We start from the raw sequence: 496205 nt of genomic DNA, 5'->3' as shown, positions 1-496205 counted from the left end.
ATCTATCTACCATCTATCTCTATCATCTATCTATCTATCTATCTATCCTTTTCTTTTTTTCATCTTCTCATTGGGAAACCAGAGGATCACATTATATACCAGATTGCCAAACCAGATGTTTGGACACGTACACAAGTTTTAGGAAAATGTATTGACTGTCTTGTCAATATCGAACTCACTTAAATCACAATTCTAATAAATCTTGTGAATCTGCTCAATGTTTTCTCCATCTACCAAACTGTCTCTAGCTGTGACTTCTGCTTCCAGCCACGATGGAACAATAGGACCAGATTTGCCCTTCCTCCTTAAACAAATTTTTAAAATTTAAGTTTATTTATTTATTTACTTTCTTATTTATCTTAATATAATTTACTGTCAAATTGGCTTACCTACCATACCCAGTGCTCATCCCAACAAGGGCCCTCCTCAATGCCCATTAATTGTATTTATTTTGAGACAGCAAGAGAGAGCAGGGGAGGGGCAGAGAGAGAGAGGGAGAGAATCCCAAGCAGCCTCCGTGCTGTCAGCACAGAGCCTAACGTAGGGCTCGAACCGAAGAACCGTTAGAGACCCCTCCTCCTTAGACAATTTGAAAATTGGACCAAATATATTTAAAAATGTGTTTTTCAGACATCAGATAACAGGCAGCACAAAGCGAGTTTTACTCTTGCGTGAGCTTACTGCTTGAAAGCAGTTTCCAACACAAGAAAGGGAGCTCCAAATACAGTCTATTGGCGTTGGTGTGTGTTAAGCAGATAGAACCTGCACTGCATAGAAGCTAAGGTGGCTACAGGGGCGCTTGTGTGGCTCAGTCGGTTGAGCATTTGACTCTTGATTTCGGCTCAGGTCTTGGTCCCAGGGTTGTGGGTCGAGCCCCATGTCAGGTTCTGTGCTGAGCAATGGAGCAGAATGGGGTTCAGAATTGCTGAGCAATGGGGTTCTCTTTCCCACTCTCTCTCTCTTTCCCTCTGCCCCCCCCCCTCCACTCTCTCGTGCTAGCCCTCTCTCTCTAAAATAAAATAAAATAAAATAAAATACACGTAGAAGCTAAGGTGGCCAGAATTTCAGGGCCATGTATTGGAGCAGGGGACTGCACAGAGAGAGGGAGCTTGGGAGATCTGCAGAGGAGTCCCTTCAAATCTTTTGCTGAGTACTGATCTGGGCATGCATGAGAGAACATTACCTGAGGTCAGAGAAAACCATTTCCAGGAACTTACGCAGGGCTGAGAAGAGTCTATCTTCCTACCAATCAGAGTGGTTGCTGAGGCATCTGGCAGAATTCTCAGGACATTTCTTTAGTATCACTACTTAGTTAGCCCCAGGCACAGTTCTGGACCTGATATACAAGCTTAAAAGCAAGCATCAAAAAGATCCAGTTAATTTAATAGTATGCCAGAACAAATCCAACACTAAACAAATATAACCAGATCTAGTAACCAACAAAGGAAAATTCACAATATCAGCATCCAATAAAAAAAAAAAAAAACAGGTTAAGAAATTTAAAAAACACTCTCATTTATAATTGCATCAAAAAGGAATAAAATACCCAGGAATAAATTTAACCGAGGAAGAGAAAAGACCTATACACTGGAAACTATAACACTGATGAAAGAAATCGAAGATAACACAAATAAATGGCAAGATAGTCCATGTTGGTTAAATGGAAGAATTGACATTGCTAAAATACCCAAAGTACCCAAGCAATCTACAGATTAATGCAATCCCTATCAAAATTCCAATGGCACTTTTCGCAGAAATAGAAAAGACGATCCTAAAATATGCATGGAACCGCAAAAGACCCCAAAACGCAACGCGGTCCTGATGAAGAACAACAGAGATGACACCACACTTCCATGACTTCAGTCTACACTACAAACTCACAGTAAAACAGTTATGGTACTGGAGGGAGAAGGGGACCACGAGAGGAGTCCAGCGTAGTTTGGTATTAGGAAAAGTCCTTGATTAAATCAGAGACGATTGTTCGTTATCTATTTTTGCCTATGTATAGCATATATTCCACCAATGAAGAAACTCAACTGGGAAGCCAATTACTGCCTATCAAGTGGATTTTAGGGTCTATTAAGCCAGCCTCAGTTTTTACATCCATTAGCACTGTTGAGTATGCTTTCAACAGACATTATCAATAACCGGTAAAATACAAATTCTCTTTGTACTTTGTAACTTAAGTGGAAAAACACACCTAAGAAATGACTTTATTTGTACACAAAACGGTCCTCACTGGCCTTCCACGAGCTTACCAATTTCATCTGTGGCCATTGCTGCCCAGGACACGTTTAGTGCTCTGAACAGAGTGGCCACGTCACCGTGGGTGACCACCTTAGACTTATTCCTTTCTCTGGGGCCTGGATGCTGCAGTAATCTGACTTTACCACACAGCCGACTGACTTTGCAGGGCATGATCTCTCCAAACTTCATTTTGTCTCATTTGTACACTGAGACAAGCACATTTGTACTTAATTCTCCAAATGGTAGGCAGGCAGTGTTACTTTAGGGTCAAGCTGAGGTAACAAAGTTAATCAGGCAACTCTGAACAGTGATGGAGCTTGCTCTCCACAGCACCTTTACGCATTTCGGTGATTCACTGAAAGTGTCATAGTTACCACTACAATTCGTTTTCTGTAAGTTTTTTTTTTTTTTAACGTTTTATTCATTTTTGAGAGAGCACAAGCAGGGGAGGGGCAGAGAGAGGGGGACAGAGGATACGAAGCGGGCTTTGCGCAGACAGCGGAGAGCCCGATGTGGGGCTTGAACTCACGAACTGTGAGATCGTGACCTGAGCCGAAGTCGGATGCTCAACCGACTGAGCCACCCAGGCGCCCTGTTACTACAATTCTTAATATTTACAGAGCTTGGAAGAGAACGACTCGACCAAAGCCCTAGGTCCCAAACTCGCGTTCTTTCTGATGCTTTTCACCGACAGTCTCCCCACCCAACCCCCGACATCTTTCCCACTGTACTTTCTCTTCTCAAAAGAGAAATAGTTATGGTTCTTAACCTTCCGTTTAGTGCTTGATCCAATAATGGCTTCCATTGCTTTATTTCCCATACGTGTATCCTGCCTCCTCAACTAAATTAAATTCCATGAGTATTTGAGGATAGGGATTGTGGTTTGTTTCAGTTCTGTTTGGCCACAGGCCCTAACAGCCTCTCTGAGATCCTAAGTGCTCAGTAAATGTGGATTCAGTGCCATTGCTCCCTCAAAACACATTCAGGTTATGAGAAAATTCACAGCTGTCCCTAAGTGAGATGAGGAGAATTAATTGTTCAGTAAAGAGCAGGAGCCCCTCACCTTCCCTGGATTTAAGAAAGAAAAAAACCTTCATGATGCGTTATTGAAATCGGAGTTACCTTTAACTATTTCAGCCCTGGAATTATGGACGTCAAGAATCCTGCTTACGTTCATGTAACTGCTCTACGTTCATTTGGGAAGGGCTAGGAGACATCTGGTCGTGACGTGACCCCCAAAGTTCAACTTACCTGCTAGAAGTAGGTCATATTGTAAGTCTTCAGAAAAATCATATCTCCATATAGAGAGAATGCTAATTATAGCTAACATTTAATGAACGCTTACAGGCGAGGCGTGTGCTCAGCGCTTTATGCATGACGGCATCTTAAGCAGACTGACTTTAAGACATCACTTACAAATTGCCAATTGAAAGTGTACAGTTTCAGGAGTTTTGCAAAATGTATACCTGTACCATCATTACAACTAAGAGTCTACTGAACCTCCATTTTTACTGCTGAGTAACATACCCTACTTCATGGAGATACTAGTTCGTTTCTCTATTCATCTGTTGGTAGACATCCATTTTGGTGCTATAATAAAGGCGCTTTGAACATTGTGTGGACATGTTTTCATTTCTCTCCGGTAAATACACGAGAGTGCAATTGCCGGGTCCCCTGGGAAATAGGTATAATTTTATAAGCAATTGTCAAATTGTTTTCCAGGGTGGCTGTTCTATTGGATATTGCTACTAATAATGTAGGACAGTTCCAGCCACTCCCCGTCCTTGCCAACGCTGGATATTGTTGGTCCTTTTCTTCCCCTCTTGTCTTCTACTATGGTAGAGTTTATGCAAAGCCACTAAAATTCACCTGAACGATTCTGCCAGTTTTTAAACAAATGTTTACTTATTTTTGAGGGAGAGAGAGCAAGAGTGTACGAGCAGGGGGAGGGCAGAGAGAAGGGGAACAGAGAATCCCCAGCAAGCTCCCCGCTAGCAGCGCAGAGCCTGACATGGGGCTTGAACCCACCAACTGTGAGATCATGGCCCGAACCAAAATCAAGAGTCAGACGCTTAACTGACTGAGCCACCCAGGTGCCCCAATTCTGTGAGTTTTGACGTTTACGGTTGTGTAGCCAAGACAAAGATCAGGGTATAGAAGTTTCATCACCCAAAAACATACCAACATGTTCTTATTTCACGGATCCCTCTTCTCCCTCCTGCCCCTGGCAACTAGTGGTCTTTCTGTTCTTATAATTTTGCTTTTTCCAGAATGCCATAGAAATGAGATCGCACAGTATGGACTTCCTTCATTTAGCATCACGAGCTGAGAATCATTCACGTTATGTGTATCAGCAACGCACTTTCCATTTCACTGCATGGGAAATTCACCATTTTATGGCATGTGTTTTGGTCAATGTATGGATAGGTTTCCACCTTTTAGCAATTACAGATAAAGCCCCTGCAAGATTTGTGCGCAGGTTTTTGTGGGAACATGCTCTCGCTTCACTCGGGACGGCTAAGTTGTAGGACAAGGGTGTGTTGAACTTTAAAAAGAAACTGTTCACCTTTTCTAAAACGACGGGGTCACTTGGCATTCCCACTAGTGACGTGAGAGTTCCAGTTGCCCCGCATCTTCACGTACGTGGTACTCCGTTATTTTTTAATTTTAGCCTTTTTAATAGGTGTGTAGTAGGATCTCATTGTGGTTTTAATTTGCAGTTCCCTAATGGGCAGTGTTGTTGAGAATCTCTCCATGAGCTTATCTGCCATCTGTTTATCTTCTTTGGCGAAATGTTTATTCACATCTTTTGCCCATAAAAAAATTGCTGTTTTGTTGTTTTTTTTTTTTAATTACTGAGTTTTAAGGGTTCTTTGTTTCCAGAGACAAGTTCTCGCGGGACTTGCAAATATCTTCTCCCAGTCAGTGTTTGTCTTCTGTTCTCGTAACAGTCTGTCAAAGGGCAGAAGTTCTTAATCGTGATAGAGTCTAACTTAGTCAATCTTTTCTTCTCTGCATCGTGCATTTGGTATTATATCTAAGAAATTTTTGCTTAACACGAGGCCACAGAGGTTTTTCCTACATTTTATTCTACAGGTTTCATATTTAGATTTAGGTCTATGATCCATTTTGAGTTCATATCTGTATGGAGTTCAAGGTCTGAATTAAGGCTCTGCTCGCTTGGTTTTGCATAAGGATATCGAATTGCTCCGGCATCATTTGCTGAAGAGACGATCCTTTCTCTGCTAAAATGCTTTCGCCCTTCTTTGGAAAATCAATCGCCCTTCTGTGTGTCAGTACCTTTCTGGACTCATCATGTTCTACTGATTTATAAGACTATTCTTTCTCCAATATCACAATGTCTTGATCATTGTGGGTTTAGATGTCTTTTTTTTTTTTTTAATTATTCTTTTATTTCTGGGAGAAAGAGTGTGAGCGGGGGAGGGGCAGAGAGAGGGAGACAGAGGGTCCGAAGCAAGGCCTGTGCTGTCAGTGCAGGGGCCGATGCGAGGCTCGAACTCACTAACTGTGGGACCACGGCCTGAGCAGAAGTGCGATGCTTCACTGACCGAGCCACCCAGGCGCCCCTAGGTCTAGCTAAGGCTTAAAATCACATAATGCATCTTCTATGCACTCCTTCATTCTAGTGCTTTTCCCTCTCCATACATTTTAGAAAAAGTGTATTGATGTCTACAAACATCCTCCTGAAAAAACACATAACCTCCTGAGTGTGACTGACTCAGGAAGCCACTGAGGGCTTAAGAGCATGTACGATGACCATTCTAGTTTGTTCTTTAAAAGGACTACTGAATCCTTACTCCACGGGGGAGACAGACAATAAACAAGTACACAAACAAAAAAGAAAACCCCAGATGTATACCAAGGTCAAGTAGTGATCACTGTTCTGGAGAGGAAGGATCGGTGCCGTGTGGAAGGCAGGCCACAGAATGGTGCGAGTGGGAGCCAGGGGCCAGTTAGGAAGCCAGAGCTTGGCGAGGGAGAGAAGATTGAAAGTTCTCTTTTGGATATGCTGGAGTTGAGATCCCGTTTGACGTCCCAACGTGAAGTCGTTTGTTCACTCGTTCATTCACCCAGTAAGTATTTACGAGCACTGTCCTATGAAGGCACGTTTCCAGTCGCCGTAGATGAAAAGACCGCCTAGAGGTGTTAGCTAACACTGTGGCAATCACGCTGAATACCTAAGTGTACCCAATCAACACCTCTCACCCCGTAAGCAGGACCGGTGACAGGTCAACGGCATCTCAGGGAAAAACGACTGCCTGCCTGGAGTTTATCTTCTGGTGGGGTGGGGAGAAAGACCAAGCAAGCCGGAGTTAGTGGCGGTCAGTGCCATGGGGGCAAACGAGGCCCGGCTGAAGGGGACAGAGGAGGAGGCTGGGGTGGGGAGGCGGGGGGCAGGCTGCTATTTCACAGTGGAAACGAAGAGCCTCTCTGAGATGAGATTGGAGCAGACCTGACGAAGTGAGGGAGCGAGCCAAGCTGGGGAGAGCGGGAGACAGATGCAGCCGGAACAGGGTGTGAGAGCCGTGAGACAAGACACGCTTGGCAAGCTGGAGGAACGGCGCAGGACGGAAGGGTGACAGAAGACAGGTGTACGAAATGGGCGGCCACGGCGTGCAGGGACTTGTGTGGCTCTCACTGGGCCAGGAGCACCGCGGGGACGAGAGCAGAGGAGTGGCACGAGCTGTGTGAAAAGGGTCCCTCGGGCTGCCGGAGGCTGGGGAGACAGGGCGGAAACAGGCGGGACGCTTGTGGAAGAGTCTAGGGAAGAGGTGGGTGGCTGTCGTTTGGCGCAGAGTGGGGCCGCAAAGGCGGGGAGGGCGGTTCGCCCGGGGTTTGCATGCGGAACGGGAATAGCGCGTGAGCAAGGATGACGCCACAGTGTCGGTGCGGCCTGGACGGCCGGGAGGGAGGGGTTCGTGGCCACGGAGACGGTTACGTCTGTAAAAGGAGCAGGGTGGAAGGCGGAGGCCGGAGTCCGCTTCGGGTATCTTTGGTCTGGAGACAATCTGCAGTAATGAGTCAGATGCGGCAGGTAGGTCTGGACGGGAAATCCGGGAACCGTCGGCCTACCCGAGTCCTGAGCCTGGATGGTGCGTTCACCCAGGGCCAAGGGAAAAGAGGAGAGGCTGAGACGGTACAGGCTCCTCCCGGGGGGTTTCTGGTGTACAGGGGAGAGACAGACAACGGTCAAATATACGTGCAACACAGAGAAATAAAGCCAGGAACGGGCTGGAGGGCGACGGGGTGTATGTCTGTGCACGTTTCTCGTCACAGATGCAATCAAATATACGCAGCTGGACCCGTATATGAAATAGGCTGGATATGTCAATTTGATGGTTAACATATGTCATATGTCGTATGTTAATATGTTTCTGTGTCATATGCCACATATATAGATGTTATATGACATATGTTAAGATGTCATAAACGTATGTCAATATGTTTAACTCCTCAAGTTTGGACAGGATCCCTCAGAGAACAGGGGTTGCTAAATTTAAAAATCTGAGAACTGAGCCCTAGGCGTTTCCAACATTTCCAGTGGAACTTGCCATAATGGGTTTTACTTTTTTGAAAAAAATTTTATTTTTTATTTGAAAGACAGAGAGAGAAGGGGGGAGAGAGAGAAAGAGACAGAGACAGAGACAGAGAGAGAGAGAGAGAGAGAGAGAGAAAGAATCCTAAGCAGTCTCCACGCTCAGCGTGGAACCGGTGTGGGAGGCCGGATCCCACGACCCTGGGATCATGACCTGAACCGAAAATCAAGAGACGCCTAACAGACTCAGGAGCCCTGGTGCCCCAGGGTTCTATTTTTTCAAATTCATGCAGGAGGCGGGTTGTCGACAGGGCGGCCCTCTCTCCAAGTCTCTGAACTGCCGTTTGCTCAAATCTTTAGACCAGCTTGGAGGTGTTCTCCTGTGTTCCTCAGACAACCGCATCCGAACCAACTGAGGAGCTGGTTAAAAATGAAGATTCCGTGTCCTCCCTGCGCCCCTGAACCAACCTCTGGGACTAGGCCCAGAGAAAACAAACTGCAGATCATTTTCACGCCCACTGAGGTTGGAAGCCACTGCATCAAAGGCAGGGAGGAAAAACAGAAGGCAATTCGAGTGAAGGGAAATAGGAAGGCGGGTTAGGGTACCGACAGAAGTCAGACTGACTCAGTCTGTGGTCAGAGGGCAGCTCCTGAAGGCCCTGGGGAGGGAGCTCCATGATCAGATCCCCGCGCTGTGCGGACGAGCCGGGGCGGCAAGACGTCATGTGGCAACACAGGTCTAGCTCCTAAATTACCCTCACTGCTCTGATCCGGCCTAGCAGGATGGGGAATTCCTTAGTTCTTTGAATGTTTTTATCTGAATGAGTTGAATTTTTAGGAAAAAAATTATGTCAGCTTTTTAAATCTTCTGGTTTTGTGCGAAAGGAGGGAGGAAAAAGAACTATTTGGGATAAAACAAATTGTTCTCAGCCTAAGACAGAATTACGCCTTATTCTAGAAATGGAAAGCTCATCATAATTCTTTCGATTAGAAAGGTGTCTATTCCACATCTATCATAGTACGAAGTGCAGCAGAGGAAAGAACCCGTATATACATCCTAAGTCATTATTCCACTACAGGGGTAGAATATATAGACATTATTAATGAAAACAATCACAGAGATTTATTTAGAGGCCACTTGTTAAGGCACATTTTAAAATAAAACACCTGTGTGTATATAAAAATACAGCTGACTCCATATTTTGATTTATGAAAAATAAATTTATTACATAACACCTTGTTTTTAACAATGTTCAATTTTTTTTTTAATTCAGAATACTTGTGTCATTCATGTAAAATAGTTTGATACAGTACATTGTATGTTATAGGTTTTTTTTTTTCCTCAAAAATCCTAAGGCTCTCCTACTCCTTCTCCTTTGCTGAAGTAAGGGCACCCTAAACAACGTGCGAACGAGTTTTAAAAAGGAAAATTAACTGAACAAAAGTTTAATAGCACTACACCAACCAGCTTTAAAATCGGGACAGAATATCTGAATCGGATGCCGCACCTTTCAGAGGAAGTTATCATTCATGCTTTTTTCATCTTAAAGCATGCTCACTAATCAGCAACACCAACAGGAAAAATAAAACACTGTCTATGACAATCATTTCAGTTTGTTTGCTGAACCAAACAGGTTTATATCAATGACAACATATTTAATTACTATCAAATAGCAGCTTTAATACCAGTCAAGTCATAGATTGAAAATAAAAACGAACTTATAAGTTGGAAATTAATCTTTGGGAGTTTTGAAACCTTTCTGGAAAAACTATGTGGCTTCTGTACTTTCAAAAAAAACCCAAGCAATAGTCTTGGTCAAAAAACACTGATCAATGTAGAAAAATGAATCAACCCACTGATAAGACACTAAAATGAAAGGTGTACCAAAATAATCTCACTTTGCGTCTTGGTGATTTTGTTGAGTTGACATACGCCGTATGTTTCAAGTACCAGTTAAACTCGTGTGTGTGTGTACTATTGGTCAGAGAACGCTGTTACACTGAAAGAACTCACCACATACAACGACAAATGCTCGCCCTAGCACATTTCACAGCTTCAACTGCTACAGACTGTCACTGAAAACAATGCATTGGTCAGTCTGAACCATGTCAAGTAAACTATGGAAGTAGCAAATCCACAACACAAACTGTGCTAGCACTTTCTTTCAAGTCTAACTCCGAAACAGGTACAACCTGGAAGCCACTACCCCGGTCTGTGAAAAGTGGTGGAACTTGGCTACTGGACAGTCTGAGGATGTGAGCGCACAGTACACTCCCGTGGCCCATGCCGGGTTCCCGCAGGGAGCGGCACCGTCAGTCCCGCAGCGCTAGCGACGGTGCACGGACAACATTCCAGCGCAGCTCAGTACCGGTGTGTCTGGTGTGAGTACTGTGGAGGCTGCTGGGAGGTAGCTGAGTATCCCATGCTGCTCTGTGGCTGTGATGTGCTTGGTCCAGGGTTGGGATAGGCAGCATGTGGATTGGAACGCTGGAAAATGGAGAACGAGGGAGACATGTGAGTCAGACGTCTCTAAGAGCCGGCTCCATCCCGAGCCAGCAAGGCTTATGCGTGTTTAAAATGTCACTGATTTCAAGGCAGTAAGAATTTCAAAGTCTTGTGCCATATACTAGCTCTAGACGGAACATGATGAAAACCCCCAATCTTTTAATATCAGCTTTTCTTCGTGGAGGTCAGAGTATCGCCAGCAAACAATATCAGGCTGAGTCTCATTACAATGCTGTGCAGTTCGTTGTTTCTCTAGAGCAGTAACCTCCCTCTTTAAGCCGTTTTGTACCTACTTGATAAGTAATCATTAATTTGCTCGAGTTTTTTATAAATGAACTTAGTGATGGACACACTAAGAAATTCAAAGCTAATTTACATGCTAGTTTCTTCGGTAGAAACCTCTCAACATGCTTGTGACTGAAAAATAGAAAAACAATGAACAGGGCAAGAAAAGGTACCACGGAGTAATTCTCTTTGGCATTTAATATTTTTATGCCCTTTAATGAATCTTATCTTCTGCTACAAGGTATATACACAAGTTCGTAATTATAGAAACCTAACAAGAATGCTATTCTCAATTCTAAAAAGAGCACAAAGGGAAAGAACAGTGATAGAGTTTAGAGACCTCTGACTTTGACCTGTTATATTATTATTCCCATTCCTGCACCTCTCTCTCTCGTATTATTAGCTCCCAAGACAAATGTGATAACTGATTAACTGTAATTTACTACTTTCGTCTTTCAGAGCGTACTTAATAAATCATACAATCCGAAATTCTGCCAACCCTAGCAAAATAGAATTTTAAAAGAGGGGACACGTGAAATCGAAGTCACTACAAAAACCAACCACAATGAGAACACCAAGAAACAAAGAAGTGCAGCAGCATTTTCTTGGTTTCAGTAGCAAAGGTCCAAGCACTGCTCCGCTTCATTCTAAGGATGCCTTAGTGTGCAAACACACTCTCGGGCCAAGAAGGACGCACTCTTTCCATCCAGATAGGGAGAGAGAGATGTCTGAACAAACACCAACCCTCAGAGATGTCTGCCCTTGACGTCCCTGTTTTGTTCCTGGAAGAGAGCTGCTACCCCGGCAGAGTCTCAAGAATTTCCATGGTTCGGTGGACTGGCCCCCTCCTCAACCAAAGCGAAGAGCGAAGATCTTATTCCTGAACCGTAGTGGCAGCTCTGGGAAGCTCACCAGTTCAGTAAGATCTCCTTTTCTCTTTTGGTAGGTAAGTAACTCTAACTGGTCAAGCTTTCAGTGTCCTCTCCACCCTGAAACCCGGCTGAGTTGGCAATATGATCAGAATGAGCAAGGAGGTGGAATACGATTTTCAAAGCAGGTCTTTCTGCAAAGGAACTGACAATGTCACTCGACAGGATCCACAAGCAGGCAGCCTTGGCAGTCAGATCTGAGTCTGTGTCCTGGGTCTGCCCCCGGCTCGGCAGGGGAACACGTGAAAGCTATGGAACCTCTCTGAGCATCAGTTTTCTGAGATAATGATGAAATAATGTAGGTTTCATGCTTAGTATAAAAGCTAGCAGAGTAAGCACCCAACAAGCTCTTACCATTACAGTCACCACCAGCATCACCACCACCACTTAAGAGGCGCTTACTAAGGGGGCGCCTGTGAGGCTCAGTGGTGAAGCGTCTGACTCTTCATTTCGGCTCAGGTTCCTGAGTTCAAGCCCCGAGTCGGGCTCTGTGCCGAATGCTCGGAGCCTGCCTGGGACTCTCTCTCTTTCCCTCTCTCTCTCTGCCTCTCCCCAGCTCACGTTCTCTCTCTCAAAATAAATAAATAAACTTGGGTGCTATGAATGCTACTACGACTTTTGACGGCAGGAATGATGATGACGACGGTAAGAGTGGTGACATCCGTTACGGACTCAAGGCAGGCCCGCCACCGTGCCTCAGCATACGTTCTTTCGTTAAATCGTTGTTACGACTTGACACTTGCCACTGTCCATTCTGCAAATGAGAAAACTGGGAACATCTGAATGACTTACTCAAGGTCACCCAAAGTCAGTGGCTGGGCTGGGATTTGAAAGCCTGTGTGCCTAATCGTTACCGGTATACGGCTGTCTCAAAACAACAGACAGGGCTGACTGAGCTGCTGCTGCAAGTTAAGGCGCTAGGATTTATCACGTCTACTCTTACGACAGCTACCAGTTAGACTTGGCTACTCTCATTTTACAGATGAAAAACTAAAGCCGGGAAATGTCCCATTGTCTGTCCAAGGTCACAGAGTTGATAAATGGCGTAGTTTAAGTTCGATCATTCTAGGCCTGTCTGGTTCAAAAGCCAGCTCCCTCTACTGAATCAGTCAGTATTTCTCCATGCCAGTGACACTCGTGTCAGTGTCATTTCCCCAGGTACGTAAAAGTCAGCATTTTTCTTAATTATATTGCATTTCCCAAAGGTCACAAACCCATATACAAGTATGGATATGGCAAGCCAAAACAAAACACACTAGAAATACCTGATAGTCTGAGGTCATGATTAGTCCACCTGAGGTAGTGGTCGGAGGGACAACTCTCACTTTTTTCAACGGGGGTCCCTGTGTGTGACTGCTGTCTTGATTCCCTGGGTGACCAGTTCCATTAGTATGGTTATTGCCCTGCTGCTGCTGCTGGTTCTTCTCAATTGGTTAAACAGAAAAATAAAGTTCAACTCAGAAGGAGAACCAAATACAAGCAAAATTATCTTCACGGTCACACTGGCCACAACGAGAGGCAGGAAATGTACTTTAATACTTACTTTGTCTCCTTTGTCATCAGGTTCTTCTTCTGTCAAAAATTCTCGTTTGGGGTAAGGGATCTGACAACCGGCAAAAACGCTGATCACAAAAAAAAAAGGAGAAATGATTTCCAGTATGCTAATAATCAATATTTCAGATCCTTCATTTTAATCTTTTAAGGTGGACTTTGCCTCCGTATTTGTAAAACCAGCACCCTTCCTGCAGCTGTGAAGAGATGACTCTTCTAACCCGTGACATTACAGCAGGCCGTGGGAGGGCTTTTCAGAACTGTATAAAAATAATCGATCATCGAATATGACTCAACTTCCTTCTGGCCCAGGCTTACTCTTGATTACTATACCCGAAATGTAGAGGCCAGCTGCAACGTCACTGCTCTTAGGGAACGAGATCCGCAGTTGGGAACACAGAGTGCGAGTGCAAGCGGTGAGCGGCCTCAGGGAGTCTGAGGGAGTGGCAGCACCCACACGCGACCCGCCACCAAGTAACGGGGGTGCGCCTGAAACTAGAGCCGGCAACGTCTCGCAAAGCGAGACACGGCCACAGACGCCTAAATGACACCTCGGTCATCAGAGCTCATTTCTGGCTTATTGTGGGGATTTCCTCAGGTCCTCCCGTCACAGGAGTGGCAACTTGGAGTTGGTAGCTAAAATAAAGCACGCTCCGAAAAACTCCATGGTGCTGGTGAATTAACACATGGGTCACTTACTCTGATGTAGGAAGCGGATCTTCTAAGAAGTAGGGATCCTGCATAGCCTGTTCTGAGGTAATTCGCTTAATTGGGTCCATGGTAAGCAACTTCTGAAGCTGAAACCGTAAGTCATAAAAACGTTACTGCGTTACTTCCCGTAGTCATCTCCTCGGACACGTGTGCGAAGTGTATGTTTTTTGATGAAAATGCCCCCATTTGAAGGTATTTATTCCCCCAAATTAACAACAGGAAAACTTATTTTCTATTTAATGTAGTAATTCACATTTAGTCATTCTAATAATCATGACCTTACTTGGTTCTCCTTTCAGAAGTAACTAAACGTATGCCTTCCTCCAAACCAATGATCCACATTATCTAAACTGCTTTGCCCGATTTAGGACAGAACTAAATTCTTGTCTTTTCTATTCTTTTTCTATTAAGGGGAAACATTATTATAACACAAATAATAAACTAGCCATGTGTGGCTATTTAGATTTAAATCCAAATTAACTAAAACCAAATTAAACTAACAAAACAAAACAAAACAATTTCTCAGTCATATCAGGTACATTTCTAGAGCTCAAGAGACACATGTGGGTAGAAGTTACCCTATGGGATAGCACAGATCATCAGAGAAAGCTCTCCTGGCCAGTGCTATCCTAGTCTAAATAAATATGATGCTTGATACAGAACTTGTAAAGTACAGAGGGGTTATGAATGGGAGCCTCCAAGGTTACTGCTTGGGTCAAGTCCTGACTTGACATTTATGAGCCGAGTGACTCTGGACAAGGTGCTTACTCTCTTTGTAATCCCATCTGTCAAAGGGAGATTAACAATCGTGCCTACTACCAAAGGTTTGTTTTCAGGATTAAATGAGTTAATGTATGGAAAGCAAACATAATGGTACCTGGCACAAAGACAGTAAGTGTTAGCTGCTATTATTATTGTTATTGTTACCTTGCTACCTAGAGAAATGTCACACTCACGTGAAAATTCAGTATTTTTTGGTTAAAACACAGTTGCCCGAAGACTTTACGAACTAACATATTTTATTTTATTTTTTATTTATTTTAGAATGTTTGACTTTAACATGTGATTTAAGAGCTTATCTAAATAGTGGTCTCTCAGCTTCTCCTCTTTGATCTAATGCGGTGGTTTTCAGACGTCAGAGTACATCGGAATCACCGCTCGCGCACTTCCGAAAGCAGACCTCTGGCCCCGCTCCCAGAGCTATGACTGGGATGTCTGGGCAGGGGTCCGAAGAGCTGCCTTTCCACCAAGTTGCCAAATGACTCTGGTGCGGTGGACCAGAACCACTCTTGAAAACCAACAGACGTGCTGAGACTTGATGGGAGAGGGCACAGAGGACAGAAGGACATAAAATATTCAGAAATACAGAAGAAATGCCAGGATGGCGAGATTTAAATTTAATTTTGATGAGATTTCAGTGGAAGTGCAGCTTCATTTTTAGAGTTGAAAGGAAAAGCACGGATTTGCCATTTAAAATAGTCAACAGTTTTAACGGAGTTACGTCCGAGTTTTCAGATGGGCCCACACAAGGTAGGTCACCCCAGCAAAAATGAGCAAATAAGCTGCAAGGGAAGTCTCTCTCTGGGATGTCAGTGGTGATGGTTGTGAGAGCCACTCCAGACCATATCAAAGAGCCGCAAACTGGGGGGAAGGAAGGGCAAACTGTGACTGTCAGTCTACCACTATTACCATTACTTTGCTAGAATAAATAATCCGTATGTTGAAGGATCTAACTTACCTTCCTATTTGGGTCCTATTTCAAGTACGTTATAAGAAACCATTATTTGGATAATAATATATTGTGTGCTAATAAGATAGGTTAAGTACTGCTTTTTAAGTTGCTAATAAGATATGAAATATAGGATATAGGACATGATATAAAAATAAGTAGAAGGTGTAGGAGCAGAAGCAGTAGACAGAGAAGAAAAAGCAGAAATAGAAGACATGTTTGCAAGTGGCCTGGTACTGTAATAAAGGAAAATATAATCTTTTCAAGGCAAAAAAAAAAAAAAAAAAATCCCACTTAATGAACTCAGTTAAAAATACCGGGAATAAAGGATTAAAAGAATTTTAAGCCAAATATAATACAGCCTGCTCCCCCAAATTTCCAAGTATGTTATATAACTTTCTTAAAAACATAAAGCTGAAAATCACTTTTAATTGTAATGATGTAAAAGTGGAAATTAAATTGTAAACAAATTTAAATTGGCAATAGTTGAATATAATCTCATAAATTATGATAGCGCATGGATTCTTTCAGTTTCTAGGTCAAATTATTTTTCCATTATACAGTAATAAATCACGCAACTCTCATATTCTTCCAGAAAATGCAACTAGTGCACACCATCACTGAAGGACTTCTAATACCCCAGTCTGTAAGAGTATCTTGGGAGTTAAAAATTTTATAAACAATCTTTCAAAGATTTGAAATACAAAATAACCTGTAAAAATTATTTCTGAGCAGTGGGATGGTTTTTCTTTTAGATTCTTCGAAATATTTGGAACTTTTAAATAACTGATGAAAACCAATAAATGTAACTTTAAAAACGTTCTCGACAGCCTTGGTACAAAGACAACCTTTAGAAAATCTAATATAACTGAACATTAGTCTGTTAAACCATGTTATGGGTTTGCAAAAACAAATATTTTCATGCCTTTACTAATATGCACCAACCAGATGTCTGCATTTACCATTAAAGTACTCTAAAAATAAATAAATAAATAAATAAATAAATAAATAAATAAAAATAAAGTACTCTAAGAGTGCTAAGTAACCATATAAAGTGACCCCAAAAAAACCTCTGGTTGGGCTAATCAAGGGGAAAAAAAAAATTATTGTTCTCTAAAGCTTACCAAGTGGAATGCTTTACTATCTGGTTTAACTTTATGTTTTTCCATGTACTTGATAAGGCTGCAGTTGGTATACCTGAAAGAGAAATACTATGAAATACTTATTAGATTTTGAGGTTAATTTTACATCGGCTGAGGCTTTTCCAAACATTTTAATAACAACCGGTACAGAATATGTATAAAAAATGGCGTTATCGGCATAGCATTAGATCAATTTCATGTTTCATTCATGCACACTAGTCACTTACGAATGGATACCACTGATTAAACACAAAATAATTTCATAAATAATATATACTGAATAGCATTTTTTATATGACTCTTATCTCAATAACTACAGGTCAAACGTTTAATTCAATCTTTTAATATAAAGAAATTTTTTTTTACATTTGTCACAGGCCTATAAACTGTCCTCTCTCCCAATTCTCTGATCTTGCATTGCAGATAAATGAAATATTCCTTCTTCTCTGCTAAAGCCTACGTAAAATGACTACACAACCCAGGTGGGGAGGCAAGTCAGTGCTAGCAAGGCTGGGTATTTCAGTCTCTTACTGCTTCAGCTAATGATACTTTCACTGATGCAGCTTCCAGAAAGTAATAGGTACCGAAAGGGTTTTTTCCTACCCAAATCAGCTACTAAAATTAGCTGTTTATCTTCTTTATATCATGTAAACATCTTGAGCAATAAAGAATGCCATAATGTAAAATATTTATTAAGTAAATAAGTAAAACTGTTTGTTAGGATAACCTTGTGTTCCGTATTCTGTCGAGTATTCGATCTTATACCTAAGTATTGTGGGAAAGCAGAAATCAAAAAAGGGTCTACTTTCTTTCCAACTTACGTATTTCTTCTGAAATCTTTCATTAATGTTGAATGTTCGGGCATCTTTTTTATATCTTCCCAATCTTTATCTGTGGAATACATTGATAACATTTTATGTTGTCTAGGTTCCTGTTCTCAAGAATTTTAACAAGAGTTACCTCAATTTTTATTACACGCCATACACTTTGACCTTCCATGAAAGCACAGATCTCAAATAATTGACTAGCTATAGAAACATCTAATCTTGACCTGTAAATACAATTCTCATCCCTTGCATAGCATTAGATCTCTATCTTTTTGAGTTTATCTTTTTAGTGCCTACTTTCCATAGAATTTACTATCAGTTACCTCAATTTCTTTTTTACCTCAATTTCTATAAGTAGAGGGGAATAAGCTATTAATAAATATTTCTATTATCAAATCATTCTATTTCTGTTTGTAAAACTACTTTTTCCCCTTTTCCACTCAATACCTTGGTTAAATCAGCAACCAATCTCTTCAATGGCAAATGTAGTATCTTTTCCCTCCATAGCTATAAGATGCACTTTAAAAAAAAAATATGACCCTCCTTACTTTCACTTTATTAAATACACTGCTTTACGTCAGCAATCAATGTAAGCGACAACAATTGTCTGAAATAGAACAGGGTAGGATATAACTAGTATGCAAAAAAGTCAGCTGATGGCTTGGCTAGTTTCAATAACAGTAACAAAAACAACCCCAGCTACTAGGTACATTAGGTGGAAAAGGTTTCAGTTAGTTCTGCTGGCCTTGGACTTTTACTGAGAGACTACCACGTGCCGTAGGACAACAGGTAGTACAACAGGTAGCTTAATAGCTACCGTTATTTTTTAAATGGCCTTCAGAGGTTTCCTTCCACTTACACAAACAGCTACTCCCTATCCTCCATAAATACCACATATTGTAAAGTCAACTAAATACACACTTTAAACTCCTACATGGAATTTTCTCCTTATTTCCTTGCTCTGATTTCTCTATTTTGTCAATTTCTCAAGCTAGAAATCTTGATAATCTTTTACTTTTCCCTCAATTACACACTTCCTATAAACAATTCCATTTTCGTCCTTTACTTCCCATCCTTTTTTTTTTTTTAATCACTTACACCTGGAGTACCGTGATACAGGCAAAGAGCTGGCTTGCAAGGCTTCGGTTCCCTCTCTTTAACTGATTTTACCGACCATCACATGCTACTCTTTCTAAAATGGAACATAAACCACATCACTAGTTTTCAAGAACTTATCATGGATTCTCTTGCACATTAAATCTAAACCCTGCTGCCTACTTTTCAAATTTCTTATAAGCTGAGCCTACCGTAACTATTGAACTACACGTTAAGAATCATCTCCTACAGAAGCCACCCCCACTTTCACCTCCTTGTAAGCCATATTCCTTTGCCTCGGGCCTTAGAGATGGTGGACACATCCAAAAGTGGGAAGAAAAGACCATTCTCCTCCACCTACTCCATCCATAGCTATTATTTAAACATTCTACTTAGAGTACCACAATATAAACTCCCAGAAGGCAAGAATCATGCCTGTTATATCAACAAGATTTTATGCATAACTCCGTGCCTCCACATGGCAGGTACTCAAATATTTAGTGAATAAATACAATTCCCATCACAAAAAAGCAGTGTTCACTGAACTGTTGACCAATTCTGCAGAAAGGTAGTATTTGTGTTAACACTCCAACAAGGGAATGAGAAATTATAACTCCCAGGTATTTCTGCATTAGTCTTGAGTTACCCTGACCTGAGAAAACTTCCTAATGAGAAACCATTTTTAAGAAGTACCTCACTAGCCAATATTATGTATGTGTTTTAAGCAAATATCCATTATTCTAGACTTCTGGGCAGTTTTTGGTGACTGATGAACTACCATTCTGTGGTATAACAAGGGATGGAGACACAGCTGGTGAGGTCTAACGCCTGTGATGAGACACCTTAACAACTTTCTCCCTGCCGCTAATCAGTGCACGCAAGGTTGCTGTTCTAATAGAACACTTAAAAGAATGTTCTTACCAGCCAGGGTGATAGAGCAAAAATATTCTATGTTTCAGATTATTCAACATAATGTGATTCTGTACAGTGCCCTAAATGTAAATAATGTTCAAAATTTACACTCAAATCCCAAGTAATGGCATTATTATACGTACTGCCGGACCAAAATACATACTACTGAATTTTATTTATAGTTTCCCCTGGTAAGAACTAAAGGCACCTTTTAATACAGATATCGCAAACATGTTATCATTTCAAATATTAGACAACAAAACAAAACAAAATAAAATGAAACAAAAATATACTCCTTGAATTCAGAAAACCCACAAATATCTTTACGCTAATATGTGAACTCTAAATTTTGCTATTTCTAAGGATCTTTGATTAATGCAAGTCACAAATATAAAGAACTGAGTAAGAGTGGCTTCATCAGCTTAAGATACACACCTTTCCAATGAAGATATCTAAGTTTAAACAACAGTGATTTAAAAACAAAAACAAAAACATAATGTGTACCTGCAGGAAATCCCATTACATTGAATATTCTGTCCAGCTGGTCATGGTGATAAGGATTACTAGTTTTGATGTCCTCTTGTCGACAGTGAAATATTGGTTCTGACGTTAGTAGTTCTGCAAATATACACCCTATAGCCCAAATATCTTTAAAACAAAAAGAAAAAAAAAAAAAAGAAAAGAAAAAAAAAGGAAAGGAAAAAAGAAAAAGAAAGGAGGAAAATAAAGTGGTTCTTTCCAAAAGAAAATGCATTTTTATCGTGGTGGGGAGTGGTTGTTTCTTGTTTTCCTAATAAGTCATATTAATTCCTAAAGCAATTAGAATTTAAAATATCATGGAATACTGTTTGTAAATATATTCCCACCCAATCCGCCCCAATTTTTCATTCCCTATTATACCTCCATTCCACCCAGTGGCTTCATTCCAAATTCAAATCAAATTTATTACCTACATTTTTGGCAATTTTTAAATGCTTCAAACATTACCTTATCTATGAAATACATACAAAGCTACATATGGAGCACAGGAACCACAAACAAACAAAATTAAACAAAAAATAAAACAAAAACAAGAAAACCCAAATAGCCTTTGAAATTGGGCATACTTGCCAAAAAAAAGTCAGCACAATTTTTTGAGGTAAAAATATTTTTTCTTCACCTAGTTTATGTACTTGCTAATTTGTAAAGTCTAATGATTATTCTCTCATGCAAGCAAGGTCATATTCCAATAAGAAAAAGACAGTGCCTGACCTCAAATATTCTAATGAAATCACATTTCTACTTGAACAGCTTTTTTTGTTCAAAGTATTTCTTTATGTTACAGTAGCATCAGATTTTCCAATTTAATAAAGACAAGAAAACAGGGAGCAAAATTCTACTTCAAGAGGCACAAAGGGTACAAACTCACTGGAATTACTTATAAAAGCCAGGCAAATGTATGCCTCCTTAACCCAACAAATTCCTTTCATTCACTTTAAGATATAGGCTAACTTTCATTCAGACTGAACTTTTACTCAACAGAACTGTTATTAGTAGAGGAAAGAGCTACATGCCAGTTTAGAATTTAAAACTGAAACTATTTAGTTTCCACTCTTGAGAAAGCCCTAAGCCAACAAGGTTGACTTCTCCATACTAGTAAGTACAACAGTGTGTATATAGCAGACACTCAATCAGTGGTTTTTGACTGATCTTATAACCATGGTAAATAGATATAAGGATAGAGGGAAAAATAAAAATCACTGTTTTATTAAAGGCAATTAATCAGGTATGTTAATAACTGTCACATAAATAGAAAATGAGAAAAAAATGTTAATTTACAAATTAACTGAGAATTCCTAAACCCTAAAACTGGAATATAGATCTTGAATGTAAAATTATCACATGTACATTTCAGAGTAACAAGTTAATCGCCTATTTATTAGAGATTACACAACACACTGATGACAAGCGATTTTTAAAAATGACGCTGTGTTTGCATATCAGTTTTCTCCCATATCAGAGAACCAAGTCAGCCAATACCACCATATGGAAAAGTACCAAGAAACACAAGCCAAACTATATTATTTTTAGTGTCAGAAAGTACACGGAAAAAACGATTTTGTGATTATTCTCTTTCCATGTGTGCCAAATAAATAGCTTGACCTATGACAATCTTAATCAGAGGGAAGGGAGACAAACTAAGTAGCATCACAAAAAGGGGCTGATGGGTCAGTCTGCATGGGTAAAACTCTACTCACAGCACCCAAAAGACCGGACAACTCATTCTGGTTAGCTATGAAAAATTCTAAAGAAGAAAACAAACTAGGTAAAGGAAGATGAAGGCAAGTAAGTCGTGTAGCTATCCTTAAAGCTACATTGCTTCCAAAATAAAAAGTCAGAAAGTAGGATGAAATAGTTTATTAAGCCCTGCCTAACCTTACCCTAATACCTCTTTGTATCTTTTCTATTATCTCTTACCTTTTAGCAATCTCATCATCCTTCCTTTCTTCAAAATCCTGATCCAGACATTAATCAGAAAGTTAAGTTAGCTATAAGCAGGCTATTATTTCAGATAAATTTCTAAATCTGTGAAAATAAGTCTCTCCTTCCTATCTTGCCTGATTTTTTTTTTTTTTTTTTTTGGGTTGTGCCAAGTTCATGAAAAAGTCCCTCCCTGTTCACCTCCCTGCCTACATTCTTCTAGAAGACTTTCCAAGGTAAAAAATCTATGTATCTCATCTCCTTCTCAAAATGTGTAATACTTGTGTATAGCTACTGAACTAACCAGCCAAAGTAGATAGGAATTAGCATGCCATGTAGACCCAAGGGAAGGGGGGCTTGTTAAATAATGTATTAATCAATAGATGTATTAATAGCAAGTGTCTACCTTAATTAAAGAGTAAATTCTCATTTCTCTTTATCTTATAATGCATTTCCCACTTAACAGAATGCCACATAATCAGTGGGCATTCAGTTATTTGAGAACAAACATCTGAGTGTACCATACTTCAGTAAAATTTTAAGACTGCTTTAGTGATGATTAAAAACTGAAACTCCTCTTTCAGCCTGGTCTACAAAGTCAACCAAACAAAACCCCAAAATACTTAAAACTGAATTAAACTTTGTCGCTGGGAGTACAATGTTTACTGACCCATTATTTACTCGCTCTGGTTTAATGATTCAGCTTGCAGGTCTATAGAAGTGGATAAAATCTGTTGGCGACAGCAGGTGGGGACAGCATTTCCCTCTATGCTCTTTTGCTGCTTCTTAATATCCTTCAGTGTAACATAATCCACTAACTACACTAGCAGATTTCACCCTTGTAAAGGATGCCCCTGAAACGAACTACTGAGCAAGTAATCTGTGCATCAACTACAAAGGTTCTTCTATCAGCTGCTCAAACCACAGTGATCTGACAGGGAAGTAAAAACACCAGGCAAGTTCTTTGATAAGTAGCTTTCACTGTGGGTGGTGTGTGAAATTTGTTGAATACTTTAATGGACCCTGAGGCGACTTACACAGGTAGTAGGAGGAATGCCAATGTGGTGGAGAGACCGGAATCGAGGAAGAAGTTTCCTTTTTTATTCCCTTATTCTATTTTTAAAAATTTATGTTAAAAATGGTTTATGTATGATTTCTCGCTTTCAAAAAAGTAATTTGAAAGATATCTATATTGTAACACTTTTGACTCAATGTCTGCATAAAAGAAAAGGGCTTTCCAAGGTTGATCTTGGCCAAGTCAGGTATTCATGGTGGGGGGACCACCACCACAAAGGGTCTGGCACTGACCTCGGTTGCAATCATCTACACTCCAGTCAGTCCCCTCTGCAACTTCCCTACCTCAGAAGCAATTGTGTTATCCAACGTCACAGAACTTTTGTGTTATCCAACGTCCGTTTTGGATTTAAACGGGAATCTAGGAGATGATCTAGGCTAAATTCTCACTTTCAAAAAATGAGGCCAAAGAACTAAATCTTTGCTAAGGGCGAGCATGAGCGCGTATACACCGCCCTCCCGCCCCAGTGAGTGACGGAGCTAAGGCTACGAGTCAGATTAAGTTGCATACGTTTTGGTTTCTCGTTTCTCTAACAGTTATCCAATGAATTTTGATGATGAGAGGGAGTAAAAGGGGAAAAATATGAAGAAAGGCCTTCTCCTTTCCAAATTATAAAGCCATTTGGACAAATGGCTGGTAGTTTAGCTTTGTGACAAGCAGCCGTGCATCAAAACTGCCAGACTAGAGATTGTCCTCGTGAATAGTAACAGGTTATACAAAGTGCAATGTTCACAATAAAATGTTTCTGGAGAAAAAGATAATAAACAGTTTAAGTCAGAGACACAAGCTTCTGTGATGGTGTATTTTTTACTTCATTTCAATCAATTCAAAGTCTCAAGTTTCAAGTTGATAACAGCTAAGATTAGGCAATAACTTCTTTGTATCGTCTGTTAATATGTCTTATCAAAAATAACCCTGCTCTTACATATTCATTTCTAGATGGAAAAAATAGCTATGCATCATATTAGTTTATATGCTAAGCACTTAGAACACACGTATAAAAAAGATAACCAAACATGTGCCTAGGTAATAATATGTACCCCCCAAACAGGACTAGCTTCAATAACTTTTACTTTTCCTTCTTTCTAACTGACTTTTCAAAAAGTATTCTATTTTGGAGTCATTTCAGATTTGTATAACAGCCACAAAGATAGCACAGAGAAGTCCCATATCTCCCTGACTTAACTTTATCTACCTTTATTTTTCTATAAAATGAAATTGATGTCAAAGCAGGTACAAAGATTAATGAACATAAAGATTTTCTGAGGGCACTTGGGTGGCTCAGTCAGTTAAGTGTCCTTTTGAGTCTTGATTTTTGCCTCAGGTGATGATCTCAGGGTTCGTGAGTCTGAGCCCTGCGCTGGGCTCCGCGCGGAGAGCGTCTAGCCTGCTTGGGATTGTCTTTCTGCCCCTCCATAGCTCATGGGCTCTGTCTCGCTCTCTCTCAAAATAAATAAATAACCTTTTAAATTAAAAAAAAAAAAAAGATTTTCTGAAGAAAGACATGTTGGGCTCAGATTAAGACAGGGAAATAATCACAAGTATTTCTTCTTTTCCCTCATTTATATACACTGAAATGGCAGCAACGTCCTTTCTGAACAGGAGGAAATCACTGGGGACAGGATTCGCTCATTTATTCAACAGAGAGTACCGAGTTCTCACTGTGTACCCTGTAGGCACTGGCCTACCGGGGTGACCAGCTGGGCAACGTCTATCTACTTTAGTGGATTTTAGATACTGTTCAATGTTACCACGGCAGTAAGCTAGAAGTGGGATGGGGAAGGCAGGGTGACTGTATGATCACAGCTCTCCCTGAAGAGGTAGCGTTTTGACTAAGATCTGAATGAAAAAAAAAAAGAGACTGGCTATATGAAGACCTGACTTGGCAGAGATATATAAGAACATTTCTGGAAGCTGGAAGGCAGATGGAACAGCTCAGAGAAGACCGTAGGCCACAGTATTATTGCCGAGTGGGAAGCAGGCCTGCCCTATACAACTTCGTGAAGAGTCTGTCCTTGCAGCACCAGTTCCAAAGTCTGTATTCTATAAACAGTTCATTCTCCTTCCCCTAGTCCCCTCTGCTGCCCTGGGGCTATACAAAACTTGGGCCCAAAGTGGAAAGACTCTTCCCTTAAAGAATCTGAATGGTCTCAGGGCAAAGACTCGTGCATGCTGACACTTGGGGATCCCCCTGTTAAAGTTCTCTGCTAGATTACCCTAACGTCTGCCAATCAACGAGCCCTATGATCTGTGTACACAAAGTTCGCAAGCACCTTTCTGTTAACGTGACTCTTAAATATGAAGAGACAGGCAAGGATCAAGAGCACGACGTGTGGAAGGGAGACACCAAGGCAAATTAATAAAAAGGGAGCCTATAAAGAAAACACAGGTAAGTATTCCAGGAATACAGCACTGTCCTCACAGATATTCAAGAAGCTTCTTTCCATAATACAAAAAATTAACAGAGAATAAGAAGGGGTTCTAGGAAAAAAAAGACAAAAGCAGAAAAACAGAAGAAAAGTGGCATAAAGGATTACCCCCAGGAGTCCAATATCTGCCCATACTCAGTTTAGGAAAGAGAAACACAGAAGGCAGACAGAAGGAGGGGTGCCTGGGTGGCTCAGTTGGTTGAGCATCTGATTTCAGCCCAGGTCATGATCTCACGGCTTGTGAGTTCGAGCTCCGCGTCAGGCTCTGTGCTGACAGCTCGGAGCCTGGAGCCTGCTTCCGATTCTGCGTCTCCCTCTCTATCTCTGCCCCTCCCCTGCTCATGCTCTGTCGCTCCTGTCTCAAAAATAAATAAACATTAAAAAAAAGTTAAAAAAAAAAAAAAAAGAAAGTAGACAGGATGAAATCAAAAGACTAGTGTAAGAGTTTTCTACCGACTTTCCACTATGAACTTCAGGATGAACGTGCTCACCAAGGAGCCAGCACATTACTGTGAAATACAACGATAAGAATTCTTATCTGTTTTCAGAAAGAAAAACCACCGAAGTAATCCACCAATGAATAAGACTGGCATGAGACTTCATTGGCGACACTAATGACACAAGACAATGGGGGAGCATCATCAAATTTTGAAGGAAAATTATTTTGTACTTAGAATTTTAAAGCTGGCCAAACTGCATGATACAGTAGGACACAGGCATTTTTCAGAAATACAAGAACTAGAAAATTTACCTCCCTTCCAAAGCAAGTTACTTGAGAACATGCTATAGCAAAATAATAAAGCCCAGAATGAAACACATCCAACACAGAGGAATTAAAAAAAAAAGAAAAGCCAGGATTAAAATCAATCCAGAATACAGCAAAGCATAGATGACTTCAGGATGGAGTTAACCAAGGGACAGAAAAAAAGCAGGCTCAATGTCATTCTGGAGAACGCAGAACAGGTTAAATAAGCAATAAAAACACGCAATAAAGGAGAAAAGAAAAGCAAAGCACATAAGAAAAGTACTCGATGATAAAATTCAGCCAAATAAAATGAGGCGGAATAAAGACTCAGTAATGGAAAAGAGGTGGTCAAAGGACTGTGGTAGTTGAGCACTGAATTCATTATAATACACAACCTGAGAATAAACGGTGGGAATTACAGCTGGCAAACAAAATTAATGTCATAAACATCAACAAGCTAGTAATAATAACGATGACAATGACATTTCTAAGATAGCTTATAAACTGAGAGCTCGGTGTGGAGGAAGTACAAGAGTACTAATTTCCTAGTCGTTCACTGTAGGGAGGTAACCAGCACAGTCAAAAATTGAAAAGTGAATTAAGATGTTTTCAACTCCCACTTTTTCCATAATTTTTTCCCCTTAACTCTAAGGGGATCTTTTAGAAGTTAATATTTCTTTTGCTGAAAGAAACATTTGTCTGAAGCTTAAGGGTTTAGAAATTTTACTGTGCTTACTTCTCTTTTCAAGTAAAATTAAATTTAAAATACATGTTTACTTAGAATGCATAGTATGATCCCATATGTTTTAAAAGTTTTAAAATACCTATTTATCTGTCGGAGAGAGATGCTTGAAATAATACCCTCCTAATGCTAATAATGGTATTTCTAGGTAAAAGAATTTTAGGACCGTTTTTGTTCTTACTTTTATAATTTTCTGTATTTGATTTAATATATAGAAATATGTATATTTTACAACAACAAAGCCACTTTTCAAATGTCATGGAATTTTAATTAGTTCTACTCACCAATAGCTTTGGTATAATGTCTCGCTCCAAGAAGTAATTCTGGGGCTCGGTACCAGAATGTTACGACTACTGGATCCAGATCTGCTAAAGGCTTCAAAGGTGAATTAAATAATCGGGCAAAGCCCATATCAGCTGTAAAAAAAGATAATAATAATGTTGAGTCAATAGATTTTTACAAATTTAATTGACTACTCTAATTTTACCATTGTTATTTCATAAGATAGGAAAAAAGTGCTAAATTTGCAGGGCAGGGGGAGTGGGCGGGGGGGGGGGGAGGGGGACACCAAAAACGTTTCATCCCTTTCAACAGCCTAAATATAAACCAAGTCTGAGATCTTCAATCTTGGCAAACTCTTGTCATTTGCTCTTCACCTGGGTTACAGAGAGGCTCTGCTATCAGAGGTCACGGGTGACCCTACTCCCCTGGGCAGATTTCTTTCCACCTGTCGCACCAATGCTGGGGACAGGGTTGTTAAGCTGCACGTCCATTCTTTGTACTGGTAATAAGCATTGAGACACCAGATCAGTTACAGTAAGGCCTTCCATTATTTGCATCAATAAGCCTTGTTCACTGGGATCATCAGAAGTTGACGATACAGTATGTTAACACCACTATTTCCCCCCATTTATTTTGGCTGAATTTTATTAGCTTAACTTTAAAGACTCATAGTAACTTTTTTAAGCTGGAAAAGACTTTTTAAAGGCCATCTAGTTCAATCGCCTCCCTTTTTTAAGAGGAAAAAAGAAGAAATTTTCAAAAGAAGAAATTAAATGATTTGACAAATGTCATAAACTCCTAGCTCAGAACGGGAGCTGTGGCATTTGACACAGTTTAGTAAGTACTGTAGTTATTCAGGCATGGCTGTTTGTCCTACTACACTGTAATCTTAAAGGCAAAAACTGTCTTTTTTCATCTATGTCTTTTAGAATCTACTGTCAGTACACGTAGCTTTTGTCAAATACATGTTGAATGAACAATCAATATTTATACCACCTATCAAAAATGTCAAGACTTATCCACCGTTTGTTTGGTTTTGCTCTCCTAATATACATTTTTAATGAAGTAGGCCCTTGTCTAACCTACTCAATTATGGAGGTTAAAAAAAAACAACACAGAAATTTGGCAAAGAATTAAAAACATGACTCACATTACTAAATACTGGTTTATAGAAGAACTAATATTTCTTTTTAAATGTAAATGCGTTAAGTCACTGGTATCCCCCCAAACTTGCTAACATCATACACATTATATAGAAGTATAATTCCAAACTAGATTTTAATTTGTTATATAAGATCTCCCCAAATCTTATAGTAAAACCATGCCTATAACTACTAGTTGGCTGAATCTTTTCTATTTTGCATGCTTTGAACTTACATTTGAACTTGATGCAACCAAATTGGGCTTTTTAAAACACAAGTAAGGACTTAATAGCATTTGGTGACTCTATGGTAAGTACTGACAGGGCCTAGCTCTTAAAGGGAGTCAATGACTAGGAGCACTTTGAGGTGCATCAAATGTTTGTGATACTAAAAAATTTGCAAGGTTTGTACGATAAAAGAACATTCTAAGAGTCTAATTAAAAGCGTAAAGTGAGATCTGGGGACTTTATAGGGGAGGACAGGGAAGAGGGATTAGCAACACCTAGGTTTTTCTTTGTTGGCAAAGTGGTACAAATCAGATGATAATTCGGATCTATATTAAACCTTCAATCAGAAATCACTATTTACTTTTTTGTATACTCCCACAATCCTGCTGCCTTTAAATATAATTTAATTACAACATTTCTTCTACCCACACACAAGACAAACTAAATAAATGCAACAAACACAACTTGGAAAAGACAATGAAAAAAATAACCAGTTAGAATAAATAAATTTTAGTTCTATCTTTATAGGTACCAAACCAGAAATGGGTAAAGTTTTGCTTTCATATATAAGAAAACAGAGCTATTAGAAAACACGCCAAGGTATAGAATGCTTGTTACTTTTTTTCCCCCATCAGGCAAAGGCCTTCTATACTAAGACAGGCTAGTTTGAACTTAAGGTTCTGTACCTATCCAGCCTTAACGGTTTTCCTAGTTTGTAATTTCTGATCTAGACAAGGTCAACAGAGGCATATGTTCTGATCTAATCTGGCTCAGGTGAACAGAACTGATGGTATAATTACTAGCACGCTGTATGCCCTTGTGACTAAAGGTGAGGCTGGCTTCTAACAGGGATAGAAGCCACTCACCTCTATAGGCTATTTTTAATGAACGCAAAGGTTTCTAAGAAACTTCCATGGTTTATTTTATAATTAGAACACTTCAATCTCTAAGGATTGTCTGACACCTTTTAAGAGTGTGAAACATTTTTCACTTTTAATGTAAACTCTTTAGAAATGGCTTTGATCAGATTGAACTACATGAATATATGCATATTATTACAGCAAAAATCAGAAGTGATACAGCTGCCTGCAAAAGTTTTAAAAGAGTGCTACGCTGTGACTTATCAAAGATAAAACATACCAATTTTTACTCTTCCTCGCTCAGGACCTTCACCCATAACTAAAATATTAGCAGGTTTCTGTGGAAACAAAATAGTGTTTTTTTTCAGTAGACAGTAGTGGTTTCTTTTAAATAGACAATATGCCAATATAACATAAATCCACCTTTAAAAAACCTCATTTACTCAAAAATTAAAATCGAACACAGGAAGTCACCAAGGAAACTTTGTGTATATATGCAAAGCAATATGCAAACTTCATGAAGGCCCAAATATGGCAGTGCTCTTCTGCATGTAGAGCGAAGGCTTTTCTTGGCCCTTTTATCAGTCTGTTTTCACTACTGTGGAGCATCTGACAGGAAGTTTAAATATTGTGCTTCCTGCCAACTTATATATAAAATGCCCTGCAACTTTAAGGGAAAATGTTATCTTCAAAGATGACTTCAATCTAAGTAAAAGGAAGGAGGGAAGGAGCCACCTGATATCTCTGTTCTTTTCTTTTGAAATGGCAAAGTATGTACCTATGTTTAAACAAATAAATTCTAGAGAAATCAATTTACTAAAGTCTTTCCTACATGAATTAGCAAAGTTAAGAGGAATTTTCTATGACCTCAATGGCTTTGAGGTTTTTATGTTTAAATAAAAAGAGAAGCTAAAATTTAAAGGGAGATTTTACAGAAGTAAAATTTCAAAGTGTTATAGTCTCTAAATTAACTGTCATCTACAATCTGTTAGAGTGAGTGATATCTACTATATTGACATGTGAGGTTCGCCCCCTCCTCAGCAAGAAGTAAGAGGAGGGGAAGAAGGAAGGGAAGGGGGTTGTGGGGGGAGAGCAACCCCCAAAACTTTCTTACCCTGCTAGCCTGTCTACTTGGTCTTTAATTCTACCAGTCTGCTAAACAGAAGTGAAACTAGATCAGAACGCCCTTCAAATAGATCAAAGGAACCTTAAAATTAAAGATTTTTATGAAACCTGTTTACAGTAGTAACCAATTCACAGGCTTGCCTAACCATATTTGGTAACAGCCTCCATGCTATTACTGACAAAATGGAACATAGAATATATTATTCTATCAACTACTACAGATCAAAATTTTTTCCCCAGCAAAAAGAAAAGAACTGCTGAAATGGTAGCATATACATTTCAGAAATTACAACTCCCCACATTTTTCAAGGTGCGGAAACTAGGCACCAGAGAGATTAAAGGACTTGCCCTGTAAGTATAATCTACAAGATTGGGGCAACAGTAGAATCTACCCCATGTCTTAAGACTAATGCTCCCTTCCTAATATATCATTTTGAAAGTAACTTTGTGAATCAAGTTTTTCAATTAATGCATACTATAATAACAATAACAATGATGATGATAATGTTTCCTTCAAGAAAAAGGTTTTGGAACCTCTATCATTCACACACACACACACACACACACACACACACACACACACCCACACACCTGACCCCCTGGGATAACCTGCAAGGTACCAAAAGGAAGTACAGAACTAACAATACTCCCCAGGAGCTACCTGTAAGTACTGCCTAGCACAAATAAAATTGCTTTTGTGCACCATGTTCATCAATCACCACTGGGTTACCCTCTGCAGAGACTTTCAGAGCTCAGCCTACTTCAAAATGAAGTCAGATCTCTGAGACTAGTGTAAAGTGTTGAAGGCCCAGGAGGGCTTTCCAAGAGGAATCAGGCAGCATTTCTACTTGGCAGAGGGGAGAGGCTTGCTCTCAACTACCAATGTGGGCTTAGGAGGGAACTTCCATGCCTGTGCTAGAACTCTCTTATGGTCCACTGGGGCAGAACTCCCTAAACATCTCTTGAACCCATTCCCTACTCTTTAGCCCCATTAGGATTCTTTCCCCATCAAATCCATCTTCTGTAATGTGGCCAGGGTCACCTTTCTAAGAGAGGAAGCTGATCATGTGACTCCCTTGCCTAAAATCTTCCACAGCAACACGGAAAATTCTTACAAGATTGGGTGAAAACAGCACAACACAAAATGATATATAGACTGTGATTACAAAGAGGTTTTTAAAAAAGTACAATGAGTAAGAACTAGAAGAACCGAAAGAGTTGGTGACAGTGGTGTAGGTGAACCTTTCAAAAGTCTTTGAATCCTTTTGCCATGCCTTATTACTAAAATACTATTTCTACTTTAGCCTCTCACCACCTGTGAATAAGACCCAAAGTCCTTATGAGGGGATGCAAGGCACCTGCAAGCTCATTCCCACCAATCTTTCCCGTCCCACCTGCCACCACCCACACTGTTTTCAGTGTCCTGTGACTAGACCTTTCAAAACTAAGTCATTGCTATCCCATTACTTCTGTCCCCAAAGACCTTTCCTTTGTTATTTGGCAAAATCTGATTCTCTCCCCACACCCCCCCTTAATGACATAAATAGTACACGAATACATTCTGATTGTAAACAATTCAGACCATAAAGTCACGTCTAAACTAAACGTTAAAGACCCTTCCTTCACCCATGGCTCCTGCTCCTCAGCCATACCCTAAGTCCCACCCCCTTCTCCAGAGATGCAGGTTGCTTAACTGGTTTGCTGTGATGAACTTTTACCACACTTCAGTGCTCAATCCTAAAATGCAATCTCCGTATCTGGCAAGAGCAGAGCACATGGACATCTCTCTCCTCCTTTTGTTTTAGATGTAGTGGAAAATCTTTTTTTTTTTTTTCTTACTCATTCAGCAGCTGGGCCCATACCTGAGAAGCCCTAGGGTGAGTGGCATCAGTCAGCATGCTACAAGGTAAAGGGGGACAAACACCCTCTCTTGCTCCTCATTCTGTTCTCGACTCATCAGACTGGTCGAGTTCCAAACCTGGGTTTCAGCATGGGGTGGGGAATACACAGCTTCTCTGTCAAGGTCTGGTCTAATACTGGGGCTTGGGGCCACAGCTCTAGTTAATAGTTACAAATTGCTTTTCTAGGCAACTCACTGCCTATTTATGATCTGAAGCAGGTCTTGGGGATAAAAGCCATTACCAACATTACCTCTGTAAGTGAATTTAAAATTCAGGTTGGGCCATGCTATATAGTCACAAGCAAAAGAGAATGGTGTTGTGTTGTTTCAGTAAAACTATACACAACGGGTCCCTCCTCATGTTATTTTCCACGGTAGCCTTCTATATGCCCCAGGGTATGATGTTTTGATTCAGTAGGTAAATCTAACACTAAATTTCTTTTATCAATATAATCTAATGGAAGTCTCAAGAGAAAACAGGCAGAAAGGCCCTAAAGATCAAAAGTACTTTTGTTATTATTTCTGTTTTGTTGCTTAATCAGTATTAAGGAAGGCTTCAAAGACTTGATAATTTTTGTTTGTAGTACGCTCACATAATATTCCCCAAAAAAGCTAATTTCTTTTTTCTTTCTTCTTTGTCTACTAGGAGAATCTGGTAGGGATTTTTAGCTCTAGAGCCAAAACTTCCAAGTAGTTAGTGACAATACACGAATCAAATTAGTAATAACCAGAACTGTGATAAACAGTCCATTATCTTTTATATGCTATTCAACATAATCACTTTGAAAGCATGTATAGAATTTTACATTTTAATGAGGCACGTACTCTATTAAACTATATTTTTGCTATGGAGATCAGAGGTCCAACGTGTTAGAAGTATTATTACATCATAGCAACATCTTCAAACATAGCTATGCTATGCACAGACATTACAGAGCACCTTTTATTGCCTATTGAACGACTAAATAAATCAATGAGATACCTGAAGTATACTTCTTGTTTGAAACTATTATATCCTTCTATTGCTGTTTTGTTTCTCCCAGAAAAAAACAAAACAAAACAAAACAAAAACCTGTTTGTAGTTAAAAGAACATGTCCTTGTTTTATAGGACAGGCTTATGGCTTTTCTTGTTTTCTGTTGGTATGCTTCCCCCAAAACTCAATTATTTCCTAAAGCAAGATGTTTGTATTGCAGAGAAAACCATTCATGTAGAGGCATTCTCTTCTCCAGAATTTGTCATGCTGTGAAATAGTTCACTGATGACTTTGGCACACAGCAGAGATGGCAAATTGGTTTCATTTCGGGGGTCAATCCTGATTAAAAAAAAAAAAAAGGTTAAAGACTGCAGGGAGCTCTATCTTGAGAAAGACAAGAATTGGGCTGATCCGGAAAGTGCCAATATCAGATACATCTGACAGAGGTGCAGAAGTGGAGAATGATAGCCTATCTGTCCCGATAACTGCCAAGACCTTATTTTAGGGGTGAAAATGGGGTCTTCATATGCGCACTAATGTGTCAAGGCAAAATGGAGACTTGCAGTCAACAGGAAAGTTTGATTCTTGATGGATCTATTAAAAAAAAAAAAACACAAAAAAACAAAATACAGCTACCCATAAGAAACCACTGCCAGTGCTGTTCTCTAAGATTCATTCAGAATTTAACTTCCACAAAACATTGTACACTTTCTGGGGGCACACATTCTAGATAATAACTTTCAGCTTGCTTGTTAATCAATATGTACAATACATACTAAAAACCTTAACTCTGATATACATATATGAGATTCAAACATGAGCAGCAAAGTCTTAAATAGACATATATTCGGTAATTAAAAAAACTGTTTTATAAGAAACCTTGTAAGGAGTGGAGTTAGAGAGAAATTTGGAAATCCAGTGAATAAAGTCTGGAAGACCATTTATCATAGTTTCACTTTTTCTTCCAAGCTATGAATTTTAATTTTTTACCTCTAATATTAAAATTTACCCCAGTATTGCTTCTGAACATCTTTAAGCTAAAGAAGAAATTATCAACTACTCCAGTAAAGTTAATTCTTGCTTTTTGTATAAATTCGAAAAAAAAAATGTACAGAATTTAACAAATTCTGTTTCCTGATGAGAAAACAGATGTTACTTTATAACCAGTAACTTCATCCTCTACAGTCAACAGTTCAAGTACTCTACATTTATCCCTGTATTTGAGGAACTAAGAGGCAGTGAGGCCTAGAGATCAACAGAGCAGCAAGCCAGGGGCAGACAGTTTAGACTAATGGGTAGGGTAAATTCAGGCAAGGAAAGGCTTTGCACAGGTGATGACAGCTGACGTGTGAAAGCTCAGGAGCTGGTCTGGAAGATAAGCAACGGGAGACGGTGCCTCCAGAATTTACTAATGTCCTCTAGGAAACCAGTGCAAGGCTGGGTCTGCACCCTCTCGGGGGATGGAGACAGCATGCACTAGGGCATCGAAACACATGGGTGCACTGACGAATCTTTTACTTACCTAACAAGTCCTCTTTTAGGGAGAATAGGAATTAGGTTCTTTGTCAGAGTCGATGCTAATCAAGATACTTTGAAACAAGCATTAACTACATGGCAGTAATCATGCTAATAATAGATGACAATTCTTCTCAATAAGCCTCTCCTACATCCCTCCAGTCCAGACTACTACTCTACTTTTTGTTTTCATCTAGGTGATACAAAAGTAAATAAAATGGTCTTTCACCACGTTGTGAATACGATCATCATAAGTATTTCTAATAATAAACATGATTCACATTATTAGTTTAAAATTGCTATCTTTTAAAACGATAAATTTTGAATTTTTAACTTACAAAATACTTAACCTGTCCCTTTTAGGCAATTGAGGCATAAAATACTAGTTTAAGTGCAACAAGATCAATCTGGAATATAATGTCCTATTTTTAATGACACAACAGTCATTTTCTTACTGTCACAGACTACCAGAAACAATATTCATTTCATTAACAATGAAACATGGGGGCACAGAACAGAAACATGGCAACAGAAATAAACTTTAATTTTAAAGCAAAGCTAGAGCTCATTTGTTCCTAATAAAGAATGTGTGGGTGCATATATTAATACATATATGTGTATATTTTCTTATAGATGGAAATGTATTTTCCAAGTTGGATTTATTGAATTGTATTTTTGTAAAGTTTTAAGGTATGTTGTAACCATAGTTTAAGCAAAGAATCTAATAAAGTGCCCAATAAGAAAAAAAGTACCTATTACTCGAAGACTAGAAAACTGAGTAACATTAAGGAGATCAAATACATCTTAAGGGAGAGGTATTAAGGGGTAGAGACAGGATATCAAAAATCTTTTAGTTTTCAAAATAGTTCCAGTTTCATTATTAAGAATTTAACTAAATTTTGGGAATGCAAGCTGGTGCAGCCACTCTGGAAAACAGTATGGAGGTTCCTCAAAAAACTAAAAATAGAACTACCCTATGGCCCAGCAATTGCACTACTAGGCATTTATCCACGGGATACAGGTGTGCTGTTTCGAAGGGACACAGGCACCCCCATGTTTATAGCAGCACTATCAACAATAGCCAAAGTATGGAAAGAGCCCAAGTGTCCATCGATGGATGAATGGATAAAGAAGATGTGGTATGTATATATATATATATATATATATATATATATATATATATAATGGAGTATTACTCGGCAATCAAAAAGAATGACATCTTGCCATTTGCAACTACATGGATGGAACTGGAGGGTATTATGCTAAGTGAAATTAGTCAGAGAAAGACGAAAATCATATGACTTCACTCATATGAGAACTTTAAGAGACAAAACAGATGAACATAAGGGAAGGGAAACAAAAATAATATAAAAACAGGGAGGGGGACAAAACATAAGAGACTCATAAATATGGAGAACAAACTGAGGGTTACTGGAGGGAGGGGTTGTGGGAGGGGGGATGGGCTAAATGGGTAAGGGGCATTAAGGAATCTACTCCTGAAATCATTGTTGCACTATATGTTAATTTGGATGCAAATTTTAAAAGATAAAAAATAAAATTAAAAAAAAGAATTTAACTAAATTTACCAAAAAAAAGTATACATAGTTTATATTTAAATCTGAAAATCACTGTAATTCCAAATACTATTCTAAACAATATTAATTTATATATTTGATAGTATAACAGTAATCAGTGAGTAATACTGTTTTGTGTTGTCTTCCCAAGTATTATTTTCTGGACAAATCTGGATGTTTGTACATTACACTTACTAACTACATTGTATTTTTCTATTAATAGATAGCTGGTTGTATTTGCCCCAAACCCCCACTTCTGGAATCAACCCTGATGATGCTCCCATTGACAATGTTTGTATAAATTATACTTGCCTCCCCTCAAACCCCAAACACCCTGAAACATACACCAGGTAATTGGGATGAAATCTCAAATGTAGAATTATCAGACCAAGTAATATCAAGAGCTTTATTGTTCTAAAACCAGAAGTTTTTCTTTAATGTTTACTTATTTTGAGACAGACAGACAGAGAGGGGGAGACAGCATCCCAAGCAGGCTCTGCTGTCAGCCCAGAGCCCGACACTAAGCTCGATCTCATGAACCATGAGCTGAAACCAAGAGTTGGATGCTTAACCAACTGAGCTACCCAGGTGCCCCACAAAAGTTTGTTTTGTTTTTTAAGTTTCAAAGGTGGATACATGCTCAATGGATATAACTTGGGGAAATAAAGAAAGTACAATGTGCTTGATAACAGACGACTGAAAACAAAGCAACTGTATATAATCTCTAAACTAACAGAGGGCCACTATAAACATTATCAGTATGCCTTTTTATTTTTTCCTCCATATAAAAATTAAAAATGGCATTATACTAAATACATTGTTTGTACCCTCCTTCCTCACTAGTATATCATGAAGATTTTTTAGTCTGAAAATTACTTTCCTGATATAATATTCATGAATCATATGGATTCCCTGTAACTTATACCAATTATCTCTTATTAAAATGTTGAGGTTGTTCCTAGTTTCTTAATAAAAGAAAAATAATGCCATAACAAACATTTCTGTATGTACCTATGATAAATTCCTAGAAAGTCAAATTATTTGCATAAATGTTATAAACATTCTTAAGGTTTTTTTGGATACACATTAACAGATTTTGCCCTTGAAAGGTTCAAGTATCAATTTTATAAATTCAACATTGTTTTATACAAAACAATACTATTAAGTATGATAAAAGCAATCCTCAAAACCAAAAGCAATGTGTATCCAAGTGAGATTTTATAATTTTTATTAGCTTGATACATAACTTAAATATTTTAATTTGAGGATCTTTCATTGATACGCATGTTATGATTTACTCTCTCTAGATTTACCTGAGGAGGCTTAGGTTACTAAACTTAAATATTCACATCAATTCTCTATATTCTAGTTAGTAAAGGTAGATTCAATTATTTTTGCCATTTTTCTAATATATTACTTTCTTCTTGCTACAAACTTTACATTTTATATTTTATAAGAGCATTTATACTATTGTTTTCTATTAAGAGTATTTTTACTCTTGTTTTTACATTTCAGCATATCTATCATATCTTTAGTGATAGTCAGGAATTTACTTGGTTAGGAATTTATCTCCAGCTAAAACTAGAATAAATATCTCATTTTTTTTAAATATTTTTTTTTAATATTTATTTTTGAGAGAGAGTGAGCAAGAGAGTTGGGGAGGGGCAGACAGAGAGAGACAGAATCCGAAGCAGGCTCCAGGCTCCAAGCTGTCACACAGAGGTCAATGCGGGGCTGGAACTCACAAACTATGAGATCATGACCTGAGCTGAAGTCGGCCGCTTAACCGACTGACTGAGCCACCCAGGAGCCCCTACCATCCAGATTTAACCATTAATATTTTGGTATATTTTCTTTTGTTGACATATTTTTCACTCAGTATTTTACTTCCACTATGTTGAGATCTGCTTTCTCTCTTAACGTTATAACAACATTACTTACACTTACCATAATTTTATTACTTTTTTACACTTCAATCCAAGTTAGTTAAAACAGTGTAGTAATGATTTCAGGAGCAGAATTCAGTGATCCATCACTTACATACAACACTGAGTGCTCATCCCAAGTACCCTCCCTAATGCCCATCACCCATTTAGCCCCTCCCCTTAGCAGAGCCCTCGGTTCGTTCTCTGTATTTAAGAGCCTCTTATGGGTTGCCTCCCTTTCTGTTTTTATCTTATTTTTGTTTCCCTTCCCCCATAAACATAATTTAAAAAGATTTTTCTTTAATGTTTATTTACTTTTGAGGGAGAGAGGGAGACAGACAGCAGGAGCAGGAGCAGGAGCGAGGGAGGGGCAGAGAGAGAGAGAGAGAGGGACACAGAGAACCCAAAGCAGGCTCCAGGCTCCGAGCTGTTAGCACAAGGGTCTCAAACTCACGAGCCATGAGATCATGACCTGAGCCGAAGTCAGACGATTGACTGAGACCCCCAGGCTCCCCCACCCATGAACATAATTTTAAATGGCTACACAACAGGTCAATTTTTCTGCATGTTACAATTTGCACATTTTCCAGTTGTTACACAGGTACGTTTTTTCAATTTGTCATTATCAATAATGCTGTGATGGCCTTTTCACCATTTTTTAGTAATATCCGTAAGAGAGTTTGTTAAAAGTAGGATTGCTAGATCAAAAGGAATGATTGATTGATTGATTGATTTGAGAGAGAGAGCGTGTGCACCTGCACGAGTTGGGGAGAGGGGCAGGGGAAGAGAAAGAATCTTAAATAGGGCTCCACACTCAGCATGGAGCCCGACGCAGGGCTCAGTCCCACGAGGGTGAATGCAGCCCTTTATTTTTCTTCTTAATTTTTTCTGTTGTTATTCTTTACTTCTTCCTACCTTTTAGCTACTTTTTTATTTTTAGATTCTCCTCTTCCTCCTTACCATGAAGGCCCAGACTACCTGATTTTGCCAGCCGGTGTTAATCAAAAGGAAACAAAAATAAAACTAAAAGAGAAGATCAATCAGAAGAAGAGAGAGGTCAGGGTCATACATTCTGGTTTTTTGACTCTGCCTTATAAGGCATACAGCTATGTAACAAGTGTACCGCACTAAGACAGAACACTAGTCGCTGCTGGAAATGCTCAACGGTGACAGCATGGTTACTGCCGCATGCATTCCCAAGAATCACTACACCGGGTAAGGAATGGGAATGGTCACTTCTAAGATGCCTTCCAACTTTATAGTCTATTAGTTTATGACATTAGGGAACACAAAAAAATGCTCTTCATTTCAAATGGTATATGGTGTTTACATACACAGATTTTTAAACTAATGATTAAAAAAATTAGCAGTCTATCTCCCATCATTTACATTTTCGTTAAATAGGCATCTTGAATTGTACTGACCTAAATTACAAGCCTATCTGTAGTCTGAAAAGGCCATGAATTCAGAGAATTGAAACTAATCTTAGAAACTCACACACCTATTGTGGCAAAGGGAGTTAGGGATCCTTAGATTATATACCTACTTAAAAGTATTATATCTATGGCATGATATATATCTGAAGGCAAATTATACATAAATAATAAAAATGGACATAGGTTATTACAACAAAGGGACACTCTGAAAAACAAGTAAAATCCTAACTGTACTAGGGGCAGGAAACTTTAATAAAGAAATATTTCTTCAACAGTTAATTCAATAACTATTACTAATTTAATATCTAATTGTACCTGAGGAAACTTTTAGTTTTACTCAATCTAAAAAAAAAAAATCCTATGTGTTGATTAGAACATTTATAAAAATTTACTCAAAGTCCTGAACTTTTATGTTGAACTGACTTTGAAATATGGCTAGCTGCATGTGCTTATTTCTGTAGGAAGACTTACTTTTACCCTCTTATATAACCATTTCTCATTTGCTTGTATCCAGTAAAGACCTACAGTTATCAAACTGAAAAAGACGGAAAGATATATATGGCCAAGGGAGCCTGTGATCTAAACAGGTTTAGATAACAATTTTAGCTCAGATAAGACAAAACCTTATCTAATATACTCTATCTTTAAAGATTAAATTACTTTGACAAATCTTCATTAGTGTAGAAGACAATATAATACTCTAATATTCTAAAAGGCCTGACTCTACTATTAGAAAGCTAGACTGGAATATTAATTTTTATATGTTTTTCAGAATATAATACAAAAAATTCTGAAACTTATTTTTAGAAAAAGCATTTCTTGGTATTTTGACTATAGACAGTATGTCTCTTTTCCTAATGTAAAAGTCTAAAGGCCAAAAGAGAAAAAGGATATATTAACACTATATCCAGTAGTAATAACTTATATCAGGGACCCGGTAAATTCTTGTCTTTAATATGATTCAAAAGTCCTTTAAACAAAACCTTCCCAAATCTGCCCTGTTTTTGGAAACACACTGCTCTGGATGATAGTAAATTTTGTTTATAAAAAATGGAAGCAGTTGGGGCACCTGTTGGCTCAGTCCATTAAGCATCTGACTCTTGATTTTGGCTCAGGTCATGATCTTGCCATAAGATTGAGCCCTGTGTCAGGCTCTGTGCTGACACCATGGAGCCTACTTGGGATTCTCTCTCCTTCTCCCTCCCTCTGCCCCGCCCCCGCTTAAGCACACTCTCTTTCTCTCCTTCGAAGTAAACAAAACATTTTTTTTTTTAAAAAATATGCAAGCAGTTGTGTAAATGATATAATGATGTTATCCCGTCAATTATGTCAAAAGAAGAGAAAAATAGAGAAAAGATATATCAGACTCAAAACTCTGATAATCCTTTACTTCTATTGAATTTTCAGGATCACTCAAAAATATCATCTTAAACTCTTAAAAAAAAAAACACACAAAAACCTTGACGAGATTATTTAGAATAACCCTTCTTGATTGGTGAGAAATTTGACTAAAAAAATTCTAGCAGTGTGTTGATAAAGTATCTGAAAAGACTCATTCAGAATGTAAAAGTAATCGCTTCTCGGCCTTTGGCTAAGATCAAGTGTAGTATCTGTTCTTATCAGAATGTAAAAGTAGCCTAACAAGCAACATGTAAACCAAATAGCAGCATTTTTATTGCCAACTTGTAACGTGTCTTTATAAAATGTATGACATTTGCAGCTGCCATTTAGTAAAATCAAGCGGGCTACTTTTTCATTATTTACATATGATAGAATGCAGTCCACTGTGTATGCTCAACATTAATATCAAAATTAAGCAAATGTGGCATTTGTCAAGAAATCAAACATTGTTTACAAACAATCAAATCTTTTCAAGGAAAATTTCCAATTGGTCATTTAAGTAAACACGCTTTAGAATAAGCACGACATTCACAATAATTGAAATCAATGGAAATCTCATTTAAGTTTGCCTCAATCAGCTGTTATCAATAAAACCCACGCTTTATCCTCAAACCTAAATTTTATGGATACAATCTTAATGCTATACAATCAAACAAATAAGAAAATTAGAGTAAATCACTGGAGCTCCCAATAAATGAAAGAAATCTCAAGTAACAAGCATGATTAAACCTGACATTTCCCAGAGCATTTTTCTTCCCAAAATCTGTTTTAAAGAAACATGCTTACATGGTCCCCACACTCATTTTATGGAAGCTAAAGCACAGAGAAGGGGCAAAAAACAGAGCAGAGGCTGCAAATGTAGGCTCCTTTCTTCCAACTGTTCAATTATTTTGTTGCTCTCCTGTTCCAGCATATGAGTAATCTCAGGATCCTTTCTGCTTGTCATTTCCCCCCCCCCCCCCCCGAAGAATTTATTGGCCCTTCTTTTTGGGCAGAAAGAAAGTGCACGTTTTGACTTTTTTTCTTTAATAGCATCATCCTTTACCAACATAAAAATACCCTAAACTACACTGAATGTTACGTGTGAACTTCAATAACAGACTAAACAGACATTTTCCTCAGTTTCTAGTCCAAATGAAACACTTTTTTTTCTGATTATAACAATATATGTTAACTGCAAGCAATTCAGACAATTTAAAAGATATTAAAGGAAGAAAGGGAAACCTGCCTGAAATTCTCGTGCCCATATATAAACCCTAGTTTGAATTTTTTTTTCCCTAATGGGCGGCTGCTATTCAAAATAATTTTATCATCACTGTCAAGGAGTGTGCACAAAACATCAAAGGACCTATAATTTGGGAGTATTTTCTAAAGATTTGACTAAGTTTTTTTCTCTTTTCCTAACCGTATCAAATACCCACAGCAAGAAAACAATTTAATATTAAATGAACATACTCACATATAAACATATAAAAGTAAAACAAAAATTTCATGAAACAATAACTGCCCTTAATACGTATGATATACTGATACTTTTTCTATTCTATTCCATTAAAAAAATAAAAATAAAAAGGCTAGTTGTGTTGTGTGCTTTCCTGACTCATTTATGGCTTACAACCTGCAATTTAAAAATCACCAACCTAGAAGAAAAATCCCTGAATTTAGTGATCCAGCTTTGTTACGGTTCTCCAAGTAGCCAGAATCACGTCATTTAGCTTCTTTGCTTCTCAGTTTTTCCACTTATTAGTGACAGAATTCAGCAGACAATAAAAAATGCACTTCAAAACAAACCATATCACCATGAGCAAATATATAGTGTTCAGTAAGCAAAATTAATAAACCAGGCAATCTTTCACTCAAAGAGAATCAGATCCAGAATACCCCAATAATCCATCATGCTACCATCAATACGTAAGATGCCAAGATAAAGCAGGACCTATGAAATCGAGTTTGAGTCAGTGGCTCACTCAAAAGATTTTGATCTTACTTAATGGTTGCTAGGAAACCAACTCATCCTTCACCAAGGACAGCTGAAGCCCCACCAAGTGATTCCAAGCCACCCAGTATAATTAAAATTAACTGCAGGGCAACAGCACTATCAGATTTTTTTTTCTTTTACTTCAGATGAAAGCTTTGAAATGGCTTGAACCTCTTTTACATATGTATATACTGTGGCCCACTGGGCTATCTCACATCGTGTACTTCTCTCACAGTAGCACATCCCCTTCGGGATACTCCTAAAAGAAATCTCTGTAGAGACTTATTTTCTAAGAAATTCACTGTGGCCTAAAAAACTATTTTGAAATGCTTTCGGGCAAGAGTGATTACAGCAGCTTGTTGCAATACTCCAACAAAGCACTCCAAATTTCATATACAGCCTTGTAATTCAGCTTGAATGAAAAAAGAAAAAAAAAAAACTATGATGAAAAGTTACAGTATCTCTCACTGAATATTCTACTCCACTTAGGGCAACAAGGTGAAAATACCCCTATGTGCCTGGTAGTTCCAAGTTAATTACCATTATGCTAAAACCATTAGGGTAATAATTAAAATGAGATTTTGAATATCAGCTTTTTAAAAAGTGGAACACATTAATGACCATGAGAACTTGATTTATACTCAACAAAAATTAATGGTCAACTGGCCAGTTTTATTAACTAGCACTCTACTTTCCTAAGTTTCCTAGGAAATACGTTGAAAGCCCAAGTCCTTAACATTTAGAGTTGAATTAAGTGTAAACCATTTCTATGGTCTGGCTGATATGGGTGGATGACTATTTTCAACAAAAGCATAAAATTCAGCCAACACTAAGTGTACTACAAAATTAAAAGTGAATAACTATCAGCTAGAACTTAAAGTATTTACATTGTGACCAGTAATGAACTGGTCACTTAAATGTAGTATAAAAGTGAAATGAGAGTTGTAAGTTCAGAACTGCTGTGTGCTCACAAGGTAGGTACTGCTGCCTTATCTACAATTATTGAATAATTCACACACTTGGGACTTGAAGATGTTTTTGAAAAAAAGTAAGGGATGTAAATGAACTATGATGGAGATGTCCTAACCTTAAGAAAAACACTGGAAAAAATAAATGACATAAAGAGAACACGAATAAATAGGTAAATCGTCAGGAAATAGGTTTCACTGGGTGAAACAAAAATACTGGGTAGAAAAAGAGTGTGATAAAAGAAATCAACAGATGGATATCATTAGCTGAATGGTCTTTGGACTGACTGATAAGAGCTGAATTCTTCTAGGTAGAAAGAGGAAGGCTGCTGAAAAGAATTAAAAATTATGAGCAAAGGGTTTTTTTTTTTGCCCTCTTTCACTTCAGTAAACCATAGCAGTGATAAGACAGTAGGCTGTAAAAAGGAGCGTGCGCACATCTGTAGACAGGGAGAAACATTAGGTGGTAGCAGAAATAACCTATGGAGAACCATCTTGGAAGCCACCTTGTTTCTGCTACAAATGAGCTAGTTCATTCATTCAACAAACATAAGCAATACTGTATATACCGACTGTATTTTGCTAGGCACTGGGAGGGATACAAACACAGAGGAACCCAGTCTTTGCCCTCAGGAACTTATAATCAAATAGAGAACACACTACCAAAACTAGTTCAAGTGCCCCTTGGGTAATTCAAAATAACTGCTATGGGACTTTAGATGTAAACATTCTCACTCCTAGCTAGGGTGATCAGGGAGGGCTTTATTGGTGAGGTAGCAGGAGCAGCGCTTTAAAGGAGGAATAGAATTTTAAACGAGACAGATGACTAGAGATGACGGGAAGAGGGGGTTCAAGTACACAGGGAAATCTCTGAGTTGGCTGGAAACAGGTATATGAAGTGAGATGGAAGGAAAGAAGATTAAAGCCAGCTTTCACTTCAATTCACAAATACTAGCGTGCATACACTTAACAGAGATTTTCAAATTTTAACCCAATCACAGAATGTCTCCTAGTTAAAAAAGAAACCTGACTTAGACATTTATTTCACAACTGCGCAAGAAAACCAATCTTAAATTTAGAAAGTTATATAAAAACTAATCTTTTCTACGAAAGAGGACAGACAAGAGAGGGAGTTGGCTGGGTGGCTGGGTGACCTGAAATGGTCACAGCAGAGGCACTAGTAGGGGCAACTTCTCATGGCCTTGCCAATGTGCTTTAATTCAGTCAAGAAGGACAACCTCTTAAGAGGAAAGACTTCAGACACCGCTGCCAAATCACACTTTTGCTTCTACACAGAAAGTATCAGATAGGATTCGGTGTTTAATGTCTTTTTATTCATGCTCCGAAAAACCACCAAACTCAATCCAACAGGCTAACAGACTTCAAACTTTTCCTTATTCTGACTCACTTAAGTTTATCTTTATTCAAAGCTTTCGTTAAGATTTCACACTTAGTTCCTCCTTACAGCATCGGGCAAAAAAATCTTAATATTCTTTAACCCAGTACTCCTTTTTTATATAAGCAGATAATTGGGGAGTAAAAATTGGAATTAACTGGTCCCATATTCCTTCAACTCTGTGCCTCTGTTTACTCATTTGTACAGGATGGTTATTTTATGTGTCAAATTGGCTGGGCCATGGTGCCCAGACATTTGGTCAAACCTTTCTCTGGATGTTTTTGTGAAGGTGTTTTTGGATGGGATTAAGATTTAAATTGGTAGGCTTTGAGACAAGCAGCTCACCCTCCATGTCACGGGTGGGCCCTACCCATTCAGTCAGAGGCCAACGCCATAATAGAGCAGAGACTAACCTATCCTGAGTAAGAGAGCATTCCGCCAGCAGACTGCCTTTGGACTTTTCTGCAACTCTTCCCCTTAGTCTCCAGCCTTCTGGCCTACCCTAGAGATTCTGGACTCACCAAGCCTCTACAATTTCCCCGAGGGAACTCCTTAAAATAAATCTCTCTGCCTCTCCACACATACACATTCTGTTTCTCTGGAGGATCCTAATACAAACGTTAGGGCCAGAACCAGGACTATAGCCTGTTGGTCAGACTATTTTCATTTCCCAAGGAGAGGAGAATAAAAGAAGGGAAAGAGTGTAGTCAAAGGGAAGAACAAAGCTAACACATATAGCTTTGTTTTTATTTATCTCTAATTAAGGCAAATAGATTCGGTGTAAAGCAAACCAACTTATACATACATATTTTAATGTTCTAAAACCAAAAAAGTTTGACTTGGACTCACAAATTATTGCACAAAAATAAATATTTCATGTGTTTCTTTTCAGGCCCATTCTTCTTCTTTTTCTTTTAAAGTTTATTTATTTATTTTGAGAGAGAGTGTGTGTGTGTGAACAGTGGAGGCTCAGAGACAGGGGATCCCAAGCAGGCTCCGCGTTGTCAGCGCAGAGCCTGATGTGGGGCTCGAACTCACAAACCGTGAGATCATGACCTGAGCCAAAACCCAGTCAGACGCTTAACCGACTGAGCCACCCAGGCCCATTCTTCATAAAACATTCACACACATATGCAATTATTACCGACTTCAGTCCAACCAGAGTTTCAGAATTATTAAATCTCTATTTCTCACCAAGGACGACAGACCCCAGTAACTGATCTGCTACTATGTGATGATTAATAGTGATGAAATTAATCTTTATTTATTAAATAGGATTATTAACTGTTAAAGTTCAACTGCACATATCAAACAAAGAACTTCATTATTCTACCATCTCAGATCATTATTTCTACTAATGATGAAGACAATTTTATTAAGCAAACTTTCAATAACATTCTAGGGCATTATTAAAATGATATTTTTAGGGAGTCTGTGCCAATTATCCATCTTAGTCTGATGTTTCTCGTGGCATGTCAGCAATTTGAAACATTAGAAATCTTACATAGGTCTGTTTAGGTCAGTATTGCCACATTTCATCTAAACCTGACTGCAAAGAGGCAAGGAATATAATCAGCCATTAATTATATTTGTTCTAATAGGATACGTATTTCATCTGCAAATAACAATATTTGAGAGAGTTAAAGTCAAGTTATCAGCTTCTGAAGAACATCCTTCAGAGTAAGTACTTTTTTGCTACAAATATGAATATCTAATGTAATTATAGTTGAGCATTACATACCATCAAAACTCCAAAATTTACTTTTTAGTCGGTAGGAAGGTGGACACATTTTAACAAAAACTATGATAACGAATCTTTCTTACAGAAACTGAGGACTGATTCAAGAAGTAAGCACCTGAACCGGTAAGATCCAGACTGGGGGCAGATGTTACCACTTTAATGACCCAATGGTTCCGTGGGACCTTGTGTGTCTACAATGCACAAGAGACTTAGGTGTGAACAGTCATACACAAATGATTCAAGAGCTTTCACTCTAAGTGGGGGAGTCAAAGGAGGTAGCAGTACTCAGACAATACATTACAGGTCGGAAAATATTTTGGGTAAATAAACAACTAAACAGACAGCAGTGGCAGATGAGAGGGGTAAGAGGAGTGGGAATGGTTTTCTCAGAGAACAAGAATATTTTATCACTGACACTGTTCCCAATTGCCAGCATATGGTGACAATCAAAAGTAACCTCTTTTCATGTTTTTTTCTCGTTTTTTAAACGAATGTTCATTTTTGAGAGAGAGAGAGAGATCGAGAGCGTGAGCAGGGGAGGGGCGGAGAGAAAGGGGGACAGAGGATGCAGAGTGGGCTCTGCGTGGACAGCAGAGAGCCTGATGAAGGGCCTGAAGTCAAGAACCACGAGATCATGACCTGACTCGAAGCCCAACGCTCAGCCGCCTGAGCCACCCAGGTGTCCCCCTGTTTATTCTCTTACAAAAGTCTGTTTATTATTTTTAAGTCACCTTCAGACGGTGCATCCCTTTGATGCTGGCATCTAGGGTGCACTGCTCCCACTGGCCCCCACCTCTTGGCACACCACTAAAAGACGGGGAGACCTCCAAAATGAAGCGTCCCACACTATCTCTAGGTCAAAGAGAACTTGTCTATGCCACACCAATAGAAAGAGCTTTCCCAAAAGAGAAATTAAAAAAACATTAAACTGTAACTATTTTTCACTACTGTAGCTGGTATTACTGTAAGTGGTTCAAATATATAATATATTTAACATAACAACTGAAATGCTGATTTGTTTTCAATTTGTATTCATCTAATAAACAGACATGTTTTCACGATGAAAAATAACTTACAACAAAAAGAAAATGTAGTGTCATCTCAGCATAATTAGGGAAAAATGCCCCTTTGCCGTATTTTATTCTTTCGGAGATCATAAAAAAGGTCGGTAGCTTAAAAGTATCAATAGTTGACTCCCCTAAAAGTTGAAATTTACTTTCAGCTTCATAAGGAACCAATGATTTGTCTCACTTCTGTAATTCCACTGTAAATAAAATACCCTAATAATATTAAAAATAAAATTTGCATACGGAAAAAAGTTCCTTCAACCGAATTTCTGATGTTATCGGTCCTAGTCTAAATGCTTTCTAGGTATGTGATCTGGAGATAAAATAAGTACCCTTAAGCATATTGTGAGATTTGTTGAAAACAGATGAAAGCACAAGAAATTATGACACTGCAACATCTGATCTGAAGGCATTAAATACAGAGCAGCTCAGAAAGACCATGTGCAAGGGGCAGATCAGCTCCATCTCAAAGTCTACAGGGCTAAAAGCTAAGTCACTATCGACTATGTCACCAAGTGACTAAGTGACTAGTGACCAAGTCACTATCAGTGACTATGTGACACATGTGATCAGAGACCAAGTCATCACTTCCAGCACTGTGTTTGTAACTGGAATGAAGGCATTGTCACAAACTTTACTATAGTTACCACCTTTACAAAGAAAAGAACAACAAAGCACAATGTAATTATGCAATATGGGGAATTTGAGATTTAAATCATTTACATCCAGGAAGATGAATGAACAACGCACAATTTAACGAAAAATTTCATGCTAGATGGATTTTATAAAAAGGCATAAATTATTCTGCCATGTGGAATTCTTAAGAATTTAATGTGCATTAACATGGCAAGGCTTCTCGATAATGTACTCAATAATGATTAATAAATGTTACTGGTCAAAAGACTGCTACTAATATAGTGGGGCTTAAAAATAAGCAGATTGATCTCTATCTCTCAAAAAAATAAACATAAAAAAAAAAAAAAACCCAGCAGATTGAATTAAGATCTCCTCTTCTAATATGTACCTTAGTTGCAGTAGGCTCCGAAGTTTCATTTCCAAGTTATTCACAAATATATCAATTACTAGAGTTTGCTTAGCATCTAATAATCAATTAGACTTCATTTATAAAGTTAAAAGTAAACAAAAGCTTAGGAAAACAAATGTGCCCTCTTTCACCTCTTCAGGGAACCCCAGCCAGTATACGTCAGAGAAGCAGGATGCATCATATAAACAGCACGAGGCTAGACTGTAAGGAGACTACAGCACTCTCACCCTTCTACAAGGTTTGCAAGTCTATGCAGCACTGATATGTAGAGACAACTAGAAAATCAACCAACTATAAATGCATCCTTCTGCTTAAACCTAACTACGTATCAACTTACCAAATCCCTGTGCAACACCCAGTTAGCATGCAGGTAGTGAATCCCATCTAGGATCTGATACAATAGTGACTTCACCATTCCCCGAGGTAACTGAACTGGCTTCTTGTTTGCTTTAGAAGCTCTGTGAAACTTGATTATATGCTGAAAGAAAGAAAAATATCACCAGAAGCTTAAAAAAGAAAAGAGGGAAAGATCACTTGATGTAAAATATTTTCCTAACAGAAAAAGAAACACTCAGGGATTCCCAAAGATATCGAAAATATAATTTCATATTCTGCTGGATAACATAAACTTAAAATTTCCTACTAACTGGAGCTAAAATCTCATTTCCTGAGCAAATGATCGTGTCTCAGAAAACAAATGATTACAACAGAGAAGTTGAGAGCAATGTGATTTTATTTTAAAAGTATAATTAAAAAATACTTTCAGAATATACTTGACCCCTGTTTACCTGGTAGAAATTTTCAAGAACAGAATCTGTTTTATCTGTACTAATTAAATGAAAAGAAAATAAACAGAACAAATTTCAAGAGATACTTATGGGTTGGCTGACATAGCATAAATGTGTTACCTATTTATAATACATGGGTTATAAAGGAAGCACACAGGGAAATTATTTCAATAAAATACACAGAAGCATAAAGAAATCACATGTAAATGACCAGTTCACAGTGGAAATATTTAGAAATAGCTAAGATTCAGATGAGAAAAAAATAGCCTTGTACTATTCATTAAAAACTTTCTAGGAACAGTATTAGTGGACATCCCGTAAAACACAATACGATTTTATAAACAAGAAAATTGCTTTATAAACAAATGTACCTCAGTAGAAACAAGATCCCATGTTTCAAACTCTCTTGACAGGTTTCTTCGTTTTAATTAAAGCACTCTTAAACTGCAAGAACACCTACAAATCAGCTGAAATCAACTCTGCTGTGTGTAACACTAGGCATATGCCTGGTACCTCATGTGCAGAAGAACAGACTCTTGAGCAGTATTTATGGGTGAATATCAACCATATTCTTGACATCAGTAAACACAACTAAAACAGGACAGACATATTTTATATTACAGGTCAACATTTTCACCTCCTATTTTCTTATGACATAGAAAGTAGAACAAGGATAAGGAATAACTAGTAATTCATGAGTGAAGAAGTTTTACTTTCCAAAGAAAAAAAAATATATAGCAAAGACTACCTGGTGGGAAAATAAAAGTGTCAGCCTGCAGCCTGCATGTAGTATGATTAATCTATACTTTATTAGCAGCATAACACTATTTTAATTTTCTTCTGTTATCTGCCCAAAGTATTTTAAAACAGTCAAGCAAAATGGAGCTAAAACTCAATAATCTAGAATGTTCTGTCACATATCCTAAGAAATGGTGTGACAATAAAGTCTGTTCACCTTAAGAGCTAGTGGTTTTCAGAGCTTAATCAAAATAGATTAAAATACATCATTATTTATAAAAATTAAAACTTGACAGAGTGAGAAGAAAAGAATATGTAGGGGAGGTACAATAAATGATGCCATATGCACTCCTCCAGTTAACATTTTTAAGTAATCTCTATCCCCAACGTGAGGCTCGAGCTTACAACTCCAAGATCAAGAGTTGCACACTCTACTGGCTAAGCCAGTTAAGCACCCCTTCAGTTAACATTTTCATTAGGGTTCAACAAATTACTTTTTTACCAATATGTTATAACTACAAAAAACTACACTGGGGAAATCGCTTACCTTTGTTTTTATTCCAGGGCTATATAAAAAATATGCGGTGTGCTTAGCATGAAATTTCACCAACACCTAAGTGATTTTTTTAAATGACTCTTTTTACTGCAACTGTTTTTGTTATCCTCTGCTGCCTTACCCCAGCTAATTCAACACTCCAATTAAAATAAGAAAATGAAATGGATAAAGGAGGTTTTAGTAAACGGAATTATTTTATTTTTATTAAAATGAACATTAAAAGTACTTATTTGACTTAAATGAGTATTAATAAGAGGACAATAAGGCCAATGATGCCCATGTATACACATCTGGGAACACTGCATGCAGCATAATCTGCGAAAGTATAATTATTATATTGACACGTAAAATTAAATATCACATACTAGCTAGAAATTATACTGAATACAATACGATCTCCTATGTTCAACTATTACAAATCATGATTTATTACAAATTATGTTTATAAACCAGCCTACACAATTTCTCATAAATTTGGATCATATAATTTGATTTCATGTTAGGCTTGAGAATGAGCGTCCAATTCAATATCGGCCACACTAATTTAATAAATTTTTATTAACAGAATCCCAATTTGATTTGATCAGATTTATTTTAAAAGAACAGAAGTGAACAACAACAAAAATATTTACAACCAGCACTGACTGTGGACAATAGTTTCATAGAATAGAAAATGTGATGTCTACTTTCAGTTCAAAACAATTCTTTACAGATAACTTACAAAAATAATTTGAATCAAATTGCATTTACTCATGGAAAACAGAAATCCACACAGTGAAAAATACTCCTTATAAATCTGAAAGTATATGAATCCCATAGAAGTTTCCACTTCTGAAACCTGTTAGGGTTAAAATTATGTAAATGAGGTTAATTCTGGAAATTAGCAAGAGTTGAAAACTATTTTACTATTTTCAGGAGGTGAACTTCCTTCCAAACTATTTACTGTTTACTTGTGTTAGTTTCACTTCAAAATCTTGTTTTTACATCTACAAAGTGCAGCTGAATGAAAACTGTAAATTATTTTGAAGATACCTGAAACTGAGCCAGAATATTATAATCCCTTGCATACCAGTACAGATGGTCCTGACTTACAGTGGTTCAACTTATGATTTTTTGACGTGGTGATGGAGCAAAAGCGACGAGCATTCAGCAGAAACCACACTTCGAATTCTGAAATGTGATCTTTTCCCGGGCTAGCAGCACGCAGGCCAGTGCTCGCTCAGGATGCCAGGCGGCGGCAGCTGCTGTACCTCAGTGAGGGGCAACGGCCAACGCGCTACAACCATTCCACACTCACACAACCATTCTGGTTTTCAAGTTCAGGATGGTGTTCAACAGATGATGTGAGGTACCGAGCACTTCATTACAAAACAGGCTCTGTGTTAGGAGATTTTGCAACAACTGGAGGGGGATGTTGAGTGTTCTCAGCACAGTTAAGGTAGACTAGGCTACACTATGATGTTCAGCAATCAGGCTAGGTGTATGAAATGTACTTCTGACTTGATATGCTTCCAATCTGCGATGCATTTATCAGGATCTAACTCCATCGTAGGTCAAGGAAGATCTGTATGTATGTTTGTTTTCTTTTATTTATCTCAAGAGATGCATAGCCAGTACAGAAATATACATATAGGCCAGTATACAAATCACAGTGAAATATTTAAAGATCCTATTAAATTACTTATTAAATATCAGAAAAAATAGAGTTCACAGAAGTGAAGCACTTGTTAATGAATTAACTCAATGTAATACTGGGTTTTCGCTTACTTGTTTTATTTTCTCAACTGTAGTCTGTGTTAACTTGTTCTTTACACGAGACTGATCAGCATATAAGTTTTGTGAGTATATTTCAAAATTATTTTGGCTATCTTGCTACAGATTTTCATTTTATATATCATCAACTCTTACCCCCAAGATTGCACTTCAGAGTTTCAAAAAACATAACCGTTATGATTAATAGAGTAAATCTGATAGTTGCCCAAGACTTTCGTAAATACCGGTTTTAAAAACAATCTACTGAGTAAATGCAAAATACTGAGTTAGCTCTTTGTACTTCAGCTCTTTAGCCAAGATAAATTTAAATTCTGAGCCAAAGCATAAGAGACTCTTAAAAACTGAGAACAAACTGAGGGTTGATGGGGGGTGGGAGGGAGGGGAGGGTAGGTGACAGGCATTGAAGAGGGCATCTTTTGGGATGAGCACTGGGTGTTGTATGGAAACTAATTTGACAATAAATTTCATATAATAAAAAAAATAAATAAAAGTAAAAAAAAATTAAAAAAATAAATTCTCAGTTTACAGTAATTTTTATCAATGTAACATCATTTTTGTCATTATATTAGCTAACCTAATAAAACTCATCTAAGAGACTGTAATCACTTGACTTTGAGAATCTTCAAGGATTTGACTGGAAGCTGTCTTCCACAAAGAATTCTTCCTAAACGAGACCATGCCCAATTCAAGTAAGTACAATACTGAATTTCTGTTTATGGAAATAAGCAATACATAAGAATATGGTATTAAGTGTGAATATCCAGGAAATGATTAATAGTATGTTAGATTTGTATACTACACTTAGCTTATAAAGCTTTCCAAATACAAAACTGCTCTTCCAAAAAATCCTGTAGAAAAGCAGGAAAAGTATCACATTTTACAGATTGGGGGGGGGGGGCACCTACAACTTCAGCGCCCCCCCCCCCCCACTCAGAGACATTAAGAGATTTGCCTGGTGTTGTATGACAAATAACAGAATGACTAGCTCTAACGTATTTGTCTCCCTACACACGGATACCACTTTCTCATCTTATATTCCTTTACAGAGTAAAAGGAAACATGCTGCTTTTAAATCCTAGAACAAAATGGCTATTACAGTTACCTTAAAAATTTTATCAAAAATCTGCAGCTAAGATACCACACCGAATAGTTGTTTATACTGTTGAGATTCTACTGTTTTCTGTAGCACGTTACAAAGATCAAATTGATAAGATCAAAAAGTAATAATACAAAGCAAAATACCCTAGTCTTGGTAATTCATCAACCATATTCTGTGAGGTCACTTTTACTTAAAAAAATGTAAATCTCACAGTAAGATAAACTCCTAAAATTGTTTTTAGTCACCTTTAATCCCTGACTAAAACCAATGACTTGATGCCTACCACAATTCACCTTACCCAGAGGTCATGTTCAGCGTAGTCAAACAGAAGCCACACTTTCCTATCAGCATGAGACAGAAACACCTTTTGAAGAGAGATGACATTTGGATGCTTAAGCTCTCGAAGTAACTGCAAAATAAGGAAGATCCATTAAAAATTTTTGCTATGAAAATCATGTTAAATAAACCACACCATTTGTAATTCACAGGCAATAAAAACCCAATGGTAATCAATCCTAAAAATCTCATAACTACCCACACTATTTTAAAAGTGTCCATACAGATGAGGAAAAACTGTTTGGAAAAGATATAATTGAGTAAATCTGTTTTGCTGTTATTGTTTAGTTGGTTTTCTTATTTCATTTTTATTTTTTGTGATAAAATACATAACATTAAAATTACCATTTTAACAATTTTAAGTGTACAATTCAATAGCATTAAGTCTCCTCAAAATGTTTGCAACCATCACCACTACCCATTTTAGAACTATTTATGATCCTAAACAGAAACTCTGTACCCATTTAACAATAACTCCTCATTTCCCTTCTCTTCTCTCAGCCACTGCTAACCTCTACTCTACATCGTCTCTATGGATTTGCCTACTCTAGGTACCTCTTTTAAAGTATTAGAATCCTACAGTATCTGTCCTTTGGTGTCTGGCTTATTTCACTTAGCATAATGTCTTGAAGGTTAAGCCACACTGTAGCACTAGCAGCGTCATAATTTCCTTCCTTGCTTAGGGCTGAATACATTCCACGGTATGTATGTACCACCTTTTGTTTATCCATTCATCTGCTGATGTACTTGAGTTGTTTCCATGTTTGGGCTGCTGTAAATAATGCTGCTGTGAACACTGGTATACAGCTACCTGAGTCTCTGCTTTCGATTCTTTGGAAATATACCCAGGAGTGGAATTGGTGGATCGTATGTCTGAGACTTCTGTGGTTCACTTTTGGAGGCAACACCAAACCGGTTTTCACAGCAGCTGTACCATTTTATATTCCCATCAGCAACGCATGAGGGTTCCAATTTCTCCACATCTTCATCAACACCTACTTTCCTTTTTCTCCCCCCTCTCTAATAACAGCCACATTGTAACAGATATGAAGTAGTATCTCACTGTGGTTTTGATTTGCCTTTTCCCTAACAATGGGTTAGGCATCTTCTTTAAGGTGCTCATTGGTCATTTGTATACCTCCTTTGAAGAAATGTCTATCCAAAGTCTTTTGCCCAATTTTGAATTGTTTTTTTCTTCTTGTTGTTGTGATCCTTTAGCGTAGATATTAATCCCTTATCAGATAAATGATTTACAAATGTTTTCTCCCATTTTGCTAGTTGTCTATGTTTTGACATCATAAAACAATTGAACTTAAATGTGTAGTTTGCAATTCTTTAAAAAAAAACTAATCACGACATTAGAAAATACAACATTTATCAATATCAAATAGCAGATGAGAATTAAGATCTGTAATTCTGTGAGATATGATACCTATTTTCTCAGGCATTTCAAATATATAGTAAAATTGATTAAAATATTTTAGCCTTTAATAAAATAATAAAGAACTTATGCAGACAGAAACATCTAAGTAGAACACATTTTTATGGGTTTAACCTTTCTCATTTCCTAGAAGGACATTCTTTTATCTAAAATCTTTTATCTCCTTATTTTATTCCCATTTCATAACCAATGTGGTCCTAATAATCCATTAGGATTAAAAGGTTAAAAAGTATTCCTACCTCGTCAAGCAAAAAAAGAAACAACAGCTCCAACAATGACAAGAAAAAATTTCTCATGAAGCCTAATACTACGTATTTATCAGTTACAACTGACTTACACAGTGGCTTCCAAATGTGTTCCAAATACATGACAGCCATGTGAGAAAGTCAAGGTCTTGGAACTTACGACTTCAGTACGTTTTATAAGAACGCTGCTACCAAAACAAGAATTAATATAAATACAATGTTAACAATATATTAGGGACTCTAAAATGAATTCAGCAAAGGAAAGACTATGAATGGACTGTATGTTAAATCACTTACATTAACGATTATTCTCCGGAAAGGGATAATTATTTTATTCAGAAGCAAGATTAAATTCAAGTTATCTATTTCTGCTTTTAGAATATAATTTCAAAGCTATGAGACTTTAGAGAGTACACACAAATCCTCAGAAACCTAAAGGGGCAGTATTTAAGATTAACCATTTCCTAAGTAGTAAACAAGGCAAAGAATCTGATAGGGGAAGTCTAGACCTCGGAGTCACCCAGGATAATCCAGCTGGCTGGAGAGCCAGCCCTAGTGCTAAGTTCACCTTAGTTCTGGGTCAAGCGTTTTCTCTATTACCTCACGATTGGAACACACTTCTCAGGCACTATTTCAAATCATTTCTGGAAAGTGGCAGGGTAGAAATTACGACAAACTCCATTAGAAACCTGCATATAAAGCTATTCTTAGATAACCCCTCAATTTTACTTCCAAGATGAGGCTTAGCTCCTGTACTGGGGAAGTGGGGGAAACAACCAGCAACATACTTTATTAAGTTCTCTAGAGGGCCAAACATGGTGCTAAATAAGCAGAGGACATGCCTTATCTCGCTTAATCAGAAATTACTGCATGAAATATTTATATTACTTGTATTTTATAAATGAGAAAATTGTGGTTTGAGGGTATTAAATAATTTGCTCATGGTCATAGTCCTAGGTAGTGGTTACAATCAGGCTTTAAATGCTTTTAAAACTAATTAATTGACGTTTAAAACACAAAGCCAACACTCTAATACCAATACCTTCCAAGACCTAACACTCTGGGGGGGCTATTTCTCATTATACTTCATAAGCACAGATGTCTAAATATATACTAGGGTGTGAAATGCACAGTGACAGGCACAGTGCCTTGCTCACCATTTCACTGCTAGGTTCTAGCACACTGCCTGGGCACCTGGTAGGCACTCATTAGGTATTTGATGATTAATGAATTTGTGAATTAAAAAATATATACAAATGTACAGGCATCATACAAAACACCCTTTGGCTTCTGACCTGTGGACTAAGATCACTGCTTTCATCATAAAACCAGTCTACTTCTTTTAAGAATCTACTTCTTGGGGCGCCTGGGTGGCTCAGTCGGTTTAGCATCCAACTCTTGATTACGGCTCGGGTCATGATCTCGCAGTTTGTGGGTTAGAGCCCCTCAATCGGCTCTGCACGAGTTCAGAGCCTGCTTGGGATTCTCTCTCTCTTCTCCTCGCTCTCTCTGCCTCTCCCCTAGCTTTCAGAATAAATAAATAAACTTAAAAAAAATCCACTTCTATTTTTAAAACATCTACCTGATGAGTCAGACAACAAATCTTCGAGAGTAATAATTTAAAAATATATTAACAGTCAGTGCTATCATTATCATAGTAAGTAAGTAACAGTAAGTGTTATGGACTGAACTGTGTTCTCCCTCACATTCATATGTTGAAGCCTTAACTGCCAGTACCTCAGAATGTGACTGTATCAGAACATAAGACCTTTACAGAGGCAATTAAGTTAAAATAAGGTCATTAGGGTGGCCCTAATCCAATCTGAATGGTGACCTTATAAGAAGAGATTAGGTAGGACACACAGAGAGACACCAGGGCAGCTGGTACAGACAGGACCTTCCAAGAGGTCACAAGAGAATAGTCGTCTGCAAAACCAGGAGAAGCCACAGAGGAAACCCAACTCTGCAGACTCTCCCATTTTGGACTTACAAGTTCCACCACGGAGAGAGTCAGTTTCTGTTGCTTAAGCCACCCAGTCCATAGTATTTTGCTATGGCAGCCTTGGTAAACTAACTCAGTAAATAACTACTATTAGTGAGTAAGTAAAACACTCTATGCGGGGTGTTTTTTTAAGGGAGATTTATCAGGGGATGGGTCACTGTGGGATTAGAGATGGAACCGAGTCTCAGTGGGGAATTACATCTAAGTAAATATTTCTATTGAAGTACTTCCAAAAAACCAGGGAGCTGTGCTACATTTAGCAGGGCTAACATTAACCAAATACCTCCTACATGCCAGCCACTGTGGGAGATACACTAGGTCCCGGACATAAAATGTGCTAAGACTTGCTGAGGTTCTCCAGTAGGAGACAAATGCAAGTAAGCAGGCAATCCTAGGCTGCGGCTGCAGTAGTGGTAACCCATTACTGAGAGCAGCTAACATTTACCTGGAGTTTATTGTGTCCAAAGAAGTATGCTAAGCTCCTCACGATAAACCCTATGAGACACTGTTACCATTTTACAGATGAGGAAACAAAAACACAGTTATCTTGCCTTGGGCCCTACAAGCTAGTAAGTGGTCAAGCCAAGTAAAGCACAGGTTTATTTGGCTAGGGCTTTAAGTGCCACAGACAATGCTTTGACATTGGTACTCTGGCACTGGGAACATCCCAGTTTTCAAAGCTGATGAAAAGAACTTCAGCATTTCATCACCCCGTACAGAGCCCACAGCATGTAGTTACATATTTCTTAACATTTTCTAAGGCTGGTTTTTTTTTTTTTTTTGCCTTTTTGAAGATTTTGAGTTAAAAAAAAATTAAAGAAAAGGTTTGAATAAGCTTAAGCAGTGGTTTCCATCACAAAAATCACCTAAACTCTTCTAATTCTACTGGGAACAAACTGCTGTAATTTCCTGAATACTAAGATCACTGCTAAAAATATAAACGTCTTAATATGTCATTCATTACAAACTTAATTCATTCTAATTGTGCCATCTAATATCACCCTTAATTTGAACTCTTAAAGTACAAATAAATAAAAAATTAATAATATTTGAAGCTGTATCTTGTTAATAAATACCATGTGTAGCTGTGAGAAGATAAGAAAATCTCCAATATTCTCAAAATGACATTGATTTATAATATTAAAACTTTACAATATGGCAAAAATAATAAATTCTGAATTTATGCCATAGGTCTGACGATAGCTATGGGCTGCTTCCATAATTTGGCTATTGTAAATGATACTGGAATAAACACACGGGTGCATGTATACCTTTGAACAAGTGTTTCTGCATTTTAGGGGTAAATACCCAGTTAGTGTGATTACTGGATCCTAGGGTAGTAATATTTTTTTTTAATTAAAAGAAACAAACTTTTTTTAATGTTTATTTTTGAGAGGGAGGGAGGGAGGGAGGGAGGGGCAGAGAGAGAGGGAGACATAGAATCTGAAGCAGCGGTCAGCTGCTGAGCTGTCAGCACAGAGCCTGACGCGGGGCTTGAGCCCACAAACTGTTAGATCATGATCTGAGCTGAAGTCAGACGCTTAACCACCTGAGCCACCCAGGCAACTCTAGGGTAGTTCTATTTCTAACTTTCTCAGGAACCTCCATACGGTTTTCCACAGTTGCTACACCAGTTTGCATTCCCACCAATGGTGCAAGAAGATTCCTTTTTTTCCACAGCCTCGCCAACACATATTGTTTCTTCTGTTTTTGATTTTAGCCATTCCGGCAGGTATAAGGTGATAGCTCATTGTAGTATTGGTTTGCATTTCCCTGATAATGAGTGATGTTGAGCGTCTTTTTTGTCTATTGGCCATCTGGATGTCTTCTTTGGAGAAATGCCTATTCACGTCATCTGCCTATTTTTTAACTGGGTTATTTGTTATGAGTGTTCAGTTTTATCAGTTCTTTATATATTTTAGACACTAACCCTTTATTAGATATGTGATTTGCAAATATCTTTTCCCATTAAGTGGGTTGCTTTCTAGTTTTGTTGACTGTTTCCTTCGCTGTGCAGAACCTTTTTATTTTGATGTAGTCTCAACAGTTTATTTTTGCTTTTGTATCCCTTACCTCAGGAGGCATATCTAGAAAAGTGTTGCTATAGATGATGTGAGAGAATTGACTGCCTGTGCTCTCTTCAAGGATTTCTATGGTTTCATGTCTTACATTTAGGCCTTTATTCCATTTTGAGTTTATTTTTGTGTACTGTTTAAGAAAGTAGTCCAGTTTCATTCTTTTGCATATAGCTGTCCAGTTTCCCCAATACCGTGTGTTGAAGAGATTGTCTTTTTTCCCATTATAAATTCATTTCTCCTTTGTCAAAGATTAACTGACACACTTGTGGGTTCATTTCTGGGTTTTCTATTCTGCTCCACACATGTTTAAAAAATTAAACAATATATTTCTAAATAATCTATCAATAAAAGAAAAGAATCACAAAGAAAATGGAAAATATTCTGTACTAAATGATAATGAAAATACAATGTAACAAAACTTATGGAATGCAAGTAGAATACAGCTTAAAGGGAAATTTACAGTTTTAATTGCTTATTGAAAAGAACCATTTAAAAATCAATGACCGGGCACCTGGGTGGCTCAGTCGGTTGGGCGGCCGACTTTGGCTCAGGTCATGATCTCGCGGTCTGTGAGTTCAAGCCCCGCGTCGGGCTCTGTGCTGACAGCTCAGAGCCTGGAGCCTGTTTCAGATTCTGTGTCTCCCTCTCTCTGACCCTCCCCCGTTCATGCTCTGTCTCTGTCTCAAAAATAAATTAAAAAAATAAATAAATAAAAAATAAATAAATAAAAATCAATGACCTAAGGTTCCACCTTAAGAAGATAAAAAAGAAATGTAAGCCAAAAGTAGAAGGAAAAAAAATAATAGAGAGTAGAGATCGATAACATAGAGAGAAAATACAAATTACCAACCTCCACTGAAACAGGACATCACTACAGAAGCTACAGATATGAAAAGATACGGGAATAATATGAACAACTTGGTGCTGATAAATCAACAACTTGCGTGAAATAGACAAACTACATAAAAAATACAAAATATCAAATACTAGATGCTATTAAGGATATAATATTAGTTTGTGAATTCTATCAAATATTTATAGAAGAAAAACTACCAATCTTACAGAAACTCAGAATACAGGGGATGAAGAAATGCTGCATAACGTGTTTCACGAGGACAGCATAATCTTGATACCAAAGACAAAGACATTACAGAAAAGATAATTATAGAACAACATCCTTCAAACTCAGACAGTTAAAACTCCTTAACAACACACTAGTAAATCAAATCTAGCAATAAACAACCAAGCAGGGATTATTTCAAGAATGCAAAATTGGACAAACATTAAAAATCAATGCGGTCTACCAATGAAACAGAATAAAAGAGAACTATAGGGTCATTTCAGTACACGTAGAAAAAAAGCATCTGATAAAATTCAATACCACTTATGAAAAAACTAGAAAGAGCTTCCTAAGTCTGACTGACAGCATCTATAAAAACCTATAGCTGGCATTTTATCTAATAGTGAAACACTGAAAACACTTTCCCCAAGACTGGGAACAAGTCAAAGATGTCCGTCCTCATTACTCTTCAACATTATATGGAAGCCAAGTCAGTGCAATAAGAAAAAAAATACAAAGATGAAAAGAGGTAAAACTACAAAACACTATTGAGAAACTACAAAACACTACAAAACACTATTGAGAAAAATTAAAGAAAATATTAAAAAACAGAAAGTTTATCTTTTGAGTTTCATGGACTGAATGCAATATTATTAAGGTATTAGTTTTCCCCGAATTGATCCAAACCATAATCCCAGCATGCATATTTTAGAAATAAAAATGAGCTGATTCAAACATTCATATGATACTGAAAAGGACCTAAAATAGCCCAAACAATCCTGAAACAGAGGACTAAAGCTGGTGGCCTTATACAATCTTACTTCAAATCTTGCTGTAAAGCTAGAGTGACCTCATAATGGCATAAGGGCGGACAAAGAGATCAGTAAGAATGGAACAGAGCCCAGAACAGTTCACACTTACATAGTCATTTAAGTTTTTGCCAGGGGAGGGGAGAAGCTCAAACCTTACATCACATGTATACAAACAAAAATGAATTAAACAGAACCCAAACTAAAGCGTACAACCAAAACTATACAGCTTTTAGAAGGAAACACAGGAAAATATCTTCACAATCCGTGGGTAAAGATTTCTTCAGTCAGGCACAGAAAACAACGGTCGCGAAAAGGAAACAATAGTAAATTTCATCAAAAATAAAAATTTGTGCTCACTTTAGGTTGAAAAACCATAATCATATACGTTAAAAATAAGTGTTCATATTTCTTTCCGAGCTTAACTTCATTTACAGTTATCAACATACACATGAAGAATGTCTGTTCCTAAAATGAGCTGTTTTCAAAACATTTTGCTGAAGTTTAATACACACAGAGAAGAGCACACAAACCCGTTAAGTGCACAGCTCGGTGAGTTCTCACATACTAAACCCACGTAACCAAACCCAGAACAAGAACAAGAAACAGCACATTACTAGAATCCTGAAAGTTCCCTTGTCTCCACTTTCCATCACTCCCTGACCCCTCCAAAGAAAATCTCTATCATGACATCTAACATCACCGACCACAGTTCAATGGATTTTAATTCTTTAAAACTAACTAGAATATACAGAACTGTAGATGCTGGAAGAACTGATAGTTAATGTACAGATATCCTTCCTCTAGATTCAAGAGCATTAAAAATCTATCAATTACATGAAAGAGAATTTCCAGCATGGCATACCCTCCACCTCACCTCTACTCTTCCCTCGTGGAGGTAATTCTTACATGTCTTCCTGGAACCTTCCTTGATTTTCTCAGTTAGATGTAGATCCTTTTCCCATTCTCCATACAGTTCTACCACTGTGCTTGGTATACCATTATTATAAGATATATGAGTGTCTTTCCTCATCAGCATGTAAATACTCAAGGCCAGGGACCCTGACTGTTCTGTTTCTTTACTTTTACCTACTCTAGTTCCTGTCAACATGACATACAACAAATGAATGAAAACCCAGTGGTATAAATCTACTAAATGAGTAAAATTATCTAAGTTAATATATCTAGCTCACAATAGCCTATTATCTGTGGATAGATACAAGGGCTAAAAGCAACAAGATTATAATATATATTCTATAATATTCTGATTACAGCCAGAAAAGATAAATTTGGACCCACAGTGCCACAATAGTAAAAACTGAAGTAAATCTCATGAAAGTAAAACTCAGTTTAAATCTGTGAATAATTATTTAATAGTGCATTAAGATGAATATTTTCCTCTGGGATTAAAATGAGATTCTAATGCCATATGGAAAGCTAAGTTTCCAAAAGAAAACAGCGCATATTTTTAACATATTCAAATGAACAGATACAATAAAAATCAAGTAACACAATCTCATTTTAAGTTCATGTAATGACATCAATCTCATTAAAATAGAAATACTAGTTTTAATGAACATATAGGTTCCTACAAACTTACTTTTATTGCACCCAATGAAATAATAACTGGACCCTTAATATTTAGTGACATTTATCAGAAAAATATATATTTATATAAACAACTAAGACTGACGTACTCCCAAATAAATGAATTTATGCAGACATTTTTGCTAGAACTACATGCCACCTTTAGTTCTCTTAGGAAAGAAATAGATTTTTCTACAAATGGTCAATATGAAAAATATTTACCAACTTTCAATTAATGTGTATATGTGACAAATACAATTCAGAGACCACATAGTTGACATTCATGAGTCAAATGATAATAATGATTATAAAAAGAGCTTCACTTACTGCTATTTCTCTACATGCCGACATAGAGATCCCAGTTCCTTCTATTTGTTTTAAAGCATAGTCCTTATCATCTTTCCTGCAAAAACAAACTGATTTTAATATACAGATAAAACTAAATTTATGTGCATTTTTAGTAATATAAAATATAAATAAATATAAGCCACATATTTGATACACAGACCACTTTTCACATGTGTTAAACAGTATCATATAGGAAGAAGTTTTTAGATAATCTAGTTCAATCCCATTATTTGCTGAGGAAAGTTACATTCAAAGTAATAAAAAGACTTGTCCAAGCCTCCATGGTTTGGGGAAGACAAAGATTCAGAAATGGAGCTCCAGACTTTCAGCAATGATACGTATAGATTTCCTTTTATACACACGTGTGCGTGTGTACTGTACCCTCAACACACACACACACACACACACACACACACACACACACACATAACCTTGCTTCCTAAAACCCATTCAGATATTGGTGGGTCAAAAAAAAATTAAGAAATGAATGCATCAGTAAAGTACAAGACGGTTATAATTTCAAACATGTTATAGTCCTCCTATCTCCCAAATACCTTTGAAGAGATTCAGTCAACATGTGTTTACTAAGCACTTACTATGTATTCAGAACTGTGCTCGGTATGGGGGTTAGAGCAGAGTTCCTTCTTCTATGGAGCTTTCCGTGTCTGCTGGCCTAGACAGATAAGTAACTAACATACCGCAGTACAATCTAAGCGCTATGATAGGGCAAGCGCAAACCGCAGAGGTTACTCAACAGTTACTCTGGGGGAGGACCTAAGCAAGGACTTCTCAGAAGAAACACCATTCAACTGGGGCCTAAGTGGCAATTTTCACACTGTTTTGACTCAGGACCCCTTTACTCTCTTGGATATCACTGAGGACCTGCGAGGTTTTGTTCGTCATATCTATCAGTATTTACCCTCTTCGATTTTAAAAATGGGAACTTGTAAAAACAGAATACACAGCACCTATCCGTTAGCCAGCAGAGCGATGATGTCACGTTATGACACCTTTGGGAAAAAAACCCACTGTACACTCACGAGACAGTGAGAAAGGAAATACCACTGACCCTTGAACAATATGGGTTTGAGGTGCACGGGTCCACTTATATGCAGATTTTTTTCAACAAATACAATACAGTACTGTAAATATATTTTCTCTTCTCGTTTCAGTAACATTTTCTTTTTTCAAGCTTTCTTTATTGTTAAGAACACAGGAAATAACATACGTAACATAAAAAACATGTGCTTAATTTGCTGTTTATGTGATCTTATGGCTTAAGCAGTCAAGTTCTTAGGGAACTAAAAGTTATATGTGCATTGTAGACCGTGGTGACCGCGTAGGCTGTCGGCGCCCCCAACCCCCACGTACTCAAGGGTCAACTGTGACATCACAGCACTAGTAGGAAAATCGTGTTGACCTTCGGATTCTCTGAAAGGATTCTGGGGGTAACGAGCGGTTCCCAGACCGGAGTTTGAGAACTGCTGATGTGGGGGTATGTGTATTTGTGTACGTGTACGCGGCTTGAGTTAAGACGGCAACACAGCGTGAAGATGCACGAGGCGAGACAAAAGCATTTCAGGAGAACAGACATCGTAAACAACGGGGGATGAGGCTCAGGACATCAATCAGGAACCAGAACATAAGTCTTTCTACTCCAAGAATAACAGGAAGCCCTCCATTAAAGATCTCTTTCATAAGAGATATCAATCCTATTTTATTGGGAAAACGTATCTTTGGCTGCCTTCTGAATGCTTTGGGAGAGCAAATAAGAACAGGAGGCAGAGAAGCCACTGAAAAGTAAACAGCGTTAAAGTACTTCAGCTGAGAGACGGCGGCGGTGGCTGCACAACGGTGGTTTCTATACAGAGGACACGGACCGGAGTGCCTCGGCAAGGCAGGACCAGTAGCACTTGGTGACAGGGCACTGGTCAGAAGGAAGGAGGAGGAGCCAAAGATAATGACTTGCGCCGAGGCAGCAGGTTACCAGCAACATCACCGACTGAAATAAGAAACGGGAGGAAAAGGACCGACGGCAGAAGAAGCCAGCTCCGTTTTGTGTAGGTCGAGTCTGCGGTACATCCGAGATACCAGAGTGAGGATGGCAAGCTGAGTCAACAAGTCTAAAGCTCGAGAGAAAGCTGAAGACACGCGTTTACTATAATTAGGACACACACGGTAATCAAAGCCATGGGAGTCAAGTGACGCCAGAGAGGTCAAAAAAAAAAAAAAAAGTTTCAAAAAGGGTAGAATAGGAAATAGTAGCGAAAGCTGCGGAGGAGACTAGCGAGGTGAAGAAGCGTCCGCTGAACTTAGCAACGATGAAGTCACCAGAGAGCAGACCGGGCGACAACAGTTGAGGTGGTGATGTAATGGCAGAGTCCGCAGTGCAGCAGCTGGCGACGAATGGGGCACAAGCAAACTAAGATGATAAACGGAGACATCTGAGAGGGAGAAAGCACACCGGTAGCTGGACTGATGCGCAAGCTTACAGAGTTACTATTATTTTAAGAGGGAAGAGAACTGAATAGGTTAAGTACGGCCAGGAAGAATCCAGAGCGAAGGAGCTGCTGACGGAAGAGGGAGAGGCAGGTAAAAGTTAAGAGAGCAAAGACGAAAATGCTGAGGAGAAATTAAACAAGGCTAGAAGGAGAAACACTTTCAGGGAGAGTTCTCACCTGATGGCTTCAAATCTTCCTGATGTTGGAAATTAGGTCATATACTATAAGTAAGAGGAGGGCACCTAGGCGGCTCAGTCAGTGAAGCGTCCCGACTCCGGACTTCGGCTTAGATCATGATCTCACGGTTCCTGAGTTCAAGCCCCGCATCTGGCTCCATGCTCCCAGCACGGAGACTACCTAGGATTCTCTCTCCCTCTCTCTCTCCCCCTCCCCCACTCCCTCTCCAAATAAATAAACCTAAAAAATAAAAGCACGGGCAAAGGTGGTAGAGTTCAAGATTTGAAAGGATGAAAGGAGGTTTGGTTGAATAAAATCTATTCATTTAAGTACATTTACTACTTTATTATCTCAAATTATTAAAACATACGTAGCTTTATCTTCGTGATTGCAATATATTTACACCAAATCCTTAGCTGTGGGGGAAAAAAAAATCCCAATTCCAACATTATTTTTCTGAAAAAAAGATCTGTCTTATGACAATCGGCTTTATAACATACTTTCTAGTAAAGCCCCACGGGCACTCATTATTTTAAAAATACATTAAGTGTACCTACACTCAATGTTCACTATGTCTGAATGATGTGTGAAAGAATTAAAAACATGAAGTTGAAGAGGGGGATGCAAAAATAAAATGACGTCAGGACTAGAATACGTCTGCTAGACACTTTCACATACACGGTACTGGTTTAACCAGATGGTTAACCCAGGAGTGAGTACAAGGGATTGTTATAGGTACTATTTGAGGATAGCATCCTAGATCTGGGCACTCTAAGGAGAAAGAGAGTGGTGGGAAAGAAAATAAATTAAACCCAAGACTTACCCATTCACCTCCTTAACAACAGCCCTGAATTTCTCTCGTATGTAAATGGCCAAGCTGCCATATGCAAATGTCTTCTCAATGAACTGAAAAATTCTAATCTGCAAACAGTTCTCTCCCCCATCCCAAGTAATTATATGTGTTATATTTTATAAAGGTAAGTGATGAGCAAGAAAGGTGAAATGGGAGAATAGAAAAACTTTAGATGTTTGATAATCAAAAAGGCAACCTCCTCTTGAAAATCATTGAATTACCGTCATAATATAACAGCACTTTGTGGTTTACAGAGCACATTTATTTATATATCCATCCACACAGTCACTTTTCAGTAAAAAGGCACATTGGAGAGGAAAAGGATTTGTTCCCCAGTTTCAGTCATGATCCGGTTAAAGTAGTCAGCCTGCATAAATAAATAATTGCAATATAGTGTTTTAAGTGCTATAAATAGTAGGGACCAACTACAACTTGAAGGGTTGAAGCAAGATGAAAGAAAGCTTCAGAAAGAGGCTACCTAAGCAGAGATTTTCAAGATTTCAGAAGTTGGTGAGGAAAGGAGGGAGGGGCTGTGGAGAGAAATCAGTAGCAAGAGCAGACGTTCCAGAAAGTGGGAACGATACGTACAAAAATACAGAAGATGGGGAAGGTGTGACATGCTCAGAGAATAGCAGAGAGTAGCAGCAGCAGTTTAACATCATGAAACATGCTCACAGTCCTGAGGATGGATGAGATTTTAGAAACAGGCAGAGGGAAGATGGGAGGGGGTCAGCTGTGTCATCTGTGTCCAAAGAGGGGTACACAGAGTATATGCGCTTCACTTCAGGGAGAGTAAAAAAACGTAAGTATGACAAGAAAATACTACATTAAAAATAATAAAGAAAGCTGAGGGAAAGTGTGTTACATGAGGAAGCCGAAAGGAAGAGAATGGAACCATGACGAAAGAGTAAAGCCAGTAATAGAAAATGGCCGTAAAGGAGCGGGTAAAAAAAATGAGCAGTGTTTTGGTACAAAAGAGTAATGAACACACGTATGAAATTTCACTTCCTTCCTAAAACCCTACTAAAAAACGGCAAAGAAATTTTTTAAAAATATTAACTCACATGGATGAGAAATGGAGAGGAGGCAGCATAAAACTTTGGAAACTAGAAAGTAAGTGGACAAACACTAACTGATTAACAAGACCCAAGAGAAAACTAGATCAGACACTGACAGTGAAGAAAACTGAGGACCAATTAGATGCATCCAGCAAAATCCTCCAAGATCAGAGAACTGACAGTACGAGATAACTCTGGAAGTAGAACTGGTTGAGTGGAAGATAAAGCTGAAGAGATATTTCTAGAAAATAGAATAAAATAAGAAATGTGAAAGAAAACCAGAAAAATTAGACAACCAGTCCATGAAACCCAATATACAAGTAATTAGCAGTTAAGAAAGAAAGAACAGAGAAAAGAAGTGATTCAAGGCAACTTCCCAAACTGAATGACAGGGTTTCTAAAACTGAAAGGGTCCAATGAGTTCCCACCACAAACAGCTGAAAACAGACCCACATCAAGACACAATACCTACATCTTTCAGAAAAGTGGAGATGAGCGGATTTTACAAGCTTCCGGTGGAGACAGGTAATGGGCCATTTAGAAAGGATCAATATTGGCCACGAGAAAGAAGAAAATCCTGCCATTTGTGACAACACGGATGAACCTGAGGACATTAAGCTAAGTGAGATAAATCCCATAAAGAAAATACCGTACGATATCACTTATATGTGGAATCCCTGAACTCGTAAAAACAGAAAGTAGAATGGTGACTACCTGGGGCGAGGGGCACAGGGAGATGTTTAATGAACAGGATAGTGATTATAGATAACAATACTATATTATAAACTTCAAAGTTGCTAAGAGACTGTATCTTAATTGTTCCCACTAGGGGGGAAAAAAGTGTTAGCTACACTACAGTGGTAGTCATATTACAATATACAAATTTATCAGTCAACAAGTTGTACAACTTAAACTTACACAATGCTATATGTGAATTATATCTCAATAAAAATAAATTTAAAAAAAAGAATCAGGAATCAGGATACCTGTGGACTTCTCAACAGCGGTTTTAGAAGCCAGAAGCTCTGGCCTAACTGCACTACGTAAAATCATGAGGTATTGATTACAGCGTCAAGAGAAGTTGTTTGGGGTGTAAGAGCCTGCTCTGGAGAACTACATTGTCAGCTGCAATGACAGAAAAACATTACAGAGTCGTCAGCCAGATCAAGGAGCTTGAGCCAGAATGTAAATCAGTACAGTACTTCCTTCATGGAAAAAGTCATGCTTTACGGGAGAAGCAAAAAAGAAAGAAAGAAACAGCTGAGCCGATCACTGTTAGTTACGTAGTAAAAATTGTGAATTACATGAAGCGTAATGTGTTAACCTGAAGATGTAATTATCTTTATTATGCAATAATCTGTAAGCAGATCATAAGCAACCGTCACTGTTGTGCTGCAGTATGACGGCTACCGAGGGAAAAGGTCTGGGAGGATATGCTAGACCACAGCACGAATCTCAGCGATTGTGCACGACAATGAGCTGCCCCGGCCGAATGCTACAGAGATGTGAATTCAGCCCCCTAACTTGCTTAAGTATTTGGTATTTTTAATAATCTTAGTGTTTCCAGTTTGGGACAGAATGCTCTTAAAGATACATCCTTGGGCCTTAGACATATTTTAAATCATTTTTAATAAAATCTATTTAAAAAGATTAAAGGTCCTAATAATTATTGTTCTTACTGCAATTAGTATTTTCAAATATGGCTTAGGAACTACTTTTTACCTTTGGATACCACGACTAAAGTTCACATATTATTATCATCTGATTTTGCCTTTTGTGAATTTAGGTCCCAAAATCAAAATAATAAAGCGGATGTCTTTTACACTTAATGTACCTTTGGATTTCTTATTTTAAAAACTCTGTTCTCTCCAAATTGATTTATTTGACAACTTAAAGGAGTTCAGCCATTATACATTAAATGCAAATAAAATGTATTAATGCGCATATACATATGTGTGTATGTGTGTGTGTATATATATGTGTACATATACATATATACACATATATATACATATGTACATATGTTTGGCGATTTATGTACATTGAGCTGAGAAGAGGCAGACTCATGTTCTTAGAGAAAAACTGGTACAATGACTGTTTCAATATTTTTGTTTCTAGGTTTCAGTATCCTAGTCAATTAAGAACGAACATAACACACTTGATGGTAGAAATCAAGAAGCCTTGCAGGTTGGTTCAAGTCCTCACTGTTCACAATATGTTCTAACTCCTTGGGTAACCACTGACTAAAGCCTTACATCCTTGTGTATTATATACACATCAATAGAGGAGCTGCTTTCTCCCATTCTAAAAATTCTGGTTAACCTAATTTTCCAGAGCTGTTCAACCTTATCTTCCCTGGCTAGATACTTAATCAGCTCTATACGCTGTCAGATTAGGTGACTGGCTATTTTTGAAGCATCATTAGGGAAAGACTGCACTTGAACCCCCATGGAAATGACCTTGCCATACTCTGTTGACAACTACAACAGCAGAACTCCTTGGATGCACAGCTCTCAATTACCGTGACATGACAACACATCCTCAAATTACTGGAAGACCATCCCAGCCAGAGACCTCAAATTGAGGATTCCTAAGAATCCTCCAGAAGATGATCCTAGAGAATGAGACAGCTTCCACCCAGGACCCATGGAACAAGATCTAAATGGCAAGAACCAAAGACTGTCAGGCTTAAATCTGCATGCTCTCATTCCACAGCTCTTTTCTATCCTCTATGCTGGTTTAAATTTCTGAATTATTAATAGACATCTGCTATGTCTAATAACAATACCCTTAATATTGCTCTTTATAATCCTAATCACTCCTTGTATGAATCCAATACCTGGCTACAATTTGCTCATGATTTCACTAAAATAATGCAAACAAGCTAATTACTGAGATTTTAGCCACTTTCTTTTGGGTGCAACTCCGCTCACTCTAGTTCCTGGGCAATCACACTCAACTACTAAGCAACTCCTGAAATAGTCAACTCAAAATAGTAAACAGAACAGGGAGCCCCTGTGATGTCAAACCTAGCAAAGTTTCTGTCTACACCAAAACCACACTTGGGACTTGGCTCTTTGCTTAGAAACAGATTACAAAACCTGTTAATCTCAGCATGTGCCATACTGCAGTGCTCAAATGACTCCAGAGTCCTACATGTGCACGGCCATTTTTGCTTTGGATGATTCAACAACTAACCTCACAACAACAAAAAGTATACATAAAGAACTCACTTCAGTCCAACAACTGAGGTTCTCTGAACAGCCTCCTGATCAATGGAATTCCGGCAAGAGCGAAGATCTGGATTTTACAGAACAGTGTCCTGAATGGCTGAATTTGGCCAAAATGAGGGGCTGAGAACAGCGAAAATAAACTCCGCTGATAATCAGATTGTGATATACCTAACAGATTAGAGGCAATGCCAGTACAAAGGCACACAGGAAATAAAGTTTGCCTAAGGCAACAGCACAGCTGCAGGATGACTAAAATGGCCCTTTTATGAGTGATTACTGTTCTCTTACCAGTGAGTCCCAGCTTTGCTTCACTCCTACTCTTGAAGAGAATGCTGAGATACCCAATTACCAAACAGACCCCATTTCATGAGAGTATCCAATCCAGAGCTGATCTACTCCCCCAGTCTTTCCTTAAGACCATGCAGCCCAAGCCCAAACCCTCCGAAGCCCTTGCCCACTCCCTCTTGCTGAGATACCTCACAGTTCCCAGACGTCCACTGTCATTTGCTACGGCAGACTAATAAACTTTGACCACCGGTGCATTCTTGATGGCCTTATGACCAATAATCTCACATGAAGTTATAGTGCATTAAATAAAGCAAACTGAAACAACACTTCCTTTCATTTAAATTGGGTACACTCTGAGAGCACATTCTAATTAGCCACACTATATTTTGCTTAAAATCCCTTGTCATATTAACACATTCGACTCTTTCGATCGTCTGACAAATGAAATCTAGAAATTAACTTTTTTGTCAGCAACCCAAGTTTATTTTAAAAATTACTCAAATTACTAATTCTAGATTTGAGGGGATTTCTTGGCACTTTGGGGGAGGTTCCTGTGCTTGGCACAGGTATAGTCTCCAAGATACAGCAGTGAAAAAGAATGCCCTTTCAGGAATTACTTTCGAGTTTCTTGGCAGCTCCAGATGCCAAGCTCCAAGAAATTATAAACCTTCTTGTAAACCTACAAGTGAGTATCTCCCATCTACATGATCTCAAGCAATTCACGCTAAACTTGTTAGTTCTCACACTTTAAACTCATCTTCACCTTGTTTGGAGAAACAGCTATGCAGAATTTAACAAACTGCTGAGCTTGGAAGTCAGAAAGTAACTCTTGGTCCCTTCCTGTCTGTTCAGTTATAAGATTACAGTAACATGATCAAATATCATTACATGTGGGGGTTTTCCATCAAAGTAAACTACTTACCAATCTTTTTAAATCAACTTCTCAAAGTGCCATTTTTCTGAACATTAACTCTATAAAGTTATTTATAGTCACTGCATCTTGACTTCAAGAACCATATCTTTTTTTTTTTTTTTTTTTTTTTTGGGACAGAGAGAGACAGAGCATGAACGGGGGAGGGGCAGAGAGAGAGGGAGACGCAGAATCAGAAACAGGCTCCAGGCTCTGAGCCATCAGCCCAGAGCCTGACGCGGGGCTCGAACTCACGGACCGCGAGATCGTGACCTGGCTGAAGTCGGACGCTTAACCGACTGCGCCACCCAGGCGCCCCCAAGAACCATATCTTAATATTCGTTGTCTATAATCATTTTTCTTCTCCTTAACATTCATGGTCCAAGAACTAAGAAACGCTAAAACCAGAAATCAATGCATAGTATTTTTCTCCCAAATGGTTGGTCTTTCTTGCTATTTCACATATCCACTAATTTATTTCCACTTGGCCCCAAATACTGTTTTCTTAAAAGTACTATTACATCAGGCATACGAATATACTCAAATGTTTCTTAAATATTCATATTATACTCCAAGTATTATTTTAATTATTCAAGATTGATGTTATTACGACACCCTAAAAATGTCTTCTTCTCCCTTAATGTACATTCTACCTTGTCAACAACACTCTGTAATTGAAAAGATTGTTATGAATGCTCATTGTTGAACAAATGAACCGGATGGGATCTGAAGTCATTACATTACAGCTCTGTCTCTCACATGCAGAGGGTTTATTCTGTCATTAGCAACACAGCGTAAAACCTGAATTTATAAATAAAAATCTGGCTATAAAAGTTTTTCTACATAAAGAAATCAATGGACTTCTACCCTCTCACTCTTCCCTTCTATTTTTGTTTCCAGTATCTTTAAAGATTAACATTTAACATTATTGAAAGGTTCTCATTTAAACTGGTGACAGACGTAAAGGAATGGTAACCTCATGTACTATTAATAACAGTATAAACTGGTACATTTTCGAAAGCAATCTGGAGTAGTGGTATTAAGTATGTATACTTCCTACACCAGCAGTTCCTTTCCTGATTGATTATATACCATAGGAAAGGTTTCATATAGTGTCAAAGGAGGACACTGTTGTGGAAGCAAATAGGGGCATACTATGTATACATAAGTAACACATGGTGTGTACATATACAGTATTGAGAATATCTGGTCAAAAGCAATGAACTGGGTCTACATATAGCTAAGCAGAAACATAACATTTTTAAGAGGAATGAGACTAAACCATACCCAAGCAATATTTTCATGGGTACAAGTATATAATAAAGATATTTAGATTAAAATAGGGGCTGAAAGGATCTATACTCAAGAAATCAGAATGAGAGGGCACCTAGGTGGCTCAGTCAGTTGAGTGTCTGACTCTTGATTCCAGCTCAGGTGATGATCCCAGAGTTGTGGGATCGAGCCTGGTGCGGCGCTGGGCGTGGAGACTGCTTAAGATTCTCTCTCCTCCCTCTGCCCCTCCCCTGCTCGAGCTCTCTCTCTAAATAAATAAATGAATGAAATGAAATGAAGTGAAAGAAAAGAAAAGAAAAGAAAAGAAAAGAAAAGAAAAGAAAAGAAAAGAACAGGAGTTGATTATAGTAGGAGAAGAGATGGGAATGAAAAATAAAATATAGGACCTTGCACAGAGTGACAATGATAGTATGCCATGTACTTAACAGTATTTTCAATTCAATTCTATGTACAGAAAAACAAGAAACAACCAGTTAAATGGAACTATCCCTACTCAAGTACAAAAATAGGGTTTCCTAGAATTCTGGGGAAAAAATTACAGTGGGAAAAGAATTAAATTTGGTATATGCCAAAGATAAATAAAACTAAGAAAATTTCAACAGAATTACATAGATATATTTGACAGTGTTAAACACAATAAAATTAACAAGGTCTGACTAGACTAAACTTACAGAAAGATCACACATTAGCACACAACAGAAATATCAACATTGGAGGCAAGAAGGGTAATTAGGAAGCTACCGTCAATAATCTAAAAGTTGAGTAACAAGTTCCAAAACTAAAATTTGCTATTTTCGATACATAAATAAACAGGAGTGGAATTAAGGAGTGATAAACTCACCTTGCCTAAGAACAGTTCCAAACACAGTGCTTCAAACAAGTTAAAAACTGGCCAGAAGAAACTTCTCTCTTCTTCCCTGTTTCCTTCCACTCACTCACTCACTGCCCCAGCACCAATTACACATAAGGTAGAACCGGATAGGGTCTCACTGTAACTAGGTGAAGATGTAACATCTAACCAGGAAGCAGAGGGCCACACAGAATAATGAAACATGCAGCATATTTCAGAGTGGATGGGGGTAAAGGAGGGGCATCAGCTCCCAGTGAGTCTCTCCTTGAAAGGCAGGGCCGTGCCAGATTGGAGAAGCTGAAGTCTTGTGGTAATATTAACATTAACTAACCTTTTACATTTGACACTTTCATACCATTCCGTAAAAAATTACTCTATTAGTGGATTTACAAGGGCTGTGTTCTCCTAGTTCTTAAAGCAAACTCACTATTATCTGAAGGGAGGAAGCAAAGTTATTTCCCAGGAATGGGAACTATATACCTTTGCCTCCAACTTTCCAAAATATCAGAAAGCCCATTTCTCCACAGGTGAATATTCAATAAATGTTAACTTCTTGGCAGGCAGACAAGGAATAAGATTCCTAGAAGAATATTATAATATGTACCAAGCACTTTCCACAGCCAAGTACTATATTAAGCACTTAAGATAAATACATGTTAAAGTTCATGCCACACATGCTCTGAAATTGTGTACATAAAATATGTCATTTACACGTATATAGTTATATATAGCCAGCATGGCTCCATGTTTCTCTACAGAAATATTTATGTACACATACATAAGCACATTTTAAAATACATATGCAAATACGTGCACATAAATACATATATACACATATGTACATTTATATATCTGCATATATACAGTAGAGATATACACAAACAGATGAATATAGCTAACTATATGTGTGTATATGCGTGCATATATACACACCTATATGTATACACACACACACACACACACACACACACACAGAGGAAGAAGATAATTTTAGTAATAATTAAGTTACTGACTGCCCACAGTACTATTTTAACTCAGTTATAAAAAAACAAGTATCAGTTATGTAGGTGACATAACTGATGACACAGACTGTCCTTTATGTGCAAGCATTGTTTAATAATGGCATCACAACAACACATTATTGTTATCCCATTTTACATAAAAGGAAACAGGGGATCCATAGTCACAATGCTGGAGAGCAGCAAACCGGGACCTCAAACCCAGCAGTTTGATTGCAGAAAGCATCTCCAACCATATGCTACATTGGCTCTGTTCAGGAAGTGTGACTACCAACTGTATTACAAATTGCTTCCGGTAAAATACTCTTAGGCAAGTTCACTACAGCAATAAATGGGTCATGTGTAAATGAATACACCTCCTCTACCAAGATGAGCTAATAAATAGACTATTCTTTGCTTATCATTAACACACACAGATTCAAACTCCCTCCTAACAACTTATCCGGCAATGCATGGAGTACAAGCTATCAGAAGCTTTTCATTTAAAGCTGCTATTATCAGGGCACCTGGGTGGCTCTTTCGGTTAAGCATCTGACTCTTAAGTTTCAGCTCAGGTCATGATCTCCCAAGTTTGTGAGTTCCGGCCCCATATCAGCTCTGTGCTGACAGTGCAGAGTCTGCTTGGGATTCTCTCTCTCCCTCTCTTTCTGCCCCTCCCCTGCTCACTCTCTCTGTCTCTCTCTCAAAAATAAACTTTAGGGGCGCCTGGGTGGCGCAGTCGGTTAAGCCTCCGACTTCAGCCAGGTCACGATCTCGCGGTCCGTGAGTTCGAGCCCCGCGTCAGGCTCTGGGCCGATGGCTCGGAGCCTGGAGCCTGTTTCCGATTCTGTGTCTCCCTCTCTCTCTGCCCCTCCCCCGTTCATGCTCTGTCTCTCTCTGTCCCAAAAATTAAAAAAAAAAAAAAAACAAAAAAAACACGTTGGAAAAAAAATAAATAAATAAACTTTAAAAAAGTTAAAGCTGCTACTATTATATTCTATGAACAAAAAGAGGACCAAGAGACCTTAAAACAAAAGACTACCCGAAGTTTCAAGTTTTATTTGTAGCATTCACAGATCTATGATCTTTTAGTTATATAAAACTAAAAAATAGCAAAGAGGTAAAAAAATTTAAATCGTGTATAAAAGCTATGATTTAACAAAGTATATACTTTGAGTGATTTGAAGCCAAGAGACAACGCACAAAAGACTATACAAAAAGGGGGGGGGGGGGACATCTTATGATTATCAGAACTAGACTAATCCCAAAACATAAAGGTAGTGGGGAAAACCAATTTTCAAACAGTTCACAAAAGAGGTACAAATTTAGATTCTAACAAACTCTTAACACCTCCTACATGTTGGAAAAGCCTTGCTACTACTAATAAATCAATGTTGTATACCTTTAAAGAGTTAAATACTTCTTTTTTTTTTTATTTTTTTTTTTTAATGTTTGTTTATTTTTGAGACAGAGAGAGACAGAGCATGAACGGGGGAGAGTCAGAGAGAGGGGGAGACACAGAATCCGAAGCAGGCTCCAGGCTCTGAGCTGTCAGCACAGAGCCCGACGTGGGGCTCGAACTCACGGACTATGAGATCATGACCTGGGCTGAAGTTGGACACTTAACCGACTGAGCCACCCAGGCGCCCCAAGAGTTAAATACTTCTAAATGACACCTGTCATACAAAACAATAGATCACATTATTTTGTGAAATAATCTGTATCATGTAACATGTATCAGGCTGATACAACTTTTGTAACTAAAGGCCTGTAAAACTGTTGTTGAATAGACACCTGGAGAAAAGATCGATTGTGAGAAGACAGTTATAGGATTATAATGAAAAGTGAATATATTTTTATGACTGCACAGCAGGTCCGGCACATACTCCTGCAATGACAAATTCTCTCACACTACACATCACTGCACTTGCAAGACTAGCTTGGTGACTCTGGGTAACTTCTGTCTTCATTCCCACTATTATAAAGTACTTCAAGATGAAAACGTATACATATACTTTATAAATCTGACATCAAAGAATAAGAATACCCGCATGAAGGCCAACTAATTATAAATCTATTTTGAGTTTGAAGCACTGATCTAGATATGAAACGACCTATAAAGAACTACAAACACATAAGCTACTTCATCCTAGTAACCCAATTTTCCAAAACATATTAGCCACAGCTTCAGAGTTAACTTGGATTTAATGTTTGATTTCCTTCTTTAAGATGAATTAACAGCAAAAGTATTTAAACTGAGGATTTTACAAAAATTTGGAAATGTTCTTTGGTTTGTATTTCCACATTATATTTCTCAGAACGGATCGATAATGAAAGTTACATGTAAGAAGTCTAAGATACTTCCAAAATAAAATGTGAGATAAGGAAAAAAGTCAAATAAATTAAAGAATATCTGGTGAGTAAGAAGTTAAAAGTGATGGACACCTAAGACCAATTAGAAACTTTACACCTGCAGGGGGTGCCTGGGTGGCTCGGTAGGTTGGGCATCCGACTTAGGCTCAGGTCATGATCTCATGGTTTGTGAGTTCAAGCCCCATGTTGGGCTCTGTGCTGACAGCTCAGAGCCTGGAGCTTGCTAGGGATTCTGTGTCTCCCTCTCTTCCCCTCCTCCAATCCACTGTCTCTCTTTCAAAAAAATAAATGAACATTAAACAATTTGAAAGAAAGAAAGAAAGAAAGAAAGAAAGAAAGAAAGAAAGAAAAGAAAAGAAAAGAAAAGAAAAGAAAAGAAAACTTACACCCGCAAAATCTCTCAGAGATCTTTCCCCTCTTCTGCAAACTCTGGACCATGAAAGAAAGCAGGTGAAATGAAAGGACATAAAGTCCAGAGGGATCTGCTTCCGTGCTTAGAAATTCTTAAACACTGGCCTACCCCCAGTCTCACCCTCAGCAGTGGTCCTCAGACCTTCACAACTTGTCAAACTCTGTGGTTTACCATTTACTCACAATCAGGAAATTATTTTATTTTTCCTCTTCATTTCACGTTATCTAGTCAGTTATCAAATCCCTGCTCTCCAACCTTATTGCCATCCCTTGTTCATAGCATTCGCCTTCTGAATTACAAAAGCACAGATCTAACTGGCTCTTCACCCCTTAGTCACATATTAGATGACATATTAGTATTATTAGTCAGGTATCAGTCACATATTAGTATAGGCAAGAGTTTATTTCTGGGCTCTCAATTCTGTCCCATTGGTCTATTTTCATACCAGTACCATACTGTTTTACTATAAGTTTGTATGACAGACTGAAATCAGGAAGGGTGATGCCTCCATTTTTGTTCTTTTTCAGGATTGCTTTGGCAATTCGGGGTCTTTTGTGGTTCCATACGAATTTCAGGATTGTTTTTTCTATTTATGTGAAAAACACCATCAGAATTTTGACAGGGATTGCACTGAAACCATAGACTCCTTGGGTAGTATGACATTTTAACAATATTGATTCTTCCATTTAACCAACATGATATGCTTCCCATTTATTTGTCTTCAATTTCTTTCATTGTTCAAATATTCACCTCTTTGGTTAAATTACCCCTAAGTATTTTAAAGTTTATGATGCTATTTTAAATAAGATTGTTTAATTTCTTTTTAGATGCTTTGTTGTTAGTGCATAGAAATGCAAATTTCTGTAAGTTGATTTGTATCCCGCAATTTTATTGAATCCAATTCTAACAGTTTTTTGGTGAAGTCTTTGGAATATTCCATATATAAGATCATATCATCTGCAAACAAACAAATTTACTTCTTCCTTTTATCTTTTTTTGCCTAACTGTTCTACTAGGACAATGTTGAACAGGAGTGGTAAGAGTAGGCACCCTAATCTTAGAAGAGAAGTGTTTAGCTTTTCATTGCAGAGTATGATGTGAGCCATGGTCTTATTTTACATGGCCTTATTATTTTGAGGCACATTCCCTCTATATCCACTTTGTCCAGAGGTTTCAATCATGAAAGGAGGTTGTATTTTGGTAAGTGCTTTTTCTTTATCTATTCAGATGATCATATGATTTTTATTTTTCATTCCATTAATGTGATATATCACATTTCTTGATTTGTTTATGTTGAAAGATCCTTGCATCCCGGAGATAAATCTTACTTGATTACAGCATATGATCCTTTTAATGTGGTACTAAAAGCAGTTGCCTAATATTTTGTCAAGATCTTTTGCGTCTATATTCAGGAAGGATACTGGCCTGTTTTCTTGTAGCATCCTCATCTGGCTTTGATATCAGGGTAATGTTGGCCTTGCAAAATGAGTTTAAGAGTGTTTCTTCTTCTTCAATTTTTGTGAAGAGTTTGAGAAGGATCCTTCCTCATATGTTTAGAAATCACCAGGAAACTATCTGGTACTAGGCTTTTCTTTGTTGGGATTCAATCTCCTTACTTTAGGACTAGATTTTTCTATTTCTTCATGATTCAGTCTTAGTAGGCTATATGTTTCTAGGAATTTATCCATTTCTTCTAGGCTACCTAAATTGTTAGCATATAATCATTCACAGTAATCTCTTATGATCCTTTATATTTCTTTGGTATAGTTGTAATGTCCCCTTTCATTTCTGATGTTATTTACTTGATCCTTCTCCTTCTTCTAGTCTAATAGTTTGTTCCATCTGTCAAAAAAACCAGCTCTCAGTTTCATTGATATTTCCTATTGTCTTTGGTATTTCCTTCTTTCTACTAACTTTGGGTTTAGTTTGTTCTTCTTCTAGTTCTTTGATTTATAAAGTGAGGTTATTTCAGATCTTTCAGGTTTCTCCATATAGGCATTTGTCACTGTAAATTTTCCTCTGCTTTTGCTGCATCCCATAAATTTTGGTATATGCTGTGACTTCATCTTTGTTTGTTTCAAACTACTTCTTCAGTTCCCTTCTGATCTCTTTTTTGATCCACTGGTTGTTCAGGAGTGTGTAGTCTAATATCCACATATTTGTGAATTTTCCAGGTTTCCTTCCTGTTACTGATTTCTAGTTTCATACCACTGTGGTCTGAATAGACAATGGGTATGATTTCAACCTTCTTAAATTTGCTAAGACTTGTTTGGTGACCTAACATATGGTCTATCCCGGCAAATGATACACATGTGCTTGAGAAGGACGTATATTCTGCTGTTGTTAGATGTAATGGTATATATATATTATATATAGATACATATTTTAAGTACATATTATATATACAATATATATATGTTAATATATATAAATGTTAATATATATAAAACATTGGTTCAAATCCAATGTTTCCTCATTGATTTCTGCCTGGATGATCTATTCATTATTGAAAGTGGAGTACTGAAGTTCCTACTATATTATACTATTTCTCCTTTCATATCTGTTAGCATATGCTTAATATATTTGGGTGCTCCAACGTTGGGGTCATATAGATTTACAACTGTTATATCCCATAAAGATATAATCCCTTTATCGTCATACAATGGCCTTCTTTACCTTGTGTTACAGCTTTTGAGTTAAAATCTACTTTGACATAAGTACAGCTATCCCTACTCTCTTTTGGTTTCCACTTGCATGGAGTATCTTTTTCTCACTCTTCCCTTTGAGCCTATGTGTATCCTTGAAGCTAAAGAGAGTCTCTTGTAGGCAAAATATATTTGCATTTTGTTTTCTTTTCCATTCAGTCATTCTATACTTTTTGATTGGAGAATTTAATCCATATTTAAAAAATTGTTTTTAATGTTTATTTATTTTTGAGAGAGAGAGAGAGAGAGCAGGGGAGGGGCAGAGAGAGAGGGAGACACAGAATCCGAAGCAGGCTCCAGGCTCTGAGCTGTCAGCCCAGAGCCTGACACGGGGCTCAAACTCATGAGCTGTTGAGATCATGACCTGAGCCAAAGTCGGATGCTTAATGGATTGAGCCACCCAGGTGCCCCTTAATCCATATTTTTGAATATATATTTGTGGGACAGAAGAAAGGGCAAAGAGGAGCAGTGGAGCAGAAGAACGCAGAGAGACAGAAGAGAAAGAGAACAGAAAGAAATGGTAAAGAAAAAGAAGTGAAGATATTTAACAGGGTATGCTACTGAGAATGAAGTTAGAAAAGTAGGTATGGCTCACAACTACTGTGATTCCACTTCTATTAGGTACCCAAAACAGTCCAATTCAGAGAGACAGAAAGCAGAATGGTGGTTGCCGGGGGCTGGCAGAGGGGGATGGGGAGTTGCAATAGGTATAGAGTATTAGCTTTGCAGGATGAAAGAGTTCTGGGGATGAATGGTGGTGATGGTAGCACAAGTGAATGTTAATACTATTGAACTATATACTTAAAAATGGTGTACATAATTTTAAAAAAATCCTATGTCTGTTTTCTAGCCAAGAGGTAACAGTGGCTTGGTCTAGATTAAGAGCAGAGAAGATGCAACTGATTGGATCGTGAGAAGAGGACAGACTGGAACTATATTTTGAACATAAGGATGAGCAGGTCTTGGTGACTGACTGGAGGCTCAAAGAGAAATACACCCAAGATAATTTCCAAATTACTGACATAAGTAATTAGGTGGATAATGTTGCCAACTGTAAAGGAGAATACAGAGAAACAATTCAAATTTGTACATGTTCAGCTTGAGAAACTTTTCATACATCCAAATGAAAGTGAGTCGATGAGTGTATAAATGGGTCTTGAGCTCAGAACAGATGTCTGGCCTGGAGATGCAAATCAGACAGTCCTCAGCATTTAAATGATATTTGAAGCTGGCAAGCTGATGACATTACATAGGAAGAGAGTGGGGGGAAGGGGGGGAGAAGGCCTGAAATCCAGGCTTGAAGGATCTAGTTATGAGGAACTTTTACATTTGGAGAAAAGACAAGAAATTCCCACAGTAGAATGAGAAAGAGAAGCCATATATACAAAATAAAAACAAGTAAAGTATGATAAATCAAAAGCTTAGGGAAGAAAATATTATAGAAAAGGAAACCTGTTAAAATATACAATGATCATGATAATAATAGAAGGCATTCACTAAATGACTACAATGTTCCTAGGACTGTTATAAGCACTGTAAAGGTAATGATTGATTCATTTCTCACAACACCCTATGAAAAAATTTATCTTTTTTTTTTTTTTTTTTTTTTTTTTACAGCTGAACACTTTAAGGCTTAGAGAAAGCAAGTTAACTCGTTGACAGCTATATATCTAGCAAACTAGGCAGAACCCAGAACCTGAATTCTTACTCACTACGTGATACTCACTCTGTAAGTATCCATAGTCTTAGCAACAGAGAGAATGGTGACGTTAGCCAAGTAGAATTAAATGGAATGATGGAGGCAGAAGCCAGACTGGAGTGCACTGAAGAGTAAATGGAAAGTGATGAACTAAAGGTAATAGGCATAAACAACTCTTAAGAAATATGTCTCTAAGAAAGATGAAAGATAGGGTGGTCACTGGAAGGGCATTCAGCGTATAGAAAGTTTCACTGTTGCTGAACTTGCTACTAAGGGCAAGAAAGCATACTCAAGTATCCAGACAGATCAGGCAGATAATTTACACAACAATAAGGACAACCAATACTTCTACACACTTATAGCGCACCAGGTATTCTTCTAAATATTTCTTATATATTAGCATGTGTGATGCCAACAACAGCTACTTAGCCCCATTTCACGGATAAGAAAACTGATATACCAAAAGGTCTGCAAGTTGGGAAAGTCAAACAGCTGGCTAGGATTCAAACCTCAGCAAACTTGTTCCTGAACAAGTACCTTCTATCAGAGAAAGGGCCAAAAAAGTGCATGTGATATGAGAGCTTTGGTGAACTGAACAGCAAATGCACCCTCAAGAGGGATCTATGGCTCCAACAATAGCCAAACACTGTCTGTGAGATGGAAATGTCCTATGTTCTGTCCAAGGCAGTAGCCATCAGCCTTGAGTGAGTATTGAGCATTTGAAATAAGGTGGAATGACCGAGAGGGAACTCTAAATTTTCTCTCATCATAATTAAATTTAAAAAGACACATGCGGCTAGTGGCTATTATAATAGATAGTACAACTCCAGAAAATTGTTTATGAATAGCCTAATTTTTTTAAGGACAAGCCAGAAATAAATATTTTAATGTGAATTCTTCTCATTTTAAAATGTTGGTTCCCTTAAAAAAAAAAAAAAAAAAAAACTACTTATCATACAATCCAAATGTACCTTAAGAGAATACCTATATAATTTTCACAAGTTATAATGGAATTTACAGTAACAGAATAAGGTATACCTACATGTTTCAACATGTGTATCTCAAAAACAATGTTTACAACAAAGTTGCAGAATGAAAAGTACCATCAATACCATTTGTATGAAGTTTAAACATATGCACAGCACTACTTAAATATACATACAGTATTAAAAAGCCATATGTACAGTATAAAAGTATAAAGGCATTCAGGGGAGGGGCACCTGGGTGGTTCAGTTGGTTAAGCATCTGACTTCGGCTCAAGTCATGATCTCACGGTTAGTGAGTTTGAGCCCTGCAGCCCCAGCTGTGCCTAGAGCTTGCTTGGGATTCTGTGTCTCCCTCTCTCTGCCCCCACCCACCCCACCCCCCATACTTGCGCTCTTTCTCTCTCAAAAATAAATAAACTTTAAAAAAAAATAAAGGCATTCATAGGAATTGTAACACCAATGTGCTGGTTACCTCTAGGGTGAGAGATATAAATTTGATCAGAGAGAGTGTATTAGTCTCTTACTGCTGCTGTAACAAACTACCATAAACTTGGCTTAAAACAATACAAATTTATTACCATACACATGTATAGGCTGAAAGTCCAACATGGGTCTTGGTGGGCTAAAATCAAGGTGCTAGTAGGACTGTATTCTTTCCTGGAGGCTGTAAGGGAGAATCAGTTTCCTTGCCTTTTCCAGTTTATAGAGGCAACCACCACACTTCTTTGCTCATAAACCTCTTCTATCTTCCAGACAAGAAATGTAGGTGAAGTCCTTCTCATTACCACATCACTCTGATCTTGCTTCTGTTGTCACACCCCTAACACTTGTACCTCCGTCTTCCACTTTTAAGTACTATCGTGATTACACTGGGCCCACCCAAATTATCCAGAATAATCTTCCTATTTTACAGTCAGCTGATTAGAAACTTTAATTCAATCTTTAATTCAAACTTTAATTTCCCTTTGCCATGTAACTTAACATATCCAAATGTTCCAGGGATAAGGACAGGATTATCTTTGGTAGGCGAGATTTATTCTCCCTCCCACAGAAGAGTACACAAGGAACTTTAATCTGGTAATGTTTTGTTCCTTAAGTAGACAAAGGAGTTCATTATGTTTTTTATTATATCTCCCTATATGCCTCAAATATGTTTAAAAGCTTTTGATGTGAAATTTCCTTGTAAGGTAAGTTTTCCAAACTTTCATAGGGTCTTAAAATTTTAAAGAGATCGATCAGGAGCAGTAGGAGGTAAAGGGAGAAAAATATGGAAAAATCAAGGCGTTGGCTGTGCTTCAACCTAACCAGACCTTTTTATTGCCTTTTACTTTTCTTTAATTTAATTTTTTATTTTTTTAAATTTACATCCAAATTAGCATATAGTGAAACAATGATTTCAGGAGTAGATTCCTTAATGCCCCTTACCCAGTTAGCCCATCCCCCCACCCACAACCCCTCCAGTAACCTTCAGTTTGTTCTCTATATTTAGGAGTCTCTTCTGTTTTGTCTCCCTCCCTGTTTTCATATTATTTTTGTTTCCCTTCCCTTATGTTCATCTGTTTTGTCTCTTAAAGTCCTCATAGGAGTGAAGTCATATGATTTTTGTCTTTCTCTGACTAATTTCACTTAGCATAATACCCTCCAGTTCCATCCACGTAGTTGCAAATGGCAAGATGTCATTCTTTTTGATTGCCAAGTAATACTCCATTGTGTATGTGTATATATATATGTATATATATACACCACATCTTCTTTATTCATTCATCCATCAATGGACATTTGGGCTCTTACCATACTCTGGCTATTGTGGATAGTGCTGCTATAAACATGGGGGTGCACGTGTCCCTTCGAAACAGCACACCTGTATCCCTTGGATAAATGCCTAGTAGTGCAACTGCTGGGTCGTGGGGTAGTTCTATTTTTAGTTTTTTGAGGAACCTCTATACTGTTTTCCAGAGTGGCTGCACCAGCTTGCATTCCCATTGCCTTTTACTTTTCTACATAACCTTTCATTTGAAAAGAAAAAAAAAAAAGGATTCCAATTATTTAAACAAAAAAAGAGAATATAAATGCCATGTGACTCTAAGAAAAACTGTAATAAAATAAAATTAACTTACTTGCATGGTATAAAAAGTAAATAATTAACAAGCTAGTCCTACAACGAGGCTACTGATGAGCTGAGTGATGCTTTGGGTAACATTGCAGGGCTAAGGAGACAGAACTTATGTTCAGTCCAAGGATCGCTGAAGCCAAGGAGAAAGAAGAAAAGGACACAAGGAAATGCCCATGCACATCGGTTAAGACTGTAAAGAGCAGTATTCTAGAAGTAATGAGTATGAACAAGAAGTTTACTGACTCACGGGGACTGCAACTCAGCTTCCAATATCAAAGACTGAAAACAGAATAATGTAGTCCTAGATTGCTAGTACCTTCGGGCACTAATGAAAGTGGACATTGTTGAAAGACGCCATCTCCCACGTATAAGTTTCTTCTAAAGAACAATTTCAAGTACGATGTCTACACTCGTAAAAAAATAAGTAACCAGGCGTATGAGGAGACAAGACAACTAGCAGAAACTGCAAACCATAGAAACAGACTCATAAGGCTCCGGATGGTCTCTGAAGTCTCTAACCGTGCAAACAATGTTTAAGATAACAAAAGACGGAGAATTCTGAGAGTCTCAAAGCCCAAGAATAGGACACTACAGATTTCTGAGGAGAAAACAAATCATAAAGCTGAAAAAATAAGTGCATTTAATAACACAATGGATGGATTTAAAGGCACAGTAAGCACAGCAGAAGGGATTATCCATGAATTGGAAGAGGTATCATAGGAAAATATTCAAAATAAAGACTGGAATGATAAAATGAAAACCACGAAGGAGAGGATAAGAGACATGGATAATACAGATGAGAAGGGCTAACATAACTAAGTCCCATCAGGAGAGGGGAGAGAATAAGGGGGAGGGGGCACAAATACTATTTAAAGAGACAATGGCTGAGAATTTTCTGAAACAAATGACAGCAAATTACAGATTCAAGAAGCATTATCAATCACAGTAGCATAAGCAAAAAGGGTATTCTTCAGGTAGTAAGAAAATGATCCAAAAAGGAAGTACAATAATGCAGGAAAGATTGAGAAATGGTAAAGATAATAGTACTTCTAAATGAATATTGACTGTATACAATAATGATAGTATCTTGTAGGGTATTAAACACACAGAATTAAAAGATACAACAACATGGTCAAATTAAGTCAGGGTTGGGAGGAGTAAATGGATTTGAAACATTGTAATATTCTTTGTTTGGAAAAAGTAAATGCGCCAATTAATATTATACATTGATGAGTCAAAATGCATGTTTTAATATCTAGCATAACCATTAAGGAATACCAAGAGGGTAGAACTTCTAAGTTAATAAAGTGAGCCTCCTGGTAGACACTTGCAGATACTATAATCAGACAGGAAATGGAAAAACAATAGTTCTGTCACTGCTAAGAAAGGGAAGGAAAAAAAATAAAAGTCAGCAAGTAAGGTGAGGTGATGGAGAATATGCTATTTTATCCTCAAACTCAAGAGGAGAAATTTCTCTAAATAGTAAAGGGCAACCCTGCAAACTCCGTGTTAATACTGATGCTATAAAAACCTTAAACCCTACCCGTTACAGAACTTCTGCCTTGGAGCTGACAAACTACTCTGCTGACGGCATCTGCAGTAACCCTCAGACATTCTCACGTACCACTACTCTCAACTCATTGGCAGACCTCTGACAAAGGAGTATTTTTTTCCTCCTTTTTGATGTCACTCCGAGTGATTTCATAGGGAAAGACCTACTGTGCAAAAGGAATTACCATATGAAGTGCTCTCCTAATAGTTCTTTCCTCAAAATCCTTGAGGTCTTCCTTTTCCATTGGGTCATAGCTAATTTGGACACGGATTTACTGGCATCCCTTTATTTAAATCAAACCCAACTTGAACATCCCTAGGAAGTATGCCTCTTGCAAAAAACAAAAATTTTACTGACATCGGCAGATTGATTGGGGCTGAACCCATCGAGACTAAACTGACCCATCCAAATACGTACCCACATTTGGACAGTACTCCCTAAAGCAGCAGCTAAAAGAAGGGCTAAAAACAACTGAGTACCTTACAGGGAAAGGACTCACTGTACTTCACATGAATCCTTGTAATATTCCCATCTTCGTGATTAAAAAATATGAAACAGAATATTCACCTCCCCCACCTACCTCATTTATAAACAGAACCAAACCAACAGAGTATTTTACCTTCACTGCCCCCTGCCACTTACAGATCTGTGTCTTTCTGCAGTGTTTCTTTAGATCAAAACAGTCAATACTTGTTCGTCTTGGGAAAATCAACAGTACATCTGGACATTTATGCCCTAGGTATATACTGGGGCACCCTCCAATTTTGCAGTAAGTCCTCAACCTGTACCTCAAGGATCTTAAATTTCCCTGGATTTCTACCCTAGTCTAATATGTAGATGATCTTTTGTCATGTTTGAAAGATGAGGTAAGCCCCAAGGCTGATTGCATTTTTTCTGTTGTATCTCAGAAAGGACATAGATTTCCAAAGAGAAGTTATGACTTTATTAAAGTACACTAACTAGCACATCATTTATCCAAAGGAGATAAATCCCTTATTCTTGACAGATTATAAATTGTTCAAAACTTTCCAAGAAACTAAGAGACAATTACAAAGATTCCTAGATCTCACTGACCACTGCAGGCAATGGGTTCCCACTTTTCCGTGACAGTATGATTATTTGACAATTTAACCAAGACCTCCTCAATAACCAAAGCTCTTCCCTGGAAACCTAAACACGTACAGATCTTTTGTTAGATAAAAAAGAGCACTTCAGTCACTTCCTACTCTGAGTTAGTTATCATAAAATTTTCTATCTATTCATCCATGAGAGATCTGAACAAGCCCTTAGTGTTCTGACTTCACTTGATGAGAATCATCAGAGATCAAGAGGTTACTAAAGTTTCTCTTGACCCCGTGGTAAAAGATTACCCAGTTGGTCTAAAAATAGCCACAGTAAAGCTTTTGTCCACTTAATTTAAGGATCTTCTTCTAACCCCAAGGTCCTTCATACTGTACAATCTTTGTTGCTCACTGCAAAGACAGAACATGTCTCAGCAAGGAGGCTTAGCTCCTATAAAATCCTATTGCTTTACCCTTCACATATTTCCATTCATGGTAATACTCAAGGGGTCAGTAAACTATGGCCCACGAGCCAAATTCAGCCCACAGCATGGCCTATCGGCTAAGAATGATTTTTATACTGTTAAATTATTATTAAAGAAAAGAAAAGAAAAAGAATACACAACAGAGACTGTTATATGGCCCACAAAGCCCAAAACATTTACTATCTGATCCTTTACAGGAAAAGTTTGCTGATCTCTGCTACTTTCTCCTCCCTAAAAAAGGAGAAACTACTCTCTACTGGCAAACCATGCCCTAAATAGACTTACAGAAACTCCCCTAGAAAATTCAGACTTAATCTTCACTGTTGATGGGTCAATCTTAAGAACAAAACAAGTAAATAGTAGGCAGAATATGCTGCAACAGATCTCAAACTCACCCCTAGAATGTGACTCCTTTGCTAGAGGCAAGATACACCTAACTGGCAGAATTCCCCATGAATTCACCAGAGTTTGCTAGGTAGTGAACAGGTTAATTGGCATTAACAGGGTTAATACACGTAAGTTCAGAGCACATCTGCTTTTGAGGTAGTCCATAATTGTGGAATGCCTTGGAAATCGTGAGAGCTCTTGACTTCAGCATTAACGTTTCCTAAAAAGGTAACTATTATAAAGACAGAAGCGCATTTAAAACAGAGGTAACACAAAGATTAAAGAATGTGCCCTGGCTGATTGCTATGGTAGATAGGTATCTCTTACCAAGATTTTAGCCCTCATGATACGAAAAGTCCATTTGCACGATGCCAGCAATTATCTCCAGAGTTGGAAAAAGAAGGGTTTTAGGGAGAAATCTGAGTAAGTACCCAAGTTAGCTTCTGGTGTTCTCAGGACAGTTTCTCTGTGGCATCAGAGGTCCACAAATGAAACCTGGGAAAAATTTTACATAAAATTATATACTATGTTAAGGACAAATTGGTTAGAGAACTCAGTTCTCTAACAGTTTAGGAAAGTGGGTAAACTTTAGTAAAATTGCTGAGCATGTTACAGTTTATGTCTCACCAGTATAATCCCTGCTTAAAACAGGAAATGTGGGGACACCTTGGTGTCTCAGTCAGTTAAGTGTCCCACTCTAGATCCTGGCTCAGGTCACGATCTCATAGTTTGTGGGAATGAGCCCTGCATTGGGCTCTGCGCTGACAGCATGGAGCCTGCTTGAGATTCTCTCCCTCTATCTCTCTGCCCCTCCTCTGCTCCTGTGCACTTTCTCTCCCTCCCTCTCTCCCAAAATAAAGAAATAAGTAAACATTAAAAACAACAGCAGTACACGTGAAGCATGGACAAGAGTCTAAACCTCAAGGTCTCTTTGAACACCCCCAAATGGTTTTCATACAAGGTTTTGAATATGTTGTGATCATCGTTTGCTTATTCTTGGGGTAGACAGAAGCCCTTCCTTGTTGGAAATCTGTATCTCAAAGAGTAGCAAAAACCTTACTCAACTATGTGTTCCCAACCTCAGAAATTCCAACTTTCTCTCTGATGAGAGGTACCCATTTGCTGATACTATTATTAAAGAGTTTTTAAAGCCCTTCCACTTACTCAGAAATGTCACTGTCCAATCTTCAAGAAAGGTTCTGAAACTAGTATTAGCAAAAGTCTTAGAGTCTCTCCAACTTCCACAGCCTAAGATACTGCCACTGGTTTTAACGACAATGAAATCAATTCCTTCTGGAGCTTGACCACTCCCCAATTATGAGTTATTACACACCAGCCCATACGTTTAAGAATGTTAACTCTGATACTAGACCTACACTATTGCAAGCAGACATAGCCAAATACTGTCTGCCAGGGATTCATGCAATATACCCAGTCTTAACATTAATAGGTACAAGCAGCAGGGCGCCTGAATATGACAGTCGGTTAAGTGTCTGACTTTGGCTCAGGTCGTGATCTCACAGTTCGTGGGTTCAAGCCCCACGTCAGGCTCTGTGCTGACAGCTCAGAGCCTGGAACCTGCTTTGGATTCTGTGTCTCCCTCTCTCTCTGCTCCTCCCCCACTCATGCTCTATCTCTGTCTCTCAAAAATAAATAAACATTAAAAAAAAAATTTTTTTAAGGCCTATGTCAGTGTTGAATTGCTGCAAGACAGTTGCACCCAGAGAACTTGAACTGAAGATTCTTATGAGTCTTCTAGCAGCAAAAGGTCTTTGGAAGGAGAGAGCTTCAGCTAAAGACCTTTACACCAAGATCCACAGAATAGTGACTGTCATGCTCTAATCTCTATTACTCTGCTCTTCATTTTCCTAGTTGTCTTTTTTCTTCTTTTGCTGTTAAGGTTACTTTTAACTATGTTACCCATAAGGACCCTATTCTTAAAATTGGCTTTTCCATAGTTACTCCCTCTTATGAGCCCAAAACCTGGCTAAAACTGACTCATGATTTGACTAAGGCATACAATCAAACAGACCACCTTAGTCAATTCCGGTTGCTATAACAAAAATACCATAGTCTAGGTGGCTTATAAACAACAGAGATTTATTTCTCACAGTACTGGAAGCTGGGAAGCCCAAGATCAAGGTGCTGGCAGATTCAGTGTCTGCTGGGGGCCTGCCTCCCATAAACAGCTATCTTCCAGCTGTGTCCTCACATGGCAGAAGAGATGACTGAGCTCTCTAGGGTCTCTTTCAGGAGGGCACTAATCCCATTCGTGAGGTCTTGCCCCCATAACCTAAGCATCTTTCAAAGGACCCACTTCTAAATGTGAAGGCATTTGGGACTAGGTTTTAACGTATAAATTTAGGGAGGACACAAGCATTCAGTCTATAGCATCAACTATATACAGTTTATACAGTTTCCTTTGGTACCCACACAGCTTCCCTTGGTACCAGTTTCTTGTAATGAATCAACTGGTGTTCTGGGCAAGAGTACCTAGACTCAACTGTTAAGTAACCTTTTAAATGGCCGGTCCCACAGCAGGCCATCTATCCTACTGTACACAGGATAGGAGGTTCCTATCTCCACCAAAACCATATTCAGGGATCTTTCATGGGAGCTAGCTTCTGTAACTTAACTTTCCCAGAAACAGGTCTTGGAAAAAGAAGACCTCACAGTGAAGACAGTCTGCTTAAATTCAACCCCAAGTTCCTCCACTTTATTTTTTTTATTAATTTTATTTTTTTAATTTACATCCAAATTAGTTAGCATAGAGTGCAACAATGATTTCAGGAGTAGATTCCTTAGTGCCCCTTACCCATTTAGCCCTTCCCCCTCCCCCCACTCCCTCCAGTAACCCTCTGTTTGTTCTCCATATTTATGAGTCTCTTATGCTTTGTCCCCCTCCCTGTTTTTATATTATTGTTTCCCTTCCCTTATGTTCATCTGTTTTGTCTCTTAAAAGTCCTCACATGAGTGAAGTCACATGATATTCGTCTTTCTCTAATTTCACTTAGCCTAATACCTTCCGGTTCCATCCAAATTGCTGCCAATGGCAGGATTTCATTCTTTCTCATTGCCAAGTAGTATTCCATTGTATACATAAACCACATCTTCTTTATCCATTCATCCATCAGTGGACATCTGGGCTCTTTCCATACTTTGGCTATTGTCGATAGTGCTGCTATAAACACTGGGGTGCATGTGTCCCTTCAAAACAACACACCTGTACCCCTTGGATAGATACCTAGTAGTGCAATTGCTGGGTCCTAGGGTAGTTCTATTTTTAGTTTTTTTGAGGCACCTCCATACTGTTTTCCAGAGTGGCCGCACCAGCTTCGCATTCCTACAAATTCCTCCACTTTAGAGCTACCTGATGATATTGACACTACAAATTTCATTACCCGGTAATAGATCACTCTTGTTAAGTGCCATCAAAATGTTACAGTACTCTGAAACAACTCTGATGGGGGTAACACAGATCATCAGGTGTTTCCTAAAGACTAATACTGAATCTATAGCATAAAAGTCTATGGGTTACCACTTACCAACCAGTCACCAATGTCAAGGATTTGTGACCTTGGTAAACTGATGCCTCTCTTCAGGGATCTCACCCAAAGCCCATTTTGGCCCATCAGCTTCCCCTCTTGGAAACCATTTGAGAATCTAATTCTCTAATCATTCAAAGGGATTCCGAATTACTTACCTCACATCAAGCTTTTTCACTTCCAGCTTTAGAAGATGCCTATTAAGTAATGGGGAATTCTACGTACTAAGGTTCAGAGCAAAAGAATGAGACAATGCAAACAAGACCAAAGAACTCTTTGTCCCAGAGGCTTGTAAAACAAGGTAGGTAGTAGTTTTGAAAAAAGCTACTTTAGATATAATACTGGTTTGTCTTGGGATAAATGGCATGCTTACAACATTTTAGCCCCTTCAGTCCTCTCTGGGATCTTTACTATTATTACAGAGACTGGAAAAGCAAAGGAAATAATCATAAATTTGATAATTTTGTCAATAACCACACATCTGATTTAGTGGGCTCTTTTGGATGAAGTGGTTTAATTCTGGCTTAATTTCTTGCCTTAATTTTGGCACTCCTGGCTCCTGCAGACTGCAGACTCTGATATAATCCTTTTCTTAGAATTTGTGTTGCAGTGCCTAGGCGTGACCTCCAGAGTATTAAATGTTGCTGCATAGCCACTGTCCAGTCAAATGACCCCAAAATGACCATGTAACAGGAGGAGAGGAAACTCTGATTCTTACAAAGACTAAAGTGACCATCTTCCCCTTTCACACCCCCATCCCCAGTTTATTTCATCATAACACCTCAAAGAGTGATAAAGATCTGGACTGATCATATTTCCAGACATTAATGGGAAGGGGATCTGAGAACCAAAGCCACCTAAAACCACACACTGTCTACATTAACATGGCTTTACTATTTGACTTAATACAGCTTTACTAATCCAGGAACTCTTACCCAGGAAAATAAGTTATAAATAACCTTGTTTGTTTCAGGTCCCCGAGATACACTTATCCAAAAAACAAATCCCCTTCCCAGGACAATAAGTCACCCAACTAAGCTTATCAAAGACTTGATCAGAAACTCTTACTTAGTGCCATTATCTTTGCCTTATCCCATTCAGGCTTTTGCAGTGAAAGATCTATATTAAAGCAGACCCCAACATCCTCATAAATACCCTTCCTGCTTCTGAGACACTACTAAAATTCCGTAAAGACAGAAGACTCCCTTACTATAGCAGTAAACTAGGCTTTGCTTTATTAATAAGATATTTTGGTCATCTTTTGGGGAAGCCCATGAGAAAAGTTGTACTGATACGGAAATCTAGGGGGTCCGTAAAAAAATGGCCTATTCCCTACCTGATCTTTTCATAAGCAAGCATCTGCTTCTACAGGCAAATGTTTTACTGCTTTATGCTTAAGTATGAATTGGCTGCTGAGAATCACCACACTTAAGGAAAGCCTCTAATAAGGAGAGACCAAAATAGCTCGGAAGAAACAAAGACAAAGCACCAACGAGAAGAGAAATTAAAACATCTATACTATCACAAAGACATTAGCTATTGTATCCATAAAACATAAACAAGTTTATATAAAAATATTCAGATGACAGGGGCGCCTGGGTGGCTCAGTCTGCTGAGCTTCTGACTTTGGCTCAGGTCATGATCTCATGGTTCATGAGTTTGAGCCCCACGTTGGGCTCTGTGCTGACAGCTTGGAGCCTGGAGCCTGCTTTGGATTCTGTCTCCCTCTCTCTCTGCCTCTCCCCCACACACTTGCATGCACGCTCTCTTGCTCTCTCTCTCTCAAAAATAAACATTTAAAATTTTTTTTGAATAAAAATAAAAAAATAAAACAAAATAAAAATATTCAGATGACAGAAATAAATATGAAAGCAGAATAAAAAATTAACTGGAAAGGCTGAAAGATAAAGTTGAAAATCAAAATCCAAAAAAAGAGAACAAAGTAAATGTAAAGAGATATTATCAAATAGTTAACATTTTATACAACTGAAAGATGTGTTTGCTAACTGAAAGCTCCCTTCCCACATCTCTATACTCTCAGCATAAAAGACCCAGAAATGTATATACTCATAAAAGTTAAAGAAACAGAAGTTTAAAAAGCAGATCTTAAAAGCTTTCAAAAATAAAAAGAAGTTATATACAGGGATCAAGAGTCTGAATGGCATTGGACAACACTGAATGGCATTCAACAACACTGAAGTTAGAAGATAACAATATATTCAAAATTCTGGTGTGTGTGTTTTTCTTAATTTCCAACCTAGAATTCCATATCCAGCCAAAGTATCACTGTTAGCTTCTTCCCATATCCATAATTTTCTTCCTTTTATTATCAGAGCCCCACCAAGCATAGCTGAGCACATATCCACCTAACTAAATATACTAGATTTTCCTGTTTCCCTTGTACCTACTAATAGGTGTGGCTACATGACAACCTCGTGGCCACTGACATATGAGCAAAAGTAATATGGGCAGCTTCCAGTTCATGCCCTTAAAACAAATCTGCATGCCCTCCACTTCCTCTTTCCTCCTTCTCAAGGATGGAGTAAGACAGGGTAATAAGCCATCTTTGAGCATATAGATAAAGACAGCACACGTGCTGCTGAAGCAAGCACTGAGCATATAGATAAACCACAGAGCAGTTCTTAGTATGTACACGAATCACCTAGGAATCTTGTTAAAATGGAGATTCTGACTCAGTAGGTCTGGGCTGGGCCTGAGATTCTGCATTTTTAACAAGCTCCCATATGTTGCTGCTGTTTCCGGGAATCATACTTAGAGTTCCAAGGCCCAAGAGTAGAGAATGATGTAACAAGAAAGAAGGCACCTGGGTCTCTAGAAAACTCCAGGAAAATCCACTCTGTCTTCGCTCAACTCTTAACCGGCTCAGTAAAAAAAGAGAAATAAACATCTTTATTAAGCCACTGATATACCACTAAAAAACAAAACAAAACCAAAAACTGACAATGGTGTACTTACTTGTCTAATAATATTTCTGCCAAAAAGTCAGTGATTTATAATTTGCATTAAAATAAACATAAAATCTTGTCCAAGGAATACTCTTATAAAGCTTAAGATTAGACTATATGACAACTTAAATGTTCTAAACTAAGTCTGCTGAATACATTACTTTATATCCTCATGACTAAATAGGAAATAATACAGCTTCACTCCAGACATTTTGAAATGTTAACAAGTCATTTATCTACCACTCAGAAAGAATACCTTGGCTGTTCACTTCCAGTCTGAATTTATGTTTGTCTTTTTTTAAATGTTTATTTATTTTGAGGGGTGTGGGAAAGCGAGCAGGAGGAGGAGCAGACAGAGAGAGAGGAAGAGAGAGAATCCAAAGCAGACTCCACACTGTCAGTGCAGAGCCCAACGCAGGGCTCGAACCTACCAACTGAGAGACCATGACCCGAGCTGAAATCAAGAGTCAGATGCTAACTGACTGAGCTACCCAGGTGCCCCTATGTTTGTCTTTCTATATGTGTTCATTTAAACATTTTATATATGATTTTTTTATTTTCCAGAATTCCAACAAACACATATTACATTTGATATGAGAGAGGGACAGAGACAGAGACAGAGACAGAGACAGAGACAGAGAGGCAAACCAAGAAACAGGCAAACCAGTTAACACTCGTAACTATAGAGAACAAACTGAGGGTTACTGGAGGGGAAGTGGGTAGAGGGATGGGCTAAATGGGTGGTAGATTAAGGAGTACACTTGTAGTGATGAGCCCCGGGTGATGTATGGATGTGGTGAAGCACTATATTGTACACCTGAAACTAAAACAACACTGTAAGCTAACTAACTGGAATTGAAATAAAAAGTTAAAGAAAAAAATAAATAAAATATTAAAAAATAAAAAATTCTCACAAAGAAAAAAAAGAAACCAATTATTTTCTTTTAAAACCTAAACAATACCAATTATTTTGAATGAATATAAATATGTCCTAGTTCATATATCTCCATACAATGAGATATCAACTCACATGAATGCTAACTAATCAGTTAAAGGAAAGCAAAAAAGGGGTAGATTTAAAGTAACCTTCAAGAAATCTCATAGGGACCTGGGAGAGAAGTTTTATATAGAGTGCATATATTGTATTCAGCATTCACATTCCAACTGCGCTTTTAATATTTATCATAGAGTCTTTAATCCTTATCATAGAGTCTTTCCGTACTACAGGTTATATGACCCTTCTCTTTGTTCATATAACATTCAGAGTATACCACATTAATAGCGCTGTTAAAATTTTCTAATTGCATCACATCAGATAATGATGGGCTCTCCCACTGTCTGTGATGCTAAGATTGATCATTTTGTTAAGCTGGTGACTGCCAGAACTCTCCATATGTAAAGGTATATCTTCTTCTCTGCAATTAGAAAATTATTCATGAGGTGATACTTGGAGATGAAAGGCATAGTCTATATCCCAACAAACTTTCACCATACGACTTTAGTATCCATAGATGACTCTTGCCTGAACCAATTATTATACTGGGAGTCTCAGAATGCTTTTTTCTGATTCTATCATTCCTTCTACATTTATCAAATGGCATTCTTCTATAAAGAACTCCCTCTTCCAAACTTTTTTACTGTCAATAGGGATTCATGGATTCTTTATTTGACATATTATAATCTATTATTCTTTTTGATGTTCAAATTGCCCCAAATTTGTCCAGTAAAAACCTCTTCATGTCTACTCCTATTCCTTTTGAAATGATTTGACATCTTTGAAGATGTCACTAGAAGGCAAACAGAATTTGAGACCTAAATAATTAAATAAGACAAACACTGTAAGACAATTCAATAAGACTGTCCCACACAGCTTCCTGTTTTTCCATCTCTCCATTAATGGCACCGTCACCAACTCTGTTATTCAAGCCAGAAACCTCAGACTAATTCTCGACCCTCCCTTTCCCTCACCACTAGGCGGAGAAGGAAATAGGGTGGTTGGAGGAATGGAGCACTGTTACTTTCCAGTTCATGCTCTTCTATGTATTATGTATACTGTTTATACTTCTTTCTGTGCCCATTTCATTAGTTTAAAAAATTTTAAAGAACTGTTCAAAAAATGTAAGTGTGTTGCTCATCAACTTTGAAAGGCAAACCAACCATCTCCAGGTTTCATCATAACTTTCTATACTTTTTCTAGATCTAGCCCATTGGTCCAAAGTTCTCTAACTGATAATGGATCCTCATATAAAATCTCAGAGCTGGTAGGATCATACAAGTTATCTAGTCCAAACATCCACCCAATACTTGAGTTTCCTTCACAACTCCATCAATTTGTCATTTAGGATATGCCGAGACCATGTGTATAAAGAAAGAATTCTCTGGGGCAACTGGGAGGCACAGTTCTTAAGCATCCAACCTTGATTTTGGCTCAGGTCATGAACTCACAGTTGTGAGATTGAGCCCTGCACTGGGTTCGACACTGGGCATGGAGGCTGCTTGAGGTTCTCTCTCTCCCTCCGTCCCTCTCCCAAGCTCGCATGCTCTCTGCATGCTCTCTGGACAGGAAGGAAGGTAGGAAAGTAGGAAGGTAGGAAGGAAGGAAGGAAGGTAGGAAGGAAGGAAGAAAACAAAACAAAAGAAAGGGAGGGAGGGAAAATTGTCTCATGCTTAGACAACTTGGTCTGTTAAAAAATTGCTCATGTTAAAGTGCCAAAGTGCATCTTTAGTTTCAGACATAGTCATAGTTCCACATCTTGGGTCCCAAAGAAGTTCTGTTAGTCTTCTAGATTTAAAATAGTACCCATATGGGAAGGTATGCTTATACCCCTTGATTTAACTATCAGAAGACAGAGGATAAAACCTCAAGTTCCATTTAGTAACTAATTGTGGATCTATCATTCATGAATATACCTAAACTTTTCTAGAAATTATGTTTTCAGCAACAAAATAAACTATTATAGAGCTTCTACCCAACTGTCCTACTTCAAGATTGGGAAACGAAAACAGCTCATAAGCCTAAGATTTAGAAACAAGTTTATATTCAGGATTGCCTGGGTGGCTCAGTTGGTTAAGTGTCCAACTTTTAATTTTAGCTCAGGTCATGATCCCAGGGTCCTGGGATCAAGCCCTGCATCGGACTCTGCGCTGACAGCATGAAGCCTGCTTGGGATTCTCAGTCTCTCTCCCTTCCCACCCCCTCTCAAGATAAATAAACAAACAAACAAAAAAAAAGAAATTCATATTCAACTTACCTGTATAGTCACAGTTTTCTAAACTTCAAATCCACCCCTTTAATTTCCAACCTGAAAGACCCAAACCCTTTTAGTTTATATATTATAACACCCTTCTCCCAATAATTTTACTTGCCTTTCTCCAAACCTGTTCTAGTTATCTTCCCACAAAATGACAACACTTGTCAAAAGTAAAAAGGTACTACAATTTTGTACAATAGTAGAATTACATTTTCTACTTTGTTTTTAATACGTGGTCTAAGTGATAACAGTGAATACCTGCTTCCTTTGCCCAACTCCCACCCCTGCAATATGTGTTTTCTAGAGATACTCTCCCCCTACAACTTTCTGGAACCCATTCAAATGCTTATAACAAGAACAAACATATTTATACAACCAGATCCTATTCAAAATGCATAGTTTACTGAGCCAAGCTTGAACACCTGCACTGAGCCAGAGCAACAACAGTGTGTTTCAATATATGAAAAGGGTCATCTGGCCATTTGCAATCAACAAGTATTTACAGTACTTGTTATTTGCTCTATACTAGCAAACACAGGCAAGTCTCTTATAGCATGAGTTTTTTTATAACATAATGTAATTATAACCTCACCAATTAGGGGAAAAGAATCAGTATGTGAAGGCACTGTTATTACAATGCAAAATGGAATCAGCATAGAGTAAGTAGGAAAAATAATAGTTGCATCCAAACAATAGATAGATGCACACATAGACAGATGCACTGTTTGAGTGTCTGGGGTTCTTCTGGAATAGAATTGTTCTGTTTACCCAAGCATTGTTTTTTCTTTTGTTTACCACTGCCCATAATAAACAAAAGAATGCATGGTCAAGGACAAAGGTGATAGGGATGTCTAAGAATCTTCTGAGTAGACTAAATGGTAAAGGAGTAAGCATGATTTGTTTCTGTTAACTTGTCAATAGATACAGTACTTTCAGGTTACGCTTATAAAAATACATATATCATAGCAAGTCAGCAGAAACCCTGTAATCCCCTCTCCCAATGAAACAGCTGTTTCTTTAAGGGATTTTTCATCATAAAACATTTCTCAGGAACACAACCATGACGTTATAGCAGAAGCACTATAGGTTATTATCTGAAAACAAAACATACTTAGGAAAATCATCTACTAATAAACATCTCAAATTCTTCTTGACAGATGTGAATTAGCATTAATTGGGCACTGGAGAAATAGGGAATCACGAATAACTGAACAAAGCAAGATTAATAAATATATTAAAGTACACAAAACTTAGATGGCCTTACAAGAGCTTGAAAACTTTGTTTACATGCTTTATCTTACCATGTTATACAAAAGATTTCTGTGAGATGAAATCATTTTACAGATGAGAAATCTAAAGTGCTCAGATTAAATGAATTGCCCAAGCTCATAAAGCTAGTATATTGCATGTAAGATGTCAGTCTCATATCTAACAATGTTATGAAAATAAAAATTACTAAGAGGTCTTACCTAACAGAAAAAAACTAGGAACATTACCATTTAAAATCAAAAGTAAAGCAAAAATATTCCACCCCCAGCCAATGCTGGTTACTTTAGATTTCCTAACATTGAAGAACTAGAAAGAGATTAATAATAAAACTAAAAACATAATAGGAAAGAGTCACAAATCCATTAAAAATTTTTAATTACACAGGAACAGAAAGTTTATGGCTATTTGGCCACCATGGTAGGTTAATGGGGATTCACTGAACTATCTTTACTTTGGGTATGTTTTTAAAATTCCATAACAAATAGTTAACAAGTCATTGTTAGTATAAGTATGTCACAAATAATTGCATGAGATCAAATGACACACAAAACTACACATAAGACTACTAAAACAAATAAAGTACCTAGTAATAAACAATATGTAGGATCTATATGAATGAAACTGCAAGGCTTTATCAAGATTCATAAGATAAAATTTGAACAAATAAAAACATAACCACGCTGCTGAATATAAACAGTAATTAACACATTAAACACAACTTAAATCCACGTCAAAAAATATTTTGTAGAACTTGAATTGTTGCTCTTAAAGTTTACTTAGAATAAATGGGCAAAAAAACTAAATTTTTTTTAAAGAAAAGTAATGAAAGGGCACCTCACCAGTTATTATAGTCTATGACTTAAAACAATAGGGGAATAACACAAGAATAGACAGATCGATGGGCTAGCAGAGAAAGTCCAGAAAGAAACACAAGTGTATATGCGAACTCAGGGTAGTGATAAAGGTGGCATTTCAAATATACTGTGAAAGAATTATTCAACAGTACTAAAAGGACTACAAAAACTACAGTTAGAATCCTGTATAACATTGCTCTGACAAATACATTTGATCAAATAAAATTTAACTGCAAAAACTTTTTTAACCCATAAAAACGCTAGAAGAAAATGTAAGAGGGGCGCCTGGGTGGCTCAGTCGGTTGGGCGGCCGACTTCGGCTCAGGTCATGATCTCACGGTCCGTGAGTTCGAGCCCCACGTTGGGCTCTGTGCTGACAGCTCAGGGCCTGGAGCCTGTTTCAGATTCTGTGTCTCCCTCTCTCTGACCCTCCCCCATTCATGCTCTGTCTCTCTCTCTGTCTCAAAAATGAATAAACGTTAAAAAAAAAAATTAAAAAAAAAAAGAAAATGTAAGAAAAAATGTACATAATAGAGAAAAGTCAGAGGCAGTAAGACAATGAGATTTTATTACACATTAATATTTCCTAAGTGTAAAAATTGACAAATGAAAAATTAGAAATACTTACAATATGAAAAAAGAGTTGATATCCCAATAAACAAGGCACTTTAAAAAAAAATTTAAAGAAAATGATAGGAAAACAGGCAAAATATGGGCAATTCACAAAAGAAATTAAATAATGAATAAATAAGAAACTATAAATTTAAATATGAATGAAACAAATAGACGTAAAACCATGATTCCATAGGTTTCCTATCAAATTTGCAAAGATTAAAAGAAAATTATTTTTAAAATTATATAATAGAGATAATGATCAAGAAAGTGGCAAACATTACTCCTGTTCATTATGAATGAGATTACAAATAAGTTCAACTTTCTTGGAGAAAATCTGGCCTTATATATCAAAAACCTGATTCAATAAAGCCACTTCTAGAAATGTTTCCTACAGATAAAATCATGGATGTCTACAAAGATGTAGCAACAAAATTTTAACTGCAAAAGATACTTGAATGTAAAAATAAATATATATAAGACACCACCACACAATATAATAAATACACATTAAAAACTTAACAGAAAGATGGTAAGTAACATGGAATATACATAATTTATTGTTGAGGGAATGAAGCAGGTTTAAAAACAATAGGCACAATATGATCTGACTTTTAAGAAACATGACTAGAAAAATGTCTGGGTGGCCAAAGTAAGGTGAATTTTATTTTCTTCTTATAATTTATTTGCACTGTAAGTTCTACAACTGATACTCCATTACTCCCATAATTTAAAAAGCATTAAGTTGCATCTTTAACTGACAACTGACGAGGGAAGAGTAAAGGAAAACAATATGGGCAGATGAACTCTGAAAACACAACTGTTTAGTACAGAAACCAATACATGCATACATATAAATTGTATACTACATTTTAGGATGATTTTCATCCACAGTGATTAAAATAAATGTTTGATGAATAAAAAGTGAACCAGTTACCCAGAAAACTTTGCAACCTAGAGCCATATGTCTAAGGTATCCCAATCTATTAGAAAAGTAAAAGATAGTAGCAAATGCAATCAGAGTTTAATCTTTATGAACCACAGATTATTCTAAACAATCTTGAAAAACAAGAATAAGGCTAGAGAGAACTCACACCCCTGATTTCACTTACTACAAAGCTACAGTAATCAAAACACTCTGGTAATGACAAAAGGACAGACATATACCATACAGACCAAAAGAATAGAGTCTAGAAATAAATGCTTGCATATATGGTCAAACGATTCTTGATAAAGGTGCTTGGGCCAGTCAATGGAGGAAAAGACATCTTTTCAACAAGTATTTGAAAAGTGGATATCCACATGCAAAAGAATGAAGCTATACTATTACCTAATACCATATACAAAAATTAACTCAAAATAGATCCATGACCTCAATGTAAGACCTAAAACTAGACAAGTCTTAGTAAAAAAAAAAAAAAAACAAAAACAAAAACAAAAAAACAGGGTGAAGGCTTCAAAACATTGGATTTAGCAATGATTTCTTGGATATAACATCAAAGGCACAGAAAACAAAACAAAACAAAACAAACTGGACTTTATAATTTTTTTTTTAATTTGTGTATCAAAAGACAATATGCAGAGTAAAAAGGCAACCTGCAGAATGGGAGAAAATATTTGCAAATCATATATGTTATAAGGAATTAATATCCAGAATATAGAGAGAACTCCTAAAATTCAACAACAAAAAATAAACCACCAATTCAAAAATGAGCAAAAGACCTGAATAGACATTTCTCCAGAGACCTTACCAATGGCCAATAAACACATGAAAAGATGCTCAACATCACTAATCATCAGGGAAATGCAAATAAAACTGCGAGATCCCAGCTAATACCCATCAGGATGGCTACTATAAAAACAAACAAAAACCAGAAAATAATAAACACTGGCAAGGATGTGGAGAAACTAGAACCCCTACGCACCGTTGGCAGAAATGCAAAATGATACAGCCACTGTGGAAAACAGGATGGCAATTCCTCAAAAAAATTAAGAACAGAATTCCCATATGATCCAGCAATCCCACTTCTGGGGATACATCAAAGAGAACTGAAAGCTGGGTCCTGAGATATTTGCACACCCATGTTCACAATAGCATTATTCACAGTGGCTAAAATGTGGAAGCTACCCAAGTGTCCATCAATGGATGAATGGATAAGCAAATTGTGGTATATACAATGAAATGTCACTTAGCCTTAAAAAGGAAGAAAGTTCTGATATATGCTAAAACATAGACAAATTTTCAGGACACTCTGCTAAGTGAAATAAGCCAGTTACAAAAAGATAAATATTGTATGATTCTACTTACATGAAATACTTAAAGCAGTAGACACAAAAAGTAGAATGGGGTTTTCCACAGGCTGGATGAGAGGAGTAGGGGGACCAGATACAGTATCATTGACCAGATACAGAGTTTCTATTTCACAAGATGTAGAGAGTTCTGGAGATAGATGGTGGGTGATGGCTGAACAACAATAAGAATTTACTTAATATCAGTCAATGGTATACTTAAAAATGGCTACAATAGTAAATTTTATATTCAGTGTATTTTACCACAATTTAAAAAATGAAAAATAAAATCTTGAAAAAGAAGAACAAAATTGGAGTTCTCACACTTCCCAATTTTGAAACGGAGTATAAAACTACAGTAATCAATGTAGTGTGGTACTACTGGCTTATGAACAAACATAGATCAGTAAAACTGAATGGAAGGTATAAGAAAAAAATCCTACATTTAGGACCAACCAATTTTTAACAAAGGTGCCCAGACAATTCAAAGATGCTGGGACAACTGGATACCCACAAGCAGCAAAAGAATGAAGTTTGACCCCAACTCCCATGATATTCAAAACTGATCACAGACCTAATCTAAGAGTTAAAATTACAAAACTCTTAGGAAAAAACATAGGAGTAAGTTCTTTGTGACCTTGGGTCAGACAGCAGTTTTTAGATACAACACCAAAGTACAAGTGACAAAAGAAAAAAATAAGTACATTGGATTGTATCAAAATTAAAAGTTTCTGTGCTATAAACACCACCAACAAGAAAGTAAAAAGACAACCCAGAGTGGGAAAAAGATTTGCAAATTGTGTATCTGATTGGGGTCTAGTATCCAGAATATGGAAAAAAAAAAAACAACCTACAAGTCAATAATAAAAAGATAAGCCAATTTTAAAATGAGCAAAGGATTTGATTATGTTTTCCCAAGATGTACAAATGGTCAAAAAGTACATGACAAGATACTCAACATAATTGTCATCAGGGAAATGCAAATCAAAACCACAATGAGATACCGCTTAATACCCATAAGGATGGCTATATTAAAAAAAAAAAAAAAAAAAAAAGAAAATATGTGTTGGCAAGGATGTGGAGAAATTGGAACCCTAGTGCGTTGCTGGTGGGAATGTAAAATGTTGCAGCCACCGTGGAAATAGTCTGATGGTTACATAAAAATTAAGCAGAGTTACCATATGATCTGGCAATTCTACTTCTAGGTATATACCCAAGGAATTGAAAGCAGGAACTTGTATAGTTGTACACACCAATGTCACAGCAGCATGGTAACAAAAACTGGTAACTCAAATATCCATCAATTGATAAATGACTAAACAAAATGTGATACATGCTAAATCACTGATGAGCCTTGAAAACATTATGTTAAGTGAAAGAAGCCAATCACAAAAGACCACATACTGTATGATTTCATTTAAATGAAATGTCCACCGTAGGCAAATCCAGATGCAGAAAACAGATTTGTGGTTGCCTAGGGCTAGGAGGTTGAAGGGAAAGGGGAATGACTGCTAATGGGTACAGGGTTTCTTTAAGAGGGAAAAAAAACATTCCAAAATTAGATTGTGGTGATAACTGCACAACCCTGTGAATATACTAAAAAAACAGGGAACTGTACGTTTTAAAAAGGTAAATTGTATGCTATGGAAATCTTTATCTCAATAAAGCTACAAAAAAACTTTTATAAACTATACAATTATAACTTCTTGGAAGGTATTACTAATATTTTCTGATGAAGACAACTGGGATTTAATTTCCCTACTTAGTACACTGCAATGAAATCAAAAGTACTTTTAACACTTTTAAAATAAATAACTAGTGGCAAATGTTATCTTACATTCCAAAACGTTTCTGGGATAATTATAGTACAGAATTTCACGAAGGCAAAATGTAATTGTACCGCATTCTGATTGGAGAACCAGCAAGCGTACCTCCACTCAGCGGGTCCCGCTACAAAGTGCGGTAGAAAGAGAGCAAAGACACCGCGCGATCAACGTCAAAATAACAGGGTTTGCGGGCGTTACACTTGGTTTGTTTTTGATGGCACTGAAAACTTCAAGTACTTAAAGAACATCAGGCTGCATCACCTTTTAGAACTGAATGGTCCAATCCAAAAAACAAACAAACAACAAACAAAAAACCAGAAGAGAAACAAATGAAGTATGAGAAGTATGTGCTACTTTGATAGATTTCCTTATGTTTTTTTCACTTACATACTTCAGAATCTAGCTCATGTCACAAGCCTGAAGGGGATCTGCAGAGGTCAGCTGGTCTTGGCTAAAAAAAGGATAATAGTTACTTTCAACTCCAGGATATCTGGTTTAAATTTTCAAGTAGAGCTGGACTCATTTGTACTAAAATAGATTTTAAGATAAGAAGATAACATGTTTGCATACTCCTTCTGCTTCCTAACTCCCTATACAGAGTAAATACCTTCCAACTTCTATCCAGCAGAAATTATGTCTATGAATAGAGAATTATTTTTAATCGTACTTAAAACTTTAAAAAGTCTCTTTGAAGTTAAAATGCCTCAGAATTATCTTATGGATAATCACCTGCCTGCTTATCTACCATGAATGATTACCTCTGCTGCACACACACAGTCAAGCAATTCTATCGGCAGAATGAGTCCATGGAGACAAGCCCACAGGTCACCTGAAACAGGTGACAAAAGCACAAGGCTAAAAAATAAAAAAAAACTACAAAACAGAAAAAGCAAACCAAAAAGTGGGAGAAAGGAAAATTTGGGGTGAAGATCAGTGCTGGGTAGAGAATGAAAGGAAGACCAAAGCCAAGCAACAGGAAAAAGAAGGGATCATCTAAGCAAAAAGTAAGAGTCGGTGTTAAACAAATGGTTGGAGGTAGAATATATCCAGAGCGTTAGTTATTTGTAATAGGAACACAGTGTACCAGCAGTTTCGAGTGGGAAACAAGAAATACGATGAAGTGCACGTGAAATAAGATGTAAACATAATAATGACTACAACTTTAAACCTCCACATGGCTCTTAAATATTTCTAGCCCAGCAAGTAATCTAAAATGCACAACACTATGTGGGCAAAGAGAACTCAAAGCAAAAAGTTCCAAAAGAATAACCTAAACCACTCTAACTTTATGATGTATTTAACCCCTATGGTTCAAACATCCCATTACTATATCTATTCCCACTTCTTCCTTCAGATAAGTTTTGTTTGTGGAGTTCTGATGGGAGCAAAATTGGTGTAACCTGTTTAGAGGACATTAAGATTGTCCACAGAAGAGCCTTAAGCCCAGGCCTATTAAGATTTATTTCTAGGAAACTGACCTGCGCTTCACCAGTCCTGCGGTAAGGTACCAGGGTTGTTATCAGTAACTTGTGCTGAGGCATAATGACCAGTTTCTAGAACTGAGAGAAACCAGGAAGGATAAAAATCCCTGTAGATACAGCAAGGGAACTTCTCTTACTTCATGAAAACTTTACTCTGCACCAGTGGCATCAGCCACAGCAAATATCCCTGTGGGGAACCTGAGGACCTGGGGAGTTCTGCCTCCACCTGAAAGAATGTTGTGTGCAGACAGTAAAGGACATTTGTTGCGGTGCTTTTTAGAAGCACATATAAGTGAAAGAACCTAAAGTCCCCTCAATGGAACCAGTATACTACGTTCTAGCCATAAAACAGAATGATAAGCTGATGAACTGAATTGCGATCTACGTGCAGGTACTGATCACCAAAACATATGAACTGAAAAAAAGCAAGGCACGGACTTATACACATAATACCATACAATTTGTGTTTAAAGATAATGACATATGGACCTTTCTAACTAATTCTGACACATAACCAGGGAGCCATTAAAGAAATAAGTGATAAAGGTAACTTCCTAAAAATAAGAGCTGCACACAAAAAACAATACCATAAATAAAGTCAAAAGACGTTTGTTTCCACAAACTGTAAAGCATTAACACAAGAAAGCTATCAGTGGACAGCTCTGGGAAGAAGGACCTGGGTGGCTGGAGGAGACGGAGTGAGAACACGTAAGTCTACATTTCCTCAGTATATTTACATTTTTTCATATACATGTATTATTGTCTGCTCAAAATGAATAAAGTATTACAATAAATTGTGAAGTCTATCCATACATAGATATGCTTCTATATGCATAGACACAAGAAGATGCTGACAATGACTATTCTAAAGAGGGAGACTCAGATTGTCCTAGGTATCCTTATGTACTGTTTAAATTTTTTATCATGAGCATACATGAATTTTATAACCCAATCTTATTTTATAAGAAAAATTTGCTTGTTGAAAGTACATAACCTTTGACCCTGAAATTCCATTTCAAGGACTAACTACAATTGGAGAACTGCAGACATATTTTCTAGGAGGTCCTTTGTTAATCGTAATGGCTAAATTTTGGAGACTACTTACATTTTTTCTATCACTAGAGAACTGGTTCACTAGATAGATACATATTTACATACATACATATAATGTAATGACTGCAATAATTAAAACTGATGGTTTAGAACTATATTTACTGACAGGAAGAGATGCATAATATTCTTGAATGAAAAAAATGTTAAGATCGTAGATTTCATTACTCTCTACCTACATTCATAGCATTATTTGGAAAGATGATAAAGAAAATAGTACTTGTCTCCAGTAGCAGAGTTAAGGCTTTTGGTTTCCGTATACATTTCTTGGGGTGCCTGGGTGGCTCAGTCGGTTGAGCGTCCAACTTCAGCTCAGGTCACGATTTCACGGTTTGTGAGTTCGAGCCCCGCATCGGGATCTGTGCTGATAGCTCAGAGCCTGGAGCCTGCTTCAGATTCTGTGTCCCCCTCTCTCTCTGCCTCTCCCCTGCTCGTGCTCTGTCTCTGTCTCTCAAAAGTGAATAAACATTAAAAATAAATAAAATTTCTAAAATTTCTAGTTTCTGTATACATTTCTAGACTATGAATTTTCTACAATAAACCCATAATTGTAGAGAATTATAATTCTTTTATAATCAGACAAAAAAGCGATTTAAAAAAAAAAAAAAAGAACTATCTCAAATACCATGGAATGAATGAATGTACAAACAAATAAATAGCAAGTCAGCATATACAATTTTAGCTTCAATAATAAGCCAATGTGGAAACAAAGGTGGAAGTAAACTTTTCATTGCTTGGCCCTGAATAATAAGGCTACCCATAAAACTACCACAAAATATTCTGGATAAAACCTACAAAGCGAGTTATAATTTCAGCTCTAGTGTCCAAAAATCTTTTGCTGAATTTTTCTTCTGTTTAAAATACTTAACCAAGGGATGCCTGGGTGGCTCAGTCGGTTAAGTGTCCAACTCTTGATTTTGGCTCAGGTCACAGTCTCATGGTTCGTGGGTTCAAGCTCTGTGTCAGGCTCCGCTTTGAGCTCCACACTGATGGTGTGGATGGAGCCTGCTTGGGATTCTCTCTCCCACTCTCTCTGTCCTCCTCCCCTGCTTGCTCTCTCTCTCTCTCAAAATAAACAAACATTAAAATAATTAAAAATAAACAAATAAAATACTTAACCCAAATACTTCATTATCTCCCTTGCCCTCTGTGTGGCATAGGGTATGCCTACCACTCCTTCTGAAAACACTCTTTCCTTGGTTGGTATGATCTTACCTTACAAGGCCTTGGCTTTTCTCCAAGTTGCCATGTACAGCCAATAAGTTGTGCACTGCACAACTGCTGGTGCACAGTGGGAATGACCCTGAGTTTTCTCCTCCTCCTCGGGACTCAACTTGTTGGCCTCCTGGATGGACATCTGTTTCTCTACATTCTGTCCTAGGACCTCTTCTTACTCTACACTTTGTCTAGGCAATTTCAAGATGACTCGAAGGTATTACTTCAAGTACCTGGTTAACTCCCAAGTTTTTCCCTATCCAGATCTCTATCTTGAGCACTACACTCATGTTATCTGCCTAACGGACATTTCTTCTTAGATGTTTAACAGGTACATGCATTTCAATACACCAAAACTCAATTCATCATGTTCCCCATCAAACCTGCTCCTCTTTCTGTTTTGGCTATCTATGTGAATGGCAGTATCTTGCTGCTTATGCCAGAAACCTAGACCTTACCCTTGGTTCTTCTGACTCCTTCCTCTCTCACATTCAATAAATCAACAGGTCCTATCAATTGCTCATCATTCCCTCTGTCATTCCCTAATTCAAGCCTCTAGCACCTCTCACCTGGATTACTATTACATTTTCCCAACCCAGTTCCCCGTAGCTACTAGCTATTCCGAGTATGTTGTCCAGCACTCTTTTTAAATGATTAATCTGTTTAATCATTTAATGTTTAATCTGTTACCTGTTTAAATCCTACAAATGGTCCCCATTATCTTCAGAATCAAGAAGTCCACGACATGATTTCCAAGACTCCACTTACTTCTCCAACTTAATTTTTTGTACCTCTCACCCTACCTGTTACCACTCTCTGCAATCTGGTATTGAAATTCTTCCAATTCCCTCACCATACTATCTTTTCTTCGTATCTCTATAAATGCTACTTGACGGTGGCTCCAAACGGTCCTGGAGACAGCTTTAGCCTTCCCTCCTACAACATAACAAAAAAGCTCTCGAAATCACTTCAAATAAATAACTTAAGTTAAAATTTGCTTACTACACATCATACTCCCTTTTCCACCAGATAGAACTCCTTCCTTTATAAAGAAATTCTGGAACCAGATGCTACTCCTCTAGCCTGCACTGTAACTCCCCAACCTTCACTCACTCTTATTTACTGCCCATTCACTTGTGTAACTTCTAATTATCTTTCAAGTCACAACTGAAATACCATCCTTGAACCCCCAAGAGCAGATCAGGTACCCCCACGGCAACCTATACATCTTCCCTAGTGCAGCCCTATCCCCACTATGCTATAATTACCTTTCTACTTGCCTGCATCCCTGAAAAGTTTGCAAGTTCCCTGAAGACTTGGACCCTGTCCTGTTCACTGCTGAATTGCCAATATCAGGCACAGAACCTGACATATTAGAGACATTCTGCAAATAGCTACCAAATAAATTAAAAACATAATTTTTTTTTAAACGTTTATTTATTTTTGAGACAGAGAGAGACAGAGCATGAATGGGGGAGGGTCAGAGAGAGAGGGAGACACAGAATCCAAAACAGGCTCCAGGCTCTGAGCTGTCAGCACAGAGCCCGACGCGGGGCTTGAACTCACGGACCACGAGGTCATGACCTGAGTTGAAGTCGGTCGCTTAACCGACTGAGCCACCCAGGCGCCCCAAAAACATAAATTTACCAAAAACAAAACACTACAGCTAAAGAGAAACTATAATGAAACATCAAATATTTAAATGGTTTGACTTTACATTTAAAAGGATCTTCAATGTTGGGTCAACATTAGAAAACACATTACAAGTAATGTTTTACTTTACACAACATTTTCTTGGAAAGTGTGTATAAACTGAATTTTTTGCAAACTAAGTCATGTGGTAAATACACCAAGAGAGCTTATGTACTTAAAGAGATTCTTTCATACAGTGAAAAAAAAAAAAAAAACTCCAAATAAATTTATTCTACACGAACTCAAATTTTCACAATTGGCTTTCCTTAAAACAGAAACCTTATAAAAATAATTTTTCAATACTCATGTCTGCTTTCCCCAGAAATAGGACTTGGTTAACATTAAGTCATGACACCACTGATGGACAAGCTTTAGGTTTTTTAAATCTCTTTAGTTCTCTAGACAACCTCTAAATTCGGGTGTCTAGAAACATGTACAGTGGTCCTTGCATCATGATGTAAAGAATTCCTGTCCTTAGAATGATTATTCGTTGGAACTCATGAGCTATATAATAAAACCATAAATTTTAGAGAGCTGTCTCAAGAGATGAGTAACTGAGTTACCTTGAGTCGTAGGAGCCTAAATAATTTATTCACATAACAAAAATAAACTTCAAATATCAATCACGGAACATCATGATTTAAACAAAAATGTCAGTCTGGTTCAGAGACTAATTATATTTTTCTTAAATTTAGAAATAGAGGTTTGATCTCTCCCATTTGAATTGATTTATTTACAAGGTATATTTCAGAAAAAAAGCTCTAGTCTTTGTAGTGGTTCAATTTTTCAAATACCTGGGACTTGTATTTGGCTCACCTGATCAACAAAGTTTGCCCTGTCTTTGACTTTTGGTTTTGTTCAATTTTGTTCCTGGTAGCAATATAGCCAGCCGATCAAACTTTGCTTCTCTGGGTATTTTCACAAGATGCTGCTTTTCTAGTCTCCTATAATATGCTCAAGTTTTTAATTTCAGCAAATTGAAAAGGGACACTTTCAAATATGAATTTCATGTACACCAAAAATAAGAAAGTATTAAGTACCTGTCAACATTTGGCAATGTGCCAGGAACTGAGGGGAACACAATTACTGCCCTAGAGGAAATCTATAATATCTAGGCCATAAACGTCCACCAGAAAGACCCAAAGGACATATAAACATTAACCACATATACTCTGAAGCAGTTACACGATACATCTATGAAGGACTAAATACGTTTTGCGGGGTGATTAGTGAAGAGGGAATTACTGGAGTTGTATGTTAAGATAAAGTAGTTACAATTTCTGAAGCTAAATGTTAGAACCTACTTCAGCTGGGGGGGAAAATTTCCAGCACAAGGTGCTGCCTGAGATAAAGTTCAGAATGGTGGTCCGATTTGATGGAGGAGCCAATTTGATTCACTTGCACTTCAGAATCCCGCAATGGACTAGCGAGTGAACACTCCTAGGTCTCACTGTCAGGTCTCACAAACGAAGAACAAAGGTCTTGGTCCTGCACCGAAGTCAAGGTAAAGCCACTCAAAAGTGGTTCTCAACTGCTTTGAAAAAGTGTGGCAGTTTCTCAAAAAGCAAAACATGGTGTTACCATACCTGGCTATATGCCCAAGAGAACTGAAAACAAAAATCCCACGTGACAACTCAAACGTCAATGTTATAAGCAGCATTAGTCATTATAACCAAAAAGTAGAAATAACACAAAGGTCCACCGACTGACGAATGGATAAACGAAACGTGGTATATCCATAGAATGCAATACTGTTCGACCATAAGAAGGAATGATACTGATACATGCACAATGAAGATGAATCTTAAAAGCATGAGGCTAAATAAAAGACAAACAAGGCCACACACGGTGTAATTCCATTTACATGAAATGTCCAGAACAGGCAAATCCACAGAGAGAGGAAGTAGATCAGTGGTTGCCAGGAGGTGGGGAGATGGGGGATGTGGAGTGATGGCAAACCCATACGGAGTTTCTTTTTGGGGTAATAAATGTGCTGGAATTAGATAGGGGTAATGATTGTACAGCCTTGGGAACGTACTAAAAAGCAGTGGACTGCACACTTCGAAAGGGTGAGTGTCATGGTATGTAACACATCTCAATTTTAGAAAGGGGGTTCTCAGCGTTTTGTCTGCCATGACGCATCTGAAGGACATGACATGACTCCGTCAGGACAGGCAGCTTACTAGAGCAGGGACTGGTTTTGGGACTCTAGCAACGACCATAATAAAGACTCTTGAGACTCATGACACTCAAGGGTCTTCAAGGATTATGATCAAAATAACAGCTGAAAGTCACTTGTTAGTCACAACATCAAGTCACTTTAGGTAACAAGAAATACCTAAAGACAAAAAAGCTCGTAGTTTCTAAGGAACAAAGAGAGGACAAAGCCTACCGAAGCTGGTGTGAAGGAAAGGACAGTAGGATTTTCATTCTCTAGCAGCAGCTAAGAACAGAAAAAGAATAGAAAAAGAATAAAGAGACAGTGAGGATCAGATTCAACAATAAAAGGCACTACAGGAAAGACGACAGCAGCCACAGGGGATAATGTGTATTTATCAACACTGATTTGGCATATACGGTTCCCAAATTACATATGGATCACATTTCAAATGTTGGTAAATCATAATTCTGAACACATTTGCCAAGAGAAATAATTGTTGAAAAGTAGGTAAGTTTGCAAAATGGCCTACAATAATTTATAATAATCTGTCATCATTTCTATTTTCCTAGCTGAAATCCAGTAGGCTGGAAGCCATCTCCCCACCTCCCATCTCTTCCCACATCAGATTCCACCAAGAGAAATTCTCCCTCTGGGAATTTGTTGCCACCACCACCTTGCAGCACAGAAAACTCTGGCTCCCTAGTTCTCATGGAGGTGAGGCCGAAGTAGAATCATCTGCTATCAAGAGCTGTCATCCAAATGGAGTTCTGCCATGGCAGCTTTACAGATGAGGGAGAAATTCGTAAGTCAGACATTGAATTTCAGAGGCTGCTTGTACTCTGATTCAGCAGCATTCTTGTGATGGGAAACTGCCGCACAGAGAATTAAGGTGCTCACTGTGAAATAACAGAAACCTCATCATGTCCAGTGGGTACAATGGATCATCTGTAGTGCACGCACACAGCAGGCCACATACAGCAGGAGCTCAAGGGCCAAAAGGCGTGGGGACGGAAGGCGGGAGAAGAAAAAATTCAAACCCACACAATCTGCTGGGGTCTGCAAGAGCACAGTAAAAAAGCACCTCTCCTTACCCTAGTCCTCTTAAAATACCCTATCTGATGAGATCTTCCCCTTCCTTTAAGAGTCAAACAAAATGCTGCCATCTTTGAGAGGCTTTCCTTGAAAACCCTAAACAGGGTTGGCAGTTTCCATCTGTGTTCCATTAGCACCCTGTATTAATTATTACAGGGCTTATTAAATCGCTACAGGTTATTTACATTTGTTTCCCCAGTAGATACCTCCTCAAGTAATGGAATATTTTATTCATCTTTGTATTACCAGTACTTCGGACGGTGCTTGGCACATGCAAGAGTCCAATAAATATTGGTTAACGAATGACTGTATGGATTTCTTCAAATGTTGAAGGAAACAGAAAAAGTAAAAATCAAATGAACAGCTCCCAAACGAATTAACTTGCCAGTCTTGCTACTAAGAAAATGGGATTTAAGCATGAAACCTCAAAGTGGCCTTACCAGTAGATCTGAAGGCACTGAATATCTAAGGTAGATAAATTCAAGTGTGTCCCTTTCCATCACATTTTTAAAAAGTCATAAGGAATACTCTTTCCTGGGCATGCAAAATCCTCAGTAATGGGTACGTATGTTGTATTTGGCATTTCTGACGTCTAAAGAAATATTTAAGTCAGAGTGAACATATATGCAGGGTTCAGCAATATTCAGAAGAAAAACTATCAGATTCCTTCAGGGGAAATAAAGGGTTCCACCACGTTCTGATCATAATTAAGGAAATAAAACTGAATTAAAGCCCCAATGCAGACTGAATCAGAAGGGTCCTTTGTGCTAGCCACCAAATGAATGGTTCACTGGAGTGGGAACAAGCACAGTCCATAAATCCCAACATCTTAAGAGATAAAGATAATGGAATGCTACAGCAATATAAGACAGGTAAAATAGCTGGTATGTCTTTGGAAGTTGACCTAACTTCTTTCAGGCAGTTGGTGAGAACCTACATTAAAGCATGAGAGTAAGAAACAAAGAAGGGAATCACTGCCTAAAGTAAAATTTGTTTTAGTGGCTGTCTACCTAATCTTGCAAAAGTATTACACTTTATATTCATAATTTATTCCCTCAAATCATAACACTAGAAAAGACCTTAAAAATTATCAACTCAAGCCCTCTAATCTTACAAATAAGGAAATCAAGGTTTACAAAGGGCAAGTGACTTGCCCAAGGTCATACTGGTAATCAGATGCGGAGTCTGAACTCAAACTCCGTCTTTGTCTCCCCAACTTAAGAGTTTCTTCTACCAGAAGACCTTTGGTTCCCCCTCCACACACATACATATATGTGTATATATGTGTGTATGTATAGATACACCAACGTATCTACATAAACACTTGTTGCACTCAAAAAAACCAAGGCTGTTCAGAAATGTTTTGAAAAAGTATACCAATTAATTGAGTTAATTGAAAAGACTACTCCTCTGATAGGTAAGACATTCATGTTTTCCGAATGACCCACGAAAACACCAAATCTCCACGTCTAGGTTTATATTTACCTTAATATATTAGCTTTATGAGGCATAATGGTTAAGAGCATGTGCTCTAGAATAAGAGGACCTTTTGTAATCCCCTAATTGCAGCTCTGACATTTAATTAGTCATATAAGCATAGACAATTTTATCTAACCTTTCTAACAGCTTAACCTTTCTAACAGTTTCCTCACCTGTAAAACTGAAAAACAGAACTGACTTGATATGGTACTTTGTAAGGATTAAATAGATGATGAATGTAAAAGGGCTTTGCCCAGGACCTAGTAATACTCATTAATTTAGCTATTATCATTATTACTGCCTCCTAATTTTTGGGTTGCCTACAAAAGTGCCCCAACAAAAGTTTTCTGTATATTTCTCTCTCTCACAAACGCACACATATAATCCCAATTATATATAATCTGTTCTTTTGAACACAGAGTACAGCAAATTAAGAACCCTGTTCAAGAAAACTGCTTTTGCTTTTCTTTTTTGGAGATCAAACTCTTACCTCAAATTGATTTTTAAATGCTAGAAATGTCCAGTCCCTGTAATGAGAGTTTAGAATTTAAAAACACAAACTGTCTTGTCTTCTCACACTTTTCCATTCTTTCGAACAAAATGAGTTTGGTTGCCTAAATTGTACAAAGAGGAAATGCAACTGACTCAGAAAGAAAATGAATCTCCCTGCTTCCTACTGAGTACCCTTTTGGTGTTCAGACACAAAGGACACTATCTCATTTATGGTGACAGTGAGAACAAATTATTTCCAAGATTTATTGTGCATTTATGCTTTAACTCTATTAGAATCTGAAATTAACACAATTACAAAAGGCCCTTTTTCCATATATATAATCATGCTTCAAATAAAGTATTTCCTCCTTCCCCACATTCCTTAAAATGCTGAGTTTATCTTAAGTGTGGTATACTAGCAGGATAGTATTAATAATTCTTTGAGTCAAAGGAATGACCTTATGAGCTGTTTTATTTCCTAAAACTTAATAATTTAAGAAGCTAACACCTCCAGTCTGAATTCTTTTACTACGTGCTCATATTCTGTGATGCTTGCTGGAAGACTGAAAAGATACATTTATGTGCGTTCGTTCTAATAGACAAATAGGTCTAAACAAAACCCACTTCATTGTACATCTCAGGATTCTCTTTGAAGGTGTTATTGTCTGCGTTCCTAGAGTACTCTGAAATTTCAGTTACAGAATGTATAATTTAATTTGAAAGTAAATCAATACTAGAAACAAATTATTTCGTCATCATCTTTTTACAAAAGATTAAACAGCCACAAATTTTATTTTACCAGGACTAAAATGCATTAAATTACATTTCACTGACATAAGATCAAAAGAACCTCATAAATACAATGCTATATTTCACTCGAGTGATGAGGCTGTGAGAAGCCAAACCAAAAACATTCCCTCTGGAAAACAAAAACTGTCTTAAGTAATTTTAAAACTCTCTTGACATTTGATCCTTTTTAAATTTTTTCGAAGTTCATCCTATAAACAAAATCATTAAAGGCTGCTGGAAAACAAGCCCCAAAATTATAAAGTTTTTTTTTCCCCAAAATGCAATGGTAATTTTCAGCTATCACAAATGACTAAGAAATGTTTACGTGCTGTACATTTAGCTATTTTTAAATTGTATTAATTCTTCTAAAATTATTTAGTCTAAATTAAAACCTAACTATGAGATATAAAATGTAGTTAAAAGTACCTCCTGCCACTAAACAATACCATAGTTTTTAAATAAAATATAAAACCAAAGTTAATAAATTTATATATTTTATTAGCTTAAATCAGTAATTAATGGAAATAGAACTGGCTTCTCTCAGAGAGATTAAAAATAATTTAGAGTCACCAGAATTTTACAAAGCAGATGACAGACTGGTCAAATGTACTACTATGTGTAATCTCATGGCATTGGGAATTTTCTGAATATGCCCCAAATTACATAATATTGGGGGAAAGAGAAATGGTTTAAGGCTTTTGAAAAATATTATATGAGAAAGATAATTTTTAAAGTATATTATTAAACAATACTTCGATGAAAAATATAAGCAGAGTCAACAGTAGGTAGGTATCTCCAGATGCAGATTTCTCAAATGTCACCAGATTATCCATTCCACTAAGAAGTACTTTTAAATACATGCAGCACATCAGAGTATCAAGTTTTCAAATCCCTATCTTTTGCAGATATCTGTACTGCTTTAACTGCTCATATAAGCACTGAAATGCACATACCAAATTAATTAGAATCACCATCTTCCTTTAAGAGTCCCTTTTAAGTTATTTGAGAAAGATACCTCAGTCAATCTAAGAAAATCTAAGAAAAAAATACACTTCCTTTTCCAATATCCAGAATATTAAAGTATTTATAAATATGGCTCCCCCAACTTACTTCAGCTTTATGAACGGTTTCTTTTTTTTAGTGCTAATATAGTTCTGAACAAACCCTCTTACCTAATTCGGAGGGGGGGGGGTAGGAAAGCAATTCTTTTAAATGTTAAAACAGCAGCTATCAAATTAACATTGATATTCGAGTAATGCTACTTTGTTTATACTGATATCTAAAGATTATATAATAAACTCTGACATGATTTCTCCCGCAATTTTCTATAGTGTCAAAGGCAACAGACAACATCAACATAACGTTTGTACAAGAGGAAGGAGTTAATAAAATATATTTTCCCCTCAACTAAGAATTGCCTTCTCTTTTGTCAATATTACACGACATTCATCTACTGACAAAGGAAAAATGAACACTTCACTTGCCTGTTTAAGAAACTAAATTGGGAGCATTACCAGCCGTAGACTTAATTGAGTTATTCGTAGGGGAAAATATTTAAAGCAAAGAGACGATTTACAGCTTATTGCCAACAGCTAAATTTTGGGGGAACAGGCCTGAACACGATAGCCCCTATTAGTCCCTTGCCTTTTTCCCCACCACCCACCCTGCACCAAACCCCCATTGTTCTATGTAAAACTCACAGGTTAATGGTATCTAAATAACAATTGCTACATTGAGGTTACAGACGATCCCTATGAAGAACTCTTCAGCATCACATTTACTTGCTGCTTTCTTTCTCCCAAATAAAACCCAAATTTGGTAATAAATCAATCACAAACTGGTGGAGGAAAGGATCACAGCTTCCCTTCCAGACTGATGGATGTCACTCCAGAGGCGGGCGAGGAAATCCCCCCGAAGGTTACCAGAATAAATGGACCCCTCCCCCCGAAAACCATTTAAACTGACGTTTTACTACGATTTTTTTTTTTCAATCTAGAACCGAAACCCTTGAAAAGTATACAGCCCACGGAGTAGCAGCTCTTTTTCCCTATTAGCCACCGAAGTAGAATACACAGGCAGGATTTCGTGTGGGCTTGGATCCCTAGTACACCACTTCCTCCCCAAACCCGGCTGGCAGGGCCAGATTCGGGTGTCAAGGAAGTGGGAGACCGGCGCGCCGGCGCCCCACTCCCCCTCCGGGCTACCTGCCTCGGCCTGCGGGAGCGCCGCCCAGCGCGGACACCGGCACAGACACAAACACTCACCCATCTTTCCTCTTGGCTTTGTAGACGTGACCATAAGTGCCTCGGCCAACTTTGCAGCCCTCGTATTCAAACAGGTCCTCGACCCGCTCCCGCTCGCTGCTCAGCTTCACTTTAAAGTCATAGTCCATTGTCACAGCCTCCGGGGCCGGGGAGCTGGGTCGGGGGGCCGGGGGACAGGGGTGGGGACCGGGGAAGCACCGGCAGCCGCAGCCCCCGGGAACCCGCCCGCTCTACGCCCGGCGGCCGCAGCACCAGCCCGACTGATGCGGCAAGAGCAGGAGGAGGCCCCGCAAGAGCGCGGGGGACATCCAGGGGGACGGCGGGGCAGAGGCCGGCCGAGGGGGTGGGGGGACGGGGAGGTTCCCCCGGGCGAAGGAGAGCAGAGGGACGACGGCTGGGGGTGGGGAGCGGCGTCTCTGCCCTTGTCCCCGCGGGCTCCCGGGGCGCCGGCTCTCCTGCTCTCTCCTGCCGCGCGTTCTGCTCCCGCTGCGGGGAGCGGCGGGGCGGCCGCGGCGGGCTCTCCTCCTCTTACACTCGCACTCACGCCTCACCCTCTCTCTCACACACGCTCACACTCACTCACTCACTCTCTCACCCATACACTCAAACAGAAAGGCAGCGCCGCACAACAGCCGGTACCTCCTCAGAGAGAGGAGGAGGGAGGGAACTCGCGGAACACGGCCACAGCTGTCGCAAAAACGTCGCGAAGTCTCGGGCTGCCTCCGGGCCTCCCTGCAGCCTGCTCCGCGGCGCCAGTCCGGCCCCGCCGGGGCCCGCACCTCGAGGATCCGGTGGAGGAAGCAGGGTAGCCACTGCCCGAAGCTGCCGCCAGAAGCACCACGTGGATTGTCCTGACGGCGGCCAGAGCCCCAGACTACATTGCCCAGAATGCACAGGCCACCGTCGTTGCCGCCCCTTCGACGACTCCACCCCACACAGTGGTAATACGGGAGCGTTGCATGATGGGATTAGTAGTCCAAGGAGAGATTAGTTTCAATCGCTTAGAGGGATTTTTTTTTTTTTTTTACCTTTTCCTTTTTCTTTTCTTTTCTTGTCTTTTTTTACAGCAATATCGCTAGAGTGTGATTTGGACCGTAAACTTAACCAGAGAAATTTATGTGCGAGGGAGGCTAGTTTGCAGTTGGAATCACAGTTTGCGCCGCTTCCGAACTCCAGATGTTAAAGGGCATTATCATTATCGAAAAAAGTCTATATATTTGTAAACAGCTCACAGACTTGGTGTATTCTTGTCGTTCACAATCTGATAAGGGCTGCACAACGATATGAACATATTGACCCACATTACAAACATCAATAAAAATGAATCAATGACCAGTGGCCATGCTACTCCTGAATAGTTTTACTATTGAGAAAGATGACTATCTAAATGCTTCCCATCCATTGAGAGGGGACATTATTTTGAGTGTGGCCTTCTGCACCTCTGTCTATAAGAACAGCACATTTGAGCCATGATTACAACAACGGATCTAGATTCATTGAAACTAATTTGTTGATAATTTTAAGGTAGGAAAGGTGCCAGCTGAAGGGGTCCCAGTATCTTGATAATAATCTCTCATTTTGTCTAATCCGTCTTATTTGGATGTGTGTCTTTAATTTTTTATTAATTGTAGGTTTGTATTTATTTTACATTTTCCAATTGCTACTATTTCCACTAAAGCTCCCCACTCCCCAAAGGACATATAATCTCTCCCACTTTCAAACCCCCATAACCCTTTTTTTTTCTTGCCTTTCTTGTGGTAGTCATCAAATTATGTTTTATTTTTCTTTTGCTAGATTATAAATGCCTATAGGAAATCATATTTGCATCTTCCATAATACCTAGTAATATGCTTTGAGTATGGTGCACAGTAAACATTTGTTGAATTAATGAGTAACCATATTTATGTTAAAAATATCCATGTACAAGGACACCTGGGTGTCTCAGTCAGTTGAGCATCTGGCTTCCGCTCAGGTCATGATCTCACGTCTGTGGATTTGAGCCCCGCATTGGGCTCTATGCTGACAACTCAGAGCATGAAGGCTCCTTTGGATTCTGTGTCTCCCTCTATATCTGCCCTTCCTCTGCTCATGCTCTGTCTCTCTCTGTCTCTCAATAAATAAATTAATTAATTAATTAATTAAAACATTTTTTTAAGTTTAAAAAAATCCATGTACAGATAGATGATGGCAATGATACCATTTGAAAAATCCTCAGAGGGTCTCTTCTCTTATATAAATTTCTTTGGATAAAATTGTGACTTCACCACTGGTTAAATTGAAGTTGTTTTTACCTAGCGCATTAAATATTATTTAATGTTTAAGTACACTGACTGGTTAGGTGAGCCTAGGTTTGAATCCTGCTCAGCTGTTTATTACTGGTGTGCCCTTGAACCATCAGTTTCTCTCTTTGTGAAATGGAGCTCTAAAAGGCCCTAACTTAGAGGAGGTTACATGTTCTATTCAGTGATATATAGTGGGTGATTCTCTAGCAGGACTGTTCCTTTGCAGAGTTAAAGAACTCAATGTTTTTCCCAGATACGGATTTAGAATAGACTCTTCTAGAAAAATAGATTTGTATTGCTTGAGGGATGTGACTTTTTGTTCAGGTAGTTACTCATAGATCTTGACAAATCAAACCGCCACAGTGGAGGAAGCATAGGATTGGACTTGGCTCTGTACTGTGGGTGCCCCCACCCTGCCTCACTTGCATATGACTGTCCAAACACTGACGGTCCCAGACTTCTTAAAATGTACTTGTGACTACTGTTTTGACTCGATCCACCCTATGGCTGAAGGTATGAATTCTCCCTGAAGAGACCGAATTTTTCTTTTTTTTTTTTTTTTTAATTTTTTTTTTCAACGTTTTTTATTTATTTTTGGGACAGAGAGAGACAGAGCATGAACGGGGAGGGGCAGAGAGAGAGGGAGACACAGAATCGGAAACAGGCTCCAGGCTCCGAGCCATCAGCCCAGAGCCTGATGTGGGGCTCGAACTCACGGACCGCGAGATCGTGACCTGGCTGAAGTCGGACGCTTAACCAACTGCGCCACCCAGGCGCCCCGAGACCGAATTTTTCTAAATAAAAATTGTACAGTTTTAAGAGGTACAACAGGATGTGTGTGTGTGTGTGTGTGTGTGTGTGTGTACATGACTAGTGAAATGATTACTATAGTCAAGCTAACTGACAGTATTCTTACTATCAGTAATGCTGGGATAGGAAAGGAAGCTAGGTTTGGACCAGGGCAGAGAAAGGCCTGCTTCTCTCTGCAAAGCTAGGGTGAAAGTTGGGGGTCCAAACTCCAGGTTGGAAGAATGTGGTGGTTTGAGGTAAGCAGACCCCTGAACACGGCATCAGGATGGGGAGCTAAGGAAGAGATAGACATCAGTGCCTTTTGGGGAGAGCTTGGCTAATGTGTTAGGTGCAGTAATATCTAATATCCAAGTTTAGGTTTTTCTTTTCTGTGTGGTATTTCCCTTCTGTCATCACCAGGCTATCAGCCTGGCCTTACTTGTGTCCATGCTTGGAGACAATGGAAAGGGCAGCAGCCTGAGACTCAATTAGGAAAGACAGGAAGGGGCCAAAGCCACGAGCTAGGAAGAACCTGGCACGTGTTAGGATTCCAAAAACTTGAAGAATACACTCTGTTTTTAGAATGGATTTCCTGTGGATCAAAGGATGAGGGTTCATATTTGTTATTTAAATGAATTGAACATATCAAGAGCATGGAGCTGTCGTTTCCATTTGATTTTCAATTTCAGGTTATACTGATGCCACACGACCCTAGACTGTCACTGGAGATCATGATGTAGCAGAGTCTATGACCTTCATTGGTCCATGTTCCAAACAATGTGCAAATAATGCTCATGCTTTTCATAAATGTGGTTTTATTTACATCCTAAATTTAGCATCTCCAGTCTTAACATGCCTCCCAAACACCAGCCCCACATTTCAACTGCCTCCTGCTCAGCCTGAGGGGATATTCTGCTGCATCTCAAACTTAAAATTTCTGAAAATTATCATACTGTGCCCTGTACCTCCCAATTGCAGTGAATAGCAATGCCAGTAGACAGACATTCTGTTGTTTTACTGCCAATCCTAGGAGTTCAGGCCGTCATTAGCTGCACATTGTCCTTCATACTTGTGCCAAATATGCCTTTGTCTGGCCTGTTCTCAAAGGCTGGATGCTTCCTCATACCATCTCTGACCTTTGCAGCCCTACCCATCCTCCAAGGTGCAGCTTAAATGCCTAACTTAGTCATGAAACTTTTCCTGGTCCTTACACCTGAAAATGACCTTTTTTTTTTCTTTTTTAAACCATGAACTCCTCCTACCGTTGGCACCATTATACTTTATGTGTAACTTGTGTAGAAACATCCCAGCTACTTTGTATTTTAGTCATTTATGTACTTAAAAAAAATCTGTCCTTTTGGGGCGCCTGGGTGGCTCAGTCGGTTAAGTGTCCGACTTCAGCTCAGGTCATGATCTCAGTCTGTGAGTTTGAGCCCCGCCTCGGGCTCTGTGCTGACAGCTCAGCGCCTGGAGCCCGCTTCAGATTCTATGTCTCCCTCTCTCTGCCCCTCCCCTGCTCATGATCTGTCTCTCTCTGTCTCAAAAATAAATAAAAACATTAAAAAAAATAAAATAAAATAAAATAAAATAAAATAAAATAAAAGAGGTGAAGGGAAATTAAAAAAAAAAATCTGTCCTTTAATAAACACCTTAATGACTGAGTCTCTGACTTATTCATCACTGTATCTCCTAAAGTGCCCAGAACATAATTTGCATAATGGTATTTAATTGCAATGTGTTTTATTGGATTGATTTCTCTAAAGGTTCAAATGGACCTTAAGGTGTGTGGGGAGGGGGGTAGTCATTTGAAAACATTTAACATCTTGCCCCAGCCTTGCCTCTGAACATGTATTTTTTTTGTAGTGTGCAAAAGAATTTAGTGCTATATATGATATATCATGATGTATTAATGGAAACGCCCAAGTGTGTCTTTTCAGAATTGATCACTTCTTGTCTCTACAACTTTTAATTGTTTTCTCACTCAATATTAAAGTGTGCTTTAAACAGAAAATATCCAACCTTCCATTCTGCAGGTGGAATGTTCATCATCTGTATCATCAAAAGCACGTCTTAAATATCTACATTTGAGTAGTGTTAGACACAAGAAAGAACAAGTTAGATCAATCAACACTCTAGCCTTTTAACTTTTTTCAAAGAAAATATCAATGCGAAATTTCTCAATTAACTCTAAACACATCCAAAATATAATTTAAACCTTGGAAACAACCAGAACCAAAAGCACTTTCAAAAATAACGTTCTTTCTCCCCTTCATCATGTGAATGTCATTTGTTCTTATAGACTCATTTCCACATGACTGGAAACGTGACCACTCACAGTTGCTGAATTTTGTATCAGACGCCTGTCATGAGAGAAGAATTGACTGTGTTTCTCAACTCCAGTTCTAAAAATCACAGGAAAGGCTCTGGTCCAGCTCAGCTGGGGGGCCCGTCCTAGACCAATGAAGTGTTACGCTTAGGGGCAGTGTCATATAAGAATATGAGAGCTCCTTCATTCAGGGTGATGAAGAAGAAGCGAGTGGGCAGCTCACAGAAGGGAGAAAGTTCTAAGTACCAGGAAGGATATAAAACAAAGCAATGCGATGGAAAGTGAGCCCAGAGGAGAGTCCTTCGGATTGGGTGGATGGCCAAGGATTCTCTGAGATGATGCTTAAGGGAGACCTGAATGATGAGGAGAAAATCCTGCTAAGGTGAGAGATCAGGGTGGTCCAGGTGGATAGATGGTGTGCAGCAAGTGCAAAGGCTTTAAGCTGGGAAAGAAGTCGTGTGTGATAGAACTGTCAGGAGGAAGGGCAGGGGGCGTTGTGTGAGATGAAGGCAAAGAGGTAGGAAGGGACCAGATCATACAGGTCCTTGTAAGACCATAGAAAAGAGGCTTGGATTTTATTTTTAGGGCAAGAGAAAGCCATTGGAAAGTTGTAAGGAAGGGAGCGGCCAGATGTGATCTATACTTTAAAAGGAATATCCTGGCTAGTATGTTAACAACGGATACCAGGAGACGAGATTGAAGAACGGACAGACAGGGAGGCAGGGGACTTGCTGCTCTGTTGGATGGGAGGTAAGGAAACGCAAGGAATCAAGACGACTCCTGAAGATGATGCCAGTTACTGAGATGAGAAAGACTTTGAGAGGAACAAGTTTAGGCTAAAGCTAGATACAAGACCGGCTCAGATTCGAAGAGTCCACAAGTAGACTCAGTTCTCAGTAATGGGGAGAGCAAAATATTGTGGCCATGTCCTGCAGATATTTCATGGGTACATGTGACTGTGGATTTGGTAAAAGTTGAAGCTATTCCTTTTCAAATGGCTTTGGTTTTCTAGAGAAGGTACAAGAAAAGTTGGCCTCTGTGAGTGAGGGGACAGGCGTGGAAGGAGAAAGCAGTGGTATCCGTTCATGTCTGAAAAGGCTACGGGTTTAAAACAAGCTTTGGGCAGAATGAGAGAGAGAGCTGGCAGGATATCATCGCGGGACTTCTAGCCCATGTCGCGGGTCCCCTTGCAGGCACAGCCATGCATTTATATCAATATCCATCTGCCCTGTTGTGAGATTTTCATCACCAGCACTCAACAGCCCAGGTGGAGGCCTGGCAAAGACAGATGTTAGATTCATCCAGGGTTAGAGCCTCGCCAGCTGGGTTTAATGAAAAGATGAGGCGACAGAGGTTGGAATTATTGGCAATAGCGTAGTTAAAATGACAGACAATGACATTTAAGCTGGGGAAGGAGGAAAATGAGAACAGGATTTCCCCTTTTATAGCATAGCACTAGCGTGAAAATCTTTAACTTAATTTTTTGCAGGATAATTTAAAAAGTAAACACCCTCATTCCTTGCTTCTTTAATATGCAGGTATAGTAGCTAAAACAGACAGCTGAAGAAATAATATGAATACCAGGTTAAAAATGATTTCTTCTTTTCTTGGCTAACAGATTCCTATCACGGTTACTGGTAAGGGCATCCCAAACTGAAAATCTCTCCCATTTGTTGATGATGAATTCTGCTCTTGTGTTCTATTAAGTATTAAGGAAAATTTACCTCTTTACATTGGCAAACAGTATTATACCCTTGTCCTTTTTTCTTCTTTGGGACCCCTTTTCTCTTGGAATAAGCATATTACTTTCTGTTTTTTCAGTTCACAATACATTTTGCTACGCAACAGTATAGCAAGTAATCTATAGGAGCGCAGTTTCATTTTATGTTCAGTTTTTCAAGGCTTAAATTACTCTTCTGGCTTCTCCTTCCAATATGCTTCACCCTTTAGCTAGCTGGACTGTTACTCAGGCCCAATCACCGGAAGAGCCAAGTTTTTTCTGGCTGGTTCCTGTACAAACATGGATCTCCTGTGAACTGCATAGCTCCCTTTCTCACACACAAACGTGGTCGGGTCACCTCTGCCACCACTCGATACCTGATACCCAAGGCTATTTGTTTCCGTGCAACTTCACGCTCAGAACCTCTGGAACTTTTTCTCTCTGTTGGTAGCCCTTCCCCCTACCAGCCAAGGTCAAGTTCCATCAGGCATTGTCCTGCTTGCCCCCAAACTCTACATCCTGTTTAAATTTTAAAATGTTGTTTCATTTACATCATTCTCGTGCTCAAAAATCTTCAAGGACCCTGTGTGACCTTTCATTGCCTACAGCATAAAGTTCAAACTCTTTCATCTAATATTCCAGACTCTCTATTTACTTTTGCCTCACTTAGGAAAATGCTGGAAGGCAGCTTGCAATAGAAATGTTAGAATGAGATTAAAATCATTGGCTCCAAATAGCTAAAATTTCTACAATCTGAGCTCTTCCGTATCTCTAGTGTGGTTCCTAGTCAGTTCCTCCGAAGCTGCTTCCTAGCCAATTTAAAACAGTGGTTCTCAGCTCTGGGTGGCCATTGGAAATACCTGAGGAATCACCCCAGCAATTCCGACGTAATTGATCTGGGCTACCGCTGGGCATTGGGACTTTTAAAGCTCCCTGGTGATTCTAATGAGCATTTAGGGTTGAGAACTACCACATTAGAACAGTTTATTGATTCTTCCTAAAACATTCATCATTCCACTCTTTTCCCCAGCAACACCCCCCCCCCGCCTTCTTTTCTGTACTTGTCTAAACCCTACCCACTCTGTGAGATCCAACTCAGGTACTCCTGGCATCTTTCCTTCCTATGAGCCAATACACTCAGAGCAAGTACCTTGCCTACACTTACTTGGCATTTTGCATATATACATCTCTTACCTTTGTGTATTTATCCTGTGTCTTCAGAAGAATTCAAGGGCGTGAAAGGACAAGGACTGTTTTTTATCCTTAGAACATGACACAATGCCTTTTATACTATATACCATTGCGTGTCTTATGGGAGGTGATGATGATGATGTTGTTGTAACAGATACCAAGTCAAGCCGGTAACCATATCCTTTCAGAGCACTGACTCGGGGCTAACTTTAGGCTACTGGAACCCACCTTGCTTTCACAGGCAAAGCTGAAGTACCCGGAAATAAGCCACCCCCATCTTCAGTTAATAACTATAGGTACAAGTATGAATACTCTAGCTCTCATAGCCTCTGACGGGGACAACTGGGGGGACCTGCACTGTGTCCTGTGCCCTCTATGAATTTAGGTCAAAGTTGACCTTGCATCCCTTACTTAAGCTCCTTTCCTTCCCAGTTCCACTCCCCTATTCCCTTATTGGTTTTTCCAGGGAACACTTCCTAAGTAAAGTGTTTTAAAATGAATCCTTGTCTAAGGCTTTGCCTTTCTGCGGGGGTAGGGGGAGGATAGCCAACCAGAGACAGACAATAACACAACAGAAATAGCTATTATTGGGGCCCATGGGTGGCTCAGTTGGGTGAAGCATCCAACTCTTGATTTTGCCTCAGGTCATGATCTCACAGTTCTAGAATTCCAGCCCTGCATCTGACTGGGCTCCACACTAACATTGTACCTGGAGCCTGCTTGGAATTCTCTCTTTCCTCTCTCTCTCTCTCTCTCTCTCTCTCTCTCTCTGCCCTTCCCCTCCACTTGTGTGTGCACGCGCGTGCACACTCTCTCAAAAATAATTAAATAAACTTTAAAAAGTAAAAAAGGAAATAGCTATTATTTATTGAATATTTTCTATGTGCCAGGTATTAACTCACTTAACCCCCAGAATTAGGTAGGTCCTATGGTCGTCATTTTACAGATTAGGACACAGAGGCATATAGAGATTAAGTAATTTGCCCAAGTTCACACAGATAATAAGAGAAGGAACTGAAAAAAGAACAAACTCAAAGGGCAAGGACAGTAGGAGGATCAAATTAAATTTTTAAAAAAGTTAATTTCAACCAAGTTAAGCTTTGTGGGCTAGACAGAAACGAAACCACCATGGATACTTTTTTTTTTTGGATGAAATGAGTTTTAAGTTCTGATCAGCAATTTACAAATTTTCAAACATAATTTGTAGATTAGAAACTTCGTTTCTTTTTTAAAAAAATTTTTGTAATGTTTTATGTATTTCTGAGAGTGAGAGAGCGTGCGGGGGGAGGGACAGAGAGAGGGAGGAATAGAAAATCTGAAGTGGGCTCCTCACGGACAGTAGCAAGCCTGAAGTGGGGCTCGAACTCTCAAACTGTGAGATCATGACCTGAGCCAGTGTCAGAACGACTGAGCCCCCCAGGCACCCCAGAAACTTCATTTCTAAGTGACTGTCAGAAAATCCTCGTCATCTCCCTGCTCCCATCCCTGCAGTACTTTATAGTACGTGCAGCTGATCACAGGAAGTAAAACCCACACTTAAGGGCGCCTGGGTGGCTCATTTGGTTGAGCGTCTGACTTTGGCTTCAGGGCATGATCTCACCATCCGTGAGTTCGAGCCCTCATGGGGCTCTGTGCTGGCAGCTCGGAGCCTGGAGCCTGCTTCGGATTCTGTGTCTCCCTCTCTCTGTCCCTCCCCTGCTCGTGCTCTCTCTGTGTCTCAAAAATAAATAAACATTAAACAAAATCTAAAACCCATATTTGGACAATTAATAATTTACATCCACTGCAGATTAAATGTGTATTTTGGGGCTAGGCTGGGAATTACCCTGCATGATTTCTCTGGAATACGCATTCTGAATCATAAACAGTGATTATTGAAATGAATTTCCAGCACTTCCAGATTTAAGTTCTCGTCTCCTGTTCTCGTTCCCAGCCCAGTTCATTGTCGTTCTTTCCACATATGATGTCCTTCATATTTTAGAAGGACAGTTCTCAATGGGGCATATGTGGACTATTTCTTACACGGAGTGATTCCTCCACTCACCCACCCTCTCTCTGCTCCGTCAGTACTCAGTCCTCCAACAATATTTACTGAGCTCCTATGGTCCTCTGTGCCCTTTTGGCTGCCATGAAAACAGCTGGTATAGTGTCTGGAACATGGTGGGTACTCATAAATGTTTATTTCCTTCCCCACTGACGTTGACCTTCTTATGAACTCGTCCATCCCTGTTCCCTTGCCTCTTCCAGAAAAATAGATATGCTTTAATCTTCCACTCATTTGCCACAACTGTCTTTTTTTGAGTCTGGGCACAATGTGGTGACTTTTAACCTCTTCCGGGAATATCTGTAACAATCAGAACAGAAAGTTTGCTTCGGTCAACTTTTTTTTTTTTTTTAAGTTTATTTATTTTGAGAGACACAGAGAGAGAGAGAGAGAGAGCACGAGCAGAGGAGGGGCAGACAGAAGGAAAGAAAGAATTCGAGGCAGGCTCCACATGGTTAGGGCAGAGCCCCACACAGGACCCAAACCCACCAGCTGGGAGTCATGACCTGAACCGAAATCAAGAGTCAGATGCTTAACCAACTGAGCCACCCAGGCACCCCAGGTCAAGCTTATTTACAAATGTGATTTAATATTGTTAAATGTCCGTGTATGTATGTTTGTTTACAAACAGGGAAGAGATTGCATTTCTCTCTCTACTTTTTTTCATTCATTCATTGGATATTATTTAAATCCTTTTTTAAGTTTATTTACTTTGAGAGAGAGAAAAAGAGCGAGAGCAGGCAGGCAGGGGCAGAGAGAGAGGGAGAGAGAATCTCAAGCAGGCTCCACACGGGCAGCTCAGGGCCTGACGCAGGGCTTGAGCTCACAAACTGTGAGATTATAACCTGAGCTGAAATCAAGAGTCGGATGTTTAACTGACTGAGCCACCCAGGCGCCCCATCATTTATTCGATACCATTGGATGCCTCCCACAGATACCGAGGTAGACCCTGGAAATATCTAGAGGAATAGGACCATACGCCTGCCCCATGCACCTCACAATCTAGTTCAGTGCTTCTCAATCCTAATTGTACATTAGAATAATCTGAGAGCTTTAAAAAAAAAATCACTGACACCCAGGTCCAATCCTAGACCAAGTAAATCTGAATATTTTGGCAGGCAGGCCCACGTACCAAAAATTTTAATAGCTCCTTAGAGGATTCTAATTGTAGCCAGAATTGAGAACCACTGGGCTAGTGGATATTAAGGGATTCAGGGTAGAGCTATAAATATATCCGAATTATCTGTATGTATAACAGGAGTTATGTAAACTATATACCTATCCCTATCCTTACCTACCTCTCCCCTCACCCTAAGGCATATTAAGACCCTCAGAGAGAGGAGTAACATAGGCGTTTTGGAAAACACTTCTCTTTCTCTTCCTCAAATAGGAAGACAATTATATCAGGCGGTAAGTGAAAGACCCTGGTTACCAGGAGTTACGAGAAGGTCACACAGAAAGAAGACCTAACCAAAGTCAAGGCCACTGAATCTTCTCCAGAAGTAGAGATGCCCGCGCTAATGAGCCCTAAAAGAGTTAGCCACGCAGAGGGAGATCGGATTGATTTTCTTTCCCAAATCAAAGAACCACGCTCCGTTAGACGTTAGCCAACCTTTGCTCAGCTTTCCCCCCTCCTCTTCTTCCCTCGCTACTGAAAGATTTTTGCTGAAGAATCCTCCGTCAGTAAATCACTGACTCAGGCTCTGTGTCTAGGGAGTCCGAGCAAAGATAGTGCATCCCTGGAGGAACCCCAGGAAGCAAGGATGAACTTTCGGAGCTGGATCATTTGCTGGGCGACGGGCCACAAAGCCCTCGGTGGAGTCTTGACAGCCCTGGCATGGGAAGCGGTGCGGCTGCTAAGCCCTTCACCTGCGGAGAGTTGGTGTGTGCCACAGGCGGAAGAGAACGCAGCGGCTGGTTGCCTGGCAGTTGAGGGATATGGAGGAAGTGGTTATTCTAAGGGCTGTGCAAGTGGATGGCCACCGCTGGGCACCGCTCATGTACCAAGGAAAGAAGATGGCGGGCTCAAGTCACTTCGTCGTGACTTAAAAGTGAAGCGTGAGGGGCGCCTGGATGGCTCAGTCGGTTGGGCGTCCGACTTCAGCTCAGGTCATGATCTCGCACTTTGTGAGTTCAAGCCCCACATCGGGCTTTGTGCTGTCAGCGCAGAGCCTGGAACCTTCTTCGGATTCTGTGTCTCCCTCTCTTTCTGCCCCTCCCCTGCTCATGCTCTGTCTCTCTCTGCCTCAAAAATAAATAAAAACATTAAAAAAAAAAAAAGTGAAGCGTGAGAGTCAGAGGGCCTTCCTGACGGCATTTCAAGAGCCCGTCATCACCTGCAGCCGACAACAGACTGAGCTGAGGGGGGGCAGGTGGAGGTCTAACTTGCAGCAGCACTGCAGGGAAGGCTGAATGCTCGGTCAAGGCAGATCCGTTCTGCCCTAAGGCAGGGCGCTGAGAGGGAGGGAGTGGGACCCTGAAGCACACGGATCTCTTTGCCCGGGAGGTGCGGCACGTGAACCCCCACCCTCCCCTGAATTAATGGGCCTGCAGAAGTGGTCTTTGTCCCTTGCTAGAAGATAGCACCTTCCTTGCCTTGCCACTCAGGAATCTCAGATGAAGGCAAGGATTTTCCACTGCCTACTTTTGGATACCAGACCAAAAACTTGGGGGTCGCGTTTCACCATAACCCAACTAGGGACGTTCCGGTCATGCTGTACGTAGAGAGGGGTTATAAGCCAAAGAACAATTGGACCTAAATAACTTTTCGCCAGCAAAAACAGGGAGAAAGTGTCAGAGAGGACCACAATTGTGCTGGAGCAAGGCGGGTAGACCAGAAAGCAAGAGAGAGGAGCATTTCCCCATGAAACCCCCTGGGTGGTTTAGTTGGTTAAGCATATGGCTCTTGATTCCTGCTCAAGTCACAATCTCATTGTTCGTGGGTTCGAGCCCCGCATCTGGCTCTGTGCCGACAGGACAGAGCCTGCTTCAGATTCTCTCTTTCTCCTCTCTCTGCCCCTCCCCCACTCAGACACACACACACACACACACACACACACACACACTCACTCTCTCTCTCTCTCTCTCTCTCTCTCTCACAAAATAAACATTTAAAAAAAACAGATATTTATTTCCCCCACAGTTTTGGAGGCTGGAAGTCTGAAATCAGGGTGCCAGCATGGTTGGGATCTAGTGAGGACCTTCTTTTTTTTTTTAAGTTTATTTTTATTTATTTTTAGAAAGAGATAAAGAGCAAGCAGGGGAGGGGCAGAGAGAGAGGGAGACAGAATCCCAAGCAGGCTCTGTGCTGTCAGTGCAGATCCCGTTGTGGGGCTCAAACTCACGACCCATGAGATCATGACCTGAGCTGAAATCAAGAGCCAGACGCTTAACCGACTGAGCCATCTAGGCGTCCTGTGGACCCTCTTATGGGTTGCAGAATTCAACTTCTTGTATCCTCACGTGGCAGAAAGACAGCAAACTAGCTCTCTAGCCTTCTCTTAAAAGGGAACTAATCCCGTTCATGAGGGTTCCACCTCCATTACCTAATCATCTTCCAAAGGCTCCACCTCCTAATACCCCACACTGTGGGTTTGATTTCAACATATGAATTGGGGGAGGGGGAACACAAACATTCAATCCATAATAGCATGATAGGATGGATCTATTACAGAAGATCAGAAAGCCCACCAGCTGATTATTTTTCTCAAGAGTTCCCAGAGAAAACGAAGGCAATAAGAAATTCACAGGTGAAAGGGGTACCAGCATCACTAAGAGACTGTTCTCTGTAGGCTGAAGCTGATAATAAGAGACAGTATTCCTGGGCTTCCTGGTAGCAAAGGGGATTAAAGAATTCCAGAACAGCAGAGGCGAGGTGACGGCACTGAGCCATAGAAGCACTTAACCATTAGAACCATTTAATTACCATGATGGGTGGCCAAGTTGGACTTTCAGGGGCCTGACCTTCAGGGATCCACGGAGAGGATTCCGCAGAGCGCTTGTAGGAGCAAGAGAGATGAGCAGTGAGAAAGAATAGTGCTAAATGTATGTAAATAGAACACAACCCTTACTTAATAATGGGCTAGCAGAAGGTTGAGGTCAGGCACCACAATAGAAAGTCATGGTCTCTTGTGCAATCTCCAGACTGGAGTCATTTCTTAGACTCAAAACCAACCAGTTAAAAGAGAAGTTGCATTCGTACAAGGAAGAGCCAACAGGGAGTCAGGTAATAACCGGAGCTCTGACTCATGCCCATCTCAAACTGGGTCCGCTGAGTCCATGGCCTCAGTTATTTCTCTGCTTCCCAAATGTATCATCAGAATTGGAATGCTTAGCTGTTGGCAGAATCCTCACATTGGTTCCTTGAGCTACTATAGTAAGAAACTCCAAGGAGCAGTCCCTAAAACCACCTCTCTTTTACCAAGATAGTAAATTAAAAAGCTGTATTGCAGGCCAGGGGGGATGGGAGAGATTCATACCACCCACAAAGATTTTGAAAATGAAGGCATGGTGTTCCTTGTCATAGCTTTATTTAACTTGCCAGTCTGACCTTTGCAGAAGCTTGATAGATGAGGACATACGACAGTGGAACACCACAAACTTAACCAATTGTTGGCCCCATTGCAGCTGATTTGCCAGATTTTGTATCTTTACTAGAGTATATTAATACGTCCTTGGTACATGTATGCAGTTATCAATCTGCAGGGGTGTTCTTTCCTGTTTTTCACCGGGAAGAAGGATCAGAAGCGGTATGCATCCACATGGCATGAATATGGTATACCCTTGCCCCAGGAACATGTTAATTATCCTTCTCTCTGTCATAATATAGTCCAAAGGGACCCGGACAACCTGTCCATCCAGCAGAACATTATGTTGGGCTGCTACATCGATGATACTGTGTTATTTGGAACTTAGAAGCAAGAAGCAGCAAGGACTCTGAGGGTCTTGGTAATATACGTTTGCTCCAGAAGGTGGGAGATAAGGCCTACAAAGGGTCAGGGGCCTGCCCCATCAGTGAAGGTTTTGGGGGTCCAGGGATCTAGGCATGCTGGAGCATCTCTGAAGCACAGGGCAAGTTATTGGACTGTGCATCTCTACCGCGAAGAAAACAGCAGAATGCTCAGAGGCCTCGGTAGGTTTGCACATTCACTGCACTTGGGGATATATTTATCAAGTGACTTGGAAGGTTGCTACCTTTTAGGAAGGCCCAGGTAGGTACATCCCATGGCACAAGCAGCCTTGCTACTGGGGCCATCTGAGCCAGCAGATCCCATGGTACTAGAGGTATCTGTTGTAGAGAAAAATGCCACTTAGTGCTTCTGGAAAGCCCCAATAGGCGAGTCATAGCACAGACCCCAGGGTTCTGGAGCAAGGCCATGCCATCTGCAGCCCAGAATTATTCAGCATTTGAAAAACAGCTCCTGTCATGCTACTGGGCCCTCGTAGAAACTAAGCATCTAAAATGAGACACCAAGTGATCGTAAGTTGGGTTCTGCTGGATTTACTGTGTCAGCAGATCAGGGGGTTGCAGTGGCAGTGGGCTGTAAGCCATTTCACGCATCTGGGATTAGGTAGTGAGCTGCATAACAGGTAGCTGAGATCCCCATGTCACCTACCACCGCTGAACCAATGCTTCTCCCTCCACACATAGTCATGGCCTCGAGGGGGCCCCTGTGACCATTTGACACAGAAGGAAAAACCCAAGCTTGGTTCGTGGATGGGTCACCTGGGTCCGGAAACAAGCTGCAAATATCTGCTGCTGTGATTTAGCCCCACTCAGAGGCGGCTCTGAAAGAGAGTGGTAGAAGGAAATCTTCCCGGTTGGCAGAGTTTCAGGCAATGCATTCAGTCATCGACTTCGGAGACAGAGGTGAGGGGGTACTCTACAGTGACAGAGGTTAGCTTAGCTTATTGGTCAGGGGCTGGAAGAAAAAAGATTGGGGAAGGCTGGAGAGGAGACAGATGGCTGGATCCACGGGAGAGCACAGAGTGTGAGGGTTTTTATGGCAAATAATGCCCATTAGACAGTGTCCACTGCAGAAGAGGTGCTAACTCAAGCAGGATGAGTAGGCCAGCAGATGTTGGTCAGCCTACATCAGGGGTCACCCGAGTTCTGACACAGCAGGCCGGTGGATGGAGAAGCCATGGTGGCAGAGATGGAGGGACGAATGGGTCAAACAACTCGGACTCTCTCGCCAAAGCCAACATAGTTAGTCCACCACTAAATGTCTGACCTGTCAGCAGCAGAGACCAGTACTGAGCTTCTAAGAAGGCCACACAGCCGCTGGGTGGCAAGTTGATTGCACTGAGCCCTCCCGACATGGAAACAGTGACATTTCATCCTGACTAGGTTTGACATGTGTTCTAAGGGTGGGTCTGCTTTTCGTGCCCACAGCACTTCATCCAGCACAGTATCCAAGGACTCTGACGTGGAATCTGACAGAATACTGCCTCAGATGGAGGTCTGATATTCTGACACAGGACGTCACAAAATGCTGCCGCTGACCAAGGGGCGCACTTTACAGCAAGATGGTGTGGTGGCGGGCACTTGACCAGAGGCTCCCCTGGTTGTAACACATACCACACACCACACCGCTGGAAGCTGTCGGCTTGATGGACTGGAGCAGTGGCCTGTTGAAGGCATAGCTGAGGCTCCAGGTTGGAAACGACACCTCGTGAGTTGGATCAGTATTCTTCAGGATGCAATACACTTCTTCAATCAATGGCCATAACATGGGTCAAGGGTCCCTAGTAGGTAGAATACATGGGTCCAGAGACCAAGGGATAAAACTAGGAGTGGCCTGCTCACCATTGCTCCCAGTGATCCATTTGGAGACTTTGTGTTTCCTGTCTCTGCGACTTGAGACCCTGCTAGCCTAGAGAGCCTGATACTCAGACGTGGGATGCTTCCTTCAGAGGACACTGTAAGAGCCCCACTAAACTTAGAGCAATGTTTCTTCTCTGGTCACTTTGGGTTCCTAATGCCATAAGACTGACAAATCAGCAGGAATTGGGGCTGCCGCTGCATAATGGAGACAGAGAAGAGTGTGCTTGGCCTCAGGTGGTCCACTGGGGCGTTTCTTGGTATTCCCATGTCTGGCTGTAACTATAAACAGGTAAGTACAGCAACCACAGCATAATAACCAGGGTATTAAACCTCCTAGGGTACAGTGCCTGGGTCAGTCTATCAGTCAAACCACCTATTCTAGCAGAAGTGATAGCTGGGGTGGAGGGGAACCTAGAAAGGGTGTTGGACGTGGAGATAAGGAGTATCAGTTATGGCGTTGAGACCAGCGGCAGCAGTGGAGACTAGTTTGTCCTATTACTCTCCTCTTATAACATTTCCCAGAAATTGTGACAAATAAGAAGTCTGGGAAAATCGTGCTTGGATGGAGTAACTTAATGTGAAAAGTTAGTGATCTAAGCATTGCAAAGGGCCGACTACAGTGAATTCTCTTTGGGCTCTGCCCAAATCCACTTCATAGGCTAGTGCGTCTATATTTCAGCTGCTCTGTTGGATGACAATTCACGATGCCACCTTCCCCAGAGAACGGTTCTCCTGCCCCTGCAGACCTCATCCAATGGCCTGGAGGTACAAAAAGGTTGGCCTTCTTGGACAACACCTGCTGGTGAATTTTTGGGATCGGCTGAGGTTCATTCTTATTTCTTTATCCTCCTGGCCAATCCTGCTTCCTTCACTTCCCTTCTCCAGAGAGTACTTCCCTAATACATCACCCGAACAGGAATTCTTGTCTCAGACTCTATTTCTAGGGGGCATGACCCAAGACAGTCTCCGGCCTAACTGGATAGGTTGAGACTAGTTTTGGATGCTTTGGATTTCCTTCCTCAATCTCCATTCTTTCCTTCTGCTAGTGTACCACCTTGCATAAAGGCTGGAACGCTAAAAGTGACATTACCCAGACTTTTCTGTGACTACAGTTCTAATGCAAATTACATTCTGCCAGTTAAAATGTATTCACCAAGATGTGGAAAACTGAGCCAAAGCCGAGGCCATATTTCTACCCCCCTTGGGCTGTTTCTCTTGATGGTGAAGGGGTTGTAGAGAGGGGAGGATCTTCTGCAGTAGTGATTCAGCACCCAGTTACTGGCTTTGCTGATGTTAAGAGGTAACCGATGGTGGTGGTGACAGAGGCTTTCGGCTGTTGGCTTCCAGATCACTGTACTGTCGCGACTGCTGCAGTACCTTCTTGACTCAGGACTTCCAGAAGCAACCTTGAAGGTGGCAGCTTTCCTCTTTGGTTGGTTCTGTAAGAGCTGCTCCTTCCATAAGTATTTCAACTGTTGCATTTAATGCCTTCCTGAATCCTTAAGGAGTAATTTTTAAAGTTAATCATAAAAATGAGTATGATGAATCTGGATTTCTCGTAGCTGTTCCAATGCTGTCCACAAACTCAGCAAGATTTCAGCTGAAACTTAGATGTCTTACTCAACTACTCAGTTTTGCATTTTAAATTTTAATTAAGGTTGCCATTGTAAGTACTCAAGACACCAAATATACAGAGGATCTTTTTAATGTCATGGTTTAAATTCTCTTAATACCTTTTTATTCTTCATTGTAAAAAGTCCTGAACTTAAAAGATGCATACACACTAAGAGGCTAGGTACCATTCCGGTAAACAGAGATTCATTAGACCAGAGATTTGGGCAGGGTATGAGGCTTGGAACGCAGGTGTCCAGAATGATTTATCTCTCTGTCCCAATTACCATATTGCGTCTCCCTTTAGAGTTACTTTGTCTTGGGCTACAAAAACTGAAGTGAGGTATTGGATTCAACTTACATATACTACCCATTTGGTCACAAAAATCTGCAGCTTTCCACCAGCTAAAGCACTTGATAGGATTTTACATTTTTTGACTCTTAGGTTTTATATATATATTTTTATACACACACACACATGTATGTGTATATATATATATATATATATATATATATATACACACACACACATGCACACACACGTATGTGTGTGTTTTCAGTTTAACATTTGAAGGTATTTGCACTTGATGGATTAGTACTCTTTAAAACTCGTACAGATACTTAAAATGACTTCTGCTTAAATTGTGGATGTCTTACATGTGGCTTTCTTCAACTTGAACTCACAATTTCTGAGGTCATTGTACTAACATGCAGTAATCCTGTTTGCAGAAAGTTCGCATTTTTCTCTGCTCATCCATGCAGTAAGCGAAGGACAGCGTGTCAGGAGCTACAGTAAATTCTGGGATATAAACGTGAATAAAACCATTTGTTCAAATTTAAGGATTTTAGACTCTTAGATGGAGGAGACCTGTAATTTATTTTTTTTTAATTTTTTTTTCAACGTTTTTTATTTATTTTTGGGACAGAGAGAGACAGAGCATGAACGGGGGAGGGGCAGAGAGAGAGGGAGACACAGAATCGGAAACAGGCTCCAGGCTCCGAGCCATCAGCCCAGAGCCTGACGCGGGGCTCGAACTCACGGACCGCGAGATCGTGACCTGGCTGAAGTCGGACGCTTAACCGACTGCGCCACCCAGGCGCCCAGGAGACCTGTAATTTAACAGAAAATCATCGTATTTTCTCAGTGGCTTTTTCACTGACAAGGAGGGCAAGGACCTTGTTTGTCTTATTCCCTGATGTTATCACTAGCACCTAATACACAATGGCACCCAGTATTTGTTAAGTAAATGAATACAAGCTAAGGTAGAGTTATACAGAGGGGGCTACGGGAGCCCCCAAAGGGACATGTGTCTAGTTTTATGTGTGAACACTGGGCTGGATGCTGGAGTGAGGTGTTACTTCAGAGGTTTCAGAAAAAGTGCCTTGAGGATGAGATATGATCTGGGTCTTGGGAAAGGAAATTAGGTAAAAGTGGGTTTGGGTGTTGCTTAGGAGTTCCCAGAGGATTGTTGAGGAACTTGAAGTAGTTCTGGGACGCCAAGAAGAGATCAGTCTATAGAGGTATGCAGCAGACATATCCCAAAGGGCCTGGTAGACGTCGCTGTTGATGTATTTCCATTTTAGTATCTGTAACAATATGATTTTTTTCTTGACTTGGCCCATTTACCCCTACTAAAGCAATAACTCACCCATGCTTAAGACTATACATCTTCTTCACAGGCACTAAGCCTAATGGTAGGGATAGGCTAGCTCCTCAAAAGTTAAGGCAAGGGGCACCTGGGTGGGACAGTCTGTTGAGCATCTGACCCTCGATTTTGGCTCAGGTCATGATCTCACCATTCTCAAGATCGAGTCCGGAGGCAGGATCTGCGCTGACAGCGCAGAGCCTGCTTGGGATTCTCTCTCTCCCTCTCTGCCCCTCCCTTGTGCACGCATGCGCTCTCTCAAAATAAATAAACTTTCAGGGTGCCTGGGTGCCTCAGTCGGTTAAGCGTCCGACTTCAGCGCAGGTCACCATCTCAAAGTCCGTGAGTTCGAGCCCCGCGTCGGGCTCTGGGCTGCGGGCTCAGAGCCTGGAGCCTGCTTCCGATTCTGTGTCTCCCTCTCTCTCTGTCCCTCCCCCGTTCATGTTCTGTCTGTCTCTGTCTCAAAAATAAACATTAAAAAAATATTTTTTAAATAAATAAACTTTCGAAAAAGTTAAGGCAGGAATGAATGAATGAGTTAATGAACAAACGAATGAAGAATAATAGCAGCGTGAGCACTGTGCAATGGTTAAGCCTTCTGGATGGTGGGGAGGTCAGGAAAGGAGCCTACACCAGGCTGGGCAGAGTCCCAGTCAAGGGCTTAATTAACGGTGAAGTGAGTTTGGGTAAGTGTCACACCTCAGCATTAAAGCTAGAGACATGAATGCAGGGAGTTTCCAAGTGCATTCCTGGCAGGAAAGTGAAGAAACACAGATAAAAGCACTTTAGAATGATCGGGGTTGGTAGTTTCCAGGTGCCAGTGAGCAATAAAGAGAAGAGCCTGGCTGATTAGTTACGTGCTACCGGGGCAGTAAAGGGACAAGAACAGACTGCTGGGTTGCAATCTGTAACCAGGCTCCTTAAACGAGCCACAACAGGGCGCAGAGTAGGTGCTACTACTTCCCAAGGGTGGAAATCAGGATGTGTCCCTGGGACTATAAGGCTGCAGGAGCGCTGAGCGGCCCAGTACTTGGACTCTAGAAGGAGGCCCTGGGACAACTAGTCCCGGCCGCGAGCCCTGACGGGGCGGAACGCGCGGAACGCTAGCATCCTAGATCCCGCCGGACACAATTTCCAGTCGCACCAGCGAGCGTCCAGCCGGCGGGGCAGCGTCTGCGCGTGTCCGAGGAGGGACCTGGCAGCGGGGAAAGAAGGGCCAGGGCCTGTGTCCCTCCTCTAGAGCCTCCCCGTCATCTGGACGACCCCGAGCTGCTGCACGGGCTTCCGACTTCTCCCTTCAGTAGACGATTAGAGGGCGCAGCGGCCTCCGGAGACAAGCCCCTCTCGCCCACGCCCGTCGGTCACAACCTTCCAGGACCCGAGAGGAGCGCCGCCCGCCGCGAACTTTCCTCAGGGCAGGAGGACTGCCCAGCTTCTGGCGAGGTGAGCTCGGGGAAAGGCTCCGGGTCGGCCACTACTTCCGGGAGACGCTCAGGAAAGCAAGCCCTCCTTGGCCCCCGTCTCTCCTCCGATTGGTTAACTGCTCTCTCAATGCCCTCCCCTAACTGGTGATTGGCTCAGATGCACCGTCTGTCACCTGCCTCCCTGTGGGAATCCAGGTCGCTAAGGGAAGCGTTCCTTGAGGCTCGGTAGGGAAGAGGTTGGTTGGGCCCCTGAGCCCAGTTTGTTTACTGTACTGCGAACCGTACCCCGGCGCGAGCTTGCGTCGCAACGGCCAGGAAAGGAACCAGTAGCGGGACGGAGGGCGGGGGGTGGCAAGAAAGTGAAGGCTCAGAAGTAAACTGAAGACACCTGACCCTGGTAACATCTGAATGGGAGCAGGGTGGGAAGGAAGGCCTTTGAGAGGGGAGTTGTGATCCCAGGAGCTGTGGCCGTGTAGGAGGGAAGGCCTAGTTTCTGTTGCGGGAGAGACAAGGGCCTAGCGGGGGGTTTTAATGACCTAATTGTTTGGGGGATCTGGTTTTCTAGGCGAGCGTCTAAGGATCCACTGAAGGTTTTGCCTTGACTTTGCAGCAGAGCTTTGACTTTGTTAGCCATTCCCGTCCTTCAAAGAGACCATTTATTGAATGATTCAATTCTCTCCTATTGCTCCAGATGGGCAGCGCTCCAAAAAAGCACAAGCAATGGAAGGATGGACACCACTGCGTGCATTGAAAGCATGTTGAAAGGAAAATAAGGTATTCGCTTTGTTTAGTTGCGGTTAATCGTACAAGAAAATTACCTGCGAGAAGCAGCTCTTAAAGTTTTGTTTTTTGGGTTTTTTTTCAACGTTTTTTATTTATTTTTGGGACAGAGAGAGAGACAGAGCATGAACGGGGGAGGGGCAGAGAGAGAGGGAGACACAGAATCGGAAACAGGCTCCAGGCTCCGAGCCATCGGCCCAGAGCCCGACGCGGGGCTCGAACTCACGGACCGCGAGATCGTGACCTGGCTGAAGTCGGACGCTTAACCGACTGCGCCACCCAGGCGCCCCGAGAAGCTCTTAAAGTTTTGAGTGATTATCAGGGTAGCTTGGTTTTTATGATGGGTTTCAAATTTTTTAAATGTTTGGTACAAAAATTTTATTACTGCTCTCCCTAGCGCACGTGCTCTTTGCTAATGATGGCCTTGTCCTGATTATTCTGAAAATGGAAACAAACCTTGGGTTTTTAGTAACGTTAATTTGCTTTTGATTGGGTAGTGTCATTCGATCTTTCTTTTAAAAAAAGGACATAACAGTCACTGTAATAAAATCCCCAAATTTGGAACTTAATGTTAGCATGTACATGAAACTGGATACTTGCTTACTCACACGTAGTTCAGACTTGTAGACTAATTTACTTTGTATTTAAAGTAGTTTGCTTATTAAACACTGAGAGGCGCGGCCGTTGCTTCTCTGGTCACCTAGTTATTTGATCCTCCAGCCTCCATTATGTCATGTGCTGTAATCACACACACCCTTTATTGACATCTAGAAATTGTCAAGGAATAGTTTCTTTCCTTCCACAGCACGCCCAAATTAGCTTTTAAAGGTAGACCTGGGCCCTACCTTGGAAACTTCTGATCTGGGCTTCGAGATGAGATCTAGGGCATCTTTATTTTTTTTTTTAATTTTTATTTATTTATTTTTTAACGTTTATTTATTTTTGACACAGAGAGAGACAGAGCATGAACCGGGGAGGGTCAGAGAGAGGGAGACACAGAATTGAAACAGGCTCCAGGCTTTGAGCTGTTAGCACAGAGCCCGACGCGGGGCTCGAACTCACAGACCGCGAGATCATGACCTGAGCCGAAGTCGGCCGCTTAACCGACTGAGCCACCCAGGCGCCCCTAGGGCATCTTTATTTTTAAGAATTTCCTCAAGTGAGTTTGATGTGCCTTCCCAGGTGAGAGCCGTTGACTTGCTAAATAGATGCGTGTAAGAAATTCTAAGATATTTGTGAAACAAGTAGTTTTCCTCACTGGTTTCTTTCCTGTGCAAAAGTAAGCCTCTAAGGAATGACACTTGAGTATAATAAAAAAAAAAATAGGGTTTGCCTAGGCAAGGTCAGGAAGTTTCACGGGCACTCAGAAACCTCTGGGACTAACCAGGCCTGAGGATGAGGTTTGCTGTGGGGGAGGCACAGGGTGCCCTTATACACATTCACAGTCCTCCGAGCAAGCGTGTGGCATTTCCCGTTAGGTTTAAGAGACCAGCTGCCAAGTCTGTTCAGTAGATACAGTAGGCCAAATTATTTTTACCTAAGAAAGTGCAACGGAGGGTAATATTACATATGTGAGTTTTATTTGGGGGAGAATACCTTTGCTGGAAATAAAGGTAGACGATAGCCTCCCAATAGCTCTGTGCTTATGAAGTAAAAAACAATTTAAAATCATGCATAAAGTGCATAATTCAGCTTGTATTTTGTATGCTAACATGAAGTACCCAGATATTCGAACTGTCAGTGAGGGTTTTAGATCAACTTTATAAGAGAGTGAAAGAGGCAGAGAAATGAGAGGAGCACTTTGGTATTCAGCTATGAGAAATGCGTGGTAAAACCAAATCCAGTCTGCTTTAAGTAGTGGCTTTAAGCAAAGAAGTAGGTCCAGTTGTGTTCTGTCTCCTAGAAGCTGCTTTTCATTTCATGTGTGAGTTCTTCACTGCAAGATTTGGCATATGGAATATATGAGCAGAGGATGAAATTTAAACTGAAAGTACAGAGACCGTAAGTCAAAAACACGAAGCTCTGTGTGGTCCATGACTAACAGCCTGGATCTTGTACATCTTGTTTGAACAGAAAGCCAGGAATCTCAGTATGAATCCGTCTAGATCGAGATCGGACGATGGTAGTGAAGAAGCCTCATCTCGAGCCCATGATCGTCGTGAAAGTGAGAGAAGATGGCAGCAAGAGCGCCTCCACAGAGAAGAAGCCTATTATCAGTTTATTAACGAACTCAATGATGAAGATTACAGGCTAATGAGAGACCACAATCTTCTAGGCACCCCTGGTAAGATATGGGTAAAAGAGGAGACACCTTTTTTTATTATAGTAAGGAGGAGTTTCAAAATAAGGAGGGTTTTTTCCCCCCCTTCTTCCCTCTCCCAAAATATAAGGCACTATTTTTGTGAATTTAAGACCCTTGTAATATGACAAAATAGAAAATCACTGGCTTACTTCTCTTTTTGATAAGTATGAATCTTAGACATGGAGCTCACAAATGTACATAATAGTGTCAATTTTTTACATATATGGCCCTGTTTCTCTTTTAAGTAATAGTTGTAAATTAGATATTTTTTAAAACCCAGTTCTGGGGCGCCTGGGTGGCACAGTTGGTTGAGTGTCCAACTTTGGCTCAGGTAACAATCTCGTGGTCTGTGAGTTCGAGCCCCGTGTCGGGCTCTGTGCCGACAACTCAGAACCTGGAGCCTGCTTCCGATTCTGTGTCTCCCTCTCTCTCTGCCCCTCCCCCGCTTGGTCTCTGTCTCTCTCTCAAAAATAAATGACATTTAAAAAAAAAAAAAACTAATTTGAGGTGTTATAATTTATTTATTTACTTAGCTGAATTAATAATGCTTCAAAAGTCTAGTGTGTTCCATAAGTTTTTTACAAATTTATTTCAGAAATGAACTAATTGAAACTTGTATGTTTGCACAGGATATATTTGTATATTGCATATTTGCGCACTGTATATTGATGACTGATATAATGACCTGTTGAGGTAACATTCAAGCAGATAAAGATTCAGAGTTTTTCCTAGAAATACTTCCTTTTAAATTTCTTTTAACTCTAATACAAATCTACGAATTAGGGTTTCTAGATTCCTAAGTGTATCAACTGAGAGGATTTTTAAAAGAGTATTCAAATTAAACCCTATTTTTATTTTAATAAAACACAACCAAAATGATGTATACTTGCATCAATTAAATATTTTTAACTGTCTATCAACGTAACAGACCATGAAAATAATAGAATGTCTTCTGCAGATCGCTAAAGATTATTAGTCTTACCCTTCACGAGCTCTCCTAAAACAATCATTTAAGGTATTTAGTTTCACTGAGCAATTTTTTATTGTTTTTAGGAGAAATAACATCAGAAGAACTACAGCAGCGATTAGATGGAGTCAAGGAACAAAGAGCATCTCAGCCTGACTTGAGAAGTGGGACAGATACCAGAGGTACTGTGGACTCCTTTCCATTAGGAACAGGTTTAATTAGAGCAGTGGCAGACATGAACTTACTGGATCTTGGACAGTACTTTTGTTTTTAATGTTTTCCAGTTTCAATGTGGTACTCATTCAGATAGTATTTACCCATCATGTGCAAAGCAGCCTAGTTAGGCAGTATAGGACAGGGGTTGAATACAAAGACCCTTTACACACACAGATTGCCCTTGGGGAGCTCATGTATGTGAGATAGTATACAATGAAGTTAATTAGCAGCATAATTCTTTTTAATCTTAGAATGCACACACAACTTCTTTTAAAGTAATGTAACTAAACTTCGCTTCTAAAATTTTCTACAGAGCAATACAGAAAGATTGAGAAAACATGTCTTTATTGTTAGTTTTATTATTTTTGTGTTTGTCATGTTACCGAACAAACACTAAGTCATAAAAAGTTCTTATAAAAAATAAAGTGAAAAAAATTTCAAACTAAACAGAAGTGTATAGAATTAAAAGTAAAGCCAACTCAATGTACCTCTTACCAGTTCTACTTCCTTCCCCAGAGGTGTTCATTATTGGTAGTTTCACTTTTTTGTTTTTTTTTTAAGTCATTTCACATATTAAGATTATTGTATTAGAGCAAAGACGAGTAAAAACTCAAAAATGCAACGGCTCAGTGAGATACAAGTTTCTTTTCCTGTTAACAGTCCAGGGGAGATAGGCAAGCTTTACTCCATGAATCCTCTTGGAACCCAGCCAGCAGAGTAGTTCTATCACTGTACCATCCAGTACAGGAGCTACTAGTCCTATGTGACCATTTAAACTTAAGTAAAATTAAATAACATTTAAAATTCAGCTTTTCACTCCTGTTAGCCACATTGAAGTGCTCGGTAGTCACATATGGTTAGTGACTTCTGTATTGGACAGGACAGACGTAGAAATTTCCACTGCTGCATATTTTCATATTTGCATATTAAAAGTTTCATTGGACGTTGCTGCTCCAGGATATTGTGTACATGATCCAGCTAAGTCGCAACCACATCTAGGTTCTAGCTGGCAGGTCTAGGTTCCAGAAAGAGGTCCAGGCACCAGTCCGAAAGTGAGATCTATCACTTTCACTCCTATTCCACTGATGAGAACTTAGTCACATGGCTGCACCCAACGGCCAGGCTGTTCACGTGACCATTACAGTGCATTTGTAAAAGGAGTAGGGCAGGACAGGTTTCATTAGATTATTAGTGAACTCTTTTACGCACACCATCATCATACGTTCTAGTAACTGAAGATGGAAGTTGCCTTTAGCATGTTTTTTATCTGCCTTTTACTCCTGTCTGTTTCCAAATTAAAATGGAAATTGGATTTCCTTTTTTTTTTCTGTATATGTAGATATGGAAGTTACACCATATTGCTATAGCTGGTAATGCTGGTCCTTTTACTATGTTTTAATGGAAAATGTACTTACCGCATGTAAAATAGCTTGTATCTTTTAGATATGGCTAAAGGTGGTTTATTTTATTGACACCAGCAGTTGATTAATAGCTTTAACTTTAATATTTAAAAATGGTTTTTACAAGAAATTTTTATAAGAGATTGAAACAAAATCAAAGCCATCTCATTTAACGGCCATTTTTGTGTAGAATAAACTTAAAGGTTAAAGTCTGTATAGTTCATGTGCATTAGAATGATTTTCATTGACTTCTTCCCTGGTTAAAAATGGAAAACTTAAGCTTCCCGTAGTAGCAGTGTTATGGAAGTTTATCAGGGGCTCATTTTTTCTAAATTGATTCATTCAACATTAATTGAGAGAGTCTGATTTGTACCAGATACTGTTGTAGAGGTGGGGATTTAACAGTAAATAAGACAAGATAAAACTCTTCATCTTCCTGGAGCTTACATTCTAAATGAACAGAAAATATTCATAATGGCTAACCTTTATTAAATGCTTCCTATATGCCAGGTATTGTACTAATCATTTTATATCCAGTATTTTATTCTCATGATAATCCTATGACATTTATACTTTTATTATCTCCAAGTTACAAATAAGGGTACAGTCCTAGAGAACTTAGGTAGCATGCCTAAAGTTTCCCAGCTTCACATAAAGACATAATGTAGTGCTAATATGTATTCAGAAAGGCACATTTCTTAAAGTGTACATTTTTGGCAGTTCCTGAGAAATAGGATAAAATTCCTGAGGTCATGAAAATACCTCTAGCTGTAAAATGTTGACTTCCCTTTACCAGAAGAATCCCATTCACAATGAAGTATATATAAGTTTTGCCACTATATTTTACTGATTTTACCATATGGCTAAAGCAATTTAAATGTACTGTTTTAGTATTGGCTGTATTTCTCATCTGCTTTAGTTTTTTTAAATATTTATTTATCTTTGGGAGAGATTGAGTATGCAGGCAGGTGGAAGGGCCAAGAAAGAGGGAGACAGAGAATCCCAAGCAGGCTCTGTGCTATCAGCACAGAGCCTGACACAGGGCTTGAACTCACAAATGGTGAGATCATGACCTAAGCTGAAATCAAGAGTCAAGCACTTAACTGACCGAGCCATCCAGGTGCCTCCTCATTTGCCTTAATATTTTGCCAGTAATGGGGATAGAGAAAGTAAGAATGAGGATTTCTTCAGAGCTTTGCATAAACAGTATTTATAGTTTTATAATACATCAGAATGTATTATACTATGCATATAGTATATACTTTTCTTTTAGAAATTCCAACTTTTTGCCATTTTCATTCACTAAAATGCATAGATGTTCTTAAATATTATTGAATTTAATAAAAAATTTATCTCGTAAGCTTTAATAAAAGTCTAAAGATAGATTTTAGGAATTGATCTTAAGTTGATTTGCTTTGCTTTCCAGACTCAGAAGTCCCTAGAGAAAGTTCAAACGAAGATTCTCTGCTAGAATGGTTGAACACGTTTCGACGCACGGGAAACGCAACTCGAAGTGGACAAAATGGGAACCAAACTTGGAGAGCTGTGAGTCGAACAAACCCAAACAGTGGAGAGTTTCGGTTTAGTCTGGAAATCCATATAAATCATGAGAATAGAGAAATTGAAATTCATGGCGAAGATCAGACAGGCATTCCACTTTCAGATTTTAGCAGGGATCGTACTACAAATAGGCAACAGAGGTCAGCCAGTCCTGTGGCTAGGCGAACGCGAAGCCAAACCTCCATGAATCACAGTGGTAGTAGCTCCAACATCCCAAGGACTAGGCTCGGTTCAAGGGGGCAGAATTCAGCAGAAGGATCTTTCTCAACATTGGGAAGATTAAGAAATGGCAGTGGGGGAGCAGTTGGCATTCCTAGAACGAGAGCTCCGCGTGCTGATTTCGGTAGTCACGCAAACCAGTTGGGTGGTAGTGAACTCAGGCAGAGGGAGGGGCAACGGTTTGGAGCAGCACATGTTTGGGAAAATGGGGCTAGAACTAATGTTACAGTGAGGAATACAAACCAAAGATTAGAGCCAATAAGATTACGGTCTGCTTTCAGTAGTCGAAGCCGCTCACCAATTCAGAGACAAAGTGGCACTGTTTATCGTAACTCACAGAGAGAAAGTAGACCTTTACAGCCAAACGTCAGAAGGTCTGTTAGGAGGAGAGGTATAACGCGTGTCTTTTTAGAGCAGGATAGGGAACGTAGAGGTACTGCCTATGCTCCATTCTCTAACTCAAGACTTGTGTCAAGAATAACAGTAGAGGAAGGAGAAGAATCTAGCAGATCTTCAACTGCTACACGACGACATCCAACAATCACACTGGACCTCCAAGTGAGAAGGATTCGTCCTGGAGAAAACAGAGATCGGGATAGTATTGCAAGTAGAACTCGATCTAGGGTAGGGCTAGCGGAAAATACAGTCACTATCGAAAGCAATAGTGGGGGCTTTCGCCGAACTATTTCTCGTTTAGAGCGGTCAGGTGTTCAAACCTATGTTAGCACTATCACAGTTCCTCTGCGGAGGATTTCTGAGAATGAGCTTGTGGAACCGTCATCAGTGGCTCTTCGGTCCATTTTAAGGCAGATCATGACTGGATTTGGAGAATTGAGTTCTTTAATGGAGGCCGAATCTGAGTCAGAGGTTCCGAGACATGGTCAGCATTTACCAGAGAGGCACTCAGATCCGAGCACCGTAGGTGCAGTTAATGACATCAGCCAGCACAGTGAAGGTTCCTCTCAAAACAGGCGGGCCCGAGAAGACAGCTCTGAAATGCGTGGTGAAAACGAGACTCCCCGGCCTCCCGCCCGAAACAGTGATAGCAGAGGTGGCCGGCAGTCGCGAAATTCAAATAACTTAGTTGAAACTGGAACACTACCTATCCTTCGCCTTGCTCACTTCTTTTTACTAAATGAAGGTGATGACGAGGATCACATACGTGGTTTAACCAAAGAGCAGATTGACAATCTTTCCACCCGGAACTATGAGCATAGCAGTATCGATAGTGACCTAGGCAAAATCTGTAGTGTTTGCATCAGTGACTATGTGACTGGAAACAAGCTCAGGCAATTACCTTGCATGCACGAATTTCACATTCATTGTATTGACCGCTGGCTCTCAGAGAATTGCACTTGCCCCATCTGTCGGCAGCCTGTTCTAGGGTCCAGCATAGCAAACAATGGGTGAAGCGTTGGGTCTGTTCAAATAGTACATTTTAGTAGAGCTGAGTATTTAAGCACCCTTTTGTTGAATCCTTTGTGATGAGCTAACCAGGATGAAAAAGAACAGATTATTATAGTTTGCACTATTTTTTGTGTGCTTTTTTAACTTGTTAAAAAGAAAATTTATATGAAACTTAAAATGGCAAATGTTAAATTATCGACAAGTACAGAATAGTCAATATTGCTAGAACCAAATAATCTTTAAAATGTTCTTATTTTGGTAATTTCGTCATGCTAAGCACTTTTGTATCTGCACAATTCAGTAGGTTAACAATCAATCTTCCTTTTCTTAATAGCACAGCAGACTTTATGTGGACTTTCAACTTCCATAGGCTTAGTGCCATGTCCAGACAATGGTGTCTAAATAAGCCTTTCGTTAACTTTTTATCGTAAGGACAATATCTTTTCATGAGAGAGTGTTTGGCTGAATGTTTGCTCTATATATTTAAGTTACTTGAAATGTTAAATTTAATATGCAGCATACCATATATGTATATATAGATATATAATTTTAAGGGTAAAATATTCCGTCTAAAAACTACCAGTTTGGTTCTTATTTAAGCTTTTGGGCTATTACTGCATATGGCACAATGTGTAACATTTACAGGATCATCTCTGGGAGGAAGTAGATATTTAAAAATAGAGATAATTTACTGAAGCGTCTCTGACAATCTTACTAGACAGCAAGCAATATGTAATACTGAACAAGTATTTCTTTACTCAGAAATGGAACATGGACATTTTAGTACATATAGATTCTTTAACTTGAGTTCGGCCTTTTTGTGACTTGTTTGAATGTGCAAACAATTCTTTGGATTATATTAAGTAAGGTATACAGATATGCATGGTTTCTCAAATTTACTTTTAAAATCTAAAAAAAAAAATGTCTATGAAGAATCAAATGCATAGATAATGTGTTAAGTTTACTTGGAGGCCAAAAACTCCAAATAATACAAAACAAAAAACCCTTAAGAGAATGTGGAATTTATATGAACACAAAGTATGCATTGAAGATCTATTTCTACCAATAAATATTAAAACAAAGCTGTATGTGAACTTCTTTTCTCTTGGTCCCCTGTGATTTATTTTTCAAAAAAAGAAAAATTTCACACCTACAAGGTGTCAGACAGTGTTACAGGTGCTGAGGATTCAGCTGAGGACAGAGTCCCTATCTTCACAGGAAGAGAACATTTAATGAGTTACTGAATTAAATGAACATATGACACAGTTTTCCTGTGGTGATACTGCTTGGGGAAAACCACAAGAACAAATTCCTCAGGACCAGATTCGGGAAGATTTACGTGTATCTCAAGATTGTTTTTCCTTCTGATTAAGTAACTATATTCATCAGGTAAGATGCATACACAGGAGTTTTCAGGGAGTGCATTTAACACCTGGAGGGAAAGCTTTTAGTAAGAGTCATGACTTCGTTTGGAGTAAATGGTTTATGTAGGTCAATCATGGGGCTGGGAGGTTTGAATGCTTTAAATGCCAGACTAAGGAATTTTACTTCACCTTACAAACTTTTGGTGTCTCTTGGTGAATTTAGTGGCGAATGGTAAGATCATTTTTCATGTTTCAGGAAAATTGGTGTGGTGTAGTGTTCATAACAGTGGAGTAGAGAGAGGGGGGAAGCAAAAAAACCTTAATAAAGGAACCACTGTGGTCATTTTTATCATCGGTTATCATCATCCTCAGTTACTAGCTAACCTAGCGCAATGGCAGTGAAACTGGAAAGAGAGAGAAGAGAGTAAAAATGTTGGGAAAAAAGGACATTATTTGGTTTCTTGTTCAGTATGAAGTGGGAGAGCGATATATTCACAGATGGAAAATCACCCGAATAGAAGAGAGAGAGGTGTTTCAAGCCATGCCAATGTAGACATTTATCTTAAATATGCACCTCTCCCTCGTTTCAGTGATACCGTTTGTTCCCAGTATGACCAGAGACTAAATCCAGCATTTTTTGCTCATGTGGAATATTCTTCAGGAAGTTCTACCTTCCCTGGCTTGATCAGTTAGGAAAATCAAGAGGAGAACAAAGAAAGGGGGAAATGAAAAAAAAGTAGGGATAAAGGAAAAAATACAAGCACGTTGATTCTTTGACTTGGTCCTTTGCAAGACATGGTTAGGACCAGCATTGAAGGGACCCCAAATCGGCATTTGAGATAGAACTACATGGTACAGTTTATGGAAAATTCCCGCTAAGCAGCAGGCTTCATGTGTTTTGTAAATTGGTATCCTAGTCGGGAACAAAGGAGTGTTTTCTGTAATATTTTCATTCATTTCCCAGTAAACAAAGCTGATGACAAATACAAAGGCTCTTTATCTATTTATAGCCTCTATTTAGCAATGATTGCATGCCTTATGGTTCCAATATAGAAAGGAACAAATAGTTTGAAACGCTTCATTTGAATATCGTGCTCCATGTCATGTCCTTAGAGCTTATTCTTTATAGTGTGGCTGCCTTGCAAACTTGTATTTCAAAACTGTCAGCCTCCCACCTGCTTTCCCTCTTGTATCCCAGATGTGTATAGTTTCAAGTAGCATTGACCCGTACTTGACTACCTGTTATTTGCCCTGTGGTTATTTTCCTTTCAGTTTTTAACGCGAATTTGTAATTTAAGCCTCCCAAGATCTTGAAGTGTTATGGCCACTTCCCATAGCGAGTAGCAGAGTTCAGAGTCACACACAGGACCGTTTGCCTCCAAAGCTTGTCCTTTTCCCCCTCAACTGCATTCTGGAAAAGCAGAAAGGCTTGGTCCGCAAACAACAGGAGGACTGCTCCCGAAAGTTACAAAGCGGGATCTGTATTGTGAGGATGGGTCCAGAAAAGAGATGGGACCTGAAGACCCTGTGTGAAGGATCGTAGTTAATAAGTTGAGTCTGAGGTCTTTTCACAAATACTACTCCTGGACAAGAACTTCCAGCGAATTTCCAATCTTCCTGCACCTCTCCATCTGAGTAACGTCTGGCCAGAGGAGGAAGACGTTGTGTGGAAATAGTACTCCACATACGTGGGCAGTTCTTCTTCCCTTTGCAGTGGCAGCAAGCTCCTCTGGGGTCTCTTCCTCAATCCCGTGGGACGTTGGAGGTCAGAGAGCTGGGGTGCCTGTTAATACAGAAGATGATTGCCCAGCAAGCCATCTGTCACCGAGAACGCCAAATGTTCCATGTTCCACAGGACATGACTGTAAGTGTCAGTGGTGACCGTTTTCCTCAATGTCTACAGGCAGGTTGTGAGTTCTTTTCGGTGACTATGGAGGTATTAGGTCCTGAACATATCTGCCCTTAGAATAATTAGGGATCTTCAATTACTTTCAGCAAGTTTTTTTTTTTTTTTTTAATTTATTTTGAGCATTAAACCTCTGAAGAGTCTGAGTTGGCTCCTATACTTTTCTTTTTCTTAACCGCCCCCCTTTTTTTAGTGGCGTAATCCCATATCTTCTCCAAAATAAAGCTTTCACGTGTATTTTTCCTCGATTGTATTAATGCCTTGTTTGGAAAGTGTAACCTCTTGGTTGCCTAGTGTATATGTACACTTCCTTCTCACCCATTTAACCTCAGAAATGCCCCTATTTGTAACCAGAATCCAACTGTCTTCTGTGCAATTGCAAAACATTTTCACATTCTCCCCGATGGGAAACGATACAAATTCATTTACAGCTTCTGTACCGTGAGGTGACGCAATTTAGCCACTCTTACGAGTTCAGATTCATAATAGCGAACTGGATGGTGTCCACTCTTCCATTAGATTGGATTGGATTCATCGTGACTTCTTACCATCCAGCTTATGGGATAAATGATAAATGTGGCTCCTATCTACCTGATAGAGTGAAGTGGAATAAAGATCAAACAAAAAAGGGGGAAAGAAGCGTCACTGATTACACTGATTACTGGTATAGAATGTACACACATCCCGCTGAGCAAGCTTAGAAGGATGAATGATAGAAATAAGGAGACTTGTAAGCATCTCTTTGTTGACTCTCCTATCTGGATGTAGACTAAGTTGTTTGGTCAGCCAATTTGGCTGGCCTAATCCTGAATGAGGGCCACTTTCAGAAAGATAACCAGCGAGAATTTCCATACTGGTGGTGGGGGTGAGTGGCAGGGGCTCGAAGGTTTGAGAGGTTGCTAGTGAACAGTTTTGATCTTAGCACTTTGATGTGAATCCTTGGTTCAGGAACTGCCATAATGTTGAACAGGTCTCCGTACAATAGGTTAGGGGCTTTTTGGACAAGTGCCTTAAAACTTTAATTAGCTCCTTAACAGTTTCATTTGGGGTCTCATCTCAAACACCACAAGTCTTGTATTGTTCTTGATTTACTAGAGGGAATAGCCATGACCCTTACAACACCTTTAGGGCTTTTCTTTTTATTTCTTTCTTTTTTTTCTTTCTTTCATTTTCTTTCTTTCTTTCTTTCTTTCTTTCCTTTTCTCTTTTTTCTTTTCTTTCTTTCCTTCCTTTTCTTTTTTTCTGTTTTCTTTCCTTCCTTTTCTCTTTTTTCTTTTCTTTCTTCCTTTTTTCTTTTCTTTTCTTTCTTTCTTTCAGTATTTTGTTAAAAGGACGCTTCTATTGCTTAGCTAAATAGATTTTACTTCTGGTGTGGTTTGGGGGCTTTCTTTAATCTTCCTTTGAGTGTTGCCATTGTCCCTTTGCTGCATTTCAGACAGTGTGTTTTACAATAGGAAGGAGGCTTCTTCATTTTCGTCTGAAGGGTGACGCAGAGTGACCATTCCACTCTGATCAGTTGGGGTCAGGTCACGTGGCCAGTCCAGCGCAAGCACGTAGATTGGGAGCGGTTTAATTATATTTTCAGTCCCATCATTGAAGCACCTAATGTTCCTGATAACTCTCTGTTTGAAGATCCCAAGACCACCTCCAGGTCAGTGGTTGGCTAGGACTCATGGGACTGAGTATATAGTTGTGCTCACAGCTAAGATTTATTATAAGGAAAGGAGACAAAGGGCAAAGGGACATGGGGCGAAGTCTGGATGAAACCAGTCAAGCTTCCAAGAGTCCTATCCCAGTGCAGTCCTACAAGACACGCATTCCTCCAGCACCAAATGGGACATGGAAGAAGTGTTGTTGTTAAGGAAGCTCATTACAGACTCAGTGCCCGAGATTTTTATTGGGGGCCGGTCATGTAGGCACCTCTGCCTGGCATGTACCAAAATCCCAGACTCCCAGAAGGAAAGCAAGTGTTCAGCATGAACCACATTATTTGCGGTTTAGGCACGTTGAGACACTTCTTTCAGTAGGGGGATGGTGGAAACACTCCCCAAATCAAGTGCCTAGACGCCAGCTAAGGGTCCGTCTTTCACGAAGGCCTTTCTGAGGATAGCCTAAGGCCTACTATGTGAATTCCGCACACACATCTCCATCTCTAGCTCAGAACATTCTCCTGAATTCTAGGACCACGTTTTTTTTTTTTAAGTTTGTTTATTTTTGAGAGAGACAGAGACAGTGTGAGCAGGGGAGGGGCAGAGGAGAGGGGGAGAGAGAGAATCCTAAGCAGGCTCTGCACGGTCAGCACAGAGCCTGATGCGGGGCTCGAACTCACAAACATCATGACCTGGGCCGAAACCAAGAGCCGGATGCTTAAACTGACTGAGCCACCCAGGCGCCCCGCTAGGATCATATTTGTGGCTGCTTTGGTTAATGTCTACCAGGCTGCCTCTTTGGAACCTCAGAGCCAACACGTCTAGAACTGAAGTAGTAATCCTTTTCCGTCAAACTGTTCCTCACCCTCTTTTCTGAGCTCAGTCCATGCCATTCCCTGGCCTGGGTTCTTGAGTTTGGCCAAGAAAGAACTCAGAGCCAAACTCTTAAGCAGCTGTTTAATAGCAGCTACAGCAAGGGGCGCCTGGGTGGCTCAGTGGGTTAAGCATCTGACTTTGGCCTGGGTCATGATCTCGCGGCTCGTGGCTTCAAGCCCTCTGCTGACAGCCTGGAGCCTGCTTCCGATTCTGTGTCTCCCTCCCCCCCTCAACTCTGTTTCTCAAAAATAAATAAACATGAAAATTTTTTTTAAAAAATAGCAGCTAAAGCAAAAGTACACTCTCGAGATGGGAGAGCAGACAGGTCCAGAGGTGGCTACACATCAGGGTTTGGGGTCATCTTTTTATGTTTGAATAGGTTATGGGTCATAGCCGGTGTGGCCTCTGAGGTCTCCTAAGGGACTCCTTCTACCAACAGGAGTGGGCGTTTTGGGCCCTGTATGGTGCTTGTCAGAACTGTCATGGCAGCCATCCCCCCACAAGGGGGTAGGGGTCAGAACTGCAGTGTAAATGTATCATAAGGAAACTATAGGTCACTGAAGGGTAGTGATCCTAGGGAAGAGAGCATTCCCCCCTCCCCCCGGGGGTTTGCCAGCTCTTTGAAACTTGGTTTCCTCCTCTCTAAACAGAAAACACATGCCTGTTCCCTGCTCACACCTAGCTAACTGACTGCCTACTCTATCACCTCTAACCATTCACCAGTTCATTTAAGGCAGAAAAGTCTGATCCCTTTTCCCTGTGTGGAGGTCAGGTGGGACTGGCTTGGCTAGGATGGGCCCGAGGGGTCAGAATGGGCAGCAGGCGTACCTTGTAGTCATAGCTGTGGACGCAAAGAATCAGAGGTCAAGTACAAAATTGTGACCAATGCACTGATACCCCTTAGAGATGGAGAACTGGGTTTCAATAGGGTGTCAGAACAGGAGGGACTGGAGATAAATCAAAAGGCCAAGAGAAATTAGTTTAATCAGATGAACAGGAGAGTGATCAGGAAAAATGCCTGTTTCCCATAGCCAAGTTGGTTGCTTGGTTTTCTTTGGTGTATGACTGATGGGTAGGTAGTCAGGCACTAATTAAAGGGCTGAGAAGGGAATAAATAAGAACCCAGACTTCTGCATCTTCTGTCCGATTGACCAACCCGTGTTCTTGGAATCCTCATCATTTTCGTTCCCATTTCTTGGGTCCTTGCCTTCATCTCTTAACGTGGTCTCCTAGCCTTACAATCACTCAGGTGCAATCTTTGTACGAGACACGTCTAGACATGACACTCCTCAGCTGTTCTCCATTACTTCCTGCCTGTTCTTGGTACAACATACAAGATTCTTCATATTTTATCCTCTGCCTACCTTTACTAACCTCATTTTCTACCTTGCGGGGCCCTTAACCTTGCCCTTCACACTTTAGGGTTTCGTCCACGCTATTCTTCCTCCCTGTGATGGCCTTTCCCCGCTTGCCTTTCTGATTAATTCCCGTGTATCCTTTAACTCTGATGTCACCTCTTGCAAATGTCACCTCTTGCAAACCCTCACCTTGTCATCTCCAGGGCTGATGTCTCCGTTAAGCATAGCAGGCACAATGTCTACAACCCAGGATAATTTTAAAGGCCCACAAAAATGTTTTAATTTCTGGGATGTCTGGGTGGCTCAGGTGTTTAAGCATCCAACTTCGGCTCGGGTCATGATCCCACGGTCCGTGATTTCTAGCCCGTGTCGGTCTCTGTGCTGACAGCTCAGAGCCTGGAGCCTGCTTTGGATTCCGTGTCTCCCTGTCTCTCTCTGCACCTCCCCTGCTTGCATTCTGTCTCTCTCTCTCTTTCTCTCTCTTTTTTTAATTTTTTTAAATGTTTATTTATTTTTGATAGACAGAGCACGAGTGGGGGAGGGGCAGAGAGAGAGGGAGACACAGAATGTGAAGCAGGCTCCAGGCTCTGAGCTCTCAGCACATAGCCCGATGCAGGGCTTGAACTCATGAACAGCGAGATCATGATCTGAACTGAAGTCGATGCTCAACCGACTGAGCCACCCAGGCGCCCCCTCTCTCTCTCTCTTAAAAAATAAACATTAAAAAAATTTGTTTTAATGTTTTAATTTCTTTTAAAATCTGCAAGAGAAAAAAGAGCAAGTAATCCAAACTGTATTATATTTCTCTTTAATAACAGTAGTAGAACATAATTTTAATACTTTTTATGGACAAAGGGGCCCAGCAACACAAAGCTGCTAAGAGCCCGTGAAAGTAATGATATGGCCCTGCTCACTCCCCATTATGCACTTCACTTACACTACACCTTCTGTAAAGAACTGTGAGCTCCTTGAACTTGTCCACAGCACCTGGTGTGATGCCTGGTACCTAGTAGGTCACTAAGTATATATTTAATAAGGAAATGAATATAAGTTTCATATATAGGTAGGCCTGGCTTACAAATACCTTATACATTAAAAGCTTGTTTGTGAGATTTTTTTTTTTTATGTTTATTTAGTTATTTGGGGAGAAAGAGAGAAGGTGAGAGGGAATCCCAAGCAGGCTCTGCTCTATCAGCACAGAGCCCAAAGTGGGGTTCGATTTCATGAACTGTGAGATCATAATCTGAGCCAAAATCAAGAATTGGACGCTTAGCAGACTGAGCCTCCCAGGTGACCCAGATTTTTTTTTTTAACTTGGAACCCATTTACCATAGATACAATAGCTACCATATTTTTGTGGTTTGAGGCAAGAGGGGAAATGCCCCCAGGGCAGCCCCCCCAAAATCTACACTACCCAGAATGTTTCTGAAATATGATTTGAGTACAGCCAAAAGCAGAAAAATCTAATAATATTCCTGCAAGTTAACAAAGAATGAAATTGAAAAAATATTTTAAAAAATTTATCGCGAATGGTGGTATGGTAGTGCTTGAGACTCTATAAAGTGTGCCATTCTCTTTTCTTTTGTACTTCTTCTTTTTAATGTAAGCTCTACCCCCAATGTGGGGCTTGAACCCAGGACCCTGAGGTCACTACCTCTGGAGCCAACCAGGGGCCCCAAGGATGCCTTTCTCAAATTTGAAGTTGCCCTTTCCTCAATGGCCTGTCGCAGCTGCTCTGTTTACTTACCACAGTGGCCCAACTGGGTCGAGTTCCTGCATCGGGCCACCCTGTTTGATAAATGGCGGCTTTGGTTGTGTGCGCTCTGCCTTTGTATCTCTCACTGCTTCCATTTTCTCTCTCCCCAACCACCAGGAGGGGGCAAAGGGCCTTCCAGCCAAAGAGCGGGAAGACAGGCTGGTCATTTTGATTGTGCAAGAGCCACGCAGCCAACTGGGAGAGGAACCTAGTGGTTGCCAGAGCCTTAGAGAAGAGGGTGGCCCTTTTACAGCTTAATTCTGAATGTGTCTCACCATTAACTGTACTCAGATTGTTGGGGGTTTTTTCTTGCCAAGAGAAAGGTTTCAGGTTTAATCTTAAAGAGTGTTTATTCCGTCTGATAGTAGAATTGTTTGTATCTTGGGAGCTGATAAGAGCAAACACCTTCTTATTCAGTGTAACATTATCATGAAGCTCTTTACATAGTTTGTCGCGGTGAGAACAGAGGTTTAAGTTTCTTGACTCTCAATATACAGAGAGGGAGAATTACCACATCTACCTAAGGGGAGTATACTCTATCCCTATGAAAAGGCATTTTCTGAAATAGTCCAGTCCTCATGAGAAACAAAGAAAAACCATAACCCCTTAACAGGGGGTGAGAATTACAACTTCAATGAGTTTGTAATGTTGACCTGCCACATACACAGAATTTTGTGTGTGTATGTGATCTGGATGGCTTAAACAATTTATTCAAGGTCACACACCACAGTTGGTTAGAAGGAAGACGTTGTAGCCTTGTAACTTTTTTAAATGTCTTACTTTATTAATTGCAAAGAATTATTTAAAGCTTGACCACATATTCACTGCTGAAGTATGTCTAACTATTAGTCTTGTAAGGCTGATGCCTCAGTATAGGGAAAGGCCTCTTTTAACCTGTGCAGGGCAAATAAACGCTGTACCAGAGACTATTGGACTCTTTAGGACTCTGGGGAAGTTTGAGCTGAGTCGTGCTGCTCGAGGGATTCGGGACGGGGCTCCAGCTCCGGGGCTGGTTTGTGAGGGCTCAAGCCTGAGATCTGCGGCCATCTGTTTCTAATGAGTATTGGTCGCTGTTCACTTTTGCAATCATTTTAATAGCATCTGTTAGAGCAGTGCAGGTTTCAGATCACAGATGGTGACAGGTGCAATGAAGATGTCATTTCAGGCGTTTCTCATTATCATTCAGATAATACCTTAAGGTCATAATTCTTACTTTCATAATACAGTGAATTTTGTTAAAAATAAAATACGCTGAGAACATTCAACCTGTTAGATTTACACCCCAAATACAGACTCTTAGAATCTCAGGCCTAGGAGAAGAGTGGACCGTCTTCTAAGCACATCCTCTTTGGGTCCCAAGAGCCTGTACTTTTTCTTAGTCACTAATTGCGATGCCTGCTTTTAAAGACAAAGTTATCATTTCCCTTTCACTACACACTCAGTATTGTATCCGTTTGGGTCTCTGAGAAGTGAACACCAACGCAGGATTATATACGAGGGATCTACTGGGGAAACACCTGTTAAGATTAAAGGGGAGAGAGCAGGAGTAGGCGAGGAGAACCTCCAGGCTAGGCTCTAGGTAAGATCCCTAAGGAAGGAAGGGAGAAGAAGGAGGCTTGGGTAGGAGACGCTTCAGACCACTGGGTGGTTCTGAGACTCTCAGATGGAGAGTCAGGGCTGACAGAGTGGTCCCCCATTGGGCAAGAATGGCCCAGCTCTTATACGTCCTCAGGCTCGGTCATCGGCTAGGGGCGGCCCGGGGGCAGCCTGCGCCTGAGTGCCAGAGCAGACCCAAAAGTGTGACACCTGGGGGCTGTCAGTCACTTACACAGCCCACACCAGGTTGTCTTAATGCTGGGTCTTCACGACTGCCACAGATATTTAGCGTTGGTCGCTTCTGGAAACAATCACAATTTGATTCCGGTTTACTCTGACTCCTCTGCTCTCCCAAACCACCCAGACTGGTTTGCCACCAGACAGGTTAACATTGCCACGGATCATATCTTAGGTTTCTCTTCTCCAAGTGAAGTCACCTTATTCCTTTCACTGCTATCCTTTGAATCCTCATAAGGTTTGCCGAGCCCCTTTGCCAAAGCCCAGAACTGCAACCTGTGTCTACGTGAGCAGGGAGCTCTCTGGGGGTCAGTTTACAATATGGGGATTAGGAACAGGATTTTGGTGACAGATACCAGCTCAAGTCCCAGATTTGCCACATAATGGCTAGGAGGACTTGTGGAAATACTTTAACTTACTGGCCATCATTCTCCTCGTTGGTGAAATTGAGTAACAGTCACACCTACCCTGTGGGATTAAATGCATGTATACACTTAAAAGTCCATGGCACATAGTAAGTGCTTCATAAAAATCAGCAGAAAATATTATTAACATTGTACTCAGGCCTGCGCTTCCCTAATAAAGGACTTGCGTTGCTGACTCATATCCAATTTGTGATCCATTTGGCTTAGCCTTGAGGTACTTTTGTTCATCATTTATTCTTAGTATCTGCCAGTGTGATAATGAGGTCTCTTTTTTTCCCTTCCAAATGTACCATACTATTTTTATTCTTGCTCACTGACCCCCTCCGTCTCCTCCAGCTTTTCTGCAAGCAAAGTCTGTGTTTCTGGGAACCAGTTAAAGGTTTTCATTTTTGGTTTTGGTTTTGTTTTAGTGATGCTGTGAGGAAAGAGATAAGAAGCTGCCTTGTATCACTGTAAAAATATCCCATCTCTGAGTTTTAACAACTAATGCCTCTTCCAGATTCATAGCCATTTCCTGGGTTCTCAGGAAGCTGCCAGAGCCACAAAACTCTCTGATCCTTGTTTCATGGACAGCAATGTATTGAAAGGTCATTCTCCAAATCCATTTGATCTTCTCCCATTGCCAATAATCTGGAAGGGAAAGGGAGGGTGCCAGCACCTCTCCCTCGTGCTAATAATAATAACTAGCATGTAATCTTAATTTTCTATGAAATTTCATTTGCCAAGAGATTTCATGCTTATGAACTCATTTATATAACAAGCCAACTTGACAGTGGGTTGAGGAGGTATAACTTATGCTTGTGTTGGAAGGAAATGAAGTACAGAGAAGTGAATCATTTGCCCCAGTCAACCAAAAGGCCAGTGGTGGTGCCCAAAACAGACCTTGGTTCTCCACATTTACAACTGGAGGCTCTTCAGTTTGGGCCAGACTGTTACAACAGCTACATCCACGGAATAAGGGCAGAATGGCACTCTTTCTTCCATCATCTTGGGGTCTACTAAGGCACACCTACATACCCCGTTTGTCTTTGTCCTCCCAGTAGTGAACAAGTGGTCAGTACTGGAAGCTTCTAGATAGGTCCCACAGCTGGGTCACTGGGTATCTGTCAACTGACTTTCCTGGTATGAAACCAAACTTCTGAGTAGGAACATCAAATCATAAAAGCACTTCAGGGGCCTCATATTTATTATTATTATTATTATTATTATTATTATATGTTTAATCCACATTTATTTGCCTCAGGTGCAATTTACAAAGCAATTCTTTGCAGAAACAAGCCATTTTTCTAGATAACGCCTTAACGAAGGCTTGAATCAAAGAAGAAAAGCTTCACTGAGGTGGGCAGGAAACTTAAATTCTAGCCTCGCCATCTGTAATAGAATATCCTCACTTCTTGTACCACCCTCCTCCTCCCTTTATCCATTTTCTGCCTCCATTAATTTTGGCTTGCTCAGCATTCGTTTCTCCATTCTTCTGGGGGAATTACTCTTCCTCCATTCTATGTGGTTCTGGTAGGGCTCCCAATCATACGATCTCTTTCACTTTCCTCAGTAGGGTGCAAATGTGACCGAGTTAGCTCAATCGGCTTCCCTCCCCAGGTCACGCGGTAAATGCGTGGCTGCCTTTACAAGAAACCACAAAACTGTTTTCCAAAATAGTCATACCATTTACATTCCTCCCAGAAATGTATAAGCCAGAGCCAGCTGCATAATTTGCTGGACCCAGTACAAATTAAAAACGTGTGGTTCACTGTTCAAAAAGCAGGAAATACAAAGCTCTTTTCTTCTGCGATCTCTCTCTTGACTTGTCACGGTGGTTTTTATTTGCTATTCATGCTCTTAATTATTAACATAAAGTTTACTGCTATTTCAACCTTATATTATGCAGTGCCAACGGGTTTAAGATATATATAGAAATTTCTCTTTGCATTGCAACGTTTGGACATTTCCAAAGCGTTTCTGGCTGGGAAGAGAATGCTCCCTCCTAGCTAGCCAATTTATACTCTTCCAGGATCCATCAACTGTAGACTGCCCCCTGGGCCAGGCAGCTGTCATGTGAGTTGGGACCCATTTGAATCTAAACTTCCACAAAAACAAAAACAAAACGGAAAACCCTGTCAAGAGTCCAGCTGCACACCGTTCTGGCAACTACAGCCAGTCTGGGTGCTTTCACTTGGTTACACTCCAGTAAACATTCGTTCCAACCAAATGTGGCAAACGCTGAGACCCACATCAACTCCAGTAAGTACCCGCTTGAGAAGAACACCCCAGTCCCACATCCCTGGCCCAGGAGCTCACCGCTGGAGAACATGTCATCTCAAATGACATGGTATCTGACCAAGACTCACCACTGGAGATGACTTCGCTCACTGTGGGAGAGATCCTTCACCCTGGATGCTAAGATCTCCACCCAAACAATGCCCATAGACCGCCTCTCCTAAGACACAAATAGGACGCAAGGCATTTCCGCTTTTCTTCTTTTGATGTAAGGGATTCTCTTACGTTTCTGGGCTCACTGTCCGCTTAGCCCGTGATCCTGATATATTCCCTGCTCTCTGCTCAAATGCGCCTCCCTATATTCCTGTGCCTGAAGAGAAATCTGGTAGAAGTTACTAGTATCTGGGCCATTCTAAAAATTAATGGAGATTATCGTTTTCCCCGGGAGGCAACTGCTTCCTGTTAGTCAATACTTCAACACCCCTGTCCCCACTGCCTTCTCCGACTCCCCACCTCCGGCTTCCTACCACAATCTCCCACTTTGCATCTCAGACCATGACCACCAAACCACTATTTCCCCTTGGTTACACACAGAACCACTAGTTTTTATATATACTTCAATAATTTCATTCCATGCCCTCCAACAACATAACTGCCAGACCTGCCACCTTGATCTGAACATCTTTCTGACAAGCTATACAATTTTCCCAGGATATTGTTTGAAAAACCCAAAATTTCAGATCTTTCTTGGCTAATGCCGTGTGAATGGGAATGCAGTTATGGGCCAGCCTCTGGAGACTGGTATTCCACTTCTGTTCCTCCTCTCTACTCTTGTAATTTTTTCTATGCTGTTTAGGGCAACTTATGCCCTACTCTAAAAATCTCCACTATTATCACCCCAAACTTCCCTTAATATGATATTAAAAAGGCAGTATTGTGTGTGTGTGTGTGTGTGTGTGTGTGTGTGTTTCCCCCTGTAAATTATGATATTTTGATCTTAAAAACCCTTTCCGACTGGGCAGAGAATGCCCTACTGGGCTAGGCAATTCTTAGAGATAGCAAGGAACACAGACTGAGCATGCCTCTGATATATACAAGCTGACCAATCCAGAGCTGTCTCCTCTATCTGGCCCATGCACATCCAGCAGGCAATATTCCTCTGACTTAATCATGCCAGGTACCAGGCAACTAGGGATCACCCTTCAAGTCTAAAGCCCACAGAAATTATTCTGTAGTCTATCCTACATTGTTCTCTTGTCCTGTCTTGACTTCTCCAAGGAAACACCAATAAGGGTCATAGCCTAGGTACGTGGCTCCTGGTCCCACCCCCACCAACATTACAAGCACACATGCCCCCTGCTCTCCTGCCCTTCGCTCCTCTTTTCTGCCTCTTGTCCACCCTGGTGTCCTTCCCATTTGGCCTTGTGTGGCTCCCGTCTCTAGGACCTGTAAGCATAATTAACTCGGTTTTGTCCTGAGCCTCTCGTCTGGCTCCACTTAATCTGTACCTGACCGATTGTCTCATAAAAGAATACAAAACAGCAAGTTTTAGGTGCCGATACAAGAGCTTTTGGCTTGCATGTGGACTCACTAAAATTACACAGTTTGGATTTCATAGCTCACATATTTATTTCGCTCTTCTGAAAACAGTTGAAACACTGCACAAAACTAACTCAGCTGTTTCTTTTTCTCTTCTCCACACGTGCACTTTGTGGTAACTCTACCTTGGGCTTCCTGATGAGTAAGGAAGAGCTGAGAGGAAGAGGAACTAGAGGTTGCCTGATCTTTTTTGTTCCTTTTATGGCTTACGTCTCCATTCATAGCATAAAGAGTTGGCTAACACAGTGGGTAACACAAGCGAAAAAGGAAACACAAGCGAAAAAGGAAATGGTAGAGTTCTTTGGGGCTTCGTGTTTCTTGGATCGCCACCTTTCTTCATTCAAAGCAAGTTCTGGTTCAAATGCAAAGTGTGGCTGGCCCCTTGAGGAGGATTGCCGGAGGTAGCAAATAAAAATACGAGATGAACGATTAAATCTAGGTGTCAGACAAACAGCAAATCATTTCTTTAGTACAAGTACATCCCAAATATTGCACGGGACAGACTGCATTTTATCCGGCAACTCTATTACATTCTATGGCTGTCAGTGCTTGCCCGCCCCCCTTCCTCAGTCATAGATATAACATAATTACTTTTTTAAAAACTGTGGTAAAATACATGTAATCATCAACCATTTTTAAGTGTACATTCAGTGGCACTAAGTGCACTTAAACCATTGTGCAACCATCACCCACAGAACTCTTCTCATCTTGCAAAACTGAAACTCTATCCTTATGAAACACAAACTCTCCGTTTCCCCTCCCCCCAGCCCCCTGGGCAACCTCCATTCTGCTTTCTGTCTCTATGAATTTTTTTTTTAACGTTCATTTATTTTTGAGAGAGAGGGAGACAGGGCATGAGCAGGGGAGGGGCAGAGAGAGAGAGAGGGAGACACAGAATTGGAAGCAGGCTCCAGGCTCCAAGAGCCATCCACAAAGAGCCTGAGGTGGGGCTCGAACTCACAAACGGTGACCTGAGCTAAAGTCTGACACTTAACCAACTGAGCCACCCAGGCACCCCTCTGTCTCTGTGAATTTAGCTGTATTATGTAATTCAAATGAGTGGGATCATACAGTATTTTTTTTTTACAGCATTTTAAAGTTCTTTTGCAACTGGCTATTTCACTTAGCATAATGTCTTCAAGGTTCATCTATGTTGTACTGTCCGAATAATATTCCATTGTATATACATGCCACATTTTGTTTATCCCTTCATCCGCTGATGCTTGAGTTTCTTCCATATTTTAGCTATTGCAAACACTGCTGCTATGAACATGGGGCTGCAAAGTCTCTGCTTTCATTTCATTCTGGGTATAAGCTCAGAAATGGGATTGTTGGATCATATGACAATCCTATTTTTAATTTTCTGAGGAACAACATGATTCTTTTTTATTTGCTTTGAGTCTTGCTGAACTCCCATGCATTGTGTCCATCAGAAGTCTGTATTCATGGGACACTGCAAACACCAGGTGTGAAGGAAGCATCAAGGAACAAACAGGTGTATTAGGAGTATCTGCTCTGCTCACGTGCATTTTTGCATTGTTTCATCGGACTTCACTTACAGAACACTCGCTCGAAGGTACAATTATTATCAAGAACTTCAGGACAGTGACAGCGGAGTGGAGCTCTTCAGGTGTGGAGCTCTTCTGAGCCTGGTGCCCGGGAAGCCAGCCTCGTATGAGAGTCCCAGTTGCTCTGCGTTCTCCCCAACCCACTGCTGTCAGGCTCTTTGATTTTAGCCAGTGGTGTGGATGTGAAATGGTACCTCAGGGTAGTTTTGATTTGAGCTTCCATGATGATGAATGATGTTGACGATCTTTTCCCGTACTTGTTGTCTCTTTATACATCTTCTTTAGTCCTATCTATCTATCTATCTATAATTACCTATGTATAATCTATGTATAATCTATGTATAATCTATGTATAATATAATTACCTATATATAATCTCCACTGCCCCCATTGGTTTATCTTGTTATTATTGAGTTGTAAGAGCTCTCCATGTATAATGAATATCAGTCATTTGTGATCCATATCTATCTATGTAAGTATATCTATGTAGTTATCTATACTATATATGTATAGATATACATACACACTATATATAGATATATACACATTATAGATGTTTTCCCTTCCAAGTGTTTAACTTGCCTTTTCATTTTCTTAATGGCAGGTTGTTGGTTTTTTTTTGTTTGTTTGTTTGTTTTTGAGCAGCAGGCAAAAGTTTATTAGAGCATAAGATTAGAGAGGAAGAATAGTAAGAAAACTCTTTTTACAGAGAGGGGACATTCGAAAGTGAGTGCCCCCTTAATGGCATCTTTGAAGGAGAATGGTTTTAGTTTTGATGAAGTCCAAATTATCAGTGTTTGTCTTTTGTCATTCATGCTTTTTGTGTCTTCCCTAAGAGTCTTTGCCTAATGCAAGATCACAGATTTCTTTCCTCCTCCTCCTCCTGTAATTCATCTTCCTTCCCCCACCCCCTCCTCTTCCTTTGTCTTCTTTAGCTGTTACGTTTAAATCTGTGATCCATTTTTGGCTTGTTTTTTGGTGTGGTGGAAGGTAAGAATCCAGATTAATTTGTTTTTGTTTGGTTTTGAATATGGATACTCGTTCCAGTAGCATGTGTTGAAAAGACTATCCTCTCCACCGAGCTCTGTGGTGGGTGAACATCAGTTGAGTATGTGCATGTGGGGGTCTATTGCTAAGTTTCCTATTCTGCATTGTTCTATATAACTATTCTTATGACATTCCACACTCTTTGACTATTTTAGCTCCTCTGTGTCTTCCTAGAAATTTTATAATCTGCTTGTTAATTTCTAAGTAAAAGAATGCTGGGGAGTGATGTTCCTGGCTGGCTCAGTCAGAAGAGCATCTGACACTTGATCTCCGGGTTGTGAGTTCAAGCCTTACGCTGGGTGTAGAGATTACTTAAATAAAAATTTAAAAACAACCCCCCCCGCCGCAAAAAAAAAAAAACAAAAACATAAGAATGTTGGCATTTGGGTTGGGAATGCACCGAATCTATAGATCAATTTGGGGAGAAATGACATCTTAAATATTGAATCTTCCAAGCTGTCAATATTGTACACATCTCCATTTGTTTAGGTTTTCTTTAACTTTGGCAATGATCTGTATTTTTTTTTTTTTGGTGTATTTTGTATATTTTGTTAAATTTATGCCTACGTTTTCCAGGTTGTTTGAAGTTATTGTAAATGTTATTTTTGTACAATTTTTATTGCCAGCTCTTCATTACTAGCATATAGAAATATAGTTGATTCCAGGGAGCCTGGGTGGCTCAGTCGGTTAAGTGTCCGGCTTCAGCTCAGGTCATGATCTCGCCATTCCCAAGTTTGAGCCCCGTGTCGGGCTCTGTTTTGACAGCTCAGAGCCTGGAGCCTGCTTCAGATTCTGGGTCTTCCTCTCTCTCCGCCCTTCCCTCATTCATGCTCTCTCTCAAAAATAAACATTAAAAGAAAGAAATATAGTTGATTTTTGTATTTTGAACTTATATTCTCTGATTTTGCTAAACTCACTTAGTCTAGTAGCTTTTAAAAAGATTCTTAATTGTATTCTGTGTACCAATGATGTCATACGTGAATAAAGTTTTTCTTTTTGATATCTATGCCTTTTTTTTCTTGCCTTTTAACACTATCTAGGATCCCCACTACATTTCGTTGTCTGAGAATATTTTATTTCTCCTCTATTTCTGAAGTATGTTTTCTCTGTATATAACATTCTGGATTGATAACATTTCCCTTTCAGCACTTTAGAGATTCCCTGCCTTTGACTTCTGGTCCTACGTTGTTTCTGATGAGAAAAAAATATATGTTTGTGATATCTTCTTTCTTTTGCTTCTTTCAACACATTTTCTCTATCTTTGATTGCCAGCAGTTTGACTACAATGTACCTAGGTAGTTTTGTTTGAATTTATTTTGTTTGGAGTTCAGTGAAATTCTTGGATCTATGAACTTTAATAAAATTTTGGAAAAATTTTATTAAATCTTTAAATATTTTTTATGCCGCATTCTAATTCTCTTCTTCTTCTGGGTCTCCCGTTATATGTATGTCAGTCTGTTTGGTGTTTTCCCCCACAGGATTCTGGGTTTACCTTCTCTGGATGTGACCTAAAAGAATAAATCATGTAACATGTCCAAGGAAAATTAGATTCAAATAAATAATAAAGTCATCTTTAAAGAAATTACAAAAGATGGTCCCGTATATGAATGTGTGTGTGTGTGTGTGTGTGTGTGTGTGTGTGTGAGGGGAGATGATGGGGGCTTGCCTAACACCCCACGATAGTATGGTGGTTAGGACTATTAGCTCTGGAGACAGACCTACGGTTTCAAATTCTGGTTCTGCAACTGATTAACTGTGTGACCTTGAGCAAGTTACTTAGCCTCTTGGTGCCTCAGTTTCTTCATCTGTAAAATGGGGATGATATTAGTACAGGCATATCTCAGAGGGAGATATTGTGGGTTCAGTTCCAGACCACTACAATAAAGCTAATTTTGCAATCAGAATAATATTGCAATGAGTCAAATGATTTTTTTGTTTGTTTCACGGTGCATTATGTCTAAAAAAATAATGTACATGCCTTAATTAAAAATACCTTATTGCTAGGGGCGCCTGGGTGGCTCAGTCGGTTAGGCGGCCGACTTCGGCTCAGGTCATGATCTCGCGGTCCGTGAGTTCGAGCCCCGCGTCGGGCTCTGTGCTGACAGCTCAGGGCCTGGAGCCTGCTTCATATTCTGTGTCTCCCTCTCTCTGATCCTCCCCTGTTCATGCTCTGTCTCTCCCTGTCTCAAAAATAAATAAACGTTAAAAAAAAAATTAAAAAAAATACCTTATTGCTAAAAAATGGTAACCATCATCTTTCAGTGGGTTGTAATCACTGATCACAGATTATTATAACAAACATAATTAATGAAAAAGTTTGAAATATTGCAAGAATTACCAAAATGGGACATAGAGACAAAACATGCAAATGCTGCTGGAAAAAATGATGCTGACATACTTACTTGATGCAGGATTGCCACAAACCTTCAATTTATAGATGTAATATCTACAAAGTGCAATAAAAGGAGGTATGCCTGTACCTATTTTATAGAGTTGTAAGCAGGAAAAAATGGTATTTTTTTGTTTGAATTAGCATTTTTTTTAAATTAGTGAGGCTAAGCATCTTTTAATGTATTTATAGGTCATATTTTCTCCCTGTGAATTGCCTGCTTGTATTGTTACGCATTTGCATATATTCATTGAGTTTGTATTTATTGGGTTATAATATTTTTCTTATTACTTTAGATATATTATGAAGTTAAAATATTAAAATGTAATACTGCAAATATGTCCTACTGATATTACTACTTTGTTGATTATATGTGTTATAGATTCCTATTTCTGGATGCATTTTTTCCCTAAAGAAATAAAATCTGACCGTATTTCTCTTTATAGCTGTCGGACTCAGGGCCTCCATTCCCAGCTGGCTATTGGCCAGAGGCCGCCCTCAGTCCCTTGCCACATGGCCTCCCCAACATGGCAACTTGTTTCATGAAAGCATGCAGGCTGAGAAGGTGAGAGAGTCGGCTAATAAGACAGAAGTCACATTATTATGTAACCTACTCGTGGAGGCGACATCCCATCATCTTCGTCGCCTTCTATTGGTTAGAAGCAGACGCTGGGTCCAGCCCACACTCAAGAGGAGGGGATTACAAAAGGCCCCGGTTACCAGGAGGCAGTAGTGCCTGGGGGCCATTTTTGAGTTTACCTGCCTTATCGTCCTTGACTCCTCTTTTTCTTCGGACTGCACATCCTACCCATCAGCAAATCCTTTTGGCTCTGCCTTCCGTATATTCAGGAACAGCCCTTTCTCACTGCCTTCACTACTACCATCCTGGTCCCAGCCATTGCTCTCTTTTCAGCTGGAGGACTTCAATAGCCTCCTAACACGTCTCCCTGCCCCTGACTTTGCCTCCATTGACTCTGTTTTCAAAACAAAAAATAGATTCCATTAAAATTAAAATCAGACCATGCTACTTCCTATCTGACCTGAAAAGGCCAAGGTTCTTATAATGGCTATCAACTTTCTATCTCTGGCTACCGCTCTGGCCTCATTTCCCATTATTCTCTCCTGTGCTCAGTCACATCAGCCACTCCTTGCTATTTCTGAAACAAGTGTACTCCCATTTTAGGGCTTTCTATTAAATGCTACCTCTGCCTGGAACGTCCCCCTTCCATTACTGCCTGGCAACTTTTTCACCTTACTTAAGTCTTTACCCAGATGTCATCTTTGTAGTGTTGCCGTCCCTAAGCATCCTATTTGAAATTTCAAACTCCCATTCTCTATTCCCATTGCTTGCTTTGTTTTTCTCTATAATACATATCCCTACTAAAGTGCTTACTGTCTGTCACTCTGCACTAGAATGTAGCCTCCATGAGAACTGAGATTCTTGTCTGACTTACTACCTCCTTGAACATGGTAATGTCTTAATGCATATTTATTTAGTGAATGGATGTATTTACATATTTAATCCATCTGGAATTAATTTTTATGAATGGTTGGAGATAAGAATATACCTTAACCATTTCCCCTGAACAGGGCCAATTATTTAACACAATGCATTTAATAATATACCCAATACACCACCTCCTCCCCCCTACTTGAAAGAGAGGTCTAAATACAGCGTAATGTTCCACAGAACATTATATATTTCTCTACCAGCTTTTTAAAAAAAATTTATGTTTATTTATTTTTGAGAGTGAGAGAGACAGCACAAGTTGGGGAGGGACAGAGAGAGAGGGAGACACAGAATCCAAAGCAGGCTTCAGGCTTTGAGCTGTCAGCACAGAGCCCGATGCCAGGCTTGGACCCACAGACCCCGAGATCATGACCTGAGCCAAAGTCAGATGCTTCACCGACTGAGCCACCCAGGTGCCCCGCTACCAGCTTTTTAATACTGTAGCTTTATGGCATACTTTAATGAAGCTTGGCCTCATGAACACTGGAGCTGGATAATGATCCTGTATTCTCAGAAAAGGAATTCGTAGATCTTCACTCTAGTTCTCTGACCTTTCATACGACCATATGAAAATCCTTTGGAGTTTTGGATTTTTCTGTTTCATACTAAATGAACAATGAATTAAAATGGTGGTGGTGGTGATGATGATGATGATGATGATGATGAAGAACCCATGAATCCACCAGCCGTGACATCTTTTGGGTAAGAGAAGTAGTGAACAATGACAGATCAGATAAAATTCACAGTAGTAAACCATTTTTTACAGCCCTCACTTTTACTAGCATGATCTCCAGCTCTTCTCAAACAAGGTTTTTGCTTCTTTCTATGAAACTCCTTGGAGTATCTCACATATGCTTGCAAACAAGTTTTCTCAGTTCCCACCCACTGTGTAAAGCTACAATGTCAGTAAGGATGTGACATTGTAGAGGTCATATCTTAGACCTGTCAACTTTGGAGCTGCCTCCAAGAAACAACTTTCTCTATGAGAGTACACTTTGACATTTGGAATATTTTCCGTGGTATTTGTAGACATTAAGTGAGCAGGGCTTGGTTCACTCAAATTGTCTCAATCATGTTACATCTTTAAACTGCCAAACCTCTGTACAAATAAGGAAAGAAACCGAGTCCTAGGTGGTTGCCCCAGCAAGATTACACTTTTCCCCACAGGAATGGGAACCACTGGTCTTTGCTACTCATTGTGCCCAAGTTCCCTGGCGTGATAGACGTAGTAACAGAAGGGAGTGATCAGAGTTTTCCAGAACTTTGCAGAGAACCAAGAAAGAATAAGACACCAATGTTATACTGCTATGACTGCTATGTCAGATGCTAGCACTACACTACCTTTTTGTTCTCATTTTAGACCCTGCTCACTTATATTGGGATTTGGAATTTCAAGTGAGCATACCCCTTAGGGACCCAACAGAATTTAAAAACAGGAAACACTGAGAGCAAGATTATCATCACAGGATACAAAACAATGCCAGAAACACTTCCAGCAATCATTCAGAAGGTCTTCAGACCTATGACTGACGTTAATCTGTAGCCAAACAAACGTCCGAATCCCTCTGAATCTTAAAGGCAAACATGCCTAAAATAAATATACAAACTTAATCATTTGGCAACAAAGCATTCTAAGAAGAAAGCCAAACTGAAGGAGAGACCTCAAATGTTAATTACAAAATGCATCACTTTCCCAACAATGGAGAAGTTGTCATCAGATAACTCAGTCCAATGAACGTCTTTTTTTTAAGTTATTTATTTATTTATTTTGAGAGAGAGAGAGAGAGAGAGAGAGAGAGAGCGCGCTGGGGAATGAGAGCCGGGGAGAGAGGCGCAGAGAGAGGCGCAGAGAGAGAGAATCCCGAGCAGGCTCTGCACTGTTGGTGTTGAGCCCGATGTGGGGCTTGAACTCATGAACCTTGAGATCATGACCTGAGCAGAGATCAAGAGTTGTGTGCTCGACCGACTGAGCCACCCCAGTGTCCCACCTTCATGTTATTTCTGAAGAGACCATCTGTTGGCTCGAGTTAACCTTCCTTTTGGGCATTACAGAGTCAGAATTCCCCATTCCAATGTGCCACTGATTATGTGAGAAAATATCTTTGGACTGGGGAGTCCAACTTTCCAAGTGCCTTGCTTATCCTCTATGTCTGACTTTTGGTTCTGTCTTGCTTTACAGAATCTTCGCAGGTAGTATGAGGAGATGCCAGAGGTGTGCTATTCCACTGCCACTGAATTCCTAGTCTTCTCTGTGCCTTTAAGAAGACTTCTATTTAACCACTAGAATAAAACATCCAGATTACACCCTATCTTCAGCCATATGCCCAGACTAAAAGGCTTATCTGCCCCAATTCTCCCTCTCATCTGGCTCCATGGTGTCAGTAGGAATCTACAGAATGTCCCCTGCCTAGTCTTTGCTTATTAAAATCTTGGAAGGTCATCTTGGAAGGCTCTACTTTTTTCCAGGAAGCCATCTTTGATTACTCTAATTGAAACTGTTCTGCTTCACTTACAACTATTTCTCCCTCAGGGCTAGAGTGAGACCTTCAGAGGACTGTGTCTCTGTAAAGCTTTTGGTGTTCTTCCATTATTAAACATGTAAACAATTCTAAAATATAAAATACATGTATAAAGGTCTAACCAGTTTTACCTGCCCCACCATAATTGCTAGACAGTTTTTTGTTGTTGTTGTTGTTGTTGTTGGCTTAAAACAATAACCCTTTTATTTGCTTACAATTCCACATATAATGGTTTGGGCAGGGCTTGGCTGGGCAGTTTTTCCTGATCATCCATACAACATTGGCTGGGATCATTCATTCTACAGCATTCAGCTCGTGGCTGCGCTGGGGTCGTAGGTGCAACAAGGTTTCATGTCTGGCTCGTCAGCTTACATCCACGTAGCCTCTCTTTTCACATAGCTAGTTTGGGCTTCCTTATGGCACAATGGTCTCTGGGTTGTCTTATGAGACAACTGGCTTTGAAGAGGGTGTGTTCGAAGTGATAAAGCCAGAAGTTGCAGGTCTCTGAAGGCCCAGCCTTGGAAGACACATAGCATGACTTCCACCTCATTCCATTGGTCAGAACAAGCCATAAGACCAGTCTAAATCAAAATGACTGGGAAGAGACTCTAGCTCTTGATGGGGTGGTCTCAGGTCACATTAGGAAAAGGGATGGGCGATGTCATTGGGGCCATCTTTGGAAGCACGATTAATCACAGTTATGGCTTGATGGATCAGGTGGTGACAGCCGATCTTTCCACCATGAAGTTCCCATCACACTTTCATCTAATGGTTTCCTTCATTGATGACCTGTGCTTGAGTGAGATCATTCATTACATGTTGTAAAAAGCCGACATTCTAATTAAGTTTAATATTTTCCACATTTTGTGTAAAACATTTTCTTTAATCAACTAGGGCTGCTGCATTTGTACACAAAAACTAGAATAAATGTTTGATTCTTTTTTTTTTTTAGTTGCCTGCTTTCAGACAAAGGACTTGATATCTCAGTACCTGGAATGGTTACTAACGAATTGTTTTGTATGGCTGTGGACATTGTTTTTTGTTGTTGTTTTTAGCCGCTTACTGTTAGGATCACTGAGAGTTTACATTTTTCATATTTCATGTTACTTAATTAGCCATATTAAAACTTTTTTTAATGAACACAATATTATTTATTTTTAAAAAATTTTTTATTTATTTATTTTTTAATTTACATCCAAGTTAGTTAGCATATAGTACAGTAATGATTTCAGGGGCAGATTCCAGTGATTCAGCCCCTATGTATAACACCCAGTGCTCATCTCAACAAGTGTCTTCCTTAATGCCCCTTACCCATTTAGCCCATCCCCCCACGCACAACCCCTCCAGCAATCCTCAGTTTGTTCTCTGTATTTAAGAGTCTCTTATGTTTTGCCCCCCTCCTTGTTTTTATATTCTTTTTGCTTCCCTTCCCTTATGTTCATCCGTTTTGCATCTTAGATTCTACATGAGTGACATCATACATTTGTCTTTCTCTAACAAATTTTGCTAATGGAAAATTACTCATTATTTTATATGACGACTAATTTTATATTAGAGGATGTTAATTAATATCCTCTAATTCCATCCACATAGTTGCAAATGGTAAGATTTCATGCTTTTTGATTGCCGAGTAATACTTCATTATATATATGCCACATCTTCTTTATCCATTCATCTGTCGATGGACATTTGGGCTCTTTCCCTATTTCAGCTGTTGTCGATAGTGCTGCTATCAACATTGGGGTGCATGTGACCCTATGAATCAGCGCACCTGTATCCCTTGGATAAATACCTAGTGGTGCAATCGCTGGGTCATAAGGTAGTCCTATTTTTAACTTTCTGAAGGACCTCCATACTGTTTTCCAGAGTGGCTACACCAGTTTGCATTCCCACCAGCAGTGCAAAAGAGATCCTCTTTCTCCACATCCTTGCCAACATCTGTTGTTGCCGGAGTTGTTAATTTTAGCCATTCTGACTGGAATGAGGTCGTATCTCACTGTGGTTTTAATTTGTATTTCCCTGATGATGAATAATGTTGAGCATTTCTTCATGTGTCTGTTAGCCATCTGGACGTCTTCTTTGGAAAAGTGTCTATTCGTGTCTTTTGCCCATTTCTTCATTGTATTATTTGTTTTTGGGGTGTTGAGCTTGAAAAGTTCTTTATAGATTTTGGATACCAACCCTTTATCTGATATGTCATTTGCAAATATCTTCTCCCATTCCATCGGTTGCTTTTTAGTTTTGCTGATTGTTTCTTTTGCTGTGCAGAAGCTTCTTATTTTGATGATGTCCCAAAGTTCATTTTTGCTTTCGTTTCCTTTGCCTCCAGAGACGTGTTGAGTAAGAAGTTGCTGTGGCCAAGGTCAAAGAGGTTTTTGCCAGCTTTCTCCCCTAGGATTTTGATAACTTCCTGTCTTACATTTAGGTCTTTCATCCATTTTGAGTTTATTTTTGAGTATGGTGTTAAGAAAGTGGTCCAGGTTCATTTTTATGCCTGTCACTGTCCAGTTTTCCCAGCACCATTTGCTGAACAGACTGTTTTTATTCCATTGGGTATTCTTTCCTACTCTTTGTCAAAGATTAGTTGACCATACATTTGTGGGTCTATTTCTGAGTTCTCTATTCTGTTTCATTGATCTGCCTGTCCGTTTTTGTGCCAGTACCATACTGTCTTGATGATTACAGCTTTGTAATACAGCTTGAAGTCTGGGATTGTGACGCCTCCTGCTTTGGTTTTCTTTTTCAGGATTGCTTTGGCTATTTGGGGTCTTTTCTAGTTTTGTACAAATTTTAGGATTGTTCTAGCTCTGTGAAGAATGCTGGTGCTATTTTGATAGGGATTGCATTGATACGTAGATTGCTTTGAGCAGTATTGGCATTTTAACAATATTTGTTCTTCCAATCCATCAGCATGGAATATTTTCCTTTTTGTGTGGTGTCTTCTTCAATTTCTTTCATAAGCTTTCTATAGTTTTCAGTGTATAGATTTTTCACCTCTTTGGTTAGGTTTATTCCTAGGTATTTTATGTTTTTTGGTGCAATTGTAAATGGGGTCAATTCCTTGATTCTCTGTTGCTTCATTGTTGGTGTATAGGAATGCAACCTATTTCTGTGCATTGATTTTATATCCTATGACTTTGCTGAAATCATGGATCAGTTCTAGCAGTTTTTTTGGTGGAATCTTTTGGGTTTTCCATATAGAGTATCAGGTCGGCTAAACAGATGATGTTTTTTAATATATATCAAATTCTTTCAAAAATTATTTTGATACCCTTGGGTGGTATTCAAGGTGATGCTAAGGCTGTCTATTGGATTATCCATCTGTTTCCTTTACTAGAAGAAATGCATTATGTGATTGGAGACTTTGGCTGGCTGATTAATCACTAGTGCCTAGTGCCTAGAATAGCACCCACATACAATAGGTATTCAGTTTGTTCAACTAATGAATAAAAGGCAAAACTTCTGGCTGTCTTCTGTTATTTTAAGAACTTCATATGGTGGATTGTATAAGTGGGGATACTGGTTTAGGTTTTCTCCTGTGCTTCTTAAGACAACTATGCATGGGAACTACAAGGACTGAACATAAGAATATTCTGACATTTAGGGTTGGTCAACGTTATTACCCTTTGCAGCCTGGTGAAGTAATAACCTACCCATCTGTGGAAGTATTCAGATTAGAGGAGCATCCATCAGGGAATTCCTTCTTATAGAAAAGAATTAGAAGTGATGACTGTGGTAAGTAGAATAATGACCCCCAACAATGTCTATGTCCTAATTCATAGAACCTTTGAGTGTTATCTTACATGGCAGAAGGCATTTTATACATGTGAAGAAGGTAAGGACCTTAAAATGGGGAGGTTATTCTGAATTATAGAGGGAACAATCTAATCACATGTCCTTAAAACCAGACAATGTTTCCTGGCTGACGTCACAGTCAAAGGATGATGTGAATAACAGGCAGAGAGGCACAACATTCCTGGCTTTGAAGAAAGAGGAAGGGGGCTATAAAGCAAGGAATACCTTCTAAAAGGTAGAAGAGGCAAGAAAAGAGCACCCTGCCTCCATACATAGCCTCCAAAAAGGAACGCATCCCTGCTATCACTTTGACTTTTATGACTTGTGTTGAGTTTTTGACTTCTGTTGGAATTCTAATGTACAGAACTGGAAAATAATAAATTTGTGTGTTTTAATCCATTAAATTTGTTGGAAAACTAATACAACAACCTTTAAGGTTATTTTCTAGATCTAAGGTTATACTAAATTGTTGGAGGAGGGACTGGATTAGAACCACGAAAACAATTCCAAAGATGAGGGTTATTAAACACGGAGGTGGTTTATGGAGTAGACTGTGAAATCCCTATCTCCAGTGAGTTGAAAGATCAGAATGGGTCAACATGATCTGTCTAGAACTCAGCCTAAATTTCCATTACCCAAGAGTTCTGGGGGATAGGCTAGGTGAATTCCTATTCCCTGCAGCCTATAAAAGGGCCCAGAAGTGAAAAGAGGCAGGGTTTCTATAAGATTGGGGCAACTGCATTCATCCATCCATCCATCCATTCATTCAAATTGCCTTTAAATGGAATTTCCCTTCTGCATACTTTGGATTTTAGGTGAAAATGTCCAAACTGAAGCAATTAAAAATCTCTTTCCTATTTGGAATGAAATGTAAAATTTCACATGAATATATACATAAATAACACAGCGATTGATTTTATGCCTAAATGAGCCTGCCATTTGAGTGACTGAGCAAAGCTGTTCATTTGCATCCAAGGGTCTGTTACAATAGGAACCATTTTGATTATATCTTAAATTTAAGAAAACTCCCTCTTACCTCAGGGGAGTGCAAGCCTTTGTCTGCAAATCAGTTTTCACACAACCAGAACCCTCTTCAGGAATCTGTTCTGACTTGCCAACTAAGGCCCCCACAGAGAGGGAGAGAATAGCTACAGATTTCACTTAAAATTTGCCCACGTCTACACTTTTGTGTGTCACTGGCCTCTAGCTTCAAGGAAGTCAGTGAATGTGCCTAAGCAGTGCCTGTAAGGTCCTGCTCTTTCTTCTTCTTCTTCTTCTTCTTCTTCTTCTTCTTCTTCTTCTTCTGGTTACATTTGTTTTGGAAAGTGAAATGTAAATTCAGCTGGACTGCTGCTAATTCCAGGAGGAGCTGGTACTCAATCATATATGATGTGAGGGTTCTCTCTGAAATGATCAGTAGCATTTTGACTAGACTCATGGTCTCAAGGGTCAGCCTCTCTTCCCATGTGGCACAGTTACGTTGTCTATGTCTGTTTGAGGGGAGGTGGAGAGGGAGTGGAGGGAGTGGGTAGCTCCCTCCTTTGCCTCCTTTGCACCATTAGCATTTCTCACCTGTCCTTGCGTACCAGTTGAGTGGTATAGAATCTAGCTTTGCAGCAATGAGGCCACTTCACCTTGGAGCTGCTGCACCTATGCTTGAAAATCTGTCGCCAGGAGCCATCATTAGGATGAGCTGGAGGGTGGTCTTCAAATGAACAGTTACCCTCCCTAGAATTCCTGGACCTTGGACGTTAACCCCATTTCATCCAGAGGAAACTGAAGATCAGAGAACTATAGAGTCTTGTTTTAGGTCACCTTCTGACTTCTGGTCGTGTCCTTTATGCTTCGGAGCACTGTGATCCAACCTGGTTTCAAACAGGGCTGAGGCTAAACATCTCAGAAAGAGATCTAGTATCTTGGTTGAGAGTACAACCTCTGGAGTCCAGGAACACTGGGTGTGAATCCTGTCACCTACTGGCAATGTGTCTTTTGGTAGGCAACTAAACCATGAATTTCCCCACCAGGTCAGAATTTGGTCTAATCCCTGGTAACCCCAAGAAGGACTGGGGTAATTTTTATTTTGTAACCAGCCGATTCGATGGGAGCAGGAAACGGTGACTGGCTGTGGTTCCGAGGAGTCAGAAATTAACTGAGATCCAGAATATTAAGAGGCTCGATATTTCTTGTTCACCAGACAGAGTTCGCGGCCTGACATTCCTACCAGCTACACCGGACACCCCAAGAACTCTCATACTCCACTATCCCCGAGACTATTAGACCCGTATGACCACCAAACAACCACCTTTCTGAGCCGGCTTAAGTTTCGAGATCTTTTTTCCGTCGTGTTGTTTCTTGCCAGGTTTCCAGTCCGAAGGCTGGGATCCCCCGCGTTGCAGCCAGGGCCAGAGGTGCCCATGGTGCAGCACAAGCTGTCCTCAGGCCCGTGGCTCGGCGGGCTGCAGAGACAGCACGCACCCCGAACCTCAGACCCGGCGAAGCTCTGGAGAAGTCGGCGGCGCGAAGGTCCGGTCGGCGGTGGGCGGGTGAGAAAAAAAGGCGCAGGGGACAGAAACCTGACGCTTCCGCCCTCTTCTGCGGTTTGCAAGCGGTGATCCGAGGACGGAGCGTCAGCACACCCTGAGCGCGGCTCACATTTGGGAGCATAGGGCTAAGACACGCGCGACCGTCGGTGTCGCCCGGCCGAGCGGACAACGGCGGCCCAGGAGGCCCACCTCCAAAGCTCCGGCAGTTCAGGGTCTAGCCCTTGACGGGTGTGCGCGTGCGCGCCTTTGCGTGAGCGTGTGCGCGTGCGCGCGCGCGGCCTCCTAGCCGAGGCTCAAAGGCCGCCGAGCCGCGGGTGCGTCGGTGGCGGGCGCGGCCCCGAGTCCGGCTGGAGCGCGCGCTGGGCGCAGTCCCCCGAGCCGGCCGTGTGGTGCGACGCCAGGTTGCGGACCCGGCCGCCCGCGACATCCCTGTCCCGCCCTTCGTCTGAACTAGCGCACCGGGGCCCCCTGCGAGCCCTCTGCAGAGAAACGCGGGCGCGAGAGAGGTAGTGGCTGGGCGCTCTGGGGACACGGCAGCGCCGGCTGGGTCACTTCAAGTCCGGTGACTGGCTGACGACCTGGCCTCCTGGCACCCACTTCCTCTGTGAGCGGGGCGAGTGCCAGCACTTCTCTCACGGGGTTGTTTGTGGCCGGGGCTGGGGGAAGAGCGAGAAGCAGAGAGGTTGGCTTTCCGCATCACCGGCCACTGGGGAAAGCGAGCCCTGCGTTCGTTCCGTGGCAGCTTGTGTTGTCGGTGCTTGTGTTCCCGCTTTATCTCCCTATTTGGAGGGTCAGCTTCTCGAAGGCTGTACAGGGGACAGCTTTACTTTCCCAGAGGCCCTTTACGAGATTTGCTCTGGTTTTTTTGTTTGTTTGTTTGTTTTTTTTGTTTGTTTTTTTTTAAGCTACGCATTGCAAAAACATTTCTTCTTAAGGCTGTATATTCCCTATAATGTATTCTTTCCACTAATTACCGTGCTAGAGGAAACGAAGGCAGTCAATGGTGTATGTACGAGAAGACTCATCGGGCACGTATTAAATGGTTGCACAGGGGCAACTCACCAGACACCCAGCACTCTTGCATGAAGAACCGTAGGAGCAAAAGTTCAACTCTTTTAGGGATCATGCTTGAGTCTTCAGGTGTTTCCGGTTAAATCTTGGGAAAGAATGTAGATTTGTGATTAGGCGGGCCCATTTTACATCTTAGAAGCAAGACTGATGGATTACTTAGATGCTGCGTTTTGGGAAGTACAAGCCCATTGTGGTAGGCTGAAACATGCACCCCACTCCCTAAGATAGCCACATCCTAATGCCTGGAACCTGTGAATGTTAGTTACCTCATTTAGAAAAGAGTTCACAGCTGTGATTAAAAAAAACAAAAAGGCTCTTGAGATGGGAGAGGTTGTCCTGGATCAGATGCGTGGGCCCTAAATACAATCACAGGTGTCCTTTAAGAGGGAGGCAGAGGGAGATTGGACACAGGAAAAAGAGAAGAAGGCCATGTGAAGACAAAAGCAGAGATTGGAGTGGTATGGCCACAAGCCAAGGAGTGTCAGCAATCAGAAGCTGGAAGGGACAAGGACCAGATTCTTCCTTAGAGCCTCCAGAGGGAGCAAGGTGCTGTGTGGACACCTTGATTTTTGGTTCACTACAACTAATTTTGCATTTCTGGCCTCGAGAGCTGTGGGAGAATACATTTCTGGTGTTTTAAGCTACCAGGTTCGTGATAATTTGTTACTGCAGCCACAGGAAACTGATACTTAGCATTGATTCAGAGAACTAATAAATCTCTGAACCCATACAACCTGGAGTTCATGGATACTGGTTTTGTCCTATCTTCCCTCTGTGTAATTCTCGACTTTGTGTTTGATGATACAGAGAATGAGTTAGTGACCTTGAGTAGGGTGGCTCCAGCCTATCTATCCAGGTTTTGCCGGGAACCAAAATCAGTTTGGTGTTGTTTGTCAGGGATCGGAATATAAACAGATAATGTGCCTATCAAGGTCACAAGGTCAACATTAGCCTATCAGTGTCAGTGTTGGCTCCAGGATGTTAAAGTTAACTGCTCGCTCTGGCTCTCCATGCACTGTGAGAATTGGATAAGCTTCATAATCTGTGTGTGGTTATAAGGCGAGCCAAGTGAAAAGAAACAAAAGGAAAAAAACTTGGCTGTATATGTTTAGCATCGTGAGCAAATTTGTGTTGTACTGGGTTTAGAAATCATAACGTATAAAAAAACCCATGAAGTCAAGACTGATTCAGGAGCCTGGCTCCAATTCTAGTGCTCCCTTTTTAGGCAATTTACTTAACCTTTCTGGAGAAATGAAATGAGATGTAATAACAATAAATATTATTTAATCAATGTATATGTATCAGAAACTGGGCTGAATGCTATACATATTCAATCTTAATATTTGTAACAACCCATAGCAATAGCTTTTCTTCAGCATATAGATGAGGAAATTGGGTTTCAGAAAAAAATTAAGAAAACTTGCCCAAAGCTGCAAAATCAGTGGCTGGGCTGGGATTTGGACTCAGGGATGTGTTATTTCCAAGTACATACTGTTAATCACTATTGAGTAGTTCTTACATGTAGTCAGTGGAAAGGTGCATCATTATACATCATAGAGTCTTTATTGATGTCATTATGATTTTAATTTCAGACCATCAAATGTCAACACAATCTCTAGATTCTTCTTCCTAGATTCAGTGTTGGAGGTCCTTACTCTGGCCCCAGTAAACCAGTGAGGAGGATTTCTGGGGGTAAGGGCTTTGATAATGTATTTATTTTGGGAAAACCAGCTCAGATCCTACTCTATCAATAAAGATTTCTCTACCCACTACTTACAGTGGTGAACCGTCGAGACCTAAAGATTGCTATAGCCACAGGTTTGGATACCAAGGACGTTTCATTCGCTAATGATTATCCTAAACAGTTTATAATTTCTTATTTATTTTCTCATTTAACGCAAGTTACCCAGGAGTGCATTTTTAAAGTTTCTGAACATTTGAATTTAATTTTTTTAACATGTTTATTTATATTTGAGAGAGAGACAGACAGAGTGTGAGTGGCGGAGGGACAGAGAGAGACGGAGATGCAGAATCCGAAGCAGGCTCCAAGCTCTGAGCCATCAGCACAGAGCCCGATGTGGGGCTCAAACCCATGAGCTGTGAGATCATGACCTGAGCTGAAGTTGGACGCTCAACCGACTGAGCCACCCAGGCGCCCCTGAATTTATTTTAAGCTGCAAATCTTAACAGAGCTCCAAATATGGATTTTTTTTTTCAAAGTATTGCAGATTCAACTGCTGAACCATTGGGTAACACCTTACAAAGCGTGAGTGAGGGGTGGGGATAAGGAGACAGTGATGGAGTGAGGAACAGCTACTATAACAGTGTGTTTGTTCTCAGGGTCACTACTGTGGTCAGTGGGAACTCCATTCCACCGGGAATGTTCCGCATGTCTTCTTGAACTACTTGTTTGAAGGATAGAAGTCTGCTTTCTGCCAGTGGTAAAGGTTTGCCCTTAGAGGGGGCATGGTGACAGGGTCTGGGGAGCAGAGGAAACAGCAATTCTCCCATGTTTCTAGGTAGAGTTTGAACAGACCGGTGGCCTTCCACTTCAGCTTCTGAGAAGGCTCTGAGGCGGAACATGTACAAGTACGTTCCCATTTTTAACAAGTGTTGAACACCTGCCAGTTTTCAGGCACACTGCCTGGCATTGGAGATAGAATGTTGAATTAGACACGGTTCTTGTCCTTATGGGAATTACGGTCTGTGAGGTATCACATGCCACAGTTTATAGGCAAGGAGGTGAATAGAGTGTGTACGGACCCGAAAGTTGTTCAATGTGTAATCTAATTGGAACATGGAGGGTGAGAGGCAAGATCAGGTAAGTAACCAGGGGTCAGGTCATAGAACACTCTTGTTAAGGAGCTTGGACTCCATTTTGAGGGCAGTAGTGTTTTTGTTGTTGTTGTTTGTTTATTTTTTTTAACTTTTTTTAAACATTTATTTATTATTGAGAGACAGAGAGAGACAGAGCACGAGCAGGGGAGGGACAGAGAGAGAGGGAGACACAGAATCTGAAGCAGGCTCCAGGCTCCGGGCTGTCAGCACAGAACCCGACACGGGGCTCGAACCCACAAACCGCAAGATCATGACCTGGGCCAAAGTCGGACGCTCAACCGGCTGAGCCGCCCAGGTGCCCCAAGGGCAGTAGTGTTTTTAAGCAGAGTAGCATCGTATTTGTATTTTGGAAAGAAAGAAGCATTGTAGTATAGAGCATAACTAGAGGTAGGAGGGTCTTGCAACAGTGCAGGAGAGGAACAAGTGGCTTACAGTAGCCTGTTGGCAATGGCTAATGGGAAGGTATTTAAGAGGAAATTGTTTATAAGTTAGATGTGTGGAGAGTAAGAGAGTAAGCTGAAGGATGTTCGGTTTCTGGCAGCAGGGTAGATTGTAGAAACCATTTCTCGACTTAATAGAAAATGTAAGCTGGAAGAGATTTAGGGTGATTTGACTTTGGGCTTCTCTCATGGTTATGATGATCACCTGGGTGTTGAAGAATGGATGGGCTCTAGCAGTAGGAGGGCTTCAAATGAGAAAGAAAGGGAACCAGGACAGAGTTATGCTGACCATTGATATTTAGGAGATGGGCAGAGGAAGAGGATGCTGCCAAGAAGCGACATGGGTTCTAAGAAAGTTCTATCGGAGCTTCTGACAAGTAGGACATTGGTGATCTTTGCAAGCGGTTTCTGTGGAGTCATGGCAGACAAATTTCATTAAGTTGAATGGTTCATGGGAGTTGATGAAGTAAGGTTGGCCGGTATAGACATTGCTTCCAGGACGTTTGTCTTCATATCAGTTCCTTAGAGCTGTTGTGTCCTGAAGTTTTGTGTCAGTTTCTTGGAGCACAACAAACCAGATGGCTTCAAACAACAGAAATGTGTTCTCACAGCTCTGGAGGATGCAAGTCCGAGATCAAGGTGTCCATAGACCTGGGCTCCATCTGAGATTCTGAATAGAGTCCTGTCCTGCCTCTTCCTGGTTTCTGGCAGTGGCTGTCATTTCTTGGTGTTCCCTTGCTGGTAGATATGTCACTTCAGTCTTTCTGTCCATCATCACATGGCATTCTCTTTGTGTTTCTGACTTTATATGGCATTTCCCCTCTTTTTTTTAATTAATTTTTTTTAACGTTTATTTATTTTTGAGACAGAGAGAGACAGAACATGAATGGGGGAGGGTCAGAGAGAGAGGGAGACACAGAATCGGAAGCAGGCTCCAGGCTCTGAGCTGTCAGCACAGAGCCCGACGCGGGGCTCGAACTCACGGACCGTGAGATCATGACCTGAGCCGAAGTCGGACGCTTAACCGACCAAGCCACCCAGGCGCCCCGGCATTTCCCCTCTTATATGGATACCAGTTCTGTTGGGTTAGGATCCACCTAATGACATCATCTTAACTTGATTACATCTGCAAAGACCCTATGTCCACACTAGGCCATGCTCTCAGATACCAGGCATAGGCCACCAACATATCTTTTTGAAGGACATAGTTCAATCCATAGCAGTCTTTATTTTTTAAATTTTTTTTTCAACGTTTTTTATTTATTTTTGGGACAGAGAGAGACAGAGCATGAACGGGGGAGGGGCAGAGAGAGAGGGAGACACAGAATCGGAAACAGGCTCCAGGCTCCGAGCCATCAGCCCAGAGCCTGACGCGGGACTCGAACTCACGGACCGCGAGATCGTGACCTGGCTGAAGTCGGACGCTTAACCGACTGCGCCACCCAGGCGCCCCTCATAGCAGTCTTTAAAGGGGAGGCTGGAAAGAGCATGCTTAAAGTAAAAGTACAGACTAGAGAATACTAGGAAGTGAACTGAAGGCAAATTTCCCTACATAACAATGGCCAGTCCTCACCAGAAAGGTAGAACTTCAGTTCAGAGTTTACCAGCCCATTCGTCTGTCTTCATTCTCCTTCATTATTCGCATCAGGTCTCACAACCCAGGTGACCCCCATTGCCCTTAAGTGGTTTCACCTTCTCTTGGTCAGATCTTTCTCCAAGTTTCACTTCTAAAGAGTTGACATGGACCACTTTGTGTCCTAAGACTGACAGTTAGGTTCGTCCAGTGCAAGTATACTGCTGGTTTTCCCTGGAAGGCGAGCGCGCTGTGTTCCTACCTTTTTGTGGTCAAACACGTAGACACTAACCCTTGAGCCTCATGAGTTTTAAATAAGTGTGAGAGCATCCTAGGAAAGCTAGCATTTTTGTTGTTTTCCATGCAGAGTTTCAAACTGGAAATTGCCTTGCATCTTGCTGTGACTTGGAAGTGAACGCTTCTGTACAGGGAGGTCACTGCAAAAGCGAAGGGACGGTAGAGTGTTTTCTGGCCCACCCTCTCTGATTCCCTTGTGGCACCCTCTTCTGGTTCTCCCACCCTCCCCAGTTTTCTTCACTTTCATGGTTTGCAAAGAAAGTACATTTGTAAGTAATTTTTTGAGATGCCAGGAGCTGTGATGGTAACCAGGGCACCAAAGATGAGTAAGCCAAGCTTTATCTTAGGGAGGAAAATGTGATAAGTCCTTAGGATATCCTACACTTACCCACCAGGTACCTTGGAGAAGAGATGGTGACAATGCCTGGGGACCCAGAGGCTGGAGGTGGAAGCTCCCTATTCTTTGTGTCAGGGATTCTCTTAAAATGCCCCTGATTCAGAAAATGAGCACCTTGATTGGTACTAAGCTCCTTGGCTGCTAAAGCCTCAGAGACACCTGACCCCTTGACAATTGTTATGGGTTGAATTATGTCCTTCTTCCCCCCCCCCCCATTTGTATAATGAAGTCCCAATCCCTAGTACCTCAGAATGTGTCTATAATTGGAAATAGGGCCTTTCAAGAAGTAATTATGTTAAAATGAGGCCTTTAGAGTGGGCCTTACTCCACTGTGACTGGTATCCTTTGTCAGAAGAGATTAGAATCCACAGAGAGCCACCAGCATGTGTGTCCACAGAGGAAAAACCACGTGAGAACACAGCAAGAAGGTGGCCGTCTGCAAGGCAAGGAGAGAGGTCTCAGGAGAAACCACCTTGGACTCCTAGCCTCCAGGACTGTGAGAAAATAAGATTTATATCATGTAGTCATGTAGTCTGTGGCATTTTGTTGGGGCGGTCCTACCGAACTAATATGAGAGTGGGCATCAAGTCTCCCGGTGGACAGTCTAGGAGGACGGCCTGCCTCGCAGTCAGTTTCTCTCCACTGTAACCCATCACGTGGTCGTGGCATCCTATTGAGAGCTGATGAGGGGCTCCAAGCTGGGTGTGGTGTGGAGGAGCATATGGGGTCGAGTCGCTTTATCTCTCCCTCAGTGTGTTCAAGAGGTTGCCTTCCGCCACCTGGGCTTACATTACACTTCGTCCAGTTACAGGATTTGCTATAAGTGATGTTCCACTTGAAAAATACAGACTTAGGGGATGGAAGCTGACTGTTTCAAAGTGCTGATTTCCAAGCGCAGTGAACTCATGAGACGTTCCCCTTCAGGTTCATCCAGGGAAGCAAACCTTCCACATTTGAGACGAGGATAGTGACTCAGAAGCAAGCTGTCATGGCACATGAAGGGCTGACATCACTTCATCAACTGATACTCTGATAACTTAAATGTGGTGGTAGGAAGAGATTAAAACCATATATTCACATGTATGTAATTCCCCTGGGAATGATGAGGCACAGGAAGGGAAGGACGAAAAATAAACCACTTTGCGTGTGTGTGAAAGAGCCGTATATTTGTTCTGTCCATCAGGGGCAGACGGCCTTACAGAGGAATCCATCCTTTGTTTGCTCTTGCCTTCTCGTGAGCCATACAAGGTACTTATCAATAAGAGGTGTGCTTATTTGTTCATTAACTGAGCAAACTCATACTGCACTCCTTCTTGCTAGATCCAAACACAAAGTATGAGACAGTCTCAGCCCTGGGGGAAGTCAGTGTCTGGCCTGGTGATCAGACACGTGTACCGAGAAATCATAACCAGCTGGCAGTGCTGACGTAGAGGTAGGGGCAGAGTGGAGAGGGCCACAGCGAACAGCGGGAAGATCAGGGAAGGCTGCAGAGAAGAGGGGACATCCGAGCGAGGGTTTGCCAAGGGAGGGCAGTATTAGGTGGTCTGTACCTGTGGAGGAGTCAGGTGTGAAGGGGCTCCATGTGCTGTGCTGGTCCAGAGAAGGGATCAGGGCCCATGACTTGAGGATCAAAGACAGGACCCAAGTACCCTCCTCTCCAGGAGATAAGTATTCTCATCAGTGATGCTATAGTGTGTCTTGATCCTCACATGAAAGGATGGAGGGACAGGACAGAAGACCAGCTAAGGGGCCAGTTGGTGAAGGGTCGGATGTATTCTGTTAAAGACTCTGTTCTTGATCCCGTAGGCCATGGGGAGCCAGAGAATTTTGACTTGAGAGGCGGAATGTACAAACATGATGGCCAGACCTAATTTAACAGTAGAACCCTGACCACTATCTGCAGCAACTAGCCCAGGAAGCCAGCCCAATATCTACAAGTCATACTTGTAGGAAGGCAGACCAGTAACAGCCCCGGAAGCCAAACAAGAACCACTGTATCCGTTGGCCCCCGGATGACCAGGCTTTGATTCATAACTGAGAGCTGCAATTTTTGTGTCCGCTTCCACTTTAGGACCAACTGGGGAAAAGCCAAATGTGCATGCCTAACAATTGCATGGGATGCCTACTTTTTGGAAGCCCGCCTACACATCCCCATGTCAACAGCCTTGAGTTGGGGCACACCTAGAGCCATCCCTCTCCTCCACTGTGAAAATTTATCACTTTTCTGCCTGCTTTTCAGCCCTGCCAAAGTGCGAGTGATGGTGGGTGTCTGCCTTGCTAGAGCAAGCTCAGAAGAAATGGACTTTGCCTGTTCTCATTTGGTTGGTCTTCATTTATTTCCACAGAATCCAGGGAAGACAACTCGGACAGTATAGGGAGAATTGACTAGAAGTTGAAGAGACAGTTGGCTCCTGTAGTTACCTTGGCCATGGGCAGGTCACTTCTGCTGAACTAGTGACTGTCTCTTGCTTTTTTTTTTTTTCCCCATTTTGCTTTTCCTGGCTGGTCCAGAGAAGGGATCAGGGCCCATGACTTGAGGATCAAAGACAGGACCCAAGTACCCTCCTCTCCAGGAGATAAGTATTCTCATCAGTGATGCTATAGGTCAGGGCTAAGGAGAGAGACTTCCAGGCTAGCCTTATGTGAAGCTATGGCTTGGGGACCCTTTGCTCATACACTTGAGCAATGATGTCTGATATTGAATTCCAAGTTGCTTCCTGCTCTGTTCTAATTTAGTACTAAGACTTTAGCAAAGTCTATACTACAAGGTAACCTGGTATCACCTGTTTTTTGTGGAGTGGTGGGAGATGCCTGTTCCACTTTAGGAGGTGATAACAGCTGTCCAGCATGAAGGAGAAGCCCCTCAGCACTTGGCCACCCCATAGCCCAGAGGACTCAGGATATACTTATGATTTGCTCATTCTCTTTCTTCTGTTATTTTAGTCATGTAATCTTATGAACAGCAGAAAACCTCAGTGTTCTTATAATCATTGATTTTGACTATTTCAGCAATCACTTTAAAAAAAAAATTGATTTGAGGCAGGGGAGCAGAGAAGGGCAGAGGGAGAGAGAAAGAATCTCAAGTAGGCTCCATGCCCAATGTGGAACCCTGACAGGGGGCCTGATTCCATGACCCTGGGATCATGACCTGAGCCGAAATCAGGAGTCAGATGCTCAACCCACTGAGCCACCCAGGCGCCCCATATTTCAGTAATCAGTTTTGTTTATATCAACTCACATAAAGTGTGAGGTGTTGTTTTTTTTTTTGCATATTAGAAATTCTCATTATCTGAACAGCTTAATGAGTATGCCCGTACATTTTTACCTATATGTTATATTTCCATAGTGAAATGTAAGTTGGATGCGTTAATGTGTTTATTTCAAGATTTTGGGTCTTTTGGTGGGTACCTATATGTTATATTTCCATAGTGAAATGTAAGTTGGATGTGTTAATGTGTTTATTTCAAGATTTTGGGTCTTTTTGTGGGTAGCGTCCTAGAAATATCACAGCTTGGAGGATCATGAGTTGAGCAGCCACGATTTCATGTTTGTATGTGTTACGTATGCTCATGAGCATTATCTAGTCATGTGATTGGAGGTGGGAGCTGGCTTGGAAAAGAACAAAAGGTTTGCAGAGTCCACGTTGTCTGCTGGTGAGTGGCATGGGGCTGCTGGAAGTGGCCTGGGAAAGCTTTCCTTGCGTCCGTCGTGGGGCTCTCCACTGAAGCTGTCCTGTAGATCACTCTATGATCGTGTCTAAAGCAACGGATCACATATAAATGGTGCTCAAAATACATGGTGATTGAACGAGAGCTTATAGCTTCCCTGTGGTCTGCTCTGGTTTCTTCCTTAGGAAACCGGGTAATTCCAGAGCCTCCCAAACAGTATGTTATAAGATATGTAATATAGGATACATGCCTATGGGAATATCATAATGGAAAAGCATAATACAGAGAAAAATCAAAAGAAGTTATGGAAGTGATGTGTTTTGTAAGTTTTCTGTGTGTACTTAAGCATCTTGCATCCTGTAAAAATGTCACAAAATATCAGTGTAGAATTTCAGATTCACACATATTTAATTAAAAAGTAGTTCACTTGCACTTACAACTTTGCCCGAAATGTAATTTAGAATTACTCTGCTGAATACCAGGACAGCCCAACTTAGAAAAACGTGATAGTATATTTGTTCAACAGAGAAATTTTATTTTTTTTTTCAGCATTTCTTTGAACTGTCCTTTCATATTATATAGTGTTTAACCTTATTCAGGAGAATGGACTGTTTCTTTTAAGGTCAGCTCACTCACGAATTCCTGTGGGATACTTATTATATATGCCCTATGAATAGTTTTATGTATGTATGTATGTATGTATGTATGTATGTTTTTGAGAGAGAGTAGAGTGAAAGAGAATCTTAAGCAGGCTCCATGCTCACTACAGAGCCTGATTCAGGGCTTGATCTCATGACTGGGAGATCATGACCTGAACCGAAATCAAGAGTTGGACGCTTAATCAACTGAGCCACCCAGGTACCCCTGGTTTTCACATTTAAAGAAACATTTAATCTAACTGAAGTCTCAACAGTGTTTCTGCTCATGTAAAGTAAGTGCTTTGTTTTTTAAGGATCTCAGGTGCTCAGAATGGAGTCATCCATTGATCATATTCCTTATTAGTAATACGAAATCATTGGCCCAGAAAGGCTACATCTTTGTTCTTTCATTTTACCTTAGCGATTTTTCTCTATCTGCCTGCCAGCATTTCCATACTCCTCACTCCCTCATGTATTTAATGTTTTCCCCCGCCCTAGTCGTCCCTCTTTTGAATATATTTCCTTGAAAAGCATATAATACTTATTTTGTATAAGTTTTACAATTTTATGTAAAGGATATTGTGCTATAAATCTCATTTGGCTAACTGATAAACTATTAGGTTTTCAGGACCTATTCATGTTACTTTATATAACATGCTTCTGACTGGTGCATATTACTTTATTGCATTCACATACCATAGCTTATTTTTTTCCTCTACTCACACTTAGGTTATTCCCAACTGTTCCTGCCTCTATGAACTTGTATGTCTTGTATGTGTCTTCTTATGAATTTTCCCTGTAGTGTGTTTGTGTGTGTGTGTGTGTGTGTGTGTGTGTGTGTGTGTGTGTGTTTGGTATATTGATCCTAGAGTAGATGGCAGAGGTTTGGGCTTATGTATTTAGTTTCAGTAAGCAGTGCTGGATTGTTTTAAGGAATGTTTGTACCAGTGCAATTTCTAATATGGTAAATATCAGTAGATATATGCCACATATATGAAAACTCCTTGGGTTCTTTGCTATTTTTTGAGTCTGAAGGGTTCCTGAGACTCTAAAGTTTGAGAGCCGATGACTTACTCTATGATGCTATTGGCAGAAATCATCAGTTATCAAATCTACATTAGGTTCACATTGTTTCCAGTGAGGTATGGTCTTATCCTCATGTGTTCACCTGTTAGTAAGGCACATTACATACTTTTTTTTCACCATTCGGAGGAAAAGCGAATGAGCTCTGAAGCTTGGAAAGTCTCTCTTATCCTTCTTCTAGGCTGAGTTGAAGCCTGGGAGGTACTTCAGAGGGCAAGGAAAGCACACTTGGTGAGCGTGGAAGGACAGGGAATGTGGGCAGCCCCATCTCAGAAGTGCAGTGCGGAGGGCGGTGCTGAGCCCTCAACTGTCAGAACTCCCAGAGGCAAGCTGGGAAGGCTTCGGCTCACTCCAGGCCAAGCCCAGCGGCCACTGTCCCCGATTAGAGCTGTTTGGGCTGGGGGAAGACATTCAGGATATTAACCCTAAAAAGGTCAGTTTTCCAGTCAAAAGTGGAGTCCGTAGCCTGACTGGTGAGTAACTAGGAAGTCCTTTGTTTCACTGTGTTGTCCGTTTAAGCAGCAGCTGGACAACTGTTCCAGTAACTGAACTTGGGTCCATTCTCAAATGTCCCAGGCTCACCCAGGGAGTCCGTCCTTCTCTTCATCGCAGATTCTTGCCCTTGAAATTTTGTAGGACAGGTGTGAGAGGCTGGGATCAGTGTCCTCGACCCTAAGTGGCCAGAGAAAGATAAAGTGAGATGATAGATTCCTATGTAATTTACCTACTGCTTAAAAATATCCCAGTAATTTGGACTGTCACTGGTGGATGCCACTGCAGTCAGTCTGTGTGATGTGTGTCTGTGCACGTGTATAAAATTCAACAAACACACAGACTGTCACCACAACCTCTAACATTTTATTTTTTATGTTTTTAATTTTTTATTTAATTTCTTTTTTTTTTTTTAGAAATAAATAATTGAACATAAAACAAAGCAAAAATCACCTTTAACCATTACCTCTAGGCTCAGTCCTCCTGTTTTCCTCCCATGGCCCCTGCTGCAGGTAATTACTATTCTGAATATGTTATGTGTGGTTTTAGTCATATAAAGGTACATTTACAGGGGCACCTGGATGGCTCATTTGGTTAAGCGTCCAACTCGATTTCAGCTCAGGTCATGAGCTCACGGGATTGAGCCCCATGTCAGACTGTGTGCACCAACAGTGCAGAGCCTGCTTGGGATATATTCTCTCTCTCTCTCTCTCTCTCTCTCTCAATAAATAAATAAATATTTTGAAAAATAAAAACACATTTACATACATATATTTACAAATATATATTTACAAAGTATAGATCCATAAGCAAGACACAATATTGTAGTTATATTTCTTAAAAGTTTACATAAATGATTTAGTAATGTATATATCATTTTCACATCACTCTTAGATTTTTGAGCTCTACCTAGTATATCAATCATCTGTCATCTATTGGTAGCACTCTTTTCAATGTCTCCACAATATTTCATCATATGATTAAGATGGGTTTTACTTAACTCTTTATTCATAAGCATTGAGATTTTTCCATATTTTTTTCACTGTTACAAATGGTGCTGAAATACACATCCTTGTTCACATCTTCTTATATACACATATGAGTTATTTTTTAAAAGTTATATTTAGAAATGGGAATACAGTGGTGCCCTCTTAACTGTGGTTTTGCTTTCCATGGTTTCAGTCATCCGTGGTCGACCACAGTCCAGAAGCAGAGGACCCTCCTCTGACGCACGGTCAGAAGGTCACTAGTAGCCTGACATTAGGTCATGATGCCCACATCATTCATCTTGCTTTGTCTCATCATGTGGGCATTTTAACATCTCACATCATCACAAGAAGAAGGCCAGTACAGTACTTTCAGATATTTTGAGAGAGAGAGAGAGAGGGAGACCACATCCACATAACTTGTGTTACAGTATGTTGGTCTAATTGGTCTATTTTGTCATGATTGCTGTTAATCTCTTACCCTGCCTAACTTACAAATTAAACTTCTATAGGTGTGTATGCATAGCAAATAACATCGTTGTTATAAGACTTGGTACTCTCTGTGGTTTCAAGCATCCACTGGGGGTCTTGGAACCCATCGCCCCTGGATGTGGGGCGACTACTGTACTGGATTGTGGGACACCTGCAGTCTTCACTTACTCTCTAAAATGCTTTTATTAATTTATACTCCCACCTGTCCCCTCCGGGTTTCTAATGCCCCATGCCCTCACCCACCCTTGTCATGCTCTTTGGTATTTAGCTTTAGCCTGATTGAATTTGAGCTATCTTCATATATTTATTTTGCTTTTATCTTTCTCTAAATTAATTGCCAATTCATACATTTTCCTTATGTTTTTATATATTTTTTTTATTGATTTGTGGGAATCATTTAAAACATCTGGGTAGAAAACCTGTGTCAGTTATATGCATTAAAATATACTCTAGTGGTATGTGGTTTGTTTTTAAAATTTTTTAATGTTTTATTATTTTTTCTTTTTTAAAAAATATATATTTTTTATTATTTTTAAATGTTTATTTATTCTGAGCCCAAGGTGGGGCTTAATTCCATGAACCTGGAGATCTTGACCTGAGCTGAAATCAAAAGTCAGACGTTTAACCAACAAAGCCACCCAGGTGCCTGTTTTACTATTTTAATGCACAAAATATTCTTTGTTTTCATGAAGTCAGATTAATTAGTATTTTCCTTTATGGTCTGTGCTTTTGAACGTTTTTGAAGTAATCTTTCCCATACCCTGATCTCATACAGATTTCATTCTTCCTTTTAAATATTTGAAATTTTGCTTTTCATACTTAGACAATTTAGCCTATCTGAAATGTATTTTTGTAAGTGATGGAAATTAGAGACATAATTTCCTCCCATACTGTTAACCAATTAGTCCAGTACAATTTACAGAATGGCCTTTCTTTTCCTGAAGACTTAATAATGCCACTCATTATTCTCCAGTATAGATGATCACTTTTCCTGGCTTATTCTGTTCCTAGTCACTGTTTAATTATAATAGTTTTATAATATCTATCGCCTATTATTTTATTATGGTTAAAGACACAGAAAATCTACCATTCAAACCACTTTTTGTTTTGTGTTTTTTCTTTTCAAATTTTTACTTAAATTCTGGTTAGTTAACATACAGTGCAGTATTGGTTTCAGGAGTAGAATTCAGTGATTCATCACTTACATACAAAACCTAGTGCTCATTGTAACATGTGCCCTCCTTAATGCCCATCACTCATCTAGCTCATCCCACACCCACTTCCCTCTATCAACCCTTAGTTTATTTTCTATCTTTAAAAGTCTCTTACATCAAATAACTTTTAAGTTTACAATTCAGTAGCGTTAAATGCATTCACAAAATCATGCAACTATCACCACTGTGTATTTGAGGAACTTTTTCATCATCCCAGACAGAAGCCCCATACCCATTAAACAATAACTCTCCTTTTCCCTTTCCCCCAGTCCCCAGTAACCTCCAGTCTAGTTTTTGCTGTCTCAATGGATTTGACTACTCTAGGTACCTCATATAAGTGGAATCATAGTATTTGTCCTTTTGTGTTCGCCTTGTTTCACTTAGCATAATATTTACAAGTTTCATCCATGTAGGATGTATCAGAATTTCATTCTTTTTAAAGGCTGAGTAATATTCCATTATATGTGCATACCACATTTTGTTTATCAGGTCATTTGTTGACGGACATTTGGATTGTTTCCACCTTTGGGCCATTGTGAATAATACTGCTGTGAACACTGGTGTGCAAGTTTCTGTTTGAGTCCCTACTTAAACATTTTTTTTTTTAAATCTTTATTCACTTTTGAGAGACAGAGACAGAGCATGAGCAGGGCAGGGGCAGAGAGAGAGGGGGGAAACAGAATCTGAAGCAGGCTCCAGGCTCTTAACTGTCAGCACAGAGCCCGACACGGGGCTTGAATCCACGAACCGTGAGATCATGACTTGAGCTGAAGTCGGATGCTCAACCGACTGAGCCACCCAGGCACCCTTTGAGTCCCTACTTTTAATTCTTTTGGGTATATATCTAAAAGTGGAATTCCCAGATCCTATGGTAATTCTAAATTTAAGTGTTTTTTTTTTTTTAAATTGAGATATAGGTGACCTATAACGTTAGTTTCAGGTGTACAACATAATGATTCAATATTTGTATATATTGTGATCACCCACAAATCTAGTTAGCATCTGTCTTCATGCATAGTTATAAATTTTTTTTCTTGTCATGAGAACTTTTTTTTTAACTTTTTTTTTTTTTTTTAACATTTATTTATTGTTGAGAGACAGAGACAGACCGAGCATGAGCAGAGGAGTGGCAGAGAGAGAGGGAGACACAGAATCCAAAGCAGGCTCCAGACTCTGAGCTGTCAGCATAGAGCCCGATGCGGGGCTTGAACCTACGAACCGTGAGATCATGACCTGAGCCGAGTCAGACGCTTAACCAACTGAGCGACCCAGGCACTCAGTCTTGTCATGAGAACTTTCAAGATTTGCTCTTAGCAGCTTTCAAATATGCAATACAGTATTATTAACTATAGTCACCATGTTGCTTGTTACATCCCCAGGATTTACTTATTTTGTAACCAGAAGTTTGTACCTTTTGACCTTCTTTAAAAATTTGCCCATCTCCCATCGCCACCTCTGGCCATCATCAATGTTCTTATTGAACAAGCTTGTTTGTTTGTTTTTGTTTTTGATTCCCACATGTAAGTGAGATCATACGGTATTTGTCTTTCTCTGTCTTAATTCAGTTAGCGTACTGCCCTCAAGTCCATCCATGTCATTGCCAATGGCAAGACTTTCCTCTTTGTTATGGCTGAATGATGTTTAATTGTGTATATATACACCACATTTTCTTTATTATTCATTCACCAGTGGACTCTTAGGTTGTTTCCATATATTGCCTATTGTGAATAATGCTGCATTGAACATGGGTGTGCAGACATCTTTTAAAGTTAGTGTCTTTATTTCCTGCTTGGTAGATAGACCCTCAGGTGGCAGTTTTTAATGTATACAAATATGTGTAGTCCTTCAGGACCGTGAGTGTAAGCTCCCCCGGCCACCAGACTCAGGCAATCTAGAAGCGTCCCCTGGGTAGCAGCTGCAAAGATAGTGCCACCGTCTGAGGTCTCTGGAGAGGATTCCAGTTAGCCCTTAGACATGTGCTTAATTAGAAGGCTGTCCCCCAGGCTGCAGCTATAAAGCTAACAGGCCTGTTTCACAGACTGTTGCCACTCTGCCCTGCCCTGGGGATGGTCGTTGGTTAAGAACTCTTTCTCTGTTGGTTATAGCCTTATGGGACCCACAAGCATGAGTCCTGCTGGTCTCCGGAGCCAGGCAACCTAGAGTGTCCCCTGGGAAGCAGTCACAAAAATTGAAGTGCCAGGCGAGGGTACCAGCTCCTTTCTGGCAGATACTGGCAACCCGGAGTGAGGCAGAGGGAGAGCACACAGACAGCATCCACCAGCTTCTGTATCTGCAGAGTACTTCATCAGGCCCCTTGTGTGCCAAACCAGTAGCTTGCCCTCAGGCTGAAGCTCCAGGACCGGCAGATGGGCCTTTTCCGCAGAACGACCGGGCATGTGTTTCCATGTGCTGCCTGTGACACGCCCTGAGAGTGGTGCTGGCCGAGAACCAGCTCTCTCTGATCGTTACAGTCCCATCCCATGAGACCCAGGAATGCAACCCCCACTGGCCACCAGAGCCAGGAAGTCAAGCAGCATCCGCTGAGTGGCAGTCACAAAAACTGGGGCACCGATGTACAAACTGGGGTCCCAGCTGTGTGTAAAAGCTCCCCTCTGGGAAATATTGGTGCTCTGAGGGTGGCAGAGTACAAACACAGAACCCACCCTCCACGGTCTCTGGAGAGGATGACTGAGTCTTTAGATATGTGTTGGATTAGAACCCTGCCACTCAGATCACTCCTGTGAAGATTAGTTGGCCTGCTTCACAGAGAGCCTGGGCTCCTCAGTCTGTTGTCTCTCTGTTGTGACATTGGGGGTGCAAACTGGGTGCAAACTCTTTCTCCATTGGTTACGGTCCAGTGGGACCCATGAGCATAGCCCTCCAGCTGTAAAAATGAAGTCACCAGGCGGGGGTACAGGCTCCACTCTAGGAGATAGCAGAGGGCTGGAGTGAGGCAAAGGGGGAGAGCAAAGATTGCGCCCACAGGCCTCCGTGTTTGGAGAGAATTTCGGCAGACCCCCAGATGTGTGTTAACGTAGATGTCAGCCCCGTAGGCCAGTGCGTTAACATGAGAAAATAAATCTCTTTAACAGAAAGCTTAGGCACGTTTTAGTTGGCCGCCTCTTGCTCGGCCCTGGGGTGGGTGTTTGCACATGTGAGACCTTTTAAGAACAGTTTTCTCAGTTCACCATAGCCTTGTGAGTCTCAGGGATGCAAGCCCTACTAGATGTTTTGGGGGCTCCTTTCTAGGGTGCAGGTGAAAGTCGAGGTGCCACATGTAGGGTTCAAACCCTTCATGCATCAGGGAGAAGCTCAGGTTTTTTGAGTTCCCTCCTGATTGTGGGTTGCCATACCTAGAGTGGGGTTTGTAGGAAGGTGGTGTCAGCCTTTCCCACCCACTCCGATGTGGGGTTTTTTTTGTTCACTTTATGTGTAGGAGTTTGCTAAGCTAGTTTTTAGCCTCCCCCTCCCTACCCCTGGAAACTGTTACATATGCAGCTGTAGATTCACTGTGTATTTTGGTTTCTCTAGAGACTCCTTCTTAAATAGGTTCTTAGCCACTTCTTCCAGCTGTGATAATCCTTTGATTTGGTTTTGTTCTTCACAAGTGCTTTTTAGGGTGTTTTTCTTTTAAGTAAGACAGGAAGACTAGAAAGAGCTAAAGTTAGGTATTTCCCTTCTCCCATGTTGATGAGGCTCTGGTAAAACACTTTTCCTTGAGGACAAGCCCTTGTTGAGGAGAACACAGTGTGCTGAGCATATTTTACAATGGTCCCTTTTCCCTTTCCCTTACTGGAAGCATGAGGGGACTTTTCTCTGATCTTAACCCTGAGAGTCTAGTGGTATTCCTTAAGGTCCCCTTCTAGGACTTTATCTCAAATCTGGGGCATGGTTAAGCCTTCTGCAATTAATCAATGACCCTCTACATGTTTCTGCCAGTTGTGGGCTCCAGAGATAAATTCTGGTTCTCTGTATTCACCTATCTCTTTAGATTTGGGGCTGGCAATTTGCCCTGTGACCTCAATTCTCTGATGGATATAAGAAGAGTCATTGGTTTTCAGTTTAGTCATGTTTTTTTTTTCTCTTTATGAAGATGGGAGTCTTAATTTCCAAGGTTTTTTTTTTTTTTACATGTTACACTAGAACAGTTTTTAAAATAGATACTTTGAGAGTATTTTTCGTAGGCCATCATGTAGTTTGTCAATAGACTTCTATTTCTTTCTTTCCTTTCTCTTTGAATTTTACTTTTCTTGCCTTTTTGCACTGAATAAAGCCTCCAGTACAATACTGTATATATGCGGTGAGGAAGGACAGTCTTGTATCATTACCAGTCTTAGGAAGAAAGCATTTGGTTTTTCACAATTAAGTCTGATATTTGCTGCATGTTTTTCACAGATATCCTTCATTAGGTTGAAGAACTTCCCCGATTTTCTTGGCTTGCTGAGAGTTTTGATCATTTGATGTTGAACTTTGTCAAATGCCTTTTCTGTACCTGTTGAGATTACCATAGGGTTTGTTTTCTTTCCCTTTAGTCTTTCGAGATGATAAATTACATCATTTTATGTTCAAATGATGAATCAAACGTCCTTTCTTGGAATAAACCCCACTAGGTCATTGTCAGTTTCCTAGGCTCGTCATAGGGAAAGTGCCACAAACTGGGTGACTTAGTTAGAACAATGGAAATCTATGGTCTCAGAATTCTCAAGTATAGAAGTGTAAGATCAAGGTCAGCAGGGCTACACTCCACTTGAAATACATAGGAGAAGGGTCATCCTTTGCCTTTTCCAGCTTCTCGTAGCTCCGGGTGTTCCCCGGTTTGCAGCAGCACGACTCCACTTGGTACCTCCATGTTCACGTGGCATTTTCCTGTCTCTTCGCATTGTCTTCTCTTTATATGTGTGTCTGTCTCTGTGACCGAAGTTCCCCTTTTCATAAGGATACTAGTCATACTGGGTTAGGGTCCACCCTATGACATTATCGCAATTTGGGTAACGCCGCAAGGACCTTATGCTGTGGTCTGAACGATTGTGGCCCCCTCCCCCCAATCCATGTGTTGAAATCCTAAGCACCAATGGTGAGGGTGTTAGCAGATAGAGCCTTTGGGAGGTGCTGAAGCATGAAGGAGCCCTCACGAATGGGATCGATGCCTTATATAAGAGGGCCCAGAGAGGTCCTTAGCCCCTGCCACTGTGTGAGGACACAATGAGAATGCACCAGCTACGAACCAGGAAGGTGGCCCTCACCAAAACCACCATGCTGGCACCTTGAGCTCAGACTTCCCAGCCTTCAAAACCGTGAGAGATAAATTTGTTTATGAGCTACCTAGTCTGTGGTATTTTGTTAGAGCAGCCTGAGCAGACTGAGACAACTTATTTCAAAATAAAGTCACATTCTGAGGTACTGGGGGTTAGGACATCAACGGATCATTTTTTGGTGTGAAGATGCAATTCAATGCATAAAAGTCATGGTGTGTAATCGTTTTGCATATTGGTAGACTTGATTTCTTGCTAAGGATTTTTATATTCATGCTTATAATGGATTTGAATTTGTACTGTTTTTTTTCTTGTAATGACTGGTTTTGGTGTCATAATGCAGTTTCATAAAATTTTGGGGAAACATTCCTTCCTCTTATTTTTCTCTGGCCGCTTTTAAGATTTCCTCTTTGTCTTGATTTTTCTGCATTTTCACTATAAATCCAAGTGTAATATTATTCTTGACTTACTTTGTTTGAGATGTCTTGGTTTTCTTGCCTCTGTGAAAAATTCATAGCCATCATCTGCCAACATACTGCTTTTGCCCTATTTCTCTCTCTCTCCCTCTCTTTGTATGTGTTTTTATCTGCTTTTACCTTGTAGCACTACTAATTCTGAACCATCTTAAACTGACAGTACTTGAGATTTCTTGGCCAACTCTGATGATGCCAGTTTGGGTTATTCTGCTAGAAAGCTCCCTCCCTCCCATCTCTCTCTGTCTCTCTCTCCTTTGTCAGAATTATACCAAGGCCCTGTGGGAGTGGTTGAATGGATAATGGGACAGCCATTCTTTCAACTTCACCCTGACCCTGAGATGAGTTTCTGTGACTATGACGTTTTCTCAGAGTCTCTATCTTGGGCATGACCCGAGCCTTGCCTTATAGAACCCCTGTTTCCCCACAGTTAATTTTGGTGTTAATTGGCACATTTCTTCAGGAGGAAGGTGCTTTTTGAATTTTTTACTTAATTCTCTTGAATTTTGTTTTTGATGAAAATTTGGCTTGATAAAGCTACTCGCTTGAGTAGTGAATTTAAAAAGCCTTAAAAAAAAAAAGTCACCATTTTAAGCTGTGTCAACAGAAAGTTCGGTCACAATAAGATGGCCTATGATTACCAGGTAAATCACTGCTTTCTACATCTTGTTTACCAGCTTTTCATTCATTTCTTGATAGGACATCTGGTCTCCTGCCTCAGTGATGACTTCTATGTGGGGCCCCAATAGTCCCTCTCTTTCCAAACTTCATAAATGATTTGCTGGTCTAATAATGATTTTTTTCCTTTTTCTTAAAGTCCAATGAACTTAACCAGGAAGTGTCTTGGAATTTGTGTTAGATTTTTCTTAGTTGTTTTGTTCTCATTAAAGAAAGATCTATTCTACTATGACTTTCAATATTTTTGTTTCATGTTTTAAATTTCTTAAGGACAAGAAATATGCATACATTGGATCCTTTGTCCCACATCTATAATTTTTCTCCAGTTCTTTATCATCTGTGCTCTTTTTCATTTTGCTTAGTTTTCATAGTCTGTGCAGGACATGCCTCTTTTCAGCTCTCTGTTATCTTAGTTGCTTCTAAGGTGGCTTTCCTTTTTCTTAAGATATTTCTCTTTCATTTCTTTTCTGAGCTCTTTCAGGTCACATTAAAAATTCTTCTGCAGTTTCATTATCACTTCAAAAAATAATTTAGTATTTCTGTTTTTGACTTCTTGTTTCATAATGGCCATATTTAATTTCTTTTACAGGAAATGTATTTTCTGTGTGTTTTGTAACTTAATTCTTTTGATGTGCAAACAAGAATTTCCTTTGTCTTTTGTTCCTTAGGCTTTGTCATTTTTATGGGCAAAGGGCTGCATTACGTTTTCATAGATTCTATGTTGGCTCACTTTTTACTATTATACAATTTAATGGGGCCACTCTAAGAGACCAGTTATTTGCTGAAGAGACATGTTGGTGTGGTGAGAGGCACCTAGTGTGTGAGCCGGGACATTAAAGGCTCAGGCCTTTCAACTGGGGACACTTGGTCACCAGCACCCTTCTGTCAGGTAGCAGCAGGTCAACGGGCTCCTCCTTGAAGCCTGTTGATAGCCTTGAAGATCACACATGTCTAGTCAGGTGTTTAGAGCTTTGTTTATTTTCATCAGCAGCCCCTTAGTAAACTGTAACTCACTTTTTGTTTCTTCACCCTCACACATGGATGCATTGTTAGGGAAACGCTTGAAGAGAAATCGCTCTCTTACTAAACATACAGTGATGGTGAGAAAGTTCGTGACTCAAGGACTTGAATATCCCTATTAATCCTGCGCTACAGGACCTTGGGCAAGTCTGAGGAAAACTGGGTACATGGGCTCAGACATAAAAATGCTTCTTACTGTTGAGGGCACACTAGCCTCTATTTCTTGTCAGAAACAAATGAGACTTTCCTTGGCCCCTTGGTCAAAAATCTCACTTATTTTGGGGGTAGGAGATATCAAAATATATGTTACCTGGGTGAAGTTAATGTGGCCAGGAAGACTATTCAAGGCTATTTCAATAGGGGAGAGAGACTGAGCTCACCTTGGCTGAAACAAAGGTGGGGGAGTTTTAAAAAGCTGGGGTGGGGAAGGAGGAGGATTGTTGGCCACCTGTGTCTGCTAACTGGCTTTACCCAAAGAATAACTACATTTTCTCTTATCTTCATGACTTGTGAGAATTTTACACTTCGAGCAAGGCACCCCCTGAAGTTAGGTTCCTACCCTGCCATGGAATGGAGAACTTCTTTGATGATTACATTTCAGGGATCTCCCAGGTCCTTGAGAAAAGCTTTCCCATGGATCTTAAAGCTGGCAAGGGGCTTTTCAGGACATTTCTATACATTTCAAAGGGAGTAGAATAACAACATACAATCACCTTTTCCAAAGGAAATGCTTCACGTTAGTAAAAAGGAAAGGGAATTCGGGGACTAGAGACAAGAAGACATCTATTTCCAATTTAGTCAAGCTGAGGGGAATGTTAAGGCCATCTTGGTCAGGGGGCTGCCCTCTGGTCATGGAGCTACTGCTCTTCAGCCAAGACACTCTCCCCTCCGCTTCCCCCAGCCCTATTCACCTTCTCTCCTCGCCCATTCTTTTTCTGAGGCCAGCTGCTGGGCCCTATCTCACTGCATCTTCCCCAGTCTCCTGCCTGGGCTGAGTGTCAGTGCCCACCCAGAGCCTCCAGGGCTGGGGAGGGAATGGGGATGTGGTAGCCATGAGGGAACCAGAACCGCCTCGCCAATACAGGGTGACAGGGGAGGTCTTGGATGTCTGGTCCCTGGAGAAATGGATGCGACAGGTGAAGAACTGGAGGCTAGGGCAACAGTCTCCTCCCTGGGGACTCAACAGAGGTCCAACAGGCAATGCACTTGATGCGTTCCCTGGAGCCTGATTTCAGTTGCACTTCTGGGTAACATTCCTTTGCCTTCTTGTTGTAGGACCTGTTGATTTCTCTTTAATCTGTCAGAAGGTGGAGGAAAAGATGGGCTGCCAACAGTCTCTGCAAGGATCAGACGTGTCCAAAGTCCGCACCATTTACCTCAATGAGCCCATTAGGAACAACTTCTGCAAAAACTCCATCAGGTGAGAAGTGTGTGTAGCTGGGAGGAGAGGAAGGAGGAGGATGTGGTCCTCACCTGCAAAATACGCTTGGTGTAGATACTTCAGGCTGTAACAGTTGTCTCAAACCCTGAGAAACTTTGAATTCTCAAGTTCACTACCAAGAATAGGCTGTGTCTTCATCTCACCCTCAAGGTTTCTGTTTCTGAATTGGCCTCTGCTCTCACTTGTTCCTCCTGTTCATAGCAGTACCATGCAGCCCACTGCCAATCGAGAGTGCCCTTTAGCAATACCTAGGAGGTAAAAGTGCTTTCCTTTCTTCCCCCCAAGGTTTTATTTAAATTCATGTTGGTTAACATATAGTGTAGTATTGGTTTCAGGAGTAGAATTTGGCGATTCATCACTTACATATAACACCCAGTGTTCATCCCAACAAGTGCCCTCCTTAATGCCCATCACCCATTTTGCCCATCCCCCCCACCCAACACCTCTCCAGCAACCCTCAGTTTGTTGTCTACAGTTAAGAGTCTCTTATGGTTTGCCTCCCTCTTGTTTTCATCTTATTTTCTTTTTCCTACACTTCCCCTATGTTCATCTGTTTCGTTTCTTAAATTCCACATGTGAGTGAAGTCATATGTCTTTCTCTGACTGACTTATTTCGCTTAGCATGATACATTCTAGCTCCATCCACATCTTGCAAATGGCAAGATTTCATTCTTTTTGATGGCTGAGTAACATTCCATTAAATACACATGCGCGCACATGCACGCGCGCGCGCGCACACACACACACACACACACACACACATCTTCTTTATCCATTCATCAGCTGATGGACATTTGGGCTCTTTCCACAGTTTGGCTGTTGTTGACAGCTGTAACCATTGTGGTGCATGTGCCTCTTTGAATCACTACTCTTTGTATCCTTTGGATAAATACCTGGTAGTACAATTGCTGGGTCATAGGGTAGTTCTCTTTTTAACTTTTTCAGGAACCTCCATACTGTTCTCCAGAGTGGCTGCACCAGTTTGCATTCCCAAGGTAAAGTGCTTTGCAGTGAAACCTCACAGAGCTGCTGAGTTCTCCACCATTATCCTACATTGGGGAATTTAGCATTAGGCTTTTTTTATTTTTTTGATTGAAGTATACTTAACATATGGTGTTATATTAGTTTTCAGGTGTATAATATAGTGATTCAGCAATTGTATACATTACTCAGTGCTCATCAGGGTAAGTGTGCTCTTAATCCCCTTTATTTCACCCATCCCCCCACTCATCTCCCTTCTGGCAACCACCAGTTATTTTTCTGTATTTAAGTTTCTGGTTTTTTGTTTGCCTCTTTTCTCTTTGTTGGTTTCTTATATTCACATACGACTGAAATAATATAGTATTTGTCTTTCTCTGGCTGACTTATTTCACTTAGCATTATACCCTCTAGGTCCTTCCATTTTGATATATACCATACCTTCTTTACCTGTTCATCTGTGGACGGACACTTGAGTTCCTTCTATATCTTGCCTATTGTAAATAATGCTGCAATAAACATAGGGGTGCATATAGATCTGTGAATTTGTGTTTTTGTTTTCTTTGGGTAGATATTCAGTAATGAATTACTAGATCATATGGTAAATATATTTTTAATTTTTCATGAAATCTCCATACTGTTTTCCATAGTGGCTGTACCAAACTGCATTCTCACCAACAGTGCATGAGGGTTCCTTTTCCTCCACATCCTTGTTACTGTGATTTTTCATTATAGTCATTCTGACAGGTGTAAAGTGATATTTTATTGTGGTTTTAATTCGCATTCCCGTGATAATTAGTGATGTTGAGCATCTTTTCATCTGTCTGTTGGCCATCTATATGTCTTCCTTGGAAAAATGCCTATTCAGGTCCTCTGTCCATTTTTAATCACACTAATTTGGGGGGGGGTTGAGGGGAATACATTTATATTTGAATAAGTTTATATACATAGGATGTTAACCCCTTACTGGATATGTCATTTGCAAATATCTTCTCCCACTCAGTAGGTTGCCTATTCATTTTGTTGATGGTTTCCTTCACTGTGCAAAAGCTTTTAATTTTGGTGTAGTCCCAATGGTTTAATTTTGCTTTTGTTTCCATTGCCAGAGAAGACATATCTAGAAAAATATTTCTACGTCCAATGCCAAATGGACATTTCTTTTTTTTTTTTTTTATTTATTTTTTTTTAATTATTATTTTTTTTATTTTATTTATTTATTTTTTATTTTTTATTTTTTTTTATTTTTTAATATATGAAATATACTGTCAAATTGGTTTCCATACAACACCCAGTGCTCATCCCAAAAGGTGCCCTCCTCAATACCCATCACCCACCCTGCCCTCCCTCCCACCCTGCCCTCCCTCCCACCCCCCATCAACCCTCAGTTTGTTCTCAGTTTTTAGCAGTCTCTTATGCTTTGGCTCTCTCCCACTCTAACCTCTTTTTTTTTTTCTTTCCTTCCTTCCCCTCCCCCATGGGTTTCTGTTATGTTTCTCAGGATCCACGTAGGAGTGAAACCATATGGTATCTGTCTTTCTCTGTATGGCTTATTTCACTTAGCATCACACTCTCCAGTTCCATCCATGTTGCTACAAAAGGCCATATTTCATTTTTTCTCATTGCCACGTAGTATTCCATTGTGTATATAAACCAAATGGACATTTCTTTTAGGAGTTTTATGGTTTCAAGTCTTACATTTAGGTATTTAATCCATTTTGATTTTATTTTTGTGTATGATGTAAGAAATTGGTCCAGTTTCATTCTTTTGCATGTAGCTTTCCAGTTTCCCAGTACCATTTATTGAAGGGATTGTCTTTTACCCTTTTTATATTCTTGCCTCCCGTGTCATAGATTAAGTGACCAAATAGGTGTGTGTTTACCTCTGGGCTGTCTATTCTGTTCTATTGGCCTGAGTGTCTGTTTTTGTGCCAGTACCATAATGTTTGGATTACTATAGCTTTAGTACCATAATGTTTGGATTACTATAGCTTTGTAGTACATCCTGAAATCTGGGAGGGTGATACGTCTGGTTTGGTTCTTCCTTCTCAAGATTGCCTTAGCTATTTGGGGTCTTTTGTGATTTCATACAAATTTGAGGACTGTTTGTTCTAGTTCTGTGAAAATGTTGGTGTTTTTATAGGAATTACACTAAATGCATAGATTGCTTTGTGTAGTATGGACATTTTAACAATATTGATTCTTCTAATCCATGATCATGAAATATCTTGCCATTTGTGTCATCTTCAATTTCTTTCATCAATATTTTACAGTTTTCAAAGTACAAGTCTTTCACCTCCTTGGTTAAGTTTACTTTTAGATATTTTATTATTTTTGGTGCAATTGTAAATGAGATTTTTTTTTCTTGATTTCTCTTCCTGCAGCTTTGTTATTAGTGTATAGAAACACAACAGATTTATGTATAGTAATTTTGTATCCTGCAACTTTACTAAATTATCATTACTCATAGTCATTTGGTGGAGTTTTAAGGGTTTTTCAAATATAGTGTCATCTGCAAATAGTGACAGTTTTACTTCTTCCTTACCAATTTGGATGCTTTTTATTTCTTTTTCTTGTCTGATTGCTGTGGCTAGGACTTCCAGTGATCTGTTGAATAAAACTAGTGAGAGTGGACATCCTTTTCTTGTTTCTGATCTTAGAAGAAAAGCTCTTAGTTTTTCACCATTGAGTATAATTTTAGCTGTGGGTTTTTCATATAAGGCCTTTAATATGTTGAGGTATGTTTCCTCTAAACCTGTTTTATTGAGAGTTTTTATCAAAAATGGATGTTATATTTTGTCAGTTGCTTTTTCTGCATCTATTGAGATAATATGGTTTTTATCCTTTCTCTTGTTGATGTGATGTATCACATTGATTGATTTGTACATATCGAACCACCCTTACATCCCTGGAATAAATTTTACTTGATTGTGGTAAATCGTTCTTCTAATGTATTGTTGGTTTTAGTTTGGTAATATTTTGTTGAGGATTTTTGAGTCTATTCATATCAGAGATATTGGCCTGTTGTTTTCTCTTTTTGGTAGTGTTTTTGTCTGGTTTTGGTGTTAGGGTAATGCTGGCTTTGTAGAATGAATTGGGAACTTTTCCTTCATCTTTTGTTTTTTGGAATAGTTTGAGAAGAATATGTATTAACTCTTTTTTAAAAGTTTGGCAGAATTCATCTGTAAAGCTATCTGGTCCTGGACCTCTGTTTGTTTGGAGTTTTTTGGTTACTAATTCAATTTCAATATTGGCAATCTGTGTGCTCAGATCTTCTATTTCTTCCTGATTCAGGTTTTGAAGATTGTATGTTTCTAGGAATTTCTTCTAGGTTGTCCAATTTTTGGCATATAATTTCTCATAATATTCTCTTATAATCCTTTGTATTTCTGTGGTGTTGGTTTTTCTCCTTTCTTTTTCCTTTTTTAATTTTTTAATGTTTATTCATGTTTTGAGAGAGAGAGGGACAGAGTGCAAATGGTGGAGGGGCAGAGAGAGAGGGGGACACAGAATCTGAAGCAGGCTCTTGGCTGTGAGCTGTTAGCACAGAGCCCGTTGTGGGTCTTGAACCCATGAACTGAGAGATCATGACCTGAGCCAAAGTTGGTCACTTAATGGACTGAGCCACCCAGGCACCCCTCTTCTCCTTCATTTCAGATTTTATTTGAGTCATTTTCTCTTTTTCTTGATGAGTCTGGTTATACTTTATCAACTTTATCTTTTTAAAGAACTAGCTCTTGATTTCATTTATCTTTATTGTTTTAGTCTCATTTTATTCATTTCCACTCTAATCTTTATGTTTCCTTCTTTCTGCTAGCTCTGGACTTAGTTTGTTCTTCCTTTTCAGCTCCTTTAGGTGTAAGGTTAGGTTGTTTGGAATTTTTTTCTTATTTCTTGAGGTGGGCCTGAATCACTATAAACGTCCTGCTTAGAACAGGCTTTGCTGTGTCCCAAAGATTTTGGAAAATTGTGTTTTCAATTCATTTGTCTCCATGTATTTTTTGAGTTTTTCATTAGCAGCAATAAATGGTGTTGATGATGGGGACCCTGACATGATGTGACGAGAAGTCCACTTTACCTCTGTGTTCCATCCCAACAAATCACCTCACTCTGAGCAGGAGGAAAATGCCAGACAAGCCAAACTGAGGTCATCCTCATTGATCCATTGGTTGTTTAGGGGCATACTGTTTAGCCTCTATGGGTTTGTGTTTTTTCCAGCTCTTTTTTTTTTTTTTTTTTTTTGTAATTGATTTCTAGTTTCATACCATTTTGGTCAGAAAAGATGCTTGAGATTATTTGAATGTTCCTAAATTTATTGAGACTTGTTTTGTGCCCTGATATGTCATCTAGTCTAGAGAATGTTCTACATGTACTTGAAAATAGTGTGTATTCTGTTGTTTTGGATGGAATGTTTTGTTTATATCTGTTAGGTCCATCTAGTCTGATCTGGTTCACAGACACTGTTTCCTTGTTGATTTTCTGTCTGGACAATCTATTAATTGATGTAAGTGGAGTATTAAAGTCCCCTTCTATTACTGTATTACTGTCAGTTTCTTCCTTTATTACTGCTAATGTTTGCTTTTTGTGTTTAGGTGCTCCTATGTTGGGTTCATAGATATTTACAATTGTTATATTCTCTTGGTGGATTAATCCCTTTATCATTATGTAGTGTCCTTATTTGTCTCTTGCAGTAGTCTTTGTTTTAAAGTCTATTTAGTCTGATTTAAGTATTGCCACCCCAGCTTTTTTTTTTTTTTTTTTTTGGCTTCCATTTGCATAGTATATGTTTTTCCATCCTTTCATTTTCCGTGTGTATGTGCCTCTAGGTCTAAAGTGCGTTTCTTGTAGGGAAGCTTATAAATGAGTCTTGCTTGTTTTTATTTATTCAGTTACCCTATGTATTTTGATTTGAGCATTTAGTACATTCACATTTAATTATTGAGATATTTATTGCCATGTTGTTGTTTCTGGTTGGTGTTGTAGTTGTTCTCTGTTCCTTTATTCTTTTCTTGCTCTCTTTCCTTGTGGTTTGATGGCTTTCCTTAGTGTTATACTTGGATTTCCTTCTCTTTATTGGTTATGTATCTGTTGTAGGTTTTTGATCTGTGGTCACCACCAGGATCAAATATATGACATCTTATGTATGTTGTAGTCTATGTTCATAGTTACTTAAGTTCAAACACATTCTAAAAGCACTAAATTTAGGGGTGCCTGGGTGGCTCAGTTGGTTAGGCATCTGACTTCAATTAAGGTCATGATCTCACAGCTTGTGGGTTTGAGCCCCACGTTGGGCTCTGTGCTGACAGCTCAGAGCCTGGATCCTGCTTTAGATTCTGTAGCTCTCTCTCTCTCTCGCTCTCGGCCCCTCCCCTGCTTGAGCTTTGTCTCTGTCTTTGTCTCCCTCTCAAAAATAAACAAACATTAAAATTAAAAACAAAATAAAAGCATTTTTTTGGTATTTTTATATTTGTACATTTTATATTTTTATATTTGTACATTTTTACACCCCCTCTATGTTTTATGTATATAATGTCATATTTGACATCATTATATTTTGTATCTCTTAACCAATTTTCTGTAGATAACTGATTTTACTGCCTTTGTCTTTTAGCTGTCATACTCATGTATAAGTGAGTTATTTACCACCTTTACTATATGTTTGCTTTTATCTGTGAAAATTTTTCCTCTTATAATTTTCTTCTTACATGACCTTTTCTTTCCATTTAAAGAATTTCCTTAAACATTTCTTGTAAGGTTGGTTTAGTGGTGATGAACTCCTTCAACTTTTGTTTGTCTGGGAAATTCCTTATCTCTTTTTCTATTCTGAATGGTAAACTTGTTGGATAGAATATTCTTAGTTGTAGGTTTTTGTTGTTTTTTTTTCTTTTGGCACTTTGAATCTATCATGCTACCCCCTTTGGCCTGTAGTTTCTGCTGAAAAATCACATGATAGATTTATGGGGTTTTCTTCTTATGTAACTCTCTGCTTGTCTCTTGCTTTTTAAAAAATTCTCTTTATCATTACTTTTTTGCCATTTTAATTATTATATGTCTTGGTATGGACGTCCCTGGGTTCATCTGGTTAGGGACTCTCTCTGCATTCTGTATCTGGGTGTCTGTTTCCTTCCCCAGATTAGAGAAGTTTTCAGCTATTATTTCTTCAAATAAGTTTTTTGCCCCCTTCTTTTTCTCTTCTTTTTCTGAAATCTCTATATTTGAATGTTATTGATGATGTCGCAGAGTTCCCTTAACCTATTTCCATTTTTTATTACTGGTTTTTCTTTTTGCTGTTCAGCTGGGTCGATTTCCATTACCCTATCTTCCTGATCACTAATCTGTTCTTCTGCATCCTGTAATCTGCTTGTGGTTTCCTCTACTGTATTTTTAATTTCTGTTACTGAATTCTTCAGCTTTCACTGGTTTTTCACATTTTCTGTCTCTTTTTTGAAGTTCTCACTGAGTTCATCCACTCTTCTCTCAAGTTCTCTGAGTATCTTTAGGACCATTACTTTGATTTTTTTTTTTTATCTAGCATATTATTTTTGTTTCATTTTGGTCTTTTCCTATGATTTTGTCTTGTTCTTTCATTTGTGACATATTCTTCTGTCTCCTGATTTTGTAACTCTGTGTCTATTTCTGTGTATTAGGCAGGTTGGCTACATCTCCTGGACTTGAATGTAGCAGTCTTTAATAGGAGTGGTGCCTATAGTGCAAATCTCCGTTGGTCCCCAGGACAACATCCTCCAGGGGTGTCTCCTGTGTGGGCTGTCTTGCACCCTCCACTTATAGCTGGGCCTCTGTTATTCTTAGTTCAGACAGCTGCAATGACCCATTTTTTCTTCTGTTGGTGCCCTGGACAGGGTTTGCTCCCTGCACTGTGGAGAGGCATGTCTGTGGCTACTGTGGGCTTGTTGGTGGGCAGGGCCAGCAGTCAGCCAACCTGTCTGCAGTTGGCCTTTCTGCCATAGCTGCACATGCACCCTAGGGCAGGGCTTGCTTTCTGCAGAGCCAGCCAAGACGCCTGGCTGCAGAAACTGTGGGCATGTTGTTATATGGGGTTATGTCTCCCTCTCTTCAGGGCAGGAGTCCCTTTGGAGCGGTGCTGGTCCCTGTGGGAGCTGCTCGCAGGGTCTGTTGGGCAGCAGCTGCTTTGCTGGGATGCCTGTTGAAGAATCAGGCGGGCCGGATGGGGAGGGTCCACAGGGAAATGCTGGGCTGGGGCACATGATGCTAGAAAGGTGGATGAAGAGTGTTGCTGGCTCCCACAAGCATCTGGCTCTCTAGCCTGGGGGAAGGAAAGAGAAATGGCTTCTGCCAGCACTCTTGTTCCTGGAAAAATCTCATGCAGATTCCTGCCCCTCCAGGCACATGTTTTAAGATTAGTCAGTAAATCTTCATGTATACCCCATGTGCTTTTCAAACTGCTGCTTCTGTATTGGGCCTTGGGCTGGATTGTTTAGTATGCCGGCCCTTTAAGGGCAGGGACTCAGCTTTCCCTCGCTCTCTGGCTCTCCCACAGTTAAGCCTGATGAATTTTAAAGTTTTTGGATTGAAGCCCCACTGGCCTTCAAGCCAGATTTTATGGGGACTCATCAGTGTGGGTCCCCAGGGCTGGGGGTGCCCTGTGTGGGGTCACATCCTTTTGCTTTTTGGAACTTGTGCTGTCTCTCCCATTTGCGGCTAGTTGTGCTGGGGATTTGGTTCCCAAATGCAGCTCTGCCTTTCCTGCCCTTTTTGGTGTGGCCTTTTCTATGTGATGGAGCTGTTATCTCTGTGTGTTTGTGGGACGAGGTGGATTCAGGTTTCTCCTATTCTGCCATCTTCCCCAAACTCCTGGTCTTTCCGGTTATTTTTAAAAGTTTATTTATTTATTTTGAGAGAGAGAGAGAAAGCAGGGCGGGGGGGGGAGAGAGAGAGAGAGAATGCAAGCAGAGGAGAGGCAGAGAGAGAGAGAGAGGGAGGGAAAGAGAGAATTTCAAGCAGGCTCCACACTGTCAGTGCAGAGCATTACGCCGTGCTTGATCTCAGGAACTGTGAGATCATGACCTGAGCTGAAATCAAGAGTCAGAGGCTTAACTGACTGAGCTACCCAGGCGCCCCTTTCTGATGTTTAAATGTAGTAGATTCATTAGAAAAAAAGAAACACACCCGTGATGGTTTTCTTTGTCCATGACATGGCCTAGGCATTTGGGGGTAGATGGATTTAAGATAACTTTTAATGATAAAGCTCCTGGGAGGGAGAGAAGGGAGAAACATTGCTGGCTCTTGTTATCCTTGAACTATAAGACAGATGCTGATTAGGAGTTCTGTTATAAGAATTACAGGCCATTAGAAAATGTGGAATACATCTTGCTTGTCTATTGTATTCGTAGTTCTTAGTTCCTCAGATGGAGAAAATTCTTTCTTTATCCTGACATTGTTTTCAGGTAACAATGAGTGTTCAAAAACGACAAAAAAATCTTCAGAAAAGAGTCAGTGTTTTATAATAATATTTTATCCACTTCTGGGTTTTCCTTTGGTGTTTTTAGAGTTCAGAGTGTGAACTGACAGTGGTAATTTTCTTTTTGCCTACAGCACAGCCAAGTACAGCATATGGTCATTCCTCCCTCGATATCTGTATCTGCAGTTTAGCAAAGCTGCTAATGCTTTCTTCCTGTTCATTACTATATTGCAGGTAATATTCCTGAACACATTACTGGATTATGCTTTTTTTAAAAAAGAAAAATGTAAAAAGCTCATTTAGCTGAAATAAAAATTGAACGTACAGAATAAATTGAAACACGGCAAGAAGAGAACTCTCTTCTTACAATATTTAAGTTACTCAGTAAGACTTCGAAATTCTCATTTGGGGGATGAAAAACGTGTTGATGCCCAGTAGATGAACTGGCCCACAGTTCTTCCTGATTTAGATCATTAATGAGATATTATTGGGCTAACTTTTATAATGTATGCCACCTCCATGAGAGGATAATTTCATTATATTAAAAGAAAGAGTTTAAAGAAAGTCCAAATGCTAGTTTGAAATGGCTAATTTTCTTTTCTTTTTTTAATATTTCAGTAAGAACACTTAATGTGAGATCTACCCCCTTAACAATTTTAAGTGTATGATATACCAGTGTTAACCATAGACATCTGTTGTACAGCAGATTTCTAGGACTTCTTAATCTTGCATAACTTAGACTTTATGCTCATTGAATAACAACTCCTTATCTCTCCCTCTCTCTAGACCCTGACACCACCATTTTACTCTGACTCCATGAATCTGACTACATTAGATATCTCACATAAGTGGATTCATGCAGTATTTGTCTTTCTATAGCTTACTTCATTATAATGCCTTCAAGATTCATCCACGTTGTTACATGTGGCAGAACTTCGTTCTTTTCATAATTTTTTTTAACGTTTATTTATTATTGAGAGACAGAAAGACACAGAGCGTGAGCAGGGGAGGGGCAGAGAAAGAGGGAGACACAGAATTCAAAGCAGGCTCCAGGCTCCGAACTGTTAGCAGAGCCCAATGCGGGGCTTGAACTCACAAACCGCGAGATCATGACCTGAGCCGAAGTTGGCTGCTTAACCAACTGAGCCACCCAGGTGTCCCAGAATTTCCTTCTTTTTAAAATATGAATAATATTCCATTGTATAGATGCCACATTTTCTTTATCCACTCATCCATCGACAGACATTGAGGTTGTTCCCATATCTTGGCTATTGTGAATAATTCTGCGCTGAATGTGGGAGTGCTGCTATCTCTCCAAGATCCTGGTTTCAACTTTTGGATAAATACCCAGAAGTGGGATGGCTGAAGCATATGGTAGTTCTATTTTAATTTCTTTGAAAAAGTTCCATATTATTTTCTGTAACAGCAGCACCATTTTATATTCCCAACAGAAGCATACAAGGATTCCAATTTTTTCACATCCTCACAAACACTTGTTATTTTCTGTGTTTAATAGCCATCCTAACATGTGTGAGGTGATACCTCATTGTGGTTGTGAATTTCATTTGCCTGGTGACTAGTGACATTGAGCACCTTTTCATGTACCTCTTGGCCATTTGTAGGTTGCCTTTGGAGAAATGTCTATTCAAGTCTTTTGCCCACTGTGATTGGATTATTATTATTTTTTTTCCTGTTGATTTGGAGTTCCTTCTATATCCTTACCAGATGGAGGGTTTTCAAATATTTTCTCCTATTTTGTAGGCTGCCTTTGCGTTTTTTTGATGGTTCCCCTTGTTGCGCAGAAGAATTTTAGTTTGATGTAGTCCCACTTGTCTGTTTCTGCTTTTTTGTTGCCTGTGCTTTTGGCGTCATATCCAAGAAATCTTTGCCAAGACCAACGTCTGGAAGCTTTCCCTCTGTGTTTTCTTTTAGGAATGACATCTTTTCAAAACACTTAAATTCAAGGCCTTCCATAATCTGGTTTATTCCTGTTTCTTCAACCTTGTTTTTGTCATGAACCCTACAACCCAACACAGTCTAAGAGGCAAGTCTCCTCACAATTCTTCAGTTTTCTTCCTCTCTTTAGACCTTGGTTCATTCTATTCTCTAACCCAGAAGGCACTCATCTGGCTACACCCTACCCATTCTCTTAAAGGCATAACTCAAAACCATCCTCCTCCAAACTCCACTAAATGCCATGTCCCATGCTAATTTCTCCCTTCCTTATCTTCTGTAGCAGTAATCTGTGCTATACATTATAATTGGTTTTATTTCTCCTGGCAAACTGCAAATTCCTTGAGAATAGAAACAGTGCCTTCAAGGGGCACCTGGGTGGCTAGTAGGTTAGCTGTCCCACTTCAGCTCAGATCATGATCTCACAGTTGGTAAGTTTGAGCCCTGCATTTGGCTCTGTGCTGACAGCTCAGAGCCTGGAGCCTGCTTCAGATTCTGTGTCTTCCTCTCTCTCTGCCCCTCTCCCACTCACGCCTTGTCTCTGTCTCTCAAAAATGAATAAAAACGTTGAAAGAAAGAAAAAAAGAAAAGAAAAGAAACAGTGCCTTCAAAACGGCCAAGCTTTGAGATAAGAATTTAATGAATCTGTTGAATTGACCTTAAACAGAAGATTGGCATTAGCACAAATTTATAGAGATCACATAGTGTGTACCAAAACCTGGGCATGAAATTAATAATTCAAGGGTGAATTGTCAGACGTAGTTCTCCCTTTGGAGAGCAGGTAGTCTTAACATACAAGTGCTGTAAGAAATATTTATAAAGTGCTAGGGGAACACAGCCTACTCTGGGCTTGAGGGCGAGTGGTTCAGGAAAAGGTACTGAAAAAGAAGACATTTGAGCCAAAGACTAGAGAATGAGGAGCTTAACAGTAAGTAGAGGTCAGTGGAAGAAGAGAAGACCTTTGGGGCACAGAAGACCGTGTGAGCAAAGGCACAGCAACTGGAAACACTGGTCGCCTTTTGTGAGAACCAGGGACCCAGTGGGGGAGGGAAAGAGGTAGACTTTTCTCCAAGAAGGTCTTATATGTTTTGCATTGTGAACATTTAAAGTGTTAAAATTTTCTCTAGCATGTGAAATGTTCTGGAAATGGTAAAAATTTTGTCTGGAGTGTAGAGAAGAAGCTCAAGATGTTGGCCGAGGCCAGGTAATGAGAAGCTTTGTGAGCTACATTCAGAAGCTTGGACTGTAGTGAGAAGGCAGTGACAGTCAGGAACTACAGTGAAGTGACCAGCTCCGGTGAGGCTTTAACTGAGGAAAAGAGAGAGGGGGGCCTGGGAGCAACATGACGGGCTTGGGGTGCACTGCAGAGAGATGGAGAAGTCAGGCAGAGGCAAGTTCTTTGGATGGCAGGTTTCATTGATAGCCTCAGCGATCCTAGAACCTCTCCCTTTCTTCCTCTGTGTCTGACTGCTTTTAAAGTAACCACAAGAATTATTGAGCGCTTCAGAATAGATACTCTTTGGCTGCACAAAGAAATAACAAGCAGGAAATAAGGCAGCATAGAGAGTATCCACTCTCTAGACCCAAGTCTAGAAATACAGGCCTGAGAGCTGTTCTAAATCTGTTAAAGGATCTCCTTTACAACCTCATCTACCCTTGCGTCCATCAGAAAACTGCCAGTCTGCTTGTCACTTTATTTCTCCTATCTTTAAACAGTGGGGCATAGCCCCAGAGCCCTCTCCACAGGTAATTTGTACCCAAGCAACGTTATTCTCCCAGGCCTCCAAAAAATTTCTCTTCCACCTCAAAAAGAAGCAAGATTCAGTTAAGATAACTGACCTTCTGGCTTTAACTGTTTGGAAAGGATGCTATCTTAGACAATTAAGTTTTGAAAGCTTCAAATACAGTCAGCTTCAGAATACAGTCCAAGCCTCTGAATTCAAAACGTAATAACAGTATTCTCTTGGGAAGGTGACATATGACTGAAGCGTTAAGTAGGCGCACTGGTGGCTTTCCCATAATGTAATGTTTCACACCGTGCTCGAGGGATGGTTTCGATGTGCCAAGAGTCTCTTTTTATTTAACACCGTGTGTTGTTTTCATGTCCTGGGTATGCTACGAGTAGCCTGGCTTTTAGTGTTAAGCAAAATACAAGAAAAATTTATCATAGAATTCATAGTGTAACTCTGTTTTCGCAGCAAATTCCAGATGTGTCTCCAATGGGAAAATATACAACTCTCTTGCCTTTGATGATTATACTTACCATTTCAGGCATCAAAGAGATTGTAGAAGATTATGTAAGTTTACTGTTAGTGAAATGTTCTCAAAACTATTGCCTTGAGTACATGAGGTGTATTTCTTGCTCTTTTTCCTAGCTGCGTGTTTTGCAACTGGTATAATTCTTTAAACCTGTAGTTGTTGTGAAATGTGAATTAAACTCTAAGGTTTCAAATTTTAAAGTGTGTGTGTGTGTGTGTGTGTGTGTGTGTGTGTGTGTGTGTGTTTGAGAAACCAGCAGGACTTAATAGTGGTCATAAGAACTATAGTATCTTTGGGGATATAATGCAACCAGAGGTGAAGATCCTAAGAGGTCAGGAATTGTGCAGTGACTTCGTTTCTCCTTTAACCTTGTCAGAGCTATAATTTCACGAGAGCCTGCAGGTTTTAGCTGTGAAGGAAAAGAAGAGAGACATTTAAGATTGCTTTCTGTTTGCTCTGACCCTACCTCATAAAGACAGCTGGGCCACTCCAGTAGAGGCCCCTTCCTCCTCACTCACAATCCTCATGCTCATTTTCCAAAATTGCTAACTATTTGTTATTCATATCCTTGTGCCGAATTCCTTCATATCTTATTAAGATAGGACATCAGGTTGGGGCGCCTGGATGGCGCAGTGGGTTAAGCGTCCGACTTCAGCCAGGTCACGATCTCGCGGTCCGTGAGTTCGAGCCCCGCGTCGGGCTCTGGGCTGATGGCTCAGAGCCTGGAGCCTGCTTCCGATTCTGTGTCTCCCTCTCTCTCTGCCCCTCCCCCGTTCATGCTCTGTCTCTCTCTGTCCCAAAAATAAATAAAAAACGTTGAAAAAAACATTTAAAAAAAAAAAAAGATAGGACATCAGGAAAATCTGTTTGGTTGCTGGTCTTTTGATTAGTTTATAATAGGAAAGAATTTCTCAAACTTGATTTAAAGCCTTGGGCTAAATTGGAGCGAAATCCACGATTGCTACTTATGTGTTTAACTATAAATATAGTCATTGAAAGCAACCTATAATGTGCTAGCATTTTCAGTAGCATTCATTATGTAGGAGGCCCTGTAAAATGTGCGTGCACGTGCGTGCGTGTGCGTGCATGTGTGTGTGTGTTTGCATGTGTTCACTTAAATGGAGCCACGGACAGGTTAGTGACCTGCGAAGCCTGCATTAGTAAGAGGCAGAGCTGGGATGTTAACCAAGGCAAGCCGTCTCCCGAGGCCACACTTAGCCCCTCCCTTAGATGACCTCTCATTTAGGAGAGTCAGATAAGGGCAAAACAAAGAAGAGACTGACAGGTTTGCTGCCTCTGTTCTTTCTTAAACCTACTGTGACTTGTATTATAATGTGAATTATTCACTCTGAACTTCTGATGTAATGGATTTTTTTCTATAACAGAAACGACATATGGCAGACAGATTAGTCAACACAAAGAACACAATAGGTAAGATATTAGACTAAGCTTTTATCTCTTCTCACTGTAAGAAAATACCCAAATTGACCAAATAGATACACATACTGTGTTTCATAACGTTCTATTATTTAAAGGAATAGAGACACAAAAAACCAACAACCAGAAGGAAACTGTTGCCATATGTAAGAATCATCAATTATGTTAATTAGGATAAAAGAAAAGAAAAGAGATGGGAAGTTGGAATATTTGGGATATGAGCAATTCTTACGTCAATAGAAAAGATCTGGAGGGGCACCTGGGTGGCTCAGTCGGTTAAATGTCTGACTTCCACTCAGGTCATGATCTCACGGTTCAGGAGTTTGAGCCCCGAGTTGGGCTGTGTGCTGACAGCTCAGAGCCTGGAACCTGCTTCAGAGTCTGTGTCTCCCTCTCTCTCTCCCTCTCAAAAATAAACATTAGAAGAAAAAAAAAAAAAGATCTGGGTGTTACATAGTCTCTCCCAGTCCTAGTTTTGATATGTGCTATCTTGATAATTGATTAGAAATATAGGTTATTTTTTGGGCTATCAGCCAGTATTTTAGCATGTAGCAGTGAACTTTTCAGGAGTGGAAGTAACTTAACGTAGCTTCTACCTGTCATCTGTCTATACTTATGTTACATTATATTATACATATTGCTCTATTTTGGTGCAGTGTGTGTGAACAAGGTTTACATATTTTTCCACTTTATGTCAAGGTTAAATTAATAAAGACAGTACCCTGTAAAGAAACACATTTAGATTTTTGGAAAAGTATCTTTTATTATTTTGGACTTTACCTAATATAATTGTTACAGTTAATATATAGCTATATGTTTTTCAGTGTTCAGAGAGAATGAATGGAAAGTGATTATGTGGAAAGAGGTAAGAACGTATTTGAACTTTTAACTTAGTAAGAAGCGCCTACCATATATATTTATTTATTATTATTATTTTTTATGTTTTATTTATTTTTGAAGGAGAGAGAGACAGAGCATGAGTGAGGGAGGGGCAGAGAGAGAGGGAGACACAGAATCCGAAGCAGGCTCCAGGCTCTGAGCTGTCAGCACAGAACCTGACGCGGGGCTCGAACTCACGGACCGTGAGATCATGACCTGAGCCGAAGTCGGACGCTTAACTGACTGAGCCACACAGGCGTTCCTGGCGCCTACCATATTTAAAGTTACAGATTTTTATCTATGAAACATGATGAAGGAAGTAGAGGATCAAAGAGAATTAAGTATATTTTGCTCAAGGTCACACAGCCCACAAGTGGTGAAACTAGGATTTGAATTGAAGTCTAAGTGGGTGTTGTGCTCGCTTCGGCAGCACATATACTGAAGTCTAAGTGGGTGCAATCTACATGCTTCCTAATGTGCCTCTGGGTTACTTCTGTGTCATTTCCTGGAATATCTAAAGATGATGCTTCACAGACTGTTGCTCAGGGTAGAAGGCAGCCTTTATGTGGAGACTACCTCAGGGGATGTTTTCGTGAATATATTTTCCTTTGGATATAAATAAAAGGCATACTGGGGCTAGATACCGACTCTGTCCTCATCAATAATTAATTGCTGAGGCACCTGGGTGGCTCAGTTGGTTAAGCATCCGACTCTTGATTTCGCTCAGGTCATGATCTCATGGTTCGTGAGATCCAACCCCAGGTCAGGCTCTGTGCTGACAGTGAGGTGCCTGCTTGAGATTCTGTCTTTCCCTCTCTCTCTCTCTGCCCCTCCTTGGCTTGCACCTGTGCGTGCTGTCTCTCTCTGTCTCCCAAAATAAATAAACTTAAAAATAATAGGAATTAATTGCTGACCAGTGTAAAATTCCTTTGAAGGCTAATTATAAGAATGTTTTGATTTCTAGGTATCAGTATTTCTTTCCCTAAGAGAGAGAAAACAGTCATGATTGCGTTTCGCTCCTCTCATTGAGACGAAGAGAACAAAGCCGCTGACAGATCCACTCCATTCCTGATGGCAGAATGTCAGGGGAGAATGACAAGAGGAGAGGAGTGAGGCTCCAGCGGGTGGGCGGGGTGCTTCTCTCAGAGCAGAGGTGACTGCATGATTGACTTTTAATTTACCCCCAGTGCCTTCCACTGGAAAAGCAGGTCAAATAGCTAGAGCCAAGGCCCAGGAATTGTTCTCTGTCTGACTCCGTTTATACCTGTACAATCCAATGGAGCACTCTAAATGTCAGGGGCTTACAAGGAAAAGGGAGTTGGTTTGGAGGTACTGTGGGCAAAACAGAAAGAGAGCTTGTAAGACATGACCACCCTTAGGGGAATGACTGCCTGCTGTCAGTTCCATGAATGCGTAATTTTCGGGGTCACTGTTGTTTGGGGGGGGGGGGGGGAATCTAATTACAAAGTTTCAACTTGTCTCAGTCTAGCCATTGTTAGATCTTATTGTAAATTAGTCGTTTATGTAAGTTACAAATTTATTGTTCACTGCATTGTGAATTTTTATGTAATATGTAAGCTGTGAATGTTTATTTGTCAATCTGTTTTTCTCCCCTGCTGTTGCACGTGTTCTCTGCCTTTGTAGACACATGCAACTTTTAACGTTCTCTCTTCACTTTGATATGGAAGTATTTAATTAACCTTTGCCCAATTAGTGAAGGTAGACATGATCTGTGTGATCATGCCATAAAAAGGAAAATAGAGTCTCCTTTTCTCTTCCTCTTCAGAAGACATTACTATTATTTTTTCCAACATAGTTCTAGAAATTGGTTTATGAGAGAATTTTGCCCTCTGCCCCTCTGCTTTTCTAGCTGCCCAGGAAGGGCCTGCCACTTTTAAGACTAATGTCCTCAATACTTAGCACCGTGGAAATAAATGCTCAAGGGGTTTGTCAAACAAAAAGTACACAAGAAGAAAGCATCAAGAACTCATATTGTTTTCCCCTCTGTCTTGTTCCTAGTATTTACATCTCTCTCTTACTTACAGGTTGGAATTCATTTATACATTCAGCCAACAAATATTTATTTATTTGTTCATTCATTCCTTCACTCATTCATTCCCTGTTCCACATAAAGTTCACAGACCAGCAGAGAAAAACACATCATTAGGCAAGCAGTTACAGCGTGATGGTGTATGAACAGCGTATCATGGGAAGAATACTAGTACCAGTAGGCCTGTTTGGATTTCTCAGCCTTGGAAGAGCTTACATTTTGGGCCAGAAAATTATTTGCTGTAGGGGCTGTCCTGTGCATTGTCGAATGTTTCGCAGTATCCCCGGCCTCCGGGCACTTGATGCCAATAGCACGACCCCCTAAAACCCCAACATCGTGACAACCAAAAATGTCTCCAGACATCGCCAAAGTTCCCTGGTGGAGGGGGAGGGCAAAAGAGACTCTGGTTAAGAGCAACTACTTGAGAGGAATGAATCCCTGAAAAAATAAAATTGTTCTAATGTAGCCGAAGTTTCTTAGCATGGCTTCAGGATTTTCGTATCAGAATTTTTCTTAAGAATATTTGACATGTTTTGCCTCTATCTGTGCTTTTAGAATTTATGCTTCGGTTGTTTCTTTCCCGGTTTAAAAGGTCAAGGTGGGTGACATTGTGAAGGCCTCAAATGGACAATTCCTTCCTGCAGACATGGTTCTGATTTCTTCCAGGTTAGTCACGTTGGTGTGCATTTAAGGAACTTTTATTCTGAATGAGAAATTTTAAGGAAAACAAAGGCCTACCCTACTCACCCCTTTCTCCATCCATCTCTTTATAGTGTAGACTAGCACCTGCAAAGTTTTACTGTGAAAGGACTCAGAGTAAATATTCTCAGCTTTGGGGGCCATGCAGTCTCTGTTGTGGCATCAGAAATAGCCATAGGCAACATGTAAACAAATAGGTGCGGCCATGTTCCAAAAAAACTTTATTTATAAAAAGAGGCAGGGCTTGCATTAGGCCTGTGGGCCATAGTTTGCTGACTGCTATTCTATACTTTTATTATCTTTTTCTTTAATTTCCCTGGGCATATTTTCTTCTTTCCTAATTGTTAGATTAATTCCATCCCTTCTATAATTCTACAGACGTTCAGCAAAAATTCGAAAAATTTATACCTGTCTTATTTTAATCTTACGGCAATTCTGAGATGTTCCCATTCTATAAACAAAGTGACTCGCACAGAGAGTAAGTGACTTTTTTGGTACCATTAAGTGGGTTCATGTGAGACCCAAATTTAAAAACACAGTCTCTGGTCTCTTTGTAGAACTTCATTGCTTTATTCACTGGCTGTTTTAGAGGAAACTTACACAGAGACTCCCTGCAATGGGCATTTCCTTCCCATCAGGTGGCGTCTGACCACCTTCCTCATGCTTCTGTGTTGTCCCTCCTGGGTTTCCTCCTTCTTGTTCTCTGTAAGGAGAACATAGTCTAGGGCATCTGTGGGTAAGAGTGGCTATAGTCATGAACACAGCTGCACTTGACATGTTGGGTAAACTGGTTCCCTAGATAAGTCATAATCATCTCAAGGTAAAAAAAAAAAAAAAAAGTTCCTAGCCATCTAGACACACGTCACTGCAGCATAGAGAGATTTCTTGGGAAGAGAAGCAGATTTGTTCTAGAGCTATTGTCCAAGCTTCTTGAAAAGCAGTAATTCCAACATTAGCTCTTTTTCCTACCAGATGCACTTTGTTCTTTTGTCATGGTTGCGTTAACCCACTGGACAGAGGAACTTACTGTTGCTGATGTGTTTCTCTTTTGGGTTTGGTTAGGGTTATGGGGTTGACATAGGAGCCAGAGATGTACCATAAAGTGTTTTGTTTTTATAACCTCTACATTATTTGTTTGTGTGACTTTCTTTACCTCTTCCTTTCTCTCAAAAAAGTACTACTTATATAGAAAACAGTATTTTTTTTGGAGTAGGAACTTATATAGAAAACAGTATTTTTTTTGGAGTAGGAGAGAAGTAAAGGGGGGGGGGACAAAAATAATTATTCTTGGACTTTTTTCTGGCATTTTTATAGATTATATTTTCTAAGTTTTCACCCTACCCCTGCTAAACAATTCAGATACACACATATGTGCATGCACATGCATGCACCTGCGCATTCGTGCGCGCACACACACACACACACACACACACACACCCCAGTGCTTATTTGATTGGGCATAAAAGTAAGAAAACCAGATTGAAGCCAAGAATGAACTGAGAATCTTGGAAGAATCTTCCTAAGAATCTTGGAAGGTAATCGTGTGCCAATATAGGCTTTTCCCCCAAGGGTTTCTGCCAAACCACGAAGACCACAAGCTTCCATTTTGTTAAGCTTAGTGAGTACAAGAGACAGGGATAAAGCCCAGGGGACACCCCTACGTGGAGAACTGGGTAGGGGATTCTTGCATAAAGTTGAGAATTACAATCTTAGTTTAGGTAGAATGAAAAGTAAAACCTGCCATGCTGTAGGGGGCAATAGAGAAATGTGCTTGCCTTGACTTTGGCACAGAGGGGAGGGGAGACATCCCCTGTGAGAATTCAAGCTGACTCATGCACATATGATCTCTGAATTCACCTGGCCTGTGGGGTGAAAAGATTTTAAGAAGAGAATTTAATGTCATCATGGAAAATAAAGAAAAAAACCTCTAATTAATTAGAAGGAGATAAAACAGAGAAAAGAAAAGGCAACAGTCCAAAAGATAATGGCTGACAGGTTTTCAGAATTGTTGGAAGTCCATCCCTTGGATTCACTGGGTTTCCTGGATCTGAAGCTAGAAGTAAATAATAGGAAACATCAGAGTCATTGTGAGTGTGATAATCAGAATTGTGTTTGTATTGTTCAGAATGAGGATGAAAATACCAATTGGCTAGAAACCTTAAATTCTGGATTATTTGTGTAAAAATTTACTTTAATATCTAAAAGATTAGACATAGAGGATATAACTTCCAGCCATATCAAGGGGAAAGATTATTTGAGCAGAAGGAAAAAGCCCTCAAAGGTAACTAAAAGAATAGAAAAAAGAGGCAAAAAGAGGGAGAAACAGAATGCACATAATCAGGTAGTAGAATAAAGAAAAATATATCATCAATTATAATTAAAGCAAATGGATTTAAGAAGTTAAAAAGAGAAGGTTATAAAATTGTCCAGCTATATGTTTATAAGAAATTCACAAAACACAAGTGCTCACAAAGATTAAAATCAAAGGATAAAAAAATACACACAGAAAATAGTAAAGAAGTCCAGAAGAGACGGTATCACTATTAGATGAAATAGGTTTTAAGGCAAAACGTGTTGAGGTAAAGCCTCAAAAGAAAAGAGCCATTGCACAATAAAAGTTTTAATTTATGGAGAAAAGAGGAAACTTATACACCTACAAGAAATTTACAAACCCCACATCATACTGTGATGTTTTAATATTTGCTTTCAGGAACTGATCAAATGGAGAAGAAAGTCCATATGGAGGTAGAATACTTGAAAAGCACAATAACAACCTTGAAATAATGGCATGTATAGAACAGAACTTTTTGGTGTATTATACCAAAAAGTGATGTATACATAATCTTCAAGCACAGTTAGGAATATATGTCAATATATTCTGTCATAAGACAGAATCAACAGATTTTAAGAGACTGGTATCCCACAGGCCACCTGCTCTGACCACAATGCTATTAAGTTAGAATTCAATAATAAGATAACTAGGAACCTTATGTGTTAGAAATAAAATGTACCTGTAAATCATGGGTCAAGGAGGCAATCATAATGGAAATTGGAAAATACTTAGATTTTAGTACTTATGAGAATGCATCAAATCTCCTGTGTTGTAACTAAATTTATAGACATTTTCATTACAAAAGAAATAAATGCAAAAAAAAAAGAGCTAAGAATCCAGTCTAAGAAAATAGCTATAGTACAAAAGAATAAACTCAAAGAAATCAAACATAAGCATAAGGAAATAATAGAGATAAGAGTAGAAATTAATGGGGTGCCTGGGTGGCTCAGTTGATTGAGTGTCCAACTCTTGATTTTGACTCAGGTCATGATCCCAGGATCATGGGATCGAGCCCTGCATTGGGCTCCTCAGTGAACATAGAGCCTGCTTAAGATTATCTTTCTCTCTCCCTCTCTGTCCCTCCCCACCTCTCTCAAATTAAAAAAAAAAAAAAAAAAGAGTAGAAATTAATGAAAGAAAAACAGTGGAGAAGATCAAAATGGGCAAATCTTGCTTCTTAGAAAAAGACTAATAAATGAAAGTTTGGTAAGATTAATCAAGGAAGAAAAGGAAAGGCACAAATATGTGTATTTGTTTAAAAATTGAAAATTTGATATAATTATAAATGCACCAGAGATTAAAGAGAGGATCTTATGAAATTTTTATGATCTTGTTTTAGCATTTAAGTGAAATGCATAAACCCATAGGAAAATATAATATACCAAAACTTATTCTAGAAGAGATATAGAGCCTGAATGGTCCTATAATCATTAAGGATATTATATAAGTAGTGAAAAACCAAAACAAAATGAAACCAAAAAAACACATAAACTTCCCACAAAGAGACTATCAAGACCAGACACTGTAACTGTCAAATTCTATCAAACATTCAGTGTAGAGAAAATACCAATTTTCTAATAAACTCCTCAAAGAAATACCAAGAATATCCTCTAATTTTCTGAAACTGGTATAAACTTGACACATAAAAATTACCAAATACAGAATGAGAAAGGAAACTGACAAGTCCATTTTGCTGTTAATTTTAATATAAAATCTTGAAACCTGACAGTATAAAAGATGGTAATATGTAATGATCAAATGGGGTTTATCACAGGAATGTATATATATTTTTTAATAAGGAGTCTGACTCCATTTTTGGATCTTTGCTGACAGCTTTTAAGCCTCCTTTCCTCTTCCCCCTCTGCCCCATGTCTAGACTGGCTGACAGAAAAGCCTGTGTGCTCCCTCCTTTGGCACCGGCAGGAGTTTCAAATCATGTAAGCCTCTGCTTGAGTGAGGGCTTCCTCCCTAACCACCAAAAAAGCCCCACCCCTAAGCCTGTCTCCTTTACCTGCTCTCTTAAGGCATTTCTGGATCAGCTTCAAAGGTCTGCCCTCTTCTCCCCAGAAAACCTTATCATGTATATAATCTTCCCACCCTTTTGGTGTGTTTGTGGCATCATCAGTTTTGACACTCAAGCCAAATTTTGGGTGGGTGGCTGGCTGATCCTGCTTCTAAAGGGTAACCACAACAGTTTTTTTTTTTTCTTATTAGGAAATCAGTTGACTTTTAAATAAGGAGGAAAAAGTTACAAGCAAAAAATTTATACATATATATATATATACACATATATACATATATAAGTATATATATCTATCTTTTATATTTACTTATATAGTATATATATGTCATATATATATACTGTGTATATATATATTATATATATATATTTAATATATATATATGCCATATGTGTCTTTTATGTTTACCTACGTGGTACTTTTAATGGTACTCTTTTTTTCTCCATGTGGATTGAGATACTGCCTTTTGACCTTTCATTTTAGTCTGAAGAAACCCCTTCAGTATTTATTATAGGGTAAGCCTGCTGTCAACAATGTCTTTGTTTTTATTTATCTGGGAATGTATTAGTTCTTCATTTTTTGAAAGGTGGTTTCGTTGGATATGGCATTCTTGGTTGATAATTTTTTTTCCAGTGCTTTGAATATGTCATCCTAGTACCTTCTATCCTCCAAGGTTTCTGCTGAGAAAGATTTGATAGTCTTTTTTATCATCTCTTCAAAGTGGTGAGTAGCTTTTCTCTTGTTGCTCTCAAGATTTTCTCTTTGGCTTTAATTTTCAAGTTTGATTAGGATTTGTCTAGGTGTGGTTTCTTTGAGAATATTTTACTTGGAGGCTTATTTTGTTGAGCTTCTTGGATGTGTAGATTAATGCTTTTCATCAAATTTAGGAAGTTTGGGGTATCATTTCTTTAAATATTTTTTCTGCCCCTTTCTGAATTCTTTTGGGACTCCCATTATATGTATGTTGCTATGTTTGTTTGTGTCCCACAGGTCTCTGAGGCTCTGTTTTTTTTTTTTTCTTTATTCTTTTAAATTTTTATTACTTAGCCTGAGTTATCTCAGTTGACCTATCTTCCAGTTTGAGTCTGCTCAAATCTGAGCAGTGGATTTTTCGTTTCAGTTATCATACTTTTCAACCCCAGAATTTCTATTTGCTTTCTTTTTTCTAATTTCTATTCTTTATTGATATTCCCTATTTGAGGGGACACGTTCTAATATGTTATTTCTTTTGACATAGTTTACTTCAGCTATTTGAACATATTTAGTATAGCTGATTTACACCTGTCTGGTAAGTTCAATGTCTGGATTTGTTCAGGAAGACTTCCTATTGATTTTTAATCTGTATATGGTTCATACTTATTTGCTGCTCATGGTTTTCATGTTTCATGTTTTTTTGTTGAAAATTGAACATTTTAAGTAATATAATGTGGCATCTCTGGCCATCAAATTCTCTCTCCTCCCCAGGATTTCTTTTTGTTGCTTTTCATTAGAAGTGTTTCTTTTAGGGGGCACCTGGGCGTGAGTTTGAGCCTCACGTCGGGCTCTGTGCTGACAGCTCAGAGCCTGGAGGCTGCTTTGGATTCTGTGTCTCCCTCTCTCTCTGCCCCTCCCCTGCTCATGCTCTCTCTCTCTCTCTCTCAAAAATAAATAAAAATTTAAAAAGAAAGTTTTTCTTTTAGGCTTTTTGGTTAGTCTGTTGTTTTCCCTAACTTATACATCACCTCAGATAGCTGCAACATTAAAATACTTTCCTGTAAATGTTCTCAACGAATGTTTCTCCTACACCCACCACTGTCTACCTAGATTTGAGCACTGGGTAAGCTCTGGGTTAAGTCAGATAAAAACAAGCCCTTCAGGTGGGACCTTCCAGAGACCATCAGACAGGTGAAATAATAACTTTTTGGGAATAAGGCTTTGAAAGAGGTCATTCTCTTTTATGCTCCCTCAGTACTAGATATGTGGACTGTTATTTTTTGAAGCTGCTACTTAGCCCAAAGCAGGAGGAAGTTAAAATATTACAAAGCTCTCTTTAAAAACAACAACAAGATTTGGATTTTTTTTTTTCTTGAATAAAATCTCCCTGGATTGATTTAAATCTTTAGTTAATTTTCAGAGTTGTGAAAAACTTGATTCTGGTAATTTTTGTCAGTTATCTCATTGTTCCATAGAGGAGAAAGTTTTTGGAAGTTCTTACTTTGTTATATCACTGACATCCTTAATGAAGATCTGTTTTTATTTTGGGGTATATGGTCTTGGCTGGTAAAATTGATAGATTGTTTTATTTTAAACTTGATACTGCTGTGAATGAGATAAGTCAAAAGAGATAAGACTGAAATCAAGACTTTAATGACAATTTTTGTTATTCTTTGTGGCACTCCCCGCCTCCCCAAATAATTAATTTTCATGAGTGAGTTGCATTTGACATGGAGTAAAATCTGGCAAGACAAGTGTTTGTTAATTCGGTGTTAATTTCTTCACTGGTGAGGTTAGATAGAAATGGAGAAGCCCAAATGTAGTGTTTGAGGATTTCAGCTCTGTCCAGAGTTATCCTAAAGATTTACCCTCATTATAAAGGCCATAGAGCCTGAGCTCTTGGGAACTACCACGGACACATTTTAGAAAAGAACAGAATTTTAAGTTTGACCTAGTTGTGATGCTGGTCTGTCCTGGCCTATATAACATATCCTGTTCACCGTCAGCCATTACTCTTTTTGAGATTAAAGAGTAATCACACAGCTTTTGAAGGGTAGAAAGTTCTCTACTATAGGGTGAATTTTAGGCTGGTGGTATCAGACTGTTAATATCTCCCGGAAAAGTAACTGTGGTCTTTTCGGTTTTGAAGAAACAGAGCTGTTGATGTAGGTCCCATTTCATTGTTCATATTATTGGGAAATTAGTTTTTTTGACAGATATTCATTCAATGTTATTTGCTTTATTTTCCTTAGTGAACCTGAGGCAACATGTTATGTTGCAACATCTAATCTGGATGGGGAGACAAACCTAAAAATACGGCAGGTAAAGACACCTTTTTAAATCCTGATTTTATGCTTAAGCTCACAATGTCAAGTTTTGTCAGGTGCCAATTATTTATTTTTCATGAAGAAAAGTATCTCACTACTCTGGTGTAGATGTAATGAGTCCTCAGCAGTTATTTACAGGGTACTTTAAAAAAAACAAGTAGGAACTAGGTAAGAAAAAGTGTCCTATAAAATTCAGGTCATAAAGGATAACATACCTTTGAGCATGCTGTTTTGAGGATATTTTTGTTAGTGCTTTGGTAATATAACTATCTTCATGATAAATATCATCATTATTAATCTAAATGAGCTCTGAGTGATCTTATATAACACTGCTTTTTAAACTATCATTTGAATTTCAGAGTAACTTGTGATTATGAATGGAAGGAGATAGTTTTCCAATTAACTTCCTATTAATGGAAAAAAGACATTGATCTTTAAGATCATTGCGTCTTGGGTGCCTGAGTGGCTCAGTCAGTTGAGTGTCCAACTCTTGGTTTTGGCCCAGGTCATGATCCCAGGGTTGTAGGATTGAGCCCCGTGTCGGGATCTGTGAGGAGTGTGGAGCCTACTTAAGATTCCGTATCCTTCTCCCCTGTTCATGTGCTCTCTCTCTTCCTCTTAAAAAATAAAAAAAATAAATAAATAAAATAATTGAGTCTTTGCTTTATCACTTGGCTTCAGAAAGGAAGCCCCTGATTTGACATTTGAATATTTACATGTCTGCTAATCTTTTTTGCAAACTTTAGTGTGATTGAAAGTGAAAAATACGTATTTAGGATTTATTAAAGTAATACATCATCTTTGTAAAAATAATACAAACAGTACAGAAACCTAGGCAGTCTATTAAGCCTTCTCTATCTTCTAAATCCCACCTTTATCCCCAGTACTAATTGTTGTGATAGTTTGGTGGTACCTTCTTGAATTTTAAAAATGCAATTATAGACTTCGGTTTCAGGAGAAATGAAGTAGACATGTTTTCTTCTATTTTCCTGCTAAGTACAACTAAAAAGTTTGGACATTATGTAGAAAACAATTATAAGGAGACATTGAAAGTGTTATTGAAAAACATTGAAAGAGTGACAGAAGAAGGTAGATTGTGGGACCTTAGAACCCATGGAACAACATGGTGGTGAGTTCCCTGGGTTTTCCTTTTGCCTTGTATATACCAGGTTTGGGACTGAAGAAACCAAAAACCCAGAAAAACCAATGGACACAGACCCAAAAAAGGATGGTCCAACAAAAGCCTCCTTTCTCTAGTCAAAGGACTGGGAAAAGGGCAGAGAGTAAGACAGAAACTTTGACAACGGCCTCTCTACCCCAGCCAGACACGGAGTGAAAATATGGTCCCATTCCCACCTCTGCCAGCAAAGGTTGAATGTAGAGCCTTGACTTCCACCGTTACCTGAAATGAGGCACCCAACTCCACCACAAAGATGATGTCAGAGAAACCAAGTAGGAAGCTAAGACTTTGCTTTTGTAATAAGGGTGGCAGTAAGGCCCTCTCCTCTTTCCACAGTGTCAGTGGAGACGACATGGACATCAGTAATAAGGTGTTCCAATCTCTTCAATGATGGAAGCGACAGGGCAGCCAGAACTCCCACTCCTGTCCAGCTGTAACAAGGGGCCTCCCCATTTGGCTGTCAACAGAGGCCAAGTGTGCAACTTGTCCTTCTACCCCCATCTTGCAGTAATGAGGCAACACCTGCTTCCTCTGTCAGAGTGGTGTCAAAGGAAGCCACCTAACACAGAAAGCTTAAATGATATCCAGATCTTATAATACCCCAAATGTCCAGATTCCAATAAAAAGTCACTTATTATGCCAAAAACCAGGAGGATCTCAAACTCATTGAAAAGACGACAGCCAATGCCAACACCAAGATAACGAGATGTTAGAATTATCTGGAAGCGATTTTAAAGGATCCATTGGGAAAAAAAAAAAACTCCAATGAGCAACTACAAACATTCCTGAAACAAATAGGAACATATAAAAAGTCTCAGCGAAGAGACAAAATCTCAGCAAAGAAATAGATGACCCAATGGAAATTTTAGAACTGAAAAGTACAAAAAGTACTTAAGGCATTAAAAACTCTCAAGTGATGAACTCAACAGCAGAATAGAAGGGACAGAGGAAAGAATCCATGAACTGAAAGATAAAGCAATAGAAATTGCCCAGCTTGAATAACAGAGATAATAGGCTCAGAAAAAAAATGAACAGAGCCTCAGAGACCTGTGGGAATATAACCGAAGAGCTCACATTCGTGACATGAGCTACTGGAAGAGGAAAAGAGGGTGGAGCTGAAAAACTATCAGAAGAAACAGTGGCTAAAACTTCACAAATTTGCCAAAAAAAACGTAAACAAACTATAAATTTAAGAAGCTGAGTGAACCAAAAAGGATAAACCCAAAGAAATCCATACAAAGACACATTATAATCAAACTTCTGAAAACAAAAAATATTTTAAAGTAGTTGAGAGAAAAAAGATACTCCCTATAGGGGAAAGACCATTTGTATAAAAGCAGATCTCTTATTAAGACCCATGGAGGTCAGGGGAGCCTGGGTGGCCCAGTCGGTTAGGCATCTGACTTTGGCTCAGGTCGTGATCTCACGGTCCGTGAGTTCGAGCCCCGCGTTGGGCTCTATGCTGACAGCTCAGAGCCTGGAGCCTGCTTCCGATTCTGTGTCTCCCTCTCTCTTTCTGCCCCTCCCCCACTCATGCTCTGTCTCTGTCTCTGTCTCTCTAAAATAAACATTAAAAAAATTTTAAAAAGACCCATGGAGGTCAGAAGGAAGTGGCATAACATTTAAAAAATGCTGATAGGGAAGAACTGTCAGTCCAGAATCATGTATAGAGCAAAAATATTTTTCAGGAATGAAGAGAGAATTAAAACATTCCCGACTGAAGGAAAAAAATAACAGAGTTTGTTGCCACAAGACGTACTGTAAAGAATGGCTAAAGGAAGGAAGGAAACCATAAAAAAGGAACATAAGAAACAAGGAATAAAGAATATGATAAGCAAAAATAAGGCCAAATACAATACGCTTCTCTAAATTATGTTTGATGGTTGAAACAAAAATTATAAAGTTATCTGATGTGGTTGTAAATGTATGAAAGAAAATCTATAAGGTATGTAACAGAGGAGGGTAAAGAGACATAAAAGGAAGCAAGGCTTCTATATTTTGTTTAAACTTGTAAGATGACACAAACTGTGAGAAGTTATACATAAATAATGTAATGCCTGGAATAACCACTACAATAGTTATACACTGAGGAATATACTAAAAAACAATCAAATCAAAATGAAATTCTAAAAAAATGTTCAAGTAACCCAAAGGAAAGCAGGAGAAAGAAAAAACAATAAAGCAAAATCAGAAAAAGAACAAAATCAATAATTATATTAAGTGCCCTGAAATATTGGATTAGAATATTATCTAATGGATTAAAAACATGATCCAAGCATATGCTGGATGATATAAGTTTTCTATACAAAACTCACTTTAATTATAATCGTATAGGCAGGTTAAAAGTAAAAGATAGAAAAGGATATGTCATGTAAAGATAAAATAAGTCAGGAGTGGCTTTATTAATAGCATATCAAGTAGACATCAGAGCAAATGAAACTGCCAGAGATAGAAGGGAACATTTTTTATTATGTAATGACAAGAGAGTCGATCCACCAATAAGACATAGCAGTGTTAATGTGTATGCATCAAAATACAGAGCTGCAAATATGTGAAGCTAAAATTGCTAGAACTTAAAGGATAAATATGCATATCCACATTTTTAGTAGGAGACTTCAGCAACCCCGTCTCATCAATTGACAGAACAACCAGACAGAGAATTCGCAAAGATACAGAGCTAAATGCCATCAACCAACAGGATCTATTTGATATTTATACAGCATTCAACAATACCCAACAAAAGAAAGACATACTCTTTTTGGTGCTCAAAGAACGTACACCAAGATACAGAATACCTGTGTCATCAAACAAACCTCATAAAAATGAAAAAAATTGAAGCCACGGAGAACGTGTTCTCCACCCATGGGAGAATAAAGCTAGAAATTGTGGCAAACATAACAGAAAAACCTACAAACACTTAAAAAGATAAATTGAATAGCCTGATAACTTCTAAGGAAATTGAATTCATAATTTAAAAATGCCCCCAAAAGAAATCTCAAGGCCCTGGTGGTTTCAGTGGAATATCCTAACAAACATGCAATGAAAAATGAACATCAATTATGTATAGTCTCCTCCAGAAAACAGAAAAGGAGGAAACACTTCCCAATTCATTTTGTGAAGCTGTTATTATTACCCTGATACCCAAACCAGACAAAGACAGTGGAAAAAAAAAAATGTTTCAATATCCCTCAAGGGTACAGACACCAAAATTCTTTAAATGTACTAGTAAATAGAATTCAGAAATATAGGAAAAGAAATATAAAGGTTTATTCCACATATTCAAGGTGCATTTAATAATTGGAAATCCATCCATGTAATCCACCATTTTAGGCTAAAGAAGAAAAATCACATGGTAATATCAATAAATGCAGGAAAAGCATCTGACAAAATTGAATGTCAATGAGAAAAATTAGAGAAATGTAGGAATAGAGGGGAACATTCTCAACATGGTACAGAACATCTACAAAAACTTAGAGCTACTATTAAAATATATGCAATGAAATGTAAGTGGTAAAAGACTAAATGCATCCCCCCCACCCCCCATCCCAGATGGGAACAAGGCAAGGTTTTCTGCTGACATTACTCTTACTCACGTAGCACTGGAAGCAGTAGAAAGTGCAGTAAAGAGGCATACATTTTGGAAGGGAAGTAATAAGACTGTATTTGATTTTGACATAGTTGTCTACATAAAAAAGTTGTCTACCTAGATTTCCAAGGAATCTAAAATAAAATGAAATAATGTGTTTTTGGCAAGGATGCAGGATACCAGATAAACACAAAACACTTTCATTTCTGTATAGTGGCAATAAACCTGTGGACCCTGAAATTTAAAAATACAATACCATTTATAAGCACTCAAAATGTGAATTAGGTATAAATCTAACAATATAGACAGGATCTGTATGCTGAAAATTTCATTACAATGTTGATGAAAGAAATTAAAGAAGATCTAGGTAAATGGAGAGATAAACAATGTTCATGGATTGGACGGCTCAACACAGTAAGGGATACTAATTCTCCCCAAATTGACATACCAATTTAATGGAACTCGTAGGAAAATCCCAGCAAGCTCTTTTGTAGATATGGATGAGGTTATCCTGAAATATTTACAGAAAGGCAAATGAACTATAATAACTAAAACAATTTCGAGAAAGCAGCATAAAATGGAAGGAATAAGATTTCAAGACATTCTACGACAGTAATCAAGAGTGTGTAGTTTTGGTAAAGGGATAGACACATAGCTCAGTGCAACAGAATAGAAAACCCAGAAATAGATCCATACAAATATTCCCAAACGATTCTGTCAAAGGTGCAAAAGCAATTCTTTGGAGAAAAGGTAACATTTTCAACAAATGGTTCTGGAGCACTTGTACATTCACAGGCAAAACAAAACAAAACAATAACCTCAAATAAACCCTTGACCTAAATCACACTTTATACAAAAATTAATTAATAATTTATCATGACTTAAATGATACAACTTTTAGGGGAAAGAATTGGAAAAAAAAATCTTTAGGATCTGTAGTAGGCCAAGATTTCTCAGAATCGATGCAAAAAATGTGATCCATAAAAGGAAAAATTGATAAATTGGACCTCATCAAAATGAACAGCTTTTGCTTTTGAAGATGAAGAGACAAGCTGGAAACTAGGAGAAAATATTTGCAAACCACATGTCTGACAAAGGACTGGTATCTGGAAATACAAAGAACTCTCAAAACTACATAAGCAAAACAAAACAGACAGACAAAAACGAGCAAACAAAACCTCCAAACCAATTCACTTAGAAAATGGGCAAAAGAGACAGAGACATTTCATAGAACAGGATAAAAAAATGGAAAATAAAGCACATGAAGACATTTTCTACATCATTAACCATTAGGGAAATGCAAATTAAAATCAGAGTCGAAGTATCACCACACACCTATCAGAATGGTCAAAATTTAAAATAGTTCCAACACCAAACGCAGGTGAGAATGTGGAGAAATTGGATTATTCATACATTTTGCAGGCGGGAATATAAAATGGCACAGCCACTTGGGAAAACATTTTGGCAGTTTGGTATAAAATTGAACACACAACTATTATATGACCCAGTAATTGCACTATTCCAGAGAGGTAGAAACCTATGTTCACGCAAAAACCTTTATAGAGTTGCCTAGAGAGGCTTTACTAGACAGTTGCCCTCTATGGGTAAGGGCTTAATTACATATATCTATCTATCTATATATCTATATCTATATCTATATCTATCTATCTACAGTTATTTTTGTTTATTTATCTTAAATCCAAACACCTTACTAAGTATTCCTACACATTTCTACAATTTTTAGGTCAAGCAGATAGGATTTTGTGGGTGATAAATCCTTTCTTTAGAAATTGGGTTATTTTTGTTTACTTTCCAATAATCATACCTAATTTCTTACCGTCCCACCCCCCCATCTTATGGCAATACCCAGAAACTCTGCTAGAACCCAGTCTCTTCTTGTTCCTGACTAACATGGAAATGCTTTAACATTTTATAGTTAAGTGTGGGTAGTTGCTTTAACATTTTATAGTTAAGTGTGGGTAGTTGCATTTCATTCTGGTAAATAACTACCAACCTTGCAAAGTTTTGCTAAGAATTTTATTTTTCTAGAATGCATATTAAACTTTTTACTAATTTTCTCAGCCTCAATTGCTACAATTTTTTTTCTTTTTAATGTCTTTTAATGTTTGTTTATTTTTGAGAGAAAGAGACCGAGTATGAATGGGGGAAGGGCAGAGAGAGAGAGAGAGGAGAGGGAGACACAGAATCCGGAGCAGGCTCCAGGCTCTGAGCTGTCAGCACAGAGCCTGATGCGGGGCTTGAACCCACGAACCGTGAGATCATGACATGAGCCGAAGTCAGACACTTAACCGACTGAGCCATCCAGGCACCCCTACTTTTTCTTTTTAAATTCATTAATCTATCATTCTTGAGCATCTGCTTTTGAGCTTATTGGTAATACATATTTTCTTTTTCTGAGAAATATTTGTTCATGTTGTTTATTCATCTTTCTATTGGGATATTTGTACTTTTTATTGGTTTATAGGACTTCTTTACATATTTAAACTTTTTTAAATGTTTTATTTATTTTTGAGAGAGAGCATGAGCAGGGGAGGAGCAGAGAGAGGGAGAGAGAGGATCTGAAGCAGCCTCTGCACTGACAGCGAGTCCGATGTGGGGCTTGAACTCAGGAACTGTGAGATCATGACCTGAGCTAAAGTTGGATGCTCCACTGACTGAGCCACTTGGGTTCCCCCATATTTTTTATACCAATTCTTTGTCAGTTATACGTGTCATCAAAGCCTTCTCCCAGTTGGTAACTTGCTCTCATATTTTTGTTAAGGCATCTTTTTCTTTAACAGAAGTGCATCCCAAACTGTTTCGATGTAGGTTTCTGAGCGTCCAAACTTCTAAGACATTTGCGTGCCCGAGAATATTTGCGTTAAACTTTCACATTTGTTTGATATTTGGAAAGATATAACATTCTTAATTTAAAGGTCTTTTATTTAGATAATTAAAAAGAAAAATTCACTTTCTTCCTGTGTCTCGTATTGCTGTTAAAAAAAGACAGATGGCAATTTGATTCTTGTTCTCCTGAAGATGATCTTCTTTTCCTCTCTGTGAAGTTGAGGTCTGCTTATTGCAATGAGACATTCTCTAGATCGGTGTTTCTCTGGGCATGCTCTCTAGACCAGCATCATCAGCGTCCTTTGGGAAATGCAAATCCTACTCTCCACCTCAGACCTACTGAATAAAAACAAACAAACAAACAAACAAACAAAAACCCCTGGGGGTGAATCTCAGCAATCTGTGTTTCAACAAGACTTGCAGGTGCATCTGATGTATGTAAAAGTTTGGAGCCATTATTCTAGATCCTTGCTACTCTAAGTGTGGTCCAGATATCAGCCTCATCAGCTACAGCTATAAATGTATCAAACATGCCATGATGTTTGGTTAAAGTCACTACACTTTCAAAAATGTTATTTTCATGGAGAGATGATGAAAATTTGACTTTCCTACTACCTCTTTGAACCTTATTAAAAATATTTGCAAAATACTCATACGGCAAAATTTTCTAACAAACTTTATGTTAAAGTTTGACATACCTTATTTGTTGTCTGGTAAGTGCAATACATTTTGGACCCTCATTTTCATAATTTTGTTAACTACTAGGACACTGAACTTTGCCATTAAAGTTTTATATTAATTTTACTTTGACTTTATTTTACAGGCTTTGTTAGAAACAGCTGAAATGCAAACAGAACAATTGTCAAGCCTCTCTGGAAAAATAGAATGTGAAGGACCTAATCGTCATTTCAATACCTTCATTGGAACCTTGTATCTAAATGGGAAAAGGTATCGTTTTTCTCTTATTGAACATTTTTTTTAAATGGAACATAAAATATGACCATTTTTGTTCTCTCAGTTTAATAGTTTTTTCATTTTTTTACTTGATTTTGAAATACCGGAGGCATCAATATACCTTTAAAAAGGTTCTTAAATATGGGAGGAAAATGTATGGCATTTAAAAAAATTTTTTTAACGTTTATTTATTTCTGACACAGAGACAGAGCATGAGTGGGAGAGGGACAGAGAGAGAGACACAGAATCCAAAGCAGGCTCCAGGCTCTGAGCCATCAGCACAGAGCCTGACGCAGGGCTTGAACTCACAAACCGTGAGATCATGACCTGAGCCGAAGTCGGTTGCTCAACCGACTGAGCCACCCAGGCACCCCTATATGGCATTTTTAAAATTGGTATACCTGTAAATGGGCTAGAGAAGTCAGGTCTAAGTTCCCTTTGCGTAGAAGTACTTGGCACATCCCTTGGGCTATGTTAGCGGGAAGAACAAAGTTTCGAAAGTCATCCAAGAAGAGAAGTTTGATAATGATGAAGGATTTTCCCTAATTTCTGCTCCACTTCTGCTTAGCTTCCACTTAAGACTTTTATGGAAGCATTGTTTTTCATGTTTATTTATTTTTGACAGAGAGAGAGAGAGAGAGAGAGAGAGAGAGAACGAACAAACACAAGTCAGGGAGGGACAGAGAGAGGGAGACACAGAATCCGAAGCAGGCTCCAGGCTCTGAGCTGTCAGCACAGAATCCAACGTGGGGCTCAAACTCAGGAACCGTGAGATCATGTCCTGAGCCTAAGCCTGATGCTCAACTGACTGAGTCACCCAGGTGCCCGGGAAGCATTTTTTTATATAGTGAGTGAGTCAGCCCAGTGCCAGAGGGGAGGAGGACAGGGAAATATGGCAAACCAAGGTTGCTTTGTGTGCTCTGAATGACCACATGTAATCTTTTCTATAGAAAACCAAATTGGTAATACACAAGTATTTATTCCTCTGCCCAGTCTTCCTTGACATTAAGTTTCATAGTCACCCTAGGTATGAGAGGTATTATTTCTCTAGAACTTTTAATCAACTTACCTTTAGGTTAGTGAGAAATGGATGATAAAACCATTTTTTTCCCATGCTCCTTGTATGAAGACACATTTGTTTTTGTTGCTATTTCCCCCCAAAGTTGAACTTGACAAAAAAGAAATATGTATAAGATGAAAGCCTAGGCTTGCTTCACTTTGTGAAAAGAAAAAAAAAAACTTTTTGGTAATGTATACATGCTCTTTATTTTTAGCCCTGTTGCAGTAGGGCCTGATCAGGTCTTGCTAAGAGGTACACAACTTAAAAATACCCAGTGGATCCTTGGCATAGTTGTTTACACTGGATCTGAAACCAAATTCATGCAGGTAAAATAATTTGTGATGACTGTATTGCCTCTAGATTTTTCGTTTTTTATGAGGTGAGGGGGGTTAGCATCATATATCTCTTGAATTTAGGAGGCTCATTTCTGTTTACTAACCTGAAGTTTGAAGGGAGGTCCATATTTCATTTTAGTCTACATGGCTCCCATTAGTGGTAAGACTATTTTGGCCAAAATGACATTGGAAGTTCTGTGTAAGTTATTACTCTTACATACCATTCTTCCCAATCACTGTCTTTCGAGAACCCTTCGGTTTGTCCCTTCAGGACATCCTTCAAAACACCTGTTTTGGACTAGGAATGTTTTGCACATTTCTTATCCTTAATACTTTGACAGTAAGTCCGCCCGTTATTCCATCTGCTAAAATATAACATTTGGCTTTGACTGTTGCTTGCACAAGTATCTCTTTGGCACCTGTGTAATGCCAGACACTGTGCTAAGACCGTGGGGTATAGTAGGGCACAAGGCCTGTTTCCTGCCCTCGACTTACCTGCGGTCTGTGAAGGAAGACAGTCAAGGTAACGTAATAGCCAGAGGTCACTAAGGCAGGTTAAGTGTAGGACGCTGTGTGTTTCTATAGGAGCCCCATCCAACCTGACATTGAGGCTGTTGTGGGGAAGAACGATGTAAACAAACCGAGACCTGAAAGCTGAGTAGAGCAGATGAAAGTTTCAAGGGCGTGGGAGGTTCAGAATGAAGGCACGGCAGGTGGGAGAGCGCTAGACCAAGACTTGCCTGTGTCCAAGGGCCATCTGGGGAGCGCTGCTCAGTGTGACTGTAGGGTAAATGGCAGAGAAAGAAGGCATGGAATGGTGACAGAGTAGTCCGAGGAGAGTTGGGGCCCTTGTGACTGGGGCCCACCTAGGTACATTTTCTTGCAAAGCTATGACTGGTCAGTAACATTCCACTCTCTCTTTGCTTCCTGGTTTCTTGTCTCACTTTTCTTTTTCCTCTCATTCTTCCTGCCCTGTGATTGCACCCTGCAGTAGTGCGTTAATGTGTAAGTTTTCCTTACACTCTGTATACTAAAAACCCCGGACGAAGACGGCGATATAGACACGGTCTACCCACAAATAGAAGTTTGTATCTGGACAGTGAACCAAGGGCAACATAGACCCACCTAATCATGACCTGTGATTCAGCTGTAAAACACACAACTCTCAAATGCTACACCCTTCTGACTTCAGTTGTCTTCAAATGATCGTGCTGTTATCACTTAGTTGTATAGCTGGTGATACAACATTCAGTCTCAAATTTAAATGCCTACTGTTGATTTAAGGAGCCTGTCCCATTATCTCCCCTGTGTGGCTAGTCTGTGCAGCAGCTCATGAGAAGGTGCATCCTACTATTCCACATTATTTTGTGGGTGTAAATCATTGCTTATTATACATGCTGACTGGGTCATTTCAGAATCACAAAAATCTCAAAGTGGGCCTTTTCACAACTTCAGGAAAGAAAGAACTAGTAAATGTAAATATTTCCTTACTGAAAGGTTTTAAGCACAACACGCTTAGCTCAAAACTATTCTATATTGTATAGCATTTGAAGACATTACTTACACCCGTTAAAAAAAGAGAAGGAATGACATGATTGCTTTGGAGATATTATACATAGATGTATATATTATATAAATTATAGTACGTACACACATATGCACGGACGTTCTCTAATAATATGCTTAATGCAGTTAAAACTAGGATTTCAATTTTTATTCCTGTGCTTTGTAAAAAAGCTGAGTTATTTAGATTACTAACTCATATTTTCATAACTAATAGACTTTGAGGATTTATGCTTCCACACTTAAAAAAATGTAGGGGCACCAGTGTGGCTCAGTCATTTAAGAGTCTGACTAGTAGTCTGAGCTCAGGTCTTGATCTCGGGGTTGTGAGTTCAAGCCCTATGTTGGGCTCTGCACTGGGTGTGAAACCTACTTAAAAAAATATGTAGAAATGGTAAATTTAATCTGGCAAAGTATGGTTGCAAAGTTAAATATCTATATCTGTTTATATGCTTGCTAATTATACATGTTATATACAAGAAAGTTAAATATACATTTATTTGTCAATATTTTAATAGACCTATGCAGACAATTATCAGAAATTTATGGGTAAATTTGAAATGCTAATAGAAAGTTATTATTTGAAGCTCTCCTGTATCCCTAACCCAGAGCTTTGGTGTCCCTAAAATATGTGTTAGAATAATTATTGTACTGGTAAAATCTTTAAAAAAAATTTTTTTTAATGTTTATTTTTGAGAGAGAGAGACACAGAGCACGAGTGGGGAGGGACAGAAAAAGAGGGAGACACAGAATCTGAAGCAGCCTCCAGGCTCTGAGCTGTCAGCACAAACCCCGATGCGGGGCTCAGACCCGTGAAAACTGCAAGATCATGCATGACCTGCGCTGAAGTTGGACCCTTAACCAACTGAGCCACCCAGGTGTCCCTGTACTGGTAAAATCTTGAATATTTCCCCAACAGACTCAGATAAAAGGTATCTTTCCATGGTTTTCAAACCAGAAATAATTCAATAACTATAAATAGTAAAGCCAATAAATTAGTACAGTCTTTTTCTCTTTTATCTGTACAGAAGATCACCTAGACTGTGTGATCTACCACATTTGCTTTTTTAAAAAACCCTAGAACTGTGGGTTGGTGGGTCCGCTGTGTGAATATGTTCTCTGTGAATAAGTAGAAGATGCCTCAAGGACTGAAGTGGGAAAAGCCCCATCAGTCAACAACATGGTGCTTTCAGTGTTGGTACTTACTTGGCAAAAACCATATTCTCCTTTTCAACTGTTGGGATTTTGGACCTCCTCTTACCATAGAAATATTCATGCATTATAATTCCTTTGATTGTTTTCCATTCTCTTTGGTGTCTATGCATTCGCCATGGTGCAGAATTCCATCAAATTGCCTCTCAAGAGATCGACTGTTGAGAAGGTGACCAATGTGCAGATCCTGGTGTTGTTCCTGCTGCTTCTGGCCATGTCCTTGGTGAGCTGTGTGGGAGCCATACTCTGGAAGGAAGGGCATGGAGGAGACATTTGGTACATCGGGACGAAGGGTAAGTGTCCGAGGGTGTTGACAAGCTACCGTTTGAAGAGTGGTAACGCTTTGAAGTGACTTTAAACACTTGTTTCCATGTTTTTATTTGAAAGGGAAGGCCCTTGTTCTAAGTGGTAGAACAGAACAGTTTTTGTTGTTTGTTTTGGTTTTTTGAGACACTGAGGATTAGTGAGTTTTAGAAACAGAGTGTTTCCTTCTTAAGATTGTTCTACCAGTGCCACATAATCTTGGCATTCCAGAATAAAGGAGAGAAGACGGGTCAAGGCAGAGGAATGAGACGGTGAGGCAGACACACAGGGCCTCTGTCCTTGGCTTTGTCACTTAGTCACCAGGAGAACTTGGACAAGGCTTTTTACTTCTCTGAGCAATGCTTCCCTCATTTGAAAATGGGGATAATACCTACCTTATGGGGTTAGTACAGTGCTCTGTATACAAGGAATGATGCCCCCCAAATGAAGACAGGGGTCCCTGAAGGGGACCAGAAGGTTGGTAAAAGATGTAAAGGTAAACTGATACTTGGCCATTAAAAGTTCAGTCTTTTTTTCTTTTTTTTTTTTTTGCTTATGTCTTTCCATGTTTTCACAGTTAACCGTCATTTATCTTTCTACTTTTCTCATCTATCAACTGAGGATTTTAAATTGTTCTAACTTCCCTTGAGCAGATCTGTCTGGGAGCATCTTAAAAATAAAGAAGCGAAGATACAGACTTTGTAGATTGTATCAGAAAACTATGGATTCATTCTTGTGCAATCTTGGTTTCTAAATGTTACTTGTATGGTTTTTAGCTCAAGCTTTTAGATTTTCAGTGATTTCAAAAAAGTAATCTCAACTTAAATGTGCTTGTTTAATTTATCCTAGCCCAAGACTGTGAATATTATATTATTTTGACACATACGTAAATTCTTACAGAAGTCACTGACATTTTGGTGTTGATAAAATGTCAAATTCTGCATACCCTACAAATGACCTTTTCTTGCCTTCTTCGTCAGACTTCTTGAAGGAGACACAACCCTCACTGTTTCTATTTTCTTACCTCCTGGTCCCTTCCCATCTGCTAGCCATTTCAACCAGTCTACTGGAATTGTGCCTCAAGGCAATTCCTAATTGCCAAACCCAGTGGTCATTTAAGTGGAATTTAATTGGATTTCTGCCACCCTCTTCTGAGTTTTATTTTATTTTTTATTAAAGTTTATTTATTTATTTTGAGAGACAGAGCAAGTGGGGAAGGGACAGAGAGAGAGAGAGGGAGAGAGAGAATCTCAAGCAGGCTCTGCACTGTCAGCACAGAGCCCGATGCAGGACTTGAACTCATGAACCGTGAGATCATGACCTGAACCGAAACCAAGAGTCGGAGGATTAACAGACTGAGCCACCCAAGCGTCCCACCCTCTTCTGATTAAAAACAAACAAGCAAACAAATCATCTGTTCCTTACTTGATTCATGAAAACCTTGATCCATCTCTTACATGCTGGTGTTTTGCAGGATCCTGTGTTCACCAGGAATGCCTCAACTTGGGTCCATAAATCCTGAAAATTTTGTGACACTTTTAGTCATATATTTATGTGTGCATGTTTTTTCCTGTAGGATGGCCTTCACCAGCTTCTTAGGGATTGTTTTATCCAAGAAAATCCTAAGAGAGCTCACTTGATTTAATAATTTCAATTGTCATCCATTAGTTGATTTCTCTTCTACCTGCTTGCCTCCAGCCCAGATACCTCTATGAATTATTAACTCAATGATGCCTGGACATTGCTTTCCAGATATCTTGTAGACTTCTTACATAATGTACAAAACTAAATTCAAGTTTTTTTCCCCAAATGAGTGTCTTTTTTCAGTATTCTCCATGTAAATTGTAGGCATTGCTATCCAACCATCATCCAAGCTGGAAACATAAATGTCACTCTCACCCCTCCTCGCTTCCTCCTCTTTTCCCCACTTCTATCCCCATGGCCTTCATCATCCAATCAGTTCCAAAGTCTTATTGATTCCACCTTTTCAATATTTTGTCTGTGCACACTCTTTTTCATCCCTGAACTACTGCCACAGTTCTCCAACTGTTTGCCCAGCCCTCAGTCAAGTTCCACTCAGATTCATTCTTTATACAGTTTCCAGAAAGATGTATGTAAAAAGTAGTTATGAATGCATGCAGTAGCTTCACTGTATCCTGTTGTTTACAATGGCTTGGTGGACCACTGCCTGATGGCCCATTGTTTGTTTTTGTAAATAAAGTTTTATCAGAACACAGCCATATTTATTTGTTTATGTATTACATGTGATTGCTTTCTTTCTTTTTTTAAAAAAAAATTTAATGCTTATTTATTTATTTTATTTTTTAACATTTATTTTTGAGAGACATAGAGAAACACAGCATGAGCAGGGGAGGGGCAGAGAGAGAAGGAAACACAGATTCCAAAGCAGGCTCCAGGCTCTGAGCTGTCAGCACAGAGCCCGATGTGGGGCTCGAACCTACAAACTGTGAGATCATGACCTGAGCGAAAGTCGGATGCTTACCTGACTAAGCCACCCAGGCGCCCGTAATGTATGTTTATTTTTGAGAGACAGGTCATGAGTCGGGGAAGGGCAGAGAGAGGGAGACACAGAATCCAAAGCAGGTTCCAGGCTGTGAGCTGTCAGCAGAGAGCCTGATGGGGGGCTCGAGCCCACGAACCATGAGATCATGACCTGGGCTGAAGTCAGATGCTTCACTGACTGAGCCACCCAGATGCCCTTACATGTGATTACTTTCAGTGCTACAACAGCAGAGTTGAGTAGTTGGAACTGGGACTGTATGTCTTGCAAAACCGAAATTATTTATCCTCTGGCTATTAGCATGGCACATCAGGACTTTCATATCTGGTCCTATCTCCATCATCTGATACTTAGTCTGTATTCACAGAAGACTGACTTTTGTTCTCTTTCGTGATCCTTCCATCCACCAGTTGCTTCAGCATCTCTAGGCCTTTTGTCTACAGTTCCTTCTGCCTCAATGCACCTCTGGTCTCTTCGTGACTGGATACCTGTCTCTTCTCATTTCAGTCCAAGATGAGGCATTACCTTCTCCAGCAGCATTTCCTATATCTTATCTCCCTCTCTTAGTTAGGAGGCCTCTTTGGCTTCTATAATGATGTCCTTAATAGATATCATTCCATTTCCATGTTTTATAATCATTGTTTGCCCCATCCTTCCAGCTAGATTGTGAATTTTTGAGGACACAAAACTCAAGAACTCCAAGAACAGTGCCTTTTCATAATAGGAACTCAGTAATTAATTTTTTAAGTAAAAGAAATAATTTTTATATTTAGAAGCAGAACTCTATTGTTTTTTAGCCCAGCCCCTTGTTTTATGAAAGTGAAATAGATTCTGTATATTTACCAAAAAGCACAGAGGAAGTTACTGGCTTATTTGGAATAAAAATCTGTTATTGGCTCTGGACTGTATCACTCTGCCCAAGATATTCTAGGCTAAAAGAAGAGAAAGGTATTAGGTAATTAAACTATAACTGCATTTTCAGTAATTAATACATTTAGCAAAGCACTAGAGATCTTTTCTCAACTTCTCTGTCCAAAAAAACGGTCCTAATAATATCTGCCTCTAGTATTCCTAAAAGAATGATTTATGACCATAAGGTAGCATAGTAAGTATAAAAGTGTAATCATGGCAAATAAGGGAAAGTTAGTAAACTCAAGGTGATAAGAATTTGAATTGATATGATAGTGAATTAAACTTGACCTTTAGGTTGATGGAATTTAGAAATCTAGATTTAACTACAATCGTTCTGAGTTACAGGTGTGTTCCCTTTTAGGAAAAATGAATATAAAATTTTAACTTAAAATTATTTAATTTTGTCTCTCAGTATACATATTTGTGCTTAATTAATCTGACAAATCAATTTGTTTAGTTCTTTTCAGTTGTAACTCAACATATAAATTTAATACATAAGATTGAGATGTAAGTTTTCAGAAAGACCTATAGAAAGCAGTCTGTATATGTCTCCTGAATACCTTCTGTATATTTTTCAGTAAATTTCTGGGAAATTAGACTGAACTTTTATTGGAAAACTACTCTCTCAAATACATGTACCTCTTTAAAAATGAGTGCATCACTAGGTTTTACAAAGTATGATATTTATTTTTTTATTTTCCTTTTGGCTTTACTTTCCTTCATTTCCTAAGTTTAAAAAACCATTAATTATCTCTTTGTCTTCAAGCCACGTACTTCCAGCTAAATAAAATGTCCTCTTCATGCTCTTCCTTTCATCTCCATTTAACAAACTCCCTTCCTCAAAACTGGGCTCACCTTCTTTTGTGCACCCTCTTTCTGGGCCCTCCGTTTTGTGTCGTTGCAACTCTTCGTGTTCAGCACTATCATGGATTTCATTGTGTCGTAATTCTTGACACATCTTCCTTTCTCAAGCTGCATCCAAAGCTCCCTGGGCGCAGGGTCTGTCTCTTGCTAGATCTTGTATGTTGACGCTTGGCACACGCCCTATTACAGTGTTGGTGCTTAACTGGGACTTAACTCCAGGTGGCAGACAGACACATGAAAAGATGCTCAGTGTCACCCATCATCAGGGAAATACAAATCAAAGCCACACTTTGAGATACCACCTCACACCGGTCAGAGTGGCTAAAATGAACAATTCAGGAAATCATAGATACTGGCGAGGATGTGGAGGAACGGGAACCCTTTTGTACTGTCGGTGGGAATGCAAACTGGTGCGGCCGCTCTGGAAAACAGTGTGGAGGTTCCTCAAAAAATTAAAACTAGAACTATCCCTCCTAGCAATAGCCCTGCTAGGAATTGACCCAAGGGATACAGGAGTGCTGATGCATAGGGGCACGTGTACCCCAATGTTTATAGCAGCACTTTCAACAATAGCCAAATTATGGAAAGACCCTAAATGTCCATCAACTGACAAATGGATAAAGAAGATGTGGTTTATATATACAATGGAATACTACTTGGCAATGAGAAAGAATGAAATCTGGCCATTTGCAGCAACGTGGATGGAACTAGAGGGTATTATGCTAAGTGAAATAAGTCAGTCAGAGAAAGACAGATACCATATGTTTCACTCATATGTGGATCTTGAGAAACTTAACAGAAGACCATGGGGGAGGAGAAGGGGGAAAAAAAGTTACAGAGAGAGAAAGAGGCAAACCATAAGAGACTCTTAAATACAGAGAACAATCTAAGGGTTGACGGGGGTGGGGGAGAGGGGAAAGTGGGTGATGGGCATTGAGGAGGGCACTTGTTGGGATGAGCACTGGGTGTTGTATGGAAGCCAATTTGACAATAAACTATATTAAAAAATAGAACTATTTTATGTGTCCATTTAATTTTACCCTTAATAGTAATTTTCGTGGAGAAATTTTCACAATTTTAAAACGTAATAATGCAAAGATGAATAGAGGTATTGCCTGAAGCTGTGACATGATTCCTCTGATCTTCTTCCACAGATTACAGCTCCCACAGCTTAGGGTTTGACATATTGGTGTTCATCATCTTGTATCACAATCTCATCCCCATTAGCCTGCTGGTCACTCTGGAAATTGTGAAATATATTCAGGCCCTGTTTATAAACTGGGTGAGTATGAAAATCAGAAAATTTAAAAAAGCTCTCTCGGGGCGCCTGGGTGGCTCAGTCGGTTATGAGTCCGACTTCAGCTCAGGTCCTGATTTCACAGTTTGTGAGTTCGAGCCCTGCTCAGGCTCTGTGCTGATGGCTCAGAGCCTAGAGCCTGCTTCGGATTCTGTGTCTCCTTCTCTCTCTGGCCCTCCCTGAACTTGTGCTCTGTCTCTCTCTTCTCTCAAAAATAAATAAATGTAAAAAAAAAAAAATTTTTTTTTTTAAAGTTCTCTCTTGACCTGTGGCTTTGGTTTTAAGAATCAGAGTGCCTGAGTTCCTACCGTGGTGCACAGGCGAGTTGTGTTCCTGACAGGAGAGCCAAACATCAGGGTCAGCCTGACTCAGCAGTGCCTGGGCCTCTCTGTGTCACTCTTGAGGACACTGTTTCTTAATATGTTTTTTCCTAGCTGACAAGAAAGATTCAAGAGCTAGTGACTTAGTAGCAACTGCAAAGAGATGGCCCATTAAAATTTAAGGTATTCTAGAAGAGTAGAGTCCAGTAGACTTACAATAGATTTACGTATGTTGGCAAGAGTGACAGAAACAGCCATTCCAGAATGACTTCAAACTAAGGAAAAGATTTCTTAGGTGAAAACCATGCATTCACTTAAATTGATACTTAGTATCATGTGACTGAGCAAATTTTCTACTTTGAATGTGCATTTGCAATTTTTAGTTATATTTAAAAAGATTTTTGGGGCGCCTGGGTGGCGCAGTCGGTTGGGCGTCCGACTTCAGCCAGGTCACGATCTCGCGGTCCGTGAGTTCGAGCCCCGCGTCAGGCTCTGGGCTGATGGCTCGGAGCCTGGAGCCTGTTTCCGATTCTGTGTCTCCCTCTCTCTCTGCCCCTCCCCCGTTCATGCTATGTCTCTCTCTGTCCCCCCCAAAAAAAAAGTTGAAAAAAAATAAAAAGATTTTTTTGTGGAAATAAATTTTTTGCTAGATGTCCTACTAAAATGTTTCCCTGTATCAATGAATTACCATCACTCGAAGGGTAGTGTTATTTTTAACAACCACAAAATGAGAGAGAGTGCTTTTAAGTGTATTCTCATTTAAAATTCACAGTGGCGCTGTGAGATTCGTGTTTTCGCTCCCATTTTATAGATGTAGTAGCTGCAAAGCATACTCAGGATCTCAGACACTCTGTGGGAGCGTCTGAGGCGGAGCCGGGATTTGGAAGCCAAGTCTTCCAATACCAAACCAACGACACACTGGTATTTGTTTCTGTGTAGCATTGGCTGTCCTGAATCAGCTCTGCCAAAGCGTGTGAGAAACTAGCACCCAAGACTCTCTTAGTATTCTAGGCTCCATTTTGAATTCTTTCTCATGTCAGCCATGTCAGAAGACCAGTGGCAGCCCAGTTGACCTGCAGACGTTTTGAGCCTAGTTCTGACTGCGTGGCTTGGCTGTTTTGCTCATTTCTTGCAGGATGAAGATATGCATTATGAAGGAAATAACGTCTATGCCATGGCCAGAACGTCCAATCTTAACGAAGAGCTTGGGCAGGTGAGGGCCCCTTCAGGGCCTGGGTATGTGACAAGAACTTTGAAGAAGGTGGATCTAGGGAGAGCGTGTGCAAAGTTAAAGTGCGAATTCAGCCATAAGCTGTAGCTGACATGATACCCATGTGGAGCTTCAAAAGTATAATTAGCTAAAACTACTGATAATGCATCACGGGTTGCAAGTCGAACGGACCTAATACAGGTTATTACTGTGCTTATGAAAGAGTAGAAGAGCTGGAGAGGCAGGTAGTGAAAGCGTCAGTTAGCTCTCAAGTTTTCAGTTAGCTTTCAGGGAGTCAGTCACAGGAACCTGGGCATCCGCCACTGGTGGCCATGCTCCTGCTTCCCTACGGCAGAGGACCCACAGGGAAGCATCTGGAGCCTGCTGCAAAATTTCATACCCATCTAACCCATGCATCTGCCCACAGCTGCCAGTAGGCCAACGATGCAGCTTGTAATTCTTGACTGCAAGTTCCTTTCAGTGGTAGAATCTAAACTGGAATCCTGGGAGATAGGGAGAAATGTACCCTCAGGTCATGAGCCCCTACAGTACAACAGAAAGGGGCAGGAATGATGCCAGGTTACCAATGGACAGTTGATTGCCTTCTAAGTGACAGTGGCAGCTTTGCAAGTATAAATTGTTTTTAAAAACTCCCACAATTATTTGTCAGTTATACCTCAGGACAGCTGGAAAAACTCAACTAACTCCCACAGTTGTATGGTACCTGGAAGGATGGGACTTCTGATTGGTACTTTTTTGTAATTATTTTTGCTATTAATGTTTTTTTTTTAATAATATTATAAGTTCCCATGTTTCAATTAATTGGAAGCAATATGTAAATTATGATAAAAAGCAGAATTTCGGAGTTAAACTTCCTGGGAGTGAACCTTGGTCTCACTATTTACCAGCAGTGTCACCATGGGCTTCTTAGGTAACTTTGCTGGCCTTGATGCCTCATCTGTAATTCGGTCCTGTCGATAGCAACTACTTCAGAAGGTTGTTTGGAGGACTGAATAAGATAATGTATTTGTAATACACTCAGCACAGTACCCAGTGTGAAGAAGGGATTTAATTAACCAGTATTTAGTTTATATGATTTCTAATTTATGGTCACATTGTATAGTATCATTTGAATAGTGAGTTCTCAGTAAATATTTATCTTAGAATATTTCTGGCTCTTGGAAATGCCTGATCTGAGAACACCATTAATAGCATTTTTACCTTGGAAAACTAAAAATGAAGGAGGATGGAATAATCAGCTTTCTAGCAACTTTTCTGCTCGTGAAAATCTGATCATTTGCTAATCCTTTAGAACATATGTTTTCTGTTGACAGTTGGGAAAAAAATCAGTTTATCCCTCTTGCCTTGTCAGTCGACTCTAGCTACTTTAGAGTAGTAATTCAATATAATAAAACTGGCTTTGGAACTCAAGCTTTGAAAATTAATTATACTGGGATGCCTAGGTGGCTCAGTCGGTTAAGCATCTGACTTCGGCTCAGGTCATGATCTCACCGTTTGTGAGTTCAAGCCCTGCGTCGGGCTCTGTGCTGACAGCTCAGAGCCTGGAGCCAGCTTCAGATTCTGTGTCTCCCTCTCTCCCTGCCCCTCCCCACCCCTCCCCCGCTCACACTCTGTCTCTCACAAGTAAATAAACATTTAAAAAGTTAAAAAAAAATTAATTACATTGTTTATGTAGGTAATACATAAAGATAAGAGCAGAAATAAATGAAAACAAGACAATAAGTTTAATATTCAGGATGTATAAAAACTAGTACAACTCAATAGCAGAGGACTTTAATAGACATTTTTCCAAAGAATGTATATACACAAACAATAAGCACCTGAAACGATGCTGAACATCCCTGATCTTTAAGGAACTGCAGATCAAAACCATAATGAAATAGCACTTGGCAGCCACCAGGACACCGACTGTAAAACTTTCACACCAGAGAACACGTGTTCATGAGGAGGTGGAGAAATGAGCCCTTGTGCACTGCTGGTGGAAATGTAAGATGGTGCTTTCACGGTGGAAAACACTATGGAGAAACCTCAGAAAACGAAACCTAGAATTACCATATGTTCCAGCAATTCCACATCTGGGGATTTTCACAAAAGAATTGAAAGTGGGGACTCAAACAGGTATTATATACACACATGTCCTAAGCAGCACTATTCACAATAGGCAGATGGTGGAAACAACTCAAACGTCCAATAAATAATGAAACAAAACGTGGTCTGCACATACAGTGGAATATTATGCAGTCCTGAAAATGAATGAAATCTGGAAACAGGCTACAGCATGGATAAATCTTGAAGGTTATGCTAAGTGAAATATGCCAGACACAAAAGGACACAAATAGAACATGACTCAGCTTCTATGAAGTACTTGGAATAGTCAGATTTATAGAGACAGAAAGTAGCATAGTGGTTGCGAGGGGCTGCAGGGAGGACAGAATGGGGAGTCATTGTATTGTTGAATTGGTAGGAGGTTTCAGTTTGGGATGAGAAACGTTCTGGAGGTGGATGGTGGTGATGGTTGCACCACTATGTCAATGTGTTCAATAATAACACTTAAAAATGGTCAAAACAGTGAGTTTTATCCAAAAGCACTTTACCATGATAATAAAAAAATGGTTTAACATTGCCTCTTTTCCTTTGTTTATTGAGTATAATTGGCATCTATGATTATATTAGTTTCAGGTGTGCAACATAATGGTTTGGTATTTGTATATATTGCAAAACGATCATCATAATAAGTCTAGTTAACGTCTGTCACTATACATAGTTACAGAGTTCTGGTGATGAGAACTTTTAAGATCTATCTTCCTGGCAGCTTCTGAACATGCAGTATGGTAGTATTAACTACAATCACTGTGTTATACACGACATCCTGAGGATTCATTTATTTTCTAACTGGAAGTTTGTACCTTTTGACCCCCTTCACCCATTTTGCTCACGGCTCATTTTGCTCACTCCTTGCCTCTGACAACCACCAATCTGTTCTCTGTAGCGAGGTTAGTTATTTTTCTTGTTCAGATTGCACAAGTAAGTGAATCCTGTGGCATTTGTCTTTCTTTGTCTGACTTATTTCACACAACATAATGCCCTCAGAGTCCTTTCATGTGCAAACAGCCAGATTTCCTTCTTTTTATGGCTCAATTTTGTGTGTGTGTGTGTGTGTGTGTGTGTGTGTATAATTATTACTGTATTACATATACACTACATTTTCTTTGGTCCATTCATTCATTGACAGGTTGTTTTATCTTGGCTATTGTAGATAATGCTGCCATGAGCATAGGGGTATATCTATCTTTTTGACTTAGTGTTTTCATTTTCTTCAAATAAATACCCAGAAGTGAAATTGCTGGATCATATGGTAGTTCTGTTTTTAATTTTTTGATGAGCTTCCATGCTGTTTTCCATAGTGGTTGCCCCAATTTACACTCCCACCTACAGTGCACAAGAGTCCCCTTTTCTCTACATCCTTGCCAACACTTAATTGTCTTTTGGCAATAACTGTTCTAACAGGTGTGAAGTGATATCTCATTATGGTTTTGATTTGCATTTCCCTGATGATTAGTGGTGCTGAACATCTTTTTATGGGTCTGTTGGCCATTTGTATGTCTTCTTTGGAAAAACATCTATTGAGATCCTCTCCTCATTTTTAAAATTGGATTATTATTTTGCTGTTGAGTTGCATGAGTTCTTTATATATTTTAGACATTAACTCCCTTCATCAAATATATTATTTGCAAATATTTTCTCCTATTCATTGTGTTACCTTTTCATTTTGCTGATGATTTCTTTTGCTGTGCAGAAGCTTTTTAATTGGATGTAGTCCCACTTATTTATTTTTGCTTTTGCTGCCTTGGTTCTTAGTGTCAAATCCAAAAAATCATCAAGACTGATGTCAAAGAACTTACTACCTATGTTTTCTTCTAGGAGTTTTATGGTTTTAGGTCTTGTGTTCAAGTATTTAGTCCATTTTGAGTTAATTTTGTACATGGTATAAGAAAGTGGTCCAGCTGCATTCTGTTGCATGTGGTTGTCAAGTTTATTGGTGAGATTGTCATTTATTTATTGAACACCATTTATTGAAGAGACTCTCCTTTCCCTATTGCACATTTTTGTCTCCTGTGTTGTAAATTAATTGACCGTATGTTCATTGTTTATTTATGAGCTCTTTTTTCCATTCCATTGACCTACATGTCTGTTTTTATGCAAATCCCATACTGTTTGGATTTCTATAGCTTTGTAATATAGTTTGAAATCAGGAAGCATGATACCTCCTTTGTTCTTTCTCGGTATTGCCTTGGTTATTTGGGGTTGTGGTTGCATACACATTTTAGGATTATTGTTCTAAATCTGTGAAAAATGCCACTGGAATCTTGATAGGGATTACATTGAATCTGTAGTTGGTTTGGGTAGTATGGACATTTTAACAATGTTAATTTCTCCAATGCATGAGTGTGGAATATCTTTCTATTTGTGTTTTCTTCAGTTTCTTTGATCACAGGTTTTTTGCCTCCTTGATTAGATTTATTCCTAGGTATTTTATTCTTTTTGATGCAATTGTAAATGGAATTGTTAATGTTTCTAACAGTCATTATTAATGTATAGAAATTCAACAGGTTTCTGTATGTTGAATTTGTAATCTGCAGCTTTACTGAATCCATTCATTCTAAGAAGATTTTGGTGTGGTCTTCTGCAAATAGTGACAGTTTTACATTTTCCTTTTTAATTTAGGTGCCTTTTATTTTACTTGCCTAATTGTTCTGGCCAGGATTTCCAATGCTATGTTGAATAAAGTGGTGAGAGTGGGCACCCTTTCTTGTTTCTGATCTCAGAGGAAAAGCTTTCAGCTTCTCACCGTTGACCATTGGTGTTAACTTCAGGCTTGTCATATTGACCTTTATTATGTTGAAGTTTGTTCCCTTTAACCCCTACTTCATTGAGAGTTTTTATCATAAATGGATGTTGAATTTTGTCAAATGCTTTTTCTGCATCTCCTGAGATGGTTGTATTATTTTTATCCTTTATTTTATTGATGTGGTATATCACATTGATTGATTTTTTAAACTATTCTTGTATCACTGGAATAAATTCCACTTGATGATGTTGTGTAATCTTTTCAGTGTACTGTTGAATTTGATTTGCTAATATTTTGTTGAGTATTTTTGCATCTATGTTCATCAGGGATATTGGCCTGTAAATTTTTTCTATAATGTCTTTATCTGGTTTTGGGGTGTGTGTGTGTGTGTGTGTGTGTGTGTGTGTGTGTGTGTGTGTGTCTATATCTTTCTATCTATATATACACTTAATGTTTTTTTAAAATTTTTATTTATTTATTTATTTATTTATTTATTTAATATATGAAATTTACTGTCAAATTGGTTTCCATACAACACCCAGTGCTCATCCCAAAAGGTGCCCTCCTCAATACCCATCACCCACCCTCCCCTCCCTTCCACCCCCCATCAACCCTCAGTTTGTTCTCAGTTTTTAACAGTCTCTTATGCTTTGGCTCTCTCCCACTCTAACCTCTTTTTTTTTTTTTTTTCCTTCCCCTCCCCCATGGGTTTCTGTTACGTTTCTCAGGATCCACATAAGAGTGAAACCATATGGTATCTGTCTTTCTCTGTATGGCTTATTTCACTTAGCATCACACTCTCCAGTTCCATCCACGTTGCTACAAAAGGCCATATTTCATTCTTTCTCATTGCCACGTAGTATTCCATTGTGTATATAAACCACAATTTCTTTATCCATTCATCAGTTTATGGACATTTAGGCTCTTTCCATAATTTGGCTGTTGTTGACAGTGCTGCTATAAACATTGCGGTACAAGTGCCCCTATGCATCAGTACTCCTGTATCCCTTGGATAAATTCCTAGCAGTGCTATTGCTGGGTCATAGGGTAGGTCTATTTTTAATTTTCTGAGGAACCTCCACACTGCTTTCCAGAGCGGCTGCACCAATTTGCATTCCCACCAACAGTGCAAGAGGGTTCCCGTTTCTCCACATCCTCTCCAGCATCTATAGTCTCCTGATTTCTTCATTTTGGCCACTCTGACTGGCGTGAGGTGATATCTGAGTGTGGTTTTGATTTGTATTCCCCTGATGAGGAGCGACATTGAACATCTTTTCATGTGCCTGTTGGCCATCCGGATGTCTTCTTTAGAGAAGTGTCTATTCATGTTTTCTGCCCATTTCTTCACTGGGTTATTTGTTTTTCGGGTGTGGAGTTTGGTGAGCTCTTTATAGATTTTGGATACTAGCCCTTTGTCCGATATGTCATTTGCAAATATCTTTTCCCATTCCGTTGGTTGCCTTTTAGTTTTGTTGGTTGTTTCCTTTGCTGTGCAGAAACTTTTTATCTTCGTAAGGTCCCAGTAATTCACTTTTGCTTTTAATTCCCTTGCCTTTGGGGATGTGTCGAGTAAGAGATTGCTACGGCTGAGGTCAGAGAGGTCTTTTCCTGCTTTCTCCTCTAAGGTTTTGATGGTTTCCTGTCTCACATTCAGGTCCTTTATCCATTTTGAGTTTATTTTTGTGAATGGTGTGAGAAAGTGGTCTAGTTTCAACTTGTGCATGTTGCTGTCCAGTTCTCCCAGCACCATTTGTTAAAGAGACTGTCTTTTTTCCATCAGATGTTCTTTCCTGCTTTGTCAAAGATGAGTTGGCCATACGTTTGTGGGTCTAGTTCTGGGGTTTCTATTCTATTCCATTGGTCTATGTGTCTGTTTTTGTGCCAATACCATGCTGTCTTGATGATGACAGCTTTGTAGTAGAGGCTAAAGCCTGGGATTGTGATGCCTCCTGCTTTGGTCTTCTTCAAAATTACTTTGGCTATTCGGGGCCTTTTGTGGTTCCATATGAATTTTAGGATTGCTTGTTCTAGTTTTGAGAAGAATGCTGGTGCAATTTTGATTGGGATTGCATTGAATGTGTAGATAGCTTTGGGTAGTATTGACATTTTGACAATATTTATTCTTCCAATCCATGAGCAGGGAATGTCTTTCCATTTCTTTAAATCTTCTTCAATTACCTTCATAAACTTTCTATAGTTTTCAGCATACAGATCTTTTACATCTTTGGTTAGATTTATTCCTAGGTATTTCATGATTCTTGGTGCAATTGTGAATGGGATCAGTTTCTTTATTTGTCTTTCTGTGGCTTCATTGTTAGTGTATAAGAATGCAACTGATTTCTGTACATTGATTTTGTATCCTGCAACTTTGCTGAATTCATGTATCAGTTCTAGCAGACTTTTGGTGGAGTCTGTCGGATTTTCCATGTATAATATCATGTCATCTGCAAAAAGTGAAAGCTTGACTTCATCTTTGCCAATTTTGATGCCTTTGATTTCCTTTTGTTGTCTGATTGCTGATGCTAGAACTTCCAGCACTATATTAAACAACAGCGGTGAGAGTGGGCATCCCTGTCGTGTTCCTGATCTCAGGGAAAAAGCTCTCAGTTTTTCCCCGTTGAGGATGATGTTAGCTGTGGGCTTTTCATAAATGGCTTTTATGATCTTTAAGTATGTTCCTTCTATCCCGACTTTCTCAAGGGTTTTTATTAAGAAAGGGTGCTGGATTTTGTCAAAGGTCTTTTCTGCATCGATTGACAGGATCATATGGTTCTTCTCTTTTTTTTTTATTAATGTGATGTATCACGTTGATTGATTTGCGAATGTTGAACCAGCCCTGCATCCCAGGAATGAATCCCACTTGATCATGATGAATAATTCTTTTTATATGCCGTTGAATTCGACTTGCTAGTATCTTATTGAGAATTTTTGCATCCATATTCATCAGGGATATTGGCCTGTAGTTCTCTTTTTTTACTGGGTCTCTGTCTGGTTTAGGAATCAAAGTAATACTGGCTTCATAGAATGAGTCTGGAAGTTTTCCTTCCCTTTCTATTTCTTGGAATAGCTTGAGAAGGATAGGTATTATCTCTGCTTTAAACGTCTGGTAGAACTCCCCTGGGAAGCCATCTGGTCCTGGACTCTTACTTTTTGGGAGATTTTTGATAACCGATTCAATTTCTTCGCTGGTTATGGGTCTGTTCAAGCTTTCTATTTCCTCCTGATTGAGTTTTGGAAGAGTGTGGGTGTTTAGGAATTTGTCCATTTCTTCCAGGTTGTCCAATTTGTTGGCATATAATTTTTCATAGTATTCCCTGATAATTGTTTGTATCTCTGAGGGATTGGTTGTAATAATTCCATTTTCATTCATGATTTTATCTATTTGGGTCATCTCCCTTTTCTTTTTGAGAAGCCTGGCTAGAGGTTTGTCAATTTTGTTTATTTTTTCAAAAAACCAACTCTTGGTTTCGTTGATCTGCTCTACCGTTTTTTTAGATTCTATGTTGTTTATTTCTGCTCTGATCTTTATTATTTCTCTTCTTCTGCTGGGTTTAGGCTGCCTTTGCTGTTCTGCTTCTATTTCCTTTAGGTGTGCTGTTAGATTTTGTATTTGGGATTTTTCTTGTTTCTTGAGATAGGCCTGGATTGCAATGTATTTTCCTCTCAGGACTGCTTTCACTGCGTCCCAAAGTGTTTGGATTGTTGTATTTTCATTTTCGTTTGTTTCCATATATTTTTAATTTCTTCTCTAATTGCCTGGTTGACCCACTCATTCGTTAGTAGGGTGTTCTTTAACCTCCATGCTTTTGGAGGTTTTCCAAGACTTTTTCCTGTGGTTGATTTCAAGCTTCATAGCATTGTGGTCTGAAAGTATGCATGGTATAATTTCAATTCTTGTGAACTTATGAAGGGCTGTTTTGTGACCCAGTATATGATCTATGTTGGAGAATGTTCCATGTGCACTCGAGAAGAAAGTATATTCTGTTGCTTTGGGATGCAGAGTTCTAAATATATCTGTCAAGTCCATCTGATCCAATGTATCATTCAGGGCCCTTGTTTCTTTATTGACCATGTGTCTAGATGATCTATCCATTTCTGTAAGTGGGGTGTTAAAGTCCCCTGCAATTACCACATTCTTATCAATAAGGTTGCTTATGTTTATGAGTAATTGTTTTATGTATTTGGGGGCTCCGGTATTCGGTGCATAGACATTTATAATTGTTAGCTCTTCTTGATGGATAGACCCTGTAATTATTATATAATGCCCTTCTTCATCTCTTCTTACAGCCTTTAATTTATTATTTATTTATTTATTTATTTTTTAATGTTTATTTATTTTCGAGAGAGAGAGAGAGACAAAGCATGAATGGGGGAGGGTCAGAGAGAGGGAGACACAGAATCTGAAACAGGCTCCAGGCTCTGAGCTGTCAGCACAGAGCCAGACGCGGGGCTCGAACTCACAGACCGCGAGATCATGACCTGAGCCAAAGCCGGCTGCCTAACCGACTGAGCCACCCAGGTGCCCCACAGCCTTTAATTTAAAGTCTAGTTTGTCTGATATAAGTATGGCTACTCCAGCTTTCTTTTGGCTTCCAGTAGCATGATAAATGGTTCTCCATCCCCTCACTCTCAATCTAAAGGTGTCCTCAGATCTAAAATGAGTCTCTTGTAGACAGCAAATAGATGGGTCTTATTTTTTTATCCATTCTGATACCCTATGTCTTTTGGTTGGCACATTTAATCCATTTACATTCAGTGTTATTATAGAAAGATACGGGTTTAGAGTCATTGTGATGTCTCTATGTTTTATGCTTGTAGTGCTGTCTCTGGTACTTTTTCTCACAGGATCCCCCTTAGGATCTCTTGTAGGGCTGGTTTAGTGGTGACAAATTCCTTCAGTTTTTGTTTGTTTGGGAAGACCTTTATCTCTCCTTCTATTCTAAATGACAGACTTGCTGGATAAAGGATTCTTGGCTGCATATTTTTTCTGTTTAGCACACTGAAGATATCGTGCCAATCCTTTCTGGCCTGCCAAGTTTCAAAAGAGAGATCAGTCACGAGTCTTATAGGTCTCCCTTTATATATGAGGGCACGTTTATCCCTTGCTGCTTTCAGAATTTTCTCTTTATCCTTGTATTTCGCCAGTTTCACTATGATATGTCGTGCAGAAGATCGATTCAAGTTACGTCTGAAGGGAGTTCTCTGTGCCTCTTGGATTTCAATGCCTTTTTCCTTCCCCAGTTCAGGGAAGTTCTCAGCTATAATTTCTTCAAGTACCCCTTCAGCACCTTTCCCTCTCTGTTCCTCCTCTGGGATACCAATTATGCGTATATTATTTCTTTTTAGTGTATAACTTAGTTCTCTAATTTTCCCCTCATACTCCTGGATTTTTTTATCTCTCTTTCTCTCAGCTTCCTCTTTTTCCATAACTTTATCTTCTACTTCACCTATTCTCTCCTCTGCCTCTTCAATCCGAGCCGTCGTCGTTTCCATTTTGTTTTGCATTTCGTTTAAAGCGCTTTTCAGCTCCTCGTGACTGTTCCTTAGTCCCTTGATCTCTGTAGCAAGAGATTCTCTGCTGTCCTCTATACTGTTTTCAAGCCCAGCGATTAATTTTATGACTATTATTCTAAATTCACTTTCTGTTATATTATTTAAATCCTTTTTGATCAGTTCATTAGCTGTTGTTATTTCCTGGAGATTCTTCTGAGGGGAAGTCTTCCGTTTGGTCATTTTGGATAGTCCCTGGAGTGGTGAGGACCTGCAGGGCACTTCCCCCGTGCTGTGGTGTATAACTGGAGTTGGTGGGCGGGGCCGCAGTCCGACCTGATGTCTGCCCCCAGCCCACGGATGGGGCCACAGTCAGACTGGTGTGTGCCTTCTCTTCCCCTCTCCTAGGGGCGGGATTCCCTGTGGGTTGGCGTGGCCCGTCTGGGCTACTTGCACACTGCCAGGCTTGTGGTGCTGGGGATCCAGGTATTAGCTGGGGTGGGTAGGCGAGGTGCACGGGGGCAGGAGGGGCAGGCTTAGCTTGCTTCTCCTTAGGTGATCCACTTCAGGAGGGGCCCTGTGGCAGCGAGGGAGTCAGATCCGCTGCCGGAGGTTTGGCCCCGCAGAAGCACAGAGTTGGGTGTTTGCGCGGAGCGAGCAAGTTCCCTGGCGGGAACCGGTTCCCTTTGGGATTTTGGCTGGGGGATGGGCGGGGGAGATGGCGCTGGCGAGCGCCTTTGTTCCCCGCCAAACTGAGCTCTGTCGTCCGGGGGCTCGGCAGCTCTCCCTCCCTTTGTCCTCCAGCCTTCCCGCTTTCCGAGCAGAGCTGTTAACTTCTGACCTCCCAGACGCTAAGTCGCGCTTGCTGTCGGAACACAGTCCGTCCGGCCCCTCCGCTTTTGCCAGCCAGACTCGGGGGCTCCGCTTGGCCGGCGGGCCGCCCCTCTGCCCCGGCTCCCTCCCGCCAGTCCGTGGAGCGCGCACCGCCTCGCCGCCCTTCCTCCCCTCTTCCGTGGGCCTCTCGTCTGCGCTTGGCTCCGGAGACTCCGTTCCGCTAATCCTCTGGCGGTTTTCTGGGTTCTTTAGGCAGGTGTAGGTGGAATCTAAGTGATCGGCAGGACGCGCGGTGAGCCCAGCGTCCTCCTACGCCGCCATCTTCCCTCTCTCCCACACTTAATGTTTTCTAGAGACCTTTGATGAGATTTCTTGTGGCAAGAAAAAGAACTTGGAGTTTTGATTTTCTTAGGTTTGATGGCTTGAAATTTACTTTGCATATTAACATAAAATTTCACCCGCAGTATAAAACAAAGAGAACCTCTGAAAGAAGCATAAATATTAAAGGCAGAATTCTTGTAGGCTGAACTTCTTTTTACTAAATGTTCAAATATTTTGAGGATTTAAAGAAAAGAACTTAAATGTCTTTGCTCTTAATTTTTATATTTATGTTGTTTATCATGTTTGTTTTTTCTTTATTTAGGTAAAATATTTATTTTCTGATAAAACAGGAACACTCACTTGCAATATTATGACATTGAAGAAGTGTACCATTGCAGGTATAATTTATGGGTAAGTGGCTTTTTTTTTGCCATACTCTGTTGAAAATTCTCATTTTTTAAACAAATTAATAAGTCTTTATTTACTTCAAAACTTAAATGAATTTCTAATAACATAGCTATATCTGAATGAGACTGAAACTTAAATGAAAACTGGCAGTTGTTAAAAAATATGGTTTATATCTGCTTTTTTTATGTGCTTTTTTTAAGAATTCCTGAAGTTTTTTATATTTATAGCCTTATAACTTCCCTCGTTTTCCCTCAGAAAAATGTCAAACAGAAGTGATACCGTTTTGGACAACCTAAGGTAACTAGACAACATTCTTTTCTACTTTGCCCATGTTCCTTTTCCCCTGTAAGGGGCTTTTTGTCAGTACTGGAGTTCTGATATATGGTAACACAGCTATCCCTTGTCCAGATCTCCAAAGGCAGTTCCCAGAAATCTCCCCTGGATGGATCTTTCCCATGTGATAGTCAAAGAACCCAGAATCCAGACTTTGATTTATTGATTTTATGGTTACTCTGTCTTAAACTCTGTATAATTACATGGTTTTCAACACAGATTTAGGCATTTTCTAATGCCATTTTGCAACTTGAGGGCTGAGAGGATGTATAATTTGACAGAACCTTAAATATTTACTATACAGCTCACCCTTGAACAACACAGGGGTTAGGGGTGCTGACCCTCTCCAGGCAGTTGAAAATCCGTGTATAGCTTTTAACTCCCCAATTAACTACTCAGAGACTATTGTTGGACCAGAAGCGTTACCGATAATGTAAACAATCAATTACCACATATTTTGTACATGTATTATAGATTGTACTCTCAAAGTAAAGCTAGAGAAAAGGAAGTGTTACTAAGAAAATTACAAGGAAGACAAAATACATTTACCATACTGTACAAGAAAAATCTGTGTGTCAGTGGACCTGCACAGTCCATGTTGTTCAAGCATCCCCCGTAATTCTGTAGGCTTCATAGTGTAACTTCCTGAAATCAGAAGATGGGGCTGCGTGTTCACTTTAGGTCCATTTGATCCCTGACTGGCTCTGTCAGGAACTTTTAATTACAGTAAATCTTCTCTGTTCTTCCTCAGTGCATCACCGTCTGTCATCACAGAATCCGGTGCATTTAATGACCCAACATTGTTGCAGAACTTTGAGGATGGCCACGTAAGTCTGCTGTTTTCACTCCATGTCAACACGGTAATGCTACATAACTTTAAAACATATATATGGTTTATTAAAAGGTATAATTTTCTGAGCCAGGAAAGAGAGGGTCTTGAAATTTTTTTGATATTAATATAGTGAACAGCGGATTCCATACTGATGTTATGAGGGGAGTGCCAAACTAACTGGTGTGAATGAATCCAAACATCACTCAAGAACATTTTACTGTGTAGCAATCTGTGTAAGAAAATCTCTGAATGCTTTTAAGCGCTTTGGTTCTATTGTATTTTACCAATAACTTCACTTACCAATTTTAAAATACTGATCTACTTGATTTGAAATCTTGGTCTTCTCAAAAATAAAAGTGGTCTTTTATTTTTATTTATTTTTATTTTTAAGTGTATTTATTTTTGAAAGAGGGAGAGAGAGAGAGCACAAGCAGAGTCAGAGAGAGAGGGAAAGAGAGAATCACAAGCAGGCTCTGCACCGTCAGCATGGAGCCCCATGTGGGGCTTGAACTCCCAAATCGTGAGATCATGACCTGAGAGGAAATCAAGAGTTGGACGCTTGACTGAGCCACCCAGGCGCCCCACCCATCAAAACTAAAAGTGATCTTTTAAAACATGAATCTTTTCGCGTTCTTCCTTTGCTTCAAAACCTTCGGAGGACTGGCACGCCACTTAAGATAAAATCCTAGCTCGTCACTGTGGCTTTCTCTCCCACCTGATTCTGTGTCATTATTCCCCTTGCTCAAGACGCTGGAGTCACACAAACTTGAAGCTCGCCAACCTATGACTCTGTCTCCTGCCTCGGAGCCTCTGAAAGTGCTGTCCATCCCCTTTGTCTAGCCTGTGCCACGGTCACAGGTCACAGTCACACAGCTAACTAACTTTTCCACTTAGGTCTTAGTTTAGATATTATGTCCTCCAATTCCCCCCCCCCCCCCCCACATCACCTACCTAAAATACGCCCCTCCTGCCTCTGTGACGACCCCTACCTAGTTCCCCCGGCTTTGAGAAAACCTGTTTCCCCCGGGGAGGAGAGAAGCTCCAAGAGGGTAGGGTCACCTTGTTCCCTGAGGTCTCCCCGGCCCTGCACGGTCTGCCTTGGTAGCCACTCTGCAAACACATTCCGCGTGCCCAATGCGGTTTGCAGTCAGCGCTTGGCTCCCTGTGTCCCTGAGGTGAAAACCGCAGTTGTTGCTACCTGCAGACTGTATCTAACTCTTGTGCCACCGGTGTTGGAAGAGACTCACTGGCTCTGTGCCTTTTTTGTAGCCCACGAGAGATTACATAAAGGAGTTTCTCACCCTGTTATGTGTGTGTCACACTGTTGTTCCTGAGAGAGACGGAGGTAATATAACCTACCAGGCTTCCTCCCCAGGTAGGTGTCTGTCGCGTGCTCCTGGAGCACCCGGTAGGTGATGAACCCCGAGAAGAGGTGGTGCCGTCACTGATCCCGCCTGCCCCTGCGTCGCTCCTTCTCAGCCGTCCTTATGGATCAGGGCTGTTGATGGTGCTGTGCGGTTTTGAGCCACGCTGCAGCGCTGGGGATCCTGCTCCCCACACCCCCAAAGACTGCCCTAAGGACGTTGGTGGAGACGGCTCTTTGAGCTAGGGCTCGGTGGAACATTTAGTCATAATCAGTAACAAGGCAGGAGTAAGGTTAAGGCACTGCGGCATTTTGTGGCCATTCTATCAATGGCTTGTAGAACAAAACCGTAATGAGTACTAAGAAAGGAATTTAGGCCGGTAAATAGATCTCAGCCTCACTGAAAGGGGTCTATTTAAGCAGATTTCCTCTTTCATGAACGCTATCTGGTAGTTAGATAAGTGCATTTGGAGCCCAAAAAAAAAAAAAAAAAAAAAAAGACAAGTTAAAAAAATGTCATGGTATTTTAGCGCTGGAGAATAGAAATCTGTATCAAATTAAATTCAGCGTTAATATCTTCATTCAGTCTCCATTAATACAGACTTTTTGTTGGTAGATGAAGCAGCTTTAGTGAAAGGAATGAAGAAACTTGGCTTTGTTTTTACTACAAGAACGCCATCCTCTGTCACCATAAATGCTGTGAGTAGCATCTTACCTTCTCATGATTCACGTGCCCCTTCCAGAGAGACGCAGTAGAGTAGTTGAGTCTGGGAGCTCTGGGATCACAGTGCCTGGGATGCTTCCCAGCCATTTGTCTCAAGTGTGTTCCTTCTGTGTCTACCCCAGTTCCCCTATCGTGCGTGTCACAGGGTTCTTGTGAGGACTAAATGAGTTAATGTATGAAAAGTAACCGGAATTAGTGAGAAAGCACAGAGAAAGTGAACTATTCCAAAGAGTCAGAATCATCAGATCTTCAAGAAATACACTACTTTTTTTTCTATGAAAAATTGAAATGTTTCCAACTATTTTTTTGTGAGTTGTTATGTTGATTTGTTCATTCTATTTATTCATATATATAATATATATTATTTATAAATATATATTATATATATATTTATGTACGATATATATATATTTTGTCTCGATGACCACTTACCACAAGCCTTTAATATCATGGGGAAGGACTGATGCAATGCAAACATGATGCTCAACTCACTAATTTTTTTTCTAGTAATAATGCAGTGGTTAGGGATGTTTACTAGACATTCAGCCCTTGGCAGAATGGACTGAATGATTCATCCTTATACCCAGAGTACATGCCACATGGACCACTCTCTAATTATTTGAAATTCTGCACTGCCTTCTTGGTGAACTGATCATGGCTACAGGAAGTCAAGAAGCTGTAACTGGAAAAATTTAGAAAAGAATTCAGATTTTACTGATATAAAATTTTATAGCATGCCGTCTCTTTCCATGCTTATCTCTTCAAATTATCTAAGGATTAAGGATTTCACTTGAACTGCGTGACTTTATGACAGGACTTACTTGTTTTTCCATTTCTGTCTGTTGATGGTCTCCACGTCCCCTTACAACATGAGAGTGTTTATAAACTGTTTCTCGTGGTGCTGACTTTATACTGAAAAGAGGTGTTTCAGCCTTAAATCTGCACTCTGAGAAGCATTTTTCTAACTATTCCCCAGTTTGCAAACAATGTTCTTGCCAGAAGAGGGCGCCATCATTTCATCAAGTTTGTAAGGAAATTTCTGTTTTGAAAAAGATGTGTAGTTGTCGGGTAAAACTTGTTTCCGACTGGGAGAGTGAGCGGTTTTGCAAGATGAGTACTTTTTTCCTCAGGTAAGAATATGTTGTCTTACCTTCCTATAGATGGGAGAAAACTTCACATTTGAAATTCTTAACATCCTGGAGTTTTCTAGGTAAGCTACCTTTTCATTTTGTTCATGTATTCTCCAGGGCTCTTTCCACGACTCTTCAGTTAGGATTTGGAAATGTAAATCAGAGCTTTAATGCAGAATCATGAAATTCTGGTCAGCTTCCATCGAGCCTTAAATCTGAGCCTGGTGCTCACTTCTTTAGGCCTCATTAGGCCAAATCCCCTTTTGTAGCTGAGAGGGGTTCCCACACCTCTCCTTCTCAGCTCTCGTCAGAGTCAGACTTGAGATTTCACATCCGGGTTATTACTTATTGACTGTGTCGCCAACTAGACTCGGGATCCCAGGAACGCATGAGTCACCTTCCGTGGAATGTGGTATTCAGTAAGTGCTCAATAAACACTTGATGAATAGATGAATATTGGACATTATTTTTACAAATAAACCCAAAATTATTTCTTTAAACATAAGACAGTGAAGTAACTCCTTTTTTTACCCCCAAAGGAGGCAATGTGCATCCACATTGTCTTCTCTCCTCTTGGGTTTCAGAGGGCCTTCTGGTCCAGCTACTGTGGCCTGGTCCCCATAGCCTATTGTGAGGACATTGGTGATGATTTTATTTTCATTGCACTGTTTTAAAGACTCACAGAGTCTCAGTCTCTTAGACCATCTGAGCATTTCTAATGTGGAATCTGAAAAATTAGAAAGAGAAATGCTAGAAAATTAGGAAAGGAATAATTCGTTCTTCCCAAAGCCAGGTGATTTTAAAAATCTTTTTAAAAATATAATTTATTGTCAAATTGGCTTCCATACAACACCCAGTACTCATTCCAACAGGTGCCCTCTTCAATGCCCATCACCCATTTTCCCCTTCCCCCATCCCCCCTCAGTTTGTTCTCTGTATTTAAGAGTCTCTCGTGGTTTGCCTCCCTCCCTCTCTGTTTGTAACTATTTTTCCCCCTTCCTTTCCCCCATGGACTTCTGTTAAGTTTCTCAAGATCCACATATGAGTAAGACTTATTGGCCAGTGACATGCTTTAAAAAAAGCTTTGAACCTCAGAAAAGTTGTTGTTACCAACTTGTCTCTTGAGGACAGCTTCTTCTAAAAACCGTATTACAAGAAAATGTATCTCAGTGCTGATTCTAGCTCTCCCTTTACTTCATATCTGACTGTCACTACTACCAGAGCACTCGTTTCCTGCCCTTAAAGTACGAGCTCCTAGCTGGGTGACACTGGAATGACTCAATTGCCTTTAGTGGCATTCTGACAGCTAGGCAGTTAAAGCAATTGCTGGCCCCTGTCCCTATTGAGATGCTTCCTAGCTCAAGTGTTCAGGTGTGGGGCTACTCACTGGGACCCTCCCCCCCGCTGGATTGTGCAACACATAGCATTGTAGGATATGATGAATATCTGAGAAGGTGCTGATTTGCAGGTAGTTTGTTTGAGTCTCTTGAAAAGTTGTTGTAAGCCATGGAGAGCCATCCAAGGTTAAGGTTAGGGAATGACAAGATGAGGAAAAAGGAAAAAAAAAAAAGATTTTGGCCAGTTTACTTTGGCAGGGTGTGGGATAAGGAGGAGAGGGGAGATCTTCAAGCCTATTTGGGCTGCTAACTCAGGAATGAAAGCAATGAGTTTAACTTCTGTCTATAATCATAAAAAAACAAAAAGGAAAAAAATCCAGAGGACAGAACTACACAGAAAAATAACTGGCATCTCTCAAGCCAGCAGTTGAACATCTCTGTGCAGCAGAGTGGGGACAGGAGGGTCTACTTGACAGAGATGTTGTGAGGCCTGAAAAATACACAATCAGGGAAGCTTTCCTCTTTCCTCATCAGTTCGTAAGTGATTATATTATATATGCTATATGTATATATAATTTATGTCTTATATGTGTAATGCATGATACATGTATGTTACATTATATATGTATTACATAATACATAATAGTAATAATATAAAACACAATATGTTATACATATTACACTATGTAATTAACATGTAAATATATATACACACACACACACACACACACACACACACACGTATATGTATATATATTTGTGCTAATAAATTTCCATGGAAGAAAAGGATAGTAACTAAGAAACAGTAGTAGTAGAAGGTGGAGATTTAGATTAGAATCTGTTTAAAGAAACAGGTAAAGAAAAAAGAAATGGAGGCTGGCAAGAAACATGTTGGCCTTTTCACTAATGGTCAGCGGAGGACTCTGAGAATTCTTTTAACTTGGATTTTGTGTGTGTGTGTGTGTGTGTGTGTGTGTGTGTGTGTGTGTGTTAGCATCATGTACTGAGGAACATGGAAACCAATAATGCATTTCATATTGTCTCAGTAATAGAAAAAGGATGTCTGTAATTGTCCAAACTCCTACAGGAAAGCTCCGGCTGTACTGCAAAGGGGCTGTAAGTATCATGATTCATCATTCGTATTAACGCCTTCCCTCTGTTTCAACAACTTGAAGGAAGCCTTTTACAACTTTGCAATTATTTTTCAATGTTACTTTGAATCTGCTGTTACCATTGGTCGTTGCCAGCATCAGCCAAGGCTGAAAAGTCCTTTCTGGGTAGCCCCAAAGCTTCCCCAAGACTCAAGTCATTGAAATTTATGGTGATCCACACCAGAGTTTATTAAGCTTTAATGTCAGTGAAAAATTTGTTGTCACTTAGTTGGTCTGTTGAGAACTAATGAGTAGATTGTTGATGCTAAGAGTTTAGAGCAGGAATTTTGATCCCCATTTCAAGCCCAAAGTGCTTGGATTTGGTGAATCTCAGGAAATAGCTTTGCCTCTGTAAATCCTTTTTTTTTTAAGCACGTATATATTTGTTCACAGCCATATGTACTTAAAAGAAAAACAGCTTACAGGGCGCCTGGGTGGCTCAGTCGGTTGAACGTCTGACTTCAGCTCAGGTCATGATCTCACGGTCCGTGAGTTCGAGCCCTGCGTCGGGCTCTGTGTGGACAGCTCAGAGCCTGGAGCTGCTTCCGATTCTGTGTCTCCCTCTCTCTCTGCCCCTCCCCTGCTCATGCTCTGTCTCTCTCTCTGTCTCAAAAATAAACAAAACATTAAAAATTAAAAAAAAAGAAAGAAAGAAAAACAGCTTTATTGAGGTAAAATAAACTGCACATTATTTAAAGTATATATAATTTGATACGTTTTGATACCAGTCTGCTTTCTTTTTTTTTTTTTTTAATTTTTTTTTCAATGTTTTTTATTTATTTTTGGGACAGAGAGAGACAAAGCATGAACGGGGGAGGGGCAGAGAGAGAGGGAGACACAGAATCGGAAACAGGCTCCAGGCTCCGAGCCATCAGCCCAGAGCCCGACGCGGGGCTCGAACTCACGGACCGCGAGATCGTGACCTGGCTGAAGTCGGACGCTTAACCGACTGCGCCACCCAGGCGCCCCAATACCAGTCTGCTTTCTGTCAACTACAGATTCATTTGCATTTATTACATTTTATATAAAGTCATATAGGATATATGACTTATCGTGTAGCTTCTTTAACTCATAATTATTCCATTTTTATTTACTTATTTTCTTCCAAGATTTTGTTTAAATTCTAGTTAGTTAACATAGAATGTAGTATTGTTTTACGAGTAGAATTTCGTGACTCATCACTTACATACAACACCCAGTGCTCATCCCAACAGGTGCCCTCCTTAATGCCCCTCCCCCATTTAGCCCATCCCCCACCCACCTCCCTCCATCAACCCTCACTTTGTTCTCTGTTGTTAAGAGTCTCTTGTGGTTTGTTTCCCACTCTTCTCTTTTCTCCTTCCTTCCCATATGTTCATCTGTTTCATCTCTTAAATTCCACATATGAGTGAAATCATATGGTAGGCTAGCTAGTTATTGGTTTTATTGATATTCCTGAAGAAAGTGCTTCCAGATTTGATTTTTCTTCAATGTTTCTCTGTTTCCTATTTCATTAACTTCTACTCTTTATTATTCCTATTATTTTGCCTACTTGTGGCTTCATTTGCTCCTCTTTTTCTAGTTTCTTTATTTTTTATTTTAAAGACAGAGAGTGTGAGCAAGGGAAAGATGCGGGGGGGGGAGAGAGAGAGAGAGGGAGGGAGGGAGGGAGGGAGGGAGAGAGAGAGAGAGAGAGAGAGAGAGAAAATCTTAAGCAGGCTCCACGCTTAGTGCAGAGCCCAATGTGGGGCTCAATTCCACCACCCTGGGGCCATGACCTGAGCCAACATCAAGAGCTGGATGCTCAACTGACTGAGCCACCCAAACACCTCAGTCTTTTTATAGTTTCTTAAGGCAGAACTTGATTTGAGAACTTTCTTTCTTTCTTTTTTAATACAAATGTTTAGTCCTATACATTTCCTAATTATTGCTTTAGCAGAATGTCACAAATTTTGATGTGCTGCATTTTCATTTTCATTCATTCAAAATATTCTAAGTTTTGTTTTGATGTCTTCTTTGACTCATGGGTTCTTTTTAAGTATGTGTTTTTAAATATTTGGGAATTTGCTAGAGCTATTCTTTTAATTGATTTATAACATAATTCTGTTTTAGTAGAGAACATACTCTATATAACTTGAATCCTTTATTTTATTGGAACTTGTTTTATGGTTCATATTATGACCTATCAAATGTTAAATGTTTTGTATGCACATAAAAAGTCTGAGTATTCTGTTGTGGGATAAAGTAGTTTATAACTATTAGTTAAGTTGGTTGATACTATCATCCAAATCTTTTATATCCTTGATGACTCTGTCTACTTGTTCTATCAGTGATTGAAAGGGGGATATTAAAATCCCCAAATATCATTGTGTCTGAATGGTGATTTTTCATCTTCAAGTTCTTTTAGCTTTTCCTTCATTGCATTTGCTTCTATTAGTTTAAGCTTCATTTTGAAGCTATGTCATTAGGTGTATAAACATTTAGGATTGCCAATTCCTCTTGATGAAATTGACCCTTTTGTCAGTGCAAAATGATTTTCCTTATCCCTGGCAATTTTCTTCACTCTGAATTTTCTATTGTCTGGTTATAACATAGCCATCGCAGGCTTCTTTTGATTAGTGTTGCTATGGTATATTTTTTTCTTTCTTTTTAGCCCATTTGTGTCTTCAAAGTACGATTCTTCTAGGAAGCATGTAGTTGGTTGTTTTTTTTGTTTTGTTTTGTTTTTTATCTTTAATCCATCCTGGAATTCTCTGCCTTTTAACTGGATATTAAACCATTTACATGTGCTTACTGATACAGCTAGGTTTAAACACATCATTTTGCCATTTATTTTCTATTTGTTCCAGTTCTTTTTCATTTATGACAAGAATTACTTCAGTATTTTTTTATTCCTATATCTCTCCTTTTTAAAATTTGATTAGTTGTTTTAGGTCTTAGAGTGGGCATCTTTAATTTATTACATTCTGTCTTGGAGTGATTATATACCTTACAATTCTGTACTTCCATCTGTTTCCACCCAATCTTTGTGCTCTTGTCAGACATTTTAATTTTATAAATGTTATAAACTTCACAGTGTATTGTTATTAGTTTTGCTCAAGCAATTATCCTTGTTAAAATAAATAAGAAAAATACTGTGTGTGACACACGCTCATGTCATTATCATTTTCAGTGCTCTTCAGACTCATGTTTCTATTTGCTATAATCTCCTCTCTGACAGATTCCCTTTACCATATCTTATAGCATGCATCTGTTGGCAGTAAGTTTTTTCAGCCTGTTTATGTCTGAAAAATATTTTTATTTCATCTTTATTTTCTCTCACCTTCATTTTGAAATAAATTTTTGCGGAATATAGGATTCCAGGTTGACAATTTTTTTCTTTCAGTTCTTTAAAGATCGTGCTTTACTGGCTTATCACTTGCATTGTCTCAGTGAAAAGTCTGTTACCTCTGTTCCTCTGTATGTAATGTATCCTCTTTGGAATTGTGCCTTCCCTGGGACTGCTTGAGTTCCTCACATCTATTGTATATGACGATAAAATTGTAATGCAGTATTTAGAATTTGGACTGTCAGGCTTAGATAAGATGTTAGTCACAGGAACTTTTTTTTTTTTTTTTTTTATAGGATGCAGTGATTTATGAGAGACTTTCAGATGACTCTCTCTTTGTGAAGGAGACATTAACCCATCTGGAATATTTTGCCAAAGAAGGTAAGTGAAAATTGTTTAGAATGATGTTTCCTTTTGAAATGCTCTTCTTAAATATTGAAATTATAAACTGAGTGTATGTCATTGATGCTTGGCTGGCAAGGGGAGCTCATTCATATATGTGACTTTGTAATGCCTTCTGTTTGCTTAAAAGTAAATGGTTCTTCAGATAAACCCTGTTGAGACATTATTTTTCCTTCTTTCTCTCTCCATGTGTTTTATGCTTATGAGCAAACACTAAAAAGTATGTTTCTACTGTGAAGTTCTTCCTTTATTCCAAAAGCAGTGTCTACAAAGACATCTATTATCTGTTTCTATTTGTTGTACTAGGAACTTGGCCCATAGTAGAGAAAAAGTTACCTATTTTGTGCATATAACTCAGAAAGCAGACACACTCAATGTTTTCCTGCCATTCTCTTATTATCCTTCTGATTTTGACTTATCACCCATCTCTTAAGAAATAAAATTTCAGGGGGCGCCTGGGTGGCTCAGTTGGCTGAGTGTCTGACTTTGGTTTAGGTCGCGATCTCACAGCTTGTGAGTTCGAGTTCCTCAGGCTCTGTGCTGACAGCTTCAAGCCCAGAGCCTGCTTCGAGTTCTGTGGCTCCCTCTCTCTCTGCCCCTCCCTGCTTCTCACGCTTTGTCTCTTTCTCTCTCTCTCAAAAATAAATAAACACTTAAAACTTTTTTTAATTAAAAAGAAAATTTCATGAGTGAGTTTTGAATAAGAACAACACTAACTAAAAAGTTTATAGAAGTTTTGAAAAAGCAAGGTATCGTATCATGTAAGAGTAAAGCTAATAATACCTGGAAGCTGTATCCCCCTTTATCATTTTAGTTTATAAGCTTCTGCTTCCCACAGCCATGTGTTTTGCCTAGAAGTGTTGGTATTTTGCAAGGTTGCACTTTGGGCCTTTTACTGCCATCTTAAAATAGATGTGAGCTGTAGGCAGGTTACAACAGGTAGAAGCATATAGGAACTGTATTGTAATGGAGCTCAAAACAATATAACAACTTCTTTAGCTTATCTGTAATGAGTTCATTTCTAGGGGATCCCCAACTATTTGAATGCTTTTCAGGGGTTAGCCTAAAATATTAGAGTAAAATATGATTTCTAATTTTTTTCCCAGTAAGTCTTTACAAAATGGGATTTAAATTCATATTCTGTTATTTTAACAATTGTTTGACTTACTTGGAAATTGAAAAACTAAAGCCTCGTTCATCTTCTCCTTCCTTCAATAAATAGATATTGAGTATTTATTAAGTGCCGTGCGCTGTTGTGAGCTCCCAGTACAGAAGTGAACAAAACATAGACAGCTCATGCCCTGAGGGAATTGGCCAATAATAGATAATGTCAGGGGGGTGATAAGTGCCATGGAGAAAATTTAAGCAGGATAGGGGAACAGAGCGTGATGGTTGCTCTCTCTGCAGGCTGAGTTAGGCAGAAACTGAAGAAAGGGAAGGAGAACCATGTGGCTTTCCAGGGGAAAAGATTCCTGGACAAGGGCAGAGGAAGTGCAAGTTTTGGGAGGTAAGAGGACCAGCAGGAAGAGGACCAGTAAGAAAGCAATGAAGAGGGGAGGAGATAAGATCAATCAGTAAGGCAGCCAGGGACAGATCAGGTAGGGCCATTGGAAGGACTTCACATTCCCGTGACCTCTAACACTTTTGGATTTGTTTTCAAATTCTCTACTTCTCCCTGATCACTGACTGACGGCTTGATCAGGTTGTATTCCATTCTTTCTTACAGGACTGAGAACTCTCTGCATTGCCTATACAGATTTAACGGAGAAACAATATCAACAGTGGTTGATGGAGTATAAAAAAGCAAGTACAGTCATACAGGACAGAAGGCAGAGTTTGGAAGAATGTTACGATCGTATCGAAAAGGTAACATACCCCATGTGTATGCTACAGGCCAAGTCAAAGTTTTGAAAACATGCACTCATCGATGTTTTCATGTCTTGATGTAATTTTAAAAACTCAGTTAAATTGTGTTTTTTTTTCTTCAGAAGTATACATTTTGTACTGCCAATTCATAAGATATATCTTGTAAAATATTAAAAATATTTCTTTCTTTTCCAAATTATATCCTAATTACTTCAATCTTGTTATCCCTTTTTTTTTTTTTAATAACCTTTCCCATTCCAAAAGAAATACATGTTTTTCACAGAAAAATAAGCTGGAAGAGTAAATAACCATCATCTGTAATGTTGGGCTAATGACTAAGTTCTAGTGTATAATCTTCCAGTCTCTTTCTTCATATATGTGTGGTGTTCCACTGTAGGTATTTAATACACATATACAAATTTTTTCCTATAAAAATTAAAAGTAAAAATCTACCCCCCCCCCGCCCTGCCGCCAAAAAAAAAATCTCCATTGAATTTTCCCCATGAAAATACTGCTTGAATCATGAAAAATATCACTTTGCAATAAATTGGGGATATTTTTTCCATATCACTGGATATTCTTCTGTTATTTTCTTAGATCAGTCCATGGTATTTCATTACATGGATGAATATAATTTTATTGTGCTCTTCTCTGGTGGTTACTGTTCCAGGGGATCTCTTGCACCCTGGACTGTTGAGTGTCACTCGAGGGTCATTGTGAATTTGCTTGTTGTGGCCTCAGGGATCTTGTGGCTCCTGGGTCCATTCTTATCTTAGTTTCTTGACTTGGGTTCTTTTGTCATTTGGTTCCATGAACTCTGCATTTTATTCCTGCAGGAGCACAGCCAAAGCAGATTTAGACTCGGGGGTTTTCTTGACATCATTGGGTCTATGTTTTTGTTTTTAAGTTGTGTGTTGAAAGATTAGGAACCTAACCTAGCTTCACACCAACTACGTGAATGTGCCGCAATAACCCTCACAGGTGATTACTCCGCATCTGTTGACGCAGCACAGCAAGGAGACTGATTTATGTAACCCTCCTCTTCCTTATGTTCCCGGCAAGTTGTCTGTTGCTCCCACATACCGGGAAGAAATCCGGGCAGTTGAAATTGGCCTCTGGCACTTGAAAGACTGTACAAGTATTACTATGCAATTATTTTTCAATCAAACCGATGTATTTTATATTTTAGTTTTAGTTTTAGTCTGGAAGTCATAAGTGGGAAAAGAGTAAGGAATTCATAGGATAAGAAAAAGAACAGGTAAGTTTGCCTTTCCCAGGTTATGTGAGGTGGGTGGCAAGGTCAGGGAGTGCAGTGGCCTCAAGCTGACTGGTTTCTTCATGTTATTAGGTGAATCATCAGCTGAATGCTGGTCTCCAGCATGTACACAGTGCCTGGCAAACAGACAGTGTTTATTTTTTAATTTTATTTCTTTATTTTGATTATTTAAAAAAAATTTTTTTAATGTCTATTTATTATTGAGAGACCGAGAGACACAGAGAGTGAGCAGGGGAGGGGTAGAGAGAGGGGGAGACATACAATCCGAGGCAGGCTCCAGACTCCGAGCTGTCAGCACAGAGCCCGACGCGGGGCATTAACTCACAAACTGCAAGATCATGACCTGAGCCGAAGTCGGTCACTCAACCAACTGAGCCACCAGGGCACCCCCATTTTGATTATTTTTAATATAACTTCTTGTCAAATTGGTTTCCACACAACACCCAGTGCTCATCCTAACAGGTGTCCTCCTCAATGCCCATCACCCACTTTCCCCTCCCCCCCAACCCCCATCAACCCTCAGTTTGTTCTCAGTATTTAAGAGTCTCTTATGGTTTGCCTCTTTCTCTCTTTTTTCCCCCTTCTCCTCCCCCATGGTCTCCTGTTAAGTTTCTCAAGATCTACATATGAGTGAAACATATGGTATCTGTCTTTCTCTGCCTGACTCATTTCACTTAGTATAACACTCTCCAGTCCATCCACATTGCTACAAAAGGCCATATTTCATTCTTTCTCATTGCCACGTAGTATTCCATTGTGTACATAAACCACATCTTCTTTATCCATTTGTCAGTTGATAGACATTTAGGCTCTTTCCATAATTTGGCTATTGTTGAAAGCGCTGCTATAAACATTGGGGTACAAGTGCCCCTCTGCATCAGCACTCCTGGATCCCTTGGGTAAATTCCTAGCAGTGCTATTGCTGGGTCTTAGGGTAGTTCTGTTTTTAATTTTTTTTTTTTTTTTTTTTTTAATTTTTTTAATTTATTTTTGGGACAGAGAGAGACAGAGCATGAACGGGGGAGGGTCAGAGAGAGAGGGAGACACAGAATCGGAAACAGGCTCCAGGCTCTGAGCCATCAGCCCAGAGCCTGACGCGGGGCTCGAACTCACGGACCGCGAGATCGTGACCTGGCTGAAGTCGGACGCTTAACCGACTGCGCCACCCAGGCGCCCCTGTTTTTAATTTTTTGAGGAACCTCCACACTGTCTTCCCGAGTGGCTGCACCAGTCTGCATTCCCACCAACAGTGCAAGACGGTTCCCATTTCTCCACATCCTCTCCAGCATCTATAGTCTCTTGATTTGTTCATTTTAGCCACTGTGGCGTGAGGTGGTATCTCAGTGTGGTTTTGATTTGTATTTCCCTGATGAGGAATGACGTTGTGCATCTTTTCATGTGCCATCTGGATGTCTTCTTTGGAAAAGTGTCTATTCATGTTTTCTGCCCATTTCTTCATTGGATTATTTGTTTTTTGGGTGTGGAGTTTGGTGAGTTCTTTACAGATTTTGGATACTAGCCCTTTGTCCGATATGTCATTTGCAAATATCTTTTCCCATTCCATTTGGTTGCCTTTTAGTTTTGTTGATTGTTCCCTTTGCAGTGCAGAAGATTTTTTATATTGATGAGGTCCCAGTGGTTCATTTTTGCTTTTATTTCCCTTGCCTTTGGAGATGTGTCAAGTAAGAAATTGCTGCAGCTGAGGTCAAAGAGGTTTTATCCTGCTTTCTCCCCTAGGGTATTGATGGTTTCCTGTCTGACATTCAGGTCCTTCACCCATTTTGAGTTTATTTTTGTGTATGGTGTAAGAAAGTGGTCTAGTTTCATTTATCTGCATGTTGCTCTCCAGTTCTCCCAGCACAATTTGCTAAAGAGATTGTCTTTTTTCCATTGGATACTCTTTCCTGCTTTGTCAAAGATTAGTTGGCCATACATTTGTGGGTCCAATTCTGGGTTCTCTATTCCATTGGTCTGCGTGTCTGTTTTTGTGCCAACACCATGCTGTCTTGATGATTACAGCTTTGTAGTAGGGGCTAAAGTCTGGGATTATGATGCCTCCCACTTTGGTTTTCTTCTTCGATACTACTTTGGCTATTCAGGGTCTTTTGTAGTGCCATTAAAATTTTAGGATTGTTCTAGCTTTGAGAAGAGTGCCGGTGCAGTTTTAATTGGCATTGCATTGAATGTGTAGATTGCTTTGGGTAATATTGACATTTTAACAATATTTATTTTTTCAATCCATGAGCATGGAGAGTTTTTCCATTCCTTTGTGTCTTCTTCAGTTTCCTTCATAAGTTTTCTATAGTTTTCAGCATACAGATCTTTTACATCTTTTTTTTTTTTTTTTTTTTTTTTTTTTTTTTTTTGGCTATAAGAGTGTCTAATATTCTGCCTGGTGACTTGTGTTAATTTCCACAGTTCCAGCTGATGTTATGTTAATTAGTTATATAGCTACTCTCTATGGACTTTTTGGTAACTACTGGAATATAACACCAAAGATGTGTCAGGGTCAACTAGTTGTGTGAAATTGGTTCTTATAGATAATTCCATGCACATTGTTATGACTCTACTTGTTTTCAGTTATAGGGAGGGATTTTCTGATATTCCTAGCTCTTGTGGCCAGTAGCACTTCTTTTCTTCTTGAATATTTTTCCTTAGGACACTCATAAAATTTAAATTTGTTTCCTGTTGGGTAAGAGTAAGAGAGACAATCTCCACATTTGTATCGATAGTAAGTACATCATAACTTAGTGACTGCTAAAGTAATTAATTTTCGTGTTGCCAGTATCACTCAATTGGTAAAATATGAATCTGACATATTGGCTGATTGAATTAGACTTGATTCTGAGGTTCTCTGGCCTCAAATTTCCTTTGAATAATTCCTTTTTTTTAATACAACATCTTTATTGAGATATAATTCACATACCATACAATTCCTCCATTTAAAGTATACAATCTACAGTTTTTAGTATATTCAGCTGCATAATATCTATATTCAATAGAATTGTGCAACCATCACCATAATGAACACAATATTTTCAACATCCTTCTCAATCCCCATATCTGTTAGTATTCACTCTCTGGTACCCTCCTACTCTGTTGCCCAGCCCCATGCAGGCACTAATTTCCTTTAGTCTGTGTAGATTCACCTCCTCTGGATATTTCATATAAATGGAATCATAAATATTAGTGACTTGCTTCTTTCATTTAGCTTAATGTTTTTAGGATTTATCCATATTGTAGCACGTACCAGTATCTCATTCATTTTCAGTGCCAAATAGTATTCCATTGTGTAGGTATACAATTGTTTATCCATTCTTCTGTCGAAGGACATCTGGATTGTTTCCACTTGGCTCTTGTGAATAATGCTTCTGTATGCACTCATGGAAGTTTTCATGTGGGCATTCCTTATTTCCTGAATATACCTGAGAATGAAATTGCTGGGTCATATGGCAACTCCATGTAACCATTTGAGAAGCTGCCAGACTAGTTTTCCAAAGTGGCTGCACCATTCTCCATTCCTACCACCGCTGTATGAGGGTTCCAATTTTTTCACATCCTTGTCAACACTTGTTACTATCTATAACTTGGTATAGCCACCCTACCGGGTACGAAGTGGTTGTCTCACTGTGATTTTAATTTACACTTCTTTAATGATGTTGAACGTCTTTTCATTTGTTTTTTGATTATTTGTGTATCTTCTTTGGAGAAATGTCTATTCAGATCCTAATTTCCTAATTATAATATGTTGGATACTATTCTACTCACTTTCTAAATGTTAACTCTCACAATAATTCTCTGAGTCATTTTCCCCCTACTTTGCCAGTTATAGATGAAGAAATGAAGGCATGGAAATTTAAGTAATGTGCTTATGATTGTTTGTAGATCATAACTTGTAGTGATTTGTAGAGTTAAGACATGGATCCATGAGTCTATGCTTTTAACTATCATGCTACACTGCCTCATACTGTAACAAACTAGGGACAAACAGACCAATGGAAGAGACAAGAAAAAAGTATGCGTGTGTGTACAGGTATGGGACTTCACATAATAAGTAGAATGCGTATCTTTTGTCAAAATTTGCCCAATTTATTCCGTCTTAAAATGTTTTTTTATCTTAACTAATAATAAAAAATATCTTTTTGAAAAAAACGTCTAGGAATTTCTGCTGCTTGGTGCCACAGCCATTGAAGATCACCTTCAAGCACGTGTTCCAGAAACGATAACAACTTTACTGAACGCAAACATAAAAATATGGGTCCTGACAGGAGATAAACAAGAAACTGCAATTAACATAGGTAATAGATACAAAGTTTTTAAAAATCTGGTTGAACAGGTATTCTAAATATATCCTAGTATCAAGAATGAATGAGCTGGCTTCAAGTAATTGTTTTATATGTCTTTGGGGAAAATGGAGTGCAATGGAACCTTGCCATCGCATGGCAAAAAATTTAAACAAACCAAGCAAAGCAAACTGTTGTGTCTCCTTCACATTGTTGAAATAGAGACTGCAGAATGCTGACACGAGTAGTATGTAGTTTCTTGTTCCTTTCCTTGGAAACCTGAAGTTATGGCATATTTTTTCTATAATGTGTATACCTATCTTTGTATTATATATGTTTATTCATAAATATTTTGATTATTAGAATATTCAGCTGTTTTTTCCCCAAGCCCCAATGTCACTTTTTTTGGCCCCTTTCCCCCTTAACTTTACTGTATGATTGTGTCTTAGGGTTGAGGTGTGCAGAATAGGAGTTGAAAAATTAACTGTTAGCTGTGCATATTCAAATTTCAGTGGTGACAAGGAATTGAAATTATGATGTTTTTTTCATAATCATGATGGCATCCAGCTCTGTTTAGATGAACATATATGATAAAATGAGTCTGTGTGCACCAGACACCCTTCATTTGTTGTCTCCACTCATTTGTTTACTCTGCATTCGTTCATTTAATGAATATTGGACACTTACTAGATATGAGGACACTCTAGGAGCTGGGAATGAAAACTTGAGTAATACTCTCTTTCTTCATGAAACTTATATATGAGTAGAGGAGATAAAATTAATAAGCAAATCACTACGTATTATATTACAATCAGTGCTAAGAATAAAAACAAAGAAAGGCATAGCAAGAGGTGGAGAAGGTAATTAAATAGAACGTCTGTTAAGGAGATGGAAAGAAGGAAAGAAGGAGCAAGCATCGCGAAGGTCCCTGGGATGAGTGTTCCAGGCCAGGAGTATGGTGAGCGCCGTGGCCCTGGTACGGGCATGTGTGTGCTCGAGGAGCAGTCGAGAGGCCGGTGTGGTTGGAGTACAGGGAGCAAAGCAGAGAAGACAGGAGATGAGAATCTGCTGTAAGAAATGTGTACCCTTTCAAGCAGGAGAGTAATATGGTCTCATCTGCGTTTCAACAAGATCTGTTGGTTACCGTGTGCAGGCTGGGCCGGATCAAGTCAGGAGATCAGGCAGCGAGCCTTTGCGGACGTCTAGACAAGAGACGGTGGCAACTTGCACCAGGATGTGATGGGAAGGGGAGGAGGGACCAATCGGGGTACATCTGGTGGGCCGATGTGTCAGCCCTCACTGATGAGGGTGCAGTGGGCACAGAGAAGTCTTTCGAAGAGTTTTGTTGTGAAGGGGAGCAGAGAAATAGGGTGTGGCTGGAAGGGAACACAGAGTCAGTGCAGGGTTGGTCAGTTTGGAAGGATTGATTTGAACGTCTCTAAACATCACCTTCTTCTTGTCTGTGAAATGGGGATAATGATGATATTTTTAACCTCACAGGGCTCTTGTGAGGATGCCTCAAGGTAGTCTCTGTGAAGACCTTAGCTTGAGGTGCGGCATTCACAAGTCCTTCACGAATGCTAGATATCCGTGTAATTATTAAGGACTCAGAGGACGACGTAGTCACTCATTTATCCACCTGGCAAATATCTGAGGACACACTATGCATATGCTCTCCTCTTGCCAGCTCTCCCATGTTTTGGCTTTAGTGTGACTTGCTATGTTTCTTGATAACCATGACCTCAGTGACCACAGTAACTCAGTGTATATCCTGTGAAGGGGCTCAGCTGACCCAGCACCGCAAAGGAGAATGACTGCTCTCTTCCTGTCTTCCTAAAGTGCACCCTATCATTCTTTACAAACCTGCTACCTGAGGACTGTTTGTTTCTCCTAAGCCTTCAACTGTCCCCTCAGCTCAGGACTGAAACCCTACCTAGATGAGACACAGCCATTGTTATTAGTAGCGGAATTTTTATCCTTACTGAATGAAACTTATTTTTGTTAGAAGTCTGTTAATTCACTTGAAGGATTCTTTGCTCAGAATAATGGATTCTTAGAAAACCGCCATGTTAAATTGCATCCGTTCAAAAAAAAATGTACAGTAACTCTGGTGGACTTGAAGGAAGAAAGGAAACAAACTCTCTAATTTCTTAAAGCAGGGCTTGCAAACATCTGGAAGAATCAGGCAGGACCAGAGTGAGGGGCAGTACACACGTGTCGGAGGAGGAAGCCCACAGGGGCAACACTGGCCCCCCAGGGACAGTCGGTGTAGTCTTGCCTTTTGGAAATGAGAGTCCGCTGTTGGCACAGGTTTTTTGTTTTTAGAAGATGATTCAGAATTCTGTATTTTGATGCGAAATATCTTGATACGTAGATGTGGGCTCAAATGTATAAAATTCTGTAAGGGCAAAGCAAAACACGTCTGTTGCCTGAATGCAGCCTACAGTCCCCTGACGCCTTTTGAGTACTGGGTCCCAGAGTGAATTTTATTGTCCTCCCTTAGAGGCTACGCCTGCAGAGACCAGCTAAAAATGGAGTCAATGAGCTTTGATAGAAACCGAAGAGCATGCTGATATAATTTGTTTTCTTAGAGGCTTTCATGGCCATTTTCTTTTCCAAGAAATGCAATAGCCTTTGGTTAGAGAGCTCTCACCTTACTTTCGTGAGTTTGAATGGCTGGGGATTGGATTCAAAAAGAAGACTGAGCTGTGTCTGAGAGCTGACATCTTTGTATCTTTCAAAGATAATCTAGAGCATAGTGGTTTAAAACCACAGACTTCGGAGTTACAAGGACCACGTTTTGAGCCTGAATCTTCTGCCTTTACATTTACAAGCTTGTGCTTTTGTGGGCTTTTCTAATCCTCAATTTCCTCATTACTAAAATGGAGAGAACCATGATACCTCTGGTGATTGTGACCATTAAATGAGATGCACATGTACGGTTCTTTCTGAAATACTGGGTCCAGCGAGGGCTTTGAAAATGTTGGCCGCTGCCTTTGTGAATGTTGTGGCAGTTCTCATTACTGCCATCTCTCACGGAGCTCAAGTTGGCTCACGCTGTGCACTTAAAAGACTCAACAGTCTTGTTACTGGTTACAAACAAAATTGGATCAAGGACTTGGCGGGAGGTTTACTTACTGACATACGTTCAGGAATCAGTATGTCAGGATCGGGTTTGAGGACTCCTGTCACGTTGTTGTCTGTTTTCTAAGACTACTAGTTCTATTAACTTCTGAAAGCTTTCTTTCTTTCTTAATTTCTTTCTTTTTTTCTTTCTTTCTTTCTTTCTTTCTTTCTTTCTTTCTTTCTTTTTCTTCCTTCCTTCCTTCCTTCTTTCTTTTTTCTTTCTTTCTTTCTTTCTTTCTTTCTTTCTTTCTTTCTTTCTTTCTTTCTTTCTTTCATGTTTATTTATTTTTGAGAGAGAGAGACAGAGTGTGAGCGGGGAAGGGGCGGGGAGACAGGCAGACACAGAATCCAAAGCAGGCTCCAGGTTCTGAGCTGTCAGCACAGAGCCCGACATGGGGCTCAAACCCATGAACTGTGAGATCACGACCTGAGGCGAAGTCGGATGCTTAACCGACTGAGCCACCCAGGCTCCCCTGAAAGCTTTCTGATAACACAGTTCAACACAATCTGCTACTTCTCAACCTCAGCAGCATTTATACTATTATATTTGGCTTACCAGTATGTTGTTTTTTTCCCTCTTTTGTGTTAGCTTTGATTCCTTAGGTTTTAAGAGGCTTATAATACATACCTGTCGTAAATCTTCCTTTGCACCCAATATGATGCTGGGTACGAGTAAGCCATCAGTGCCTGCATACTGATTTAAATTTTCATAATATATGGAGACTTTTAATTTTGTTTATTTTTTTATTTCAGACACTTTTTGTTTCAAGTTTTTATTTAAATTCTAGTTAGTTAAAATATAGTGTTGTATCGGTTTCAGGAGTAGAATTTAGTGGCTCATCACTTAATATATAACACCCAGTGCTCATTCCAAGTGCCCTCCTTAATACCCATCACCCGGTAAGCCCATCCCCTCCCACCTCCCCTCCGGCAGCCTTCAGTTTGTTCTCTCTCATTAAGAGCCTCTTATGGTTTGCCTCCCTCTCTCTCTTTTTCCCTCCTTCCCCTACTTCATGTTTTGTTTCTTAAATTCCACTATGAGTGAGATCACATGGTAGTTGTCTCTGACTTGTTTTGTTTAGCGTAATACACTCTAGCTCCATCCATGTCATTGTAAATGGCAAGATTTCACTCTTTTGGATGGCTGAGTAATATTTCATTATATGTGTGTGTGTATACATATATATGTGTATGTGTATGTGTGTGTGTGTATATATATATATATATATATATATATATATGTATATATATATCACCTCTTCTTTATCTGTTCATCCATCCATTTGATGGACTTTTGGGCTTTTTCCATTTGGCTATTGTTGATAATGCTGCTGTAAACATTGGGGTGCATGTGTCTCTTTGAATTGGTATTTTTGTATCCTTTGTGTAAATATCTGGTAGTGTCATTGTTGGGTTGTAGGGTAGTTCTGTTTTTAACTTTTTGAGGAACCTCTCTATATGGAGACTTTTTAGCCTTTGTTTATATAGAGTCAGCAGCAGCAACAGCTTCAGGACAGAAGAAGTTTCTTCTTGGGGGCAGCACTGGAACCCACAGGTGGAGGCTGGCTTGTCTGTGTCTGGCACAAATATTAATTCTCCAACCCGCATGCTGGTACAGAAACTGACAGCATTAGGCAGTTAACTTTGTCAGTAACTTATGACAAAGTCAAAGTGGAAACATGAACATTGCAATAAAATTTATCAGGAAATCTTGGGGCGCCTTAAATCAGTCATTTAAGTGTCTGACTTCAGCTCAGGTCATGATCTCATGGTTCCTGGGATCAAGCCCCACACTGGGCTCTCTGCTGTCAGTGCAGAGCCTGCTTTGGATCATCGGCCCTCTCTCTCTGCCCCTTTCCTGCTCCCCCTATTTTTCTCTGAAATATAAGTGAACATTTAAAAAATGTATCAGGGAATCTTTAGAATTCTTAGAAGAGTTTAGAAACTCTGGTTTTGAAAACTGCTGTAGCAATGCAAAGCGAATATCCACAGGCTTCAAAATAGAAATTAAAGATCACTGCATTCTTTAGGGAAAAAAACCACGATTTACACAGGAAGCATCAGATGAACCAATAACTGATGAGGAAGATCATTTAAGAATGATTATCTCCTGGGGGGCCTGGGTGGTTCAGTCAGTTAGGCATCTGATTCTTGATTTTGACTCAGGTCATGATCTCACGGTTCATGGGCCCGAGCCCCACGTCAGGCCCTGCACTGGCAGCGTGGAATCTGCTTGGGATTCTCTCTCTCTCTGCCCCTCCCCCACTTATGCTCTCTTTCTCTCAAAAATAAACTTTAAAAAATTTTAAAAAGTGATACTGTATAAATTTATCTTTAAACGTTTTCAATGTTTATTTTTGAGACAGAGACAGAGACAGAGAGAGAGAGAGAAAACATGGAGCAGTGGAGGGGCAGAGAGAAGGGAGACACAGAGTCCAAAGTAGACTCCAGGCTTTAAGCTGCCAGCACACAGCCCGATGCAGGGCTCGAACCACGAGAACTGTGAGATCATGACCTGAGCGGAATTCGGATGTTTAACCAACTGAGACACCCAGGTGGCCCCTGAGGTGTATACTTTGATCATCACGTTGAATGCTTTGAGCACTGGGTGGGTTTATTTCTTTTAGCCACACCTAGGATTTGATTAGTACAGTAGGAACAATATGTTGACACAGTGGCTTGATACAACAGAACTTGGATCCCTCAGGATGTGGAATTGATACACGGTATGAACTGAATCTCATGTCACAGAGAGATAATAAAAATAAAAATCCACAGGCATTTAAAGGTACAGATTTAGCCATTAGTTATATGCCGTTTCCCAACCATTTCTACTTAAATTGCTGATTAAGATAAAAATGAAGCGATGTTTCAATTTTTTCCCTCCACAATCCCTTGCTCAGTGTTTGTGATAAGCCTCTAGACTTTGAACTAGTTGTCAGACAGTATGGTGAATAGAGAATATAAATAGATTTTTCATTAAAAACATGAACTCGTGGAAGGCAATATGTGACCTCTTTCTTTCTCACTTTGTAGCATATTCCTGTAAACTGTTATCAACTAAAATGCCTTGTATTCGATTGAATTCAAACTCACTCGAGGTAAGTGATTTTTAAAATTCTATTTAATACGAGTATACCCAATTTGTTACTTGAGTGTTCCCCAACACCTTAAAATCTATGTAAGTTGTCTTGAACTCCCACTCAAGTCCACTGGAACATTACCTCTGGTTCCGACTTCTTTCTTTCTTTCTTTTTTTTTTTTTTTTAAAGATTTTTCTTCACATTTTTTTTTATTTTTGAGAGACGGGGAGAGACAGAGCACAAAGGGAGGGGCAGAGAGAGAATGAGACACAGAATCTGAAGGAGGCTCCAAGCTCCAAGCTGTCAGCACAGAGCCCAACGCGGGGCTCAAACTCACAAACCATGAGACCATGACCTGAGCCGAAGTCGGACGCTCAACCAACTGAGCCACACAGGCACCCCTCTGGTTCCCACTTCTTGCCTCATTCTTAGGCTAGTCCTTCATCACCCTGTTCCCAGCATCATACCAAACCCAGCACTCAGATACTTGATTTTAAAAATGAAAAAAAAAAAAAAAAAAAAAAAAAAAAAAAATATGTGCATATAGCAGTCTTTACCAGAAGTTTAAGTAGATACCTGGCATTTACATTGCAAGAATGAAAGGATTTTGGAATCCAATACTGAACATCCTTGCCCTTAAAAATTAAATGGCTACAGCCATTTATTTTCTGTTAATTTTTTTTACTGTATAATTTTCATACTCACTTTAAATTTTAAATAGATTTCATCTATTCCATTTCATCCTTTTTTTTTTTAATGTAGTTCTGAGTTTCTGACACATATCATTATTATTCTCCATGAAAAACTTTAAAAATATTTCTACTGGGCAGATCAGCTGGTGATGAATTTCCTGGTTTTGTGTGAGAAAGTCTTTATTTCTCTTTCACATTTGAAGGACAGTTACACTGGATATAGAATTCTAGGTTGGTATTTCTTGTTCTTTCAGTACTTTCTTCTCAACTGTGTAGTTTCTGATGAGAAGCCTGCTATTTCTTACTTTATTCTTCCCTTCTGGCTTCTTTCAACATTTCTTCTTTGCCTTTGATTTTGTGGTTTGAGTGTGATATGCCTAGGTATAGATTTTTTTTTTTTTTTTTTTTTTTGTATTTATCATGCTTGGTGTTTTCTAAGCTTCCTGGGTTTATGGTTATGTGTTTGCCATTAGTTTGGGAACATTTTTAGTCATTAGTACTTAAAATTCTCTTTGTTTTGTTCTCTTACTCTTCTCCTTCTGGAATTCCAGTTGACTGTATGTTGTTAGATCTTTTAAATTGTCCCACAGTTCTTGAATATTTCATTTGGGATTTTTTTTCTAATTCTTTTTACTCTTTGTATTTCAGTTTGGGAAATTTCTGTTGACATAATTCAAGCTTAATTATATTAATTAATTAGTTAATTAATTAATTATATATTACATAATTCAATTTGTAGACTGTGTCCAGTCTATTGTTGGGCTCAATAAGGGCAATCTTCTGTTACAGTGTTTTTTATTTCTAGCATTTCATTTTTATTCTTTAAGTGTTTCCATCACTCTGCTTATCTTCCCCATATATTGTCTATTTTTCCATTACAGTCCCTAACATGTTAATCATAGTTTATTTTATTTTTAAAAGATGTTCATTTATGTAATTAGAAAGACTGTGAGTGAGGGTGGGGCAAAGAGATCATGAGAGAGAGGATCCCAAGCAGGCCCTGTGCTATCACGAACGGTGAGATCATGACCTGAGCCAAAATCAAGAGCCAGACACTTAACCGATTGAACCACCCAGGAGCCTCGATCATAGTTTATTTTAAATTCACTGATACTTCCAAAATCTGTGTTATCTTTGAATCTGGTTCTGATGCTTGCTTTAGCTCTTCAGATATGGTGCTTTTTCTTGCCTTTTAGCATGTCTTGTAATTTTTTGTTGAAAGCTGGACATGATGAATCTGGTAATAGAAACTGAGCTAAAGGCCTTTAATGTAAAGTTTTATGCTAATCTGGCCATACTTAATGTTCGCTGCAGCTGCACACACAAGAAGTTCCAATTTTTTTTTCCATAGACATAGCAAAAACAGCCTGTAATTCATAAGGATCACAAAACACCCCAAATAGCCAAAGCAATCCTAAGAATGAAGAACAAAGCCAGAAGCCTCATCCTTCCTGATTTCAAAATATATTACAAAGTTACAATTATTAAAACAGTACGGTACTGACATAAAGACAGAGACCAATGGGAAAGAATAGGGTCCAGAAATAACCCATGTATATGGATTACAGGGATGCCAAGAATGCACACTGGGGAGAGGATAGTCCCTTCAAAAAATGGTCTTGGAAAAGCTGGATATCCACATTCAAAAGAAAAAAATCAGATCCTGTCTTAGTCCATTCTGGCTGCTATCACAAAATACCACAGACTGGCTAGCCTATAAACAACAGAAATTTATTTCTCACAGTTTTGGAGACTGGGAAATCCACAACCAAGGCACCATCATGGTCATGTTCTGGTGCTGGTTGTCTTCCTGGGTCATAGCTGGTGCCTTCTAAGCTGTGTCCACAGGTGGCGAAAGGGGCTAGGGATTTCTGGAGTCTCTTCCATAAGAGCATTAATCTTCATGACATAATTACTTCTCAAAGGCTCCACCTCCTAATATCACTGGGCATTAGGATTTGAACATATGAATTTTGGGGGACACAAACATTCAGACCATAGCAGACTCTTACATTACAGCATACACAAAAGTCAAGTCAAAGTGGATTAAATACTTAAACAGAGACCCAAAACTGTAAAATCCTAGAAGAAATCATAGGGGGGAACCTGCTTGACATTGAACTTGGCACTGATTTCTTGGATATGATAACAAAAGCACAGGCAATAAAAGCAAAAATAGACAAGTACCACTAAACTAAAAATCTTGACTATATTTTGTTAAATTTGTCACTAGGTACTTTATGTATGTGGCTATACTGGAACTGGAATTGTATGTACAGCTTAATTTTCCAATTATTTGCTCCTAAAATACCAAAAGTTTAATTTTTTAAACTTTAATTTAAGTTTAAGTTAATTTAATTTAAGTTAAGAGAGAGAGAGAAAGGGAGAGAGAGGAAGAGAGAGCATGAGCAGGTGAGGGGCAGAGAGAGAGAGAAAGAGAGAAGAGAGAAAGAAAAAGGGGGAGAGAAAGAATTCCAAGCAGGCTCTGCACTGTCAGTGTAAAGCCTGATGCGGGGCTCGATCTTTTGAACTGTGAGATCATAACCAAAATCAAGAGTCAGGTGCATAACTGAGCCACCCAGGCGCCCCAATTCTGAATTCTTGATAGTGATAATTTATATTCTTTTTCTGGATCAGTATAGTAATGGGTTTACCCATTTTGTTGATCTTTTCAAAGAACCAGATTTTTGACTTTGTTATTTGCTCCATATTTTGTCTGTTTTCAATGTCATTGATTGTTACTCCTGTCTTTATTACTTATTTCCATCTACTGCTTTGTGTTTAATTTGTTCTTCAGTCTTTTTGAGGTGTATATATATTAACCCTGGCTTTCATGATCTTTATTCTGATGTTTGCCATTACTGGGGGCTTTGCTGGGGAGGTACTGGGAAGGTCCCTCCCCTCCAGGGTTAAGCAACTCCCAGAGCTAGTAAACAGCTTGCCCAGTGAATGTGCCTTTCTTATGCAAACCAACCAACCCAGAGCCCATACCCCTACCACCTACTTTATCGGGCTCTCACATTCTGGGCCACTATCCACTTGCCCTAAGCCCCAGAGCCTACTGAAATTATTCAAACTCGCAAAATCCTAGATCTGCTTACCCTGTCTCACCTGTTCCTTTCTGTGGAAAGCACAATAAAGGTTCTTGCCCCCACTTTCCTTCTGTTCCCTTTGCCTTCTGACTGAACTCAGTGCTGTCCCATGTGTCCCCCCCCACCCCCACCCTCCATCTCCACTGTGTTATTTGCTTCCGTATCTTGGGATCTGTCAGTATCACAAATTGTCTTTTCAACGGCAATTGTCTCCTGATCTGTTGGCCTTAACTGTATCTCAAATTTTCTATTAATACACTATATTTTAGAACAGTGTGTTCCTTTCCAATTGCTGCATAGCAAATGACCACCAACTTAGCAGCTTAAAGCAACATAAATTTTTTTGTCTTACGGATTTCACGGGTTAGGAATTTGACATGTTTTGGTTCGGCTCAGCGTCTTACTGGGCTGAAATCAGGATGTCAGCTGGCTGTGTCCCCATCTGGAGTCTCAACTGGGGAAAAAGCCACTTTGAAGCTCCCTTAGTTGGTTGGCAGAATCTACTTCCTTGTGTCTGTATGAGGTCCTGTCTTCTTGCTAGCTGTCAGCCAGGGACTGCTCTCGGGAACTAGAGGTCACTCGTAGGTCCCTGCCTTGTGGCTCTCTCTGCAACATGGCAGTTTACTTCCAGGCCAACAAAAGAACATGTGCTGCAGCTTGGAATATCTCTGTCCTTTTGTCTCTGACCTTTAATACCTCTTTTGAAAGAGCCTACCATATGAGGTCAATGGGAAGGGATTGTACGGAGCATGCCCATTGGTGGGTGGGAATCTTAAAATCCTGCCTACCACGAGGCGAAAATTCAGGTGATTATTTTTCAACATATTTTCTAACTTAAGCACTAAAACCATAATTTTTCTTCTATGCATTGCTTTAGCTGTATTCCATAAATATTAGTGTTATATTTTCAATAAGGTTATTTCAAAATATCCAATTTTCACTAATTTCTTCTTTGACCCATGGCTTATTTAGAAGTGTGTTAAATTTACATATATTTGGCATGTTTCTAGATGTCTTATTGTTACTTGTTTTTAATTCAATTTAATTCTGGACAAAGGACATATGTTTTAATTGGTCTTAATCATTTTGAATCCATTCAGACTTGTTTTATGTTCGAGTATATGGTTTCAGTAAAATTGCTATGTGCAAATATCAGTTGAGTCACGGTGACTGAGTCACTGTTGTAATAAACTGTCCTCATTGTATTTCTAGCCATTCTATCAATTTCTGAAAGAATTATTAAAATCCTACCATAATTTTGAATTTTATATTTCTCCCTTTTATTCTACCCATTTTTGCTTCATATATTTTGAGGCTCTATTGTTAGGAAATATAATTGTTATTTCTTTCTGAAAAATTAACTTTTTAATCATTATGAAATGTCTCTTTTTGGTAATATTTTCTCTTTAAGGCTATGTTATCTGATATATCACTTCAGCTTTCTCATTATGGTTAACTCTTCATGGCACATAATAATGGTGGTATCTTTTCTAATATTTTCCTTTATTTCTCAATTTAGTTTGCATATACTTTGAGGGTTGTGTATAGCCTTTGTACTATTTTATTAAATTTAAAAAAAATTTTTTAATGTTTTATTTATTTTTGAGAGCTAGAGTGTGAGCAGGGGAGGGGCAGAGAGAGAGGGAGACACAGAATCTGAAGCAGGCTCCAGGCTCAGATCAGTTAGCACAGAGCCTGATGAGGGGCTCGAACTCACGGACTGCAAGATGATGACCTGAGCCGAAGTCAGATGCTCAACTGACTGAGCCACCCAGGCACCCCTAGTCTTTAATAAGTCTCTTAAGAGTATAATAAATATAGAATAAAATGTTATGTTTTAACTCTTCTACTGTTAAATATTAGATGAAGGCTGAGTTATACTTTTTATTTCTCCAAATTATACACAGCAAAGGCAGCTGAGACGTGTTCAAATTTGTGTTTACAAAGTTTGTGACTTTGTGGGTCTTGGTTGCATAATTAGAATTTTCCAGAAGCTAGTCTTGTGAGTGAAAACTCTATTTCACTTCCATATTGTGATTTCCATGGTGATCTTGGTACTTTGTTTCTTTAAGATTTTCTCTTATGTTTTAAGTTCTTGTAAACTTTAGAGTTATGTCATTTTCAAAATTCATTATTCCTGAATGGATAAAGAAGATGTGGTTTACACATACAATGGAATACTACTTGGCCATAAGAAAGAATGAAATCTGGCCAATTTGCAGCAACGTGGATGGAACTGGAGGGTATTATGCCAAGTGAAATAAGTCAGTCAGAGAAAGACAGATACCATATGTTTTCACTGATATGTGGATCTTGAGAAACTTAACAGAAGACCATGGGGGAGGGGAAGGGGGAAAAAAAGTTACAAACAGAGAGGGAGGGAGGCCAACCACAAGAGATTCTTGAATACAGAGAACAAACTGAGGGTGGATGCGGGGGTGGGGGAGAGGGGAAAGTGGGAAAGTGGGTGATGGGCATTGAGGAGGGCACCTGTTGGGATGAGCGCTGGGTGTTGTATGGAAACCAATTTGTAATAAATTACATTACAAAAAAAGTTTACCATGTTAGTAGAGATTTTAAAGCAATCTCAATGCTTCATATTCACACATTTATTGAAAATGCTGCAAAAGAAAAACGGAGCCTCCAATTACAACAAAAATTGGGAAGGAGTGTCATTTTCCACTTAGCAAGCAAGCTCACCACTCATTTCAAGACATCAAAAAAAAAATTAATATTATAAAAAACCAGAACTCATTATTCCTAAATAATCATTACTGATACACTTGCTTTACATAATGAAGCAGATAATGCAATTTTCCCGTATAATGTGCTGCAGGTTGTGCTGTGCAGAATTTTACATAATTAACGTTGGCAAATGGCTCAGGTAGTCATGTTCTAGAGTGAACCATGTTGGAGGAATTATCTTCACTCCTGTTAACATTGGCAGCATGAGGACTGGTAAAGAAAAACGAATAATTTAGGAGTGGAAGAAAAAAAATAAGATGTTAAGACTGTTAAGCTTTAGCTCCAAGCATTTACGTGTTCCAAGTAACTGTAAAATTGAAAGCAATATATTAATCAGAAAAGCACCAAGTTTTGTGTTCAGTGATGAAATGAAGTTTGAGAAGAGTTATTAGCGTATAGGAAAACTTCAATTTTGCCAGATTATTTTGGGGTCAACAAAATAACTGCAGTCATTTGAGATCACTGATGGGATATGTAGTCCACTGTGTGGAAAAAGCAGAAGTGGAAATGTTGAATATGATACACGTATAGTATATATTATAGCTCTTACACAGTACGAAATCAAATTTTAAGTGTCTGAATTTCATCTGTTTTTAGACCTGCAGGTTTATATAAAGGCCTTGGTAATTCAAGGATTATTAAATTACCTTTTATTTCAGGAAACACAGTAATTTCATTTGAGTAATGAGTAATGAAGGCCTTCTGAGGAAAATAGGAAGGAGGATTGTTTCATTAAAGCTTTTGGAGCTTGATACCTGTTATGTTTTAAAATTTTTCCCCAGGTGCCACATCTTGTTAAAATTTCATTCATTAACATGTTTAAGAAAAGTACAGATCATTAAAAAAAACCTCTGATTTCTACAGATGACTGAATAGAACTGAAAAGTGTAGTTAAGCAAAATAGTTAAATAATAAGCTTTTAAATATGATTTAGTATTTTATGGCACTCATTCCACATAGTCGAAGAAATGAAAGAGTTGGCAACAGTCAAGAAATCTTTTGGCACGCTTATTAGTTCACTAATCTTGCAACAGAAAGTGGTAACTGATACTATTTTTATTTCACTTGTATTTGATGAAGGAATTTTCTTTAGCATTAATCTGCATGACTTATAGTTTTGTTATGTATTTTCCTTAAAATACTCCACTATCTGTATTTTCCACTCTGCTACTGGCATGGGGAGTCATTTCTCTAAAATTTTGAGCTTTCAACAGTTTATGTGAATTATGAAAGAAAGGAAGGATGATCTGAGGAAAATAAGCTAAGGGAGGTGACTCCCACATATCTTAAATTGAACAATGAGTCTCTAAAACTTCTATACTTCCCCCTTAGAAACCGGAGACTCAGTTGTGTAGAGTTCACTCCCATTATTTTGTTCCCACCTTTGACATTTTTCTCAAAAATTCTCTGAACTTTCTGGTATGCTAGCACCCATTTGTATTTTCCAGCTGATACGAATTCACTCTTCTATACCTTTTGAAAAGCAGCTTTATTGAGATATGATCCACATCACACACAAAAATTATGTTTAATGTGTACAATTCAGTCTGTTTTAATATTTTCACACATACATGCAACCGTCACCACAGTCAACTTTTAGAACACTTTGATCACCTCTAAAAGAATCTCCCTACTCTTTAGTTACCATTTCTCTCATCTTCCTTCCCCCACCCTAAACAACCACTAATCTACTTTGATGGATCAGGGTCCCTATATGCTTCAAACTCTATGGGTTTGCTTATTCTTGACTTTCATGTGAATTGAATCATAATAACATAGTCTTTTGTGACTGGCTTCTTTCAGTTACTGTATTTTTAAGGTTCGTCCATGTTGTAGAATGCATTAATACCTCATAACTTTTTGATGGCTAAAGAATATTCCATTGTATGGATATTCATACAATATTTTGTTTATCCATTCATCAGGTTGTTTTCACTTCTAGGCAATTGTGAATGGTGCTGCTATAAACATTCACGTACAAGTTTTGTGTGGACGCAGGTTTTCACTTGTCTTGGGTGTAGAAGCCTACGAGTGGTGTTGCTGGGTCATCTGGTGAACTCACGCTTACCCATCTGTAGGACCTGTCAGACTATTTTCCAAAGTGGCTATATCATTTTACATTCCAGCCAGCAGTGTTTGAGAGTTTTGGGTTTCTCTAAATCCTGATCAACATTTACTGTCTGGCTTTTTGATTCTAGTTGTGCTAATAGGTATAAAGTAGTATCTCACTGTGGTTTCTCTTGGCATTTCGCTGGTCATCTATGATGTCACTCTTCTTTTCATGTTATTTACTTTTTCATTTCAGTGAGATACTTGAAGGGACGAATGAGGTAAAAAGTATGCCTCTGCCTACCATATTGATTCAGAAAGTCTTTTATTTATATTTATATATGTATATATAAAATGAGAAAAATAAGTGTTCCCCCCCCCCCCCCCGCCCCACTCTGTTTTAGGCAACACAACAAGCAGTTAATCAGAACTGTCAAGATCTTGGAATCCTGTTAGGTGAAGAAAATGACCTGGCCCTCATCATTGATGGTGAAACACTGAAGTATGCCTTCCATCCTGAAGTTAAGAGGAGCTTTATCAATTTGGCCCTCTCATGTAGAGCGGTATTATGTTGTAGGTAAGGATATATTCACTGTTCTTCTCCCTTCCCTGCTATATTTAACATAAACATGTAAAGAAAATGTAGACATGGAAATAGGAGTTTTTGTAGAGGAAAAGTTCCTTATTGATGAAATATATGTTCAAATTGGAGAGAGATATCTGAGTTTAATTCTAATCGTCAAGCTTAAGATGTAGTAGAAAACAGATTATAATTTTTCAATGATAAATTATTGATGTATTGACCAGATGAAAGGTGTCTCCAGTAAGAACAAAGGTCCTCTATTTAATTGATTTAATAAATAAATAATTTCTATTAAAAAAATTTAATGCTTATTAGAGAGAGAGAGAGAGCATGAGCAAGGGAAGGACAGACAGAGAAGGAGACACAGAATCCAAAGCAGGCTCCAGGCTCTGAGCTGTCAGCACAGAGCCTGACATGGGGCTCAAACTCACAAACCGGGAGATCATGACATGAACCAAACAAAGGCAGATGCTTAATTGACTGAGCCACACAGGCGCCCCTATTTTTTTATGTTGCTTTATTTATTTTTGAGAGAGAGATGGACAAGAAGACAGAGTATGAGTGGGAGAGAGGCAGAGAGGGAGGGAGACACAGAATCCGAAGCAGGCTCCAGGCTCCCAGCTGTCGGCACAGAGCCCGACATGGGGCTTGAACTCACCAACCTTAAGATCATGACCTGAGCTGGTGTCGAACGTTTAACCTGTTAAGCCTCCCAGGTGCCCCAGAGGTCCTCTATTTATAGTGAGGGGCATATCTGAAAAAATTCTGACACCTAGAGAGAAGTGAAGTTATCGGTGTTACTGGAAATCTAAACATCAATTTAAAGAGGGAAATCATGTACAACAAAGATGGATGGAGCTAAGAAAATAAACTAAGTACAGAGTAATTGTTCCTTTCTCCTGAATAAAAATATTAACTGGGCCAATTATGAAGACGTTTTGATGCCTTGGACTTCTAAGTATTGATTTAGACGGGTTTCTCAGTCGTCAGGTTCCCTATATGCTTCAAATGTCTCCCCCCGGTGTCCTTCTTTGTTCACGTTCATTCAGCATCAGCTACAAGAATTCGGCAGGTTCTGTTCTTTATTGCACTCTCACTTGTCACGACTGTAGTTTAGCCTTCAGGATTCTTTGTGACATAGCCTTCCATTAGTTAGGACCGAAATGACAGAAAGCTAAGTCAAGTTCGCCTTTGGGCTAAAAGGGAATTTATTAGCTCACATAGTTGAAAATTCTGTTGGCAAAGCCAACTTCAAGGGAAGCAAGCAAATTTATCAACAGTTCGCCAGAATTACTTTTCTTTTCACTATTTAGACTTTATGGAACCATTTTCATTTTGCATTCGAACAATATTTTAAGGAGTGTTCGCGGTCTCTCCACCTGAACCTCCTACTCATGCTGGAGGAAGCAATGAAAGGACATCATTGAAGAGGGGAGAAAACACGGGCTAATTTTGCCACAAAGGCTGGACATTCCAGCAGTTGGCTTGCAGTGACCTAGTGGTGGTTGGTCCTAAATCTGGCTTTACTCGTGGCTTGTTGTAGGGTTCCAATGTTGTCTCCCTTTTGATCCGTCTGGTGCAGGCTTTATCCCCAGGCTAGATCCCCTTTTGGCAGCAAGTTAGGGGTTGAGAGACCTCGCATCTTCATAGGACTGCATCCAGGGGAAGTTTCACATCTGCTTTCTCCCATAAGTCTCAGCAAACGGGACATCGTGCTTGGCTCTGAAAGATGCTTGCTGCCGGCAGCCTGAGATGAAAACAAAGGGATCGTATACATGCTGGTAACAGTGGGAAGAGCTGTTCTACCCCTAGGTCCAAAGGGATTGGAGGAGGGGAGTAGTCACTGTGCCTGGATGGAAAGAGTCCTTCGGAGCCGGCTGCCTCTAGAGGAGCAGTGAGCGGTAGTAGACAGACACAGCCACCTGGAGCGGATGTGGCAGGGAGGAGCAGGGGAATGTCCAACTTGACCTCACTCTCCTCCCTGTCCAGCTCCTGCAGGGGTCACTTGTCAGCCCACCGCGACACCAACTCTCAATTATCCAGGTTTATGTGGTCCAGTGTCTTAGTTTTTCCCCTTAGTCCCATCATCCCTTTAAGGGTCCCCATTGGAGGAACAGTAAACATAAATGAATACAAAACTGAAGTCTGTTGACTGAGGTACATCCTGAATGATGGAAACAATTTGGTATGGACCTGGCTGAAACTACTTTGCAGAGGGAGTGGTGGTGGAGAAGGAGAGGAGAGTCTGTCTCTCACTTTCTTCATGGCTGCAAACTTTTATGACTGAGTTTTTCTGTATATTCTACTAAAATTTCATGAGGAATTTCTAGTCTGTACTCATGAAAGACATCTGTCTGTGGTTTTATCTCAAGTTTTTGAGTGGCTTTGTTATCAGATCATTCTAACCTGATAAACTGATTTGGGAGGTGTTTCTTCATCCTGTTTTCTATACTTTCTGTAGTGTTTGGTATGATTTCTTCCTAAAATGTTTGACAGACTTCACTGTTGATGATGCCACCTGGGCCTGGACTTTGTAGGAAGGCTCTGATGAGTAATTCAATTTAGTAAGCAAATATTTTCTACTACTTCTTCAAGTTTGTGATTTGTGTCTTTCAAGGGATTTGTCCATTTGTTCTAGCTGTCAAACTTGTCGGCATGAAGTTTTTCACAATATTCCTTTATTTATTTGTTACTTTTGTGTGACGTGTGGTGGTGTTCCTTCCCTTCCTCATATGGATAATTTACTCTTTTTTTCCTTGATCAGTCTAGTTAGGGCTTTACCAGTTTTGCTGATATTTTCAAAAGGCCAACTCCATGGTCTGTCCAGTTTTTTATTTATATTCTGATATATATTTATAATGTGTATGTAATGTTATGTGTATATAACATTAATATGATGTGATATATGTGTATTATAATATATAACGATATAATATTCTGATAGACAATATAATATATACTCATCTGGATTCTTTTCTACTTTCACCTTACTTTGGATTGAACTCATTTTTTTCTCATTCCCTTAAGGTAAAAACTTTTATCACGATTTAAAATTTTTTTCTACTATAAGCATTTCAAGATATAAATCTTTAAGCACTGATTTAATTACATTTCACAAATTCTGATATGTTGTGTTTTCATTATCATTCAGTTCAAAGTACGGTATTTTCTAATTTCTCTTGATTTCCTTTTTGACTCATGGGCTATTTAAAAGTATCGAATTCTCACACATTTGGGTATCTTCCCTGTTATTGATTTCTAACTTAAAGCTATTATCAAAGAAAATACTCGGTTGATTTTTTTTCTTTGGTACTTTGTCACTCTCTTGTCTTCTGGCTCCCTTGTTTCTGGTGAGAAATTCACGCTGTTGTTACCCTGTATGTGATGTGTCATTTTCCTACTTTCTAGATTTTCTCTTTGTTACTGGGTTTCATTCATTTAGCTATGTTGGCTCTAAATGTGGTTCTTATTGTATTTATTCTACTTCGGATTCAATGGATCCCTAAATTAATGTTTTGTTTTGTTGTTACCAGATTGGAAAGTTTTCAACCATTATTTTCTCAGGGGTTTTTTTGTTTGTTTGTTTTTTGTTTTTGTTTTTGCTACTTTTGTTTCCTTTGCTTCGGGACTCCAATCACATGTATGATTGAATGCTTGATGTTGATTACAGACCCGTGGCACTGCCACTGCATTTTCAATTTCAACTCCTTTCTTTTTGGATTGCGTATTTTCTATTGATGTAACTTCAGATTCACTAATTTCTTCCACTCAGATCTGATCTTAAGTTACGAAGTGTATTGTTCACTTCATCCCAGAGTTTCTAATTTTTTTTTAATAGTTTCCATTCTTCTGTTGGGATATCCTGTTTGTTGACTCATAGTTATCATAATTTTCTTTCTTTGAACATATTTTAATTCTGTGAGCGTATTTATAATGCTGCTTTGAAGTCTTTGCTAACTCATATCAGGTCTATTCTCAGTCAGGCTGCTTTGTTCACTGGGAATGAAAACAAATACCCTTAAGTTTCTTGGCACATCTAGTGATTTTGTTTTATTTAGAGTAAAAGTGGCTATTGTGGAAAAATACAGTGTAGTTTATCTGGATTCTAATTTATTCTTCTGCATTTTGTTGGCCCAGTGTTTTCGTAACTTGCCTGGACTCAGACTGTGAAGTATGTTTCCCTGTTCATTTGCAGTTACTGGTATCTTTCCTCAGCCTTTTTTTTTTTTTTTTTTTTTTTTTTCTTAAGCCTGCCTTCCCAGGAGTTTCTCCTGTGCCTGCAGAGTTTAGTCATCACGCAATTATTTGGACAAGTTTGTGCCTAGACAAGTCATAGTCTGACGCTCCTACCCTTGATGCTAGGGCCATATGCTGGTTGGAGGAATGCTTTCAGAGGCACAACAACATGAAAGCCTCTCTGGGCTCTTTCCTGCCTATCCTGACTTTAGTGGTCAGTTCGGAATACGGGCAAGTTGCTGACCTCAGCCCTCCCGTGATTCTTTTGTTGCACGATCTCCCTGTTACATTTCTAGCTGGTTTCCTGCCCTCCCTGAACTGAGAGAGCCACCCCAATTGGTTAAGATGTGGGTGTTCGTTATCTGCTCCAAACCACGTCCTCCGTGTCTTGGGTAGTAAATCTGCAGATTTTCCCTCACTCCCAGGTCAGGGGAACAGGAACACCTCTAAGGACGAAGGTCACAAACTTGCTGCACTTCTCTGATTTTCATGAATAAATATGTCTCGAGTTCTTTTCCACCTTTGGGCATTTTCTGATGGGCTGAAATGCTTGTTCTTAATCACATTTTCCAGTTTTATACTTGTTTACTTTCTGAAGGAAACTGTCGAATATCCTTATATGCCATTAACAGGTATAGAAAGTTTTCTTAAAGTTTTGACCAATAATTTGCTTACTGAAGTCATTTAGAAATAAAAAAGCTTAGATACTTGGAGGGTGTCATATGGTATTTGTTACAATTGCTTAATCAGTGGCACTCAGGTAAACATAATTAGGAGAGAAAAATCTAATTAATCTAGAAAATTCAGTTTATCGGGGCGCCCGGGTGGCTCAGTCAGTTGGGTGTCCAGCTCTTGATTTCAGTTCAGATTATGATCTCATGGTTCATGGGATCAAGCCTTGCATCGGGCTCTGCACTGACTGAAAAAGAAACTTAAAAGAAAGTTCTTATCACCATATGCCATAATTTATGTTTTACTTACTTGGTTTATTGTCTGTCTCCTCTCCACTGGAACATAAACTTCATGAAGGCAGGAATGCTTATGTATTTTATTCTCTGCACTATTTTCTGTATCAAGAACTGTGCCTAGCTCATATGTAGGGACATCAGTATTTGCTGAATAAATAATAATTAATGCATATGAGATTACCTGTAAGTAGCTTACGCAGAGAATTCCAAGCACAAATATAGCAAGAAAACTTGTTTTTATATACAAGAAAGTATCTATGCCATATAATATGTTGAACCTATTGTACAAATTTTGAATGGAAACCATTTTATTTTTTATTTCTAACACTGATTGTATTGATAAAGAAGTCAGTAGTGTGTGCCATGGAAAAACCATGACATTATTCCAGTCAATTGGTTTAGTTATCTTTGTAATTCCATGAAAACAGAAGATAAAAATACTACAATTTTTAAATCAAGTCAAATGTGACTAGAGTGTTTGTTTTATAGGTTGGAATCTATTATGTGCTCTTTCTACATTGTTGTTGAATTTGTTATTTGGTTCCATGTTATAGATTAAAAATCACAATGAGCGCTGACACGTGAAATACTATGTTTTGGAAGGTTTTTATACTTTCATCTTTCATTCAGATGAAAAGAACAGAAATTAGCTGGTTAATGTCTGTTTTGAATTTCTCAAACTGTGTTTTAGGGCTGTGTTTTCTTATTATTTTTGTGTCCTGAAACAGCATATTGACTTTTTTTCCTATCCTGAGTAGACTTTTCACCCTTCGGTTTTTGTGAATAGATGGCTGTGGGGTATATATGTTTTTTCAGCCAATAAAATGACAAGATAAACTTTGCCAGACATGAATGTAAAGATCATCAATTGGGTATAACCCTAAAATTTCAAGATTAGGGTAATTTGGCTTAATACTCATACCCGGAAACATGACCTAAAGTGTTTTATTAATTTAAGCTCATTTAACAGATAGGTATTAAAAGACTATTATTATTTCAGGATTTATTTTCATGTATGGGAGGGAGATCCAAAATCAGAATAGTGGTAATCCAGTTCTATTCTTTTCTTTTTTTTTTTTTTTTTTTTGTAGTTTTAATTTAAATTCTAGTTAGTTAACATATAGTCTAATACTGGTTTTGGGAGCAGAATTTAGTGATTCATCACTTACATATAACAGCCAGTGCTCATCACAACAATGCCCTCCTAATACCCATCACCCATTTAGCCCATCCCCCACCCACCTCCCTTCCAGCAACCTTCAGTTTGTTCTGTATAGTTAAGAGTCTCTTATGGTTTGCTTCCCTCTGTTTTTTCTCCCTTTCCTTATGTTCATCTGTTTTGTTTCTTAAATTCCACATATGAGTGAAATATGTTGTCTTTCTCTGACTTATTTCGCTTAGTGTAATATACTCTAGCTCTGTCCACATTATTGCAAATGGTGAGATTTTATTCTTTTTGATGGCTGAGAAATATTCCATAGCACGTATGTGTGTGTATATATAATGTGCCACCTCTATGGACATTTCGGCTCTTTTCATAATTTGGCTGTTGTCGATAATGCTGCTATATAAATCATGGTGCACGTTACCCTTCAACTCCGTATTTTTGTATCCTTTCGGTAAATACCTAATAGTGCAACTGCTAGGTTGTAGGGTAGTTCTATGTGTAACTTTCTAAGGAACCGCCATACTGTCTTCCAGAGTAGCTGTACCAGTTTGCATTCCCACTAACAGTGTATGAGTGTTCCCCTTTCTCTACATCTTGCCAGCAACTGATCAGAATTGATGTGGAGCTTTGGCAAAAGGCCCAGAACCACCTCACAAAAGGACTGAAGGATTCAAGGATGTTTAGCAAGGGGAGGAGAAGGCTTAGTTGGGTCCCTGTAGTTCTCTTTTCATATTTGGAGAGCTTCACTGGCTCAAACGATAGAATTAAGATTTGACAGTATGAAGAGTCAAATTTGGTATTAATATGAGGTACGTTTTCTTTTTTTTCTTCACAAATATCATAGTTTAAATATAAAAGTACTTGCCAGACAAAATGGTGAAGCTATTATCATTGTAGTTATTCCAGTAAAAAAAACCAAAACAGTGTCTCTAGATGGAAACTAAACTTACAAATGGTTTCTGGAACATCCTCTACTTCGGCAGCTTTTCACACTGTATCTACAGCGTATTAATGTTAACTCACATTTTCCTCATTATGAAACCAAAGGTTTTCCATCTGTGCTTCTGTCTTAAAATGTGGAGTGTGTTCTAGTCAAGGGAACTTTAACAATCTCACCTGAAATTTGAAAGGTTGAGATTTGAATTAGTTTTTAGGAGCTGTTTTGTGGGAAGGGGATGAACACTCACTTACTAGAAAATAAAACCTTTGTGTGTCCCTGATCATTTTGGATAGAGGTATGTAGCCAATTTATTTAGTGAATGAATACATAAGTGATAAATAAGAGAGAAAAAAATTTGTTTCTCTTTCCCTGGAATGTCTGTTAAGTATTTTGTATAGACAGGGTCTGCTAGTCTGAAATATTTGAGGAATACGAAATTTGCTTTCGTAGCTTGTCTGGGTTAAAAGAAAGGATCAACAGTATCCTCATCTGCACCGGACACATCCACGGGAAAGAAGCAAACATCTGTTATTTTCAATCACTTACCTTTGGATTGTTATTGTCACCACAGACTCCTGACTGAGATCTTCATGTTTCTCTGTCTCCTTGTAAAGTTCACTTGAGGGTAGTTTGATTTTCCTAGGCTACTCCACATACTTATCCTTTGGGGGAAATGCCTTTATACAGGTTTAGAAACAGATCTTCACTTCTTGCTCTCATGTAGCGAGATGATGTGAATTAAGATAGCAGGCCGGTGTTAGAAACAGGGAGCGGTGGGGAGAATGGCAAATTGAAGAGTTTGTCTCCATGTAAACGAGACAACTGACACTGTGTACTTCTTTGGGGATGTTGAAGAAGTTACTGTGTGCTTTCTTTGCTTTACTTCTTATTTTGGGTGGGCGGGGGAGGGAACTTTACAAATTTTTGAGTGTAGCTGCTACACAAGGATACGTTAGTTTCAGGTGTACCACGTGACTGGAGATTGACTGGACGCCTGTCTGTTACGCGCGCTCAGCACAAGTGAGCTACCATCTGTCATCACACAACATTAGTACAGTATCACTGGCTCTATTCCCTATGCTGTGCCTTGTATTCTCGGGACTTCTGTTCCAGCTGAAAGTGTGCACCTTCCACCCCCTTTCACCCACATTGCCCATCCCTTCACCCCACAGCCTCCACCAGCCATCAGGTTGTTCTGTATTTATAGGTCTGATTCTGCTTTTTGTCTGTTTATTCATTTATTTTAGATTGGTGGGTGGAACGTTTTTATATCTGTTAAAAGCTTGATCAGTGTATTGGAAAATTTATCAGTAGCTGTCATTTAAAGGTGGTTAGGTGCAGATTACCGTTGACTCCATGTTAAAGGCTTTTACGACAAGGTGAAGTAAAACAAACCAACATAAAACACTAAAAAGTGGTGATTTCTGTCTTCTTTTCCAGGTTGTCTCCCCTCCAGAAGGCAGAAATAGTCGACGTGGTTAAGAAGCACGTAGGGGCCATCACTCTTGCCGTCGGGGATGGTGCCAATGACGTTGGGATGATCCAGATGGCCCACGTGGGTGTGGGAATCAGTGGGAACGAGGGCATGCAGGCCACCAACAACTCAGATTTTGCCATCGCACAGGTCAGTGGTGTGGGCACGTCGAGTGCATGAGGTCTACCCCACTCTTTAAGCTGCTCTTCGTATGCAACTACCAGAACATTTGGGGTTAAGTTTTGTCCTTATACAGTTTGCAGCAAAAAGGTTTTTCTTGAGCAGTTATGGATTTGGTCCAACTGATACCACTGAGCGTCTGTAGCTCTGCTAATATAATCTATAAATCCCCAGTCTCTTCAATCTGTAATGTGTGCTTTACTTTGTGGCATCTCTTGATGAATATTTCTTGAAGACTTATAACCTCCCAATTTCTGCTTTTTAAAAGTAGGCACCGCCCCTTGGCAGATATGAAAAAAAATAGACTGTATATTTTAGTGTAGCTTCACAGCAAAATTGAGCAGAAAATATAGAGTTCCCATATATCCCCTGCTCCTACCCCCACCAGCCTTCCTCCCGCCATCAACATCCTCTGCCAGAATGGGACATTTGCTATAACTTACGAACCTACATTGACCCGTCATCGTGCAAAGTCCACAGCTTACATTAGGGTTCACTCTTGGTGTCGTACATTCTGTAGGTTTGGAGAAAGGTATAATGACAAGTATCTATCATCACAGTACCATACAGAGTAATTTCACTTCCTTAAGAGTCCTCTGCACTCTGCCTATTCATCGTTCCCTCTACACTAACTCACTTTGGCAACCACTGATCTATTTACTATCTCCATAGTTTTGCCTTTTCCAGAATGTCATATTCATACAGCATGTAGCCTTCTCCAACTGGCTTCTTTCACTTAGTAATATCCATTTAAGTACCCTTCATGTCTTTTATGACTTGATAGCTCATTTCTATTTAGTGATGAATAATATTCTACTTTCTGGATGTACAATACTTTGTTTATCCACTCACCTACTGAAAAACATCTTGGTTATTTCCAACTTTGGGCAGTTATTAATAAAGCTGCTACAAATATCCATGTGCAGGTTTCTGTATGTGGCCATAAATTTTCAACTCCTTTGGATTTATACCAAGGAGTGCCACTGCTAGATCATATAGTAAAAGTATAAAAGTATGTTTAGTTTTGTAAGAAACTGCCAAACTGCCTTCCACAGTAGCGGTACCATTTACTGGAATGCATTTAAGAAGAGTGTGTGGCCTGTGATGTACAGCCCCTGCATATTTGTAATATCCAAGCTGTTTAATAAGAACACTTCCTGCTTCTACATATTAATATTTTGACTTTTGAAGAATATTTTAATCAATGTAAGATCAGCTTTTAATGGATACAATATTTTCACCACAGTTGAGCAACTAACAATAAGACTTTTCATTCACTCTTGGTGAATTCGGGAGCCACATGTAATTCTTGAACAGCTCCCTAGGAATAACCCCATACTTTGAGTAGAACATCCCTGCTGGGGCTATTCTTGTGGTGGCCGTCTTTGAGAGGCTAGATGATTTAGTACCCTGTCCACAGGTAAGCAGGTGCCTGAAACTTGGGTGGTAACAAAACGGATTCCTAGGATTCTACAGCATAGATGAGGAGTGTATTACCCCGGTGTTTGAATCAGATCCATTCTGATTAAGTGTTCTAGTTTTACAACAGGGAAAACTAAGGCTCCTATGTGCTAGAGTATCTGGGTTACGAGAAGTGTCAGTCAACTATGATCAAAGCACCTGTGTCTGTAAACAGGGAAATGACCACACCAAACTCTCCTGATCCTGTCCTAAACTGTTCTAAATGCCGTCAGGATACATGCTTCCGATGATCTCAGCAGTTATATGTGACATAAGCCTTGAACTGTTAAACACTGTGCACACACCAGGCTGGCCAGTATCAGGTATCCTGGGGATCCAGGGAAATATTTCTCCTTTTTTGGCTTGTTCTTTTTAGATTCCACATTGTAAGTGAAATCTTATGGTATTTATCTTTTTCTGTTGGACTTATTTCACTTCACACAACACCCGCCAAGTCCATTCATATTGTCACAAATGGCAAGAGTTTATTCCTTCTTATGTCTGATATTCCCATTACACACACACACACACACACACACACACACACACACCCCACATCTTCCTTATCCATTCATCTATTGATGGACACTGAGGTTGCTTCCCTATCTTGGCTATTGTCAGTAATGGTTCAGTAAACATAGAGGTGCATATATCTTCAAATTAGTGGTTTTCTTTTCTTTGGGTAAATACACAGTAGTGAAATTACTGGATTATATGGTATTTCTATTTTTAATATTTTGAGGAGCCTCCATACTGTTTTCCACAGTGACTGCACCAGTTTGCATTCCCACCAGCAGTGCTAGAGGGTTGGTTCCCCATTCTCCACATTCTCACCAACACTCGGGATTTCTTGTCTTTTTGATTCTAGCCATTCTGACAGGTGTAAGGTGATATCTCATTGCGGTTCAGATTTCCACTACTCTGATGATTAGTGATGTTGAGAATCTTTTCATGTGTTTGCCTGCCATCATATATCTTCTTTGCAAAAGTGGCTATTGTCCTCTCATTTTTTAAAAAAGTATTTAAATTCCAGTTAGTTAACATACAGTGTAATATTAGTTTCAGGTGTAAATATAGTGATCCAACACTTCCATTCGGTACCCAGTGTACATCATAACAAGTGCCCTCCTGAATCCCATCACCTATTTAACCCATCCCCCACCCACTTTTGCCCATTTTTAATTGGATGTTTTGCAGCTTTTTGGTGTTGAGTAACTTCATTACATATTTTGAATATTAACTTCTTTTCAAAGACACCATTTTCAAATGTCTTCTCCCACTCAGTAGGCCTTTTCATTTTGTTGATGGTTTCCTTTGCTGTGTAAAAGATTTTTGTTTTGATACAGTCCCGATGGTTTATTTTTGCTTTTGTTTTCCTTGCCTGGGGAGATATGTCTAGAAAAGTGTTGCTAAGGTCAATGTCCAGGAGATTACTGCCTTTCTTTTCTTTTTTTCCTTTTTTCAAGTTTTTAAATTTAAATTCCAGTTAGTTAACACACAGTGTAATATTAGTCAAGGTGTAGAATTTAGTGATTCATCAAATACAACACGCAGTGCTCATCACACTAGTGCCCTGAGTTTCAGGCCTCACATTTAGGTCATTTTATTTTGAGTTTATTTTTCCACATCATGTAAGAAAGTGGTCCAGTTTCATTCTTTTGCATGTAGCTGTCCAGTTTTTCCAACACATTTTTTTGAAGAGACTTTTTTTTCCCCACTGCATATTCTTGCCTCCTTTGCTGTAGATTAATTCACCATGTAAGCATGGGGGTATTTCTCAGCTCTCTATTCTGCTCCACTGACCTGTGTCTATTTTTGTGCCAGTACCATACTGTTTCCATTACCACAGCTTTGGAATATATCTTGAAAGATATATTGGTCTCCTTTCTCAAGATTGCTTCAACTACTTGGGATCTTCTGTGGTTCCATACTAACTTTAGGATTATTCTATTTCTGTAAAAAATATTTAGTATTTTGACAGGGATTGTATTGAATCTGTAGATTACTTTTGGTACTATGGACATTTTAACAATATTAATTTTTCTAAATTAATGGAATATTAGCATGGAATAGCTTTCCATTTCTTTGTGTCTTTTTTAGTTGACTTTATCAGTGTTCTATAGTTTTCAGAGCACAGGACTTCTGCCTGTTTGGTTAAGTTTATTCCTATGTATTTTATAATTTTTTAATTTAATTCTCAATTTTTCTTAATTTCTCTTTTTGCCACTTTGCTAATAGTACATAGAAACACAACAGATTTCTGTATATTAATTTGGTATCCTGCAACTTGCTAAATTAATTTATCAGTTTGAATAGTTTTTTGGTGGAGTCTTTAGAATTTTCTATGTAGAGTATCATGCTATCTGCAAATACTATCAGTTTTACTTCTTCCTTATCAATTTGGATGCCTTTTATTTCTATTTCTTGTCTGACTGCTATGGCTAGGACTCCCAGTACTATGTTGAAGAAAAGTGGTGACAGTGGACATTGTTGTCTTGTTCCTGATCTTAGAAGGAAAAACTCTCAGTTTTACAGCATTCTGTATGATGATAGTTGTGGGTTTGTCATACATGGCCTGTACATACATGGCCTGTACATACATGGCCTGTATTATGTTGGCATGTGTTCGCTCTAAACTTTGTTGAGTGTTCTTATCATGAATGGATGCTGTATTATATTTAATGCTTTCTCTTCATCTATTAAGATGATCATATGATTTTTTCCCTTCATTTAATTAATGTGGTGTGTGATGATTTGTGAATACTAAACTATTTTTGCATCCTTGGAATAAATTCCACTTGATTATGGTGAATGATCCTACTATATTTAATGTATTGTTGAATGCAGTTTGCTCAAATTTTGTTGAGGATTTCTGTTATCTTTGTTCATCAGAGATATTGACCTATAGTTTTTGTTTTGTTTTGTTTTGGTTTGTAGTGTCTTTGTCTGGTTTTCGTATCGGGGTAGTGCTGCCCTCAGAGAATGTATTTGGAAGCTTTCCTTCCTTTCAGTTTTTTGGAATAGTTTGAAGAGAATGGGTAGAGTTCACCTCTGAAGCCATCTGCTCTGGGACTTTTGTTAGGAGTTTTTGATTGCCAATTCAATTTTGTTACACAATCTTCCAAAAGAAGAAAGAATATTTTTAGGAATTTATTTCTCCTAGGTTGTCCAACTCCTTGGCTTATAATTTTTTATAATAGTCTCTTATAATCCTTTCTATTTCTGTGATATGTTATTTCTCTTCTTTAATTTCTGATTCTGTTCATCTGAGCCCTCTCTCTTTTTTCCTTGATGGAAAAAAGACTGGCCAAAGGTTGATCAGTTTGTTTATCTTTTTAAAGAACAAGGTTATGATTTCATTGATCTTTTCTATGTTTTTTCTTGTTTTTCATTTATTTCTGCTCTGGTATTTATTATTTCCTTCTGCTATGTTTGGATTTTGTTCGTTTTTCCTTTTAGTTGTAAGGTTAGGTTTTGTTTCTTGAGGTAGGCCTATATTGCTACACATTTTCCTCTTATAACTGCTTTTACTGAGTTTCAAGGATTTGAGGCCATTGTGTTTTCATTTTCATTCCTCTCCATGTATTTTTATTTTCCTGTTTGATTTCTTCATTGGTCTACTGGCTGTTTGGTACCATGTTGTTTAGGCTCCATGTGTTTGTGCTTTTTCTAGTCTAGCTTCATGTCTAGCTTCTTCATATCAGTTGTAGTCAGAAAAATGCTTGGTATGATTTTAATCTTCTTAAATTTATTTAGACTTGGTTTGTGGCCTAACACATGATGTGTCCTGGAGAATGTTCCATGTGCACTTAAAATGAATGTGTATTGTTACTGTGTTGTTTTTGGATGGTATTTTCTGTATATATTTAAGTCCATCTGGCATTCTAATGTGTTGATTTTCTGCCTGGGTGATCTATTCACTGATGTGAGTGGGGAATTAGAGTCCCCTACTATTATTTTATTGCTGTGAAGGTTTCCCTTTGTGTCTATTAATATTTGCTTTATTTAGGTGCTCTTATGTTGGGTGCATAGATCATTACAACAATTATATCCTCTAGTTGTATTGATCCCTTTATTATTATATAGTGCCCACTCTGTCTCTTGCTCCAGTATTTGATTTCAAGTCTATTTTGTCTGATAGAAGTATTGTATCCCCTACCCCCACTTTTTATTTTTTTGACTTCCATTTGCATGGCATATTTTTTTTCCATCTATTCACTTTCAGCCTGTATGTGTCTTTAGGTCTGAAGTGAGTCTCTTGTAGGCGGCATATAGATAGGTCTTATTTATTTTATCCATTTTGTCACCTTATGTCTTTTTCCAAGTGTTTCGACTGTTTACATTTAATGTAATTATTGGTAGGGGTGCCTGGGTGGCTCAGTCAGTTGAGCACCTGACGTCATCTCACGGTTTGTGGGTTTGAGCCCCACATTGGGCTTTGCGCCTATAATGCCAAGCCTGCTTTGGATTGTCTGTCTCCTTCTCTCTCTCAAAAATATATACTAATAAGTCACTAATGCAGGAGACTGAACTGATTCATGCTCAGGCCCCCATTAACAGGCTATTTCACAGCAATGATAATACTTTAAGCCACATTTTGTTTTCCTCCATCTTGCTTTGACCCAAGAGCAGCTTTGACTGTAGAGAAGATGTCATGCCGTGGTGTGTGCCATTTTATACTTTTCCAAGAATGAATGTTAGCCCAAGAACTGTAAATGGACATTTTCCTGTTTCTTCCCCATCTGTCTCCAGTCTTTTGTATGTATTCTACAACAGTGGGTCTAACAAATACTTTGCTGTTTCATTTGAACTTGCCCTGACTGTTGTTTCCTTCTTTTAGTTTAGCTACTTGGAGAAGCTTCTGTTGGTTCATGGAGCTTGGAATTATTTTCGAGTGACAAAATGCATATTATATTGTTTCTACAAAAATGTCGTGTTATATGTTATTGAGGTAAGAAAAGATATGCTTTCTTTCATGAAAAAGTTAGGTCTTTCTTTGACATCATGTATGGTAGTTTAGTGGTTTGTTTTTTTCCCCATATTTGTATCATTTAAATTACCATTACACAATTCTGCTTTAGGTTTTTGCTCAAAGTTATTTGGTAAATTTGAGTCTTCTAACCACCATCCTGACTTAAGCACTTATATAAGCCTTAAATTTGGCTATGGAAAAATATTGTTTAGTATTTTACTTTGAAATAATTATGGATTCACAGGAAGTTCCAAAAATATTTTTTAGAAGGTCCCATGAAACAGTCACCCAATTTTCCCCAAAGATAACACCTTGAATAACTCTAGGACATTATCAAAACCAGGATATAACTGACTGAGATTCATACTTCACAAGCTTTACCCACACTTGTGTGATTCTATGTACTTTTATCCATGTGTATATTGATATAACCATCACAGAAATCGAGACAGACCACCCCACCTCGGCCCCAATGATACAGACCTATTCCATCACAAGGATCCCACTCATGCTACCCCTTTATATCCACATCCAGCCGTAGCTTCTGACAGTGACTAATCTGTTCCCTATCCCTATCCTTCTTGTTCTTTCAAGAATGTTCTGAAAGTAGGGGTGCCTGGGTGGCTCAGTTGGTTAAGCATCAGACAAGATCTTGATTTCGGCTCAGGTCATGATCTCACAGTTCGCAAGATTAAGCCCAATGTTGGACCCTGCACTGACAGTGCAGAGCCTGCTTGAATTTCTTTCTCCCCCTCCACATGCTTTCTCTCTCAAAATAAATAAATAAGCTTTAAAAGAAAGAATGTTATAAAAGTAGAATTGTGTAGTATATAACCTTTTGAGATTGGATTTTTTTTTTTTTTTTTTTAGTCAGTATAATTCCCTTCAGATTGATCCACGTTGTTCCCTCTATCAATCATTTGTTCCAGACCATAATATTTATCACCCACTTATTGAAGAGCATTTGTATACAGATTTTGGGCAAACATAAGTTTTCACTTATTTAGGACAAATGTCCAAGAGTACAATTGCTGGATCATATGGTAGGTGTATATTTAGTTTTTTGTTTTTTTTTAAAGAAACTCCCAACTATTTTCCAGAGTGACTTTACCATTTTCAATTCCTAGCAGCAAAGTATCTGTTATTTTGTTTCTCTGGATCTTTCCCAGCATTTGATATTATCACTATTTAGTATTTTAGCCATTCTGATAGATGGTTAGGGTATCTCATTGTGGTTTCATTTAATTATTTTATGTTAGAGAAAGAGTGTAAGTAGGGGAGAGGGGCAGAGGGAGAGAGAGAAAGAATCTTAAGCAGGTTCAACTCTGGGACTTGATCCCATGACTCTGGGATCATGACCTGAGATCAAGAGTTGGACACTCAACCAACTGAGCCACCCACGCAGCCCCCTCATTGTGGTTTTAAATTGCATTTCTGCAGTGGCTAATGATGTTAAACATCTTCTCATATACTTATTTGCTATCTATACATCTTCTGAAATGTGTCTTCCCATCTTTTGTCTAAATTGTCTAAAAACTAAATTGATTTTTTACTGTTAATTTTTGAGAGTTCTTCACATATTTTAGACATTAGTCCTTTGGCAGATATGTAGTTTGCAAATATTTTCTTCTAGTCTGTATCATGTTGTTTTGTCATCTTAATAGAGTCTTTCAGAGTATAAGAGTTTTTAATTTTGAAGTGGTCCAATTTACAATTTTTCCTTTTATGGACCATGCTTTGGTTCTGTGTCAAAAAACTCTTTGCCTAGATCTAGATTCCAAAGACATTCCTCTGTGTAGTTTTCTAAAAGTCTTGTGTTTTACACTTAATGTCATGATCCATTTTCAGTGAATTTTTGTGCAGAGTGGAGGGTTTAGATTTTCTATTTGTTTTGCCCGTGAAATTCAATTACTTCAGTGCTATTTGATGAAAAGGTTATCCTTCCATTAAATTGGTTTTCTACCTTTGTAAAAAATCAATTGGGCAAGTAATAAAGAAATAGGAAATATCAACAGAGTATAACTAGTAAGGAGATCAGATCAGTAATCAAATACCTCCCTGGCAAATTATACCAATCGTTCAAAGAAGAATTAAAATCTACCTCAAACTCTTCCAAAAAATTATAGAGAAACAAACACAAACTCATTTTACGAGTCTGGCATTACTATAAAACCAAAGCTACATTACAAGACACTAGAAAACACTACAAGAAAGCTACTAACCTATATCCCTGATTAATACAGGTGCAAAAATCCTTGGCAAAATACTAGCAAACTTGAATTCAGCAGCACATTAAAAAAGGAATAGAAACCATATCCTGGAATGCAAAGATGGTTCAATATATGAAAATCAGTCAACAAAGGAAAAAAAAAGGCACATCATCTCGATGCAGAAAATGCATTTGATGAAATTCAACACTCTTACATGATAAAAGCATTCAACAGGCTAGAAAGAAAAAAAATTCCTCAACATAATAAAGGATTTTCATATATGAAAATCCCATAGCTGGTATCATGCTCAGTGGCGAAAGACTAAAAGTCTTTCCTCTAAGATCAGGAACAAGGCAAGGATGCCTGCTCTCACCACTTCTATTCAACACAGTACTGGAAGTCCCAGTAAGAGCACTGGGGCAAAAGAAAAAAAAAAAGAAGAAGAAAGGAAGGAAGAAAGAAAAACATCCAAATCAGAAAGGAATAGGTAAAAGTATCTCTGTTTACAGAGGACAAGATCTTATATGTGGAAAATCCTAAAGATGTCAGAAAATAATGATCAGAGCTAATAAATTCAATAATGCAACAGGATACAAACCAACATACAAAAATGTTGTATTTATATACACTAATAACAAACTATCAAAAAGGGAAATTAAGAAAACCAAGGCGGAAAAACACTTGTACACCAAAAACTACAAAATATTGCTGAAATAATTTGAAGATACAAATAAATGGAAAGACATCCCATGGTTATAGATTGTAAAAGTTTATATTGTTAAGATGACAGTATTACCCCAAATGATCTGCAGATTTGTATGCAATCCCTACAAAAATCACATGTTTTGGAGAAATAGAAAAATGCATCCTAAAATTCATACAGAGTCTTAAAGCATCTTGAATAGCCAAAACAATCTTGAAAAATAACTGAGAAGTCTCATACTCCCTAATTTCAGAACATATACAAAGTTACAGTATTTAAAATGTGTTTTACTGGCATAAAAACAGGTATATAGACCAATGGAATAAAATAAAGAACCCAGAAATAAATCCTAGTGTATATGGCCAAATGATCTTCGAAAACACCAAGATTACATAATGGCGAAAGGATAGTCCCTTTAGCAAATGCTGGTGGGAAAGCTGGATATCCATATGCAAATGAAATAAATAATCAAATACACCATTTACAAAAGTTAACAAAATTGATTAAGGACCTAAAAATAATACCTAAAACTATAAAGCTCTTATAAGAAAATAAAATGGAAAATCTTCATGACACTGCGTTTGACAATAATTTTCTTGGACATGACATGAAAGCACATGCAACAGAAGCAAATACAGACAAGTGGTTCTACATCAAATGTTAAAACCTCTGTGTTGATTGTGACAGTCAACACAGTAAAAATACCTACAGGATATGAGAAAAATACTCGCAAATTACATAGCTCATAAGCTAATGTCTAGAATAGTGAGCTCCTACAACTCAACCACAAAAAATCAATCTGATATAAAGTTGGGTAAAGAACTTGAACAGACATTTCTACAGAGATAGTATATAAATGGCCAACAAGCATGTGAGAAAATGTTCAACACCACTAATCATTGGAGAAATGTAAATCCAAACCATAATCAGGTATTACATCAATTAGGATGGCTACTATTAAAAAATAAAACAAAACCCCCAGAGAATAACAAATGTCGGTGAGGATGTGGAGAAAGTGAACCCTTGTGAACTGCAGGTATGAATAAAAATTGGTGCAACCACTATGGAAAATAGTATGATGATTCCTCAAAACATTAAAAATAGAATTACATGATTCAGCCATTCCACTTCTGAGTATGTATCTAAAATACTGAAAGCAAGAATCTTTTTTTTTTTTTTAATTTTTTTAACATTTATTTATTATTGAGAGAGAGAGAGAAGAGAGCAGGGGAGGGGCAGAGAGAGGAGGAGCCACAGAATCCAAAGCAGGCTCCAGGCTCTGAGCCGTCAGCACAGAACCCGATGCGGGGCTTGAACTCACAAACCGCGAGATCATGACCTGAGTCGAAGTCGGACACTTAACCGACTGAGCCAACCAGGTGCCCCTGAAAGCAAGAATCTTGAAGAGATATTTACACACCATGTTTAATGCACCATTATTTACAATACCCAAGCAGAAGCAACCCAAACGTCCAGTGACAGATGAAGAGATAACCAAAATGTGATATATAAATACAATGGAATATTATTCAGCCTTAAAAGGAAAGTAAATTCTGACACATACTATAATATAGATGAACCTTGAGGACATTGGCTAACTATGAGTCACACACAAAGAGCCAAACAGTGTATGATTCCACTTACATGGGGTATCTAAAATAGTCAAATTCAGAGAGACAAAGGAGAGTGTTGGTGACCAGTGGCTGAGAGTTGAGGGATATGGGGAATTGTTCTGGGGTACAGAGTTTCAGTTTTGCAAGATGAAAAAGTTCTGGAGACTGGTTGCACAACGATGTGAATATACTTAACGTTACTGCACTGTACACTTAAAATTGGTCATAGTTCTTACCACAATTAAAATAAGTTGGACATACTCATGTAGATACATACTATGTGTTTCTGGGTTCTCTACTCTAACTCCTTGATTTCTGTGTCTGTTCCTCTGCCAACATCACACCGTCTTGAATTCTGTAGCACTACCATGAGCCTTAACATCAGGTAGAGTGAGTCTTCTCACTATATATTTTTAAAATTGTCTTAGTTATTCCCAGTCCTTTGCCTTAAATTTTTCTACTCGAGTATAAATAATATACATTGTTATATTAGTTTGAGATGTACAACATAGTGGCTCAACCATTCCGTCCGTCACTCAGTGCTCATCACGAGAAGTATAGTCTGAATCGCCTTCACCTATTTCACCCATCCTCTCATTCACCTTCCCTCTGGCAAGTCCCAGTCTGTTTTCTATATTTGAGGGTCTGGGTTTTTTTGTTGGTTGGTTGGTTGGTTGCTTTTGTTTCTTAAATTCCACACAGGGGTGAAATCATATAGTATTTGTCTTCCTCTGACTTATTTCACTTAGCATTATACAATCCAGGTCCATCCATGTTATTGCAAATGGTGGGATCTCACACTATTTCATGGTTAATATTCCATTGTATATATACCACCTCTCCTTTATCCATTCATCTACTGGTGAATAGTTGGGCTGCTTCCACATTTTTGCCATCGTAAATAATGCTGCAGTAAACACAGAGGGGCAGAGATCTTTTCACTGAAACAATGCATTATTGGACAATCAGATCTAAGCATTTCATTGAAATTGTTATTGTTCTTTCTCTATCAAAAAATAAAGAATGAAATAAAAATTCTAAAATAAATGTACTGCCTTTCTGTTAAGCTCAAACACTCAAGCTTGATTTTATTTACATTCTGGCAAAATTCCATTTGATGACATGGGAAAAAAAGAATGATAAAGCATAGTATTTTAAGTACTTCAGTGAATGGAAACATTTAGGTCAGTATTGATACAAAACTTCATGAACTTTCTTCTCTTTCAGCTTTGGTTCGCCTTTGTTAATGGATTTTCTGGGCAGATTATATTTGAACGCTGGTGCATCGGCTTGTACAATGTGGTAAGTAAGCATTCCCTGTCTCTATCTGATAGCATGCGAAACTTCAGTGACATTCCTTTACTGTTTACGTCTGGGAAGTGTATCTAAGTCAATCATCTGTATACATAGCGGGCAGCACAAATACCTCTTTAGAGCCTTTGTTGCTGCGACACATCCCGCAGAAGCCCAAGCTCTCCACACATGGTTTCAATCATAGCAGATCATTCTATAGCAACTGCATTAAATTTGTACTAATGTATTTTGATAATACATCCAAAATCTCCTTACTGAATGCTTGCACAATGTTTTCAGGCTTTTAAGCCAAGTAATTATTATTGAACTCTACCTCAACCAATTCCATTTAATACATAGAATTAATATTTATCTATCTTTGTATATGTGGGTGTGTGTTCATAGTGTAACTCCATGGCCTTTTAAACCTGGAAGAAAATTTGTCCTTTTGTAAATATATCATCCTGTGTTTGTATGAAATGATGAATTTGATATCGAGTCCTATGTTAAGAATGAATGTAATAAATAAATGGAATTTTCTACAACTAAGCAATCCCATACCATTACTTAACTCATTTTATTTTATTTTATTTATTTTTTTTATTTTATTTATTTATTTTTTTATTTTTATTTATTTTTTTAATATATGAAATTTACTGTCAAATTGGTTTCCATACAACACCCAGTGCTCATCCCAAAAGGTGCCCTCCTCAATACCCATCACCCACCCTGCCCTCCCTCCCAACGTCGCTCCTTATCAGGGAAATACAAATTAACTCATTTTAAATTCAAACACTGGGAATAAACAATATGGTTAAGTTCATCTTAAAATTTTTGGTTTCTTTTTCTTGTATTATTAATTCTACTTTAAAGATTAGCAGTTAGGGAAACCTAGCGTAAAAAATAGGCTCCCGGTGAGCATATCATGACTTTTGTTTTGTACTGCACTGTCATAGTCATGTTACCGTCTGGATGCTGTGTGCCTTAATCCCTAAAATTCTGTCTTCTAGGAGCTTAAACTCTGAAACAGCACAGACACAAGTCCCCGGCCAGAAGTCATTAAGTGTCCGATAATACAAAGATGTCTAGTGCTAGGAACAGTTACAAGTCAACTCCAGGCGCTTCTGGCTAGTGCACTACACCCATGAACCTGAGGTCATACACATAGTTGCGCTACCAGGCTCTTGGTCACAGACGACAACACTCGATGCGTTGTTTCTTTGTTTATTGTTTTTGAAGTGTCGTTACATACTGCGGTAGGGAGTGGCACAGTCTCTCCTCTCTGTCAGATAATTCACTATGGAGGTGTCTGGTGGGCTCAGTCGGTCAAGTGTCTGACTCCTGATTTTGTCTCAGGTCATAATCTCACAGTCATGAGATTAAGCCCCACATTGGGCTCTGTGCGGACAGCAAGGAGCCTGCTTGGGACTCTCGCTCTCCTTCTCTCAAAACAAACAAACAAACAAAAAAACCAAACATTTTTTAAAATTAAAAAAAAGAAGAACATTCATATGAATGCATGGCCACAGATATTAGTCAATAGAGTCTTATTTTTTTCTTTAATGAACAAAAGCACAGAAACTTTTTTTTTTTTATAAACAGTAAAATGAGGGCTACGGTGGGAAACTTAAAATTATAGACATTTTAGGACAATATATGATGACTTATTAATAGCCATTGACTTACTAAATCTTATCTCATTATAAATATATTTTGCAGATGGGGAAAAAAGAGGAGGCCTAGACATTTTTCATAGTTACTGGCAATAAGAGAGAGCTAAATTTAAATCGGTTGTCATACTATTTCTGGAGGTCATGTATTATTTCTGCTTCTTCCGCGCATGACTAACTGCTATAGGAAACCTCCTGCCAGAAATAACCTATCAGACAAAGTATATAAAATAATGATTTTCAAACATTAAACGACAGGCTGCTCATGACTGTGATCCTTGAGAGAAGGCCTCTTCCAGGCCACAATGCAGGAAGATGGACCCAAAAGAAAGCCCAGGTGTCTAAGCGAGTTGAAGACACAGAGGTTGGAGTGCAGGACCAAGGCAGCTAGAATGTCAGAGGGAACTATACTGAGAGAGAGAGACAGCGTGACGCCGGAGATCCGTAGCTGGCCCCTGCGAACTATTGCTTCTGCTCTGTGTCTGCATGAGAAAAGTCTACCCGCAGCTAGGGAAAGAACCACTGTAAAGTGGGAGGCTGTCGCCAAAAAAGAAAGTAATATTTGAAGTAACAATGATCGAAAATGTCAAATCTGATGAAAGCTCACAAATCTAAGAACCTCAACAAATTCCAAGAAGAAGAAACCTAAAGAGAAACACACAAATGTTCTTTATAACCAAATTGCTGAAAATCAGTGGCCAAGAGAATAATCTTTAAATCAACCACATAAACCAATACTGTGTACAGAACACAAACGTGCGAATAAAAGCAGATTTCTCGTTGAAAACCATGCAGGGCAGAAGACAATGGAATATCTTTAAAGATCTGAAAGAAGGAAAACAAATCCATCGGTAAAAATGTCTTTTGAAAATGAACCAAGAAAATAGAAAACTCCTCACCAGAAGACCTGTAATACCTGAAATGTGAAAGAAAGCTCTTCAAACAAAAGGAACAGTACATCAGGATGAAATCTGGATCTGTCCAAAGAGGAACAGAAATGTTAATTATGTGGGAATTTATAAGACACTTTCCCTCTTCCCCTCATTTTCAATCATGATGCCAGATAACTGTTTAAAACAAAATTAATAATGTATTCTGGGAACTGTCATTAATTTAGAATTAAAACGTATGATAAAGATAGCACAAAGAATGTGAGGAGGGATTTGGGAGTGTATTATTTGAATTTTGTGATACACTGCATATGTATACTGTAAATTTTAAAGAACTAAAACCCCCAAAAGTTATGGCTAATGAACCAATAATAGAGATAGAATAAAATCTTAATATTCAATTACTTCAAAAGAAGTCAGGATATAAGGTAAAACGGAAGACTGCACCAAACAGAAGAAAACAGGACCATGGTAGATTTCAATTGAACCACATTTATAATTACACTGTAATTATCCCAATAATTAGAAATCCTAAGAATCCTAACTATGTAACAATCTAATAACACAGCTTATTAGAAACTAAGGAGAAATGAAGCAGATCTTGATATAATTAAATGGCAAGTTAAGTAAATGGACTCTTGCCTTCAGAGGCTTAAACTCTCCCGAATGAGCAGGGTCTGGTGCCCGAGCCAGCCGACCGCCTCCATGAGCCCCGGGACATCAGTCTACACCGGCCCCAGTCACCCCACCAAGGTGACAGAGGCACCAAGCACCATGAGACGCACGAGGCCCACAGGACTTCCCGGGCACCCCCCGTGCAGTGTCCTTAGGACCCTCTGGCCTGCATCCTGCCTCAGCTCCAGCGGCTCTGCCATGGTGTCCACTCTGCAGAGAGCCCTGGGATCCTTTTGCCCACGCCCACCTCAGCGCCAGCCACCCCACGGGGCACCCCTTCCCGTGAGCGCTTTGAGACACCCAGATTGCACTCACCTCACCTGCAGCGGTCCCGCCAGGGTTCCTTCTGCGTCGAGAGCCCTGGGCCCCAGGCCGGCACACACTACAGCTTCAGTCATCCCGCCAGGGGCCCCTCCGTGTGAAGAGTCCTGGGACTACCACAGCCCAAGCCCACTAAAGCTTTCGCTGTCTCGCCACGGTACCCTCGGCGCAGAAAGTACTCAGGTGAGTACCTCAGCTTCAGCTGTCCTGCCAGGACACCCTCTGTGCCAAGAGCCCAGGATCACTCCAACCCAATCCCATTTCAGCTTCATCTATGTTATCAGGGCAGCCCCAGCGTGGAGTCATGCGGGACCCCATCCCGTGCCAGCCACAGCTCCTGCCAGCCAAAGTCACCAGGCACACACAATCTACACAGGGGACAGCCATACACAAGACCATCCCTTCAGGCTTAGGAGAATAGCTATTCCACCTAATTGACAAAGACAAGCACAGAAAGTCAAGTAAAATACAGAAGCAGAGGACTACGCTCCAAATGAAATAACAAGACAAAAACCTCAGAGAAAGAACTAAACGAAAGGGAGATAACCAATAAAGGAGTCAAAGTAGGGGCACCTGGGTGGCTGAGTCAGTTAAGCATCTGACTCTTGATTTCAGCTCAGGTCATGATCTCATGGTTTGGGAGTTCAAGCCCCACATTGAGCTCTGTGCTGACAGCGCAGAGTCTGCTTGGAACTCTCTCTCTCTCCCTGCCCCTTCCCACTCACAGTCAGTCAGTCTCTCTCTCCCTCTCTCTCAGAATTTAAAAAAAAAGGTTCAAAGTTATGGTCAAATACATGCCCACCAGATTGGAGAGAAGAGTGGTTGAACTCAGTGAGAACATTAACAAAGAGATAGAAAACATAAAAAAGAACCAATCAGGTTCTTCATAATACAGTAACTGAAAGAATACAATAACTGAAAAATACACCAGAGGGAATCACCAACAGATTGGAGGAACAGAATAACAGACCAGTGACCTGGAAGGCAGGGTAATGGAAAGCACCCGAACAGCAAAAAGACAAAAGAGTTTCTAAAAATGAGGATAGGTTCAGGGATCTTTTGGACAATATCAAGTGAAAAAGCATTCACATTATAGGGGTCCCAGAAGGAGAAGAGAGAAAAGGGCAGAAAACTTCTGGGAAGAAATAAGAGGCAAAAAATCCCCTGACTTGGGAAAGGAAATAGACATCTAGGTTCAGGAAGCAGAGAGAGTTCCAGTGAAACCAGGGAGGTCTACGACATGACACTAATAATTAAAATGTTGAAGATTAAAGACATGGAGTTTTTTTTTTAATTTTTTAATGTTTATTTTTGAGAGAGAGAGACAGACAGAGTGCAAGCAGGGGAGAGGCAGAGAGGGAGACACAGAATCTGAGGCAGGCTCTAGGCTCTGAGCTGTCAGCACACAGCTGGACGTGGGGCTCAAACTCACAAACCGTGAGATCAGGACCTGAGCCAAAGTCAGATACTTAACCGTCTGAACCACCCAGGTGCCCGAAGACACAGAGTTTTAAAAGCAGTAAGAGAAGAGCAACTAGTTTGTACAAGGGAAATCCCATAAGTCTAACAGCTGATTTTTCAGGAGAAATTGCATGGAACACAAAGTGACATGAGAAACTCAAAGTGCTGAAAGGAAAAAACCTACAATCGAATGGAAAAGAAAACGCCATAATTAGAAGATTAGAAAAGAAAATATTTCGTGGGTAAAAGCAAACATTCAGTAAAGGTAGTAGAACAATCACTTCTAAATCTTGTATTGAGGTTAAAGACCAAAGAAATACAACCAATTATATCTAAAAAGAGGACTCCCAAAAAAAATGCAAAATATAACATACACATCAAATGTGGAGGGGGGAGAAAAAACGAAATTCCTTTACAATGTGTTCAAATGTAAGTAACCATCATTTTAATACAGATTCCTATATACTTAGGGAAGTTATATACAAACCTCATGGTAACCACAAACCAAAAACCTATGATACATACACACGAAATAAAGAGAAATAAAATCAAATATAATGCTAAAGAAAGACATCAATCACAAGAAAACAGAACAAGGGAAGTAGAAAGGAACAGAGAACTACAAAAAAAAAAAATCAGAAAACAATGAGCAAAATGGCAATATGTACATACCTATCAATAATTACTTTAAATGTAAATGGTCTAAATGCTCCATTAAGAAAAGATAAATACCATATGATTTCACTCCTATGTGGAATTTAAGGAACAAAACAGACGAACATAGGGAAACGGAAGGAAAAATAAGATTAAAAACAGAGAGGGAGACAAACCATGAGACTCTTAAATACAGAGAACAAACTGAGGGCCGCTGGAGTGGTGTTGGGTAGGGAGATGGGCTAAATGAGTGAGGGGCATTAAGGAGAGCACTTGTTGGGATGAGCACTGGGTGTTATATGTAAATGATGAATCACTAAATTCTACCCTGAAACCATTATAATAATGTTAACTAACTTGGACTTAAACAAAATTTAATTTTTTTTAACTTTTATTTATTTTTGAGAGAGAGAGAGACAGAGCATGAATAAGGGAGGAGCAAAAAGAGAGGGAGACACAGAATCCAAAGCAGGCTCCAGGCTCTGTGCTGTCAGCACAGAACCCAGTGCGGGGCTTGAACCCACGAACGTGAGATCATGACCTGAGCCAACGTTGAACACTTAACGACTGAGCCACCCAGGCGCCCCTGGATTTAAGTAAAATCTAAAAACAGACATCGGGAGATTCAAGGGAAGATGGTGGCATAGGAGGCCACTGAGCTCACCTCCTTCTGATCGCTTAGATTCCACCCACATCTGCCTAAATAACCCAGAAAACCGCCGGAAGACTAGCAGAACGGACTCTCTGGAGCCAAGCATAGACCAGAGGCCCACGGAAGAGGGCAGGAAGGGCGGAGAGGCGGTGCGCGCTCCACGGACTGGCGGGAGGGAGCCGGGGCGGTGGAGGGGTGGCCAGCCCACCTGGCAAGGCAGAGCCCCCGAGTCTGGCTTGCAAAAGCAGAGGGGCCGAAGGGAGTGTGTTCCGACAGCCAGCGGGACTTAACATCTGGAATGGTAAAAGTGAACAGCTCTGCTCTGGGAGAGTGGGGAGGGTGAGAGGACACCGGACGGAGAGTTGTTGAGCCCCGGATGACAGAGCTCAGCTCGGTGGGGAACAAAGGCACCGGGAAACGCCATCTCCCTCGCCCATCCCCCAGCCGGACTCCCAAAGGGAACCAGTTCCCGACACCGAACTTGCTTGCGATGGGCAAACTCCCAATGCTGTGCTTCTGTGGATCCATCCCTCCCACCGGCCTGCCTCCCTCCCGGTGCTGCAGGGCCCCTCCCACAGGGGACCACCCACGGCGAAGCGAGCTGAGCCTGCCCCTCCCGCCCCTGTGCACCTTGAGGATCCACCCTGGCTAATCTGCCCTCGGCCAGATCCCATCGAAGCAGCACCACAAGCCTGGCAGCGTGCAAGCAGCCCAGGCAGGGGCCACACCACTCCACAGTGAGTCCTGCCCCTGGGAGAGGGGAAGAGAAGGTACACACCAGTCTGACTGTGGCCCCCTAGCGGTGGGCTAGGGGCAGACATCAGGTGTGACTGCGGCCCCGCCCACCAACACAAGTTACTCCAGACAGCACAGGGGAAGTGCCCTACAGTTCCACGCCACCCCAGGGACTATCCAAAATGACAAAACAGAAGAATTCTCCTCAAAAGAAACTCCAGGAAGTAGCGACAGCTAGCAAATTGCTCAAAAACTATTTAAGCAATATAACAGAACAAGAATTTAGAAGAATAGTTGTAAAATTAATTGCTGGACTTGAAAAAAGCATAGAGGACACCAGAGAATCTATTGCTACAGAGATCAAGGGACTAAGAAATAGTCATGAGGAGCTAAAAAATGCTATAAATGAGGTGCAAAATAAAATGGAGGCGGCCATAGCACGGATTGAAGAGGCAGAGGAGAGAATAGGTGAATTAGAAGATAAAATTATGGAAAATGAGGAAGCTGAGAAAAAGAGAGATAAAAAAAATCCATGAGTATGAGGGGAGAATTAGAGACCTAAATGATGCAATCAAACGGAACAATATCCGTATAATAGGAATTCCAGAAGAGTAAGACAGAGAGAAAGGGGCTGAAGGTGTACTTGAACAAATCATAGCTGAGAACTTCCCTGATCTGGGGAAGGAAAAGGCATTGAAATCCAAGAGGCACAGAGAACTCCTTCAGACGTAACTTGAATCGATCTTCTGCATATCATAGTGAAACTGGCAAAATACAAGGATAAGGAGAAAATTCTGAAAGCACCTAGGGATAAACACGCTCTAACATATAAAGGGAGACTGATAAGACTAGTGACCTATCTACTGAAACTTGGCAGGCCAGGAAAGAATGGCAGGAAATCTTCAATGTGATGAAGAGAAAAAATATGCAGCCAAGAATCCTTTATCCAGCAAGTCTGTCATTCAGAATAGAAGGAGAGATAAAGGTCTTCCCAAACAAAAACTGAAGGAATTCATCACCACTAAACCAGCCCTACAAGAGATCCTAAGGGGATTCTGTGAGTAAAATGTTGTAAGGACCACAAAGTACCAGAGACATCACTACAAGCATGAAACCTACAGACATCACAATGACTCTAAACCCGTATCTTTCAATAATAACACTGAATGTAAACAGACTAAATGCTCCAATCAAAAGACATAGGGTATCAGAATGGATAAAAAAACAAGATCCATCTATCTGCTGTCCACAAGAGACTCATTTTAGACCTGAGGACACCTTCAGATTCAAAGCGAGGGGATGGAGAACTATCATGCTACTGGAAGTCAAAAGAAAGCTGGAGTAGCCATACTTATATCAGACAAACTAGACTTTCAATTAAAGGCTGTAACAAGAGATGAAGAAGGGCATTACATAATAATTACAGGGTCTATCCATCAGGAAGAGCGAACAATTATAAATGTCTATGTGCCGAATACGGGAGCCCCCAAATATATAAAACAATTAATCACAAACATAAGCAACCTTATTGATAAGAATGTGGTAACTGCAGGGGACTTTAATACTCCACTTACAACAATCGACAGATCATCTAGACACAGGATCAATAAAGAAACAAGGACCCTGAATGATACATTGGATCAGATGGACTTGACAGATATATTTAGAACTCTGCATCCCAAAGCAACAGAATACACTTTCTTTGAGTACACATAGAACCTTCTCCAAGACAGATCACATACTGGGTCACAAAACAGCCCTTAATAAGCATACAAGAATTGAAATAATACCATGCATACTTTCAGACCACAATACTATGAAGCTTGAAATCAACCACAGGAAAAAGTCTTGGAAAACCTCCAAAAGCATGGAGGTTAAAGAATACCCTACTAAAGTATGAATGAGTCAACCACGCAATTAGAGAAGGAATTAAAAAATATATGGAAACAAATGAAAATGAAAATACAACAATCCAAATGCTTTGGGATGCAGTGAAAGCAGTCCAGAGAGGAAAATACATTGCATTCCAGGCCTATCTCAAGAAACAAGAAAAACCCCAAATACAAAATCTAACAGCACATCTAAAGGAAATAGAAGCAGAAGAGCAAAGACACCCCAAACCCAGCAGAAGAAGAGAAATAATAAAGATCAGAGCAGAAATAAACAATATAGAATCTAAAAAAACTGTAGAGAAGATCAATGAAACCAAGAGTTGGTTTTTTGAAAAAATAAACAAAATTGATAAACCTCTAGCCAGGCTTCTCAAAAAGAAAAGGGAGATAACCCAAATAGATAAAATCATGAATGAAAATGGAATTATTACAACAAATCCCTCAGAAATACAAGTAATTATCAGGGAATACCATGAAAAATTATATGCCAACAAACTGGACAACCTGGAAAAAATGGACAAATTCCTAAGCACCCACACACTTCCCAAATTCAAACAGAAGAAATAGAAAACTTCAACAGACCCATAACCAGCAAAGAAATTGAATCAGTTGTCAAAAATCTCCCAACAAATAGGAGGTCCTGGACCAAATGGCTTCCATGGGGAATTCTACCAGATATTTAAAGCAGAGATAATACCTATCCTTCTCAAGCTATTTCAAAAAATAGAAAGGGAAGGAAAACTTCCAGACTCATTCTGTGAAGCCAGCATTACTTTGATTCCCAAACCAGACACAGACCCAGCAAAAAAAGAGAACTACAGGCCAATATCCCTGATGAATATGGATGCAAAAATTCTCAATAAGATACTAGCAAATCAAATTCAACAGCATATAAAAAGAATTATTCACTATGATCAAGTGGGATTCATTCCCAGGCTGCAGGGCTTGTTCAACATTTGCAAATCAATCCATGTGATACATCACATTAATAAATGAAACGAAAAGAACCATATGATCCTGTCAATTGATGCAGAAAAAGCATTTGACAAAATGCAGCATCCTTTCTTAATAAAAGCCCTCGAGAAAGTCGGGATAGAAGGAATATACTTAAACATCATAAAAGCCATTTATGAAAAGCCCACAGCTAATATCATCCTCAATGGGGAAAAACTGAGAGCTTTCCCCCTGAGATCAGGAACACGACAGGGATGTCCACTCTCACCGCTGTTGTTTAACATAGTGTTGGAAGTGCTAGCATCAGCAATCAGACAACAAAAGGAAATCAAAGGCATCAAAATTGGCAAAGATGAAGTCAAGCTTTCACTTTTTGCAGATGACATGATATTATACATGGAAAATCCGATAGACTCCACCAAAAGTCTGCTAGAACTGATACATGAATTCAGCAAAGTTGCAGGATACAAAATCAATGTACAGAAATCAGTTGCATTCTTATACACTAATAATGAAGCAACAGAAAGACAAATAAAGAAACTGATCCCATTCACAATTGCACCAAGAATCATGAAATACCTAGGAATAAACCTAACCAAAGATGTAAAAGATCTGTATGCTGAAAACTATACAAAGCTTATGAGGGAAATTGAAGAAGATACAAAGAAATGGAAAAACATTCCATGCTCATGGATTGGAAGAATAAATACTGTTAAAATGTCAATAATACCCAAAGCAATCTACACATTCAATGCAATCCCAATCTATACTGCACCAGCATTCTTCTCGAAGCTAAAACAAGCAATCCTAAAATTTGTATGGAACCACAAAAGACCCCGAAGAGCCAAAGTAATATTGAAGAAGAAGACCAAAGCAGGAGGCATCACAATCCCAGACTTTAGCCTCTACTACAAAGCTGTAATCATCAAGACAGCACGGTATTGGCACAACAACAGACACATAGACCAATGGAATAGAGATTCCAGAACTGGACCCACAAAAGTATGGCCAACTAATCTTTGACAAAGCAGGAACAAATATCCAGTGGAAAAAAGACTCTAACAAATGGTGCTGGGAGAACTGGACAGTGACATGCAGAAGGATGAAACTAGACCACTTTCTTCCACCATTCACAAAAATAAACTCAAAATGGATGAAGGACCTGAATGTGAGACAGGAAACCATCAAATCCCTAGAGGAGAAAGCAGGAAAAAAACCTCTCTGACCTCAGCTGCAGCAATTTCTTACTCGACACATCTCCAAAGGCAAGGGAATTAAAAGCAAAAATGAACTACTGGGACCACATGAAGATAAAAAGCTTCTGCATTGCAAAGGAAACAATCAACAAAACTAAAAGGCAACAGATAGAATGGGAAAAGATATTTGCAAATGACATATCGGACAAAGGGCTAGTATCCAAAATCTGTAAAGAACTCACCAAACTCCTCACCTGAAAAACAAACAATCCAGTGAAGAAATGGGCAGAAGACATGAATGGACACTTCTTTAAAGAAGACATCCAGATGGCCAACAGGCACATGAAAAGATGTTCAACATCACTCCTCATCAAGGAAATACAAATCAAAACCACAGTGAGATATCACCTCACACCAGTCAGAGTGGCTAAAATGAACAAATCAGGAGACTATAGATGCTGGCGAGGATGTGGAGAAACGGGAACCCTCTTGCACGGTTGGTGGGAATGCAAACTGGTGCAGCCACTCTGGAAAACAGTGTGGACGTTCCTCAAAAAATTAAAAATAGGTCTACCCTATGACCCAGAAATAGCACTGCTAGGAATTTACCCAAGGGATACAGGAGTGCTGATGCATAGGAGCACTTGTACCCCAATGTTTATAGCAGCACTGTCAACAACAGCCAAATTATGGAAAGAGCCTAAATGTCCATCAACGGATGAATGGATAAAGAAATTGTGGTTTAGATACACAATGGAATACTACGTGGCAATGAGAAAGAATGAAATATGGCCTTTTGTAGCAACGTGGATGGAACTGGAGATTGTTATGCTAAGTGAAATAAGTCATACAGAGAAAGAGAGATACCGTATGTTTTCACTCTTATGTGGATCCTGAGAAACTTAACAGAAGACCATGGGGAAGGGGATGGGGGGAAAAAAAAAGAGAGGGAGGGAGCCAAAGCATACGAGACTCTTAAAAACTGAGAATACGCTGAGGGTTGATGGGGGGTAGGAGGGAGGGGAAAGTGGGTGATGGGCATTGAGGGGGGCACCTATTGGGATGAGTACTAGGTTTTATATGGAAACCAATTTGACAATAAATTTCATATTCAAAATAAATAGACAGACAAGGGATAATGGAATTGATAAAAACAAAACAAAGCAAAAGACCCATCTACATGCTGCCTGTAAGAAAGTTCAGACTTAAACACATACAGACTGAAAGTGAAGAGATGGAAAAACAAACCATGCCAATGGTATGGGGGGAAAAAAGCCATAATACTTATATTAGATTAAATAAACTTTAAAGTTTTTTTTTTTAATGTTTATTTATTTTTGAAAGAGAGAGAGTGACAGAGCGTGAGCAGGGGAGGGGCAGAGAGAGAGGGAGTCACAGAATCCGAAGCAGGCTCCAGGCTCTGAGCTGTCAGCACAGAGCCCGACACAGGGCTCGAACTCATGAACCATGAGATCATGACCTGAGCCGAAGTCAGATGCTCAACCGACTGAGCCACCCAGGTGCCCCAGATTAAATAAACTTTAAAATAAAGACTGTAACAATAGACAGAGAGGGGCATTGCATAATGATAAAGGAATCGATCCAAGAAGAAGATATAACAATTATAAATATCTGTGCACCCAACATTGGAGCACCTAAATACATAAAGCAAATATTAACATACATAAAGTGAGAAACTAACAGCAACACAATAATAGTAGGTACTTTAACACCACATTTACATCAATAGATAGATCATTCAGGCAGAAAATCAATAAGAAACAGGGTCTTTAATGACACATTTGACTAGATAGACTCAACAGATACATACAGAACATTCCATCCAAAAACAACAGAATACACATTCTTCTCAAGCGCACATGGAACATTTTCCTAGGTAGATCATATATTAAACCACAAAACAAGTCTCAATAATTTAGTAAGATTAAAATCATATCAAATACCTTTTCCAACCATAATAGTATGACACTAGAAATCAATTATAAGAAAAAAACTCTTTGGAAAAAGCACAAACCCTAGATTTTAAACAACATGCTACTAAATAACCAATAGGTCAAGAAAGAAATCAAATGGAAAATTAAAAAATACATGGAGGCATGGGATGCCTGGGTGGCTCAGTTGGTTAAGCATCCAACTTGGGCTCAGGTCATGATCTCGCAGTTTGTGATTCCGAGCCCCAACTGGGCTCTGTGCTGACAGCTCGGAGTCTGGAGTCTGCTTCATATTCTGTGTCTCCCTCTCTCTCTGCCCCTCCCCTGCTTGTGCTGTGTCTGTCTCTCTCAAAAGTGAATAAACATTAAAACATTTTAAAAAAATACACGGAGCAAATGAAAATGAAAACACAATAGTCCAAAATCTTTGGGATGCAGCAAAGAAGTTCTAAAGAGGGAAATTTCTAACCATACACACCTACCTCAAGAAATAAGAAAAATCTCTAATGAACAATCTAAGCTTACATGTCATGGACCCAGAAAAAGAACAAAGTCCAAAGTCAGTAGAAGGAAGGAAATAATAAAGAACAGAAAAAAAAATAAGTGAAACAGAGAATAAACATATATACATACATACATATACATAAAAAAGATCATGGAAACCAAGAGTTAGTTCTTTGAAAAAATAAACAAATTTGATAAACCTTTAGCCAGAATCATCAAGAAAAAAGAGGACTCCAATGAATAAAATCAGAAATTAGAAGTAATAGACACCACAGAAATATAAAGGATTATAAGAGACTATTATGAGAAATTATATGCCAACAAATTGGGCCACGTCCAAGAAATGGATAAATTCCTAGAAATATATAACTTCTCAAAACTGAATTAAGAACAAATAGAAATTCTGAACACAGTACTAGTAACAAAACTGAATCAGTAATCAAAAATTCCTAACGAATAAGTCTAGGACTAGATGGATTCACCGGTGAACTCTACCAAACATTTAAAGACTCTGCCAAACAATTTTCTCCTCCAACCATCCCAACAAGAGGAAGGAAAGCTCCCAAATGCATTCTATGAGCCAGCATTACCTGGATACCAAAAACAGACAAAGACACTGCATAAAAAGAACTCTACAAACCAATACACCTGATAAACATAGATGAAAATATTTAATAAAACATTAGCAAACCATGTCCAACAATACATTAAAACAGTTATTCACCATGATTGAGTGGGATTAATTCCAGGGATGCAAGGATGTTTCAATATTTGCAAATCAATCAATGTCATACACCATATTAACGAAACGAAGGATAAAATTATATGACCATCTCAATAGATACAGAAAAAAATTCAACATCATTCATGATAAAAATTCTCAAGTGTGTTTACAGGAAACATACATCAACATAACAAAGGCCACGTATGACACACCCACACCTGATATATCATACTCAATGGTGAAAAACAGCTTTTCCTCTAAGACGAGCAACATGACGATGATGTTCACTCTAACCACTTTTATTCAACATAGTACTGGAAGTCCTAGCCACATAATCAGATAAGAAAAAGAAATAAAAGGCATAAGAGATTGAAAATGGAAAGAAAAGCTGTTACTATTTACAGATGACAACACTATACATAAAAACTCTGAAGAAGCCACCAAAAAAACTTTTAGAATAAATGAATTCAATAGAGTTGTAGGATACAAAATTAATCTACAGAAATATGTTTTTATACACAAATAATAAAGCAGCAGAAAGAGAAATTAAGGAAATAATCCCATTTACACTGTACCAAAAGGAATAAAATATCTAAGAATAAAGTTAGCTAATGAGATGAAAGAACCATACTCTGAAAACTGTGAGTCACTGATGAAAGAAACTGAAGATGACACGAAGAAATGGAAAGATATACTATGCTCATAGATTGGAAGAATTCATATCATTAGAATGTCAGACTACCCAAAGCAATCTATGGATTCAAGGCAGTCCCCATCAATACCAATAGCATTTTTCACAGAACTAGTACAAACAATCCTAAAATTTGTATGGACCTACAAGAGACCTTGAACAGCCAAAGCAATATTGAGAAAGAACAGCAAAGCTGGAGGCATAAAAATTCCAGATTTCAAGATATACTAAAAAGCTATAGTAATCAAGACAGTATGGCACCAGCACGTACACAGATATGTAGGTCAATGGGACAGGATAGAAAGCCCAGAAATAAATCCACATTTAAACGGCCAATTAATCTATGACAAAGGAGGCAAGAATGAAGAAAGACAGTCTTTTCAAGACAGCTACATGCAAAAGAATGAAACTAGACCACTTTCTTAACACCATACACAAAAACTCAAAGTGGATTAAAGATCTAAAAGTGAGAACTGAAACCATAAAGTTCCTAAAAGAAAGCATAGGCAGTAATTTCTTGGACATCATCCTTAGCAACATATTTAAGGATATATCTCTCCAGGCAAGGGAAACAAAAGAAAAATAAGCTATTGTGACTCTACCAAAATAAAATGTAGAGCAAAAGAAACCATTAATAAAACAAAAAGGTAACCTAGAAGATATTTGCAAGACATTGCAATAAGGAATTAATATACAGAATATGTAAAGAATTTATACAACTCAACATTAAAAAAATGTGATTGAAAAATGGGCAGAGGACCTGAATAGACATTTTTCCAAAGAAGACACGCAGATGGCCAACAGACAACATTAAAAGATGTTTAACATTAGTGATTATCAGGAAAACGCAGATCAAAACCACAATGAGATATCACCTCACACATATCAGAATGGCTAATAACAAAAAGACAGGAAATAACAAGTGTTGGCAAGGATGTGGAGAAAAGGGAACCAATAGGGAAATCCCCATTAGTAGGAATTTAAATTGGTGCAAGCACTGTGGAAAAAAGTATAGAGTTTCCTCAAGAAATTAAAAATAAAAATATCACAGGATCTAGTAATTTTACTACTAGTTATTTACCCAAAGAAATGAAAACGCTAATTCTGAAAGATATGTGGACCCCTATGTTTGTGGTGGCATTATTTACAATACCCAGACGTGGAAGCATCCCAAGTGTCCACCCATAGATGAACGGATAAAGATGATGTATATACACACAAAAGGATATTACTCAGTCATAAAAAAAAAAAAAAAAGACTGTGATCTTGCCATTTGTAACAACATGGATGGACCTAGCCGGTATTGTACTCAGTGAAATAAGTCAGAGAAAGACAAATACCAGATGACTTCACTTACATGTGGAATCTAAAAACAAAACAAGTGAACAAACTAACAACAACAGCAACAAAGCCAAAAGAGATCCATGAATACAGAGCATAACCTGGTAGTTGTCAGAGGGCTGGGGGATGGGCAAAATGCATAAAGGTGGGTGCAAGATACAGGCTTCCAGTTACGAATGAATGAGTCATGGGATGAAAGGTACAGCAGAGTGAATACAGTCAATGATATCATAATAGTGTTGTGTGGTGATAAGGGGTGGTTACACTTGAAGCGAGCACAGCATCGTGTACAGAGTTGTTGACTGCTATGTTGTATGACTAATGTAGCATTAGGAGTCAACTATACCTCAGTAAAAGAACTTTCCTTTGACATTTATAGAAAATTCTACTCAACAACAGCAAAATACACAATCTTTTCAAGTTGCATATAAAACATTCATCAATAGACTACATGCTGAGTGATAAGGCAAGTCTTAGTAAATTGAAAAGGATTAAAATCACACAGAAGATGTTCTTTTGATCTCAGTGGATTTAAACTACATAGCAGTAACAATAAACAATAAAGGAATAACAGTGATTCCTTAGGAAAACACCCACATATTTGATAATTAACGAACACACTTCTAAATACATCATGGTCACAGAAGAAATCGCAGGAATATTTAGGAGATATTTTGAACAGAAAAAACAAAAACTTTCAAATTATGTAAGATGTAGCTAAAGCAGTGCTTAGAGAACACTTACATTTTTTAAATGCTTATACCAGTAATTTAGGGTCTAACATCAAGCTCCAACCTGAAGAAACTAGAAAAGGAAGATTCAAAGAAGTCCAGAATAAACAAAGCAAAATAAACATAAAAGAAAACAGCATGATTAAAATAAGTGTAAAGCAAAAAAAAAAAAAAAAAAAAAAAAAAGGCAGTAAAAACTGGTTCTTAAAAGAAGACAAATGAGGTTGATAAATCTCTATTCAGACTGATCAAGCACACTATAAAAAGAAGATAGAAATTAACCAATATTAGGAATGAATGGTAGAGGGGTCTACAGGTCTTACAGATAACAAATGGCTATCAGCAAATATAGGAATATTTATGACCTATTTTACATTTTGAATAAAATTGACAAATTCCTTGAAAGACACAAACTACTAAATATCACCCAAGAAGATATAGATAACCGTAACATCCCCGTATCTATTAAAAAACTTTAAATTCTTAGTTAAAAACCTTCCCATATATTAAAGAAAACCTTCAGAAGTATTAACAAAACAAATATAGACAAATTTTTCCAGAAAAGAGAGGAGGAAATACCCCAACTCATTTATGATGCAGTATTACCCAGATATCAAACCAGACAGAATAGAATATTCCAATCCCATATCCCTCAAGATTGCAGATGCAAAAAATTCTAGCAAATCAAATCCAGCAATATAAAAAACTTTTTGACAGATTAGGATTTATCTCAGAAATGCAGTTTGGTTTTACTATTTAATATTCAGCGTAATACACCTTTTTATAAGATTTAAAAGGAAGGGGCACCTGGGTGGCTCAGTCAGTTGAGTGGCAGACTCTTGATTTCTGCTCAGGTTATGACCTCTGTGCTGAGCGCAGGGCCAGCTTAAGATTCTCCCTCTCCCCCACTATGCCCCTCACCTCTGCACAGGCACATGCTGTCTCTAAAAAAAACTTTAAAAAAAAAGATATAAAAGGAAGAACTATATAATCATCTCAGCAAATGCAGTAAAGACATTTGAGAGAATTTATCACTCATTCTGAGAAGCACTAAGAAAGTGCTTCTCTGAAAAACCTACAGCTGACATCATACCTAATGGCAAAACCTGTTCCCCTAAGGGCAAGAAGAATGGACATTCTTACCACTTCGATTCAACATCATATGTAGGTCCTAGCCAGTGCAATGAGTCAAAAACAAAACAAAACAAAAGAACTGAAAAGGAAGTAATGCTTTATTTAGTTGCTGTCAATATTTTGTACAAAATTCTAGAAAATCTACATGAGTCGCGTGTTGTGTTAGATTGTTATAGTAAACCTCCCCCAGTTGGTGTATCCACAACTTTGGTGTACCCACCCGACCGACTCTGGGTTTGGTCATGTGACCTGATTTGGCCAATGAGACAACAGCAAACATAAGAGGCCCAGAGGTGTGAAAAGCACTGGCTCAGCGAGCCTTGTTGCTCTTTGTGAAGAATCCCTGGTTAAACTGGCAAAGGCACTGAAACCAAATGGAGCAGAAACATGTAAATTCTGGTGAGCTTCAAGTGTCCTTTATCCAAGGAGTCTTTCTGAAAGCACTTCTCAGTCCTCAATGGACATAGTTCACGCACTTCCGTCTTCCTGCTAGTCTCCTCTCCTCTCATTTTCTCCCCTTTCTCCTTCTTAAACTTTTCCCTTACTTCCCCATTTTTCTCATGTTACTGTATCTGCTGTTACAGCGTTCCCTCCCTGACAAGGTCCAGAACTTTTTAAAGGGTCACGTACTTTTCATTTAATACGGTCGCTGGCATAATGATTGTTAATAAAATATTTGAAGAGTAAGTGACTGGGAAACATCTCTTTGTTTCTGATTATTATCAAGATAAAGAATTTTTTTATATATTTTTTGTTTAATCTAACATTCACAAAAGTATTTACTGAGTAATTACTATGTGCCAGTCCTGTCAAGTGAACTAGCTTAGAAAACAACTGGTTGTTGGGGCCCCTGGGTGGCTCAGTCAGTTAAGTGTCCGACTTCAGCTCAGGTCATGATCTCACAGTTTGTGGATTCAAGCCCCGTGTCGGGCTCTGTGCTGATGGCTCGGAGCCTGGAGCCTGCTTCAGGTTCTGTGTCTCCCTCTCTCTCTGCCCCTCCCCTGCTCATGCTCACTCGCTCTCAAAAATAAACATTAAAAAAATTTGTAAACAACTGGTTCTTATGAGGGATACGAATGTCATTATTGGTAGATATATTGGGCAGTATTATGCCTATTGTTAAAATATCTAGATAGTCAGTTTGTCTTACCTCATTAAACAGAAGAAAAAACGTATTCATTTTATGCTCATAAAGCAACATTTACACAGTTATAACCTCCTGAACCAAAGGGTTGGATCAGAAAATTAAGTCGTGATTTGGTAATGTGTTTGAATCTATGTGACTTATTAATATCTTCTTTGTAAATAATTTTTATTTTTATTTATTTTTAAAATTGTTTATTATTTATTCACTTTTGACAGCCAGAGAAAGAAAGAGTGCAAGTGGGGGAGGGGCAAAGAGAGCAGGAGACAGAATCCAAAGCAGGCTCCAGGCTCTGAGCTGTCAGCACCGAGCCCTGTGGGGGGCTTGAACCCAGGAACCATGAGATCATGACCTAAGCAGAAGTCAGACGCTCAACCGACTGAGCCACCCAGGCACCCCAGTAATTTTTATTTTTAAATAGTTTAAGACTTTCCAGAAGATGCAAAAATAGTTCTGTGTATCCTTCAACCAGCTTCCCCCATAATGATATCTTAATAGTAGTAATACATTATCAAAGTCAGGAAAGTGACATTGTTACAATATTATTAATTTAGTTACAGACTAAAAGTTCTTTTTAATAAATCCTTGTTTTCTATGTAGATTTTCACTTCATTACCACCTCTTACTCTGGGAATCTTTGAACAGTGTTGCAGTGAGAAGAGCCTGCTTAGGTGCCCACAACTCTATAGGATTTCTCAGGCAGGGAAAATTTTCAACACAAAGGTAAACAGAAGATTTAATGCAGGTTTTCATCTCAACTCCAAAGGTACCTCTTTTCCTTTTCTGATGCTTAAAAAAAATAATTTAAAAACCAAGGAATGCAGCCTTGTACAATCATTTACCTTGTAGTTTAGTTTATCTAGGGAACTGAGATTTAAATAACAATATGTGGCAGAGGGAAACTAAAGAAAAAGAAGCAAGGCACCATGTGTGGTCCCACAAACTGTGCACAGAGCAGCTTCAGGAGGCATGCTGTGCATTGGGCCAATCCTGGAAAATACAAATGAGGGACTCAGGCCTATTTTTAGAGGAGACAAGCGATTCTTCTGGAATGCTTTCTTCCTGGGATCACGGAGTTGAGATTTAGAGTAAACCTAACTGCATCCCAGTCATTAGTGAAGCTTTAAAAATATATGGACACCTGCAAGTATCTTTTCAAATTAGTACTTTTGCTTTCTTTGGGTAAGTACCATTTGGGTAAATACCACAGTAAGTGCGATTATTGGACCACATGATAATTATATTTTTAATATTCTGAGTAACTGTCATACTGTTTTCCACGATGGGTGTACCAATTTGCATTTATACAGTACATGAAGGTTCCTTTTTCTCTACATTCTGGCCAACACTTGTTATTCCATGAGTTTTTTTCATTCAGCCATTTGACAGGTATAAATTGATATCTCATTGTGGTTTTGACTTGCATTTCCATGATGATTGGTGATGTTGAACATCTTTTCATGTGTCAGCCATCTGTATGTCTTCTTTGGGAAAATGTCTATTCAGGCCCTCTGCCCATTTTTTTTTTTTTTAATTTACATCCAAATTAGTTAGCATATAGTGCAACAATGATTTCAGGAGTAGATTCCTTACCCATTTAGCCCATCCCCCCCTCCCTCAACCCCTCCAGTAACCCTCTGTTTGTTCTCCTTATTTAAGAGTCTCTTATGTTTTGTCCCCCTCCCTGTTTTTATATTATTTTTGCTTCCCTTCCCTTATGTTCATCTGTTTTGTCTCTTAAAGTCCTCATATGAGTGAAGTCATATCATTTTTGTCTTTCTCTAATTTCACTTAGCATAATACCCTCCAGTTCCATCCACGTAGTTGCAAATGGCAAGCTTTCATTCTTTTTGATTGCCGAGTAATACTCCATTGTATATATATGCCACATCTTTATCCATTCATCCATCAATGGACATTTGGGCTCTTTCCATACTTTGGCTATTGTCGATAGTGCTCTATAAAATGGGGGTGCATGTGTCCCTTTGAAACAGCACACCTGTATCCCAGCAATTGCTGGGTCGTAGGGTAGTTCTATTTTTAGTTTTTTGAGTTTTCCAGAGTGGCTGCACCAGCTTGCATGACCATCCTCTGCCCATTTTTAAATCACATTATTTGTTTTCTTGGTATTGAGTTGAACTTACGCTCATAAAAAAACTTACTTGTTCTTTATATATTTTGCATATTAATCCCTATGCACCCATATATTTATTGCAGCATTATCTGCAATAGCCAAGATATGGAAGCAACCCAAGTGTCCATCAGTAGACAAATGGGTAAAGAAGATGTGGTATATATAAGCAACGGACTATTACTCACCTATAAAAAGAATGAAATCTTGCCATTTGCAACAACATGGATGGACCTACAGGGTATAATGCTAAGTGAAATAAGTCAGTCAGAGAAAGACAAATCCCATATGATTTTATTCATATGTGGAATCTAAGAAACAAGTGAACAAAGGAAAAAAGAGTCCAAAAGTAGACTCTTAAATACAGAGAATGAACTGGTGGTTTCCAGATGAGAGGTGGGTAAGAGAATGGGTAAAATAGAGAATCAAGAGTACACTTATCATAATGAGCACTGAATAGTGTTTAGAATTATTAGTCATTATATTGTACACTTGAAACTAATATAACACTATGTTAATTGTGCTTCAATTAAAAAAATATATAGATGCCTGGAAGAAACATGGGTCTTTTTTTTATATTAAATACAATTAAAACATTTTTTTAACTGTTATTCAATTTTGGGAGACAGAGACAGAGTATGAGTGGGGAAGTCATACACTTAACCCACTGAGCCACCCAGGCACCCATATATTAAATATAATTTATAATATAATTATAATATATAATTTATAATATGTATTACATATAATTTTATAATATAATTATATAATTTATAATATAATTTATTGTCAAATTGGTTTCCGTACAACACTCAGTGCTCATCCCAACAGGTGCCCTCCTCAGTGCCCAACACCCACTTTCCCCTGTATTGAGTCTTACTTCATGGCTCAGAATATGGTCTATCTGATAAATATTTCATCTTTACTTGGACAGAATGTTAAATGAGGTCAACTTCGTAGTGTTCAAACTTCTACATTCTTCTACATTAATTTTCTGTCTAATTACTCAGTTGGAGAGGAACTAAAATCTCCAACCCAAAGTATGGATTCATCTATATCCCCTGAAGTTCTATCAGGTTTGCTTCATGTATTTTGCAGTTCTGTTATTAGGTGTATAAATGTTTAGGATTGTTATATTGTCCTGATTGATCCCTTTTTCATTATGAAATTACCTTTATTATTTTCTTCTTTGATCTTGTCTATTTTGTCTGATAGTAATATGACAACTCCAGGTTTTTTTAGTGTTTTTATGATATATCTTTTCCATCCTTTTATTTTTTATTCATTCATTCATTTATTTATTTATTTATTTATTTATTTATTTGAGTCTTCTAGTGGGCAGTTTGTAGTCTTTGTTATCTAGTCTGATATTACGTCTCTATACTGCATGTTTAAAGTATTTACATTTTCATATGTTTATTGAGGTGTTTTGGTTCAAATTTAACCATCTTTCTATACATTTTTGATTTTTCCTAATTATAATTTGTTTCCTTGTTTTCTCTTGTTCTGACTTCTTTTGGATTAATTTTTGTGAATTCCATTTCATCTCCTTGTTGGCTTCTTAGCTATAATTCTTTTCTTTAAAGAATTTGCTTTAGGGTTTATACCATGTATTGTTAAGTTAGTGTAGTATGACTTCAAGTGATACACTAATTCACATACAGTATAAAAACCTTAATAGTACACTTCCATTTCTCTCCTTCTGACCTTTGGACTAATGTTGTCATACATGTTACTTTTACATATGTTAACAACCCCACACCATATTAATACTTGTGTTTGAACAATTATTTTTCAAAGTGACTTAAATAGTAAGAGAAACACTTAGATCTTTACCCATACTTTTGTCATTTCCAGTAATCTTCTACCCTTTGTGTGGATTCACATTAATATGTGTTCTAATTTCCTTCTGCCTGCAGAGCTTCCTTTAACATTCCTTGTAGTGCAAATCTGCTGGCAGTGAACTCTTAGTTTTTATGGAACTCAAAAAGTCTTCATTTGACCTTCATTTTTGAAAGTTATTTTTGGTTGGCATAAAATTCTAGGTTTGACAGTTTATTTCTTTCAGTAATTTCTATTTTCTTCTTACTTGCATTGTTTTGATGTGGAATTACTGTCATCCTCACTTTATACCTTTCATGTGTCTTTTTTCATCTGGATGCTTTGAAGATTTTTTTCCCCCCAGATTTGAGCAATTGGATTGTGGTGACTTGTTTCTTCATGGTTCCTGTGCTTGGGGTGCACTGAGGATTTGGATCTGTAGGTTTATACTAAGAAGATGAGGGGGCCCCTTGGGGCTCAGTCGGTTAGGTGTCTGAGTCAGCTCAGGTCATGATCTCACGGTTCGTGAGTTCGAGCCCTGTGTCGGGCTTTGTGCTGCCAGCTCAGAGCCTGGAACCTGCTTCAGATTCTGTGTCTCCCTCTCTCTCTGCCCCTCCCCCGCTCATGCTTTCTGTCTCAACAATAAGTAAATGTTAAAAAAAAAAAAAAAAAAGTTCAGCAAACTATGGGCTATAGGCCAAATCTAGTCCGTTGCCTGATTTCATAAAATTTTATTGGGAAACAGCCATGACCATTCATTCACAAATTCATTATGATTATCGTAGAGGTACAACAGCAGAATTGAATAGTTGTAATGGAGATCTTGTGGCCCCCAAAGAATAAAATAGTTTTTTTTCCATCTTGTCCTTTACAAAAAAAGTTTCTTGGTTTATAGTTTACATCAAATTTGGAAAATTTTCAGCCATTGTATTTTCAAATATTTTTTCTGGCCTATCTTCTCTCCTTCTGTTGCTTCCAATTATACATATGTTAGATCACTTGAAGTTGTCCAAAACTTCATTGAACCTATACCTTTGTTTTATACATCCTCCTCTCTGTTAAATTTTGTTTTGTTTGGGTGTTTTGTTATCATTTTGTCTTCAATTACTTCTGCAATATCTATGCCATTAATTCTTTCTTCTGCAATGCTGAATCTGCATTACTGCCGTCTAGTAAGTTTATTATCTCAAAATTTATAGTTTTTAATCTATTAGATTTCTATCTGGAAATTTTTTATATCTTCTACTTCCCTACTAAGCTTTTGAACATAAAGAATAAATACTGTTTCAAAAAAGGAAAAGAATAGAGTTATACTCTTTCAACATTCTTATCTGCAAATTTTAATATGTGTGTTGGTTGTAGGCTGGATTTAATTAATTTTTACTTCCTCATTTTGGGTAGTGTTTTTCTGCCTTTTTTTTTAATGCCTGATAATTCTGAATTGGATTTGTCCTACGTGATAGATATTTTTGTATAACCATGAATATATTTTTTCCCTTTACATTGATTGATTGATTGAAGTACAGTTGACACACAATGCTACATTAGTTTCAGGTGTAAAACAGTGATTCAAGAAGCCTATACATTATTCTACCTACATCTATTCTATACAAGTGTAGCTACCATCAGTCACCATACAACACTATTATAATACCATTAACTATATTCCCTGTGCTTTACCTTTTATCCCCATGACTTACTCATTCCACACTGGAAGCCTCACCCCCCCTCACCCATTTTTCCCATGCCTCCACTCTCCCATTCCTCTGGCAACTTCCAGTGTATTCTCTGTATCGATTTCTTATGGTTTTTGTTTGTTCGTTTATTTTTTAGATCACACATATAAGTGAAATCATAAGGTATTTGTCATCCTCTGCCTGATTTAGTTCACTTATCATAGTACCCTCTAGGCCCATCCATATTGTTGCAAATGGTGGGATCTCCTACTTTTTTACGGCTGAGCAGTATTCCATTGTATATACATACCACGTCTTCTTTATCCCTTCATGTACGGATGGACACTTGGGTTGCTTCCATATCTTGGCTATTGCAAATAATGCTGCGGTAAATATAGTGGTGCATGTATCTGTATGAATTAGTGTTTTTGGTTTTCTTGGGTAAATACCCAGTAGTGGTATTACTAGATCATATGGCATTACTAGATGTAATTTTTTGAGAAAACTCCATACTGTTTTCTACTGTGGCTGCACCAGTTTGCATTGCTACCAATAGTGCACGAGGGTTCTTTTTTCTCCATCTCTTCACCAACACTTGTTATCTCTTGTCTTTTTGATTCTACCCATTCTGATAGGTGTAAGGTGGTCTCTCATTGTGGTTTTGATTTGCCTTTTTCTGATGATTAGTGATGTTGGCCATCTTTTCATGTGTCAGTTGGCCATTTGTAAGTCTTCTTTGGAAAAATGTCTATTTAAATCCTCTTCCCATTTTTATTTTTTTATTTTTATTTTTTTTTTAATTTTTTTAAACATTTATTTATTTTTGAGAGAGAGAGAGACAGAGCATGAACGGGGGAGGGTCAGAGAGAGGGAGACACAGAATCTGAAACAGGCTCCAGGCTCTGGGCTGTCAGCACAGAGCCCAATGCAGGGCTCGAACTCACAGACCGCAAGATCATGACCTGAGCCGAAGTCAGCTGCCCAACCGACTGAGCCACCCAGGCGCCCCTCTCTTCCCATTTTTAAATCAGATTATGTGTTTTTGTGTGTGTGTTATACAAGTTTTTTTACAAATATATTTTGGAAATTTACTCCTTATTGGATGAATCATTTGCAAATATCTTCTCCCATTTAGTAAGATGCCTTTTTGTTTTCCTGATGGCTTCCTTTGCTGTGCACAAAAGTTTTTTATTTTGTATCACCATGACTATTCTTGAGTTTTGTTCTGGAATACCAGCACGTTAACTGGAAACAATTTAGCCCTTTTGGATCTGCATTTTAATATTAGGAAGGACAGGAGTTGTGCTAAGTCCAAGGATAATTTTTCTCCACAGAGACAGAAACTTCTATGTATTCTGCCCAATGTTCCATGAATCTTGAGGTTTTCCAGTTTGGCACTAGTTGTGTTTTTAAACCAGTTTCTTACATTCTTTCCTAAAAACAGCTTTACTTCAGGAAATTTAGGTCACAGGACAGATATGTTTTCTTCCACGTATTTTTCTCCTCTAGTCCTTTATCTGTAAGTCTTCCTGGCAAACATAAAAATAACTGATACATTTAGAACCAAAAGAACAAAGATTTGTTTTTGCTGTTGTTCTACCATCTCCTAACCAATGTACTCTTGTTTGACCCTAGAGATTTTATATTATTAATATTTCCTTTAAGAAAATTGTATATGGTTTATTAAAATTTACTTTGACCAAAATCTGGGTGTCGATGTAAAGGTGCAGATTGTATTACATGAAAGAAATTATATTTAAAACACTACAATTTAAGGATTGAAAAATATTTTTATTTCTTTTACAAATTACTACTTCTGGTTCTTTTTCACTGGATAATTTAGCTTTTTATACTTTTTATAACAAATATTCTATATTTGAATCCTACACATTTATGTTTAATGAGTTTTCAAATAATATCCTTTAATTTCATAGTCATTTCTTTTAGGAGTAGAAGAAATGGAATTTTTCCATATCTAGGAAAACATTTTGGCTTTATAACTGTGTTTCAAACTGCAAGTATATTTCCTAATGTCACATATTTTTAGATTTAGACCAACATACTATCATAACTTTCTTGCTTTGTTTTCTTTTAGGTATTTTGGTTTCAATGCATAAATGCTTTGGTCCATTCCTTCATTCTCTTCTGGTTGCCCATGAAAATGCTGGAGCATGGTAAAGCCTTCATTGTTTCATATATTCAACAAAGAGCATGTTTTTCTCACTGGGGCCAGTATTTCTGTGTGTGTGTGTGTGTGTGTGTGTGCGCGCACGCACGCGTGTGTGTTTGTTTCCAAAGAAAGACCTGAAGGCAACAAAAAGGGAATTTTAAAATATGTATAAAATTACAGTCCAGCTGACACTTAACAGTTGATCTTTAGAAAGCATTTTCTTTGTGTCTGACATAAGTAAATTGAGAATTAGTGCTTTTATTGTTCGTTTTTAAGAAATATTTGAGTTGGCAGGTCTGATAGAAAGCATAATCATTCTAATGAATCATAGGTGCCTTCCATTAGTAAGTTTGAAATTTATGTCTATTTTCTTATTTCACTTCCCAAACTTCATGCTACAATTTGGACTATACCACAAGTTTAATACGCTTTATTATTAGACCAAGTCTCCTTTTCCTGATACACGATTTTCCAAATAACATTATGTATGAAGTTTTTCTACAGACTAACGTGGGTCCAATACATCTAAATGTAGGAGATATATTTATTTTTTTTTTTTTATTTTTTTTTCAACGTTTTTTATTTATTTTTGGGACAGAGAGAGACAGAGCACGAACGGGGGAGGGGCAGAGAGAGAGGGAGACACAGAATCGGAAACAGACTCCAGGCTCCGAGCCATCAGCCCAGAGCCTGACGCGGGGCTCGAACTCACGGACCGCGAGATCGTGACCTGGCTGAAGTCGGACGCTTAACCGACTGCGCCACCCAGGCGCCCCAAATATATTTATGAAGTGTGCTATTGTGTAATGGGTTCACAGCCATAAAGTAAGGTGTGAAATATAATTATTTTTCTTTAACCAGATTTAATTTTCATTGGGTGTTACTAGAAATATATCCTTTATCTTGGACATATTTTTTAAACATTGAGTTTGAGTTGTATGTGTTATTTGTTGGTATTTAAAAGAAAGGATCTGCCATTAATATAGCTAAAGGCCTTCACTGTAAAAACAATGGACAAAAGTTTCAAATGGTAACAAATTATAGCAAAATCACAAGTTTACAAAAAGTTCCTTTAGGATGGAGTTGTGAGGAGCTCCTTGGACCTGCCTCCCACCCAGATAAGCAAAACTGGTCAAAATTATGAAAACGTGACTCTGCACCTTCTCTGGATAGTGTCCTAAAGACAAACGAAGAAACATTTATTCAAGCAAACCTACTACTCAGTAAGAACATTGAGAGTCTATGGCATTGTAGCCATGACCTACTCCTTCCCTATCTTAATCACAACCTAGCTTGATGGAAGCTCCACTACAGCCAAGTGTGGCCAAGAGGGTAGGAATACTAGTATTCTCAATGATCACTCAATGTTACAATATCTCACAGGAGAGCCAGGCCACCGGCATTTCTTATCCCCTGCCCCTAACTTTGAGTTGAAGAGGCCAAATTCCTGATGAGTGTGGCCAAGAGGTTAGAGCTCTCCTTTTCCAATCAACCTATGTCCATAGGACAAAGTCTCTACAACAGGCACAATAGGCTAAGAATACCGGATCCATGATCACTCTCACCACAGCTTGCTTGTAGGGAAGAGAATCTCCAAGAGATTGCTGGGAAGGCAAGCCAAGAAGACCAGTGACGACAACCTCACTACCACCAAAGGTAGTGGCAATAAGGTTTTACCTATGGTAATGGGTGGTACATAAGAAAAGACAGCCCCAAAACTCTTTCCAAAGGAAGTGACTGTTTGAAACATACTGGGGGAAGAGTTCAAGTCTAGGGATGTTCTCAAAGATAATAATTCTTCTTAATTGAGACCAACAAGCTAAACCATAGGCCTGGTTCAGAAAGAACCAGGTACAGAAACAGATAAAAATAGCCCTCCTGAGGTGAGAACAAACCTCAAAGACCTGTCTCAAAATTATCCCAGCCTGAATTTAATCAGATCAGACTGCTGTACAATTAATGCCCTAGAACACTGTCAAAAACAATAGAATATCCTGTGGGTAATTAGTGGAGCCTAACAACTGGTGTCATACCAAGTGAGTCAGGTAGCTTAATGGAAAAATCAGGGAAAAGGAGTGTCAATACAGACCAGATAAAGCCAAGGTGACTGTGTGCCTGCTCAGGGCTGCACCTTCCAAGGAGCAATACCAAGGTTTCATACTACAGGGGAAATAGACTTCAACTAAAATAGCCAGCCAAATCACAGAACAAATAAACATCAAAACAAATATAAGCCTTGAAGACAGGGGAGGGAAACTAGTATCCAGAGTAGCTACAGTGTATTATGTAAGATGTCTAGTTTTCAGCAACACCAAAAAGTACAAGACATGCAAAGAGACAGGGCAGCATGACCCATATACCCAGTAACAAGTAGGCAACAGAAACTTCCTGTGAGAGGGCCTACATGTCAGAGTTACAAAGAGTTCAAATTAGCCAATACAAACATGTTGAAAGAACCATAAGAAATCCTTAAAGGTATGAGGGTATGAAGGCACATCAAACAGAATATCAAAAAAGAGACAGAAATTATAAAAAAGAACCAAATGAAACTTCTGGAGCTGAAAAGTTTTAATAACCAAAATGAAAAATTCATTAGAGGGGCCCAACAGTAAATGTGAACTGGAAGAAGAAAGAATTATGAAACTTGATGCTACATTAATGGAAAGTATGCAATTTGAAAACCAGAGAGAAAAACAGAATGAAGGAAAATGAACACAGACTCAGAAATATGAGAAGCCTTTAAACACACCAATATAGGCAAATGGGGTATAAGAACCAGAGGAGAAAAGGAATGAAGTAGTAAAACTCTTCAAGGAAATGATAGCTAAAGAGCTTCAAATTAGCTGAACAACATTAATTTGTACATCCACGGGGCTCAGTGAACTTTCAGTGAGATAAATGCAAAGAGATCCATACCCAGACACATGTAGCAAAAATGTTGGAAGCCAAAAACAACAGGAAAATATTGAAAGCAGAGAAATAAAAGTGGCTCATGGACAAGGGAGCTCCAGTTAAGACGTACAGATGACTTCTCATCACACACACACAAAAATGGAGGTCAGAAGGCAGTGCTGAAAGAAAAAAAACCTGTCAACCAAGAATCTTATGCCCAACAAAATAATTTTTCAAAAATGAAGGCAAAACAGAGACATTCTCATATAAACAGAAAAATGACAGGATTTGTTACTGTAATACATGCTTTTCAAGAAATACTAAAGGAGGTTCTTCAGATTAAAAATAAGTAAACCCAGTTCACAAAGAGCATTGATAAAGGAAATTATGTAATCATATAAGACAGTGTAAATGCATTATCCCGTCTTGTCTTTTCATAAATGATTTTAAAATAAATTTCATAAAATAGTATAGATGCAAAATCTTTATCAAAATATCAACATACTAAATCTAGAAATATATATAAGGGTACACACAAAAACACCAAATGGGATTTATCTCAGGAATGCAAGGTTGGTTTAACACACAAAAATAATGTCATTCATCATAAAAATAAAGGACAAAAATTACATGATTGTCTCAATAAATTCAGAAAAAGCATTTGACATAAGTCAATACATCTTCATGATAAAAACATTCACTAAAGTAGGAATAGAATTGATCTTTCTGAATCTGATAAAAGACGTCTACAAAACTCCCACAGTTAACATGTTTAATGGTGAAAGACTGAATGCTTTCCCCTAAAATCAAGAATGAGGGGCACCTGGGTGGCTTGGTGGGTTAAGCGTCTGACTCTTTTTTTTTTTTTTTTTTTTAATTTTTTTTTTAACGTTTTTATTTTTGAGACAGAGAGAGACAGAGCATGAACGGGGGAGGGGCAGAGAGAGAGGGAGACACAGAATCTGAAACAGGCTCCAGACTCCGAGCTGTCAGCACAGAGCCCGACGCGGGGCTCGAACTCACGGACCGCGAGATCATGACCTGAGCCGAAGTCGGCTGCTTAACCGACTGAGCCACCCAGGCGCCCCAAGCGTCTGACTCTTGATTTCAGCTCAGGTCACGATCTCAGTTTGTGAGATTGAGCCCAGCATCACGCTCCACGCTGAGAATACAGAGCATACTTCATATTCTTTCTCTCCCACTCTCTCTGCCCCTCCCCCGCTCATTCTCCCTCTCCCTCTCGCACGCATGCTCTCTCTCTCTCTCGCTCTGAAAAATAAATAACTATGCTTAAAAAAAGAGGAAAAAATATCATTTACAGTACTTCTATTCATCATTGTTCTGGTAATACTAGGCAGTATAGTTGGGCAAGAAAATGCAATAAAAATCATCCAGTGTAGAAAGGAAAGAGTAAAATGATCTCTATTTGTATATGACATGACTTTATATATACATATATATATATATATATATATATATATATATGTATATATAAAATTAAATACTATTAAAATTAAAATACTATTAAAGATAAATTAAGGTTTAGGGTACAAGATTAACACACAAAGATTCAATTTTATTTCTAGACAACAGCAATAAGAAAACAGAAAGTGACACTAAGAAAACAATTCTATTTACCATTGCATAAAAATGAAGAAAATACTTAGAAATAAATTTAACAAAAGTTCAAAATTTATACCTTGAAAATTATACAACATTGTTGAAAGAAATTAAAGAAGACTTAAATGGACATAAAGTCATCCAACATTTGTGGATTGAAAGATGTAATACTGTTTAGCTCACAACACCTCCCAAATCAATAAATGAATTCAATAAAGTGGCAGGATACAAAATTAATATAAAGAAATCTGTTGCATTTCTTTTTACTTTTTCTTTTTTTGGGGGGGGGGACAGGAAGAAGAAGGGAAGAGGGAGAGGGAGAGAAAATCTTAAGCAGGCTCCATGCACAATATGGAGCCCAATGCAGGGCTTGATCTCATGACCATGAGATCATGACCCGAGCCAAAGTCTAGAATTGGTCACTTAACCAACTCAGCCACCTAGGTGCCCTGTGGAAGTCTATTGCATTTCTATATCCTGCTAATGAAATAGAAATTTAAGAAAAAAAAACCATTTAAAATTACACAAAAAAGAATAAAATACCTAGAAATAAATTTAATCAAGATGTAAAAGACTTTATACTCCAAAAACTATAAGACACTGGTGAAAGAAACTGAATTGACACAAACAAATGGAAAGATATATCATGCTTGTGGTCGGAAAAATTAATATTGTTAAAATGTCCATAATACCCAAAACAATTTAAAGATTCAGTGTGATTCCTATCAAAATACCAATAGCATTTTTCACACAACTAGAACAAATAGTCCTATAACTTGTACGGAACCACAAAAAATCCTGAAGAGCCACAGCACTTTTGAAAAAGAACAAATCTGGAGGTATGTATTACAATTCCAGATTCAAGATACACCACACAGCTACAGTAATCAAAACAATATGGCACTGACATTAAAACTGACACATGAATCAACAGAATAGAGACTCCAGAAATAAACCCAAGCCTATACAGTCAATCTACAACAAAGGAGGCAAGAATATACAATGGGGAAAGACAGTCTCTTCAATAATTGGTGTTGGCCATTCACAAAAATAAACTCAAAATGGATAAAGGACCTGAATGTGAGACAGGAAACCATCAAAACCTTAGAGGAGAAAGCAGGAAAAGACCTCTCTGACCTCAGCCATAGCAATCTCCTACTCGACACATCCCCAAAGGCAAGGGAATTAAAAGCAAAAGTGAATTACTGGGACCTTATGAAGATAAAAAGCTTCTGCACAGCAAAGGAAACAACCAACAAAACTAAAAGGCAACCAACGGAATGGGAAAAGATATTTGCAAATGACATATCGGACAAAGGGCTAGTATCCAAAATCTATAAAGAGCTCACCAAACTCCACACCCGAAAAACAAATAACCCAGTGAAGAAATGGGCAGAAAACATGAATAGACACTTCTCTAAAGAAGACATCTGGATGGCCAACAGGCACATGAAAAGATGTTCAACGTCGCTCCTTATCAGGGAAATACAAATCAAAACCACACTCAGATATCACCTCACACCAGTCAGAGTGGCCAAAATGAAGAAATCAGGAGACTATAGATGCTGGAGAGGATGTGGAGAAACGGGAACCCTCTTGCACTGTTGGTGGGAATGCAAATTGGTGCAGCCGCTCTGGAAAGCAGTGTGGAGGTTCCTCAGAAAATTAAAAATAGACCTACCCTATGACCCAGAAATAGCACTGCTAGGAATTTACCCAAGGGATACAGGAGTACTGATGCATAGGGGCACTTGTACCCCAATGTTTATAGCAGCACTCTCAACAATAGCCCAATTATGGAAAGAGCCTAAATGTCCATCAACGGATGAATGGATAAAGAAATTGTGGTTTAGATACACAATGGAATACTACGTGGCAATGAGAAAGAATGAAATATGGCCCTTTGTAGCAACGTGGATGGAACTGGAGAGTGTGATGGTAAGTGAAATAAGCCATACAGAGAAAGACAGACACCATATGGTTTCACTCTTATGTGGATCCTGAGAAACTTAACAGAAACCCATGGGGGAGGGGAAGGAAAAAAAAAAAAAAGAGGTTAGAGTGGGAGAGAGCCAAAGCATAAGAGACTGTTAAAAACTGAGAACAAACTGAGGGTTGATGGGGGGTGGGAGGGAGGGGAGGGTGGGTGATGGGTATTGAGGAGGGCACCTTTTGGGATGAGCACTGGGTGTTGTATGGAAACCAATTTGACAATAAATTTCATAAAAAAAAATAAAAATAAAAACCATTAAAAATCAAAAAAAAATTGGTGTTGGGAATACTGGACAGCTACATTCAAAAGAATGAAACTAGACCTCTTTCTTACACCATACACAAAAATAAATTCAAAATGGATTAAAAATCTAAATGTGAGACTTGAAATTAAAAAATTTAAAAGAATATATAACAGTAATCCTTGGACATTAGGCTTAGCAACACACTTATCCACATGTCTCATCAGGCAAGGGAAACAAAAGAAAAAATAAATTAGTGGGACTACACCAAAACTAAAAGATTTTGCACAGCAAAAGCAACCATCAACAAAACAAGAGGCAACTTAGTAAATGGGAGAAGATATCTGCAAATGATACATTTGATAAGGAGTTAATATCCAAAATACAAAAAGAACTCAACATAAAAAAAAAGGCATCTGATTAAAAATGGGTAGAGGACCTGAATGTCTTCCCAAAGAAGACACCCAGATGGCCGACTGACACATAAAAAGATGCTCGACATGACTGATCATCAGGGAAATGCAAATCAAAACTACGGTGAGATATCACCTCACACCCATCAGAATAGCTAATACCAAAAAGATAAGAAATCAGTGTTGATGAGGATGTGGTGAAAAGGGAGCCCTCATGCACTGTCGATGGGAATGCAAACTGGGGCAGCCACTGTGGAAAACAGTATGGAGGTTCCTCAAAAATGAAACATATAAACACCATATGATCCAGCTATCCCACTAATGGATATTAACACAAAGAAAACAAAAACAGAATTTCAAAAAGATATACACACCCCTAGGATTATTCCAGCATTATTTACAATAGCCAAGATACAGAAGCGTCCCAAGTGTCCATCTATAGATGAATGGATAAACAAGATGTGGTATGTGTGTACACACACACATACACACACATACACACACATACATATACATACAATGGAATATTACTCAGCCATAAAAAAGAACAAGGTTTTTGTTTTGTTTTTTTTTTTTTTTTTTTTGCCACTTGTGACATCATGGGCAGACCTAGAGGTTATTATGCTAAGTGAAGTTAAGTCAGAGAAAGACAAATACCGTATGATTTCACTTACATGTGGAATCTAAAAAACAAAACAAATGAACAAAACAAATTGAATAAAACAATTGAACAAAATGCTAGACAAATACAGAGAATAAACTGTTGGTGACCAGATGGCAGGTAGGTGGGGAATGGGTGAAATAGATAAATGGAGATGAAAAATACAGCATAGAGAATGGAGTCAGTAATACTGTAATAACTTTTTATGGTGACAAATGGTGACTAACACTTACTGTGGTGAGCACCGAGTAATGAATAGAATTGTCTAATCAATATGTTGTACACCTGAAACTAATATAACATTGTATGTCAATTATACTTCAATAAAAAAGTATAAATACAACCCACGGAATAGAACAAAGCATTTACACATTATAACAAGGATTTCTATCTGGGATGTATGAGGAACACTTACAACTCAACAGTAAAAAGACAAAAAGACCCAATTTTTAAAACATGCCAAAGATTTGAATAGACCTTTCTCCCCAGAGGATATTCAAATAACTAATACATGAAAAGATGGTCAACATCATTAATCATTAAACAAATGCAAATTAAAACCACAATGAGGTAATACTTCATGTCCATTAGGGTGGCTATCATCAAAATGACAGACAGCAATGACTGTTGGCAAAGATGTAGAGACTGGAACCCTCATGCACTGCTGGCAGGAATGTAACATGGTGTAGCCCCTTTGGGAAACGGTCTGGCATTTCCTGTAATGGTTAAGCATTGAGTTACCGTATTATTCAGCAATTACGCTGTTAGGTATATGCCCAAGAGAAATGAAAGTCTATGCCACAGAAAAATTTGTACACATAGCAGCTTTATTCGTAATAACCCAAATGTTCATTAATCAATGAATGGATATATGACGGGTATGTGCTATATACATACAATGAATGGAATAGTGTTTATTAACAAAAAGGAATGGAGTATCGATCATGCTACAACAGTGATGAATCTTGAAAACATTACACTAAGTGAAAGAAGCTAGTCACAAGACCACATATTATATGAGTCTATTTACATGAAATGTTCAGAACAGGCAAATCATATAAAGACTGAAAGCAGATTAGTGTTTGCCTAAGGCTGGGGGATGGATGGGGCAGTAATAGCCAAGAGGTCTGGGGTTTCTTCTGTGAGGGAAGGAAAGTGTTCTCAAGCTGATGATGCGGATAGTTGCCTGGTTCTGTTAATATACTAAAAGCCAGTGAGCTGCACACTTTGAATGTGTGGATGTATGGTATGTAAATTATGTGTCAATAAATCTGGTAAAGACTTATTGTATACAATAAATAGACTATATTTGGGGGATCTTAGCTCATCCTCAAAATAGAGAAAGGAATTTGAACCACTGTGGTAATAATGAATGCAAATCCAGAACAAGAAATACTATGGTTTTATTAAATTTGTATCTTACGGAATTTCTGTTGTTAAATGTCAAGTATTAAATACAGTAATTCTTGGGGCGCCTGGGTGGTTCAGTCGGTTAAGCATCCGACTTCGGCTTGGGTCATTATTTCAGGGTTTGTGAGTTCGAGCCCCACACTGGGCTCTGGGCTGACAGCTCAGAGCCTGGAACCTGCTTCGGATTCTGTGTCTCTCACTCTCTCTGCTCCTCCCCTGCTCACACTCTGTCTCTCTTTCTCTCAAAAGTAAAATAAAATTTGCTTTTAAAACAATTTTTAAAAATACAGTAATTCTTTTTAAAACATTCATTTTTAAGCATTCTTCTCTAAGATTCACTAAAATTTTCAATCTCATAACATGTAAAATGTCCCCCAGCATGTGCACACGTGCACCCACACACACACACACACACACACACACACACACACAACACCCTTACATTCTCTACAAGAAATAAACAATTATGATTATTTGTGCTTACTGGGTGGGACAGAGGAGTAACTAAGATAAAATAATCTTTGCAAATTTCCTTACAAATTAATGGGACTGAATTACTTAACTGCCCACAACACCACACAAATAGGTATAATACATGTTCAAATTTAAAGGCGTTCCGTAACTAACAGGCAAGCAAACCACGTAATCACAAACTCTCACTCACCATCGGGGAGTTCTGTGAAATGACAACCAGTGTTTCCAGGTTCCTACTTTGTAAATTCAGCCTAAATGTGTCATACTAAATGTAACTGACCAAACTTACATTATCTACATAGTGTTATGTTTTAACTTGTATCACATGACATCTATTAATGCAGGACTTTGAAAGTAAGTAGAGAGAGAGAGAGGATCATCATCCCTACCATTTTCTAGTATATGTAGCAGTTCCCAAACTTGTCTGTACGTCAGAATCAGTGAGAGATTTTTTTAAAAATTCCAGAAGCCCAAACCACCCCCAAACGACCTGAATCACAATCTCTGTGGTTCGGCCACAGGCATCAGTGGTTTGTGAAGCTCACCAGAAGATTCCGAAGTACAGACAAGTTTGGGAATTACTGCTCTAGTACAAGTGTAAAGAAATAAAGAAATAGGCAAGGAATGATTTTACATATATGTAAAAACGTTTGCACTGTTTTTAATGCTTTAATATGCTTTGCATTCTATGGTATTAACTGTATTTCTGGTGATTTATAGCTAATGAAAATCTTATATTCCAAAAGGTCATTAAAAATTTAGAATTTGGGATGCATTCTCCCCTTAATTTACTTCCAATGGTGTCACTGACTTGCTCAGATACCACTATTTTCACCCTCTCAGAGTTCACAGAGGTCGAGGTGGTCAGGTGCAAGGTGCAGTTGGGTACCTCCAGCAGCTGTGGTTTATAGGCTCTCAAGGCAGGAAGGCAGGAGTGGTGGCGGGTGCAAGTATGAAGACCTGAGCACGAGAGCCTCACAGAAAAGCCTCGGAAAGGTTCTGTTACCATAGAAGCGAATCCTATAGGGAGGCCATTTGCAATTTGGATACATATAAATCAGGGACTACATGTATGATGTACATACAGATTCTGCATGTTTGACTGTTTCCTATCAAATAATCTTAAATTAGAAATCCAATGTGCATAAGTTCACCCCATTTTATCATGTCTCACTTACTGTTTACAACATCACTAAAATATTATACACTAGCTCTTTGTGATTTTATTTTGTATTTTTCTGATGACTAATGATATAGAGCATCTCCTCATGTGATTGTTTGCCATTTGTATACCTCCTCTGAGGGAGGTTTTTTTTCCAAGTACTTTACCCATTTTTTAATTGAATTGTTGTAGTTGTCCCACAGAGTTGCTAGTGTTCTTTCTGGATAAGAGTTCTTTGTCACGTATACACTGTAATTTTTATACCTTAATCTATGGCTTGATTAATTTTCTTAATATTGTTAAAGTGAGAAGTTTTAAATTTAGGTCCAATTTATCAAACATTTTTATGGTCTGTGTTTTGTTTTCATCCTAAGAAACCTTTGCTCACTGCAAGATTACAAACACTTAATACTGTTTTCTTTTAGAAGTTTGTTTTTCAGTTTTCTGATCTTAATTTTTGTTTATGGATTGATGTAAGAGTTGAGATTTATCTTTTGCCTATTGATGGCCAGTTTTTCCAGTACCTTTTGTTGAAAAGATTGTGCTTTTCCCATGGAATTATGTTGGCATCTTTGAAGCTGTATGAATGGATCTGTATCTGGAATCTCTATGTTTCACTGACATAAATCTATTCTTAGACCATATTGTCTTGATAATTATACTTCATATTTAAATCCTGACCCAGGTAATATAACTTCTCTGAAAAAATTTTGGCTATTCTAAGTCCTTTGAGTTTCAATAAAAATTGTTAAAATCAGTTGAAATTCTAATTAAAAATACTGAGATTTGGATTTCAATTTAGTCTATAGATTACCTTCAGGAGAAATGACATCTTAATATTATCAAGTTTTCAAGTTCATGAACATAGTATATCTCTCCAATGATTTAAGTTGTCTTTAATTTCTCCTAGGAATTTGTTGTAGTTTTTAATGTACAGTCTTTGCACAACTTTTGTTAAACTTATCCATCACTATGCCAGTTTTGGATGCTACTGTAAGTGGTATTTTTATATCTTATTTTCCAACTTTTCATTGTTACCATATAGAAATACATTTTATTTCTCACAATAACTTGCACCCTGTGATCTTGCTAAATTCACTAATTTTCCTAGTAACTGTTTTTTTGCCGTTTTAGTATTTTCTATATATACCACATTGTGAATAAAGAGAGGTTTATTTCTTCTTTTCTTTCCTTTCTTCTTGCACTAATGCACAGTCTATGACCTTCAAAACAATTTTAAACAGAAGTGGTAGGTGTGGACATGTTTTGTTTTTTCCCTAATATTAAGAAGAAAAATTCCTTTTACCATTAGTTATGATATTAGCTTTTCCATAGATGTCCATTAGCATGTTGAGGAAGTTTCTTTTAATTTCTAGTTTGCTGAAGCTGTTTATTGTGAACAGATTTTGGATTTGATCAAATTATTTTTAAATGCATCTCTTAAGGTGATTATTTTCAGATTTGATTTGTTTATATTTGCTAAGGATTTTGTACTTAAGTTTATGAGAGATATTTGTCTGACTTAACCCATAATATTCTTGGTCTGGATTTTGAATCAGGGTAGTGCTTGCTTCTTGATTTGGGCAGTGTTTCCCTTGTCTCTATTTTCTGAAAAAGTTTAAGATTAGTATTATTTCTTCCATAAATATTTGATAGAATTTACTGATGAAGCCCCAGGAAAGTTTTTAATTATGAAGTTAATCTTATTATTAAATATAAGGATGGTCAGGGGTTTTTTTTTATTGAATCTATTTTGTTAATTTGTATCTTTCAAGGAATTTTAAATTTTCATCCAAGTTGTCACATTTATTGACATACATTTGTTTATAGTATTCCCTTATTATGTGTGATACCCATACTGATAACTACTGATAATTCTCTCTTTCATTACTGACATTGGTAATTTTGAATTCTCTTTTTTTGTGGTGATCAGTGCAGCTAGATAACTTTATTGACAGTTTCAAAAGACCAACTTTGGTCTCACTGATTTTATATACTGTTTGTCTTTTTCCCTATTGTATTAATTTCTACTCTTATTATTCCTTTCCCTTCTATTTAACTGAGATTTAATTTGCTCCTTTCCAACTTGTTGAAGTTGGAAGATTAGGTCATTGATTTTGTAGCCTCCTTTTCTAACATAAGCATCTAAAGATAATTTAAATTCTTTTTAAATTTAAAGGAAATGGATATTCTTTCAAATTTTGTTTCTCAAAATACTTTTGCCTTCAATTTTGAAAAAAATTTTCTGTGTACAGAATTCTAGATTGGAAGTTTATTTTCTTCAACACTTGAAAAATGTTTGCTGTCTTCTGATTTGCACTATTTCATTGGGAAGTCTGATATTTTTCCTATTTGTTCCTCTTCATGTATTATGTTTTCTATTTTTGTGTAGTCTATAGATTTTTCTCTTCATTGCTGATTTTCAGCAATTTGATACTGACATGCTTTGGTGTTGTTTTATTTGCATTTATCCTTCTGGAGATTGCTCTTGGGGTCTGCTGATTTATAGATTCCATCAAATATGGAAAAATTTGATCATTTCTTTTTATATATATTTTTCTCTCACTCTTTCCTTTTTTTCTGGGACTTCAAGCACACATCTGTTGGAACTCTTGATATTTCCCACATCTCTGTTCATTTATACCATCTTTGTTCTCTCTGTGGTTCATTTTTAGTTTCTTTTGCCTAAGTTCACTGGGTCTTTTACTTAGCCGCCTCTCTGAGGTTAACAATAATTCAGTGACATTTTCCTTTCATGTGTTAATACTCTTCATCTTTAGAAATATTACTTAGTTCTTCTTTACATCTTTCTCTCATTGCTTTCTTTCAAATGACTGAGTGTAACTGTAATAGCTATCTTAAAGATTTTTCTGCTAATTCACTGCAGTATCTGTTTTTTTCTATTGATTCTACGGCCAATTTTCTCCTGGCTGTGGTTCAAAGTTTTGCTTCTTCATAGACCGCAATTTTATAATGGGTGCTGGACATTGTGAATTTTATGCTGTTGAATGTTTTCTGTTGTATACATTTAAATACTTGGACTTTGGTTTTACAGGAAGTTACATTCCTTATGAATAGTTTGATCGTTCTAAGATTTGTTTTTCTTCTTCTTCAAGTGAGTCTAGAGTATCTTTTACTTAAGAAGTAATTTAGTTCCTATACAAGGGTTATCTCTTCTTGGGTGTCTACTGAATGCTTCATATATTGAATAAGGTCTCTTTACTTTGGCCCATGGAAATAAGAGTAATTTCTAGCTCTATATTAGATCTGGCAAGTTTTGACTCACAGTTCTGTGGTAACTTGGTTTCCCACAGTAACTGCTCGTTGGTGGCCTTGTGAAATTTCTCAGTACACATATACAGATTGGCATTCAGCCAAAGAATTTCTGGAGCTCATTCTCTGCATAGTTCCCTCATTTCCAGTGTTCATTTCTACAAATTCCAGCCACCTCTCTAAGGTCCAATCTCTGTCTCATTAACTTAGCCAAAGTGTTGACCCATCTTTGGGCTCTTCCTCCCTGCACAGACCAGAAATTGCCTCCAGGTATGGAAGCAAGGGCAGGAGTGGGTCTCTTTACCCGTCTCTCAGGGATCACAGTCCGGTGCTGCTTTTTACCCAATGTCTGAAGAAATTATTTCATATGTTTCATTCAATTCTCTTTCTTTCTTTGGAAAGAGAGCGCATACATAATCAGGGGAGGGGGCAGAGGGAGAAAGAGAGACAGAGACAGAGACACAGAGAAAGAGAGACAGAGAGAGACAGAGAGAGAATCCCAAGAAGGCTCTATGCTTACTGCAGAGCCCAAAGCAGGGCTCCATCTCGTGACTATGAGACCATGACCTGAGCCGAAATCAAGAGTTGGACGCTTAACCGAATGAGCCACCCAAGTGCCCCCCATCCAATTTTCTAATTGACTATAGCAAGAGGAAAAGTACTGTTACTTCTTCATGGGTGGCAGGTAGAGTCCTGGTCTTGCTAATTTTCTTGTCACTGATCTGTCATGTACTGAGAAAGGTGAGTGAAAGTCTTCTCCTACTAAAATATTTGTTTCCCTTTTAATTTCTCATAGTTTATGGTTTAGAAATGTTATTTGTTCTTCCAGTACTCCAAGTTGTTTCACATTCATTGCATTTTGTACCATTTGGCATTATAAAGTGCTTGTTTAATTCTCTTCACCCTCAATTTCTTAATTAATATTAATACCATGTTGTATGCTTTTAATTTGTATTTTCCTTTCCTGTAATTTGCTTTTCAAACTTTATGAATTACTTTTTTTTAAGGCCTGTTGCTTGTATACAGTATAGAACTGTTTTGTTCTTGAGATATAATCAGAGAGATGTTTTTTTTTTTCCAAAAAATAGGTTTTCTTTGCAATATCTCAGACTTCACATTTCCTGTTTTAATATATTTTTTCTACTCTTTAATTATGCGGTTGGATTTCTTTGTGAGTTCCTTGTGTACTGTCTTCTGGTATTCAGGAAGGTTTGGATTTTTGTTCTTATGCTTATTTTTATTATAAGTTTAATAGACATTGCTCTCTTTCTTTGGACAAATCCATTTGTTTCCAAGTATGAAAAAATTTTGTTTCCCATTCTTCCATTTCCCTTCCCTTTCCTCTAGCATCCCATTATCTTGCACATGGTAAACCTTTACACTTTATATAAACTTATAATTCCATTACTTGATTGTTAGCTTTGAATGTTCTTATTTGACTCCTAATTATAGTTGAGACAATCTGCAAACTTACTCAACTTCCCATCTCATTCACATATGCCCTCAGATATTGTATGAATTAACATCATTTCCACATTGTCTGGGCACCGAATAACCACAATCATATTGATTATTCTAACACTATGTTTGTTTTTGGTTTTGCTTTCTTCATTTTAATTCTACAATTAACGTACCAAATGCTCACAACAAGCCTTTTTTGCTCTGGCTTCTCCAATCATTTCTTTGTTAGCTGAGTAAAATAGGTTTTTTCCCAAAATTCCTTGGTGAGTATACATCATCTAATAAGTTTTGCTGGTCTTCTATTTATTTGCTTTCAAACCATTTTCAAACATATTTTATACATTACACAAATGTATAGTATAGTATATATAGTATAGTACAGTATAGTGGATAATAACCATATAAATCATGTAGAACAGACTATCCTGCCTTTTTCCCTACAGTCTCTTTTTATTGATGCTGTGCCTGCTACTTCTGTATTATTCCTCAAGAAACCAGCTTTTTCTTTCCCAGCTACTGGAAGAAGTTTCTTTTAAGGGGAGTATTTTTGCCGATATTTTCTGAGGTCTGCTGCCCTCAGCCAGCTTGATATTTGCTTCACCCTGGAGCCTTGACCATCACTTACCAAGCACAGCTTCTGTGCTCACCTTAGCTGCTTCGAAACTCTAATTAGCTTTCTGAGATTGTGGATTTTTTGTTTTTGTCTCATAGTTACCCCGACAAAGATTCTGTGGAGGTTTTCTCTATTTGCATCATTGATTTTGTACAGTATCCAGAAGGAAAAGAATCTCTGTTTCACATCACCATGTGCATAGTGGAAGTTTCCCTGGTGACCCAACAAAGCTTCCCTTTCTCTTTTCCCTTTGTGAATATGCAGTTGGACAACATAAGTCAATATGGCCTTTTTTTTTCCTTTTTTTCCAGTTTTCTCCCTGTTTCTAGGCAGCTAAAAGATTGTTCTCATCTATACTGTCACCCCATTCCCAATAAAACTCACCAAGCTAGGTCTATACACAATCCAGACTCATTGTCACTTCCCTAGGTGACCCCACATATTTACCTCTAGGTTCTGTCAATGAGATGCCCTAATATTCCACTGCAGATAATTTTAAGAAAGGGTATGAGCCTTGTGTATTTTTAGTGAGTTATTAATCAGGAGAAAATGGAATGAGTGAGCTTCTGAATTGGTATTAAGATCAGGGATTTGCACCCCAATATTTCCATATCAACCAGGACCAGAAGCACCAGTATATGTTCGAGAATTTTAAAAAGGGAAAATAAGGGGCACCTGAGCGACTCAGTCGGTTAAGCGTCCGACTTCGGCTCAGGTAATGATGATCTCGCGGTTCCTGGGTTGGAGCCCCGCGCCGGGCTCTGTGCTGACAGCTCAGAGCCTGGAGCCTGCTTCTGCTTCTGTGTCTCCCCCTCTCTGCCCCTCCTCCACTCATGCTCTGTCTCTGTCTCTCTCTCAAAAATAAACATTAAAAAAAAAATAAAAAGTGAAAATAAGTGAAAAAAAATCATCCTAATCTTGAGATAGTTTTGACTCTTTATACAGAATGAAATTCATAAGTTATAGCAGATTTAGCAATAATTGAAGAGACTATGAAATTCCATTGTAAATTTAAGTTACCTGTTAGGTTTATTATTTTAGTAATCCTGGAAAAGGAATAGTGTCAGAGGTGTTATTTCAAAATCCTGAAAATCCTCATCTTGTTTTCCAGCGTCACTCATTGGATTGGACTTTCGGTTTCCCAGATGGCTTATTTGCATGTGAAACTAGGTTTAATAATCACATTCATGTGCTTCTTGCAATTTACTGATTCGTTTGTTGCTTAATATATCTTTGGAGTGAGAAATGGGAAAGTGTCACAACGACAGGTGAAGCGAGCATCGTTGTCACTTTAGAAATATGACCAATAATTGAGAAACATTTTTGGTGGCCAATATGGGTACCTTTGGTAAAAATAAATTCAAATCTGTATTTAAAACTCTATAAAAATAAATAAATGACTTTTTCATTTTTCAGATATGGTCTTACAAGGGGGTTACACTACAGACTATTTGTTTCTTGGAAATTTCATTTATACGGTAAGATTACCCATATGATTCAATCGCTTTTTCTAGTTTTTAATTGAAAAGTTCAAGCATTATAAGAATTCCATAAGTTTTAAATCTCCCTCATGCTCCCATACTTTTTCCAAGGAGGAACAGTGGTTGCATATGCATGTGTGTTGTGTGTGTGTATATATACACACACATATGTAATTTGTAGGAATGTGAAATACATGTACCTAATGTATATTATCCTCTTCTTTTGTACAAGTAGGGAGATGCTATTTTATATCTTGTTTTTTCACTACACAGCATACCTGGGTGATGGTACTTAACTAGTCTCCTATTAGTGGAAAGATTGTTCTGGGTCCTTTGCCATTATCAACAGTGTTGCAGAGTCTATTCTTTATGCCCACGGGTAGGTAGATCTGTAGGATAAATTTCTAGAAGGGTAACTGGCTGGATCAGAGAGTACTGTGAATCTCGGAAATTATTACTAAAGTATCCCCCAAATAGGTTGTACACAGTTAGTCATGAGAATATCAGTTTCCCTAAGCCCCCACTGGCGGTAGTCTTACCACACTTTTTGATCGAGTAGGTAAAATGGTATTCTATTGCAGTTTTTGCTTTGAGGATAGCGTATGTGCATGAAGTAAAAAAAAAACCCTTTCATTTCTTTTGTACGTGTGTGTATAAAAGTTTGTTGAATTACTTTACCAATTGTCCTATAGGGTTGTTGGTCTTTTTATTAGTAGTAGTAGATATTTATGTGTTAAGGATGTTAATTTTCCCCCCATATTTGTTACATAAATGTATTTCCAGTTTTGCATATTATTTTTCATGCCATTTTTGTCATGCATGTATTCTGCATGTTGGTTTTATGTAGTTAAATTTATTGATATTTTTATTTATGGCTTCTGAGTTTTGTGTCTTATTCACAATGTTGTATGTTATTCTTTTGGTCTGCAAGTGGAAACATATTCCTCTGCATGTTTGGTTTTTTTTTTTTCACTTAACAACACGTTGGAAGAACAAAACCACAAACCATGTTCTTCCTCATGTTTTCTTCTACGTAAGAAGCAATTTATTGGCATATTGCCTCTTTTCACTTTAGCTGGTTGTCGTTATTACTTCATGATAATGGGCGTGGCTTTTAACTCTGTGTTATATCTTCCTAAACATCAAATGAGGTTAGGTAGTATTTTCTTATTTATTTGGACATACGCATATAGTAAATTTCCTTCTTTTCAGACCTCCTCACACATAGACATGCATGCATCCAAACATAAATGATATTCCTCTTAAGATGCCCGAGTAAATTGATATAAAGGAATCTCAACCTCCTAAGACAAAAAATGAATATACACAGTAAAACCAGCAACAACAAACTATGGCAAAATGAGTTCAGCACAGCAACCAAAGAAGTAGAGGGGACGGCACCAATGCTAAAAACCTCAAAATGAGAGGTCAGGGGAGAAATGGGAGAGTTGGCGGGGGCAGCATGGTGACATCATGCTGTTCCCAGTGCCAGTGAGTTGGAGGAAGCACTAAGCCAAAACACAGCAGCTGGAGGAATGGAGTAAACCTCCAGGGAGGTAGAGTCTGCCTTGATGCTCTCAGGGAATTAAAGGCGGCCAGTGGAACTAAAGCCCAGCGCAAACCGTGTGGCGGGCAAGGGAGGTTCAGGATAATGGCAAAGACGAACTTGGACTGGTAGGCAGGGGCCAGTGCCTTGCCACCCTTAAGGTTTTGGAGAAGCTTAGATGGGACGCCGCAGGCTAGCTGCAACGCTGAGTCTAGAGCGAGAAGAGTGGACATAAAGTCTGCTTCAAAAGCAGGACTTTAAACACCGAGTGTATCACACGTCTATTGCTGCACAGGAACCCACACTGTGACAAAATCATACTTAATGGAACACTGAAAGCTTTTTTTTTTTTTTTTTTGATATTAAGAATAGATGAAAAGTAAGAAAGTTGCTTGGTTTTCCCACCTTTCTTCGCCATCGTGGAGGAGTAAGACAAGGGGAGGAGCACAAGACGTTGAAAGGGGAAAAGCTAGTTTTCAACCATAGATGACACAAGTGTGCACACAGAAAACACAAAAAAATTCTACAGATAAAATATTACAGTTACTAAGAGAGGCTGGCAGCTTGCTGGATATTGGCCAATATTTAAAAAATTAGAAATCCTATTTCAATATACCAACAATAAATATTTGGAAAATAAAAAATTTACATACTATTTTACCATTGTATCAAAAATAGGAAAAACATGAATAAATCTAACAAATGACATCCATGACTTCTGAGGAAAATTATAAGACTTGATTGGAAACATTAAGAACGTCTAAATGGAGAAATGTACCATGCTCATTAATTGGAATACTCAATACTATAAAGGAAGTCAGCTGTCCTCACATTGATTTATAGATTTACTGTAATCTCAATCAAAAGCCCCAGATGCCTGATGAGCTATTTCTAAAGTATGTATATGTCCAAATGCAAAAGGCCAAGAATAAGCCAAAATGCTTTTTACGGCGATTTCAATCTCCCTCGTTCAACTGTGCTTTTTATCGATGGCACTTGGATTTCTAATCAGAAAGAAATCTTCCATTCCATTTATAAAGAATGTAAATAGAAGCTCATGATAGAAGCATGGCTTTTGTCATATTTTGAAGGCCTTCTAAATATGAAGCACTTACTGAGAGGCAATACATTCTCTCCTTAATTAAAAGCTAGTAAAGCAATTAGCAACTATGGCACCAGAGTTCACTGGACATGGAGAAGGGGGGTCAGGGGTAGGGGGAGTCAGGGAGGGAGTGGGGTGATGTGGACCCTAATGGAAATTTTAATACATTCTCCCAATCTATTTCCCCTTTCCATCTCTTTGCACAGTATGTAGTTGTTACTGTTTGTCTGAAAGCTGGTTTAGAGACACTATCTTGGAATAAAGTGAGTATTCTTCAGGGTAGTTCTTCAGTCCAGTATAGTTGTTTGCATGTTGATTTACTTTTTAAACTTTAGAAAATAAGCATCTTGTTCTGTTCTTCATATTTTACCTTCTTTTGTTTTGCATATTGAAATGATGATTTAAGCTGATGATGGCATGTTAATCATCTAATGTTTTTAAAAATTCATTTCCCTGCCTTATATCTTACATAGATTCAATTTATCATGATATTAACTGAGATCCTTAATTATTATTATCCAGTACAGAACTATAATAGAAAATTTAGCGAATACAGAAAAGGAAAGAAATAAAAATTGCTTATACGTTTCAATGTCAATGACACGGACATTTTGGTTTCTATTTTTCAGTCTTTGTTTTATTTATTTATTTTTCATAAAAATAGAATTCTAATGTACCTAATAGTTTATGATTTGCTTTTTTTCACTAGACACTAGATCTTTAACATTTTTCCATATCTTTAACATTTATACCTCATTTAATGACTGTATAATATTTTATCACTTGGATACTTATTATTTATATTTTTAGAATAATTGTTTTTTAACTTCTGTTACAGTAAATGATATATAATCAGTATTGTTATGAACACAGATGTCCTTGTGTATTTACAGACACGAGTAATAATTTCCCTAGGATATTATTAAAAGTGGAACTTCTGATACGTAGAATGTTTTATAAACTGATCAGTAATTTAAGTGAATCTATATGTAGGTACATATACACCTATAAATCAGTTGTTTTCCAAGTTGCACTCCAAAGTTTATGACAGAAAATGAATTTTAACCGGTCTGTCACTTTTGGAGAGCTAAGGTTATGTAGCATATCATGAGTTTCTGCTCCAGTGTAATCAACACAGTTCTCACTGCTCCTGTCCCCAACTGAACATCAACATAAAGGTGGGACTGAAGTGTGTCGAACAAAAATTATTTTATTAGCAATTCATAAGGCACACCACTTGTAAATGTGGTATTATACTGCATTAAGGTAACATAAACAAGCAGTTATTTTCTATTCCTCCTTTTAATTGTTATTAAGTTCCCTGCAGTATGAATGCTTCTTAGATCCACGATGACCTTACACTATCCACATACGGTGAATCTCATTTACGAATACGGCATCATTTCAAGGCCAAAGCAGGCTGAACAAAACACAGAGGTCTCTTCTGGCCTACAGGCTACCAGGCTCCTGCCCTCCAGCTCACATGTTGGCTAGGAAGGAGCCTGGGGATCAGGGCAGCAAAGAAAAGGGACTGGTTCTCCCGTTTGGTCAGAGGCTGCTCTGCCCTGTGTGGAGAGTCCAGGAGGGAGCTTGTGCTTCTTCACTGGGGAAGAAGATTCTGCAAGCCACTATTTAGGTACAGAGAAGGAGCCAGGGCAGAGATAACAGGATATATCTTAGAGCAGCAATGGTGGCTTACTGCTGTCCCCCAGGGGATGGTCCCGACAGAAACCCACCTGGGATCCAAGCCACGCAGGATGCCTCACATTGCAGCTCATGCTTATGCCAACTCTAAGGGAATGGTTACATGAAAATGCACTCAAGTGTTAGAAGAGTTTAAAGCTCACACTCTTGAGCGGATTCTCTTCTCCACCATCTCCTACGTGACCACAAGAGAGAAATCCTTTGAGTAAGAGATGATTTCCAAACAGTGTAAAAAACTGCCTTTGAAAGTGACTCATAAACAAGTAACAATAAATACTCTAATAAACAGCAGACTGGGGTTTTTCCCTCCATATTTTTGTTGTTCAGATAGGATGAAGCAATGAGCAGTACCTACTAGGATGACAGCACTTGAACCCTTAAGAGATTATCTCATCTAGCAAATCACTGATTTATGCACAGATGATAACTCTGAGGTACCCAGTACGACCAGGTTTAGAGCACAGGTCTCCTACTCGTTGTCATGACGATTCCTCTGCGAACACAAATCATACAAGGCAACAGATCAGATCAACAGAAGGACCTGCCTTCTTATCATTTACCATTAAGAATTTGGCAGTTTCTAGCCCCAGGCGCAGACAGTGATCCTTCACCCAAGATTACCTTGATCTGACTGACATAGGGACTTGATATGCACAGAAAACCCTCCAGTTTCATTCAGTCTAAGAATCACAACTTCTGCCATTTTCCCAGAATTATTCATGCAGGACATATACGATAAGGTCAGATTTTTACCCCTCTCGATTTCTGTTCAAACTTTATTCTGAGAAGGATGTTAGAAAGGAAAGCTCAAGTGTCAAGAAATCAAAAGAGTGTCATTTTCTTCACGTGAGAACATATGGCCTGGACAGTTGATAGAGTTAAATAATTTCTTCCTTTTAAATGGAAAAGGCTGAAGGGTTTCTGTAATATTTTTCTTTCTGCAGTTTAATCATCTGGCAATTTGGGGAAGCATAATTATATGGCTGGTGTTTTTTGCAATTTACTCTTTCTTATGGCCCACCATTCCTGTTGCTCCTGAAATGACAGGACAGGTTAGTTCTAGTAACTGTCAGTGGTGAGTATGCTTTACATTCCTCATGAAAACTTATGTTTGTTAATAATAACAGTCTGTGGGGCGCCTGGGTGGCTCGGTCGGTTAAGCGTCCGACTTCGGCTCAGGTCACGATCTCACGGTCCGTGAGTTCGAGCCCCGCGTCGGGCTCTGTGCTGACAGCTCAGAGCCTGGAGCCTGTTTCAGATTCTGTGTCTCCCTCTCTCTGTGACCCTCCCCTGTTCATGCTCTGTCTCTCTCTGTCTCAAAAATAAATAAACGTTAAAAAAATATATTTTTTTTAAATAATAACAGTCTGCTACCTACTTTCAAAGTAATCTGGAAAGAAAAGATGAAATCAATACAATTAGAAATAGCTGGTGACCCAACTAAATTCTGGTTGAAGTTTTAGTTATAATATTGTTTTATCGAAATTGCATTATTTCAAACTTCAAAATTACTTAGCTATGGTTTCCAAAATTGTTATCTTTTGTACCTGATAAAAGCTATAATCACAATCATCTAAAATAGCTAATATTGTAGTTATATTTTTCATGTTAATGTGCTATATGCTTAAATTATTAGGTACTTGTTATAAGGTATGTATGGCAACTAAGAAACCATTTTTATTTGAAATGTTTTACCAGAATGGACATTCCTTGGACCTCCAGAAGCTCCAGCTTCTAAATATTAGAAACTTTTATTTCACTTATGTTAAACCTCAGAGGTGATATAATTTTTAGACTTTTACAATTGTTTACATATTTATAAATTCTACTTTGTCTATACCTATTATGGGGAATAGGCCTATGATGCTTACAAAATGGATCACAGAATTATGATTTTAAGACTAGAGGTAGCCTTGGTCCAAAGTTATTCACTTGCCAAATGGAGAAACACAGGTCCAGAGTTGTCCGGTTCAATCCCAGTGGTCTGTCTACCACACGGTCATCCTTCACACTCCTGTCTTTCTCTGTGGAAATGGGAGATGACCCTTGTACCCCTGGATCATGGCAGCCCACTTCCCAGGAAATAAGAATTTTAAGAGACTTCTTGTTTTAGCCATGACCAAGTGGCCAGGATTGGATGAACCTGACAAAAACAACTCTGAAAACTAAACAAGAATTGTTTGGAGACACTGGCTAGAAACAAACAGAGATAATACTCGGAATGATTCTTGAAAAAAAGGAAAGCCTTTTCCATCCTTTCCTTCTTTACCCTGGCTCCTTCCCTATAAGCATTTCTCAGCTTGTAGTGCAAGAAAAGAAGCCCAAAGTGAATGCAGTGATCTTACTGGGAAGATAACTGGATCACTCCCAGTGATCTTACTGGGAGTGATTCTACTGGGAGGTAGAATTCAGAGTCCTAGGCTGCTGAAATGCCTGGACTTGAGGGACAAAACCCTCAAGAAGAGGCAGCCATAGAGAAGTGAGAAGCCCAGTATCAGGGAAAGACTTTGATAGGGTCCAGGGTTGTTTGAAGTTTTGTTTTCCCTTGAGGCCATGGTAGTTATTATTTCCATGGTGTAGGTAGTACTTTCTTCTAATTTGAGGCATTTACATCTAGGCCATGGCTTTTCTGGGATCTCGGGAAGACCCCAAATGTTTACCAAGGGCATTCCCATTTGGCAAGGCTTAAACTACAATCTCTGTCTCCCCAGCACTGGGTGGGTGCCACGTCTTTGCTTGGTTTTTCAACCTGCCATCTCTTTTCTGCTGGGTCTCACCCCGCACATTCGCTGTTGAAGAGTCAATCCAGGAGTTAAGGGCAACAGACACACTCCATTTATATGTCAAAGAGGAAACTAGCATTATGAACTCTGAAAATGAAAACATGACATATCAAAATTTATAGGATGTAGCTGATGCATTACTTAGAGGGAAATTTTTAGCACCATAATCATGTCTGTAAAAAAGAAGGTTCTCAAATATCAGCTCTAGCTTCCATGTTAAGAAACTAGAAAAAGGACAAATGAAACCCAAACTGAGAAGAAAGGAAATAATAAAGATAAAATGACCAAATTATGGTCAAAATATTCAAATAGATACTTCACCGAAGAATACATATGAATAACAAAGGAAAAGAAAAGATGCTTAACATCATTAGTTATGAGATAAATACAGATTAAAACTAAACTGAGACAGCAGCACACAACTATGAGAATGGCTGCAACTATAAAAATGTCAACACCAAGTGTCCCTGAGGAGGTAAAGCAACTGCCACCCTCATATGCTGTGCATAAGAATGTAAAACGCTTTCTCCGGCTCTGTGCTGACAGCTCAGAGCCTGGAGCCTGCTTCAGATTCCGTGTCTCCTTCTCTCTCTGCCTCTCCCCCGCTAGTGTTCTGTGTCTCTCTCTGCCTTTCAAAAATAAATAAATGTTAAAAAAAAATTTTTTTAATAAAAAAATGTAAAATGCTTTGGAAAGCAGTTTGGCAGTTTCATAAAGGTCTTAACGTACGTGTTATAGCGTGTATTTAACATGCTATAATGCCCAATGTTTTAGCAGCATTATCAACAATAGCCAAACTATGGAGAGACCCCAAACGTCCATCAACCGATTAATGGATAAAGAAGATGTGGTATATGTACACAATGGAGTATTACTCAGCCATCAAAAAGAATGAAATCTTGCCATTTGCCATGATGTTGATGGAGCCAGAATGTATTATCCTAAGTGAATTAGGTCAATCAGAGAAAGACAAATACCATATGGTTTCATATAGATGAGCATATGGGAAGAAGGGGATAAGAGAAGAGAGGGAAACAAACCACAAGAGACTCTTAACAATATAGAAGAAATCATGGGTTGATGGAGGGAAGTGGAGGGGAGATGGGGCTAGATGGGTGATGAGTATTAAGGAGGGCACTTGTTGTGATGAGTGCTGGGTGTTGTATGTAAGTGACAAATCACTGAATCCTGGAACCAATATGGCACTGTATGTTAATTAACTAAACTTTAAGTTAAAAAAAAGTGGAAAAAAAGTATAACATACATATACCATAAGACCCTGTCATTCCACTCCCTGATATTTACCCAAAAGAAATGAAAGCATACGTCCACAAAAAGACTTGAATATAAATATTCAAGGCTGCCTTGTTTGCAACCCAAACTGGAAACAGCCCAAAAGTGCATTGACTGGTGAATAAAAAGACAAATCACCATACAACTGAATTATTATTCAGCAATAAAAATGAATAAACTGCTGACACACACAACAACTTGGATGGCTCTCAAAATAATTATGTTGAGAGAAATAAACCAGGCCAAGAAGTTTACAAACTGTATGGATCTGTTTATAGAAATTTCCAACAAATTTATAGTGACAGAAAGCAGATCAATAGTAAACTGGAGACAAGGGTGGTGGGTCGTAAATGGCACACGAGGGCAGGAAGGAGTGCTTACACTGAAGGATAAAGAGACTTCTGGGGGTGCTAGTTATATTCCTGCTTGTGTTAATGAGCTCATGGGTATAATGTATGCCAAACATATCAAATTGTTCACTTTAAATATGTTCAGTGTCTTTTAAGTCAAACTATGCCTTGATAAAGCTGTTAAAATCATAAAATATTTAAATGAGCCTTAATTCATAATGTGGTGGAATAAGCGCTGTAGTAAGGGAATGGTGATAGGCTGTTTTTTTCCCATTTTAAGAGAGAATATTTATATTGTCATAAATTCTGTATTAAAATTGAGAATTTTAATGAAAACCTGAGAACTTTTACCCTAAGATCAGGAACAAGAAAACGATAGCTACTCTCACCACTTCTTTTCAACATAGTACTAGAAGTCCTAGCCACAGCAATCAGATGAGAAAAAGAGATAAAAGGCACCCAAATTGGTTAGGAAGAAGGAAAACCGTCACTATTTGCAGATGACATAATACTGTATGTAGAAAACACTGAAGACACCACCAAAAAAACAAACAAACAAACAAACTACTGGACTTTATAAATGAATTCAGTAAGGTCGCAGGACACAAAATCAACATACAGAAATCCACTGCATTTCTATACGTTAATAATGAAGTAGGAGAAAGAGAAATTAAGAAAACAATCCATTTACAACTGCACCAAAACCAAGAAGGTACCTAGGAATAAACTTAACCAAGGAGGTGACAGATCTGTACTCTGAAAACTATAAAACATTGATGAAAGAAACCGAAGATGACAAACAAATGGGAAGGTATTCCATGCTCATCGATTGGGAGAATAAATACCGTTAAAATGTCTATACTACCCAAAGCAATCTACACGTTTAGTGCAATCCCTATCAAAATACCAACAGCATTTTCACAGAACTAGAACAAATAATCCTTAAATCTGAGTGGGACTACAAAAGATACCAAATAGCCAAAGCAATCTTGAGAAAAAAGAACAAAACTAGAGGTATCGCAATCCCATATTTCAAGATATATTACAAATCTGTAGTAAACAAAACAGTATGGTGCTGGCACAGAAACAGACACATAGATCAAAGGAACAGAATAGAGAACCCAGAAATAAACCCATTATTATATGACCAATTAATCTTCAAGAATATGCAATAGGAAAAAGACATTCTCTTCAACAAATGATGTTGAGAAAACTGGGCAGCTAGATATAAAAGAATGCAACTGGACCACTTTCTTACATCATACACAAAAACAAACTAAAATTTATCATTTTAAATCTTGGACTTTTCTGAATGTTTTAAGCATAAGTTGAGTGTTAAGGTGAAGGAATATGCAGTTTGTTGTTTAGATATTAAATGAAATATTTTTTTCTTACTTGTTCCTCAGTTCCTTTAAAAATCATTTCCCCAATACACCTTTCATGCATACGTCTAGAAGAAAGCTGTTCTCCACTGAGAGAGCCAAACAATAATAAGCCAGTTATTCTGGGCTTGAGCTACCCGTTTCTGGGTCCAGGGTGTTAAGGATATGTATTGTTTCAGTTCTTAAAACATACTCAAATCTAGAGAGTGAAAACTCCTTGACGCGTGTAGCAAAGACGTATTTAATTTCTTCCTTTCCTTTGATTTTTATTTCTATTCATAAATCATCTCTTTACCCTTGGCAAAACTGCCAAGACTGCTAGCAAAGGCAAAGTGTTTACATACAGAAGATCTATTGATTTTCGTCACGCACACGTCACAGAAAAGGTTTTCCACTCTGAGTTTGGCATAGCATGCAGGAAATCTATTTACCAAACCAGTAAAAACAAACCTCCTGCAAGTAACTCCATTTGTGCTGAAGTTACCTAGTTTGATTACTTTTGTTATACATACAAAAGTCAAGAGTCTCACATACAATTGGCCAACAGACACATGAAAAGATACTCAACGTTACTAATCATCAGTGAAACACAAATCAAAACCACAAAGAGATATCGCCGCATAACAGTCAGAATGGCTACTATCAAAAATACAGGAAGTGACAAGTGTTGGTGAGGATGTGGCGAAAAGAGAACTGCTGAGCACTGTCGGTGGGAATGTAAACTGGTGCAGCCACTGTGGAAAACACTATGCCTCTTTGCACCTCTGTGATCAGGAGCAGCAGTACGTGATCAGAGCAGACTCCTCCAATATTTGGAGAACAGGGTCCTTTTCCCTCAGCCAAATTCCCCTAACCTGTATGCGAGATGCTTCAGAAATATGTGCCACTTGGCTGGGAGTACATGATGGGGAGCTGCTACTGGGCAGAGAGCTGAAATTGACCAAAACTAAACACAGTTTAATTTTGCAAGTTACCCCCTGGAATATGCAAGCCTTCAACAGATTCCAGGGTTCAAAAACAATTATAACAGACACATCCTATGAGTGCAATTACTGTCGGGGGCGGGGGGCAGACAGCTCCCCATTGCTTCCTATTCTGCCATTGTCCTAGAATCCTGTTTTATTTATTTCTGCTCTATTCTTTATTATTTCCTTCCTTTTGGCGAGCTGCGGGCTTGGTTGTTCTTGTTTCTCTAGCTCCCAAGTTGTTAAGTTAGCTCGTTTGAGATCTTTTTTTCTTGACGTAAACATTTATTACTATAAACTTCCTTCTTAAAACTGCTTTTGCCACAGCCCGTAAGTGTTGATATGTTGTGTTTCCATTTTTGTTTGTCCAGAGATACTTTCCAGTTTCCTCTTTTGTTTCTGAACTTGTTTTGTTGTTGTACCTTCTTTTTAAAGTATAATTAACATACAGTGTTATTTAATTTCAAGTGTACAAGATAGTGATTCAACAACTCTATATATTATGCTATCTCACTTCAAGTGTAACTGCCCTCCATCACCATACGATGCTATTAGGATATCCTTGATTATATTCATTCACCACGCTTTACCTTTAATCCCAAGACTTATTCATTCAATAACTGGAAGCCTGTACCTTCCACTCCTCTTTACCCATTTCACCAATCCTCTCATCCCCAACCCTCTGACAACCACCAGACTGTTCTCTGTATTTATGGGTCTGTTTCTGTTTGTTTATTCATTTGTTTTTAGATTCCATATGTAAATCAAATCATAGGGTATTTGTCTTTCTCTGTCTGATGTGTTTCACTTAGCATAATACCCTCTAGGTCTACCTGTGATGTCATAAATACCAAGATATCATTTTTTACTATGAAAATAATACACACACACACACACACACACACACCCCATTTCTTTATCCATTCATCTCCTGATAGACACTTAAGTTGCATCCATGTCTTGGCTACTGTACATAATGCTGCAATAAATAGAGGGGTGCACATATGTTTTTGAAATAGTGTTTTCTTTTTCTTTGGGTAAATACCCAGTACTGGAATTACTGGATCATACATTATTGCTTTTTAAATTCGAGGGACCTCCATGCTGTTCTCCACAGTGGCTGCATCAATTTACATTCTCAACAATGCACAAGGGTTCCTTTTCCTCCACATCCTCACCAACATTTGTTATTTATTTCTGGCCATTCTGAGATACAAGGTGATGTCTCACTACGGTTTTGATTTGCATTTCTCTGATGATTACTGACGACTAGTGATGTGAGGTAGCCTTTCATGTGTCTATTGGTCTGTAGGAAGTAGAATAAAAAAGTTTACAAAAAATATAGTAAAAAATTTTTAAAAATTTATAAAAACGGAAAATAAAAATAAATTTTTTCTTATTCTGTATTCAAGATTAAGAGAAGAAAAGGAAAAAAAAAACCCAAATAGATGGACCAGCGAACAGAGTGAAATCGAAACGAAATTACGTCCAGTTTGCCCTGGAAGCCAAACTATAAAGCACCGTGTATCTGTACACTTAGGAGGCGAGAGACTTGTGGTCCTCTAGGGCTTGGTTGGTGCAGTTGGATGGGGCTTGGTGTAACGGCTCGATTCTCCACTAGGTGGCTCTGCTTAGCTTAGGGGGATGGACGGATGCACGTGTGTGGAAGAGGGGAAAATGGCATTACCCAGCTTCCCAGTCTGGCACGGGAACACCGCACTCTCACTGACCAGCAGTCAAGCAACCCTCCTTTGTCTCTGTTTTCTGTCCACTCCCTGCTTCTACACTGTCTGCATTCAAGCCATCCTGCCGCGCAGCACCTCCGTCCGGAATTTTATTTCAGACGGGGCTGTTTCCAACCACCTCCCCCCCCCCCCCCCCCCCCCCCCCCCCCACTTCTGAGGGCCCTGTGGCTTGGACCTGCTCCAACCCTCTGGGGGAGGGTCTCACTGAGCAATGGCTGGGTGCCGGCTCGCCCCAGCAGAAGTTCGTGCAATTGCACAGAAGAGGTTAAGGGGCTGCGGTAAATCACAACGCACAACCGGCACCAGGTTTGACCTCATCCTGGCATCTTTGTTTCAATGCCAGAAAACGTGGCTGTTCCCTGGGGTCCGCTGGGACCTTTGCCTGTGGGGAGGTCCTCTACCAAATGCCCTCCTAGCAGGGGAACTGCTTCTCCCCACGTAGCCCCCAGACCTCGGACCTCACTGCCTGCTCCCGGGGATTCGCCCTTCCCACCAGAGCACTGCCAGGTATTGAGCTGCGGAATTTCTGACTGCTCTCCCCTGTTCATAGAGCCCTAATGGTATTGAAACCCTCTCCTTCCTCCCTTTCTTGTCCAGTTACTTGTGGCTGTTTCCACTCTTTCCCTCCAGCTACTTTCAGCGGGAGTGCTTTTCCTTACTCTGCCCCCTTTCTCTGTCCTCTCTCTGCAAAAACAGCTCTCTACCCTCCATGGCCTCTCTCCCCCAGTTTACCTCTCTGCCAAGTTCTGTGGCTCAAGTTATGCAGATTGTTGTGTTCATCCTCAGATCAATTTTCTAGGTGTGCAAAATGGCTTGGTGCTCATCTGGTTGGATTTCAGGGACGAGAGAAACAGAGAACTTCCACGCTGCTCCAGCATCCCGGCCCCTCCCTCAGGAAACCTCTATTGACCATCTATAAATCTTCCTTGGAAAAATGTCTATTCGGGTCCAATTTAGTTTAGTTTTGTTGTTGCTGAGTTCTGTAAGTTCTTTGTATATTTTGGATGTTAGGTTCTGATTGGATATATGATTTGCAAATATCTCCTGTTCAGTAGGATGTCTTTTGTTTTGTTGATGGTTTCCTTTGCTGTGCAAAAGCTTTTCATTTGGGTGTAGTCCAAATAGTTGACTTTTGCTTTTTTCCCCCCCTTGTCTGAGGAAACATATCTAGAAAAATGTTCCTAGCGCTGATGTCAAAAAGATTACACCTATGTTTTCTTCCAGGAGCTTTATGGTTTCAGGTCTCACTTTAATCCACTTTATTTTTGTGTATGGTGTAAGAAAGTGGTTCAGTTTCATTCTTCTGTGTATAGCTGTCCAGGTTTCTCAACATCATTTATTGAAAAGAGTGTCTTTCCCCCATTTTATGGTCTTGCTTCCTTTGTCATAGGTTAATTGACCATATAAGCAGGGGTTTATTTCTGAGCTCTCTATTCTTTTCCATTGATCTACATGTCTATTTTGTGCCATACTGTTTTGATTACTATAGCTTGTAGGGATCAAAATCTAGGATCGTGATACCTCCAGTTTTGTTCTTTTCTCAAGATTGCTTCGGCTATTTGGTGTCTTTTGTAGTTCCACTCAAATTTAGTATTACGTGTTCTAGTTCTGTAAAAAGTACTATTGGTATTTCGATAGAGATTGAATGGAATCTACAGATTGCTTTGCGTAATATAGACATTTTAACAATATTAATTCTTCTAATCCATGAGGATGGAATATCTTTCCATTTGTGTCATTTAAAATTTCTTTCATCAACGTTTTACAGTTTTTAGAGTACAGATGTTTCATTTCTTTGGTTAAGTTTATTCCTAGGTATTTTATTCTTTTTGAATAAAATTTTAAGTGGGATGGTTTTCTTAATTTCTTTCTGCTACTTCATTCTTAGTGTACAGAAATACAACAGATCTCTGTGCATTGATTTTATATCCTGTGACCTTAGTGAACTCATTCATGGGTTCTAATAGTTGTTTGGCAGAGTCTAGAATTTTCTATATGTACTATCATGCCATCTGCAAACAGTGACGGTTTTACTTCATCCTTACCAATTTGGATGCCTTTTATTTCTTTTTATTGTCTGACTGCTGCAGCTAGGGCTCCCAGTACTACATTGAATAAAAGTGGTAAAAATGAACATCCTTGTCATGTTACTGATCTTAGAGGAAAAGTTCTCAGTTTTTCACCACTGCATATCATGTTAGCTGTGGATTTTTCTTATATGGCCTTAATTATGTTGAGCTGTGTTCCCTCTAAACTCACTTGGTTGAGAGTTTTTATTGCAAATGGATGTTGCATTTTGTCAAGTGCTTTTCTGCATCTACTGAGATGACTGTCTAGTTTTTTATCCTTTGTCTTGTTAATCTGGTGTATCACACTGATCGACAGGACCTCAGCAGTGCAGAGACCAAACCCTGCCCAGTGTGTCCACAGGAGGCAAAGGAGGTCACTGTAGCTGATGGGGCTACAGGCAAATGTGGCCCAGCCATAACAGTAGGGTGCAGACAGCCCACACGGGAGATACGTCTGGAACACCTAGTTCTGGTGACCAGGGAACGCTGTGCTGCAGGGCCCCACAGGACCTCTCTTCTACAAGATCACTACTTCCAAGACCAGGAGACACAGCTGACCTCCCTAATAATACATGGAAACAAACACAGAAAGTTAGACAAAATGAAGAGACCGAAGAATATGTACCAAATGAAAGAACAGGACAAAGTTACAGAAAAAGATCTAAATGAAACTGAAATCAGCAATATGCCCAATAAAAAATTCAAAGTAATGTTTGTAATAAAGACTAGAGCAAAAATAAAAGAAATAAAGACCAAAAATAGAAAAGATTAATGAAATCAGGAGTTTGTTTCTTTGAAAAGATGAACAAAATTGATACACCTTTAGCCAGATTCATCTAGAAAATGAGAGAGAGAGGACTCAAGTCAATAAAATCAGAAATATAGAATGAGAAATAACAACTGATACCACAGGAATACAAAGGATTATAAGAGACTATAAAAATTACAGGCCAATGAATTAGACGACCTAGAAGAAACTGATAAATTCCTAGAAACATACAATCTTCTAAAACTGAATAAGGAAAAGAAAATTTGAACAGATGAATTACTAAGTAATGAAACTTAACTGATAATCAAAACACTCCCAACAAACAAAAGTCCAGGAATAGATAGCTTCACAAGTGAATTCTACCAAACATTTAAACAAGAGTTAATATGTATTCTTCTCACACTTCTAAAAAAGGAAGGAAGACTTCCAAATTCATTCTATAAGGCCAGCATTACCCTGATGCCAAAATCAGATAGACACTACAAAAAAGATAACTACAGGCCAATATCTCTGGTAAACATAGATGCAAAAATCTTCAACAAAATATTAGCAAACCAAATGCAACTGTGCATTAAAGAAATCATTCATCACAATCAAGTAGGATTTATTCCAGAGATGCATGAGTGGTTTCCCTTTTGATTTCTTTGACCCGTTGGATTATTCAGTAGTGTGTTGTTTAATTTCCACATTATTTGTGATTTTATCCAGTTTTCCTCCTAGTACTGATTTCTAATTAAATATAATTATGATCAGGGAAAAAAATACTTGATGTTATTTCAATCTTCTTAAATTTGTTAAGGCTTGCTTTGTGGCCCAACATGTAATCTATCCTGGAGAATGTTCCATGTGCACTGGAAAAGAATGTGTATTCTGGTGCTGTTGGATGGAATGTTCTGAATATGTCTATAAGGTCCATTTTGTCTACTGTGTTATTGAGGACAGCTGTTTCCTTATCGATTTTCTGTCCAAATGATCTTTCCATTGTTGAAAGTGGGGAATTGAATTCCCTATTACTATATTGCTGTGAATTTCCCCCTTCAGTTTTGTTTATGGTTTAAATATTTAGGGGCTCCAATGTCAGGTGCAAACAAACTTATAATTCTCATATCCTCTTAATAAATTGACCTCCATAATACTATATAGTGACCTTCTTTGTCTCTTATGACTGATTTGGCCTGAATGTTTATTTTATCTAATATTAATATAGCCACTCCTGCTCTCTTTTGGTTACCATTTACTTGTAATATTTTTTTCAATCCCCTTACTTTTGCCTATGTGGCCTGAAAGCTGACGTGAGTCTCTTATCAGTGGCATATTGTTGGATCTTTTTTATTTATCCAGTCACTCTATGTCTTTTGATTGGAGAATTTAATCCGTTTACATTTAAAGTAATTACTTACTGGTAAGGACTTACTATAGCCATTTTAATAACATGTATTATTCCCACAGGTCCTAAAGATAAATCACAGCATGCCACATGGGAAAGAGACCAGGGTGGTCAGGAGGAGGAACACAGGAGCTGAGGAGTGCTTAGGCCTTGCCTTTATTGGGGCTTCCATGGAAAAGGCAAGGCAGAGCAGGGTGAACAGCCCAGGAATGGCTAGTTTAAATGATTTTTTGCAGGCTTTGGACTATAGGGGTGGTTTCTAGTTGCCTGTTACCTGGTTCTGGAATGATTATGGCAAAGGAATAATGCCTCCTGGGGTATATGGGCCAGATAGAGGAGAGAGGGCTGTAGATTAGTTTGCAGATCAAAGGCATCCTCCCCGCTGAGATCTTACTGTCTGTAAGAACTGACTAGCTCTGGGAGGGGCAGTCTCCACACAGAAAGGTTTTTTGTTAAGATATTGAAACATGAGCATATACAGAAAATTAAAAATATATACAATACAGAGCCTTACCCAGTCTTAAATCAGTACAGTCCTGATTCAACTAAAGTGATCAGTTAGCTACCAATTGATCAGGCAGAGAGAAGAGTGATTTTTCGCAGGGGACTAGAATGGCACAAATGTCTTACACACAATGTCTAGAAGTTAAGTAAAGTTGTATTGCTAGGTAACATAAGGTTGAACCACGCTTGCATTCCTGAGATAAAACTTATATGATCAAAATATTTACTTGGTTGACTGTTTATAGAATATACTATTGAATTAAGTTAGCTGATACTATATTTAGGTTTTACGTACTTATACTGATTGAGTAGTTCTAGACTCCTATGACTGCATCCACACCTGCATCTCGAGGTTTTTGTGGAGGAGAAGGGAAACTGAAAGTTACACGTGGTACTCAATACTAACAAACTAAAAGATTCCTATGTAAATACTCTTTATTTCTATTTATTTGCAGGTCAGTGTGGTCCTGGTTTGTCCACACTTCTGGCTGGGTTTCTTCATAGTCCCTATTGTGTGCCTGATTCTAAATCTACTATGGACATCGTAAGTTGAAAATTAAGGTAGTAACCAAAAAAATATACTGTCATGGTTAATTCTTCTTTTCCAATTATGTGGTCTTCAAATTAAGTTGAATTTGAAAATTTGCCACTTCATGAATATTAACAGTCATGGGACTTTTAGAAGTAAATGTCTTCTGCCTTTCACCACTGTAGATTTCCCAATTTGGGGGGGAAAAAAAAGATGTTATCAAAATACATGAGAGGTAAATTTGGTAGTGAACTACCTAGTTCATGATCTTTCCTGAAAGGTCATCCTCTTACTCTTTAGAAGTGGGACTTCTGTCCATTTTAGAGGAACCAAAATCTGATACCAGAGGATCACAGATTAAAAACTAATAACAAAATAAGAAACAGGAGGAAGATGTTCAAATTAGAAAGACATTCTTCAATTTTTAAAAACATGGGAAATAAGAATCTATTAAATATAGTTCCCCCAGAATATTTAGGTATTAGATGACAGAAACTCCCCCCCCCTTTTTTTCTTACCAAATCCAACAGGAAAAAAAAGCTTTTAACTAAGGTGTTAGAAATCCCTGAAATCCCTAATGTTACAGATAAAGAACCCATGAAATTACAAGCTTTAAAAATCAGAAATAACTTGTACACGATCATTGTACATAATGTGTAACATAAACAACAGGGCTTTACAACATCATAGGGGAGCCTGAGTGGCTCAGTCAGTTGAGCACCTGACTTCGGCTCAGGTCCTGATCTCACGGTCCGGTCCATGGTGTTGAGACCCATATTGGGCTCTGTGCTGACAGCTCAGAGCCTGGAGCCTGCTTCGGATTCTGTGTCTCCCTCTCTCTCTGCCCCTCCCCTGCTCACAGTCTCTCTGTCTCTCTCAAAAATAAACATTAAAAAATAAATAAACATCATAAATTTCAAACTAAGAAGTTAGAGAAAGAAATATTCTAGAAGGGATAATACTAATTTTGCTTTTTAATGTCCAACTCTTCCTTAATTCCTCTATATATCAGGGCAAATGTAATTATTTATAGACCCCAAAGCAGAGGAGTGAATCTTTCTCAAATCCCACCCCCCCCCAAACATATTAGGTTCTTTTTCTCTTTCCGTGTGTTGTGTGTGTGTGTGTGTGTATGTGTGTGTGTGTGCGCGCGCGCGCTTGCACAAGTGTGGGAGAGGGGGTCTTTTCATTCATTCCACCTTCAGCAAGAATTGTCTTTTAAGAAACCGTTTGAAGAACCCTTTATATCACTATTAACTCATCAACTATGTTAGCGATGGGAGGTGGAGAGAAAGTTCTTAATACGTTTGTAATATGCATGTTTATTCATTCGATCCTGAAAGCAGGAGGCTTCAGGGCAGAGACAGGCCAGTAGTGCTTACTCGTGGCAACAGCCACTTTGGTGCCCCCCTGCTGGGGTCATGCCAGGAGAGCTGGATGGACAGCCCTCCTGGCATGAAAGGTATGTCACAGCGGAGGAAGCCCCAGACTATGAACCTGGGAGTCTGTGCAGGAGAACGGCAGTTTTCCTCTCTTCTCTGCTGAGAGAGGAGAGAGGCTTTGCTCCTTAATGTCAGCAAATTCTCCTGGGGAAGAGAAGGAGACGGATCATGGGTTCCCGCTCTTTGGAATGTGAGTAAAGTTGTGCAGGGGTGAGATAAAACCAGTGTCTCCGGGCTCACAAATCCTAGAATATCTCCAAGGCTCCGATCTCATCACATTTTGAAACGTACACATTGTGCCCTGGCACAGAATGTCTTCTCCACAGTCCCACAGGTACATCTTATCTTCCATTCAGTAGGTTTTGCCATTTGGGGAGGAAACCATTCTAATGTAATTAATAGTTACATACCCACCTTTGTATTAACAGATCTCAGAATTTAAAAAATAATTATAACAAAAAAAAAAAAACCTGGAAACATAGCATTTCCCATTTTGGGGGCACCTCCGATCTGAGTGCTCCAGGATGTGCTGCCCCAAAGGCATTTATTTACTTAGTACCCAAGGGTTCCTACTAGCAGAGTTGTGGCCAGTAGGGAGACAGAAACCTCAACCGAACTGGGATACGTTGAAGACTCCCAACCTAAACTAACCATTTCAGGGGCGCCTGAGTGGCTCAGTCAGTTAAGCATCCGACTCCTGATTTTGACTCAGGTCACGATCTCACAGTTGGTGAGATTGAGCCCCACGTCTGCACTGTGCTACCAGTGCAGAGCCTGCTTGGGACACTCTCTCTCCCTCGTGGTCTCTCAAAATAAATAAATAAACATGAAAACATTCTTTAAAACGAGCATTTGATATCTATACCACAGCATCGATTTCCCCAGTGCAATACGTACTGGTCCTGTTTCACTCCATACTTTCTTTTGCTTACAGAATGCAATTTTCTTCACATCGCTTTATTCCATCTCTGAGTATAAGTATTTCTATTAAGTTGGATGAGATTCTTTCTGAAAAGAAAAAAAAAAACCTTTCTATAAAGTGCTCGATCTGGGGAAATTTTAAACTACTACATTTTAACGTGCAATATATTTCTCCTAACTATTCCTCACTACATCCTAATCCGCATCCCATCCACAAGTTTTTCAGTTTAACCTCGGAAATAATTACTGAGGAACAAAGTAACCGACTGGGCATTAACTGCGGTCACGTAGATGAAGAATGGGCCACACGCGGACCGTGCACAAGCGTGTCTTCCGTGCTGGTGTCACTGCGGAACTTGGAGCCTGAGTTTTCGCATCTTCCTGAAAGTGTGTTAAACTTTTTTAAAGGTGTTAAATTCCAGCACGTGGCGTTACAAATATCTCAGTATGAGCTCTTCAGCACATCAACTGCGTCATTTCTGCTCTTTCTTAGCTCACCATTCATTTCTCCATTTCAGAACTCAAACTCTTACGGGTAAGAAACGTCAGAATGAGGTAGTCATCTTTTGCCCTGTGGCATCCGAAACCTTCCTGGATGGCCCTCTCCTATCAGGCAATAAGGGGTAGATGTGGGTCCGTAAACACTCCATTTTCATCCTCTTAACCACGTGCACTTTCACGTTGTATCAAACTTGGCTTAAAACACCTCATTGGGCACATGTATAATATGGATAGTATGTATTTCTTAAAAAGCATAAATTTGGTTTTCTTGAATTAATTTCTCAATTAATTCTTCCAAATTGTTTATCTGAGATGGCATTTGTATTTTTTTTAATGTTTATTTATTTGAGAGAGAGAGTGTGTACGTGCGCGTGAGCGGGGAGGGGAAGAGAGAGGGAATCCTAAGCAGGTTCCACACTCAGCGTGGAGCCCTAAGTGGGGCTCCACCCCACAAACCTGAGCTGAAATCAAGAGTCGGTTGCTCAACTGACTGAGCCACCCAGCACCCCTGAGATGGCATTTTTAAATGAACTGCTATATACTCACAGCACAGCGAAGTTCATCTGTCAAGGTTGCTGCCCCTGCCCCCCCCCCCCCCCGGGGGGGCTTCCTGCTGTGCAGCGAGGAGAAAATGTGGTGGCTTGAAGGGTGCCCTGATGATCTGGGGAGGGCTTTTTCTGGACAGCCAAACTGAGTGTTTCTCTATCTGCTTTAGAGCCAGGCATGGTTTTGAGTTTGGAAAGTTCCAAATATATGCTGTAATGAAAACTGATGTGGTTTAGGTGTCATTTTAATATCTATTTTATATAAAATGTGTAAGATTTCAAATTCAACCTAATGTTAACGTACCAATCTACATTTTAAATGACAGCACTTTATCTCACGGAATTACAATTAGAACAGCTAATACATATAAAGTGTTTAGAAAATTACCTGCCACATGCTGGTATTTATGTACGGATCTTTTTATTTATGTCTCATGCGTACTTCCTTGACAATTTAGTTCTACTGTTTATTCTATAGAAAAATCATAAGTGACAAATACCATATTTTACTATTTATAACCCATTCCCAGGTGTTAGAAGATGTTTATACTCTACCTTGAACTTTCTTTCCATAAAACAAAACTGTTCATTTTCGAGTAAACAGCAAATATAGCCTGTGCCTCTATTTCAACTGCTTTACAAAATGTTCTCCTCCATCACTCTTCACCTTTCCTTACATTGTGATGTCCAAAAATGTTGTTAGATAGACACATAGTAAGTAAAGCTTTTTTATAATGAATAATCACGGACTTCTGAACCTGTCAAATAAAGTATGGCTTTTCTTTTCCAACATTCAAGCCATATCTTATTAGCTACATTTCCTTCGTTGTTCGTTTGTTAAGTTACTTCCCATCAGTAATTTCCTGATACACCTGAGACAGATAAACTTTGTACTTAACATACAAAGAGCATGGTAAAGTGTTCGCTTGTTACATGTTCATAATTTTACTTTAATCCAAAAGGATTTCAAGAGATTCAATGCAGTGCCAACACAGTGACGTCACAGTCACAGGTTTTAAGTTAAAATATCAGTAGAACAGCTGCTGACTAGAGAGAAAGGCAGCTTCCTTTGTTTAGGGAACAGCTTAGAAAATTCCTAAAATTGAAGCATACCAGTTAGACACGTGTTTTTCTTCAAGTATACAATAGTGTTTAGGCTTGTTAATTCTTTATTTTTTAATTTTTTTTTTATGCTTATTTTTGAGAGAGACAGAGCGTGAGCGGGGAAGGGGCAGAGAGAGAGAGAGACAAAATCCAAAGCAGGCTTCAGGCTCTGAGCCCGCAGCACAGACCTAGACCCAGGGCTGGAACTCAGGAACTTCGAGATCATGACCTGAGCTGAAGTCAGAGGCTTACCCAACTGAGCCACCCAGGCACCCCGGCTTGTTAATTCTTTTATAATACAATTTTGAAGTGTGTGGCATCACATTCTTTGATGGTTTTTGTCCCAAAACTTGACCACTGACCTCTCTAATAACTTCTCCTAATCACCCAATCTTCCTTCTTCCCGTGATTTTCTGTCTCAGCCAGCCTAAAATTTATAAACCACCAAGTCTCACTACCAGCCTAAACTCTTGCACTTTTTAATTGTACTTGTCTGGGGATGTGAGCGGCTATGACTACCCAGGAGTCCGTGAGCTGTCCTCTGTGTCACTTCTTAGCGCCTGCCAGACCCCTCCCAAGGCCACAGATGGCCTGCTCCGGCCCCATCTCCCCCGCGTCTCTCAGGTCATGCTTACTGGCCCCTCCCACCACAGGGGTTTCCCAGAGTGGGTCTCCTCTGTCCAGAATGCTCTCCCACACCCTCCTTCACTAACCGGCTTCTCCTCCTTCACCCCAGCTCAAATTCCACTTCTCCAGAGAAGGCTTTGCTAACACCCTTGGAAGCTTCTACCTCTGCCTCACACTGGAATGGTGCCACGTGGGGCCCCTTCCATCATACCTGTTTCCCTCTGACATGGCTCATTCGTGTACTTGTCTGTTGACTGTCTCTCTATATTCGTTGGAAGCGTTGCAAAAGCAGAAACCGGGGCGCCTGGGTGGCTCAGTCGGTTAAGCGTCCGACTTCGGCTCAGGTCATGATCTCACGGTTTGTGACTTCGAGCCCCGTGTCGGGCTCTGTGCTGACAGCTCAGAGCCTGGAGCCTGCTTCGGATTCTGTGTCTCCCTCTCTCTCTGCTGCCCCTCCCCCGCTCATGCTCGGTCTCTCTCTCTCAGAAACAAATGTTAAAACAATTTAAAAAAGAGAAAGTAGAAACAATGTCTATTTTTGCTTTGGTATCTAATTGTGGCTCAAAGAAACTTAAAGAATACTGGAGTGGATGAATGATGAGTGCATGAATACAGATAGAGACCCTAATGAAAACAAGTTGCCACAGAAAGGGAGAGCACCGTCTTGTCGGTTTCAGTCAGAAACGCACACCTGTGGTCAAGCACTGACAGGACACATCCACTCTGCCATTACGACTGCTGTGAATGGCACAGGTAGTCCTAGGTCTCTCTGATCCAAGTGAGGGTTGGAGGCAGCACACAGCTGAAAACTTGAGAATCAAGATTCCCAACTAGTGACCATGGTAGAAAAAGTCATACGGAATCACGTCTCAGTCCTCTGAACCTTCAACTGTCTGGCTAAAATGCATGCAGATTGACTCGTCCAGAGTCACGGCCCCTGCAACTTAGACACACACCCAGATCTACAGACTTGCACGGAGAGTCGGCAGTGTTCGGGGCGGCTGCAGCACCCCCTCTGGTAACGCCTCGTAGCTGCTGGGAAAGCAAGACTCTGGTTTCGCTCGGAGGCTGGGCACAATGCATCGCATCTCATCGTACAGCCTGTAGGCAAGGGATGTCCAGCTACCCAAGAGGGAGAAATTGTTGCTTACACTGTGTAAAGCTCATGTGTTCTTTTTATCTTTCCCATACGCTACAGGATTAGAAATACCTGCAACAGAACGTTACTAGAAGAAGTTCGTAAGATGGAAAGAGGCAGAGTTCAAGAACTTCATCTTCCAACAGCGTTTCAAAAGAGGTGAGGCTCTTCCCTTTATCCTGACTTTTGTTAAAAACCTGATCTCCTTGTTCTTTTTCTACCTTTCCCCTCCCAGGCACTTCCATACTGGTCATGATTCCGCAAGTTTATTAAGTGCATGTCAGCAGGCTTCTTGAACTTCACACCCCCAGCCACACCAGCTTCCCGTAAGATCCTCCTTTCAGCGGATGGCAACTTCATTCTTCCAGTTTCTCAGGCCAGAAATCCTGAAGTCATTCTCACATCCTCTTTCTCCTATCCCACCCCCATCGTGTCAGAAAATCTTACTGTTCCTACTTCAAAACAAAAAAAACAAACAAAAAAAAAAAACCCTGAGAATTTGATCACTACTCACAACCTGCACCATCTTGACCAGGTCCAGCCTCCATCATCTTTCTCCTGGATTATTGCAGAAGCCTCTTACCGGGTATCTCTGCTTCTGGCCTTCCAGATAGCAGTCAGAGGGAGGAGGCTTTGGCAGGGTAAATCAGACCATAGCACTCCCTGCTCTCTGCCTTCCTATGACCTCTCCTCTCACTCTCTCACTCAGAGAAAGACAAGACCCTCTTAGTGGCTTCCAGTGCCCTACACACAGTCCCATCCCACACAGTCCCATCACTCTCTCTCTCTCTCACACACACACACACACACACACAACCAATTTGAGATACCTCCTTATGGCTTTCTCTTCTCATGTCTGGTCACCAAAAGGTTTTTGTTTTTTTTTTTTTAATGCCTCGTTTTGGAAAATCACATTTCCATTTCACCCCACATATTTTGAAAGAAAGGTGTGTCCTTTTCACAACCTCCCTTGCTATTATTCTAACAGATGGTGCATCAAGCTTATGCATGCTGACTTTATTTTAACTTCTAGTGGTTGGTGGACAGACACCCAGATACCTGTGTTGGGCCAAGGAATCTGCTAATCTCTGCCACTTTCCCCTGCAGATTCTTGCAGAAAGGTTTAGACGTGCAGGGGAAGCAGCTCCTCTCTCTGAGTCCTTCCCACTAGACGAAGCTGGGGATACAGGAGGTCAGGGGAGGGCACCGCCAGAGAAAAAGACCAGGGCTGCTTCTAGAAATTCTCCCTTCCTCCCACCACCCGGGAAGAAGACACCAAATTACAGTGTTCGCTTCCACAGTTGCTGCTTCTTCCCACTGGTCCTGACCCGATGGCCTTGAGAGAAGAATACACCAAATGCTAGGAATCAAAGTGTACTAATATTTTTTTATCTCTATATCTAAACTATCTCCAGGGAGAGATCCGTTCCAATTGTCTGACATAACCTGGGTGTTCTTCTGAGTAAAAGTGCCATGCTCCTTTTCTTCTATTCAAGGCACTTCCATGAAGCCTGGTCTGTCTTGGAGTTTTAAGTGGGCTTTCTCTGCATCTGGAATATTTATACAGGAATTATAAGGCAAAGAATAAGTCTTTAACTATACTGAATGGCTGCTATATTTGGAGTACTTTGTTAACCAAGATGGAAAGGGTCAAAAGCAACGGGTGATGTGACCTGAATAAAGAGGCCCAAACACATTTTTGATTTTATTTAGGGAGAAGCAAAATTGTAAGTGGGAAAATATAAAATAAATGAATGGGGTGATTAATCAAGACCCACATATTTGGCACCTGGTGAGTACTCAGCAGTGACGGTCCCAAGCGTTGGCAAGGATGAACAACAAGTACAGATGTTGAAAAACACAGTCTGGACAGCTGGGCATTTCTCATCAGTTTAAAGAAAAGCTTATCCCATGTCCCAACAGTTCCATTTCTAGGTATTTACCCAAGAGACTTTAAAGTATATGTCTACACATCCAGGTGCATGATGCGGAAAGATCCCCATCAGGTATGACCCGAAGATTTCACCAAGATACATTATAATGAAACTGTCAAAAATCAAAGACAAAGAATCTTGAAAGCAACAAAAGGAAAGAAGCTTGTCACACACAAGGCAATGCTATCAACCGATTTTGCAACACAAAACTTATTGTCCGAGAGGGGGTAGCATGCTATATTCAAAGTGCTGAAGGGAAAACAGCTACCAACCGAGAATACTGTTGGACAAAGCTGGAACTGAAGGAGAGATAAAGAGTTTTCGAAACAAAAGAGAAAGGAGTTTATCACCACGGGCCTGGCCTTACAAGACATGTTAGAGGGACTTCTTTAGCTGAAACAATAGGGCACTAATCAACAGAAAACCATGAAAAGTATAAATCTCATTGGTAAATGTAAATATATAGTAAAATTCAAAATAATGTAATGTTGAAAAGGTTATAGATAAATCAATATGAAGGTTAAAAGACAAAAGTAGTAAAAAAAAATAACTATAATTACAATCATTTGTTAACAGAACACAACAAAAAATTGACATACAAAACAAAGGGGGGGGTGGGAAAGTAAAAATGCAGACCTTTAGAATGCATTTGAGCTTCAACTGCTACCAAGTTAAAACAGACTGTTACAAATACAAATCATTTTAGGTAAGCCTCATGATAACCACAGAGCAAAGAACTATTGTAAATACACAAAGAAAATAATAAAGAAAAAAGCATCTAAGCATACCACTACAGAAAAACCATCAAATCACAAAAAAGAGAGCAAGAAATGAAGGACAACGGTCCTTCAAAACAACAAACAAAATGGTAATAAGTACACAAGCAAAACAGCCAAAAAACAACAGAGCCAAAAATAAGCAGTAACTACACATAGGCATATCATGTTTTATTGTGCTTTGCTTTATTGCACTTCACAGATACTGCTTTTCTTCCGCACCTTTTCTTTTTACAAATTGAAGTTTTGTGGCAATCCTGGGTCCACAAGTCTATCGGCACCACTTTTCTGACAGCATTTGCTTACTTCATGTCTCTATGTCACATTTTGGTACTTTGCACAGTATTGCAAACATTTTCATTACTACTATTTTTATGGTGATCTGTCAACAGTGATTATGACTTGAAAGTTCAGGTGATGGTAATCAGTCATCAGCAGTAAGTTATTTTTTAATTAAGGTATGTACATTTTTTAAGGCATAATGCAATGACACACTAAGACTACAGTATAGTATAAACATGACTTTTATAAGCACAGGGAAAACAAAAAAATCCATCTGACTTGGTTTATTGCAATATTAGCTTTACTATGGTAGTCTGCAACCAAACCTGCAGTACCACTGAGGTATGCCTATACTTATGAGTAATTACTTTAAATGTAAACGGATTAAATTATCCAATTAAAAGAAATAGAATGGCTTAATGGATTAAAAAAAACAAGACTCATCTATATGTTGTCTACAGGTGACTCACTTCAGATGTAAAGACACACAGAGACTGAAGGCAAAGGGACAGAAAATGATATTCTACGCAAATGGAAACCAAAAGAAATCTAGGGTAGCTATACTTATATCAGACAAAATAGACTTTAAAATAAAAACAAGCGACAAAGAAAGGCATTACACAATGAAAAAAGGGTTAATCCAACAAAAGGATATAATACGTGTAAATATTTATGCACCCAGCATAAGAATACTAAATATATAAAGCAAATATTAACAAACCCAAAAGAAGAAATAGACAGCAATACAATAATAGCAGGGGACTCTAATACCCCACCTTCATTAATGGATAGATCTCCTAGACAGAACATCAACAAGGAAACATTGACCTTAAATGTCTTGTTAGATGATGGACGTAACAGATACACATAGAACATTCCATCTCAGAGCAAAAGTATATACATTCTTCTCAAAGGCACATGGAACAATCTCCGAGACAGATCATATGTTCAGCCCCCAAACAAGTCTTAAGATATTTAAGAAGACTAAAATCATATCAAACACCTTTTCCAGCCACAATGCTATGAAACTGGAAATCGATTACAAGAAGAAAACTGGAAAATTCACAGTTTGTAGAGATTAAACAATATACTATTGAACAACCAATGGTCAAAAAAGAAATAAAAATATGTCTGGAAACAAATGAAAATGGGAAGACAACATACCAAAACTTAGGCGATGCAGCAAAGGCAGCTCTATAGAGGGAAGTTCATTGCAATAAATGCCAACATTAAGATACAAAAGACATCTCAAATAAACAATCTAATGATACCCTTTAAGGAACTAGAAAAAGGAGAACTAAGCCTAAAGTTAGCAGAAGGAAGGAAATAACAAAGAGCAGAGCAGAAATAAATGAAATAGAGCAAAAACACAATAGAAAAGATCAATTAACTACTGTGTTTTTCAAAAAATAGACAAACTTTTGGTTAGACTCATGAAGAGAAAAAGAAAACTCAAATAAATCAGAAATTCTACACCTGAAACTAACATTACACTGTATGTTAACTAACTGGAATTTAAATAAAAATTTGAGAAAGAAAAAAAAACCCCAAACCCTGTCTTATTAGTTGCCCTGCCAAGACAAAAAAGCAGTATGGAATACAACTGTTATTATGTTGCCATCAGTTTTAAATATTTTAATGAATGACTTTATTGTGTTTGTACCCTGAGGCTTTTTAAAGTTAAGGTCATATTGAAAAAAAATAAATTAAAAAAAAAAAGAAAAGACAGACATTACAATTGATCCCACAGATATACAGAGGACCATAAAACACTACTATGAACAATTATACACCAACAATTGGACAACCTGGAAGAAATGGATACATTCTTAGAAACAAACACAGTCTACCAAGATGAATCATGAAGAAATAGAAAATATGAGCAAACCAATTACCAGTAAGAAAATTGAATCAGTAATCAAAGACCTCCCAATAAACAAAAGTCCACGACCAGGTTTCACTGGTAAATTCTACCCAACATTTAAGAAGAATTAATACTAATCCTTATCAAACTCATCCAAAAAATAGAAGAAAAGAGAACACTTCTAAACTCATTTTACAAGATCAGCACTTACCCTGATACCAAACCAGAGAAGGACAGTACAAGAAACAAAAATTATAGGCCAAGATCCCTGATGAACATATACACAAAATCCTCAACAAAATATTAGCAAACCAAATTCAACAATAACATGTTGGCTCAACATCCACAAATTAATGTGAGATACACCACATTAACAAAATGAAGGATAAAAATCATGATTACCTTAAGAGATATAGAGAAAGCACTTTATGAAATTCAACATCCTTTCATGATAAAAACTCTCAACAAACTGGGTACAGAGGGATGTACCTTAATAAAGGCCACAGCTATGACAACATATGACAAGGTCTCAACATATAACAAGTTCACAGCTAACATCATAATCAACAGTGAAAAACTGAAACCATTTCCTCCAAGATCAGGAACATGATAAGGAAGCCCACTCTTGCCACTTTTATTCAATATAATATTGTACGTCCTAACCAGAGCAATTAAGCAAAACAAAAGTGGGGGAGGAAGTTCATTCAAATTGGAAAGGAAGAAGTAAAATTGTCACTATATGCAGGTGACATGATATTATATACAGAAAACCTTAAACACTCCATCAAAAAACCTGCTGGAATAAGCAAATTCAGTAATCTGTATCACAGGGTACAAAATCAATATACAAAAACCAGTTGTGTTCCTTTTTTTTTAATTTTTTCAGTGTTTATTTACTTTTGAGAGAGAGAAAGAGAGAGCATGAGCAGGGGTGGCAGAGAGAGAGGGAGACACAGAAACTACAAACTGAAAACTCTAAGACACTGATGAAAGAAACTGAAGATGACACCAGCAAATGGAAAAATATTCTATGGTTATGGATTAGAAGAATATTGTTAAAATGTGCACACTACTTAAAGCAAACTACAGATTCAAGGCAATCCTTAGCAAAATTCCAATGGCATTTTTCACAGAATTAGAACAAACAATCCAAAAATTTGTATCTAAAAATTTGTATCTAGAAATACCCCATACGTATGTGGTCAGTTAGTTTACAACATAAGCACCAAAAATATACAACGTTTATCTTCAATAAACGTGTTGGGAAAACGACAATAACATGCAAAAGAATGAAACTGGACCACTATCTGCACCACACACAAAAACTAACTCAAAATGGATTAAAGATTAAATGTAAGACCTAAAACCCTAAAACTCTTAGAATAAAACACAGAAGGTATGCTCCTTGAATGGTCTTAGTGATTTTTTTGATTTGACCCCAAAAACAAAGGCAACAATAACAAAAATAAACAAGTAGGACTATATCAAACGAGAAAGCTTCTGTACAGCAAAGGAAACCATCAACAAAATGAAAAGGCAATCTACAGAATGGGAGAAAATATTTGCAAATCATATCTGATAAAGGAGTAATATCCAAAATATATAAAGAACTCATACAACTCAATAGCAAAACCCCGATCGATCCAATTAAAAACTATCAGAAGATATGAACAGACATTTTCCCAAAGACATACAGATGACCAAAGGTACATGGAAAGGTGCTCAACATCAGTAATCATCAGGGAAATGCAAATCAAAACTACAATGATATATCACCTCACAGCTGTTAGAACAGCTATTATCAAAAAGGCAAGAAATAACAAGTGTTAGCAGAATGTGGAAAAAAGGAAACCCTTATGCAGTGTTGCTGGGAATGAAAATTAGTATAGTCACTATGGAAAACAGTTAAAATTAAAATTAGATATACCATATGATTCAGAAATTCCACTTCTGGAAACAAAATCACTATGTTAAAGAAATATCTGCACACCCCCCTCCATGTTCACTATAGCATTATTTACAATAGCCAATATATTGAAACAACCTAAATGCCCATCAGTGGATGAATAAAGAAAATGTAGTATGTGTGTGTATATATATAACGGAAAACTATTCAATTATAATAAACAAGGAAATTCTGCTGTTAGTGACAACACGGATGGACCCCGAGGGCATTATGTTAAATGAAATAAGTCAGATAGAGAAAGACAAAAATTCTACTTATATGTAGAATCTAAACAAAACAAAACACCAAACTCACAGATACAGAGAACAGATTGGTGGTTGCCAGAGGTGGTGATGGGGTAAGGTGAAATTGATGAAGAGTGAAATTGGTGAAAACTTCCAGTTATAAGTAAGTCATGGGGATGTAATGTAAAGCATGGTGACTACAGTTAATATTACTACTTTGTATATTTAAAAATACTAAGAGAGAGCTTAAAAGTCCTCATCACTAGAAAAAACAATTGTACCTATGTATGGTGATGGATGCTAACTAGACTTGTGGTGATTATACATATCATTATGTTGTACACTTGAAATGAAACGTTATAGGTCAATTATATCTCACTTTTAAAAAATGGAGAAAATGTGAATAGACCCAAACAAGGCAATTCAATCAGTAATGACACACCTCCCACAAATAAAAGTCCAGGACTAGATGGCTTCATTGGTGAAATCTACAGAACATTTACCAATCCCTTTCAAACTCTTCCAAAAAATAGAAGTGGAAGGAGCACTTCCAAACTCCTTTTACCAGGCCAGCATTACCCTGATACCAAAGCCAGGTAAGGATACTGCAAGAGAACTACAGGCCAATATCCCTGTTGAATATAAATGCAAAAATTTTCAATACATACTAGCTAACCTAAATTCAATAGTACGTTAAAATGACCACGTATCATGATCAAGTGGGATTTATTCTGGGAATGCAAAAATGGTTCAACATCCACAAATCAATAAGTGTGACATACCACAGTAATAGAATAAAAGACAAAAATCATGGTTGTTTCAATAGATGCCAAGAAAGTACTTGACAAAATTCAACATTCTCTCATGATAAAAGCTCTCAACAGACTGGGTATAGAAGAAACACACCTCAACAGAATAAAAGCCATATATGACAAACCCACACATAACATCACACTCCATCGTAAAAGGTTGAAAAGTTTTCCTCTAAAATCACAAAAAAAGGCAAAGGTGCCCACTCTCACCACTCCTATTCAATACTGCACTGAAAGTCCTAGACAGAGCAATTAGGCAAGAAAAAAAAAAGCATGCAAATTGGAAAGGAAGAGGTAAAATTATCTCTAACTGCTGATGATATGAGCTTGCAGATAGAAAATCCTTTAAGAATCCACCAAAATACTGTTAGAATAAACAAATTCAGGAAAGTTGCAGGATATAAAACCAACATGCAAAAATCAGCTGCATTTCTATGCACTAACAGTAAACTATCTGAAAATAAAGAAGACAATCCCATTTACAACTGCATCAAAAACAATAAAATACAAAGGAAAAATTTAACCAAGGAAGTGAAAGACCTAAATAACAAAAGCTGTAACACACTGATGAAAGAAATTAAAGAGGGCACAAATAAATGGAAAGATATCTTGCATTCATGGATCAGAAGAGTTAACATTAAAATGTGCATACTACCCAATGTCATCTATAGACTGAATGCACTCCCTATCAAAATTCTAATGATGTTGTAATAGAAAAAAATAAAAAATAAATAGAAAAAAAATCCTAAACTTTGCACGAAACCCCACATAACCAAAGCAATCTTGGGAAAGAACAAAGCTGGAGGCATCACACTTTTTGATTTCAAACTATATTACAAAGCTATTACACTATATTACATTCTCTTCTAAAGCTAATATATATTGCTATAGCAATCAAAAGAGTATAGTACAGATATAAGAAATAGATCTGGGAGATTGATACCTAGGTAAATACCTTTGTTAAAATTCATTACACTGTACTTTTAAGATCTCTGCATTCTATCACATGCAAAATCAATCTCAGTAAGAAACCAAACCAAAACGATAAACACGATATAAATGTGCAAAAAGAAAGCTCACGTAACATAGGGCTAACCTCCCCAATAGATAAATTGTTTCTAGAAATCAGTAAGATCAACCACCCCCAAGCAATAGAAAAATAAGCAAAGTACAGTTCACAGAAAAGGAAATAAAAGGAAATACTAAAGATTCTTAATCTCAATAAAATATTCTCAACTTTACTCATAATAAGAAATGAAAATCCTAAGTACACAGGAAGGATATTTTTCATCCATCATCATTGGCCACCCTTGGTTAGTGAAAGTATGGGAAAGTAAAGAATTATGGCAGTTACTTTGGCAATATCTATCAGAAATATAATTGCACATGGCCTTTGACCCGGTAATTCCATTTCTGGGAACATACCATTCCCTCCCATCCTCAAAATACTCACATAGGTCCCAGTGGTAGGGACCACCACAGTATTTGGAACAGCAAACACTTAGCAACAACCATACCTGTGGCACATTGTCATGCTAACATACTCTCTAGCTGTGAAAAGGAGTTAGGGAGCTCCCTGGATACTGAGATGCAAACGATTCCAGGATGTATTAGCCGAAAAAGTCAAATGTCAGACGCCGCGTACAATATGCAACCTTTAGTGCAAAGGGCAGGGATGATAATATATGAGCACTTTTTCTTAGAAAGCACCTCTGCAAAATTAGCTAAGAAAGCACTTCGAGCGATTACCAGTAAAGAACAGATTACCAGTGAGGAACCAGGAAGATGGGGAAAGGAAAACAATGTTTATTCTCTACTTTTCATATTTTCTCTTCCAATTTTTAACCGTGTAAATGTTTTATCTGTGTCAAATTTAGCATAGACAGAGAGGGAAAGGAAAAGGGAGGGAAGGAGAGAGAGGAGAGAGAGGGAGAGGAGGGAATGCAAATGAGTAAATGGATTCTGGAAAGCCCAGAGCCAAATGCTCTTCAGCTCCTAGATATATGAGCAAAAGTAAAATCCTATTTTTTTTTTTTTAAGTTAAACAAAAATCTGGTTCAGGACATTATCAGTGAGTAACCTTCATTCTAGAGGGGAATTCAGAGGGGGAAGGCAGTAGCCAACTATTCCAAAGGCCACCCCTGTCGTGCAATAACCTTTGAGCCGCACCGCCCCAGGAGCTGCTTCTTCAGGCATCCCTCGAAACCTTCCTCTGAGCCACGAAGGGGAAGCTGGCTCTAGGGAAGACCCTCTTCCCGCAGGAGGACACGGTATCGGAGCGCCCTTACGGCTGTCAAAAGCAGCTACAGTTTATCACGCGGGGTGTGAGCCCCTCAAGTCCCTGCAAATGTCAGGATACATGGGAAATCCCAAAACAGCAGAAGGCCCCACTATGGCCTAGTGACATCTTAGGAGTGAGAAAGCAGATTAGGTTAGGCCGCCTGGGTATTTTTTTTAACCCCATCTTTCAGCTTGTAGAGGAAAAAAAAAAAAAAGAAAAAACCATGGACTTCTCTAATTATGTGGCTATGTTTACCCACTCTGTGGAATTTAGAAAGTATTGAACTCGGGGCTTCCGGTGTAGTGTCACAATAAGCCTTGGGAACCGGAGAAGGTAGCTCTTTTGCTAGAGTTGACCCTTCCCGATAGACATGGTTCAGAGTCTTGACCCAGCGTAAGTTATGGCTTTGCCATTAGAACAGGAAGTTGAGACAAAGATTTTTAAAATACACATTATAAAATCTCTAAGGTGCTCTGGGAGGCCAGAAGACGGACCAGACATTGGTCGTTCAGTTCAACTACCGGTGAAGGACAGTTGGGAGAGCTGTATAATAAAGAAACGTTCACAAGCACAACCCTATTTTAGAAGAAGCACCTTGTTGAGTGTGTGGATAGTATTAATTTTCAACTTCAGTTGAACTATATGAACACCCTCTGAAACGTGAGGAAGACTCTTTTCTTTCACCTCGTCACTTGTTTTGTTCTGTTTCATTTTCCGATGAACTAAAGCCAGGTTATGATTGGTTTACTCACAGCGTGAAGACAGAACACCTCCAGCTGCCTCTGTCCAGCCAGCTGCACAAGGTGGTCTTCCAGGATGAATCTGTTGATCGAAGCGCCCCACGTGAGTATCGGTGCCGTGAAGCAGGCCGCAAAGCTGAGACTCCACCTACGGACGAGGAGGAGGAGTAATTCAACGTTAGGTGCTTCTCGATGAGATTATGCCAAGTGCAAGGAGCCAGACCCAAAAAGACAAGTACCGTATGGCCCCACTGCTATGAGGTGCTGAGAGTCCTCAAACCCATAGAGACAGAAAGGAGACTGGGGGTTAACAGGGGCCCGGGGATGGGAGAATGGGGACTCAGTGTTTAATGGGTATGGAGTTGCAGTTTGGGCAGGTGGAAAGAGGTCCGTAGACAGATGCTGGTGATGGTTCCACAGCACTGTGAATGTACTTACTGCCCCTGGATTGTACACTTAACCCTCATTAAGACGGTAAGTGTTACGTTACATGTATTTTACCACAATTTTTTTGAAAAAGGAAACTACCTGTAGTATTACATATGTTTTAAAAGGTAAGGTAGTTCTCATACGGAAGGAGGGCTCCATTGGATTCATGAAATTAATGTGCTTGGCCTAAAGCAAGTGTGGTCTGAAAGAGTAATTCCTGGCCTCCCACTCAATGATAACATCCTTAAATCTAACATCCTCACGTTTTCAAGACCTTCTGACGGATTCCCAGCCTACCATTTTAAATGGAAAAGTGGTACCTGGCTCCAAATAATTTATACCCTTAGAAAACTTACATACCTTTATTGGGGGTGTGATGTTAACACAGCCCACATTGGGCATGAAAACCTTTAAAAGTTATTTCATTTTCCCTTCCTTCAAAAAGAAATGTGTCCAAGAAGTGCCTAGATGAAATGTTTAGGTCCCATGTGACTCATGTCTGGTAATGTGAGTGCTGAGTACGATCCTGAGAACGAGTCAAACCAAAAGGTGATACCAATAAAGGAACATGTGGTGTTTGTGGAGACTAACTGTCCCCTCCTTTCTGACCAACGTATTTGTTGAAAGTTGTAGGATTTTAAAATTCTATTGTCTATTTTTTTAAGCTTGTTTATTTTGAGTGAGTGAGAGAGAGAGAGAGAGAGAGAGAGACATAGAGAAAGAGAACATCCGCAGCGTAGGGGCAGAGAGAGAATCCCAAGCAGACTCTGCACTATCAGCACTGAGCCTGACGTGGGAGTCGATCCCACGAAGTGAGAGATCACGACCTGAGCCGAAACCAAGAGCTGGACGCTTATCAGAGCGAGCCACCCATGTGCCCCTTATTGTCTATTTTTCATATCACAGATTTGTGTGTCTCTGGATTGACTGCTATTTGTCTTTTGCACACACATGCATTGCTTCCTCTTCCTGTCCTGTGCCCACCACTTTGCCTTCCCCTCACCCTAGGGACATTTAGGAAACAGCAGTTGAAAGGGAACCAAAGGTAAAAAAAAAAAAAAGATAAAGAAAAAAATGAACGAGGACAAGAAAACAAAGGATGGCAGATGTCTTACAAATTTGGGTGACATCCCTCCCATCCTCTTTCCCAACTGATGGCCTTGATTTCTCCATCGCTGAGAAAAACGCACCGGAAATGAACCTGCAGGGGTTCCCGCCACCACCTCACCTGCCACGTGCCCTGCCTTCCCGCCTGTTTGCGCAGACTGGCTCTCCCTCCCGTGCGCCTGCCTCTGACTCCCTTTGCTCCTGCACGCCCAAGCGCCTCGCTCCGGCCGCTCCTTCATTTACCTTCTACGTCACCGCTTTCCCACGCTCCTCTATTAGATCGTTCCCACCAGCCTCCGAAAGGTGGTCTCACAAAGCAGAACCTCCTCTGGACCCCACGTGACCCATTAGAGTGCGCCTCATTCCGTCGCGCTCCTTTGCAGCAACGGCTCCGGATCACATCGTTTGTCCCCGGGGTCTCCAAATCCCCTCCTCCCAGTCTCTCTTGAACCCGCTCCAGTAAGCCTTCGCTCCTGCCACGCCACTGGCACGCCTCCAGTCGAGGCCACCAGTGATGTCCACAACCGCCCCTGGCTTCCTCTCCCCCCCAGCCGGCCCCATCTGCCGCCTTCGCTTGAAGACACCGCACGCTTCCGACTGTTCGGGCCACCATCCTTTCAGTCGTTCTTAATTCCTCTAACGTAGTGGATGGCTCTGCCGTCACACTGTGCTCAGAGACCGACCGCTGGCCACGCACACGCCCGCTGGCACCCGGGTCTGGACCGCCATCACCCACCGGCACTACCTCAACAACCTCTTAACCCATCTCCTGCTCCTACCCGTGACTCTCACACGGTAGCCGAAGTGACGCATTTAAAATGACGTCAGCACAAGCACCTCAGTGTGCTGCTTGAAATCCCGCAGTGGCTATCAGATTCAACGTCAGAACAGACCTACTTGGTCTGGACCCCGCTACTTTCCTAGTGTCATCTAATCTTCTTCCTCCTTCATTCCCCTCCATCCTCTGTGCTCTTCTCACAACGTATCAGGAATGCTCTCGCCTCAGGGCCTTTGAACTGGCCAACACTCATGCCTAGAAAGCAAATCCCTCATGTTATCCGTGTCACTCATTCTCTCACTTCCTTCAAGTTTTTGTCCAAGTACTTTTTCTGTTGTTCACAGCTCTTTAGTACATTCTTGGGCACCATATGATTAACTTTATGTTATGCGCTTATTATGTACTTATTTATGTATCTCTGTTGCTAGAAGGTAAGCTCCATAACAAGGATTTTTGCTTTACTAATTCATTCCAAGAATGCATGTACATAGTAGACACACTATACAAATCTCATTGGATGAATGAACTAATTGACTAAAGAAGAGTCTCCAAGCAGAATCATACGTACCAACAAATAGCCATTCCTTCTTCCATCTGTCCGACGTCAACTATAAATATGGCCAAAATGGAGCCCATATTTATGGATATAAAACTGTGATTTGGGCCACTGTTAAATGCTCGGGCTTCACTGCACTGAATATGTGGAGCCACCATGTGGAGACAGTTATTAAATCCTTGTTGAATGGCAGGTTAACTGGATGGATCCTCGTTTTGCAGAGAAGGAAACGGTTCGGCAAATTTGTCCCTTGCCTTAGGTTCTATCTCTAGAAATGGGTAGAAGCCAGATTGGAGCCTCAGTCTGTCTCACTCCAAAGTGCCACATTGTCGAGCTCCAGAGAAGAGACACGGAAACCAGACAGATGGGCAGCTACATCCCAGTTCTGCCTCGTGACTGGCTGTGGGACTCTAGGCATATTAGTTACCATCCCTGAGCTGCACTGTCTCTACCTTTTTGGCATTTCATGCTACTGGGGTCATGATAGGTAGTGTGGAGTGTTAACGGACACGTGTATCTGGACTCAAACAGACGGGTAAGTCTTTTACGCAGTAATCACACTGTCCTAAAACCACTACAAAACCAGTATGAATGTCCTGAAAATATCACTGACTGAATGTATATGAGAAACAGGAAAACATATTTCAGTTACTTTTAAAAACATTGTATTTTCATGACCCACTTTTTAAAAATATTAAAACAGAGAATGTTATTGAAAGGTTAGAAATCTTACAGGATTATAAGAGCTTCTGAGGTGTTTTTTCTGCAACATTATCTTTTATTGCTTGAAGTCCCTCAGGCAGTTTGTGGGTTTGGGGGTCCTGTATATTTTTCTGCTGTACACCAAAATATTAGCTTGAATTTGTAAAGTGCTCTGAGCTCCTCAAATAAGAAATAGAAGGGGAAGTTCTTTGTTAATTGCAATTAACAACTCTTTCTTGAGCCAGAAAATTCTGGCTTTAAGATTTGATCAGACTCCTCAATTTCTAATGAAGTGCATTAAACAAGACAATTATGCCAAAATAATAAGAAATCACATGGTCGATTCTGAAATCTGCTAAACATTTTACCAGGTGAAGAAAAAAATGACTTGAAAATTCCCTCATGCTTCCCCCCTACCCACCTGTCCTCTATCCCTCATCCCCTGGATTCTGGCTGCTTGAAATATTCCCTCACCCTTCACCTCTACGTCCCTCCCTCTATCCTTGGACTCTGGCTGTGGCTGAGCATCTAGGAAGCAGGTGCACTGGGAAGCCAGCCAGGGGAAGCTCAGGAGTGGGGTCCATCCAGGGCTTTGCCCAGGGCCCCATTGTTACTTTCCGTCTGTCAGGACGGACAAAAGTGGGAGAGGCCAAGAGCTGGAGGCTTCCTCTGAGCTCCCCATTTGGATGCAAACAGAAGGTAAAGGTTCGTCAGACTGAGCCGCTGACCTGATGGCGCATCTCTGTCAGGCTGAGGGGTGCGGGCTGGGCAGGTGGAGGGTCATGGTCCCTGCTGTCCCTCTTCAGCCCTCACTCCTCCCTGGGAACACTGCTGGAAGGAAAACCAGGCCCAGTTTCCAAAAAGACACCATTTAACTCTGGTGTAGCAGCAGGTCCTGCTTCTCTGAGGCCAGATCTTTATATAGTTTGGGGGACCTTTTTTAGGAAAATTAGGTTTAAATGTTTAGAATGAGTCAAAAAAATCACAACAGATCACTAGCGTACAAAAGAAAATTCTAAAACACCACCCGGAGCTTTGAATGGGGTGATGCGGCCACTTCAGCTCACAAAAGGTCCTCTCTGTATACGAGTCTTGTCAGAAGCAAGCAGAAATATACTTTCAGGCCAAATCTGAAGTATTCTTTTCAGATCCTCCTGCTCTCTGGAAGGCTCAGGTCAAGAATAAAAACGGGAAAACAGAAAAAAAAAAAAAAAAAGGGCAAACTTCCACCTTGAGGTTGTGATGGAGTTCAAGTGGGAAGGAAAGAGGAGGAAGGAAAGAGGAGGAAGGAAAGAGGAGGAAGGAAAGAGGAGGAAGGAAACCCCCAGGGGTTGGAAGCTACTGATAACAGTGTCCACCCACAGCTTGTGGTTAAATCGGCCCAAACGGTGATGCTCCATGCCTGGCACTTAGGCCTGCGGCAGGCACTTCGGCTGGGCAGTTGTCAGAATGATCAGTTCTCGAGCCCCTCGGCAGACTCGTGAAACCAGACGCTCTGGACGTGGGGCCAGTGGCCACCACGGGAATTCTGGTGCACACTTGAGAAGCACTGGTCTGGTGTCGGTGGCGGATCCTGGGATTTCACCAGCTCCCAGGCGATTACACTGTGCAGGGAAGGCTGGGACCACCTGTCTTTCCTTCCACGCAGGAGCGATTTCAGTTAATCCAGTGCCACATGGACATAAATCACTTTCCTTCTTTCAGTTGTGGCCCCAGGAGTGGGTATGTTAACACAGCCAAATTTGCAAGCCGCTCCATTACCATCCCTCATCACCTCACCACTTTTCCCGCCTCCGTCATGGGCCTGGCTGATGTGGCCGATGAGGCCCAGTCTGGTAGGAGTCTTGCTTTCTGTCAACAGAATGTTCCCTGTTAGTGCTCCTAACAGACTCCTCTGTGCTTTACTCTTTCAGGTGGGTACGCATTTTCTCAGCTAGAACAAGGTGTGATTACTCAGGAAGAACTCGTCCGTTCTTATGACGCTACTAAAATCAAAACCAGTAAGAGCTTATAGTCCGATCTCTTCTGAGTCCAGCTACGAGTGAGGTTTGGACCACATCCTGTGTTCTCATGTCCTTCCCCGAGACTGTGGAACGTGCCAACGCCCCCAAATGCTCATTTCTTGTGGCTCTGGCCAATTTGTTATTTATGTATCGACGGAGTCACAATCCTTGGATACAAATAATGGGGGAAGCCTATTTGCTTTTTTTTTTAAATTTGCGTTCAATGTTTCACCTAACTTGTTTACTTTTTTGTGGTTGTGAGATAATCAGTTCAGTCTGAAGTATAAAATTAAAAGCATTCTGTTTCACCAAAACTTAAGCTCTAGTATAAGTTGTTTTGGGAGAAAAGGTAAAGAATGTCATGATGAATAAGCCTCCCTTACTTAACTGCAAACGAGTCACCCACAAACTCTGTACTTTGAAAACTCACAGACTAAGGCGGAGCGTGCAAAGGCAGAATATAAAATATTTTTCTAAGTAGGATGTCCTGTCACTTCGAATCATATTTTACTTGTACAATATCTGCACGGTACTCTTGATTTCAATGAATTCAAACAGGTGGAAAATACCCTAATCTCAGGCTTCAAAATCAGTGTGCAGGAATCAACATATCCCATTTTCTGTACACTGAATGTAATGTCCATTGCATTAGGACTTAGTAGGAAATTCAACCACAATCATTCTTGGGACTGTGCCTCAGGCGTCTACCAACTTTCCAGGGTTTCATACAGTGCACAGCATCGGGACACCCCTCTGTTCTTCTGTCGTCTTCCCACACAGGTCACCACTAAAACAAATGGTTTATTTTGGTCACTTTATGAGGCTTTTGAGCCAGGTATGGGAAACTGAAACCCTTGAGGAGGCTGGAAATCCCACGCCTGTTAATGATTCTGGGTCCTAATTCTGAGATGTGGGAGAGCTTTTTTCCCTATACATCCAAAGAATTCTCAGATACCAGCCAGGTGTCCTACAATTCAACTCAATTCTGACACTATCTACCTGGAAGATGGCATCAGATCCCACAAGTTAAGGACTCGGCCCCACAAGACTGCCCCTCCCTACACATACACACTTCAGATGCCAATCCCAAGTCCAGAATATCACCCGTGCTTCTAACCAACTGGTTATGAATCAAAGGTTCCCATGACACCCTTCTTGGGTTCAATTAATTAGCTAGAGCAGCTCATAGAACTCAGAATACCCATCTACTCATTAGATTACCAATTTATTACAAAGGATATTAAATAATATGAAAGAATATGATTCAAGAGCCAGATGAAGAAATACACAGGGCAAGGTCCCAAACAAAGCAGTTTCTGTCTCAGTGGAGCTTGGGCCCAGCATGTTAACACATGGAAACATTCTGGTTCACCAGCCCAGAAGTTCTCTGAAACCTTTCATTTGGGTTTATACGGAGGCTTCATTACATGAAGGCATGATTGATTAAATTACTGGCCATTGGTAACTGATTCAACTCCACTCCTTCCCCCTCCTCAGAAAGGGGTAGGTGAGACTCAAAGTTCCAACCCTCTATTTATTGTTGGTTCCCCTGGCAACCAGGCCCCATCCTTAGGTGCTTTCTAAAAGTAACTTCATTAACATAAACCCAATTGTGATAGAAAGGGATTGATTAGGAATAAAAAGACAGCATCTCGCCTCTAAGGGTCCAAAGCATTTTCAGGAACTGATGACAAGACACTGAATAATAAAACAAAAGAAGTTCTCATTGCTCTTATCACTCAGGGGATCCCAAGGGTTTTGGTTGCTATGGGCCAGGAACCATGGACAAAGACCAAATAAATATATATGAGAAATGTATGTTGGTCATTCAGATGACCATCTTGACCAAATACATACTTCTTATAAATCACAATATTGCACATGTGGTCTAACATCACCAGCAAAGACATTCCTCTCCTGGAACACATTATCATTCCAGGGCACGCTGAGGGAATGAACAGATAGCTTTCAAATTCCTCCTGTAGTCCAAAGTCCCCTTTCTCACACCCATTCTATTTAGTGAGTCTTTAAAAGCAAAAACCAGAATTTTTAAAGGTGGAACCTTTATTTTCTATCCTATCAAAGGACTCCTCTGAAGAAATAATCCAAAAAGCCTGATAACTGTTTGAATGGAGACAACAAGAAAAACATGGGGAGAAAAATCTAATTAATATCTCAAAAAGTTATCCATGAATGGATAAACAAAATGTGGTATGTCCGTACAATGGAATATTATCTGACCATAACAAGTAATGAAATACTAATATATGCATAACATGGATAAACTTTAAAAACATTATGCTAAGTAAAAAACCAAAAGCCAATCATAAAAGGCCACATATAATATTCCATTGGGAAGTTCATAAGCAAAACTATAGATATATAAAGGAGATTAGTAGTTGCTTAGTGCCGGTGGGAAGATGAAGGGGAAAGGGTTAATATCAAAAAGGTACAGGGTTTCTTTTTGAGGTGATGAGCATGTTCTAAAATTGACTGCAGTAATAGTTGCCCATGTTAAAATGAATATATTAAAAAACCATTGAATCCTATACTTTAAATGGATGAATTGGTGATTTAAATCTCAATAAAGCTATTTTTAAAAATAATACAGGGTAATTCTATGTCCAATCATAATGTACTAGACAAGCCTTCCTACTTAAAACCATTAGAAAACTGGAAAAATATATGAGAAAAATATTTTCAGACATTGGACAAAGGGCAGCATAGGGATATAATCCCTAAGAGAAAGGAATTAAAAGCCATACTATTTCCCAGGCTTTCTTCCTAGAGGCATTTTCCAGACCAAGGTACAGGAAAGTAGTACCCAAGCAAAGCACAGTACTCTCAGTGAACTGGGGAAACTAAGCTAAAAATTTGGGGAGGCTGAGGCAGCTGATATTTTCTGGTTATAGTACTATTGAGAAAGGAGCTATACACAGAGCTGTAGACATTTCTTTAGGGATGTCACAGAGTGAATAACTAGATGCTCACCTACATATATGTGGAGTGGAACTCAATGACGATGGCAAAGACAGCTACCAGAGACATTTAAGCTGAACAATTCCTACAACTTCCACAGGATTCAATATTCAACCAAATAGGGTAGAAAGGGCTTCATGAATACTTGAGATATTCCACAAAGACCCCAGAGCCATACCTTAATAGTAAGGCTAAGCCAGCACTTAGAACAAGAACTACTATAGACCCATAATCTTATTTTAACAAAGCTGATCTTAGGAAAGCTTAAAAATAAGCATCTAAATCATTAGGGGGATCCATAGTTAATTTAGCTGCCTGGAAGGAAAAATAAACCCTCTAAGAGCAGAAAACAGATCCACTTTAGTGTAATAGTAACAATGTCCAACATCTTGTCAAAAATACTCAAACAGATATTCAAAGCAGGAAAACCGAATCTGTAACCAAAATAAAAGTCAATGGAAGCAGTCCCAGAACTGACAGAGGTAATGGAACTGACAGACAAGAACTTTAAAATAACTATTACAAATATGTTTGAGGACTTCAAGATAACATGAACACAATGAGGAAAGAAATTAAAACCATAAGTGAAGAAATAAATGAAACTTCTAGAGCTGAAAAGAATATACAATATGAAAATTTTATTGAATAAGTTTAGTAGATTAGACACTGCAGAATCAAATATATATATGTATTATATATATATGTATTATATGTATATATATTATACATATATATATATATATATATATAAACTTGAACACAGCAGTAGAAACTATCCAAACTGAAACACAAAGAAAAAGGCTGAACAAAAACTGAAAAAGAGCAATTACCTGTAAGACAATATCAAACAGTTTTACATGCAATTTTTAGAATTGCAGATAGAGAAAGTAACAGAAAAAAAATCACTGAAGAAATAAAGGTGGGAAATTTTCCAAGCATGATCTGAGAAGCATAGCCAACCCATGGCTATGCTTAACACACACAAACAAACCAAGCATAATAAATTTGCTGAAAATCAAGGATGAGGAGGAAAGTCTCAAAATTAGCCAGAAGGTTAAAAAAAAACACATTATAAAGTTAAGAAAGGAAAAGCAAATAGATGACCATTGACTTCTCAGAGAAGCCCAAAAGGAAATTTGCTGAAAGAAGAAAAAATATTGTCAACCTGAATTCTATAGCTAATGAAAATATCCTCCAAGATGAAAGGGGAAGGTAAGGCATTTTCAGGCAAAAATTGAGAGTTTATCACTAACAATCCTGAACTGAAAGAAGAGGTTTAAAGGGAGTTGTTCAGGCAGAAAGAACATGGTAATAAGGGATGGAAAATCTGATCTACACAAAGGAATAAAAAACTTCAAAAAGGTGAATTCTTGGATAAACATAAGGAATTTTATTTTCTAATTAAAAAATTTGTTTCTATTTAGTGCACAATTAGTAACAATGTATTGTAGGGTTTATAACATATGTAGAAGTAAAACATATGCCAACAATAGCACAAAGGAAGGGAGAGAGAAAAGGAAAGAATATTACCATACAGTTTTTACACTATATCTTACATGACATATTATTTAAACATAGTCTGTGAAAAATTAAAGAGGTACACTGTAAATTGTAGGACAACCACTAAAAGCTTCAATAAAATGGTATGTCTAATAAAACATTTTATTGGATAAAATGGAATACTAAAAATAATCAAAAAGAAGGCAGGGAAAGTGGGGGGGGGGAATGGGAAATAAGAGGAATAAAAAATAAACAAAGCTGGTAGATTTAAACCCACCTACACTGATAATTACATTAAATATATATGGTTTAAATACTCCAAATAAAACTCAGATATTGTCAGACTCAACAAGAAAGCAAGATCCAACAATACAGCAGTGGCAAGAAATGCACTTTAAATATAAATACAGAAACACAGCTGTAGTGAGGTCAGATCCTTTGGAACACCCAGGAAATCAATCTGCAGACTGGCAAAAGGATCTCCACGGTCAGAGGGAGACAGCATGGCAGGTGCAAGTCTTATCTTAACAAACAAACCAAAGCACACCTAGTGAAAGGCCCAAACACTCCCCACTGCAGGCAAGGAGGAGCTCGGCAGAGGACTGACCGGTGGGAAAGAGCAGCCAAAATGCAACAGCAGACTGCACACGGCACACCCCAGAAACACATCCTGAAGTGCCAGGTCCTGGACCGTGTATGACCCCTTTTTAATATAGCAGTATTCTCAGGTGCAGCACACATAACAAGCTTTTAAAACACGCAAAAGACAGAAACAGCCAAAACGACAAGACAGAGGAATTCTCCCCAAAAGAAAGGCCAAGAAGAAATCACAGTCTCTACATGCTCAAAACAGATATAAACAATATATCTGAACAAGAATTTAGAACAACGGTCATAAGACTACTAGCGGGGCTTGAAAAAAAAAAAAGCATAAAAGCTACCAGAGACACCCTTGCTGCAGAGATCAAAGACCTAAAAACTAGTCAGGTTGAAATAAAAAATGGTGTAACTGGGATGCAAAACTGACTGGATACAGTCACAATGAAGACTGAAGAAGCAGAGAAGATTCAATAGTAATCCAATAGTAATAGTAATTCAATAAAACGAAACAATATCTGTATCATAGAAGTTCCAGAAGAAGAGTGGGGAAAAAGAAGAAGGTTTATTTGAACAAATTATAGCTGAGAATTTTCCCTAATCCAGGGAAGGAAACAGGCATTCAAGTCCAAATGGCACAGAAAACTCCTCAAAATCAACAAAAACAGGTCAACACCACAACATATCATAGTCAAACTTGCAAATACAAAGATAAAGAGACAATTCTGAAAGCAGCTACAGACAAAAGGTCCTTAACCTACAAGGGTAGACACCTAAGGTTAGCAACAGACCTGTCCACTGAAACTTGGCAGGCCAGAAGGGTGTGGCAGGAAATATTCAATGTGCTGAATGAGAAAAATATTCAGCCAAGAATTCTTTATCCAGCAAGGCTATCATTCAGAATAGAAGGAGAGATAAAGAGTTTCCCAGACAAACAAAAACTAAAGGAGTTCATGACCACTAAATCAGTCCTGCAAGAAATTTTAAGGGGGACTCTCTGAGAAAAAAAAAAAAAGAAGACCAAAGCAACCAAGACTATAAAGGACCAGAGAACATCACCAGAAACACCAACTCTACAGGTAACATGTGGCATTAAATTCATATCCTTTGATAATCACTCCGAATGTAAATGGACTAAATGCTCCAATCAGAAGACAAAGGGTATCAGAATGGATAAAAAACAAAATCCATCTATATGCTGCCTACAAGAGACTCATTTTAGACCTAAAGACACATGCAGATTGAAAGTGAAGGGATGGAAAACCATCTACCATGCTAATGGATGTCAAAAGAAAGCCAGAGTAGTCATACTTATATCAGACAAACTAGATTTTAAAACAAATATTGTAACAAGAGATGAAGAGTGGCATTGTATCATAATTAAGGGATCGATCATCAAGAAGATCTACCAACTGTAAATACTTATGCCCTCAACTTGGAGATACCCAAATACAGAAATCAATTAATAACATAAATTCATTGGTAATAAAACCATAGTAGGAGTCTTTAGTACCCTACTTATAACATTGAACAGATCACCTAAGTAGAAAATCAACAAGGAAACAGTCTCTTTGAATGACACACTGGACCAGATGGACCTAACAATGGATATATTCAGAACATTTCATCCTAACGCAGAATACACATTCTTCTTGAGTGCACATGGAACATTCTCCAGAACAGATCACATAGTGGGTCACAAGTCAGTCTCAAAAGGTACAAAAAGATCAAGATCATACCATGCATATTTTCAGATCAAAACGCTATAAAATTTGAAATCAACCCAAGAAAAAATGTGGAAAGTCCTCAAATACATGGAGGTTAAAGAACATCCTACTGAAGAATGGATGGGCTAAACAGGTCATTAGAGAAGAAATAAAAAATACATGGAAGCAAATAAAAATGAAAACACAACAGTCCAAACCCTTTGGGATGCAGCAAAGGCAGTCCTAAGAGGAAAATACATTGCAGTTCAGGCCCATCTCAAGAAGCAAGAAAGGTCCCAAATACACAATCTAACCTTACACCTAAAGGAGCTAGAAAATGAGCAGTCAGTGAAGTCCAAAAAATAGCAGAAGAAGGGAAATAATAAAGATTAGAGTAGAAATAAATGATATAGAAACCAAAAAAAAAAACAAAAAAAAAAAACAAAAAACAACCCAGAACAGATCAATGAAACTAAAAACTGGTTTTTTTGAAATAATAAGCAAAATTTATAACCCCCTAGCCAAACTTATCAAAAAGAAAAGAGAGAAGACCCAAATAGATAAAATCACAAACAAAAAAGATCACAATCAACACCAAAGAAATACAATTATAACATAATACTATGAAAAATTATATGCCAACAAAGTGGGCAATCTGGAAGAAATGGACAAATTCTAGAAACTCAAACACTGCCAAAACTGAAACAAGAAGAAACAGAAAATTTTAATAGTCCCTAACCAGCAAAGAAATGGAATCAGTTATCAAAAAACTCCCAAAAAACAAGAGTCCTGGGCCAGATGGCTTCCCAGGGGAATTCTATCAGACATTTAAAGAAGAGTTAATACCTATTCTTAGCAAACTGTTCCAAATAATAGAAATGTAAGGAAAGCTTCCAAACTCATTCTATGAAGCCAGCATCACCTTGATTCCAAAACTAAAGACCCCACTAAAAAGGAGAATTACAGGCGAAAATCCCTGATGAACCTGGATGCAAAAATTCTCAACAAGATACTAGCAAATCTAATTCAACAGTACATTAAAAAAATTATCCACCATGGTCAAGTGGCATTTATTCCTGGGCTGCAGGGCTAGTTCAGTATTTGCAAATCAATTAATGTGATATACCACATTAATAAAAGGAAGGGTAAGAACCATATGATCCTTTCAATAGATGCAGAAAAAGCATTTGACAAAATACAGCATTCTTTCTTGATAAAAACCCTCAAGAAAGTAGGGATAAAAAGAACATTACTCAACCTCATAATGGCCATATATAAAAGACCCCCAGCTAATATTCTCAATGGGGAAAAACTGAGACCTTTCCCCCTAAGGTCAGGAACACGACAGGGATGTCCACTCTCACCACTGTTGTTCAACATAGTACTGAAAGTCCTAGCCTTATCAATCAGACAACAAAAATAAACAAAAGGCATACAAATTGGCAAAGAAGTCGTCAAACTTTCACTCTCACAGATATTATACCCTACGTGAAAATGCAAAAGACTCCACCAAAAAACTTCTAGAGCTGATATGTGAATTCAGCCAAGTCACAGGATATAAAATCAGTGTACAGAAATCGGTTGCATTTCTATACACCAATAAGGAAAATCAAGGAATTGATCCCATTACAATTACACCAAAACCCATAAGATACCTAGGAATAAACCTAACCAAAGAGGTAAAAGATCTATATGCTGAAAACTATAGAAAGCTTATGAAAGACACTGAGGAAGATACAAAGAAATGGAAAAACATTCCATGCTCATGGATTGAAAGAATACTGTTAAAATGTCAATACTACCCAACGCAATCTATGCATTCAATGCAACCCCTATCAAAATAACACCAGCATCTTCACAGAGCTAGAATAAACAATCCTAAAATTTGTATGGAATCACAAAAGACCCCAAATAGCCAAAGTAATGCTGGAAAAGAAAACCAAAGCAGTAGGCATCACAATTCTGAACTTTAAGCTGTATTACAAAGCTGTAATCATCAAGACAGTATGGTACTGGCACAAAAACAGACACATAGATCAATGGAACAAGACAGAGAACCCAGAAATGGACCCACAAATGTATGGCCAACTAATCTTCAACAAAGCAGGAAAGAATATCCAATGGAAAGAGGACAGTCTCTTCATCAAGTGGTGCTGGGAACACTGGACAGTGACATGCAGAAGAGTGAAACTGGACCACTTTCTTAGAACATACACAAAAATAAATTCAAAATGGATGAAAGACCTAAATGTGAGACAAAATCCTACAGGAGAACACAGGCGGCAACCTCTTTGACCTTGCCACAGCAAATTCTTAGTAGACAAGTCTCTGGAAGCAAGGGAAACAAAAGCAAAAATGAACAACTGGGACTCCATCAAGATAAAAAGCTTCTGCACAGCAAAGGAAATAATCAACAAAACTAAAAGGCAACCAATGGAATGAGACAAGCTATTTGCAAATGACATATTGGATAAAGGGTTAGTATCCAAAATCTATAAAGAACTTACTAAACTCAATATCCAAAAACCAAATAATCCAGTAAAGAAATGGGCAGAAGACATGAATACTTTTCCAAAGAAGACATCCAGATGGCCAACAGACACATGAAACGATGCTCAACATCACTCCTCATCAGGGAAATACAAATCAAAACCACAGTGAGATACTACCTCACACCTATCAGAATGGCTAAAATTAACAACTCAGGAAACAGCAGATGTTGGCGAGGGTGTGGAAAAAGGGGAACCCTTTTGCACTGTTGGTGGGCATGCAAACTGGCTCAGCCAGTCTGGAAAACAGTATGGAGGTTTCTCAAAAAATGAAAAATAGAACTACCCTACAACCTGGCAACTGCACTACTAGGTATTTATCCGAAGGATACCAAAACGCTGATTCGAAGGGGCACATGCACCCCAATGTTTATAGCATTGCTATCAACAAAAGCCAAATTATGGAAAGAGTCCAAATGTCCACTGATGAATGAATAAAGAAGAAGCAACACACACACGCACACAAACACAATGGAACACTACTCTGTGTTAAAAAAAAGAGTGAAATCTTGCCATTTTCAATGAGGTGGATGGAACTAGAGTAGATTATGCTACGTGAAATAAGTCAGGCAGAGAAAAACAAATACCACGTAATTTCACTCATATGTGGAATTTAAGAAACAAAGCAGATGAACATAAAGGAAAGGAAGGAAAAATAAGATAAAAACAGAGAGGGCCAACCATCAGAGACTCTAAACACAGAGAACAAATCGAGGGCTGCTGGAGGTGTGGTAGGTGGGGGGGGGGGGGGAGGGCTAAATGGGCGATGTGCATTAAGGAGTGCACTTGTTGGGGTGAGTACTGGATGTTATTTGTAACGATCAATCACTGGGTTCTATTGCAGAAGCCAAGACTACACTGTATGTTAACTTGAAGTTAAATAAATTAAAAAAATTTTAAATAAATAAAATATACCAGTTAGCTCAGAAAAAAAGTTGTAGACACATAGAATAGCATACTACTCTGCCATCAAAATAGATGAAGTCTTGCCATTTGTAACAACATGGATAGAGCCAGAATGTATTGTGCTAAGCAAAATAAGTCCATCAGAGAAAGACAAATATATGATTTCACTCATATGTGGAGTTTAAAAAACAAAACAGGTGAATATATGGGAAGAGGGAGAAATAAATGGAAACAAACCACAAGAGACTCTTCATGATAGAGAACAAACTGAGGGTTGATGGAGAGAGGTAGTGGTTGGGGGGAGACGGGCTCGATGGGTGACGGATATTAAGGACACTTGTGATGAGCACTGGGTGTTTTATTTAAGTGATGTATCACTGAATTCTACTTCAGAAATCAATATTGCACTGTATATTAACTAAGATATTAATTTGTTTAAATGTTTAAAAATTATATATAATTTCATTATAATCTTATTTTAAATACCCAGAAACCATTCAAAATCATGTTGTAAAAGAGTATTTACCCAAATGAGAAAATATTCACATTTTATAAGGTGGGGGACAAAAATAAGCTTCAAAATAGCATGTTTACTATGATCCTATTTATGTGTATGGGCGTATACACACATCTATAGATACATCAGACAAGAGTGGAATCATATGCCCCTTATGTTAACATTGAAACGTATGAGCACTAATTCTCTTTTTATAAGTTCCAGTTCAGGGGTCCCTGGGTGGCTCTGTCAGCTGAGTGTCCGACTTTGGCTCAGGTCATGATCTTGCGGTTCATGAGGTCAAGCCCTGTGTTGGGCTCTGTGCTGATAGCCCAGAGCCTGGAGCCTGCTTCGGATTCTGTGTCTCCCTCTCTCTCTGCCCCTCCCCTGCTCATGCTCTGTCTCTCTCTGTCTCAAAATAAATAAAAACATTAAAAAAAAATAAGTTCAAGTCCAAATTTTTGCTAGCCATCAAAGGTCTTATAATGTTGGACTTTTATATTTTCTGCTATCGAAGACTATTGTCAGAGGCATAACTGATGCTTCCTTTCTAGCACCTCAGGGTAAACGGTCACAGGTTTATGTAAAGAATACCAAGATATCAGGGACATAGTCTTACCCTGGCCCCTAAGATTAACCTTTACCCTAAACCTGATCCTAACCCTAACCCTAGATCTGAAGGGAAAAAAAAAAGAAGTGGTATATGTATGCAATGGAATATTACTCAGCCATAAAAAAGCATGAAATCTTGCCATTTGCAATAATGTAGATGGAGCTAGAGATTATTACACTCACCGAGATAAGTCGGTCAGAGAAAGACAAATACCACATGATTTCATTCGTATGTGGAATTTAAGAAACAAAACCAACGAGCAAAGGGAAAGAAAGAAAGAGAGAGGCAGACCAAGAAACAGACTCTTAGCTACAGAGAACAATCTGGTCGTTACCAGAAGGGAGGTAGTGGAGGGATGGATGAAATAGCTGATGGGGATTAAGGAGTGGACTTGCTGTGAGAGCACCAGGTATTTTTTGGAAGTGTTGAATCACTATATTGTACACCTGAAACTATTATTATACTGTACATTAACTAAAATTTAAATAGGCACCTTAATAGGTGCCTTAAAGAGGCACCTGGGTGCCTCTTAATAGGCCTTAAAGAGGCACCTGGGTGGCTCAGCTGCTTAAGTGTCTGACTCTTGATTTTGGCTCAGGTCATGATCTCATGGTTCATGGGATCGAGCCCCATGTTGGGCTCTGCACTGACAGCACAAAGCCTTCTTGGGATTCTCCCTCTCCTTCTCTCTCTGTCTCTCCCCTGCTTGTGCTGTCTCAAAATAAATAAAACTTTAAAAATAAAAACTTAAAAAAAAGAATTGCCAAGAAAGAGTATAATGTGCCCAGATGGGTTATTTTTTTTTAATTTTTCATTACTATATATACACACACACACACACACACACACACACACATATATATTAGAACACAAGCAGGGGAGAGGGGCGGGGGGGGGGAGAGGGAGAGAGAGAGAGGGAGAAAGAGAGAGAATCCCAAGCAGGCTCCGTGCTTAGCGTGGAGACTGGCATGGGGCTCAATGCCACAGCCCCGGGATTATGACCTGAGCTGAAATCAAGAGTCGAACACTCAACTGACTGAGCCGCCTAGGTGCCCTATTTTTAATTGAAAAAGAAATCATGTTTTTCAGATTGGAGTAAATGCCCCCGCCCATCATAAATTGCATGACACTGTGTCAAATGATACTTTAGGCAGTGATCCTTCTTAGAAATGCAAAACTACTTGTCTGCCATCTTGAATGGCATTATTTTTATATAAATGGCTGCTCTGTCAGTCCCTTTTATGTATCTACAACTCATTTTTGGAAAATAGCAGATGATTTTAGTCAAAACTTACTGAATTTTCTAGGTGATACACAAAGAACAATCCCATTACATAAATAAGTCCTGGGAATACAATGTACAACACGATACAGTTAATGATACTGCATTGTATATTTGAAAGTTGCTGTAGACCTAAGAGTTCTAACCATACCCACAAAAAATTGTAGCCATGTGTGGTGATGGATGTTAACTAGACCAGTAAGTCACAATAATGGTGATCGTTTTGCTGTATCTGCAAATATTGAGTCATCACCTTGTACACCTGATACTAACATAATGTGATGTCAACTATATCTCAACTTTAAAAAAAGGACCCAGGATGAAGAAATCTCCAGTTATTTAAATATCTACAATGTATTTTCCCATTTTGGGCAGCACAGTTTATTGGACTTCCAAGTTGAAAGTAAGAGCAAACCTACTTCAACCAGTTTATGCCCCTAAAACAAGATAATAAACTTAGACCCAAGGACTTTGAGAAGCCAACTTAGTCACAATTTTGTGTGCCTTTAGGGGGAAACAACACCAACACCTTCTTAGAAAAGTGAGTCCTTCCCCTTTTATATGTGTCATTTATATTTAGAAAGTTGTAATTTTCCTCGTTAGGGAGAACAAATGCAGTGTAACCCCCCCCCCCCCCCCCCGCGATGAGCCAGGCAGTGAAGCTGTCCAGATGCCTCTCCTCCTGACCTTGCCTTTCCTAACGTGTCCTGGGCACGAGCAAGAGGGACCCCGCGAATCCCATGCAGCTGCCATGCTCCCGGAAGGGAATCCCCCCTCCAAGAATATCAATCTTTTCTGCTGACCTGAGGCCCATACCCGTGTGGCCACGGCCACGGATGTCCCCTCCTCATGGGCCTCGGGTGACGGAAGGAGGGAGAGAGCACTGCTACGTTTCCAATCGCGCCGCTCAAGGCTGCAGTTCTGGGTGCTCTCACCTCCTCCAGCTGCTCAAATCCTTCCTTCCTCTGGTGTTCAAATAAAACTAGATAGAACCCACAGTCAGACTACTAGGGAAAATGCGGCATCCTTCTTCAATCCATCCAAGGATCCTCAGATCTTGTTTCTACTACTCATCTCCTCTCCCATTTCTCACCTCAAGTAGAATCCTTGATTTCTTTTTCAACCCCTTGAAGCTGTTGCCTTCTCTCTACCTTTCTTCAACTTAAACTTGGAGCACAGTCTTTTTTCTTTGATTTGCTTAAATGTCCCGAACACAAAACAACTAATGGAATTTTTTTTTTAACTGAATATTTGAAATGTGGGGTGGGAGTGGGTAAGGAAGAAGGGGAAATATACTTGCACAAATGTTGGGATGACCAACTACGCCCGTTTGCCTGGGACTGATGGTTCTCCTGGGATGTTGGACTTCCAGTGCTAAAATCAGGACAGCCCTGGGTGAACAGGGATGGAGTGGTCATCCTAAGTTTGACTGCTAAAGAGACAGGACTCGACGTGACAAAGCTTTCTCATTTACAGTTTATTGCAGGAAAAGGATATACTTTAGCAATAGCACTGAAGTAAGGCAATACATCACAGTCAGAGGCGGCACCAAAGCAACACCAGCTCCCAGAGGCCAGGCACCAGCTCCCAGAATCTCCCTCTGTGAGGGCCAGTGCAGACCCTTTCTCTGTCTCGGATAGGAATTTACTGACTTGTGCACGGAAAATCTCAAAACCAGAGTCCAAAATATAACCTTAGCTGTTTCTTTTCTTTTCTTTTTTTTTTTTAACATTTATTTTTGAGACAGAGAGAGACAGAGCATGAACGGGGGAGGGGCAGAGAGAGAGGGAGACACAGAATCGGAAGCAGGCTCCAGGCTCCGAGCTGTCAGCGCAGAGCCCGACGCGGGGCGCGAACTCACGGACCTCAAGATCACGACCTGAGCCGAAGTCGGATGCTTAACTGACGAAGCCACCCAGGCGCCCGGAGCTGTTTCTTATGCCCTCTAGGCATGCTCTTGATTGGATATAGAACCAATCCAAATAGCAAGGCGCCCTGCGGACAAGCGGGTCTCACCGAGACAAGGTGCAGATCATGATTCTTACCTTTATCAGTAAACAACGCTGACAAGCTGGTACAAACTCATGGGACCCACGGTTACAAAGAAACACTATCACTCCCTACAGCACATTCCGTAGCTTGACCAGGGGTTAGTGCCCTGTATGGTCCTCAGTACAACAGTTCAGGTCAATTCCAGGTCTGCTGGGGTTAACCCTCCCAGCTCATATTGGACCAGCAAAACAAGAGACTTAGAATGGTATGTACTTTTATCATTGTGAGTTTTCTGGCTTCTTCTGCCAAAGTCAGCTTCCAGTTAGCCCCTTCTTGGACTCCTGCTTCCTTACTGCAATTTCAGTGCAGTTTCTGTCCTCGCTTCTCATCTCCCACCCAGCCTTCCTGTTTTTCTAGCCTTTTAACTCTACTTCTCAGGATGCCACACAAACTAAAAAGTCTTCATAGCTTACTCTGCAAAGCAATTTGATTCACTTTGCTGGACTCTAAGGTCTCACAAGCAGTGTCCCACCTCTTCATCCTCACCCTCATCATCATCGTGATTATAGCTATTACCACAGGAGTGGCAGGAGCAACGCTTAATACCGGCCCTACTCTGTCCCAGGCCCTGAGCACCCTACACACACCATCATATTTCATCACCACAACAGTGCTGCAAAGCAGGGGGTGCCAATATCCCCATTTTACAAATGAAGAAAGTGAAACAAAGAAGTTCAGTAATTTTCCCAAGGTCACTCAAGTTATAAATGATGACGTGAGAATTCCAAGCTAGGCACTCCGGCTGCAATGTCTTTGTTTGAAACACTTCACCGTACGGCTCCAAAATGGCCCGTCACGGTATTTCACAGGCAATTCTCTTCAGACACATCCTGCCACTTTGAATCAGTATTTTGGAAAATCAACAGCACAGAATAGAAAGGCAAAGTGTTTTCAAATCACTTCTAAAATTACGCCAATAATTTGTAAACTAAAACACGTTTTAAGAAAAAAAAATTGCAATTATGTATAATTCAGACATTTTTGAGAATACATCCATAAAACAAAGAAAGAATGGTATGAAAAGGACAAAGTAAAAAATGCAGAAGAGTTTCTGACAATTAAAAATAATATTGTAAGATAAAGTAAATACAAACGGGGGTCTGGAAGATAGAGTTTGGTCAATATCCTACGATATAGAGAAAAAAGAAGAGGTTATGAAAGAAGAGATAGGAAATGTAGAGAATCAATCGAGAATGTTCAACACCGAACTAAGAGTGAGTACAAAAAGGAAGGGACAGGACAGGGAAGATGGGGAATCCGTGAAAAGCATTTGGAAGAGTACTTACAAGGCTGAAGAAAGGCACAGTCCTTGCTGAAAAGAACCTGTTGATGGGGACCAAGATGAAAAAGAAGAGACAGCTGTACACACAACCTCATACACCAAAGAAATGCTGCTGGGAGCATCCAGAGACGAAACAGAGGTCATTAAGGAATAACTGGTGGTGATGGTCACCACCACGTGACCCAGGCCAGTTACCTTCATCACTCTGTACTTCGGTCTCTTGATCTGTAAAAGGAGGATAAAATAGTATGTATCTCAAAAAAGTGTTGTGAATAGTAATAGGAATTTGGGGAACAGGGCAAAATAGGAGGATCCCGAGCTCACCCCCTCCCATGTACGTACCAAAATAACAGCTACACCTCGGTGACTAACTCTGAAGACACCTGAAGACGGTCAGGACAGTCCTTCCACAGCTAATCATGGAGAAGAGGCCAAGACCCAATGGGCAGGAGGGGCAGAGACGCCACCGGGAAGTGAACCCCCCCCGTGAGACTAACCACAAACGGGAGGCACATCACAAGCATGAAAAAATGAGAGGCTCGGACCCCACACAGGCACACTCGGGGCTGGAGACCATAATGTCTGGCTTTGAAAACCAGGAAGACTTAACTCAGGGAACTTTTAAAATCGGCAGGGCTTAACTCTGGGTACTTTAATATCAGTGGGCTTAACTCTGGGAAAGCCAGAGGGCAACAGGAAATGGAGTCCCCATCCTGAAAGAGCCAAGATATTAAAGAACTCAGCCCGAGACACAGCACAGAAGCACTAGTTTTAAAATGCATGGAGTACACACGAAAGAGATTTATTGAGTAATCTCAGAACACGTGCTGGAAGGGCAAAGATCTACAGGACATTTCTCCAGAAACACAAGCACGGGCGGGTGCCACTTCTCTTCCCCTCCGCCCAGCCTAGCTAGCCGGACACGCGTGGGAGACAACACTACCCTCCCCATCTGCCCTGCTAGCACTACTCGCCCGCCGGACGTTCCCCTGTGGACCCGCCCCATCCAGTCCACCCAACCCTGGAGGTGTCCCTCCAAAGCAGCTCCTGCCCTGCCACAGCCGGCAGAAGCCACAGCCAGAGCCAGCGCCACTCCCGGCGGCTCCTGCGGAGGGAGGGGTGGAAAGCAACACCACACGCCAGCATGCCCGCGGTCCCCGCAGTGGCCTCTTGGCTGGCTGTGTCGGGGACAAGCCTTGCCCTTCGGCGCATCTGTAGCCGTGGCTGTGAGTTAACTCAGAGAACTGAAGTTGGCTAACGCCCACTCAAGAGCCAGCAGTGGCTGCACGCAGGCCCCTCAACGGCACAGGAAGCAAACCCGGCCAGGTGCACCCAACCAGGAAAAGTGGGACCCTGCAGTCGGCCGCGCTAAAGACAACTGCAGCCCAGACATGACAGGAGGGTGCACGCAGTCCGTCCAGGGGGCACCCTGGGGCACCTGGGTCTGGTGACAAGAGGATCGCATTATAGGGCAGCACATGACCTCTTCTATACAAGGCCGTTACTTTCAACACCCAGAGCTAAAGCTGACCTACTTAATACATAGAAACAAACAGAGTTAGACAAAATGAAAACACAGTAGAAGACGTCCTGAATGGAAACAAAACAAAACAAAAACAAACCAGAATCACAGTAAAAGAACCAAATAAAAAAAAAAGACAAGCAACATGCCTGATAAAGAATTCAAAGTAATGGCCGTAAAGATAGTCACGAGACTTAAGAAGAGTGGATAAATTCAGTGAGAAACTCAACAGAAATTTTTAAGAAATATTAAAAAGAACCAGGCAGAGCTGAAGAATTCAATCTCTGAAAAAAACAAACACATTAGAGAGGGAATCCATAGCAGACTAGAGGATATCAGCAGCAGAACGTATCAGTGACCTGGAAGACAGAGTAACGGAAAGCAACCCAGCTGAACATCAGAAAGAAAAAACAATAAAAAAGAATAGGTTAAGGGAAATCTGGGACATCATCAAGCATATTAAGATTCACAATTTAGGGATCCCAGAAGGAGAAAAGAGAGGAGGCTGAAAACTTATTTGAAGAAATAATAGCTGAAAAATTCCCTAATCCAGGAAAGGAAACAGACGTTCAGGTCCAGGAAGCAGTGAGGGCCACTAACAAGATAAAACCAAGGAGATCCACACGGAGACATATAATAATAAAAATGGCAAAAAGTAATGATAAAGAGAGAATTTTTAAAGCAGCAAGACAAAACAGTTACATACAAGGGAAACCCCATAAGGCCATCAGCTGATTTGTCAGCGAAAATTTTGCAGGTCAAAGGGGAATGGCATGATATATTCAAAATGTTGAAAGGAAAAAACACCTACACCAAGACGACTCTACCTTGTAAGGTTATCATTCTGAATAGAAGGAGAGATAAGAAATGTTAAAGGAAATTCTTTAAGTGGAAATAAAAGGCGGTACTTAGAGGGAAGCTAGGGAAGAGAAAATTTTCACAGGTAAAAGCAAACATATAGTAAAGGTACGAGATTAATCACTTATAAAGCCAGTATGGAGGTTAAAACACAAACGTAGTGAAATTAGTTGCGTCTACAAAAATCAAGCAAGGGGTATACGACATAAAAAAATGTAAAATATGACATATACATAAAATATGGAGAAGGAAGTAAAAATTGAGTGCTTTTAGAATGTATTCAAACTTCAGTGACCATCAACTTTAATACAGACTGTTATGCACGTAAGATGTTATATATGAACCTCATGGTAACCACAAATCAAAAACCTGTAATAGATACACACAAAAAAAGAGAAAGGGATCCAAACATAACACTAAAGAGAGCCATCAAACCACAAAGGATGAGAGTAAGAGAAGAAAGGAACAGAGAAGATGTATAAAAACAATCATAAAACAACAAAATGGCAATAAGCGTATACCTTTTTATAACTACTTTAAATTTAAATGGTGTAAGTGCTCCAATCGAAAAACATAGTATAACAGAATGGATTAAACAAGACTCATCTATATACTAGTTACAAGTGACTCACTTCAGACTTAAAGACACACGCAGACTGAAAGCCAAAGGATGGAAAAACGTAACACGCAAATGGAAGCAAAAAATAAAGTGGGGCGGCAATACTTGACAAAATAGACTTTAAAACAAAGACTGTAGCAAGAGACAAAGAAGGGCATCCCGTGGTAATAAAGGGATTAATCCAAAAAGAGGATAGAACAATTGTGAATATCTACGCACCCTACACGGAAGCACCTAAACACATAAGCAAATATTATCAGACGTAAAGGTAGAAATTGACAGTAATATAATAATCATAGTAAGGGACTTCAACATCCCACTTACATCACTAGATAGATCATCCAGACAGAATGCTAACGACTGTTTAGTGGCTATGAATGACACATTAGATCAGATGGACCTAACCAATACATACAAAATATTTCGGCCAAAAGCAGAATATACATTCTTTCCCAGTGCACATGGAACATTCTCCAGGATATATCACATTTTAGACCACAAAACAAGTCTCAATAAATTTAAGAGGACTGAAATCGTATCAAACACCTTTTCTGACCACAATGGTATGAAACTAGAAATCAAACACAAGAACTGAAAGAAACGCAAACACACGCAGGCTAAACAACAGGCCTACTAAACAACCAGTTGGCCAATGAAGACATCAAAGAGGAAATCAGACTCTTAACTACAGAGAACAGACTGATGGTTACGGGGTCGGGGGGAGGATGGGCAAAATAGGTGATGGGGATTAAGGAGTGCACCTGTGATGAGCACCTGGTGTTGTATGGAGGTGTTGAATCACTATATTGTACACCTGAAACTAATATTACACTTTTGTTAACTACCAGGAATTTAAATAAAAACTTTAAAAATTTTTAAAAAGGAGGAAATTTAAAAATACATGGAGACAAATGAAAATGAAAACACAATGTTTCAGGGGCGCCTGGGTGCTTCCGTTGGTTAAGCATTCGACTCTTGGTTTCAGCTCGAGTCATGATCTTGCAGGTCATGAGTTTGAGCCCCATATGGGGCTCTGCGCTGACAGTGCAGAGCCTGCTTGAGATACTCCCTCCCTTCTCTCTCTGCCCTTACCTCCCCCCACCCCCTCTCTCTGAATTAACTTAAAAAAAAAAAAAAACACAAAACCCACAATGGTTCAAAATCTTTGGGATGCACCAGAAGCAATTCTAAGAGGAAATTTTACAGTAATATGGGCCTACCTCAAGAAAAAAGAAAAATCTCGGGGTACCTAGGTGGCTGTCAGTTAAGCATCCGACTCTTGATTTTGGGTCAGGCCACGATCTCACAGTTCGTGAGTTCAAGCTCCAGGTCGGTCTCTGTGGTGATAACATGGAGCCTGCTTGGGATTCTCCCTCTCCCTCTCTCTCTCTCTCTCTCTGCCCCTCCCCTGCTCACGCTTAAGCTCTCACTCTCTCTCAAAAATAAATAAGTAAACATTAAAATAACAAAGACAGGGGCGCCTGGGTGGCTCAGTCAGTCGAGCGTCCGACTTCGGCTCAGGTCACGATCTCGCGGTCCGTGAGTTCGAGCCCCGCGTCAGGTTCTGGGCTGATGGGCCAGAGCCTGGAGCCTGCTTCCGATTCTGTGTCTCCCTCTCTCTCTGCCCCTCCCCCGTTCATGCTCTGTCTCTCTCTGTCTCAAAAATAAATAAATGTTAAAAAAATATATATATAAAATAACAAAGACATAGAAATAACACAATACCACAGAAATACAAAGGGTTACTACTCTATTTATTTGAATCTTCATTTGAAAAATTATATGTCAGCAAATTGGCCAACCTAGATGAAACTGGTAATTTCCTAGAAACATACAATTTTCCAAAATTGAATCGGGAAGAAATAGAAAATCTGACCAGATCAATTACAGTAATGAAATTAAATCAGTAATCAAAAACCTCCCAAGAAACAAAAGTCCAAGACCAGATATCTTTACAGGTGAATTCTACCAAACATTTAAAGAAGAGTTAATACCTATTCTCAAACTATTTCCAAACAATAGAAGAGGAAGAAAACTTTCAAATTCATTTTATGAGGACAGCGTTACAGTGATACCAAAATGAGATAAAGACACTACAAAAAAGGAAAGATACAGGCCAATGTCTCTGATGAACATGGAGGCAAAAATCCTCAACATTATATTAGCAAACTGAATTCAACAGTACATTACAAAAAATCATTCACCATGATCAAGTAAGATTTATTCCAGGGATGCGAAGGTGATTCATTATTTGCAAATCAATGTGATACATCACATTAAAAAGAGGAAGGATAAAAACTGATCATAGCAGTAGATGCAGATAAAGCACGGAAAAATTCAACATCCATTCATGATAAAAGCTCTCAACAAAGTGGGAACATATCTCAACATAAAAGCCAAATAGGAAAAAGCCACAAGTAACATCATACTCAATGGTGAAAAACTGAAAACTTTTCCTCTAAGACAAGGATGTCCACCCTCACCACTTTTATTCAACATAGTACTGGAAGTTGTAGCCACAGAAATCAGACGAGAAAAATAAATAGAAGGCTTCCAAAGCAGTAAGGAAAAGTAAAACTATCACTACATGCATATACAGGACATGACACTATATAGAAAAAACCTCAAAGACTGCACCAAAACATGACTAGAACTGATTAATGAATTCAGTCAAGTTGCAGAATACAAAATTAATATACAGAAATCTGTATCATTTCCATACCCTTAATAATGAAGTAGCAAAGATATTAAGAATTTAGAAATTAAGAAATAAATTAAGAATTAAGAAACAATCCCATTTATAATCACACCAAAAAGAATAAAACACCTAGAAATAAATTTAACCAAGGAAGTGAAAGACCTGTCCTCTGAAAACTATAAGACACTGATGAAAGAAATTGAGTAAGACACAAATAAATGTAAAGATCTTTCATGGACTGGAAGAACAAATATTGTCAAAATGTCCGTAATACCCAAAGCAAGCTACAGATTTAATGTAATCCCTATCAAAATGCCAACAACATTTTTCACAAAACTAGAATAATCCTAAAATTTGTATGGAACCACAAAAGGTGCCTGAAAAGCCAAAACAATCGTAAGAACAAAGCTTCAGGTATCATAATCCCAGATTTCAAGATATTCTACAAAGCGACAGTAATCAAAACAGTATGGTGCTGACAGGAAGACAGACACATAGATCAATAGAACAGAATAGACCCCCAGAAATAAATCCAAGCTTATACAGTCAATTAATCTACAACAAAAGAGGTAAGAGTATACCACCGGGAAAGAACAGGCTCGTAACAATTGGTGCTGGGAAAACTGGTCAGCTACATGCAAAAGAATGAAACCAGACCACTTTCTAATACCATACACAAAAATAACTCAAAGGGGATTAAACACCTAAGTGTGAGACTTGAATCCATAAAACTCTTAGAAGAAAATATAAGCAATAATTTCTTTGACATCAACCATAGCAACATTTTTCTAGCTATGCCTTCTAAGGCAAGGGAAACAGATGCAAAAATAAACTATTGGGACTACACCAAAATAAAAAGCTTGGAAACCATTAACAAGACAAAAAGGCAATCTAGTGAATGGCAGACAATATTTGCATGTAATATCTAATAAGGGGTTAATATCCAAAATATATAAAGAATTCTACATTAAAAAACAATAATAATCTGGGGCACCTGGGTGGCTCACTCGGTTAAGTGTTTGACTCTTGATTTCAGCTCAGGTCATGAGCTCACTGTTGCAGGATCAAGCCCCATGTCAGGCTCCATGCTGAGCCTGCTCTTGCTCTAAATAAATAAATAAACATTAAAAAACCAATAATCCTACTAAAAATGGCAGAGGACCTGAACAGACATATTTCCAAAGACAACATACAGATGGTCAACAGACACATTAAAAAGATGCTCGACATCACTAATCATCAGCAAAATGCAAATCAATACCACAATGAGTTATCACCTTACATCTGTCAGAATGAGTAAAACAAAAAAAATTAAAAAAACGAAAAATAACAAGTGTTGATGGGGACGTAGGGAGAAAGGAACCCTTGTGCACTGTTGGTGGGAATGCAAACTGGTGCAGCCACTGTAGAAAACAGTATAGTGTTTCCTCAAAAAATTAAAAACAGGGGCGCCTGGGTGGCGCAGTCGGTTAAGTGTCCGACTTCAGCCAGGTCACGATCTCGCGGTCCGTGAGTTCGAGCCCCGCGTCAGGCTCTGGGCCGATGGCTCGGAGCCTGGAGCCTGTTTCCGATTCTGTGTCTCCCTCTCTCTCTGCCCCTCCCCCATTCATGCTCTGTCTCTCTCTGTCCCAAAAATAAATTAAAAAAACGTTGAAAAAAAAAATTAAAAACAGAACTACCATATAATCCAGTAATGCCACTACTGTGTGTTTATCCAAAGAAAATGAAAACACTAATTCAACAAGATATATGCATCACTATGTTTATTGCAGCATTATTTACAATAGCCAACATACAGAAGCATCCCAACTGTGGTATGTATATACAATTATAATTTTATTTTTTTTAACTAAAAGCATCAGCAGCTTGGAAAAGATCATCTTTCTAAGGATGAAACAGTTTGGTGGACACACAGATTTGGCTTTCCCATACAGATTGGGGCAGGAGAATTATAATGTTTGTAAATAATTGAGAGGACTTTATACAGTAGATACTACAATCGAGAAGTGGGATTACACTAAAGACATGAAAAAGGCATGTATTTCTTTTATTAAGAAAAAAAGAGGGGCGCCTGGGTGGCTCAATTGGTTAAGAGTCCAACTTCAGCTCAGGTCATGATCTCACGGTCCGTGAGTTCGAGCCCTGCATCAGGCTCTGTGCTGACAGTTCAGAGCCTGGAGCCTGCTTCGGATTCTGTGTCTCCCTCTCTCTCTGCCCCTCCCCCGTTCATGCTCTGTCTCTCTCTGTCTCAAAAATAAAGAAACATTAAAAATATTTTTTTTAAAAAGGGAGAAAGAAAAAAAGGCAATTAGAAGCCTCTGTAAAACCCAAAAACTATTGAAAAAATTATGCTTCTGAATATAAAGGAAAATAAAAAGTTGCATGACATTGAACAGTTGATGGCATATAAAAAGAAAGAGATGGAGAGAAGAATAAAGAGCATATATTTGGGGGCACCTGGGTGGCTCAGTCGGTTGAGCATCCGACTTCGGCTCAGGTCGTGATCTCGCGGTCTGTGAGTTCCAGCCCTGCATCGGGCTCTGTCCTGACAGCTCAGAGCCTGGAGCCTGCTTCCAATTCTATGTCTCCCTCTCTCTCTCTGCCCCTCCCCCGCTCATGCGCGCTCGCTCTCTCTCTCTCTCTCTCTCTCTCTCTCTCTGTCAAAATGAACATTAGAAAAAAATTTGTTTTAAAGGCTAAATATTAAAAAAAAAAAAAGAGCATATATTTGTCCTCAGAGCCTGTCACAGTTTAGTTGACCTGAAGCCAGTAAAATTGAACACAAAGAGCTGTAGAGAAGGAAAGTTAATACGAAAATACTACTTAGCTCGGCAAGGAATATACAGAATAAAAGGAATGTAAATACTTTTCATTGGCTTTCAATGCCTAGACTCAGCCCTCAATGAAGCACGCGATGCTTAGAATGCAAATATTAACAGCTCTGAAAATGTAAAGCAAAGGTGTAGTTGACAGAAGAGGAGATAAAACAGGTATAAGTAAAGGTGCAGTTCCTAGAAGGAGAAAAATTACAGAAGCATTCATTTATATAAGAGAGTTGCTATGGACCAAGTGGTTTCCCTAAAATTCATATGTTGGAACCCTAGCCCTTGGTGTGACTGTATCTGGATAAGGTTTTCAGGGAGATCATTGAAGTTCCCAAGGGTGGGGCCTTAACCTGACAGGGCTAGTGTCCTCCTATGAGTAAGAGACCCCAGAGATCTCTCTGTGCACAGAGAAGATGTCACGTGAGGACACCGAGGATGCAGACATCTATAAGCCAGAAGGAAAAAAGCTTCAGTAGAAACTAAACCTGACGGAATCCGGATCACGGGCTTCCAGGCTCCAGAGCTGTGAGAAAATAAATGTCTGTTGTTTAAACCCCCCAGCCTATGGTATTTTGGTATGGCAGCTCGAGTAGCCTAACACGGGCGTCAAGAAACTGATGCGGATGGGGCGCCTGGGTGGCTCAGTCGGTTAAGCGTCCGACTTCAGCTCAGGTCACAATCTCACGGTCCGTGAGTTCGAGCCCCGCGTCGGGCTCTGGGCTGACGGCTCGGAGCGTGGAGCCTGTTTCTGATTCTGTGTCTCCCTCTCTCTCTGCCCCTCCCCCATTCATGCTCTGTCTCTCTCTGTCTCAAAAATAAATAAACGTTAAAAAAAAATTAAAAAAAAAAAGAAACTGATGCGGATGGAAGAACAGTGAAAGTTTAAAAATATAAAGTTACGAAGGTGGGAGAAAATGTTTAACGTAATTATTGTAAATGGAGGCCCAAAAAGGGGGGTGAGTCTGTGTGTGCTATGTGTGGTTCCAAAACGAATGCTTATCTCAAGCAGGTAGGAGAAAATGCATTAGGAGGGAGGAGAATAAATAGTCCTTGCTCTTGGGCAACCTTCTCAGAGCTCTACAAGGAAATGGGGTCCACGCGTCCTCGCTCGAGACGCATAATTGTGATCAGCAGATTCTAACATGTCATGAAGTGGTTCCTGCTTCCAGGTATTCACGCACTTGTGTAAATTATCCACAGAATACGGTCAAAGGTACGTGGGAGGTCATGAGGTTCAATGACAGACTCCAGATTTCATCTGGCCATCTTTCTGGGTCTCTCTCTTGCTCGCTCTGATGACTGCTAGCTGCCAGGTTGTGAGCTATTCTGCGGGAAAGATCATCCAGAAAGATGCTGAGGCCTGCAGCCGCCTGCCAGCAAGGACTCGCGGCCTTGAATCTGACAGCACGTGAGGAACTGAATCCAGACAACGAGCACGTGAGTGAGCCTGGAGACACCTCCTCCTCCGGTTGGGCCTCCAGATGGGATGCAGCCCTAGACGAGGCTCACCTTGACTGTAACCTCACGAGGCACCTTCATCTAGAGGGCCCAGCTAAAGCACATCTGCATTCCTGCCCCCACACGTTCTGTGAGACTATAAATGTTCGTTGTTTTTAAGTCTCTAACATTTGGAGTAAATGGTTATTTGGCAATAAGTAACTAATAAAAATTTCTTTATCGTTTGTGGACTTCAATTTTGATTTACTTTTCTCATCTGGAGTTGTGGCCAAGGTCACATCTGGGGCGGGACAGAGACTGCCACTGGTCTACCAACAATCATTCTCCTCATCTTCCCTATTAACTCAGTCCCATCACATTTACCACATTTCCCAGCTTCCTTGGAAGATGCCCATGTGACACACTTTAGGTTAAGCAATCTAAAAGCAGACTGGGGGAGAGGGCATCCAGGAAAGGCCCTTAAAAGAGGACCATACCCAGTTGGCACATGTGTTTTACTGCTCTTCATTTCTTGCTTCATTCCTACGGGGGCCTCATGCTGGTGTCGCAGCAGCCATGATGCACTGTGAGGCAACAAGTACCTCCTACAAGTGAATGAGTGGAAAGACAGGAGTCCAATCTGTAACGGCATCCTGGAAGCATAAACCATCCCTAATCTGACCATCGTAAGGCCACTAATTTGGTTAAGCCGCTGTTTGTCAGGTTTGAGTTACCTGCAGCCAAACTTAGTTCCTAACTCAAACACAGGTCCTTGGCACGGCTGCTGCTGAGATGTAGGTGGTTCAGCCTGAGCTCACCATTTAAAAGCTTTCCCTGTGCCATACATTCTGAATTCACAGTATCTACTGATATCCCCTATGAAAGAGTATTTATCACACAAGAAACTTATTTTCTCTTTTTCACAAATTTCTGTTTATAATAAAAAGAATGATGTTTCTAGAACATTTAGTACAGGGGAAAATAAAATATATAATAAAATAAGTAAATAAAATATATAAATAAATTTATATATTTATAAATAAATAAATAAAATATATAAAATTATGGTCCTTAGTCACTTAATAAAGAATTAAATATATCAATACATATTGAATGCCTTAAAATAGATCTATAACCTTTGGCATAGCAACTCCACTCTCACTTTTAACCTAAGAAAATAGCTTGGTAAGTGGAAAATACAGGTGCTATCAGGGAAGTTTTCGGCTAAGCCATGGAAATTCCAAAAGACCTTCTGAATTTCTACTTGACTGAGATTAGCCCTATTCTGCTGAAAATCTTTGACGACTTCCTACTGCACTTAGAATTAAATATAAATCCCTACACTGGTTTCCAATCCCAACCACATGGTCCAGTCCCTCCCTCCTTTCTCCCCACTTCCCTCTGTCCCTTTTCTACTCTTTCCCACTCAAAAGTTCCTATTCATCTCTTACACAGAGCAGAATCATCTCCTTTTAAAAAAAATTTATTTTTGAGAGAGAGAGAGAGCATGAGTGGGGCAGAGAGAGAGGGGGAGAGAGAGAATCCACACTGTCAGCACAGAGCCTGACTCGGGGCTCGATTCCATGAACTGTGAGATCATGACCTGAGCCCATATCAAGCATCAGATGCTTAACCGCCTGAGCCACTCAGATGCTTCAGAACCAACTCCTTTTTTCATGGTCACTCCCCACCTTCCACCACTAAGTTATTTAGTAAAATATTATTTATCACTCTTTTTATGGGCACCAATGATTAAATTTTCATCCTGTTACATTTCCTAAGGTAACTCTGTTGGTAGATGTATGAGGTCATTTTTTTTTTTTTTTAATGTTCACCTATTTTTGAGAGAGAGACACAGAGCACAAGCTGAGGAGGGGGCAGAGAGAGGAAGACACAGAATCCAAAGCTCCAGGCTCCAAGCTGTCAGCACAGAGCCTGTCACAGGGCTTGAACCCACAAACTGTGAGATCATGACCTGAGCCAAAGTCGGTCGCTTAACCGACTGAGCCACCCAGGCGCCCCTATCATGTCATTCTTACTCAGAAATACTAGTGGTATTCAAAACTGACCAACCTTAATCCTTCTAAGTAGATTGCTAAACAGACCTTATCGTAAGCGTATTAAGTGGTGGTCTCTACATGCTTTTTCTAGTGGAAACTATAGGTATGTGGGTATGTTGGGGAACGTGATCACCAAGTGACCCATGAGCTGGATCAGGGCACTCCGAGGCTCCTCACTCCCTCCCCTCCCTTGGAATGTGGGTTCCATTTGTCTTTCCTGCTCCCAGAGGCAGCTCCAAGGACAGAGCCTTGAGATGTGGATGTGATGTTGAAAACACCTGCATGGTGTATGTGAACTGAGCCCACTCAGGGCCTCATTAGGAGTTGTTGGTTTTTTTTTTTAATTTTTTTTTTTTAACGTTTATTTATTTTTGAGACAGAGAGAGACAGAGCATGAACGGGGAAGGGGCAGAGAGAGAGGGAGACACAGAATCGGAAGCAGGCTCCAGGCTCCGAGCCGTCAGCCCAGAGCCCGACGCGGGGCTTGAACTCACGGACCGCGAGATCGTGACCTGAGCTGAAGTCGGACACTTAACCGACTGAGCCACCCAGGCGCCCCTCATTAGGAGTTTTAAGATCTGGAGGAGGGTGCAGGTATCCGTTCGTCTTGCCACAGCCCAAGACAGATCTCATATGTTTGTTCCCTTTGCTATTATTAAAACTGTCACCTACCAACCTGGAGCGGCCTGCCTCTTTCTTTGGTTTCTCCCTGCCCTCTGGGGACAGGGGCAGGCTCCAGATTACACCAGAAAAGCTCCCGAGAGGGCTGTGACACCACCGATACAGAACCCTCATGGGCCCGCCATGCCAACATGTCTTAGCACACAAATCATCTTCAGGTTAAGAAAGTATACCATTCAACAGTGGCCATGATGTTATTGGTAACTCTTCAGAGTTGTATTCGCCATTCACATAGACAACAACCCCTCTCTACGTTCAAAGAATATTTTGGCAGTATTCCTGGAAAAGGCAGTAAAAAGATGTGTACGAAGTGAGCCAAGAGGGAACCAAGAAATGGCAGAACATACTGAAAAGGGGTTCACCTTTTGTCGCAACTTATTTAAGTCCTTCCACTGTTGCCATGGTTGCAACATCACACAGCGGCCAGAGCCTGCAAGGGTCTGGGCACATTCCGCAAATAATTTTACTATTTCAGGTTTTGCCAAAGATACACTAAGTACGAGGAGCCTTTTACAACAGCCAAACGGAGTGATCAGGGAAGCAGCTGGACACACAGAAGGAGTGCTGAGGGAAGGGGCTTCGGATGCAGATCTATTGGCATTGATCTCTAGGTCAGGAGATGACCTTGCTTAGGGGACGGCTGAGGGAGGGGAGAAGAGAAGGAAGCCGAGGCCTGCATCTTTAGGCGTCTTAACTTGCTATCTTAACCCCCCCAAATCTTGAGTAAATGTCCAAAACACATTACTACCTCACTAGTATTTGGGGGGGGGGGGTCAGATGAAAATGCCTGGGCTCTGTCTTGGGGTCAGCACACGCAGAATGGAACTTTTTCCAGAGGTAGAAAGAACACCCTGAAATCTGAAATCTCTGAAAGGGGGCCGTGCTCCCATCAGGAGGTGGGGGTGGGAGGATGGGAGAGGACTGAGTCAATGTGAACCAAATGACAGCAAATAAAGAAGCTGCCCCCCGCTGCCGTGGGGGTTACACAGGTCATCTTCCTATGGGTTACTATCTGGTGAGGGAAAAATTATTAAATACATGATTTACTCTGACAGAGTCTTGCCCGTTACCTAAAAACGATGCTTTTCCCAGCCACTGAGGCTGCTCAGAAGATTTCCTGACACACAAACTAGCCCAGCTGCGGACCACCCTCTGGAAATCATCTGGGAAGATTTCCCGTCCCAAGGCTCCCTATTAGAACCTCATTTCCACGCAGGAGGTCCTCCTTGGAGGCCTCCGTGGAACGCAGCTTATCAAACACATCTGCAGTCTGTTGCCAGCCTGCATCTCTCGAGGCTGATGGCTCAGACTTTGTTGCCGTTTGGTTTCGTAAGCACTAGGACCCGAGGTGGAACCTCTGTTCTGTCCACGTCCTCCCCAAACAGGCCGGCCACAGCCACCCGTGGCCTGGGGCGCTGCATCCATTCTGCTGACTTCTGCACTTGGGCCCCTACTGGCCCCTACCCTACATACAATGGAATGCGTTACATAAAACTTAAAAAAAAAAACAAAACAAAAAAAACCCTAAAGATAAACAAAACCGCTTCAGATACCCTTGGACACGTCGCTTTTCAAGAACTTTGCTTCTGCAGAACAAGGAGGCCTCCCCTATTAACATCTAGGAATTTCCTTTTCTGGGCAGAGAGGCGGAGCCTGGCCCGGGACCCGTGAAGCTGGGGACGCGGCCACGAGGACGAGCCGGCGCAGCACCTACCAGGGTGTGTGCGTGAGCTGGGCCGAGGGAAGGGACGGGAAGCCGGCCAGAGGAGGAGGGTCGCCCCCTGCGCGTACGGCGTCCGGGCCCGCGTCCTCCGCGCGGGGCCTCCTTCGCGCCGCCGCGGGTTCCTCCGCTCGGACTGCTGGTCAACCCGCCAGAGAAGCCCGAGGGCAAGGAGCACGCCTCCCGCGCGCCTCCAGAGCTCGGGGCACGGGCCGCCCCCGCCAGCACACCCCGCCCCAGCTGCTGCCGGGCCACCACAGCGCGTGCTTCCCACTCTCCCTTTCGACGACTCCGGGCTCCTTTCGGGCCCTTGGCGCGAGTGCGCGTCCCAGCGCCGGCGGAGCGGGACCGGGGCGGGGCTCCCGGGCGCGGAGGGGCGGGGCAGCGCCGGGGGCGGGGCTCGGGCGGAGCCGCCGGGGCGCAGGTGGGCAGGGGAGGGCAGCGCGAGGCCCCGGCGGGGCAGAGCCGGGGGGGCGGGGCTTGGACGCGGCGCACGTGCGGGTGGGAGAGGGAGCGGGGCCCGGCGGGGTTCGGTGGGACGCGAGGCGGGAGGGAAGGGGAGGGGCGGAACGCAGGTGGGAAGGGGGAAGGGCAGGGTTGCCCGGAGCCGGGGAGGCGCCCTCGCTCTACACCCTCCTTGCATCCCTGCAGAGAACATCCACAGTGGGGCGCCGGGGAGGAGCCGGGGAGTTTGGCGCCCGCGTGTGCTTAGGCGTGTGAGCCACGCCTGCCGGTGCATTTTAATCCGCTACAGAGTGGAGAGTGCCTGAGAACCCCGTTAACAAACCGTTTGCTCCTGGAGGCCTGGGGATGGGTCAGCTCTGTGCAGAGGGTTGCCTCGGAGCGTCTCCGGGAATGTTCTGGACACATCCAGCCTTCTCCTTCCTCACCCACCCAACTAGCGCCTCAAAAGCTCCACACGCCCGCAGCAGCAGTTTTCAGTGCGGGCTCCGGTGTTACCAGGGAACTTGTCAGCAACCCAAATTCTTAGCCCCACCCCAGATCTCCTGCATCAGACGCTCCGTCACTGGTTGACTCTCCCCAGCCCGGATCTGTGTTTATTCAAGGTCTCCAGGTGATTTTTCTGCACGCTAGGAATGCACACCCGCGCCCATAGGGGCCCTCCTTTGGGTTTTATCGATATACGCAGAGAGCACACACGGAGACTTAAAACACAGACCCACAAACTGATCACACGTTCATGTGTTTCGCTTTTTGCCAGTTTAACCGGCTGTTTAGATAGAAGTCCAGATCTTGCTGAGCTGTGAGTGTAGATAGCCATGCCATAGAAACCCGTTTCCCAGAGACTTGGATGCTGAAAAACTCGAAAAGGGCATTCTTACCTTTGGAATTTCCAGGAAAATTGAAAGCCAGGAGATTTGGCTTTCAAGGCAACAGTAAACCAGTAGAGTCACTGAGTCATGTATCCTATTTCCTCCTCCAGCCAAAAATCACCTACATGAAAAATGTGTTTCCGAAATCCGTTGTCTGGTCCTTAATTTGTTCATTTTCTTTAGATATTGTAAAATTCTAAACAAATTTCTGAAGCTTCTAGTACAAGCGGTGAGAGCAAATGTTTATAAACCACGTTCTTTACTGGTTTGATAACATTGTTTTGATTATTCCTCTGAAATGGGATTTCTTCTTCTTTTTTTTGCCCCTTAATGGCCTCTTTTTGTTTGTTTTGATAGATGCTTATTTGATTGCCTATGTAGGATCTAAACTAGATTGGAGCGACATTCAAAATTCCAATCCATTCAGGGTTTTCTTCCTCCCATGGTCTAGTCTGTATTTGTGCTTTCCACAAAATTCCTAACTCTGGTTCTCCTGTCCTCCTGATTTACCTCCTTAATTTGGTCCCTTGGCTCACCAAGCTCTACTGCTTTTTATAGGCACTTGGTCTTTGTCCCTGTCCCCTCCTGGTAATTAGTTCAGACATGTGTTCACTGACGGCAGCCATCTGGTCATGACCTCATGCTCTTAGCATTCTTGATTAGCCCCATTTTATGGTAAACTCACTGACAGTCATCAGCAAACACCAGGCTTTCCTGTCTCTCATATTTAGATAGATATTTCAATTATTTTTATAATTAATAAAGTCTCTCATAAATAAAAAGAGGGAATTAGAATTTGTTCACTCTGATAGGAATTGTTGAAGAACTTTGGAACGCTGCAAGTCCCACCAGAAGACACCAGGGGGCGTGAGAGACACTTTTTTCCCCCCACTTTTGACCCAGTCAAATAATTTGTGAAGAAAACACTTAGCTCCCATGGTATGCTTTGTAACTTTTCCACCTAGGATACCTGTATTGGTTGGGTTTTTTTTTTTCATAGTTTATATATTTTCCTATTATGAATCTTGGTTTTACCTCTGTCCCCTGCACTGTGTAAAAATCTAACTGGCTGTGTATTAACTGAAAATAAAATATCTGGGCCCATAAATTGGTATTAGTCGGTTTCATGTAACTTACTCCCAGTGCAGTAGCTGAGGCCTGGACATGCATTCTCTCTTGGGTCAAGCAGCACTCTTCTACTTCAGAATATTAGGATATCTGGGGCGCCTGGGTGGCGCAGTCGGTTAAGCGTCCGACTTCAGCCAGGTCACGATCTCGTGGTCCGTGAGTTCGAGCCCCGCGTCAGGCTCTGGGCTGATGGCTCGGAGCCTGGAGCCTGTTTCCGATTCTGTGTCTGCCTCTCTCTCTGCCCCTCCCCCGTTCATGCTCTGTCTCTCTCTGTCCCAAAAATAAATAAACGTTGAAAAAAAAGAATATTAGGATATGTTCAAAAGGTGCTTTGGGGGAGGAATGTGGTAGTAGGAAGTATTGCAGAGTTTAACTGGACCTTTGAAACTCATTCTTATGGATGGGGTGCCTGGGTGGCTCAGTTGGTTAAGCCTCCAGTTCACGGTTTTGGCTCAGGTCATGATCTCATAGGTTGGTGAGTTCAAGCCTCATGTAGGGGTCTGTGATGGTGGCATGGAGACTACTTGGGATTCTCTCTCTCTCTCTCTCTCTCTCTCTCTTTCTCTGCCCTTCCCCCAATTGTATTATCTCTGTCTCTCTCAAAATTAAATTAAATTAAATTGCCTCACTTTTATGGAGAGCAATGTATTTTAAGGAAAGAATTCCAGATCTGAGTAATGAGTTGAACCTGTCATGATAAGACATTTTTGGTTTTCCCATATTTCAGACAGTGTTCCTGGATACATGGAGACAGTTCACTCTGGCCAAGTGTTCCACAAGGAGCACGCCTTCCCAGGATGTGCACGGCTGATTTTCATCTTCTAATTCCACAGCTCTCAAATACATACAAGCTAATTTTCTTGATACTGATTTCAGAAGTAGCTTTGTAACGATTAACTAAATATTAAGCTATTCCAACAAAAAACTCAAATACAGGAAGTAGAATTATTTCCTCTCCTGGGTGTGTCATTGCTTACCTTCCAGAGGAAAAGATACTTTAAAACTTTTTTCCTGTACAGGATCTTGTCCTCCCTCATGAACTCCTTTCTTCTGCAGTTTCCAAATAGCAACTACAGCTGCCAGCAGAGACCCTTCCCCAGGGATTTTGTGGCCACTAATCAATTTCACAGCTGGAGGCAAAGCACTTTGCTGGGAAATATTTTTTGCATGACATACAAGGTGCTTTGACCTTGTCGGGGCAGCCAGAGGGTTAAGCTTAAGGAGTAAGGGAAGCTGGAGCGGAGCGAGGGGGCCACAAGGACTGGGCTCCTCTGCCAGTTACCTTTCCCCTGCCCGCGTTCATTGTTCACAGACCTTGCAAGGAACAGGGAGACTGCAACTCTTCCACTGGCCTCCTCCAGGAGCAGAGAGCTGGGAGGGTCAGAGCTGCCCCGTTCTATCTCTCGACTGTGCACAAGACCCAAACTGAAAGCGTACAAGGAAGAAAAATGCTCCTTTTGAATGACCCTTACCTGGTGGTTCTTCACGTTCAGTGGGCATCAGAACCACCTAAAAGGTCTATGGAAGCTCTCCAGGGCTCTGATCCCGTGGGTCCGAGGTAAAACCTGAGCATCGGCACTTCTAACACATTCTCCGATGATGCTGAGGCTGCTGACCCTGGAAACACCTTGAGAACCACTCCTCTTCTCTATCCAATCAGTGTTCTGTCTTTCCCTCGAGTATTTACTCACAAGAGAGTTTGTTCCTTTGTGTCTTTCTCACACTGCTTCAATTCCCAACACCTTTCTTCAGATGTCAGCTTAGTCTAATCAGAGGAAGGTGGCGGACTAACAAAGCATATGGTCAAATAATTATTCTTGCCTAATTTTAGAGTGAATGCATCGGAAGAATAATAGAGAGGACTGTCACATAAAATCCTAATTTGAACAGATTTCCTTTCTTTAAGCCGCAAAGCATATTCCATTGATAAGTAACTTTCATGAACTCAGTACACTTTTCCTGAGTACCTGTGCCGGTCTGTGGTGGGATTATCAACATTTCCTTCCATCCAGAGTCTTTTCCCAGACAATCAAATTGGCTTTCATGCACAGATATCAGTTTCCAAATGGAATGGACTCTCTTCATTTCCTACCCAGAATAAATTGTCCATCAGGCCGTAGGATGACTTCCTGTAAGTGACCAACTCCATTCTTGCCAGAGCTCATCCCAGAGACTGTATTAGAGAATGTAGCTCTGTAACTCCAGAACATGGTTCTGGAGGCAGGTAGATCTGATTTGGACCTGGGAAATCTTCCAAACCCTCAGTTGTGTGCATGTGTGTTTTTTAAGTTCTAAACTGGAGATGATCATTCTTAACTCATGGAGAAGCACCGAATCCATGCTTTGGGTTGAATTTTTAACGGTCAGGTGGTAAAGTCACGGAAGCCAAAGCCAAATATCACCGTCTTAACATGGATTTCTGGAATAAAAGAATAAGCCTGAAATGTTCTTAAAAAAAAAAAAAAGTAGCAATTAACTGTATCAGTAATTTATTGTCACAATAGGGCTGGGCAACCACAAACTTCCATGGCGTATAGTAACTGCAAAACTTCATTGGCATCCGATAATAAACATTCATCTTTCAGCATTCCGGCTGGTCAGCTGGGTGGTTGTGCTGCTCTCTGCTCTGAGATCCCAGAGGATCTCAGCTAGGTTCCAGTCTGCTCACTCACCTGGCTGCAGTCACCTCGCAGGTCAGCGGGGGGCTGACTGGTTTAGGATGCCATCACAGTCTCTGCTCGAGTGGTCTCTCCTACTCCAGTAGAACTTTGAGCTCGTTCTCAGGGCGCAGCAGGGTTCAAAGAATGCGAGCAGAAGCGTGCAAACCAGTGAGGCCGCCAGAGATTAGGCTCAGAACTGGCACATCAGTCTTTTTTCTGCGTTCTGTTGGCTAAAGTAAACCGCAAAGTTGCCCAGATTCAGAGTGGGAAAATAGATTCCACCTCTGCAAGGGAAGGTCTCCAAAGACACATTGCAAAGGCTACGAATAGTGTTGGGGTAGAGAATTAGAGTCATTTTTTTTTTCAGTCAACATACTACATTAACAAGCTTTATTACTAAGATTTTATCAGTTACGTGTTATAAATTCAACATTCTGGGCAAGAAACAATAATTTCTTCACTGTTAGCGGCTAGATTTCTGGTAGCTACCTACATTTTTATGATACTAGATAGAACCCATTTTCACCTTTGGTAGAGAAGCAAAGGATTGGAGCAGCTCATTTTTAAGTAAATATTCTATTCTTCTTCCTTTAGTCTTTATTATGTGTAGATCAGAGATGATTTATCCTGAACGTTGCTGTAGAGTGATTTGGGAGTTTTTCCTGTGAAATTTTTAGTGGCCAAGTTAACCACCTGATTCTAAAGCATGCATAAAAAGAAATTCTGAATAGTATTTTTCCTTAAAGGGATCATGGCTTACATAGAATTGAAGAAAAAATGAATACAGTTCTTACTTGTCACTTTATTTAATGTTAAGAATACTAATACACAAAAACAATTCTACAAAAGTCTACAGTTTTGATATAATTGATAATCCTTATTCGTCTGCCTCATATTATTTCAATTTGCATGAACATTTGTTGACTCAAAAAACAATGTGTCTTGAAGCGAACATGCCTTCTTTTAAATAATCTTTCTGCCTTCCACACTTGTCATAGTCTTGCTATAATAAACAGAGATTCATACTTCAATTGACTGATAGAATTCCAAACTCTAAATGCCCCAAAGAGATTTTCAGCCCACACTTAACCTATATTTGAAAGTAAATGCTATATTTCAATAGTAAAAACGAATCCCAATGTCACACCACGTCTGTATTTCTACAAACATGTTATAAGGATTAGATATGATGGTAGCCTATGCGAGCAGTTGACCATTGTGACCACTGATCACGCACAAGTTCAGGGATGCTGGAGATATTGTTGACACGGGCTTCCAAAGCTGAAGCTACAGGCAAATGGCAGATGTCAGCGGGAGGTGCAGGGTAACTTTGCTCCCAAATGGGTTTGGGAAGATTAAATGAGACAATGTATATAAACAATCTAAGGCACACAATAGGTCTTCAATAAATAGCTACTATTTTCAACTATTTTTACCTTCCCTTTGGAAATTCTACTATTGTTGCATTATAGTCACCCGGAGTGAAACTTACCAGCAAGTCTTCTTGAGTCTAAGCAGACAGGAAGTTAAGAATGGGGAATGTTTGTGCAAAAAAGATCTGGTCCCTTGGAGATTTCAATGTAATGTTGCAGGAAAGGCTGTGTCCATGTTGCCTCAGATCACCAAAATCTCCATGTCTCACTCTGGTGTGACTGTTGGTACTCTGGCACATGACAATTATTTTGCCTGTCTTAAGGATATGTTGCAAATATGATTAAACCTAGAACAGGCTTTCAAAGAGTATGGAATCTTTAAAGGGAATCTGCAGAGTGATTTATGATAATATTTCAAAGCCAAATGGATAACTTACTGATTTTTGATGTAAAGTATGTAGTTTTTATAACCCATTCCAAGTCTAAAATGAGGATTCTAAGTAGATTGTTTCTGCAAATAGTTTGGATGGAAATTGAAAATCTGACTAAATAGACGTGTATGATTTGGGGCTACAGAAAAGCTATTAGTTCCTAGATATTTTGCTGTTGTGTGCTGTAATCGTTCATTACTTTAATCTTTGTATTTCAGATTAAAGCCTCAACAGCATGCCTGCATGTGTTAAACAGAAGCAAAGAAATTCGTTTCTCATTCTTCACTCATTCGACGAGAAAGTCTACAGTCTAGGGTGGAAAGGTAAAATGGACTCAGTCCTTCCCTTCAAAGGGATTTAGAAGCAGTGACTTGGAGAAAGGTTACCTAAAATTTAAAGATCATGACGACCAGCTGATGGCTCCCCATGCCTGGCCTCCCAAACTCTATCCCCAATCATTCTCCCCTACCTATCGACCGCTGGGTCATAAAACCTGGGCATAGGCTTCTCAGGTTGACATTCCAGGTAAGCAAGGGGTGTCATTTCAGCGGCAGTCACCTGTCTGATCTTGTGTATTACTCTTTTTCCTGTGGACCTAGTACATTTTTGCTGGTATAATGTTAATGCGTCTCTTTCATTTACATCTAGTGCCACAATTGCTTATAACGGTTGGTGTGTTCAACTCCACCGTCTCACAGCCAGCTTTTAGCCAGAAGATGGAGTGCAAGAGCCAGAGACCCGAAGTCTTGGGAAGTTTATGGGTTGCATATATTTTTCTCTGTTTTGAGAGGCTTGAAATTCTATTCTTCAATGCTTAGCATTGTAATACATGTAAAGTTAGCCAAGCTGTCAGGAGAGGGCTACCCAAGTAATGCATTTTTACAAGCGTATGATTTGGATTTAATAATTTGTTGACAACCGGGGGTGGGGGTGGTGGGGAGGGAGTATAAATCAATGACCAGCAAAAGAAAATGGTTCTGGTGTTGTTCTAACAAGTAAGGTACAATTAGTGCTATTGGTCCTTTCTCTCATATCTGTAGGTCAGATAGTCCCAAATCAGAAGGAGGAGGAGGATGAAGCCATTTTTAGGAGGCATTGTTTGGACATAAAACACATTTCCCAAATGGTAACAAGTGGTGACTGTGGTAAAGGGGTACCCAAGTGTTCTCTGTGTGATTCATACCCTCGCAACCCATTCTCCAACTTTGAAATTACTTGCAAGTCAAAACTGAAAAGAAGGACCTCCCGGATTTCTTACTTTAGTCAACTAGACATGGCAAGATGTCATCATTCAGTTAAAAACAACAGCTCCTACACCACTTAACCTACGTCCTAGGGACAAAACAGTCAAGTACCAGAGTTTGTGGAAACCTACAGCCACTTGTGAAATTTAACACAACGAACATGAATTAAAGGAGTTCAAAGATTTGGTGTGTCATTTATCGGAATTCCAACTTTTCATTATCCTCGAATCTTGGACTCTCCAGTGAGCTGGAGATATGGCAAAGAGCGTCGAAACGCTGCCATAGAGAGGCAGCGTTCACTTTCCGTGACACGTGGAAAGGGTGAGGAGACTGCTCTTGGACTTCTCTGCTTGTGTTTTAAAAAAGAATCTTCGGTTTAGTGAGCTCGCCCTGCGTTCATGACTCAGCCCCTGTAATACCAGCGTGGGGCAGAGCCCTCTGCTCCTCGGGCAGGAACTCGACAAGTGGGGGGGCTGTGCTTCTTGTACTGGGGAGGCTAAATCGATTCCGATGCTCAGACTTGAAAGTAAACCAAGCCCTGATCTTCAGGGTCACTTCCAAGACTACCAAAACAGGACTCACCATAATGAAGAAAACAGCGGTGAGTGCTGTTTCTCGGAAACAGTCACCCATTTTTTTTATTACTTGGAGGCTGGCTTAATCCTTCTCTTCCTATCAGGCAACATATGGATTATATTTTCTCCAAAATTAGGTAGAGTTTGGCGGCCCCGTTTAGATTCTGGAAATGTATGAATGAGTTTCAAAGGAAGTGTGTCTTTGGTTTTCTTTTTTGTTTTTGCCTGTTTGTTTGGCTGTGCTTTTTGTTTTGTTTTGTCTCCTGTGTCTTCGGACTTATTATTCCTTCTCTACCAAGAGGATATTGAATATTCAAGCACATCTGAAATAGTACTACAGAAGTTGAAAGTTCAGTTTAAAGAGCTGAGTTCACCTCTCCTGTGGTTTTAGCACTCAATATCATGACCACTGCATTCAATCCAAATCCAGTTGGCAGGATTTCTCCAAGTGGAGTGAGAGATATGGCTTTTACTGCACTCTATAAATATGACCATTTATTGGCCCCAACATATTTATGTTCCCATTCATTCAGTGCTCACTTAAACTGTCGAATTTGCTTGACCCAGTCTATAAATGTAAATTACCTACATCTGAAACTCACCCCGGATGGCTTTCGAGTGTTGGAACCGTGTGACTTCTGCAGACCGGTCTAGGTCTCAAGGTAACCCCCAGGCAGCCCGTCACCTCCCACTCCCCCTTTCCTCCCGCTCCCAGAAGCACTAAAATGCGTATGATCCCAGAACCTTAAAATATTATCAGAAGGGGATACCAGATACATTAATAGAGGTAACATTCCTGTCTTGTTTTAAAATCTATTTCTTTAAGTTTATTTATATATTTTGAGAGAGAGAGAGAGAAGGAGAGAGAGAATCCCAAGCAGGCTCCACGCTATCAGCGCAGAGCCCAACACAGGGCTCCTCCGGCTCATGAACGGTGAGATCGTGACTGGAGCCCAAATCAAGAGTCGGACACTTAATCGACCGAGCCACCCAAATGCCGCTTGTTTTAAAATATTTTACTTGCTTGAGGAAGTCAGGGAGTTTGATCAATGTCAAACGAACAAATATGAACCTCGTTTGCTGTTTCCTTTATCGTAAGTGTAAGAATTTTACGCGGCATGGTCAGATTCAAGGAATACTAGCTCAAGACTTTGACTAGTCCTGGCTGTGTCCATTGGCACAGTTTTCCTGAGACACCCCTCCTCCTTCCAAGGCTACAGTTTATTGAACAGGTTCCTAAGGAAAGAGGGGTAGTTTCTACTACCTCCTTCATCATCTGCATTGTAGCCTCTTCATCCACACTGGCTAGAGAGCGCTCTTTAAAGATCACCTTCTCTCGTCTGTCTTCTCTGTACTGGAGGTTTAAGCGCCCTCCTGAAATAATCCTTCCCACTGAAAGCATTTTGAAACTACCTCCTTCACCTTATTTTCTTTAGACAGAATATCCTCATCATCTTAGACCTTCCTGTGCTTTTCCACTTTCTATTTTTCTAGTATTTTCTTCCGGGCTTCATATCTCCAAAGTAAACTGACCTACTTCCAGAAATAAAATAACTGAAAATACGCGCACCTTATAAAAGCTAACCACCGTGCGCCAAAACGGAAATTGGTAACAAATTAAGAATGCCAGTGATTTGTGCATTTTTTTCTAAGACATTTCGTCTCATGTGTGTAACATTAGAAACTGGTTCATTGAAAATAAAAGCTGGGAAAGGAATACTAACGATGCTTGTATTAAATTAATTGGATGACATTCTGCATAGGCTTTCTTTTTTAACTCATTAGGACATTTTAGAAAAGTGGATGAATTTAAACCTTTTTTAGCTTATTAATAACACATTCATTAGAAGAGACACTATAATGATATCGAAGAATTTAGCACAATATTTGACACTCAATACCAGACGCTCAATAAATAGTAGTGATTAACTGATTGGGCTTCGTTCGGTCTTATAGTTATTCATGTATATTTTCTAACATGAAAACATTAAAAGGAAAACAACACTTTCTTTCTAATTAAGAAATGAAGGCTAGTAAACTGGAGACTCTCCAGGCACCTGTTACATTACATAAGAACTTACAATATCCAGCAAGAAATGTTTGAGTTTTGTAAGGCTGTGAAATGGTCTGAAATACTTAACAAGTCTTAAGGTGTTATCAGGACGCTAAGGTTTGTAGGATATGGAACTCATTACACATTTTTCTGCTCATTTGAATACTACACAATGCAGAACATTCTTTCTTTATTCTTCCAATGGAGACATTTTGAGGAAATGCAGATGTGAACCACTACCCAAGGACTTTTAAACAAATAGGAAGTTTAATTCAATTGTTTCCTGAGAGATTGACTTCTTGCAAAAGCCAAAGAAAATCTCTTACGAATTCAAAAGGTACAAAAAGAAGGTCGAAGCCATAAAACGGGGGAGGGCTTGGTTTAGAAAAGTTGAAGTCTTTGGACAAGGATAATTACCGGGAGGCTGCGCTGTGAATTCCATCATTCCGTTTCTGCTAAAATAAGCAGCACAGTGGTCCTTTTATCTTTTTATGTTTTTACCAGGAGACTGGTGAAGCAGCTTTGATGAAGGAAATTCCTATTTACATCAAATCTAAACACCCAGGATAAATGGGCTTTTTTTTTCCTCCTGTGACCCGGTCAGAAAAACGATCTTAATAACGTGCAATCCCAAGGAACCTGTGATCCAGAGTGCCTCCTGAATTATTTTCATAAATAATAGGAAATTATATTCAAGGAATCTAGTTTCTTAGCCTGGACATGAAACGACAGAATTCCGGGCTACATAACAAGATTAGACGTTTCTTCACCCTCTCTTGCTCTGCAGGGAGGAGCCGTACCGGACCCAGAGATTCTTCTTAGTTGTGAGAATCCCCCCGCAGAGCGTCCCCTTCTCAAACTCGTTCTTCTGGTGACCCCGAGGCGGGTGCAGTTTCCTCCTGCCACCGCTGGCTCTCAGACGCAGAGGACAGAAGCGATGCCCCTCGCGTCTGCAGCAGGTGCTGGGGCCGTCACTGCCCCAACCAAACCTGGCACTGAGGCAACGTCAAGACCACCGACGGCGGCACAACGGAGCTACCCTTGCCACCCGTGAAGACTGCTGGCACCGATCCCGTGGGCGGCTTACGTGTCGATTTTCACGTGGTGACATCCAAGCACAGCTTGCCCCTTTCTTGCATCTTCTCTCGTAGCAAAATGTCTCTCACCTTAAGTCTGCGTAGGTGAGGCCACGCGAGTCTCTGGCTGGGAATTCTCTCCCTCTGAACGCACTGCGCCAGGATTTTCACCTGAGCACCACTTCTCTTTAGCCTAATCTTCCCAGATACTTCATATCCAAGTTTCTATACTCAGGACGCCTTTCCTATTTAGGTAAGGTTTAAAATTCCTTGCAATTAACGCTTCAGTTCGATATCGAGTATTTTTGTGCCTGGCACACACACACACGCTCAGTAAACGTTTATTGACTGGGTAGACTGAGCCTACTCCACACCCACCACGGTGGGAACTCAAAGGTGAGTACGATTTGACTTCTGCCTTCAAGGATTCACGGCCTAGAAAGGAAGACCAAAGGAACCATAATTCCAGTTACATCAGTAGAGACACAAATAAAGGGTTCTGGGGGTAAACTGAAACCAGATCTGTGTGATAATCCACTTTGGCGAAGAGTTGGACTCTATCTTCCTACCATTTTGAATCAGCATACATTTACTGTGGCTTATTCTAGATGGGCCTGCGGTTTTCTCACACTGTTTTTAGGGCGTATCCCTGTCACCTCAAGTCATTCCTCTCTGGTCCGTAGGTAGAGCTCGGACCCAAGCTGCCTTGCGTTTTCAGGAGGCCCTCGCGGTTGTCTTAGGGCATTCCTGGTGTTCTAGGCTGAAGGGACTGGGCAGAACACGGTACACCAGTCTGCTCTCCTGCCTCAACAAAATAGCACAGACCACAGGGAAGCTGAAACGACAGAAAAGTATTTCTCACAGTTCTCGAGGCTGGAAGTTTGAGATCAAGCGCTGGTGAGATTGTTTTTGACCCAAGGCCTCTCTCCTCGGCTTGCAGATGGCCGCCTCCTTGCCGTGTCTTCACATGGTCATGCCTCTGTGCACATCCATCCCTGGGGTCTCTTCCTTTTTTTATAAGGACACCAGTACCAGTCCTATTGGATTAGGGCCCATTCTCCTGTGACCTTTAATCATCTCCCTAAAGGCCCTTGGCTCTAAAGACAATCACACTGGGGATGAGGGCTTCAGCCTATGAACGTGGGTGGGGATATAAGCTAGTCTCTAACAAAGGATTTGCAACATTAACCTAGGGGCTCAGAATTCTACTCAGAAGTACCCGGCTGTGTCACAGGACTCCTTAACTGATTATCTTTCAGCACTATTCATTTCTAAGAGAACAGAGACTTAAAACTGGTGAACCTGCTTCAGAGCCTTCATGTGACGTCATGGGCAGATAGCTAGTTTCATGGGCACAGGCTTTTTCTTTCAGTTCTGGATTCCTATTGTGGTAAAATACACATAACGTAACTTTTACCATTAGTGACATTGAGCGCACTCACGATGTTGGGCAACTATCGCTCACATCTGGTTCTGGAACATTTTCAACCTTACAGGAAACCCCATACCCATTAAGCAGTCCCTCTCCTTCTTCCCTCCCCCGTAGCCCCTGGCAACCACTCATCTACTTTCTGTTTCTCTGGATTTGCCTACTCTGGACATTTCCTATAAATGGAGTCATGCAACATGTACCTTTTCTGTCGGGCTTCTTTCACTTAGCATAATACTTTCAAGATTCATTCATGTTGTAGCACGTATCAGTTCTTTCTACCTTTTGTGACTTAATAATATTCCAATCACATGGATATACCACAAGCTGTTTACCTGTTCACCAGTTGATGGACGTTGGATTGTTTCCACTTGTCGGCTATTATGCATATTGCTGCCACGAGCATTTATGTACAAATATATACAGGGACATACACTTTCACTTCTTTTGGATATATATACATAGGAATGGAATTGCAGGGTCATATGGTAACTCTACGTCTAACTTTTTGAGTAACTGTCAAACTGCCTTGCACTGTGGTTGCACCATTTTATATTCCTACTAGTAGGGTACAAGGGTTCCCATTTCTCTACATTCTCTCTAATCCTTGTTATTTCCTGATTATTATTATTTTTATTATTGCCATCCTAGCGGGTACGACATGGTATCTCACTGTGATTTTGATGTGCATTTCCCTAATGACTAATGATATTGAGTATCTCTTCGTGCGTTTGTTGGTTATGGGAGAAAACGTCTGTTCAAGCCCTTTGCCTGATTTTGAATTGGGTCACTTGTCTGTTGTTGATTTGAATATATATACTCTGGATATTAGGCTCTTATCAGTTACATGATTTGCAGATATTTGCTGTAGGCTTTGGATGCCAGGTTGATTTTGTTTACGCCACCCTTTCAGATATTCCAGCATTGTCGGAAGAAGTCCTGGATGGTTTGTAACTCTGTATTTCCAAAAAGAAAACATATCAGTAGTAAATACCAAAATCAACGGAAAAATGGTTCATTAAAACTCTGGAGTTAGGGGTGAGGATGGGGGAGGGAGAGAAGTATGTCAAATGTTTAAAGTTAACGACAGATGAGGAAAAAAAAAGAATTTAAAATATGGAAATTACTTTTCTGAAAGTCAGTATATCAATTACAAGGAAAAATAGGAGGAAGAAAGATGAGAAATTTAAAAGCAACAAGAGAGATGTTTGTTTTCAAAACCTTAAGACCATTTTTATTTTCAGATGAGGTTAGGTAACCACAAGGCAAAATTAAAAGCAATGTAAATTAGCATATTTGTTTGGGTTTGAGGTCTCATTTGTTAACACAAACACTTTTAACTTAAAAGAACTTCTGGTAAACCAAATGTGAATTTTCAATACTACTCCTATTTATAAAAGAGGAGGAAAAAAAAATGAATGAACCCAGTGAAAGCCATTCTTCCTAAACAGACTGCTGACTGGTGTACAGATGGTAAAAACCTTCTGCTCTTGCTGAAACTTGCAGAAAAACTCTGCAGATTTTGCAGCGTTTAGAACTGCTAGCCAAATGAAATATGATTACCTCCATATGATTTATATCAACTCCAGTTAGCAGAGGTATAAGTAATCATTTCTTTAGTTATATGACTTTCTACTTGTACTTCTGAAGATATGTCAGAAATCTGTATTTGAATCAACTGCATTTTATTCATATACACAGGCACAGACCGAAAGACAAAATTATCTGAAAATATACTTCCCCAGCAAGTGTCTATAGAATTAAGCTTTTTGAAAGAGAAGAGGGCACTCTTTCATATGTGTTTAAATATACTTTGGCAGACTGCCTGGACATTTAGTTTTGATTATAATAAATTACTATTACTACTACCTATATGTTCTGATTTCTAGCCATGGTTTCTCAGAAGAGAGTAGTAAAATTAGTGTAGGCTGTCTGTTAAGGACAGTGAGGGAATTTCTTTTTATTTCTTATGGAAAGGAACAAGGCCAACTTAACATCCCCCAGTAGCACCTCCCATAGAGAAGCTCAAAAAGTATTTGACAACTCATCTTATAAAATTTCAATACGACATACTAGAGACGCAAAGAAAAACTAAAAACAAGCCAGAGGAATGAACAGAATGTTTTAAGGATGTGAGCCTTGAAGTCAATCAACCACCACATAAAGTAACTACGAAATGGGCCTCTCCTTAATTTTCAAAGAATAAAGGAACACAACAATAGAAAAGACAACGAATTTGTTCCAAGCTCTGCATTTCTAGGTTTGCCGGTGACTAAATTGTGAACTGTTTGAGAAAAACGTATTGCGTTGAAACTGTGGCCCTACCCTGTCACCAAAGCAATCCCAATGTGGAAATGGGCAACGTCGCTCTCGTCATAAATAAACTCTGACAAGTTCTCAGAGTTTTTGGAGGATTAATGGATAGTGGAAGAAGGGTATGGGATAGGGACTGTCTGGAGAAATGTACAGTTCTTTTGTATTCATTTTTTCCAAAGGGGGAATAAAAAGGTAAAGTATTAACCCTCTGAACACCCCCCAAATCAGTTTATGGTCCCATCGGAAAACAATGATACCTAAGCACCCGGTGATTGGTATAGAGCTCACAGTTAGTCCCGGGGCCCTCTGTAGGAGGCGCTGTGGGGACGAGCAGTGTGCTGGGCAGGCTTTGTAGTTGGGCCAGAACTTGGGCTGGATTTTTTTGACCTTCCCTCCTTCCTGACCTTCAGGTTATGTGCTTAACCTGTACACCTACACCACCAGTCATAGCTTTTATCATACTTATATTATCTTTGCCTATTCAATTCTTCGTCTCTTTGTCCAATTTGTTTTACCCCAGAGACTTTGAGCTCTGTTTGAAGGAAACGTCCATGATGTCTGGCTTCCTGACGCATCCCCAGTACCCAACACAGAGGACCATACACTTCCCAGAAGACTTCAGCGTGATTTTGTTGAATGAATAATTTCACATTGAAATTTTGTTAACATATTAGGTTAAAAAGAGTTGGTGGCTGGTGCATTTAAAATACATAATTTTAGGGGTGCCTGGGTGGCTCAGTTGATGAAGCGACAGGCTCTCGGTTTTGGCTCAGGTCATGATCTCCCTGGGTTGGTGAGTTCGAGCCCCTTGTGGGGGGCTCTGCCAACAGCGAGGGGCCTGTTTGGGATTCTGTCTCAAAATAAATAAACTTAAAAATACATAATTTTATGAAGCTAAAAATAACTCCCCCAAAACAATGGATTTAAGCACAATGCTTGGAGAGAGGCTTAGTGAAAAGAATGAGGTGTTCTTTGGGATGGGGGGGCGGGGGAGAAGAGGGTAGGTATTTTCCTTTCGTTTGATTTTGTTGGGGAGAGTGGAAGGATATCAACCATGTCTGAATCTGGGCCTTTACCAGGCATTCACAAGGGCCCCATGATTGTTTGAACAGCAGTGTCTTTGCCGTGAACGAAATTGCCTTGTGTTCTACAGTCGCCTCCTTGAAAGGGACCTTGGTGGTTATCGTATCCCATGGTCCACTTTAAAGACGAAGAAACTGAGGCCAAGAAAATGCAGTCATTCTTTACTGGTAGGGCTGGGCCTAGATACCAGGTCCGCTGACTTCCAGACCGTGTCGGAAGGGTCACTAGTTCTTTTAAAAATAATCACTGCCGCTTTAATAGCATCAGCACCTGTTGTTTTAGCTTCCGCAAGGGAGAAGCTATTAATTTCTCCTTCATCAAAGCCGCATTTCTGGTCTGTCTGAACCTTGTTTTCCTCTCCACTGCAGCTGTCTGCACCCGTAAGGCCAAATGGTGAACAGAGGCACCTTTCTGCTCAAATCCAGTAAATCGCCACGCCCAAATATGGAAAGAAAAAATTCGACACGGGTCATCTAGACAGTGGCCAAATTTATAATGCTTTCACCGACGTCTCTTCATTCCACCTGGCGGAGGCCTGGAGCCCACCAGGCGCAGCCCCAGGCATGCGAACGCTTTCACACACGTCCACGCTTGTGGCCCGTGACCAGCCGCGGCCAGGACGCGAGCTGCTGGAAGCTGAGACAGACACTTAATCTGAGCGGCAACTTCACCCTCTGTAAAATGGGAAGTGACTATAACCCTTCGCGGGGGAAGTCTTGAGAATCAGATGGAAGGACGAGGATCTTCAATAAGCAAGTGCAGTTTGCTTTTATTACGATTACTGCCGTTCCTGCGTTAGCAAGGCCCAGTTTGTTTGAGCCGCGTCCTTGCCCGCGCGGCCCGCCGCCCCACCGGCGTCGGAAGGTGAAGGGCTCCGGGCGTCTCGGGGCGTACCCGGGAGGAGGGAAGCCCGCGCTAGCGCGCATGCGCGCCCGGGGAGCCGCCGGCCCCTAATAAGAACGCCGTGCAGCGCCGCGGCGAGCCCAGTCGGAGCTGGCTTGGTGCCGGGCGCCGTGAGCGTGCGGGCGGCTGCCGCCCTCGGCTTCTTCCGCAGCCCGGAGGACCGAAACTTCCGTGGGAGGCTCCCATCGGTGCGCGCCCCTCCCGAGGGAAGCGGCGCCCAGGGGGAGAGGGAGAGCTGGACGGAGGCTGCCGGGCGCCCGTGGGAGCGAGCTGCAGCGGGAGAGGCGGAGCGGGGGAGCCGGGGGCGAGCCGCCCGCCTGGACCCGCGCCCGGCAGCAGCCGCGGCCGCCGCCGCGGCCGCCAGCCAGGCAGGCTCCCGGGACCGCGGCGGGGGCGCGCGGGACCGTCGCCCACGTCCTGGACGCCGGCGTGCGCCGGGAGGATCGGCCGTCCGCCCCGCTGAGGGCAGCGCTGCCCGGGCGGCGCGGCCGGAGCCATGCGGACCCAGTTCGGGGCTGCGGAGCCTGAGCGCGGCCGGCCGCTGCACTTGCTGCCCGGAGCCCTGCGCGCGCTGCCACCTTTCTGGGCCCCTTCTCGCCGCCCGAGAGGGCAGTAAAGGAGCGGAGCCGCTTCCCGACTTGCGCGCGGGACCACGAGGCCGAACCTCCGCGGCAACGACCTGGCTTCAGGTCGGCGGCGGGAGTGAGCGTCCCCTCGGGGATGCGTGCGGAGGCTCCCGTCGCGGGTGAAGCCTCCGGGGGCTGCGGGCCGGCGGCTCCGGGGCCCCTCTGACTCTGCGCCCAGAGCGTTCCATCGGCGAGAGCTCGCTCTCAAGGCAGCGCCCCCGGGGACCGGCGAGCGGCATCCCGCCCCGGCCGAGGGAGGGATGGCTTAGGACCCCTGCCCCAGCAGCCCGGCGTCGTCGGCTCCTGGACGTCGCGGCGGAGGACGAGAGGCCCGCTCGGAGAGCGCCGCGGAAGGCGTCCCAGTCCCGGCCGCCGCAGCCCCGGGAGCCTGGTCGTCGGGGCCGCGACTTCCCGGAGACCGCTCTGCGCCGTCTGCAGCCTCGCCGCCCGCGCGCAGGGTGGTGCCATGTGGGGCGGACGCCGCTCGCCCGCCGCTTCCCCTCGGAACGCCGCTTCGCTCCTGCAGCTGCTGTTGGCCGCGCTCCTGGCGGCGGGGGCGCGGGCCAGCGGCGAGTACTGCCACGGCTGGCTGGACGCGCAGGGCGTCTGGCGCATCGGCTTCCAGTGCCCCGAGCGCTTCGACGGCGGCGACGCCACCATCTGCTGCGGCAGCTGCGCGCTGCGCTACTGCTGCTCCAGCGCCGAGGCGCGCCTGGACCAGGGCGGCTGCGACAACGACCGCCAGCAGGGCGCCGGCGAGCCTGGCCGGGCGGACAAAGACGGCCCAGACGGCTCGGCAGGTAGGGCGGGCGGGTCGGAGCGCGAGAGGGGAGGAAGGTTGGCTTTGCCCGCGCGCCACGGGCCCGGGAGCCCGGAGACCCGAGAGGAGTTAGGGGCGATGGAATTTCAGAAAAGGGCTTGGACCAGGAGGTTGCGGGGGGCGGGGGGGTCTGCATCCTGGAGCAGCTCTTAACTTGTGCTAAGCTTCACTGCCCTGAGCCTCAGTTTCCCTACCTGCCCCCTAAAGAACAGCTTGGCTTGGATTTTCAGAAGCAAACCACAAACATAAGGCAGCGTGGGGGTGCAGACAGCCCCGCATTCCTCCTGGCCGGGGATCTCTGAAACCCTCTCCCATGCCTCCTGTCTCCATAGGTCTAACTTCTAGTAAGAGTGAGTGTCTTGGTGGGACCCCGGGAAACGGTGAGGGCGCCACCGCAGCGAGAGGTTTGGCGAGGGCCCTTCGTCCATAGAGGCTCCGCAGAAGGCAGGCAGCTCCTCAGGGCTTTCCCGTGGGTGATGCACTTTAACAGACCGGGGAATTCTAATCCTCTGGAACACTTGGCTGCACGGCCCGGGCCTCTCTGGTTTCTGGACAGTTCTCCTTACCACGTCAGACTTAGTAGGTGTGAGATTAAAACCGTGCCCAAGCTTGCTCTTCGTGGCTTTGGTTTTTTCAAATTAATAGTTTTTTTTTCAAGTTGCCGAAGAGAGAGCACACATCCACAAACGAATTTGATGAGTTCCACTTCCTCCATTCTTCAGAAACCTTCCAGACCACCTCCCTTGAGGGTCTCCGCCCACCTACGGGAGGGAGGATTTAGCACCAGGGTAGAGGTGGAGGTCGGATGGCAAACACAGAATGGACGTCTCCTCGGTTTTCTGCAGCTGGTTATGTTGAGGACTTTTTAGCAGCGCCCTGAGCGGGGGTTTAAGCTACCTGAGCTTTGTTTGGCACTGAGTGGCCCCTGTGTTTCCAGAACTGTCTCCTGGGCCTGGTAAGAGGCAGCTCTCTTCAGTGCTGTTCCCTTTGCAGTCAAGCATTTTATTAGCAAGCTACTCCTCTTGTCCCGCTGCCTTGAGTCTGAAGAGGGAGAACTGAGGGTAGTTCCAGAAAAGGTGCCATCTTAAAGCTCCAGCTCACTCTTGCAGGGCGTGTGACTGGGGAAGAAAGCCTTGAGAAAGGAGCCAAAGACAGAACTGCTGCCTTGATGTATCTGCTAAGTTGGGCTCATGAGTGATCTCTAAAAAGTTGGGTTGAGGGGCGCCCGGGTGGCTCAGTCGGTTAAGCATCCGACTTTGGCTCAGGTCATGATCTCACACTTTCTGGGTTCCAGCCCCGCATCGGGCTCTGTGCTGACAGCTCGGAGCCTGGAGCCTGCTTTGGATTCCGTGTCTCCCTCTGTCTGCCCCAGCTTGCGCTCTGTCTCTCTCTCAAAAATAAGCAAACATTAAAAAAAAAGTTTAGAAAAAAAAGTCGGGTTGACTTTGGACAGACCAGAAGGCGGCTGGCTTCTTGTGAGGTGGACGCCTCCTTCACTCTTTTAAATCCTTTTTCCTAAACATTCTGTTCCCCTGACTTCTGCAGTCAAAACGGTCAACATGTCTAATCGGGCTGTGCCCAGGCTTTATGGGAGCACTGCGTTCTTTACCTCTGTGTGGTTATTTACACCCCCCATGAAAAATCCTGGAAGGAAAACAATTCTTTCTCCCCAAAACTCGTTCTGTGGACTTACACTGAACTCAGCTAGTTTCTGCTGTGATGTCTGGAGTATTCTTTTTTTTTTTTTTTTTTTCTTTTGCTTTTATTTGTTTACATCCCAATTACCCATTTAGGGCTGGTATCCTAATTTAGAGAATGAGATAATTATAACGTGCATACGGAAAAGCCCAGCGTCCACTGCTGAAGAGATCATGCTGTTAGAACAGCACCCTCATCTGAAAACCCTCTGCGCTGCAAACTCTGTAGCGAGTGTTTCTACGTGCTGCCGGGGCGCGACATAAATACAGTGTTCAGCACTGAAGGTTTAGGAAGTCTTCAGAGGTCAGCCTTTGGGACCTACCTATAAAGTACGTTTTACTTAACAAGGCATCATTCCTCCAGGACTCCGTGTGGCAGTGTCTTCTAATAACACTGACTTGAGGAGTCTCAGAGCTGGGCTTCTTCCCAAGTGCTGTCCTGCACCCCTGTGCTCTAGGCTTTGCCGAGACCAGCGAGCCCTAGTCCCTGTCCTTCGGTATTTTCCAATCGAAAAGCCAAGGCGACAGGCAGGAGCCCATCAGAAAACAGATTCTCGATGACACGGGGTAGAATTCCAAAGTGGCTCTGAAGCACCGTGCAGCCTCCTGTCTCCCGATTCTCCGTCCCCGGCAGCCCGCATCTAGCTGCTGAAAGTCCTGGAGTGCCATCCCCAGAGCTTCCAAAAGATTGTTCTCAGTACAACAGTGTAAAAATGGAACTCGCTGCCAACTTGAGGCAGGCTTTTTATTTTCCGCTTGTACGTTATTTTTCAGAAGCAACCTTACTCGTTAAACACGACGCACACCGCTCCACGGTCTGCAGGCTTTCCCTGGAGTTCTTCATACAGAACCCAGTGTTGTTAACTGCGGGTGTAACTGCCCTACTCCAGCCACCCTGGCCCTGCCTGGGTCCCTTCTTGATCATGGGGGCTGCCCTTCTCCCTGGAACAGATGTCCTGTTGCTCCCAACATTTGTTCTGTTCGGTACCTTGTTTCATGCTGACCTGCACGTGTCTGGACTAGCTTCCCTTTATTGCGAGTCACGTCACCTTTCCACCATCCAGTGCCCCCGGGGGGGCCCACGGCCCAAGGACCAGCCCTCAGCGAGGCAAGTGTGTGTGGTGGTTTTTTGTATTTTGTTTTTTGTTCTTTTTTTTACCCTTCTTTGATGACCCCTGTGCCTTGTGTTACAGATTTGGAAACGGCTGTGGCTAGACCTAAGTTTTTGATTTACTTGCCTGTGAAAAAAATAACAGTTCAAGAATGGCAAGAGAAGTCTGCAAAGAACATAACTTCCAGGGGGTGTGTGTGTGGGGGGGGAACCACTCTTAAATAATTTAATTCATTTCTTTTTTAAAAATATTAAAAAACTTTTTTTTAAATGTTTATTTTTGAGAGAGAGAGAGAAAGAGAGACAGAGAGAGACAGAGTGCGAGCAGGGGAGGGGCAGAGAGAGAGAGAGAGTGGGAGACCCTCCGAGCCATCAGCACAGAGCCCGACGCAGGGCTCGAACTCACAAACCCCACAGGATCATGACCTGAGCTGAAGTCGGACACTCAACTGACTGAGCCACCCCCAGAAATTTAATTCATTTCTATGCAGATCCGACAAGTATTTCTGTTAGGGCAGACTTAAGTTCAGACAGTTCAGTTACTGTAGGAATTTTAGAAGTCTCAAAACATTCAATTCGTATTTTTGCTAAATTGGACATTCGCCTCAGTGTTGCAGTTGGTGAGCCTCAGCTGTGAACGTTAACAGTTTTGCTTTGGGGGCCGGTCCGCCTACAGGGCCCTACCGCCCTCCCTGCGTACTTGATGAGGGACCGGGCATCCTATGGGCCGCTAGAAAGTAGAGACTGGCCCAGCCTGGGTCCTTTGGGTCCGGGTATGGGCGTGGCACACTTACTCCAAGCGCTGATTTTTACTGCGTTCTTACAGTAAACGATGATCCGTTTTTTTATCCTTCAGTCCCCATCTACGTACCGTTCCTCATCGTTGGGTCCGTCTTCGTCGCCTTCATCATCTTGGGGTCACTGGTGGCAGCGTGTTGCTGCAGGTGTCTCCGGCCAAAGCAGGAGCCCCAGCAGAGCCGCGCCCCCGGAGGGAGCCGCCTGATGGAGACCATCCCCATGATCCCCAGTGCCAGCACCTCGCGAGGGTCGTCCTCCCGCCAGTCCAGCACGGCTGCCAGCTCCAGCTCCAGCGCCAACTCGGGGGCCCGGGCGCCCCCAACGAGGTCACAGACCAACTGTTGCTTGCCCGAGGGGACCATGAACAACGTGTATGTCAACATGCCCACAAATTTCTCCGTGCTGAACTGTCAGCAGGCCACCCAGATCGTGCCCCATCAAGGGCAGTTCCTGCACCCCCCCTACGTGGGGTACGCGGTGCAGCACGACTCGGGGCCTATGACTCCTGTGCCCCCCTTCCTGGACAGCCTGCAGACGGGCTACCGGAAGATCCAAGCCCCCTTCCCCCACACCAACAGCGAGCAGAAGATGTACCCAGCTGTGACCGTGTAGCTCAGGGTGCCCGCCGGGTTCCTGCACGGGACAGGAGCACGGGGAGGCCGGGGATGCGGGAAGAGTTCTCTAAGTGGAAGTCCGCCCGTGTGGCTGGTGTGGACGGCCCGATTCTCTTGGATGGCTTCGTTTGCCCCCAGCCGTACGAAAATGCCTCTTTCCACGTTAGCCTTTCTGGATGTGGTTTCGTCCCGGTGCGGGATTGATTTACGATGGGGAAAAAAGCATCATCTGGAGATGCCCGTGTTGTTGCCCGTGGTTGTGTGAGACACTTGAGGCCGTAAGGGCCCTTGAGGTACGACTGCCGGAAGGATTTTGTGAACGGACAGATTGAGGGTTTCTATTGTATCCTTGCGATTATTTCTTTTTTGTTTCTTACTGTCCAAGATCGGAATACCTGTTCCCTCCCTTTTACCTGGGTAAGAGTTTTATAAGCATCCAAGGTTCAGGGGAAGATGTAAAGACAGAATTATTATAAAAGGAGATCCAGTTCGAACTCCCTGAGCTGGGTCCTTGATCTCAGTGTTTCACAGGCACATCTTAATTTCATTGTAAAAAGATAGATATATTTTGTCTATTTTTGTGCTTTTTTTTTTTTTTGGTCTATTTTGTGCTTTTTTACCTTGTGTAGAGATCTTATTACAAAGTGATTTTCTACATTAAAAAGAGACTGAAAGAAATTGTATAGTTACTTAACTAATGACATTTCAGAACTCTGGGACTATTTTAATCTTTTAAGTAGCGGGTGGTGTAGTAATACAACCGTTCATCTCATTCCTGATCGTATCATCTAATTTTCTGACTTTATAGTGACATCTGAGAAGACGTAATTAGATGATTTTATATTGAAATCATAAGTTACCACCTGCTACTTCTCCAAGTGAGTTGGAATTTTACCGTGTGGTATGGCTTGGCATTTTGTTCTATTCGGTTTTCGGATCCCCATGTCTATATGGTACCGCGTGCGGGTAATTACTGTTATAAATGAAGATCAGCATTTCTGCCTAGATCTGATAAAACATTTTCTTGTTTTCCTATAAAAATTCAAAGAAATGCTTTACAACGATACTTCGTATAACTTCTCAGCCATAATCTGAGACTTGGGATGAAATTTAAACCACAAATACAATATACTTTGCAAATCATGAGGCTTTTCATACTCTTGTTATCAGAATGGCTTATTTTTCAGGCGGGGGGGGACTACTGAGTCAAGAGAAAAGCTTTTCAAAGAGATCTTGCCTTTCTTCCCTCACAGTTAGTTTTTGTTTTCCTCTCTCTTGTAGTCCTCAACAAGCACTGTATTCATTACTAATGTTCTGAGTTATGAAATTCAAGTGAATCTGTACTGTTTGCTTAAAAGAAGTAAGTTTAAGTACGTGCAACTGTATTTCCATCTGCTGGCACAACCAAGATTTGCAATTAAACAAACCATTTGTAAGGTATGGTCTTTCACACATTTATATTTATGTCGATAGTTTATATATCCAACTATCCATCCATTTTCTGTCTACCCTGTTTTTTGCTCAGCTCTCTCTCTGTTCTCTCTCTCTCTCTCTCTCTCATGACTGAATGATATAAAACCATTGTTGGCAATTGGTATCCACGAAGATGCTCAAAATTTTTTATAACAAAGGCAGGGGAATCCTTTTACTTATTAATAAATATTTTATGGTATGAATTCCAAGGGAGTTGGGTTTTTTTTTTTCATTTTTGTTTTACTTGGTAACTCTTCGGATGGTCTTTTAAACTTGTTAATGTGATAAAACTGCTAAAAATTATAAAGAATTGCTTTCTAGAACCAAGAGCGCACCTTTAAAAGTAATGTCTTGGAAGTTTCTGTGTACGTTCTGTGAGTATTGACACAAAAGAGAGTCTTTGGGATTACGGTATTATCAGGTTCAGGTATGTTCCACACATTGTCTTTGATGGAAGATTCTGGGTTATCTAAGAAGTAAACTTCCTAGAAGCTTGGAGGCGAAAAGGACCTCAGAGATCACTCAGCCTAGGGATTGGCAAACTTTTTTTTTTTTTTTTTTTTCCCCCCAGAAAGAGCCAGAGAGTAAATCCTTTAGGCTTTGCACACCAGATGGCCTCTACCAACTATTCAACTCTGCCACTGTCACAAAACAGCAGAGGAGTATGGCCATGTTCCAATAAAACCTCACTGATGGACACCGAAGTTTGAATTTCATACGATTTTCACATGTCACAAAATACTTGATTTTGTTTTTTTTCTCAATAACTTCTAAGTGTAAAAACCATTCTAAACTTTCAGGCCGTAAAAATGAGGCAGTTGGTCTTAGCTCACCAACCCCTAATCTAGTCCATCCTTACCTGATGCAGGAAGGAGTCCCTTTATGACATTTTTAACAGCCTTTTTTTTTTTTAAAAACATACAGTGCCAGCTTCTCTAAAATTGTGTAACTTTTCCTTCCTTTCTACATCGTACTAAATATGATTAAAGCAAAAATGCGCTTTAATAAACGAAATGAGTTCTTCACTTAGTGCTCTCTGGTCTTCCCCCAAATATAAATAATATCATTGGACGCACACACAGATCTTTTCAATTTTGATAAAAACTAGAGACATTTAGCTGTCAAAGTAAAAGGTTCAGATACCTTGTTTAAGGATACCTTCCTTACTGGAATGAAATCGGAATCTGTAAGGTGTAATTTGCACCCAGGAGAACTATTTTAAAGTTGTGCTGGGGAAAAAAGAAAAAAGCAGTTACAGATAGGAAAATAGTTCGCTGCTGTACATTTTCTTCTGTATGTAAACCTTCAGCGTTGAGTCATGATGGCTCTGGGGACTGTATCCCTGTATCCCTCTGTGTGGGAAGGTCAGACCCTCTGATTGTAAGGAGGAAGAAATGAACCAGCTCTTTCTGTCCATTGAAGGGCCAGGAAACTACTCATCTCCTATCATTCCTGCTATGGCTGGAAAAGTTACAATTTAACAATAATGTCAACATCCAGAGTGGCTAGAAGACGGCTGAGACAAATGCAAGTGGGTTTGGCGTATTTCCTCGGCCATACTCCCCGCTTCAGGCTAGCACTCCACTTCTGATTATGATCCTAGATGCTTGACTAGTATTTCATAGTGAAATACCTTGTGAAATACTAGTATCTCATAGTGAATTTATCTTGAGCTCTTTTTTTCTCAGGCTTGCACAACTTCGCGAATTCTATGATCTTTTCTCCTTATTTTGATACAAATTAGAATTTAAGTTTCCATCAGAAGTATTTCCTGGGGAGCCTTTCCGTCTGGCGGCAGCCATCAGTTCAAAGGGAGTTTATATGTCAGTGTTTAAATGCTGTTTGGTATAATAGGTGTAAAATAAATTCTGTAAAAGTGGAAAAAAAAAAAAAGATTTCCTGGGGAAACCTTGAAAATTGGAACAAAGCTGGGGAGGAAAAGTCAGGGCGGATGTCCCCAAGTAGACTGGACCCAGGGGAGAAAAATTAAAGTGGTGCTAACAGTTGGGACAGCGAAGGGTTTGGCCCCCGCCTCGTGACAGCACTCGCACGTACTCCTGGATTGTGGTAAAGGCTCTGTTTCCCGCAAATTCACATTATGTCTGCCACACGTCTTCTCCGTGAGTCACCCAAGTCATTTAAATGAATACACAGAATGCTAGCTTTTAGTTGCTTAATTAAGCCTTTTAAGTGCTTAAAAGGGATGCGCTTGTTTCTGTTTAAGGGCCTTCAGAATCAAGACTTCCCACTAACTTAGCCCGGGCCTCCTCCCGTCCAAACTGCAGCATTAGGATGTGCAGTGTGTATTCGCCTGCACTGTCCACCGCAGGCCTCGACTCGAGGTATGTGCTTGGCGAAGCTTGGCGCAGTTTGGGGAGAGGGGTTACGACGGGCAGGCCCAGACATCTGACGAACCCCGTCAGTCATCAGGATGGAAAACAAGCAGCCCGGGAACCGGGCCGGCCCTACTAGATCTTGCTGAGTTGCCGCTAAGTAAATAATGTAAGGGTTGAGGGGACTTTCTAGGATTTTAAAACATGCGATCACTTCCCCATTCTGCTGATTTCCCTTGCCTCTTGAGTAGGACACAAAGAAAGCGCGTGAGCGAGCCTTATAATCTCGAGTGGAGGAAGCTCAAGGCAGGGGGTGGTGGTGGCTGTGGCTTTGACAACCCAGGGAAGTGTGTGGGCTCCCTGGGGCCTGCCCAGGGAAGGGCCTGGGAGCCCGGGGAGTGGGTCTGAACTTTTAGACCCAACTTTTAGAGCTTTATTTTTTTAATTAATTTATTTATTTTTTTATTTTTCAATATATGAAATTTATTGTCAAATTGGTTTCCATACAACACCCAGTGCTCATCCCAAAAGGTGCCCTCCTCAATACCCATCACCCACCCTCCCCTCCCTCCCACCCCCCATCAACCCTCAGTTTGTTCTCAGTTTTTAAGAGGGAGAGCCCCTTTCCTTTTTAAAAGGAGCAGCCTAAATATTGCCAGGAGGAATAAATCATGCATGCAAATGAGAACACCATTTCTCATCACTCAACCTTAATCCTCCTTTTCTTTTCCTTCTTATTTGGTAGAGCCGTGAGGACATTTCCACCCTGCTACCCCTCACCCTTTCTCTCTGGTTTTTTTTTTTTTTTTTTTTTTTTTTTTTTTAAGAGCCGGAGATCAGCTATTTTCATTCAGCCCATTCATTCCAAGATACTTACACAGAAAATTTCTTTGCCTTCTGAAATGGTTTTCTTAATTGAAAACATGCATGTTACTGTGCTTCAAGTGCCTTGAAGAGGTTGAGTCAGTGAGAGATGACAAAGGGTTAGAAATTATTACCTCTTTTCCTGAAAACTGAAGATGGGCTAGGTAAACAGTTCTTACGTAGTGCATGATTTGCCCTTGATTTTCTTTGCCCTCTGTTCTTCTTGGATAGAATCCTTTATCAGTGAAAATGGAAGAATAAACCCCTAGAGACACGGTTACTCCTGTCCAAGATGTTCAGTATTTTTGACTATTCACTATAACCCCACAGCAACCGGGACAGAATAACTTTGAGATAAAATTACAGTTTTATGGAGGGAGGTGGCTGTGTGGGGTCATTGTGCCTTTCACAGTTAAAGCTTCAGAATGCCTCCGACATTTACACCCCCAATCGAAGGAACTGGACTCAAGTCAAGAATGGGAAGTTTAAGGGCACCTGGGTGGCTCAGTCAGTTAAGCAACTGACTCTTGATTTTGGCTCAGGCCATGATCTTACGGTTTGTGGATGGAACCCCAAGTCGGTCTCCACACTGACAGCACGGAGCCTGCTTAGGACTCTCTCCCCCTCTCTCTGTCCCTCCCGCAACTTTCTCTCTCTCTCTCTCTCAAAATAAATAAATTAAAAAAAATAAGAAAGCTTTTAAACGAGGGATGATAAAGGGGGTAAACAGTTTATGGTGGCGGCCTTAAGACTGATTTCAAACATCAAACTTGCATCTTGGTTTCAACCATCTTGAAATGTAGGTCTTTTCATTTCGAAAAATCATAGGTTACACAAGACATTATTTACTGAGGAGACATAACAGCTGTAGAAGACTGATTGCCATCTGTAACATGTATATAAAATTACCACATGTGTGTATACATACGTGTACAGAATGATCACAGGAAAATCTGAAACAGAAATAACTTATTATGTGAGGCTATCTCATCCGAGACTCTGTTCTCAATTCTTGACTGTTTTTTTTTAAACTGGAGCTGGTTTGCAGCGCTCAGCTTTCCTTGTCTCAGCCAGAACTGGTTCTGTCGAACTTCCTCTGGAGTCGAGTCGGACGGACCTATGTTAGAATCCACCTCTAACACCAATGGTGAGTGTTCACGTCTCTGAGCTCAAGCGTGCCTTCTGGAACAGGAGATCCACCACACCCACCTCCTAGGGTCGGTGCGGAGATAAAGAATATAACAGAGTGGCATCTACGAGGTGTTTATAATACACATATAATTTAATTTCTTTTCAGATATTTTCAACCTGCCTGATAAAAATACATAATTTATATTGACAAAATATGTCAACTACAGAGAGATGGATCGTTATAACAGAACTATGTTAGATTTTCCTTATTTTTGTTTCAATAACCAGTTTTATCTGGGTTAGTCTATATTTCTAATGGTTTTAGGTTGCCCAAGAGACGTGCACAGAACTGGCTTTCTCTGAGCCTCGAATCAGTACCGTTCTCTGTAATGCCCTAAGTGGCCTGTCTTAGTTCTCTGTGCTGTTGCTTTGTAAATTCACAGGCTTTCTCTCCTCCCTATATGTCTGCTGTGTTTAGCTACACCTACAGAACCTTTCTAGTCTGCCAGTTGGCATCTCTCTGTACCAACTGGGGTCCGGTCAGGAACACAAATTGAATCATTTTAATTTTCCACTGAATTATAACCGACACGCAGCAAAGGACACAAATCTTAAATGTACAACTCAATAAACTCTCATCAAGGTCGAGAGAGACAGAATCCTGCCGAGAGTTCCCCTCAAGGGGAAGGGCTCCTCTGATCTCTATCACCATACGTTAGCTTTGCCTGGTTTTGAACTTCGTAACAATGGAATCACACGCTTCCCTCCCTCACTGTTATGACTGATGTTGAATGGAGCCCCAGTTCCTTTTCATCGCTGCGTAGTATTTCGTCATATAGAAATACCATACGTACACTGTATTTATCCACTCTACTGTTGACAGACATTTGGGTTACTCTCCATTTGGGGCGGTTAGGAACGTTTTAAAGGTGTTTTGGTGAACACGAGCCCTCAGCCCTCTTGTGTGGAGTTTCAGAACAGGAAGTGCTGTGTCATAGGAGACATATGGATGTTTGCCTTAGATACGAGCAGTGTCATACCAGTTATTTTTAACAGAGAAGTTGTGAAAGGAATTGGTTAAACAGGTGCTAGGGCACTGAAAGAGCAAAAGGGGAAACTGAGGCAATGCGGAGCTGATGATTGCCTGAGGCAGTTACTATCCCTAAGGCCAAAGGAGCAAAGGGAAGAAGTTGGGGGTATTAGAATCCAGGGCTTGAAGGAAGGGCCCTGTCCGCTCAGAGAGGCAGCACTTGCTGACCGGTACCCCCGGGGACACAATGCAGCCCATTCTGGGAATGCCAGTTAAAAAAAATTTTTTTTAATATTTATTTACGAGAGACAGAGAGAGACACATCATGAGCAAGAGAAGGACCGAGAGAGGGAGACACAGAATCTGAAGCAGGCTCCAGGCTCCGAGCTGTCCGCACAGAGCCCGACATGGGACTCGAACCCATGAACCATGAGATCATGACCTGACCTGAAGCTGGGTGCTTAACTGACTGAGCCACCCAGGTGCCCCAGGAAATGCCAATTTTTTTTTTTTTAAAGCTGGAAACTGGTGCTGTATCTGTGGTCACAGACAAGGCAGTGGACGGGCAGGTCTTTGCCCTTCTGCTCCCCCAACCTTTCAGGCTCCCTCTAGCGCCCCCTGTTGGCAGAGCCTAGTATGGCCAGTGGGCAAAGGGTAAGGGGTGCGGCCGCCCCCCAGAGCATCGGATGGCAGCATTGGAAGGGAGGGGGCAGAAGTCAGGAACCGGCATCTTTCAAGCTGACACTATGCCTTGTAGCTGGATAACTCTTAGGATTTTCCTCATCTTTCTGACATGGATGTTGCAAATGTATTCATCTACTTAGGACAGCTGTGTATCAAGTCGGTGACTGAACTCAGAGTGCTTCATACGTCTCATTTCAAGGCAAAAATAGAAACTAAACGTTCCATGGGAGTTGGGTTTAACAGCGTTCCCTGGACAGCTGCATTTTCTGGGGACTTTGCAGTCGTCTTTTGCATGGTCCTTTGACGTAAAGGATGGGCTTGGGAGGAGGTGCGAGTTGTTTCCGAATCCCTCTTCCATCCCTGACAAGTAGGTAGCAAGTCAGGAAGCCTCGTGGAACCTCAGTTGGCTAAGATGAGACTCATTGTGTCATCCACCCACAGGGCAGTTGTGCAGATTAAGTGACATAATGCTACAGGGCCGGCCACCTCAGCTTTCTCCCGAGGTGGTGTTGGTTCTATAGGCTATTTCCAGCAGCTCTGGTTTTATGTAAGTAGGGTTTTTTGGTTACATTTTAAACTATCTTTAAAACCTCATCTAGGGGCGCCTGGGTGGCTCAGTTGGTTAAGTGTCTGACTTCAGCTTAGGTCATGATTTCACAGTTCATGGGTTCGAGCCCCGTGTCGGACTCTGGGCTGACAGCTCGGAGCCTGGAGCCTGCTTCGGATTCTGTGTCTCCCTCTCTCTCTGCCCCCCCCCCCCCCCCCACCCCACCACCACTCATGCTCTGTCTCTCTCAAAAAAAATGAATAAACATTAAAAAAAATTTTAAAAAAACCCACCTCATCTAGCCACATTCTACTGGGATCCTTTGTCGTTCCTCTGTTTTTCATGTCATCCAATAACCCTGAGAGACTGGGCTATAAGAACTGAGAGCAGTAGAGATTAGGGAGGGGACAGTGCTACTCTCTGCTCCTTGCACACATGCTGGGTGTAATTCCTCTTTGTTCCCTGTTCCCACAGCACTTGCTGGTACCCTTGTGTCATGCTGCCCGGGGCCATGTTGAATTGTGTACATGTCCCCTTAGCGAGTTTCTCAAGGATAGACACCAAGACTTCTACAGCTCTAAATGACTCCTCAGCACCCAGCACAATGCCTGCACACAGTGCACATGCTGTTAACACTTGCGGAGGTAGAAAAAATATTTGGCCATAAAGATGTTAAGTATTTCAAAAGGAATTGAATGAGCTGAATCCTCCTTAGGCCAAGGCAACGCCCTACTTCTTGAAAAGGAGCATCCAATATAGCTTGACTTTATCTGGAGTGGCACACAGATTCTTCTTTGCTTACAAAAAATTTCAAATGGCCATTCAGTTAACAATACCGGAGACAGAATAGAATGTTGGTCCTGTTGGCTTTGTTCTTGGACCCATGGTGACCTCTGTGAGAATGATATTTGCAGCTTCTGTCTAGACTTTGGTCACAGGTTGACTCGAAATATTTGGTCCAACATAACTATGTGAGGATGGCAAAAGTTTGAAATCACTGGAATCATCTTAAAACCATTTCTCCTGACAATAAATTGGAAGGCGGAGAGTAATCTGGGGTGATCACTCTTCGTTTATTTTTTATTAGTTTTCATTTTCTTTTCTTTTTTAAGCCAGCACAATACCTCTGTATTAATTTTAAGAAATTGTATGTCTAACGCAAGATGTACTGGGACACAAAGATCCTTTGTTGACTAAGGGTCGGTATTCGTTCAGCAGTCTTTTCCTGAGAAGTGTCAGAAGCTCATTTGATTCACCGACTTCTCTTTTTCACAACGTGGTTATATAAACACTGGGCTTGACCAGTCGTATTGAAGCCCACATCCGTCTCTACGATTACTAGAAAATGAGTCAGGACTGTGTTAGGACGTCACGGCGGTAAGTCACTTTGGAGGGCACTGTAGGCGGTGGTGTTCGATGCGTGTCAGTGGCCTTTGGTTTGCTGTAGAGTGAGGAGCCCCACGTGGACATCGTCCACAGAGCACGTGACTTCTGAAGGGCACGCGTCTCTCCCCACACGTTAGGCTTGCTGAAGTCACTCCTAGATCTCCATCTTCCAGCCTCCAGAACTATGAGAAATAAATATCCGTCGCTTCTAAGCCCCCCCAGTCGATGGTAGTCTTGCTGTAGCGGCCCAAGCTAAGACACCATCTATGCTGCAGAACCCGGTGTCGGATTATACGTTCTTTTGTTTGCGGTCCGTCTCTCCCACTGGGATGTCAGCTCCGTGAGGCCGGGACTCGGTGTGGTTGTCCACTGCGTCTCGACACACCCCCCACCTGTGTTGGGAAACGGCTCGGATTCCGAAGGGCCGTGAGAAAGGGCGTCTGAGAGCCCTCCCAGCTGCAGCTGCCTGGGATGGGCAGAGTTCAAGATCATTAGCCGGCCTTGCTTGGTGTCAGCCAGGGCAGGAGTACACCTGACCTGGGCCGCCCAGTGCTCTCCCACCTCCGCCGGCCGCTGGAGGCCCTTCTTTGGGAGCGGGGGCCTCGGCCTTTCAGCAGTAAAGTCCCCAGGTTCTCAAACGTCCGGCTGTCTGGTCAGGTGGGCCGGTAGAGCCCCGCCAACATCTCCCTTTAGCACACACGGTTGCCCGCTTTTCTCTTGTCTCCTCGCGTGAGGACCGCGTCAAGCCCTCGTACCCTTCCCGTGGCATCGTCTCCCCCGCTTTGCTACGTTCTCAAGTTTGAGAAGGGAGTTTCTTCTTTAGCGCTCATGTCTGTCTGTGTCCGCTCCATCTTCTCCCGCAGAGCTGAGGGGCGCGCGTGATCGCGCACGCGTGAGCTTCGCGCACACAGGCCCAGGGGCCTCCTGCACGTGCGAGTGGGTCTCCCTCGTGCAGGGGGCGTGTGGCGCACCCTCAGCTCCCAGCTCCTGGGGACCTGCCGTCGGCAGCCAGCCCACGGGGGCTCTTCACCACGTAGACCGGAAAGTGAGATTCCGTTCAAACATTCTCCAGCGCAAGTATTAAAGAAATTCACTTAGACGTGGTTTCTTTTACCGCTGCGTAAGGGTCTCCCCGAGCCCCACTATTCTCCCCTCCGTGCAGTTTTAAATGCAATAGTAAACCGAATCCAAGGGCTACTCCTGCAGCCATCTTTGGAAGTGATTTGCAGGCAGCTTGCTTAAGGACATCGGGAAGGGGGGAGAAATGACATTAACAGCTTTGCTCGTGACTAAAGGGCTGTTCTACTTCGGCTCACAGCAGCTACTCACACACACCCCCCCCCCCCCCCCCCCCCCCCCCCACTCAAGGCTATTTGGAAAGCAACGGTGACAACCACGGGGCCCCCAGCCACGGGCAAGGTGTGTTAGGTCAGCACAAGAGTTTTAAGTCAAATGAGACTTAAGATACGCACAACCGCTATTTTGAAAGTCGGGAGAAAAATCCGTAAGGTTCTCGGCAGTTAGACTATTTCAGATCAAAACACATTTTCTTTAGAGCTGCGGAGAGAGTACAGGTAGCATTCAATGTCAACAAGGCTAATAGCAATTACATAGAAACCGCTGGGACAGACCCTGCCCATTCAGGGCTCAGCCAAAGTCGTGGCGCTAAGGGCCCCTGTGCACCTTGCTTTCGGCTTCCATCGCTCTGCAATCTAAAGTCAAGGACAGTGCGGTGCCAGAAGAGGCCAACAGTTGAAGGCGGAGTTTGGGGCCCACCCGCAAGAACTGTGAGTCGTTTTATTTATGTGTATGGCCTACTTTCGATAAGTGAAAGCCTAATGATTGTGAACTGGACCGTGTTTGTTTGGTGCTTCTCGCCTTGGCATGTGCTCCTTCTGGGAAAAAATAAAGTCCCAGACCGCATCCACAGTCCCCGTTACGACAACGGCTTGCTTGTCTTTTCAACAGTTGCTGGCAAGTTCCCTTGAAAGATGCATACGTGGAACAGAACGTAGGCAGAAAGAGAAAGATTAGAGGCTGGAGTGGGCTTCTGTCATGGGCCCTGCTGCTTTGATACACGTTTCAATCCCTCACGTTCTATACGTCTCTTACACAAACACGTTGAAAATAAACAGAATCTGAATGATTTTTCAAAGTGGCCTGAGTCTTTTCCAGAGGGAAAACTATGCCAAAGAGTAGTGCTGTAGGCAGAAATGTAGGGTCTGGAAGCTGTCTTCAGCTGCTAATGGCCTCTCAATGATGCAAGTTTCTTCTGGTGAGCCAAGTGAGGGACGGCATTTCAAAAAAAAAAAAAAAAAAAAAAAAAAATCGCCGTAGCAGCAAAGGCAGATTTTGTAGAACCAACCAAGCGCACACGGCAAAGGTTTGGAATGGAACACTTTGCTATTGATCGTATTAAACCATTTTCAGTTTTGCGTGATTTACGAAAAATAAGGCTGGGCCTGTGTACAGCAGGCCATTCTGGCCAGAGCTCTGCCTGGAATGAGGCCCAGCCTCCTGTCCCTGCCCAAGCCTGGGGATGTGGCCACCAAGGTCGTGACTGGCCAAACTCAGTTCTAACAAAACTATCTGGGAGGAATCGGAGGCAACCGTGGGGATCTGTAGTAAATCTGAAGTGGGCAGGTAGGAGATTTTGGAGTTCCAGACTTAAGCCTCTGCAGGCTTTGTGGCCTTTCTGTCCTCCGCCCCCAGAGTCTGTCCTCACTGCATATGAGTCAAGTGCAGAGCTGCCCACACAGAGCCAGGCAGGCAGGCGATGAACCAGAGCCTGAGGCTGGTTTCCGGGGAAGAAGGCCCCTGTCTCCATGCTTCCAAGGTCAATGTCTGGGCCCTCTAGCTCCCACTTTACCCCAGGTTCAGTGTGGCCTCTGCTGTGTGACTTGTGCATCTCAGGGAACCCCAAGGTCGTGGATGTTTACCTAAACGTGGCTTGGTGAGCCTACAGGGAACGGGCAGGTGTCTCCTTACTCTCCGTAAAATAATGTAAGGGAGAAAAAACTTCCTTCTACCCTCTTAGGTTCTGTGGCTGGCCTACGAATTTAACTGACACAAGACAGACTAACAGGAGAAAAGCATACACATTTATTTAATATTTTTACGTGTATATGGGAATCTTCAGAAGAAAACTGAAGACCCCAAGAAGCCATTAGGCCCAGACACTTACATACCTTTTACACAAAGAAAGCTAAATTGTGGACATGTGACTGGACAAAGAGGCTTGCAGTATAGGGGCAGTAGACAGGGAAACCAACATATGGGGGGAGCCAGTGGAAGGTCGGGGTTATTCTAGGAGGTTTGTTTGTACAGATCCATTCCGGCGTCGACCCCCAGTCCCCAGTGATAAGAACATTCTTCTCCTCCCAGTGCAGGGAGGCTACCTTTCTCATTGGCGATGCTGTGACCTGCCTTTGGGTAGAAGGGGGAGGTCACAGAGCCCTTCCTGCACCTGCTGTTTCTCAATGGCCTTCAGCTCAAATAGTCAACGTGCCGAGGCGGCATGCTTTGGGATGGCGTGTTCAACGACGGGGCTGTAATTTCATGCTTGACAACAGACTTTGAACGTTTCACACCTCAGTTTGCAGGGAAACTGAGATAAACCAAGGAAAGTACAGGAATGGATGGGAGAAGTCCCTCTATGTACAATTCTCTCCATTGTGTGATCAGTCCAAACTCCGTGTGGCCTCTTGGACCCTCTTCTCATAAAAGGGACCTGGACTCACAGAGCTCACGTTAATCTACAATTCAGATTCTTCTGTGCTCCTGCCATAGAACAGGGTTTCCTTGACCATCAGCTCTTGAGGCAGAACATATACATCGCCCGCACCTGCAGACAAAACCTCTGTGTTATTGTCCCAAGTCCCTATGGCAGTAACTGCTTATTAGTGGGAGAGAAAATTCCAAAATAAATCACGGCCCAATCATTTACTTTAACAAAAGATTTATTTGAAACAGGTTTGTGCAGACATATACCAGTCAACAGGATTGATCAAAGCCACAAATCACTACATTTTCCAAAACCTCTAAAAATACAAGTAAATGCCCTTCATTTGTATTCACTCCAGGAGGGAACCCGGCTCGGCTATAATGTGCTGCTGTAATTTAACAACCAGAGGACATTAATAGGACGTGAAAATGGTAACACTTCTAGAGGGAGGGAACAAAAAAACCCCACACTCCACAGACGCGCTCGCTACTCTGCTGGGAGCCAATTAAACGTGCCCCCACAGCCCCGCTTCCCTCTGTATAACCAGATTAAAACCTCCCTGTCGCAAACAATATTTAGGCAATCTGAGCACAGATGTGACAGCAGACAGGAGGGCACGTGGCTTTGCCTGCATGAAAAAGACACCACAAGGATGCTACATTCAAACAGCAATTCAGGGACCTGCGGGAACGATGATGCACAGGCAGGCTGTAGACCCGGCTGCTCCTGGCAGGCCCGGGGATGGGAGGGTGGGGGGGTGGGGGGTAGGGGGTAGGGCGCCACCCCTGCAGCTGGCTGGGTGGCAGCTGGTAGCAAGGCCCCTGCAGAGGGCGGCCCCTGGGGAAGCAGCGGGGGTGCTTCTGAACTCAGCGATCATTGGTAACATGGGAGAAGGAAGGTGGAGGAATGCACGTGTCAGCACACACGCTGATTTTATTAATGAAAAACCCGGAAAGTATCTACCGGTGCAGGGACCTTGTGGGAAGGAGAGAAACCCTATGACAGGGCAGATTTTCTTTTTCCATTTTGAAATCGGTGCTCGATGAGCCACCCTGTAGTTGCTTGGCGACCTTTAGGGAGATGACTGAATCGAATCCCACTGGAGGTGGGTTCACATCCTCACCTTCAGGCTTTCCGCCTCCTTCTGGCCCCTTCTCTGCCACACAGAAGAGCTTGCCTATAAAAGGCTCTTGATCAGCTCTCTTGACCCCTCGGTTTCCTGGGCAGGGTTATTTGGATAGTGCTGTTACCTCAACTTTCTTCTTCCTTTTTCTGTCATAAATCAAAGCCACCTGACGTGTAGTTCCTGACTTTTAAAAGGAACAGGTCTCCTTTCTTTCTTTAGCCAGGTCAGAAGAAATGCCGATGGGCTAATCTTGTGAGTGTGTTTTTCTTGGTCTGGAGCCTGAGAGAAAGAGCAGAGTGGATGTCTCTAAGGCAACTAGGGCAAGAGATTGTCATTGAAAATGAGCCAGCCAAGGTGTAAAAGAATCACTCTTTTGTCCCTCCTCAGTCAGGGGAGCAGAGGTGTTTGTCAGAGTTAACAGCTATGAATTTTGCTTGGGGCGGGACAGCACGGTGAGCCGCCCCTCTTTTCTGCCCCCTTTCGTTTTGTAGCTTCCGAACACTGTGCTGGCCAACGTGGCCTTTTATTCCTGTCGAAGACTGCATCCTGGTTTGCCACAGTCATACCCAACAAGCTAAGGGAGAGCTTCAAACAGAGTGCTAGTGGAGGCCTGGCAGTCAATCAAGCTCATGTAATATCAAAGCAAATGGGTACTGTCGGACAACAGCATTCTGTTGGGATGCTAAAAAAAATAAACAAATGAAGAATACCACCCATCGGGTAGAGTGTTCCAGGGCTATTCCTTTTGGAGATACTTCTTAATATATCATCATGGGGGGGATCTCGGACTCTCACCTCTACAACCCCGTGGAAACTCTTGTAGCCATCCTCCTCACCCTTAAGGATGGGAAAATGGCTAGGGTGAGACTAAATAATCTCTCCCAAGGCTACAGTTAGACCAACAACTGCCTAGAGCCAACGGAGAACCAGCAACAAAGCCAACCGAGGTATGCCTTCCCTTGTTAGCGGGGAGGGCTTTATTTTCACTCTCTCTATCACTACTGTATTTGCTAACACAAGCATTTGCACGAAGAAAGTATTTAACGAATGTGATGGGGGACGCCATCCTTGAACCTGACCTGACAAACTCATTTCTTTGCCAGGTTATTATTTTGGGTTCTGCTTAACCAAATTCCCCCCCCCCCCCCCCCGTTCGCCATTTTTATGGATCCCAGGAGATGAAGTCTACATTTCAAATGCTGAGGCAAAATCACTCCTTGAATTACTTTGGGACAATGGCCCTCGGTAGTAATCCAGATGCCAGCTGAAACGTGTGCACTTCCTTCACATGGTCAAGGCGAAAGGCTACCTCATCCTACAGCGGAGTTTTGCAAACATTCTACCCAACTTGTGGTCTAAGACAGAAACTCCTAGGAAGAGAAATACGATAGAAGATTCTCTTCAAAAAAGGAAATAAAGGGTCATTGTTGTAACAAATGGAGATTACAGACGATAGTTTTCTTTAAAAAAATTCAGTCTTAGCGCCTGTCATATGTACATCTATATGCATTTTCAGACATTTGTTGCTCATACTCACTTTTTTTTTCATTATTCACCGCTTCTTGACAAGTTATCACTGATTTTCACTGCCAGCTCCCTACAGCAAGACCTGAAGCCTTGTCAGGGGAAAGGAAACGTCAACAGAGTTCCCAGCCATGCTCTGCCAAAACTCAGCTTCACGTTTGAGGATGTTACTCCACGAATGTTAAAGCAACAGCACCTCCTTTCTCCAAAGCACGGGTTTTGTATGCTCTACGATTTCCCCCGAGATGATCACATTTTGGGGAGATGGGAGAACATAACGCTGGTCGAGAAGCCCTGAACAGTTTGCGCAGAGACAGGATGGACACATCAGCCACATCCCCAAATGATGACAAAGCCCATTCTGATCAGCAACCAAGTGCTAATCCAGACAGCCAAGCAGAAATGGCTGGCTTATTCTGTTCTCCTATCCTGCCCGCTTAATGTGCACTTGCCACAGCCTCCCTTGCTGGCCCGTGCGAGTGTGCAGTGGAACTCAAAACTCAGTGCATAGAACGGCCAGTCTTTTCTTTCTGCGGAGTCAGCCGGAATGGACGTGGACTCAAATTTAAGAGTCGGCAGTCTGTGCATAACCCCAGACCGAGGCTGGGCCTCAGTGGATGCTGCTACTTTAGCCCAATCAGGAACAGGCCCCGTAGTGCTGACCAAGTATGACCTGCCAGCCTGTATGTCACTTACCATGTGGCAGAGTGACAAGTCCCATGTGGCATCTCCACTGAGCTGACAGCCAGAGTATGCAACTTACTCCAGTCCACCCTGCTCCCTGGGGAGGGGCTGTGTGTGACACTCTGACCTCGATTTTGAAGACAGGACAAATGACACAGCCCCCGAGTTGGCCGCGGCTAAATACTACACACTGCACATAGTGACAGCTGTTCCTCCTCGAAGCCCAATTTAGTCATTTGGCTACCAGACGGCGTAACCACATAAGAGAACAGAAAGGTATCCCATCTCATGGTTTCTTCTGTGTGCATGTTTCATACTTGCAAAGACTGCTTAGTCCCATTTTCAAAAGAATTGGAAAATATACTAAAATCTCAGAAAATCTGAACTGCATTTTAATGTAAAAAATAAAATAAAAAACCAAAAGCCCAAACAAAACACACACACACACACACACACACACACACACACACACACACCCCGTAATTCACAAATCTAATTTGGAAGGCTTCAAGTGAAAGAAAGAACTAAGTATCTGACAAAGAATGAGTTTGAGTTCCCCTTTCCAGACAGGCTTAGTTCCAAATGAAACCAAACAGTCAGGATGCCTAACGCACATTCAATTCAAACTTTCATTCCTCCTATGTATTTAGGACCTCATCTCTCTGGGTGTCCAATAAAGACATTTACCTTGGTCTGTTGTGTTAACTACAGGCACATTTTGTGGGCTGGGGGGCGCAATTCCTGCGTGACAGTCCTCCGGTGATTCATGTCACCGGGTGTTCTAGTATTTAAAAATGGTTTACCATCCTGGGGAAGGAGGAAGGGCCATTTTCTAAGCCTCACGGCATTCCGCTTCCCCGTAAGCCCTCTCTGAATCCTGGTCATGCCATAAGTAAAGGATTAGTTTTCTTAGTCAAAGCAAATCATACTCTCAGTTATTACAATGCCCAATAAGATGTGGATGTTCCAAAAATAAAGGATAAGGAAGCAAAGTGCACTATTGTTTTATTTCCCCATTTAGCACAGCCATCCCCAGAGAAGCACTGTGCCATTTTAAGCAGTAACAGCTGCCCAGAAGTATTTATGTGAAGCCATCCAAAAATCTGGTTTGGCAACCAAAGCGGAGAGGAGAGGAACATGCCTCCAGGCTGGCCATTTATTAAGGGCTCCAGGTGCTGACATTCATGCCTGAGGGCTCACAAGTTCCGTCCAAATTTAGAAGGTGGCACTGCGCAGTTTGCAAAGTCAGTGACTCAGCGCTTCTCTTCCTTGCCTTAGATTCAGGACACTTTACTTTCCGGGAGGTGCCCGTATATATCACACCGACTCGATAAGGAAGGAACCCTCATCCCTATAGAAAAGGGCGTTTCCTTGAAACGTGTAGAATTCTTTTCAACGAAAACTGCCTGTCAAGGTCTTGTTTCGCCTCCTGTATGCATGAGGCAGATCATCACGGCCGCCTGGGCTTCCGGGCTTGATTCCGGTTTCCACTGAGACTGGGCTAAAATGTCCCCCCGCGCCCTCATCCCCGCGTCTCTGTGTCCTTGCCTCTTGCTTTCTCCTTTGATGGCTTTCTTCCTCCACCAGCCTCAGGGTCCCTTACTCTCCCACTGGGTTCCCTCATTCTCTCCGATTTCAGAGTGGCAGAGTGACAGGGGCGTCTCTTCTCCGGGGAGACACGCTATAAATTCAGTGGTTTCCCAGCAGCGAAAACGCAAAATGTGCTCCCAACTCCCAAGAGAACAAGCGTGGGTCTGGCTTAAATGGGTGCCAAAGGTCCAGTGGCCTGGAGGTTGGGGAGTGAGCGCCGAGAGCCTCACCGGAGCAGGCTGGCGGAGGCGTTCTGCCACCCCCGACCCCGCAGGCTTCCCTGTCCTCGGAAGGAGGCAGACAGACGCTCAGGATACATGCGGGGTATGTTTTCTTTTCTGGAGTTACGGGAGGGAAAGGGCGGTGTGGAAGAGGGGATTTCTCGCATCGGTAACCTGAATCTGTGCGAGAGCAAGAAACAGTGCGGATTTCGGTTGGTTGCCCACCAGCGGCCATGCACCGAGCACCGCGGCCAGCCATGCAGAAGGTCGGAGACGGGAAGCCCGCCGGGCCACAGGGGGCACCTGCGAAGGGTGCAGGGGAATCCTGGAACGCCGACCCGGCCGCCCTGCCGGGCCGGTGGAGCGCATTACGGTAGGCGTCCTCAGGCTTACCACCCTGATGGACGTTTTTGCGATTTCACCGCAGTCGAGAAGTTTACGCCGACGTCATACAAACCAAAGAGGAATCAAAGCCAGACGCCGGCCTGCCCCGAATGCAGCTTCCGTGAGTTACCGCGACAGGAAGCGAGCGCGCCCCCGCTCCCATTCCACGAGCCGGGCATGGCACCCTCTTGCCTTTCTCCCAGGACCGCTAGCACTGATGTTTACATGAAACGTAACGTTTTCCATTTCACGGCTCACAGAGCACAGCTGAATGCTTCGCAACAACGGGAACGGAAGTCGGGCCAAGCGCTGCGGACACACGGGAAGGGGAAGAGACGGCCTCCCCCGCGGGATCTACTGCAGGTTTGCGAGGGGCCGTGACTAACAAACCGGTTGGCTAAGGCCACGGAAATGTGTTTTATGGTGTTCTGGCTGCCGACGCCAGTCTCTTCGGGCAGAGATGGGATCACACCGGGCGCGACAAACCACGTCTCTTTCCTGGGACCCATCGGGACAACTCACGTCTTATTTCTTCCTGCATTTCTTCTTGGTGGTGTCGTAAGCACGGACGATTTCTTCCTGAGTGACAGCTCCATGCTCCTCTTGCGAGAAGGCGTACCCATCTGCAGGAGGAACACACGGGGACTGGTTGAGAGGAGAACTGGGGGACGGGGGGCCACCTGGGTTTAGAAGAAAATGCTCTTTTGGGACACGGGAGCTCAGTTTCGCCACACTGGGCTCACCGGCCCTGGGTAGGTGGGAGCCTGGGACGGACAGACCCGTGGCCCGGGAGGGAAACGTGGGCAGAGTGTGGGGCGGGGTGGGACGACGCCTGACCCAGCAGGGCCTGACTGGTTCTGGCCGCCACCGCCGCCGGGATGGGAAAGGCTCGGGGGCCGGCCTCGCCGCGGGGGAGCTCAGCCAGGGAAGCATAAACGGCAGGTCACTGGTCCATGTCTGCACTGTCCCAGCGCCAGCCGGGAGGCAAGGCCACCTGCCCTGCTCCAGAAGTGTCCCAATCTGCCTGAAGCTGGCAGGCTGGCCGGGGAGCACCCAGCAACGCCGGGAGCGAAGACTGGCGATGTGCGTGTGACGCTCGCGGCATTCCCGCCTTTCAAGCGGACTGATGCGGACTGGTAATAAGAAATTACAGTGTGTTTATTTTTGTGTACATAAAGAAAAAGATCACAAGATAAATTCCAGAGCCCCCAGGAAGGCTGGGTCTTACAATCAGTTCCGATAATAATAATACCACCAGCCCCAGCTTCCAACAATTATTAAGTGCTCTGTGCGTCAGGCCTGTTCTATGTATTATGCACGAATAGCTCATTTATTCCTCCCCCAAAGCCCTATGAGTTAGGTGACAGTATTCTTCCCATTTCACAGATGGGGAAACGGAGGAGCAGGGTGATTTCACAGACCTAGTGAGTGGCAGGGCTGGGAGCCAAACCCAGGCAGGACTTCTGCAGGACCCACACTCTCCTGCACCTCTGGTTCCAAGAGGGGTATAGCCTTCGAAAGCCCAGACTAGGTCCCTCCTTCCTAAAGGGTCCTTCCCACAGAAGGAGCGTCTACAAGACTGTCTCTGCTGGCTGACTCCTCTGGGTCAGGGGTATGGCGAAGTCCCACAGCTGGATTGGACGTTCTGACCAAAAGACAACGCGGTAAAACGTCTGACAATGGTCACTCCCATCCACCTGTGCGGACGACTTATCAACGGACATGTTAGTTCACGGCCACGTTCTCTAAGGGAGAAAAAGAAATCAGAAGTTGTGGCCGTGTATCACCTCGCGGGGGTGACTATTTTACTAAGACACTTGGCTCACAAAGGAGAGTTTCTGAACCGTAAGGACAGGTAAGAGCAACGCGTAGCCGTCTTCGTGGGGATGGTGCGCAGGGTGACTTTGTGCTCTGCGTAAACCAGACTCTCATAAAGCAGACTTTCTGAGCCTGGGCTGGCTTCCCGGCTCTCCCGGCCACCACCTGAGTAAACCCCAGGGCTCAGAAAGGACACCCTGGGAGGCCAGGGCTCTTCTGCACAGGTGGCCCGGGAGGCAGCTAAGGACATGGGCTGGAAAGCAGGGGCGGGTGGGAGTGCCGGGAGAACTAGGGAAGGATAAGAACCGAAGGGAATCTTCCACAGGGGGGGCTTTCTTCCCCTGGCTCACCTCCATCTCTAACAAAACCAAATCCGCAAACCAAAACATCACACCATGTGGCAGCTGGCGTGAGCCCCATCTTGCGGGGTCCAAGAGCAGGCGGGGTCCCTGGGCTGGAATGCAGGAGCGGGCCTGGGGAGGGAGGCCCTGGGGGCGCTGGGTGCAGGGCACTTGAACTTTCTCGTGCTGGCTTTCCACACAAGGAGGCTTCAGCGGCTTCACGGAACCTGAAGAGGAAATGCCTCCTCTCTCCTCCGTTCTTCTGATTTAGGTTTCCTCTGAGTGAGTTGCTTGACTGGTGAGGGCCAGGGGAGAGGAGACGTCCCTTGCCCAGCTTCCGAGGGGCGGCTCCCTCCCTCCCGGGTGCCGAGGCCCCTCCCGCACAAGGTGCTCTTTGTGCAGCTCTTTGACTGCAGTCTGGGACCAGACACCTTGCCGTGGGGTGTTTCAAAGCAAAATCTAGCCGATAACACCGTCTCCTCCGGTCACAAGGCTGTGTTCTGTGGTCAACTTGGATCCCTTTCACTCTCCGGTCTTTCAACAGGAACATTTCTAGTCAACATCCCGTGTTTGCCTGAGGGGGCCACGCAGCCCTCGTCGGTGGCCTGCCGTGACACCCCAGGCGCATGCTCGTCAACCCGGCAGAAGTGGCTCTGATCCCACGCAACGGGAGCGCCCTGTCAGTGCTCTTCCCGAGCCCGTCTGGTGGCGGGCAGGTGGCTCGTGAGCTCTCCACCCCGACGGCGGCTTTCTCACCTGCTCTGCCTCCATCTTGGATCCTGAGGCCCAGAGCCTGAGGCAAGGGATGGTTCTAGTCCTTGCGTGGCAGTAACGTGGCCACGGGGCCATGGGTTCTTTAAGCTCTCTGGGTCTTCTTAGTTGACCGTTCTGTAAAATAAAGGGCCTGGACCAGGTGAGGTCCAAGTGTCCTCAGAGCTCTCACCCTCCACATGGGTGCCAGGCGTTTCCATGGCGAACCACAGCCAGGCCACAGAACGCTCGTCTTCATTCAGGGCCGATTCACACTCGGCACCGCTGGAGGAAGCCTCTACCTCCATTCCAGAAAAGAACGGAGGCAGTCTCCACACTCCATCTGAGTAGAACAACTGCTACCCGTCTTTTCTGATGTGCTTTTTGGACGGGGGAGGTGCCTGGTGGAGAGGAAGAAACGAAGGGGACTTTTCGAGACACAGAAACGTTGTTTGGGAGTGTCCTTTCGGGAAAGTTATCTTAGCGTGTGGAATCGTCTGCTCCTTGCTCAAGTGCGAAGAGCAAAAGCCTTGTCTTACTTATTCTGTTTTTCATTCACATCCTGCCCATGCCTACTGGGACACAGACGTAGCTTGGAGCTGTAAGGCATCCTTGGCTTGTATTTGTCTCACTGGCACAAGGGCCTTCCGGCAGGATTACCCCTCCACTCCAGACTGGGAAGGGCTTCCAGGTGTCCATCGGAGAGGACCTTCTGGTCCAGTAGCACATCTCTCCTCCCAGGGTCAGCCGAGCGCCCAGAGGCCACTCCCCGAGGGCTTGTCCCGCAGTTCCCATGGGTTGCGTCTACCATCATGTTTCCAGAACCTGACCCACTAAGACCTTCTTCACTAGACTTTCTTGGCCTCAACAGAGACATGAAGTGAGCCGTGTAACTCAAGAAGGAATGGAGGGCGGCCTGGGAGGGCTACCCTGGGGCAGGGGTGTCCCCCTCCTATAGACAACAATATGGTCTTCTCAGAAACCAGGCCTGGCGGGAGCGAGGGCCGTGAGAGGAAAAGTGTTTAGTGGGGCCACAGGGACTATCACCACCCAACGAGCCTCTGCCCGCCCAGCCCGCACCCCTCACCCCAACAAAGATGCCCCATCAGGTCACCAGCTTCTGTCCGATGAACAAGTGGCCGCCATTTGCATCCAAATGGGGAGCTCAGAGGAAGCCTCCAACCCTTAGCCTCTCCCGATTTGCTCCATCTGTCAGGAAGTCCCGAGAGCCAGAAAGTAATGATGGGGCCGTGGGGAAAGCCCTGGATGGACCCCGCTCATAAACTTCCCCCGGCTGGCTTCCCACGGCATCTGCTCCTTAAATGCTCAGCCACAGCCAGAGTCTGGGGGCAGAACGGGGTAGGTGAGAGGAGTTGGAAGGGTAGGGGAGCATCTTCGTTGTTTGTGCTCTGATAGAACATTTGGTGAAACCCATAAAATCATGTCATTTTTAAAAAATTATTTTGGAATAAAACTCCCCTTAAGTAGCTCTGATAAAACAGCTTCATGAAAGTAGATGTTCCCTGAAAGCGACAGAAATGGGGGTAGCCCATCTGCGGATGACAAGGAAATTAGACTGTAGGAAAAATGCTGATCTCAGTTATCAATACCGCGTGTCGGTGGCCTGTAAGGAACTGAAAATCCCGCCAAGATGAGAGTTTTCCTTCCAGTTTCCTGGGAAGACAGGGCCAAGACAGCTGACGGACAGACCCAGGGCGGGCGAGCAGAGGCCAAGAGGAGAACGCAGACCTTCTCGCAGGCCAGGACCACTTCTCACAGCTCGATGGCCTTCTCTAGCTGTTACTGACAGAATGTTCTGTTACCGATCGGTTTCTTGCTATTAGTTGCTGGGTGTTTTTAAAACGTGCCGTGCTTTTAGAGGTCTTTTTTTTATTCCTTGTACTTGTTCCTTAGAATTTTCTTTTGTCCTTCAAAACACCGAGAGTTAAGAAAAACGTTTAACAGTTGCAGGATATTTTATGACTCTTCTGCAAACGTTCTTACTTGATCTTTGATCTCCATATATGCATCACATAGAGTCTTTCTCGGGTTATTCTGAAACATTTATTAGAGAAGCAGTGGGGCCTAGACATCATCATTTACAGAATCAGTATCCATTTTCTCTGTGCCTGCGACAGAGAGCTGCTTTACACACATCATCCTGAAGCCTCACAGAGGGTGTGTAAGACGTATATTACTATAATTCTTTTGTTCCCCCAGTGGAGGAAACAGAAGTTTAGAGAAATATGTAACTTGCCCAAAGTTACTCACCTAGTGGCAGAAAAAACCAGTAATACCTCACCTTTATTGGACTCCATAGTGTCAGGCACTGTTCTAGGCACTTGGTATAAACCATCTCATTTAATTCTCCCCCCGAACCCAGTTCTTACATCATCTCCATTTTACAGATGTAGAAACAGAGATGTAAGGTCACACAAAAAAAGTGACATTGCTGGGACAGGACCCCCAGGCAGTCCAGCTCCAGAAGCGGGACCCTGCAGACCTCGCTCTCTGGACCACGCCATCAAGCCTCCTGACTCAACCTCTCTCCTGGATCAGAGACACAATGGCTGTGACCCAGATCGCTGGGCCTTGCTCGCCAGTTACTGTAGAGACCTGAGCCTCTGCCGAGTGCTCTTGGGGAGGACACTGCCTGCTTCCTGGGGCAGGACGGGCGGCATGTGAGGCACCACAGGGAACTTGGTGTTCCATGTGGGAAAGTGAGGAGAGGGAGTCCATCCCTGTCCTTCTCTCTGTTGGAAAGTCTGTGAAGATCTGTTGATGGGTGGAGCTCAGGTGAGCCTGAAACAGACCCTCAATACCTGTTACTACGGACACAACAATTCTCCACTTCTCCTAAACCATTCCTGTTCCCTCCTGAACGCCTCGGGGAGAGAAAGGAAGCAAGAAACATGTCAGTTGAAGAGATGGTAAGTGATGTGCGAGAGAGGGGGTGCTGGGAGAAGAGGTGGGGTTCAGAGGGGCAGAAGCAGGTGACAGACGACAGGTGCCAACAGGCTTCGCCTGGGGGAAGGCAGGTGATGTCCCCTCCGGCCCAAGGAAACCTGTGCTAATAACACCTCTCAGCGGCGAGCCAACTGGCTGGATTGTTGAAATAGGCCTACAACCTCTGTGAGCTGTGCCACCTGTGTCTCTTTCGTGGCCTCCCACCCTTCCTCTGGGGTCTGGCACACCCCCACTGACCCCTGCCTGGGTCAGGTGCCTCCCCAGAAATCAGGCCTGGCCTCTGGTGTTGAGTGGGGACACCAGCGCTAGGGGCAGAGGCAGCCTTCCTGGGAAGAGAACAGAGATTTTTTTTTCCCCCGGTGATCGTCATTGTTTTAATTAACATGCTAGTATGAAATAAAAGACTGCACATGGCTATCTTTGGGGGAAATGATTTAAAAATCATGTCACTTGAGCCTTGGAACAAAAATCCTATTGGGAGGCTGACAGAAGGATCTCGAGCACATCAGGATTTTAAGTTTCAGGGTTCTGTCATTCAGGCATTTGATTGGGTCCCAGGGCACTACCTAGACTCCAGCTTACTCGCCCCGAGCCAAATGCACAAATCCCACGTCCAAATGTGGGGCTCTGGCTTGGCAAGCGTCTCCGTCCCTCTTAGCACCAGCATGCTTTCATGAAGCCTCCGCCTTCCTTGCGTCACTGGGGTCTGGCTGGCCGGAAGGGGGTGAGGGCTACTTACGGGGGACACACTGCTGGAGGGAGCCTCCTCGGAAGAGTGTGGGGGGCGTCTTCCTGCTGAGCCTCCTCAGTAGGCGGTCACGTTCATTCATCCTGCAGGTGGATCAAACGCGGTCAGTCCCGGTTCATGTGGATGCCTCTCAAAATGCCTCACCCAGTGACTTTAGGTTTCAAAATAAAAGAGACCGGGGGAAAAGGCTTCCTCATGTCAAGAAAAATGTCCCGTTTGGCCAGTAGCTCTATTATTTACAGTAGATGCTATCTCGACACCCTGAGTGCACTGCTCCCTCTTCTGAAAGGCGCTCTGTTTCCAGTCTGTCCTGTACGTAACGCCTCTGAACGCGGCCTGCCTCTTAATTGAAGTGCACCGCAAGTGCCCTTTCATACCAGGCACACCCTTGGCTTTCCAGAACACTTCTGCAAGCAGTGATCTGTTTCTATGGTAAATGCCTTAAAAGCCTTAGTCCCACCTGCAGCGGCCTCTCCCTGAGCAGGTAAAATGTACCAGGACGAGAGCCTCCCCGAGGTGCCTTGGGGCCCCCGCGAGAGACTGATTTCTTTCTGCACAACCTGATTGTTATTTTGAAAGTCAAGGTGAATTTTCTTGGAACACACGAGGATTAGGAGCTCTTCTCGCCTTTCCTGAAAGGGTTCCCTCCAAGGTTGCCACCGCTGTAAGGAAATACGGAGCGGTCCTCTGGGACAGCTTTTGTTTATTCTGATAAAGCAGAAGGGGGTGCTTTAAAGTTGCCCAGGTAGGCCAAAGGGCTTTGATTTCTCACCATTACGAGGTCACTTTGCTTGCCCCAGGAGGTTCCTGGTGTGTGGGAGTTTGCCAATGCCCTCTGATAATGGGCTGAACTGTGATCCCCCCACATTCTTACGTTGAAATCCTAACCCCCAGTAATCTCGGAATGGGACTGTATTTGGAGACAGGGTCTGTAAAGAGGCGATTAAGTTAAATGAGGTCGCTAGGGTGGGCTTAATCCAACATGACTGGTGTCCTCTTAAGGAGAGGAGATTAGGACCCAGACACACAGAAGGAAGACCATCTGAAGACAAGGAAGACAGCCATCTATCTACCAGCCAGTGGGAGAGACCTCAGAAGGAGCCAACACTGCCAACACCTTGATCTTGGACTTCCGGCCTCCAGAAGTGAGAAAACAAATTTCTGCTAAGTCACCCAGTCTGTGGTACTTTGTGATGGCAACCCTAGCAAACAAATACGCCCCGATCTGCCGTTTGTGGGAATGTGAGGGCACAGAAGTTGTTTGAGGAGCTGCGGCCACGGGCCATCCGAGTACATCCCCCCCATCCCACGTCTATGAGCCTCGAGCCTGAAGACCATGGTCTCCTGACAGGAGTCGACCTCACAGCGACTCAAGGGCCTTGAAGGAGGAGTGGGGCCCAAGGTATTCTCAGTAGTTCTCTGAGCTGAAGTTCCTTTTGCACTTGAGTTTCCAGAAGAGAACGCTTTCTGATTACGTCAGTTGAAAGGACGATGTTTGTTCATCACCAGTTGGAGGTGAGCCTCGGCTAGCTAAGCTTGGCAAAATGCATGATGGCTGATGAGGAAAAACACCTTTCCTATCCCTTGGCACCGGCTTTCCATTCTCTCATGGCCTTTTCTTCCACGGGCCAAGTTAATTTCACTGGGCTCTGCTGGGCAACAGCCCGGACAAGGCAGAGAGGAGCAGATACACGAGGAGGAGCCTATGAGTGCTCCCTGTGCTGGCTGCTTTTACGACGTGGGGGAGGAAATGAAGGGCCGTCCTCCCTGTGTGACCCAGCACTGGCCAGGATTCCTCCGTGGAAGGTGCTGCCTGGTGATGGGGCGAATGAGAACTTCACAGGACCATGCAAGTGGGAAGTCACACATCCCGGTCTCTCCCTGGGCAGGTGAGGAAACAGACTCAGCTGTAGCAAATACAAAGGTCACAGGATGCTCTGCTGGCAGTGTTCCTGCCCCTGCCTTTGGGCTCGACAGATGTCCCTATTTCCCTTGTGAAATGGTGCGTTCTTCTCGCTCTCTTTATAACAAGACACTCCAAACACATAGGGACTACTAGTACGGTGAATGTCCACCCACCGGCTCAGCTTTAGAAAATGGAGCTCCTCTGCTTGACCGCTTGACCCCTTGCTTTAGAGGGACCCATTCCGTCCTGAAGCCCTTCCTTCCACGTGGTGAAGGGTCCATAGGGCCAGCGGGACATGTCCACCCAGAGTCCACGCCTGTCCTCCACCCCAGGTATTTGGGACCCCAGAAGTTCCTGTTGAGTGACACCTCTCCAAGCTGGCACCCAAGGCCAAACTATCCTCCTAAAAGCAGACCTTAGAGCCAGCATTCACACTCCTAGGTCTGTGGGTGGCCAATGGGTGGGTTTTTGCATCGGATGGATAGTGATGCCCGAACTCATGCGTGTAAGTAAACCCCCTTGAGTGCGGGACCGAGCTGGGGTTGGGAGGGTGGGGGAGGGCACAGGGCAGCAAACTCTTCCCCATGCCACGACTTTCTGGCTCCAAAACTCCAGAGAATCTGGGAATCACAAAACACCACAGTCTTTATGAAGGTATATTAGTCAAGGTATATGGCTATTTGTTAGCTTGACTTACGACTTTCACATACTCAGACGTGGTACCTCATTTGCACTCCTGCACCAAGTCCTGTCCTGGTTGTGAGAATGACTTCAAAAAATTTTTTTAAGTTTGCTTATTTTTTTAGTAATCTCCACACCCAATGTGGGGCTCGAACTCACGCCCTGAGATCCAAGAGTCACATGCTCCTCCAACTGAGCCAGCCAGGCGCCCCGACTTCAAATGTGAACAAAAGAATAAAATTTCAAATACGAAGTCCGTTGCCCTCCTCCCAGACCCCATTATTCCCCCTCTCTTACAATAAATCAGAAATAGTCTTACATCTCTATTTCGTACTTTTGTTTTACGTATATATGCATCACAACTAACACTTCATCATGTTTTAAAATATATCTAAGGAGGGTCATTTATTTTCGGCTTCTCATGTATCACATTTTTCTTCACTCCCTTTCTCCTTTCTTACATTCTTTTTAATTATCTACTCATGTAGAGGACCAGTTCTTTGCAGATAGTCTTTTTCCTTCTAGATACTTTTATAATTACTCTGTCCTTGGTGTTCTGCAGTTTTGTTACGACACTTAGTACGACTAGATGTAGATTTATTTGTGTTTTCCAAAATATTTTGAGAGAGCGCGAGAGAGCATGTGAGTGGGGGAGGGGCAGAGAGGGAGAGAGAGAGCATCCCAAGCGGGCTCCACACCAACAGCATAGAGCCCCACGCAGGGCTCGAACTCACGAACTGGGAGATCATGACCTGAGCCGAAATCAAGAGTCCGAAGCTTAACCGACTGAGCCGTCCGGGCGCCCAAATGTGTTTTTAAATCCGCTCAGCTGCTGAGACCTGGAAAGTCACTACAACTCAGAAGTTTATCTTCATGTATGGAAAACACTTTGAATCCTGCCTGTCCCCAGTTCTCTGTTTTTTTCTTATCCAGGATCTTCTTATATATATAATCCTATCTTCCACATCTCTACGTCTCCTCTACGTTTTCCATTTCCTGTCTTTCTTTGGTTTTACCTGAACTATCATTAAACTGACTGGCATGCTTTAATTGAAATTAGAACCCTTCTCATGTCTACAAGAGTTTATTTATCTTCTAGATCCACCTGTTCTCACACACTATTTTACTCTTTCCACATCTTCTTTCCCCAGTATTTTATAGGTTTGTTCAGACATTCCTCGCATATCCAGTTCCTGGGGGTGTGGAGAGCCAATAAATGTCTGCAGTATTCCATGACCCACCGTCACTGTGGTTCATTTACTGTGTGTGCTCTAGTTACGAAGTCATGCTTCAGAATGATTTTCTTTTGCCTCTGCCAGGGTCCTGTGGGTTGCATCAATTTTTATATTATCTTAGCTTAGTTCCCATAGCATTGGGAAGAGTCTAAAACTGGACCTCATACATAAGCATGGGCTTCCAGTTTCTGGTGGGTAATTCTGTCTTCCCCATTGCTGCTTTGTCAATCTAGTGAGTAAAATGTTTCTCGTTTCTGTTTCATTAAAATAGCAGCCCTACAAAATCTGTAGCTTTATGCGTTGAGTTCTATCTCACTTGGGACTGAGGTTCTATCTCCTTTCCCTATATTAATCTCTGCACCTTCAGTCCCTGAGCCTTTCATGCAGTCTGATACCCCCTCTTCAGCTTTATCTCCCTCTTGGCCCACTGGCTTTTGTCTCTCCATTTTGGCACCTAGGTTTCTGTGTTCCACTTGAAGTTGATTATGTATTAAAAGGCTTTCTTTGTTCATATTTCACTGAGCATTTCTATGCATCTGGAAAAGTCCTGAGTCAGCTCAGTCTACCATATTGACTTTATCTGGTTTCTGTGAATAATTTATATTCCCCTGACCCAATTACTGGAAAACATTATGGCTACAAAACATGATCACAGAACTGTTCTTTCTCAAGCTTCGCTATCCTCAGAAACAACCTTTTCTGGAGACCCTTAAAGTGGCAGATGTGACAAAGGTTTAGGTGATGAAAAGGGTCTGAGAGCTCATAAAACACTCTAGTGGAGATGTTTGAGCCACTGGCTTCTCTATGTGCTCCAAAGTTGAAATGTCAAGTAATAGTACTTTCCCAATTTCCCATTTTCTTCTTTGCAGAAGAAAAAAGCATTATTACTGACAATTATTAAAACTTCTCAGGAAAGGGCACCTGGGTGGCTCAGTTGGTTAAGCGTCCGACTCTTGGTTTTGGCTCAGGTCATGATCTCACAGTTTTGTGGGTTGGAGCCCCACATCAGGCTCTGTGTTGGCAGCATGGAGCTTGCTTCTCTCTCCCTCTCTCTCTGCCCCTTCCCCACTCACACTGTCTCTCTCACGTAAATAAATAAACCTAAAAAAATGCTGAACAATAATGCTGAAAAAACTCAAGATAGAAAGGGATGATAATAACATTTGCCCTTTATGGTATTCTATCATCTATGCATATTTTGGAAGCTATATACTCACAAAGACATTGGAAAAAAGGTGAAGGAAACACAACCAAATATTTGGTCAATTTTGAGTAATGGGAAGAAAAGAAAAACGAAGTACAAATTAGTACAAGGAAAGACAATTTATATCTATGAGATCTTGGCTTAAAAAAGGAGAGAGAATCTTCAAGAAAACTCTGGCAAACTAAATCCAGTAGTGTAATAAAAGGATTACACACCATGATCAAATGGGATTTATCCCAGGAATGCAAGGCTGGTTCAACATACAAAAATCAATCAATACACCATACATTAATACAATGAAGGAAAAATATCATGTGATCATCTCAATTGGTGCAGACAGAGCATGTGACAAAACCAACACCCTTTCATAATAAAATTACTCAGCAACTGGGAATAGAAGGGAAATTCCTCAACACAACACATAAAGTCCTTTTCATTTATGAAAAACCCACAGCTAACATCATATTCAATGGTGAAAGACTGAAACCTAGCTCTCTATGACCGGGAACAAAACAAAGGAAGGCTGAATTCACCACTTCTATCTGATGAATTTGTTGGAAATTCTAATCAAAACAGGCAAAATTCCAACAGTCTTTTTTGCAGAAATGGAAAAAATTGTCCTAAGATCCACAGGGACCCCAAATTGCCAAAATAATCTTGAAACAAAAATTATGGGGCTCACACTTCCTGATTTTAAAACCTAACATAGGGGCGCCTGGGTGGCGCAGTCGGTTAAGCGTCCGACTTCAGCCAGGTCACGATCTCGCGGTCCGTGAGTTCGAGCCCCGCGTCAGGCTCTGGGCTGATGGCTCGGAGCCTGGAGCCTGTTTCCGATTCTGTGTCTCCCTCTCTCTCTGCCCCTCCCCCGTTCATGCTCTGTCTCTCTCTGTCCCAAAAATAAATAAAAAACGTTGAAAAAAAAAATTAAAAAAAAAAAAGAAAAAAAAACCCTAACATAAAGCTATGGTGGGGTGCCTGGGTGGCTCAGTTGGTTAAGCGTCCGACTTCAGTCTAGGTCATGAGCTCGTTTCCGAGTTCAAGCCCCGTGTTGTGCTCTGTGCTGACAGCTCAGAGCCTGGAGCCTGTTTCAGATTCTGCGTGTCTCTCTCTCTCTGCCCCTCCCCCACTCATGCTCTGTCTCTGTCTCTCTCTCAAAAATAAATAAAACATAAAAAAATTTTAAAGCTATGGTAATAAAAACAGTGTGGCACTGGCATAAAGATAGACACATAAATCAGTGTGATGTAATTAAGAGCCTAGACTTTTGGCTAAGTTACCAAGACCATTTAATGAGGAAAGAATAGTCTGTTCAGCAAATGGTGTTAGAACAACTGAATTTCTACATCAAAAGGATGAAGTTGGGCCCTTACCTGCAATCATACACAAAAGTGAACTAAAAACGGATCAAAGACTTACATATAAGAGTTAAAACTATATATATGCCTTAAAGAAAACACAAGAGTAAATCTTTATGACCTGGGATTTGGCAATGGGTTCATAGATATGAACCCAAAGCACAGACAACAAAAGGAAAAATAAATTGGACTTCATCAAAATTAAAATCTTTTTGGTCATCAAAGGACATTATCAAGAAAGTCAAAAGGCAACCCCAAACGAGAGAAAGTATTTACAAATCACATATCTGATGAGGGTCTAGTATCCAGAATATATCAATAATCCCCAAAACTCAACAACAAAAAAGACAAACAACCCAGTTACAAAATGGGCAAAGGACTTCAAAAGACATTTATCCAAAGACTAAATACAATGGCCAAAAGCATATGTATGAAAAGATACTCAACATCATTAGTCATTAGGGAAATACAAGTCAAAACCACAAAGGGATAGCACTTAATATCTACTAGGATGGCTGTAATTATAAAACAAGCAAGCAAGCAAGCAAACAAACAGAAAGCACCATGTTTTGGAGAGGGTGTGGAGAAGTTGGAACCCTAGCACGTTACTGGTGAGATTATAAAATGGTGCAGCCACTGAAGTTCCACACAGAAGATTGCATCACACAGCCATTCCACTCCAACATACACTTTCAAAACAAGGAAATGGAAACGGTCTTAAACAGATACCTGTACACCCATATCTACAGCAGCATTATTCACAACAGCCAAAAGATGGAAACAATCCAGATGTCTATCAACCGATGAATGGAAACAAAACGTTGTATATTCCACACAGTGGACTGTTACTCAGCCACGGAAGGGAATCGAGTGCGGAGGGACATACTGCCACAGGGATAAGGCTTGAAGACATTATGGTAATTGAAAGAAGTCAAGCCCACAAGGCCATGTATTGCATGACTACATGAGATGTCCAGAATGGACCAGTATGTAAACAGAAAGTAGAGTATTGGTTGCCAGAGAGTATCGGGTGGGTAGGCAGGGGAGCGGAATGGGGCACGACTGCTTAAACCACATAAGGTTTCCTTTGGGGAGGTGGAAGCGTTCTAGAAGTAGACAGTGGTGATGGTTGCACAACACTGTAAATGTCCTAAATGCCACTGAATTGTACACTTTAAGATGGTAAATTTCACACTGTGTGAATTTTATCACAACTTAAAAAAAAAAAGAAATTTCAGTTAAAAAGGAGAGGGAATGGGTCCTGAGTGGGAGTAAATTCCCTCCCACTGCCTGAGCTGTTGGTAAATGATGCAATCTTCACATTTTACTTTTCCCACAGTGGGGGATCCTGGAGTCAACGTGTGTTCTTTGACGGTGCCCTGTCCTCGCTGAAGCACACACGCTGACCGAGACTTACCGATAGGAGAGGTACACGTAAACATACATTTACCAACGGAGCGTGCGTTCTTGGTGCCTCCCCAGTAATGATGGTGAAACCCAACCTCACACAACTCCATATAGGCAGGCGCTGTTCAGAAGCTGACATATCCTAGAGGGGGAGGTGTGCTCCTGTCTCAAAAACTGAGCAGTTTGGGAGGGAGTGGGGAGCTGAGAAGCATCATGTTGGGGAATAACAAACCCTCACGTCCACATTTCTGTCAGGAGGCTATTCCTGCAAAAATCACCCATGCATAACTGCCAAAGAGCAGGAACATGGAGAATATAGCAAATAATTGCAAATCTGTTTTTAGATCTTGTCAGTAGTTACAGCTGCTAGGAATTGCAGCTGACGTACAAAGCCAAAAACAAATATGTATTTTTAGAAACTTATTTTTAAATTACTGCTGGACCACATTCAAAACATAAATCTGACAGGTTCTCTAAGAAAACAGCTAGTCCAAAGTTCCTTTTCCTTCAGGTAAGGCTAAACATCTACCAATCTATCAGACTACTGAAACTCTAACCTATTTTTAAGGCGCCCTAGAGAATGAGATTTCATAGCCTCAATTGGTAACTTATTTTACGCCTTATAATCTGAACATCAGAAGCTAAGAACCTTTTAGGCTCAAGTGCATTCCAGACCTACTTAGGCCTTTGTAGGATCAAAAACTTTGCCTTAGTTAAACAGACCAGTGTAATGAGGGAAAATAACAAGAATAAAAACAAAATAGGTTTTCTAGCCTAAGATTCCAGTAAGATAGGAATTACGACCCTGGAGCAAGGAGACCTTTGTAAAGCCTGTTCCATTAAATGGTAGTAAATTATTCTCCTTTTTCCTTTCTGCCAAACCATACACTTTCCACTTTTCAAACTTGACTTCTTTTCATTCAACAATTATGCTGCACCTGTTGTGAGATCCAGTGCTGGAAACAAAGCCGCCTATGACACCGTCCCTGTCCTTATGAAGCTCACAGTCTCTGAGGTGATCTCTCTGGGTAGACACATATCATGGCAAAGGTGATGAGTACCAGAATGGAGATGACACGGGCCTCAGCAGCGTTAAAACTGAGGAGTGGTAACTTGGAGAAAGTTCAGGAAGCCTTCAAGAAGAATCAACATTGAAGCTACATCCTGAACAACGGCTAACTCCTTGTTGATCATCCAGTTGGAAATGCAGGAGAAGAATGGGTTTAGTAGGAAAGACGATGAGTCCAATTTTGGATGTCAGGCTTTGAGTTGCCTTTGAAGCATTTAGGGGGCCATGAGATATTGGGGTCTAGAGAGATTCAAGCCAGAGATGCCACTTTGGATTCCTCAGCCTGTAGAAACCCAGGGAGAACAGGCGGGGTGAGAAGGCGCCCTAAGGGGTGATTCCCAGAAACACCAACACATCCTCTGAGTGTTCAACCAGAGGGTCTGTTCTCTCAGGGACCAAGTCTTATACTGTCTCTGCATTTTTCCCAGGGCTGAGGACAGAGGACATGGTTACATACAAAAAATTGCATTTGTCCTCTGTATTTACTGATTTGGTCAGTCTTATTCTCGCGGTCTTTTTGGTCTCCGTATCTGTCCACAATGCCCAACACTGGGCTAGGATGCAGTGGGATTTCCAATAATAACTGAGATGAATTCCTCTGTATTGTTCTCTACAAATGATAGAATCCCAATTCTCCTCCAGAGGAGGAAAGCCCCCTCCAAATTGTAGATGACACTGCCAGAAACAAAACTTAACAAAACAACCCCGTGTCCTTTACAGAGACAGGACGTTGTATTTTGTTAAGAATTCAGATTACATGGAAGAGTTGAAAGACGGTCTGGCTGAGGACAGGATAGGACACAAGGTTCATTAACTTAATACAAATTCCATTAAAAAAATAAGAGGATAGATCTGTCCTGTCCTCTCTGGTCTCAAGTCTCCTCTGACCAGCACAACCGGGAACTGGAGGGAAGAAAGGCTTATACTAACAAGTTGCTTATTTTCTTCTGTCCAAAGTTTTGGAAAGTGGGGGTCAAGGGACTGTTTGGGGTATTGGACGAAATGTCATTCTTCTATGATGTGGATTGGGTGATTTTCTATCAAAAAGAAAAGTTTGTCCTCCAAGGAGGTGTAGCACTAAATCAAGCAATAAGTTTGCAAGAGGCAACAGCAGATTTGCAGGCTCAAGATAGATGGAATCTGTCTGTCCACAACCACCTGGGTTAGAACACAGGTGATGCACGTAAGCCAACCATGCTGAAGGACAAAGCTGCCTGGGAAGCCTTTAACAAAAGGGGCAGGGGACACTGGAAAGATCTGAAAGCAAAACCAGATTACATGTGATCCTTTTCCACTGTGTCTGCTAACTGGAGTGATAACTTAAATAAATCAGTGAAGTGAGAAGGAAAGTTCAAGAAGAAAGAAACCAGGAGCTGGCAACCCCACTGTCCTTTCACCTGAAATAGCAACTTGGATGAAAGTGGAAGGAAGACCAGCTAGGAACCTCGGGGCATGAGAAATCTGTTTCCTTCTGGCCACACAGATCCCATATTTGGAGCTAAAAAGTCTGGCAACCCAGAAATGCCCATGGGTGCAACCAAAAAAGCCCAGAAAAAAGCCTGTTTTCTCTAGTCAAAGGAGCAGGAAAGGGGCAGCCTAGCAAGACAAAAAAAACTTTCAGACCATGATCATGCTACTCTAGCCCAACACCACAGAAAAAACCTGTGGCTTCACTCTCATCCATGCCGGCAAAGACCAAGTGGGGAGCCTAGACCTCCACTCCTATGAGGCCTGCAACAGCATGTCCTATGAGGTGGTTAACAGAGGAGATCAAGGAGGGAGCTGGGACTTTCATCCTTGTCAGCCGATAATGAGGTCTCTGGCCCCCTGTGGTATCTTCAGAGACAACATGAGAAGAATGAACTTCTGTGCCCCACCTAGCGAAAGGAGGCATTTTTTTCTCCTCCTCAGTGGGGTTGTGTCAGAAGAAGCCTCGTAGAGAATCAGGACTTTCATCCCTGCTCAGCAGTAACAAAGGCATACCCCCTGTCTCCTCCCCACCCTTCACCTATCCCTTGCAGTGTCAGTGGAGGTCATGCGGACAGCAGGAACTCCCATCCCCACCCAGCAGGCTTCAACAGAGGTCGAGTAGGGGGTCTAGAGCACTTCTACCTGGCAGGATCCAGCATCAGAACACTTAACACTTAAGATGTCTACGTTTCACTTGAAAGTGACGTGTCATACCAAGAACCAGGAAGATGTCAAAATGAATGTAAAAAAAAAAAAAAAATCAACTGATGGCAACATCAAGACGACAGAGACAGTGGTATCATCTGACAAAGATGTTAAAGCAGCCGTAATAAAAATGCTTCAACATGCAGTTAGGAATATGTGTAAAACAAATGAAAAATAAAAGAAGGAAGCCTCAAAAAAGAAGACAGAAAGGAGAACCGGTTATAAATGTTAGAACTTAAAAATATAATAACAAAGAAAAACTTAGTGGATGGGTTTAAGAGCGGGATGGAGGGGACGGAAGAAAGAGTTTGTAAACAGGGAGACAGAACAGTGGCAATGATGGAGTCTGAATAACAGAGGCAAATAGACTGAGGAAAAAACTAACGGAGTCTCGGGGACCTGTGGGAATAAAAGAAGAAGTAACATGCATGTCTTCAGAGTCCTAGAAGGAGAGGAGAAGGAGAATGGGGTTGAAAAAGCACTGAAAGAAATAAAGGCTGAAAACTTCCCAAATTTAGTGACAGACATAAACCTACAGATTCAAGAAGCTGCACAAATTCTAAATATGACAAGCCCCAAAAAATCCAGCCCAAGATAGATTATATTAAATTTCTTTCTTCAAATTTCTTCAAACTGCGGACAAAGAAAAGATCTCAAAAGCAGCCCGAGGTAAATGCTACTTTACCTGTAGGGGAAAACCAATTGGAACGACAGTGGGCTTCTCACCAGAAACTACTGAGGCCAGAAGTGGCATAATATTTTTCAAGTGTTGAAAGGAACGAACTGTCCGCTCAGTGAAGATATCTTTCAGGAAAGAAGAAATCAAGACATTCTCAAATGGAAGCAACTAAGAGAATTTGTCACCATCAGAACTGCCCTACAAGAATAGCTAAGGGAAATTTCAGAAATGAGAAGGAAATGATAAAAAAAAGAAATCTTGGGGCATCAGGGAAAAAGAAAGAACATGGTAAGCAAAAACATGGGTAAATACAATGGGCTTTTTTCCTTTCCTCTTGAATTCCCCGAATTATATTTGAGTAAGTTAAAGCACAAATTATACACTGTCTGATGTGGCCCTAAATGTATACAGAGAAAAATTTTTAAGAAAAGCATATTATAAATGGGGGTGGGTAAAGAAATGTAAAAGGAGGTAACATTTCTGTACTTCACTCAGACTGGTAAAATGACACCACCAGTAAACTATGATTAGTTTAGTTATGACTTCACTCAGACTGGTAAAATTACAACACCAGTAAACTATGACTAGTTATGTGTGTGTGTGTGTGTGTGTGTATAATATATATATACATATATGTAATATATATATTGTATATATATATAATACCCAGAACTAGTGAAAAAATCTATACTGTGAGACACATTCAAAAATATGACAGATAAATCAACATAGAATTCTATTTATTTTATTTTTTAATGTTTCTTTATTTTGAGAGAGAGAGAGAGAGAGAGAGAGAGAGCGAGCATGCGTGCATGGGGGAGGGACAGAGAGAGAGGGAGACACAGAATCTGAAGCAGGCTCCAGGCTCTGAGCTGTCAACACAGAGCCCGATGTGCGGCTCGAATCCACAAACCGTGAGATCATGACCTCAGCCAAAGCAATTGAGCCACCTGGGCACCCCCAAAATGGAATTCCAAAAAACATTCACATAACCCACAAGAAGGAAGGAAAAACAAAACAGAGAAATGAAAACCAGAACAGGAAACAAAAGATAAAATGGAGAATTCTGCTGTATTCTACTCTCACTGGAGAATTCTACCAAATATATTTAAAGAAGACTTAACATCAATTCTACAAAACCTTTGGGGCACCTGGGTGGCTCAATCAATTCAGTGGCCAACTCTTGATTTCAGCTCAGGTCATGACCTCACGGTTTGTGAGTTCGAGCCCTGCATTAGGCTCTGTGCTGATAGCATGGAGCCTGCTTGGGATTCTGTCTCCCTCTCTCTCTGCCTCTCTCCT

The 496205-nt window shown here is 40.3% G+C and overlaps 5 protein-coding genes, 1 long non-coding RNA gene and 1 pseudogene across 17 annotated transcripts in view; 4 read left to right on the top strand and 3 right to left on the bottom strand.

Annotated features, from left to right (window-relative positions):
• Positions 1–9230: 9230 nt before the first annotated feature.
• On the bottom strand, positions 9231–121478 carry CDK8 (cyclin dependent kinase 8). Of its 3 annotated transcripts, none has more exons than XM_049646756.1 (13): positions 120681–121478; positions 64339–64414; positions 54752–54862; positions 49837–49977; positions 29734–29791; positions 27227–27358; positions 19996–20139; positions 17479–17548; positions 16640–16712; positions 13775–13872; positions 13068–13146; positions 12790–12945; positions 9231–10292 (listed from the first exon to the last, which is right to left on the bottom strand). In XM_049646756.1, exons 1-13 carry the CDS (start codon positions 120806–120808, stop codon positions 10167–10169), a joined length of 1392 nt encoding a protein of 463 aa, XP_049502713.1. In that variant the 5' UTR covers positions 120809–121478; the 3' UTR covers positions 9231–10166. The 3 variants fall into 3 exon arrangements, with proteins under 3 accessions (XP_049502713.1, XP_049502712.1, XP_049502714.1); XM_049646755.1 differs by having other exon boundaries at positions 12790–12948; positions 120681–121476; XM_049646757.1 differs by lacking the exons at positions 29734–29791; positions 54752–54862; positions 64339–64414; positions 120681–121478 and having other exon boundaries at positions 12790–12948; positions 49837–49922.
• Positions 41476–41653, top strand: LOC125934230 (uncharacterized; annotated as a pseudogene).
• A 20777-nt stretch (positions 121479–142255) lies between the features above and the next one.
• RNF6 (ring finger protein 6) lies at positions 142256–175392 on the top strand. 7 transcript variants are annotated; one of them, XM_049646751.1, is made up of 7 exons: positions 142802–142936; positions 143150–143313; positions 145393–145603; positions 146675–146770; positions 149631–149749; positions 171824–171942; positions 175067–175392. In XM_049646751.1, the coding sequence occupies exons 3-7, from the start codon at positions 145411–145413 to the stop codon at positions 175128–175130; spliced, it is 591 nt and encodes a 196-aa protein (XP_049502708.1). In that variant the 5' UTR covers positions 142802–142936; positions 143150–143313; positions 145393–145410; the 3' UTR covers positions 175131–175392. The 7 variants fall into 7 exon arrangements, with proteins under 7 accessions (XP_049502704.1, XP_049502703.1, XP_049502705.1 ...); XM_049646750.1 differs by lacking the exons at positions 171824–171942; positions 175067–175392 and adding an exon at positions 143105–143129 and having other exon boundaries at positions 142810–142936; positions 143231–143313; positions 149631–152484; XM_049646747.1 differs by lacking the exons at positions 142802–142936; positions 171824–171942; positions 175067–175392 and adding an exon at positions 142256–142558 and having other exon boundaries at positions 143231–143313; positions 149631–152484.
• Positions 175393–181968: 6576 nt separating this feature from the next.
• Positions 181969–404523, top strand: LOC125933671 (phospholipid-transporting ATPase IB-like). Of its 4 annotated transcripts, none has more exons than XM_049646740.1 (37): positions 181971–182250; positions 205632–205776; positions 215347–215446; positions 219364–219462; positions 220810–220855; positions 221686–221726; positions 224383–224456; positions 231788–231857; positions 240299–240423; positions 241704–241815; positions 244727–244892; positions 250354–250481; positions 251952–252029; positions 263864–263952; positions 264205–264246; positions 265034–265109; positions 266384–266489; positions 267094–267176; positions 268362–268411; positions 270715–270784; positions 274423–274507; positions 276255–276394; positions 281830–281968; positions 288116–288180; positions 297145–297317; positions 306076–306259; positions 312591–312701; positions 318476–318550; positions 338463–338585; positions 345586–345664; positions 363290–363351; positions 366209–366265; positions 368651–368758; positions 381409–381497; positions 387821–387919; positions 398654–398742; positions 404125–404523. In XM_049646740.1, exons 2-37 carry the CDS (start codon positions 205676–205678, stop codon positions 404223–404225), a joined length of 3435 nt encoding a protein of 1144 aa, XP_049502697.1. In that variant the 5' UTR covers positions 181971–182250; positions 205632–205675; the 3' UTR covers positions 404226–404523. The 4 variants fall into 4 exon arrangements, with proteins under 4 accessions (XP_049502699.1, XP_049502697.1, XP_049502700.1 ...); XM_049646741.1 differs by lacking the exon at positions 181971–182250 and adding an exon at positions 193960–194182; XM_049646742.1 differs by lacking the exon at positions 338463–338585 and having other exon boundaries at positions 181969–182250.
• On the bottom strand, positions 398703–400605 carry LOC125933679 (uncharacterized). The gene is made up of 3 exons (XR_007461063.1): positions 400419–400605; positions 400184–400243; positions 398703–398787 (listed from the first exon to the last, which is right to left on the bottom strand). It is a non-coding gene; the product is annotated as an uncharacterized LOC125933679 (long non-coding RNA).
• Positions 404524–453197: 48674 nt separating the features above from the next.
• Positions 453198–457966, top strand: SHISA2 (shisa family member 2). Its single transcript, XM_049646739.1, has 2 exons — positions 453198–453627; positions 457312–457966. The coding sequence occupies exons 1-2, from the start codon at positions 453294–453296 to the stop codon at positions 457863–457865; spliced, it is 888 nt and encodes a 295-aa protein (XP_049502696.1). The 5' UTR covers positions 453198–453293; the 3' UTR covers positions 457866–457966.
• Positions 457967–475599: 17633 nt separating this feature from the next.
• LOC125934215 (phospholipid-transporting ATPase IB) overlaps positions 475600–496205 on the bottom strand; it is a 433509-nt gene continuing 412903 nt past the window's right edge. Inside the window, exons 36-37 of the mRNA XM_049647534.1 lie at positions 483184–483275; positions 475600–477191 (exon numbers count right to left, since the gene is read on the bottom strand). Coding sequence (XP_049503491.1) covers positions 477094–477191; positions 483184–483275 — 190 coding nt within the window. The 3' untranslated portion in view covers positions 475600–477093. The remainder of the gene's footprint in view (positions 477192–483183; positions 483276–496205) is intronic.

The sequence above is a fragment of the Panthera uncia genome, assembly GCF_023721935.1.
Source record: "Panthera uncia isolate 11264 chromosome A1 unlocalized genomic scaffold, Puncia_PCG_1.0 HiC_scaffold_16, whole genome shotgun sequence".
NCBI classification, from domain to species: Eukaryota; Metazoa; Chordata; class Mammalia; order Carnivora; family Felidae; genus Panthera; species Panthera uncia.
Note: the sequence above shows the minus strand (reverse complement) of the source record. Positions and strands in the feature narration are given on the sequence as shown.

Coding starts and splice junctions, on each gene's coding strand:
- CDK8 (XM_049646755.1), bottom strand. CDS start 120,808: ATGGACTATGACTTTAAAGTGAAGCTGAGCAGCGAGCGGGAGCGGGTC. Junction 20,140..27,226: donor ACATTATACCAAAGCTATTG/GTGAGTAGAACT, acceptor TTTGTTTTAAAG/ATATTTGGGCTATAGGGTGT. Junction 13,873..16,639: donor ATAGTAAAGCATTCCACTTG/GTAAGCTTTAGA, acceptor TTACGGTTTCAG/CTTCAGAAGTTGCTTACCAT.
- LOC125933671 (XM_049646740.1), top strand. CDS start 205,676: ATGGGCTGCCAACAGTCTCTGCAAGGATCAGACGTGTCCAAAGTCCGC. Junction 268,412..270,714: donor AACATCCTGGAGTTTTCTAG/GTAAGCTACCTT, acceptor ATATTGTCTCAG/TAATAGAAAAAGGATGTCTG. Junction 366,266..368,650: donor AGACACTATCTTGGAATAAA/GTGAGTATTCTT, acceptor TTCTTTCTGCAG/TTTAATCATCTGGCAATTTG.
- RNF6 (XM_049646747.1), top strand. CDS start 145,411: ATGAATCCGTCTAGATCGAGATCGGACGATGGTAGTGAAGAAGCCTCA. Junction 145,604..146,674: donor CAATCTTCTAGGCACCCCTG/GTAAGATATGGG, acceptor TATTGTTTTTAG/GAGAAATAACATCAGAAGAA. Junction 146,771..149,630: donor AAGTGGGACAGATACCAGAG/GTACTGTGGACT, acceptor TTTGCTTTCCAG/ACTCAGAAGTCCCTAGAGAA.
- SHISA2 (XM_049646739.1), top strand. CDS start 453,294: ATGTGGGGCGGACGCCGCTCGCCCGCCGCTTCCCCTCGGAACGCCGCT. Junction 453,628..457,311: donor CGGCCCAGACGGCTCGGCAG/GTAGGGCGGGCG, acceptor TTTATCCTTCAG/TCCCCATCTACGTACCGTTC.